The sequence below is a fragment of the Corvus moneduloides genome, chromosome 6 (assembly GCF_009650955.1).
Source record: "Corvus moneduloides isolate bCorMon1 chromosome 6, bCorMon1.pri, whole genome shotgun sequence".
NCBI lineage: Eukaryota > Metazoa > Chordata > Aves > Passeriformes > Corvidae > Corvus > Corvus moneduloides.
This window is the reverse complement of record NC_045481.1, coordinates 33,771,638-34,275,727: the sequence shown is the minus strand read 5'-3', so window position 1 is coordinate 34,275,727 and position 504,090 is coordinate 33,771,638. Positions and strand designations below refer to the sequence as shown.

At 40.8% G+C, this 504,090-nt stretch overlaps 3 protein-coding genes across 5 annotated transcripts; 1 reads left to right on the top strand and 2 right to left on the bottom strand.

The window, feature by feature from the left end:
* The first annotated feature begins 8,296 nt into the window (after positions 1–8,296).
* On the top strand, positions 8,297–11,913 carry ZFP36L1 (ZFP36 ring finger protein like 1). Its single transcript, XM_032112503.1, has 2 exons — positions 8,297–8,530; positions 9,388–11,913. Exons 1-2 carry the CDS (start codon positions 8,474–8,476, stop codon positions 10,336–10,338), a joined length of 1,008 nt encoding a protein of 335 aa, XP_031968394.1. The 5' UTR covers positions 8,297–8,473; the 3' UTR covers positions 10,339–11,913.
* Positions 11,914–60,330: 48,417 nt separating this feature from the next.
* RAD51B (RAD51 paralog B) lies at positions 60,331–484,754 on the bottom strand. Of its 3 annotated transcripts, XR_004240589.1 has the most exons (12): positions 484,674–484,754; positions 442,647–442,740; positions 441,727–441,840; positions 438,663–438,779; positions 433,059–433,195; positions 426,405–426,524; positions 424,951–425,134; positions 277,066–277,162; positions 220,143–220,261; positions 192,728–192,806; positions 146,590–146,676; positions 64,309–64,388 (listed from the first exon to the last, which is right to left on the bottom strand). XR_004240589.1 is itself a non-coding variant. In XM_032110706.1 (11 exons), exons 2-11 carry the CDS (start codon positions 442,728–442,730, stop codon positions 64,237–64,239), a joined length of 1,203 nt encoding a protein of 400 aa, XP_031966597.1. In that variant the 5' UTR covers positions 442,731–442,740; positions 484,674–484,754; the 3' UTR covers positions 60,331–64,236. The 3 variants fall into 3 exon arrangements, 2 of the variants coding, with proteins under 2 accessions (XP_031966597.1, XP_031966598.1); XM_032110706.1 differs by lacking the exon at positions 146,590–146,676 and having other exon boundaries at positions 60,331–64,388; XM_032110707.1 differs by lacking the exons at positions 146,590–146,676; positions 484,674–484,754 and adding an exon at positions 443,639–443,796 and having other exon boundaries at positions 60,331–64,388.
* Positions 461,087–484,838, bottom strand: TMEM229B (transmembrane protein 229B). Its single transcript, XM_032110708.1, has 2 exons — positions 484,674–484,838; positions 461,087–464,800 (listed from the first exon to the last, which is right to left on the bottom strand). Exon 2 carries the CDS (start codon positions 464,772–464,774, stop codon positions 464,271–464,273), a length of 504 nt encoding a protein of 167 aa, XP_031966599.1. The 5' UTR covers positions 464,775–464,800; positions 484,674–484,838; the 3' UTR covers positions 461,087–464,270.
* Between the last annotated feature and the right edge of the window lie 19,252 nt (positions 484,839–504,090).

Genomic DNA, 504,090 nt, shown 5'->3' with positions numbered 1-504,090 from the left:
CACGCCCGAGGAAATGGCATGTGGCAAAGCCATTCAAAAGCCACCAGAGCAGCAGCCCTGGTCCTCCCTCACCTTCTGAGCCCAGCTCTTGTCCTTTAACGCTGAGTGCTGGTAGCACTCGCTCACCATGCTGGGTGGCAGCATGGCCCCACCACTGCCCAACCCCACCCTCATCCCAGGATGAGAACAGTACAGTTCAACTCTCCTGTGAGCAAATGTGCCAGTTAAGCTGGGGTGTCCTCGTCCAGGGAGCTGGTGGGCACTACCAGGCCATCCCATCCTCTGCCTTTTGCTGCTTTCCCCTGCAGTAACATTGAGATAATGTGTGTCAAGAGATATGTCCAGAAGTGGGCCATGGACCAGGAGGTTCAGAAGTAGAGGGGCCAGGATGCCCCCAGGATCAAGGGGTGGGTGCAATTGCCTGAGGTAAGAGCCACGTCCAGCATATCTGGATCCGGGTCTTGCTCTAGCAGTAGTTTAGTTTCCCAGTTTACCTGTGAAGTGCTTCAAAGGGTGCTGAAAGAGTCTGCAAAGGGCAGCAGGAGCATGAGCAACTGCTGAAGCCTGAGCGAAGGCTCCCGTGCTGCTGAGGCAGGCTGCAGTGGGAATTTTATCACTGACTCCTGGATGAGCAGAACTAGGCAAGCACATAAAGCTTTCCCAATCTGAGTTCAAATGTATGAATTTACCATATCTAACGCCTCCCTGAAATCCAAACAGACTCAATTACATTCTCTTTCTGTAATGAATCAGTAATTATATTGAAGAACACTATTATTTGTTTGGCATGACCTATATAAACCCGACTTGGGGAGTGCATAGTTGGTGTGGTGCCAGAGCCCTGCGTATTACTGCCTTATAAACACAACCATTGTTTGAATTTCAGATCAAAACAAACCGAGCCATGTCGCTTGTCAGTTATTAGATATCTTTTTCCCAAATGCTCACCCAGGCCGTATTACAATAACAATAATTATTATTACATACTTCCTTATTGTATGTTTGTGCCGAGGTAGCACATTTGCCTTTTTCCCACACATTAGTTGCTTCTCCTGACTCTTATGATTCACTCCTGCCTATTTCCCAATGTCCATGAGCTCCTTCTGCATTCCCAGCTGCATTTTGTCAAGACCTGCATATTGGCACAAGGACTCATGGTGCTGTATTGCACCAATCTGCAAAGGGTTGCAAACCAGCACAGGGGCTTTGCTCCTCGAGGGAACATACAAACCGAAGAAAGATGTGGACCCTGCCCCCAGGTGCTTTATAAATATTTAACTTGGTCTGATACTGTGATAAGGGCTGATAATGTGATTTGGACAGACTAAAACCCAGCCCTGCTTGGGCAGGGCTGGAAATGGACCTTCTGTGGGAAACAGGGTTGGGAGGGGGGCAAGCAAGAGCAGCAAAGCGATGATGCTTTCCACAGCCACAGCCACATCCACTGCCACAGCTGGGAGTAGGACTCACCTTGCCCAGCGTGGGACATACAAAATGTAGTTGTCAAATCCTTAGCAAGTTGCTGATCTGCCCTTAGAATTACAGAAGAGAAGCGGGTGCTTGGCTTTTGGGTGAGTCAGCCCTTCTCAAGATAAACTTCAAGATATGTGAAATGTCTCATACACTGGAGGTGCCTATTTGTCTCCATTGACTACGCAGGAAGCCTGTCCAACTAATTAGGTTTAGACACCTAACTTTTCGGTACTTAAAAACAGATGAGAGGAATCCCATCACTGACATTCTTCATTACCAGCCTGACAAAGGAGGCAGTGCGAGAGGCTCCCTGGAGATACCCTACCAGATTTGGACCCAACCAAACTCCTCTATCCTCTGTGCATGGGAATCTGCAAAGCTTCACCTTTATGTCCTCCCCTTGGAGTTCCTACGGGCATAGGGCTCTCCAGCCATACCCAGCTGGCAGAGATGAAAGCATGTTCCCTGCTGAGGTCTGAATGAGGCAACGGTCTTGTGGGAAAAGATATAATAATGGAGCTGAAGTCTGTACTATAATGTATTCAGAGCAGGCAGGAGGAACCAAAAAAAAAAAAAAAAAGGAGACTTGACCTTGGCTTCCTGCCTGGTGCTAAAAGTGTGTTTTGATGGAACGGGATAGGCGGGAAAGCAAGCTGCCTCCCTAATGCAAATATCTCATGGAGCTGTAAGATGTGTGGAGTGCAACCCAAGTGTTTGGAAATAAGGTTATGACAAGTTCCACCCTGAAAGGACAAAATGGTATTTTTCAGAGGGTTACAGCTGAGCCTGTTGGAAGTAAGTGGCCACCAGCATAGCAAGCAGCAGCTTCTGACACCAGTACTGCGTGTCACATAAATGTCATGATCCGAGGGGCTCCTGAGTAGTCTTAGACTTTCTCAAAAAAGAAAATAAAAAGATGAAAGCATTTAGTCCTAGCACTTTTTTTTTGAGGAAAAAATCATGGAAACATTCCACTGGTTAATGTCTGCTGAATAATTAGCAGCCAGGGCTGCTGTGGCTGGAAACAGGCAGAGGCCAACAGAAACCACTGTGCTGTGTTATCATCTTGCTGTGTATCAGCTCAGGACGGATGCAGGATTTGAAAAAAGTCAATTTGTCCTGGTTTCTGAGATCTGTGCCTTTCCACGTCCCTGACCACTTGTTACATGCACTAACCATCTTATTGATACAAGGGCAATTGCTGTTTTGATGTGCAGCAGGTGTCACTTGCTTCTTTTTTTCTGGAAACTGCCAACAGCCTCTTTAAAGCTTCTGGCACTTCCCTTAATCTGAACAACAATTTATTGAGGTGAGATATATTTGACTTCCCTCTGCCCTGGTAGGCACAGAGCCCTGTGCAGATTAGGCCAAGTTAAGGGCACCTATTTGAAGCTGTGCCCTTGCTATATACCATAATCAGCTCCTGAGGTCGGGCCCAGCAGGGATGAAGGGGACCCCAGGACCACCATGTGCCTGGCTGAGACCTGGAGGAAAGAGATGTCGGCACCTGGCTGCACAGGCTGTCCCACGCATGTGGACTCTCCACAGGGAGGGGATAGGTGCTGCTCTGGGGACCTGTAGCAGGATAAAGCAGCAATCTCCCCAACAGCAGCTTCGTGGCTCTGCTCCACCACTGATGAGAAACACATCTTGCTCCATACTTCACCTTGCTGTAGCCAGGCTGAGCACTTCCTCAGCTCCCATTACCACCCTGCCAGGATGGAAATCCCTCCTCTAGCTTCACACACTTGCAGCATGTTCAGGGAGGAGACCAGATGAGTCTTGCACCTTGCCCTAGAGGGCTTGTAACTTCACTGAGAAAGGCAAACCCCTAAGAAGAGGGAGATTTCTCTGCAGGAGGTGGTGCATGCCAGCAGCAGGCGGGCAGCAGGGACCTCTGTGGTGCTGCATGAGGGGGCTGCTGGGCTTTCCTGCTTGTCCTGGAGCATCCGGACAGGATGTGCAGACCCCAGCTGGGGACTGTTCTGCCATGGAGCTGGGGTAATGTAACAAACAGTCCCACACTCAGGTCAGAGGCAGAGAGGCAGATGTTCCTTGTCAGGCACCTTCACTTTCCACAACCATGCAGCAGCTGGTCCTGGTGATGCTCTTTTCCTCCAGCCCCTCAAGCCTATTGGCACACTGGTTTGTGTTTCAGCCCTGCTCCCACCCTCAGCACAGGCTGCATGTGTCTGGATGCAGCTGGACAGACCCCAGGACATGGCTAGGCCAGCCTCCTGAGCAGTCATGACAAACAGCTAAGCACTTGCATGGGCTTGCTGTCCTGCTGTGTGGAAATACATTAATTGCATTAGTATTTCCACTGGAAATTATAACTTAGATCCATTAACTTCAGCCAATTTCCTTACCCTGCGTCTGCTAAAAGGACATCTCTGCTTTTTCCACTGCAGTGTCTTGTCAGTGCCACCGGTGCTAAATTTGTGGCAGGCTAGTCACATCCATGTGACACTTCAGTAGAGGCCACACATTACCTCCACCTCCTGTCTTCCCCTCACTTCCCCCAGAGGTAGCCCAGCATCTGAGCTACTGAAAAACAGAAAGCCCTTTTTATGATCAACTAAATCAGATCCCAAACTCCATTACTAATTCGTAAAGATGTGCCGTAATTTAGATCACCTTGGATGGTCTTTAGGTCATTCACAGGTGTAAAGTCAGGAGGATTAAGGGCTTATAATATTTGTCTGGTACTGTTGCTACCAATTCCAGCAAAAATAATGGAGCTAGCTCCTTGGGTTTCCTGCCACCACAAAGTACACACATGCACACACTCTCTATTTTATGAATGTTTACATACCCGAGCTGCCAGGAATCTCACTCCCGTTGCTTCCCACCACCTTAACACACTTTCCTGTATCTCTGTGAATTTGTTTTCTCACCGAGCAGCTGGTAATATCCCTTTTGCTTGGGAGCAGGCGGAGAGCTGACCTCCTTGGGTGCCAGAAAAGCCTGGCAGAGGGCGCACCTACAAGCTGTGGTTTCTATCTCAAGCCATTTACACCTCCCAGTGGCTACCCAGAGATGTTCCATGGAAGAAGCACAAGGTCAAAATAAAAGGAAGTATTAAAAAGTTACAGACAGGTGGGGAAAGGCCACGCTGACATCCGCCTACTCCCCCTGAAAGGCCACAGCGTCTGAGGAGGTGCCTGGAACAGAGGAAACATCTACACCCGCTTGCAGAGACCAGCAGAAAGGCACTTCCACACCTACACCTCCAGGGTCACAGCCAACAAAAATAGCATCAGACCCAAAAGATATGTATAGAATAGTGACTGCAGAAAGCCTCGGCTCATTTTACACCCCCAGCAAAAATAAAGTCAGGAGGTTTGTCCTTCCTCTGTTCCCAGCCCCTGTACATCGGAGCACTGCTTCGGAAAAGACACATCTGTTTACCTGAGGATTCCCATGGGAGCAGGGGAGTGAAATGCCCAACTCATCTGAAATTCACAGGGGAAAACCTTGCTTGTGATGAAAGCACTTCCCTTTCCTACCTTGAAACTTTGGGAACTGAGTGGTAGGAGGGGGAATAAACCAAAACACATGACCCCCAACTTGTTTTCAACAATTCAGGCTTTTTTGTACTCAAGTTCTTGCTCCGTAACTCAGACGCAAGCAGATTTGCAGGCTTCCTACTGCCAAATGGCTCCAGGTGAAGGGAAGTGCAGGTGTCTGAAGATAGCAACCTTGTTCTTTTGCTATGGGAGCTGTACCATCATCAAATATACCTGTGGCAAAGCTGGCACTTGGATTCAGTTTACAGTCAGTGCTCAAAGTAACCTCTTATTACCCTGACGGGGAGTTAACCTGGGCAAAGAGTGCAGCCACCCCATGAGACAGTTCTCCAGCCTTTAGCAATGACCAGCATGTGAACCCATGCTCAGCAGCTCGGGGACAAGGTAGTGTTGATTTGAACATCCCAGTGCCAAACTGGATCAGACCAAAGGTCTGTTGTGGCTTTCCTCTTACCTCCAAGAGCAGTCAATGCTTATGGGGGAAAACAGGAATGAGAGAGTGATACTGTTGCTGTGCATTGTCCATCAACATGTCGCAGAGGTTTGCCTTTGCCTTTAGTAAACCTCCAGGGACTTTTCCTCCATAAATTTGTCGAATTGCTTTTTTGACCCAGTTTATACTTTTGACCTCCACAGTATCATGTGCCAACAAGCCCACAGTTTTATATACACACACGCAGCTGGAAAAAGTAATCCTTTAAACCTCCTGCCTTTATCATTTCATTCATTGCCCCCTTCTTCTTCCCCGCCTTCTGGCCACTCTGACCTGTTTCAGCTCTCATGCAGGAAAGCGGTTCTTAATTTCTCTGCTAAATGTGTGCACAGGTCTGATGCAGAATCTTCTCCCTCTGTATTTTGTGACAAGTTTAGCATCTGCTTGCATTTGACCCAGGGAAGGAGAGGGCTCCAAAAGCAGTTTCTGCGCTGAGGACAAGTTAGAGAAGGGCTTGGGAGGTTCTGGACATTTATTCCTTCTTCCCAGGCCCAGCTGTAGTATCCCAACTGGAATGTGCTGGGCCTGGATGGATTGACCCACACAAGAAGGCTAGTGAGCATGGCATTGCATTCATTCACTTTTTCAGTAATCTTTTTTAATAATTGACTTTCATTTATTCATTTACCTATCTTTATTCATTTGCATCTATCAAAGTTCTGGCACGGCTCTGGCGGGTGGTGTAAGGCTCCAGTTTTTTCATTCTTCTGCTCAGTGTGAATTCATGCCCACACAAATTCCCACTCTGGCCTGGAGGGCTCTGACTTTTAGCCACGAGGTGGGGTGAGCAGCTAAATTCCTGAGCTGAGCATGTGCACAGGCAATGCAAGGCAGACCACCATGGAGTCGGGGTTTGCCAAGCTAAATCACTGGAAAAAAAATTCCTTCTCGGCTTCAGCCTTTGCCGCTTGATCTGCGGAAATGTGCAGCCGTAAATCCCAAGTTTCCAAAACAAATGTACACGGTGCAAGCGAATAACACAAAAGCAGCAGGGGCAGAGGGCTGTGCTGGCGGAGGGGCTGCCGGCCCTGGGCTTGCTGCAATCCCACTCCGAGGTCAGCCCCATGCCGTGGCTGGACGACAGGAGGAACCGGGCAAAAACCAAGCTGGGAGCGACTTGGTAGTGAAATAGTTATCTCGGCTGGCTTTCTCGGTAACTCTTGGAAAGTCCCCGAAATGACGTTTCTAACTAACAATTAAAATGGGTTTAATTATAGAGAGGCTCAGAGCCCTGGGAACAAGCACCATCTACAGAACGAGTAAACAACTGCAGAAAATAATAGGCTGTTCGCTCCCCTGTCTACTCCCCACTTCTGGCCAAGGGAAGGGGAAAAAACAAGAAACTATAAAGAGAAGGAAATTCGAGGAACCTGATTGCTCTCCTTAAGTAAATAATAATAGTAATGATCATTAAAAAAAATCTGGAATAGCCTGAGCCTGTGGGCATTTCTCTCGGTTGGTTATTTTGGTTGTTCTTGAAGACCAAAGGAGGGGAAAAAGATCAGCCGCCAGCGCAAAGTCCAGATGCCGGGACTCCAAAGCAAACAGAGGAGGAAGTGGATCATTTGTTTGAAGTTTTCGGTGCGATGGCCGCTCGGGTCAGCGCTCTGCAGCCCAAGGCAGGGGTTTCTGTTCTCCCAGCCAAGCTGGAGTGCAGGGAAGGAGGAAGAGCCTGCAGTGCCGGGGCAGGGCCCCCCCTCGCCCGCCTGCGCGGGGAAGAGGGCCCAGATGCCATTGCTCAGCCTCGGATGAAACACCCACCGAACTTACAGCTGGGGCGAGCCTCGCCTCAGCTGGGGCTAAAGGGGATGAGTGCGCTGAGGCGCCCTGGTATTGACAAGCCTTCAACAGTTTGGCTCATTTTTATTTTTATACAGAAACTGCCACCATCTTCCCCCCTTGTCTCTGCCATACCGGTATCAGTATGAATCATTGAATCATACTTTGCTTACTAAAACCTGGAACAGATTACTTGCTTAGAGACCTTATTTTCTTTATTTTTTTCTTTTTTCAGTTTTACAGTGTGGAGTCCTGGCGACTAGGAGAAAAGGCAGGATTTATCAAACACCCTTTTAAAGGGCAGACACGTATTTTAACAACTTAAATTACTGGGGATGTGAGCTATTTCCCCTTGCAGAGCCTGCCAGGTTTCAGTAAAATTTTGAAAAAAAGGAGTAAAGTTCCGAAAGAGGGGAGGGGGGCGGCGGGGGGTGATCAGCACAAAGCCCTCCAGGGCGCACAGACGCCGGGCGAGCGGCCGCGCCGAAGCTGGGTCCGGTCAGTTTAAATCCAAGCGGGCCGACCCCCGCTGGGTTTCCGCGGGAAAAAGTCCGGCGGAGCGCGGAGCCGCCGCCCAGCACGGCCGTTGGGCGCGCGGCCGCCGCTCCCCCCGCGCGGAACGGGACGGGACGGCCGCGCGCGCAGCCGGAGGGGCGCTCGCGCGCGTCCCGCGTTACACGCGCGGACGCACGCGGACACACGCGCACAACGTGGGGGCACGCGCGCACAAACGGACACGCGCGCAGAGTTGCTCGGTGCGGCCGCACAACCGCCCCCCTCCGGCGCAGGGCGGGGCGGGCCCGGCACCGCCACCCGACCGACCGCCCACCCGCCCGCCGCTTTGCGTTCTTTCCCCTTCCCCCTCCCCCTCCGCCCCCCCTTCCTCCCGAAAGTTTTTCTGGGCCTGCCTGCCCGGGTGATTTAGTCGCGGTGTCAATCACCCTGCCCTCTTCCTCCTCCCCTTTTTCGCCGCCGGCTCCTCCTCCCGGGGTAAGTCAGAAACTTTATAAGAGTTGAGCTTTTCCCGAACCCGCTGGAAGCGGCGAGCGGGCGCGGCGGCCGGGCGAGCTGGTGGTGGCGGCATCGGCGGCGGGGGGAGGCTGCGAGCAGGGGCGCTGGAGGCTGTGCCTTACCCACCCGTGACTCCTCGTGTCCGAGTGCCGCTGCCCCACTCGCTCCCCCCCCTCGCTCGCCGAAGATGTCCACAGCCCTGGTGTCGCCCACCATCTTCGACTTGAGCGAAGTTTTATGCAAGGTAAGAGCGCTGGCGGGAGTTGCGCCGCCAACTTCGGGGCTTTTCGGCTTCCTTGGGGTTCGTGTTCGGGCTTCCCCCCCTTCCCCCCCCCCCCCCCCCCCCCCATCGCTTTCTGGTCGTGAGCAAGTTCGGCGCTGGGACCGGAGAGCGCAGGGCGGGGACCGAGCGCGGCCACTCCGTTTCGGGGCGCAGGGCTCTCTCCCGCCCGCGCTTCCCGCCTCGGCCGCTCTGGAGGAAGGAGGGTGGGGGAGCCGCCCCGCGCTCCCGGCGGGCTCAGCCGCGGCGCCGAGCGGGGCGGCCGGATCCTTCCCGTGCCCCCGGGGCCGCCGCGCTACAACACGCCCGGGCGCGGCGCGGCGCGGCGGGCGGCGGCGCTGCCGCGGGGCCGGGCGGGAGGAGAAGCGGACGGACGGACGGACGGGCGGGCTCCCTCCCCGCGGGCTCGGCCGCCCCTCGCCGGCCGCCCCTCGCCGGCCGCGCTGCGGGAGCGGTTGGGCGGGCGCCGCGCCGCGCGCTGCCCTTCCCGCGCGCCGCCGTCCCCGGGGACGCTCCCAGGAAAGCGCTCCCGCCTCGCGGAGCCTTGGGGCGCCCCCCCGTGCCGGGCGCTCGGCTCGCTCCGTGACCGCTCTACGCCAAGGACGGGGAGGGGCGCAGCAGGGGGCCCTCGGGTGGGGCGGCGGAGGGGGCTGCAGCAGATGTGGCTGCGGAGAGAGGGAGGGAGCGGGGGGGCCGGGCGGCCGCCGCTCCCCGGGCCGCGGCAGTGGGGTGCCGCGCCGTGCTCTCGGGGCTGCGTGGGGACGTCGAAGGAGGTGGTGGCAGTAGCAGTGACGTGACCGGCCCTTGCTTTGTCTCCGCAGAGCAACAAGATGTTGAATTATAGCCCCTCGGGTGTCAGCGGGTGCCTGCTGGACAGGAAGGCGGTAGGCACCCCGGCGGGCGGGGGTTTCCCTAGGAGGCACTCTGTCACTCTGCCCAACTCCAAGTTTCACCAGAACCAGCTCCTCAGCAGCCTGAAAGGGGAGCCGGCTCCTATGCTGGGCCCCCGGGAAAGCCGCTTTCGGGACCGCTCCTTCTCCGAGGGTGGTGAGCGCCTGCTGCAGCAAAAGCAGCCTGGGGGACAGGTGAACTCCAGCCGCTATAAGACAGAGCTGTGCCGGCCCTTCGAGGAGAACGGTGCCTGCAAGTATGGTGACAAGTGCCAGTTCGCCCACGGCATCCACGAGCTGCGGAGCCTCACCCGTCACCCCAAGTACAAGACCGAGCTGTGCCGCACTTTCCACACCATCGGCTTCTGCCCCTATGGGCCGCGCTGCCACTTCATCCACAACGCGGAGGAGCGCCGCGCCGTGGCGGGGAGCCGGGAGCCCGCCGTCACCGACAGACCCCGCCTGCAGCACAGCTTCAGCTTTGCCGGCTTCCCCAGCACTGCTGCCAGCGGGCTGCTGGACAGCCCCACTTCCATCACACCGCCGCCCATGCTGAGCGCTGACGACCTGCTGGGCTCCCCCACCTTGCCTGACTGCGCCAGCAACCCTTTCACCTTCTCCAGCCAGGAGCTGGTCAGTCTCTTTGCCCCCAGCATGGGGGTGCAGGTGCCCAGTGGGAGCTCCCCCACCACCTTCTTGTTCAGGCCCATGTCCGAGTCCCCCAACCTGTTTGACTCGCCACCCAGTCCTCAGGACTCCCTCTCTGACCAGGAGGGCTATCTGAGCAGCTCCAGCAGCAGCCACAGCGGCTCAGATTCCCCTATCCTGGACACCTCAAGACGTCTTCCCATCTTCAGCAGACTCTCCATCTCCGACGACTAATCTGGGGTTTCCTCTTGCCCCTCCCCACCTCTATTACAATGTTAAGCTGAACTCCCCCCCCTCCCCTTATCCCCAGTAGTCCAAGCTGGATGTTAACATGTCCACCTGCCTGCCTAATACCCACTGGCTTAAACCTTAAGTGCCAAAATTCCGATGAGAAGCAATAACGTTTACAAAATTAGTGCCTTTTAACACTTTCACTGTGACTGTATTACCTCTCCAGCTGCAGAGGGCACCAGCAGCTCTGTGCACTTCCAGATGTGCAGGAAATGTCCGAATCCGGCTCCCTCCACTGGCCATGTACTGCATCGCCCTTTCCCAGTCCCTTCCCAACTGGCCAGTTTCTGCTAGGCTGCAGGCATGTGGGCAGATGTTAACGTCCAGTCCTCTTTCTCCCCTCCCCTTAAAGACTTGCCTGGATCCGCTCAGGTCTGCGGGAAGAAAAGCTGAGAACGGACAAAGATTGTAACATGAGTGGGACTTCGACTGGGAGGAAGAAAACAAAAAAAAGCAAAAAACAGATGGACTATGAGAGACTTGATTTTGGTGCTAAAAAGTTCCCCATGCATACATGTGACATCTTAAAACAAATAAAGAAATAGAGGGGTGGGGCCAACAGAAGTCATTCCACACACACAAGTTCGTGTAAACAAAGTTCCAGTAGACATAGCTTTAATGGTTTTGCTCTAGAGTACTTTAGACCTATCTTAGAGCACTCACGCCAAGCTTTTTATTATTTTTTTTCTGGGTTTTTAATTTTGTATAACTTTTCAGAAATTGGAGAGCAAATTTTGCTTGTCACTGCACAACAATATAAAAAGCTTATTTAACTTATCAAAACGTATTTATTGCCGAAACCTTTGCTTTTTAATTTTGTTCATATTTATCGGGATGATGAATCCATAGAATATATTCTTTTATGTTTAAATTATGATCTTCCATATTAATCTTAAGATTGTGAAGTGTCTTTTTTCCTTTTTTCCCCACAGTTTAATATATTATACTACAATGACATTTTTTGTAACTTTACACTTTTTTTGGTTATTTTATTTTAAAAAATGAAAAATTAATTTAAAAAAATGCAAAAACTGTGTTTGGATTATTTATTTTAGAATTCCCTTCCCCTTTTTTTGTGTTGGACTGCAAATGGAGTTGTTGTGCATCTTTGCCTTTTCTCTTCTCCTTCTCTTCCCCTCTCCCGGGTCTTACCTACCTGGGCTTTAGAATGTACATACCTGAGCTCTGTTGCGAGACAACGTGGAAGGAAGACCTTTTTCTTCCTCTTAATTGTATAGATTATTCAAGGAGAAGAGCCTTGGGCTCCAAGTGCCTATCTGAAGACATTCCAAATACAGTTTGTCTTTGCATTTGTGTATTCCAAGTTTGGAGTTTTCCTTGCCAAGGTGAATGGGACTGGCACAAAGAGAATAATGAATGTAATTTTTTTTCCCCCTGTTACTGTTCGCTACACTGCTTTTTCTTCCTCTTTGTGTGAGTTTATTTAAAAGAGAATCTCTTTTGTAATGACTGTTTGCAGTTTAAATCAATAAACCCCAAGTTTTTTCAAGAAACTAACAGTGGAGCTGGTTTTACTTGCAAAAGTTGAGGGGCTGGCTTTAGACAACCCCACAACTGTACATGCTTCCTTTCTCTTGAGCCTTGAACTACCCACAGTGTGCTCAGGCATGCCTCCATCGTTCCTCAGTCATTCAGTGGGCCAGCCCTGCAAGTGCTTGGGAGCAGATCAGTGGCAGCAAATACTTGATGTGACCTACCCTCGTGGCCTCTTAACCTTCTCTGTCTCTAAGGAGTGCTTGAGTCACTCAGTCTGTTTCTGACAACTTTCTGGTCAGCATAGCTTAAAACTGGGATTGGCTTTTGTTGCTTGTGTGCCTTGTGTGTTCCTGCATAGCTTCTTCCCCTTCAAGGAGGGCTTGTGTGTGTTTTGAGTGAGGCTGAAGTGGGATGTTGAAGTGTTACAGGTATTCCAAATTTCAGTCCTGGCTTGTTAGTGGTACTGGTCTGCTTGCACAGAGGGCTGCTTGCTGCTTTGTGGGGAAGAGGAACATGAACCCCCAGCAAAGTCTCAAGTGTATGCACATACCCTGCTGTTGCATTTAAGCCCTTGTACATGTTGGGAGTATCAGCAATCCCAGAAACTTCTTAGGCCATTGGTTTTATCTAGGAACGCATCCTTGCCCGCACTGCTCGTGGTGGTGTGTGTTTTCGCCTTTGAGGTCTCCTATGGAGCAAGCTTTCGCTTCCAAATTGAGGCTGAAATGTTGCTGCTGAACCACCAATCCTTCAGCTGTCTTAACATGCCTCAATGTTCAGATTTCCTAATTCACTTTGGAAAAGTTCCTGCCAAACAAAAGCTGCAGGGTACCTCAACGCTTAACACTGGTGAACCTTCTCTGCTGTTGGCTTTATGCACTTGTGTGGTCTGGCACTAAAGGTGAGCTGGGTGGAGGAAAGTTGGAGGAAGAAGAGTGTTGCTGACGGAAGCTGCTTCCCTTGAACACTGCAAAAGCTGTGTGGGGAGTTTGCTTGGCAGATACTGATGTAAACTAGGACATGGTGTGGTCTGGGTGCTGATCCCTGAGGGAAGAGCCTCAGGCACAACTTCAGCACTGCTGGCCTTTAGAAGTACTGTTGACTGCAGCCTTGCTCCTGAGCATAAAGGCAATGAGCCCCATGTGAGGGATGGGTTCTGCCTGGGAGATTTGTGCCCAGTTGCAGCAAGTGCCCAGGTGTGCCTCATCTGCTGCTGGGATCCAAGCTGTCGGCCCCTGAAGAATGAGACGTATCTGATCTGGTGAGGATCTCAAGTCTATTGCAGGGCACACACATGGAGCTTGAAACTGCTTGCTTCCTTTCTGGACTTTCTGTGCAGCTCTTCAAACAAATAGTCAGTTTATACTGTTACACCAGTTAATAATTTATGAAGAAAATAGCTGTATCAGTTGCACAATGCTGTTGGTATGACAAGCAACCAGGAAGCTGTGCTAAAAGTAGGTCTTTGCTCATGGTACTTGGGTACTTCCCTTGTCCTTTGAGTGCACTGATTCTGGGAAGCCAGCACAGTTCTTCTCCTGTGAGTTTATTAATGATATATGCTCTGTCACTCTGTGTTTTGCTTTTTGAAACCAACCTTGAGCTGGTTCACACAGGGGATAGAGAAGAGCAGAACAGGATGCAAGAGCCTTCAGCAATGAAAGGATTTACCTGATCTGATACCATTAGGATTCGTTGCAGCTTTGGTGTGTGGCAGCAGATACTCTGGAGAGACTTCTCCTTTGTTGTGTTTCCCATGGCTGAGTTGTGCATGCTCTTTCTCACAGGGTTAGCAAGTTCACCTGGTGGTTGTTTAGGTGAACCTACCATGGCTGGTAATAGCCTAGCCAAGGCTCAGAAAAGTATAAATAGGCTATGCTGACATGATAGTTTTGAGACACACATTACTCTGACTCACAGACTCCTTCACTTTGGCTAATTGATTTAGTGCATGGGACTTTCAGGGTGGCCATAAAATAGGGCTAGCCTGTGCATTGGCGCAGTTTCTCCTGGCGTGTCTGGCATGGCAGGGCAGAGAGAAGCTCCCACAAGAGCAAGGTGCCTGTAAGGTGCCATGGCAAAGTGTGCCTCAGTACACTTTACAGGTTGCACTTGAAGTTCTTACTGTGGGGCAGAGGGACACATGGTGGCTCTTGCTTCTCTTTGCATACATTTTGTTGTAGTCATGGATGCTTCCTGTGAGCTCCTTCTAAGAAGGGATTAGGTCCATGCTTCTGGGATACAGGTTATTTGCTGGTTTTGGCTTTGAAGTCAGGTGAGTCTAGTGCTATCCACCCTCAATATATCTTGGAAATTAGAGCCATTGTGTATGGCTGGCTGTGCCAGTTGCCTCTAGGTATGGAATAATGTGATGACTTTGATCTACAGAGCTCCAGGTGTCTCAGATCCCACCCTGGTACCTGCCTCCCTCCTTCCTGACTGCTGCAACAGCTGTATGTGTCCCAGAAACACTATTGACTACTCAATTCCTTGCTATGGGCTAGCTGTGGCTTTTGTGCCAAAACACCTTCAGTTCTTCAAATAGGGCCTGTAGAAGCAGGGACCATCTCATTTCCTGAACATCATAGGAGAGGGATGAAAAGTCAAATAGGGTTTTTTTGTTGTTGCTGCTGGTTTTGTTTTTAAAGGCATTTGGGAACTTAACTTGGCCAACCTTCATTTAGTATCACTTGTACATAGATGTGGTATGCTAGATTGCAAGTGACAAAAAATACCATTTAAAAGGAACCCTGAAATACTCCAAGTTCCTGGTCCTAACAGAGTTTGTCTCATCAGTGTAGTCATGAAGTTGGGAGGCTGAGAGGGAAAGAATTTGGAGAAGAAATATGCGTGGAGGACTTACAAGCTGGCTCAGATTTTCAGTCCATATGGTTCCTATGCAGTTAAGTGCAACGGTCTGTGGATGGGACTTCAGGCTGCAGCTGCAAATCACCTAGGGAAGAACGGGCTCTGCCAGGCCTTTGCACAGCAGAGAGGAGATGGAAGTGGGGTAGGAAAGGATGGGGTCACCATTAGAATCGAGAGCTAGAGACTGAGTCCACAGAGCATGGGGATAGCATGGGTGAGAAAGAAGCCATGCTGTCTAGAGTCTGAATAGTAATGGTGTTCAAGTGCATAAAGGCTAATAAACTGGGCCTCTCCAGTGGGGCTCAAGAGCATCAAATTGAGGGGAAGGTCTGGGTAATGTAGCCTGCTGGATACTATCTGATGACCATGCCCAAGGATATGAATGACTATTAAGATGCAGTAATACAGGCAAAAACCACAGCATGCCCTTTACACTTGCTAATTGCTGCAATTTGTGTGGTCTGTGTTGGGGAAAGCTAGCATGTGCTTGAGTCTGGAGAAAGAGGCTTTGGGAGAAGGTGCTGTGGTCAGTGTGTGAACAAAGAGGCTCCTGACCTCAGTGCTGGGGGTATTGTGGGGGCTGGAGGCTGAAGACATGTCCAGGGGCAGCACTGACACAAAAACACTGCCTGGAAGGGAGAGAAAGGCTTGTGCTTCAGGGAGGCTCCTCATGCCTATTATCCTCATGGATAGTATCCAGCATCCTACATTACAACAGGCAAACACGAAGATGTGAGGTCTGGTACCTTGCAGTGGGGCTGATGAGGCAGTTCTGCTGCAGAGGGGTGGTGTGCTGAGTGACCAGATGCTCTGGCAACAAGCAAAAGTGTGGTGAGTGAAGTGAAAACAGGCAAAACATTTAAGAGTGAAGAATGGTGTCTTTCTTACCTGGGCCCCACAGAAGAGGGGACAGGGGGAGCTCATAGCAGAAGCAGTTTGAGGTGTATGAACCAGCCATAAGCAGGAGGAAAGCAGCAAAACCAGGGTTAGGAAGGAGTTAGCTGGGAGCAAGGGGTGAAGGAGTTGTAGAGGGTCTCTAGGACTGGGAACACTAGGACAGATGGTGAGACTGGCTCGGTGGGGGCGCTTCAAGCGTCTACTGGGAAGTCGCAAGTACAGCTCTTGCCCTCGAGGCTGAGTTCAGTCCAAAATGTTGGAAGATGATTCTGCCTGGTGATGTAAAATGTCCTTTGTTTGGAGACTCTGGCCCATTCAGCAACGCCTTTTCCTCACAAAGCCGGTGCTTATTCCCTAGAATACTCCCAGAAAAAAAAAAAAAAAAAGTTCCTCTAAGACACCCTAAACCAATACCTGCTGTGACTAAGCCCTGTGGGCAGCTCCGCAGCTGATTTATATCCTCCTCCTCCTCCAAACTGAAGGGGTTAGAGTGGAAACAGACGCGGCAGCGTTAAACATAGCCGAGGGCAGCGAGCAAGACAGCTCTGCAATGGGGCGGGAGGAAACGGGGCTGCGGGGCGGCTGCTGCCAGGCGTGACGCCGGTTCGGGTTTCCTCGTAGGCAGAACAGAGCGCCTTTTGGCTGGTGCAGCTTTATGGGCTCGCCTGGGTTTATTATACTGCAAATGTTTTGAATTCCACATGTTAATTTCCAGAGAGGCTTTGTTTCACTTTTGCTGCTTTTTCCCCCCCGGTTTTGATTTCTTTTTTTTTTTTTTATTACCGCCGCTTTAACCTCTTCTTTTTGACTGGGTTTTGGTAATAGCTGCCGTTTTCTGAGCAAACAGAGGACTGGAGTTCTCCCTGCCTGGGCTCCAGCTGCAAATTAATCTCTTTTCATAGTTTTGTTTTATGTCCGCCCACTATCCCCACCACATTAACTTAGTCAACACATGGAAGTGAAATTTTTCCATCCAGGATCCTGCGGGTTGTAAGGCTGTTGTGGAGCACGTGACTGCCAGCTCCAGAGTTTTCTTGCACCTCTGGGGGGAAGGAAGTTTTCTCATCCCCCACATATGTGAGCGGTTGTCGGTGGGATGTGAAAGGTTTTAACAACTGGAGTTGGTGGAAACATTTCAGGGTTCAGCATTTCTGTGTGTATTTAAGGTCCCAGCACAGCAGCCGGGTGGAGGCACAGCCGTAGGCAGGGGGTGTTTGCAGTGCCTCCCGTGCTACCAGACCACTGCTCAGCAAATGAGCCGGTCGGGGGGTGCTCCACGGAGTCCTGCTCTCCCTGCAGGGCTTTTTATCTCCCTCCCCGGGAGGACAGAAAGTGCAAGCAATGACGGTGTTGACAAAGAGGATGGAGTCTGCTTGGCCTGTGTTGATGCATTTTGTAGTTTCTACATGATGCCTTTCACACACAGGCCTGGGAGGACTTTACAGGTATTTGGGGCACTTGGCAAATATAACTGTACCTATTCCACAGGTTTTAAAACCCTGTTAGAGATACAACTGCCAGGTAAAGGGGATTGTCTGGCAGTGGCACAGTATCACAGAAAGAGCTGCAAAAATAATTCAGGACTCCTGATACTTTTTCTCCTGTCACAGTCTCCAGGCAACAGCAAATATTTCTCCTGAATACTCTGGATGAGCAGATGCCAACGTTGATTCACAGGAAAAGGATGTAGCCACGCAAGCCATAGAAATGTTGTTTGGGATGGTAGCCACGGCCCCTAAGGAGACGTTAAGCAATATGGAACAAATGCCAATGAAGCTCTTAAAGCTCTTGCTGTGTTTGCTATAAAGAGATTTCTTGAGTAGTCTTAGGTAGGAACCTTTGTGATTTACCTTGATTACAGCTACATGGAGAGAGAATATACTGTGTTTCACAGCTTGAGAGATGCTGCTAGGGCTTTTGAGCACTAGCAAAGTCCTGGTTTACTAAGAAGTTATCGTCACAAGATATGACAAAAGCTTTTCTTAAAGGCCCACAGCAGAGTGTAAAAGGTGCACTTTTGCTTGGAAAAAGGGTATCAGTGAAAATGTGCAAAGAGGCTCCCTGTTTATTTTCTCTGAGACTCAGAGCTGTGCTGTGTTTACAAATAACCCAATTTCCCCCCCATTATTATACTTACAAACTTAATATGATTGAAAAACTGAGAACAAACCTAATTCACCCCCTCTTTGGGGTGCCCAGCCAAAAGAGCTAGAAGAGCTGCAGAAGATGATTTTCCTCTTAGGTTTAGGTAATGTGGGCTTTGGATTCATTGACTGAATCTGCTAAACAAGATATTTTCTTTCTTCCAGCAATTTTTCTGACCAGAAAAACACTTCCAGTGTGGATGAAAGCGGAACTGGAGAAGTTTTGAAAACATGTAAAAGTTTGTTTCAAAAGCGAGCAGTTGGTAAGAAATTGAGGGCAGAACGGCCTGTAGGGTTATCATTGTGTCATCCAGATTGGCAGGGACTTCTGGTGAGTCATCCAGACCTTCTCTTTTAATTGTGACCAACTGAACTCATTATTCTCAAACCATCTCTAAGGCAGAGGGAGTTGACTATTGATAGCCTTGAATGTCTCTAGCACTGAGGTGCGCACAGCATTCCCTTGTCAGGGCGTTTCAACGCTCAGGGAATTTTAACCTCTCTATATGTAACCTATTACTGGACCTGAATGTCTCCTGTAGAGGTTTGTGGCCACTAACTTTTTGTCCCATTGCCTTTGATTAACAAGACTGGAGCCCAACTTCCAGACAAAGTCCCACAAAATAGCACGTGTGGTTTTACCTTTCAGCTTTCCTGCCAGCTGTTCTCTTCTCTAGCCTGTTCCCAGGGAATATGATTCTCAAAACCTTTTCATGCTTCTCTTCCCATGCCTGCAAAAAATATAGGCTGCCCTAGACCCACCCTGGACTTCCATTTTCATCCTGGTTCTGCACTTGGTGGTGCTGTCCTGCCTTTGGTTCTTGAGGTGGTAAATTTAATCTTCCCAGCCTAATGTGGGATGAGGTCAGGAGAAAAGCACTATGCCAAATTGTATTGGTTCTACAAGGAATACAATGGGAATCAGTTTGACCTCTTGTCACAGCATTGTGCTGCCAGCCAGGGCCCTTCCCCATTACTGTGGGGTGTCCTGGCTCCCCTCAAACAGTCTGGCAGTGGTGGGTGCTTGATTATGCAGAATTTATCCCCTCTGGCTGCGTGTATGAACATGTGTGCATATATAATACCTAGTAACTAGCTCTGATATTAGCACTGTGCTTCATGGCACCCAGGACCCCTAGGCTATCACCCCACCGTCAGGCTGGAGCAGCCCAGGGGCCCCGCCACTGCACTCAAAGGAAGCCATAGTCCTGCCCTTTGGTTTTTCTCCCTGAAGGAGAGACATTATTCCCTATCCCCAGGGAACATCAGCTTTGAAACACGAGTTGATTTGTTTCCATTTACCATTATCTTGGTTTACATAAATTACAGCGCTTAACAGCGGTCATAAAATTGTCTGGCTTTAAAAAAAATCAGCTGTAGAGTTTGGTCCTGTGGCCTCCCTGATCAGCTCATTTCCAAGGGGCAAACATGCACTGGAAAAAGAAACAGTCTCTCCTTGTTCATCACAAGTGGTCATCTCCCCATTGTATCAGCAATGTCCTGCCTAGTGTTGGTCAGTATAGAAAAGTACAGCAAGCCTTTCACCATGCACTGCTTCACCCTTCTGAATAACTCTGCCAAGTTATTTAAATCAACCACATCATCCACCATTCCTCACCAGTGGCCACCACATCACCAACATTTTAGAATCGAGTTCTGCCCTAGAAAGGAGGCTCCTTGACAAAGCAGTGATGATCCTCACTGATGGATGTTGGAGCACCTCAGGGTGTACTGCAAGTACAATATTGTCTCTTAACATCTCCCTCATCTGGAAACGGAATAGCAGGCTGGCTGGTTTTAGGAATCACTCTTGACCAGTGTTAGGATTTCAGCAACAAGAATCTGGTTTCCAATTGTGGTATGGTACGGAAAGAGGATACAGTAGATGCCTAGTGTGTCCAAATAAAAAACCCAAACCAATAAAATCTTATTTTAGTTGCTGAAAGAGAAACAATGAATCTAAGTACCCATAAGGAGTGGATGAGCTGGACAACCAGCAATATCAGACAGACATTGTTCCAGCAATGGTATCTGCACTTTATTTCTGTTGGCGAGCTTAGGTAGTGGTGTGTCTCTTTCTTCATTAAAAACTGGTAGATAGAGAGGTCCAAGATGACGATTTATATAATTAGAATTTCAAAAGAATATATTATGCACCTTTTTCTGGTGCATGGAGGTTAACTGTGAAAAGGCCAAAGCTGGCAGAAATGTAGATTACTTCAATTTTTGCACATCTTTCTTTGAGCTCCTACTGGTAGGAGTAGGGCTGCCATGACTCTTTCCCACAGGTGGCAATGAAAGATGATCAGGGATCCAGCCTCTTCCTCTGATTCATCTGAGTAAAACACAAAAAGTGGACAGGAAACATGAATGCTGAAAAAGTTAAATCCAGTCCAGCTCCAGGTAAAGGCAATGTACTAGCTCCTTTTCAGTGCTCTCTGACACACAGAATTGGTCCTTGAAATGCTGTAATTTGGTCTGCTAGTAAAACAAATAATAATGTTCAATATGAAGTAAACCAGGAAGAGAGGAAGAAACTGCAATTCAGGAGTGAGCATCTGAGCAGTGTGGAAACCAGTGCTGGTGGGGGCTGGAGCCTTCAAATCCTCAGGCTGTGCTAGATTTCAGGTGATTCCCAAACGCAGTGGGGAATGAGAGACAGGGAAAAAACCTGCTGCAGAAACTGACTGTACTTCTTTGTCCAGCTCTCAACAGCTGTTTTGGGTCTCGCTTTGTAAAAGATTAAATAAAATTAAAAAAAAAAAAAAAAAAAAAAGAAAAGGAAAAAAAGGAAAAAAAAAAAAAAAGAAGAGAGCGAGTGAAATTGAGATTGAGAAAAGAAAAAAAAGTCCAAAACAAACATGTTTTTGATGGAGGAACTGGGTTTTTGCACCCTAGCACTGTTTGTACTTTCAGATTGTCAGCAATCTGTAGCATGCTGAGTGGAGAGGACTGTGGTGGAAATACCTATGAAGCAGCGAGAGCCTTATCAAGGTACTGTACCAGGAAATACACCGCTTTCTTTCCTTCTTCATGCACGATACTGTGATTAAACCCAACAGCACGCCTCATCATAACATGTGCCTTATCAGCCCCACTATCTGATGACAACAGCAGCCCTCAGGAGACCAGACTGACATCATCCAAAACCTCAGTAGTTCAAGACTGAAGTATGTAGCTCGGCTGCAAGCTGTGCTTGACTGTGTTGATTTGTTTGTACTAAACTTGCAGGTACTTTGCTAGAGGAAAAGGAATATAAAAATCAAGCCCAAACAATGTTTCAGAATGTTCCTGACAGGCTGTCATGCTGTTTAGCAAATGAATGCAGCAAGCAAAGGAGGTTTTTGTCCTCAGCAAGTACCACAAGTCTGCTCCCCAGCTTTCTGTAGCTTTGAGAGAGGGGGGAAAAAAGGCCAAACCAAGACATTGTCACTGCCTTGAGGACAGTGCTACTGGTGATTCAGTATGGAGTCCCACTCCCAGCTGACCCGAATTCAGTTGCATGTGGCTGTGAGGTTTGGGTTCATCCCGTACCACAAGCAGGGGCCAGCTTTTGATCCAGCTGGAGCTCTGAATCTTCAGATTCTAAACGTCATCATGGCTGGTTCATTGCCAGTGTTCTTGTTTGGTTGCTGCTGGTTCACTGAGGCAAATCATACTGGCTCTGGCCTCCTTTCTATAATTTAAAGTGAGGAGAATTTCTACCGTCACAAAAATAAGAAACAGAAAATAGAGTAGGTTTTTCTTGTGTAACATTCAGCAAACATCTCTGGTTTTTATTTGTTCTCCCTTTCCTGGGTTCTTCAAAACACCTTCTCTCATTTACGTCAGCGTAGATTTACCACACCCCAGTTATTTCAGACCTGGACAGCACCACGGAAAAAGATTACCAGTCTTCTGGAGCAGCTTCCTTATGCCTTGGACAAAAGAAGATCATATGGGACCATATTCATTCAAGAACAGCCTTTGTATTTGTACAGAACCTAGCACAAGTGAGCCTACTCCTTCTTGAAGTTTGCTGTACTACAAAATTGTTCTTAAAACACCCCCTGTTTTTAATGTTTGGGTTTTGGTTGGTTTGGTTTTAGTTGCAATGCAAGCTTTCAGAGGGAAATCAAGCCGGATTTAAATGATGAGTGCATGCATAGCAACAAAAGTAGGGCCATCCAGCACACGGCTGCTAAGTGTCCATTTACAGCCCCCATTGAGCCCAGCAGCCACCCCCCCGGCCATGCATGGTGGGCCTGACTGCCCGCTGTGACCCCGGGTGAGGGAGGGCCTCACTGTGCCCTGGAGGATTTTGAGATGTCCCCGCGTCTGTCACATGGATTTGGGGAGCTGCTTTGCAAAAGAGACCTTGTCTTCCAGGACAGTAGTTGCATCCTCACCGTGTACTCGCTGCTCTCATAAACTGCTGCTTTCTTCCCCTCCCATCGCACCTGCCTCCCCCGCAGCGCCGGGCACAGGATGAGTAACCAGGCAGGTTATGAGTGTCAGCTCCTTCAGCAACGTGGAAAGGACTGAAAACTACTCAGCTAAAGAAAAATACAGAGGATTTTTATTTTACTGTCTCAGTGAAGGCTTGGCTCAAGGGGCGGGCTGGAAAGAGGTCTGGTGGAAATAAGACTTGCCTTCTAAGATGAAGGATTAGATAAATCCAGCTGTGTTGTGGGACTGCTGGAAGCCTACCCGAACAAGTGTGGGGAACTTACAGTGGTTTTTGAGGCATATTTCTATTGTCTATTTTGTTGAACATATTTCTTTGTCTTTAGGAACTTTAAGGAGCACTGAGAACACTATGTGCCATAGGGGGAAGACTTACAGAAAGACTTGATTAGAAAATGGAATAATTTTTAAATGTCTTCTCCTACAATACTTTCTAAAATATTCCTACTCTGAAGCACACTTGCTATTTTCTGCCTGATGTGTACACCCCTGGCTTTTACGGCTCTGCTATACTATTCAGTTAGTGCTTTGATTTACTCTCATCATTGCTAAAAATACTGTAAAAACCCACTTTTAAATAAACAACACAGTGGAAGGTTTTTGAGGTAGGAGTTTGGTAAGAAGTACAGGTGGCATTTTTCAGGTTTAGAGGCAGCTTCTGGTCTCACTTTCCTGAAGAGGAAACCCTTTTGAATGGCTCTTGTGAAATATGCTGATGGTCTGAGCATCCTCAGCACCAACTCCCCATGACAATTGCCACTGATTGACCACTTGCTGGCTGTCTCCGCTGCAGCCCAGGAATGGATGAGTCATGGAAACAGAATTCCCCTTCACCCTGGCTGCCTCCCAGGCCCTCTAGGGGACCGCATTGACAGCAGAGGAAAGTCAGCAGTGTTTTTTTTGACACTGTGAGTCATCGATCAAACAAAACTCTTCTGCTTCCACGGACTCGATATCACGGCAACGTTTTTCATGAGTGTTACCTGAACAATCTCATACTAAGAGAACAATCTCAAATAGTGCTGGGCACATTATTTTGTGTAGGAAATTGATTCTGTGCTACTTCAGGCCAGAAAGATGTATCATGTTTGCTAGAAGCTTTATCAGAAGATGCTGAAACCCATTGCCATACTTAGGTGCAGTGGTATTTAAATACTGGTTTTCATTTTTAATGATTTTCTGACATAGGGTTTGGTTGCATTTTAATAATTTCTAAATGGAACAACCCTCTTGGGGAAAAAAAAAAAAAAAGGACAATAAAAGAGAAGAAAATGAACAGATTAAGCCCTGGGTGCTTCCCTGATTACAGAATTACTATTTAGGTGGGGAAGCAGCTTCTGTTCGATGAGGAAACTCAATTATTTTTATTTGAGTTCTGCCTGGAACATTACTCAATATTCACACAACTCTGCTACTGCAGCTCAGCTATAAATACCAATGAACCCATACAGTGAGGTATTCAGAATTTCCCTCGAGGTATTCTCAAGTGAAAAAAAAACCCATAAAAAAATGTAAAGGAATTTTTGTCTTGACACCAGATGTATGCTGTGAGAAAGAAGTGCAAGTCCTGCCTTAATGCAAGCACTTTGCCTTGAAAGGAGGTTTTGGGGTTTTGTCAACCCTGCCCACACAGCACACATGGCCCCAGCACAGCCGTCCTGAGGCAGGGCTGGTGACTGTGTGGGATCTGTGCAGATGGGTCAGGCCAGCACCTGTCTCCTTCATTCCTTCCCTCCAGCCATCCCCTCTTTCCCTGTCCTTCCCTGCCCATGCCATCCATGCACGCCAGGAATAGTCCTGTCCTCCCCTCCGAGGTGCTCGCCAGGATGTTTCCTGCAAAATTTCCATGTCTCAGAGAGTTGCAGTGCAATGGGTGGATGTGCTTGCAACGACTGTGTGTAAGCCCTCCAGTGCTGCAGTTTGTCCTGGCTTTTGTGCTGTGTCAGGATCCAGTGGTGCTGGGATCCAAAGCTACCACTGAGGTGCTGTCTGTGACTCAACACCAGCTGGAGGTTTTCAGCTCACATGCCTGTGATGTGAGGTTGCACTGACACATTTGGATTAAACAATGGAGCATGGAAATAAGAGCTGTCATAGGAACTGTACCTTGTGTCTGGCATCAAAGCCATAAACAGAGCTTACTATAGAGCCCTCAGTGCAGACAGCCCCACCTCATCACTCCTGCTTTTCAAATGGGGGGGATGGGTGTGTCATGGCCCCTGCTAGTTTTCCCTTGTGGGAAATGTATCCTTACCTGTGCACTGGAGACAGCTTTAGCTGCAAGCGCTGGGAGAAGTGCCACCACAGTGGTGCCATGCTTATGCCTGTCAACTGTAATGGGAGGGTCTGGTGCCACCTCATCCATTGCCCCACTTCTTCCTGAATTGGGGTTTTGGAAACCTCGCCACTCCATGCCCTGGGGCACAAGGAGGCGTCCTCACAGGCCCCAGTCTTCTGGTGGGAGGATGGCCCAGGAGCTGGCTGTGTCTGTCAGGAGTGCTGCTCCCTGTGCCAGTGCCAGGTGGGGCCTGGTGGCAGGGTGCAGGATGCTGCTGGCAGCAGCACACGCCTTCCACAGGCTGCTCTCATCATCCCCCCCTCAATGCCAGCCAGGACGTCGGGAATGGGATGTCCTGGGTGTTGGTAGCCACGCTGCCTCTCACCACTTGTGATTCTGTGCTGCTGCAGAGGCTGTGGCTGCTGGGACAGGGATGCGTCATGGCAGTCAGGGACACCCTGGCTTTCATCAGGGTGAGCAGTCTGGTCTGCCTCAGCAGCCATGCACGCTCTGCCTTGCTTTTCCATTCCAAAACAATCATATATGGGAGGAAAGTGGAACTTCTGCCCCAGACACAGACAAGGATGCACTGGATTAGACCAACAGGCCATCTAATCTGTGAATCTTCATCCAGCAGCCAAGATGGGTGCTTCTCAAGGAGACCTTAAGCATCCCTGGAGCTGTGCTATGTTATCCCATGGAGAGTGCTGGGAAAACAGTGACTTAACATGGAGGAGTTCAAGAAAGGACAATGCAGAAGTAATGATGCGCTGGGAAACTTTCTGGTGGAAAGGGCCACAGTTTTGCAACACTGCCCTTTGATGGGGTGTTACTTCCCAGCCTGGCAGATTTAGACTGCTGCACTGGTCCTTCCTGAGGTCACAAACCCTCTCAGAGGTGGCAGCCACTGCAGAAGCCCAGTGCATTTTTTCACAGGGTCATCTCCTTCGGGGCACACAATGCCCATGTCCCTCCAGCAAATAGTCCTATGCCTCATAGGTTTCTGGGTGCAGTTTTGGGTGTTGGTTGCTTCCCATAAAAAACTGAATGGCCCACAATTGGCTGTAATGAGCGTCTGACTCTCCCTGCTGCACTGTCACAGCAACTGGCAGCAGGAGAGTGTGCTGGAACACCCTTACTGGGAAACAGAATGTCTCTGTAGGGGCACCAGGACACACAGGAATGCTGGAAACCCCTGCCAGGACTGATTTGAATTTGCTGATTTTCTAGAGCTACTTCTAAAGCCAAATTTTGGAGACATTGAAATTTTGTGAGGGAAACGAGTCTGGTCCCCAGGATGAGGGAAACACTGAAAAGGATTTCTCCAGTGCCACCTGACTGGTGTTCACCTGACGGGTGAACCTGATATTTTCTTATTGCAGAAATTGAATGGATTTGTTAATTGCTTTTTGGGTTATCCAGAGCCTTGGACAGGTTTTTCTTTACTCAAGAAAAAAGTAAATCCATACAGTTCCTCTACAGCACTGACTACCTAAGCTGAGCTGGGAGAAGCTCCTGTGAATGATGCTGTGAACTGGTGGTTACCATAAGGGAGACAGGGCTAGGGTCAGGCTTTGCTCTACACAGTGGTGGGGGCCAGTCTGAAAAATGGATCAAATAATACCCAACTCCACAAGGCACTTCGGAATCATGTTGTGGTTTTGATTTGGTTTGTAACTCCTCATGTAAGCCAAACTTGCAGATAAACTCTAGAAAGTGAGGGAAGATCTACAAGTGTAAAAACATGTTAGTACAAAAGGGTACTCAATTTTGAATTGGATCAAATTCTTGTTTCATTCTAGGAATCATTGAAATTAAGGAAGAAAAAAAACCAACAAAGAAGAAACCACTGGGACACTACTTTGCAAAATCCCAGAAGTAACAGAAAATACCTGGTAATACGTTGTGAAAAAAGCTCAGTTTTATTTTCAGATAACTAGATAAGAAGATCTGAACACAGCTAGTAACTTGTGGGTAGATCTGTAACCTTCTGCTAATAGTAACCACGTTAACTGCACTTAGAGTAACTGCAGAGCCCCAGACCAGAGCTGAGGTACCACTTACACCCTATCTATACTTTATTTCAAGTGCAGGTGGTGCTTGACTGGGGTTTGGCCTTGGCAGCTCCACAACAGAGGTGCAAATCTGCTTGGGTGCACTGCTTTGCATTTAGCAGTTTGGAAGGCACTGGAACTGATTACAGCTCTCTGGTCTGCTCTGCATGTGTGTAAGCTGCCTATAAGCTGTGTTTTTGATGAGAGTACACGTCTTGTTAAGGGAGACTTAAACTGAAAGCTTGTGGAGAAAATGAACTCAGGAGGGTTCCTAGTAGTGTTTCTGCAACTTGGCTGTTTGAATCAGCAGCTTGTGATGCTTAACGTAAAGAAATTGCAGAATGAAATACCCTTGGTTTAAGGATTGAACTGGATACCTGAGAGGAAGAAATGCTCAAGAGCTTCTGATGTTACACAATTTTCAGAAGTAACAGGGTCATGCCTGTCATAGACTGACTGAAGTGACTGGCACAAAACAAGATGAAGTTGTTGGCATGGGTGGCTTATGTGGAGCGTGTGGCACCCGCCACGACCACGTGGCTGCACAGCCCTCACCCACATGCACAGTATCTCCTGTAATGTGGATCTTTGCTCCAGTTGTCTCCACACCAGGAGAGATCTCCTTTCCCTGCAGTGCCCTTCTCTGCTTGCAGCTGGGACCCCGAAGAGGTGGTGTTGGTGGTGGGAATCAAACCAAACCTTCCCAGACCCTGTGTGTTCCTGTCCTGCCTCACGCTCCTTCAGAGACTGTTAATCATTCTGAACTACTTACTGGTTTTGTGATCTTAAACAGGGTTTGAACTCAGCTTTCTAGAGGTGAAAGCACAATGTCTTACTGTAACTCATTTTGCCAGCCAATCCTATCCTGAACCCAACAATATTTTAATCTCAAAATCCAACCTCAAAACCCGCAGCATTTTCAGTTACTGTATTTCATCACCACACAGCTGAAAACAACTCTTTTTTTTTCAACCACCCTTGTTTTTCTAAAGTGAATCACAAACCATGGAGCTTAACAGACAGAAAAGACCTAGAGACAAATCCTCTCTCACTATCCTGGTGTTTATAAGGACAGAGAGTAAGAGTAAGAAAGCATTATCTACAGTCACATGGGTATAACAGAGTAAGATTCAGCCACCCCACCACTAAGCCAGATAGTTCATCTTAAAGGAGCCAAAAAGCATTGTTGCCTACAAATTATTTGTGGTGGTATACCTATCAGTCAGTTGTCTTTCAATTTGCCCAAGGAAGCCCTTACCCTTTCTCTGGAAGGCAATTTGACACTCTTCTAGATTTGGTCCTGGTAAGTGGTCTGCAGCTTGCTTGCTTTACAGCAGTCCTTGGCTGTGCCTTCTTGAATCACATCAAGGAATAATTAACAATAACGTAACTCTGATTCTCACAGTGGGTTTCCCCATCAGAAAAATGTTAACCATCAGAGTGCTCAGTGCAGCACCCATGAATAGTGTTTAGCCCTTCCAGAGAAATCTGGTCTGTTTTAGTCACTCCAGTTAATTGGTGAGAAAACTGGGACATCTGAATTTATGCTTTCATAGAAAGGCTACAGGATAGCCAAGGCAGAAAGCCAGATCTTCAGGCTGTCATTCCCAAGCAATAGCCACCTTTCTTCCCATGGTGTTTACACTTTGGGAGAATCAATGGGCATTTCACAACCTGAGAAGGTGTTTACAGTTCCCAGCCTCTGCTTACGGACGTGCTGGGATAATGGCTCCTGGTATGTGTTCGGTACTTGTGCTGATGAAGGGACTGGAAGGAAACTCTCAATCCTGGCAGCCTAGTCTCATTGACCAGATCTCATTGACACCAAAGGAAATCTACTCTAGATTTAAAAACATTTGTCCAGCAGCAGAAGTCTGGCCCACAAGACCAACTAATGCTTAGGTAGAACATGAGCATAAGTGCAGATGTGTCAGAGCTGTATGAAAATTTGGTCAGAGAAGAGTTGGAAAAAACTCCAGGTGATCAGCGGTGTCCAAGGTGAGGCCAGTACAGGTTGGTCCTTGCATCAGGCATTGTCCAAAGCTGGTACCAGCAGTGTCTTGTGCCTGGGCTTACCGTGGTGAAGCAGATCCTGAGCTTTCCCGTTGCCCCTCTCCCGGGGTTCTCCCGAGGGTTCGACACATCCAGCACAGGGCAAGTGTTGCAATCAAGCTCTCAATGGGAACTGATTACCCTCAGTCATGTCTGGGAGGGAGGGAGGGACGCATTTTGTGTCTTGATCAACGTCATGCAACTTTCTATATGGGGGTTTGCAAAATTTGACTTCATAAGCCTCCCCCAGCCCCTTCTCTGAAAGCTACACCCACATTTTTCTCATGGATGAGTCATTGTTAAAACAAAATGCTTCTTCAGCTAGAGTTTTTCTATGCTGTGTATTAGAAACAGCTGTACATCTGCCCTGACATCAGGCTTCTCCGGTGATGGGGAGAGCACGCCTCAGTATGCTGGTATACATGGACTTGCACACGTGTACATATGCTTAGGTATATTTTTGAGTTTCTCTTTTGCCCTTTCCACTCCTTTTCCTTTCAGTTTCTTTTATTTGTTGTGTTTAGTTTTGATTTTTTGTTTAATTTATGCCTCTCCACCTCTGTTCTATGTGTGTAGACTGCAGAGCCACAAACACTTGCATTCTTCATTCAAAACGACTCTATGAAGAGAAATATAAAATGACCTCGTCCATTCCTTCATGGATAAATAGAAAAAGATGAAAGAGTTCTTTCATATGATACAAGAAAAGAGAGTTAAAACAGAGCAGTTTAAATTAAAAAAAGGAAAACATTAGATGAAATAACAGGAAAAACGTCCTCAGTCTGTCAGATTGAGGAATAATTTGTTTCTCAAGGGCAGTGGCTGAACTGGACAGTTTGCACATGATTTTTTTGGGGAGTGATAATGCTTCTCTGTCCCTAGAGTGAGGTGTGTCTTCATCACTTTGATGTGTGCAACTCTGAAATCAGCAACATGGGAAACCACGGGGGCAGAGATGTCAGAAATGGTAAGAGGTTTCCTGAGGTGATAAAAAGGCCACCTGGGAGGTTGTTGTGAAGGAAAATTCCAATGACTGTGTGCAATATTTTGAAGAAACAAATGAAGAGGCTTGAGATTAAGGTGCATTCACATGTGAAAGGTTGCTTGCCTTTAGGTTAACCCCCACTGGAGGATTCTCTGTAGATGTGGGACATTCAGACCCTTTCCAAAAATTACACTTTGGAGTTAAAATGAAGGATATGGAAGTGGGAAAAAACCCCAAAACCCCACATATTTAGGCACATGTCCTGCAAGGAAATCCAGAGAGGTTGGGGTAGTAGTAAAGGTCAGGAGATCTGCTCTGAGGAGCGAACCCACAGTGCAGCAGCCGTTTGGCCCCAAGGAGCACAGGCCTTGCAACACGGCACTGCCACAGAGCACAGACCTGTCCAGCCCCTGCCTCTGCTGTCCCATGGCTGCTGGCTGTCCTGGGGAGCCAAGGCTTGCTGGGCACAGGGAAGGGACCTTCTACCACATCCCAACCCCAGCTGCCCAGCCACCCCTGCCCTGCTCTCGTGCATGCACCACGGTGGAGAAACAGCATTAATAAGCTGGCTGTAGTTGGGAGTGCCTGGCTGTGGGCTGTGCAGGGCAGGAGCAGCCCTTCTTCACCTCCTGATCAGCTGCAAGGAACTGCTGAGGGCAATTAACGCAACAGGCTGAACAGGTAGGACGAGCAGGGTGGCAGAGCAAGTTCCCCTCACACTCCACTACCCACAGTACCCCAGGAGAAGTCTCTGCTTGAATCAGTGTGTTAGGTGTGGTATATGAGTTATGCTTGAAAAGTTTAATGAATTCAGGGGTACAGCCTCAACTAGCAGCTAGCAGCAATAAATGAGCCCTGGGGCAAGCTAAGCCAGCTTTCACTCAAGTTGATAGAGGTATGGTCTTTTGGCTTCAGTGGGAACAGGATGAGGTCCCTTATAGCCAGCCAAGGAGAGATTAATCTAATGATGTAATGGTGCTTGTAACTGCCTGCTCAGCCTTAATTCTGCTCTTGCATTGTGAGCATGTATCACAGGGCAGTCTGTAATTATGTGATCACATACTACTTGCTCTGTGAGATGCCCGCCCCATTTGAGGCGCAGGATGGGAGGTAAGGGCAGAAAGGTTCTCTCCAGCCCCTATGACATTGTCCCATATCCCAGAGCACTGCTCTGCAACAGGCTTCCTGCAGGGTCTTGGGCAAGGAAAGGCTGCAGTGTGCATGTGGCAGGGACTGAGTTGTGGTTTCACCAGTATCATAAGCCTGGCTTTTTCTAAAGAGAGGAACTTGGATTTTCATTCTTATTGAGCTCTGAGTGTAGCTTTATGCAGTGGGTAGTCAACAGCAATGATGTTGACTATACAGCCTATCCAGATCCTTGCTGCAGGAGTTTTGAAAATCCCTTGGCTGTGGCGTGGAGACACACTTATCATTGCTATTGGCAGCAGTACCACTTAAAACCAAAAGTTTTGTCTCCCTAATCTGACACCACAAGCTCACTCTGCTTCTGGACATGTTTCCAATCTCACTGTCTACTTCTCTTAACGTTCCCAAGGCTCTGCTGGCCTGGCTTCCAGCATCTCCATAACTGATAGCTAAAGGGCTGGCTGAAGATCCTTGTGCCCACTGACAAATGGGAGTGAATGGAATGAATGGAGAAAGGGTATGGAAGGAAATTGTGAAGCAGTGAAAAATGGAAGATGAGAACAGAGTGAGCTTAGAAGGAACAAGACGTGTGACCTTGGTCGTTGTCAGGAAGCGCAAAGAGAGGTGCAGGGGAGAAAGGAGCTGCAAAGAATCTAAAGGGTCATAAGGAAAAAGGACATCCAGAGCAGAAAGAAAGTTCAGGGCATGAGAATAAACAAGAAGAAAAAACAGATGAAAGAAAACAAAACAGAGAAAACAGATAAAATAGCTCAATCTGACGGCGAAAGCAGGAAAGACCATAGAATACAGAACTAACAAGCAAGCCTGTGGATGAGGTTCCCCTACCCTGCTTCATGTCTGGAGCCCAGAGGCTCACCCTTGCGGGACCTTGGCATTGCTCTGCAGGGACTGATCAAGAAGGGACAAGATGTGATGGCCGCATGGTGCTACAGACAAGCCACTGTCCCTGCTCCTGGTGGGGCTCCCTGGCCTTTCTGGCATCCCCTTCTCACCCCGGCAGCCCTTAATTCAGTGCATTTTCACTGGTGTTCGTGTCACTTAGGTACATCAGGCATTGCAGCTCAGTCCCTTGTTGACTGGGATCTCTCCATAGGAGACACTGTAAACACACACACTGAGGGGCAACATGCTGGCTTGGTGCTGAGATCCCCTGAAAGACAAATGCTTTGAGATATAAAAGGAACAAACGTAAACCCCCAGAATTTGGTCTTCTGCACGGGTATGTGGTCTAAGAAATATGTCACAAGAGCATCTTCGTCCTCAGTGAATCTTCTTTATGCCCGAGTTTTATCTGATGCAGGGATGGAGTAATCCCACTGATGTCACTGGGCTGACGCTGGTGTAGAACCTGCACATGTGCCTGGTGAAATAGGTCAGAGCTGTGTACTTGGGAGACACAGCTGCTGAATTCACTGATAAAAAGGAGCTTCTGCAGCTATTTCTTCCCATAAGCCCTTCAGAGCTCCCCAGCTCCTAAAGGGTGAGCCACATTCCTCTCCACGCATGGATTGGGGCCGGGGCCAGGCCTGGTTTCCTCTAGCACCTCGCTCCATCCGGGCAAGCAGTTTCCACAAGTCTTTGGCAGAAAAACACCAGTTTTGTTGACGTTCCACATTCCCTATGGGTAAAAGCAAGATGAAGAACTATAGTCCTAGTCTTGTAAGGACAGTCTCAAAATTTTTTAGTTTGTTGAATGGAATAAAGCAGCTGAGGACTTTGTGTGGTAAAAGTTGTGACCACTGATCAGCTGCTTGATTTCACACCCTATTTTTTGTACTGAAGTGCAAGAGATTATTATTATTCTAATCCCACGTGGGTACTTGACTTCTTACAAAAGCTTTCCATTGGAGATGTGAAATGAAGTGTTGTCCTTGGAGCCATGTTAATGCCCAAGCAGGGCCTACTCTGCCATTACACAGAGGGTAATTCTGTGTAGTCATTGTGCTGCTGGTGTCGAGCATATTGCTTTGGGATTTCTGGAGTCATGTAAGCTACTAATAAATAACACATGTCTTTCCTACAGATGGATCCCTTCACTTCACACAGCAGTGCCGGTACAATCCACCCCACACCCATCACACCTAATCTTTTCTTGGAAGCAAATATTGAAAGAGAAAAACCCCCAACACACAAACCATGAAATAAGGAAGAAAGAAAAGTGATGCCCAAGGAACTTGGCAGAGCCCCACATCCCCCATGTGAGGAACTGGGCAGCTGACTTCCAGCATCCCAGGTGATGTAATGTTGGTTTAACGGCAGCGTACACACCTCTGTGTGCTAATGAACAGAGCAGGCTGAGGCAAGTAACTGCACAGACAGCTCTGGAAGCCGCTAGCAAGAAATGCACCTTGGTGTGTGTGTGTGAAGCAGCCACCACACGCTCCGCATGCCCCTTTGATGCTGGGAAGGAATTTTTTTTTCCGAACCATAGGCACTCTGTTTTGCCTGTGGGCTATGTGGAAATTGGAGAAGGTGGAAGCAAGAAGCAACTTGTTCTGTCAGGGAGGAAAAGCAGTCTGCAGCTATTTACACTGCACACTACAGCTTTTAAACAAGGTGGCCGGAGTGCCTGCAATGATTGAACCCTAACTTTCTTTCCCCCGGGCTGCTCCTTGCCCTGCTGTGCTGCCCACTAGCAGTTGGCTTTTTCCCCCATCCATCACAACAGGTTGATACGAGGTGGTTTGGATTTGGTGATTCTTGTCTCACTGAGGCTTTTCAGTCTTGCAAGGCACTATGTTTTGTTCCAGCGCTCTCTCCGAGGCATGACGAGGGAAACTGTTTCCTGTTTGTGTGTCTGTGATGGACGTAACAGCCACTTTTACTGCACGTGAGGCATTGGGGGTTTTTGTTCCTTCTTTCTCCAACACTTTCTGAGTAATGTTTACCGCATTTGGTCTCAACCCACAGTCCTTTTCTCGGAAAACTTAAGAGAGTCACCCCGGCTATATTTCCATGAGTGGGTGTGTGTGTGTTTATACACACACATATGTGTGTTAAAAATATCCTGCTTAATTCAGGTACTATTAGAATATTCCATTATCTGGCATTAATCTAGTTGAGCCAAGCAGCAGTTTAAGCGGTGTAAAATGTATCTAATCCATCTCTTTGTATTCTGTCTGGAAGGAATTGATCACTTTCATCCAGCTCCGGCTGGCAGGCTCTGGTGGTCTAAGGGGAACCAACCTAAGGAGCTCCCTCAAGAGGGACGTGATGGGAGGGTGCTGCTCCCAGCCTGGTCCCTCTGTGGAGAGGGGCTTTGGGCTGGGTGCCCCTTCAGCTGCAGGGCTCCTGCTGCCTGCAATTGGGGCAGATGCTGGCCCACAGTGCCCAGCCCCGAGACAGAGAGAACGCTGGCTATCGATTACTGCTCCTGCAGACAAATTTGCATATAAAAGCCGAACGTCAGAGATAACTAACAGATAAGCCTGCCATTTTCCAGGTGCTGGAAAACCTGACTGCCTTCTTTATACAAACACAACTTTAAGTACTATTCACCTCGGGGTGTGGATGAGTTTATCTTGGTTGGGAATCCAAGGAAATGATTTTTAACCCCTAGCATTGTACTAGGTTGCCCAGTGCATCTATATAAACACGATGCACACTTATAGTGTAATGATCCCTAGGGTTTATTAAATACCATAACAAGGGTTTTCGGAAGGCAGCCAGGCAGCCTGTTTCTCCAAGCTATATTATTAAGAAAGGCCAAACTCTTACAACAAAACGTTTTAAAGGTGTGTTGTTTTTATTTTGTTGGTTTTGGGTTTTTGGGTTTTTTAAACTAGCCTTGAATTATTTAGCGTGTTCTCTAAGGGATTATTGTTCCATGTCCCTTTTCAGCATTTGAGATCTGAAGAGACCCGTGAAAATAGTCTCTGCAGGCAACAGCCAGTTAACCCTTCTGTGTTTCCATTGGTGACCTGCAGCTCTGGAGTGCTTCCTCCCTTCTCAAGCACCAAAACATTGCAGGCAGTAGCAGATTTCAAGTACAGGTCTGAGCTGAAAAATGATTATGTACAAATACACATGACAAGGTCCTGCAAAATTTAAGATGAAATCAACAGCAGGCCAGGCCAAGTTAATTGAAGCCCATAGAGATTAACTCTAGAAAGCAGTACACCTGAATAAAAAAGAATTACTAGTTTTATGAAGCTTCAAAATACTATATATAACTTATGGTGTGCTAGCAAAGCTAGAGTTGAACCAGAATACAGTAAAAAAAAAAAAATCGCTTCTGGTTCTCAATAAAGAAAAGATTCTACATTTTATTACATGGCTTGTCTGTGTTGGTGCTGCAGGGCTAGAAGAAATAAAAAGTAATAAAATCCGACTTTGTTTCTAATACCAGCAGATCCAAAGCTAAATATGCAAAGGCGCAGTTCTGTTTTGTAAGATTGTACCATTTTTCCACAGCCTTTTCTCAGAGAAGGTAACACACGCAGAATGAGGTACAGAACTTTTACTGAAAAAAGTTCCCTTTTCTGAATATTTGGGGAGATTCTTATATTGCTAAGCAGAAGTGGGAAAAAGCTAATTAGTCATCTACGCCTTCCCCAGGCCATGAACATGCTGTACCCAGCATCGTGTCTCCTGGTGTTCTACACGGGATGTGGCATGTCCCAGGGGAGTGGTGGGGACTAGGAACCCACATGCCTGCCTTGTCCTCCCACAGGTTGTCAGCTGCCATGGCCATGCCGCCTGTCTCAGGCACTGCATGCCAGGGAAAACTATGTGGGTGCCTCCAGCCCCAGGGGCTTGGCAGGCACTGCTGTGGGACAGGGATCCTGACTGGTGGACTGGCGCTCCTTGTGTTAGATCAGGAAATAAAGCTCCTGGGCTTCACATTCACACCACCTGCAGAGGTTTTTCTGGCTTCTGGGAGGTGCTCTCTACAGGAGAGGGTACAGGATTTGCTAAGCTCTGGGGCACAGAGCAGTGCTAGAGGCCGACTCAGCAGCTGTGGCAGAGCAAGGCATTCCCCATGGCCAGGCTCCCCCCTTTTCTGCCTGCCTGGCGTGGCCATGGAGCCCCATCCCAGCCGCCCTACTGGAGCATGTGAGGAGATGCCTGTTCCGTTTGGATAAACCACCAAGCTGCAAAGATTTTTAAAAACTTACCCAGTTTGGCTAAGCCTTTGTGGATTAGCAAAATGGGCTGGAGAATTACCAGAAGTTGCTGCCCGTCATCGTGTCTGGTGCTTCCTGCTGGGGTCAGGAACACCAGCCACCCTGCCCTGCTCACAGGAATTTCAGCAGTTTCACTTCCACACCCAGCCCAGGGCAAAATACCAGTAAGCAGCAACAAAAAGTAAGTTTAAAAAAAGAAAAAAAAAAAAAGAGACACAAGTGTTTCATAATTCAGAAAAGATTTACCAGCAGAGGCTACAGGTGACAGAAAATGGACAGGCTCTGACGGGGATTTGGTGTGAAAGGAACCTGTAGCCTGATGTTCCTGGGTATGGCTGGTAAAGGTGGAGACCCGGAACGCGCTAAGGTTTGGAGGGGACAGGAGGATGGCTCATGTTTCCTTACAAACCCCTGGTGGGTCCAGCCCCACTCTCTGTGGCAGATTTGCAGCGCTGTCTGACCTCCCTTGCTGAGCCACAGCCATGCCTTGCACACTTCTGGGGGTCACAGCTTTGAGCCTGCTGCTGCCACCCTCCCACAAGCCCCATGGAGCTTGGGGACAGCAGTGTGGCACAGTGGACAGCAGTGTGGCACACCAGCTGGTGCCTGAGGGGTGGGTATAGCCTGGGGCATGTACACCCGCACAGCCACACGTGGATCTGCCTCTCAAGAGTGACCAACATCTGATGCGTGAGTCCCAGCAGGGTGAGGAAGCTGGGTGTGAGGCAGGGACAGCCATGGTTTGACTTCACTCTCATCTGTGTATTTCTGCATCAGGCTTGACTGCTGTCAGCCTTTTCCCATCCATACAAGCCCTGTACATACACAAAGTCTTATTAAGAAAGGATTGGTCTGAATGTTGACACATGTTTTGGGGGAGGGAAACCTTCATTTAACTGAACTCCTTCATCCACCTCTAGTGCCTCCTCTGCCCGAAAGAAAAGGCTGTTCTCATTCACTTTCACTGCAGTTAATTAGTAAGTCCGAGCTGGCCCGTCCTCTGGAGCTGGTAGTTCCTTTAATCTCTCTGTTGCTAGGGCATGCTGACATGCACCACTGGTACCAGTTCCAGCGTGATGTGGGGGATTGTGGAAAGAAAGGGGAAAGGGCTGATCAAACAGAGTCTGATTTAAACAACAACAACAAAAAGAATAGAAAAAAAAAGAAAAGAGGCTCTTTTTGATGAGGCTGAGAAGTTTACAATGAGGGAAAGCACACGGTGAATGATAAGGCCTAAAGGAGCTCATTAAATTGAGGCAAGCTGAGCAGAGTTATCTTATTTCACTCTCTTTCTCCTGACACCCCCATTATGGAGAATTCTTTTATTAAAGCAGGGGCGGGAAGGATCATTTCCTTGCGAAATGTTTGAGAGAAATAAATGTATAATTGTTTTCCTAGGAGTTTTTTTTAATCAACCCTTTAAACAAACAGGAGCCTCAGCAAAGGGTGCTGCTTGAGAGAAGTGTAGGCTCCAAGTGAAAGAGGTCCCATAGCCCATTACTGTTTCTTCCTCTCAGCTCAACCAGCCTTCTGAGAAACAGCAAGATAGAAGTTAAGTAGGACATATGGACCTCAGGGACATCAGTTGTCAAGTATGAATGCAAATGTGAAATGTTTGCCTTGGAAGTAGTTTTGCTTACTTCATTCGATCTGCACCAGCCTTTACAAAACCAGAGCGAGCATGTGATTTGAGAAGATTCATGTATGGGAATAAAGTTCTGCCTGGCTAAACCTCACACAGTTATTTCCTTGGGATCTCTGGAAAGTGCCTTTCCTCTGACTGTGGCCAGTGCTGGCTGCCTCAGGAGCAAAGAATCCCACCACAGCATGTCTCAGTGAGTGCAGATATATTGAAGAGCTAGAGAATGAAGGAGACTGTAAGTTCATAGGAAAGCTTCCTAGGTCTGTGCTCAGCAGAGGAAACCGGGGTAGGGCTTAATCCCTTGCTGGCAACACAGTGGGACAGTGCATTCTTTCCTTCAATCTGAAAAGTAACTGGATTTTTTACCAGAGCTCCATTTTGAGAGTCTGCATAAATGATGGACCACAAAACAGAAGTGAGCACCTGCCCCATGCAGCCTCTTACTCACAGAGTCATGAGATAAGCACTCACTTTCTTGTGGGGACAGAAAGGGGTGGTGTGACTGCAGCCGTGCCAGACAGAACAGCTCTGGGCACTGGGGTGGGGCAGCAGTGGCGAATGGCGTGTTGCCTCTGCAAAACTCCGCCAGACCTAGCATAATTTTTTTTAAGGATTTTTGATGGTTTCACTTGATCCTTTCTTTCATGGGCCCTAAAGGAAGCTTTGGAAAGCCACCTCATAGTTCTTATTAAAAAGCAATCCAATATCGTAAATAAATATTTTAGCCTCCCTCGCCTGGAGGTCTTTCTCCCTACCTAAATACTTCCCTCTGGCCAAGAATTCCACTCTTGCTATGCAGGTGATGACATGGACTGCTCACTTGTGCTGCAAGGGATAAAGTTAGCTATTTCCAAAGATAAGAGCAGCCTTTAAATGTGCAAATATGTTTTTATTAATCTCTCCTCCTACTCTGAGTAGTTTCCCCTCCCCTCCAGCCATAGGAGTGCACAGGGACCCTTGCTGCATTGGAGAGTGCTGGATTTTAAACATGGCAGCTCAGCCTTAGTACACCTTTACTGGTTTGATTTTCTTCAGGTATCAGGCCATTCTTCTGCAGGCTGTTTTAAGACAACCGTTTTTTTTTGCTGAGGGATTTCTTCTTAAGAGGGATCAGGTGTTTGGCATCTAGCACATCCCCACTCTCATTTCCCCATCCTCCAGTCTTTCCATCTCAAATTTTATCAGCAGGACCGTACTCAAAGGTACGGTGAGACATGGTGGGGTGAGATGTCATCCCTTTGTTATGCCTTACTTTGCCAGGCTGACCCATGTTAGCAAACAGGCTGGATTTACTAATATAATCTGAATCAGTAATTGCATTCCTCACATAAACACAGGTTTAGCTAATGGGACATACTGGCAAGAAGAAACTTTTTAAGGACATTTCATTAACCTTGGTGTCATATGTGTGTATGGGCACACAAATGGTAGCATTGCTGCTCCTTCATTCACCCCACACATCTCCACTCATTTGGGGGTCTCATGCAGAGCAGGCGAATGCAAGTTCAGTGAGGCTTTGTTTGCTTAATGGATTTGTAAAGCAGAGATGGAAAGATAGGCCATTGTAGTCTTCTGTCAGTCTCACCCATTACCCTATAGCACTGTCTGGTTTAATTCACTTTATACTAATTTTGTACCTGGTGTTAACAGTGGTGACATGTGCAGGAAGTGGAAAACTTCTCTGTTGTTTGGGTTATTTAATGCCTACCTTTTTCAGCTTGAGATCACCCTTCTCTCCCGTCTTTCCGAGCATGGTGTTTTTTTCCGTGTTTCTTGACAAGTAGTCTCCAACAAGTCTTTATAAAATGGAATCATTGCTGTCATGCTCCCTTGCATTTTATATGTGATACATTAAGTGCCTCTGTGTATCAGGGTCTTTACACAAGAGTCACACATGATTTATGCATATTGACATGGGGAAGAACTAAGACAAGTCAAAACAAGATCCAGTGGCTGAAAGCACAACAAATTCACACCAGAAAGCACATTAAGGGTGGCTGAACAGGGGATATTGTGCTAATGGTGCAGTTTGCCCAGGCTGAGAAGGAGAGGGAATTTTTCTATCATGGAAAATTGTCATGATAAGATTGGATAAGAACTGTTAGAAGAGGGCAACACAGCCCTTATGGTTTGCTACTTCTAGCGTTAACCTGTAACAAACTATAAATATTGTGTTTCTGTATACTACAGTTTATCAGCAGGGTGTTCTGTTACTTGATTTATGATCTAGGTTGCTTTGGTTTAACAGCAGTTGGTAGTAGTGAACATGTCCTGTGGTAGGGTCTGGGTGGTGCCTGGAGTCCGAGGCATAACTAAAACCCATGCAAGGCTGTCTTCTCTCTAGCAACTGGCTGACACTGCAAAACACACAGGAACCCTAAAAACAAAAGCAGCATAATGGGAAGGAAGGCGACTCACAGCTAGGCAAGGGGCCAGCTTTCTCTGCTTTTTCCTCTGAGTCTCCACTTGTGGAAGTCCGTGTTTGCACGGTCTTATTATCAACTGATGTTTTAGCTGTTCATTTGGGGTGAATCAGAACCAAAGGCAACCGAAGCACTATCTGAAATTCTCTTCCTCTTGGGCAACAGAAAGACCAGCTGAACTCCTTCCCCTTTTGGCTGCTCATGCTGCTCTTTTGACAGACCACCATTATAGCAGTGCAACACTGCTCTATTTACAGTGTTGGTGGTACTGCTTCGGCTTCCTTCAGCAGGGAGCTTTTGAGTATCTTTACTGGTGAGAAGAATATGTGACAGTAGAAGCTTCTGTGCAGGCATGACTTTAGTGGGATTACATTACTAGTGAATTTTAAGTTTTTCATACTTATGAAAATAAAAGCATATTCCCTACTGCATCAGCCTAGTCTATTCTGCCTTCAAGCTTGGCAGGCCAGCTGAGGGAAGCCCGCAAAAAAAAAAAGAGAATGAGAAAAGATGATTTTCTAATGAGCAGCTGAGACGAACCTGAAGAATACTTCTGGCTGTAAACACTTCCAGCATTCGGGACTATGTAAAATTCTGATCTGGGTTAGAAAACACTGTTATTTACACTCATCACTTATGGTATGGGCAGGAGGTTAATCAAAATTTGAACAGCAGAGACTGAATGATCCCAGGTAGAGCTCAACAGTTGATAAGAGATGGAAGCAAAGATCAGGCTTCTGGTCTTTCCTAGACCAAGAAAACCAGTAGTGATTCCATTAAAACTGCTTGCTCAGTAACTAAAGGCATGTAATTTTGGACACTGGGCAAGGGAGAAGCTCTAGTTATGTAAAAAGCACCTTGGAGAGAACAGTAACAAGCATCAGCTATCCAAAAACTGGAGGGTTCATAGGAGATATAACAGCAGATCCACTTTGAGAAATCATCAGCTCTGCTTTGATCTCAGCCTCAGGGAAATGAGCGTGCAGAAGCTGGGCTAGATATATGACAACAAAATCACAAAAGTCACACAGCAAAATGGAAGCCAATCAGCAAGATACTTTAAATGGCAATTACTTTTCCCATCACTACTTCAGCAGCAAGAGGAAGATGTAGGTGACCAAAAACATGCTGCCCATTGGGAAAGAAAGGCTCCAGACAGTTCATGGCTAGAGTGACAGGGTTCTTCATACCTTTTTTGCATTTGTTATCACTTCAGACAATTGCAATCAATTTCAATGACAGAGGGGAGGTGAGGTCACAAAACTAGAACAAAGACTAGATCAGAAGATCCTTCAGATAGTGTTGAAGTCAGTGGGGCCAGATGAATTTCATCCTGGGTTAATTGCTACAGCCAGTTATTTAACCACAAAAGCTCTAGGCGTAACCTTGCCCAGCTCCTGGGATGTTTTATGGAGCCCAGAGATCACACTTGGAAGCCTGGAAATGTGCAGACGTAGTTCCGTTCTTTAAAAGGAAAAAAAGGAGGAGCCAGGGATTACAGATTGTTCAGTTTGACTTCAATTCCCGGAAAAATACTGGAACAAACAATCAAACTTTGGTAAGCACCTAAAACAAAACAAAGAGATGAATAATGGCCAGCTTAGATTTGTCAAAAACAAATTGTGTAAAACAGGTCAAATTTCCTTTCATGACAGAATAAAAAACCCTCACTGATAAGGGACAAGCAATAGTACTCCTGTGTTTTGATGGTGGTGAGGCTTTTGTCACAGTGTAACATGATGCTCCAAAGCAAATTTAATTAAGGGAATCTGTGGTAGATGGAGCTGGTCTGGGATGATGGAGTGCTGATTGGAAAACTGCACAAAGAGAACAGTTATTAGCTATACTTTAAAAAGGGAAAGATGGATCAAGAAGAGCTGGTGGGAATGTATACTGGGCCAGTCTGATTTAAGGGGATTATGAACAGCTTGGACTATGGAATAGAAAATACTACATTCTTGGCTACCACCGATCTGGAAGGGTACTATGGGTAATCTGAAATATAAAGCTAACATTAAAAAATATTTGGATAAATGGCCTTAAAAGTAGAATTCATTTCAGTAAGGAGAGTTCTCAGTTTCTATTCTTGGGCATCACCAGGAATGATTAATTCTATTTATATAGGCTAGTGAATTTTTGTGTAAGTAGCAACACTGCATAAAAAGATCTGAGAGATGTTCCAGGTCACAATCCAAATACGAGTTAATTGCTAGTGCAAAAAGGACAAGTGCTTTACCAGGATGTGTGCTTAGAGATGTACTCTACAAATAATCATTCTGCTCCGTTCTCTGTGAAGCTGCAGTTGGAGTGTCATGTCCAGCTTTGGGTGCTGTGCTCAAGACAAGGTCCAGAGGACAACTGGGGGATAATCAGAGGTCTTGAAAAACAGAGCTAAGAGGGAAGAACGAACAAATTGAGTTTCTTAAGTCTAGAGAAGACTGGGGCAAGATAGGGTTACTGCTGTCAAATATGTGAAAGGTGTCTGGGAAGAAAAGGGGAATAAATTGTTCTCCATATAAATGATGGATAGGACAAGTAATGAGCTTAAACAACAGAAAAGGAGATTGGGGTTGGATGTTAGAACAGCAAACAGTAAGGATAATTACACACAGAAGTATCTGAGGAGGGTGTGGAATTGCCATCGTGCTTTTAGGAAGCAGTTAGACAAGCATTTGCCATGTGTGACGTAAGTATAATGATCCTGCCTTGGGACATGAGTCTGGACTGAGTGATCTTCTGATATTTCTCCCAGCCATATAAATCTCTGATTCTCTCCTGGCTGCTGGAGGAAGCAGGGCTGATATTGTGGAGCATTGCAAGTGCTCCATGTTTGTGGTTTGCAGTGCTCTCATTTGTGAGTGAGAACCAAGAGCAGGAACTATGTGTGCTGCTTTCTGGTTCAGAGAAAAAAGGCTGCAGCGACAGGTGAACTCACCAAAGACTCAGATGTCCTTGGATTGTGAGAATAGTACTGTATGTTTGATCTCTCATGTAAATGTCTCCGGTTCCCACACGGTGATGATATGTGAGAGTAACCTTGACTGATCAGTACAAAACAGTGTGTTAAGCTGAAACTTGGTCACTCTGACTGTTCCTAGGATTGCAGGCTATTGCAGCCTCCTGTAGAGCCAACCAGAGCAGCCTGGCCTTTATACGATTCAAGACTCTTGCTTCCATTTTGGTTGGAACCAGAGGCCAGTTCAGCCTGCAGCCCTGGCAGCAGTGACACAGGCTGGCACTTGGAGCCCTAAAGCTGCCACAGTGTCAGATGCTGGGGAACAGAAATGGGAGAAACTGGTTTTTTTATCTGGAGTTCCTGCGGGCCATTAGGGACAGAGCTTGCTAAAGATTATATTGTACAAGCACTTACAGAAGTTTGTGTTTCTCTAGGAACTCAATGGAAGATAAATGGGAAAGGATACAAGCAGGAAGGACAGAAATATTCTTTTTTTCAGTTTCCAAAGACAGCTTTTACAAACACTAGTATATAAATAGCAAAAAAAAAAGAAGGCGGCTTATTTTAAAGAAGTGGCTAACTCAAAGTCCCTTGAAAAAAATAGCAGAGAGCAAACACTGAAGTCCTTTAACTCTGTGTCATAATTGATAGCAGGTTTCCAATTGTGAAATCTCTCAGCGATGTGGGACAGATGTTATGGTGAGGAAAATAAAACAAACAGACAACGGGATGGGAAATGCAGAGAAGATGAAATGACACAGTGTTGTTATCCTTATGGGAAATCTCTATATGGCTTTCCAAAATACGGTGCTGGTGAAGTTAGGAAATAGATGAGCTATATAAACAGAGCCACTAGAGGTCTGTAACTGTTCCCATGCAGTTTCCACAGAAACTGTCAGTCTCAAGGGCAGCTTTGGGAGGGGACTATTCTGCCCACCATCTTCTAAATGATCCTTTTAATAATCTGTCCAGACCTATTTGTGTAAGAAATGGACAAAAATGGAGGTTTTCCAGTGCTCTTTCTGGTTCCTATGGCAGTAGATCAAAGGCAGTAACAATACAGATTTAATTAATTCAGGAGAAGGAATTCCCACTTGCAGCGGTCTTAACCCAGCAGTGGAGGAAAGCTGTCAATCATAAGGGCAAAGGTGCTGAAACTGGCATGGATTTGTAGTTTGGTTTGGTTTTTTTCTTTTCCTTCACACTAAGCAGTTCAGGAGGAGAGTGAAACAGTAAATGTCACCTGAGCTTCAGAAAAAGTAGGGGTTCACATATAATCAGTTTATATGTAACATATATATATATAAAAACATATAGCAATTTATAACTGTGTGTGAACCATCCACCTATAGGACATCTGGACAACAACTGAGCCTGTAGTCTTGTCAAAAGAAACCTCTCTGAGGGAATTGTATTTCCCTGTCGAGTTCAAGTTTGGAGAACATCCTTATCAGCCTTACTCCAAATGCCCATCCTCACATCAAAGACCAGCAGCACCCTTACAGGCAGCAAAACCTGACAAATGAAAAGCTGGGGAGGAACTCATCCCCACCTTCCAACTTGGTGTAAATCACAGGAGCAGAAGGGATTAAATTATTAGGAAGAACCAAGAATTACTGACTTAGCCAAAGAGGAGTGCAGGCAAAAATCCTTGCACAGAGCTAACATCAAAGAAATGAAGAAAGGCCTTTTGGGAGACTGAGCAGGGAGCTGGCCACCAGGGCATTTGGGCTTTCAATAATGGTTTAAAGACCAGAAGGAAAGAAGAGAGGGGAAGTTTGTTGATTTTACTTGAGCTAGAAATTACCATGATAGTAATCTGATGCAGATCTACAATGGGAGATCTTAAGGAGGCCAGCAGAGAACGGAAAAGTAGAAAGAATGACTACTTTCCTATCAAAAATATATTGTCTGAGTGGGAATACTATAGAAGAAAGCACCACACAGGAAGGAAAATATTGTAGAATTCTGCTGATATTAAATGAATTAATTTCTTTGAATAATATCTTCAAAAAGATACTTTTTCTCAAACAAATGTTCTAAAATAAAGTTTCACTCATACCTGTGACAAAGGTCCCATTGCCTTCTCCCTTAAACAACTGCAGAATATCAAAGGTGAATTCAGTTTAAGAATCTGTTATCCCTTTGCCCTGTATGCTCTCAGTTTCCTTTCCATATGCAGCTCACCTAACCTGGCCTGAGTCTTTTCTCAACATGAGGGAAGTGACCCACATGCTCCTTTGTGTGATTTCTGAAGCACTGAGCAACAGACAGCACTGAGACAGCGCCAGAGCCCTGCAGCAGCTGATTTTATAGAAAACATGCTGAACCCTGTGGACAGTGTGTAATTTGGTGCAAGGTGCCAAATACTTTGAGGGTTGAATCTGCCTACCTAAAATTGCAATGAGGACATTTTTGCCTTGGGCAAAACAGGGATAGGGGCTCATACCCAGCTAGGGCAATCTCGTGATTTGTCTACCACTCTGTCAAACAGGCATTAATTAGAAAAATCAGATAAATAAGGACTCACATAGATCCAATGGCTTGGTCTGCTGAAGATATCTTAATACTATTCACGGAAGTCCCCTGCACAAAATGATTTAGAAATTGTTTCCTACCTGCAGCCTGTTTCATCTTTGAACTCCAGCTGACATCATCCCAATGGGACAAAGCTTTAAGGCTCAGACATACAAGAAAGGATCTTTACATTACAACATCTTACAGCCAATCTTGTGGGTTTATCTGGAATCACACATGTGATTCCCAGCACCACACATGGTAAACATTCTTACTACACAGGGATGTCTGTGTGTCCATTCATTCAGACATCTGTGCCCACACTGGGGCTCTCACCAACCCATGTGTGTGTGTGTGTGTGTGTGTGGTTTCTCATCACATGTGTTTTCACTGAAAGAGTAAAGTGAGAAAGAATGGGCCTTTTCATTTCTAGGAAGGCCCTGAACCATCATGTTGTATATGGATCTGGAAAAAGGAAGTGTTCCCATTTGGAGGAGAATTTAGGCACTCTGAAAAGAACAACCTCTTCATGCTGGCACAATTTAATTTATCTGTTTACTGGATCTTGCCCCAGGAAACCACTTGCAGCATGGCCAAGGCTAGGCTACATAAGGCCTAATTGCACTCTATTATGAAACTCAGTAGAAAACTCCTTCACACCTTTAGACTTCTTTTTTTTTCCCAGGTTTATCAGGTATCATACGTCCTTACATCACCTTGGGAGTTACATTTTCCAAGGTCTTTTCCAGAGTTCAGTCCCTTTAGTAAAACACTACAAGAGCTTTCTCATGCCCTGCTGGGTTAGACCCCACAAATGGTCAGTCTGGTCTTCCATTAAGCACTCACTGGGGCTGCAGGGGTTGGCAGAAGACTTGTCAAAGATCATTCTAGAGTCACTGGGTCACACAGAGCCAGTGTGTATGAGAGGACAGCAGGAAAGCTGCCATCAGGTAGGACCCATATGCTGTAACAAAGGGAAATGGGGCAAGTCTCAGCCTCAAGGCATTTCCAGAAGGAGGTGAGGTGATGCCTGCTGGTGATCTTGCTTTTGATATGGGAGATCTTAAAATCAGTTATTTTAAAAGTGTCATTTTTGATATTTTATAGCCAGCAGGTTCTTTTGGCGCAGAGGAGCGTCACCATTGCACTTTAGATGTTATTGAAATTTGCCACTACAGTTCTAGGGAGAGTCCTTGGGCTATTTGCTTCATAGCTGGAGTCTGGAGCCAAAATACTTACTGTAACCTGAGATTTAAAGGTTTTGCATCTTATTAAGAAAGCAAGCTGCAGCCTGCCCTCTTCCCCCATCCTTTCTAAAGGGTGGCTAAAGTACTGCAAATATGACACAAATATGACTTTTCAGCTGACTTCACAAAAACATATCTACAGTAATGTCATTTTTGTTAGTTACACACGTGAAAAGAATGTGTGAAGCCCATGAAAGTATGTAAAGACTCATGCTAGTTCTGTGTTTACTGATAGTGAGATATGAGGCTGCCATATCACACTGAGGTGAGCAAAGTTCTGTCTCTCTGAGCCAGCCTTTAAGAAGAAGGCTGAAAAGCATTTTCCTCCTCTGTGCCATTTGTGTTGTCAGGAATGTGCTAAAACCAAATCTCTGTATACTGGTAGTGACGACTGGAGTAGGTCCAGTCTCCATGTGAGTGAGATGAAGCATTCTGCTTTTTGTGGTCCCTGATAATGTGGAAGTCTGCTATGGATGGCTTGGATTTTTGTCAAGAACAAGACTGGGAAGAGCCAGCTGATACCTACACTGTGAACTTCCATATACATTAAAACATCAGGAATTCTTTTGATTTACCTTAAATCTGAATTTTCTGGGGAGGAAAAGAATAAAAGGTCCTGATATGATTTTATTTTTAATGCATAAGTGCAGTGTTCCAAGAAGCATTTTCCCCCGTAAGATAGCGATTAAGTCTCAGCTTAGAATATCTTTTCTTGAAATCAGTGCTTTTCCTCTGCCCTTACCATCCTCCTTTGCAACCCCAGAAAATGAAGGCTGGTACATTCCTGAAGGCTGCTCCAAAATAAGCATCCAGCAATTGCCAACTTCTGCCTCAGTTGCATTAATGAAACCCTTTAAACCACCAGTACAATGCAGTAGATGCCTATGAGAATGATATTCAGCCACGGTCTGTGCTCCAGATACTGAGTTGGTTGTGAAGCAGGAAAGTTTCCAAAGCTGGGATAGCATTCCTGTTGCCACTTTCCATGCCAGCTGTCTCAAGGGGTTGTTACAAGAGGTGCTAATCAGGTGCTTGAGAACAGCATTGGATTCCTCCTTCCCCTTGCCATGCTATGGCCATCGCTCCCAATGAGGAAAATGCTATTAGAGTATTAGGTCATCTCAGCGCTTCCTGTTTTCTTGACAGACTCTCCTGTAGCTTGCTCTGCTGATTCCCAGGTCCCAGTGCACTGGGGTTATGGCTGTGTACAAAATAAAGGTGGAGAAATGAGTGGCTGGATCACAAAAGTGTATGACTGGACATTTTGTTTTGCAAGGCTGATGAGACAATATGAATCATACTGTTCCTCCCACACAGAAATCCCCTTCTGCTATAGTTATGCCTTGCATACCTAATAGCTTAGTAACTGGCATAAAGAAACTTCTCTGCAAAGCTGGGGAAAACCGTATTTACCAAGTGGCCAAATGCCACCCTCCTCAGCTTTGCTCTAATACTGACATCTCAGATACTGACACTGTGATAATCATTATGAGAAGTACCAGTGGAAAATTATTGGATGCAAGAAGTGCAATTACCTCTCCTTTAGACACCCAAGAACAATTGGAATGTCCTTTAATATTTTGATTACTCCACATGCTTACATGTTAACCTTGCTGGGAGAATGGCAGCAGCAAAACAAAAGCAGAAGCGCTTGTGGGATTATTCAAGCCCCCCTGCTGCTCCTTATGGGCTTGTGTGATCAGAGGTGCTCAGCACAGCTCCACTGTGGCTCATGCCTGACATTCACATCTATCTTTGCAGGTGAATGAAGGCTTTCTGAAGCAGCCCAGGCACTGGGAGGCTCAGAGTCCTCATGCCCCCAGAGTGGGTTTCAAGGCACACAAAATGAGCACCATTTTGTTTATTGCCTGGTGGAGGCTTTCTGGACTCCACGTGCCATTGGTCATATGTGAAGCCCTGGCACGGATTAGCACTTTGGGCAAATGCCTGGCAGGGAATGGGACAGTGAGAGCTGAGGAGAAGTCAGTGGTAGCTGATGGGTTGGCAACCAGGAGCTGCCAGCCACTTTGTCCATGACTCACACGCATATGTTACAGTATGCAGCAGAAGTTTCAGGTGCTGGTCAGCAGTGCAATATGGGATAAAGAAGGAAATTTTGGCAGCATATGGGAGAGATTCAGGCTGTGAGGAGGTGGGAAGACCTGTCTCAAGAAGATTTCTTGTATGCAAGCTACTATAATGGGAAACTGCCACCCTTTCTCTTGTGTGTCTGGGAATACGGGGGCTGTGAGTCTCGTAGTTCAAGTTTACAACACTGAATCAATGCATTTTCATAGGGCAAGTCTAGCCCAGCAACTTCCAGGATGGTTCAACTGGGCCCAAAGCACTCATGAAGAACAGGAGGAGTATTTCCAACAGCTCCTTGAAGGCAGGTAAAGCAGTGAGGTTGGTGTGGCCAGAGCCTCAGGTACTGAATATTCTGGGGCTGCATGGGGACTGCTGGAAAGGGTTGCTGGTGGGGATGCTGGACACATCTGTCCGGACTCTGTGAATTTTCTTTCCCTCATCCCCGGCACCGGCTCTGTTCTGCCATTGCCATCCTGGCCCACTGTCCCTGAACCGCAGGCCCTGCTGCCAGCCCACCCCCAACCCGCCCTGAGAGCACCCATCCAGCGCCCACCTCCCTGGTGCCCACCACTCCCAGCAGCGCCCGCCAGCTGCATCGTTTATTTTGGAGGCCCACAGCAATTCCCTCCACCCTCATGCCCCTCCCTTTACAGTATCTCAGCCGCTTCCAGCTTGCGATAGCGCAGTGGCCGCCAGGTGACCCTGGATTAGTGTAAATATTTTGCTTTCACTGGAAGGAAATGTGACATACGTTTGGGGTGGAAGTTATCCAGAGGCTGTGGCCTCGGGAGCGGAACTGCTGGGAAGCCCCTGCCACAGTGCTCTCAAGGTACCAGCACTGCCAAACCCATTAGACACGGGGACTGTGCACCAGCAAGGGGCCAAACAGATTTGCTTCTCAGTGACACAGCAAGGGCAGTCGGGGGTCAGTGAGGAGTGAGAGTGCCCATGCTGCCCAGGCAAAGCACAGTAAGGCACAGCATGGCCTGTCTGCCCTGGCACACCTCCCCATGGGCAGCTGAGCACTGGTATGAAGGAAGGTCATGGCAGAGAGAGATGAGTACAGGCGCTTTCCAAACATCCATGTAAGTTTGGAGCAAAGATGCCAAAAAATAAAAATCACTACATGATGATTTGTGTTTCTTAAACCATGTGGCTGTGTAAGCAGCCATGGGTAATGTGGCAGGTCCCTGTCTCCTGCTAATGGGCTTTCTCCTGCACTGAGGACAGTCCAGTTTAAGGCCTGAATGGGTTTTAAAAGCTGCCCCCAGCTGAGGGGTGTTTGTAGTTGGTGACACTTGTGATCATCTGCCTCAGTCTGACTGTCTGTAGATATGCTTAAAAAGGAATTGTAATACAATGCTTAAAGGCATATTGTACCAAGTAGCTAGTGTCACATTTTACATCTGATAAATATTAATTAATGGTATTTCAAAGTACAAAAGGTGCTGGGAACTCATGCATTGGCTGGAGAGAAATAGATCTCTCATATTTAACCATAATCTTGCTGAATTATGCATTTGACTTGGCATAGCTGGTTACCCTGGAGTGGTGTCTGCTTGTTTGGCATTCCTCCCTCTCATACTGAGGTGCTGACTTCCCACAGGACAGCCCAGCAGCCTCCCCAGGGAATCAAAGAGGCAGATTATTCAGAATGAGCAAGCTGCACCCAGTCAAGGGTTTGGTTTTGGTAAGTACCCAGAAATTAAGGCTCTAACTTGTTGAGGTTTTTGGCCTTGCCTAGGCCCTGTCCTTATCACTGCTGTGAGCTTAATTACCAACCTTTGTTCCTCCAGACAGTCAAATTTGTTATGGAGAAAATGCATGTGTGTTCGATTCACTTGTGAAAGGCTTGGCAGTACATAATTTAAAATCAAATTACAGTCTGCCGTTAAAAAAACCCCAGAAAGCTCCATTTCACAGGACAGTGCTGCTCATGCACTAAAATAAAAGCTGAAACAACTGCATGGTAATGCTCAGCCAGTCCACAAAACCGTAGGGAGGTACATTGACTTTTTAGGAAGATCCCAAGTGAATATTAAACAAACCCCGACGTTCCTAGCACCGCTGCCCGAGATCAGCACTTCACTGCCCACTACGTGCAGAGACATTCAAATAGCTCTTGTAGCAGCTGCTGACACCCTCATACTGAATCCTGCCTGGGAGACCTTAGAAATGGGTCGCGGAGGGGAAGTATCCTGTTCCTTAGAACACACAGCCAGTGTGCTTAGCTGAAAAGCAGTGGAGAAGGAAGGAAATGAAATAAAAATTTTCAGAATTGGAAATTTTCATTGTGTCATTTCATAATTAGAAATGGACACATACCTATACATACATGTATGCATGCATACAACTACATATACACGCAGGCCAAAGAAAGCAATAGGAAGCTGTTGCAACCAAAGCATGTGCCAGACAATCCTAAGCAGGACGTTCTGTTCACAGTAGAACATAATGTAGCTCATGGAAGCTCAAGGATGAAGCAATAAAAGTCGTGTACTAGCCAGTTCAAGGTTACATAAAAGCATTAAGCTCCCTCTTGTTTAGAAGACATCGAAATGTGATACATGAACAAAAAAGAAGTAATGTCTTTAAATCTTAAAAAGAATAGCTGTTTTATTCTGTAGGGATCTATGGGATCCTCCACTCTGAGGAATATAAAAGACCTCCTTTTTCCCAACTGGAAGGAGGGGATTCATTTTAGGTGGAAGCAGTATGCATGTGATATTCCTCACGTGGTAAATTAAGTGTAAGCTGGCAAGCCCATGGGCTGCTCATCATCTCTATTTAACATTCAGAGCTGCTCTGTGGCACTGAGCACTGAGGCTGTGGGACATCACGGGGGCCACACCTTAGCGTGGGTCAGGCTGCTCTTACATCTCTATATTCTGACTTATAACTGAAAGTCATGCCTAAGCTCTTGCTTCAAGACTTAAGTTGGCCTCCTAGCTCTTTGAAATCACCACCAGCAGCAGGTTAGCCATCACCAGTGCCCTGCAAGGCACTTCCATGCTCACGTGAAGCAGGAGAGTTACGAAGAGAGATTTTTGGCTGCTGCAGCCTTCAGGTGTGCTGTGCTATGTAATGCATGTGCTGTGAGCTGCTGCTTCTCCTAAGAGCAGCCAGAAGAAGGGGGTCCTGGCATTACAAGGCTGAGAGACAGTCCGTGCCAGGCCAGCAAGGTGCCAGTCCATGAATTCACTGCCACTATGGATATGAAATGCTGGGAAAGGGCAAAGGAGCTCCCAGCCATTACAGACAGGCTCGGTTCCCTGCCTGGACGATGACAGACCAGTCTCCCATCACAGACCCTGTTTAACAACAGATTAACTGAATTCTTTTGAGCTTTTCTTATGCTGAAAGAACCGTTGCCCAAAGCAGCTGAAAAGACAGCCCACGTATCCAATACTAGCAGCTCTTTTTGATCCGCTTTTTCTTTGACATTGCCAGGGGTACCCTCCCCCCCACAGCCCTGCAATGTAAATTCACTTTTTAATGCAGTTGGCTTGGATTTGTGAGGAGTGTGAAGTGCTAGCCACCTAAAAGGCCAGTCAGAAGAGTTGCCATCTAAAAGACCAGCTGGCAAAGAAGTGATTTAACCTGACAAAAAAAGGTGTTGAGACTAGTTTGATTATTTTGGGTGTGGGGGGTGAGGAGAGGTGGTGGTGTTGGCACAAACAAAGAGCTCTGGACTAGGTAGAAACAGCTAATTCAGCCAAGCACCAAAGCTGGTGCCAGCTCTAGATAAACTTTGGTGCTCCTCTTGCAGTTTTTATCCAGACTTGTCCCAGTCAGCACCAGGAACTGCCAACGGATGCATCTCATCAATAAAAACAGGCTAGAAGAGACTTGTGATATGTTTCCTGTGTGTTTGCCTTGAACAAGGATGTATCTCACACCCAGAACCCCACTTAGCTGTGCCAATTCCAAGAGCTGGCTTGGTATTCACACCATCCTAAATGGAAGCTGAGGCAGCCATCAGCCTGAGCAGCAGGAGGAAACCTCTCCCTTGTTCATGAGTCTGGGGTTTTGACTCGTTATAGATGGTGCAGTGGGGTGTGTGGGGTATGTGGTGTCCTGCAAACTGCAGCTCTGGATGCAGCTTTCAGTGGTCACTGCCATCTCTGTGCAAATACTTGTGATGAAGCACATGGTTCACTTTCTAAGCACAAAGCTGTCCCATAGAGACATGTATATTTCAAGGAGAGGAGAAAAAGATACATGTGGCATGTGTTTCTGAGCTAGAAAACATGCAAAGTTATGCCCAACAAGAAAACACAGCTGAGAGGTAGCTGGGAGGGTTCTGTCCTTTCAATCTCTGTGTCTATCAACAGAAGAGGTGCTTGAAAATTGCACCCATCATTTTCTTTTGCAGAGTAATAAGCAAATAGGTTTTAGCCTGTTGCCCGCAGGGAGATGGCTTTGTAATGGAAGGAGCACTCTGAACTAAATCAATAAACAAGAGAATGGATGTGTTTGTTTTTCCATGTACTGGAGGTGAGGGCTCAACCACGCTGGGGTTTCTTTCACATCCTCTCCGCTTGACACAGGGCAGGGGACAAGCACAGACACATGCAGAGCTGCACATCTACATGGAGGGAGCACAGGAACAACAAAACTTTTGGTGTCTGCCTTCCCCTCACACATGTGCCCTGCCCTTCCTGTCAGTGGAGTGGGAGATGTGGGGCTCTTGCCATGCCTGGTGCTCTCCCTCAGGCTGTACTTTCCTGAATGTTTTAAGCCAGCACTTGCCACTGACATGGGAGCTGCCTGAGTGTCTCACTGCTCCTGGCTACTTGCTTCTTCCCCTCTGCTTTTGTGCAATCACACCAAACTGCTTTGGTGAGTGCAGCTGGACCACAGCCAACTAAGGACTACAGAAAGGATGCTTTTTTTGTTAATCCAGCTGTTCCCCACTCCAGCTCACTCTCTTGCACTGGGAGTGAACCTCATGTGCCTCTTTTGACAGCGATGCTGATTTATTGGGAGAGACGTTCATGGCCCTCTGGCCTGGGGCAAGGGATGACCTGGGCAGGGAGGGCCCTGCTGGCCCCAGGGCATCCCTGCCTACCCGTGTGGGTGGCAGGAGGAGAGAGCAGCAAGTAAGCAGAATTAATCAACCAGAAGCTGCGATGCTGGTGGAAGTATCTAGTTCACATGCATACATACACTCATAGAAATGCACTTTACTACAGCCAACTTCATATGGGGCAGGTATTTTTGCTTGTTGTTTATGAATCCAGAACCACCAGTGTAGTCTTTGTCCATGCTACATATGCTTTGTTGGTATGTCTGAAGGACGTATGCCCATCACAGGCACAGCATTAAGCTGGGAAAAGAGAGTTACCTAGCCAGAGAGAGGCATTTTTAACTCCTTTCAGCTGCATTCCAAAGACAGACAATTATTTGGAAGTATCTTGTGTGCTTAACCAGTACACAGGAAGCATTTGCAAAGGCAAGGGCAGCAGTGAGCGTATGCTTTAATCCTGTCTCAGACAGAGCATTCCCCTTATTCAGCTATTCCCAGCATTTGAGCTGTTAGCTCAAAGGCAGGCCTACAGCTGGAATGCATAGCTTAAGATAGCCCCCTCCATGTCTAGGCCACTGGATGCCTACATGGGCTTACGTTTTTAATGCATATTCCCCGTTGTCCCTCTTTTCTCCTAGCAAAGAGAGGTATTTCTGTGTGCTTCAGTGTGTCTTGTATGTGCTAGGCCAGGCAGTCCTGTGCCTGTACAAGTGCCTGAAGGCACATGCAGATACAGATGTGCCCATACAGACTCAGACATGCCCAGACAGACCCACATCACTAGTCACGTTTACATCTGTCTATATACATGCCTATTCTGCCATGCAATCAACATATACATAAGTTTGTTGAAACAAGCCAATTTTTTTATCTCTCCTGAATTGCCAAGTGCTGGAAGCAGCAGGCTAGCTATTGTGGTTACCCTGATTCCCAGGTTTCTCCTGCAGTTGGCAAGCAAGCAGCACTGCAGGTTTCCTAACAACTGGGATGAAGTTTTGTGTAAATCACCTTCTAGGCGTTAGACTTTTCCCAGCAAAAGAGGGGGGTGGGTGTTTGGAGGAGGGAGAATTGCTCTCTTTGATGTGGGGATTAGTTCACATGTCAGCATTATCCCCTTTTTTTTAATATGCTGTGATTTATAGAAGGGCGGCTATGAGAGATAGCCAAGGGGACACCCCACGTGGGACTGACAGACACCACCTCCCAGAAAATACCTACAACTAAAGCAGCTGGCATCAACAGAAAGACTCCAACTGCAAAAAAAATGAAAGCATTGTAAAAAAGCCCTCTTTTGCCTAACAAATGCTTTTTAAAAATTAGGATGTGCTTTACTGCTTATTGAGCAGAAACTGGTTTTCCCAGCAGCAGAGGGGGAGTCTTTCTGTACATCCATAATAAAGAAATAATAAATGCGCTTTTTTCCTTGAAAAAAAACCCTTTGTTTTGTATTTTCCCCTTAGAGCACACATCACTAGTGAGAATGAGTGTGGTTTCAAAAACGATTATGCTCGCTTTAAACATATTTAGCAATGTGACTGCTCCAGTCAGAGTTTCCACATTCTCCTGCATGAATATTTTATCGGTGTTTTAGAAAAACTTCACTTTTTGGTCAAAAGTTATGTGGTTGTTCTGCAATCCAATCTTATGTCTATTAGTGTTGAAGGAAACTTTCCTGATGTTTTTCATGGGAACTGGATAAGGCTCTGACTTATTAGGCTAGAAGCCATATTCAGAGTAGCTTGGCTTAGCATATCTGAATTATTTAGGCTTACTGCTTTGTGGAGTGTATAGCTCAGGGGCTGGCAAAGGAGACAGTGATCGACATAGTAAGAGATTTAACTAACTTTTATAGTCCGTATCAGTATTTTTTCAAATTTCTTTCTGCTTTGGCCCTTTTCGGTTCCTAGTCTTTTTATTTTTCCAATTCTCTTTGAATGAAACTTTGAGATATTCTAGTAGAGCAAACTTTTTATTTGTAATTAAAAAACACAGTTTACTTTCCAGACAGATCAGCTCTTTGAGCTGATTCCCTGTGTGGCTGCTCTTGTGTTGAAGGCAGTGGGGGCGACAAGGCTGTGGCAGCCCAGACTTCAGAATGAGCTGCTGCAAAACTCTACCCTAAATAAGCAGTTTTATCATGTTTTTACCACAGAGATATCATGGGGTCTTCCTTGGGTGTTTCTTTAAGTCCTCTCCCATCCAGATACCCAAAGTCCTGCAGTAACTCTCGATGCTGCTTTGCTCACGCTCCTTCCAGCACAGAGGCAGCTCAGTGACTGCCTGGGCACCTTACCTTGAGGGACAGACAAAAGCCGAACCACTTCTTTGCTGCTCTGTTTCCAATGGTCTCCTGCAATAACCCCCACTATTCTTTTAAGCATAAAGAGGTTATTGTGTCACCCCCCAGCAACCCATGACTGCCACTGACAACCAAAGCGTGACGCACGACGGGACGTGCCCCACACAAGTAGGCTTTGTACCCGGGGCGGTGCAGTAAAGTGGCCACGTTCAAGTGTGGCCTCACAATGTGACTTCTCCCACCCCAGCCTGGGCTGGTCCATGTGCTCTGACCCAAATGCTAATCGAACTACTTAAACCCACAGTGAAAGCACAGACAAAAGCTCCTCTGGCATCTCCCCAAGCACAGCGCCCTGGCCCAGGGCTCCTGAGGTATGCTGCGGCAGCACGCTCGCACAGATGGGCCTGGCTCTGCCGAGCAGCATGGAGAGAGCTGCAGGTTTGGCTCTCAGGTACCTGTGCATGCACCACCTCAGCTTGCTGCTCCTCTTTTGTGCCACTGTGAAGTGATTGCATACACAACTCTTCTAGAAACGTGCACAGAATTATGTGTTATGTGCACATGCACCCTCTCCTCATGAACAGGTAACAGCAGAGTAATTCAGAGTGATGTTTCCTTTCACCCCAGCCCGATGCAGGGCTGGGGATGGTGTGTGGAGAGAGAAGGATGACTTGGTGGACTGGAAATGATAACTGTTTCCACAGCCTGGGAAACATGCTGCATATGTTTCTGGCAAACAAGGGTATTTAAGAGACATGGCACATGCTGCGCTACTTATTCTTCTTCACAAATGGCCCACTGGGGCCAAAAATCAAAACCATTTCCTGCTTATTTGTTCAAATTGTCAAAATATTTGACTGAATGAGTGTCAAGCAGTATCCTGAAGACAATACTTCATAGAAGGAAAGACAATTTGGAGATCGCTGTGTTCCCCCATTTCATTGCACTTTCCAGAAATGAAAAATTCTCCTTGCTGGTCTCCTTGGCTGTCATGTGGCAGGGTGGACAATGCCAGCTGATTACACCCACATACATCACCGACTTACACTTTTTTCTACACACATTACCATTTGGGTGCTCAGACCTGTCTCCATTGCCACTGGTAGCTTGAATCTCTCCTGAAGGGTTAAATAAATTTTTCCTTTAAATAAAGAGACAGCACCAGCTGTTGAAACCCCAGTATTTACACAAGCATTTTGCTAATGCTTTTGAGTGAGAAAAGTAATTCCTGTATTATTCAGGCGTGCTGTCATCTGGGAGAAGCAGGATTTCTCAACTCCTCTTTGGATTGGGTTGGGAATATACAGTTTAAGCAAAGTTTGTTAAATGCCATATATACTACAAAGTTAGACAAACCACTTGTCAGTAGATATGTTTGAGTGTAACTGAGACTAGAACTAGATCTTATGATTTTGATGGCTTACAGTTAAGAATGAAAGAATGCAATATAATGTAAAGCAATAATTAAACAGCCAGTCAGCCAAGCAGAACAGGCTTACACTTTTGAATACATGAGAAAAGCAGAGAATTTGAAAAACACTGTCAATTTGCGGGCTTTTTTTTGTTTGTTTTTGAAAGTTATATTGATAATGGTAGAGCTTAAATCAGAACAATATAAACAGACTGCAACTTAAAACTTTGCCTGGTCTTTTCACTTAAACCCACAAAAATATAAGTACAGGCTGGAGTTCATAACAAGCTGGACCCTTCCCCTTCAAAAAAAAAGAACCAAAACTGAAATCAAATGCTCAGTTTGATTATCCAGCTGTTTGGCTCAAAGGTGCAACTGGCTCGTCTTTCTGTGGTCTGTATGAAACTCGGAGGAACACTGGGCCCTGACCACCAGACATGCTTCCCATGCTTCCAAAAGCTGAGCATGAATCATACACCACCATGTGTGAAATCCTACATGAAAACATCAGACGGAGAACAAGAACTCTTCCTGCAGGAGATACCTACCATCCCTCACGTAACTCTAGCAGGAAACGACTGTAACTGCTGATATATCAGAAACAGCCCTTGAGTATTTCTACTTTTCATCCACATTTAATAAAAGATCACTTCCATTTGAGATTCTCCAAAAGCATGTGTTTTTGCTGATGTCGTAAGTAGGGGCAACGCAAAAGTTACCACTTTCCTAAGTTGTGTGTTGAACTAAACACCTGCATCATCGGTATTTAGGTAATGGAAGGACTTTTCTTTTTGACTCCCTAGTAACAGACATATTGTCAATGTCCAGCAAAGGTTAAAATTCTACTGGACCATAGCTGTGTACCTTGTATACAGGCTTTGATAAGTGATTTCCATACCTGCTGAAGCAATTAACTGTTAGTGCAGCAGTTGGGATAGAGCAAGTGAGGGAACTGCAATGTGCCTTTGGTTGGAAAGCAACTTCAGGTCTAAATGGCAGCCTTGTCAGACATTCACCTGGTTTCACTGCTTGTACTTACAGCTCAGGAGAGAGCTCAAAGACTCTGGAAATGCTGCAGCTAAATAGCCACCTTCTTAGCACCCTGCTCAGTGCAAAGCTTCCCTGGCACCTGATTAGGAAAACACTGGGGATTCACAGAAACACAGGCTGGGGTCAGGAGAAAGCATTAAACCTTTGCATGTAACTTTTCATGTGACCGGGCTGGCGGGCCATTGACTGTGGGCTCCGTTGGCAGGCAGTGGCTTGCGGAGACCTGGGAATTATTATATAGGATTGGGAGGGAATGCCAGCAATGCACACAGAGCCCAGGGGGGGAGGATGAAAGGCAAATGCTACTTAATGAATGAATCCATAAATATGCATGCAATTTCTGAATGACTTCTTTTCCTTTGCTGAACCTGCACACCAGTTTCTACAGCCACCAGAGAAAGCCTCATGTCCCACAGTTGAGAAGATCTGTGCCAACTCCCTTGGCTCTGCCAGCCCACATGCTGCTCCCCAGCACCTGCCACTGCATGGGCACAGGCCATCTGTGCTGTCAGCAGCAAGAAGAGCACTCTGTTGGTGTGCCATGAATGAAGGTCCTTGCCAAGACACCAGTGAGCCCCCTAAACACAGCTGCCCTCAGGAGGAAAGTGGGGTGTGGCTCTTCTGAATGTGTCAGCTCCCACTGGCAATGGCAACGCTGTGGGGCCGTAGTGCAACCCATGGCTGAGGGCAAGGGGGGAAAATTCAGTGTTGCTGCTTCAGCAATCTGAACCAACCAGTGCCAGAACAGCCCATTGGCTGGGGGCAGAGCTCAGCTGGTGCCACCTCCATCATCACCATGGTGGTTGGGGGCCCACCTGTCTTGTGGCTGGCCTTCCCAGGTGGCTGCAGTCAGATGGGGTGTGCGGGCACGGGCTTCGAAAGCACACTTAGGAACAGTAACTTGCTGCTTCCCCACAGTGTATAATTTTGGAATGATGGGAGTAGGGCCATCTAGAAACAGTGTCCCTGCAGCTCCTCACTTGGCATGGTAGAAAACAAAAAATGCTTTCATTTCAGTCTGGCAGTAGCTCTGGTTGTGTGTGCTCTGGCTGCTTCCTTAATTACAGTGGTTGTTGACAACTTCTGATAGAGACCCTCTCTTTGAGCAGTTCCCCCACTCCCCCACTTATTTTGCAGTCTGAACACATAACAAACAGGGACAAAGTTCTGTAAAAATAAGCTCACTGTAACTCAGTGATTCCCATGCCACAGTTATGCTGTGTTCCTCTCTTCTGTCCTCTCAGTTTGTGCTGCTGCTGTTTATTTCCTCTTTCTGGATATAAGACGTTTTATTTATTAGTGCTGGATTTCCTGTGGCCTGCAGCTGCCCGTTCTTTACTCTCTCCAGTGCATTTTGCCATTGGAGGCTGTCTGTAGGTTTGTTGTCCCACTGACTGAGGTGCTCTCGTCCAGTTTGGTTCATGGTTCTATTAAACACCACTTGACAAAGAGGGGGCTTGCATGGCAGCCTAGGCATACAAACAGCACCCCCCTTTGCACCCCCCAAAATAAACCAAAGACTGGCACGGTAAACTCTCAGAGGCAGAGGAGGGGTCCCTTTTTTATGACTTACTGATGCAGAGATTATGGTTTTTCAGATAGCAGGAACACTTCTTGTTTTGCTTGTGCACACTGCACCACACAGAGGAAGTCAGCTCTTCAACTGCACACGTCTGCAGGTCTGACTGACAAGGGGTTAGAGGTTTGTAATTATTCATATTTCGGACTGTGGGCCACATCATGGTAGAAACACTGTGCAGACTTTACACACGTGAGGTTTATTAATGACTTCCCTGACCTTTTGTAGACGTTCAACATCCTCGTAGTAAACAGAAAAATTGCTTATACAGAAAGTGAGATCATGAAGTGGAAAAAAATGTTTTGCTGATTTCCCTGCTGGAAGGAAGGAGGCGGCAAAAGCTCTTCACACTCTATGTATTACCAGCAAGGCCAGTTGGAAAAGCTCACTCCTCTACACTGGGGGAAGTGCTTCATCTAAATTCTCTGTTGTCCAATAGCTATCTGGTATTATTTCAAATGGCAGAGAATAAGATTGAAGCAGTGCCTAATGGTAATATTCTCTCTCTTGTGTTTTATGTGTAAGATGCTGCCCTAATTTTATCATCATCCCTTTCTGTTTGGAAGGGATTTGGGGCCTTAAAACTGAGTAATGAGGGTTAGGGGTGAAGTGAACCCCAAGGCATGGAGGTGTGTTTTACAGCAATGCAGCCGTAGTCCTGTCAGGATGTGATTCTTTCAGCTGTTGTTCATGGTGGGCAGTTGCTGGCACAGAAGCTCTGCAGGTGCAGCACCATTTAGACACTTCTTCCTTTGTGTCAGATGTTTGAGAGCTGCCCATGACCATTAAATAGGGAACGGTCCTCTGACATCTTCCAGGTAAAATGGAAACGGGAGATCCTGAGCATTTGAATTATGAAAGATCCCAGTGTGTTACCTGCAAGCCAGTGTTCTAACCCCAGTGTTCTGGCCAAATTCCAGCTCTGCTAATTACATCCTGCCTATGTGAAAATTCCCCTGTATTTGTACCCTGCTTTCTTCCTCGCTTGTTTTCAGCAGCTGTGTGGAGTTGCCAGGTGCGGTGAAGCGCTTGCCATGTTCCACCTCAGGCCTGGCTGCCTTTCAGCAGGGAATGAAATGAGCACTGTGCACAGCATTTACAGTGAGTCTGGATCCTCTGCAGGAAGAGTGCTAGAGAAGCAGCCTACCCAAGGACCAGTGCTGGGGCCTTGTCACAAAAGGTAACAGCATTAAGAGGCCAAAGATTCTAGTGCTGGGGTACATCATAAGGTCACAGGAGTGACAGGAGGATGGATTTTCCTCCCAATGTCTCTCATCTACAAGGGCTGGAGTAGCTGGTACATGCTGATCTGGTTTTGGTAGCTACCTTCAGGTTTGTTTGCACAGTGGGTCCGAGAAGCTCTCAGTCCTGCTTACACTGGTCACTGTCAATATACATCCAGCTTTGCATGTTTGGTTATCTATCAGTGAGAACAAGGGAAGCTAAGGGAAAAATAATTTTAGAACTTTAAATCTATAGATTTGTTTCCTTGTTTTCCACTTCATGACTCATGTGCACACTGCTTTTTGCTTGGCCCTGTTGGGAACAACCCTTTTCAACTGACCATTAATGCCCCTGGTAAAAATCTCACTCATACCACTGGAGAAGAACTGGCTGATGGATTATCCATCTGTTCTGAAGAGGTGAAAGATGGCTGCAGCTGTAGTTACAGGATGCTAATAGTAAGAAGCAGTAAGAAATGCAGGTCACATACAGAAGGATAATGAAATTACATATATTCAATACAGGAGTACTTATTGGCTCATCTGTCCAATTTTCTTGTCAGCCAAGGTCTCTTGTTGATTATGGCATTTTTACCACAGTTCTGCCTGAATGTTATATGGAAGTACATACAAAAATGTTTGAGGTTGCTCCCAACAGAACACCAACTCCACTGGCAGCAGTGGAGGCAGAACATGCCCAAGGCAGACAGAGCAGTGATTTGATCTTTTTTCCCCACCTCACATTCCTCTTTGATCTTTTCAATATCTTAATTCCATGGGACAGCAGTTGTGAGCAAGGGGGAAAACCCAAGGTTGTCTCAAGGTGTGATGCCAGCATGTTTTCACCACATCCTAGGAAGACAAATACAGCAAGCCTTGGAAAGGGAGAGAATGTGTGCTGTCTATGGTGTAAGATAGAAAGCTGGGACTCAAAGACCCAAGTCCTCTTACCATGCTGCCCATGTGACTTCAGCAAAGCACAACTATTTTAGTCTCATTAGCCCTGTCTTTAAACTGTACTTGCTTCATGGGCATGAGAAGAATGGAATGTTTGTAAAACATTTTAGAACTTGATGGAAATTTCCCGGGTAGTGCAGAGAGCATTGAAAAGCTTATCTCCCTCTCCAACTGCAAATGGCTCTGCAATATGAGAGAAATGAGTGAAAACAGTACCTGCATTCTGGTGTTTATAGTAATGAAACCCTCCAGCTCCCCTCTCCATCCTTCCATGTTTTTTAAAACAGGGAGAGACAGCAGTGAGAAATCTTAGTCTAAACAGAGTACAGTTGCTCCCTGGAGACTTGAATGCATCTCGGTGGAATTTTCCCTGCTTTCAGTCTTTTGTACTTCTTAAAGGTCCTGGAACCAGGCATGTGACTGTAAGAGCAAAAAAACACTTCTCTGTCTGAGTGCTCTACCAAATATTTACAAGATACCCAGATAAAATGGCTGCAAGCAAGTTCAGCAGGGTTTGAGTGGCCAGTAGTGCAGCACTGTCAAGAAGAAAATCCAAATCTTAGCTAAAACAAAATTGAAATTACATGTTACAAAGGTCTCTTCAAAGCACAAAACTGGTAACACTGAAGCTGGAAAATTGCTCTTCCCTAGGGTGAAATGTATTACTTTTAGAAGTAGCTTATTGAAATGCAGTAGCTTCCTTGTTGTGATGGAAACTTCCTTGTTAAAGGAGAGCCTAAAGCTGTGTCAGCAGGCTTGTAAGCAGATAGCTGCAGAGATGCCCTCTCCATGCCATCCCGTCTGGTGGCTGGGAGTGATGCAACATCAGCTTCCACATCTCTTGCACTGCCACGGTTAAGGGTGTGTAGTACTTTTTAGTAGGGGCCATGTGCTCGCAGGAACTCTCTCCTCACCCCCAGGCTGCCTAGCAAACAGCAGATGGCAACCTGCCTGCCTGTCTGCCCGAGGTGGCCTCACTGCAGCTGACTTCATTGCTGGGTTACCTACAGCCACTTTGGCAGTACTCCAGACCTCTCATATTTCTGTACAGGTTACTCTGCTTTTCAAGAGGGTGCTGAGGGAGGCTTTCCCTGTGATGGCAGAGGACAGAACCAGCCTCTCAGGCCAATGGTGATCGTGCAGCGGCAGCTGGCACTAACTGAACCCGTGGCTTTCCTGTAGGCTTGAGAGCCGGGAACAACCAGATCCTGATCACAGCACAGCCAGTGATGCTTTTGGCAGCCTTGAGCAAGTCATACATTCTCAAAGTCTGTAAGGTGAGTAAATAATTCTGTGGTTTGCAGTCATGTTGTGAATACTTCAAAAGTGCTTTGAAGACAGAGAAAGCTGAGCAGCTGTAATACACATTGATCTTCCCACCGTTTGGATTGCTACCTTTTCTCCTAACATTCTGAACAGTCAGAGCCCAGCTATTTGCAACTCTTACATCATCTCTGATTATTTCCAAGTGAGTTGCAGGAATAAGTGCTTACTGTACTATTGCTTCTTAATCAAGCCAATGAGTGGGCTTGTAATTCTCTTAAAAAAGAGAAGTGAACATTTCACTGTGTTATAGGCTGTGAATATTGCTGTGCTTGGCCATTGGTTCCTGCAAACTGCTGAGGTGGTGAGGTGAATTAGGAAGGCACATGTGCCCTATGCTTCTTCAGTAGCATGTATGTTGTTCAGAGGCTTTTATTATTAAGTAACTCCAATTAACCTAAACAAAATACAGGTTTTTCATAAGTTCAGAGTTAAATATCGCCCCACACATACAAAGAACAGCACTTGGTTTTAATCTTTGAAGAGACAAAAGAAGAAGAATGCTCACTCTCTGCTTCAATAGATTTTTGAAAACCAACGTCATCATTCATTCAAGTCTTTGGGGAGGTTTCATTTGTCCTTTCTATAGATGTGACGTATTGCTTGAAGTCTCACCAGTAATGCTGGGCAAAGCAGCATCATGTAAAGTATCATTCAAGGCAGTGCTCCTCACTCGTATGGGCTGCAGGGCAGGATTGGTTCCTTCCCAAGTTACATCTGTATGATCCTTTTGGTCTGAAACACACAACAGAAACATCTCAATCACAATATTTCTAAATGAGATTGCAAAGTTGCCATTTTGTCCAGCAAACAACCACTTGGAAACCCATTTAATAAACAAAACAAATCAAGGTAGTAAGTTCATTACGAACTAATTTCACAGATTTGCTGAAAATGGATTGATGTGCATGTAATAATCCTCTTTTTTCTGCCTGTCTGGTTGTCCTTCTAGTTACCAGTGTCTAGACTCTCCTTCTAATTCTGGCTGGCAAATTTTCTGATGTGGTCTAGAGCCAAACTTTAGACTAGAACAGGCCCCTCTACCATTCTTTGCCAGAGCTCTCCAGAGGCCATCATATACTTGCTGAGGATACTATACTTGCTAAGGTACTTTGCACCACCCTAATTTTCCAATAAAACTGATTTTTCGTAGCTAGTACTTATGAACAGAGAATGGGATGTACAAGAAGACGGACATTGTCTACTACAGTTCATGCTCTACAGTTCAAATACACTTTCTAGAGTTAAACAGTGCACACTTACAGCAACATATTTTCTAACTAATAGCAAATTACCTTGGATTCAGAGAAAATATGGCTACACTCTATACGCTTTATTAATATCTAGGCTGAGATCAGAGCCTGTTTCCCAACCAGTATAAGATGCTCCTCTTCTAATCTTAGTACTATGTGAATGCTAGGCTGTAAAGTGCTTTGGATGAAGCTCTCTGTGTAAATGAAGGATAGTATATGACTGTGATTAGACATTTTATGTAGAAAACAGACTGTTGTTTGTGAGAAGAAATATTTCAAACCAAAATGAAAGCCTTCCTGAGCAACCTGCAAGCTGATGAACGCAAGCTGAAGAAACACACACAGTTACCAGGACCAAAATATCCAAGGTACTAATTATCAGTCAGATCATGTCACGTCCTCAGGTTTGCTGCTATTAACTGTGTTGCAAGGCATCCCAGGCCTATTCAAATACATATTTATTTTCCAGTTTCTCCAGCTGACCCAATAAGACAAGCTCCATCATAGCACAGAGAGCCCTCAGGTGCCTGAAGGACTCTGCAGAACACCTAGCTCATACCTGGGCTGATTCCTACTGTGCTGTACCAAAGCTTTGAAGAAAGTCAATAAAGGTGAAAGGAGGAAAATGAAAGGCAGGATATTTCACAGTAACAAGCTATGATTAATATTAACAGAGGTGATATTGTAGAAGAAACACAAGGCTTATTACACAGGTCGTCAAAATAAGCTGTGTCTCAGTTTCCCTCTTCCTCTTTAGCCCTGTTTGTTAACTATATGAAAAGCAACTACACTAGAAAAGAGTTGCTCATACAGCTGTCCTGGTATAACCATACTGACAATGATGATAATGCTAATTTCCCATATTCCTCAAGGGAAATATGCTACAATGACAAAAGCACATCTAAGACTGTTTGAAACAGCTTTGGTATTTACTGCAAGGCATCTACACCATTACCCAACTGTACTTAAGGTTAATACAGCACTGGCTTGACAACCCAAAAAAGGTACAGGAAGTCCTGTGAATTTACTGGGAGAGAATAAGTGAAGTTGTCCATACTCCGTCTAGCTTTGGGAGAGGGCTGACAGGAAATGTATCTGAGAACCTATTTCAGTAAAAAGATAGGAAAGAGTAAGTGAGCAAATTCTTTCCAAAGAAACAGCTCGTAGTGAGCCTCTAAAAAGTCTTATCCTATTAAATATTCTTATCCTATTAAAACAAACAAACAAGCAAATCCCCAAGCCCCACTCTCTAAGCAAGGAAACAGAAAATACCACCTGTCTTCAAGAAGAATCTAGGCATTCCATAGTCATGATGTACTAGGCTTATGAACATTGTCATTCTTAGTGCATAAAACATAATAAAAAATAGTTTTGTAGCGTCATATTAGCTAACTACATTTTTGAGCTTGAGATAACCCAGTAAATGTGCATTTTCAATATGCCATCTCTTTTTACTTACTTGTTTGTTTCTGTTAAACCATGATGTTTAAAACAAATCACAGTAATCTCGGAAGTCTGTTTAACACCACTGCTTTTTGAACAGCATTACTCAGGAATTCCAGGCCAAATGAATCTCAGGTTTTATAAAGTGGATGACCGTAGTTTTTAACTACAAGAATACCACAGCTTTTTTTCTAGTTCTCAGTAGGGTCCATTTTCTACCAAACAGGGTTTGTATAGGAAGCTATGTGTGATACCACCCATCCATAACCACAAATTATAAAACATAAAATAAGTTTTTTTTCTGCAGTGTTCTTCTAGAATAACTGCTAGTTACTAATAGGTACTGAACAGTTCCCATTCATTTTGTGTGGAATAGCAATACCCAGTTGTATCTGCACCTGAAGCAGGCTGACACGCTACATAAAACTGCTTAGATTTCTACACAGGCTCTGATTCGATCTTTTGTTATCTTCTCTGAGTGATTCAACTCAGAGAACTGGCCTGATTATATGATTATAAGTAAGGACATGTAACCCTTTCACGGGGCTAGAAGCCATTGCAAAGTTATTCGTACTGTATGCATGCAAATCAGCTTCAGTTTGAGGTAGTCTGGGAGAAATTTGAGGGGGATTTCCCTGCTTTATGTAATCATTGTTGCTTCTTGGCTTCCTCTATTCACATAGCCAGGAGACATAGGCTTGACACTGCTGGTAGTTTCTCAAACTCAGTTTGAAAGCAGAGATAACGTGCTCAGTGACCTACAGCACCCCTGTAGCTTTTGGTAAATCCTCAGACGTTTGTGCAATGATACCTGGAATGAAGGAGGCCTGAAGGAGCAGTAGGGGAATAACATTACAGACTTCGCTTGCTGGCATACTTTGACAATGGTCAGCATCTAGGAGGATCTGTGTGCTACCCCTCAGCTATAACTATGGCCTACCCAGAACCCTGATTTCTCAGTTCTCAATCCACAGAGAGTGATGCACCTCATATGTGATGAGCACTGCCAGTTCAGTCTCCAGAGTGTGGGGCAGTTACGAGGCCCCTGCACACCAGACTGCAAGCATACAGATTTGGCTGCCCTCACCTCCCCATGTGGAGGTGAGGAATAACACTCATCTTACCATGTGCTCAGGTGTATCCAGTCCCACTAAAGATACTCACCGAAATGACAGGCTGGACAGGTAGAAGCTTCAAAGCAAGTAGGAGAAACCCGCTATCTCTTAGCAGCCTGCAGAGAGCTCTGTGCTGCTCAGGCCGCACTGCTTTGACACCCAGGTAAGCCTGCTCAGAGCTCGGATGCTATGGCTCCCTACCCAGTGTATCATGCTGTACACATTGTGGTATTATTATCTCAAACTGAAAGATTTATAATTTAGCAACTATCCAGATTCTGAGAAACACATTTACTGAAAACCACTAAGCTAAGGGAAATACAACAGGTGAAGTAAGCACGGTGGTACTGAGGAGGAAGGAAATCTCCCTGCAGTGTGCTGATAAGAGTGTGCTTGATATATACTGTGTTCAATCTGCATAATCCACAACTGGGAAAACACAGACTAGCTGAAGGAAATTCAGCTCGGAGGCCCTAGGGACTGAATTAGTCTGTTAAAATGCTTTGTTGGTTTTATTTATCACTACTTAATTAGGATGCTTGACCAACACACTGGAAAGATAGTAACTGTTAAATATTCAACAAGCTGACCTTTCAGTTACAATGTTACAATTCTGAATAAAGTTCATGGAAAGTTTGTCCTTCCTAGGTACTCCAACAAAGCCAAAGGGAACTAGACTGGGCCAAAAAAATAAAAGAGTAAGAAAAAAGTAGGGCAGTACTGTGGAGACCTGCTTAAAAATCCAAGTCTTGCCATGGGCTCATTGAATGATCTCGGGCAAGTTGTTTCCTGCCCTGTGCTTCAGTTTTTCCCATCTGTAAAAAGATGGGAAAAAAACAACAATGTTGACCTTCCTTGTAAATTGCTGAGATGAATGGCTAAAAAAGCAGAAATACATTATTAATTACTTATTATTATTTCTGAGGAAGAAAAAGTAAAAACAAGAAGTCATCAATCTTTCAGGGTTTTCTCAATCCTCATAAAAAATAGAAAAGCACAACATAACGTGAATTTCACACAGCAGAAGCTTTTGGCAAGTTACCTTTAAGAAGAAATAGTGGGTACACAATTAAAAGAAAGTTTAAAGTGAGCAGACACTCAGGAAAACGCTCCAGATGGTGAAACGAGTTAGGCTGCAGAGCAGGCTCCCACAGGAAGCGGTGAAACCCCTATTGTTTGAGACATTTGAAACTGAATTCCTCAAAGTGCTGGTTATATACAATACAAGGAATCATTCTACACTGTCTCAAAGTATAGTGGCACTGGGATGACCTCAGAGAACTACACCTTCCATTTCTCCAATTTTAAGAGGATTCTTGATGCTCTGACTATGGAGAGCTGTAGACTCTTTTATCAATATAGTACCTGAGGAACATCTGCTGGGGAGTAGCTACACTGTGTATTTGCAGGAGATGGATTAATCAACCCTTAACAGATCTTTCACATTCCTAATTCTGATGTCTGAACTTTGTATGTTGAAGAGTGGAAAGAAAGGCCCCCCCATTCTCTGAGAATTACAGTGTGTATCCCACTATTTATTTCCTTTATTACCATCTAAAGAGACTTGATTGATGTGGGTGGCTTGATTTTTACAAGCAGTGGTTTGCAGAAGAAATACCATTATTTTAATGGGAACCAAATGAGCAATCATTACATAAATGGCAGTATGAGACACAGAACTAACGTTGAAATGTTAAATGCTTGGGTCAAACTCATCAAAATGGGAACTGGCAGCAGCGTGCTGGAACATTCGGGTTTCTCCACACTGAAGATGATACTGCAATCATTTCCCAGTGCTGTTAATGCTGGTTCAGCTCCTCTGGAGGTAGCTGTGGAGGGCATCTGACTGCTTCTGCTTTTACTGGCTTAAAATATTAAGATCATCTCTGAAATCCAAATCAGAGCTTTGGGTCAGTTTTATTGATAGAACTTTGTTAACTGGTTGGAGAGGGTAGAGCAAGAAAACTTTTTAAAAGAAGCTGGAATTAGAGTTTGAATACCTTCATTTCCTCTTGGTCTCATACCTGCTGGTACACAAAAACATAACGTGTATTGATTCAGTTGGCATCTGAGCACTAGTGATCCTCTTTTACCCTGTTCACTTGGGCAGGACAGCCGTGGAGTGCTCCTGATCCCCTCTCAGCTCCTCGGGCAGGAGAGCTGGTGCCAGGAGCAGCGGGATGTGCACCCCAGCATGCCTTGCCTGCTGCCTCTGCCGAGGAGGGCTGGCACTGCCTGCACACTGCCCCCATTTCTGGCCAGAGACACAGCAATTTCCTCAGGAATGAATCCCGAACAAAAAACCAAACAACAGCTATTTAAGAAGGTTTCGTCTCCCTCTGCAACTGTCCTGACCAGTATCATGTTCCTGACAGTTTATTCTTCAAGAATTTAGTCATCTAAGGCTTCAGTGACTCATGGGATGAACCTTCTGCCCATTTCCTGGAAAGAGTCTTGCGTGGTCCTCTACACCTCCTGCCATTTTCCTTGAGGGTCTCAGTTCTCACTTCGTTTTCATATATTTCAGCTTTCCTTCAATTTTGGAGTGGAGGAGGAAGGCAAAAATATTTTGAGTGCACCCAAATTTACAATGTAACCAGAAAGCAGTGTGGTGAAAGGAACATTTGGAAAACAAAGATGGATACAGAACTAGAGAATCTCTTTTGGAAGTAGTTGCCTCTTGGGCTGAAATCTGGTTAGAAGAAAAGGACCTGCTCTATGAAGTGCTATGTGGTCCAATATGGTAATGAACTTACCATGGCTGTACCCTGTAAAATGAAAATGAGAAAGATTTGAGGGCTCTCTCAGATCATTGCTTGGGTAGGTGTGACTCACCCTGGGAAATGCCACTGATGACAAGCACCCTGACACAAAATATTGAATGAATTGTGCTGGATGGGAACCAAAGTAACCATTTTACATACTTGGGCCAATCTGAAAGAGACTTCTGTGCAGAAAACAACTGCTTCCTTTTCCTGATGAGAGTTCAAAAGCTGCTCACAAACAGCTTGAAGGATACTTCAGCAAACTCTGATCTAAGTGGGGTTGTGGTATGCCTACAGCAGACAGCTGCCTGGACATCAGAGATGCCCAGACCATCCCTCCTAACCCATACAGAAGTGATACTGCTGCATGTTTATATTACAGTTAAAACAGGGAGTAGGGGTTTAGTGTTCTTGTTAAAATATTCAGAAGCGTGTGAGAGTGTGAGCCCATTAACTTCATTTCCAAAGTGTGTGAAACAGCTCAGCAGCAGTGCTGGTGCATGCTACAGATTGACTCCTTCTACACCTAAGCTGCCAGAGTAAGCATCCTGACTTAGACTAACTTGCAGCAGAGATAGTTAAGGAATTTGCGTATCTGTCTGACAGGACCAACATGTCCAGTGTTCTTAACTTCAGTGCTCAGTTATACCAGTATAACTGGCACATATACTGGTGTGTGTGCATGTATATCTATGTATATATATTTTTTTACATATATACACGGTAGTATATATACACTGACATGCATCAGAAGTCTGTTCCCTCTAAAGGGATATGATGCCAGGCCAAAGTTGGCCTGACATTCTTTTTTTAAAAAAGTAAACTTCTACAAGCCCTGATTCCAAAAGAAATGTTTCCATGATTTATTTTAAGAAGAGAACATTCCCCTGCAGTGCTCACCGCAACCCAAACATTGCAGCACTGTGCAAGAGCATGAGAACCAGAAAGGAAACTTAAGAATCTATTTTCACTGCTTCAGAAGAGAAATAAAAAGAGTAAACAAACAGAAAAAGCAGTGACAAATAAATTTTATTTTAGTGGTGGCTGTAGTGTTATCTGTAGTATAGTTAAGGAGAGTAGATTTGAAGCGTGCAGGCATTTCTAGTGATTTCTACAAGACATGACTAAGTGTGCGATGGGAACTTGTGGGTGCCATCTACACTGTAAGAAAGGGATTTATTTTTCTTTGGTTCACCCTTCCTGCTCCTCACACCTTGCCTTTCACATCTGAGAAACTGAACAGCAGACTACAAGAAATTGCCTCACTGTTTTCAAATCTAGAAAATAATTTGAAGCTTAGGCAAGCTATGCAGAGAACAATTCCTCATTGATGAGAGAGCACTTAGATGCTTCAAAGTGATGGGAAAGTCCTTCCTCTAAATATCTGGAGCCTTCTGTTCTACAGAAAGAGAAACCAGCCCTCAGTGCTACTGTTTGTTTTTTTGCTCAAATTTGTAAAATCCAGCAAACATTAGAAGGAAAAAAAGGGGCATATGTTAAGACAAAGAACTAATGAGCAAACATATAGTTTCCTGACGTAACTACTGACTGCATGCACATGCATGCAGACATGCACACACAGCACAAAGCGCCTCAGTCTGAAAGATCTATGTGCTGAAGACAGAGACAAAAAGTGAGTGAAACCTGCCCAAAAGGGACCATAAAGACTCATCTTGTGGCAGATTAGTGATTTCACCAGAAAGTTTTTGGAAGCCGTAAACAGGAAATGGTTAAGTAAAAGCAGGTGGAGCATGCTGATTGCAGGAACAACGCAGGAAATTGCTGAGCATGTGAATGGATGCAAAAATCTGCTCTTCTGCTCAGGCCTTGGCAGTCACTGTATGCCCACTCCACCTTCTCCTGGTCCTCCCTCTTTACCCTTATCTCCCCAAGCTACAAAGTCTCAAAGTCTGCAAACACCTTTTGCTTTAGTAATCTGCTCTCCTTGAATTTTGGAAACAGTTCAGGAGAGTTGGGAGTTGCTTGGAAGGCAAGAAACAAGAGGGACTTGCCTACTTCGACAAGAATGAGTCAGAAGTACCCAGCAGTACCCACTGCCTGCCAGGAGTTTCAGGTCTTAGGAGCCAGAACAGCATCCCTGGCTACTGCCCCAAGTGCTGAACTCCCAAGTATATTTAGTAGAATAGTAAATCAGAGAAACATTACTGCTATGGCCCCTTCCAATCAAGGGGGCTCCCAAAGCACTAAGCTGTAGGGATCATTCTCCATCTCCACTGGAACACAGTCCCTTCTGGGACAGAGCACTGTAGCTCTTTAATAGCTCACAGCAACAGCACACCAGCAGATGGAAAAGAAAGTGAAATGTGCAAGAGGCGTTTTTTCCATTTTCCTTCCAATCTTTCCTCTCTCCTCCTTGTCCATTTGTGCCAATTCCAGACTACTCTAGATTGTCACCAGTCTGCAGAGACTTGGCTCTGGAGATTGGGATCTGCTTGCCAATGTGCAGCCTTCCCAGTGCTTTCAGACCCAAGGGTCAAGTTCCTGCTACCACTCTCATCCCTGCCTGTGTTGCCAGGCGTGCTGCGGGATGGAGGGCAGACATGCTGGTAAGGAATAATTCTGCTTTCTTCTAGGTGACTATGGTGTTGATATAAAATTGATTAACATAGACATGACGCTCTTGCCTTCAAAGTATACTAGAAGTCACATTAATGCTCCAGGAAAAGTTAAGAAAGAAGTACATAGATTAGTTTGAATCATTTTTACCTTGTCTACATCTTAAGTATTGGATGGTAAAGTTCTGTTGGCAAACTCTCTTAGATATTTCTCCTCTTCTCCTACATATAAGTTAAAAAAAGTCTGTTTCTTCTTATACTATGAGCAAAGAAAGCACAAAAGGCAAATGGGCTTCTATGGAGTTACAACTGCACAAACAAAAAGTTTTTTCTGGCGGAGAAATCTTGCAAGGAAATCCTGCTTTTTTTTGACATTGTTATTTTGGCAAAACTTACCAGGTGTTATTGGGAGTTCAAACTTTTACTGCTTTTTCTGTGTTTTTTAGAACAGAGAGTTACTATATGCAACCTAACACTTTTTAAGTTCAAACTCTTAAATCCTAGTCTAGACAGGGCCTTTGGGAGTAAGGTTTAAACTCACCCTGAGCAGTCTCCCATATCCCAAACTTCTGCCCAGGCCATACCTTCCTGGGCATGTCCTGAGAACAGCTGTGATCAGAGACCAACCCTCCATACTGCTGCCCCCATGGGAGGAAGTAGGTGGCACTGCCAAGGAAAGCTGTGTATGACACCTTCTGCAAGTGCCGCCACACTTGTCTGAGGTGCCATGGGACATAAGTGGACAGAGAGGATATGTGCTATCAGCTTCAGGTGGACGGCAGGCCAGCTTCAGGTAGTTAAACCTTGGCACTGACTTCCAGGAAAAAACAGTCTGTGATCCATACAAATCTAAGAAACTGGGAGAAGATAATTGGAATGAGCTGAACAAAAATAAACAGGTGCCTCTTTCCTGCCCCTTTCACAGTTTCAGCTTTCCTGCATCCTTACTCACTTTTTTTTTTTTTTTTTGTACTTAAGTTGTTGAGAAAAACAGCAGGAATGAGGTTCCTGGTATAATTACAGTTTGCTGAGAAAATCGCATCCTGCAGTAGTGATTCCTTTAGTGGTAGAGACAGATGTTGCTGAAGTCTAATCACAGTCTTCCCACTAACCAGGCCCTGAGTCTAATCTGTCATCAGCTGAGAGGCTGCTGGCTCTCACCATGCGTGTGAACCCAAGCTGCTCGGTTCGTTCCTCTCCCCTCATCCAGAGCCAGGCAGTGCCAGAAGGAGGGTAGGTTGCCATTCACTCCTTGCCCTCAGTTACAGTGATACCACAACTTCAATGTGCTGCTTATCTCTCCTCCATGCCTAGTATCAAAGCCTCGCTGGAAAGGGCTCAAGTGGTTGTTTTCAACTTACAGTGCATAGTGACTGCAGTTCAAAAATACAATTTGAGATAAGTTGAAGGAGAGGCTTAATAAGAATGGCCTGTAGCTAATTCGTCCTTCCAAAATGTATGGTATTTTTTCTCCCTCCTAAGAGGACAAGGCTGCACTCAGTGATGGGTCACATAACCTCATATGTTTATAACAGCAAGACCCGAAAGTGTATGAGTGCTGATGAGCACAGCAGTAGGAGGAAGAGAGCATAGCAGAACTGGGTATATTGAAAAAAGTCAGGAAAGAGCATACATGCAAGAGGGGATTGAACAAATTTCTCCTATGTGTTACGTGCAGATGACATCGCTACTAAATGTTTTGTATGTGACATTTAAAGACCATCGGGCCACAAAGAGCATCAGGCCACATCTTTGGACTTCTCTGCCCTGGTGAAAGAATCTCCAAAACCAACAGACCCCATCAGTTCAGAAGTGTCCCTGTGCAGGCAAAAGTCACTGTGGTACTGGGTTAACACCTTTAGATTAGATTCTGGTCATGGAAGGAAACTAACTGAAGAAGTCTATCTCAAAGGCCCATTACTGCAGCATAAAGAACCAGTGAGAACTGGGAAAGTCCTAAGCTGGTACCCACCTTTCAGCATCTGTACAGTTAACAAGTGCCCTGAAGTAGCAGGGGAGATGCTAGGTGGGGAGGCACAGACTAAACAACTGTGTTTTGCATAAGTAGCTCTTAAGCAAGGCATAAGGGAATTGAGTAGGTCATCATTTCTGGTCAGAAGCAAAAGCATATTAAACGAGCTGACTTTCTGAAGCAGCCCGTGGCCAACTCAATTTCTTCGTGTTTAGCTTTTTCTGAATCTGCACACAGTAGCTGGGCACACACTGTAATACTCACCACATCTCTGCAGTAAAGGTGTGCAGGGCAGCATCTCAGCCATTGACAGATGAAGGGAAACAAAGTGTAGCATGTGTCAGAGAGGGGGAAGAAGTGACTCATACAGGAAGGAAAACAAAGCAAAGATGAACATAGAGAATAAGAGAAGTTGCAGACTGTTGGCTGTAAATCAGTTTTCTTGCACTCAGAAGGGTGGATATTATGGTGAGAGAAGCTGTACTTGACAGTAATGGAAGTCCAAGGAAGTTTGATTAAGATTAAATGGCAGTCACATGCCAACACAGAAAAGAGGCTTAAGACTAAAATCAAAGACAGGAAGTGACTAAGTAGGTCAGAAGCTGTGGGTAGTGAGCTGCATAGATTAAGTGGGACTTGGAGCAACTGAGTTAGCTCTGCTAAGTGATAACACAATGTCACCAAGTTTAACAAATCTGACTCTGAAATCACCTTCAAGGCCTTGATAGCAAATCAGAGATTGCTGAGTCATAACTGTATCTACATCAGAGCAAATACTGTATGTGTTTTAACAAGAGATCAATTTTACAGTCACTTTTTGACCCTGCCAAGCTTCCTGTAAATAGAGTGCTGTTTTGTCTGAACAGGATTTCTTCTTGAGGAGCTGGGAAAAATGAACTGACTAATAGGAACCGTGAGACCGAGAAGGGCTGCTACTGCAGGTTGAAAAGACAGATGCAATGGAGAAACTTCTTTCCACTCCTCAATTCAATACGTCTTTGATTCGAGAGCTTTGTTCACATCCAGGGCAGCCGGAAGAGAACGGTCACCTTGTATTTTTGTACCTGATGAGAAAACTCCAGATTGTATGTGTGCATTGGGACAGTTCAATGTGTGTCTATTGCAACTTCAAAGAGGCTTTCAGTGCTCTTTGAGATGTAGGGTGTGAGGAAGGGTGAGAACTGCTAAAGCTAGCCCCATCCTCATTAAATCTTTGCCCTCTCCGGAGCAAGCATGCAAGTGGAGAGAATAGATGATATGCATGAGCAACTGAGCATCTGTGATCTCATGACCTTTGACTGTTGTATTATGGGAAATGTATTCTCTGGTTGCTACGCTTTTCTAATTCATTTGTATTTTCCTTCAGCAACTCCCTTGTATTTTCTTTGGTGCTTCTGTATAACGGTTTCAAGGAACCACAGATATGTCCAAGTTAAGCATGCATACAATAGCTTTAATTAAATGTTTGTGGGTATCCCACAGTAAAGCAAGGGAAAGGGAAAGCAAACAGTTTGATACTCACTTGTACCTCTCCCTTCTGAGCCCTGGCTTGGGTGGAGGCATCTGCACCATTGCCATTTAAGCCTTTTTCTAAGCTATTGTGAAATGAAGGGCATCAGGTCCTGCTGCTCTGCATGCAAGCACTTCAGGCATTTCACTCTCATTGAAAAGCTACAGGTGAACCTGTGAAAGGTACAATGCTAAGATGTTTTAGACTAGGCTAGAAGAAATAAAAAATGAACTAGGGGAGACATTTCTTTGCTCCACTTACAAAAATTGAAGATTAAGATTAAAAATATCCTTAACCACTTCTTAAAATATACTAAGATGCCATCGGAAGAGTAGCATAAAAGCGAAGATTTTGGTCTTCTTCAATATTCTGAAATTAATATTTTCTGTTCTCTGTGCCATTGGCACAGTCTAACTCTTGATGCCACTCTCCAGAATAAATTATTATTATCATTATTATTATTATTATTATTATTTTAAATGGGAATCTCTGCTTCTTTTACAAGTAGTTAACTACATTTTTTTTATGTATAGAAGAAAGTTGCAAAGAAATTTGTTTCCATTTCAGGAATTTAAAATAAATATACATGAGGCAAATGAAATTTGGAAGGGGAACTTTCACCATGCAAAGGTGGAGGAATAAGAGACAGGATACAAAGGTTATTGGTTAGTTCTTCGAGTCAAATACAACGCAATTTTACAGCACATAAAGTGTTTAGAGGAAGAATCTTTCTTTTTATTGAATGACATGGAACAGTTAGCAGTATCTGCAAAGACAGCTAAGAGGCCTAACACTAATGATTATTGTTAATATTTAGTACTACTACAAAGTACTTGTCTTGAGTTTTTCAATGACTGACATCACTATTATTTCAGAGTTGACTCTAACTAATTTAAAACCACTTTGGCGGAGAGGTACATATTTTATTGCAAATCCATCCATTACTTTTTAGTGGCTCCCAGAGACAACATACCTCAGAAAATACAAGAATAATTCTAAGGCTAGAAAGAAAAAATAAAGGCCAGTTTGATGGAGAATAAAGAATCCATATTTCTAACACTGACCTTGGCTATTTCCCCACACTGAGACCAGAGGTATTGCTAGTTTTTGCAGTCTGACGTGCTGGATTTGGGCAGAAGTTGAGTAGACCAGGGGCTGCCTTAGGTTTGCTGGAGCTTGAGCAGCAGTGTCTTTTTAGGAGGGAACAGAAAGCATGGGTTGTTTCCCTCACGCAGCAAGGCACAAACAACAACAGGGTTATCTGAGAAGATTGAGAACTGCTGACATTAGAAACAGGAACTGGCATCGGCAAAAAAGAGTGGGATGAAAGCAGTCTTGCAAAGCAAAGGAGGAAATGAGAAGGCCAGAGAAGATCTAAAATTGTGAGCAGCTAACAAATGCTGACAGAGACTTCTTTCCTCAAGGGTATGATCCTGAGTACATTCAGGCCAACTTGAAGATTCCTACCAGGATTTTTGAGATGCTTTTAGTGAGGATTTCTACTTTTTGTCCCTCTCTCAATCTGTAGTCTGTTTCCACTGCATCTTCAGAAAATACCTCTCAAAAATGCACCTAGTTTTGATGATGGTTGAGAGTAAAGAAAGTTTATTCTGAGAATTGTGTGAAGAAAGATCTGCACTTCCCCCTCCTTCATCTCTGCCATGTCTGTCTGACACCTGTGTTCCAGGCAGTTTGGATGGCTGTGACTGTAGCAAGGATGCAGGACAGTGGCACACAGAAGGCACACAGCCTGGCCTTTTTTGGGTTTCCTACTCTAATAATGGAGGGGGTTGACTTTTGTTGTTTGGTATGCTGAATTATTTACTCAAGCTGCCCTGAGCCCTCTACTCTATGTAAAAAAAGACTTGGCAGGTTTTCAGGTTTAGAAGCTTCACAGCTCCATCAGCTTAATTTTTACTCATTGCCTTAGACTTTTCTGTATGACATTTATATTTTTTGCTTGGTGTTGTTTATATCTCACCTGTCAGTCTTCACTGTTGCTTCTCTGTTTCCTACTACATTGCAGCTGCAATACCCTTGCATCAAACCCCAAGTTACTCTTTTTTTCCCCATCCTATCAGGTAATCCATGGACTACTTCTGTCCTTCTCCTCTAGTAGTAACAGCTTATTTACATCACCAAGGCTGAGGCCAGGAAAATCAATGCCTGATTTTCTTCTGGTGCTGAGTTTTTATGGACAGTAATTTGTTACTGTTTTCACCACACAGGTCCCGAAAATACCCACACTAATTAAGGCTCATAGGGATGTTGGTGCAGTAATCTTAGGCCTTGGGCAACCGTAAGTACATTTAGTCTTCTCTGGTTCTTCGGGTTCCATTTCCCTTTAGAAGGTTATATCTACGTTAATTCAACAAATACGTGATGACCTTGAAGTTAAAGATCAAAGTTCAGTGTAATCCCTCTCCTCTGTGACCTAAACAGTGCAGTTTACTGACAAATGCTCCCCCAAATTTTCTACTTTTGTGTGATAAGGAGAGGGAATTGAAAGAGAAGAAAATAGTGATTAGTGACTTCTTTACAACTTCTTTTTATTAGCTTGTACCAAAAGTAGTTTGGCTCGCCCCCCAACAGAAAAAAAATTCCTATCCCTGACATAAAAGCAGTTGCAAATGATGTAGCAGAGCTATCTGTACACTGTGAATGCAGTGCTCATGCTACCTGTCACCCCATCAACACCCCAAACAGACTGGGAAAGAAGAAGACAGGTTGAAAAATGAGCACAAATATTCTGCATGGAGCCAGTAAGGCAGCAAAATCACAGTGGTGGAAAGGAGAATGTCAAAAGTTAATCCCAGGTGTAATACCTCAGAGGTCAGACACACGTTGTGAGAGGTGTTGTTTAGTTAATATTTATGTTTTGTTTTCCTTCTGTGAACTTTAAGGTAGGCCTTAGCCAGTGAAAGCTGAATTCTCTGTAGATGCCTTGCACTACCTGTTGTTGTCTTTCCAAGTTTCTTATCCAATAGCACATTTTTTCCCTTGTTTTCAAATGCTTGCTGGAGTCTTAAGACATTTAAAATCTAAGAATAAAACACCTGCATTTTATTAAGACTTGAGACTTAAGTTCCACCTCCCTCAATTTTACTGAAGTGTTGCCATTAGTCAGGTTAACCCTTTCATAGTCAGTTTTGCTGTCAAAATGAAGTTACATGTCTGCTACATATAGCCAAATTCCACATTCCTATACTGTATTTGGAGGAAAACAAAACCATCCTTGAGACAGACCCAGAGAGCTCCATCCTGTGCTGACTGGCAAAGGGTGCAGAACCCCTAAACCACAGCTGCAGAGGCTATACCCTCTATAGAAGCATAACAGCCCTGGAATAACATGTCTGCTGGTAAAACTTAAATGTTCTTACCAACCACTCCTGTTTCAAGACATTTTTGAGTTGTATCGTAGAAACTTATTATTCTCCCTGGTCCTTCCCTTCTCTAATTTCAATGTCTTAGATGAGAAACAGAGCAGCACTACACAGTGCTTTTTGTGCCTGTATGTCCAAGAACGTTATTATTCCTATATCAAATTAGAAAAATGGCAGCAATGTGAAGTAATTGCCCAAATTCATGCAGCAGTTTAGTAGAAGGGCTGATAAATTCAATTGTCAATGTACTAAGCAACTGCGTTGTTACCCAGTTGATTTAACTTTTTGACAAGAAATTATTTCTAAGTCCACACACAGAGAAGCACTGCACTGCAAAGAGCAACAACTGCTGGCTATTTTACCAAATATGATCAGTTCACTGAAGAGAGGAGAGAGAGTAATTTAATGCAGCTAGACAGGGACTGAGGATCTGTGTATCATGAGTTCTGATTCCATTTCTGTTGCTATCTACGTGTTTATGGGCATGTAACTTTAGTTCTTTATGACTCAGCTTCCCATCTATGCAAGAGGGAGAGTTATTCTTCACAGCCAGCAGGTGAATCAAGAGGTCATAGACTCCTGAGATGATTCTGAGTCAGTCATTCCTCTTGGAACTTTAGTGGCACACCTATAAAGGGCTAATTGTACTAACGTGCATCAGACCTACAGGGAGATAACAGGTACATCACAGATTCAGAAGTTTGGAGATACTCAAATACCATGGCTACAGAGCCATACAAATTCCTAGGATAACCAGATAAGTAAATACAAAAGTATTAGTTGCTACCCCGTATATTTACCAGTATAACTCATTCAATTGGTGGTTATTATTTACACCACCTGATGTATTAGATACTGTTGTGATTGATACCAATACATCTCTACAACAGCAGTATAGGAAATATTATCACATACCTTGGCTCTCATAAAGGGAAAAGTACAAAGTTTATGCTGACCTTGTAAACAAATGATTTCCATTCATTCATACCTACCAGTATATGATTTCAAATCTGTGTAGGTATCAGTAATCACTGGAAATGGCCTTTATCATCATGGCAGAGATAGTTTTAAAACATAAGCCTATGGCTATTGAGTAGAATGTCATATGATGTGGGGATCCAGTAGACTGGCACATGAAACACAGTGAAAGCCATGCAGTGTGAGAGTAGCAGACAGCCCCTATGCCCTCATGCTAGCTCTGACCACAAACCAGGAGTGTACACTTGTGTTCCCATTGAGGAGCACACCTTGCCTTGCCTGCTATTTGGGAAGACAAAGGCTGAGCATAATTTATAAAGGTAATCTCGACTGGAATTTTTCATATTTGAGTCATGATTCAGAAGATTCTTACTTTTCAATTCAGTGTAAACATGCATAAACAATGATTCTGAATTGCTTTTAAACATAGGGGTAAAGAGCCTTTCAAAGTCTCTCTTAAACCAAATTGGTGTAAATCTCACATTTATTTGACTTTACACCCTTTAACTTCACCCTTTAGGAAGCTGTGATTTATATTGCTGTGTAAATCACATCTGCTCATAAGCTGTGGTTTGAAAACATTGCACACCTGTGGTATCAAATGTGTGCAAATTAGAGAATTATATGACATTACCAGTCACTTACATGCAAATGTAAGCAATGTAAGCTTCATTTTTTGTGTAGTATTTGAAGTCATGTTATTATGTAGCATAAACTACAATCATCTACTCTCTACTTAGACAGCAATCCAAACAGAAATTTGCAATCCCTTTGCAATCATTTTCACAGAGCCATATACTCAGGTACCTCATCAAGAATGTAAGCTACAAACTGTTATGTGCCCTGAAGCATGCTTATGGCCCTTCTTTACAGGTGGCCTGGTTACCATACTCATTAGTTTTGAGTAAATTAAGGACAGGGTTTCATATTTTGGAATTGTGCTTGTTGATAAAGGAATCAGCAATCTGGGAAAACAGAGGGTTTTCAGCTTTACTTCCATCATGTATCTGTGACTTCTTTTAGAAGTTAGTGCCAGATTGACCACAGCCAGCACCTTCTAATCCATGATCTAGAGGCAGGGGTGGGGAGCTGGTATAATCAGTCTCTTTCAACATGATGAAAGGGGTTGTCCCCTGTGCTGTATTTTTCTTCCTCTGAGTGGCTCAAAAGAGAGTGTCAGCAAGATTTTCCTGCTTCTATTTCATAGACTTGCTCCTATTTTCACCTCTTTTTACATAAGCACTTTTAAAATCAAGTAACAGGAACGTTCTGCTTTAAATTATAAGTTTATTTCTTTTCAGTCTTGACTGCACTTTTCTTTACCGAAATACTTCTACAAAACTTTCATCAGAGGACCTAACATTACTTATAAGCACCATTAATGAAGCCCAACAAAACAATTCTGAAAAAGCTGTTATCATCTTCACTTTTCATAATGAATTACAGATAAATGAGTACATGACTCAATCAAGGTGGTACCGTGAATCAATGATAGCAGCAAAAAATGTAGCCCAGGAACTTTGATACCCACACTCCTGCTGAAATTATATGCCCTGACAACACCAGGACTGTCTCAGACCCACTGTGCCCTACCAACATCTCTCTCATATCAGAAAGTCTTTTTAGGCTACGAAAATTAAAGAAAAGGAAAAATAATGTAAATCAGTGTCTGATTCTACATTGTTTTCCCCTCTGAAAGACTTTTTCTTGGTTTATTTTTTTCTTGCAGTAGATATTAGCAGGCTAAAAGTTGAAATAAAATAGGAAAAAATAACAAGCATATTTTGAGTGATTACTCAACTGGGGTCCTTTGTGACAGGAAATGCAGCTGCGTGACTAATGGGCCTGACTTTCTCTTGGCTTCCTTCCCCTTCAAAGATCTCGTTTATTGCCCCAGCCAAAATTTTTTTTTAAATTGCTAGAAGCTAGAATTTTCCAGGAAAAAAAAAAATCTTTGCAAGAGGCAAAGGCAGTAAATCTTAAAAAGATCAAGGGCTGCAGAGCTCTCCCTCATCTACTCCTTTTAGCCTTCCAGGCTCTTGAGTCACGTCATATCTTCCCCTGCTCTGCTCCGAACATGTGTCTAGCAGATCTTTCTGCTTTGGTGAGGGGAGGGAGTATGCGAATCACACTTATAGCATTTAACCCTGGAATTCATAAAGGAAGGACTAATTCCATGAAGGAAACCAGAGGCCTCCTTAGCCTTTTGCATTTTGTCTTTTTTATTATTTTTCCTCGCTCTCTCTTTAGCAGTTGTGTGCCCATACTCCGAAATGACATGGCTGTTAAGTGTGAGCTATTGAGATTTGACACAGCATAGTCCCATTAGTAAGGGGCCATGGAGTTTTAAATGTTGTTTGCATTTGGCCTGCTTTGTCAGTCTGCTTTGTTGAGCTTCCTAGGTAACAGCAGATAAGCCAGGACCCAAACCTCCCCTGAACTGGAAGAGCAACTGTGCATCCAAGCTTCATGGCAGGCCCTTAACCCTGTAATTCATTGCAAAGAAACCCTGAGTTCCCTCTCAGTACTGGATGGTGTTGGGCATATGGTTGGATAGAGTATCTATGGGAGCAGGGCCCTATCATCCTTTGGAGATCCTTTGGAGATGCATACCCCAAAGAACAGTGGTACTGAGCCCTGTGGGGGGGGCACAGCAGGCTAACTGAGCTGTCTGAGCTGTGAAATGCTCCCGTAGTCTCATTTACTGGCCTGAGGGTGGGCACTGGAGCTGGAGCCTGTGTGCTGGCAGCTGCAATGCCAGCATCAGCCCTGCCACAGAGGGAACCGGTAAAACTTCAGACTAACAGTGGTGGGTTTATTCCTACAAAGAGGTTAAAACCTAACCAGACAGGTAGACAAGATCCTCAAAAAACATGATTTACAAAAAGTAGGAGCCATTCTTCAGCCTTCTCTAAAGGCTTTTTTCTTTGGAAAGCTGGGGTATCAAGTGATTGAAGGAGAATTTGAGGGCTGCTCTGTAATCTACAATGCTGGCATGGTTTGCTGTGCCTGTAGCAGAGGCTAAAAAAGGAGGTGAATATATTCATTGCCATAAACTGCACAGAGGAACCATCAGAATGGGTATGCTAAAAAAAGAGATGGAACCTTTGCTTATGAACAGACCTAAAAGAATTGAATACATGTGTACAGAGAGATCATTTTCCACTACCTACAAGAGGAAAAAATCTCTGGGGAAGTGGCTGATGCCAAATATTTTCTTATGCTTCATGTGTCAGCATAGTCTGGCAGAACCCCTTAAAAAACAGAGCATGCATTTTGTGCAAATTGAGAATCACAATTCTAGTGATTTGGATTGCTTCACCAAACTAGAGACATTTATCCAAAAATACAGCAGATGTTTGATGATGTACCAAGTTTTCAGCATTTACACAGATCAGATGATGTTAAGATCAGCAGAAAACAATAACAGAGCAACACAGTGAAAGTCTTCAGATCTGTCCTGAAAAAAACTTAAACTGGGTTAGACAGGAAAAAAAGTTAATTTCTCACAACAGCTCTAAAGTTCTAGACAAGCTATACAGCAAGGTTACAGAGGAGCTAGACTGGGTGCAGAAGTGGTGGTCACAAGGATTCATTGGAATGGGAGATGTGTGTGGAACCTGGCTGCATGACCTGAGAACACCAGGGCACTGCTGCAAAAATACTGGCAGTATACTTTGACTACAAAGTTTAACAATTTCAGACAGTGAAGGATAAAGGGGATTCAACTCTGAGGTATCTTAAAGCTACATGAGACAGAGCTGTTCCCAACCCTCTTGAAGCTATATGGTCAAAACTGGAGATCACTAACTTCTGTGCAATGAATGCTAACAGAAGCTGTGTGTCAGTGCATTCTGATAGAAAGGAAGGATTTGGCACTTGTCCACGAATGTAAAAAGTTTCCTGTCCTTTTTTTGTGTCTTTTATGAGAAGACTGTTTTAGAAAACCGACCATAACCCACTTACTGCAATTGCCAAAATGGCCTGGCAAAGCCCCTTCTCCTCATGAATACATGGATTTATTTGCTTCAGTTATAAATTTATGATTGGCAGATTGGGAGGGATTTGGTGGGTTCAAACCTAATCCCTCGAGCATTTGATGAAAAAGCAATGATGCCAAGTCCAGAGCTAGATTTTGTATGTGATGATTTGCTTAAAATTTTTGCTTGTGATGGTGATAAGACCCAGTGGAAAGTATATGAGCCTGTCATTGAGAATATTCTCAGCCTTGTTGCTGACTTTGGGCAAAGTATGACTAGTGAATCATAGCTAGGAAAAATTATATAACCTCTCTTGATTCTTACTTGTACTTCCCTGAGGTAATCTTACTGTAAGGTAGTACAACTAAACAGGCAGCAGGGTATATCAGGCTCATCACTACTACACATCCTGTACCTGCTAAGATAAAAAAGATCTGACAATATAGCAGGAATAAGTGTGAGATGTCTTCAGTAAAATAAGATTTAGCTCTACCACTCTAGTTCTATTATTCCTAAACAGTGAGATAGTAGGAAGTAGTGCCAAAACAAATTCATTACAAATGAAAAGAAAGCGTGGAATTAGGCTGTGATCTGATTTTAGGTCTATTATATCAACGTACCAAGGTGGAACATATGAAGTCAGTCAACCACTGACATTTTGCTTGACAAAAGAAACCCAAAACAAAAATGCAAACTATTTTCATTCTTGCAGTCTTTCAACTCCCTGACATCTTCAAAGGTGTAATTGAAATGATGGAGTTCTTGAAGAAGAGTAAAGAAACAGCCAAGGCACAAAAAACTTAGAATAACATAACTTCCTGTCTCCCTGACAACTGTAGCTGTGATATTCCAGTTCCAGAGATGTAAGAACCACTGCCCAGTCCTCAGGATTCACCAAGCACAGTTTATGTGATGTTCGTTGTAACTACTTGCCATTGCATATCAGCACAACTTGTCTGAATTTTGTCCTGGAAAACTCAGTGACTTTGGACTTCTGACACTAACAACTGCCCTTTCCAGTCTGAGAATCCGACTGAGGTGCTACAAAGTTCTCATTTTATTATGAACAGCTGGATGAAACCAGATGCATAATAAAGCAGATCCTTCATAACCAGCCTAAGCACTGGATGTGCAATGATGACAACTGCATTTCAGCCCAGAGATGGCTGCATTTGAGCCATGGGGAAGTAACCAATTCATAAACAAACTTCTCAAGCACTTTGAGATGAAAACACTAACACAGGATCAATTTAATTCACTCTACTTATGTGACAAACCCATGTTATTCATGTTATTGTTTTCCTGGTTTTGCTATGCCAATCACATTGCAATTCCAAATGTCATCACTCTGTGCTGGAACAGCAGCCTGACACATTCAAAAAAACTTGCAGAATAAAAAAACTTGTGATGGAAATTGCTTCCGTGTGTGCAGCCTGCTCATGCTCAGAAAGTGTTCATGTTCCATTTCTCTCTGTCTGGTTAACAGTGGCATGAGTATGGTTTTGAATTCTGGTTGTACTTCACCCATTAGTAGCCTGTCCTAGGCACTGTGTCCTGTAGCATGACAATTGCCTTGCATTCAGGCTCCCGGCTGCCTTCGTTTTCTGTTCTGATGCTCTCTTGACTCTGGAAAATCTCACCTCCTCAGCAGAAACAACCAAACTATATATCAACAGTTTCAAATTCTGGGACAAGTTGGAGATTTTCTCTCCCCTTTTGCTGAATCCTGCAAAAACTACTAAAAGGAGTGTGTTACCTAGGAGATCAAAAGGACTGGACTGTCTTTGACCTGGGGAGTATTACTGAAACTAGATGTCAGATGAGGTCTAAATTAGGTGTTTGCTGACTGCATGATGCAGCTTCACCCAAAATGTAACTGTTGTTACACGCTGGCCACATGGCCTCCTGTGCCTTTGTTTCCTCACCAGTGACGTGCAGGCAGAAGCACTCAGCCATGCAGCAAGGAGTATTTAGAGTTCATTGGCATTCCTGAAGACTTCGGAGATTCTTAGATAAACAGTGCAGTATGAACAGAAACCAGGTGATACTGCATCTTTCTCTTGGTGCCACACCCCTGCTGCTGGTATTGTGCTCTCACATTCCCGAGTTAAGCTTGCTTGAGGGATTTGATTTCACTTGGGCTTAAAATCTTTGTTTCGTTTCTCAGAGAGGATGCTGGAATACATGGTAAAGCACGGCAAATCTCTCATGTCCAGAAACTTCACTCTCAAGGCCCCTGCTAACCACTTCCACCTGGCCTTCCCCACCTTTTTTAATATACTCAGCCAAAGATGGTGAGAACAATTTAATATATGCATGTTTTGCACACCCTGCAACCCTGTGCATTTTGAAGATGAGACAGAGCATTCTCTGCCACAGCAAATGATTTTGTGTAGATGAGAAGCTTTGCTTTATAGAATAAAACCTTTGCTATACGCCCATGTGTTTGCAGATTTACAAGAAAAAGCAGTATTTCTGAGCTCTTGATAGTGAGGTATAGTCCCAAGCTTGGATACACATTTTGCTTCAGGAACTGAGCTCTGTGTGTCTGTGCTTTCAAGAGGCCTTGTGAGTACAACATCATCTTTGTTTCCCCATCTTTAAAACTGGGATTATAATACTCTCCCATAACAGCAGGATTTAGAAATGTTCATTTCTAGAAGTTTTAACAAATGTTAAATATCAGTTGTTTTGATCCTATTCCATTACAAAGAAGCCCTGCAATTCTTCCATCCTCTCATGTTAAAAAGATCATCTTCTCTTGCAGCCTTTATACTATCTAATTGAATTGTAGAGGGTAGTTGCACAAGCCAACCTCTTTTATATAACTCCCTCTTGTTGTTACAGAGTGGAGGAAGATGGACATTTAGACAGCAAGTAACTATCTTGTGAGTAAAGTGAGGGACACACTGACAAAAGGTTTCCATAAACAACTCTTTACCCTCTGTGCTCTCAGAGCAGCTTTGTCTGGGATAGCTCCTCTTTGACAGTGTGTCTAGGACAGAACAACTCATAATCAAAAAGTATCGGCAGGTGTGAAAAGCACACCCACACAAGTGTCAGGTCCTCAAACATAGTCCGTGTAGCAGTGGAATTTCCCATTTTGCAGCAATGATTCAACTTGGTGATGGCATTGTGAATGGATCAGGAGAAGAATGACAATAATATCAAGATCTACAACAGTAGCTCATTAAGGATGACATTAATGAGCATTTCCATCAAGATGGCATGTTTCAGGTCTAGTCAGTGGTTTTCCATAAGGATCTCTGTGCTAGAGCACCTCCTGCACAGGGCACAGAACTTGAGGCTGGAGGATGGGGATAGTCCTTATGGAGTGGGGACTCAAAATGAGGGCAGTTTACATCAGGCAGTGATCTGTGTCCAGGAGCTGAGGGCAGCTGGGGAGCCCCCCTTGCTGCGGTAGCAAGAACTGGGGTCTGAGCCTGGCTGGAGGCATGGGCTTGTCACACCAGCTCTGTCCTTCATCTGTCCCCTTGAAAGTCACACTCGGCCCACACATTACGGCTACTCGGAGAGACAGCGGTTCCCTTCAACACACATGCTCACACATAGCTAATGGAACTGGAATTACTGCAGCAGTTTGGAAAAGGGAAAACATATAATGCCAGGCTGGATAAAACATTAAGACACTGTTGGCTTGATGTGGGCAGGACTCCTGCCAGATGAAGCATTTGCGCCTGGCAATCCATGGGGTAGAAGACTGGTGCTGGAGCATTTGTGTTGCCATCAGCAAGGCAACAGCTCACTCACACGTACTCAGACTCCCAGGAGGCTGGGGCTCAGGGCTCCTCAAGGAGGTCAGTTTTTTATATAGTAAAGCAAACAGTTGAGCTAATCAAGAAATTTTTTTCCTTTTCTTTTCTGGGGCTCTTGGCATGCAGCCCTGTTACTTGTAATCTTTAATTTGTACTGTGGCTTCCTTTTCCCTGCTGCCTTCTCACTCAGTACAATTTTCCCACACACTTATTTCCTAACTCTACCTCTACAGAGGTCTTCATTTAGTTTGGACCCAAATTTATCTCAATCCTACATAAAGCTGATGTTACCTCATCATTTATTCCTGAAAATAACTGTTGTCAGAAATTCATAGGCCTGAGAAGTTTATGAAAAAAAAAAAAAAGAAACCAAGCCATTTTCTGTGTTGTTACTTATAAGTAACTTTATTCATACACAGTTATAGAAGTGGACTGCGGATCAATTTAGACCTTCTTTTTGGTTATACAGCTGCCTGAGTCTTAAAATCAGGGTTTTTAAAGGATCTGTGTATGTCCATGGTAGTGGTGGGCTGAAATTTACACACACTACCCAAACTGACCATGGAAAAGCCTCTTATCATAGAGCTTCCACTATAAGGGAGCAGATTCTGATGAAACAAAGTCATATTTTGGCAGATTCTCCCTCCCACTTCCATGATACTATGAAAAGAATGAAAGAGATAAAGGCATTTCTTCTGTTTAGCACAGCAACACAGTCCAAAACACGTTGTGTGATTTGTGTAGAGAAACCGATGAAGGTGACATCAGTGCAAATAAACATCTCAAGTAAAACCATAGCAAAATCCTAGTAAAAATATACAGCCATCTATACATTGTCAACATGGCAGAGGCTGGCCCAACAGCTGATGAGAGATGTAGGAGCATGAGTGAGAACTGGCCCACCTGATCACTGGGTTCTGCCTCATGAAATCACCTTTAAATGGTCTTTTCTGAAAAGCTGCACAGAACCCAAAGTGTTCCTTCAGTCTGCACACACTCTAGGAGCTGCAAAAGAGCACCATGTTGTAACAAATGTACAGCCTCCACCACACATGCAGATCCACCTGATCTCACATCATTAGAGGTAAATACTTCTCCTCCTTCCCTGTGGTCATTTTCAAACCCATTTCTAGAGAACTCCTCTGCCTCTGAATGGAGCCCAAGTTGGCAGGACAGTACTTTCCAAGTTGTGATGCAAGCTGCAAACAGCTAACAAAGCCTGATGCACATTCCCCATATTTTCACTGTAACTGTTCCTCACAGCCACTTCCACGTGAGCACAGAAAGGGTTTTTAAAGAATTGCAGTGAAGAAGGGGCTAAAAGCACTGCGAGACACTGAGCTAGCAGGCAGTGGATGGGCTGTGTGTCCATCTTCTGCAAGGCAGCGGATCACAGCCCAGGGCCAGCAGACAGGATGCAACAGGCTGTCACTCATTGCCATCCCTCATGAAGAAGTCCCCTAGGGTGAGCAGAGCCACACATTAGAAAGCAGATGCTGCCAAGTTGTGCACTGTGCACAGTCCGTGAGGCAGTTTGTCCAATGCTTCTCATTAATTTCAGAATCCACTACTGAAGAAAACACAGCTCTTTATAAGGTGGGACATGTTTTGAAAGAACAGTTGGTGTAGGTTCAACTTGCATAAAGCTGCACAGCTCTATTAAATACCAAGGGGTGTTGCTGATTTACACCAGCTGAGAAGTTGGCCAATATCCTTTTGAAGCCATCAACTCTCCCATTGGTAATTGCCAGTAGAAGAGCTGGGAAATACAAGAAGAAATGAAAAATGGAGCACATTTATGTGAAAAACCTTCGATGCAAAACAAATGTCTGCTCACTGCACAAAAGCTGAAATAATACAGTTGTTATTGGAACTCTGCTACAATAAAACAAGCTGGATGAGTCAACCAGCAGTGCATCTAATCTCCACTGGCTGCCTTTCCGGTCCCCAAGCTCCCCATCTATTTTTATCTTTGCTTTCTTCAGTACGATTTTTGGTTTACAAGCAATAAATCTACAGCTCTTGGGTCCCCTGTGTGCACTCTTTTCGGCAGGCCACTCAGCATTTAGGATTTTACCCAGACCATTTCAGTTCTAAGACCACAGAACATGGAGGCTACGATTCAGATTCAAGAGACACTGCGGCCCAGAGAGCACAGCAAAGGCATGGGGCATCACAGTTTTCTGCTCTGAAGGAAGTAGGCACCATGCAGGGCTGTCTGAGAAGCTTTGGGATGGACTTGCTTCCAGACTTGAAGAACACACAGGCTGGGGCAGTGCTTTATCTCCATGATGCAGCGTAGGGCACATACAGAGCACGTGATGTGCTCAGTGCAATAGCCAGGGGAAGAGCTAGCACTCAAATGGCATGGGCGATCAGTGTTTGCCACTGTGCCTATACAAAGAAAATGTCATTCCCTGTTTTTCCATGGGTGGGTGAAATTTTTAGTGAAGCCATTTGCACCTGGTCTACCTTTGGACCCTATACGTTACCCATTACAGAGTGTAATGTTTGGAAGCTTTTGGAGAAAAAGATAATCCTGATTTCAGAATCATTGGGCAGGTGATGGGAACTGTGTTCATGAAGTGAGACTGCTGTTTTTTGTTGGCTGGGTGTAGTAGCCATTTCTTGAGAAAAGTGTGGATGAAAGTCTGGAATCACACTACTGCTTCATTTTTCTCCGGCAACCACATTATGATTCTAGAAACAGAAGAATTATTTTTCTAATTTTTTCTCTGTTCTCTTTAACAATTTCATTACAAAGACATACAGCTAGTCACCTTGAGCTCATACATGCTGGGAAACATCTGTTAATTGAATATTAAGATAGCCAGAGTGTTATAATGGATAGAAACTACTGGGATATGACGCTAGCCCACAGCCTTCCCTTTCATTTCAAGAGTACGTGCTTCAGGGAGCAAGGGAGAAGAGTATATGAATTTAATTTCAGACATTCACATTTTAGGTGGCCCCAAGAGACGTACCCATTTCCTATATAAGGTTTGGTCTGTTTGCAATTAAGCTCTCTTCTTTGCATATTTCCGGATAGATTAAAAATAGCAATATCAGCTTATTCTTGGACTTCTGGAGATAAACAAAGCCATTGCTTCCACGGCTTTTAAAGCAATGATCAGACTCATAGATCTTGAAGGCAGAATTTGTCTGTGAATTTTTTATGCTGGATAAACTAGGATTTCCAAAGATAAGAGAAAAGGTAGGAGCACATTTCTAGAACTGGAGACCTTTTAAAGCAACTTAACTTTTGCAGCCTTCATTTTTAAACAAAGCTTAATGTTGATCAAAAGTTAAGTTGAATACTCTTTATACAGAAAGCTCAAGACCAGTTCAAACCTCTCCCACCATTCTCACAACCAATGGATCAATTCCAGAGCTGAGAGGTTTGCTGAACTCCGATTACAGTTTCCCTCTTATTCTTTTTCTGTTGGGATTACCATCATCAATCCATTTAATCCAAAATGTAAAGCTGGTTTTTCGTGATGCAGTCATCCATTCTCAAGGACCTTTACAGAAACAACTCATTTATAATAGTGCCTAAATTGCTATCAGATGGGATTGATTCCCATACATCCCTAACAGCCTGAGGTTGGACACATGATAGTGATCTGCAGCTGATAATTTCTTCCCTGCTGTTTAGGTCTCTCATTTGCAGAAATTACCTGAAACAGGGTCCATTTTCCAAAGAAGTCCCTGACCACCATGTTGTGAATTTAAGTCTCCTGGAAGTGTTTTTGTGTTTTCATTTATCTTTTGCAGACTGCCTAGAAGTCAGTGGACCCTGATGGAACCATGGACAACGGGATTAAAATCACTGATATAGTGGTTTTAACATCAGTTATTCACAGTCTCATGTGCTGACAACAGAACAAGGATTCAACCAAATACAACCAAAATTATTTGTTAGCTTTCCTAAAATCCAGAAAACACTTAGCACTGCATTCAACTCAGTAGTGGAGATAACTCCCACTGTCTTTTTAGGAATTATGTTAATTTCTTCTCAATTTTAATTTTACTAGCAGACTGAATTAAAGACTCATTTAACTCAAAGAGCATTGAACTCTTAATCATGAAAATTCAATCATGGCATACATGCACCTCATAATTATAATCTCTAATTCTGGTTGTATTTGAGCTTCCTTATCCAAATAATCTGATTCCTTCCCTACAATTGAATCTTTAATGACTTTTAGTGCCTCTTACATTGAACACAGACAAGGGTAAAAAACAGTGAGAAAGGCTGTGATTCTGCAATAGTACAATCTGACCTGAACTGTCGCTGCATCAACTCTGCCTCCTATAGCCCCTGATCACAGTCCTTCATCTCCTTTCTTGTGCTCCACTGGTGCTCATCCAGCCTTGCAAGAAATTAGTCCAGGGGATGGTGAAAACTTACTTTTTTGCAGTGTTAACTTTCATCGAGCTTAGCTCCCTGAACTGTGCTGTTCCAGGGTCAGATACAAAACCATTGTTTGTATTGAGGAAACACTGGAGCATGGCTGGGCAATAGCAGCCCTGATTTAGGTTAGCTGGAATGGATGTGGAATTGTACTTTAACTACTCTGTGAGCAGTGTTGTTAAAAACACACGGGGCGATTTACAAAAAGCTGCTTGCAGCAGTTTGTTAAAGATTCGATTTCCAAAGCAGAATTTCCAGACCAGTAGTCAGTACAAGCCATTGTGAAATTCACAGGATATTTTTAGAGCATCAGGTAAGGGTCTGACTGATGAAAGACTTGACAGTCTGACAGGGTAAATTGCATGGAGATTCCGGCAGATATTCAGGCCTAGAAACAAGGACTAGGCACCAGTAGATTCAAGAGAGTGTGTGGAATGGGTACCAGCTAGATAGAGCACAAGGACTGGAAGGACAAGTATACGGCAGCTTGAGATCAGGGTACATGAGCAGCAAAGCTGAGACTCCCAGATTGTAAGAGCAAGACTAGTTAAGTCTGAGACCAGCTGGTAGAACTACATTGTGGATGCTGCACAGAGCCTGTCCACACAATGCCTGGCTCTTACATGCCTTCTAGGCCCTCATTTTGCAAGTGCCGCATTGCCCCAACAAAAATGAAGAATGATACTGAAGCTGATGATTCAGGAGGGAGAGAAGATTCCAGCACCACAATAGCCATGTGAACAAGGAACACATTTACTGTTGAGTAGTACATAATTTGGAAAAATCCACATGGCCATTAGTAGAGGGGAGGAAATAGACACAGTTAAGCAAGATACTAATGAAGTGGCCCACACCACCAGGCTGCACTTTGCTCCTTTGCTGTGCAGTGGCATGGGAAAGACTAGTGGCCCATTCCATGACTCCTGTGATGGTGGAAGGATTCTTCCCTACCACACTTGATTCCCAGGGCTCTACAAGGAGCAGTACTCAGTACCATAATCCTTACAGACACAAGCAGCCTTGAAGAAGTCAACAGGACTATTCAAGCAGGACTGATTATAAGAGCTCATATTGCAAAATGAGCCCCTTATTTTGGTAAAGAGAAGCACAGCAACAAGTCCTATTGTTCTAGCAACATAAACACTATCCCTGAGGACCTAAAAAAGGTTCTGCTGTGTGACAGGAGTCACAAACAGACCTTACAAAATAATAAGGACTTCTGTAAAAGCAGGACAAAATGTGTTAAGTTTTTTTAAAAATATTCTTCAAAATGAAAGTGCTCTTGACGCACTTTGGCTCCCAGCAATGTTAAGGACATGAAGAACTTTCTGGTACCATGGCCTGTGAAGAGTCAACTCCCTGAGCTAAATGTGCTCCTGCATATTTTCCAGGACATTTGTTGAAAAAAAAAAATCCCAAACAACAGAATAACCTTCTGTCCATCAAGCACGATTTCACAACAATTACAGTACCAGGCACAGAGAACTCTGCCTGTCTGGCCCACAGCCACACCGCGGGCGGCAAACTTTCTAGCTCTCACAAACTAATTAGGCTCAGGTCAGGTATGTGACTGAGAGAACTCCAGGGAGAGTGGAGGGTGAAGCAGGAAGCAGTGCTGATGATTCAACCAGGGATCATCTTGAAAACAATTTTAAAGTTGTTTCTTCAGAAATAAGTTTCGGATGTGAAAGGAAAGTGATCTTATTTCTAAGAGTGCAGAAAAGGAAAACTTTCTGGCACAAAAATGGAAGTGAGGACTCTTTGTTTAGTAAGTAAAGAAGCAATGTTTTCATTAGTCAAAAAGTTAATGGTGACAGTTGATGGTGTCTAACAGTGGAGTGAGACAGGTGACAAGAAGGCAAAACCACATTCAGTTGCTATTATCGGCTCTCAAGGCAATCTGTCTTTCTAGTAAGAAACTAGAGCTGCAAGGGAAATAATTTTGAATTTCCAGCAAAGCTTTCTGCACACATAAAGACAGCACAGGAGTGACTCCAATGTCTGCACATGCAATCAGAGGAATGAAAAAGACTCACTGCTGGGTTTTGTATTAGATACTGCAATTTTTTTGCAATCTACTTTACTAGTAGACATAACCTAGGGCTATGAAGGGCTGCTTTGTGCCATTCTATACTGTGGGGAGTGGCTGACTTTTAACACCTTTCTCCCAAAGCCAAAAAACTACAAACTAAAGTTCACAGCACCTACAAGCACTTTGAGTACTGTTCCATCCAAACACTGTATCTGGCTCCTCAAAAAGGCTGCTGCCAAGTTAAAGTAGTGCAATGCCAAAATACTCTCATATTCTCTATTTCTTAACGTCTTCAAATCACAGCTTTGTGGGAATTCCCTAGGTCAAGTATAGGTCATTATGCTTAAGGCAGAGTGACCAGAGAAGAGCCTCTGGTCAGTGTTATACAGGTCATCCTTGGTTCTGTAGTGGTCTTTTTAATAATGTAATTCTACCATCAGTAGATGCAAAAAATGTCCAAGTGAACAACCTTCTGTCTGGATAGTGCTCATCAGCTTTCAAGTCCAGTTTTTGGTTGCCTGTGCCTGTTTGCTCTACGGCACGTAGCTGTAGTGACTGATGAAAGCAACAACAGAAGCAACATGGCGGAGCTGTAGTGGTGAGAGATGGATGTGAACTTCAGAGGATCAGGTATGTCTCATTCCACCTGTGGATCTTTCAGATATGTCAGTATAAGCATGGAGGGTCTCCTACTATGTTTGCATTGAGCACCAGAAAAAACCTTTTCACTGGGTGAGCAGTACAGTGCTGGAATGGGTTACTCAGAGAGGTTGTGCAATCCCCATCCTTGCATGTTTTCATGACTTGGCTAGACAAAATCACAGCTGACCTGTTAAGTGCTGGCAACAGTTCTGCTTTTATCAGAATGTTGAAATAGAGACCTCCAGAGGTCCCTCCTTAACCTATACTTCTACGACGCTATGTCTCTTGGATCCCAGAGCTGAGCTGACAAACCATGTTTTGGAAGCACCTTGTAGGGTGAGAGGCCATGGCTGGTAACATCTACCAAGCTGGAATGGCTGGAGTGGTTTATGTAGAGCAAACTAAGTGTCTCAGTGGAGGCCTCCCACACCTACATGTAAAGCCTCCTTTTGAACAGAGACAGAATGGCAGAGATATTGTGAAATTCTGCTTATGAGGTGGCAGTAATTACAGAACGGTGAGGCTGCTCAATTTCCTTATGCAACCAAGGCTTCAGCCAAGAAAAGGTGTTAGCCTCCTGCAGTGTTCTTGTGCCACTCTTTTGTAGCAGCGGTGAGAGGGCAATTGTGCTAGTGTTTGTTCACTGGCATGCTGAGGTGCTGCTCAAAGAGGGTAGGTTTATGGCTGAGTTACAGGCTGGCATGTACTTCAGTGTTTTGTTTCCTGCTTTCAAGAAAGGGACCAGAAGAGTCTGCACTCTTCCACTACACAGGGAGACAGATCCCGGACTGGACTGGCTGCAGGAACGTGCTGGAGTCATGGAAAAGCTGATAATTCAGTGGGGACACTTCTATACAGGCTGACAGACATAGTAGAAATATGCACAGGACAGACAAAATAATTCCCACAAAAACACCATTTACACAGTTCTGCCACACTTCATTCATCCATAGCTCTTTACTGGTTTGTTCCTGGCACACACATTTCTCCCCCCCAGTTCAGAACAGCTCACCCACTGCTACAATATCCTTATCTCTGCCATTCCTTTAATCCCTCTCATAACCTCAGTATATTCCTTGTTTTTAGCACAGAGATGTCTAGCAGAGATGATGGAACCCAAGAAGTGCATGTACTAGTTGGACATAGGGAGAGCCAGGAGAATGCTGGCCCCAGGTGAGAACTTCTCCATTAGCAAACACAAGTTGAGATGTCTCTGAACAAATTATGTTCTCTAGAAACTGCCAGGAGAACAGCTCAGCTCACAGTGAACAAATGGAGCTTGATCTAAGAATCACAGCGTATCACCTGGAGCTACCAATGTGCTAAAGAAATTCTTTTTGTTGAAAAAAGCTCTAACCACAGTTTACGTCAGTGTGACATGTACTGATGTGGACTTTCAAATGACTACAAATAACATCTCAGAGATTATTTTCTCTTGTATATTAGCTTGAACAAATATTGAGCAGCTGAGAAAGAGTCTGAATCTTAACATGAGACCTTACACAGGCACAGAAAAATATTCAAAGAATGAGACAATTTTGAAAAATGCTGTGATGTTTTTAACAGGGGCTGTTTCTCAGGAACTTTGGCTGATACAGCCCTAACACCAGGACTACCAGGGTTTTCTGGGATCTCCATGAAACATGAACCAACTTCATCACCCTTTAAGCTGGCAGGATGCTTGAGAGTATTTAGAGCAGTAGATCCTGGGATCTGCTACACACAATAATTATATTTATCTCCAATAAGTTTGATAGTCATAAGTATATTAATCTCAGTTTTCACCATAGAAAAGCCTAAATATATTTAGGAGCTTTAAACAATGAAACTATGATGGCAGTTAAATCATAGCCACACAAAACAGCAGGATGTATGCTCAAAAGGCCTCTTCATGCCAAGTCAATAGAGAGTAAATGCTTCTCACACCCTACAAATACAAATAAAGATCTTTATCTACTTCCTAATAATGACAAAGGGATAAACTCTGTTCACTCTTGCATATATATGTGTAAGAAACCTTCTCTCCATACAGCTCCTATGCAAGTGACTACCTTCAGCTACAGTCTTTTGCATCCCTGTTCTGCTTCCTCCAAAATTGTCCATTCCATATTAATGCCTGCCTGCCAAATCACATTAATTCCATAGTTGTATCCCTGTCATAAGCCATTAGTTCCACAGTCTTACTACACATAATACATACATTCCACATGCTTTTCCTTAATATGCAAATCTTTCCAGACATGGTCTCCTTTGTTTTGGTGCCTCTCAACCCACCAGAATATGCAGGAGGGCTCACAAACTGATCCTCTGGGATATACTCAAACACAACCAGTATGTTCTTTGTGATTCATATGTAACAACAGGAAAGGTTTTGAGGTTCCCTCCCAAGCCTTCAGTTCCTTAAGTATTGCCCAGATTCCCAATGCCTTTCATCTGCACCAGGTGGTTTACACTGGTCATTATGACTTTCCTTTCAAGGCTGCTAAGGAGCTAAATTTGTTTACACTAAGAAACTTTTCCAATGGCTCAAAGTAGTATTTTGAGTCAACAGCAAGGCTTAGGTGAACAGCCACGTTACTATCACTATCCCCTGCCGTCAGAATCTCATCAGGACCTTACAGGACTCATGGCTATGCATTGCATTCAATCAGTTAGAAACATTTGATTTTTAGGAAGAGTATCTCCTTGTTTTCATACAAGTTGCCAGTCCTAACAGTTCTTGACTTTATTTTGTCCAAATTGATTCCCTTCAAAATCTGCAGCAGGAACCTATTAAACAGTATTTTTGACCAATCAAAACCAGTATTTTGATTGGTCAAAAATATGGCAGACTAGACAAAGCGCATTGTGTCCCAACAAAATTCAGAATGTTTCACTTGCTTCAGCAAATTCTCTTACATGATAAGGTTGTGGTACTCAAGACCTATACTCTGTTTCATTGACAGTTGTAGTCAATAGACACTTGGAGCTGACAAAGTCCATGATAAAAGTTCTGGACACTACTAATAGTACAATTTAAGCCCTAGGGTGTGAAGCCAGATTTTGCCATTCATTGGGTATAATGTACAACACAATTCTTCCCACAATTTTTCCTATTCTCCCAATCGCAATGGCTGGCACCATCTCTCTCTGAGCAGGGAGATGGCTGAGGAACAGCTGAGAACTTGGTCTTACTAGCCAGATTCATCACTATTCTTAATTTGCACACATGCTATGGTGACGTGTGCATTACATATGCTTAGACTGCATGGTTGAATGCTCATGTTATATCAAGCTGTGGATGATTTTACAGCTGGCTCTGCTTCTTGAGCAGTGGGAGCAGCTCTTGTGCGTTTCTGAAAGGCAAACTACAGCCAAGTGGCTGGAGTTGTAATTCCCCAGCCTGATCTCTCCCATCCCAACTACCATGACTCCCTCGTGCCCCGACATTCTTTGCCGCTTTGTTTATGCTGTAGAAAACATCTGTTAGAGTATACGGCCAAGGTGAAAGATTTTGGCAAACAGTTATTTTTCATAGCTCAGCTTAAAGGGAAAATATGAAGACTGCCCCTCCTTCTCAGAGAAGAGGAAGGGTGGGGTTGAAAAATGAGATCTGACCGCAGCCAGGCCAAATAGCAGACTTGCTGTCCCACTAGCCCCTTTAAAGGAAAAGGGAATTGTTTTTTCAGTAAAATGAACTTTGTTGCAGAAGAGGGAAGGTTTAACTGAAATAAAGTGGATTAACTTTTAGAGTAAACATTTAGATAAATGTATCAGGAAAATCTTCAAGATGTTGGGATGTGTTAGGCTAAGCATAATATTTCCAGAAAAAGCATAAATCATGCTGCAGAGGTCATTTAAAACCACGCTGACATAACAATAAAAATCTGTAATAGAGAACACCCCCACACTACTAGGAGATGGACTCAATTACACTGCAGGTCTTTTTCAATGTTTAACTTCTATGACTCCTTATAGAATTGGGGCCCTGTAAGGGGAAGGAGAAAAAATGTTGGCTTATTACCTTTGTTGATTAACAGTTCGACTTTCTCAAGCATTAAAGTGCTTTATAGACCTACAAAGTATAGACTGTAGGTAGAGAATTGTAGGTTTCCCTGACAAGGTGTAGTTTATTACTGACATTCTGCAGCGGAGCAGAGATGACAGCACATGGCACTTGCATTTATCTGCCTTTCTCAGGTTGGCTTTGGAAGATTGGGAGGGAGAGATGAAAATTCCTGCTGGGAAGTGAAGGACTTGTGGGATGACAAGGAGATACAGATTTGCTTTAAGGACCTGTAAACAGGCAGGCACCACTTCATTCCTCCCCTAATTGCAGCCACTACTAAGTGAAACAGCAAAACTGATTACAAAACACAGGGAAGCTCAGGATAGGAGGTGAGGAATGGTGTGTTACTGCTTAAGAGGAAATTGGAACAAAAAGTCAGGAATCACTCAGAATCACTGTGCTACAATGATAAACTAAAAGGTCCGCATGGAACTTAAGTCCTGCTCTGTCCCCAGTCACACTCAGGACATTCCCCTCTCTTGCCATGAAGTCAGTCACTGCTCACACACAAGGAAGCTCAGCTACTGCCAGAAACACCCACTGGGATGTAGCAGCTACATAACCTCCAGGACAGAAACAAAGCTATCTCAGAGCTTGGAGCAGAAAGATGTCACAGGCTGAGTACTCGGGATCCATCTATGATCTGTTATGTGCAGTTGCACAGCTGACCAGCGAGAGAGGGCACTGCTAGTGGGGGCATGCAGCCATGCAAGCAACCACTGCCTCTTCCACCCTCCTCTCTCTGTGTCTGCCCTTCACCCAGATCTAGACAGGCTCCAAATTAATTTTACAACCTGGAATGCTGTTAACACAATCAAACTATGAAAGAAAAAGCTCATCTTAAGGGAAGGCAAAAATCAGCTCCCTTCTCTGTCTCACAGCTGTCCCCTCCTCCTCACCATGTGTTCCTGAAACCTGGGGCTGTTCCAAGCACTAAACACATTGGAAAGCATATCCTTGGGCCAGCTGTGATCTGATCATGGTACATTGGCTGCGGGTGAATCAGAAACCAATTGATAGGCCCAGGAACAATGTGGCTCCTTGTTAGCCTCTGAGAACAGCCATTGCTTTCAGCCTCTCCCACTCCTTCCCCAGCCAGTCTTCAGCAGAGCAGGATGCCAGGACAGCTTCTGTAACATATCCTGCATTATCCTTTCCCACCAACCCTGTATTGAACTGCAGCTATTTTCTGGCTTGAATGACATGCTCCTTGTGTTGTGAGAGACTCTGGGTGGGGACTGTTGCAGCCTCTCTGGAAGTGGGCGCACAGCAAGTGACAGGCTGATACTAATATTTATGTGCAAGTTGCTACGGGGCAGACCCAGCAGCAGCACCTGGGACCATGGTTCCTCTGAATCCCAAGGGCTGGAAACCTCCGGGGAAGCTGCTTCTCATCAGCCTCATAGAGCACTCAGTGGATTGCACAGATCCCAGGAACCAGATTTTATCTGGCCTCACAACTTTGCCGATGTTTTGTAGGCTTTGTATGTTTATGACATTAAGTAAGCATTATGGAAATTAAGCAATGGCACAGAGCCAGAGCCCTCTGTTTTTCCCAGCCCTTGTCACAGCAAGGCTGTTGCAATTCTCAGGAGCAGATGCTGCAGGAAGGGGGTTAGTGGTGGGACAGGGCTCAGTCTTCTCCAAGGCAATATTCTGAGGGGGAACACAGTGCTGTCTGGAGAGAGAAGAAGCCATGGCCAACACAGATTTGAGGCAGTTTACAAAAGATTGCAGAGAAATTTAACCCTGGTGCATTACCAAGTCTCACAACTAATAGTTCTTTGCATTTATATTGAATTACTGTGCCAAAGCACCAATCAGGATTGCCCAATGTTTAGCGGTACAGCCCCATCTTCAGGGTAAATATGCTTTGCCAATCAATTCCCACTGCAATTTTGATTAGACACAATGATTTCCTTGCTTCCTGTCCTAAACACTTGCCATGTTGTACCACAGCTGCATTTCAATAGTGGATAAAGGATCCGAATACATTGGTTCTCGCAAATTTCAGTGTAAATATGGGCCCAAATTTGGGATCCTTCCAATCAAAAAATACTGCACTGGTACCAGACATTACTAATGGTTTATAAATGAAAACTACAGATTTTTTCTGTGTCTTTTGCTAGTCTAAACTGCTTTATAAACTAGGAATACTACATACACTATATGGGAACTGCTTACCATTACCGAAACAGTCGCTTGCCTCGTGGGAGGCTCTTATGAGGATACCAGCACCAGCTCACAAAAGAAATAGAGCAGAAAGTTAATTTTCCTGAAAATTAGTGTTGACTTGGATAGCTGTAATAAGTTTCTAATCACATCCAAACTGGTTCTGCAGCTGTGGCTCAAATTTGTGTGTATTTTTCCACTCTACTAACTTTTGCTGTGGAACGTCCACATTTTGGGCTGAAAAATCCCCGAGGCTGGTCCTGATATTCCAGTGTACTGCAGCTGCACCAGAAGTGAAATTTGCCTGGCTAGATCAGATCTAAATAATTGAAATGCACAGTGAGATGTGTGCAGAGATTAAATCTTTTACGAAATATGTAAGTCAGCAAGAACCATGTACTGGGCCATCACAACAATGAATATGGGGTACAGCAACTGAGTATAATGCCAGCAAAAATTTAACACGAGTAAATTTTACTAAACCTTGATCTGTATTCTACAGAGAAAACTATCAGGATTTTCTTGATACATTGAACTCAATAAATTTGCTTTGAATAGCTGTCTGTGAGTGTGACAGAGAAAGAATTAGTCTGGAATGCTATAAGGATGTCAGCCAAGCTCCCAGCATCTGGAAAGCAGAAAGCAGAACTATATTTAGTGCACAATGACTTGCAATAATTTGTGGGGGGAGCAGAGAGGAACAAAAAGAGCAAGAAAAAAGAACAAAACTTAAGTTGGCAGTGTTGGAGAATTAAATTAATTATAAAGAAAAAAGAACAGTGAGGCTGGGAGAAGGATAAATGAAACCCTGGGGTATATGTTATTATAAGAGTTCCTACGAGCAGAAATGCTGTATAGAGTTAGCAGACATATTTATAAACATGCTATAGATAATGCATACTTCAGTATAAATACCACCTCTAAGAATTTCTGGCACAGAACAGTTAGGGCACTGACCTCTGCTGTACATTCATTTCCTTTATGTGGCTAAAATGGCCTAAATATGGTCCTTAGTTAGGCATGGGAAACTTTTTCCATACGGTAACTGCATCTGCAGGAGTACTCTGTGGTGTAACTGTACTCAGTTATGAAAATGTTATGAACTCTTTGCAAAGCGTGTAGAGGTTACTGTGTGTTCCCCTACACCTACTTGTGAACAGAACAAGAACCAAGTAAAAGGCTGACTTTCATTGCTGCAGTTCATTCAAAATAAAAATGGTGTAACACTTTCTAAGTTCCTTATTGCTATTATAAAAACAAGTTACTGAACAATCAAATTCTTCTTCTATCAGTTACACAGTTTTTGTTCTATCCATCACTTGACTTAAACATTCCATCAACTAACTCTTCAGTGTCACTCTTGTTTCCTGGCAGTTTCTCAGACCTGAGGTCCCAGGATTCCAGAGCCTCCATCTTCAGCACTTTAAAGGAAATCTCAAATAACAAACATAACCTATTAAAACTGAGGCACAGATCTCAGGCACACTGATGTTGTTTAAAAGATAACTAAGATGAAAGTAAACAGTATTAATAACAAAAAAGTAAGAAGATGATTATATTCATGAATGTCAAAGTATTTTCTCATGTTCAAATTAATCTAGCTTTCAGCTTCTAGGAAGCAATGTGCTGCCAAAAGATGATGTATGGCCAAGAGAGAGACACCAAAAGTGAGCAGAAAGTGTTACCTGTGCACAGGCAGCAATTCCCTAAGCTTGGTGAAAGACAGCAGAGATATCTGAGGCCTGTGAGCTGGGCGGAAAAGCTGGGTCCTGCCTGCAGTGCCAGGCAAAGAGCAGAATATTGCCTTTGAAGCACAGACCAGAGCAGCAGACATTTTGAGAAGAAGCAAGGAGTGCTTCTGTGATTTGGCTGCTTTAGCCATCAGTCTGTACTTCACTTGTATTTACAAACAACAGCCAAAAAAAGAAAAAAGGACTTCTTTCTGAAACAGGCAGTTTGGGAGAAAGTCAAAAACCAGCAGCCATTTTCCATCTGGCTTCAAGATCAGCTAACATTTATAGGGACCTGTATAGTCCCTTATTTGTAAACTTCAAGTTGTGGCTCTCTCTAAATTAGTGCTCTCATGTGCCTTGTGTGCAAGTACAGGCTGCTTTTGAGATGTACTCTTGCTGCCTCTCTATGTATTAAATGGCTATTATTACCTATATGTCCTATTTGGCTGTCCCTAAAGGTAAAAGGAGAGACCTTGTTCCTTGTTGTACTAAATATGCGGTTTCTAGACTATGCTAATTAAGGTACCAGCATTTGTGATATATGTATATATGAACTGGAGCTAGACCAAACCTACCTACAGAAGCTGTAGAGCCGTAACTGAGGTACCTCTTCTGCAGCGTCTCACATGCTCTTCACCAGTCATACAATAAACACACATAGTTTAAAACAATGAACAATTTTTCACTACAATACAAGGGGTGACACCAGCATTGTATCTCTTTTTAGACACATAGATATCCAGCAACAGAAAGGATGGGGACTAGGTACCTTTACTACCTCAGAAGCAGAGCAGAAACAGGGCAACATACAAGATTCACAAAACAAGAAGACAAGGATGCCAAATAAAAGGAGGTAAGGACTGAGTTAACTACAGAGAAACTGTAGCAATGCCCATAATACTGTCTGCAAGGGCAATATTTGAAACAATAATGTAAATCTTTGTATCAGTCCTTCAGTTGATATAGGAATTGGGCAACTGAGGACACTTAACTGGACAACGCAAACGTGAGCACAGCTCTGCGATGGGATCTGACTTGTCCCACTAGGTGAGATCACAGTGCCTAAGAAAAAAGACAAGATGACACTGCTGTCATCAGACATGGCATGGAGCTTTCTTTTCCTCACACTCCCCTCAAGCAGAGCACTCACACATGTCCTGTTTTCAAGGAAAAACATATGTTTGAAATATCATAAATGAAAGCTGCTAAAGAAAACTGCTATTAGGAATGAGTAGATTTTGATACATGTTTTACATTCTTTGGGGTCTGAGATCCCATTTGAACCAGAACTGCTGTCTGCAAATACCCCGCTGAAGTCAGCAGAAGATGAGGATTTACTGTAATCACTACAGCACTGGGCAGTGAGCTAGGCTCATTCCTGAACAGTTTCCTAAGAGATGTTAACAGCCTCAGCTGGGTGCTCTTTGTAGTTCTGGCAGAGGTCAGCTCTGTCTCTAAGCACAAATCAGAAAAGTAAATCTAGTCTAAACAATTCTCTGTACTGTTCCAGAAGCAATTAAAGGCACTTTGCTTTGTGTATTTCCCCCAGGTGTGAGCAGACACTTCCCATAGACAGTTTGCACAGCAAAAGCTCAAAAAGCATAAACTCTTTGCAGAGCAAAAGGCAAAGAAACCTCCTGCTTTATGCATGTAAGTCTGAACTGGATGAAACAGTGCAGGATTAGCTTATCCAGGCACTGGCCATGGCCTGTACTTGGAGAAAAGTAATGGTAAAACAATTCCAGTTCAACTTTCTAACTTCATCAGGCTCTCTATTAGCAAGGTTAACACCAACAGACTAGGTATTCACTTCTCAATTTGGTATTATTTAGCTAGGAATGAAAATGTAATGTGCTCCAACAACATGTCACCTACATTCATGACAGAGATACTAGCATGCATGAAGCTAAAAACATCACTCATCCATGAGCTTTATAAAACAAGCAATGATGTGAAAAGGGTAGAAAGAAGTGAGTACAAAGTTAACTCTCACACATTTTTAAATTATTATCTTTGTTAAAGTGCATTTGGCTGTTTCTTTGTTCACAAGTCTCCAAAAAATGGAACAATAAATACAATTACTAATAAGTATTCATATAATATTAGGTATACTCACTATACCTAAAAACTCCCACTGATTTTGCTAAAAGCCAGGACTAGCAGTCCTGGGAATTCAACACATTGTCCATGAATCTACTGTGTATTAGCACTGGGATGCTGTTAATTTTTCAAAACAGAAATCGACCCATATAACTAGCATCATGATAAAGGGGAAACATGAGTTTCAGAAATTATTCAAATGTTTTTAATACAGTAAAAAATGGCTTCTCCACTCTCTCTGACAGTGGGTTAGACGAGAAGCTAGGGAACACAAACTATTTGCAGATATTTGCCCCTGAGGTGCCAAGCTGTCATTCATAACACGACTACCCCAAACTACTAATCCAACAAAAGACAAAGCATACCTGGATTTATTTCGAATTGTTTTCTTACATACAACTACAAGGGAGGGAACAGGCAGCTGTCTGTTCTCATCAATGAAACCCTAAGCCGGAAGAATTCTTTACTGGGTAGCTGACTGTCCTAAGGCCTTTTTATACTTTCACATGGCTTAATAGAGCTGAGAATCAGAATTGTTGGAATTTATTCAGCTAACAAATACTAAGTATCTTGGTTCCATTAACAGTATCCTTTTGAAGCTGTGAAGAGTCATTTATGTATTTATGTATTGATTTCTGTCCAGAATCCCAGATGAAATGAAAGTAATGAAAGATCATGTGAGCCTTCAGCTGCTATCATAAATTCATTGCAGAACATTGTTTAATTGAGCCCGATTTTCAATTGCATTTTAAAACACATCCTGGCCTCACCTTTCTTGACTAAACTTGAGGTGATCCAGCAGTGCAATGCAGGATTACACACTAAAATTACCTAAATGTGTGCAGGCCAGACTAGAGGTGCTTTGGTTGTGAGATTCAGGACCAAAAGCACAGGCAGGAGCTACAGCTTTGTTGTGAAATAGTAGGAACAGAGCTGTAAGGAGGAAGTTTGCAGAGTGCTACGGCTGCCTAGAGCTGGTACTCCCAAGCTTTCACTTTTCTGCCCACCAGACATGTCTAAATATCTAAAGAAAACAAGAAACAAAACAATAGGTGACTGTAGTGTGAATTATAAAAGCCTGGCTTCCCTGTTGGAACCTGATGACTGCTCTTAAACTGCCTCAGCTGTGCTTTCACAGTCCAGGATGTCAGCACAAGTGCTCCAGTGAATTATTGCCTCGTGTTCCCTCTCGGGCCATCTACAACACCCTTTTATAGACTGTATTGTAAGACTGGGGCAGGTTTCTGAGACAGAAGGTCAGCACTACTGCCTCTCTACTCCAGAAAGATAGGTTCTCTATGATACTATACCAGCAACAGCAAAAAAACCCAACAAACCAACCCAAGGTGAAAACAATACTGCATATGAAATGAACTGTGTTGTCAGTAGTGTAGTGTTTTGTTCCTAGCAGGAACAGGTAGAGCAGACATTAGAACTACTCACTGACAGATCCTGAGGGATTCTCTGGTAGAACAAAAAGTTTTCTAAATATATGATAGACTGTGTGACTCCATGAGCTCACTCAGAGGCAAGGGCCAAATTAGTCCTGGCTGAAACTACATGGATTTCAGGCAGCTCCCTGAAATGTATGTGTCCCTACAACAAGTGCAGTTTTTCTTTCACTACCAGGAGCCCTCCTCTGTCTAAATCATTTCAAGCTAATATTGCACTTCACTTACTCTGTGCTTGATTTTTTGAGAAGATGAAAAGACATACCATGCAACCATCTTAAGTAGTTCTCTTTTGTAACTGCAGTCAGTTCTTCAAATGCTGGAGTGCTGTCCTGTTGCCAACTATAACAGCACAATCTTTCCTTGTCTCCTCTTGTTTCCAGTGACAGAAGAGCAAATCATAAGCCAGGTCTGTTCCAGACTATGTCTCAGTGGGTATCAGCTATCAAAAACGCATGCCCTTCCCTTTGTGTCAGTGCAGTGTTCCCCTGATTTCTACTCATCTTGGTTTTGGAATAGAAGAGTGAAATCACTCCAGCACTTTTCATCAGGTTCAAATCTACTTTAAAATAGATACAAAAGGAAAAAGAAAACATATACTCTTTGTTGATTTATCCGTAAGTACTGGAGAGCAGTTGTATCATTGATGTTTTGGAGAAGGATCAGACACCTTAGTAGTCAAACAGCACCATCCAACATATGGCAGTAGATGAAGGCTGCTTTTTGCCTCTCATATTCACTCTGAATCCTTCTAAATCACCCCTGCCAACACAATACAATCCTTGAAGATCATTAACAATCACCAGAAGAGTAAATTCTCACTTATGTAATAGGTTAGGTTGCACCAAACAGCAGGTATGAAAGCTCCCTGGGGGAAGACACCTGCAGAATCTGTTCCTTCACCTTCAGCTCTGCTGCTCCTACAGATGAATGATGTTTGACTCAGCACTGCAGTAGCAGTACATATGCAGAGTATGTCTCAGGAACAAAACATCAGATCTCCTGAAAAAGATCAGTCTTATTTGTCAGGTGATGCTTCCTTCTAATTTTGATCAAATGGAAAGGACTCCTGGTTAAAATAAGAAACAAATTCCCCAACTCATTCTCTCTGTGAAAACACATATCTTGGAGAACAAAACATTTAAACACAGATTGTTTTTGGAAGCATTTTTCTGTAAGAGGCCCTCAAACATTAAAAACACGTAAAAATATTCTATTAATGAGCTGAGGTCCCCTTAGCAGAGTCTGGAGCACACTGTAATTCACATGTCACTGGTAAAACTCTTATTTTTTCTGACCACAGTATATATTTCAGGTAAATGTAAACAGAATCAATGTAAAACTTACACGTAAATTTCTCTCTGATTTCCCAAGCAGAGATGGGACTTCCCAAGGAAATATATACATATGGACTTCTCCACAAGCATGAACAGATATTTAGATGTTCTTTAAAGAGAAATAAAAAGGAAGAAACAGATGAGGAATTTCTAGTCTATGTCAGGTCAAATGTTTGCACGCTACAGAAGGAAAAAGTATGCTATTGATCCCAGTATAGTAGCTTCCCTCACATCCTTCAAGGCTCATCAGCTCAGTGTATCAGGCACTCCTGTTATCCTTGGAGATACAGGGGCTGACTTGCCAACAAAGTGGAGAAAAGCCACTTGAAATCTTTTTCTTCCTCATTGCAGTACTCTCAAATAAAACAAATCTTCACAGAGTACACCTCCCCACATATTAGCAAGCATGTATTTTACACTGGAAAGAAGAGAAGGATCTTCTCACTTTAAATAGTGCAGTGAAATTTTTCTTCTGCAGGCTTTTTGTTGGGATGTACTTTGTTGGAGCACTGAGGTACTATTTCATTACATGTACATATTAGGAATTTTTAATTCATTTGCTCTTCTTCCAATCCAGAGTTTATTTTCTACCAGTTCATAAGAGATCTGCTCTCGGTATTTGGAGAAAAGACAAGAGAGAGCCTGGCTGTGCTCACATTATGCAATGACTGACTTAAGTGGGAACTCATGGGACTGAAGGATTTGGCCTAAATATCCAGTAGGTCACGGGAAGCTCCAAGATGTTAGGTGCCACAAGATTTGGAATGTGAGATGTGTAGTTACTAGAGCATCTGCCACTGCGGCAGGTAAAGTCTGAAAGCAAAGTGGAAGGTTCTAGTTTGGAAGGAAGCAGATGACACTACATTATCAGTACAGTACTAGACAGGTAACAGCTGGATTTCATTGGGATTGCATCTTCCGAATGGCAACAGGAAGCTGTTTGCAGACACAGCCAAATCAGAGAGGGAAGCAAAACCCACATGATATTCAACCTGCCTGAGAGTAAATGGGACCTGCGTTCTCTCTGTGGGAAAGCAGAGTTCTCACTAGGAGTAGAAAGAGAACTTCTACATGTAGTGATAACCCCTTGCTCAGCTCAAATCACCTTGAGTCAAGAAACCCTCTTGACCTTCCTGGTTTTTCATTGCTGAATTCCCTACTCGAGTTAAGGCCCAAATGTATTTTGTGAGTGAGCAAATCTATTTAATCTCTCCCAAATGTTCCATCTCAAAGTAATGGCATAATACCTGGCTCATTCTTTCAGCTCCACCAAACAATAACTGCCAGGAAAACAGCTTACTTCAGCCATTCCTAACAAAATACAGTTAGGTCTTTAGCACACAGCCTCCTTTTTATTTGGGCTGCTGCTTTTTTGGTGCAGTTCTTTGTAGATTCCCTTGGTTAACATCAGTTGCATTCCTCCTCCAGAGAGCAACTTGCTTCTTGTAGAAATGAATACATTTACATTTGGAGAATTTTACAGCTGGAGCATTTCCTAAGTCCTTCCACTTCTAACATTACTTTTTTTCCTGACAGCCTGCACAGGCACCACCTGAAGGCAAGGTACTGGTCTTAGCTTTGTCTCTCAAAACTTTTGACTTTCTGTGACCTCTTCCAGTGAATGTTAAAGGTGGAAAAGCCAAATAACTCTCTCTGTGCTAAAATGGTGAAAGTTGCCATACAAGCACATTTAAAATGGACTTAGAAACCAAACAACAGTAAATGACAGAGTTCATACCTCCCTGCCAGATGTGCTAGAGACCACTACGGAAACAGCTCAGTGGGCACTAGGTACATGCAAGGGCTTTGAAGCAGGAGGCTGAGGAGAAGCAGTTAATGACACATAGAGATGTGGAAAGAGGGAGGAAAAGGTCTGAAAAATCCTGAAAGAAAAGAATCTAGTGCACAAAGGAAAAGGTTCCTCTAGTGCCAATCCCTCTTGGAGCTTTTGCTCATTCAGCTGTGGTGAACTCACCAAGACCCACTGGATGGCTACACTCTGCCCAAGGACTATCTCCGCAATGTGACAGCAAAGGGGCCATGACAAGGAAAGGAAGCAGGAATCTCTTGGAAGTATCATAAAAGGCTAACTGATTCCCCTTCATATGCTAGTTTCCACCAGACTATGGAGAACATTTAAAAAACCCCATGGTATTTTCTTCCTCTTCTTCTTTTAAAGGGACTGTTCATGTACACTGTTCATAGTCCCTGCTACAGACTTAAAAGTGAGACAAGCACTGTCTGGTCACTCTCTGCCTAAGGGAACAGGGTCTTGTTCATGAACTTTCCTGGGGCACTGTATGTGACAGGAGATAGTATGCAACACGAGAGCCAATAGTTTACTGAATAAGACTGGTTCATACAACACATGGATTCAATTTCTGACTCCAGTACAGACTTCTATAAGGGAGGACTTCACCAAGAGACCCCTTCAGTGCTTTTGCTACATCCCTTCTGAGTAAGACAACAATAACACTCTCTCACCACGTATTAATACTTTACCATAGGGATACTAATTCCTATTTGTACTCAATCCTGTACTAGGGAAGCAAACATGGCAAAGACAAGAATGCCTGCACCTGCACAGCCTAAGAAGACATCGCAAGTCCTCTGAAGAATTCTGATATGCAATTCATTACACACTTAACAATTGCTTTAGTGGCAAATACAGCCTTGCAAGGCTACTGCAGTGTTGTAAAACTTACTTTCAATGATTTTAGCTTACAAGGATTTCAAATGATTACGCAAAAGTGTTGCAATGCACCTTCAAGTGGCCCTTAATAGATAGGTTTTGCTTCAAAAGGGTTTCTTACTGAGTCTACCATGAAATATTTGCATGTGAAATTACAAAATTTGAATGAAAACAGGTTTGTTTATTTTAGAACACACTAGAGCCACCCACTGCACAGCTGAGTTTCCAGCACACCACTACTGGATGCCGAGGAGCTTCAGGGGAACAAGTAATAGAATGGGAAACTGAGCAGCTCAGCTTCTTTTCACATTAGTTGCCAAAAGTGGGCAGCACCACTGAAATAATATTGTATAAATTCTCCTCTTAATTCAAGAAGCTTACTGTTTATTTCCTATCTAGTGTCTATGCACAGAAATCCCAAAACACTGCAGGAAACAACACTGACTCTACATTTATCCAGCAAACCAGAGGTATTCTTCATGAAAAGAATTAGTAGGTTTAGGATCCAGAAGAAGATGCATATTTTAATTGTACATCTTCGTGTACTCAAGCAACATTTTTTTCTTGGAATGCAAAAGCAGCTCTTGAACAGAATGAGCATCATTGTAGCAGTTAAAACAACACCATGTAAGTGGCTTGTACAGAAAGCTAGACCACCACCTTTCTAACTAAAATGTAAGTAAAAGTCTTATGAAAAAGCGTCCTTAACAAGCATGAGGAGATGAGGCCCTGGCTGAACATCTCATCTGATGTAAGAGGCTGATATGTGTGCTGCTGTGTTAACATCCTTCCAGGGAAGTACTTTAATTCCAAATCAAGAAGGAACATCACCATGTCGAGTCATCAGCATCACTTCCTGCCTTTCTTTGTGCATGTTCATAGGAAATCTTTCATCTAATTTTTTTCAAAGCCCAGTCCCACTTGGCTAGCAAGCTCAGGCAAGATCCAGCCAAAAACAGTATAGGCACAACAAGTTTCAACAAAAATATTTGTTGCACGAACACTCTTTGATTCATTTGCTCTTCCTTGGCTGAACCTCGACTACACCCATCCTCATGCACATTTGCGGAGTGCCGTTGCCGTGTCAGAGGATCCAAGTTCAATTTCTGCATACCCTAGTGATTTGTTCTGGCTTTGAACACTATCCAGGTGGCTGCACAAGGGGCTACAGAAATTACAGGGAGATGGCAGAGTTGGTGAGAGTACTTGCCTGAGAAGCAAAGAAAGGGGAAATACCCACATTCTACCAGCCCGTCCCCATCCAATCTGCCCACAATATGCTGTTGTAAAGAGTTTGCAGTGAAGCTGGGGATTTGGCACTAACATGGTGTGGAATAGTCATCAGATATTTAAAACAGAGCTGAGAAAACAAAGAAGGGCTTTGTAATGCAAGGCAGCACTGAAAACCCTGAACTTCTGCCAGCCAGCTTGCACGGACTGTTTGCTAATGTACACAGTGGAGTGCATTCCTCGCATTTGATTACATGACAGTTTTATATACCAGGTATATGCAGAGGGTTTTTCTTAACTCTTTAAGTCCTCCATCGTTTATAAATCCTAAAGGGGCTCACAGTGGTTCCACTTCTGCTGTCTTGCACATGTATGCAACTTCAGGCACGGAAGGCTGAGCATGTGCTGCTGTGTGCAACTGCTTGTCAATCTGTAAGTACACTTATTTCTATTGCTATAAACAGTAGAAGTTATTAAGCATGAAAGAATTAGAAAACTAATTCTCTCCTTACTCATGCTATAGTGTTCTGTATCTCCCTTGATTTAAGCAGTGAGTATAAAGAGGCTTGTTTAAAGGACCACTACAGTTGCCTCTCCACCTTGTAAAACGAAGGATGCAAAGACTGCTATTAAAGCTCCCACTTGTTAGACCAGGGAGAAGGGAGCCAGGAACCCCTGGCTAGCTAACGCCACATTCTACCACATACTGCATTATACGGTGTCTACCATAAAATGAGGATAATTGTATGTCCTCTTGGTGAAGTTCTTTGAGATCTATGGCTAAAATGTGTTGCCTATAACCAGGCAATGCTCCATGCATTCAGGCAAAAGAACCTCTCATTTGTATGATGTGAGGAATACAGATGGAGTGCAGGACCAAGGCCTAAACTGCAGGGCTTGGATGCTCTAGTGTCAAGTGGTTGAGAAGGGCAAATTCTTACTTTCCTGTTCTGCTAATGCACAAAGTAAATTTTTTAGCCATGATTTTAATAATACACAATTATAATTTCAGAAGATCTGCCGTGGTGACTTTCATAAACTCTAAGCTGTAGAACTATTAAGTTATAAAGTTAGAAGATTAACGTCTGTTAATTAAGTTAAAAAAGAAAAGGAAGGCACTGAAAGAGGTATTTGTGGTTAAACTCGCCAGCACTCATACTGTTGCCTGTATTTTTAATGTTAGTAGCTCGTAGACCAACATCTAATTAAGCCCACATTTAACCAGAAATTATTTTTTCTGCTTAGTCACCCAGGGAAACAATCAAGAGACAAAAGTTAAAGCATCTTGGCCAATATTTGGGTGTCAGAAGGTAGAATTAATGAGATTTCTACTCCCATACTCCAACTACTTAACAAAGCAGAATTTGCCTTTTAGGTAGAAAGGAAGTGCTTGGTGTCTGGAATTAGATGGGCAGAGAGAAAGGAAGGTAAAAGAAGGCAAAGGTTATTGCAACAGTGGGGAAATTGTACACAATGGCAGATAAGGCTGGTGCAAGATGAGTGAGAATTAGGCCAGAATAAAGGCAAACCAAGCCACCGACCTAAGTCTCTGTAAGTCATTTAAAGGTTCTTACCATAGTGAAAATGATTCCAAAACAGATCCCAAAACAGATGGGTGTAAATAAAGGACTTAGGAAAACAGTGATGGGAGTACTACATTTTGTACACATGAACAGGCAGACTCTTGCTGGACTGTTTGTATGTATTTGAATTTGTAAAGAGGGAGAATAATTTCCCAAACCAGAAATTGCATTATTAGATACCACGAGCACAGAGACATAGACAAGAAGCAGCAGATATCCTGTTTCCAAACTATAGGTATTTTCACTAACAAATGACAGAAAAATTGCCATATTGGCAGAACTAACTTACAAAAGAAAAGCACTTTTTTAAGTTTCCACTTAAACACTGATAGGTCTTTAAAACTATTATTAGCTGTGAGATCCTTCTTTGGACAGCAGAAGAAAATGTTACATTTTTAAGGGTATAAGGGAACTGGAAGCATCATAGAGGTTCTTATGGGAAAGTCGATGTTTTGTAACGTGTACTGCAGGAGATAACATTCAGACAAGCATCTGCATACTACTTCTGAAACAGGACTGTTTCTGTGTTATTCTTAATTACTTTTTCCTACTGTTAGGTTGTGCAACCTGGAAATAATGTGACACTTCTGAAAGAGAAATATTTTCTAATATGGAAATTTATTTTTTACTATGAGGAAAGGGGTAGAAAGTAGTCAGATTATAGTATTCCTCAGCAATCTTTAGCTGTAATGATCACAAAATGCTGCTGCCTCTCTTTAACACTTAGCTGCATGTGAATGTAAGACCAAGACTCATCTCACATTCCTTCTCCCAAAGGGTCATGATACACTAACACACTTCTGCAGCCACAGAGGCCCACATGGCTCAGTTATCTTGCCCACGCCATAAGACGTGTATAAATGTGTGAGAGACAGCACCCTTGGATGCCAGGAGAGCATTTATGACACCTAACTACATACCGCCTTCACTTTACAACAGATAGCACCATGTCCCAGCCATCTGAATTCCTCAGCTCAAAAAAAAGCTGAAGAAAAACCCTGCTGCTTAGTCAACCACAGAAAAACAGAGGTGATGCTGCCAGAAGAGATGAAATTTAGCCACACTAGCAATTATCATGCTGTGATCAAAGAACAGACTACTGTCACAGTGGCACAGAGCATCAAGATCTCCAGATATAGGATACGGAAACAATTATGACAGTCAAAAAAAGCTGGTCTACACAGTGACTTTTAGGGTACGTGGCCCTATTCTAGTGTTCAAGGCCATGGACATGTGAGTGTACAACTCTGAGGACTGGAATCACTGTGTGATGTGCACCTTTATGGCCTCAGGCTTTATTTTCAGTAGGTACTGCCATTTGGGATGATTTGAAGAGTTTTGATTTCACTTGCTATGCAGCATCTTGGTTAGTTGATCATAAGCCACCTCTCCTGGCACAGTGACCTGCTCAGTTTAAGGCCTTCTGATCTTTTCAGGGAGATAAATATAAGAAATTTGACATGTAAAAGGGATGAATCTTCAACACTCCCTTAGGAGAAGAGCTAAACAGTGGCCATAAATTTCAGCAGCTTCAGGAAACTCCTTTGCAATCCTCTACACTGCTTTTTAAGCAATAATTAATGTGGAAAATATGGAGCTGTACTGACTTATCTCAAAGGAGAAAGCAGAAATTTGAATGAAAAATCAAACTGATTATTAAAACAGGGTGCTTTATATTGAGTGCAGAAAGAGAGACAGAACAGAGAAGAAAGACCCTTTTTTAACATAATGTTACTTTATCAAGTTCACAGAGTATTAGTAAGGGAATATAATGATTTCTCAAACATATCCTACAAGTAAATATTAAACCTCCACACCCATCCTGTGCATGGCTGCAATTAACATATATAGCCTTCCTATATAATAGCCTTCCTCTAACATCACGTGGTTTACACAACACCGAATCCTGCCAAAACATCCCTGGTTATGCTTCAATAAAGTTATGAATGCACAGCTCTGGGAATGGTGTTGGTTATGTTCTACATGGGAATCAGTAGAGGGAACACATAACACTGTGGCTTTTGAGTTCTACGAAATAATGCAAATGGCATCTTTTTTTCCTCCTCTCAGTGGAGTAATGGAACAGTAGATAAACTGTGCAAAACCACAGCTAAATACTTAAAACCCACGAGGAAAAAGTCCTTTGAACAAATCAAGCTATTTCACTTACAGACTGGGAAGGAAAAGAGAGACAGAAGGTTTGTTATTGTCATTTCTATTTTTAAATACATATGAGATGCTCAGATACTATTTTGATAGGGGCTACATAAGCACCAAAAGAAAGAAGGATAGGATTTTTTTCCATAATGTTCTTATATCTTTATACTGGTAATCTGAGCTTCAGCCTTTAGCAGCACCTTTGCCAATCAAGACATCTGGAAATGTCTCAAAACCATTTCGAAAATCAGTGGAAATTCTGCAATACAAAACATGACCTTCAGGCCAGCTGGATTTATGATGGGTATTTGGAATTCCCAGGGATTTCCTCCAAAATGACTATGTTCACTGTCTGCTCCTTGCCCACTATCACATGGTTCATGTTTTTCATTTAAAGAATGCTCAAAGGCTGACAAGAAAAGTTACTTAGAAGTTCTGAAGTATGTTTGAATTCATTAAGTAATTATATTATTTAATATTCTGTACTTCACTTTTTCCACTGTTAAAAGACGTCTACTTATCTAAGAGGATTATTAAGAAGCTAATGAATATTTTAAAAATATTTAAAGGCTAAAGAAAAGCATGGAAAAATTGTGATTTGAAGCACAAAATGAAAGGGACAATGAGAAACATATAGGGAAGGAATTCAAGGTTATCTCTACATGACAGGACAGAAACTGGCAACATAGTATATACACAAATCCTGGATCCTGTTCCTCATTATGCTTTAAAGTAAAACCCCCACAGATGAAGTGCACCTATAATAAGAATGAGTACTTCAGTTTCCCTGTTGGTTTCATATTGATCAAACCAATTGTGTAAGAAATTTAATGTCCCTCTCCTAAGAAGAAAAAAAACCTGTTTCTCAGAGTTCCCATGGGTTAAAACAATAATCCGAATCACCAAAAACAAAAGGAAAGGAAAGGAAAGGAAAGGAAAGGAAAGGAAAGGAAAGGAAAGGAAAGGAAAGGAAAGGAAAGGAAAGGAAAGGAAAGGAAAGGAAAGGAAAGGAAAGGAAAGGAAAGGAAAGGAAAGGAAAGGAAAGGAAAAAATATTTTTAAAAAGCCCTTGAGAAAGAAGCAAAGATAATCAAGTCAGACATAAATGAAGATAAATCTTCCCAGTTCAGAGACCGTGAGGACTAGACAGGTTGTCTTCATGCCTCAATGACAAGTCTGTTAACCAGTGAGCACATACTCAGGTTTGCAGCTGAAAAATCATAAAATCTTTCCTAAATATGAATTCATTTACTTTCACAGTCCACCAATAAGATTTAACCAGTACATTCTCCAGAACAACTTGCATTGCTGACTATCTCCAGTCACACCTCGCTGCAAATACCTCAGTGGTGAGGCAAGACACCTTGAATTGAGGTCTTCATCTGTTTTGGATCCAATCTACTGTCTAGAACACATGTTAAATATCTGCAAAACATGAGGAAGAGAAATTAAAAAAAAATAAAAGCACATTTTTAAGGTACTTGCTCCTGCATCTGAAAGCAGCTTTGCTCAGAAGTGAAATCTGAGACAGTCCCACCACTTTGCATTTAAGGATCTTTCACTGCAAGGTCTTTTTTACTTACTTAGCTAACTGAGCTTTTAAACAACATTCAGAATTGTATCACTGATCCTGTTTCATGCCCAGATATGTTCAGACAGAATGTACAATGAGTTAGCTGATTTTTTGGGGTTTATATAAAAAACCACAGAGCTATGCTGGGATGAGGATTCAGGAGCCCTGCCTCCCACCCTGGCACCACCGTGTGCAGCCACCATTCAGGGCTACAGTGCTAGCTTAGCTTGTCTGGCTCAGTAATAATGAAAGGAAGAAAGGATTTTTCACTAGGAATTTGGAGTATTTTCTCATTATAACCAACCAGCATGACCAGAAAAAAGACTCCCGATGCAATCCGTGGGCCTAGTTCTCACTCCCCTGCCGGCAGGGCCTGAAAGACTGCTGGGGCCACAAGCCCCACTCCTCCAGGAGAGGGGAGGGAAAATGGGCTAAAACTAGATCCTGTCCGTCAGGTCTTGTATCCTGCCTTCAGCACTGCCCAGAGCTTCACGGTTCAGGGAAAAGCAAACAAACAAACAAAAAATCCCCCCTGCTTCCCCCTTCCAGCACCCGTGGCCTGTGGTGCAGTAACCAAGGAAGCGGCTCGTCCCATTACTGGCAGCCTGCCCTTCAAGAGATGAGGACTGGGCAAAGATAAACTCCACCTAAAATCCCAACTCCAGTTCTTGTTCTTCAGACCAAAACTAGAAAATAGGACAGGATTGGGTATCTTAAGGGCCCTTATGGCTGGAAACAAGGGCAGCTGAGCATGTTGTGGGGGGAAGATAGAGGCCTGGGGGAGGTCAGTGCACAGAGGGTAATGTGCTTTTCCAACGGCACTTCAGCAGTGTGGCCAGGGTGTTCACTACTGCCCACCACAAAAGCAAGTCTTTGGAGGGGGATTTTCTTCTTTCCTTTCTCGTAATCACCCTCGACACTACAGCAGCCTCCTGGAGAAGGCACAGCAGGAATAATCCCACAGGTCATGAGGCAAGGGCAGAGGCCGGAGGACAGGGAAGGTCAGCACTAGGCAGGCACGACGTGGAGCTGCTGAAGCAGGTGCAAGGCCTGTTTCTGGGTCCTCCAAGCCCTGCTGCCAGAAACTTAAGATGCACTTTGGGAGACCCAGGGACCAGGTTCATGGTAACCTGCAGTAACAGACAGCTGATGGCGTCTGTCCTGGGAGCAGGAGCAGGGGGAGGAAAGGGCTCCGCCCTTTGTCCCTGCTGGTGTGACTGTGCGTTGTTCTGGTTGCAACAGTGCAGCCTCAATGTGCTTGTGGTTTCTTGTGCAGTGAGAACGCGCACGCCGAGAGAGAGAGGAGGTGCAAGGGAGGTGAGAACACTGTTAAGGTTTTGCTCACTGCAAAGCATGGGTGCACCTTTTCCAATACAGATGAAAGAAACGATGCAATGCCGCAACACAGATTTGCACTAGGCCATCAGAAGTCCTCAGCTGTGTGCGCCACTCTGCTATGGACTTCCTTGGCTTAACACCTCTTTCACACACAGTCACAAGTCAGAGTGAATCTTTTGCTGTTGATGGAGCCACAGCCCTGTACAATAGCCACAAGAGACCAAGAGTCACAACCAGACCCATCATGTGACTCCGGGTCTCAAGCCTTCCTTGGGCTTGATAAAGATCATCATGCTTGTCCACTCAGACTGAGGGTGCACTTCTGGCACTCCTCGAGGCTTGTTGTGACCCTGAGAAGGTGCTGGGGGAACTAGAGGGGTCAGAGTGGTTTGTACCACCCCATACACAAACCAAGGCCTCAGACAGGAATCACCTACATACTGCTTTCAACTCCAGTCCAACAGGTGGAACTTTCTCCTCTCTGCCACCAGATTTTCTCTTTCCTTTTCACCGAAACACAAATAACTGGAATTTAATTTTCCCTCATGGGAATTTTGTGATTACATGAGGTTGTGCAGGATAAGCACATAGTAGAACCATTCTCCTTCTCCCCTGCCACCTATTCTTTCCATCAGGCCCATTCTTTGGCCTTGTCATCACCCTGTCATACAATCTGCTTTTCACAATCTTGTGAGACTTTGGTCACAGGGAGACTCGAGGCCTTCCTAACAGCTCCTACACAAGCCCTTCATTGCTAGTAACTGAGCACAAGACAGTGCAGGCAGGCAGCATTTTTCCTGAAAGTCATGTTGGATCGTCCCAGTAAGAGAGGCCAGGCAGACAGTAACACAGGCTTCTCATACCAGATCATGCCAGTAGTCTGTTTCCTGCAAAAGTCAACTCATTCAGAAGAAAACAAAGGAAGTTAGTGTACACAGCCAGTTGCAAAGCAGAGTAGACAGAAATATTCCTCTTTCTTTCCCTGACAGGGCAGCCAAAGAAACATTGTTACATTGAGACTTTTTCTGCCTCCTTTTTCCCCCCATCTGATTTCATTTATCTCACCATGGTTTCTGGCTCGTAGCAGAAACAAGAATTTAATTTCAAAATGTTTGAATCTGGAACCAAACTTTCTTAGAAAACAGGAATGTTTGGTTTTGTGTGTGTTTTGATTTAACCCATTATATTGCTGCATTAATCCAATTAGAAATCTGAATAGGTCTGACACTACCAAAAGTTAAAGTTCTGAATCTGTTGCTTCATCTTTACAGAAAGAGAAATGGAAACCAAATAAAAATAAGGAGATGGGAATTAAAAAGGAGATTGACAAAACACTTTTCTGAGGGCAACTGCTAAATTTCAAAAAAATGTGCTACCTGCAGATTTGGAATATCACCTTTCTACTTGAAATACTACAGGTCCTGGTTATCAGAATGCAAATTTTCAGGATGCAAAGCTGGGACACAACAACTTCATTCCAAATACTGCCAAGCACACTGGGATTTTTCCTTATAATTTTTATCATCCAAAGAGAGAGAAATTCTCCTTCTTTCTGAAATTAACTCTTTGCCTCTAATAAGGAAGCCCCAAAGAAGCAAGTTGGCTGTACAGGACTCAGAGGCTGCACAGACTGGAAGAAAAAACCACGAAATACTACCTTTTACTCCAAATGGGCAAAGGCACTGCTTTTTTTGGGCATGGGTGACTTAGGATTTGAAGATATTTGCTGGCATGTATTTAATCACCATGCTTTTTACTAACTTCTCTGCATGATGGATGAGCTTTTTTTGTTGAAATGAGGTCACTATATTTTACCTTTTCTTCCCATGCTGGGACTGTTTGGTGTGTCAATTCACATAGCTTAGAAAAATATATGCACATCCTCTGAGCTTCATCCTGGCACCATAAAGCAAAGCCAATTTTGAGTTCCTCCACTTGGCAGTAGTGGAAGCCGGGAGACTTTGAGTGACCAGACTGCCCTCCACCGTGCATGCACCTCTCCCAGGCCACAGGGGACATTGGGCAACTTTGGTCTTGAAAGTACAGGATAATCATGTGCCTTGCTAGGACCTACCTCTCAGATTGCCATCCCACGCTGGGGAGTAAGAGGGGTCCTGGGCTTGTCTCTCCAGTGCCATTTCAGGGAGAGGCTCTGGCCCTCTGCCTCTTGTCAGCACCACATGACAAACCCACTGCTCTTATGATTTCTGTCATTCCAGCCACCCTCCATAGAGGAGTTCTAGATGTGTGCTCAAAGCTGCACTTACTGACCTCCTCTTTCTTTGCAGTTCTCCTCATTCTCTGCATAAATAACTCTACTCTTTCAACAGCAGTTCAAGTAAAACTAAGAATTTCAAGAGAGGGTGGATACTGCTGATACGCACCGAGTCCGAAACACATCTGCCAAACTGGTGAGCCATGAGTCAGCTGGCCTGGGCAGAGTGGAGAAGGAAGGAGTCCTATGCCAGTGCACTGCCCAAATTTGATTCAAGAGCAAAAGCCTTTAATGTGACAACACACATAAGGCACCTCTTCCCATTTCCACACAACTCATGTCCCTGGACAGCTTTGATCAGTACGCTGTCTGGAATGTGTAAGGTTCATTATATAGTGACTTCAGCCACTCAGCCTCCCAAATCAGCCCTGGAAGAAAAGGAGAAAACAAATATAGGCATTTGCTCCTTTCCCCAGTTTGAACTTGCAACAGTTTATGGCCTTCCCCAAAGACAGGCTGCTCTCTTGTCCCTGACCTTTGCTGTAAACTCCAGCATTGATGTTACCTCCATTAGAGCCTTCTGAGTCTGTTCTATTGCCCTCTGATCCTGGCACTGGCTAAGGACACACCAGACATGCAGGCTTTGTTTACATGGCAGAGACCCAACAACTCATCAACCTCCTTAAAAGCCATGAGAAAATATGGGAAGCAAGCAGAACTGCTGCAGTAACGACATTGTTTGTTCTCACCCCTAACCACTCTGTCTCTACAACAGCAACATGGTGAAGACATTTGATAAAAAAGTGAACTTCAGGAAAGTAACTCCCGTCCATGCCAAACACTAATCTCAGTCCATTTGGAAGGCTCTCCCTGGAGTCCATAGTCATACCTGGACAAGTAGGGTGTTCCACAGCTGAGCACTCTCTGCGCCTTGTCCTTGTGCTCTCCAGTCCCTTGCTTTTTGGGAATTAGAGCTTGGGGAGGTCAGAAGCCTCAATCACATCAAATGAAGCTGTAGCAGACAGCCCTAAATTATTAATGTCTTTAAACACTAAGTGCACTTGGGAACCAATTCAGCCTCCAACACACAGGCTGTGCATCAACATGGTCCCAAAGGGGTCACAAGAAAAAACCCCTCATTAAGGACTGTGAAGCAGCAGTTCTGTTTGCATTGACACATTTGTCTCTCCCCTGGACAGAGGATACATACAGTCATGAATCACTCCATCTGTACGCATGTCCACTCTTCTGCTATTTCAGCCACTCCTTGTCCCTGGGAGACACACAGCAGTCTTAACCAAAGCTCCATTTTATTTACAGCCAAGAAGGTAGTCTTGCAAGCGGCGAGATGCCCTGTCAGTTATATGGCAAGAGAATCATACCTCCACATCTACAATTTCGCTTGATTCTGTCACTGGAAAGACCGCAATTCATTAACATACCTCTGCCATGACAGTCTGATATTTCTCTTTAACCACATCCCTTTAAAACTAACCTTACTGACTATTTACTTCTGTAAACTTCCATTTTGTTTTTGATTTAGTTTCAACCCCCTACGACATCCTACCTCTGGCTCCTCACTACTAGCACAACTGGCCTGCAGATAACAACTCTGACTTGGATGTTGTGTTTATTAACAGTTTGCTGTTTTCATGCAGCTTTAATTGTGTTTCAAGAGGAACTGATGCTGATTTTTGCTCCTGTTTCCACATTTGGCAAATGCATGAAATTCCGCATGTTGTAGGAAACAGGAAGAAAGCTTTAACTTCAACTATTTAGAATGTACATGCACAACCAACACAATCAAAGTACATGCTCCTCCTGTTTACCTCCTCCACACCTCAATATTTCTGTTCTCTTTCTCTGCCCTTCTGGGAATGTATCTCTTTCACTTCTGCTCATCTCTCTCCCACACCCACAGGCATGCACTGATTTGTTATTGCTAGGTCACTTGTGATTAAAGGTCTGGATACACTAGTTTATTGCAGGGTTGTCCCTGGCTTGATAGGCTGTTTGCTGTTTTGTTATTTTAGTGCTGAAGCCTCTTTCTTGCAGTTTGCTGCCTTTCGCACACACCCACACACCCACACCCACCCCACCCCCACACACCCGCCACCACCACAATGTCTTTATTTTGAAATGGCAAACACAAAAATTGACTCAGGGTTTGCAAATAATTTGAAAGGGAATGAGGGAAAAGGGGGTTACAGGTCCTGGAAATGCAGCCTCCCTGCCCTGCCTGACTTCTCTGAGTGTTTGCCATTTTTTCTGTGGTACTGGAATAAAAAGCTTCAAGTGCCAGAAAAGCTGCATGCCTGTTTGCTTTGCTTGGCTGAAGAAACTCAGGCACAGCATATTCATCTGGGAAGTTGTTAGTTGGGGTTGGGGAAAGTCGCCGGTCCATTTTAGCTATACAGACTTTAACAATAGCTTTAACAAGTTGGATTTGGCTTTCTGAGCGACACGCAACAAACACAAAGAACTGAAAACCTCTAAAAATTATTATGGATGTGTTTACTTATCAAACATAACAGCAAGCCCCTCCTCCTGAAATGTGTTTCAGGCCCTTTCCAAAAAAAAGGGGGGATTTCAAAAGCAAAGCTCACAGCAGACAGAATTTCCGTTCTATTTTGAAAAGTCCTGTGTATAGCCCTACTGCATTCCTCTTCTTCCCTCTCCCACCAAAAAAAAAAAAAAAAAAGTCAAACTTCTGGGCATAGCTTAAAAGCCACAAAACCTCCTCCATGTGTGTACTCTCCAGCTCCACTGCAGATACTGGAGTTACATAAAACTGGGCAGTTAGTGATTCTGGCAGCTGAAAAATTACAAAGTTCAGGGGCTGAGGAGGGTGTGGGCCAAGCTGAAGTTTTCCAGAGAGCTGTACCAGATGGAGCAGAGAAAAAACACTTCTCTTTCGGCTCAGGAAGGTGGAGTTAAAAGCTCTGAACCTTAAACAAATTTCAGGGATTTTCTCCATTCCCTGTTCCCTGTGAACACTGGCATTGGTAGTGCTGGTTATCAAGGATGACTTGGACCTTAAAAAGCAACGAATGTGCCTTTCAGTATGTGACAATGCAGTGCCTTTACAGTGACACAGCAGAGAGAGATGTGCTGCTGTTACCCCCTGTTAGCCAGAGCTGTGTGAGCCTTCTCCCTTATGAACCAGCAACATGTTTCCATTTCCAACAGGATGGTTGATGTATAAGGATGAAATCAAAGTGCATCGTGCAATAAACTGCACTAGCTACCAAACATGCTCCAAGTCAGCACAGATACACTAGAATGGGGTTTTGTGTTAGAACATCTGTTTACTGGGATGATGCTACATTTAACTGTCATATTTAAATTATAATAACTCCTCAGATTTGGACTTAAATCTACCTGGGTAGGAAGAGTCACACTTCTTATCTAAATGCTAAATAGTGTGTTAGTTAGCACATATTGTAAGATGCTGGAATTTTTCAGTGTAAGTAGTCCCAACTGTGTTTTAAAACATGATGGCTAGTCAGGCTTAATTTTCTACCTCTGGACAGGGTTTTAAAACATGCTTTCAACTGTGACCAACTGTGATCACACTAAGGGCAAAATAGCCTTTAACCATGTGTTAGTCAACAAAGACTGCAGTTATGTGTCCAGCTCACTGCATACACTGCAAGAAAGACATTGTAAGCTGAAGTGACATCCAGTGGGGGGGACCCTAAAATGGTTAGGGGCTGGCATATAAGAAAGGCTGGGAGAGCTCAAATTCTTCAGCCTAGAGAAGGCTACAGCAGGAGAGTTTGTATAAGAAAACAGAGTATTTGAACTTTATTATTTTAATGAAAATTCTGATTAAGAAGCCAAATTTAGATGCTTTTCAGAATATAATTTGTCCACTAGAATCTGGTATAACTCACTTCACATGAGTGAAAACCAACCATTTCATTTTTGATTCTTTTAACTATCTGATATGGAAACCAGCCCAAATGACCTGGAGAGGAGACCCTGTATATAACACATTACCAACTACTACAAGGAACTGACTCATATAGTATTAACGATGGAAATTTGTTTTAAAGACTGAATTTTCTGCCTGGTGTCTTCAGTTCTCAGTGAAATAGGCATGGCAAGGTTGACTCTGTTTACCTATTAACTATGAACACAAAAGACAAACTTCTCTAACTCAGCATGGAATCAGTCAGCTAACTAAATAAAGTAACTACTTATGTGCAATGTGGTCTTGGTCAAGCCACTCAAAAGCTTACCACTTGAGATTATGGCTCCACAGCAGTCAAAATTAAAATAACAGTTGGCTTATGTGGTACAGCTCTGTCCATGCATTCCCATTCTTCCCTTACACCCAACACTGCTCCTTTTACCAAGCTGTTTCCCTGATCTAGGTCAACATAAAGCTCACCTAACAAAAATTAACATAGTCTTTGGTACAAACCAGGGTCATAATAATAGCTAAAGCTTTAGGCAAGAAATAATATTTAATTTCAATTTCCCATTTCATTTTAGACAGCTGCAATTTTCCTCAGATTTGGGACTTGCGAGGATTGTGAAGTTTTGGAAGATTCAATAAAGTGATTGTTCTTATATGCAAAATAAAATTTCAACATGCTTTCGCTGTTACTGCCAAGTTCACATTCCTTAGGAAAAAGTTGAAGTGAAAATTAATGAAATTCAGTGAATGCTTGCTGGAAAATATTTTCTTTATAATGAAAATATAGGCACGTCGTAACAATACTTAGAACGAAATACAGAAAGCATTTCAGCTATTTTTTATACTCTTAGAGAACATTATGTAATTTGTTACTTAGATGTCATTAAACGACATAAAAAAAAAATACTAGACATACCAAATAAAAATTATTAAAAAGCCCTTTCCCCCCCTTGTAGGATCCAGGGTTCTGACCCTGCTAAGACCCTCAGTCTGGCAAGTAACTATTGCAAGCTCCAGCTGCACCGAAGCTCTCTCCCTCTATGCTGGAGTCCCCTTGCAGACTACAGTGATCTGCACAAGCCAATTCTTTTCCTCTCTGTCTGGGATATGGGCATGGCCCCCTGCAACTTAACTGCTCTCCCCACCAGCCTTTTCTCCAGGCTGTGTGTTGACCTGGCAAATGCTTCTAGCTGTAACGAAATGAAAAGAAGGTAAGGCAAAAATGGGAAAAAAAGGCAAGCCTTGCAGATGAAAGTCTGAGGCAGTGTTTTCCTTTCCAAAGTGCTGCTACATTCCCATAAGCTTGTGGTTTCCTGCATTCTGTTAGAGGGCTTTTTTTCTTTTTCTTTTTTTTTTTATATCCTTCTGGTGATATCTGAAGAGGGAAAATGTCCAGCACTAACAGGAGGCCTTTTGTTCTATTCGTTTCTAAGTGGACTTTAACCCAGTTACTACAGACCGAGTCACTGTAGAAACAAATAAAATAAAAGCTCTCTGTTTTGTCCCTCTGGACAGGTCACGGACATGTTAAGCTCTGTTCTTCCTCTCCTACTTTTTTGGAAGCAGTACTAGACCTGGCATTGCACTGCAATAATAATGAACATAGTTTATGGCTGTTCTTTTTTATATGTCCTGGCAACCCCTACAGAGCTGATATTCCAATAAAGCTAGCATTTCATTAACAAAATAAATGCACAAGGGGCATATCTTTGGGTAATGAGATGAAATAAAACCTGAGAAAGGCTGGCTACCAGGAACTGGTAAGATATGAATGTGACACACATAGGTGCAGATCTGAGCTATTTCGGTACCTTGTCAGATCTCAAATTTTTTAATGACTCACAGCAAATAACCACTTGTCTCTGAATATGACTGTAACAGATCCCCTCACTCTCAGGCTTAATTTTAGGCTGAATATGAGGGTTGAATTTCAGTCATTTGTTGCAGTTCTGATTGCTAGGACAAGTTATATCCTGTCACCATAAATCAATTTTAGGGTAAATCATTATCTATTTAGATTCCAACCACCTAAATTAAAACATCTAAAAGAAAAGCATCCTGGGGCTTACTGATCTCTGGAGGCTCTGGAACGTCTGTGCACAAGAGGACTGCTCCTCCTCTTTTCCCCTTCTCTCATCAGCCGGCTTTCCCTGAAAATCTTTTTAACTCTCTAGTGTCCCCTTATTCATGAGCCCTCAGCTCTGGCAAAACACCTGCCTGTTGTGGCTGGCAAGTGCAGAAGCTGGCTACAAGCTTGCTTTTGCCCCTCTTTTGTGCCCTCCCCTACCACTGGTTAAGCAGTTGCTTATCTAAAACCATTGCTTTTTTCCAACCTCCAACCCTCTTCCTGGTCCAGTTTGTTTTTAAGGTAGGGAAGTTTTACACTGGGGAGAAGTTACGAGGAAGAAGTAGCAGTAGGAAGTTCTCAGTAGCAGAAGAAACACGTTTTTCAGCTGGGCGATGGGTTGTCATGCAAAGCTAGGACAGAGAGAAACAGCAGCACTTAAGAGAGGATTTTGAACAAGTACATGACCATGCAATGCTGCATGGAGAACTGAACACAGATAAAACCAAGACTGTTGTGGGCCATGGGTGTGAGTCAGTAGGAGTTTCACATGTGGCTGGTATTGTACTGGGCATGGGAGGACAGAGAGCACAGAGCCAGAGGACTGTCCTGATGCCAGAGCTGGCATCAGTACAAAGTATCAGAGTCAGGACTGAGCTCAGTACCATGCCAGGCCTCCCGCAGCTCCCCTTTCTCTCTTCTATTTCTCAGGAGAACTGTCATCTTACAGTCACAGCACTCTACCTGGCACAAATGGCATCTGTTCCCACACCTGCTCAAACCTGTGCAGAAATACTGTCCTAGCTGCTGAGGTTTGCTGGAGATGTACTTTGATCAAGCCTCATTCTCCTGGTTTGATTTCTTGTGCCAGTTTTGATGTTCCTCAACTCTGAAATGCTCCAGAAATGGTTGGTGAACCTCTTATGCTGTGCCAGAAGAGAGCTTCTTCTAGCCTTTTACTAAAAGAGTAAAATGCAAAGCAAATGAAAAGTGAATATGAACTGTTATGCTACTGACTTCTTAACACACTGTATTCTATCTGCAGGAATTTATGAGTCTACACAAGCCACAGCAGGAGTCCAGCAAAGGCTCCGTGATCGTGGTGCAACTTAGTATCATTACTCTTAGCTAATTTATCTTTTGATATATTTTGCAACAGCCATTAGAGGCCTGCATATGGTCTAGGTTTAGCACAATTTGGGAGCACAGGTGTCTGCATTACTCTTCCCTTGTTAGAATAACAACAAGGGAAACACAGAGAGACTCTTCCTTTACTTTGTTTCTTCCTACTACCCTATCAGGGTTTCTTTCACTGAGGTCCTCACATCACTTGGGCAGATAGAACAAGTGCAAAAGAGATTCCACCCCAACTAGAGATCTGTATGGGTTTCAGAGCTTGTCAAGAGCAAGTGAAGCAGCAAAACATTCTGAAGTTCACGTGGCAGATTCTTTGGAACAGTTTCCAAGCAAATTTATGTTCATTTCTTGGCTGAATACTACTTGAAACAGAACTTAGACTGGTGAACATGGGGAGAAATTTGTGATCAGCAGAAGTGAAACATCTGTTTTACCGGAGACAATCGAACTCCTGATGTTGTCAAAATCACATAATTCTAGAAGTGCCAATCTCTTTGTGGGTTGCTCTGAGAAAGGTCATGTCACTGAACTCTTGGTGACTGAATGGCTTTTGTCCTGGAAAATTCACTCCCAGATGTGCAGTGCATGCTGGAGTTTGATGCAATTTGCTTTGCTAACTTAGGCAGAGGAAAGAAAGATATCACAAGGAGATACCCTACTTCATGAGAGTAAGCTGGTCTCATAGATCCTGCATGACTTGTGCTTGTTTTCATTCCTACTGAAACCCGTTGGACATGTTCACTGCTATAGGATGTCACCTCAAGCTGTCAGTGAGATAATCAAATACCTTTACCTCAGCCTGGTCGGTTTAGAGGAATGGCATTCATCAATATAGGTCCAGGTTACAAATCAGAGTCAATGCTGACACTGTCTTTATGTTCCTCTGGAGGACACCATGCTGAGAGAAGTACTAACCTAGGTTGGTGTTAGAGCATTATTCCATGCCAGCAAATAGCATAGACAGATGGAAAACATTTGAATCTCTTTTCAGTACAGAGTTCTTTCCCAGTTCTGAGCAGGAACAATGGGGCTCCTCTGCTGTTCTTTTGCCTCTTAACCTTTGAGTCTCTGACACCAATAAAATGCTGACCATCAATGTTAGAAGCACTGTAATGCTCACATCATGTGTCATCTCTTTCCCTTCTCTGTTTCACACACAGAGTCTGTAGGCCGTGTTTGTGCATGTGACAGAGAGAGGAGAAATAAATGACACATGATCCGGGGGTTACAGTGAGACTACGTGCATCTGCTTCAGGACACAACGGCATGGCATAAACGAGTGCAGTGTGTTTGTACAACATGGAGGCACATGACTATGCATACCACTGGGCAGCTCTGTGAAGATGTCAGTGGAGCTGATTTTCTTTTGTAAGAGCTGTTCCTCTTGCTATATTTTTCTTTTTTGGTCTCAACTCTATGATTATTTTGCAACATGAGAAGATTCTCAGTGAAATCTCTTTTCTTGACTCTGTAGATGCTAGGAAAGCCTAAGAATTTTCTGATGCAGAGTCGAAATGCACAGCAGTGGCATGCAGCACATCATATATAAAATTGATTAGAAAATGTGTTTAAGCAATAGAATAATATAACTTGCATCCATCTGTCATTCAAGAAGGGATCCACAAAAGAGTCTGTCACTTAATTCAGTAGGGTGATCAGTGGGTCTGCCTGGGAACGTACTTATCTACAAAAGGACACATTATGGCTTTAGAGCTTGTTGGAGTGAAACAGGCTTAAATGTGAGTGTGCATATGAATTATTCTATTTTGTAACTTGTAAATTGCTCTTTCTGATGTACTCCACCCTCTAGTGACCTTTTGCTAAGAAATTAACCTAATCCTCACAGAAACTGAGCTTCCCCGGTTCATCACTATCACAACAGCTATTTTCTACCTATTTGCCCTGAGCACAAAACTTCAGTTACCCTTTTATTTTTATAACCACTGAAACCAGTTTATGATAAATGTTACCAGCTGCTTACAGCAGGTTGCACTGCTTACATGTAGTAAGTAGTATGAGGTCTAAAAAGATTTTGCATCAACAATCAAAATAATAAAGTGCAGAAAGAAATTTGAGCAGAAGACTGAATTTCTGCTAAGACCTCTGACAGTAGATTCATAGGTTTCCAGCTGATGAAACAGACTTTCAGCTCCTTGCTGGCATTATTCTCGCGTGATCTGAAGGCACTTGGATAGTGCATTTTAAACCAGTTGGTTGTTTTCTCAGAGTCCATATAGAGGTCGGAGAGAAAGGGGAGTATCTTTCTTGCTAATGTTAGCCAGACAATGGCAGCTTAACTGTAAAGCCCCCTAAAAGAGAATAAGCCTATTGTGTCCCCAGTGTGTTTCCCACATTTCAAAGGCCACTAAGTAGCACCAGCATCTTTGCCTCTGGGTTACTGAGAAGACAGACTCCTATGCTTATTAAATGATGTCTTTCCCTAATGATTTGAAACAAAAAAGGCGCACACATACAATACCAGAGATGTGCACATTTAAGGCTTCTCCTGCCATAAGGTCAAACACATGAAAAGAGACAAAAAAAAAGTTTGGCCCCAAGATATCAGAGTAGATCCACTTGCCCATCTCTCCCACACTGGCCCTTACTCTATTTTCTGCTGCAAGAGCCCCCGATTCCTGCACAATTAAGCACGACACCAATGGCATTTCTGCTGCTGCTCCTTCCACTTGGCTTCACTGCTGAGAAAGGAGCTCGTTCGGCGGGGAGGCGGGCACTGCTGCCTGAATAGTCTCTGAAGCATTCATTATCTCCTGCCTAATTACATGGCCAGCATAGTGGTGGTGTTGTGGGAACATTGCATCACATTAATCAGCAAGGGGATGTGCCAAGATGAAAGAGTCCCCTTGTGTCTGCTCTCTGCTGTGGAAAATGGGCGGGAGGATGGGGGAAGGAGTGGGGTATTTATCAAGTGGCAACTACGGAAGGCACAGCGGGTGCACCCCAGCTTGGCCTGGCCAAGTCGCCATCTTCCCAGGTCAGTGCTTTTGCAGCAAATACACCTTTTGTGCTCATGCATGTTGATGGATCAATAGCTCCAGAGGCTAAAATCTTTCACCACAGCACAAGTATGAGCAAGAGCTGTAAGGCAACACACCACTCCGTTGCTCCAAGAGGGAGTGGGAGCTGGTCCTCCATAGCCTGTCCTGCCCTCAGCCTGCTCTGATTATAAATAGGATCACCTGTTTGAACAGGCTCAGATTCAAATGCAGCCTGGCCACAAGGCTTCACAGAAAGTCATTGTCCCTCAAAACACTCTCCGAACACATTTGCCTCCAACAGTCTACGAGTCAAATGTTAAACAGTAACTGTGATGGGGCTCCTGAATTAAAGTCAAGCTAGTATACAAAAGCAAAAGTTTCATTTCCCAAAGCCTGCTGGTGAGAACCCCAGTTCACCCACATAGTATAAAATTTAAATGGACTCTTGAAATCTGAGAAGAGATCTCATTTCCTCCTATCTTTGTCCCACTTGCAGGACATTTGAAAGGCTTTGTAAGGCTTTGCATAGATGCTCTTCTGTGTGTTTGGGCTGGGGGGAGGGTTGAGGCATCCACACTGTGGTTGTTTGGCACCCTGCAAAATACTGGGTCAGACTGGAATACAAAATGACAGTCCTTGGCTGAGCTGCTTATTGCTGTGAGATGGAATAGCAGCGCTCTAGGGAGAATAAGGAAAGGTAATGGAAAAATGAAGACATTACAAATACAGTTCTTTGCATTCATTAACCTCTCCTCTTCACTTTTGATTCGATCAGTACATATCAACCTTCTTTAAAGTCCTCCAAGGACAGGCAGCAGCTCATGCTCTACTCTCTTCCCATTTGGCTTCCTGCAGGCCTTCCGTCCATCACAGCTTCTCTGCACTTGAACTGTGCTTCAGGTTAAATTCAATTGCTTGGAATGGAAGTGTCTTGCCTCCAAACCCCATTGTTTTTGCAATGCATCTGGCTTATTAATGCAGGCTATTAAAGCCACTTTGGAAGCAGATTTACTGAGATGCAGATAAGTTTATCTGCCACAAAGTAGGTGTGAATGCCAGTTACTCCTGCAATGACTGTTGCCAAGTCCTCCTACTGGTATCCCATGCTGTTTTGAGGACAATTGGGGCAGCCTGCTTATCTGTGTGCCACCTGTTGTGCTGGAGTCACCCTGACCCAGTGCCACCTTTCTATTCAAATACTGTTGCCTAGTCAGGTGGTGTTCTTTGGGTTTCAGCACACAGGGTGCATTGCTTATGTAATGCCAGACAGGCCTATACTAACAGACTTGACTTCATTGCCCTCTGGTGAGAGGAGTATATACAACAGGGCCTATCAATTTTTTTTTTTTTTTTTTTTTTTTTTTTAAGGGAGGACAAATGGGACCTGCCTTGGCTACAAGTGACAATCGAACTGAGGAAGGGGAAACTTCTGGTTATCTTGTCACATATAAACTCAGCTTATGGAGCAGGAGGGAACATTTAATATAGCTCAGCTCCAGATTTTAATGATTACAGCATTGCTCTGGTTTCCCTCTGCTTCTTGATCTTTGGCTGCAAGAAAAAAATGTCCACTGTGATACTTTAAATCCAGCATGGGAACTGCACGATCAAGGAGCTCACTTAGTCCCAGTGCCACAACTCCTGTTTCACTTTCACTCTAGTTTCAGTGCTGGAGATCCACAGCAGCAAAGAGCATCTCAGAGTAGTTTCCACATTTGCCAGGTTTGAACAGAATCCTTCCTCTGCCATTGCGAACAACATCCTTTAAATAAATTAACATAGTGTATATACAGTTTCTAGCTCCTCTCCTCTGTTAGGTCTTTGGTTGACCACCCTGCCTTGAACATTTGGTACTTTATCAATCTTTCCCTCAAGTCACCAGGACAGTAGTGCTCTAGCCATCTCCTTCCCAACAGAGACCCAGAAATTCCGTAAGATAGAGAATATTTTTCCAGGCCCACACTCATTAAAGATTGATAAAAACCAAGGGATTGGAATTCCAACCTCAAGACAAAGCACAGTTTTACCCCCAGTGGTATTAAGGTTACTATCTGAACAACAACTAGCTGTCCTTTTCATCTCACATTTGCCTGACAAAAGTGAGATACTAACTTTGATCATGGTATCCTGTGCTAAAACTGGCCAGTTTACATTGGAGGAAAAAAGCTTGAGAGATAACATAGTGAAAAACTCTGGTCTCTAATCCAAAAGACAGATGAAAAGACAAAAGCTGGGGGAAGAAATCCTACGACATGATACAAGGGAGATAATGACAGAGAAATGTGTCAGACTTTATAATTACTGTTAATGAGGTTAATCTAAGGGCAACTAATCCTGTTGGAGAATATGGTGGGCTTGTGATCAAGGTCTTTTCTGAAATATAAGAGTCTTCTGCACTCCTCAATCTTAATGCCTCTCCCCTTCTGGGACACCCACTGTCCCCCAGCACAGAAACATCTCCTTTTCTCATGGAGCCACCCCAAACAGTGTGCAATTGTCACGCCTACCCCACAAAGGCAGTGGTTTATCACTGGCAACTTGCAGTCCAAGCAAAGAACAGGTTTGTCTCCTGCTTGTATTAGCTCCTGACTGCATAGGCACGAGCCTGTGCGTGCACTGCAGTTTGATTTGAAAAGTGCCTCTTGACTTGTGTTTTACCACCACTGCCAGTTATTCCAGGACTTGAGTGAAGTCACTGGGAAGACCAAATGAAGACGCGGCAGATGAAGAGCTCTAGAAGAAGCCTAGAGTAAAAGCCAGTCCAGTTTCCATCTCCTCCTTTTTTTCATGTGCCCCACTCATTGCCATATTTATGGCTATGCAGGACATTCCTACACCAACTTCTGCGTAGTAAACACTGTGCAAATCACAGTGTTTCTACCAGTTTTGAGAATGTAACTTTGAAACCACTCTTTTTTCTACAGGCAAAAGAAAGGTGATGATACAAAATAACCATGGGAATTTCTTGTTTTGACACAAAATTTCTTCTGAAGAGGAAAACCAACATCACAAACATTCCCCCTTCTACAAGAGAGAAGGAAAATGGGGCAAGTGGCTGCTCCACATAAAGCTGTCCAGCCCTGAAATGGAAGTCTGTCCAAAGGTCTACAGGCTGCTGAGGCACATCTGCAAAGCCCACAACAAATCCCAACACAGTAAAGTTCTGTTTCAGTTTCACCCCCACTCTTCATGCGACAGCTTTCTTTACAATCCCACAGTACCTCTTTCTCACCTGGAAATATCATCTCTGGCTGTTCTTTTTACTTGTCTTGGTCTCTGGTTTCCAATGGACTGTTAACTGAGAACCTCTTTTCTCCATTGTACCTATGTTCCTGTTAACCCTGCTTTACATCTTCTATGACAAAAAAATAAAATTAAACTTCAACTGCATAAAAAGGATTCAAGCAATTTGATGGTAACTGCAGCATTCGTGCCTATCTCTCACTGGTGCCAAAGGTGATTGGAATTTTAGTAATTCAATAGATAGATAAGATATGGGAGGTTATTTGATTTAGTATTTGGCTGTACCATGTTTCTAAAATACTCTGCAGCAAAAAAATGTAAAGATCACATGATATGTTTCTTTAGGGTAAATCAAACAACTTCTTCTAAAGTAATATCCTCATTGCAGGTGTAATTATATTTTTGGCACTTTGCTGCAAGTTCCATTTAAAGGAAGCTCTTATCCAACAGCTCTGTGGTAATTTTTAAGTAATTCCCCTCCCTCCACATGCCCACACTAACACCAACAGGGCTTACAAGGAAATCCCAACAGGCAGACTGTTATTCAGTGTATTTCTGCATTTCTAAGGCTCATCGACCTCTCTTTTGTCAGATAAAAGCTTCCCATCTCTTTAAACCCTTCATTCTTGCAATAGTCCCACAGAAAAGTTGACATCCTTGGCAAGGAGAGTGAAAAGCAGATTGTCCGCCCTTCCCAATAGGCCAGGCTGGAGTTGTTTTAGCCTGTTTAAATCTCTCCCCTATTTATATGCTAATGTTCTGGTATCAGCAGAAAGTATAAACAGTGTTGTTTACAGCTCCCTATAGTCTGTGAGCACCAAGCTGCCAGGAGAATACTGTGTACTGGGCAAAGAGATATATTTATTGAAATTAAAATGGCCTCTTTTAAGACCATGAGAAACAAAACTGAACTGTAAAAATGTAGTGTCAGCCAACAATATAACATACAAAAAAAGACTGGCAAAAAGCCATTAGCCAGGGGGTCAGGCATGGGCTCTGGGGAGCTAAGAGATTTCATATTTAACAGGGAGAGATCTGGGGAGACCTTCAGCACAGAGACCTCTGAGAAAATAGAGCATCAAGCTCCTTGGCAAGGCAGCTTACATGCTCCATTTGCTATTACTGCAGATTTTTGTTAGTGGATAATGGCTCAAAGCTTGGCTCATAGCTCTCCTGGATCCTAAAGTGAATTAAACTCTCCTAAGGTAAACAGCAAGGTGTAAAGGAGCAAGCACAGGAATTCCTGAGTTTAGATCTTATTTCTTCAGTTTGTGGTGAATTTTCACCAGTAGAGCACCAGGTCTTAACAGTAACAGCAAAACCAGGCAGCAAGTAAGGATGTACAGAAAAGATGTACAACAAAAATATACAACATTTGTGCAATGTCAAGCTCTCTGAACATTAGGGCACAGAATTTGTGTCTTCTTTACATTAGTCAACAAAATGTTGACAATTGCAGTGGCAATCCCTGTTCAAATCCGGGGAAATACCTGCTCCCATTAGTAACACTTTATCTTCCAGTAAATAAATATTTAAAAGCCTTTAAAAAAATCCTTGTTTACCATAATGCCTGCTGTATGTAATTCTCACACACATGAGAAAAGATGCTGAAAAAAGATGCTGAACTGGTTGACCTCACAATCCTTATTGTATGGTTATCTACTGAAAGTCAGAAAAAGATGGGGCAATTTAACTCATAGTCTCCTACTGTATATATTTCAGTTCTCACCATGTGAGATTCAGCACTCTACTTTCAGGAGAAAAAATGCAGGGTACCTCAGTGAGGGCTCTTGTGAGCCACACAGGCCAGCTGAGGCACATCCAGCACCTGCATTGACAATACTGCACTCTGCTCTGTTTAGAGTGGGACTCCAGTGGCCAGATAACCAGTCCTGCTTGTCTCCATGATCCAAAGTCACATCACATCCACCAGTACCACTGCCTCTCTTGCTGGGCAGTCTCAGACAAGGTACCAAGAAAGGACTGAGTCTTTTTTTAGCCCTCCTAGTCCTGCAAAACCAGGGCAGAGGCACCTGAGTAGGACAACATGTAATTGCTTGGCTGTTACTGAAGAAGTTTACATATACTGCGAATAAAAAGAAGTCATCTACTCAGTAACTTTATATCAGCAGCACTAGATTGCTGAAAGGGTAAAATGCAAAGAGGACCACTTGCAATGACATTTCACCTTGTTAGAGCAGCACAATCACAGAAAGAGTTTGAGGTGGTGAACAATGAGAGTATTACACTGGAAAAGATGTGCTTTTCTTCCAGTGGGAATTCAGTTGCTAAGTGCACCAAGAGGATTTACAGCAACCCTTTGCTGTAATAACTAAACATAGGCCTGCATGAAAATCCCACATTTGGCTGTGGCACACTGGCTAAACTACTCTGTCTCCTTCTAGTAGTGTGTTCCCAAAGAAGGAAATAGTTTATTTTTGCTACTATAGTACATCTGAAATTAAGTAGTAGTCTGCCAAATTTTCCAATGCAGAAAGTTTGTCTGCCTTCTGAGTTAAAGTAATCTGCATGTGGTCTTGCACATATTACTTACATCATCTATTTAAGAGACTTAATCTAGCCAGTTTCGAGCTTTGAAGTTTTGCTGTACAGTGGTAAAGGGTTAAGACTATCCAGACTGCATCAGGTGCCCTGCACACATTACACCATGTATTTTGCAGGATTACGAGTGCTTATCAACAGTGCAAATAAACCAGCTCAGTGCTTTTATTCTACTCAAGACCATCTGAAACGTGTTCATTTCTAATAACTGACAGCTAAACCACTAAACCAGGTAGGGATGATGCTTGTTGGAGCCATTTTGAGCTCCAGCAGCAGTTTCTAGATTTCCTTCCATTACTTATTATTAATTACTGTTTGCTAAGTACCAGCAGTAAGAGACAAATACAGGCAGCTCCATAGCAAGGGGTTAACTTTTAAGTAAAAGGCATATTGATTGAAACCACAGTATGAAAAGTGAGAGACGTCTTGAATCTGAAGCCACGAGTTGGGATTGTAGTGTTTGTATTTTTGGCATCTGTGTCTGAAAGATGACAAAAAGGCACATAAGTGTTTTTAAGGGTAGCTGGGTGTTTTGGTCAAAGAGAAAGCTGACACATCTAAAACTAGGTAAAGAGAGAACTGTAGATGTACTTCTTAGAGATGCGTCTACAGAAATAATAATAAAGAAGAGGCTAGAATGTAGTCTTACATAATTCATTGCTGCTTGGACATGGGCCGGGAGGGAAGAATGGAAAAAACAGTCCATAAAGATGCCAATAGTTTCTAAGCAGAAACATCTGTTGAGGTCTTAAAAACGGTCAGGCCTGCAGCAAGCTCAGCAACAGGAAAGTCTGCAGTTGATCACTCCTACCCTCATCAGTCCCATGAGCTCCCACCCCTGGGACTGGATCGGAGCTTGGAAGATAGCTGACACCATGAATCAAACACAGCTCCTTTCTTAAAGTGGAAAAGAGGAGGAACAGAAAACCAGGATGGGTATCTGGGGAAAACAAATTAATATTTGGAATGGAGGTCTTCAGGAAGAGTTACAAAAGAGTAAGGGAACATGCAAAGGGAGACCCAGTGGCTTATCCCATTCTGTCCCATGGGGTGCTCATACACTGAATTTCCATTGCTCTGTCCAATCTAATTTTAAATGTCTCAAGCAAAAGCTTGCTCCCCTTGGGAGGGTATTGCAAAATCTCACAAATCATCTTTGCCTTTTACATGACTGCCTCTTCCTTTGCGATAGTTCATTTAACTTTGTTTTCTCTTGATACTCAACAGTGCTCCTAGACATATCAGTTCCAAACAGCAATTTCTTCTTCCTGAAAGCATTTGTTCCCCTTTGCTGTCTTCTCTCAAGAAAGGAGTTATCTTAAAATATCTGTGGAGACTGTATTTTGTTCATCTCTGCAGGATCTGCATCTGCCAACAGGAAGGGAGCGTGGTTCTGCTGGATCTTACAAGAATCAATAACTGGGGGGCCTCAGCTGCTATTTTATAGGAGATGTATACATTGGCAAAAGTTCTTATAAAGCAGGGTTTGGAGCATTCTCTTTCCCATCTCTAATCATTTCAGGTGCCAATTTTGACTAATTGCTCATGTTAAAGCTTCTTACAGAATGAACCTTTATTGACCAGGAAGGCCAAACTTCAATCAATGACAATAAAAATTTTAACTACTGATCCTTAGGTGGAGGTTCCATTTTTGCTGCAAATGCAAAACTCCAGCAGCCTGCCATATCCATGGGAGTGGGCAGTAACCTAGCAGTGAACTTCTGAGATCACAAAGGTTTCTACTTTCGAGTTACTGGTGACTGAAATACCACGCAACCTATACTTCATTTCTCAAAAAAGGGTAGTATTTGAGTGCTTGGTACTTTGGAAATATTTACCCTGCATTTTTGAAAATCTAAGCAGAATCCTTTTGCACCCCTAAACCAATCACTAAAATTTTCCTAGCAATGGTTGTCCTATATAAATTTAGACTGAAGGATGAACATATGGCTCACTGGAACTCTTGCTGTGAAATTACCCATCCAGTCCACGATCAGCACTTCTATAACAATAACAGAAGTGAGCAGAGTAGTGGTTAAAGTGTTTAGATGTCCAAAAACAAACTCTGCAGTTCTCGGAATCATCAGTTTTCAGATTTTGACCTGCTCTAGACCTGCACTCCAAAATGGCACAGTGCGATTTGCTTCCTGGTGCAAAAGTTCCCAAGTTCTCAGCACTGAACATCAAAGAAAGCTTGTTGCTCGAGGAATCTATGCCAGCCTGGCTGGCTCCCTGCTGTTCACACCTTTTGCATTTTTTCATTAGATTAGCAGCTTTGAACAAGAAACTATGGCACTATCTGAAGCTACAAGGATCTATTTATCAATCTGTAAGATATTCTCCACCTTCATACTTGCTTTCTGGCTATATCCATAAACATTGTATCAGGGGAGGACTTTGTGATAGTGACTTGTTCATATTTCTAGTTGCCAAGTCAGTTGGATACCTTAGTGTTGATGGTGGGACAAATAACATTACTAGAAGTACTGGCATTACACAGTTTTTCATGTCATGCAGCTCAAAATTACTGATCAAAAGGCCTTATCAGTAGCTTGGCTTTCCTTTCAGGTGTGGAGCAAAGTTGTCATGCTGCATGTGAGGCACTGGATGACTTCAAAGACTGAGAAACAAAAAAGGCTTAGAAAGCTTCTTGCATCCCGCTATTCCTCCTGCAGATTTCTAACCAGTCTCAACCAGCTGCTTACATCCAATCTGGTCTCATGAAGCCCCAGTTCCCTGCAGGTCCTCTGGCAGCACACAAGAAGGGAATGGTCTCCAACAATGCAGGAGTAAAGGGAACTTTTAACTCAATGTTAAGCCTCTTAAAAAATGAGCTGAGGTTCCTCTGAGATTTTATTAAATCTGCCAGCCTGTGAAATACTGCCCATTGGATCAAAGACACAATGCACCCTTTCTTAGCTTGTGTTGAGCTCTACATGGATCTCCAAAGGGCAGTAGGGCTGTAATGTCTCATTAGGTCAGTCATTAAATACAAGGAACTGAAAAATTCACCAGAGACCAAGAGTCAGGATGGGACTCTGCCATCCCTTCAGGAGCACAACATCTGACCCTTTAAATTCATCTCTACTCCCTTCTCCCCCAGTACACTGGGAACTACTCACTGTTGCTGATGTGTAAAACCCTGCCACAACAACTACTAAAAAGGGCAGCTCCATGCTGGCATTGATCCTGCCTTCATCTCACTGCATTCTTTGTCTAAGAGAATAGAGGCAGGATTAGAAGGCGGTTTAGAGTGCAACCAGGCAGTAAGATTAATAACTGCTCTTAGCTTCATTCATGATCAATTGAGTGTATGTGAATCTGCAGAGGACCTTCTCCAAACAATCTGTAGGGATGGCAGTGGCAGTCATGGAACCATAAATCCAAAGCAAATTTCAGTGACACAGCATTTCTTTAGGGAAAAATTATATGTTTTGCTATCTCTCGATCAGCAAATACTGCTCTGCTTGTGTAGGTCTGCCAGTACTTACCCCCAAATTGTTATGCACCCTATCTTACTCCCTAGAACGTCCACTGACTCCAGTGGGCACACAGGCAAGTCTTATGTGACGGAAAGTTTCCTATTTGGAGTGCTTTCAGCCACACATTTGAAATGTCTCAGCTACTCTTTAAACAAATCAAAGCCTACAGGATAAAATGTTTCACCTGATTTATCCCAACTTGATCTCCCACATGTAATGCAGGTAAATCACATGGTCTGGCTCCTTTTTCTTGAAGGGGTTAGCATTTTTTTTATGAATTCTTGCATATGTGAGTACAAGCTGTAGCATGCACAGTGCCCAGAGAGGTGGCCATCAAATGTGTTCCTTAATGACCAGCATGTTGGTAAGACCTGACTGGTCAAAATTCAGTAGTTGCTAGTGTAAAAGCAAAAAATGCTTTTGCACATGTGAATGAAAGGTGGCCATCTTTTACATTCATTATGTAATTCTGTTCACATCACAAAACAAAGTATTTTTGTAGCACTTTGGTCACCTGCTAAGACATGCCATATAAGGAGTGACTCCAGACAGTGTGTGCCTGCAAGGCTTTGGGACACCACTCTGGTGGAAGCAAAACCCTGTGGGAAAGGCATGCGTAGGGGTTTGATTTCAGAGTGTAGAACATCAGATAATTTTTTTTTCAGAGATGCCCCTATTTTCAATCTGTACATCACTTTTTATTATAGAAAATATCAAAGTAGAGAGGACCAAGCTACACAGGGGAATGCCTATATCCACAAATGAAATGGAGCTGGGGCAGCAGTTAGCAATATGGACAGCACTAAACAACAGCTTAGGAAAAACATGACAAATAAGTTTCCCTTTCTAATTGCCAACAATACCTTGCAGGCATGTCTGTACAGACTTGGAATGCCCAGAGACAGGTTTCAAAACTGTACCGTCCAGGCATTTTGCTTGGCGTGACAAAGGACAGGAAGGAGGGCACATGGTTGATTTGCCCTTACCACATTTCCTAACACATCCTGTAACATATCCTGCAGGGCCAAATTTCTTACTTCAAATAATGGAGTGTTACCTGAATAGTCATCCCAGAGTCTGCACACAGCAGCTGCCTGTATTCCCAAGCATTTAGAAATTTGCCATCCCTATTTAATTGAAACAGCAAGAGAATTTATGGAAGCAGAATTGAATTCCCCTAACTGATAACTGAAAGATTAACTTCTGGAGGGAATGCCTTGAGATTTTCAATGACCACATATGATTAGGACGTTGGCTTAATATATCACCTATCCACACTGTACTGACTAAAACAGGGTTGATGGTAGAAAAAAAGAAGAAAATGAAAAAGAAAGAACATATAGGCCTCTGCCATCTGAAATATGGTATAAAGAGGTTACTGCAGCAGCCCCACAAAATTTGTCTGCCCAAGGAATTTCTTATTGATTAACAGTTCATACTGGCATCAGTGAGAAAGAGTCCAGGCAAAACAAAACTTCTCCAGCATGTTTCAAAACAAAACAAAACAAAACAAAACAAAACAATCCCACATCGCCCCCACAAGCTCTTGTTTTCACTAGGCCAGGTGCCACTGACTTCTGCAGACCTCAACCAAGATCATTAACCGTCAAACTTGGACTATATGGGACCACCATATGAGGCTTGTATTCACTCTCCACAGTAATCTTAAATTCTGTTTCCAATTCATGCTAACCTCTTACCTCCCCAGAAGCATTCATTAAAAATAAACACCGGTATTGCAGGGAGACTTTACATCCAATGTGATATATTGCATCTCAAAGTGGGCAGTGCAGTGAGGCTCTGCTTCTGCAGGTTCCCTGCCCAATCTACAGGCCCAAGATAGCTCAGTAACTTTGAAATTTGTAACCTTCTGCTTTTTCATGACAGGACTATATTACTCTATTGGATTATTTAGAATTAGATCTTGTTAAATGATGCCTCTTTGACAGTTTTAGCCTAGAACTGACCTTGGAAATATCCTTTTTTGCTCACATGAAAGGACTTTGCCTTAGGATTGAGGCACAGAAGCCACAGCAGTAAGGAGAATGTGGAGCAAGCAGTAAATACCAGTCTTCAATGCTGTCATACCAACATTAAATTCACTTAAAAAAACAGTTGAGAGAGACAGATGGTAAGATATCTAAGAATGCTGATACTTCTGAGAAGGGGAGCAAGACATGGGTCATTTGTAAAAATAGCAGAAACCCTGTCTGTAACTTCAGCAATGTTCAATTTCTGTATTTAAAAGAGTCCTCTGAGGCTGCAGCTTTCACGCACATACCCCGGCTTTCACAGGGAGCATGGGAAAATAAGCTCATTGTGTCAGAAGGCCTTGAAAGGGAAAGGAGGCTTGCAGCAGGATGTGAGGAGGGGAAGAGCTGGAGCCCAGCTTGAAAACGCATGGAGAGAAATCAAAAACAAACACGTACCTACCCCCAACATGCACACGCACACACATGCCAACCCTAAACTCTGACTGAACTCTGAAACTGGAGACCGAGCTGCTTTGGAAGCCACTGCTAACTTTTCTTCTTCTCTCCTTTTTTTTGTTTGCTTTTTTTTTTTTTTTTTTTTGGTTTGGGGGTGATGCGTCGTTTTGTTTTGTTTTTTACCTTTCTAAGGAGGAAAAGAAAATCAGCAAACTTGTGTGTGTGTATGTGTATCTCCCGGGTAGCTCAGGAAGAGAGAGTTGTCAAAAGTCCACTCCAGCATCTATCTTTCTTGTTCCTGGTGAGGATTTTATAAATATTTGGGAGGTTGCATGGGGAGGGAGGGGATAGCTGGGGAGAGTGAAGGCTGCAGGAGGGAGGCTAGATAACTTTTGGGGCCACACTGCACAGAAGTTTTGAAAGCCTGCTTTTCATTAGCATTGCCTAGCAACCAACTCATCTGCTGCAAATCTCATCACGCCCCTGCAAAGCATCCACGGCATGCTAATCTTTTCATTTAACAGAAAAGCTGCTGTAATCTTTCTTCCTTTTCCTTTCTAAAAAAGCAGACAATAATAAAAATAATAATAATGATAAAAAAAGATTCCATCCCTGCTCCTCCCGCTGCCCTGCATCCCCCCCCAGTGCTCTTGTTGATCCAACACTTTGCTGAGTTCCCATGGATGACCTACATGTGTGTGTTCTGGCTGATAAGTCCCAGCTGCAAAGGCAAGCTTGGGTCGGTTTTTGCTTTCTGTGTTGTGTGTGCTGGAAAGGGAGGGCAGCGAGGGGGAGGATTTTTCTGGCTGGGAGCTAAGAGAGGAAGGAGGCAGGCAAGGCTACAGCACTCAGAGTCCGAATGGGTCCAAATGGCTTAAATGAAATCTCTGGCTTCAGATACTGTAACTGAAGCCTCCCCAGCAGACAGGGAAGAACTGGTTTGTTCTGGTGTGTGCGCACACATGCGTGTGCATGCTTCTGTGTGCGTGCACAAATCCAAGTTCTCTCCATATCCGCAGGAGAAGAGCGAGTCTTGCTTTGTTGCTGATGAATTCCATGTCCAGCCAGCTGCAAACAAGCCATGCTCTGGAATCTCCCTGGGCTTTGCCTGTCCTTTCACTCTGAAAATATCATGCCTAAGGGTAGGGGAAGTGGTTTGGACAAAATAAGACTTGACCTGAGCATCTGCCCAGAACTGAAACCAAACGTCTGTCTTCCTGAATTTTTGGCTTTTCATAAAGCTTGGATCATTTCTCCTGCCACCTGCCCATCTTCAAGCATGTCTGCACTTTATGGTTTCACATGGAAACACTAATCTATCATTAAATAGGCCATGCATGCAGCTTCTGAGCTGGTGAGAGGCAGGAACCTGAAAACCCACAGACGAGCACATTCGCAAATACCCAGCCCCATTTTTACAGACACACACCCCAAGAGGTGTGCCACTTTGCCCTTCACTCTTTCCTCAGTCTCCTTCCCCTCTTTCTAGTCTCTGTATTTCCTCTACCTTATTTGTACTTTTAAGTGGTCCTGAGGATGTCTTGTCCTCCCCACTCAAAAAGTAGTCAACTCCTCCAAAGTGCAATCCTGAGGCCATTTCACATTCTGCTTAACAATCTATCCTCTTTCCTGCTCCTCTAAGCCGTGAACCTTGAACGTAATACACTTCACTTCTACCCACACGATGACTGAGAGCAGACTCTTTTACAAAGATGTTTCCTCTTCTCCACCACAGCATACTGCTGGAACATACCCACTAGAGAGGTGCTGTAAAGATGATTGCAACATCACAAGGCCCTAAAGCAAAGATTAAGTCACTCCGGCCAAAAATGTTATCATACCTAAGGAAATGATGATGTGGCCATTGTGCGATGGATCAAGTAGAGATAAGATACTATGAGTTTCCTAAGAAATCCATGCTAAAACTGGAGCAATGTGAGGCCTGGAAAGAAGTAAATCTTATGTAAAGTTGGAAAGGATGCCACAATTGTGGAAGGTATTTCGATGTCACACTTCTTTGCATTTTTAAGTAATACATGGTGAACAATAATATTCAGACCTCCTCATACAAAGTACCAAACGATAGATAGGCCCACTAACAAAACTTTTGACAGCGTAGCTGAAGGAATGGCTATAAGGCCAGTGAACAGGACACCAAGAAAGTTCAACCAATCTCAGCTTCAACCTCTGGCAACCATTTCAAAGGGTTTCATGGAGCAGAGTGCCCACAAGCCGATGAAATGAGACCCTTCATGTGCCATTTACTGCACTTGACTGGGAAGCATTGCCAGCTTTTCAAAAATACAGCCGCCTCCTCTCTCTTATCTTCTAAACAACTCCAGTGTTACTAGCTTCAGCAGTCTGCACTGCAAGCACTTTCATAGTCATCAATCAGGTGAAAACCCTTTCTCCTATGCACACACTGGGCTTGAAACCATTATGGGCTGGCTCTGCTCCCACAGCCAGCTGGAGACAGAGGTGCTTCAAAATGCATTTGACGGGAAAGGAAATAAAACCCCCACCTTTGCTGACTTTTAATTAAAAAAAAATCTCAAGCCTCATTGGCTCTCAGGAAAACATAGAGTTGGCTCATGTTTAAAGTGATCATATGGAAATAAAATTAGTATTTTAACAAATTCCATTCCCTATGTTAGTAAGACCTTTAACAAAAAGGCTGCTCACTGTAAAAATAAGACTTTTTGGTCACTGGAAGGCAGGTACTTTGGACTCCAAAGAAGACTACTGAAAGAAGCTACTAATTGCCTCCTCTTTGGGATTTGTACCTATCTTTTCACAGACCCGAATTTCTTTGAAATCAATTCTAGGCTATTCCAGGGACAGTGAGCTCTGTTAGGCTGGATAAGAAGTAACAGATAGCAAAGCAATGGCACCAGATGGCAGAAAGAAACAAGTGAGGAACTGAATGCCACTTACCCACATGGCAGATTATTTGCTGTGAACTACCATCACTGTTGTGATGGAAAAGGATAGATTCTTGTGAGTGGAAAATCAACTGGAATGGAGACAAGATTCCTTGGTTCGGGTGCAAATGGTGATTATAATAATTTTTCTGTAGTGTCCCAGAGAGCAGAAATTAAATATGTGACAAGTCTCAGGCCTCTCTTGTCCTTGGTGAACTTACATGCAGGTTTCAAATACCCAGCCTAACTAGCATTCTCATTATCAGAATGAGCTGAGACGCCAAAAATTGAATGAACATCCTTCAGGTCCCCAGACGATGAGGAAGGACTTAAAAGGTTGTTTTCTTTTTTAATCAACATAAAGGTAAGGAAACATAATTGCAAGCTCCTCCTGTTAACACTGAATTCTAGTCTATGCATGTATGACCCTCATGGCCTCTGCTGGAGAAAAAATTCTTAATCAAAGAGCAGCAGCAAGTTATCTGGAATGATCCACTCTCGGGAAAGACTCAAGCCTAAGCAAACAGTAGATCCTTATAAGCATCAACCTTTTATTTTTTCTTTTTTTTCTTTTCTTTTTTTTTTTTTTAAACTTTAGCAAGTTGTAACAGCTTCTCTCTAAGATATATTCTTGTTTTATAGCAGTCATGTTCTTACAGCATTAATAAAATGACAGCTCCCAATGAACAGTGCATAGAAGACTTACAGTATTGGACAAGGCTGAGAAATGCTGGCTTTCATGGTGTTCTGCAGTTCAAAGTGAGGAAAGTTTGTCACTTTGGCAGAATATTAGCTGAGGGAAAGAAAAATGTGTGAAGGCAGTTAAACAAGGTTACACAGGTGCTTCTACTACAGACTGTGGAAAAAAAATAAATTATAATACATGTGAAAGAAAATAATCTCTCTAACATTTGAGTCTTCTTACTGCAGGGATAAAACCACAAGCCTGCTTTAGGAGTGCTGCCCTCCTTTAACTTGCCAAATATCACACTGACATTCTTTAGTGACTTGTGGTTTGGAGAGATGGCCATATGCAAAACTGAGGTCTACACACTTCTTAGAACTAGAAATTATTTGAGTACGTTCTGGTAAACTTCGAGATGCAATCAAGCTAAAGAAAATTTTACGTGCTAATAGAACTCCATCTCATGATAAATGTTATAGTCTCTTAAGACAATTTTATCGTTTAGGCCACTCCTTACCCTTCACAAATCAAGAGGTAGTTTCCAGTTGTAGGGAGGAAATGAGAAGGGCTTAAATGCTGCCAGTATCAAAACAGAGCATTTTCAGAACAGCCAGAGTTTTGAAGCAAGTTCTGTGATTGCTAGGAATAGGTCGAACTCAAATTACATTCACAAGCACTCCAAAAGTTTAAAGAAACTCAGGGAGAGAAAGTAAAAAGATGTCCTTACCATGAACTCATTTGTACTGAAGAAAGAGATAAAATTTTACCCAAGAGATGGTTAAAATTTAAATTGTTATTGAGACATAATTCTTGCCTTGTAGTTCAGCAAAAGTCCTCCTTGCTCTGGACAGAACTACTGAACTGCTTTCTTCAGAGGATTGATAATGAGATGCCCTTAATATTTTCACAGAATAGACATCAGCGTTGGGACTTGTTGCCATACATGGCATTTCCCCCCAAAATTTACTGAGTTTCAGTTGTATTAGACATCAAATCCCAGAGCCAAAATACCAAGTTTTGGTTTAGTGTTGTCAAACACTTACTAATTTAAAATGTCAAATTGCATTCCATCATAGAAAAATGCCGGTATTTTTAGGGTTTGGGTAGCTTTAGATCTAAGGTGTATACTTTTAACTGCATGCACAAATAGGAAGCACACTGTTCTTTCTAAAGGTAAGAGGGAAATGAGGCAAATATCTTGTCAGCCAATTGCTATGCAACAGTGAAATATAGCAAGATTCAAAAACCTCAGCATATATTTAAGGTCGGGAGAGTTCCTTTAAGCTATATCTTCCTACACGGATCTCCTCTTATGCCACACCAATTTTAAACCTCATCATGGCTATTACTTCCACAGTCTTCTGCTTCAACAGGTTCCCAGCTCATCACTGCCATGATTCTACTGCTCACTGCTTTCCATTCCAGTTCCTTCAAGAGGCCCAGACAGGTACTGTGAAACTGGGGACACACATTCATTTCTTGTGTCCTAATACTGCCTTAGAGTGACTCAACAGTTCTTAAAGGTTAGGAAAAGGAATTTCAAAAGAAAATGGACTCAGCCATTTGCTGGAGCATGCCTAGAATGTGACTGTGGTAAATTTTTATGTGAAAATAAAACTCCTTTCCCTTTTTTTCTCCTAATACCCCGTTCATCCATCAAAAATGTGCAATCCGTGCCCAAAAATGGAGGCCGTAGAGCTTCCTAGAAAAGAATTGCTTTCCATCACTTGTAGAACAACCACTTTCTTCATAACAGACTACAAACTTTTTGAAGAAATTTTCTATCAAAACCATTCAGAAACAAGTCCCTTATTTTAGTCTTTTTGGCTCAAATGCTATGGTAAATTATAATTAGATGAAAACAGGATTTTATAATGGAAGGTGTAAGACAACTGCAACAATCATGGGGTAACTAGCTCTACCTGTCCATCAGTAATAAGGCAAGAGCAATTCCAAATGTCAAAATGACCAAACACATTCAAAAATGAGCTTAAACTCCTCAACAGATCACTTAGGGCACATTGATATATCCAGATGCTTCCTGCTCCCCAGGATAACAGGGGCGATTCCATGCCTATCTCTGCACTAGTCTCAATCCATGTACTTCCTTTGAAGGTCACTGCCTGGCCTTTCATGTGTCTGCAACTTTGTTGTAGATGTTTTCTGGTATTGCAGGTGTAGTGGTGCGTGCTTCTGTGCTTACAAACACAGCTATCCATTAACTCCTTATCACCCTCCTTTGCCAGGAATTATTCAATAGATACAGAAAACATAGCGAAAGCAAACCAGGGTTGCATGATCCAAGTTTTTTATTCTGTTCCGCCTGTAAATTAGTGTTGCTCAAAAATAAAAAGCCCTAAGAATGCTGGGATCTAACTACAAAACACATAAGGAATAAGCAGCTGCACAAGCTTCCCCACTGTCTGATGCTTCATGGTCACTCAGTCAGGCAGAGGAAGACTAGGGACAGGAATGATGTATTGCCTCTGACCATTCACTCCGGGACTTCTCTGCTGACATCAGTGACAAAGGTTTCAGGTGGTTCTCCCTAGTTAATCTCATGTTGGACCACTGACTCCTAGGAGAAAGACCAAAGATGAGAAGAAGGAGTATAGTTCTAGCTCCCACCCTAGATGTGTATGCTGCTCTGCAGTCCTGTATGTTGACATGGAGTAAGGATCCCTTATGGAGGGAATCAAGGTGATCAACTGCTCTCTGCTGGGAGGGAAAAGAAACAGGCTACAGCGAAGAGAATTCTAACCCCTGCTCTTGCTAGAGACTTCTTCTGAAAGGCAAATGCCTTCGAACTGTTAGTTTACTGTTAGTGACTCTTAGAGACAAAGTAGGCCCACTCTTATAGAGCAAAATATCTAAGTCTGGAGATGTACACTATCCTACTGAAATTGAACTCTTCATGATGTTAACACGCCTATACAGCAATTAACTTAGGACACTAAGTTTTCAGTGGTTTTAAGAATACATATTAGTACATTTTAATGGAAGGTCCTGGCTGCATGGAGAATTGCATTTGTAAGTCAGCTGTGAAACACAGGCTACCAAATTCAGAAACTGTCCTGGAAACAACACCAGCCAGAGCTGTCTTATGTAATGAGAAAGCTTAGAGGAACTGATGAACGATTATCTAAAGATGCCATTCCGTGGCACCTTCAACCAGCCTCAGCTGAGTGGCCTAAAAAAATCCCCCTGGATTGTTTTTCAGCCAGTCTAGGCCAGTTCGTGCAACTATTCAGGTCAGGAAAGTGCCAGTGCCAGAGCAAGAGAAGGAGAGGGAGCTGGGAGCTGAATGAGTAGGAGCACAGCAGACTGAGCAGTTTAAATTGCTATGGAGCTGAACCATGAAACTATTTGATCCTTTTCAGTCGCTACTGAATGTAGCACATGAGCTCCTATGTGTTCACTTCTTAATGCTAAAGCACTTTTTCAGATATTTACAAAAGATCTTCCCCGATTATCACAGAGGTAACTGGACCCTGCAGCACTTCCACTGAAGGCAGTGGAAAGAAAACAGGCTGCTTTCAGTCAACAATGGCAAACCAAGCAAGGAGTGAAACTGAAAAGCAGCTGTGCAGAGATATCCTACAATTAGAATTACAGACAGTAAAGAAACCCTGAAGAGAAATGGCAAGTGGACCCCCTTTAGATTTTGAACTGAAACTTGCTCTCTTGAATATTTTGTACTAACTGGGAAATGGAAACGATTTATAGTAGACAAATCTCCTGATGTCTGACAGCTTGAATGTAGTAGACAGAAGTGGCACAGTAGTGGATAGAAGTTGATGCTCCTTGACTACTAAATTAAATCAACTGTGAAGTCTTTAGTAAAGAGTGAAGTGTGAATAAGCTGGTTGAAGGGACCCTAGATCATGTGGAAATTAGCTGATGGGGAGATGCTCACTCTGTGTACAGCTGTCCTAGACCGAGAGACTGCTGCCCTCCAGCTGCCTCTATCTGCCACCCCGCTCAGGGCTGCTGTCTCCCCAGCAGCTGGCAGAGCTGCCGGTGTGAGCGCTTCCAGGCAGGATTCGTCACATCAATTTAAATGAGTGGTTTGAGCTAATGCACTTTTACCCTACACCCCAAAACATACTGGGGAGTGTACACACAAATCCTGTCCATGGCTGAACAGTTGGCAGTGGCCAACAAAGGACTGTGGTAAGTAACTGAGTTCAGCAACGCCTTCCAGCTGTGTCCGGAGGAAGGGGGTTGTCCATGGGTTTTGACTTCACTCTTGTTTACATAGGGAAATCACACTGCTTTAAGTAAACGCACAGTTTATATCCAATTTACCTAAACTATTGCAAGCCCTTGTGCAAGCACTTAGTGAAATGCAGCCTAAACAGAGGAGGAACATGGGTGTGGCACAAATTCCAGTAAACCTATTAAACTTATTTAAATTAAACCGGTGGGAATTCCTCGTGTTAACAAATCTTTTGCAACTCTGTAAGGGTAAATTCTCCCATTATGTCTATAGCCATGCAGGAGTAAACATGCATGCAGTAGGACTAAATCACTTTAGAATTTGGCTCTGCACTAAGCCCAGATCAAGTTTTAGATTGTAACCAATCCCAAGCACCAAATCACAGCAAACGTTGTATTCCCTTTACTATCATTCTCAGGGCAAACTACCTGAAATGTGGGGAATATGAAGCTTTCCCTCCTCATGATCCCTGTACCTGTTTTCCTCAGGCTCAGGCTTTGTAAAGAAATGAGAAAGAGCCATGGTCTCCCAGCACATCAAAGACTAGAGGCCTTGTAAATCTTAATATCCTGCCTGCTCCAAAGAATGGAGCAGAGCTGGGTTTGGGTATGGGGGAGGAGAAAGGAAGTGCTCATAGGCCTGAATGCAACCAGCACATACAGTAGGTCTAATTATTGTCCTATCAGCTTTGATGCACTGTGTCCTTTTCCTTCAGCTATTTTAGATAAACAGGAAAAGAACAGAAAAAAAAAAAAATCAGTGCTGGAAAAAATACAAGTCAGTTTGGAACGAAAATGTTATTGTCAAATGTTCTAATGTCAATTTCAAACAATAGTGAGTACAGTATGTCATATGAAAAACAGGGCTATTGCTATGCTGGTCAATCATACCAGAAACAGAAAAAAAGAGACTTTTAAAAAAAAATGGTGCTACAGTAAGAATAGCTAGTGATTCGGAGCATTAAGCATTACAGCTTATGAGTAACAAAGCCTGAAAAGTGGTAATATACTTACACCCATTGTTCTGACAGGGAAGGCTCTTTACAGACAGTTAAAACAGTTTGTTGTGGATTGCAAACAATCCCTGAGTGTGTACCTAGGCTACTGCCTAGCAAAACCATGAATAGCACTACCTTCCTCTAACCATTAAACTGTTCCAAGAAGTATTCTTTCATTAACATCCTTGTACACAAAAACAGGTGAAAACTGGTTACACAGTAGGAGTAATCTGGTTTGGCACTTAATACTACTTCCAGAAGCCAAGTCAACTTTCTGGTGTAACTGTGGGACCATCAAAACTTCTGAAAGGGCTCAGTCTAAAACTGGTGACTATAAAACATACTTTCACAATTATTCTTGTATCTCTGGTGCAGAAATTCATAATGAAAATAGACACAGGTTATGACACCCCCTCACTTGATAAATCTCGAATTTATAAATTTTGTTTATAAAGACATTGGACCTACTAAGCAAAATCATTACAGATGGGCATAGCTTCGTGTAAATCAGCATAAACTCAGTGATGTGATGAAAAAATTTGACTCAGTTCAATCTCTTATCGGTGGGTTTTTATCATTTGTAGCATGGACATGAGGGGATCTGATGAGACACATTCGTCTGTTTAGTTAATTTAACAGATCTCTTTTACACTATGCAGTATGATGCACTGTCACAACTACAAGAAACATGGAAATTGGGATCTTCAAAACATTTTGCAGATGCTAACTAATTATTCCATGCATTTTCACAAAGCAGTTCAATATTACTAACTACTAGTCGAAACTCTTCACCAGTGTTATCTATTGTCCCTCAACAAGTCCAGAGCTGAACAAACATTAGAATGGAGCTCCTAGTTTCCACCAACACCTTCTACTCATTAGACTATGCTTCTTACTCACATTCTAAAGGAGTTGGCTGGGAGTAAGAATTGATGACTATTTTTATCTCAGTTACCCATCAAAACCCTCTTTATTCAGTGAATGGGCTGTATGACATGGGCTTTATTCCAGTTCTTAGAGAATGTCTGTCCACAACACAAAAAACACCCTTGTTAAAATTGCCCTTAAATGAGTCTCTAGAAGTGTTATGGATGGACTGGACAATGCTGACGATACTCTCCTTTGATCCCATTTTAGTTCTTCTGTGGAAGGGACTGTAACACGTTATTAAAGCTAAGAGAAGAAAGATGCTCTGAAAGACGTATCTGAAGGATGCAGATTTGCTGATGCAGGGTATGCCCTGGCCAGGTGACATGGTTCCAGCTCTCCACTCATTCAGTCCCTGCACACCCTGTGACGCCGTACATGACTCAGCTGTGCTCTGCCACTGCCTGGGGTTGTTTTGTTCGCCCATCTGTTCAAAAGTCAAGAGTCAATCAACACTTTCACCTTCCTCATGCTCCACTATAATACAACTTTTGATGGAATTCTTGACTCTCCCCATATAGCAGGGCATGATAGTTGACTTTCTCTACTTGCTGACTCCTCCTGACATTTTTCTCTTGTACTTCTTGCTCTGCTTCTTCTTTCTTTCCTTAAACCCAGTTGACAGGACTAACTTTTTCAGCTGTGCCCTTTGGCTGCAGAAGTAGTGAACTGTATTCCTAAGAAGAAGCCTCGAGTCCTAAAATGCAGGTCAAATAAGTTAGCACTTCTGTGAACTAAGTATTCTCCTTTTATAATATTTTAAAAAGAGAACTTATTCACAGAAGAAGAAAACACCAAAAGGTTTATAACTCCTAACAGAAACCATCTGCTTGAACATAAAGCTGAGAATGTATTGGTATTTTCAATTCAGGCTCAGGAGAGCTGGGAAAAAGAACACCAGTCTGCAGGCTGCTACTCAGACTTATCTTTCTGTTAATGAAACAGTTTTTGCAAGAGAAGTGTTACCATATCCTTAAAAAAACAAACAAAAAATACTTTCAGAAGACCCCAGCATACCCTTTTATGAAGCTGACATTCCCCTCTCACACTCCAGAGAAAAAGGACATGCTGCAACTGCACACAAAATACTGCTTGCCATTTTAAATCAGAGGGAAGAGAAACAAAGAGCTGATTCTGTAGTTGTTCTCTATTAAGAATTTTTAACTAAAGTTATTTATTAAAATATCCAACACTGATGTTCTACAAAAAAACAACCCAACAAAACTCAAGCCTGTGAATTTTGAGCATTATGGGAATTTTTGCTTCTCCCCTCTTGAAAATAACATGACCCATGGCCTATTTTTCAAGCCAGATTTCAATCCTCTCCAGCCAGCTGTCAGGAAACCACAGAAGGTGCTTGAAAGAGCACAAGAAATGGCTGGTTCTAATCTGAAGGGAAAAAAAAAGTTGAGGAACAAGGCAGCTACTTGTGGCAGAATGTTATTTTTTCTTCAGTTTCTGCCTGCATATTTTCCCAATATGTATACTCTGTTACCCCATCACTTCCCTCTTTTCCTTGGGTAAATATCTCTGCTTTGGAATAAAAGAAGGCCCAGGGGTGCTACTTGTAAGGACTGCACTTGCCTTGATATGTTGTTTTTGAACTGAACACATACAATGGACACATTTCAAACTTGGACCTTTGCCATCATACATGTTGCTTTTAGTTTAACCTTCTCAGATGATGGGGGGAGGCTGGAGGTAAGGAAGAGGCTGAGAGCGGGGTCATACACTCTATCCTTTAGCAGATGTGGGATCTCGTGGGAGCCAAGTGTGATAGCCCACACAAACCCCTCTAAGCACACAACGTAATGGAGAGAGAGAGGAATGCAAACTGACCCTCTCCAAGTGCCAATTCTTTGTAAAACCAAATACAATGGGTGACTAGGCCATACCTTTGCCATCCAGCTGCTTAGATAAAAAAAGGGTAGTGTGATTAATAATTTACTTTTAAAAAGAAATATCTGTGCACAAGTTCTGTGTAAGAGAATCAACTGAAAGGAGATTTCTCCCCGTTTTCACCCTGTAAACTGCATGTCCTATTAATTAACTGCGCTTCATGTATGTGATTTAACGTGCCATTTGGAATCCAACAGATGGACTGAACTAGATTAGACATCTGTTCTGGAGGAGAATTAGATACAGAATTGGGTTCTAGGAAATTCTGGATTAAACTGGCTCAAATACTACCCTACACTCAAATACTAACCCAGTTACGGACACTGGGTAAGACACTTTTCACCACCATTCCCATGCATCAAATGGCAATGCAGCAACAAGTAGGGGAAGGACAAGAGTTGCCAATGGGCTTACTCTGATACATGTGTAACTCATGCCAGGTTACTTTTCCAAGTGGCATGTGGCTGAAGTCTGAGGCCCTGAAAGCTGCCATGTGTACTAAGCAATTTGGAGATGGGAAGAGCTGCCAGTGGGGATGAGGGTAGTGCTGAAGCAAAGCTAGTTTGGGAACAAAAAATGAAGTATTCGACAGTTCCTGGAAGGTGCTAGAAAGGTCAGAAAGAGCTGAAAACTCTCTGTACTACACAGTATTCAGTCCAGCTCTGCAAAGTATTCTTGAATATGTATTTTACATGCATGTACTTACTTAATTTGATAATATACCAAACCTAATTTGATCTCAAACCTGGCAACAGGTCACCTTGAAGAGTCATGCTTAAATGCTTGGTCTGTACAAATCATCTCTCCCTCCTTGATCTCTCCAATTATCCTAATCTGATCCCTTCTCCATCTTCTAAAAATAATACATCTAGTAAGGTCTTACTTTCCCATCATTGCATTGTAACTTCTTTCCCAGATCATCCCTTTTTAACAAATTATTTTCTCCTTGATGTTCCTTCCATACTTCACTAACCCAACAAGCAATTTCCCTCCCTACTTACTCACTTACCATGGGGATATCCTGTCTTCAGCTCTACAGCTCTGAGGAGTAACCAACCACTTGTACAGAGCACAGATAAATCAGAAACCTTATGGCTGCACATGTGGGTACCTTTCCCTTTCTCCTGGCAAGTCCCATTCAAAGAACCCTTTCTCTCTCTAAACCACCAAGTAATTTACCAGCATGGAAATGAAAAGATTGGGCATATGATATTTAACTTTGTTTTTACACCTTATGGGTGTGCTTCCATAGCCTTGGTATTAGATAACTGTAACTTTAATATCCACTAAAGGTCCTTGAAAACTATGTTGGCACACTGTAATTCTCATGTCACACGTTATACTCCCTTTTCCAACAGTGCACCTTGTCTACAGTACAAGCAGTGGCAGATAGTCAAGTGAGAAGGTGTTGTAAGAAAAATGCTATAAATGGGCATATACTGGAGCAATCACTAGCATGTGTTATATGTACAGAGATTGATCCAGTCTCTTGGACAGTACTGAGACAAGGGGAATTAAAATAATCTCTATCATGTTCTTTTTACAGTGTAGAAGGATTTAGTGAACATATTCTAAATCTAGGTTTTGTGTATCAAAACAGAAGTAAAAATAGAAAACCCAGTCACTGTTCAGTTGTTTAAAAAATCATTGCTTTTCTTGCTGCTCTGTCAAAAAAATACAGGAATGAAATAACCTGTAACTGGGAATCTATCAGGTTCTAGAGCATTTTACAGCCTAGAACACTGGAAGTCCAAAATAGCTCCACAAGGAATGGTATTTTCCAGAAGTTGTGGATTTTTTAATATACACCCAACCTATCTGTGAGAACTCCAAGAGAGTTTAAGAATACAATAAACTTAAAATTTCTTTAGCTCCTTTACTAACCAACTGAATTAACTACATTACTAAAGTTTGTGTCAGGTTTTCATCTGCTAAGATGCAAACAGCTCTGGAGCAAAACACAGCAGTACTTTGTAGGAGCCAAGCAGTGTTACTCAGTGGCAAAAAACTAAATAACATAATAAACCTAATAACATTACAGGAGAAGAATTTAGGTCCCACATAAGGTAAAGGAACATCAGATACTCTTTGGCATGGAAGGGCTGACAGGGTTTTCATCTACAGTATATGTGCTATCTTGCCAGTGATAAGGAGCCAGCTCTGTGCTGTGAAAAATGGCTTTTCTCAGTCTAGTGAAGCAGAAGTCTTCCGTCCTGCTGCGTACTCTTGGGAAAAGAAAGGAGTTACCATGGAAAGGCACAGAAAGCTGCCCAGAGCATGGGCAATTCAATCAGTATTGCTGGCACAGCTGGCATCCTCTGGCACACACTGGACAGCTTATCAGGTGAAATGACAGCAGCCACAAAGCTCCATTTCAGATGTTGCTGCTGCTCACCCCGGAAGTTGTGTAGCAGTGCTCACCAGGCTAACTCTGCAGTGGAAAACTTAATCTAAAAGGATATGTAAGAAATGAAAAAGTGTAGGAGCTGCCAAATCACTAAACCTCGTAACATGATACTAGCAATGGTACATGTGCAAGAAAAGAGGGCAATACACAGACAGCTAAAAAATGGTGTTGTCATGACCTGGTAGCTTCAGATAAAATGATACAGGCTCTGCTGCTGTATGCCCTGTAAAGAAAGAGGGGGGTCACATATGCAACTCTTCACCAGCTCCTTTCTCACTTTTACAGTTTTGACTTGAGTAGCATCACCCTGTGAAGTGGCAGAACTCCAGAGTCATCTAATGAACCTCTGAAATCCACCACTGCTTAACAGGGGGCCAAGATTTCAAGACCTTGAAGGTAAAATAATTCCCAGTAGGTCTCCTAAGAACATCTTAACGTGTCTGTACTGAGCGGTATTTTCACACCATTTCCTTCCTCTCTCCTTTGACTGGATAAAGAGCTCAGAGGAGAAAAAAAAGTACCTATGAATACCGATGTGCAGGGAGCCCTCGTAAATTCACTTCCCATCAGTCCAACAAATGAGCTCCCTCTGGGAAGTCATGAGAGAGAGCCTTCTCACAACAGCCTGATTATCAAAAGTCTGTTCTCCTGTGAAATACTCTAATCTCACAGGGACAAGTATAGTAATGATATGAAAGTATCATAATAGCTTGAGGACTGTAAATTACTTTTGTAACTTGGGATGTGTGGGGCACATTTCCGGCAGGTTGGTTCCCCATGATGCTGTTTGCCTCTCTGTATCACTTGAGAATTAGTCCAAGCATGAAAGATTCATGTGCTGTAAAAATTCAATTTCAGAATAGAAATGCAATTCTCCATATATCAGATTTCAGGCAGTCACTGCATCCATCATAATTTTAGCAAGCTGGCTTTATGACCGCCTTGCTCTCCTCAGAAATATAATGCATGTTACCTGCTGCAGTCCACCCAGTATTTCAAGATTTTCTAGAAATAAGCTGCCCATTGATTTTGCTCTTCAGGGATTGCTGTAAGTCTACAGTACTTGAGTACTGATGGCATTTCTGTCAATTTCCAGATTTGCCTTTCGCAGTTCTCTGCCTTGGATCTTTTCAATTTTTGCAGTTTTCACATCCATCCACGTTTTGCAGCAATTTGTGTGTGAAGGCATCCTACATAATAATCTGAGGAGTTACCTCCTGCTTTTGTTTCATTTCTTTCCAGTCTCCCTAGAGCTTCTGAGGCAGCGCTTTTTCATGTCCATGCACAAAGATAACCTCACCTTTATCCTTCTCCTAACCCTAAAAAAGAGACTGCCTTTACAAACATGTTTCATTTCAGTTGTATTGGTAAAACCCCAAACCCTGAGAAACCAGAACGAACTAGTGTAAATCAAACAGTGCTCTTACCACTTAGACCCGCCCTGCAACCCTTTCCAATCAGGGAATCTAAAATTACCATATTTACAGCATCTGCAGCAGAGCCAAGTACAAAACAAGATGAATAGCTGTGACGCACGAGGCAGAGTGTGGAAGTATGCAGCTGGGTCTGCAAACAATATAGGCACTCGGCGCTGAAGTCCATCTAATGCTTTTCACAGACCAGAGTGACTAAAAGGGGAAGGAGGGGGAGGGAGGAGAAGAGAAATTCCAGGAAGATGAGTGAAAACACAGCAGAAATCCCAGGCTGCTTCACTAATGGGTAATTGAAATGACTCACAAAAGGTCTAGTAGGGAATTCAATTAATTAGGGACGTGACTGGGCAGAGAGGAGGAGGGAAAGAAAAGAATGCCGGTGATACAAGAAAATCACTCCTCTCCATTCACTTAGAAAAGGGTCTGGAAGAAAACCCCAAGGAAAGAACAAGCCAAGTTTTTCAAGACAGGGCCTCTACCCCTTCTTATGCACAGGAAAGGACAAAAAAGCACACCCCTATTGCTTGTCCTCCTTCCCCCAGATTTCTAATGAAAAGGAAGAAAAAAGAAATTTGTTATATTAAACACATCAAGACAACTGGTAAGAAGAAACCATGAGGACAAGACAGAAGAATGATGCAGAATAGATCAATGCAGTGCTGCTAATAGCCCCCCCCCTTGTCATAACACCACTGCTTATTCCATGTGACAATGAGGGGAGGGAGATAGGAAGCAGTAGGAAGATGAGTAAATTAAAAATACGTGGGGATGTATGAAGGAAAAAATATAATGCTGGAAAGGGAGAGTAGTAGGAATAGGGGCATGCAAGGGGACTGGAATAGACAAGAGCAGGGAGAGAAAAATGGAAAAGGAGTGGATGGAGGGAAGGTGAAGGGAAATGGCAAAGGTCATGGATGAGAGAAGCAGGAGGGGGAAAACCTGAAAAGGAGAAGAAGAGCAGATGCAGGAAGGATCAGGGAAAGAATGATAAGTTTCACAATCAGTCAGCAGTTAGGACTTGCTGTGATGGGTAATTCAGAACAGACATGTTGATTCAGCAACTATTTATTGACAAATACTGCTTCTGACCAAGCCTCAGAGACTAAATTTACACTAGTGCTAGTTTAGAAATTTTCAAGAATGTGTGACCTAAACTTTCCAGGCCCACAACTGGTCATTGCTGGTAGTGGAACAACAGGGAGAGATACAATGACCAGGGGTAAATGCTCACTCATGGGATGGAAAGTGGGATCTGCAGCCTTTCCAAATAAAGTTACCACAGTTTGAAACATAGCTCTTGTTAATTCTGACTCGGAGCTGTTACTGCCAGGCTGGCTGCTCACTAGCTTTACAAAGGAAACTCAGGGTCATTGTTTACCTTCGTGAATCACGAAGAGAGCTAACAAAAAGTACTTCTTAGGCCCTATCAGGTTCAGCACTGAATGCCTTCTTAAGGCTCAGATGTGCTCTCACGCTCAATGATCAAGATACTATCGCTGTGAAAGGTTGGCAAAGTTTGCAACATGCTGCATGTTTGGGCAATTAGCTGAGCATTTCTGTTCCCAGGGCTGTCAATCTGACATTTTAGCAAGAAAACATATAAATCAAACCATATACTTCTGCCAGTGAACTGACCATTAACGTCAGCTCCACTATCAAATAACTTTCAGAAAAGCAAAAGATTTTTTATAAGCTTTATCTTTTCTGTAATAGAGCAAAGAAGATGCAATATTGCCCAAGAAAACACTTTTTAGGCAGTTAAGATATACTGGACCAGAAGGAAAAATACACTATTTAGGTAACAAGAACCAGTATGAATGATACTAATATCTTTGTACTACTGTAAATATGCTAGTGTCTAGACACAGAGATCTAGACACTACTGTAACTAAATCCAGGCTTTCACAATGTTTTAGGTTACATTCATGCAAAAATGAGCATGCAGAAATCCCCTGCAGCTGATTCTGAACTGACCTTCCAACATGACACTGAGGAGCATTATGCTGCTGCAGGAATCATTTTTCAGACGGGGTATAAAGTGGGAAGTCATATTCCAGTGGGCTGGTCTAAAAAAATAGCCCCTAGAAATTTTGCAAAGACATTATTGTTGATGTTCTGGACAAATGTAAACATACTTCAACCAGCTGGACTGGTATTTTCTATGGAAAAGGACTACAAACTGTGGGCATTCAGTGCCTAGGTACCCGTGCAACAGTGTGATTGTCATACAATGCCAGTGAAGTCAGGCAGCCCCAAAAGCAAATTCGAGCTGGGCAGCCAGAGCACCACTTGACACAGTACTTTTTCTGGCTTCGAAGCTCCATTCTTTCCAATTCTCTAGCATGTCTGATGAAACAGACAGTGCAATGTGCTCCCAAGGTCCTCAGTTTCTAACCGGAGGATCTCCAAAACTTATCAGGGCCTTGATTTCACTGCCAGTATAATTTTGTCTTTTTACTGAGTCTTCATCAAGTTAAATTAATGAGAATTGCAGGCTCGGTCAACATGTATCTTGAGGCTATCTGGATTCTGTTAAGCCAGGCTGACACATTCTCCCCAGACCCTCCTTTCCTTCTCTTCAAAACACTCAGCAGAAAATAAAAAAAAAAAATGCCCTCTTTTGTGCAGAATTAAAATAATTAAAATAAATTCTTTTTATCTCTCTAATTAAGTACCATCCTGTTTTCAGTCAGTTGACAGCACCAAAGAATGATTTTTCTGTATTCCACAATGTCATCCCTCTTCCCTGGATCTATTCAAAGCCTCTTGTACATATTTAATCACTCCTAGCCAGGCCTAGCTAATGAAATGCAGGGCCTTGCCCTGACCTGACCTTGCTATTTCTATTTTGGCTCAGCACATCCTCTGCTAGTCGGGTAAAAAAAAAGTTGTTTCTTTCTCTTGCTCTTAAAGGTCCTGTTACTGGCAGGGGGTATGGTCAAGGACTGCTGAAAACAGAACAAATGACTGTGAACACTGCTTTGCAAAACTACTGCAAATCAAAAACGGACCAAACCAAAGTGCAAAGTTTTTTTTCCTCTTTTTCTTGGTTGGCAAACACTGGTGGGCACTGTTCATCTACTGGGAATAGCTCATGGCTAGATAACTCTGTAAGAAAAATGGACTGCTCAAACTGTTTGCAAATACCAGTCATAAAGCACTGGTATTTGTTTTGGGCACTTACTGCAACTAAATATATTGCTCTTGGTTTTCCCTATCTGTCCTTCCTATTTGCCAATATGGCAATTAAAAATATATATTTTCCCTTTCTGAGAGCTTGTAAAGAAGTGTGATCCCATTTATGAGCACTTAGGAATCCTGGATGTTAGGTTTGCCCTTTTGTCAAACCAAAAAAGATGATGTTGGTTGCAGGAATTTATCAGTGTGCCAACAGAAGTCAGAAATGTTTCCAGTGTAAAACAGGACAACATTTACATGGTGATCCATGTGGACTTTTTAAGCTGCTGTTTGTTTTCAAGTGGTTTGTGATTTTGTTGACCATTACTTTTGGTGCTCAGTTTGACACACTGGATGAACCATAAACCATATTTGAAGTCAGCAAGGGCCATTGTTTTATTCTTTGTGTGTACACACTGCCTTACATTGTGGAGCTCTGGATGCTGAATAGGGGTCTCAGATGCTATCACAAAACAACCAGCAACAGCACAAGGACCTTTAGGTACTCAGACTGTCAGAAAAATCAGGCCAAGCGGTTCAATTCACCATTGTTTCTCAATTACCTCTCAATGGAGGCACATCAGAGAAAATGGTGCTGAATAGGATGAAGATGCCTTAACTAGCTGCCCCAAACAAATGCCCTACATCCCATGGAGTACTCTCAGCCTTAAAAGCTGCCTAAGGACCACGGATGTAGACCATATTTCTAATGGCCAGAATCAGTTTAACACATCCCTATTAGTCCTTCCTCATGTGCTGAACAGATCTAAGAAGAGTTAAACTGGCACTTACAAGCCCAGTCTTTTCTCAGCTCAACTAAAATCAAACAGGTTCAAGTTGCAACCTTCAGATGAATTGAAGCAGTAGGACATTAGACCCTTCTTGAAGGAAGAAATGATAAAATCATGTTTGCAATCACTAAAGTCAAACAACATAGTTGTGTCATTTTCCTTCTAATACTGTTTTATCAAGTTCTTTTTTAGTCTGGTTTTCTACACAGACAACACTTCTGCAATCACATTCCATACCCCACTAGTTTTTATCCCTGTAACTTTTTCAACCAAGCCGGATAAAGGATAGGGGTACTCAAACATAAGTGAGGTTACAGAAATTCAGTGAAAAGTGACAACAAAGTAGAGGAGAGAGCGACTGTATCCCTGGCTGACTTATTAAGCTACCTGCTATTAGGTTCCATGAAATCCACAAAGAGGACTTCTGAGTACCAGCTACAGGAAAGACTTGTAGGTACAGTCAACCAACCACAAAGTACAGGTCTGTACCAAGCCACATTTTATTGGTTTTTACTACACTCATAGATTTGCCACAGTTTACAGAAAAACTTGAAGTTGTCCATTTAATAGGAAAAAGTGGAAACATACAGCTTTGTTGGGATTCTGCTATCGGTCTTTTCCCCCACTGCAATGCAACACCAGCAGCTGAGGGTAGGCTGACACAAGTAGCTTTACTTCATTGTCCCACATGGTTTGACACTGGAGCCAAATTGCTCTAACTGTGAATGGTTAACAGAAGACGTGGCCCTGTCTCTCTTTCCATGTCCTCCATCCCTCTTTCACCCAGCCTTACCCGATTGCCTTGCACTAGTGCTCATCTTACTCCACAAGAAATCAATTCAGGCAGCAAAGGCGGCAAAAGGCTAACCCACAAGTACAAAGTGAACAGATTACTTAGCTCCCACAGACGACTTACCAAGGGGTTTGATGAGTACCAGAAGTGATGCAGAAGTTGGCCTTGGTTTGAACACTTGTTGATGACCAGGAGTTGAGAGATCAGCATTACTACAGCCTGAAACCTGGCTATGATCTTAGGTGGGTGGTCACAGTCAAACATCTGCATCTGGTGACCCTCATTCAGAATGGTTCCCTTGGGAAGACAGAGCAGGCAGTGCTACTCTGAGTGAAAAACAAACCTTTGTGAAGCTAAAGGCAAAGGCAACATTCAGCCACTTTTCTTCTCTCTCCAAGCAGGATTCTGACCCACCTGGAACACCAGCCCTGCTGCAGTTGTACAAAACAGAGTCAAACACTGCTGTGTAGAGCAAGCACATTCACACTGACTGTCCAAAGTCTGTGTCTTTGGTTTCTTTGTGTTACAGTCTTCTGCAGGGATTTTGTTGTAATTTTACACTACAGACATCAAGAGCACTGAGGGCTGAATCTCCCTTGCTTATGCTGTTCCTGATGTTTGGCCGAGCCGGAGAATGCTACCTTGGGGTGCTCCTTCCCTTGGAGATCTGGCGGGATGTTGCAGTTAAGCCACATCCCCACAGCTTAAACCACAGAATGTAAAAACAGCTGTGAAATCCAACTGTCTGAGCTGCCTCGGTGTTTTGCTGGCCTCTGTGCGGCCAAATTTTTTTGACTCAAAGTAAAAATATGATTTAGCATAATTCACGAGACTAGGCAAAAACATTTTTGGGAGGTTTGTTCCAACCTACTTGTAACAAACAAATTTGGGCAACTACCTATCATGCCAGAAAAAATGTTTATCCAGCTTAGCCAAAATTGAGCAAAATAGATTTGTTGGCAGCATGGACAAAGCTTTAGGCTTTTTTTAAGGTCCCTTCCTAATTTCAGTTTTCCATTCCCCACCCTTCGGAGTTTCTTAGATGATTCTTTCTCCTCAATGGCTTTTCAGTTTGAGCACTGTCCTTTAATTTTTTCAGCCTTATGGTTCTTTTCTTTCCTTCAGTCTTCTTTTGCATTTGTTTTCTTTCTGTTCTTTCTCATGGAAACATATTAAAAAACTTCCTATCGCTACCATTCCTACCTTTTCTTTGCCAAACTGTTTTTCCCTGGCCAAAGATATAGTCTTTGAGACCTCTTGATTAAACTTCCAATGTATTAAATGATTGGGAAACAGGAATCTTAACAGTCGCCTAAGACCACTGTTCCAAAAAAGAGAAGGAATTTTTTATTTATATGTGTCTAACTAATGCAGATACTTATATATAGATACATATATGTTAATACTCTCGTCAGTTCCTCAGAAACTAGCACAGAGAAGATACATGCAAGAAAAAATGGACTAAAGTAGGACTTTTGAGCAAGACAACTTCAGAAAGAGAGGAAAATAGACAAATTCAGTGGCTTAACAAGGAAAACTGGAGTCTATGATTTCCAGACACATCTGTAGTTTCCTTCTGAAACTACAAACTTCATATATTTCCCATGCAATGGACCTCAAAACTCCTATTTTTTTAGCATTAACTGCTTGAACCATTTATAAGATAGCTCACACTCCCAAGAATCAACAGGGAAATTCTCAGCATTCCAGTTAGAACTTCCTTAAATTTTATTTGAATTTTTAAAATTCTAAGTCAGACTCAGTCTCACACTGTTCACAGTAAGCACTGCATCGTTTTGTGTGCATTTCCAAGGTTACTCAGACTAACCTATAAAGGTGTGAGTATTTTCTGCTGGATATGTTTCCTAAAAATTGCCTCACTATTTCCAGAGACTTGAAATCACAGTGGTAACCAGTTATCTTGGGGATGACAAGAAGCAATTCAGCACAGGCGGTTGCTCAAAACAGCCTCCCCCGTGGATTCGTCTAAGAGTTCATATCTTCATGTTTTAGTAAGAACCTCCAACCATTGCCTCAGACTCACTTTCTGGAATACATGAGCACTTGAAATTAGTTCATGCTAAACTTTCCAAGGGCTGATTTTATCACTTTTTAATTGAAAGCATTTCACGAAAAGAATAATTGCCCATGTCGAGGATGCAAAATATTTGGGATGGATATAACAAGTCATTCAAGCAACAGTGAGGATTCAAATGATGTTTAAAAGATCAAAATACAATGCTGCCCAGAAGAAGAGGAACTCTGCTTAGGCAGCCTTTATGCATACTTCCCAATCACATCAGGACTGGCTCCCAAATACAAAATACATGCACATGCCATGCGAGTCACCTGTCAGTGTTTATCATTACTCATCACAGGCTTAGAAAATAAAATGAAAAGCCAAATTACAACTAAAACCTTTTCATTCTCATGATCAATTGATCAACAGTTCAAGAAAAAAGACTTTGTTTTGTTTTGATTTTCAGGAGTCCCATTGGAATCACTAATAGCATCTTCAGCAACTGCAACACTATCGTGGTGACACATATCCACAGCGGCTCTTGGCAGGTTCAGACAAGAAACAGGAAGATTTGTATCACTTTGTTGCTGCATATGTTACTGTGAGAGCCAAGTCCTTGCTGGGTCAGAAATAACATGGTGTATTAAGGGTTTAAGATTAATTATGAAGATTTAAACTCCTGTTTTGACCGTAAGCCGTGAATGGAAATGGGCTACAGAAAAAATAAGTTTCATGATTCTGGATCATGGAGTAATAGAACTTCTTAATCACAGAAAAAAAATATCATTTAGGTGACAGATGTGCTTTTAGCATCCTTGTCAAGTAAGTCACATCCTAACACATTACCTTGCTTTGGGAATCTGACAAAAAATGACAATATTAGGTAATTTATATTAGAGAGTCTTCGCAGGGGTCTGTGTATTCCATTCATGTTGACAACTTTTACATTAAAAGGCCAGGAATAATCTGCTCCATTAAAGAATGGAATGAAATAACTCTCTTCTGGTTGGTTAGCAGTCCCTTTTTCTTCTTTCTGATGTAGCCCAGATCTTAATGTAAACTGACCGCTAGGTGAGAACTTTGGTGTCCATTACCAATACCTGAGAACTTCCTCATGTTTTCATCTCTGTATAGCTAATACAAACATTTTTCTTCCACTGGGGATAAAAAGCAGTAAATACAAAAGTAATGTCCAAACCAATCCCCAGCCTTCAGAAAACTACACAACATGCAGATGACCTCCTATTCTCACATATATTTCTCTAGATTATAGACGAGGAGAGATTTCATATGTAGGGATGTAGGGATGTAACTTTAACATCAAATACATTCCAACTTCCTTATCTAATCTGATGAGCCATTTAACAGTTTATCTATCAGATCAAGTCTTTGAATCATTTTTGTGCCATGGGAGTAAAAGATGCCTAATATTTAAATAATCATCTTTTTTGACAAAGGTGAACTTGATTGGTAATAAAGATTGTTTCCAATCAATGGTCTTCAAAAGATCTCTTCCATTTCTTTCCAGATGACTATACAAAACATCACAGCACATAAAATACCTTGGTCTAATCCACTGCCACCTATTTTCCTCTGTCATTATTTCCTAAGCTTTATGAAGTACTTTTGTAAACGTTTTGGGCCTAGAGAAAGCATGCTTTTGCTTTCATATGGGAGCTGTAAGCACTGTCATCCCTCCACTGCCAGAAGACACACACACGCACACAGCTGTCACATTCTTCTAATCACAAAAGTAAAGAAAAAAAAAATCACAGCTGCAATATTAATAGTAAATATATTCTGGTTTGTGTCTGGTTACACTTAGGTGAACACTGGTAAGTCATGTGTGAGGTTCTCATACATAGCTCTGGCACTGCAACACCAAACCTAACATGCCTGCAGGCTCTTCCATACAACTCAGTCCTGAACGGCTTCTTGCTGATCCACTCCTCTCCAGTGGAGATTTATTAGAGTTGGCCATAGCTGGTCTTTGCTTTTTATAGAAAAATAAATATATGAGCCTTCATCTTCCCTCAGAATCTGAGACTTCAGATAGGCAGGTAGGCCAAATACTGCAGCAACACTTCCTCCAAATGACAATTTTCAGACATCATCCCTGAATGTTTACAGAATACATGATGAAAAAAATCTGTCCTAGTTAAGCTTGTTCATGTGTCCTTCCAAATGCTGAACAAGTGTTCCAACAACGTATATTAAAAATCAAATTAAATTACCATGTTAAAAAATCTTTCTATATCAAGCAAATGCATCCCAGATTAAAGCAGTGAGCTCTATAAGCACCATCTAGGCCATCTTAGGTCGTACATAACCTGCCTGATTTTTGGCTGATCTGTATTACACTTCTAGCACGGGGAAATTGCTGTGGAAGGAACCCTGGTGCCATTTTTCAAGAGCAGACAAGGTTTGCCCTTAATGCAATAATGCTGAGGCAAATTCCATCATGTTCCTGTCCAGCAGTCTTAGCACAGCAGTTCTTCACTACTTGCTACACTCAGTGTTTATGGAAAGTCACCGAATACCTTGAAGAAGGAGGTGTCTCACCTACCCACAGCACTCACCTCCAAGTGTGCAGTACTCCTAGCACAAAATTAAACGCTGGGGACTAGCATGCCATGGCACTCACAGCAGGGCTTTACAGCACACTCGGGTACTGTATGCCCAGCACAACATACCAAGAACAAAACAGTTTAGCAAGAAACACTGAAGAACACTGAGCGAATGGCATGGTTGGTATCTTTGGACTGCTGCCAAAGCATCAGGTCTTCATAATACAAAGTAATATGCAAAAATAGAGCTTAACATAGACAGGAGGAATGGAAAAGCATTGCCAGACATTAATGCAATGCTAACTTTCCTAGCTTGGGAAAATTCATTCATCACTACAAAGGCATTGCTCTGTAGCTTGATTCAATAGCAGAGAAGGATGCCTATAGAATTCCTTATAGGTTGTAAGAATTTATAGGTTCTTTCTTAAAAAAAAAAGTAATTTTTGAAATATGCCAGGTTCAAGTCTAATGTGCAATCCTATGAATGTCTAATCAGGTTTGCTTTCTTCCTCTTCTCCCTTTCAAATTCTGGTCTCCTGGACAACCACACAGCGACAGAAGAAATTTCCAGTAGTTCAGGACATTTTTGCAATTACTTAAGCTGGCTTAAATGACATTATGGTAACATTATCACATATAATAATCAGCTACAGGGAAAAAGCTTTGGCCTGAACGATCAATACTCTTTCAAAAAGAATGATGGTGATTGCTGCCTTTAAATGTCGTCACTGTACAGACCTGTTTTAACTTTCCCCTCCCTGGCCTGAGAGGGACTACATGAGATAAAGGGGCATGGCACAGCAGAGCTGTGCTGTGAGATCTCATTCTTCCTTTAGGGTAATTAGGCTGCATCATGTTCTGTAACTCAGTTTCCATGTTCAGAGCTTACAAGGGAAACACACAAAGCGAGAAACAGACAGCACTGGGAATGCTATGCTTCGCAACTCCTGATGTGTAAGTCAAATTGAATTATATAGATAGAATTGCAAACACTCGAGGGTCCCCCAAATCCAGGGTTCACTCTTCTTACAGTACACATTAACAACTTTAAAGAAAGCTGCTGCCTTTCCACATGCCACCATGGGCTAAAATAAGCTGCCCATCCCAACGTGAGTGACCAAACTTAAGCACTTTGCCTCTGTTCCAGGCCCCTGTAACATGAGCAGTCTATGAGGGGATGGGGCACCACACTGGATGCTGTACTCAAAATGCCTGTCCTCTCCTTCTGGCACAGAGAGCATCACTGCTCCTTTTCAAAAATCCCCTGCTCTTAGCAAGGTTTGTTTTTCTAACTGGTTCCCAGAAATCTCTTGGGTGTTCCAAGCCCAGAAAAGTAATTACGGCATTACTTTGGCCACAGACACAATATCAACCTTGTTAGACTTGGCCTGTGGAGAGAGCCAAACACCTGCTGCTGCAACATTTATTTGATAAGCTTCATGGTTCACTAACATAAACCTGATCCTGCTGACCTGCAGGAGGATGAAAAGGAGTTGGGGGGAAAGGGTGGAGCAGGTAGGCAATCTCATGGCCCTCTGGCCCAGCAGTTTACAGCCCTCTCTCCCAGCAAGCTCCCATTTCTCTTTGCTTTCTTGTTTCCTGGTGAGAGCTTCAGAGAATTGGTTTTCCCCCTGCAGTTATGCAGGCAGATGTGGATAGGGCTAGGGTTCCCATGCCTTATGACGGATTAACTGACAAGTGCGGGATCAATACGGGAATTGTTCTAGCTCTGGCTGCATCTGTAGGCTTCCAAAGCAGACAGAATAGCTGCACACACTCTCGCTGGCATGGCGGTGTGTGCACTGAAAGGCTGGCTTAATACCAAAGTCCATTAGTTATCAGCAAGGAGGGAGGGGAAGAAGGGCGGCAAATCAGTCACATCAAGAGATAAAAGACTGGGGAGAAAATCAGATATAGAAATAGAAACTTGATTTTTATTCTTCAAATTACATAGTTTTCTTGTCTAGTATAAAAAAAAAGAAAAAAGAAAGAAATGAGAGGGTGGGGAAATAAATAAGGTTTTATCCCAAACAGAGCCATCTCTTCCAGCTGATACTGCCAAGCAATATCTGAGGAAAAAAACACATGACAGGGGACTTAGCGGGAAGGAAAAAAATCACCTTCCCAACTACGGTGCCCAGTATCAGGAAAGAAACTTATTCTTGTCTGCTTCTCAGTCTCATCTTTTTCTAGGCAGACAGAATAAAAACCAGACAATCTAGAACCAGTAAAGGACATTTCCATGTATTTTCTTGTTGTCACTTACATGGAAAGGTTTGACCTCAGGACAGTATGTTTTCTAGTGTACTTTGTTTATCATTCTTTATCTGAATGGCACCTCTGTCAGTGTATGTTGATAGTTTATCTTGGAGATATACAGTGTGATTCACCCTCTTGGGAGACACTGAGAAGCAGATGAATCACTGTGGATTACATCAGAGCCAGACCAAACTTTTATACGAAACTTGGCAAAAATCTGAAGACTAATCCTCTGAACAAATGTGAAGCTGTCTACATGAGCATCTTCTATCTTATTTCACCTTCTTTCACTGGCTCAGAACTTCAGGAAATTTATTTCCTGATGGATAAAAAAAACCTGCAAAAATTCAAATAATATACCACAAGACATTTTCTGGATAGATCCAACCCAAATCAAAGCAAAAACCTCAAAAGAAAACTTCTCTTGTGGACCATCAAGCACAGTTTTGCAGTTATGTGAAATTCAGGTAATGAATGATAAACAAAGTTTTGGACTAGCACCAACATTCTACTTTTGTATTCATCCTTCACAGGATGAAGTACAGGACTCACAGCATCAAAGCAAAATGCTAACTAGACTCAGAAAAGCAGCATGACTGGATTCTTAAAGCTCTTCTTAACACAGACAACTGTTCTTCAATTTCCGCTTTTATTGACTAGACTGTTTCTCCCTGAACAGTATGGGACAGATTTTTTAGAACTAGTAATTAAGGAAGAGAAACAAATAATCTGATACTATTAGAATACTTTTGTGGAAAGTGCTGCAAGAAAGAAGACAGAAAGTGTAAGAGAATTTGGCCTACACTGGGAAGTCTATATTGCTTGGAAGTCTGAGTGTACCAAAGATCCACAAAGTAAGATCTACCTGGCACGAAAATCTTGAAAGCAATGTACAATACATCCAACTCCAGAAAAATGCACCAGACTGAGCCATCTTAGTTTTGTCAAAAACTGCTGATGACCGAAGCAAACAACTTCATTCTGCCTCCACCATTTTGCTTTAGGCTGTATGCCAATGTTCCCCAACACACTAAAAGCAAAATGAAAGAGTTCCAAATGCATTGTTCACCCACCAGGCAGAAGTGATAAGGAAGAACTCATGGCCTGTTCCTCAACAACTGCTAGAGAAACCAGCAGCAAAACTCCCAAGCTAAGAACAATTTTATTTCTTGGAGCTCTCTAAACAATAAAGCCATCTCATTTCAGGTACTATTAAAAAGCATCCCAGGCAAAGTATGGCAATGACTATAAATATCCTCCAAATATAATTTCTGTAAAACCCCTATGGTATTACAGGATGCTTATCTATATTATTCTGCCTTTTGTTCTTAAGCCTAGTTTCAGACTGTGAGCATCTGCACACCTTGTACAGCAGCATCTGCCCATAGCTTCCCCAGAGCATCACAGATGCAGAAGCTCCCCAAAGAATATGTTTCATGGTAAAATACTGGTAGACTGTTACACTAGCAGGAATAGTTTTGAAGAAAGTTGAACAGCTTGACAGCAGCCAGGGTGAACTACTCCTGGTTATCTGAGAAGTGGAACCCAAGGAGATTGACCTGACACATCAGCAAAGTACTCTGAAACCACACTAAGTTTGGAGCACAGCAGGGCAAATGAGAAACAACAGTGACAGCCACACAGTTCACACAGAGCATCCCCAAGAGAGCAGCTCTATGCTTACAATGAACACTGCAGCCAAAAGGAACCAAAATCATACAACAGCTTCTTAAAATAAGTCCTCCCAGCGGGCCCTGCTTCCTGTCCTGTAACAGGCACCAGAGCAGAGGAGTGAAACTGAGTCTGAGTCACGTAAGTGCACGTGTGCGCAGTGTGCAAGAGCACTGAGCTCTGGGTGCCTTGCACGTGTGGCTGCCCACACACTTGTGCAGCCAGCCACAGGACCATGAGAAGAACATGAAAGCAGGATGTCTCTCTCTCTCTCAACTTTCTTCATCTAGGCAGAGAACTTTATGTAGTTGAAAACTCAAAAAATGTGGAGATTTTTTCATCTCTACAGGTAAAACATGAGCAGATATTGCAGGCCCTTAACAGTGCACAGGTAACTAGAGCTCAGCCTCATAAAAACACACCACTTCTGCTGTGCCAGACCCCTAGGAACCTCCAGGATCAACACCTTACCACTACACCATTTTGTATGACAGCAAAGGATCAAATTGGACACAGTCACAGGAGAACATGAAGATAAAACTTTTTTCACAGTAACTGAATATTGTGCTCTCAAATATTTTCTCTCTTTTTCAAAAGTGCATTTCTAGCTTTATGGTTGTGATGACAACTTTTATGTTGGGAACCAAGAGTAAGTAATATAAGTAGCCCAAGTCTGCAAACACACTAAAATAGGTTTCTCAAAATTATGTCACATCTTCATGCCTTGACTTCACTGAACCCCATCCTTCTCATTAGTTTTTTGTTTGAACTATCTGGTTTCTTCAGGTTGGAATCAATGAAAGAAAAAGACTGGCTTTTTGTTATGTCTTGGGTTAAAACCTATTGAAACTGGTCGCTCTAGCACTGCATTTCCTTTCAAGCTAAATAAGGCTACAGTCAAATACCCCTTTGTTTAGTAATTGCTAAAAACAAAAGACTACAAAAAGACACAGGCTGTGCAGGGTCTGGACCTCACCAGACAAAGGGAATCATGAGAACAGATGCCACAAATGTGGAGATTAGGGCAATGAGAAGTGCAGCTTGCTTCTGGAAGTGTTGGGGATGAATATGGTACCTTTGTTGACAGAGGAAGCATAACTTAGCATGTGAAGCTTACTGTAAGCCAATGTTACTTACACAATTTTTACTATATTGAACTATTGTAATTATTTCTTTGGTAATTTGCTAGCTGTCACTCAAAGCACATGGAACAGTAAAACCATACAACTGTTCATTTTACTTTTTGTTTTTGTTGGGGTGCATGTGTGTGTGTAAAGAATACCAAAAACAGGTTTCTTCTTACAAAAGTCATCCAAAACCATCCAAAATTAAGTTTACTCTCTCAGAATTCTATTAGGTTACTTTGAGCCTTAAAATAAATCTCTAGCCAAGTCCTAGATGGTTATTTCAGTGGTTCTTCCAGTTATTTCTGAATAAAGTTTTAACCACTTCTGTTGGAATCATCAGTATTCAACAGGTTGGGGTGAGGAGAGAAAGTGATCTGTCTGAGCATTAGACAAATAACAGACTTACTGACAGAATAAAAGCAGAAGAAAAAAAACAAAGTAACAAAAAAGGACAGCAAATCAGTTTGCTTCTGGCAGCATTTGAGGAAGGCCAAAGGAAAAAGTGAAACACCTTACAGCATCCAAAAGCCTTTGGGTCACTTTATTTCAGCTACTTCATGCCTTAAGTTTTGGAAAGAAGAAATACAGGAACGAAATGCTAAAAAGATTTCCAGTACATCAAGTCAAACTTGATTTATCCATAAAAAAACCCCAGTCTAATTCCTAAAAGCTCTGCAACAGCTCTGGCCTGTTTTCAGAGCACTGTGGCACACAGAAAGTGAACTGGGTGCTGATGGGAGAGGTACAGCATGTGCTTAAGAGAAGGAAGGACTACAGGAGAACCCCATGGAAAAACCATGTCCTGGTCAACCTAGTCTCCAGATGACCTGCTATAAATGTGAGAAATTATTTTTCAAGCAAAGTATAAGGGATTCTCTCTGTATTTGAAACTTTGCTTGAGCTGCCTCATAAAGGAAAGCCATGAAAAGGCAAAATTCACTTTGGAAAAAATATGCCCAGATAAGGATATATAAGGCTTCCTGGATAACTATGCAGTAACTGGATCATATGCATACAGAATTTAACATTTTAGAAATGGAGCATCCTTCATATAATGCTGAACATTTCAGTGTCTCTGTAAATTAGAAAAGAAGATGGAAAGCAGGACATGGTGAAATTCTTTTGTCCATTATTACACAAAACTGGCAAGAATTAGCAGTTGAAGCCAGATATTCCCAGACCTCAATCTTAAAACTGTATTTTCTTTGATGTTTCTCATTCCTAGAGCACATTTAATAGAGCAGCGAACAACTAGTGCTGATTGTTGTGGCTTATTAGCCAGTGATAGACATGGGGCAAGTGTATCCTCATTTCCCATAACAAACATTTGCACATGGGACTGAAGCACTGGGAAGCCATACATGCACAGCTATTGTCTCAAGTCAACCCTTCCTTCCAAGGTCCAGTTCCACTCCCTCCTCCATCTCAGTCCCTTCATTAATCTCCCCATTTGCCTTCTAGTTTTGTTACAAGTTGTAGTCTAGTTATTGTCACTAAGTACATGAAAACTGTAACCAAAGACAGTCTGTGCCTAACATAATTAATCAAGTAATTTCCAGCTAATGATTTACTGTTTGCTTCACTTCTCCACCCACTGTCTGGCTTTCTAAGGGCAAAGACATAACTTCTTGCATGCTGCTAGAGGACTACACACAGTAACGGGACTAAGAATGCAATAAAAAAGATTTAATGTCAAAGGGGATGAATAGAATCAATGAGTATTTTCCCTTCAGCAGAGAACAGTACATTGCTACTTCAGTGGCAAAGGCCCCTATGCTCAGAAGAAGCTAAGAACTGCCTTCTGCAAGTGCCACGCCAGTGGAAGCACTTTTGGCTTGACTTGTTTTGGCCCATGTGTCTGCTATTCTGACTCTTCAATGAGACAATTCACTGTCTGTTTCTGGGGACAGAATGAATGGAGGAGTTAGATCAATTATCTGAGAGTCTTCAGGATACACTCTGACAGATGATGAAAGGACTCTAATATGTAATTGAAATACCCTGTACCAAAATACTCACATTAAACCTTGGCTGATTACACACAGGTCTGAGCTATCTCAGACCTTCAGAACAGGAATTGAGTTGTTTATCAGTGAAAGCCAAACTTCTAAAAGCTGGCTGCCCACTACAGAGCCTTTGTGTTGGGTAAATTAGCTTCAGGAAGAGAATCAGAATGAATTAAAACCACATGGAGATCCTCTCCCTTTACCCCCCTTTTCCCCTTTCCTCTTGCTGTATGAATCCCCTCACCACGAGACAGAGGCCAGTTCAGTATAATTTAGTCCAGTGTTTTTGTTTCCTAAAGTCCCAGTCTTGGGCTGAGTCCATTAATAGGCTGCAGCTGATTTTAATCTAGATGAACTCAAGACTTCTCTCTTCTTTGGTTTTAAAAAGATTACAAATTGTGTGTTATATAAATAGAGGGAAAAGGGAAAAAAGTACCAGAATGAGTAAAAAAATCTGCTCTCCATTAGCTGACCTGCTGAACAAGACTGTGATTCAAATAAAGATGAGAAATGAGAGCTGTGGGGAGAAAAATACACAACTAAAAGCTCTAGTGATACTGCACCCAGACACAGTGGTAAGAGGAGATGCAGTAATGTCTGATAGCTACCATTACCATTGGAACAAAACAGAAGAGATATTAATGGGACTCCAAAAGCAACAAACCAGATGCCTCAAAGACTGTTCTGATAGTTTGCAGCAACCCCTCCCTGTTAAACATAAAATCACTTTGATTAGCAAAAATGACCTCTTTCTATCTCAGGTCTCTCTGGTAGCTAAGGTGGAATAAGTTGGTCTCAGACTAGCTCCTTATAGATATTTTAGAGTGTGAAAGAATGCCATGATACTCACACGGACTGATTCAAGTGGGATTTCTAAATAGAGGTGCTGACCCTAGAGAGAGTTGCCTCAGATCAGTGCTGAGGTAATTTTGGGTGGGAAGGGGCTGGGCTTTTTTTTTTTTTTTTTTATGCCAACTTGAATTCTCTGTCTGCCTAATGTCACTCTGGAACTCTACACACTGGATGGCTCAAGAGTGCATGAATCCATGATCTTGAAAATAATTGCTATAGGCTGAAAATGTGACACTCATTTTTATTGATGCTCAACCTCAGTGCTGGTGCATTTAGAGTTTCCATTTAGAGGACTCTCATGAACAGCTCATACACAACTGCTCTATTTAAAAATGGCCACTGCAGCTGAGCAGCAAAGCCAAACATGAAGGGACAATGAACAGCACAGGAGCTGAATCTAACTACTCACAGTACCCTACAGGCAGGTGTCTCCTGCTGGAGAGCAACAGGATGGCTGCCATTTGGAAAAACAAGAGTTATAGAATTCTCTGTAACAGACTTCTGTTGTTTAACTCCAGCTGAAAAATATAGATAAAAAACTGCATTCAATCCATAAGAAAAACAAAATGTTTTTCATAGCCTATGAGCAAGATGTTAGGTGAGCTGTACTCACAAAAGAAAGGTCCCAAAGAAGCTGGAGTTTCAATGTCATTATAATAATTTAAAAATCTCAAAATAGCATTTGATTCCACAGATTCCATTTCAGAAGTCCAGAAATGTTTTTCCTCTGCTTGTTAATGCTCTCATTTTGGGAATTGCACTCATCTGTTTAACACAAAGAGAGTCTATACCTGTATAAAGTAAAAATCATAGCTTTGCCATAAGAAGGAAATAAAATAGATGTAGTAAAAGTGCTAGTGAATCAATAATAAACAGTAGATATGCAGAGAAACAGATGTACAGATAACATCAGTAAGAGGAATCACATGGTTCTATCAGATTTACCTGAATACACTCCCTCAATAAGTTTCAATTGCAATGATAAACGTGCCTGGATTAAACCCAGTAATTTTTCATTCCTTGCTAATGGGGCAAATGTAACTTAGAAGGAGTCTGTATGCAATCACTGGAGGTTTTATTTGTATAACTTTTCTGGAGTTTGACCATGACTATATTTGATTGCATGTGGGTGGCTGTGGGACAGGAGGACAGCTGGGTGAAAAACTATGACAAAAGGAATCTTGTCCCATTTCCTGCCTGTGCTTCATTCACTAATGAGCACTGCTCTGGGTCATTCTCAAGATTTCTTCATCTGTTGTTGTCTCGTCTGCAAAAGGGGCACCCTGGCAGTGGAGCTGTTGTCAGCTTGTCTTGAGAGTTTATTCTGCCGCCTCTCACCCTTGCAGCTGTGTGGGATTTTAAGTGCCTGGCTGTAAACAACTCCATATTTTGTGCTTCTTTTTGGATGACTTGTAGGCCAGTCTGAGGCCAGATGTGTTTGCTGGTGTAATCTGTTTCTCATTTCTTCTGATAAATGCATATCTCAACAACTAGTAATAAAGTGAAATCACGATATATCTGTTGTCTTCTTCAGTTTGATTTCTATTGGAAAGAAAATGTTAATAAAACACGGCTAAGTCCTCAGTCTCTCCTTTCCTCCTGGAGTGCTTGAAATGTTCATTGAACGTATCCCTACAAATAAACAACCAGGCTGGTGAATCTGATGCCATTAGACTCCTGCTGTAGCAACCAATATCCCTCTTGCTAGCTTGTGGAAGCAAAACCATTTTGCTTCTTTAAGAAACAGTTTTTCAGTAACACTGTGTCATCTATTCTTGTTTCTTTTGTCAGATCAGTTCACTTGATTTCATCCTGGTAACAGGTTTACTCCTTTTAACAGGATCCTTTTATAAAAGGCTTCTACTGGTGCACAGGCAGCATTCAGCCTTCTCCCGGTGCAAACTGTTATCAAGTCTAGTCCATTGGTGGGAAAACTCATTAGAGAAGGCACATAAGGACTGCACGTCTCTCCCTGTGCCCAGGGTTCAGTAAGTCTCCATGCAAGGAAAAGGAAGAAATCATACCCAATTTCATTTTATCAAAGAGTTGTCTTTTGATTTGTGCTGTAAAACAGAATTGTACTAGCTTTCCCCTTCCAAACAGATGTAAAGGTGAGGCAGTGGGAAGGGGAATGCTGCAACAGCTTAGCCTACCCTCTTCCACTAATGACCTGCAAGACGTGTACCACTGCAGTGCAACACAGAACTCTGCTGTCCATGATTCTCCTCTTCTTTCCAGTTAGATCATGGCCTTATCCACTGCCACTCCTCATATCTATTATAATGGGACCCTAACTCTTAATTAAAACCACTACTTAAGTCTGTCAAACAAACTGCTCCAACAAAAAGTAATTCCATGAGGCATGGCTTTGATAGCAGACTTCCCATCCTCTTGTAACTGCTACATGGTTTTTTACATCCTCAGCAAGTTGAAATTGTGGTAGATACATAGATAGATATGGATGGTCATAAAAACAGTTTCTATAAAGTCATAGGGTTGTCCTTTACCCAAGAAGCCTTTCAGACAAATGCTCTAGTTTCATCCCAAAGGAGATTTTGCCAAGCCCTCTAGCCCTAGGAGGGAAAGGAAACCCTTTTCCACAGTGCTAGGCAGTCCTAATTACAGATGCATCAAACCAGCACCTACTTTTATTGAAGATAATTGTTCCCTGACAGTACTCAGAAGCTCATCTATTGTCTTCAACTGCACTAATGAATGTTAGTTACTCACTCAGCCTTGCTTGTTCTGTTCAGCAAAGAGGACACCAAACCCCAAAGTAAATTCTATTTCTTCTGTGTCTCTTCAGATTTATTTTAACACCCGAATACAAAAACTGTAACTGTATACATAAGCCACCATGACTGGCATAACTGAAGACAACTGTTTAAACTGGCAAAGACACAATTTATTCTATTAAAACCACTCATGATGATACGTGAGAAGGAAAGAAGTCCTTTTAGCTTTTAAGAAACAAGTAATTTCTAGGGTTAGTAACTAGGAAAACAAAACAAACACAAAACATTTGTATTTGTAAACTGAGTGTACTTGCTGTGGCTTGACTAAAATGTGCTAAATCTAATCTTGGAATTTTTTTCTTCAAAGAGCCACCACACTTCAAGATGCTAGTAATGTAAGAAAACTAAGTACAAGCAGAGTCATTCCCTCACTGGCCCATCTGGATTTTCAGCATTTTACTGAGCTTCCATATCTATTATGCGAAATAAAGACCAACCTGTTTTCAGAAGGCTACTTTGGTGGGTGGTCTGAATTAATTTTATTTCTTAATTTAATTTCCCAGGACATGCATAGTTTTCTTTCCATTTTCTGTGTTGAACTTAGTGGGTTTACAGAGTCACAATACCAATAATGTAATATGGAGTATTCGTTTTATTTCTTCCTGTATCCAGCATGGTTTTACACACAAATTGATCATACCCAGAACCACAAGAAGCATATCTCATTTGAGCCTGGCCCTAATTCTTCTGCCTTCATTGGTATATAGGTGATGTACTATGACCCTTTAAAGAATATTTCTTACACTTGACCCTCTCTGTAGTTTCATGGGATTCTCCCCATTCTCTTTGCATTTTAACCAAACGCTTTCACTCTGACAAATCACCATGCCCTCAGATCACTTGCATTAAACAAAACAAGGCTACTTTATCTAATTAATGTTCTTGCTCTGTCTATGGTAATGTTGGTAGAACCTTCACAAAACATACTGTTGTGGGATTATGGAAATAGACTCTAACATAAATGTGTGATTTTGTACATCATGCACCATGGCAACCTGTGAATTAACAGGATATCAGTGCAGGGATGCACCTTGAATGGGAAACAAAGCTGACATGTATTTGTGGGCTGCTTTTATTTTCTGTCCAGAAATTTCAAAGTATCATATACAAGGAATGAACTCTGTATATCAGAATCAAAATATGCACTTATATTTTTCAAACATCCCAACACCACAGCATTGTCTCTAATGGGATGCAAATCTGTTTCTCCAGTGTCTCTTGGTATGTAGAAGTGGTACATGGACTAGACAAAGCTGGAGTAAGACTGACACACAGGCAAGCTAAGCAAAATTTCATAATTGCCAGGGGTATCTTTAAATTGTAACCTGAGCTTAGCTGATTGCCTGAGTCATCTGAAAATCTGAAACAATGGCTCTGAGCATGGTAAACTTTGTCACTAATCTGACAGTGTGTCATCCTCATGACTTGAAGGATGGGGAGAGGGACAGCAGGCATTCTGCCACTTCAGCAGACAACTCTATGGGTGGAGCAGGAACAGAAAAGTACAGTAAACCTGACTCAGTCTCTAGCAGATATGTTCAGCAACATGACTGAACTTTATACTCAGGACACTGGGTGCCTGTCACATTCCATAAGGAAGTGGCATCTCTTACTGCTCCTATGGTGAACAACAATGCAGAGGAGGAATCAAATGGCAGAGAAGCAGCAAAGCAGAAGAACCAGGGTTTAGAACCAGGGTTTTAAAACCTCACGTGACCTAAATAAATACTAGCACTGACATATCTGATTTGGGGCTGTCATGAAAGGGAAGCCTAGTCTTTAGATAAACAGTGTCCGCCCTTAACCTCCTGAACTATCAATTTTCCTCATCTAGTACTGCAGAAAGGTTATGTTGCAGTGCCCTGCGCTTCCTCACATTTAAAGTTAGGGTAGCCAAGGGCAACAAAGACTCCTTCCTCTCCAGCCTGATAGCAGAACTCTTCCTTCCTTTTGTTCACATGAAGAACAAACACTGAGTTGAACAATAACAGTGGATGCTTCATTATGATGCTCTCTTGGGCACCCAGCCCTGGTTAGCATTATCTTACCCCTTGGTTTTGTTTTAAAGGAAACTGTGAATGGTCTTTTCAGTTGCTGGTGTTTCAAGATCAACATTACCTCTACTTCCTCTGTTTGAAAGTTTCCTTATTTTATTAACAATATGTGTCACTATGAAAAAAAAACCCAACACCCAGCAAACAGAGAAAGCTTCCAGTCTGAGGCAAGCAGTAACAGAAGGCCAGCTAAACGAGCTTTCCCTGAACCAGTTAAGCTACTGATTCTGCGCACTATAAAAAAACCCAACAAAACACCAAACCAAAAACAAAGTAAGCCAAAACAACTTAATCCTTAGCAACTATTGAAGGAAGTGGACATGAGCAACACAGTTTAGGCCTGGAATATACTTTATTTGAAAACATCCAGGCATCTGCTCACACTTCTGAAACCTACTCAACAGCAGACCTCTCCCTGTCATATCTCCTACTTTATGAACTAAAAGACCTTTAGTTATTTAACAAAATCCATACCCTCTGATCTGTCACAGATAGATGGCAAACCTGATTTACCACAGCTACCACTTGTGCATTCCTGCAGACTTTTACTCTTCCCAGAGAAGTAATTCTTTTGGACAAGTTACTAAATTATCTGTCATTTTTCACATTTCATTCACACAGGTGGACAAATTTAAGGACAATTGGGCAGTCCTCTCTGATGCAGGCATAGTCAAGCACCTACAATGAAAACAGGTGTTGGTGGACACAGTTCACGGGACCATAGAATTGTTAAGGTGGGAAAAGACCTTTAAGTCCACCAAGTTCAATCACCAACATGTTCACCATTAAACCATGTCCTAAAGTATATGTTTTTTGAACACTTCCAGGGATGGTGATCCCACTACTTCCCTGGGCAGACTATTCCAATGCTTGGCAAACCTTTCCATGAAAAAAAAATTCCTAATATCTAATCTAAACCTCCACTGTCACAACTTGAGGCCATTTCCTCTTGTCCTGTCATGCTGCCCGAGGGAAGAGACTAACACACACTTCCCTACAGCCTCCTTTCATGTAGTTTTAGAGAGTGATAAGGTCTTCCCTAAGTCTCCTTTTCTCCAGGCTAAACATACCCAGCTCCCGCAGCTGCTCCTCCCAGGATTTGTGCTCCAGATCCTTCACCAGCTCCATTGCAGTTCTCTGGACATGCTCCAGCACCTCAATGGCTTTTTTGTAGTGAGGGCCCCAAACTGGACACAGAATTTGAGGTGTGGCCTCACCAGTGCCGAGTACAGGGGGACACTCACTGCTGGTCCTGCTGGCCACACTGTTCCTGATACAGGCCAGGATGCCATTGGCCGTCTTGGCTGCCTGGGCACACGCTGGATAATATTCAGCTGTTGACCAACACTCCCAGATCCTTTCCTTCCAGGCAGCTTTTCAGCCATTTTTAAAGTGAGCAGTTGTGTATGAGCTGTTCCCCAAGCCCATAGGGTTGCATGCGTTGTTGTGATCCAAGTGCACGACCCAGCACTGTGCCTTATTAAACCTTATACAATTGGCCATGGTCCATGAATCCAGCCTGTCCAGATCACTCTGCAGAGCATTCCAGCCCTCCAGTAGATCAACACTTCCACCCAAGCTGGTGTCATCTGAGAACTTGCTGAGGGGGCACTTGATCCCCTTGTATAGGTTGTCGGCAAAGATATTAAACAGGGGAGCACCACCGGTGGCTGGTCACCTACTGGTTGTAGCACCACTCACCACCACTCTCTGGGCCCGGCCACCCACACAGTGTTCACCCAGCAACCAGTACACCCTTCTGCACCATGGGAAGCCAATTGCTCTATGAGAATGCTGTAGGAAACTGTCAAAAGCTCTACTAAAGTCTAGGTAGATGACATCCACAGACATTCCTTCATCCACTAAGCGGGTCACTTTGTCATAGAAGGAGATGAGGACGGTTAAGCAGGACCTGCTTTCATACACCTATGCTGGCTGGGCCCAATCCTCTGGTTGTCCTGTACATGTTCTATAATGGCACTCAAGATGATCTGCTTCATGACTTTTCTTGGCATCAAGGTCTGGCTGACAGCTCCCCAGATCCTCCTTCTGGTTCTTCTTATAGATGGGCATCACATTTGCCTATTTCCAGTCATCTGGGATGTGCCTATTGACCAGGACAGGTGGCAAATGACTGGAAGAGTCTCAGCGAGCTCTTCCACCAGCTCTCTCAGTACTCTTGGGCAAATCCCATCAGGCCTCATGGACTTGTGCAGGTCTAAGTTGCATAGCAGTTTGCTGACTATTCTCTCCTAGGTTATGGAGGCAAAAGTTGTTTCAGTGGTAAGTGGGAAGGGCAGCAATTCGGGCAGACAGCTTCATCCTCAGCCAAGGCTCTTTTTCCGCAAAGAAGTGTTCACAAAAAAACCCTACTCTTGAACTGAGTGTGAGGCAAGCTGGCCTAAATTAATGCCACACTGCTGGCTGCAGCCCTCGGTGGGCCAGCTCACTTACCCCTTCTGCCAGAAAAGGCCTTGAGTTTGCAAATTCAGTTTGTGTAATAAGTTTTCCTGTGCCCTTAAGTGATAGAACAGTAAGTGGTGTCCTTCCTGAGATCAGACACAGCTGGGACCAGGACACCCTTCTCCTTTTGTGCTCAGATGTGACAGTGGAATTTAGTTCATTCTACACTAGAGTAATCAGGGCTTGCTCTGACTTTTATCCGTTACTTAGGAACCTTTCCTAGGGCACGACAAGTCCTCCAAATGAAAATCAAACTGTGACTCAGGTGGCTACCCATCCTTGCTGCTGCTGCCTTGTACTGCTAGCCAAATTGGCCCATTTGGCTATGGGTCAGTTCTGTGACCACTCATTCCCCTAATACACATTTGAGAGAAAAAGGGGGCGAAAACCTGTTTCTCAAGGAAAAGAAAGTATTCTGGATGAATAAAAGTGACCTCTGCTAAACTCTAATGAAGTCCTATCCAGTGTTACTCAGCTGGGAGGACTGCTGTGATGAAACAAGGCAATAAAACTGTAGAAGAAGGAAGGCTGAAAGGCAGAGAAGAAACAACATACCTCTGAGCTCTCCTGTGCTCTGCGTGAGGCCCTGCCTCATGAAGGTGGCCAGGATCACATAACAGAACTATCAAAGTTATGCTTTAACCATCCTGATTTAGTGCTTTTGGCTTTTGCTAACACATTAGAAATGTGCCAACACGATGGCTTGATTTTCAAAGGTAACAAGCACCTACAGGTCCCACTGCCTTTGGTGACAGCTGCAGCTCTAAAAATCAATTTAAGATAGCTTGCATATTGAGAAGAACTGAAGGAAAATAAAAGGTCTATTGTGTAGATATGAAGAGCTTAAACACTGCTGATTGGTGGTCTATGAGTCCCTTCCCTTTTCAAATGAATTTCACTTCATGTTTTGTTTGGTTTTCCTGTTGATGCATCCTGTACACTCCGGTGCTAAGCTGGTGGGATCCCACATACTTTTCCTGGCATGTGGTGTTTAAAATAAGAGACCTCAGCAATCGGATATCCTCAGCATTTCCAGCTATTGAACACAATCATGAGTGCTGTGATCCAATTTCAGAGCAGAAGAGGAAAGATATAGAGTAATATTCTCCCTGGGCTGGTATGGGGCAGACAAAAGAAAACTAAGCAAACAGGATGTTCTGCTCCTCTGTGGACTTCAGCAAATGCCACAGCAGACAGGATATGGTCTAGCTCACAGCTGCAATGTATGTGCCTGGCTGCCCAATACCTTGTTTTGGTAATTCACTCACAGCACATATATAGCATGAGGAAAAGTAAAAGACATGGTGTGCAGTTCCCACCTGTCATGTCTCAGGACTGAAGTCCTTCATCAAGCATATGCAGCCTGAAGGAGGAATGTGATATTTATACATGCTACTAAGAAAGAATCTCATCCCTAAATTCACTCAGAACATTACCAATGCAACACTTGGCGTTCACAACTTTGAATACCAGCCTGCTTGTTCTCAGCCTGTTCACTGAGTAGTAAGGCATATCTCAGCTGAGGTCTCCACAATAGCACACAGCACTCAGTTCAGACTACTCAGACTAATATTCCCCAACGTTTTCTAGAAACGTCACTCCTCACATCTCTGCTGCAGCTTCTGGAAAGTGCACCTTCACAGAGCATTGTACTATATCGGAGATTGCTTCTGCAGTTGAAAAACCAGGAAGTTTAAATGAAAAAGAGATTCAGTGGACAATAAAGTAAAATCTTTTCAACAACAAGATTTCTCGTTGAACTGGTAACTATAGCATCATTTTCATTTGCTTTCTCTTCAGCCCTGCAGGCATACATGCGCTGCCTTGCCAGTGTGCTGAGCCCTAAGGCAGACCCTCCAGGGTTATTCAGGTGGCAAACCAAGGAACAGCCTGGGCTGATACATCACACCCTAGCAAACTGCTGACTAACCTTGTTGCCTCTCTTATCTCTATAATGCTTCCTTAACTTAATCTGGCCCTGAAATTTAATCTCAAAAGTTTTTCAGGGGTCTTCACAGAACTGAATGACAAAGGATCAGATTTGGTTTCATTACAACATAAACACTGAGGATCAGTCCTAAAGTTCAAAGGGACATTGCAGAAAGTACTTTACAGTAACAGCCCAATATTATGAATTTTAGAGAATGACTGTAATGAGAAAAAGCATTTGAAGTAAACCACTGTTTGCTGAGAGGGTGCCTGTCACATGTGCCTTTTTCTAAGAAAGTACTATATATTCCTATTCCATTTTATCAAGATAGACTTAAGATCATATGAGCAGATAATTTAAATCTGTGACAGGGCAAGTCAACACATCAGATGCACGAGGTTGTTTGGGGTGTGTTAATTCTGGAAACATAGAGACAGTTTCAGAGAAAAACAGCACTGGGGTCAAAGCAGTGGAAGCCCTATTTGTAAAATATCATCCCTGTGCTAGTAAGTCCCTCCTCAGGCAAAATTTTCTAGTTCAGACGAAGTGCTATTCAAGTGTGCTTGTCTACACAGAATTGCACTCCAGAGACTTCCAGAGTTTAGACTATAGGTAACTCTTGGATCACCACAGCACCCTCCCTCCCCAGCAGAGGGAACAATAAAGTATCCAGCATTTCTCTTTGGAAAACAGGCTCTACACTTAAGAGATTTTACAAGATTTTAGTAATATATAAATTCCTATAGCTAAAAAGTTGCATGTGTTACCAAAGGTAAGTAATTTGGGTCATAGTCCTCTATTGCTAACTATCATTTCACAAGATCAAATGACGTCAGTGATGGCTTCACCAAACATGTTAGTGGTGAAGGCAGAACAGACACAACCTTTGAGGATAGCAAAAGAAACCTAGTTGCTCCTACATGAGAAAGAAAGAAATCACAGTGAGACTTAACTGTCTTTTACTTTCATAAGCGGCACACAAAAGCATGAGACTACTCCGGCTGAAAAACATGTTTTTGAACAGATATTTATTTGGCTTCCTACTCATAAATGTGTTCACTTAAGAACATTAAGTCCATTTTAGGTACATTTGACCTTATTTTACAAATCTGTAGCTTGAAAGATGTAACATCTACACTAAATCTGGGGAATTACTAGCAAAGTCTTAGTCTTCCATGACAATGTTCAGTTCCCAGAACAATATATTGTCACAAATCACAGATACTACCTCCAATCAATAGACAATTACACTCTTTATGTTCAAAGCCTTTTGGAAAAACCTCCATTTGCTTTAGCACTATGCTGAAAACCCAGGGGAGCAGCCCACTTTGATCAGGGATTCATTGCAGAGAGCCTGGTAAGGAGAAGATTTCTCTGAAGTGAGATAATTTTGTCCCAGGAAGCCTATGCCAGCCTTGAAAAGAGGGGAACAGACTTACACTCTTCAGCTCATTGTTTTAACAACACTGGATTAAAAGACATTAGTTTTGATTCATACTTGTGTAAATGAGAACAGATTTGGCACACAGCTTGCACTAAAGTTTTCTTTTTTATTACATTTAGCAGGACTGCAGACAAATTAAATGCTGGCACTTCAGCTGCAATCTAGTAAAGCATTTAGGGACATGTTTGGCTTTCAGTGCAAAACAGCAGTACTGTATCTTCAGTATCTTTACATGCATCTTCAGAAATAAGCAGGTAATTCAAAACATTGTGCTAAATTGGATTTACCCAGCATAACTCTCACAGAAAAAAGTATGGCCAGAAACTTTACCATCTACTGCCTATCTACTATGCCACTATGTGAAAGGTCATGTTTGCAGAGAGAGCATTTAATTTTATTGAAATGACAGTTTATTTGGTTTCTACTGGATCTAAACCCAAGATGCCTTAAGTCTTCCTTCACTATTAAACCCTTTTCCTTCCATTTCTCTTCATTAGCATTTTTAGTTGGTTTTGCATCTGTGTTCTGTTTCTCTGTCTTTTGACATTCATTTAACAGCTGTGGAGTTTGGCTACTCCAGCAAGGCTTTGCTAGTGCTGCTGCAGAGCAGTAGAGCAGGTCGGTCCCACAAACTCATCTAATGAGGACACCCTCCCCCAGGTGAACACCAGGCCAGGTTTAGTAACCCACTCCTCAAAACGCCATGAATTGCCTGAACAAAAGGACATTTTCATTGATGTCAGCTATATCTGTGTGGGTGATGTTGCTGGCATTGGGATGATGGCAGTCTTATTTTTTCTCATGCCTTACTGCCAGGATAGACTTAACCTACAAACTGATAGTGCTTCTTTGCTCTCATTATTACAAACCTGTTAGAAATAGCATGAGACTTTCAGTGTCCTGCGGGGAATACAGCAAAAATGGTTCCACCCCACAGAGATCCTAACAAAGATCAGCTCATCTTTATCCCTCCAATAGGGCTGGAAATCACCAGTGGCACTGCAAATCTTTTACCATCTCAATAGCAATGCACAACTCTATTCCCATTAATCTGTCTTCCACCCATTCACACATCAAGTACAACCCTGCTTCATTTTACAGATTATATCCATGTTGCTCCAGACAAAGGTCACTTTATAGTTACAGTTCTTCAATTGAATAAAAGCTTTTGATGCAGTAAATCATTGTATTTCACTGTTCAAACCCACACAATACAATACAAATAATGCTGCCCTTTCTTCCACAATTCCTTTTCTACCTCACTACTTGTTTCTTTACAAAATAAAATGAGGCACTTTTCACTTGCTTCAGCCATAGAAATTAGTTATAGCACTTTGGAGACAGTTTGCCATGCTGCACTACAAACCCAAATCCTATGCCATTTTGAGATCAAAATGAGCCTCTTTCTTTACTTTAGAGACAAATGAAACATAATGTACCAAGGTTTCCCTAGATTTAGCTGTTACTAGATCTTTTCCCATACTACTGTGAAACTTAAGACACTCTCTTCCAAGAGCCACATTCTTTTGTTTCTACATATAATAAGCTACCAGCCTCAATAAGACATTACATGCAAGGTGAGCACGTTTGTGTTCAGACAGGCTGTGTGCAGTGTAAAGGAGGGCAGGAGTAAGGGTGGATTAATCAACTAATTATCCAGTCCTGTGGCACAACCCCCAAACTATTCCCTTTAGCAATACAAGGTATTCTATTCTTTCTTTGTGTAGTGAGGGGAGCCAGTCAGCAGGAGACACAAAAGTTTTGAGGTTAAATTTATAGACAGTTATAACTTTCTTTCAAAAGGAAGAGTAAAACATAGCAAGATAAATCATAATGCCAACTACACTCATGAAAAACGGTAACCATTTAACAGCAACAGCGCTTTTTTTAGCACTGAAGGTGATGACAAGAACTAAGGCCAAAAGCTGAAGGCATACAAATTCTAATCTGAAATACACAACAAGGGTTTAGCAGAAAGGCAGCTATAACTTGAAAACACTGTCAAGGCAAACCAGGGTTTAGCAGAAAGGCAGCTATAACTTGAAAACACTGTCAAGGCAAACCAGGAACTCACATTTCTTTATGTCTGCAAATAACATTGAATACTTTTCTAGAAGACATGATTCAGTGCAACAAAATTATCAGGTACCTGAAGGAAACATATATGATACATGGCAAGTCAGTTTGGAAGAACTGATAATTCTATCCATCTTTAAACCCTATGAAGCTGAAAACATATCATTACTCAAAAGCAAGTCCTAGCTCATTAATACAATTTGCCTTATGTTTTCAGTGTTTCTGAGTTTTTTCAGTGAAGAGCAACGTTGATCACTTAGTTAAAGCATTCAGTCCCAATAGAGACTCTTCGGCTGGCAAACAGCCACTGTGTCCCCTGTTTCCCTTTGCAGCACCATCCTCTTGGTAACAGAAGGCATTTGCTTAAGTAAGATGGAATGAGGCTTCCACAAACAGCTGAGTTATTGGTAGCTAACAACTAGGCTTGTTGCTAGCTTGTATTTATACCCTGCTGCTTTTAAAGTAGACTTGGATGATCACCCACAGAATACAGCTTAAAATCAGTTCATTCAGCCTATCTTTTTTGCATATGTGTGCACAAAGCTTAGTAGCATCTTCTAGTTCAGCTGACCTAACCCAGTATGTGCTACATTCAACTTCAATGAAACTACAATTAGGCAAGAGCAGCTCAAAACTTCTTCTGACTGTTATACCAGAACAAAATTACCAGCTAGTAATTTCCAATCAGAACAGAAATTATATCACTGCCAATGAGAAGAATCATTCCACTTAATCAAGTAGATCTGGAGCTCTTTTAATTTTATTCTTCTTTTTAACAGTATAACTTCATTCACTTCAACTGGTATATTGAAATAGGGAAGCGACAGCAAGTTCTTAAAACAGCAAATATAAGTTGACAGTAAAACTTCTGATATTTTGCAGTGCTTAGATCCAGGTTTCTGCCTTTTTGTCTAAGATCTCTACAAAATAGAGATCTGCTGTCGGACTGGATTCTGCATTCCCAATTCAGGTTCATCAAAGAGTGACACTGTACAGCATGGTAGAACATGACATGACATTGTATTGCAACATAAAGGCAACTGAGGGTACTTTTGGGCTTGCAGTCCACTCCCTCTACAGCACAGAGCAATCTGAAACAACGAAAGTAGGAGGCTGAAGACTTTTCTTGCTAAATTTCTGACTGTCCAATCTTGCTTTTCAATCAACACATTTCATTTCTCTAGTCTGAAAGTGGAAGTAAAAGAGTGAGTGCATAAATGGATTCTCTTCATCCCTGAACACTTCAAGTTTATAAAAGCAAAGAAGGTTTCTCCAAGGGACCCTTAGGCAGCCTGGACATCTCCTCTGACAATAAAAGAGAAGCAGTTCTGCCTTCACTAGGGTCTCCTCCAAAAATTTCTGTGCTTGCACTGAGGCCATGAGATGCAAAGATACCAGGGAAACAGAGCAGCGATTTACATTGACAAAGAGGATTTTGATACACTCCTCCAAATGGGGCAGCATTACCATCTTAATAGCCTTTTGCTCTCAGCCCTCTTCCTGAGGACGCTGGAGATTTTTGCAAATGGAGAACAGTTCCGCTTCCCATTTTAACTGCAACAATAGCAGAAGGGCTCCTTAAACTGCATCAAATAGCAGTCTGTGAAATCCCTAACTAGTCGCACTGCCTCTCCTGCCGTTTTATTATCCTCCAGCCCACAGAACAAAGCGGGGGGAGCCCCTCCTCTTTTTTTTTTTTAGCCTATTCCACACATCCTAATCCCTCAGAGGTGGCAATGGAAATTGCTTGTGGAACTGTTAAATCACACTTTCACTTTGTCTTTCATTCCCCATTCACCCTCGCTAATCAGGGAGCTTCCAGCCACATTTTCCGATATCAATTTGTTTATGGCCTATTGGTTAATGGTCCTGGGATAGGACCCCCTGAGTAAAAAGAAAGAATCTTGGGCACTTCAGCCAGCTGCTGCTTCTCACCAGTTCCCACATCCATCCACTTGTTCCCATCAGCCACCCTGAATGTGCTCACCTCCTGACACCAAGGGAATTAAACAACAAAGCCTGAATGGGAGAGTTGCCTTTGCAATCAGGCTGTGGGACAGATTCCACTTGTTAGTGCTAAGTGATGTCCCTCAAGCAGTCACCGGCTAGCCTGTGGCTGGTTGCCTTACTGTCACCTTACCTTGCACCCAGCTTCCCTTTGGAAAGAAGCATCAGGTACAACTCTCAGAAAAACTCTAGCCTCTCTTGAACAAGGCAGCCTGGTGCCACTTTCTGCATCTTATCCAAACCAGACATTTCCTGGTGATTTGCTCACTTCCTCTTTCCACAGAAATAATGATCACTGAAATATGGGATGAGACCATGCAATATTTACTTTTAAAAATCAGTGAGATGGCTCATATGTAAGTGCTTACAAGTCTCTGTAAAAGAGTCTGGGGCACATTATCAGGGGAACCATGCCCTTCCTTGCTACCTATCTTGGAGAAAAATATCTAAAATAGAAACATAATGATGTAGTCAAAAAATAATAAAAGGTTGACAAAAAGAAGACATTCTAGTTGCCTTTCAAAATGCACAAAGAATGCCTGATATCAAGACATCTATTACTTAAAGAAATCTGTGCTGATATCTTATTTGTTTGTAGAAAAATGGTGAATGGTGTTTTAAATGTACACCCCAGAAACATATGGGTATAGGGAAAAGAGCAATTGCCACACTTATGATACAGTGATATCCTCCTATCAGTGCTGCTCCATCGTCATTATGTGTAACCAGGCCCATTTACTCTTTAAAGGTATGGTTCAGTCCTGGGAAAGTTATATTCATGGCTCACAGAAAAGAACTGAAAAAACTAAGATCACCTCTGAACAAACGCTCCCTGTTTCTGAAATGGGAAAACTTTCTTTCCCGAAGTTTCACTACATTAGTGCCTGAGGACAGAGCAGGAAATTGTCTCCCTTTTTAAATAATGACCAGAAACATCTATGTAACTCAAGACATCCAAGATAGAAAAGTAGCTTGTCATCTGCCCTATAGCGAAACAAAACATGTCAAGACCAACTCTTGCAAGTAACCTCAGTTTAAACTAATGAAAACTGTTTCTAGTTCCTGTAGACTTTTAGAATTACTGGTACCAAATAAAGCAGATCAAGTGCCCAAAATGCTACCTAAGAATATATTGAAAATAGTATCCAAAGGCTTAGGAAACACTGTGTGGACACTCCCCTCCATCAAAATTATGTAGATGTATCAAACGGAAGCAAAAATGCACCATAAAACATTTTCATTTCTTTTGTTTTCTGACATTTTGCATCACCTGAGACGTAAGCATATTGAGTCACTAAGAAGTATAAATATGTCATTAGTCTGGTACAACCTGTTTGAATGTGAAAAATGTGCAGTCAGAAGGAGGAGAACTGTTCACATCCCTTAAAATGTTCATAGTGCCTCATGGGATCAGTGATTCTCAATCAGTGGAACCTGAGAACCAGCGATATTCACTTGTGTTATTGCCATGGCTGCATATCACAGTGTCTTCCCTGAACAGGAAGTGACAGGCACTGACTAGTTTTATTCAGTCCGTTAAACTGATGCAGTGATAAGGAGCCAGGCTGCATATCAAAAGACATCAACTCAACAAAACTGACCTATGAATGTTTGTCAAAAAGTAAGGATGTTTGTTAGGATAAATGGGGAAAAGAAGGGAAGAGTTGAACTTCCCTCTTTACCGTGTCTAAAAGTACATGATTTAGGACACAGCCACGAGGAATCCTAGCTCCCCATCAGCATGGTATTAATATCCAGCTTTTCAGAATACCACTTCATATCCTAGAGAATCTGAGGATATTTAAGACCACAGGGCATTAGTATTAAAAGAATCACAAAAATACAAAACAGATATTAATTTCCTGTATTTTTACTGATGTCAAGCCATTTGCTAAAGAAGAACCATTTTAGAGCAGGTTATTAATGATAGATGGGTATGTTTCTTCTGAAGAAGACTATCCCATAGGACCCATGTTACCCAGACCATTCCGCTTTACCTTGGAGCCCTGGTTAATAATTTCAGGGCCCACTCCCAGATCCATGGCAATATGCAAGAACTAATTTAGTGTAATCCAAGAAAAACCAGTGAATTCAGCAGAATGCTGCCCTTGTCAACCACAGTGTTTAAATGTGTGGGATTTTAATTCTGTATAAACAGCACCATTTTCAACAGTAGTTGTTATCTACATTCAGTCTGCTTAAAATACTAATTGAAAAGGCAAAACAACCAATGTTCTGGTCTTACCCTGAAGAACCAAGCCTGATTTCTCAATGGTGTAGAAAAAAGCAGAGAATGGAGCAACAGGGGATTTAGCAACCAGGAGCTGCAAAACAAACATATGATGTAAGTATGCATCTTTATAACACACTGATCAAAGCTCAAATCTGCAAAACAAACTCACCAGATTTAACTTACAGAAGTAGTAAAGCACACTTCAGAAATAACATGTAGTTATTGATCTAGTCTTGTCACTTCTAAGTAGTTGAGGTCTTTTCATACACATATATAGATTATGCTGCAATTTTAAAAGGATTCACAGTTCCTAAAAAACACCATTGTGGGAACCCAGAATGCAGAGAATATTTCTCTGCCTGTTTTGAAGGGTTTTACCCCCCTGGACAGTACTGGTTTTGGCCCTTGTCCATGGGAAAATTTGCCTAGCCTCTGGGAAGAATTTGAATTTACAATGGTGTGAATTAGGTCATAGAATACTATGTGAGATTATCACAGAATGAAAAATTTAGAGTTTTTAGGTCTATTTACATAGCAAATAGATAAAAGCAAAAAACTTCAAAATGGAGGATTGTTGTTGTTCTCCAGATCTTCTTCTTCTTCTACTACTCCATATTCTGCAGTAGAAGTAGTTTGGGATGACCGGATAAAGAATTACGCAGTTCCTGTCTACGTGATTTAGGAACTTGTTGGACATTAGTAAAAAAGTGAAAATATCTTGCATTTTAAGTTTTCATTGGGTAATTTACTTTTAAAAAGGCTGTGAAAACTTGATAAGTTGTCTTCTTGCTGCACTCTCTGCTCTGTGCTATGTCTAGGCCATGCCAGTGGCTTGTACTCCTTAGATAAGAATTAATAAACACCTCTCTGGGGACTGAGAAGCATGAAGTCCCATTCGCCTCCTTTTTCCTCCTGGCAAAAATCTGAACGCCTCCCCCATCAGGGAAGACAACAATTAATAACGAGGACAGCGTTAACCATCATGAAAGCAGTAATGAAAGCAGTAAGCTTTGCTTGTCTTACTGGCATCCTGTTAAGCTTAACCATTCCTGCTGGTTCACGGTGTTGCACTCAGAGACAATTTTGAACAAAACTGCCACAGTGCATGGCAATTTTTCACTGCCATTAGCCATTCCACAGATATGCCCCCTTGCCTTCTCCAAGAACTCCATCCACTGTCCTCCTCCAGCCCCTGGAAGCAGCACATCCACTCATGGGTTATCACACTGGGGATGGTAACATGCCATTGCAAGTATCTGGATGCCCTCTTTTGCAAAAGGGGTAATGACCATGTTAAGCTTTATTCAAGGATCTTGTCCTTGAAATATCAAAATAGGAACTGGAATCCCCTCAGGGTGAATAGTGCAATTGAATTTAGCTTGGTGTTAGGGTGATGCCAGAAATAGACCCAGCTCCCTGGCTCCACTATGGAAGAACCATCCTCTGTGGAAGATGAGCTGCAGCAGAGCTGCGGAGACAGAAATGGGCTTGTTAGCAGGGTAGGGAATGTGGGACCTGCAGGTGGCAAACTCACACAAACGTGCCAAGCTTTATTGCTTGTCTGTTTGGTTTTTGCTCATTGCCAAGGACTGCTCCTCCACAGCTTGCCTCAAAATAACCCTCATTCTGTCACCTACATGAAAGTGACATTTTAATGACAAATTTAATACGCTCTGCCCAAAATGTGATCAGCACAAACACTGATCTCATGGTGCCCATGTGGCCCTGCTTCAGTCACTGACAGCAGTGACTGAAGCAGAGATTTTTCTGTAGCACTTTCAATGCTAAGGGTGTCTGTAGAGTAGGTAGTTTCATTTGTATTTGCATGTAATCTGCAGACAGGACCATGCTTAGGTGCTTTGTCTTCCAACTCTTTCTCATCTGATTCTGATCCAGGCTGAATTAAAAATATCCCCATATCTGGTTCTTCAAACATAACCATTATTACCCACAGCTAGCTAACATTTATGGGCTTCAGCATTTAAACCAAACATAATCTCCCTTCTTCTTTGAAAGCAAAAAATAAAGGCAGGCACAAAGACCACAAATACAGTCAGAGAATATCAGACCAGTCCAAATGACAATGTTTTCCTTTCTGTTTTATGAAGCTGGCAAAACCACCTCAGGATATGATACCATGAATACTTTGTGAACACTCCAACTAGGAAAACCGCTGTAGTAGCACTTTCCCCTTTTCCATGTTAATTACCATTCTCTCTGGGATTATCTTCTGGAGGAAAGAGGGGCAAGTCACATCCCATGTGCCTCATGTACTCTAACAAAACCTGAATTCCCTTGCCTGTCATTATCCCAGAATCACAGAATACGCTGAGTTGCAAGGGATTATCGAATCCAACTCCCGGCTCTGCACAGGACCATCCCCAAGAGTCACACCATGTGCCTGATGGCATTGTCCAAATGCTTCTTGAACTTGAACAGGCTTGGTGCTGTGACCACTTCCCTGGGGAGCCTGTTCCAGTGCCCAGCCACCCTCCACATGAAGAACCTTATTCCAGTAGCTAACCTAAACCTCCCCGACAGAACTTCAGGCCATCTCCTCAGGTCCTGTCATTGGTTACCACAGAGACAGCACTTCCCACTGGCACAGCAGAAGGAAGATTCTGCCAGGAAGAAAGTAGAATGAAGAGGAGTTGCCTCCAGGTGCTTCGCACACTCCCTCAGCTCTAAAAAACACAAGGGAGAGGATGGGGTGGAAGAACTGTGCAAACACTCAGGTAGACTCTCCCACAACAGCTGGATGTTTAACTGGAAAGGCCTGAAGTGAAACAGTTACAATTCTGACATCTGAGGTCAAATTTTAGGCATTCCATGCACTACCATGCACATAAATGCTAACCTACATATGCATGTGCACAAGGCAGTTATACGTGCACATGGATAGACATTCAAATAACTCTATGTACATTCTGTTAGTGCATTTTTATGCAGTTACAATATGTGCATAACTAAGTATAGCAATGAAAAAATATAATAAATCACATCCTTTCAGCAGCACATCACAGGGTCCCTCTGAAAGGTGGCTGTTGCACAGCTACATCTGAGCTCTGAATTAGCTTCCTTTTTGAAATGAAATGGAAACAGCTCAGAATATTCAAAGGTATTGCTTTATTTTGAATGTTTGCTTAGTGAGAAAAAGAACCTTTAAAGTACAACTGTATATTTCACAACCAGATAGAGTACATAGAATTCATTTTTATAACATCAAACTGTAATATTTAACATAACACGCAGACAAAAAAAAAGAAGCAAATATGTATTTAGATTTGTTTTTCAAGCAAAACCAAGAAACTATAAAAGGTTATTGCAAACCATCCTCTAGCTGGAACAGACAATACAGAGTACGTTCTTACATATAGACAAGGAACTTATAAAATATAGAAAGAAATACATATCAAAAAAAGAAAACAATGTTTTGAAGGCCAGGAAGTAGAAGTATAAACCAAGGATTACCAAAAATCAAGGTAATGTTGACTCTGGAAAGATTATTAATAATAGCAAAAAGGAAATAAAAGTCGGATTTATAATGAAATGACATTGGGATAATGATTAAATATATTCTAGATATCAGTGAAAAAATAATCAGTTTTCCACAGGTAGGACAATACTGAAAAAGAAGAAAAGGCAGGTAATAGGAATTATCCATATCACATTGATAGAGAAATAACAACTGAGTGGAACGAAAACTCCAGGAATTTAGCACATTCAGCAGAAGTAAATAATCTCTATTGGAAAACCATTGTAAGAACCAGCATGTGAATTTAGGTCTGATAGCTAGTATTTGTCACTTTGCTATGAATTTGAAGATGACACAACATAACTGAGAAGCAGCAAACTTAGTCCCCCTAAAGGAAGAGAAAAAAATAAGTAAACTAGTGAGTAGAGGCCTGTAACTGGACAGTATCATGCAGGGCTTTAGAAGAAATTTTGAAGTGAGGAATAACACAATTTGGATGCAGGACTCAAAGGCCTAATAACTAAATTTGCTGATGATACTAAATTGGGAGGAGCTGTTGACTCCCTCAGAGACAGGGAGGCCCTGCAGAGAAACCGTGAAAATTTAGGGGACTGAGCAATCACCAACCACATGAAGTTCAACAATGGAAAGCGCCGGATGCTGCACCTGGGATGGGGCAACCCTGGATCTATGGACAGACTGGGGAATGAGGGGCTGGACAGCAGCACTGCAGAAAGGGACCTGAGGGCCCTGGTCGATGGCAAGTTGAATGGCAGTCAGCAGTGCCCTGGCAGCCAGGAGGGCCAACCCTGTCCTGAGGGGCATCGGCACAGCATCGCCAGCCTGGCAAGGGAGGGGATTGTCCCTCTCTGCTCTGCACTGGGGACCCCTCACCTTGAGTGCTGGGGGCAGTTTTGGGTCCCACAATATAAGAAGGATATAAAGCTGTTAGAGAGCATCCAAAGGAGGGCTACAGAGACTGTGAAGCATCTTGAGGGGAAGCCGTATGAGGAGCGGCTAAGGTCACTTGGTCTGTTCAGCCTGGAGGAGACTGAGGGGAGACTTCGTTGCAGTCTACAACTTTCTTGTGAGTGGAAGAGGAGAGGCAGGCACCAATCTCTTCCCTCTGGTGACTAGTGACAGGACCTGATGGAATGGCTGAAGTTGTGTCAGGAGAGGTTTAGGTTGGATATGATAACAAAGTTCTTCACCCAGAGGGTGGTTGGGCACTGGAACATGGTCCCTGGTGAAGTGGTCACAGTATGAACCCTGACAGAGTTCAAGAGGCATTTGGACAACATTCTCAGGCTCATGGTGTGATCCTCGGGCTGTCTTGTGCAGGGCCAGGAGCTGGACTCTGTGATCCTTGTGAGTCACTTCCAGCTCTGGATATTCTATGATTCTATGAACTAAAGTCTTGGAAAATGGGGTAAAAGAAAACACGGATGTCATTCCAGACATACCAGACATCCCTATTTGATTTTTTTTTTTTTAGAACTCTGACATAAATTTGAACTCATCTCTTTGGATCTCTGTAAAGCTTTTAACACTGCTAAATGAGCACTGGTAATGAAGTAAACAAGGATAAGCACAGAAGCTGTAAGACAAAAGGGGAAACAGTCAGTTATTGGACAGAAGACACTTCCTGGGCGTATCAGAGATACCAGTATCTCACTTAGATTGACCCGTAAGGTGATGTAGCCAAGACAGTGGCAGATCCAGTCATATGGTGCACTGTACCTGGTAAAACCAGGGATATGTGGGTTTCTGTACAAGACACCAGCAAGCTTTAATCTGAGAGACCGTGTACTGTACAGGTCACTTATGAACTCAAACTGCAAGAGATGGGCTGTATGCTGGCAAGGAGACTGGAGTGCTCATCTGAGATGCCACTAAGAAAAACATCAGCTCAGTGAATCTGGCAAAAATGAAGGCTGACAGTGTCTGTGTGTGTAAATGGATGGGGAGAGAGGAAATGAGAGAATGAAGCAGGAAGAAAGAGAAGAGCTTCTCAAACTGACAAGACTGGCAGAAGAACAGATGTGCAGCCATGAAGACATTTTGGCTGGCAATTTGAAACTATCATAACTATCAGTAAAGTGAGACTCTGGAAGAGCCTTCAACTCAAGGAGGCAAAGCTAAAAAAGTTAATCTTTGTTTTTAGGATTCAGATAAAAATATTTATGAAAGGGATATGAAGCAGTGCCTAGGGAGCACTTCATGACCTATTAAGTCTCTTCAAGTCCTATGGGCATCCTGACAACATCGAAGCCCTGCCAACCCATGTTTTATGCTGACAGAACTGACAGAGTTGGAACAATACAGACTAACAATGTCCTTTGATGGCCCATGTGCCACTAAGGATCTTTGTGGTGAATAAACCAAGAAAAAGTTGCTGGTTTTCAAATACAGAATCTGTAATTTAAAGTCTTCTCATCTCTATCTTCTGGTGAGCATCTGCTCCTCACCATAAGATTACAAACAGCCATCTGAGGATGTGGAGAACACATGAGATGGATCTTCCAGAATAACTCAGAAGCAGGCAGCACAGGCAGAACAGGAATTTATAAAATTCACATATATTCAGCTATATGTCTTGTTTCAGTTCTAAATCACTCCTGGCTGAAAACTGGGGAGGACAGAGAGATGTATTATCTGAATCTGGATATAAATCAGAATAATTTAATAACAAGCTGAAACACAGACCTCTTTCCACAATCTTACTTTACAAAACTTAAGATCACGAACCTAAATTTTCAGTCCAACATAAAATATTTCCTTGGTTCCTTTTTTACTTCAGGAAAAGAAAGGAAAATAGAAATCCACTAATGTTCTTGATGTATGTAAAGGAATTTATTGCACTGTTTCCTAGCCAGATAAGTGAAAAACACAACTCTAGCGATATGCACTATTTAATCATGGAATCAAAAATTAATCCAGGCCCCAACAATTTTTTTTTCCTATTAACACTTCAGTGCAGTTAAAGTTGCACCAAAAGTAGTACACATTTTGAGGTGAGTAAACAGTAGTGGCAAGTAATAGCCTAAAAAAATTAAGAGGCATTTTGATTACAAAAATTATTTTTTAAATAGTGAAATTAATAGAAAATAGATATAGAAAAATGATGAAACAGTACTTAGTCTTTCTAATTCATCCTATGAGACTTCTGAAATGTTCTCCATGAGCTACCCATGAACTTCTGGAATTGAACCTAAAATCCAGTTGCAGTTATTCTTATGCTGCTGTTCCAGCAAAGTGCGAATCACAGAGATGGATGAGGGAAGTAAAAATGAAAGCAATTTCAAGTTTTGCCAAGTCCAACCTCTACAAAATGGTCAAATCTTAGTTTCCTTTCTTTCCTTTCTAGCATCACATTTCCCTGTCAAGAGGTTTGTAATAATTATTTATTATTTGACAACAACATAGAATAAATATTAAATTACTGAAAAATAATTTCTGCCATGAGACATGCTAAGAACACAAAGGTACTAGGGAAGAAGAAATATATCACCTTGATGAAAAGGGAATAGAAATTGGATAGATGCCATTAGATTAGATAAAGGAAGATAAATGTGAGACAGGCAGAGCAGTTGAGAAACAAAAGGCTTGGAGAGAATTGATGATGACAGCAGAAATACTGTACGTTACAGTTTGTTTTAATTAGGGAAAGCATTTTTATTAATACATTTTATTGTTTATAAGCTTTACGGAAGAGATGAATCACAGAATTGATTGCAGAAGCCCAGCAATTATTGGGACAACACCTCCTGTCAATAGCAAGAAAAGTGATGAATTGGAAAATGTATTGGATGAGCTTTCAGAAAGATTCTGATAACCAGAAATCAAGCCAATGTCCTGCCAAAAAAAAGTAAAGATGATGAAGGGGACAGAGTCTTATATCAAATTAGTTATCAAAAATGCCAGGATGATAAACTACCAAACAGTGAAATAACATGATGATTTTGACTGAGCTATCAGCTCTCACATGATTAAAAATTTATGATTTTATAGTGGAAAACTAATGATTTTAACAAAACTAATGGACTAAGATATTTCAAAGAAATACTTGAGGAAATCACTGTATTAACATTTAATGCATCATTTTCATTTAGACTGGCAAGACAACTAGTTTTGTCCCTATTTTTTAATGGAAACTATTACAAGAAACTGGTTTTTAGCAACGACAGAGGAACATAAATAAAACCATTTGAAGCCTCCTTTAAAGTATATCAGTTTCTTAACCAGTGAACAGATTCTTCTCTTTTTATTGCGTTAAGCTTTTCCTTACACTATCTTGTCTCCTAGACTTACATTATTCTTGTCTATTGTACTGACAAAATGCATATACATGCACTAAGGACTGAATGAAAAACAAATCCACATTTACAGTCAATAAATATCTTGGAATTCAGGTCTACTGACTGGATACCAGAGACCTGTGAAAGGAGTCTGGCTCTCACTATGCTTGTGGCCCTAACTGAAACAATGCTGGCTTGCTGGGATATTTTGCTAATTCATGTTGTTCTAGTGCAGTAAACAAGCCTTGCTAACAGCTGGTGCATTTCAGGAGAACTCTTCAGTAACACCACATTCGCTTGAAAGAGCATGAGAATTAAGAAGGAAGCCTACACCACTGACAGGGTCACTCAACAGGTAGAATACTATCTCTCAAGGTTTGATTAGACTCATGTACTAATAAAATCAGTGCTAAACTAAACAAATCTTTCCCACAATTGTGCCAAATTGACCGGGTGGACAATCTTCATGCCAGAATTTCCCTTCTTATTGTAGATCAGAATGGTTGTTTTTTCAGCTGCAATAGAGCCCAGGAAAAAGCCAGTAAGGAAAACAACAAAGTTGATTTTGCATCAGATATCCCAGCAGACTTCGTAACTGTTTTTTCTGCCCTCCCTTCTGCTTCTTCTAGGCCCAGTGTGCCGGAATTTGATACATTCTAGAAATGAAAGCAGCAGTCCTTATTCTGCGGATCATTTACTTCTGAGCAGGAACTGCAACCCAGTTCCCAGGGCCAGCTCTATTTCTCAATTCCACAGTTTACACTGCCTCCAGCCCACCAGAAAGGTACCCAAGGAGAGAACCAAAAGTTCCCTAAAGGGCACCAACACCGTAGTGGCATCAAGGCTTCACAGAGCAATATGCCGTTGTTCCCCACTCCCTCTTCACATTGAAGCATCCTTTAGAGCAATGGGATGGCTTTTTACAAAATAAGAGAAAAAATGGTTGTATTCCCTGCCAAGCCTTACCAAATACTAATGCTCCTTAGACCTTGGAGCTCTCTGAGGCATCAGTCCTGTCATGGGTTCTGATTTGACTTGGAAGATAACTGCCCCTTGTTGCAGAAACAAAAAGTGACCCTAACGCCTTTCCAGTGTTATGGTGGAAAAAAAGTACTTTAGATCACTTGCAATCATTTACTAAGCTCACAAGATATACCTATAAACAATTAACTGATCTCTGATGGCAAATGACTCTCTGGATAACAACATTTTGCTTATACATGGTACTTAATCTATAGATTTCAAAAAGGCCTTAAAAGGGTGGGGAAAAAATAACCCCATTATGCACATGGGTAAATTGAAGCTCAGAAATTAAATACAGTCCTAAAGATTTTATAGCTGATACCAGCACCAAAATCTGAATAACATGTTATTAAATCATATTGCCTTCATAAGCAAATCACTGCAGAGTTTGACTTTATCTGGGCCTAGTGTTTTCTTATGGAAACAATTATCCCCTCTGCTTTGCATCTTCCTCCAAATCCCACTGCAAGCAAAACTCTCTATGCACAAGTTTTCCCCTTTCAAGCAGAAGAAAGCTCAGCTACTCCAGCTGCACTGTCTGCACCCATACACTTGTCAGTAAGAAAGGCTACAGGTTGGGCAGACTGTGCAATTATTGGGAATAAAGAGGTAAAACAGACAAGCTGAGGAAAAAGAGGTATATGCAGTCATTCTTCAGTCTTCCCAAACATCCAGACCCCACACATGTACTTCCTTGTTATAAAAAAAAGAATTGGTGGACTGAAATGGGGCATGTTTAAGATGTCTTGAGCACTAGAAAGGAAACTGTGAGAAGTAGGGCTACTAACATGCCCCAGTACTGAGAGTAGATGTGGAGTCCCTACTGCTTTCATACATGAAAAAAAAATTAAAAAACAATCATCATTTGGATTAAAATGATTTCTTAGGAAACTATAGTTTAATTTGTGCCATGCATAGCACCTGCAAGATGTGGTTCTCTGAAGTCCAGCAGTTTGAAAAAGCTTTCATCAAGGCCAGGTTAATGGGCCACAGCTCCATGCAATTCTTTATAGAGCAGTTTAAATGGATTGTATCTCCCCTTTCCCCACAAGAAAATCCCACCCAGAGGAAACTGTTTAGGAACAAGTTTCCTTTCTAGTACTTTATAGAAAAGCAACAATGGCAGCTAGAGACACTTTATGAGAGGCATTCCATAAATCCAAACCAATTAGTGCAGAAAAGTAGGCAAGCAGAGTTTGTGTACATCCTAAAAACGTCCATTAACACACATCTGGAAAAAACAGCAAAGTGAATGGACTCAAAAGGCAACTGACCATCCTGCTGTTGTCTCAATCCCTCAAAATGCAGCAGCACATCTGTTTATTTTCTTTTAGTGCAATACATACAAATTTCATATATTAAAAACATTGCTAATACTGCAAAGCCAAGAAGTCCCTGTTTATCATCTACAGAAAAAGTGACGGAGGAGAAATGCAGATGCACTTAAGACATTTTTACAGGGAAAACAGCAACCTTGGGTGCTGATTTGAGTAAGAAAATTAATGAAGAGAAAGTCTTCAAAAGCCCAAGGAAAAACATGAAATGGATTCAGCATGGGAGAAAATTCAAAGAAATCTCTATCCTGAAATATCAGCATGACACTTATATTAACAAATGTAAATTAATACCAAAGAGATCAAACTTTCTCACCCAAATTATGACAGATTACCTTTAATTAGAAGAGTCAGTGCTAGTGCGAAGCAGAGCTTTTGAAATATTTAAAACAAATCCCTAGAAATAATGAATCTATGTAAGAATAGCCAAATTTCAGATAAATAACTTCTTGTCTTTTTATTCCTTCCTAGCAATAACTTCTAGGATATGATCATATATTCTTTTGTGTAAGCCTAGGCAGACCACTTGACTTTCCTCTCTGTGCTCCACTCTCAGATGGCTAATTAATAAAAACTAATTCTACACCTCTGTATTTCTTCTGTGAAATTATGTAGGCTGCTTACATACCTAAATTCTAGCATATATTTATGTTAAGCATATGTTCCTAATTCAACTACCAATAGTTTTATTATTTATGCTGATATTCATCTTAAAGAAGTACCAGGAATTCCTCTCATGACCTTAAAGATGGGACACCACGGTCTTGCCCATGGTGACACAGAATATGTGATAACTTGAAATAAAAGTGAGGATTACTTATCTAGTGCGAAGGCTAGAAGTGCAAGTGAGATAGAAGCACTTTATAGTACTTTTTACTTGCCTTTTCTGAATCAGCATTTCATCTCAGGCAGACCTGGCTTGGTGATGTTCTGGCTGTACACGTTATTATCCTAAGAGTATAATAGTAGCCAGTGACTCTGTTTGCACTTTGTGCAACCACAAATTCTTCCCCAAGCAGAGGTCAGTTGAGTTGCTTAGGTGGCAGAGAGGCAGACAGATTGTTGAAAAGCTGACCTAAAGAGACACCCTGCAAAGAAGCTGAGATGTACTGAGATTCTGCTTTGCAAATCCAGACACAACAGGACATTCAGGAGGCAGTGTCTGAGCTCCAAACTCTCAAAGTCTTAATGATGGTAGTAGATACTCTCAAAAGCTATGGACAAAACAGGACTTTTTACAACAGAAAAAAAAGCTCTCAGAGCAGTTTGTTAGTGAAGTTCTTCCTATAGTAATGAATAACAGTCACAAGCAATGACTCCAATAAAAATAAACCATCATTGCACGCACATGTGGCTGGGCTTACTCCCACAGGAGACATTCAATACTTGCAAAGGAAAGAAATGGAAGGAAAACAAACAAAAGAAGGAGATAGAAATGAAAACCAATAATCTTTTAAGAATAGAGGAGAAACAGAGAGGACAAGCCCAGGAAAGAGGACACTGCAAATCTCAAGCCTGCTATACCTAGCTGGCTTCAGGTGCTCCTTATAAAAAGCAATATACATATAGATCACTTATTCACAGTGCACAATGCCAGGAACTGGGAATCAGGATTCATAAGTATTCTTCCTAACTTTGTCACTGTTTTATTGAGCAACTACATGAAAACTGTATATGGAGATAAGACATCTAGAGCAACTTTACTGTATAAATGTTCTGCCAGGTAGGCACAGCTCCAGAGGTACCCTATTTTCCTGTACCCAGAGGGTACGATCCAGAAGGACTAATAAGCAACAGCTCTGCTACTTCTTTTCAGTGGGGTCAATTCTCCCTCCCCCCCCCCCCCATAAAACCAGAACAAAGGCATGTGTTTTGGCTGGGCCTATCCAGGCAGTTGCTAGCAACAGATGACCAGTCTGCAAATTGTTTCAGTTTTTGTGGTGTGCCAAACATTGGATTTCAAGTGAGAGAGGTCAGCATGAAATATGTAGTGCCATTCAAGCATGGTTTTAGCATCAGGCACTATAATGAGGAGCTCTGAATATCCTTGGACTGAGTAAACATAACTTCGGTAGAAGAAAACCATCAAAACCCTCAAATGAGTGTCTAAGACAATCATAGACAGCAAAACCAAAACTTTCCAAGGTGAACTGTCCTGATGTACTCCAGAGCAACGACTGTCCTGAATGCAATAGGCCAAATCTAACAAAATGCTGCTTTTCCTTAGCTGTCCTTTCCCAGACTGCCAGCACATTCCTGAGCCCTTGTACCCAGAGAGCCTTTCTTGCCTGATGTACGTAACAGTAACTTCAGTGGCAGGGAACTGCACTACCCAGACAAACAGCATGTGACTTCAAGTTTTAATTGGAAAAGAAAATGAAATCCCACATGAGTATTCAAATGGTGTCTGAACTGCAGCAGCATTGCCAGGGAACTGCACAAAAACAGGCTGCCTCTAGTTTACTTCGCTGAAGTCAGACTTCTGGTGAAAGATCCCCAGGGTGAAATATAGGGCGGATATGCAGGGTAGTCAGCTCCCTTCAGCTCATGAAACACCAGATCCTATGAAATTCCTCTCCCCAGAAGCATTTTCTGTCTCCCTGACATGTCTTATTGCCTAGTTTGTAAAATGAATTTTGTCCCCTTTTCTGTTTCTGAGTTTCTCCTAATTTTCCCAATGGAGAGTCCTCTGTAGGCCAGGAAACTTCGTAAGAACTTGGCCATGATGATTTCCTACGCTACAATACTTTTGAGGCTCAAAGCCCCAGTAATTGTCCAGTGAGAAGTGTAATTCAGGAGAAAATGCAGGAAAGCAGCCAGTCAGCAAGAGCGTCCTGCTTACCACTATAAAACAGTGCCGAGAAAAGAGATCTGAGGATGGTGTTGTGGCTGGATAAAGTAGTTGGGCAACATAAACACAGCCCCCTATGGGAATTCACCTATGTGGGAACTTGTGGTCACTCGTGAGATGTACAGTACACCAAAAGTAAGAACAGAAAATAGTTTATGTAGCTTTTCAGAGCCTTCCACACTGTTCCATTTCACTCTAGTTCTGCAAATAAGAAAAAAGCTGAAGGATACAATACTTATTTATGAGACATATTGGAACACTGCTTTATCCCAGAGAACTTGTGTCCCAAATTGTGAAGGACTCCTAAGGGAGTACCAGTACAATAGCACCAGAGCAGCTCTTCTCAGAACACATGGCTGCTTCCACCAGCCTGCCAGACATGACTGGAAGAGATGGGACCAGCAGGGAGCACAGCTCGGCAGCCTAGCAGCTGCACACTTTCTCCTCCGGAGAGTCACATGCTCAGACAGAGATGCCATTGGCTCCTCTGCCCATGCCACTGCATGGAGTAAATCAGCTCGGTGTAATTCAGCAGCACCACGTGAGGAATAGACATTCTTAAGTATGCAATTAGCATGTTTATTGCCATCATGATTTATTGCTTTTATTATTCTTCAAATATCTATAATAACTTTAGTAACATACTTATCCTCTACAGAAAAAAAAGTATCCTCTGTAGATTCAACTTCAATGCTTGTTTCTAATGTGTCTCAAGTCTTTATTTAAATAATACTCATTCCTTCTTTAACTTTCTTTTGGTTTTCTAAATGATGAAAAACACCAACATTATTATTTACAAATTGAAAGAAAATTAATCCACTGAAAAACAGCATCAGAAGTGGGCTCTTCCTGGTCTCCACTCATAGGTCTTGAACATCAGTAAAAACAAGTGTCCTTGTTTGGTGTAAAGGCATAATCTTAAAATCCCAGACCTGGGCCAAAAAGCTTGGAATTCAACCAAGCTGAAGTCCTAGATCATAGCATAAATATTTTTCACCCACACTAGTGGCTGCAAAATGCCTTCTACATGAAACAAACAAAACCCCTTTCCAACTCTTTTTGTGTGTTCACTTTGTTCCGTTCCTAAAAGCAAAGTCCCTGGAGATAAGCTAACAAAACACTGCTAAGTTCACATGTGAAAGACAGCAATATTATCTTATGTAAAGCCTCAGCAGAGTGTATGTTAGAGTCCACTGGGCATCAAGCAACAAGGACAAGGAAAAAAGTCATGCTCACAAATCTGTGAGCTAATATATACAAATGCAGTACGTGTGCTTTTGGAGTACTGTCATGCTCTACTGATGTTAAGAAAAAGGTGATAGAGTTAATTTAATTTCAATCTTTCTACAAGAGTCAGATTTTCTCTAGCAAGAACATTATTGGGAGAGGTTTTACCAATGAATTGGAAACCAATGGCCTTATAGACATCATCTGTATTGCTGAATATACAACCACTGAATAACAAAATTCTAGAAAAACTTTTCTCTGACAAACATGAACTGTTCTAGAAGGCCTCATTTACATTTCTACAGGGTAGTGGATCCCCAACAAGCCCTGGCTTGTTCCAGTGCATGGCACAGGTTCACTAAAGACTGGTCAGCCCTTTAAGACCTGAAATACTCCTTTATAACTGATCAGGTCTGAAATTCTTGATGACAACATGCCCCAAACAACAATCAGTATGTTAATAAACCTTTTTATGTTTGGAGAAAAAACAGAAGCAAAGAGCACATGTAATGATCATTCTTTTCACAAAATTACTGCAAGCAGCATTTATAGCTCTTAGATATTCTCTTGCATGGGGATTATGCTTAAGAAATTCAGACTTTGGGGATCCTAACTACACGTGAACTTCAGGAAAGTTTAGTTATGTTCAAAGGACAAAAATGTAGCCATTACAAAGAAAATGCAAAACTGTAGGGAAAAAAAAAAATCTCAACCTCTTCTTTCCTGCAGTGGCACCGAAATGGCAACCTTTAGTACATGTCTTACAGCAAGTTGTTTACCTTTCTTTTATATATTTAATACCAATTAAGTATATCTGGTATTAGTTTAGTAGGATTAGTTAGAAACTCTTTGATTTTTTTGTGCTTATTTACACTTTTATTTTCTCTTTTCAGCTTGCTCAGTTATTTGAAATGAAGACTGAGATGGCCATTTTAAGATCACAAGCAAGAAGCAAGACAAAACACATGAAAACGGAGAAAAAAGTAGTTTCCTTTGTTTTTGATATGAAATCTTCCACATCCAGCTGTAAATATCAACACAACTTAAGAGAGAATTCGGTGATTTTTTTATCTGTAGCTGGAGATGACTGTGGGTACAGAATTTTATATTATTATCAGATAGATAAATAAAGGCTGATGCTAAAAGAAACAAGTCCAGTGACGTACAGTGAAAAACAAACATATAACTTGGACCAGAACCATCAATTTGCTGAAAAAAATGACAGTGCTGGCTCAGACATGATAAAGTTTTATTGGCTCAGTCTCCAAACTAAACCTTCTCAACCACTGTCAGCTCTGCACAAGGCCAGCTCAAGTGTTCTGAAGTCCGTAACTTCCACTTCAATGCTGTGCAGTATATAAACACCCTGAACTGCAGAAGATATCTGCACAGACAAATTAAATCAAATGGCAAAGAAAATAAGACTGATTGTTCACTCAGGACTAGTGCAAGAACTTCTGCCAGAGATTCTGGACTCACTTGTAGGAAATGACTGATAAGAGAGACCATGAACCATCACTGTTACGCAAATGTGAAAGGGCCTTGCAAACCCAAGATAAGTCTAATGAGCTCCTTCCAGTGGAGAACTTCAGGAGTGACTCACACACTACTCTGCAACCTAAGTTTATCACTTTCTTTGATGAGATAGGGGGATTTATTGACAAGTGACCTCATTAGTAATTTCCAAGTTGGTGTTGCTCCAATATGAATACTCAAGGAAGAAGTAATTCATTAACTGAGCTGTACTTTACAATACTTCTTACCAGTATTTGAAAAGTTGAAGCTACTCATCAATCACAAGTGTGTCAGAAACACTGAACTTCAACATGGATTGAGGAATTTACGGCTTTCTGTTAATATGTATCCAAAGCACGTATCTCTCCCTAATCAAAGTACCCGTGAGAGCTGGATGCAAGATGGCTCAGGTAGCTATTTGTAACGCCTTTTACCTTTTAGTCCCAAGTATCTTCCAAGGTTTCCACCATGTGGGTAGAATACACTACCACCTGCTGCACACATGCTTTCCACACTGCTTGAGCAGATGTCCTAAAATCCCATGATATTTTCCCAACAGTTAAAACAATCAGTCCAAGGGAAGGTAATGTTGTGAAAACTATGTATTTCATTATCTTCTTGATGCATTATGATGGGTAGATATGATAAAGTCGGCCAGGCAGCTCCCATGAAGTCTGCAGCATTGGAGATAATCAAAACCTCAGTCCATCTCAGGCAGTGGTATGTCAAAATGAGTTTTGTTCCTTAAAGTGGGTAAGTAGTCTGCATTTGGTTCCTAAGCAGTTAAGGGAGTTTCTTCTTTTTCAGCCTGTTTTTACATCACAGCTAAAGGCATGGGAATTACAGAGATCAAAGATTAAAAAGTCTGCGCAGAGCAAACTCCTCTAGATGAATTGATCCTACCCAGGGTAGATATAATGATAAAACTGAACCGAAAAACCCCACATTGTTCTCTCTACAGTAGATTTTAAAAATCACTTATATTGTGATTATACTGGCTGCCACTCTCCTGTGTTGTCAATCTAGAACAGGTAAATGACTTTAGATTCATAAAACAAGCAAAAATTCAAGTTCACAGTACAATACCGTAAATATACAAACTCCTGATATGATTCTCCCTTAATATGTTTACAGAATCATGAAAGTTGTAATGCCTGAACATGAGAATCATGTCTGTCCCTACCTTTTCACACAAGATGCCATGAATTTTGCCCACTGAAGTCAATATGTCAAAGTTTGTCTGGTTTTAAAACTTTATCTGAGGTTTACTTTTTTTTTACCAGTGACAGCTCAAACTTGTTACTATGTCAATGAATATGTTCTATCTAGCACAGACCTTGGCTGGGAAGAAAGTAGATAAAGAAGAAAGCAGAAAGAAACTTGAACAACCATTTCCAGGCCATACACAGTATTCCAGAGATGTCTCCAGTGCCTTTCCACAATGGTACGAACAATTTTCAGTTGAAAACACCTTGCCTGATCTATTCTAGGATAGCCCAGACCCTTTTCATGGTTACATTACAGTGTTGAATTAGTCTTTCTATGATAAACTAAACTACTCCAGTACTAGCTTTACTTGTATGCTCCTTAAGTAAAATAGAAACTCATTTGTAATGCCCAATATAATTTTGCAAATTATTTCTATTAGCAATCTTATATTCCACTATATTTTCATTACTTGAGGTTGTCCAGTTCATTCACAGTGATTTTTCTGGTATTTTTCACTACTAAGAATGTCTTTAAGTATACTATATTCCAAGAAAGACTTAGCAGAACTTTTCTGAATAATTAATACTTAAAGTTGAGCTAGGCATTGCTGCCCTTTGTTTTCAAATTTAAAAAGTAAAAAAAAGAAAAAAAAGAGGAGAATCTGGTAGAAGACAGGAGGCAAGTGGATTTGCCAAGTCATTCCAAGGATAAACAACTTTGGTCACTGCCACTCTTTAGGAGCGATGACATTTCAGTTATTGATGAGAGAATCTGACCTAGGTTAATCCCTCTCTGTTTTGAGGAGAAAACTCACACTGAAGTCAAATCACAGAAAAGTGATTCTGTATAAACAGGATGGGAGTTTGCATTCATTCCCTCTGTGCAAAGGGACTTAAGTTTACAAACAGAGCATTCTTCAAACAATTCAGACCAGAGCCTAAAAGTTATACCTGGTTCTTTCTCTCCCATTTTCATGCCGTTTTACTTAACTGTAAGTACAGCATTTGTAAAGGGTGTTGGATTAACAGCATCACAAACAGAAGTTCTCTGTTTGTATTCAAACAGATTTTGTTACCCTGTAATCTTACCCCTCCCATTCTGACCTTTAAGTGGCTCCCAATAAAGAACAGGAGGTATAGCCCAAATTTCTGAAAATTGCTATCTGATTAATATGAAAGTGCACAATTATCAATTAGACCAAGGCAAAAGGCCATTTCCTCAGTTACAGAGCTGAGAAAATATGCAAAAACTAAACCAGTAGCATCACTCTGACTAAGTAGGTCTCATCAAGGTAACAATTCTGTTTTCTGTGGTGTGTTTGAAAGAGGGAAAAAAGGGTATTGATAATACTAGAAATGTTGCATTAACCAATCCTGGAGATAAGAGGTGGGACAAGCATTTTAAGAATCCAAAAATTTAAGTGTCTTTGCTGGGTACTTGCAGTTTGGAACAGTTTTGATGCCTGCAAAGAGAAGAGACATAGGAATGAAAACTGACTTTTAGAGCTGAGGCTTAGAAAAATCACCTCTGGTATCAAGAGAACCTGGAAACAAGGAATTTGAGAAAAAGTTCTGCCATAAAGCTCCAGTCACAGTCCCAGTTTCATTAACCTTCACTGATGAAGAAAAGTTTATGGCATTCTAAGGAGAGAGATTCAAGACCGAAGTCAGTGACCACATTGAAAATCAGTTCAGTGGGTGAATTAATCTACAGAGCAAGTTGGAGCAGGAAGCAGGAGTACCTTCACTACATAGTACCAGGAGATATAAAGACTTGTAAGTGCCTGAAACAAAGGCTGTAAAGGCTAAGCAAGATCAAGCTTATTGGCACTCAATGGCAGTGAAGAGACTCCAGCTCTGCTCCCAGCTGCAGAGGATTTACTCTGGCCAGTCACTTAGCTATGATTCAGTTTCCTTGGTTATGAGCACCTGGCAAGGGTACTGCAGAGATCAGTCTGCAAATACTTTTGCACAGTAATTTGAAAATATAACATAATATGAGATGGTTAACTTGTAACTGGTGTAGGTTACCAGCAACTAGGGAGGAGTCTCTTCTGAGAGCTGACTGGTCTGTCAGTCAAAGATACCTACCAGAAAGAACCCACCTCTGCCACCAGCCTCAGCAGGAAGACTCAGTGTAACTTAATGACTGAGTGTGCCTCTCTGCCTCAGAGATGTCCCTGCTCCTCTGTTTAGGATGCTTTGAACTACAGGTGAACGAGTTTGAAGTTTATACAGCAGCTCCTACATTTTGTCTATCTGACAGTAGAATAATCCTCATTAAGAAAACTTGCAGTGGTTATTAAAGAAAAGACAGAGAAGAGAACAAGATGAACTATTTCAAGGTTTTCTTCTGTTCTTTTCTACTGGACCTAGGGTCTTTTCATTTCTATTTAGATTCCTAGATAACAAATTGATTAGTGTTCTGTAAGCACCTGAGTAAATTAATTCTTGTTCAAGAATGATGGAAACGCTACTCTCTAAAAGCGTCCGGTTAAGAGGAGAGGGCCATAAATCCACAGGGCTCCAGTGATGGCTATATGACCATGCCCCAAAAGTTCATTAAGAAAGAGGCTTGCTGCAAAGAGAGACGTGAACAAACACTTAAGGCAGGAAAATAAGTCACCTGGTGATGTTTGAGCTCCAAACACTTGTTAATGTACCGTCGTTATTTTCCTGGCATCCTTTCATTTGGCACTTTGCTGGATTAAGTCAGTATCATACTATGTTGATAACCATCTGTTTATGCTACAGTTGTGCCTTGTTTCATACTGTTCTCATGCTGCTCAATTATATTGCTGCTTATGCTTGTATATGATCCATGGATAAGCAAAAGATTTCTGTCATAGGGGTTATTAGTTGACAGCCTTTTTAATCAGAAAAAACCCCATAATCTTATTTATGCATTTTTAAGGATGTGGTTTGTAAACATGCATAGAAATTTGAAGCCATAATGACATTGTGTCCTGATTCAAAATATTCAATTGCTAGCTGAGGTGAGGCAAAAGTCTCTGATGTGCATCCTAGGAAAAAACCCTTTCTTTAAATGGAAGGGTTTGCAGAATTTGAGTAGGTGCTTCTGCAGTCTTTTCATAGCTATTTTTTCAAAAGAAGCATAATGGAGAACCATAAAAAATTAATCTCACCTGAAAAAAATCTACCTTCCTGTAAAATATCCTATTATTTTTTTCCTTGCATGATTCCGTACCATCACTCTTCTCTAAAAACAATTATAAATATATCTCTGTGTTTTTACAGAACTGACTTTCCATATGATAAGCATATTATATAAGAAGATGGCCCAGAACAGATACACACTTTACAACACTTCCAATGGCCATCTCCTGGTGAAGTTACAGCCAAATATCTGCACATTTTGAAAGAACTGCTTTACTAATATGATAAAGAATATAAGGTAAAGAATTGCAAATCACACAAATGTAAAACATCACCCTCACTCCTCTTGGCTTTCTTCCAGCCCTTCCCCCATCCAGAAAGTACCAGCGTTACTTCACCATTGTAATTTTGGAATGCTTATTCAGGGCTTATTCATATGATAGTAGGCAGAGCGAGATGAAACAGCTGGTCTGAAACCAAGGACACAACAAAAGTTATGTCTGGCATTAGTCTGAATGAGATAAGGGGGTTTTGTTCTGTTTTGTTTTATTAAGAATGAGTCACCATTTACTTATGCATTTGAAACACTTTACCTGAATGCTTTACCATTTTACCAGGAAAATTCCTGCCCAACAGCTCACTTAGCACAGCTTGAAAGCCCATAATCCTAAATAAAACCAGTTGTTCTCCAGGTACTCAGACCCCTGATCTGGAAGAACTGGATGGAGAGCAGAATGAAGCCCCCATAACCCAAGGGGAAATGCCCAGTGACCTGCTTGGCCACTTAGACACACACACAAGTCTGCGGGGCCAGGTGGGATCCACCCGAGGGCACTGAGGGAGCTATCAGAAGAGCTCACTGAGCCACTGCCCATCAGCTACCTGCAGCCCTGGTCAGCCAGGGAGGTCCCAGGTGACAGGAACCTGGCAAATGTGACACCAGCTACAAGGGCCAGAGGAGAATCTGGGCAGCTACAGGCCTGTCATCCTGACCTTGGTGCTGGGGAAGGTCATGGAGCAGACCATCCCGAGTGCCATCACAGGCACATGCGGGACAACCAGGGGATCGGGCCCAGACAGCATGGGTTTGTGAAAAGCAGGTCCTGTTTAACCATCCTCATCTCCTTCTATGACAAAGTGACCCGCTTAGTGGATGAAGGAATGTCTGTGGATGTCATCTACCTAGACTTTAGTAGAGCTTTTGACAGTTTCCTACAGCATTCTCATAGAGCAATTGGCTTCCCATGGTGCAGAAGGGTGTACTGGTTGCTGGGTGAACACTGTGTGGGTGGCCGGGCCCAGAGAGTGGTGGTGAGTGGTGCTACAACCAGTAGGTGACCAGCCACCGGTGGTGCTCCCCAGGGTTCAGTATTGGGGCCAGACCTATTTAATGTCTTCATCGATTGTCTGGACAAGAGGATCAAGTGCACCACCATTCAATTTGCAGGCGACAGCAAGTTGGGCAGGAGTGTTGATCTACTGGAGGGTAGGAATGCTCTGCAGAGGGATCTGGACTGGCTAGATTGATGGGCCAATTATATGGGATTCAGTAAGGTGAAGTGCTGGGTTCTGCACTTGCATCTCAACAACCCAGGCAATGATACAGGCTGGGGGAAGAGTCGCTGGGGGTGCTGGCTGACAACCAGCTGAACATGATCCAGAAGTCCAGGTGGCCAAGAAGGCCGATGGCATCCCAGCCTGTATCAGGAACATTGTGGCCAGCAGGACCAGGAAAGTGATTGTCCCCCTGTACTCAGCACTGGTGAAGCCACACCTTGAATCCTGTGTCCTTTTCTGGGCTCCTCCATACAAGAAGGACACTGAGGTGCTGGAGCATGCCCAGAGAAGGGCAACAAGGCTGGCGAAGGGTCTGGAGCACAAGTCTGATGACGAGTGTCTGAGGGAGCTGGACTTGTTTAGCCTGGAGAAAAGAAAATTCAGAGCAGACTTCATTGCTCTCTACAGCTTCCTGAAAGGAGGTTGTAGGTGGGTAGAGATTGGTCTCTTCTCGCAGGTAACAAGTGACAGAACAAGAGGAAATGGCCTCAAGTAGTGCCAAGGGAGGTTTAGACTGGGTATCAGGAAAAAATGTCATCACAGAAAGGGTTGTCAAGCATTGGGACAGGCTGCTCAGGGAAGTGATGGAGTTTCCACCCCTGGAGGTATTTAGAAGACATGTAGATGTGGTACTTGTGGACATGGTTTAGTGGTGGACTTGGCAGTGCTGGGTTAATGGTTGCACTCGATGATCTTAAAGGTGTGTTCCAATCTAAATGATTCTGTGATTCTAAATGCTCTTCCTTGAAAATAGCACAGGAAAACACTGATTTGTTATAACATAACACTTCTACATGCATTTCCCATCCAGTAATTTCAAAACGTGTTACAGAGATTAACACAATACTATGAGTCTCACAAATCCCTTGAAAATTATAAAATAAACCAGGCCCATATAAGTTGCCATACCAGATCTGGCCAGTGTCTCATTTAATCCAGCACCCTGCCTCCAATGGACAAGAACAAAATGTTAAATATAGCATGGCAATGTATTTAACCCTACCATGCTGACCCCCAAAGACAGCTGAGGACACATGAAAAACAAGTATGCTGACTCCAGTTCAGGAAAAGATAATGATACACATAGGGGTAACTGAGGAGTCTGATAGTTTCTAGGGCAGCCCCATTGGTTTTGGCCGAAACTGAAAGGGTCTGCATGTTTATGTATGCGTTTCAGGAAAATAAATGTCATGGTTAACTACTTATAAGAATGCTTAGGGAGAACCATGTATCAGTATCCATAAAGATAATTCCCTTCAGGAAGGCACTTGTACGAAACAATTAACTTTTCCCATGTTCTCACATGTTCTTATGCCACTGTGCTGCTGCTAAAATTGTACAGCTCAGTCCCACCTCAGCAGCTAAAAGATTCCTGCTATTGTCCATGTTTGTGGGTTTTGGTGACATAATGAATTTAAATGCAGACTGGAAATCTCTTTCAGCCCTCCCCCAGGGGTGTTGCTTCTGTCCTGGAGAAAATAAAAACCAGAACCCTGGAGGCTAGAAGGAAGCAAATGAGCAAAGTTCATCTGTTTGTTCAGAAAGCTGTTCCTATCCTAGCAATAAAGCAAACCTAACTGATTTTCAGGCAGGCAGGACATCCCAGAAAGTTCATTACTTGGCGGAACTGGCTGCTGTCTTATTAATGTTCACCAGACACAGGAAGGGTGGGGTGGAAATAGGGATAGTTGGCTGGAAAATATCTACTGGACAAACAAAATAAAGGCATTTTTTACTTAATATATAAAAAAATCCCAGTTGTGTAGGAACTCTATGTTCAATTTCCTAAGGTTTGTTACATACTTGTTCTGCCACCTGCTGCCCTGGCATTCCCCAAGGTTTCAGGCACAGGGACTATGTCCATGAGTTTTCCCAGAAACAAATACTGCATGAGCAAGAACAAGCATCTGGCAGCCCAGTGGGCTGTCCAGGAGATACCATAGCTCTGGAAAGCAGCTTGCTTGAATCCTCCTGAAAGATCACATCATCACTCCATGTTTTGAAGAATACCACCCTTGGCCCAGTGCTTCTCAAGGGGTGCTTTTTCTCTTGATGGGTGGGATTCTGCAGCAAGGATTAGCACACTGGCTTTACTACCTTGGAAGTCAGATATAACGAGGGAAAGTCCCTCAGGCTGTCACCACTGCTCCAGCTCCTCCAGGGAAAGAAAGAGGGAAAGTAGATCTAGAAAGAGAATATTCTGGAGATCAAGTGAGTGACTAAAGAATGAATTCCACCTTTTGAAAGAACAAATTGTATCCACTGTGGAAGGGAAAGGGAGGTGTATGTCTGGTGGAAGCAAGGTCAGGTGACATTGGAAAGAAGAATACAGAAATGCTGCTCGCCATGGTAGGGGGAAAATTCATGTGGTCAAAGCTCAACTGGAGATGAAGCAGGCCAGAACTGTGGAGGACAATAAAAAGAGTTTTTTCAAATACATTAATGGCAAAAGGCAGTGTAGAAATAACATCATCCCATTCCAGAATGAAGATTGTCACCTCGCAAACAGGGATGTGGACAAGGCAGAGGTGTTTAAATGCATTCTTCACCTCTGTCTTCAACATGGATGATGTGCCACAGGGGCCTCTAGCCCTGAGCTGAATGATCAATGATGAATGATCAATTCCCCAATTGTGTGGGATCTGCTGCTCCAGCTGGATCCCTACAAATCTATGGGGCCTGATGGGACTCATCTGAGGAGCCAGCTGATGTCATCACAAAGCCCCTCTCAATGATTTTCAGCAGTCTTGGGAATCCTGAGAGGTCCCAGCTGATAGAAGGCTGGTGAACATTATGCTGATTTTCAAGAAGGGCAAGAAGGAAGACTCCAGAAACTACAGGCCTGTCAGTCTTAATTCAGTGCCAGGTAAAATCATGGAAAAGATTATTCTGGGAAGTACCGAAAAACACCTGGAAAACAATGCAGTCATTGACCACAGCCAGCATGGCTCCATAAGGGGGAAGTCCTGCTTGTCAAACCTGATTTCCTTCTACAACAGGGTAACCCACCTAAATGACCTAGGAAAGCCAGCAGATGTAATCTTCTTGGACTTCAGCAAAGCTTTCAGTATCCTGTTGGACAAATTGTCCAGGCCACAGATGGATAAACACATCACGCGCTGGGTGAGCAACGGGCTCACAGGTCAGGCGCACAGTTATAGGTAATGGGGTGACACCAGAGTGGGGTTCTGTAGGGCTCCATCCTCGGCCCTGTGCTCTTCAACATCTTCATTAATGACTTGGACACAGGATTCAAAGGAATACTAAGTAAGTTTGCCAGTGGCACTAAATTGTGAGGAGCTGCTGACTCCCTCGAAAGCACAGAGGCCCTGCAGAGAGACCTCAACAAATTAGAGAGATGGGCAATCACCAACTGTATGAAGTTTCTACAGTTCTATGAAAACACAGCTTATTCCCCGTCCAGTATTGATTCTGTAAGGTTACAAACATGGAAAAGCAGGAAAAACTAGGTTTTGAAATGACTTTTCACCCAAATCTCTGGACCAACTGTGTGCTTTCAGTAATTTCCTGGGGCAAAATTTCACTTTAAAACCAAGACTACAGATAATCACAGGTTTCTGGTTCTTTTTTATTTTTGGTTGGTTTTGGTTTTTTTTTTTAAATACAGTCACATGAGAATTTGTAAATGTGATTACTAATTTGGTCATTTTTGAATCTTCATGTTAAGCTTCCTTAAAAAGTGCTGGCTTTCAAAGCACTGATATCTAATACCTCCTGGCAGAACCACTTTACAATGACTGAAATAGCATCTCAAGATCTGAGGCACCTTTATTCACAGTCCATTTCTGAAAGTGGGTATAAAGCAGTTATAAAGGAGCATATGTGTGTAAAACTATAGTAATTTGATCAATACAGTGCTGCGACAGGTAGGGTAACTCTAGATGCCTTCCTCTAACTGGAAACTGCATGTCTAGTTGAAAGATTTCTATGAGTTTAAGAAAAGGGAATTTATCTGAAAAAAGGACGCAGGTATCAGCAACAGGAAAATACCTACAGGACATCATGGACATATCACATTTCAGTCATGGACTTCACAGGCGCATCACTATGTCACACTTTGCTTCAAATTACTTTGGTTTTAATAATATATGCTAACATTTACTTTAAGGTTGTTTTTCTTCACTGTAGCTTTAGTTCCTTTGCTTAACTGAAACAGAATGAGCCCATGGCTTCACTTGTAAGCAAGGTGGTGCACACCTGATAAATTCAGTCAGGAAGAGAGGAAAACTCTACTAAGCAGACCATAATTTTAAAGGCTTGAACACAACTTTTCATATACCTACGATCTATTACTTCTCAAACAAAATCAGGAAAAACTACACGTAATATCTGAATGTTCTTTAGGAAAACTGCTCCCTTTTTCCACCACCAGAGGAATGTTCTTAATCCATTTTAGCTGACATTGTGCATCATGAAGTAGCACAGAGCCCAGTTTCTGCCCTTTACCCTCTGCCAACTCCACTTCTCATGTAACTCCAAAGTGATCCAGGAAATTTATGAACAGCTTTGTATTTTGCAGAACTTAGTATTTCTGTAAAAAAGGACATTACAGACTAGAATAAGAAGCAGTACATAAGAAAATTTCTAAGACCAGCAGCAGTAAGAGTATCTTTCTATGCATAGCCTTTAGAAGTAGGAACAGAAGATGCATTTTCTACCTGCATTTGACCCATTTAACCTTCTACCTCAAAGTCCAGAGGACTACTGCTGCTTCAAAGTGCCCGCTACTTGAAGAAACAGGAGTGCTATCATTATAATTTTACTTCTAATAAATAAATTTCTAATAAAACAGGATGGCTTCCTCTCCTCTGGCTCTAAAGACTGCAATCTAAAAGCGAGAAACCTTGTGTTGTGGCAGCAAACGCAGAAGCACCAATTTGGATGCACGTGGGTAGTAATGGTACAGGAGTAAGATGGTACAAATACCGCGTAGCAATTTTTCTGACAGCTCTCTAACTGGCAGAAAATCAATAACATTAAGACTGAGGGTCACAGCCTTTGGAAAGAGTTACATCAACGCAAAAACAGAACAGACAAAGCCAAAAGAGAGCATAACCACAGATATCCTAAGGGAGAGATGAAATCATGCATTATGATGTTTTTGAAAACAAAAAAAAATGTCATTCCCTCAATCATATCCCAAATGTCTTGTCTCCTAGTTTTTCATTTTTTAAATTAAGAGGTGGAGACTGCAGTAAAAGATGTTACTATATTTCACTTAAAAGCATAAAGTCTCTCAGTGAAAAGGGTAACTATTCTCATATTCACAGGCATACCTCTGGGAAATTGGTACCATACTTACCGCTCAAAGTTAAGCTTGCTGGTGCAGGCAGCAAACTTCTACTCACAAACAGCAGTCACAGAAAACAGAGTGCTCCCTGTCCTAACAGTCACAGCTGGAACTGGGCACGAAGAGTGGATGGCATGACAGCAAAACAACCATGGCAGTGAAAAGACTATGTTTCTACTCCTCTCCTAAATAAAATTCCTGTGCAAGAAAGCACTTTAAGGATTACCTTTCATCTCCACAATGTAGAATGCTCTAAAGGCTCAAGAAACTTGTATGCCTGTACCAACTGTGACTCAGAAAAGCCCATCCTAACACACAGAGGCACTGGAGTGCTGGTCATCCCTTAAAAACAAAGGACACTGACTGATCCGCACCCTAATAAGCAACTGGGCTCTCGAGTGCCAAGTTTTTCAACACACAGTTTTCAACATAACCAGAGAGGCTGAAGGACACAGCCCATCTGACTGCTGGTGTACCTTTATTTAAATTCTCTATTTTGTTAAGTTCTCACCTGTCTTGTCGGCAAGTCATGGTATTGTAGAATGAGCCTGGTGTTGACGCTGTGACTCCACGTGTTGCCAAGGGCTGCTGTCACACAACCAGAATCTCTCTTCCCACTTACAGAAGATCCTGAAGATAAATATGACAGAAACTGCATCAAGACTGTGGCACAGAAAAGGGTTCAGCATTGAAACTTCATCAGTCATCTCTGATTATCCTAAGCTTGGTAATTACAAATGGCACATTAATAGATGGCACTGCTGCATTTATTTCCTACCTTTCTGATTTATTTATACAACTGTAGTGTGAGTTCTCCATCTTAACCTCTGATATCAATGAAAAGTGCCAAGAATTAAGGAGATGTTGCAAAGTATTACCTACCTTCTTGGAGAGACCAGTATATTTTCTAAATATGTAGGGGTGCATGATGCATGTGGGACACTTGCCTATTCCTCTTTAACTACTCTATCCCCATGCAAACCAGCTTTCTCTGGGCACAGATGAGAGGGAAGCAGGCCAGCAGAGTCACAGTGTATAATGACATAACAAAAAGGGAATCTAAAGGAGCAGAATGTGCTACCACAATACTCTGACCTAAAAATCAGAATACTGATTCATGCCCTCAGACATCTACACTTCTCCTAAGATTTGCAAAGAAGAGAGCCCCTTAGCTGTAATTACCATTCTGCTGCCCCTGAAATAATTTGAACTTTATATAACCCTGAAGGAAAATGGACTTTGCTGGAATCAGCAATGACAACATAAAGAAGTGTTTCCAATAATGCCACATGATGCAGATTGCTTAACTGCCATTGCACCTGAGCTTTCTCAGACTGAAACCAGAGACCCACACATGCAGGCAGGTAGGTGCCTAAGACCTTCATCTTTACTTATTGTAAATTCTGTGTAAGGTGAACAGATTGATGGGTAACTTGTTTGCACTTCAAATAATACTTCAAGAACAAAGTAAGACAGACAAACCCCTGAAACTGAGAAACAAGATCCTAGTTGTTATGTGGGTATAAATGATCATGTGCAGTTTGAAAACTTAACTGTTTGAGGTAGACAGTCCATACTGTTAAAAAGCCATGAGTGAATGAGACACAGATTTAAAGTCAGGTAACTTCCTGTCATCTATCAGGCAACAAACAAAATTGCTTTCCCGGGGCAGTTGCGAAAACCTCGTCAACTAAGTCAGTGAAAGACAAGACACTGCAATAAAGCGGTCTTATGTTTCTATCAAAATGATCTGTAATGCAACAGTTAATGTTGAAATCTAAATTATAAGTACTAGCAAAACTGTACTGAGATAACAAAGTGACCTTGTAGCCCAGAAGAGCTTCTGGAAGATTCAGGTTTAAAACACTTCATTACTTTTACATTTGCAAGGAAGTGGGCTTTGTTACTTCCCTCCCACCTGCCCTTCTAACTATTCAGAGCAAAAGCATAATTTCTTGATTCACTAAAGATTTTATTTTGGAAAAATACTCAGTAAAGAATAAGACCAAAAGTGTTGACATGTAATGATAATCATTATTTATATCACTGCTGGTAGTTGCAAGCAATGAGGACACTATTAGATTGCACTAGGTAGAGGAGAGCAGCAGGATGGAGAGAAGGGCCTGGGATGATTGCAGTGCACTACAGGATTCAGCTGAAGGCCTCAAGCCTTCCCCAAGTAATAAAAGGTTCAATTAACATCAACTGGATTTGGATTAGGTCTTTAAATGTTTAAGGTCTACAAAAGAAATGAGTGGAGCGCCTGGTTCAAGCCAATAGTTTGACAAGAGTCTGGACTCTGAAATTATCTGAATTACTTCCCACATCACAGGAGTTCACTGGGACAAACACAATACCTGCCTCTCTGGAACACTTGTTCTAGTCTGAAAACAGGCTACAGTTGTGCCATCCAGCAAGGATGACTGCTTTTTTGTACTTAAAAAAAATACCTTGATAAGCAGCAAACTTCCACCTGAATAACTCAGCAGAGAAGCATCTAACTGGAACCTTCAGTATTAGGAATGCTATTCTGCTAATTAGTCTAGCCCATCTGTATTGGGAAGGTGGATATGCTAACAAGAATAATTTAGCTTCATCTATGTTTTGGATTTTATTTTCCAGCTGGAAGAGTGAACACGCTCAAGTGTTAAAACAGAGTGCTGGGAGGTTTGTGTTCCATTCCCTTAAAATGACTCAAAGCAAGTTAATTAAGTTCATTAAGTTCTACAAATTTTTGGGTTTGTGCTAACACCACAAAAGTAAAATGCTATTACTGTACAAACAGGATAATGGAGAATATAAGACACTGAAGCAGCTTTAAAGTCTTGCAAACCTTTCATGGGGAATAAGTTGCAGTCAACACAGACCCTCCCTCCCTACCCTGTTAGAAATCGGTAAGAATCACAAAATTCAAGTGAGGCTGCTAAGTGTGAGTTCTGATGGGTGCGGAGGTGCTTCCCTCACAGCTGATGTAACTGCACCCCTGTTTAAAGCTAGGAGCCACCATTCCAAACGACCAAGAAGCAATTCACGCACCCCTGCTTGTGGGCCCCTCACTACAGAGGGCCCAGACATTCCAGAAGTAGCTAGTGTTGGCATAAAACAGTCACAAAATTCACACCCAAACTTCCCTCAAATCATGTGTCTTTGCAATTAGGTAACAGAAGGGGGAACATCTCACTGTTGCAATCCTGGGCCAGGCATTTAAGTGGTTAAAAGTCTGGGACCTGCTGCTATTACACTATGGAGATATCACTCCATAGCAATTCCTAATTCTGCATTCCTTCAGGCCTAAAACCTGTCCCAAAGTGAACAGAAATGCTATATGTGTAAGGTTTGTGGCAGAACAAGCTAATTGCTGTAATTTATTTTATTTTCATATACAGGAGAAAGTATACGGTACCATACTGTGTCAGCCCCTATCTGAAGGGGGCAAATCCTCTTCTGTGAAGTTATTAAAATTTATGACTTTGGTGCAAAGTAGTTAGTAAATCTGGAGCAAATTTACAGCAAAGACTTTTTACAGGGTGGAAGGAATGCCTCTCTGGAAAGGTTTCCAGTTTATAAGGGATCCTCCTGCAAACTGATGCATTAGACAGATAGAGAGGTAAAACAAGAAGTGAAGCAAACAGAGGAGGAAGCAGCGCCAGCTTTGCAAAGAAGTTCAAGGGCAGTGACAACACATGCTGCATTCCTTCTTCTTGCTCTAAACATAAAAAGATAGTAAATGTCTCAGAGGAAGGAAAGAGGATATGTTAAGAAAACAGATTTATGTTGAAACATGGCCTTAAAAAAACCTTGGACTTATCTTTTCTGTTATTTCAACCACTACTTAGACATTAATGAACTGGACAAAGGAAGTGGATAAATAACATTGTTCAGAGAGAGTGATTTTTTTTTTTTCAGCATGCATTGCCTTGTGCTTCCAAACCCTGGTATTTTCACACTTAGAGATGGGAGTATCAGACCAACAGTCGCCCAAGAAGAAAACAGGATTATAAGACTTTGCTCTCTGCTCAGAGGTCCCCAAATTCTCCAACCTGAACCACTTCAGAGTGGTATGGAATGCTTCCACAGCACCTGCAGTGTGCAGTCAGCTGATGGGCAGCAGTTCCAGTCTCTCCAGTCTGCTTAAAGCCAGTCCTTACTCCAGACACTGCTGGCATGATGATTTCTGTTCAGGACACAGGTGATACAGGGAGTACAGGGATTAGGGAAAGTAAGAATATAGAGCTGACATACAGATGAGAGAAAGGTGACAGATCTCAGTATATGGATGCAGTAAGGCAGTGGGTGTCCAGAAGCACAGAGATGGGATCCTAGCATGGGGAGGTGAAGGTGAATGTTATAAGGCTGGAAGAAGATGTCTGAACAACTCTCTGCTTTCTGTATCAGGTCCACCGCTAGTAAACTGGGTGATTTCAATTCCTGTAAACACTCCCTCCTTCCTCACACAAAAAAAAGTAGCATGAAACTAATCTTCAAAGGGCACATCAGCAGGCAGGCCAAGGAATGCATGAGATGCGTATTCTACTGCCTCCTGTGAAAGTGAACTTTTCAGAGCGCTGGCAGAGACACCAGCAGACATCGTATCTGTTCTGGACTGCAAGCACAGAGGAGGAACTGGCTGCTTCACTCTCACTGAACAGCTGTCACAAGTGAAAATAAAGCTGCTTGTGGTCTGAGTCAAATGCAAAGTAAATGCCTCTCCACAACCAGGGGAAAAACAAAGAAGAAAGCGTGACTTCAACTGAGGCCCACAGTGCTGCTTCCAAGCACAAGAGGCTTCTTGCACTGGGCTCCAATGCCCAGGAAGGAGCTGTCAGTAAAACTAGGCCACCACACTTGGCCCTGCTTATACATGAGAACTAGATTAAATTTGTTTCTCCCTATCAACGCAATCAAAACAAACTTTCTATAAGTAACTTCCCTGTCACTGAGAGGAATGACATCTATAGCCAGGATGTGGAAAGTGGTTTTATTTCACCTTCCATTTTTCACTGGAGGGAACAGCAGGATTAAAGCTATTCTGCTCAATACTGCTTCTGGGATTATCCTGTTGTGTCCAACCAGAGCACTGCAAGTACAGACCTGGCCTCAAAGACCTTCTTGTCCTCTGCATATAAGGTGGTACATTTTAGAGACTAAATCCTCATGTAACCAAGTCCCAGTTGTTGCAAGTATGTTGGAAGGCAATTTAACCATAAAGAGACTTTAGTTCCATTAGTTTCTTATCCTATGAAAATTTGGATAACCACACCAGTATCTTGAATCAAATGAAACAAGCTTCTTAAAACAGATTTTTTAAATGCAAGAAGTCCTTGCAGGCAGAATGTGACTATACCTTGATTAAAAAAACCCAACATGCTCCTTGTTGGTATAACTGCACAGAACAATTAGTTCCACCTTGTCCACATTCTCACATATTGATTTTTTTCTTTCCAGTTGGACATATCATTGCCTGTCAGCTTCATCCCCAACACTGGGCCCCTTGCAATCTCTATCAACTGGTAATTTAAAAATACTTTCTCATCAGATCTTAAAAATGGATCAATGCACTAAATGACAGTGAAATAACAAAACAGTGAAGCAACAAGTCCTCAAATCTTTCAAATCTTAACATCAAACTATCTTGATAAAAGCCTGACCTATCAAAAAGAAGGAAAAAAACTCTCTGGAAGTACAAGGAAAATATTTATAAAGAATTAAATGACTGAGCTCAACAAAAACGGCACACCATGCAATAAGAATGAAAGTACTTTGCCTCTCGCTCAGGCTGTGCAGCTTTCCGGTTCACTGGCAGAGCTCAAAGACCACTACTTTTCACCTGCATTGCATTTAGTCTGTATTTTTGGTGCAGATCTCTAACAATGAGACCAGAAGAAAAAGAAGAAAAAAAAATCCCCTTCAACCCCTAATCTATTTTTCCATCATCACCTACTCAGAAAGTACAAGTAAAAAAATATGCAATGGTGGAAAAACCCATCACACAATAAAAAACAACCCACAGGACAAACTTATTTGTGAAGCAACTAACCACAGCACTCTGCAAACTTCCACTGCTGGCTTCTGTCATTTTCAGCCCTTCTCCACAGCTTTATCAAGCCAAAAAGTGATTCTGATTCTCTTATCCTGCAGTGGTGACCGTCTCACTCTCTGACTAGCCAGCCAAGGTATGTCTCAAAGACTTCCTACAGTCTTTTATTATTTAGGACATACGGCAGGAAAAACAGTTGCTGCTGTAAGAAATTGAGCTTGGCCACAACACTAGCCATGTGAAAATTCTAACTCTTAAAATGCTTATGCTCTTCCATTTATTAAGAGAAGGAATCTGGCAGTTTTACTTCTAAAACCCTCCTAGTTCTAAATCTGTACAAACTACACACACATCCCACCACCACCCCACATTACTTTCAATTTTAATTAAAATTAGGTAGAAATATTTTATCTGCAAGTTGGAATTGTTTAGTAATCAATAACATGTAATTTAGTTTTCCTCTTTTTTCCATAGCATTGTCATCAAAATATACTTAGCAAACAAAGCAATTAAGCGTAAATAATCCCCCAGTTAAAAAAACCCAAACGTGTATCCATGGAAATTGTTTTGATCACCCCTAATTATGTGATTATTTGATCACCCCTACTTGAGATTGCACTAAACAGGCTCTTTGATTCAGTTGTCATCATCAAGAAACCAAAAATTGCCAGTTATATTGCAAAGTTCCGATGGAGTCAGCAGTGAATGTGATAGAAAGGGAAGGAGCTCACTTCTCATCTCAGACAACAGAGTTTATCTATCTCATATGCCCCAAACAGGTGAGTTTTCACACTTTTTTGTTTACCATATTTATGTATTTATGTGTACACACTCTGGGTGATTTTTGCATGGTTAATCTCATATTAGATCAAGACTAAGGTCCTTTCTGCTGCCTTTTTTTCCAGTCGTTCATTATTTCTGTTGTGACAGCTCCTAGATCTCTTGTCTTCAAGATGCAAACCACTAGACAAACAGAGAACAAAAAGATACTTCCTGACCTAAAGATCTTCTTTTTATGAGAATTGCAGATTACAAGTCTCTTAGCTGCTGATGATTATTCCCCACTTACAAACAGTCTTCCCTAAGGGATGACAGAAAATACACCAAAATATGTGACAGGCCAGAAGAACTGTGTATAAATAAGGACTTTGAGTATGCTCCATGAAACATTAGAAGCCTTTTCAAATACGTAACATTAACCAAAAATTAGGTCTTTCTACCCCCAAAAATCAGCTGGGACCTTCAGACAGCTCAAAATTTAGGAAGGGTCCACCAGAGAACTGGAGAGGTGCTGGTTTACTTTTAATCCCACACCAGCATGCCTGCTGTTACCAGTGTGTTTTACACCAGAAGATCTCATTCCCTCATTGAACTCATTGGTGAGTTCATGCCGATCCCTCTTCTGAATTAAGAAACACACATATGCTAGTACTGAGACTCCTGCCTGCTGACCTAAAAAAGGAATTGACATTAAGAAATGAAAAAATCCAGCTGGTCTGATTTCTTGCCAGACAATCTACCAGCCATGACCAAAATGATCAGGTCCCAGGAGATCTGTGGAGGTGGGAAAACAGCTGGTGGTTTACAGCACCTGAAACAGGGCCCAAATCAAGGAATTGTGGAGTTGAGATCCTTGGGAACAAATATTTCTTTTTACTAGTGAAAATGTTCTGCCTCTGTGGCCGGACACCACACCACAAAGTGATGAGTTTCCAGCTCTCAATCATTGCTGCAGTGCTACTGCAAATGACAGAACAAGCAGTGATTTGGTGGGAGGGATGGTGAAAAACAAGTAGAAGAAAGCAGTTAAGTCAATTCCTTTCTGTAACAGAGTTTGAATTCTTTACCCCTCAGCTAAACTTTCTTCCCCTTCTAATGGTGGTCTTTGAGAAATTCCCTCCTTTTCTAAAATCTAAAATTATACAAATTTACACCACCTCTCGTAGTATCCACAGTTCTCTACCACATTGCTCACCATTAAAACTTAAAGCAGCTTCTTCTTTTGAACCTCTCCTATGCAGTCACTTCTTCCTGTCTCCCCAAGACTGGAAAATAAAATCTCAAACCATTAAGCTAAGGGAGGGAAAAAAAAAAAACCAAACCAAACCACCCAGATCCGGAATTTTGCCTGCCTGCACATATAAAGGATGCATAGGTTGAAAAACAAATCTTGCTCAATCATGGCATCTGGCAATGCTAGGGCCCTATGATCCAGAAAATGCTTTTAATTATCACCTCACCAATCATGCTACAAGTTATTGCTGTAATTTTTTTGCTTAAGTTCCCCCAGGGAATAAAACAGATCATGATATTAATCAGAAGGTACGTAGGAGGGAGGGGGCAGAATGCTAGAATTACATGTATGTAGGTCCCTTAAGGCCTGAATAAAGAAATGAGATTTAGAATCCTTCTATCAGAGCAACTGAAGCCTGGCATGGTGCAAGCCTCAGCCCTCTGACCTACACAGCCATGGCATTATCACATCTGATTTTCCCAGGATGGTTAATCTCAGCTGCTAAACTTCATCAGTCTCTGCTAGTGTTTACCCATCATCTGGATTTGCCACTTCCAAACTTTCCAGACTAGAACCGAATAAGCCAGCTGTCACACTCACCCCTCCAACATAACAGCCTGAAGCCTGGAAGCCTAAATGGCTGAATCCCAGAAAGGCAGAACAAAAGCTAATACAGCCGGGGGAGGAGAGTGAGATACAGCTCTGAAACCGCAGTGAGTTTCAGAATGCAGTTCACAGCAATATGGTCATGTTAGAATGCTGTGGTCTGAGATGCAGATTTTACTCCCGCAGTCTGTATTTTTTTACCATAAAATATGTCTTGGTAAAGAAACAGTGCCACGGCAATTTAGCTTTCATGCCCAGGAAACTGTCACAGTGCAGACAAAAGCAGCAGTACTCCAGGCAAGGCAGAAGCCAGTCTGCAAACCAACCCTAAAATCAGAATCAGGGTGTGGAAGGGTGATGGGGGTAGGGACAGAGAGAGTTTAGTTTCTGTTGCACAATGAGTTCTCCAGCAAAGTGGCAATAAAAGCTCCAATTAGTACAAATTTACCCAGGGTGTTTCTGACACGGCTGCTCATCTCCCGAGGAGCAGGCTGATGGTGTGTGCCTACGTGGCGGACGGAAAAGGACAGTAGGTGTATGCAAGCTGGTTTTCAGTGAGCACTAAGGTCTTCCTTGGTAAAAATATTCTGCTAAGAAGCCACAGAGAGCATTGTGCTGCTACAGTCGGGTCACTGCCAGCACCTGAGTTTGCTCAATTAACACTAGCACTGACAGTCAGCCTACACTGGGGTGGATTTTCTCTATATACCAGTATAAAATGTCTAAATGAATAACAATTTCTGATCACAGCCTAGTTACATGGCTTTGAACTAGTGAATTAAGTTATATCTTCTTTTCACTCTGGAGTACAAGAGTATTTTAGTAGTATCTTTTACTTTTAGTAGTATCTTTTCAAATAATTTTCAAATTTAGTGAGTCACAGCTTCTTTATACAGAGGGTTGAAACGTGCAATAATTAAAACTCCACAGGGGGGCTGATAGCCATAAGGACTATGTTTAAAAATCAGTGTTAAATAGTACTTCAGGTTGAGACTGTAATTCAAACTGAGAAAACTGCTTTATTTTGCATGATGACCATCATAATTTCTTGGAAAATTTAGCCTTTAGCGTTCTTAATACTGGTCCCATACATTACAGTCGCAAGAATTCCCTCTAGGTGTAAATAAAAACAACAATCTTAGAGCTGTAAAGCTTGCATCATGAGCCAGAGTTATCAAAACTGAAATTCCAGAAGGAAACAATCCTCTTTCAGCCTGCAACATGGAAACAGAGGTCAGCCAAACATTTAGGGGCTAGAGATGACTGTTTGCAAATTACAGCTGTTGACATCTGGAGTTCAGATTTGGCCAAATGCTTAATACTATCCATCACAAAATCTGAACTGGAAGAATGTTTTGGTTGCATGACTAAGAACATAAAAGTTAGAAAACATTAAATGTAAAAAGCCGCTATGTGCAATTTCATCTCTGCCTATCAACCACAGAACAATGGACTCAATTATTTCTCACAATGAGTATCATCACGGTTGACTGTGGCATTTCTTAACTCGCATTTAACCACAAGTCTGCACTTGCCAGTACAGGTTTCTCTGGCTATATCTATTTCTCAGCACAGAGTGGTCTGTGACACAAGAGGAAGGATGCAAACTCTTCTCTGACCAACTATCTTTTGGGCTGGCCCAGCAAACCCTACACACAGACCAAGCAGATGCACCTGAGTACTCAGAACACCTTCAAAACATGGCTTGGAGTAGCTTCTGAACATGCATTAATTGGGCACTTGCACATTTTTTTAATTACACAGCCAATATACCCATGTATAGAAAATGTGTTCCCTCTCACTATAACATGTATGACAAAACATTTTAGTACATGCAGACACCACAGGGCTCGCTGTTCAGAACTGACTCATCTACAAAGCTGAAAATACATATATATTTATATACTTAGGCACACACACACAGAGGCAGTATAAAACATGTAGGATGTTAAAATGACTGAGGATTACGGGGGTCTGGCTTCACTCTCTGACTGACGCAGACTTTCCAGGAGTTTCTCAGATAGTCAGTCCCTCTCTTCATGGCACAGTCACCCATCCTGAAGCAGAGGAGGTATATGCTTTTTTCCTTCATCTCATTCTCAAAAAAGAATTACTTACTTTCTCTGAATTAAGCAAAAAAAAATCAATTTTGGATCACAACCAAGACTGGAAAATTTCATCCCAATAAGCTTTTCTGACTGAAGACAGAGGGTTAGAAGGGAAACAGTTATACAGCCTTAACTATAGGAGGTTCCTTCCGTTCCTGCTACAATGCAAAATATTCCAAGATGTGCCAAATTTTCACAGTAATCTGCATCAGGTAGTGACAGGACATTGAAGTGCTCTGTGGAAGCTAATGCATAAATCCAAAATGATCTTTTGACTGCAGTGACTCTTCTCTCCTGAGATGTATTATATTTTTTAAAGTCAGTGAAAAATAAAAAATTGCAAAATACCACTTTTAATCCTTGGACTACAAAATGGTTGAAACCTCCAGAGGCCAGTCAGGGCCAGAAACAATTTTTTTCCCAGATTTGGGGGGACAGGGAGAGGGCAAAGGGAAAGGGAGAGAGCAAAGAGTGGCTGGTTTCAAATAGCAACATTGTCCAAAAGGGTGAAAGGGAACAGATGGCCATGGAGAATGCAGCCTCAAAGCTCTAAAGAAAAGGGCTATTTTGACAGATCTTGCTGTTTCCTATTCAAGCATGAACACTCTGGCATGGAGAGTTAAGATGATACAAGGAACAACCTCTGTTCCCAGCAACTGACTATGGGCAACTGGCCTCTGAAGCTCTCTGAGAAAAACAACATGAGACAGACAGACAAACAGATATGGCAGCAAGCCCAGATCCCAGCCACCAGGAAAGGGAAAAAAAAAACAAAAACCAAGAACCAAAAACACCCCGCGAACATCAGAAAGGCTAGAAACAGCTGCCTTTTCCTGGCTCCAGCACAGAGCATTAGAAAGAGCCTGTCCAGCCTTTCTCATCTTCCTTTTTGGTGAAAACTTCTTGAAGGGGTCACCCTCAAGCTGTTGGTCTTTGCCCTGAGGGGAGGTGAAAAAGAGGACAGACCAGAGCTCAAGTCTAGCTCAATGAAACCTGCTTCCTTTAATCACAAAGACCTCCCTCCAGCAAACTATGGAGAACTCTAAACATAAAAACGCATCATTAATGCTGGATTTTTGCATGCAAAAAGGTGGAGAAATTTAAAGTTGTGGCTCCCACAGTATGTGCAATTTTTTTGCATAGAATATAGCAGAAAGCCATTATATCTGAGGGCAGAGAAAATTGTACCCACTGTGGGAAACAATGCTAATGTGTGTCCTGACTTTTCTACTACTCTTACCAAGAGAGTGCATCAACAGCTGTTTCATTCACCAACTCGGGGTATGTGCTATCAGATAGAGATTTCAGTTTTGAAGGACAGCTTCACATCCATACCCAAAATTTAAAGAGGAACCTGAGCCATTAATTGTAACCAGACTTCACTGTTTCCAAAGTCCATAGAAAAAGAGATGAATCTCAATTTCTGAATTTCTCTCTGATTTCTGTATCATTTTCATGTTTAAGGCAGAGCCTGATGTACTGCCTGTTTCCCAGCCAAAGCTTGCCTATGGGCAGAAGCACGGAGCAATACCTTCCCTTTTCACTGTAGTGATGGCAGTTTCACACAACAGTTACAGGGAGGAAAAGAGGGGGTATATGGTATAAACATTAACTACCTTCACAACCCTTCCCTGAGGCAGGGAAGTGGCTATCATCTCAATTTTAATATTGTCCTTTTTTAAAAATCATTGAAGGAAAAAGATAATAAAGAACTATGGGTGCTCACATGCCAAAACTCCAAATGAAGAAATGCAAATGCTACATACTGATCCTATCTGCACCTTTGTTCCCTCATCTGTGAAATAGCATTTGTCTACTTTAGTCAATAAGTAGTAAAAGTGTAGAAAAATAGATACCAGGAACAAACCACCTCAACATCCTTAGCAATCCAAAGTATTATTAAAACCATAGTTTTCTACAATATGTAAATAATTGGTAGGGTTTTGTTCGTTTCATGAAGGACAGCCAATGTAGTCATTACTAGTTGTAATTGTTAATTAGTAACTAAATAGATAGGATCTGACTAGTGGAAGTAGTCAAACAATAAATAAAATACCTTATTTTAGGCTAAATCAGATAAATTCTGTTTCTTTTCTTCTTAACCACGAGCTTCCTAAGACTGAGTAACTGCTCCAGGCTATATTTATTAAGGGAAACTCAAATGCAGATTATTGGCTAAGTATCCATAAGTACTGAATTTGTGTATTCAACTTTCTTCCCCATGTTTTCTTGAGTAAAGTCAAGCTAGTACCCCACAGTTTTCATTCTGCTTTACTTTTAATATATGAGTCCTTCTGTTCACTGCAACAGCAACCAATAGGGCTCACAAACCCATTCTGTCTTTCACGTTGCAGGACAGGTGGTCCCTCAGTATATTCCCACACATTCCAAATATTTTAAGTGTTCCACATCTGTTGTCTAAAACATTTTTACTTCCCTGCAAGAACAGTAGGAGATGAAAACAAGAAGTTATATATAACATAGCAACTGAGCTTGTATGCCACATGAGCTCTCTGTCATTTCAACAAGATTATAAATTTCATAAGAGAGCTCAATCTTAATTCGTTATACTACACAGCTATCTTGCAGAGAAGATAACCTGAGAATTAACTTATGACAGCTGTAATAGCCCAGACAATAAAACTGAATCTAGATGCGACTTTTTTCCCCCCAGGTATCTGCTGATTGACAGGAAATTTTTAAAAATTAGAGAATTAAGGTGATTCACACATTTTCTCACCCTACAAACCCCACTATCTGTTTTAAAAAAATAATCAAAACATTTCCCATGTATGTATAAGCAATCTTGGTGGGATTTTTATAAGCGTTTAGTGTTGGCCTACAGCAGGTATGGAAACACTAAATGTTTGGGGTTTTTTTCCCTACAAGAATTAACCTAATCAATATGCTTTAAAAACATATGGCTGCAAGTAATTCTTCTCACTAATGAAATAGAGCTACTGGTCAAGATCTGAGACCAGGAAATTCAAAGCACGGATTGCATCTCAACTAGTAAGCTGCTCATAGAAGGCAGAAAATACAGCCTGGGCTGTACTTGGGAGAGGTGGCAAGGGTTGGCATTTCTGCTCTTGCTCAAAGTGTTGCGAGATGGCAGCAGCTACCCACAGCTGAGAGTCTGGTTTGCATCCTGGGCAGAAGCTGGCACGTCTTGCTGAACCAGCACTGCAGCTCCACTGGGCACTGGCTTGTTACGGACTGTAAGAGGAGACTGGCCCCTGCTGCATGACCAATGTCATTTCCAACAACATTCAGAATTCCTTCATGTACTTTACCAGCAAAACCACACACGTCAGCTAGAAAAGCTAATGTCTCATCATGCAAGATACCAGCAGTACTAACATCATCTCCAAAACCATGCAATAGAAACAAGTGCACAGTCTTCTGTTGCTGTTGTTTTGTTTTATTTTTTCAATTAAAAAGAAACCTTCTAGTCTGAGCTACACTGAAATGTTATAGGGGATCCCTGTGTGACAGACCCCAAGACCACGTCTCATGGCAAAGGATGCCACTGTGTGACCATGTTCAAATAAAGCACAACTAGAACACACAGCAAATATCTTAGAACTTCGCATGGAGCCAGGACTGAACTTAGGACTGAAACTGAACATCCAAAGATATGGAGCATGTGGCTGTTTTCCAGCATAACCTAATTGCCAGAAAGTAAAGCAACTTCAGTCATTGACCAATTAGGTCATTTCAGGCATTTCTACTTCATATATACCCTTCAGCCAGCCTCTCCATAAAGCAGCACTGTGATTTCATTATCTATCTTGGCATCAATGAAGCCAACTGACTTCTGCTTCTGGAAAGCAACACCATGGGCAAGTTCTTTCAGCCTGATGAGACAAAAGAGACATACAATGGGAAGACCATCTATTCCACACAGCAAAACCAAGTAACTGCTGTTTTTCCATCTCTTCTGGAGCTGACTATCCTACCTTTGGCATAAACTCCATGATTTGATTACATTACACTTTGAAACAATTCAAATTTCTTCACACTTGGACTAGGAGTATGTAAAACAAATAACTTGAGCACTGTGATGGAATACAATCCCTGGGGAATGCCGCATGTGTTTCTCAAGCAAAACTCGTACCATGGAGCCCTTGACTTTGAAAAACAAATGAACGAGAACAGTAATTAAAATGCAAATGAACAAGAACAGTAATTTAAAAGTAGAATATTTATGAGATCAACTTTGTTACCAAGTAACAATACAATTAAAGATCATATACTTGGCATACAAAAGAAAGGACTAAATATGGACTAAGCAGTGTGTTAGTGAATGTGGTTAAACAACTTGACCTTCTTGTGAAGCCAACTTTGAATTTTGCCCTAACATAAGCTCTCATAAAAGCTCTCCACTGGTAGAAAATTTCTGTAACTGACAGAAGGCTACAGGTGGCCTAGGTGAATTGAATGTGAAATTCAGAGCTAACCCACAATAGCACAGAGTCATCTCACAGAGCCTTACATCCAAACTCATGCATGAAGTAAAGTGTCAACAAAAAGCTGGAGGCACAAATAATGTGGAAAGATTGATTTCCTCCATAAAACAGTGTTTGGGGAAGTGGAAACATCTATTTATTGTCTGCAATTTTCGAGACAGGCAAAAAGGACAAAAGCATATGTAGAGTTGCTCTTTGAGGATGCTGCATGAAGAAATACAACTAGCTTGCCATCAAGGCACAGCAGACCTGGAAAGCACATAGTGACAGTGACACTGGATTTTCTCAGAAGAAAGCAGGCATTCTTTTCTGAAGGGCAGTGCCCACAGCCATTTTATAGATGCTGGATGAATGCAAGTTAATGACAGTTTAGGTAGCCTAGTTTGGTATCACTCAGATATGACACAAATGTGCTCTACATATTCATTTGCCGTATATATTACGCTTTCAATGACTCTAAACTGAACAAGAATCTTCATTTAACTATCATGCTATAATAATGATAAAAAGAAAACTGTTTAGATAGTAGTTAGGAAAGTGCCTCCTGGATACTGTAGATCATCACAGCACTCTATAACCTCCACTACTGTCAGTGGGGGCGCACATGATGTGAGGCATCTTGCATATTACTATCTACTTAGACAGGCAAAGCTTTCAGCCAGAAATAAGTAATGTCTGGATGTTTGGTACCTGCTGGAGACCAACCATTCCTCAAAGTCTTTTATGTTGGTTCTAACAAACGTGCCTTAGTTCCTCCAGCAAAGTAATTACTGGAAGAGATTTACGATTGCTCGAACTAGATAACCAGAACAGACTGTTCGTTCCATAACTTCTAACGACTTTTTTTTTTCAGTAAGGAAAACTAATCCTCAAAAATTTGTAAAAAACCCTGAATGAAAATGAAGCACATCAAATTAAATAACTGGTTCTGTAAATGAGTAATAGGATTTCCATAATTTATTTTGGAACAATATGCAGGTATAAATCTTGATCTTGCTAATATCGACTTAGATAAAATAAAGTTTATAGTACGTGGTCAGTTCAAAAATGAGGCCCCATAACTATATCACCATGTACTTCTGAAGTCAGTCAACAATATCAAGCTACTTTGGAAACACAGCAGAATTTGGTAAGAGGTTCACCTTTAAGGTATTCACCTTTCCAATTTAGTGAAACATTATTTGTTGTTAAAATGGCAGCTCATGCACCAAAAACTGGAAAATGGAAGTGCTCTGCTGTATTTGCTCACTTTACAGAAGAGGGGTACTTGGATTCAAAGCTTTGCTACCAGCTGCAGACTTGTATCACAGCTTTCAAGTTTCCCCCTGTGGATAGGTACATGCACTCAGCTGCTCCAGCAGGCAGTAGGATTTGTAGGAAACCTTTGGTGGCAAATTTGGGCCTAGTTTTATATCTGTAGTTTCCAGCCATTGCTGGTGAACAGAAGCATATCAACAGCTTGCAGCCATGGCTAGCCTACATTTATACCCACTGAATCAAATGAACAACTTGTATATTCTACACTCCAACACTGACTATGCTGGCAATATTTCCTAACCACAGCCAGTAAAAAAAAAAAAAAAAAAAAGAGTAAATGCTTTATGAAAACCTGCACTTGCCAGTAAATATTCTGACAGATGCAGGCCATGCTGATACCTGCCAAGCAGATTTCCTGCTGAACCTTGCTGCTTTCCAGCCCACTCTGTGGCAGCCTGCCCAAATGACAGTTTTGGACCAAGGACCTAGGACTTCCAAGGAAACAGCTTAGGCAGTGTAAGAATAGGGGAGGGCATCCACACTCACATCTTTTTCAAAAAATATGTTGTAACTCTGAGTAGACACTAAAACATTTGTCTTTCCATTCCAATTAAAAGTATTTTCTGAAAACTCAGGAGTTATTGCACAACAAGAAATATAAATTACCAGCCACTCCTATTACAAAGAACAACAGTCTTAATCCCTTACTGGCAAACAGATCAACTGCCTCTCAATTGCCCTTCCCTTTTCCCTCCCTTCACCCCACTGCAAAATTTTCGTTCTTACCTGGAGTCGTACTGTAATCTAGGCCATCTGGCCAGTCTCCTACTCTAACATCTGATCATTGTTGGCTAAGACAGTGCACAAAGACTGTTCATACTATAACCAAATGATTTTCAAGAAGAAAGAGGCAATTTGCAAGACCAATTTACATTATCAACGGTCTGACAGAAATTGTGGAACAGGGGTGTCACATCTTTGATAAATTATCAACCCTTACCTTTATTTATATGCAGACATAACGTACCTCTGGAGTACCTTATAGAGAACTGGTAATTACTGCTGATGAACTGGTACCTACTTCCATGATACTTGACCCTCAATGTGGACATATTTTGTACATGATATATGGGGACAGCTATGGCTCAAACACATTTGTTGCCATTCAGTGGTTACAGTGGCAGAAACAGCATAAAGCTTGGGAAGAGGTGCCCAAATTTGTAGGGATACTAATAAACTTTACCACTTTTCCTGGTATGTCCCTCGTCAATGTTAATATAATCCTTCTTTTAAAGGCAAGCATTGCCAAAGAAAAACAAATTACTCGGCTGGGCTTGCATGATCAGGTTTTTGAATTTAGCCAAGACATGTTATATCCTATTGCTTGTAAGAAGTGCCACAGGAATTTCAATGAGTTCAAATGGTGAAAATAACAGACTTGTACTTCATGTGAAAGTGTTTCAGCAAAGAGAGTGCCTCTTTACGTCACTCCCAGTGACTGTCTCAATGCTAATCTAGCAGAAAATAAGATGCTTACTGAACAACCAGTATTATTATTCTGTGCCCAACAAAAGCTTACCACAATCATTTCAACCCAATCCTACTTTATTTACAAGACACTGCAAGATAAGAGCCAAAGGCAGCACAGTCATTTGCCAGTTAACACTCACAGCTGACTATAGCAAGAACACATTCATGAAAAATTGAAATTAGTCGTTCTCCATTGGCTTCTCTAGACCTTCTCTTCAGATGCAGTGACTTATTTAAGCAATAACCATTGCAACTTCGGTGAAATTACAGAAGGTACAGAAAGTTTTCAAACACCAGTAACATTTGATTGTATTAGTATGCTCTCCAAAGGCATTACTATGGGGTTAAACTTACAATGATACAACATATTTTGCTTTGAGTTTATAAGTGGCAGTCTCTTCACAGAATGGAGACTGGAATTGAAAGCCATGGTCAGTGGCAGGAGGCTGCCAATAGTGCAAGACACCCCAGGTCTAGTCTTCCCCTTAATAACCAACATACAGAAGTAGTGCTGAGCTTGGCTAACACTTGGTATCTTGTCAGTTCAAACAGAGACAGAAGAGTAAATAAGGCACTGTAAAGGAATTTGCCAGACCGTAAGTGTTTTCTCATATCCAAAGCAAAATGCATGTAGTGTATGAATCAATTTGGAATACAGTGTTAAAAACTAAGGTATATATTGGCTGCAAAAGAACCAAATTGTTCTCATTCTAGCCATTACACTGTCTGAGCTTTTATTCCCTAGAGAAAAGCATCCATGGAAAAAAGAAAGAGAACGAAGAGGCAGAGTGTTTCTAGCGCTACCCTCATGCTCTCAGGTGATATTTTCATTGCCTACAACTGCAAGTTCACCACCTTCAGGAACAGGCAAGGAGAAATGAACTCATGTTCACTTACTGCACAGAACTCTGCAGTGAAATCTGAATGTAGAAACTTACTCATTCTCTTGTATAACTGAGTGCTTTCTGGGCCAAACACAGCAACATATCAAACTCAGAACACATCAAACAGTTAGTGCTAATATTTATATCAGTGTTGATAATGACTTCAGAATGGAAGAATTCAGCTCCTTTCCATCCTAAATTTGGTGTTGGCTTCTAAACCATATACATAAATGAGATACATCAATGGAAAATATCAAGTCTTGTTTGCTCCCACAACATAGCACTGGTATTTCCATCAGTGTTCTTGAATCTTAGTAATTATTTTCTAAAAATAATCAGCCAAAAACTATGTTTCTCTGTGTGTTAATGTTTTACTGCTTTAAACATTAAGGTTTTTTCAAATCAATGTCTTTCACAGCTTCATCCTTAATATCATCTGTAAGCAGACAAATATTTCAGATTTTATGTACTCTGACTCAAACTTTATTTGATAAAAAGAATTATGAACATAAAGGAAAACTGACCATATCTGCTGGAACAGTCTTTGCATAAAGTTCTTTGCACTCTCTATAGCACACAGTTCACTTCTTATAATTGCTGTACTTGAGGCTGTAACTCAATACCTGCTTAGGAGCTCTACAGCTGTACTGTTCAGCAGCTTGGGGTAAGAAGTGAATCAAACTGTATTCAATGACTCAGATCTACAAGGCAGAAAAAACCCAGAATATGTATATATATGTGCAGAACAATGCAGTGAACTCTGTCTCAAGGGTGACTTACTACCTTGAGAACCTATCCTAAAAATCAGCAAAAACTTTGTTATAGCAGGACATTTACAACAATACAGAGCAATTATTAGACATCTGCCATAACAGTCAGAAGCTTGGAGGGTTTGGGGGGTCAGTTAGGTTTGGGTTGGTATTTCGGGGGGGGGAAGGGATTTAGGGGTTTTTTTTCTTGGTTTTTGTTTGTTTCTTTGGGGTTGGGGGGGTTGTTTTTGTTTTCCTTTTTGTTTTTTATTAAGCGTGTAACTACAAGGCAGGCACTCACCCACATTGCTGCTGTTTCTGGATTTCTCTTTAAAGTTACAGATACAAAAACATCCTGGAAAACCTAAACCAAAGCTCTTTTGAAAAATGGTTTCATTCAAATAGAATCATACCAAATAAAGCCATAAAATCAGAGACTGCTCTAAGTACACTGTAATGAGCCCTCACATTAACCGAGTTTGCAATGAATTCTAACACACGAATAAATTCTGCTTACCTTTTGGGTTTTCTGGCAACCACATTGCACAGTCTTGGCTATTACCCATATGGGAGTGTTGCCACATTAATGGAATTAACATGCTGCTTTTCTTTCGCTAGCATGAGTTCTTAAATTATTTTTAAGGTTCTTGTATCTCAGTTCTGCTTTCCATGTTAAAGCTGGCATATCTAGCAGCAGTGACTCACTGTGGAGGACATGCATCATTTCAGCATTGGCTCAGAAGAATGCATTGCTTGGGATGCACAAGTTCTCCATTTGAGCAACCACCAAAATAAGTAACACTGAAATAAATATTTATCGACTCAGCTATAACTATTTCCCTTTCATACTGGACAGTGCTGGCAACAGACAGAATGTTAATGACTTGACTATTCATTCTTTTTATATGCCTCTTTTAATTGATTAAAATCACATCAAACATATGTGTGTGGGACTTGCAAAGTCCCACCTGCTCTAGTACAGTAAGGAAATCTGTTGCATGTGTTAATTTTCCCAGCAGAACATTACATCCCACTCTTTCTACAAGATAAAGATCTATGTTTCTTTCAAAAATTATGATTTTGGTTCTTCTTATGTAGCTGATTCCCAGAGGTGAAGAAACTGCAGTCTCAAGGGATCTGAAGCGTGACTCTGAATTTTATGACATTTGTAGCAGTATTTTTACTTTTTGTTTTTTCCCCTCTTCTTCATTTCTCCCACTCTCACGCAGGACAAGTCTACTTTTTATTAGCTTCAGTGAGATTCCACAACAAAGTAACACTTCTCAGCATCTACTTGTGCCCTCTGCTTTGTCCAATCGAACTTCCGATAAATTGTCTTCACTATTGCCCAACAGCAAAAGTTCTCTATGACATGGAAACTAATAATGTGGTGGATGTTGCCCTTAAAAGATTTTATCAGTGATGCAGTTCCCTAGTACAAAACTGCTTCACATATTTGGGGGGGAAGAGGGGGAGGGCGGGGTGCAAGGGGAGATAAATTGTCTGAGATCAGCACCAAACCTTGCCTCATCTCCCAAGGGTGATGAATCATGCACCCTGCTCAGAATAAACACGTCCTCATTGAAGGGGACTGTTGGATGGCTTAAATAGAAACACCCTAATGGGAGGATTTTGTTTGTCTGTAGATGCCACTCCAACGCATAAAGGGAAAAAGAAATTAAGTTGCTGTCCTGCGTTTAAGTTCTTGTCCCAGCTATATCTCTGGCCCTCTCATTAAAAGCAGGTTCATTTTTCCCCCTTTGTAATCCAGTTTTTAAAGCATCCACATTACCATTTAACTTTGCACTGTGAACATTTCATTGCTCTCGAAAGTATAGCTAATAGCCAGTTACTACCTAGGAATGAGTATTTTACACAATAATCCTCTTACTTTACTTTTGCATGGCTTAAGGAAGAAGATATGCCAGTGGAAAGGGAAGGGAGGAGAGAGAACAAAAATTAGAGAGGGGAGCCAAGGCTGAAATGGGGTCAGTGGCAGGAAATGGAGCGGGGTGGGGATGGCTGAGCCTGTGACTGCAGGGAATGGTTAACTGTTTGAAGCTGGCAAAGCATCATGAGAAGGAGACAGGGCAGCATAAAGCAATGAGCATACTGCACTCCAGGTAATGTAAGGAAGCCACAGGAAAGACTTTCTAAAGCTATTAAAACAGTGTATTTTAAATATGAGAAAATTGGACTCAGATAGAATAACAATATCACAAAAAAATGAATCGAGTACTGATCCAGAAGGCATCATATCTCTTACCTCTCATCTACTCAAAGTCCAGAGGTCTCTCAGGTGAGACCACATAATTTATAGACAGCTCTAAGCAATTCTAATGGTTTCCTTATGCTAGCATGTCAGCTGAAAAGCACAATAGGTAAAGACTCCACAAGATTCTCTTTCAAGGCTCCTTGAAACTTCACAGAGCAAAGGTGTCTTTATGTACTGCACCTGTACTCCATGAACTATACTAATTTTAAAAAAGTTTCTGATAGTTTTTTATTACATTGTGTTGATCATATTTTGTAAAATTCACTGTGGAGGTTTTTGTAGTCTTCCTTTATCAGCTCTGAATTCTTCAGGAGGATGTTTTCATGCTTTAACAGGGCTGTGGAGATCAGCTGGAAACTCTAGTACATTGTCACTAAATACCTCTTCATATTCTCAGAAATACCTCTTAATACTCACGGGAGATCCTCAAGTTTCAAGACTTTTCTCCACTTCACCTTAAAAGCAAACAATAACCTGTGTTCTCAGATGGAGTGCACAAGACTTGCCGGATCTTTACACTGAAAGAAAGATAGTATAGCCATAGCAATTTAAAATCCCTGTTAGCCGAGCTCTGTAACCCCAGCTATTAATGAAATTAAAATAACTGTGGCTTATTGCCCTTTTTTCCACTTCTCTTTACTTCTGTTAGAGAGGTATGTGCTTCATATCAACAAGCAGTTTAATTAATTCACAGTTTAATTGATTTCACAAGTAGTGAAATAACTAGATCCTTGCCGTGGAAGCATCCCCCGAAAAGAAGTGCATTTGGTGTTCTTCTGCTCAGGCAAGTAAAAAGGTTAAGTGATATATTCCATAAGACAATACCTGTTGCAAGAAGTTATGCAACATCATTTGAGCAGAAGAAAGGGACATATTTACAGATATCATGGTGAAATTAGACCACAAGTTACAATTCCATTACTGTGGCATCTTCCTTGCAAGTCCAGGGAAGATGAAAATATAAATGTTTGAAGAACTCAGAAAAGTTTTATTTGTCTTAGACATACCACTTCTCCTCCAGAGCAAACATTCAACTGTTGCACATCATCTACCAAAACTGAAGACAAGCAAACACATTTATGCTTAATGCTTCATGCTACCTTCATGTATCCATCAGTGTTCTGTATCTGTCTGAAACTAATGATGGACACTCATTTTTATGAGCCAGCAGGAAGACACCCTTTCTCCAAAGACTGTCCATTTCTCCCTTTACAACAAAGTTTAACCTGTATTTTTCCCTAAAATTCCCACTATCTCAGAGACCAAACTGCTGTATTACTGTGGAGTGTCTTCCAGTTGCCAAAGCAATGCACTGGCCACTAAAATCAACTAAACATTGTTCTGAAGACAATTTAACACTTGCTCTATCTCATGTATTTGGAAGTTCCAAAAAAGTGGTTCATTTTCATATGGATAGTGCTAGGAAATGGGTCTGCATACTGATCCCTCAGCTGTCCAGCTTATAAATGCCAAGGAGTCTCTAAAAGGCCTGGAATCATCTGATTTACTGTTTCTTCGTCTCACGTTTTTGAGAAATTGGTCTTGAATTTTGCTCAAAATTGTTCAGAGTCAGACTCAGTGAAATACCTGTTGTAATATAAAATACTTGTTCTGTGGAGAAAACCATGAAGTAGTGTATAGCTGAAATCTGAGTCTGTCAGTTTTGCCTGTTTCTTAGTGTACTTTGATGTCTTTTCCAGGCTGTGCTATACTAAACAGATAACCTGTGTAAGCTAAGGAAAGAGAGGCCAGGTCTCAAGGTTGATACTAGGACCATTACACCATCCAGGGATGCTGGGGTGAAAACACGAGGCTGAATGATGTTAAGTAGCCAAGAAGTGCAACAGCCAAACAGACAAGTGAGAAGATGGACTTTCTTTCTCTTGGCCAAAGTAATACTGTATTCAGAAGACACAAAGCCTTAGCAGGCCTGGACTACCAAAGCCCTTTCCTAAGATAAGCCTGCACTGAATTTGAACAGGGCTTCACAGAGAGCCCTTTGAATCAACTGTAGTAAGAGGCTGTCCAGGCTAAGCAAGGGGACAAAGTAGGAAAAACTTCATGACCAGCATGAACCTACTTTCCTAGTCCAAGAATCCAGGCTTAGACAGAGGAGAACCACTGGAGCACAAACTTTCTGCTGCACGGAAGGCAGCTAAAAATTTCGTACTTCATGTAGCCAGGAAAGCTCTCCAGACTGAAGAGTGTGGCTCGAAGAGTGGGATTTCAAAGGATCAGGCAGAAGACATGGTAAAAATGGTATCTCAGACTAGAAGAACCACTGCTCCAAACTCTTGGTCCTTAAAATTTCATCATACTGTTTGTGCCCTTTCCTTTTCTACTCATTATGGCAGGATAATGGAGAAGAAAAAGGTCTCAAATTTCCCCTCTGCTTGCAGATTCTGTGATGGGACAGTCTGTTGCTTTGCCAGGGTTCTCACAGAGCTCTCGTGACATGGTCAGTCAGCAACCATGCCCAAGCACAGCAATAGGCAGAGCTTGTGGTCGGCACAGGGGAGCTAAGGACAGTTGCTCCGCTCCTTTCCTTCTTTCGGAGTTCAGTCTTTCTGATGACCGATGTTGACCAGATGGGCCCTGGATTTTAAAAGTTATGTGAAAAGAAGGAGGGATGTCTCCTGATGAGCTTGCACTGAACAGAAAACCCACCTCAGACTGTAACATGCCGAAGTTGTCCATTTGAAAAACAAAACAAAAAGCTTGGTTGCTTTATATCAGCGGAAGCTGCAAAGTAGTTCACACTGGAACTGTGCACGCACACAAACACACAACAGGCCTCACAGTGCAAATGAAGGGGCTTATTAGAGATGAAAGAAGGCCTCACATCATTCCTTGTAAGGGACCATTGTCTCCCTTTCTGCTACAGTAATCTGTGAAGCTGTGGGAAACAAATGACCTCCGCGCCACAGCGCTGTGTGCAACTGCAAAAGAAAAGGAAGGGGGAGAGGGAGGGGGTTCCATGGGAGGGCCAGCATCCTCACTCTCTGGTTTTCCAACAACATCCCCACCCAACATCCCAGTGCACAGCATGGAGGTGTTTCACATGCCTCCATGCAGCTCCTGCTGCAGCCCAGTCAGCAACAAAACTGGAATCTCAGCAGAGAGAGCAAGACACCCTTCCCCACCAGCACAAGGGGTTTTTCCACCTGGCTGGTTACTCAAGCTTAAGGGTTGAAGGTATGGTTCAGACCTTCTGCTTTTCATTTGTACTTTTTCATACCATTAATAAGGAACAAAAAATATCCTGCTTCACTTGGAAAAAGGGTGGACAGGAACAAACAAAAGAGAAACAAACAAGTAAATGAAACACTGGGGAAAAGGGACAGAAAAGATTGGTGTAGAAGAAAAGTATCTGTAGCCAGTCAATGCTTATCCCATGTCCTTTACTGAGTTTCTGGTTATGAGAAATACTGGGAGATGCAAAGGTGAGTTACACAGTACACAAGTACATGCACTCCCCATAGTACTTTGAATACAAAACACCCTCATTTATTCTTTCTGGTCTCTTCTTTATTTGCTTGCTTCTCATAACCTTCCTTCCAGTCATCAGATCAATCTTCAGTCTTTTATACATAAATAGAACACCATCCTCTATTATATTCAACTCTGCTCTAAAGAACAAGGCTAGTATTTTTGATCAGGCTAAATTCCACCAAGATGTGAAGTCCAGCACCTTTGGGAAGTCCATTAGTTCAGGAATCTAAATTTCTCCTAACTCAGTTTTCCACTCAGCATCTGATTCAAGACTTCTGCCTTGATATTTTGGATATCAGTCAACACTGTGGGAGTAATCATCTCTGTGCAGTGCCAAAAGCCAGACCAGGCTGCCAGAGCTAAAGAGGATGCTCCTGGCTGCACCAAGGAGGAAACTGTCTCTTGGACACAGAGAATAGCATGGATATAACTAATCTCAGAACTATAGACAACATTCAACTTAGTTTTCACTGAATTTCTTCAAAACCTCTAATGACAACACCCGAAAGTTCATGCAGCAAATCACCTTTAAAATAACCATCTTCTTTACAGGCTGAAAAAGAAAAGAGTATTATCACTAACTTTATTTCTGTATTTAAAGATTTAGGACATGCTCAGACACTTGAGTAGTGCATGGAGAAAATTGCATATGCAAGGATTTTTTTTCATAGACAACTCTAAAATACATGATATTTGCAATTAAAAAGTATATCGCTGCTTTATTAACACCAACACTAACTGTAACATACTTTTAAAAAAATTTTAATATCCTTTTCCATGAAAAATTCTCTTTGGCTATTTTGTTTATACAGCTCAAGCTGAAGACAGGCTTTTAAGCCCAGCACTACACTGTCTGACTGCAAAGGCATTCAGGAAATACCCAGGGCTAAACAAAACTGTTCTTAATTATTTTAAATTCATAAAAACAGCTCTGTATAAGGTTCTGAATCCCTTTTTAGTTAATAGAAATCCCCCTACAGCTGGAACCCGGACTATAGCTCTAGCCACCTCTCTTCCCAATGTCAACAAAATTTTCCGCTTCTGTCACGAGATTTTGACAGTTCTTACAACAGCAATGAATCAAGTATTGCGGTCTCTCTAGAAAAGCTGCATTATCCACAGTGCACATAAAAGGGGAATCAGCAGAAAGACAGCTTTGGGGTAGTTATAACCCACAGGTTACACTGTGGAGGGAAAAATAGAGATGGGAGAGAAGCACTGCCCTTATAGCTGGCCAACAGCTAAACACATTCAAACTAACAAAACTTGGATTAAAGGTAGTAAAATGTATCCAGGACACAGAGTCATGTAGCAAGGAAAGTGAAAAGCTGGAAGAGCCCTCAACAGCCCTAGTTCACAATCCATCAGGGGAGAGCAAAGTCCACAAAGCAGCACAGATTTGTACTGACATTTGTTATTCCCCAGAACAGGATTATGCACTATCCAATGTAATTGTATAAAAAACCCCACTTTCAAACTTTGCTTAAGTCCTTCAGGAAGTTGATGGTAAAGCCATGTACAGAAGCCAGGTCTCCAGATGCCTAGTCCTGTAATGTCAAAATACTTCTGAAAAAGACTTGTGTGCATTTGAAAGCAATGTCAATATATAATAAATGCGTAAGTGTCACAGGGACTGTATCTGAGAGCTTAGGAAACTAACCACAGTACAGAGGTATTAGTTAGCATCTGAGAAATGGGAAGTTAAATCTCTGTAATAAAACTGGGCTTTACATACTGCTTTTCATGTTCCCTATTCTTGGCAAACAACAATTACACAAGTGGTTTTCACTATCCATTCAGAGTGAAAGGAAAAAAAATAACATGAACAGAAAGTAATGAACTAATAAACAGGATTATACACAGCCTTTAGTAGTCTCAGATAGAGAATTGTCTAATGTTTTATATTTATCTTGCTGATAGTCATTTCAATAAGCACCTACACACAGCAAAGTTAATCAAAATGATTGCACAATCTATGGAATAATATTTGCTAAGCACAGTAGCTACACAGTGACATGGGAAAGACAGTCCATAACCTTCAGATTAACTAGTGCCAAAGAACACTAAAACAGATTAAATATAAACATTGGAACCCAGGAGACCACATCCCCGAGTACAGTTATACACTACTTATGTACTCTGCAGGTAGAAAAGCATGATCATAAAAATCAACAAAACCAGTATAAGGAGAATCATTTAAGTGAAGTGAGGCCAGCATAAGGTCCCCAGTAACGTCTTCCTCCTTCCCCAGCCCAATGCAAAGTCATGACAAAACACAAAATAGGCAGCATTGACTGTTCCTGCAAGGTTTTTCCTTTTAATTGTATTTTCAAGTCCCTGGAACAAACTAGGACTCTTTTGTTCTGCTCTAAGATTGATCAGCTTGCATTAAAAATAATCAGGGCAGAGTGAAGGTGAGCTAAATACATACATGTTATATTCAGCATTTAACATAGACTCCAATTATTTTCCCAAAGAAAATATTCCCACATAGCTAGTGAGTTGTTTAGAACTCTGTCCTACAGCAGAAGTACCAATCTGGCTCTCATTTTTGTGTTTCAGAAAACAGCTGTTTGTGTTTACAGTTACCAGCAAACAATTCAGCTTTTTAATCAAACAAGAGCTGCTTGGGCGCCTTTGCCCATGGCTATGGGAATCAAATCACTCTGGAAAACAGATTTTTTACGACATTACTAAGAGGCCCTCAGCGGATGCAGGGGATTTGAGAGGCATGCTTTTTGAGGAAACCAGATTTATAGTTTGCAGAATTCTCCATCCTGGGTCAATATACTGAGCTCAGTAACAAATTTCAAACTCTCAAAATGGCCCGGGGGTCAGTTTTCTTTCTTCTTCTCTCTCCAAATGATGTTCTTTCCGTCTCATGTGCCTACATCCTCTAGCTTTTTTCCCCACTGCATATGCAGAGACATAACAAAATATTAGTTCAGATCTACTATAAAAAAAAAAAAAAGCTAGGGAATCCAGAGAGGATGATGTTCTTTTTCTGGCAATAGACTACATTTTTCCAGAATTAACATTTTTTAACCATATTTAACCATTTTTCCTGTCTGAACACTTGTGTGATGGCACTTGCTTAGAGGTTGAAGAGAACATGTGAGCTCCTCTCCATATTTCACTTTAGCTTTTTAGCAACTTTTCCCTGCTGTTGGCCTGCCTGGAGCTGTTCCTCACAACTACAAGGCATGTACATATGCAATACATGCAATTGTTAGCTCGTCACAAAACAAGACTGGTTGCTCATTTCTCTAGAATTGAGTTAAACACAAATATATCAATGGTGTGCCCCATAAGGAGTCCAAATGAAATGTATACTGGCCAAGATTTCTGTTTCTTGCACTGCTATGTACATCAGCCATCAAATGAGATGCAGGTGAGTTTAGACTTGGAAAGGCAAAAAACTATTATCTCAGTGAGAAGCAACTAACTAGTTGTTCCTCCTCCTGATCATTGCCTAGCACCATACTCACCTGTTGTATTTTGAAACACAAACCTCTGAGCCAGTTCAGCTTCTTTCCTTTACAGAAAGAAACACTTATGATACACTGTGCAATCTTTGCCATTCCTGTCCACAAAGCTTCCCTAAGAAATGGCTATGTGATCTATGAAAACAGAATTCTGCCAGGAAGTTTTTTCTCTTCTAGGAAAAAAACAGAGCTTAAAAGAGCTAATATACTAGAAAAACCCACTAGAAGTGACACAGCAGCAGGCACGGGAGGCTTTTACTTGACTTGAAAGGAGCACAGCCTTTTCTCTGAAGCCAGGTAACATGAGGCAGTTTAGTTAATGAAGTCTTCCTCATTCCACCAGGAATTCCAGGTCAAAGTTGAAGACTTATGTCTTCAGAAAAATTTTATAGTCTCACAGGTGCTTTGCTAAACAAAAAACTAGTGAAGGCCACAAAGGGAATGTAAACAAACTTGCGCTGGTCTACAGACTGATGGAGGAAATCAATGCAACAAACACAGAAAAATTCTATGACCATGAGCATGGTCTGGGTGCCAGACTCAAAGATTCACTATGATTGTCCCACTAACAGGGACAGAGATTCTCCATGTTCTGTCATTGCAAGTAGTGCTGCAGATATTAAGAACCACTAAAACTTTATTCTCCCACAAGGTTACTTCAAGTAGATCACTGCTAAAAGACTCAGGAAGTAGCAACCTGGGGACATTGTGTTTTCATTTTATATGGTATCTGCTTCCTCTGGGATTCCCTAGCCAAGGTACTGCATAATCCTTTCCAATAAAGCAACACTGTTCAGGCAATTCCCAAGACAGCAGCTAAAGGAAAAAATAATAACCCTCAGCAAAAAATACACAAACAACTATCTACAATATAAAAGAAAATCCACTTAGATACAAACTAAACAGGAAACTGAAGTGTCTTGAGTTTAAATGAGGGGAAGTTGCAAATGAGTTCTGGCTCTCTAGAGAATAAAAGCATTTCAGCCTTACGGCCACGTATCAGCAAAGATCTTTTTTTATTCTATCTCCACAAAACCTGAAGTCCATGATCCCTATCAAGTGACCATGAGAGAAGATTAGTTCCCTCTTCATTAACTTCTCAGGTCTTTTGCCTTGAACACAAGTTCAAAATTGCACACAGCACACTTATACAACAACCAGCCCCTGGGTTTCATAATCTAGGTTATCCTTCCCAGGCAAATGCAGTTTATTACATGGAGGAATGCCAAAAGTTAAGTATGTAAGTTTATACAGACATATCACACTATTTGTATTGGATTGATTAAAACCCAGCAAATGAAAACAATAAAGAAAAGAATCTAATATCAGAGCATTCTTTATATATTTGTAATTTTGGTTTTTAAATAGACACACTTTCAAGAGTTGAATATGTAATTATTTTCAAAACGTACAAATGAGCAGCAATGAGTGAGACATTTGGATAAAACATTCCAGCTGAACTTTAAGTGCATCTTACATCTCATTTTCAATACCTGCCTTCCATGATTTTTTCAAATTTTTCTTACAAGAAAAAATCACAGTTGATATTGATGTCTATATTTTGTGTAATCCAACTCATAAAGGTTCAATATACAACTTAAATAATTAAAATAACCCCACTTCTGTTGAAGTGAATGTTGCGATTGTTATTGATGTAGACTGAGGAATGCATGACAATGCCTCCTGATCAGGTCCCAGTACATTCAACACTAAACTTTACTGTCCAAATAGCCTACCTTCAAATCAGGAAGAAATTCAAGCAACAAGAAGTAAATTTGATCATGCTGTAATTATAAAAGACATTAACCAAAAGAAAATTGATTAATAAAACAACATAGAAACAAATAGTTTCCTATTTGAATGTCAGTTATCCTTTCAAAATTATGAGGATGTAAATTCAAGAATTTTGTTCAGTATCATTAAACTAACATCTGCAAACAAGAAACAAAAATGTGGCATAGCTGAGATAATCATAAAGTTAGCCTTCCTCTGAATGTTACTGAAAGGATATGCTCAAAATCAGAAGGATTAAAGCACAGAACTAATACAAAGTACAGGTCTTTGGAGTATTTGCAGATATTTTAATGAATAGTTTCTGCCTCATGACATAAAGGCCTAGATAATACCTGCACTGTGCAAATGTTTTTTCCCACTGAGTAGCTGAGGAACCTGAGAGGCATAATCACAGCTCCCAACTAGTATTCTCCTTGTTCTGATGGAGACATATGTGACTTCACTCACTTCTTCATCTCATCAAGTGCTTGTGGCTGACAGCTAGAGATGTACCTGATTTTATGCTTCCTGGTCCTCTTCATACACTTGCTCCCTGTGAAACCCTGCAGCTACCCCACTGGAGCTATGCTAACTTTGTGAGCAGCTCCCTATTTCTCCTGAGGACATTCAGGTGATGGGTAGGACAGAGTTCTCTGAGGTGAAAGAGAGCCCCACAGCAAACAACATACCCAAATGTGTATTTAAAAAGAGCATTTAGTAAAGAACCAACAACCACATCTGGCAGACAAAAATCAGTTCCCCATTATCAGTGGTAATCACTGACTTAGCACTGATTGGAAATTTTGGAAATTAGATTTCTTTTTCCCCGTCATTCTGACAAAAAAGCTTGTCATGCATATGAAACTCTTCATGGGTATAACCCTCTCCTTCTTCCATACCGCACTTCATCTACAGGATACAGGACCAGATTTTACATGCTCTACTCACAGGTAATCTCTCTGAATGAGTCAAGCAACCTCTGACCTCTGTTTGGGTAAGTTGAAACTGAAGCACCTTAAAACCAGGGCAAGCTCATAAAATTTCCATAATTATTGAAGTCCTGATTATTCATAATAAGCTAAAACTGTTGATCAGAGAGAGAATGAGAAGCAGTTAAAATGAATGATGAATGGGTTGGTTCTTGGCTCCCTGACATAAAACTCATTAAGCTATGGTCTGAAGTAATGAAGAAATAGTAATTCATAGCTAAAATAAGCCAATGTTACACTGTTACATGATCATTCTCTTGCCCAAGCATAAAAGAAAGAAAAACTTCAGCTTAGTGATGTGCCTCCAACTTCAGTGCTATCTGTGGCTACTTCTCAATGACAGTGTACAACTTGTCCTCTGCTTAGGGCTGTTCTTGAACCTCTAATTATGCAAACTAACTTGATGCTAGGTCTAGAATTACAAAACCCACAATCCACGTTTTCTCCAAGGCTGTCCAGAGAGAGCTCCTAACCTAGAAACTCAAACCTACATCGGCTATCACCAGACTTGAACTTTAAAAACGTAGCTTCCATAAAGTGAAGCCAGAGGCACCACCAGCACAACATTGATGTTGGCTACATTATAAAATTATGCCAGTGCTGGCTCCAACATGAAACTGCCCATAGTTCCTTACTCTGGTAATATCAGCATGCAATTTGTTGGACAGATTCTGTAATCCACAGATGAAGGCAGTTGTAGGTTTTGACTTTATCCAGCATTAACAGCCCCTAATAGCCTAGTTCAGCACAGACATAACAAATGGAAATGGCTTTAAATTATCCTTCCCTTGAGACGTAATTTCATAAGAGAACAAACTCTATATGCACAAAGAGAGATTTCCAATGTAAACATGTGGTGGAAGCTAAAAGCTTCAGTTAGATTCAGCGCAAAGCAAGAGATTAAATTTCAAAGACAACCATTTCTTTCCAGTTCACAATATATATATTCTTTTCTGCTGACTTTTCTGCCCTTTGTGCTCAGAACACCATGTCTATTAAAGAAATCACTTTTTAACTTTTTGAGACCTTACTGAGCTTTGTCTCATTTTTCCCCTCACACAACAACTCTGGCTGGGATAGAGAATCTACAGTTGTTACGATGGGTAAATCATAAGCAGAACCAGAATCATTACCAGCATCTGTCTGTGAGCATTTTAAATTATCCTTTACATTTTCAGAAGACATTCTAGAATTTTGACCAACTTATGAGCTAAATTGAAATTCTTAAACTGTGAGGAAAAAAGGAAGAGATGTGTAATAAGTCCAGTATCGAAGATTCTTAGGGTTTTTTTCTTTCTCAGGATTAATGTAATATAAGCCCTGATTTTGTATTTGAGAAGATGCCAAGCAGAGTCAGAAGGAAAAGTGCTTTACAGAGAGAAATCCAATGCTAGTGCTAGAAAAAAAATGTATTTATGAACACAATATTTTTTCCCTCTAACTTCTTAGTCCTCTGACAAAAATACCTATGAAGACACTATATGGCAACCATTACTATTTGAAGGTTTGACCTCATCACCTCTCATAAAAACACAAGACCAGATTTACACACAACAGAAAACTTCCAGTCATTTTGCACTGGTATTGACTTATTTCAAAACTGAAGTTCAGATCCCTAAAGGTTAGTCACTTTTGTCGGTTTGTCTTTTCCTCAAAGACAGTTTTTGAACTTTGCTAATATTCAGTGCTGAAACAGCACCCTAAAAGAATACATTAATTATCTATTTGAAGATGATATAGTGTTTTTTGTGATTAGACACACTGAATCTGTTATAATCATAGAGAAGAAAATTTCTTTCCATCATCTGAGATCTACAGTTTCAGAAAATTGTGTTTAAATAGAAAAAAATCCATATTTAAATACTCTCTGCAATAAACAAATTTAAGGATATGAAATTAAACAAAAAGCAGGCAGGGGGAAAAAAAAGGATGAAAATGGCAAATCTGGGAAGAAGAGAGGGGTGCTTATACAAGCCAGCATTTGTATGCAAGCTTTATGCACTGTAAAGTGGCAGCAGGGCTATTATTACCAACATTTACAATCCGACAGAGCAAAAGAGTACCCTGCATGTAACAAAGGATTAATTCTGTTAGTGATAAAGGTTTGTAGGGGATGCAGCTTTACATCTCTTACTTGAACAGTTGTGTGCTGACGTAATTTTAGCTTTGTCATTAGTCCTGATACTACACAGGCTAGTAAAAACAGACCTAATCATATCAGAATGTTCCTTTGGAAGGTTTCTTTTGATTTGCCTATCATTTAATATTATTTCTCTTTAAAAGAGAAGGCCTCGTACAATAAGGGAAATGATCCACTCTCCTCACATTCTTTAGGGTACACAAGTCCCTCTTTCAGCAACATTTACCACAAATAATTTACCACCAACCACAACCTTGATCTTTTGCCGTGTTGTGTTTTAGGAGAAAATTGTTCCTGATATTTAATCCATAAAAACAAATTTCAACTTATCACGCTTTTTGAGAACCTTGGCCTAGGAATTTTTTTATTATCTCAACAGAAGGTTTTATGTTTTAATGCTAGGATTGCAAATATAACGAGAGGCAAGATGTGAAGCCTATGATGTGTTCAGCTAAAGAATTGATAATGCCTGAAATTTCCAAGTTGCCAACACGTACATATGCAAATTTTTCTACACATAGTCTCTTGGAATTATGACTAGTGTCTCCAACTTCAAATTCTATCTTGGACAAATGTACCTGAAGCTACTGGTGCTAAGCTTTTGGCTCTAAAGACCACTTTGGGTTTTATGCAGTTTTGTTGGGGGTTTTGTTGTTGTTGTTTTAAATCAATGAGTGGTTGACCACAGACTAGTCTGCAATTTCCCGAAGTGAAGTATTTCACTATTAGATGGAAAAAGATTTGATAATCATAATAACGCCAAAGAAAAACATAAAAGGAATGACCATTCATCCAAATTGCCCCAACAGATCAATTGCAAAAGATTTCTTTTGCAGACTTCTGTGTGGTTATCAATTAATCTATCTACATGTATATACACATGCACAGGCACATAGATATCTATCTCTTCTATGATACACTAAACCAGCTTTGTGTTTATTTAAGGAGAGGTTGGTGGAATGTGAAAGTCACAGCTGGTTCAGACACTTATCTCCTGAAGAATATGTACTCTGAAAGGAAACTGCGCCTTGGAATTTGATACTCCTGTCTTTTGAAGAAGCCTAGCTTGAGCAAGTATGGAAATGAGATTTAAAATGGTTTTAGATCAGCCGAAGCAGCTAAATAAAAGGGCTTTACAAATGTAAGCTGAGAGTTTCCTTTAATTTTACTAAATAACTTCCCTATTCTTTTTTTTTTTTTCATTCTTCAACAGCCCCAGAACAACAAAAAAAATCATATTTGGAGAAACTATATCTACTAAGCATTTTCTCTGAAAATATATTAATATTTCATTCTGTGCTGCATGGCTTTGTCCTCTGTAACTTCATCTCCTTGACTTCCTGAAAAGATCCCTCAGGACAAGGATGATGATTAATTTCTATATGGAATTTTTTACAGCATGATCAGGTATAAACAAAGGTGAAATAATAATACAACTGGACAGCACTTGCACTGCAATCTGTAACCCAGTCAAGCTAGTAACTGAACATTTTAAACTTTCCTTACAGACATGGAGGAGACCACTGCATGCATTGGGAAATAATTCAGCAATTTTAGTAATAATTATGAAGATGAGCATGGAGTGCAGCAACCAAATGGAACAGAAAGATCCATTATCCTTTAAGTTGGAACTCAGTCAAAAGGAAGTTGAAACCACTACTTCACCATGAGATACTCAGGAGAGACAGTTATTTCTGAGGAAGTGAAGTTACACAAGAGTTCTGACAGATAACAGGAAGCCAATCGAAAAATGAGACGTTAATTCACAGTAAGACACAAGCAACAGCCTCTGTTTGCTGACTCTTCTGCTTTCCTGCCAGATGTGGCAAGAAGATGCCATTTGCAAGACAGATAACTTCTTTCTGAATGCACAAAAATCACAAAGCAAGGTCACTTTTAATCTAAATCCCATTTCCAAACATAGCAGGGCTTGGGTATGTTGGGAAGGAAGTACCCAGTTCCTCTTGAGCGGACAGAGGAGAACTCCTTCATCTCTTCTCATTTGTGATCCTTCAATTCCTCCTACTGAGTAGGCTTGATCTGGATTTTATTCTGAAGCACTTATTGGGAAAAAAAGAACAACCCACAATACGAAAAGGCTTGATAAATAAGAAACTTGCCTCCCCAAAATCTTCATTCACAGAACATTTTAAAGGTTACAATATTGTAGCTAGTATTTAATTTTGATTCAGAAAGTAAAAAAAAACCCAAGCAGAAAGCTGTTCTTACGCAAGTCAGAATGTATAAACACTTGCACAGACACCATAAGGACTAAGCTGTGCTTTCTGAGTAAACTGGAAGAAGCAGCTTCAAAAATTTCCAGTCTCTTTTAGTACCTTCAATTAGTCATCATCTCAATCCAAAACACATGAAACTGGGTCTCCCAAAGGAAAGACAAATCAAGAGGTTCTCTCCTGTGGTTTATCCTTGCCATCTTTTGATTTAAGGACTTCAGTGTTTCTTTTGAAAAAGTTTCACTTCTGTAAATAGTCTTAGCAAAAGTTTCTATATGAGCCACGGGTCGCCAAGTGAGATCCTGAGTACTTCTTCAGCTAGCAAACCAGGATTCAAGGCTCATTCCTATTGCTTTCAATGGTTCTATTGTAAAAACATTCCTTGTCCTAACTTGACATAATATGGGAGAACACACAGATTTCTATTAGACACCTCCAAATTCCATCAAATGCCTTCATCCAGAAACCAACTTAATTTTCTGCTTTCAAACAACCAGAACCAGCTCCTAAATGGAGACTTCAAAGAAACAATTTGTGAATCAAAGGCCGATTTGTGAAATGTATCACAACACATTCATCTATAGGTGTAAAATAGAGTTTGCCTATTCTGAGAGAAGTTTGAGCATTTGGGCTCTGTTCTTTGACTAGAAGGGCTTCACCTAGACCTAAATCTCTTAACCTCAAGCTGGGAAACTACTGTCTTTTGAGCACACACTTCTCAAGTTGCTTCCACATCTTTACCAGTTTACAGCACAGTTACTCCATAGCCCACTAAGAGAACTTGGCCTACACAGGCATTTCCACAAACCACCATTCCTGGCATCAACACATCTTCAATCTAGCCTCTGCCCATTACATAGTAAACTAACTCGATGTTACTTTACTATGTTGGAGACTAATCGTCTTTTTTTTCCCCCTGAATATCACCTTCCAGGCTGCCAGACCAGTCCTGGTGTTTCTAGGCTGCAAGCTGACTGGGGATTCACACATTGGTAAATATTTCAAAAGCCATGGCTACAACGGCTGTTTTCACCATCACTGCTTTTATTGTCAAGATATTTACAGTGACCACCACTTCTGCAAAGAAAAAAAATCTGAAGTCTTCTATAGAGAAACCCAGCATTCTTTGTCCTCCTGCTCCTGCAAGTGCTCAGGTTTTTGAGATTGATGAGAGATGCTAGGCCAGACTCATTACTCACAAAATATCTACTGACATATTTTAACATGGTTCTATGATATGTAACGTGATAGAAAAGAATAAAATCCCACTTTATATAAGTGGCTAATCTCATCAGGATCTGTGTCTGTACTGGATCATCACTTTTCCCACCAATAATCTACATCTGCCTATACAGAAAACTACAGAACCAGACAGCAAAGATAAACCTATTTGCTTGTTGCTGTGGAAGTCGTTGATGGCCTCAGTACAATTCAGAAATCCCACTCAGTTAAAGGCAGGTATTATTTTGGACATATTTTTAATGCCTATAGATCACAAGTGAACAACTTTCATAATGACAGTGACAGCAATCAACCATTTGAATATTCCCCTTAAAACAGGGCAGCAGTCACACCTTACCACACATCTTCCAAACCTGACCTGTGGTTTTCATCTGAGCCCTCTGCATCCAGCACACAGGCAAACATGCAGAGCTTCCTGAGCCATCCAGCGTCTCAGTGAATGATTGTTTGTTTTGTAAATATTACTGGCCGCAGCTCAAAGGAGCTTTTCTATGCTTTTGATCTCCACTACAAACGCGAAGGACTGAGCAGCATGTGGCCAGGAAAAGCTGCATCCAAGTGAGAGGCTATGAAAACTTCTGCCTGTAGACTCAGCAAAAAAGGAAGGTAAGCTCTTCCGCAACAACTATTTAAATGAAGTTCTACTTTATGTATTCAGAAACTGTAATTTGCACCCGTCCATCCTTTCTCAGAAACCCCGAAGTTCCATGAGGACATGTCTCAAAAGAACACATGGTTTGTGCACCTCACCAAGCTCACATGTCACTGCATACAGAAACTAGCAGTATACACATATGCTATCAGTGAGAAGGAATAAGTTACTCCTTAGGCATAATGCCTAGAAAAATGAAAGAGGAGTTTTCCATGAAAATATTCTATAAAAACTTCTAGAAAAACATATAAATATTGTTAGTGAAGTGCAAAGTTATAAGTATGCACTTTATTTCATGCCTTAGGATGATTTCAGATATTAATTTCTTCCACAGATTTATTTCTTTGCCAGGTTCTGACAAAACTGTTCAGAAACCCAAAGATTACACTGCAAAAAAAGTTTTATAACTACAGAAACTTTAATATAAAAAACTTTTATATTTTATAAAAGTTTTATCTATAAAACATACCAAATAGACTGCATTTAGCTGGTCTTTCATTTTCCAGTCTCATTTTCCCTTACAGTACAATTATGGCTGCACATATATTCAGAAGGGTTTCCTGTGAGCATCTACCCTGGTCTAAACCTCAAGAAGCTGGGTTGAGGTATCTTTCAATACAGATGTTCCATGCGATCTTAAATATATTAATAACTTGCATATCAGCTTCACACGTGAGCTGCTCCAAAGTTGTCACCCATACTGCTAGGAAGCGGTATCTTTCTAAAGCTGAAGTTTTACCACTTCTTCCAGTCACTGCAACTCTTGTACACATTTGCCCACACAAGCAAGAAGACTGAACTGCCAAATAACAATTCCAAGCACAAATACCACTGTACTCACATTGTCACCAGACTCCTAAAGCCTTTTATGGAAAAGAATTCTACAACATGGACTGGTTTTTGCAGTCTTCCGCAGTATCCCTATATCCTCCTTAAATTCTGAGATTCAAAATTGAACACGAATTCCAGAATTTTACCAGTCCTGGGTATAGAAATAAACAGCATTCCTCCTTTCTACTTGGAAATCCTGTTAAAGCATATCAGGATCCCATCAAGAGGCTCTTGGCCAGAGCTGATTAGAAAGACAGCTTCTGCTGAGGAAGTTTCGACTACTTTCCCACCCTGGGATAATCTCTGGATCATGGTTTAAGGCTGTTTCTTATGCTGTATGCACAAACTTGTATTCTTTCCTCTGATTTACATTGCCTTTATTTGGCTATAGTAGAACTACACAGAATGATGGCTTATCTTGAAAAAGGAGCTAATAACGAGCCAAGGAGAGAAACTGAATAACCCATTAAATCATGAACATATCCCATAAAAGCTGGTATCCCACAAGTATGCTGTGAGTCAAAAAGGGGAAAGCCTTCTGTCCCACTGTCCATCCTGGAAATTGCCTGGGAAACCATCACACTGATGGAATGGATCTGGCACTATTCCACAGAATTAAATTCACAACTGAAAATTAATCTTCAAAATAGCTATTGGTTGCTTCTGGTATTTAGAAGGAAAGTATTCCTTCATTCTAGCATCCCAGTGTTCTTGTATGCACTATTACTTCAAATAATTTGGACATTTTAGAAATATGGGCACCCATTTTATTAACTGGTTTTAGTCATATGCATTTACAATGTTGTCTTCAGTACAGATTGAAACTTACATTTTAGGGCAATAGATTGTATCTTGAAATGAAAACACAGTCAAGAGGAATGTAACACACGGACTTACCCTGTTCACCTTTGGTCCATCAGGTACTTATCTGTAAAGCCCATGGGCCAACAGCCAAACTTTAAGAACTATGTTACATTATCTTTTATTTGTTTCATTTTGCAACATTTGTTGCACAAGCATGAAAGTGTAAACAGAGTGATGCTTCCTTATCAGTGACCTGTCTCCTCCAAGATTTATCCAGAGGCCAGAAGTAGGTTCCCCAGCACCATCACTGACTAACTTCACAGATACTGGATTAGCCTATCAGTAAGCCTACTAGGAGCAGAGTCTGGACAGGGAGCGAAGCCCTCTGCTTACATACACATTCCTTCTTCACTAACAAGGAAATAACTCAAGCTAATACAAGTATCAAGATAGCTTGCTATAAACACACCCATGCACAGACATATATATACATATACACATACACACATGTATCATACACAGGGCCTTAAGTCTAGAACCACAGGGAACCTGCTGGTGGAAACTGCTAGTAAGAGACGGTCAGAAAATTGGGTCTATCTGCCAGTTTATGGCTGCAACTTCTCCAAGCATTTTGTGCCCAAGTGATTAAAGTTCAAAAAACTGTGGTCTATCGACTTGGAATTTCTGACTCAGTCTTTGGCCATGAAGCAAAATACAGTTTTTACTGTTGGGTCATTAGTTTGGCCTAAGCCAAGGAACTGACTGGCTGTAGGAGAAAGGCTTCACCTTTAGGTCACTGGTTTGCATCCAGTGCAGGTCAGTAGTAGCTCAATGTCGTAACCATCAGACAGTTGTTTACAGTCTGATGCAAAATTAATTTGCCAACTTACCAGTTTCACTGCATACTGCAGGATCTACATCATCAACGACCTTCACAACAACTTTAGACATTCAGCAAAGGACTAAATGAGAGCCTGAGCTTCCAGGCTGAGTGATGGGATGTGGAGTCTCCAGATCAAAGCTGAAATACAGTGATAAGCCAGTAGAACAGCTTGTGTCACCACTGCTTGTGTTCAGCAGTCCAAGGACAAGAGGAAAGAGACTGGTTTGCAGAGAGATCAGTTTAGTGCCTTACAGTAACACTAAAATATATTGAAAAGTACAGTCTGTTTTCAGCAAATATTTTTCCTAACTACAGATGTAAGTAGAAGGCACTGTTGTTTCTCTCAATACCCTGAAAGCACCAAAATTCTTTTCATCTAGACTATATTAGGTGCTAGGAAAACGTTAATGTTGACCATGAGGTGGGATTTAAAATGGTCTCTTTAAATACACCTTGGTTACATCTGGTTAGTTACAGTAAGTTCATCACTGATGTTACGCCCAGTTACTTTTTCAAGGAATGTCAACATTTGAGGGCTGTAACTTACTGGCAGTTTAATGTTATCCTGGGATTAATATGAGAGGAGAGAAGTGGGCTATGAGTAACGAGGGGATGTGTACTGTAAGAGATTTGGCAGGCCAGAGCTCTCGTTAGGCCAAAATTAGGGATGTCCTAGGTCTCTATGTATGCTATTAATCACTACCCGGGGCTTACCAACAAAAGTAGTTTTTCCAATTCATTGCTCATTTCAAGAGGAAAAGAATTATCCTATCTGCAGAGTTCAGATTTGGGGAAAAAAACCACCAGAATTTCCTCAAGTTCTCTTCAAAACATTCTAAAATCATACAGAAGGCTTCAGAAGAGAAAATGTTTTTCTACTCCTGCCTTCAAGCAGCACTATTCCATCTCAAAATTTATTAAGTATTTACTAACCTGAGCTGGCAGAAAAGATAATCTTCAAACCATCAGCACATTTAACAGCATCAAAGTAAGGAGATTTATAATTAGGGAATTAGCTATTAGGAGAATTAAGATCCCTGTCTTTTGAAAGAGTCCCAGCTAATAGATCCAGTACATATTAGAGATTCATCAAAATGTGCAACCTTGTGTATAAATTGATAAATAGGTATAATAAATGTAGGGCAACAAAGAGCATATATTAAAAATTACAGTAATAAAGAAAAGTACAGAACAGACAAAAATGTAGCATCATAAGCGCCACGAATATTTCCAGCTGGAAGGGACTTCAGGTCTCTCATCCTACCTCCTGCCTCCTGTATCTGGGACAGCTATGTCAGACCAGCTTACTCAGGCCTTTACCCATCCAGATTTTGAAAACCACTGGTGACAGACAGTACAGCTGCTCTGGGCAATCTGTAGTGTTCAGAGTGTACACAGAAAGAAACAGGCAGTCAGAAAAATGCAGAAGGAAACACAAAAGAACCTCAAAGTGATATCAAGGACTGTCACAGAAAAAAAAAAAAAAAGGGTAAGGAAAGAAAGTACAGTTATTTTAAAAATAAGAAACCAAGTACAGGAAAACATTCCTTAGTACTTCAATTTATCCAGAAGCCTAATGTGAAGGGTCTGATTCTTTAATCCTTGATATTGTACAAGCCAAAACTGAAACAAACCAGAAAATCTTTATGCCCCTTAAGCCATCTCAACATAGACTCCACAACCTGAGGTACATCAAAACACCAGCTGCTTTCAAACAGGTAGGCTGCAGCAATCCTGCTGAGCTGTGTTTGACACATTTCTGCAAAAACTTTGAGGATAAACAATGAATGACACTATTTAGTATGTTGAACTTTGTAGTTGCATCAGATAAGAAGCTGATCGTGAGCCCTCCAACTAAACACATCTACTACATGGCTGTTCTAATGTTTCCTGTTGCAAGGAATTGGGAAATGGCAGGAAAGCATGGCAGAGCCATTTTTAGGGCTGGTGAATTGAGAGATTTAGATAAACATTTTAAGTTTTGTTTCCTGGCCTATTTGTTCTGTTATCACAATTCTGACTGCAGAACCTTCAAGCACAGAACAGCTTTAATATTGTTGGAAATAGAGAAGAGGAAGAATACTTGCTATCAACTCTGTTGCCACTACATGGTCAAGCTGGAGGAAGACAAAAATGGAAGAACAAAATTAGCACCACTTGATTTATTAGCTAATAGTAACAAGACACTGAGGGCTATTACAGCTCAGACACTGAAAGCACAAGGCCTTGTCTGGAAGAGTTTATACTGACCACAACCAGTCAGGGCATCACAGGATTCTGTGAGACTAAGAGGTAAAAAATATTTTCTGTTCAGACCCTCCTACCTTTTTTTACTGACATTGCTTGGTATTACTAGGTCTTGATATCTTGATTTAATGTTTGAAAGACCGGTGTGTTGACAAGAGTGTGATTGCCTCAATATGGAATTGTGTCCCTGGAGATGGAGAGGAGACAGGAAAGGCAGCAGAAGCAGCTGATGGGACAAACAAAAGGCTTTCTTTTGAGGTTAACTATGAGGGAGGATGCCATGTAATGTTTTGATGATTGCCGTGCTCGCTCCACAACAGACAGCACGCTGAGATAACAGTAAAATCTATGCCTGTCCTCTTCTTAAGTCTGAGATAATAATATCGAAGGTAGCAAGATTATTTTAGCATTCAAAGTAAGTAATCAGGTGATGACCGGAAGCCACATCTGAGCGTCTGAACTAAGAAAACCCCACAGAGCTTCAAGTGCCCATGACGCATTCTTTTCCAACTGAGTGTAAATAGGACATGTCACCTCACCCAACACCGTGGACCACAATGTTTTGAAGGTAGCAAAGGAGGAAACCACACTGCAAAGAGGAAGCAACAAATGCAGTTTTAAAAAGCTTGCAGGTTTAACTCAACTCTATCATAACCAGAAACAGCTATTAAATTCTGAAGCAATAACACATCATTAGCAATTAAACTGCTAGAACTGGACAGCAATCGCTCAAACATTTTTAATGGCACCACTGAGTGTAGGAATTGCTCACCACTATACTCAAGGCAACCACTGGCCAGGTATTGTTTATCAGAGTGATTAGAATACAGCACACCACTACCACAGGTACCTGTGCAAAATGCAAAACAAACACCATGTAATTTCACATGGAACTAAGAAGCAGGGCCAACTGGGAAACGGTTTTATTTTTGTTTTATTCTTCACTGGTTTAGCAAAAGTAAAACCTTGCAAAACAACATTTTTTTAGTTGGGAGGGTGCAAGAATGGTTAGAGAGAGAAAAAAAAGAAACACCCAGACAATAACTCACATGTTATCTTGTGTAGCATGTCTCTAGTTATGATCAAGAACCTCTACCTTGTCTCCTTTTCGTGTTCAAAATTTTTATTTTACCAGCAAAAACACATTTCCACAGAACAAGCTACTTCTGATAAAACACATTTTATGTTCATATCACAGCTGTCACAAAAATTTTCAGCACAATCAAAATAAGTACTTCATCGTGTTGAAATCTGCTGAAAATCCACTCGTTTACAGAGACAGAAGGTTGCAATCATTATTTATTTGTTCAAAACGCTTTTGATTCAAAACTGCATTATACCAAAATGGGGGTGACTTTCAACCACCTTAGAAAGAACCACCAAATCCTGGGCTGAAGCTATAATAAACTCAAAATATCCCTATATTTCATGGGAACATATTACATACCACTCAACTTGCTTTCTGGACACAAACTTTCCTTGTCAGTAGGAACAAGGAAAATAAGGTATCCCTATGGAAAATTCACAGCTCACTAAAATAAGTTTTCCAAGTCCTTTACACTGTCAGAATGGCACTAAGGTGATAGAACCTCCTCTCACCCACAGGACCTTCTCATCCAGGCATTCCATTTTAACAGACAGCAGGTTCATCTCAGGATACATCTAGACCGTGTGTGGTAAATACTAGAAAGATTAGCCTGTGTTGACCTCTCTGCCTCTGTGACTCATCTGCTGCTGGAGCCCTCTGGATCCCAACAGCTCATTTCACGCTAGCTCACACGTCACAGTGGTGACTAAGAAGCAGAGGCACCCTCAGGAAAAGTAGAACTGGGCAGTTTTGGATGCTAAACCAAGACAAGGACTTGGCCAAAAGCCATTAAGGACTCGACACATTGATCCCATGCTATTCAGAGTTACCTAATATTAACCTGGAGGAGAATAATTTGCTAGTTTGCATGATGCTGGTGCACAGTCAAAAGAACGAACTAAAGGCTCCATGAGGTTTTTGGCATTTAACCTGAACCCACCACAAACTTTTCCTCTTGAGATTCAGATTCTGTCACTGACAGGCACTATATTAGCTTGAAGGCACTGAAGTTTGTCCTAAACTTCATTCCTACCAAACATTAACAAGAAAAGATTGATAGACTCCTGAAGCTCTAAAAACCCCTGTAGGCCCATCTTCTTAGTCACTCGTCCTTCAATAAGTAGCTGTTTTCAGTGGGTAGCATAACTCTCAAACATGACAGGCCTTGTTTCTAGTCTTAAAACAGAACATCAATATTATCAGTTTGAAGTTAAAACAGAGGAGACGGCAAAGAAAAAGAGGTTGGATGGTATTTACGAAAGATCATTCGGCAGCAGATGCTGATGATGACTGGACCCAGGAATTTGGTACTAGAGGCAAATGTTTACTGCCTCTGAGATGTGACTGTATGCCAAAGGGAGACAAAATGTCGTATTTCATAGGATAGACAACAGTAAATGAAAGACACAGCAGCTCAGGCTTCAGCACAAATGAGTTTGTCAAATCCCATCAGCTAGAATTTGAACTGTTACCCTGCTGAAATGCATACTGTTGTTTCTTGTGATCAAGTATTACATGAGTTCTGTAACCACATGTCAGGCAACAGGCATTACAGCTTATTATTAACCCCTCCTACTAATCTTTGGAAGCGGTCTGTATTGCCTGACTCACACAAAAACACACGAGAAAACATTTCATATTTTCTTTTAAGAAGCAAGCCCCATTAGCAAATAATTTGGCACAGCAGTATCAGACAACCAAAAGAGTTGGTGTTGATCCCCCTTTAACTACATCATTGTTCTGTTCCAAACTCGCCTGCTCTGGCTCCCTGGTGAGAAGGTCCCTACTCTGGCTGTGGCTTGATGACCAGCAATTGGCTTAGGTTCTTCTGCCTCCATGATGGCCTTGAGCACTACCAGATAGCACAGAGCTAGCTAGCAGCAAAAGTTCTGGTTTAATTTCTTACAAAATTTCTCTAGTTGGTGCACATCAAAACCACCCCACATAATGAACAAACGTGCAGCAAGCAAAGATGATTGAGGACTAGTTTCAAAATCTCAGTGAGAAGACCACTGTGGTTACAGGCTAGGAGAAATTTGAGGTACAAAATGAATCTTATCTTACTGGAGGATCTGCTTGAACATGGGAGTTTACGTATCTCTGCTTTCAGTTTACGTGAAAAAATATAGGACCTCCTATACAGCATACATTCCCAAAATGTCCTAGAGCCAAAAGCTTCAAACACTTGAAACGGAACTCTGTATTCAGATTGCTTATAATAAATTTTAATTATACACCATCTTGCATAATTTATAGTTCTTCCTTAGACCCAAATTACAAAATCCAGCTTTCTGTTTCGCTAAGCAAAATCAATAAACAATGAAATTTGCCAAGTCAAAAATCTACGATTTAAAAAAAAAGAATGAAAACTGAAAGATAAGCAAACGAAGCAAAAAACTGGATGGAATCAGATATTTTAAGAACTCAAGAATTTATTTATTTTGTGTGCAAGATATCAAGATTTTTTCCCCATTCCTTCAAAGCTACAGAAGCATAGCTGTTGAAGCCTGAAATTGTAGTTCTATACCCTTTTGCTTTTAAATTAAACAAATGATCTCAGTTTTTGAAGCAGTTTTTGACTCCAGGGAAACTATGCCATTAAGAGAGTGCCAGAAATGTACTTAATTGATGAGTGTCCCAAGAACAGCTCAAAAGAGGGCAGTATACCACATATAGATTTCAAGGAAATTACTGAAAAGCCATAGAGCTTCAACAGAACGTGATATGTGAAACATAGCGTATGAAAGACTCATTATCAAAAGGGTAAATTCAGTTCAGGAGATATTAATCTGATTACCTAAGAGCTACTATGAATTGGATATGCTCCTTTGTGCACCAAATCCAACCTGGACAGATGGAGGAGACTTTATGCTCCATTTTCTAACATGTAATTAGTGTTTAAGGGACAATCAAGTTACAAAGTTTCAAACAATTTTTTCTTTTGTACAGTACATGTACAGTAACCAGCCTATAACAACGGATTTTCTGACCATTTACTTGAGTGGCTTACATGGTCCACAACTTGACTTTGCTGTTCTCATTTTCAGTGTAATGCTTTCTATGCACCTGCCTGACAGAAAACCAGCCCAGCAACACCCTTAAACAAAGCAATCCATATAGAGCTCTGAAACTAGAGTTGCACAGACTGAATTCTGGGCTAATTTTATGCAATACAGGTTTTTATCCAAATGATAAGAAATTTTACTATTTTTTTGCACCATATCCTCCCCCCCTTGCAAGCTCCTCCCCTTGTTGGATTTACACAACGTCAAACTTCCATGCCTGCAAATTATCAAGTCGCTGGCCTTGGACTATCAGTTAGCTATTAAAACATTACTATTTTCCATTATAGTAATGAATGCTTTCAAAAGAACATACTTGAAATCTATTTTTTTGTTTATAAACTCCATTTAAAATTATGGCAAAACAAGCCTTAAAAATCAGATGTCTAATTAGGACATCTGTAACTTGTAATTTTATATTTAAAAGGCTGTTTACATGGCTTATCAAAGACTTTAGCCTTTGCAGGCTACACCAGCTACCTTCTGGTCACAAGGCCACCTTCTGTTTATTCCTCCATTGCAGCCTACATCTGTAAGAGCGTGCTCGTATGCACAGGTATATGAATAACAGAATTAGTTTTACAAAATATAGGGGAAGGCTTAGCCCATCTCCACTAGCACTGCCCTATATAGATTTTAATTATTTTGAACATAACTTTTAATTATTTCAGCAGAGAGAGATCAATCCTTTCGTTAAGGCAGGGAGTATTCAGGGAGAACAGTTTTGGGAAGGGTGGCTTGTGGCAGAAGTCACAGCTGGTACCCATCCAGCAGCCATGGCCGAGTCAGCTGCGCCACAAGGGCGCCGGGGCTCGCTGCCAGCCAACTGACGGGGAAGTAAGACGGAGAGGCGAGTTCATGAAGAAAGACTGCGGCAGCGTGGGAGGACTATGACCTTTTGATCCCCGAGATGTTCCTGAAGTACCAAAGTGACATGTCAGCTCTAATAAGCTGCACTCTCAGACTGGTGGCAGGGGACTACAAATTACTGTGAGATCTGAAGGCATTTGTTGTGATGATCCTGGCCTGGATGGGGCATATCAGCGCTCCCCCAGCAGGACTATCTGACAGTCTACCCCGACAATTCCCAACCCGGGGGTTGTAACCTCCAGCAGGGTCACAGCCGCACAGAGCGGGGTCGCAAGACTGACAGAGATGTGATTGTTTATGTTAGTCTTTAGGGTCACAAGCTTGGCTGGGGTGAGTTCACCAAAAACAGAGGCACAAACACAAACCATTTGGGAACAGCTGGCCTAAGAGATTTCGCACTCAAAAACAACTTCTGGATATTCAGCTAAAACGTGCCCAAACCACTCCCTTGCATATCCCTGTGCCAGCTTGAAACAAGAACTCCCCTGCCAGGTATCAGACTGGCTCAAATTACTCCTAAAGGATCATGGCTGCATACTCAGTAGTAGCATCCATTCTGCTTTCTTCATGACAAATTTTCCATTGTTAACAGTGCAGCTATTCATACTTGAGCCTTTGCCTTTTCTACCTTTCCTGGTGCTAGTTAGGCATCAGCTCATGCAGGAATATTCTGTAGGTTGCCTGAGGGACTGGAGCAACAGCAGGACATTTCTGGAGAGCAAAAATTAGTAAAAACATAGCCTTCCTTTAGTTAAGCTCCACGCATTTCCTCTCCCTACCATTTCTTCACCCCTCTTTCTGTACTGTGACCACTTGAGTTATCCTCCTCTGAATGCTTCTTTTTTTATTTTTTGGTATAACTGATATTATGAGAAGACTACCAGAGTCCAAACTAGGTTAATTTTTTCCATTTGAAACATGCAAAATCTGCTCATGCTCAAGCTCCCTTTTTAAATTAAATTAAGAAATAAATGCACCAGCTGTATACTGTCTTTTATTGTTGCATTATATTTGGGTTTCCATGTAATGTTTTAGGAGCAGACTGTCACTGGGAGGAAGTTCATTCACATGCCAGAGCACCCAGCTTCAACCTCCAAAAAAGGCTAACAGGTTATAAACTTCCATCATTAAGATAATAAATCATTATTGCAATAATAAAGCAGGAAATAGACACAAATTAAGCAGAAACACCAATGTGCTCTTTTTACGATTAAGGGGAATCATCAATCATAGAGACTGCCTGAGACTAACAAGGAACCACTTTTTCAAACATCCTGCAGTAAACCCAGAGGAAACCCAGCTGGAACTGCACTAGAATATAGACATGAGACTCTAAAATTATCCTCTGTCCCCTCACCCTCCCTTTTGGCATAACATTCACACCTCAGGTCACTCTTAACTGGTTCAAGTTCTGCAGGTGAGCCACATCTTTCATGTAATGCCTGAAGTCAAATATAATTCCCATAGTGATGTTCTCCAATGTATCAAAATCCTTGTGGTTCCTTCCAGCTCCATCAGAATAAAGATCCAGTGCTGGTACTATAAAACTCCAGAAAAAATGGGACTGAATGCTACTTATTGATGAGTATTTCTTCCTCAGCCTCTGTAGAGATTCAAGGATAACTCTCAGTGAGTTAAGACAGAATTTAATTGTGCACAGGGACAAGTGGTGTTTTTCTCTTTCTTACCCTTGAATTCATTTTTTTACAACGTAATTTAAAAGATAAGTTCCACCAACATGGAGGTGCAACATGTAGGGCTGGAGAAGGAACTCAAGAGCCAAACCAGGCCTCATGTTTCTGATTGAAACCACTGATTTGCAGGACCACAGTAAAAAGTTCTATGTTCACCCACACTGAAATATGAGTTAATCTTACTTATAAACATTTTTTATGGCATAAGGAAATGACCAACTGCAAATTGTTACAATACTTTACAGCTATATGCCATCAACTGAAACTCAGTACCTGACCCATGCATGCTCTCAATCTTGGTGCAGCAGGATTCATGGACACCCACTCTACTTTGCACTGGAAGGTGTAGCATGTACACAGTCACACTTTTTCTCAGTGGAGGTAAGTTACTTAGCAGCTGAGAGGTGGCAACTTCTAACCACTCAACTATGACTGTAATCACTTCTGCTATTGTGCTTCTCATTATATAGATAAATGATTCCCAGCAAATATACCTGAAAGGCTTTTAGACTACAAATTGTTGATTAATGATTGTAAGTCACATCACATCTTCAGAAAGAAACCACAACAAAGCAGTAAAACTTTGTATGCTCTCATCATGGCAATTAGGATATGAGGAATAGAGATTCTCTTAAACTGATATATAGAGGTCTTTGAATGCTCCTGCTGACAGTTTTCAACCTTTCTGTAGTCTAGATCAAATGATTATGCATATGTCATTCAACTCAGAACTTCCACAGACACATACAGTCTCCACAACACTGTTTTACTGAGAGATTGATCTTTTGATTAAAAAGCCGTTAAAATTTGGCTGGATGTTATTATGTCACTACTTCCCACTTGGTGAAATATAGCATCAAAATTAGAGAACATGACAACTGTAATCATGAAATCTAACTGCTCCATACACCACCGCAACCCTGCCTCATGCAGAAACAATCGCAGTATCATTTCCCCTAATGGTTAATATCATTTGTTCCAGGCCCTATAATGATGGTGCACTTCCTTGTGCTGTTCTCTACAACCAGAAGGGCTTTTTTCCTTCCACTGAAGCACAGGAGGGCAGACTCCACTACTGTTAAGAGCACAGAGTTACAAGAAATGTGGATATAGAGCAAACACAAGAATGAAATCCTATTTTGAGGAGACTTCTTTTTCCCTACAATTTATATTAATGAGTTTTATCAAGGTTGCTCCTTTTTTTTGGTGCCCTCTGTTTACCTATCCTGAAGTGGATGTACTATGTTGTCTTCCAGCAGTTTAAGGAAGATGAGCTCCTTCTCACCTTTGAGAGTATGTAAGGCTAATAGTAATTTTCGTGAAAGCTGGAGAAGTAACTCAAAGACAGAACAGCCTGAAGGAATAAAAGGCTTTCCACAGCATTGTTAGCTGGTGAAGACGATTACAGGGTCTCTGCTGGAGCAGATTCTTAACATGCAGCTGAGACATGAAGTCCAGCAGCAAAATAAAGAACTAAGAAGAAACTACTCCAGCTGTTGCATTACTGAGCTCACGTGAATGAGAACCAGTGACTTAGGCAACTCTATCTACTCCAACACTGAAGTCAGAGATGCCCAAGGCTCAGACCTGGAAGCAAAATCCTGTGGCTCACTGAGCTCTCCTGTCCCATCACAGAAGGGTTCGTGATGTTGGGTGTGAGTGCCAACCAAACCATCAGATGAGAATAGTAATTCATATCGAAGCAAACACAGAGGGCAAAATCTCACTATGCTTCCCTACATCATCATTACTGTAGCAAAATCATGTAGCAAAAGCTATACTGTAGCACTTCCCTGCTACAGCGGGAATTACTGTAACACGCATATATCAAACTAGGAGTCCTGTGGAAAGGAAATATATATGGACCTATTCTTGGTAGATGTTTCAGAGATGTTTATTTCTCCAGCCGCAGGGCCGGGGCTCTGCCGAGGAACTGCTCAATCACGGGACCCGAGGGTCCCTGCCCACACAGGGGAACACAAAACAACCGATGGGGAACGAGGCTGAGCAGGGGCAGGGAAATCCCGTGTCTGTCCCAGGGCCCCTCTGCCAGGGCTACATGGCAGGGGGAGGAGACCCCAACACATCCCTATCTCCATAAATCATAAACCAAGAAGAGAACTGCATTAGAGAATCACAGAATCAGTAAGGCTGGAAGGGACCACAGTGGATCATCTAGTCCAACCTCCCTGCTCAAGCAGGGTCATGATAGAGCACATGGCACAGGATTGCATCCAGATGGTTCTTGAGTATCTCCAGTGAGGGAAACTCCACAACCTCTCTGGGCAACCTGTTCCAGTGCATGCTCACTCACACAGTAAAGAAGTTCTTCCTCATGTTCAGGTGGAACTTCCTGTGCTTCAGTTTCTGCCCACTGCCTCTTGTCCTGTTACTTGGCACTGCTCAGAAGAGCCTGGTTCCATCCTCTTGGTACTCTCCCTTCACATATTTATATACAATGATATGGTCCCCTCTTTACCCTTACAGGAATGTGCTTTAATTTTTAGGGTTCACGCTGCACACTAGTTTCAGTTTTTTACTGAGGGAAATTTACTCTTCAGTATGCATAGACATGGCTTAATCATTGGAATTCACCTTCCAAACAATCTGGAAATACCATTAGTGTTATTTGTACTCATTGCCTTTTTGCATATTTAAAATTCACTACGTTTCACAGGGTCCATATAAGGGGTCACAATCAAAAGACCTTTCTTATACCATGTCAGAAGGTTCTTGAGTTTCAACATGCTAGTGACCTCCATACAGATTATACCATAATGGTAAAAAAATAAAGGGGGTTTAGTAATTATTCCCAAATACTTGGGTCTCAGAAAATCAGAGTGAATTCATATTAGAATGATATGATATTAATTTATGAACTATCCTATTCAAAAATGTATTATAATTAACTAACATACTGCTTCTATGATCCAATACAAACTAGCTCCTCTTTCAATCAAAATTGTGTAAATCAGACTGCAATCAGTTTACAGAGCATTCAGCTAAAATACTAACAGCCTAAAACATGCCAGACTGTTATGATACTTTCCAATGCATTTAAATTCCTATCATTCTGGAGAACTTCACAAGGACATGAAGTGCATTAGCTTTAAAACTACAAGGAGGAAGTGTTTTAGAAACCTGTTTAGCAGCTGCTTGATTCATAAGCTCACAGTTCCTGCAAAACAGGTATTTTTATGTTTCACAGAATATTCTTTTTTATTTTAATTAAGTCACCTGTGGGTCCAGCCCTAAGCATTAAGTGTACACATAAATCAATAAATAAACAATCCTAAACCAACCAACAGCCTCTGATCTCTGGGGGCTCCTCAGTTCACTTGATAATTCCTTCAGTGTTTTCACTCCATTTGGCACCAGGACTGAAAAAAGGAGATTTGAAGGGAAAAAAGTAATAAACTACAGAACTGATCTTACTAAGGTGAAGAGAAGGTCAATCCATTATTTTCCCTATAGGAATACAGGAAATATTAAGAAAAAAAAGTTGCAAAAGAAAAATAAAGTCCCAAATTTTAAAAAAAGGTAAACTGAGGCTGGAAGAATAAAACAGTTTAACCACAATATGTCAAGGGATCAAGAGCAAAGGAAGGAAGAGAAGTTGAAGATTCCAGCTTCAAATCTTCTGCTCCTAAACTAAAGTAGGAAAATCCTGTGGGTGGGAGATATTATGGTAGCTTAGTGTTCTCCAGTCTCCAAAACACGAAAGCCTACTCCTGCTCAACAGCTTAAAAGAATTCAAGATCAGAGTAACAAAGATGAAAAGGTCAGACTAAACTCATTGCTGACACTGTGCACTAAAAATATACAATGCTATGACAAACCGCTTGATGAACACTAATGGCAGAAGACTGAACACTGGCCTCTCCAGATCTAGTGCAAGTTTAGAGACAATTTTAAACACAAAGTAATTCTGACTTTTTCAAACAAGTATTTGAAAGTATTAGCTGAGACTTAAGAAGCCCAAGATAGCATTCCTCTTTTTTGCTTGACGCTTTGCGCAGGCTGGGAGGGGAATACTGTTCTTGTTAATACCAACACACTCCTAAATTTTTTCCAAGAAAGACGGAGTTTGGCTTTGATGTCTGTGAGAGGAAGTTAGAGCTTGCAAATACATTAATAGCATAGGCACTACTGGACTAGAAGGGATCTCTCAAGCAGGCCATCTTGTCCTATCTCTGCAGTACACAAATGAAACACAAATTTCCCTGTTTGCCTAGTGCTAAAATACACAGGATTAGAATTAGTTTCTAAAGACTTTTTATATTAGGCAAAATTTAGTCATGTGAACTTCACAAAAATAGCAAAAATAGTACAGCCACAGATAACTTGTTTAAAAAAATCCATTAACAGTCATACAAAATATTTCTATTGTTCATGTAGCCTAATGCAGCTTGAACTTTTCTTTTAATTAAAGATATTATTTTAATTGGGTAAGAGCTATTTTTTTATATTTAAATGATAAAGCATTAGTTCTTAGGGTACTCCTGGGCTTGTCTGACCACCCCTGCAACATAAAATAATTTTAGGCTTCTCCAAGTTGTCTTTGGAAGAATTAAACAGAGGCTATTCCACAAAGCAAGGATGGAAGTGAAACAGCAATGTCCACCATCATCCTCCAGACTATCCCCTCTGATGACAAGGTTTGAGAGACGGCTACGTAAGAATGGTGAGGTTACAAGCAAAAACTGAATTTTTTTCCTGGGGAAGAAATGACAGCCCTACATGTCTAAGAATTTTAGAGCTGGAGAAAAGTATTATTAGCCCTAACTCCTTCATCTGATAATCTGACAAGTATGTAAAGGCCAAATGAATGCAAGGACTCAGACTATAAGTAGAGAAACTTTGGTATTTTATTCGTAACTTTAATTTGTGGCAAACTATGCTTTTTTTTTTTTCTCTATCTGGAAGCAGGAGTATGTACAGATCTGGGAATTTAGCTGGATATAACCATTTCCTACAAGAAATACCAACAAACAGTTCATGAATTCTTACATTGCTACATAAGTGGTGGGATTTTACAGCCAGCACTGCTTTTATAAATCCATTCATGTTCTCATAAGAATCTAACATATTTTTAGAACACAATTTTTATGCACTACATTACAATCTTACAGAAGACAAGCTCTGAGCCTGAAACAGCTTGACAATGTCCTTTCAGCTTGTTCATCAGATTAACTTTCTGTCACACATCAGATGAACAGCTTCCTTGGTTTCTTGCCTAATCTACCACATAACCCAAGCAATTCCCTTCTCAAGCAAAATCAGAAGCAAAAACAAAGGACACTGTAACATTCCACTTCTTTCTAATAGCACATTCAGTTTGAAATTTTTATTTCTGCCTCTATCTAAGAAAGATTACCCTCTTAGCAAACCATTTATAGGGAAGGGACTCTGATTTCAGATAAGATTAAAACAACATATTAGACATATACAAACCAAGCAGTGAGTTGCTTACAGGACTAATAATGTGTTATGGGTCCTTTCACATCTAGGTCACTGGTTCAAATTCAGCTTTAGTTGGTGATGAGTGACAAGGAACAATGAAGTAAGGACCCAGTCACAAATCTGGCCTCTTATCCCTAACTCTGCAACATACACTCTTCGTGCACTTGGGCTACTCGCCTAAGTACTCTTTCCTGTAAATTCTACAGCTGTACAAGAGTAGTATTATTACTATCATACTAACTCTAAAAGACTAATTAATTTAGGATTCTGAAAGTACAAAAGATTATCAAAAGTTTATTGCTGCTTTCAGGCTGTTCAAGAGCTAACACCAAATACATTAAGGGCAACACCATGATGTTAAAAGAATGCACTGAAACACACCTGTGTCTTTTGGTAGGAAGATAAACATGGAAATCACATGTTGCATAAGCCTGAAATTCCACATTTACTCACAAATAGACAGCAGGGGTTAAAAGGGATGAAAAATGGAAATCCAGAAGCAGTCATTCTATAAATAAGAAAGACATAGGGAGAAAAGTATGTAGAGTGGAGATGCACTGTGTTCTTCCATTACACAACACAGTAAGTAAATGCCATATCAATGTTAGTCAAGAAAGAAAGGAAGGCAGAGAAGGAAAGGAGTTTATCAGCCCTACATCCCTTGATAAAACTTGAATTACTGAAGGAGCCTGCACTACTGATGTCTGCACTGTTCTTGTCCTGTGGCAAAATAAACGTGTCCCTTTTCAACAAGTGTGATGCTGGCACATCTTACCACTTCAGATCCTTCATTAAAAACAATGAATGAGAGCAATAAAGGAATAAAACACAGAGCACCAATACATTTTAACTCATTCTTGAGTTAAAAGGTGAAAAGCAATGGTGGTAGTTTAGACACAACATGAATGCTTCATTAATAACCTGTAACTGCTAGAAAAATCATTATGCCCTCTCTTGCGTAGTCCTGATTCCAGAATACTCTTGAACTACGGCTGATGCACAGCACTGAGAATCTTTCATATGTGCTGGGAAATTTAGAAACCCTTCAACTATTCCATGTGTTTTTCCAAAGTATCTTCAAATATTTTAACCACAGGACAAAAATGTTTTACTGAAAACATATTTTGTTATTACTCCCACTTCAGAGTCAGCTGTGCCTTTCTTTTCAAAGGAACTCATACATAGCAATTCTAAAGGACAAAGAGAAGCACAAGTACTGTGATCAAGAACATTTGTCTGGGAAAGAAGGAAATCATAAAGGTGAAAAACTATGCCTTTATCTTCCAAATCTAGTTACCAAATTTCAACTCTTTCTGCCAGAGGTAGGGAGCAGTATTCAAGCAATGTACTTCAGAGATACTTTGGCAATGTGTGGAGCCAATAAAAGCCACGAGGACAATTCCGAAATTATTTAATGGGCCATGCTTTGCCAAGCCCCTATCGACAAAATTATGAAGTAAACACATCAGTCAGTGTTAAGGCATTGCACTGAAGTTACTTGCTACTTCCTGAAATTCTGCTTAAATCTATCTTCAAGCTCTTTCTCTTGTCCACTGAAATGAGTTACAGAAATAATGTCAATTTTAACCACTGCTTAGTTATTTTTGCCACCAAGCTGTACTCATGTTAAATCAGACAAGCTTGAGATGACTCTGTGATCAACTAGAACACAGAGAATCTGACCAGAACCACCAGAAAGTGCAGCAAGGACACAAAGAGCGTGAATACCCGTGTTATACAAAGTGGAAAGTCTACGTGCAATTATCATGCCTTTGCAAGGAAGATGAGCGTTGCTTTGCATCACACGTTTGGATCTATGCATGAACTCAACAGTAAATAACAAACTTTTCTGCATCTGTCTGTCATGAGGGTACTCTGACTATTCTTTGCAAGTGGGAAAAAACAAAATTATTCTATTACTTTGTAAACCTTGATTCAGAAATATCTTTTCTTCTTAACACAGTAAGTCCTCACTATTGCTCAAAAAAAGTGCTTTTCTATAATTCCTTGCAGAAAACAGAACCATGAAGATGTAAAGTAATATATGGCATTATAAAAATCCCCCTATTACATTCACACAACAGAGAGATGCAGTCTGAGGCACTGTACTTGAAAACCAGACAGTAGTAATTCAAGGAACAGGACTGAGGATTTGGTTTCCTTCCTTCATAACCAGTTGTTTCTCTTTGGAATCACTGATAATCATCAGATAAGATGAAATTTGCAGACTGGTCTGTGTATTTACTCTTGCAGCAGCTTTAGAAGACTAAGAAAATGCTTTAAACGCACATGAGTGACAGTACAATGCTGAGAAACTGACATGGCTCATAAATTGATTCCTAGCCTTTAGAAAGTGTTTGATCCTTTCAGCTACTTCACGTACTTTCTATTTATACATGGATTTTCAGAGAAACTGGAAAATAATTTTGTTTCAAGACTGTGTTAGGTTAGACTTGATAATTTGACTCAGCCCCCTGTACTTCAACAGAAGACTGCAAGTTACAGTGTGGATTTGTATCAGTGTAGAGTTTCAGTTCTGATAGAAGGGATTTCTTACCTTCAGACAAGGACAAATCATCAGCTGGAGACACCAGGTCTGCCTGGATCGAAGGGCCACTGCTCAGTGATGTGGTAATCTGATTCGTCAAGATAACCTGCAAACAGACAAGGAGAGGAGGAAGGGAAATGAATTTTTATAGCTACTAGAAGGCAGAGAGAAGCCCAGGACTGGAATCCTCCAGGCATAGCATCAAGATGATCCTCTATACTGATCTTCAGCAAATTCAACACATTTTGAACTACCTCCAGAAACTGAAGGAGTCAACTGCAAGAAGTGGAGGAAAAGGGATATTGTTAAAAAGATGAAATACTAAACAACAAGTATGTTGATACATACAGGCACCTTAAATGGAACTACTGTTCTGAAGAGCTTCATTCATCTTTCGCTCGTCTTCCATGAACAATTTGATGCTTTTTACAAAAACTGCCCATTTTCTTCACAGGCAAATAGGAAATCTATTTTCCTAAAATTTCCACACAATTTACACACTTTCTCCCTTTGGCTGAAACACAGTGCCATGGTGTGGTAGGGATACATCCCCATTGATCTGAAGCACAAAAGTACTAAATGTTACAGGGCTATCTTTACATATTTTTGAGTGTTTTTCAGGATCACAAAATTCTAGTATATAAGACTATAGTACCCACAGTGCTCTCCTCTGACAGCATAAGCAATAGTCACGTTTACAAGAGATGAACAATTTCTTGCACCTTTGAACACATACTGGTTTTTAGTAACAGAAAACGTTAAGCAAACACCTCAGAGAGAAAAGCATAGCTATAGCCACAATTATCTTGTAATGCTTTGGATCTCTAAGCAGCTGCACTTTCTGCAATAACAGTTGGTCTCCACTTTGCTAACTGACATAAACTTTAAAAATTACTTTTTTTTTTTTTTTTTAAGAACCAAAATTAACCTTCTGCTTGCACTGAGAACAGACCCCACTCCAAACAAACTCTCTTTGAAATTAATGGCCTGTCTTCAGCTGTATTTGACACAGGAGAAAGGAATCCTACACACTACTTGGATGCAGTTTCATGATGCTACTAGAATAAAGTAACAGTTTACCATTGTCAAAAGGAAGAGGAAGTTCTCTGCTCTTCCCTCCACTGCTTTTCTCTCCCTCCGATCATGTCTTCCTCCTGCTTTCTAATATTTTCAGCAGTAAGATATGACACACTCTGCCCTTTCTTTTCCCATTTTGAGACCCCACATAAGCTGTGTCAGATCATTGAGTTGTAATCGGAGTGGTGGTGCTGCAGGACGTCTTCTTCAGGCAGCATGACGTGAGGTGCGACCAGTGTGATGGAGTGTGTGACCTTTACAAGACTCTACCTCCCTGCTCATGCAAGCCCACTCATCTCTGTGCTGGCAAGCAGGCATGATGGTGCCTGAGAGCTGTATGGACTGAATCAACTAAACCAAAAAGTGTGTAAGTCAAATCTTCACTTACTCAACAGGAGTTCAAGACCCTCAGAACTCCACAGCTATTGACTATAAGCTCGGACAAACTTCAGCTGGCTGTGATCACTCTGCACAGCTTAACCACAGGATGTACCTTTTGGGACTGGGCATTTATGATCACTGCAGTGAACATGGACGTGGTAGATAACAGCCTTGTTTGGTCATACACCCTCAGCTAAGGTACAACTTGCAATACTGCTAGCAGCAAACACACAAGAAACACATTACACCCCTCTGCTGTTTCTCCTGGAGCTGCTGTGTGTACCTGTAAGCAGTCAAAAGCAGATTGGAAAGGGTCTGGTGCGTGCAACTCCTTGCTGCCACTGATGGCTGACTTGTTCATAAGATTACAAGGTAAGATAATTCAATTTATTAATAAAGGGGAAAAAAGTCACTTTTCCTTTTTTTTTTCTTGTTAGTATACTTATCTTCCATTTTAGTGAGCTAGTTCATCCTTGTGATAGGATGGGCATCAAAACTGGTTGAAGGCAAATGAAAGGAGTAGGCAGCCAAGAGCAGGGATAAGGAACAGCATGTGAGACCTTTCCTTCTTGAAACCATTCTCTTTGTTTTCACTGTGTCACAAAAGCCACAGACTCACATATCCATAGTACCCAATACTAGAAAGTGTGCTGAAACAGAACGCACTAACAAACTTATACTCACACGTACTGGTGAGGTATGAAGTTTTCATTGGCACACTTTGCAATGATCACATTATTAACAAGTATCAAGCTCTGTAAGTGATTCAGTCACCCCAGACTCATGCCAAGATAATCTTTGTACTGTGCTGTCACGTATTTTATTATTTATGCACCACATTTTAAAGAAATGTTAGCATGCTTGAGGAGCATTTTTAATAGAAAAAAATACCTAAGCACACCATATTTCCTATTGCTTTCCTTCAAAGGAAACTAACTTTGAAGGCTTCAAAAAAAATCAAAAGAAAAATGAACAAGAATAACACAACTGCTTGTTTTTTAAATCTTCCAGATTCCTCCTTAACCACGAACTCCACAGCACTGTTAGCTGTAGGACTGAAAATCTTCTTCACCTTTTGTGTTTAACTCAAGCTATGCCTCTGAACCTAGATTTCAATTTCTGATGTATCCTTCAGTAACTATTCAATACTAATACCCTAGATTACCTGCTATACAGTTTAAAAGATCAGTTTAAAAAAGTAGAGTCCTACCCAAGTAAATGTGCTTCTCTGACTTGCTCGGAGTATGAGAATTAAGTATATCCTTTGTTCCATGACTTCACTGATGGTTACACATTTTGCTTAAATACATATTTAAATACTACCTTGAATAAGCACACTTCCTCTGAGATGAAGCCATATATACATACAGAATGCTTATTTTGGAATTAATTGAAGATTATTCTTCATTTCTATAGGCCTACAGAACCAAAACAGATGCAGTTCTTCCATAAGACAAGTTCAGCCACAAGACAAGGCTGTTAGCACTAAATTTGGCATCAAATTCCCCATGACACTTCTGCAGCCTTGCTTACTGCAAAATTCTTTCATCAAATACAGGTATTCCTATTAGCATATATATATATACACACACATATGTATTTTCATGTATCTTTGTGCAGCTCCCATAATACAGTTTGAACGTCACTCTGAGAGTGTGCAGAGTACTCCAAATTCTCACTAGCTCAAACAAGCTGTGGGTCACTAACAGAAGAAAAGAGCTGGTCTTTTGCTACAGTTATGAAGAAAAAAGGCACACAGATTCAGCAAATTCCTCTGAATAGATACATCTATCTTCAAAACTTCAACCATATGCCCTCACTGGAAAGTGCCAAGCTTTATTTTTCCATGAGTAAAACTTTGGTCACAAATATTTTGGCAGTGAAAAGTGCCACTTAAACAAAACCCTACATTTTCAGCAGTCACCAGTCCTACAGGCATCAAACTTGAAGCCCTGAATACTGGTATCACATGACTCCAGCAGCACATTTAAAGAATTTATTAATTTTTTCCCCAAAGTCTCCTTCACTAACCTGAAAGACACGCTTACACTCTATTCTGCTATCCTTTGAAATGGTTCGACACATTCAGAGAGTTGCAAATAAGTGTTTGAGGGAATGGTTAAATGTGTGTGTGATATGGAGAGAACACACAGGCAGACAAAGGAAATCTGGTGTGAAACATCTCTGAGACTTTCTGGTGAGGAATCACATTTGTGCATGGACAGCATTGGCTGAGTCTCACATATCGCTTCATACATATGGGCAACAGAATATAATACTATTTTTGATGTTAATTATGCTGAATCCTACAAACCACCAACACGAAGGTTCGGGTTGGTCTGATAGGTGCCACACTTGAAAGAAACCTCCTCACACTGCTAAACAGTGCTTGGAAACAAGCTGGGCCACCAGTCCAAGCAGACTTACCAGAGAGTGCCCTGCACTGAACTAGCAATAGCACTTCAGCTTTTCATTGTAGATCTGCCATTAATTTAACCTGTTTAGTACAGGAGACCAGCCAAGTCCTCAGGCTAAGCAGGTAAGGAAAAATTGCCTCTGTTGTGGTTCCTTTGGACAGATACTGGACATCATTACCAGCCAAGCACAGCTTCCTCTCAAGAGGTTCAAAGCCAGTCATACGTTTATTAACTTCCAGCAGAACACTCAACAGTGAGAATAACGCTACATGGTATTTTGATGTTATCATACTGAAATACACAGTATTTTAAAATAGATTGTATTTTAAAAACACCCAGTATTTTAAGAGGAGCTCCTACTTCCAACATCAACTAATGGAACAAAATATCTTCATTGTCACTAAGAGTCACAAAAAACCATCACACCTGTCCATGCACAACATGTCCAGACATGTGCAACAGGTAAGGAAGTTGTGCTATTGCTTTTCTGTTTCTACTTTGTGATGAACAAAGGGTGTAGGGCTTCTTCCGTCAGCAACTGTACATGAATGGAAAACACTCTCCACTCTCTGCTAAAAGAGGAAGCTGAAAAGGTCAGCTAGATGGCTCAGTAACACTAGAAACATGCCTCATACAGTCTCCCATGGAGTTCAATGAACCACTGCCTTTAAGCTTTCAGCTTATTAATTTGCCATTCGTTAAGGGAGCTATTTAACAAGTGAAAATTTACAGTCCTCAGCCTTCCAATTCTGACAGAATTACCAACTCTTTAGAAATTCACTCAGATTCAGATTTCAAAATCTTTTCTGGGAAAAAGTCTACTATTTAAAATACCACACAAATGACGGACCACACAATTTCCAAATCTTTTACTTTAAATTTTTACTTCAGCATAGCAACCTCAGATTGTAAAATAATCTCATCTAACAATTAGAAGTGTTATGACAGCAAGAAGAATCCTTCTTAGTTAGAAAACCCAGAGATAAACACAAGAAGACAGTAGGAATACTTTTTCAACTTCCTAATTTTAGACATGTTTTAAACTCCCCACAACTTACTCCTCTGATCATTTTCTCACTTTTTATAGGTGCCAATACCTGGAAAAAAATGGACACAAGGATTTCCCAAGGAAAACAGCATTCAGGTTCTAGACAGATTATTGCTACTTCTAAGATTTAATCCAAAAGTCAACAACAGTGTTAATCCTGTTAAAATCTTTATATGCGGTTGTGAAAACAGAGTCACCTTCCACTGATGTGATTTCAGCAGATGCTAGTTTTTTGGAAGAACATTAGAAAAGTAAAAAAAAAAAAAAAACAACTTATTTATTGTGCCTAAACTCACAACACCCCCATTTATTAGGAATAGCAAAGTTTCTGCTTATGCAGAAAATCCCTGCAGGTCCTGGGAGAGAGTTGGCCTAAGAACTTTACACAGAAGGATAAGTAAACTATTTTTTGTTTGGTTATTTATACAGTACAATTTTTCAAGTACTCCTCCTGCTCTTCCTAGACCACACTGAAACTACTAAATCTGACTTTGTCATCCTTGTAAATCCAGTTGAGTAAATAAGCAATTTTCTGTAAACTTGTGGTCTCAGCCTCCTTGTTAGTTTATTGCAAAATTACAGGGAGCTCAGCACAGAACTATCAATCAGTAACCAGCAAAGGTATAAAGTCTTCTGGAATGTACCAAAAGGCAAAAAACCACACTGTTTCATGAAATGGCTGTTTGTTACAAGAACGAAGCAGAAATCCCTATTTCGCATGCAACATTATTTAGGAAAACTCTTATTAAAGGCTTCCTGTTGAGCTGGGAGAGCAAGGACACTTGCAATAGTCCCAAATTACTCCACCCTCATTAGTCGATTTATTTTGTGGTTTTCACTGTGCTCAAGAAACGTCACCAGAGAGCACCAAGCACAAGTGACAAGTCAGTAGGGCTGGGATGATGACTCTGCATGCTGGAGGAGACGGAAAGGAACTCTTACTGATCCCCAGCCAATCTTAGTTCCGATCCCTGAGAAGGCACCTCTCTCCCCTTCCCTGAAGCACAGAGCTTTTAATGAGGCATTCAAGCAATGGCTCAAAACAATAAAGGACAGTGCACCAAGCAATACCACAGAGCCAGATGGGGCAGGCAGCAACCTGAAAACAGAAGAGGGAACAGAGAGAAAAATGGGGTGAAACATCATGCTTCAAACAGCTGTGAGAACCGCAGCATTCTCCTTGAAAACCTGTTACACATCCTCAAGACGGGCATCAGTCTGCTCAAGGAAGAATCCTAAATTGCCACCATCTGTCACAGTAACAAGAGTATTTGTGATCTTCATCTACACTACATGCTGAATAGGCTTTTTCTTCAACTTCTGTTTCTTCAGGGAGATTTTCTTCAGCGTCACCAGCCATTTGCCACAAAAGCTGTCAAAAATTGTGCAACACCGCAGCAGAATTTGTACCTAATATTCACAAGGAATAAAACATGGTCAAAACTGAGCATTTTTGGTGAAATCATGGAGTTAGAAACAGAAAAAGGAAAGGTCTGAATGCAATACTGAGAGCTCCTTACCAAAATACCAGTTTTCAAGAGAGAATGTCAAGTGCCCACAGCTACAGCAGCTCTTGAAGTCAGTTACTGCAGCACTGCTTCACAGGGCCTCACCTTGCAGGAGAATGCCTTTTAGTGAGAAAAGCCTCAGCACAATCAAGATAACTCTGGGCTCTAGGACCAAATTAAACATACTAGATCACAACTATTATAATTACAGGGGATTAAATATATATACACCTAACTTCATTCTCAGAAAATGAAAACTGTTTTGGCTCACACAAACCTAATACAAAAGAAAAAACCCAACAGTTTATCATCTCAAATCCAAGCAAATCACCACACCCACCCAATACTTATCCCACTAGGTGTCCTGTATTCCTAAACTGAGCAGCCATTAGCCCCAGCAGCTCAGGTTTCTGTGGCGAAGAATGCAAATAATGTCAAATACTCTATAAAGCCCAGCCATCCCAAGTAAAAAGCCTTATAATAAATGAAATTTCCATGTCTAAAGTCAAACACCACTTCTGGTGTTTAAGCAAGGCCTAACTAAGATACTCAAAAATATCTTAACATGCTTAACTAAAATGTTTGTAGCACAAAGCTGCTTCACTGCAGGCATGAGCAATACACAAATGCCCACATTTAACAACTGTTGCTAATCCAAATCAGCTGAAAGACAAAGTACCCATTACAGCCACCTTGCCTATAGTATGACAGAGGAACAGGCTGGTAACAGTGATACACAGGCTGGAGGGAAGCAGACAGATATTTTCAGACATAGCATAGCAGCTACCCTGACTGAAGGCAAAGCCAAGAGCTGTTAGAATTCACATCTCAACCAATGTTACCAGAATTTGGCATAATTCCCTGAATAACAGATATGTACACATAAACCACTGGAAGCCTATTGAGAAACACTTCCTAATCCCATCTGCAATGCATACTCCTAAAAGTGCTGGCCTTGCCTCAAAGGATTTCAACTGCATCTATTTTCATCAGAATCCAGTAAAAAAAAAAAAAAAAAAAAGGCAATTAAACAGCACAGAAACAAGAAAGCAGAATTCTCTGGAAGGCTCCCTAGCATCTTTTAGAAGATCAGAGATCTATTGTTCAGGACACACTGCTGGCTAGCTGCAACCTTATTGGAGCTCCTAGGAGAGAGAGAACTTCCAGTCTTGTTTTGCCAAGGTATCTCTACTCAAACTTCTCCTCTTTCATCATTCAGTGAGACAATTCATAGCAGCAGAGGTGATTTTATAGTTTTTGGATTTCATGGGGTATGAACAGGACTTGGAAGAAACCAAGGTATCTTTCAGAGACTAGCCACTGTATTTACATCGAACTTACTCTGCTTTGCATAGGAAAAGTACAAAGTTATGCAATTCTATTCCATAAGCCTTTTGAAGAAGTAAAGTGTCTATTCACATCTCTGCCAACTACTTAAAAAGAATCACAATGAATTAAAACTTCCACCAGAAGAAAAAAAAAAGAACCAAAGCAAAACAAAAGCATGCTGTTCTCAGGCAGCTACACGCCTTCAAGTTGAAATAGCTACCACCCAGCAACAGCCTGAGGTCTTTAGCCTTTCCTACTCTTCGAACAAGGAATGCAGCCAACACAAACGCAACCTTCAAAATCCACACCGTAGCACCCTTGTGCTGTGCTGCCCGGGAGAATGGTTTGTGAGCCTGGAAGGCCTTCACATCCAGCAGCCTGCACAGACCTGTTCGCAGAGACGTGCAACCCCGAGAGGGATTGCCGCCCACCTTCATATCCTGCCAGTTGCCCAGAGCTCCCTGTTGAGTTTCCAGCAGATCTTCCTCTCCTCCACCCTTCCCTCCAGCCTCTGCTTAATGATGGCTTTCTGAACTGAGCTTTCTCACGTGTAGCTAGTGATGTACCACAGCAAGAGACTGGTCTGACACTGGCCAAGGCAACACAAAGTACCTCACATGCAACTTTTACAGCCAAAACCTGCTGTAAAACTCTAAAAGCAGAGAGCACCACTGCTTAAAAGGGAGTTTTCTGATGAATGCCAAATTGTCTTGTAACAGAATAAATAAAATAAAATTACAGACTCACAGTTCACTCTTAGACTGTGTGCTGTTCTCTGCAACAGGGCTTTTGGTTGGTTGAATTTGTTTCATTTTGAAGGATGGAGAAGAAACTGGGTTGCCTGGAGCACCAGCAAAGTAGTACAGAACTTCAGTTCTGCACTGGCATGCTCCAGATTGAGAGGAGAGACATCTCCTACACTTTCACAAGACTGCAAGTAAGTAAAAAATTTATGCTCACTTTTTTCTCAGTGAAAAACCTGGTTTAGTTTATGGGCACTAGTTAGTTTTCATTAGCAGATCAAAACAGATTGAAGGCTCTTTGCTTTCACTTGCTGTGTTCAGACCTTCTGCCATGCATCTACCCTGCTTCATCCAGCACTTCAAATTTACCAAATTTACACAAATTCTTTGACATTAAATCTCACTACCTTCTGGTGGAATAAATGTATTGTTACCTCTATTGTAGAGACAGATGCTCAGACACTAAGCAAACTGACAAAAGGTACCACAAATGTTTACTACCATTCCTAAACCCTGATTTTAAGCACAGAGTTGAAAGTTGGAAAGGCTCATACTCCCCCAGGCACTCTAGGACACCTCAGGACTATCTAGTATGTTATTACTAGAAATCACATATTTAAAATTATATATTTATAATTCTTTCCCTATTTGGGGTTTATTTTATTCAGTATTTTTATACCTGTCGATACTTAGCTTTTTCCTAACAACTCAATAGGAATATGAAGTAATTGGAGAAGTGTCTATTATTCATTACTAAACTAATGAAATACTCCTAACAAGATCTACTTAGGGCTTGTGGCCTATTTCAAGTTGATAATCACTCTACCAGCATTTTTCTTTGATTTTGATGTTTTGACAAGCCCATCAGAAAGACCATTTGTACTAATATACACATGCAGGTCTAGAGAGATACAGCATATAAAGCACAACTTCATGTCATTAATTTCATTAATTCCTCAGATTCTTTCCAATTAATTCCTTCAAGCCTTCAAGGCAGTGGGTCACAGGAGACTCACTGAATCTTAGATACAAACTGAAACAGCTCAATGGGCTACTGTAATTTACCGCTTCAGTGAACAGTTTTTAAAACACTTTTCCTAGCTCCACCTTTTCCCACATCATGACCCTATGCCAAGATTCTTAGAGGGAGGACAGTGCTAGTTTAGACTGCTCCTTGGTATCTTGTGGAAGCAGCAGAAAGCCCCTTTAGAATGTGCTAGAATATTTGTTCCCCTTGTCCATTCATTTAACCTTTATAAGCAGGTAACTACTACCACCATCACATGGCTTACCTTTTTTTGCACACAACATACTTTATCAGCACCACAGAAACAGAGCAGATCTTTTCTAGTCTATGGTTACATTAGAGAACACAGAATGCTTTACAGCACACCTGTTAGAAAAGTTTTCTTACTGTGTTATGGCCTTTCACTGAACTCATTTCAAGACACAGGGTTTTTATACCTGTCTATAATGGCTATACTTAGATAACCATGTAGCTTTATTTCCGTGTATGTAACAGTCAGTAGGTTTGAAGTACAGGGTAACAGGGAATGTGGATATATAACTCCATCCGCCCATTTGCCCAAGCTATTTGACAGGTCTGTAGAGTATTAAGGTAGTAACTGATACTGCAGAGAGGCCTGACAACCAAGATATTGATAATTTTCACAAAACAAACTAGACACTGACAGCATTATTTAGTGCAACTATGGCTGATTAAGTGAATGCTGTGTTCCTGCTGATTTCAAAGTTCAGTTACCAACCTCTATAGCTGTAATGGCTGCAAAAAAGAAGTCATGCAGAAAACAAAATACCAAGATGCTGAAACAAACAGCCTCTCAAGCTGCCATAAGTTTCCCTTCCCTCTGACTCAGGGCTCAGAAAGGTATGAAAGAACAAGTGAAAATGAATTAAATGTATTACAAGCTGTAGCTACCTATTAACATTTAATTTTAGACATTTTCATACACTGAATTGCATTTACACCTTTAGAGCCTAAAAAAAAATTCAGCCAATAATCTTCCTCTACCAGAAATATTTATAGTATTACAAAACCATCAGTAGCCTCAGCCCCTGTTAAAATGCAACAATCATACAAAACACACCAGTCTGAATGCTGGGTAGTACTTTTTATAGTACCAATGACTGTTCCCATAATCAAAATATTTTAGTCCAACTGGACTGAAAGTTGAAGTTTTACCACCTAGCTTTTGAGATTTGTAATACATCAACATACCTCTAAAATGCAGTGCAATATTTTTATGCAAAAGAAGATTACTTATGTATATTGTGTCAGTCTCCTAAACCTGAAGAGTTAGAGAGTTAAGAGCTTTAACCTTTCACATTCTTGCTTTTATAATGTTCGATGTATTTTTCTAAACTAAGATATTCTGAAGAAAATTTTCCTAAAAAAAATAATAAATGCAACCTGTACAAAAGGCACAGTGGCAGACTGTGCTACGAAGTTTTATTAGCATTCTTTGAAGATTGCTATAGCATTTTAGGAAGCCTTGCTACACAGTAGTAAGATTATCCTAAGTGCTTCTTCCACAAAAGCACATTAAAATAAGAAGTCTACTACTAATAGATAAATAGTTCATAATGAGACAGGAAAAAAACATGCCCAAACATGTATGTTATGATTATTTTCCTAACATGTCAGAACTGATCACCTAGAGGAAAGAAGTGGAGAGGGGACATAAATCATCCAAGTTTCTTTTTGTTGATATTTGGGAGGAAAAAAAAAAAATTGTGGCTTAAAACATTCTGGAATTTCAGTGGCATTATCTTGGCCTCTGTATCCTAATTTTTCTAAACCGTTTCACTAGGAAATATAATTAGTCTGTATTTCTCCAATAAAATCAGCCTTTATGTCACATTTTAAATTTTCTATTAAGCTACCCAACTTACTTGAACTGGAGTGTATTTTTCTTGGAAGCATGAATAATTAGGAACCTCTTTGAAAGTTAGGACTCAGGATGGAAAATGAACTCTGAAAAATGCGAGGAATCATTTTTGTGCTGAGACTGCAGCATGACACGTACCCCCTTTGACTTGGTAATCACTGAGAATAGGTCCACTGATACCACTGGAAATGACACTGGGTCTACCCGTATTACTGTTCTGTATTGCCGGCACCTCACTTTTTACGTAAATATTTGTAAACACTTTATAAAACAAAACCAAAGATCTTCATTCAGCTATTTGGGTACTCTAGAATATTTACAGCTGTTACTAGAACAACAGAAATCTTGAGAGTTGCTGCCAGACGAATAAAATCAGGCTGTGGCACATTCAGTGATCTTAAGCTCTCAGAAAACCTTGGGAATGGTACAGGATTTCAGCTTTTTCACAATTAGAAAGCATCTGCACTTTAGGAATTAAACTTAAGTAATTTTTGCACCTTGTTCGAACAACCCAAGTGCAACAAAGATTTGCTGTCCATCTTACAAACTACACACACAGGCATCAGAGAAAAGCAGCTGGTGTCTTCTGGACAACCAACTGAAATTTTGCAGCAGCTCTAGATTAATTGTTCACTGTAGCTAGGAATTTTTCAATATCATTTCCTAGACTTGTTATTAAAATTCACAGGAACATGCATTTTCCTTGGACTCCATTGAAACTGCTTCATCTAAAGTCTTTCTTAAAAACACCACATCAGTCTCCATTATGCAGTTCCATAAAAAATTGCAAAGATAGTAATGTTAACTTAATTTAGAGAAGAACTTAAGGGGAGCAAATTATGCCTTAGTCAACAGAATGGATATGCTGTTGTAACAGTAGATTTTCTGCAGCCCCATGATTGGAACAGCTTCTTCCAGTGAGGAGTGAGCTACCTGGGCAAACACATAGGAAACCTGGCCTAGATTAGAAATGCATTTCTGGATAGGACTGAAGCATATGAGCAAACACTGTGGGAAATCAGGAGCAAGAAAACGGTAAGATGTCTCAGGCAGGAAGTGCATCTTCAGATGCACTAGGTGTGGGTCAGGAGGCAGCAGCTACAGATGCTGGGACACTGGGATTGGCATGCTGACAGTGGAATAGTAGCCCAGTAGATTTTCTCAGGAGAGGATAATGTATTTGTAGAGTTTCTAAAACAAAGATTAAAATAATTCAATGCAAGATACTTGAACTTCAAAGCAAGGTGAAGTAGCAGAGTGTGTGACACATTAAAGCTAACTGCTCAATTATATCTGAATCTCAGTGAACATTTTTTTCATGTTTAGATGGATGCTAATTTGCAAAATACCTTGTGTGGTGTGGAGATGTACAGTTTCTGGAAGCAGAAGGGCAGTTATGACATATACCCCTTTAGTTACACTGTCCGATTCCTGCAATCATCAAAACGTATCAACTAGAAAAGTGTTTTCAGTAGCAGTGCTATCCATTCAATAAAGTTATTTTTCCATTGGCTGTTCCTTGGGTCTAACTAAAGATAACTATGGCTTGTTTTACAATAGATTTATCCTCAAAGTTACTTATTGATTTTCTATTTAAAACAATCCCTATCTACTGTTACCAAGCCTTAAAATTCCATGCATGGAAAGAACATAATGTAATGGATTAATTATACTCCAGCTACCTCTTAGACTTCTCTCTTACTCCAGAACATTAGATACCCACTTCAGTGTAGAAACTAGCCCGACAAGGTAAGTTCTCATTTTGAATTCTATTAATATTACCCAGTTTTTATTCCAGACTACATAAGATTTAATGGAAGTCTAGTTTTATTGATCCTAAGGGAGTTACACCAAAGTGAAACATGACCAGGGACTTGTCTCTGTCCAGCTTCATCATTTTGTTCATAAACACATTCACAGAGAAACAACCAGTTCAGACTTTTTCTCTTCTTATTAACTCTTCACCTCGATTAATACTGAAGGGAGGGAGCAGAAGTCCAATCGCATGTTTTCTAATCCTGGTTCTGAGGCTAAGTAGCTGCAACTGCTTACATATACAATAAATTCTTTGTGCCCCGTTTTGAAAGCAGGCCTCATGCCTACCCCATAAGAGTATTGTGGGATTTGGTATTTTGCTTTCCTAATGCTTTGAACTCACTGCATGAAGTGTGATTAAGATCACAGTGCACCACCACAAACCACCCTGTGTTCCCAGAGTCTTCCAATGTATAGCTGTGCAACATCTAATACAATTTAGCAGTAATAGTTGATCTCTGTGGGTTCTATGTATGGGCTTGTTGGTCTTGTAACAAAAATCTTAAAACTTCCCTCCAGAAAACCCACTGGCTTTTTTCTTTCCTTTCAGCATCTTGCGGGGGTGGGGGGGGGGGGGTTGATGTGGTTTTTTAATCCTTCACATCTGCTTGAGTTGGGAGTGAAAGCATCACTGGCTTTCACTGCAAGTTTGGGAAGGGTAAATCTGAAAAATTCCTCGTGGCTCAACTTCTGGTATGTTGTACAACATTCTGTAAAGTATTAGCACTGTATTTAAAACAGACGGAATATAACGAATAGATGCCAGCTTATTATTTAAACATTAGCTGCAAACTCTGTTCTTGGAAACAACTTTTGGTCTCTCTTGAGCTTACTGAGGGTGTTTTAAAGAGCTGTTTAATAGAGCAGGGAGTACTGAATAGTTCCAGAGCAGCAAAGACAACAAAATAACAGCAATGCAGAATAGCTTCAAATCAGCCCTGTACTAACTTATTTTCTGAACTGGATAACTCAGATCCATTCCTGTGCCAGTAAAAGGCAAATAAACAGTTATTCTTCAGGGTGTTACAAAATCAACAAGCACAGACTTTGGACTACTTTTAAAATATGAGGCTCAATAAGGATCTGTATATATCAGTATAAGTAGCACGCAAAAATACTCTGTTCCTCTCTGCAAAAGCACAGGGTAAATAAAACACACACACACAGAGAAAGATCAGGTCAGTGCTGAAATAAAAAACTCCATCTCAGATGCAAAAGCTGACCTTTTAACAGGCTGGAGAGTACATCAGTGATTACATAGATTTCAGTCCAAACTCCATCTCAACAGCCAAGAAAGAATTGTTGCTGAGGAAACTGCAGACTGCAATGGCTCACCAAGAGCCGTATCTGCACTGAAGTTTCAGAGAGAAAGGGCTCTGAGGCACAAATAATTAAAGAGAAGGCATGATTTATGGAAAACGAATATAAACTTCCTCCAGGAATGAACACTGCCTGGAATACCAGCAGCAAGTATAAATGGGAGGAACAGAATTGACACATCTAGAACACGGCGGGGCACAGAGCTCTGAAAACTGCTGCTTTGAAGGCAAAGCGCATGCTTCAAGTTTCATGACACTTCAAGGAATGAGGCCACAAACAAAAAAGCCATTCTCACCCAAGCAAGAAGCCATCCACTCTCAGCAGTACAGACTGAGAACTGTCTCTGTACTGACCATCACAAGAGAGACCCATCATTCATTTTGTCATAGTTCCTATCCTGATTACAAATAGCAAAAGCCAGCCTCAAGAACAAATGCCGATCCACTGCAAACCAACACATCTAAATGCTTCTCAATTTGATAAAAGGCTGGATATGACCTTTACAGTTCAGGCCTACTCACCAATGCCTAAATGGGTCACAGTAGCCCAAATTCCACAGATAGCACTAAACTACAAGCTTTTGTGAAACATATTTCTGAAATTGTGTGCGGATAGCATTGGGCTTAGGTGATTAAAAGATAATCTAGATATAGATAGCTGCCAACTCCACCTTGCCAATGCGCAGCATTATTTTGGGGGGACCAGAAAACCAGGAAGATGTTTTAGGCAAATGAACAAGGTCAAATAATGTCCATTCTTCATTTTCCTGAAAACTTGTAGCACTTTGAGGATATAAAGGAGGAGTTAATAACACATTGTATAGGACTATATTCTTATTCGCATTCTGGTTTGTGTCATAAGCAGATTCTCTCCATTCTTGGAGATTAAAATTTTTTCTTAAGCTCCTATAACATTGAAATAGCTACTGTAACAGGAGTGAATGAAACACACCAGATAACCATTACTGTGGGATTCATAGTGAAATCTTGAGAACTTGTAACACTAAGTAGAAAAAAGTTAACTAATAGGTCTCTTTGCACTACAAATCTAGTTTACCAAGAAGTCGAGCCATGATAGAGTTCTATTTTGAAGCCTATGATCATTATTTTATAACATACACATGTACACACAGTATGTACCTGCTCTTTGCCCCAGATCTGGATCATGTCAGAGGCTTGTCCAGGCACGCTCACTCCCTTCCCAATTCCTCTGTCCCAGATCAAACCAGAACTCAAATAATCCCCTGCCTTGCAGTGTAACACTGTAGGCTGGAGAAGGGCAACGCCACTCAGCTCTATGCTAGCACAACAATTCCTTCCATCTTCACTCTCAAACCAGGGACAGCATTCAAACATAGGCAGAAGAGAGCAGCAGAGATATGTTTGTCCAGTAATGGAAGTATTTTGCTAAATCTGCCACTCTGCCTTCCTGTACAGCTGCTTTCTTTGCCTGCATCTAAAACCGGCTGTGCAAAAGATGGAAAAGTATAAATTGAGGCAGAAACTACCTTCAGATTTAATAAGTACTCAACAGTATGAGCAATATAATATGCCCTATATATTCACACAAGCAGTTACTCAAATTCTGTCTATATCTATAAGCCACACAACAAACACAGACATATATGTGACAAAGCTTCTCAAATAAAAAAGCCTGAACACAATAAAAAAGTGCCCTGGTATGATATTTTTCAGAAGAAGCTCTCAAAACACTTCAAACAGTCAGATCCTGAATCTCAAAAAAAGATAGACAGGGATTTTACAGACCAGAAAATGAAGAAAAGAGTCTGGGAGACCTCGTAAGTGTAAAAGGGCATCAGTATCTAAGAGGCCTTTATTAATGCCAGTAAAAAGGCAGCAAATCTGAAGAACTGTTTCAGGGAACAATAACTGCAGGTTTTTATAAAATGACCACTGATCTACAATAACTGGATTTTATAAAGTACAAATCACAGATTTGACATTGCCTTCTCTTTTCTAGGAAGAAAATAGGAAACTACACAAGTGTCTGTTAGAAAGTGAAAAAATATGCTGAAGGAAGGCGTTTTAGCAGATGGCTTTAAAATTCAAATTTTCAGAGCAAAAAGTTCAGAGCCAGACTGCCCTAAATTGTTCAGACTGTTGTCTAACAGCATCATATTTGGGACTATGTGGTTGTGCAGGAAAGGAAAATAATATATTCATTTACCAAAAAGACCAGGCAGAACATAGTATACTCTTACTTAAATCTTCAAAAATAACTTTTCAAGTAGTGTTTTCCCATGACAGGAAGAATAATGGATCTGAGTAAAAAATTACTTCTACACTTATCTGATTTGGTTTATCCACCACTCAAAGATAATGATAGCTTACCTGGAACTTTTGTAGCTGAGTACTCCCTGAAATAATTCTCAATTTGAGGCCATATGACAATTCTCAGTGTCAAATAGCTTTAAAAAAGCAACTGCAGACTGGTAAAAAGACAAGTAGCTTTATATGTACACTGTTACAGTTTACATCAGTGTTTCACAAAGATAGGGCAGATTTTGATTCACCTTTTTTTTGTTCATTATTATTGCAACTGAATGAACATGGAGAGATAATTCATATAACCAAATGGGTAACAAAGAGAGCATTAATACCATGTAAATATCTTATAGATACCTTGAAATTATGGTAGTACAGGCCTATCGTAACACTTTCAATTGACCAAGGAAAACAGTGGACATGGAGCAGAACAGAGAGGAAGCAATACTATCTGAGGCCATCAGTGGGTCAACAAATCATCCTTAATAGGCAAAAAGTAAGAATATATGCTATACAAGTTACAAAAGCAAATCTGACATGTCTAGGACATTGGACATGCACTATGAGGTCTGGCATACACAGTGTCTATTTATTTATTTATTTGTTTGTTTTATTTGTAAGTTAACAGCTAAGACAACCTGCATGTCCCAATTTTTCTCTTTTCCTTGAAGTTAAGAGGTTTCAAGTCAGAAAAAAAAGGACATGTTGGGGAGGACTCAGATAAATCACATCCTTGCAGAAATTTTGCACATCTCCACTCCCAACTGTATTTTACTCACCTAAGACTGGACACTGGAGATACTGGAACAAGCTGATATGCAAAACTAGAAAGCTTTTCTAATTTTCACAAGTATTTCTGTATTGTTGGATCAAACCAAGTTTAAGTTAAACACTGCCAGGGAAACAACAGTAAATTGTAATAAATGGTCCCAGAGCTATAACCCAAAAGGGATGTATTTGTCTTCCTTTCCTTCTCCCAGCTGAACATCATGGTTTTGCATGCATACATGCCTGAAACTGTCTTTTGGGCCCTTATGAACTTTGTGTCCCATCAATCATTCTTTTGACTTTGCCTGTTTTCAGAAATATTATTGAAACAAAGACAAAACGCTTTAGAACACACATCCAGGATTGGAAGCATTCTTTTAACTACAATTGGTAAGTCAGTAAAGCACTTGCACCTCTCTCTAAACCAGACAAAGCCTACCTCCCTTCAGAAACATCAAGTCAGTTTTTCTGTTTTGAAAGAGAAGGTTGTGAAGTTCACTAAAAGCAGAAGACAACTGTAAGGGAAGTGTCTAATAAACTCTTCCAAAATTTCTTCTCAGTTCACTGGAGACAGTATAAAATGTCGGGCCCAGAAAGAGTTAATAGTACAGCATGCACACATATTTCTAGAAAACAAAACATCAGAAGGAAGAGAGAAAAGAACCAAAGAACAATCTGAACAAGTATTCCTACTCAAGTAAGCACTTAAGCATGTACTCAATTTTAAGTATATATTTAAAACACTAATTAAAATATGTTTAAGTGCTTTCCTGAGTTGATATCAAAGAATTCAATCAGCCATTGATGGAAAAAATTTGGCAGTATTTTAATAAATAAATATTTATTAAAAATTATTAAATAATTAAATTCTATTTAATATTGGAATGCAAAAAGTTATTCAAAGACAAATTGCTGTGTGAGGCAGAGGCTGCGTGTTCTTGCAAGGTAAGTTGCAGCCAGCCTGTCTCTACACTCTGGAATTGCAGTCAGGAATTAGTACTTCAAGGGGAAAAAAGCATTATAGCAGAACTGGAAAATGGACAGGGATCACTGAAACAAGGTGTTTTCAAAAAAGTTTCACCAAGCAAATATTTTAGATATGCACATTTAAAAAATAAATATACATATACCATACCACTATTAAGAGCTTAAAGGAAATGGTGTCAAATTAGAGGATGTAGCAACAGAACAGGATTTAGGCAAACTATATATGTTAAAAAAAAAGAGGCTATGGAACAAAATCAGTATCTGGCCACAGAGGAGGAACTAGATTTCCAGTAGATTACAGTAACATTATACTGAAAGAATAGCAGAGAACATACTGTATTGCTGAATCTTCATTAAGACAAACCCAAGCCACGAAAATACGAGGTCACACGTAGAATTATATTTCTCTTCCATACTGCAGAAGAAGGACAAGGAGCATAAAAGTGGGGACTAATAACATCAATACTCCTACTAACAATAAAGGCAATTAAGTCTATTAGGATTATTGCTTTTAATCGCTTGTTTTACAAACTGTAATCAATGGTCAGCACTGAGCATTTTAGAGATACCTGGAATTATCAGGAAATATCACAAACTTATTTGACAGTAGTACCCCCAAAACCGAAAACTTCAGAAGCTAGCCTAGCAATGCTAAATTCAGAAAAGAGAGATGAAGTTAAAAGCATTTCAGCTCAAAAGTAATTTTAAAAACCTGCAGGTTTTGCAGAAGGAATACATCTCAGACAACAGACAGCCCTAGTAATAGATAGAGTGAAAAATTTAAATATTATTTTTGATATACAGCTAGACCTTAGAAAATTAATAGTCAGACTAATACAGCTGATTGAGAGGAAAAACTATAGCAGTTAATATATAAGAATAAAATCTAGGGAGCTGTGATGAATTGAAAAAGCAAATAAATGAAGACATAAAAACAAACAAATTCCTGAAGTATGTCTAAATCAAGTAAACAAAGAATCTACTGGCATAAAAAGAGAGAAAGGGGATAAGGACCACTCACAGAAGCAATCTGATTGTGTTAAATAAGTTCTCAGTGAAAAACCTTACACAAATACTTATCCTGATCTCACAGCTATTTTCATGTAACAGAGAAGAGGCATTTCCAGCAACTATGGAGAAGTTAAAGAGAAATAAAGTTAAATGGAAGAGAAATAAAGCTAAATACAAGAGAAGTGCATCAACAGGGTGGCCTGAAAAAAAAAAACAAAACTGTGGCAAAGCTCACACTGATGTGGATGAACTCCTTAAAATTCCACTATAAAACAGCAGCATCACAACACACACAAACACACCCAAAGTTCCTCTTCTCACTCCATGCAGGCACCATATTTTTGCCCATCTGTACACTTATGCTCTGTACCATTACTTTTTTCACAACACAAAATAAAATTCTCTCATAAGCTCTGGCATAAAGCCCCCACCTGCATCTCTCTCGTTCTCAGGCCTTCCTGGAACTCCACAAACTCACCATCTGATGCACCAAATGTGCACTGGGAGGTCATTTGGGCTAAGATATCTGGGAGTTAATTGTTTCCCTTCTCCTTCAGAATGTTGATTTATATAATGTATTATTACATAAGAACATCTTACATTTCAATACATGCACTGTGTAATAAAGAATTTTTGTAAGTTTGTGATATCTCTGTCTTTGAGGTTTTGCCATCTGTGTGTGGGCCATTTTCAGCCATTGAAGGATAAGATCAAATGCTATCTGAAATTTTTTTTTTTTCCATAAAACCATTTTAGACTATTTTGAAAATAAGAAAACACACTAATGGCACAACTACTGCCCTGTGTTTCCTTGGGGACATCTTTATAGGTACCCATTATGGGAAAAACCCCACAACTCTAATCTTTATGACTTCCAGTATCTTTTCGACACAGAATGATCACTATATGAAATGGTAGAATCACATATGTTCACATATGTTTTAAATGGAGTAAGATGAGACTGAAATGAGAAGCTACCCTGCCCACTCCTGCATCTCATTTCCATCCCTGAACTGGTGCCCATTCCATGTGGGAAGATGTTTCTGTGGACTTAAACTGAACAGGCCTAAACTTATGCAGTTGCCCAGCCTGGATGGAGATGGGATGACTCTTGCAGCAGTCCTGCTGTGTTACTGTGTGCATAGAACATTTGTAGAATTACAGGATAAGAGTCTGCCCTAAAGAAGAGGTCATGTCAGGACCCAAAATAAGAGACTAATATTCCACCATTACTGTGATTTCAGACTTTCAAAGGAGAACAAAATTCATAATTGCCCTTATGTTAGGCTCTTTTCCATTGCTACAATGTGGGAAAATACCAGTTCATTACATCCTTATTTCTGGTCCTGGTAGTTCTCAAAAATTTAGAACAGCCAGCTGAGACTGAAGAACTGGCTGTAGCCCAGTGTATAGCTCAAACCATCACCTGAGAAAGGTGAAGGAGGCCATTACCTAATAGGCTGTCTATTCATCCTATTTATTTTAAATGGTATTGTCTGGAGGTGTTCAGAATTTTGAACACTGTTACTTTTTCCCAGGGAGATGCAGATGAGAAAGCCAAGGAGCTGCTAAACAGACCATGAGACATTAAATGCAATTCACAGCTGCACCCTCCCCATTCTCCAACCCACAAGATACATCTTTCACACAGTCGTTAGGCTTTGATTGTTGAGCAACACTGGTCAAGATTTTCTAGTAATTTCCCAGGGAGCTTATTTCTTCAAAGACGACAGCAAAACTGCTCACCAGAACAATGCATTTCATAGCAATATGTTTACATAGGTGCTTTTCTCCAACAGGAAAGGATTATATCTATGTAATAATTACATAGATACACTTCTGCAGAAAATAGCATTTGCTGCACTTCAGCTGGTGACTTACACACTGCCTGTTCTGCAACAGCAAGGCACCACTTACAGCCTCTTCAGAAACTTTCTTAATAAGCATTTAACCATTCTATAGAAATAAAAAGCAAACAATCAGATTAAGAACTGAAGAAAACCTTGTGGCACACAATTCCATGTGTTTGGGAATTGCCTGTTACATTCTGTTAAGACAGCTATTTAGAACAGCAATTGGTCACATCTCACATAGAGGCATCTGTTTTTCTCTCTAAGTTAATTGACAAAAAGTTGAGCATGCCAAGAAACCAACTTCTAGTGAAGTTATTCTGCCACCTGCTGTTGCATTTATGGATATACTAGATATTTTAATCCAAATCTTTTTAATTAAAAAAAAAAAAAAACCTAATAAAAAAGGGAGATACTTCCTTACTGGAGAAAAGCTGATTCTTAATTACGAACCACTAATACATTAGACTCTTTTCCTCTTGCTGATTTCTGAAGTGCGTGACCCAAAATATGCTTATCACCAAGACAGAGGGGCTCAGAGGTGAGGAGAGCCTGGTACAAGGGAAAAGCCCACAGTTAAAAAAAAAAAAAAAAAAAAAAGAGAGACGAAAGAGAAAACTTCAGGAAGGAAAGAATTACAAAACCTCATAACACAAAGTATTTTCATGAGTGTCATAAAATTCACACAGGAATAATTGTCTAAAAGCCTTCTAGTCTGAAAACTGCAATCCTAAACACTGCTGGATTACTATATCAAATCAAAGAACAGGTTAAATGAAATACTGAAATTCACCAGTTTACACTCACATCTGAGTCGGGGAGAAACTAGAGCAAGTGGTATTGAAAAGGTAACTCCTCTTACACCTCCAGTTCTATCAGTAATACAGCTGATGGTCTAGCAAGCTTGAGAAAGTCCTGTTCCAATAAGCCAGTGACAAGAAGGTGGCCATCCCAGCAGGATATCAATGACAAGTGCCACCCCCTCATATCTGGCCATGCACAACACCTTTGCACAGGACTAGAGTGGCTACATCATATGCTGTCCTTTCGTTGCCCATTGCTTTGCACATGCTTAAATACTTGCCTGCAGTGCAGGCAGGTAGCAGTAGTATAGGAACAGTTTGGGGGAAGGACTGAAAAAAGATGGGACACACGAAAGAACTGCAGAGGGAAGTCAGGGACAGCAGACTTACTTCCTGAAAGATAATGCACTCACTTGAAAAATGCCTTCAGGTTTTTAATTATTGCAATTAATGAAAGATACAACTCTAGATGTAACCCAAACAGCAGGACAGAAAAAAAAAAAAAAAAAAAAAAAATCCCTAACCAGAGAAGGAAACCCTGATACCACAAAACAAATATCCACGCAACACATCCCCTACTCTGTCCTACAAAGGGTTCCTCATATTAATGGCACAAGGGAGTTGCCTCTCATCCTAAGAGATTGGACTAAACTTGCTTAGCTCACGAGACCAGAGGGGGATCACAAGACAGCAGGGTTAACCACTCTTCGTATTAAACACATCTACTTGATCTACTCTTCTTTTAAAGCACTACTAAAAGCTTGCTCTGCTTTGGCAGCTGCCCACTGCCATTTACAATTAATGTTCAGCTGTTCCTGCAGGCTCTTCAGCCCTTTGATATCCTATTGCCTGTTACACATTAGACAGGAGTACAATCCCTGTTTCTAAGCAGTACCTCCATGGCAGCTTCACACTCTTTCACATGAAGCCTCCCAGCAATTTTTGTTTTGCCCCCTGGTCAAGTACAGGAATTAGTTCTCCAGACAACAGTTCTGCATTCCACTGCTGGTTCTTCTCAGGGAAGTGCTCCAGCAGCCCCTGAATGAAAGAGCATCTCACCTGCTGCAGGGAACCCCACATAGCTCTGCTTTCTCTGCTGTGGTGGGAAAGGGGGTAAGGACTTGTTGGCCCAGTTAGATGAGCTCAGCAGTGGTTTTGTCTCTTGCTTACCTGATTTCTAGTAGATTTGTCTCATTGCTCAGCCCAGTGAGCAGAGTTGCAATGTTAATTACTGCTTTTCATTTCCAAGTGAAATTCTATTTCTAATTTGCGTATCATGGGAAGGAGACTTTAACCAGATCTTGGGGTATTTATAAAAACCCATCAACTTTCACCTCTCTCTGTGTCAAATAATTTATATATGCTAAGCATTATTAGCTCTATTTTTTTAAAGCAGAATGGCAAAAGTGACTAAGAGATAAGCAATGAAAACCTGTAGCAAATCTAGTTCCTCATACAGATCTTGGCCTGTCTTTCCCTTGTAATGAATACTAAATAAACCTGAAAAATAGTACATTCATGCATAAAAATCAAGTTTTTTTACTAGCTCTGGTTTCAGAGTTCTGTTTTCTGTACTAAAATGGAAGGTCATCCTGTACAAACTCAGTATTTTTTTCTGCTCCTGAATTTTGTTATCCTTTGCTGCATGAGTATACACAGTTGTTACATTAAGAATTTATGCAGATGTTTTACCTTTTACAGTAATCTAATTCCCTTGTTTGTGCCATAGATGGAAGCTAACTAGCATTTCTTCCAGGCTGTCTTGTTGCATTCTAACATGATGAATTCCATTTTTTCCCCCCATAAGGTATTTTCCCATAGGAATTTCCATAAGGAATGTTATTCCTTGCAGTGCCCTGTTCGTATAATTCTTGTCCCTTTCAACAAGGCAGATAATTAAGCACTTTTCCCCTGAAGCCAGATTATCTATTGATAAAACAAGATGTACTACCAAGACCACACCCTATGATTTGCTTAATTTGTTCTCTGACCTCTTTTTGATCACACTTGGGACTTCCTTTTTTAAGGAAACACACCTGGACAGTGCACAAAAAGAGAGGTCAAGCAGATGACATCTCAAGCTGTATCGTGGCTAGACTGGGCATCCCCCCTACAGTGATTTAAAATGTTAATTTTCTTGCATTTGATAGCGCAGAAGTTACACATGACATTATCAGAGCAAAGTTATTTTTGACACAGCCCTCATTCAACTGCATGTTAATAAATGACCACCAGAAGAAAGACAAAAGAAAATCCAATCCAACTGTCCATTACAGAGTCAAATAAAATAATCCACAACACAGCTGCAGCAGGAAGAAAATCATGATTCCCCCACCTTCCCTCTGATTTAGCTTCAAAGTCCAGAAGAAATGCTTCTTTTAAAATGTCTTAACCATTAGTTTAATAATTCTTCTATATATACACTAAAAGATCCTAATAAAGATGGAGCAGCAGAAGTGCTGTTGTCCAGTGCATTAAAAACTATCCAAAGACCCTACAGAATCTACTGTATAATTTCTCATACACAGAAAAATTACATTATGCTGTATCAACTACCATACACTGTCAAGAAATTATTTATACTGCCACTGAACTTCACGCATTGCTGTGACTAAGAATGAGTCATTAAACTACAATACAGTGTAATACATATAAAAGGAAAACCAAAAACCCTTCCGTCAAGTCAAATCTGAAAATTATTTTAGGGAAGAAAACAGGGATGCTCTTTCAGGATTTAATTGGAACACCTAGGTCTCTACACAAAGAACAGTGGGTGCTTTGGTGAGCACAAGATGTTGAAACCATGGGTTTGTATCTCGTTGATCACGTACCCTTTCCAGCAATAATCTTTTACTCCAGGACATGGGCTCAGACCTGACTCAGAGGGAAGAACACCTCTAACAAAAAATTACCAGCAACAGCCCCCAAGTACAGGTTTGTTACCCACACACCCACCCTTCACAGGGAAGCAGTCCCCCATCCAATTACTGTCCAGACTCAACCTTGTTTCATTTGCAAATTGTGACAAAAATCACAGCCTGAGGTGGTGTCGCTACATAACCTGTACATTATGCACCTTTCATTAAAGAAAGTGTAAATGCAGTAATCTATTAATAAATACGTCTTGCAGGGCCTGAAAAATGTGAAAACAAACATTTCATAATACATATAAAAGGGCTTTTCAATTAACATCCTGTTTTGAATACATGGCTGATCCACAGTAGCCCCTGGCAACAGTCTGCCAACATCTCAGCCCAGCGTGCTTAGATACTTCTGGCAGTGCTTCCATTCCTCTACACATTAACAACAAGCCAATTTATTATCCAGCCTACCTGATACATAGTGCAATGCAGCCAGGATCTCAAGCTATTTCGTTGAGATTGAATAAGTCAAGACATGAAAATGATTAACCAAAATGAAGAGGTTTAAAAGCTGCAAGAAAATTGCCCTAAGTAAAGCCTCCGTAAAGCAAGGATTGCACCATTTGGAAAGCTCAAGCTTTCCACAGACTGATAATACTGGGATGCTATTTCTCTCTCGACATCGTGGTTAGAATAGTAGACAGATAGACAACGGCTGTTTATCTCTGATGCTACACTCAGCTAGAGAGATCTACAGGGCACAGCTATATGACCTTTTGTAGGCAAACACAATCTTGCTGTGCCTGCGGACCAAGCAGAATGGAAAACATGTTAGTGTAATGCCAAGACCAAGCTAACACACAGCACATCTTGTCAAGCTTCAAAGTAAACCCACATCTACCTGCAACCCTAGATACTGACATGGTAAGGAGGAAAACAGCAGGTAAATGCTGTAAATGAGACACATTTACATTTACTGCAAGAAAGAGGTACCTTGCACCACACTCCACTGCCCCACTAAAAAGAAAATATAAGCAGCTAGGGAAGGTGCTGGTACCTGACTCCTGTGCCTACTGGAGCCTCAAGGTAATTAAAGCACAGACTTAGCCAGTATCAGAAAATAAAACGATGCTAGTCATCATTCTAGTGCTCATCCATGCAAATCACATGGCAGTATTACAAGTATGAATGCTCTACGAGAAATGTGGCACTCAAATGATGATAGATTTTACACTTAGTTTCAGTGTCTTAAACTGCAAAGGTGCTATGGAGCATTGCGTTATTTAAAGGGAAGAGAAAGAGATAAAGTCAACAGTTTTGAGGGCTGGAACTCAGCTACTCTTCTGTGAAAACATGGATGAAACAAAGCAACACACTTAGGCACAAGTAAATAAAACTCAAAAGAATTTGCTTACCTGCAAAAAAACCATTCTCTTGGCTACAATAATAACCTTGAATTGCCCTGAACTCTTATTTAAAACTCCCATTTTATCTTTTGCATATTCATCTATTTTTATATATACATATTAATGTTAAAAAACATTTTTATATGTATAGACACATATATACTTTATATATGGAATTCCTTCCACTTTTAGATGCAATGTATTGTTTCCAAATGCTGCCACTGTTATAGTCTTAGACAACAAGAGCTTTACCACAGAGATTAATTACAGCAGGCACAGGGCAAAATAATCTTTCTCCATGCTACATTATCACAGAGTTGCTAAACTACCTCTGGCCAAATTCCTCCTCTGTACACATTAAATCCTCAAGTGCTGAAGAAATGATGGTGTTTGTAACATTTGCCAAATATGTGCAATTTCACACACATGAAAGAACAACTAGATGACTGTAATTTCTGGGAACCGATCACCTGGCAATAACCAGTAAACCAGAGTATAGTTTACTATGTTTTGGCTGAGTGAACAGTCACCGATAAGACTTGTAATTTAAACTTGGGAAAATGAAATGTTTTTCTTGCCCACTCTTTGTTTCCTCCTTGCATCCTTTAAATTAGCTAGAGTTACAGTAGTCCTGTCTGCTCAGCAAATCTCCTTACAATTACATTTGAAATGCCCCAGGATCATCATCTCAAAAAATTCAAAATAGTACCTCCTAAAGACATTACAAGAACACCCTTCACAGCCTCACAAAAGGTGGAGAAACATAGTCTCAAAATTGGGAATATCAGTGTATGTTTTGGAGTATGGAACCTACCATCCATAGCACTGGACAATGTGATCACTCCTTAAGAAAGGGATACTCAGATTTTGTGACTTTATCAAGTCACCTACTAACAAGAAAAAAATCAATGGTGATGATTTTACTTAAACTGGGCCTTAAATCCTTCTCTTTAACAGCTGATCCTGATGAAAGAGTGTGCTTAGAGACTTCAAGAAATGCTGAATTTATAATGTAGGAGCTCCTGGCAGTTTTCATCACCAAAAATTACACAGTGATTTTGATCAGTGCAGAGGGCCTAGAAAGATGAATTCTGCCCTGCTTTATTGGCTCCGACTTCCTTCACAAGATCCTCACACAGAATCAACACTGAGAAGTTTCTCTTCTTCCAAGATGACCTTTAATTTAGCAAAGCACAATCCCATCTCCTCTCCCCATTAATGCTCGGATCCAAGTACACACACACGTGACTTATATCCTGTATTTGGGAGAGCAGAGTGATATGAGTCCCTGTAGTCCCTTTCAAACTTTTCTCTATGAATACACGCAAGACACATAAGAGAAGTTGCAAGGTGTCCTGCATACCTTGCAACTTCTGTTTAGTTTCATGCAATCCTTCCAGACACAAATGAAAGCCAGCTTTAGATCAGGATAGATGATCTTAGCAAAGGCAACACTCCCAAGAAGCAACAGCTAGCCAACAGTCTGATGTCACCTTTTACTGGGGGTTCCTTCCCCCAGAGCAAAGTAGAGCATTGCTTCCAGGCTTGGCTGGATTCAACACCAATTACGGGTTTATTAACTGCAACAGTACTCTCAACTAATTAAAGGCAACTTTTACTGTAACTATTCCTATCAGGCAAAGATATTTCAAATCATATCTGCATTTTAAACAGCTCGAGAAGACATCACTCAAGTTCCTTCTATTTCGAAGTGATGATGAGACTAGCACAGCAACTATAATTATCAAATGGCTCTTTTGTAAGGCAAGTGAGGCTGGCAAAAACTCACCACGTGAATGTACCACACACTCCACCTCCTCTTTTGGGGAACATTTCAGAGCTTTGCTTTCAAGTTCATAACACGCTACATGATCACTAGGACACAGACATCCCCACAGTGTTAGAAACTTTGAAGCTGCCACACAGGTAAGGAAACAGGACATACTGTTCTTTACAGAGGGCCTCCAGTCAAAAATCTCAGGTCAGTGTGAGCTTATCACACACATAGCTCTCTCCTTCCATTCTTGTAATGGCCTAAAATCTTTCATTTACAACAGTTAAGACAACAGTAATAGTAAAGAAGTGATTCTTTGAAATAATATCAAAATTTCCCTTCTTTTCATCTACTTTTGGCAAACATCAGGAGATTAGAAAGACAACTCTCCCCTAAGAAATGTGAACTGCCAAAATTAGGGTGACTGAAATGTGTAAGGTTTTAATGCACCAGGTTTGTGTTAACTGTGCTTCTCTATGTGTTCTAGATGTGAAGCAAAATCACTAATATCTTGCCAGAGAGTATGATTTTAAAAGACTTAAAGCATAGAATTTAACCATATGTTAAGAGTGATTGGAATCAAAATGCGAGTCCTCCTGGATCTGCATTATCATCTACTGAAATGATCTTATCCAGCAAGATTTCAGCCCTACTTCAGGCATTTTGTTCAGCTTGGACAGAAGCAGAGCAGACAGTTGTACTTTGATGTATTTACATATATTTGTAGTCAATTCACATTCATATATTATCACTAACAAAGTGACATACGTGTGGCAAACTCTCAAAATGCATTACTCAAACCCACCTTTTTCAATAGAGTTTTTATACAACAACAGAAATACTTCCTTTCACTTGAGGCCTGCAAAGGGTTTTTTTGGGATTTTCACTGGCTAGAACTCAGCCTGGGACAACATTATAGTGTAACATATATATTATAATGCAGTGTTCCTTTAGGAAAGGGGTGATTAGCCAAAACTAACACCGTATTTATGCAAACTCAGATAAGGACAATGAAATCTCATACCTCAGAATATAAACAGTTGCCACAGTTGTCATGGGAGTATTTGTCTACTCACCTCTTAACTGTAAGGACAGGGTGAGTAAGGCAGGAGAGGAGGTGGTGCCCTATTCTGAGCTAAACAGAATAAATAAGACAGATCTGCTGTATTAAATCTTACGTTCCTTAGTCTTTGCCATCTGGCAAGTGATCCATGGCTCATGTGAAATGAGTGGGTGGTCATGGTCTGGTTTGTACTAGACATTTCTTGGGATCACAGAAAAAGAAAACAAAACACTGCAATTGGCACCAAACACTGCTCTTGTTAGCAGCTTTCAGCAGGCGAAGGACCAAACAAAACTGAAGACTAAACCCCTCCCTCCTTTAGAACTGGTCACCATTTCAAAAGTCGATAAAAGCAAGTTCGTATAAGAGAGAGGGAAAGTTTGCAATGCCTCTGGGTCTGTCATTCTGTTACAGGTAAGGAAAGCTGAGATTTCAGCCCTTGGGACAATTAGTGACTTTATCATCCCCACTCTGATAATTCACCCTTCTGTGAGTATCAGCTCTGGAGCCTCGCAGGGCAGATGAAATTTATAGCACTGATTTCTTTTTCTGGGTAGACCTCATCCTAAAATCTTAAATTGACATTATATAAAGTTATTATCTGGAAAAAAAAAATCATCTTAGCATAACAGGCTCAACAGAGGGGTGAGTGAACAACTACATGCAGGACCCAAGCTAGGACATTGCTGCCAGCCTTAAATTAGTTCTAAGTAAGAGCTGTGAAAAGTGAAAGTTTTTTTAAATAAAACTTTATTAATAGATGAACAACAATGCTTAACAGCAGGTTTTCTACATTGAGGAATTAAGTTTCAAAGGTTACCCTGCTGAAAAAAAGCCAAACACTACAGCATTTACATTGTTTCACATTTAATACAACGCAGACTTTTCAAGCACAAATACCTTTAAAGGAAGCCATATGGTAAAGGCAGACTTGCTTTTCTGTAACAACATGGAATGTTTTCATTCTGAACTTTAAGCTAAAAAGAGGTTCAGGACTGGATACCAGAATCATAGAATATCCTGAGTTGGAAGGAACCCACAAGGATTATCAAAGTCCAGTTCTTGGCACTACACAGGACACCCCAAGAATCACACCATTCTCGTGCCTGAGAGCATTGTCCAAATGCTTCTTGAACTCTGTCAGGCTTGGTGCTGTGACCACTTCCCTGGAGAGCCTGTTCCAGTGCCCAGCCACCCTCTGGTGAGAACCTTTTCCTAAACCTCTCCTGACATAGCTTCAGGCCGTTCCCTCAGGTCCTGTCATTGGTTACCAGAGAGGAGAGATCAGCACCTGCCCTGACGTCTCCCCTCATGAGGATGCTGAAGACCACAATGAGGTCTCCCCTCAGTCTCCTCCAGGCTGAACAGACCAAGTGACCTCAGCTGCTCCTCACATGGCTTCCCCTCCAGACCCTTCCCCATCCTCATGGCCCTCCTTTGGACACTCCCTAATAGCTTAATGCCTTTTTTACTTTGTGGTGCCCCAAACTGCACACAGGACTTGAGGTGAGGCTGCTCCAGTGCAGAGCAGAGTGGGACAATCCCTTCCCTTGCCTGGCTGTGCCTGATGCCCCCCAGGATACAGTTGGCCCTCCTGGCTGCCAGGGCACTGCTGATTCATATTTAATTTGTCACCAACCAGGACCCCCCAGGTCCCTTTTCATGGTGCCACCATATATTCCTTTTATTTCAAGGAACACTCACTTAGCATATAGTCATATTGTGAAATGGCACCATTAGATATTTTTAATTCAATATACCAACTCGTTGAGCAATTTTAAATCATATTTCAGCTGTGGCTGAACAACAAAAGCAAACCGAACTCCTGTTTGCAGAAATAGCATCAAAGCAATCACACAAAGGCAAGCTGTATTGTACTCTATCTCTCATTCCAGGGAATGTATACTAAAATAAGATGTATTTATTTACTTTTAAGATCTTGCTCAGTATCTTAAAATTTTGCAATAAAGAATTTAGACAAATAATTTTGTGAGTTCTCTGCGGTTTTCCTTTCACAAACCAAAACTCTCACAGGAACACTAAGTATCCAGACAAAAATACTAATCTAACTAAATCTATATGAGATTAATAAAAGAAAGAAAACTCATCAGGGAATCAGTCTGTTAAGGTCACATGCTTCAAAAGCAAAAGTTTTTCCTTTGAAGCTATTAACTCTAAAGTAGAGGTGAAAAATATATTGCTAATGTCCTGAGAGATAATACATTTGTCTGAATTTAATAAAGAAAAAATAGCATTCACTTCTGCACTGGTTTTTTTTTCTGCTTGCAAAAATAGTTTCTCCAGATCTCACTGGGCAAGAGTAGAAGATTTAATGACTGATCAGTCAGCCATGAGCCTAAACATTTTAAGAAGCAACTTATAAAGGAATACTACACAACTCGGTTTGTTATGACACATACAGCCTTCCGGAAGTCATCAGACTTAGCAACTACAATTTTTAACCAATGGACAAAGCAACACAGATATCATAAAACTTGGCAAGGTTCTGAAGAACAGGGAAAAAAAAATCCCACCAAAACAACCCAGAAAGCCCCACTAAAACTAAAACCCCAGCAAGACCAAGCTGTTGAATCTCTGCCAATATACACATCCAGCAGCACTCTGTGAAAGAAGGGTAGAAGCAGGTCACTGAACTGTTCTCTGCTATCTGCCCTGTTCTGTGGGGCTTGCATATCCCTTAAATGTGCATAAATTAAGGATGGGTATTTCTTGATTTTAACAAACCAAACATGTTATCTGTGGTTGTTACAAACAGGTTAAGTCCAGGGTAATCACTGTCACCAGCTGGAGAGAGAAAGCACTTTCAAAAACTATTTTAGTATCTGAAGTTGCTCATATAATAGTTAAGGAAATTGCTTTGGATTAAAACACACAGCATGCCAAGAGCTGTTACACTGATATCTTAATTTCTAAAAGTCTTTCGTTCCAAAAGAGGGAACTATACAACTTAGTTCTGTAGGCTTCCTGTAGGTTGGATTTCTACTAACATTTTACAAAAGTGTAATGTGATGCTGATGTCAAATGGAAGTTCAATAGCACTATTCTCTTGAAGGCAGAGAAAACACAAGCACCTTCTGAAGAGAGAGAATGGCACTGATTTTTCCAATAAAGCTATTCAATGAAAGACATAATGGAATTCCATCCTAAAAAAAGTGTGCAAAATAAATAGACATTTTATATTTTTTAACACCTGGATGTTATGACTCTCGCTCATAACCATAAGCTCTATAACATCACTGAAGTATAGCAGCACCTGAGGTCAGAAGAAAGCTGCTTTTCGAGAGCATACATGTTTCCCAACTGCTTATCACAAAACGTCAAAAGCCATACTTTTGATAACTAAGACAATATAAGTAAAGAAAATTCAGCAACTTTAATGAGTAACAGTCTGTGTAAAAAAACCCCTAAAATAAATACTTTAACATAGCAACTAGTCTGGGCCTTGGCTTCACCCTTCTTCATAAAAACTACCTTTAAAGCATGCAGTACTCTCTAAAACAATATTCCAAGACCTATTGTCCACCATACTGCCCTACCAAGTATTTCTGTGGAGACTGCTCTTCCAAACTGTGTCCCAGCCCCATTCTCTCTCTCCGGGATTATTTGGCAAATTCATAACCTGATACCCAGCAATGCTGGCACTTCAGAATGACTGTAGCACAAAGGAAGCTGCCTTCAAACAAACAGCACACCCAGCCCCCATTGGTTCTGAAAAGGATAGTGACAACCTGTTAGGAAAAAGTTCTAAAAAAAAAAAAAAAGAAAATAATTTTAACAACTGAAGAGATTGATAAAAGATTTGAAGAAGTAACTGCAGAGCTTCTTTAAATAACTAAGCCTATGAGGAGAGACTATAGACAGCAAGAGTGTAAAAAACCAAGACTATCAACAGAGAAATTATTTATTCTTCTACAGTGAACTGTACTTCGGAGATTTATTTTACCATTTATATTTACCTCAAAAAAAAAAAAAAAAAAAAAAAAGCCCAAAAGCAACTGAGTAGAGTTTACCAGCTGGCTTTTATTAAAAAAATAAACAACAAACCAACAAATGCCTCATGGTAACAGACCATCAAGGTGAAGAAAAGCACTGACACAAAATAAACAGTAGAGAGAGACCAGCAGATATTTAGGGCACTGGACAACTCATATCTACTATGGAAGGACAGAGGATTAAGTTAACCCTGCCAGAATTTGAGTCTGTGGTTCTAGAGAAACAGGATTTAAAATGTAATACATACAGTGCTATACTGGGCATGCTGACACACACTTCTCAACAGCTTCTCAAAGTTAATCGTCTCACATTATATAAATGCTTGATTGGAATTTTGGAAACCAATAGGGAGAAGAAATATTTAGTAGCAGTTGAAATGTTTTCCTTGTCACTTTTTAATCACACTTTCTGTGAGGCACTAAAAAATAAAATTGATGGTTGCTTCTAGATCTTAGATCTTTCTGTTACAAAAAGGAAAAATTTCTTAGCATCTAGTTCACATAAATTATGACATCCTTTATACTTTAGATATTAAGGCTGTAGCTCAACATCAACCCTCAGGCAGGTCTATCTGTTTTCTAGGAAGTGTCTGGTATTAAATATAATGCATTTTTCTGGTACAGCAACAGAAACTATTAAAACCAACTGCTATCAGAACTGCCGAATCTGCAAAATCACTTAAACAACCAGGAAAATTTTGGAAAAGATCACCTGTATAGCAATACTTCAGTTCATATCCATAGCTGTCTTGTAACACAATATAGGATTAGATTTAAATAACTGCTTGTGTAATACACAAATGTAGCAAGAACACTGTGCTAAATCAAACACTGTGCTCAAATCTAACACAAAACCAGAATGTGACAATGTGGTTTGTAGATTAGTCAGGCTGCTGCTAATCCCCTGTGGATCTTAGTCAAGTAATCACGATCCAGCAGCAGGTACTGATCCCTGTGCGTGGCCCAGAAGGCAGATGTCTCTCCCAGAAGCTGATTACAAGCATCTGCCTGTATTAGGTGGATTCAACTCCCACTTCAAAAGGAAAATGTTCTCCTAGTCAAAATACAATTTAAGATGTAATCCAGACTCTCCATGTCCTTCTGTTAACCTCTGGCCTCTACAGAGTGGAAAAAAAAAAGCCAGAGAAATTCTTATTGCTTAAGACTACTAAAAAATGAATCCTGTCTCTGTAACACAGTCAGGACAGTACTCTCCTGTTGAACAGGCACCAACATATATATAGATGTTAATTACAAAAATGTCCATTTGCACAGAATACCAGTCTGAGCAGGATCAAGGACTTATTTCAAAACAGTGCTCTAATGATTACAACCAGACTCTTCACTCTTCCCTCTCACGCCCACTTACATCTGCAGTAGATCTTGCTCCTGCCATGCTGACCCTTACAGCAGTCCAGTATCCAGATCTGTAGACCACCAATATAATTTGTGTTATGTTAGTGCCCATAAACTCTACTCACAAATCGAGACTGTGCTGCACATCCTACACTGTACAACCACAAATGAACAGACTGACAACACACTCGGCCCACCTATCCTGTTTCAAAAGGCCTTCAGTGAACATTTATGCAGAGAGCTCCAATGCGATTCTGCCCACTGCATGCTGTGGATAAGGAAGTAGTTTCTCTTCACAGTTGGATCAGAGCAATGGTTTATCTAATCCAGCACCCTGTCCCTGATAGTGGCAGCAGGAGAGCACATGATACCTTAGAAAGTGGCTGAGCTATTCCTCTTAAACTCCCTTACCAACTACAGTCATTAACCTACAGACGTTGGAGGGCGTACATCTAGCTGTTCCCTTTAGAATCTGTTTATAGCATGCTTTCCTGAATATGCCTGATCTCATTTGCACCACCTGATCTCTGGACAGCATTTTCTTTAGGTTTTTTACATCTTTAATAATGGAAAGAAAAATTTTATTTCAAAGTTCTTCTGACACTTTCTTCTGGAATTGGTACAAACATACTTTTCAGTCATCAGTAACACAAGTCTTTTTCTATTTGTTGACTCCTCTATTTGCAGATTTCCAAACTACTCTTGGGTAAGAGATAATTTGTCTCATTCTCTAGTTTAACACAGTTTCTACAATGCATGTAGAAACTTTATCTGTAATAAGATCAAGGAGCTACTGAACATTAGATTTAAGGCATTTCTTGAGTGACTGAAGTTTAGAGATAGATGCCAGGATGAATACAGCAAAGCCAGAAAAACTAATATGGGATAAATTAGCCCTAAAGCTTAGCTGCTACATTTAAGTGTATTGTAGCTTTGGTACTTGATTAATTCAATAAAATCAGAAGTGGATCTATATAAAAAAGTGTCACTATTTCCAAAGGAAAAACAACTCCAAAACACTGTGTAGACACACAGACTTTAATACACAGTGCACTATTTCTACATCAGCAACCCAGACTTTGGATATCACACTTTGCAGCAGCAATAAAGTGCTTGTAGTCCCATCAGCCATCCTGGTGAAGCCATGATGTCGCAGATGCATGTTTGACGTACCCGGCTGACACACGTTCACACTTCTTCACATCTGCCTTTTCAAGTCACACCCATTATTCATCAGCCTTAGCTACACACATTAAGTTAAAGAACTACATAAATGCAACCCATCTGAAGTAATCAGCCATCCATTTCTATGTAAAAAAATTACCACCTCCTTGTAGATAAGGACCAAAATATGTGGAGGGTAAAGCTCAAATTCACCTTAGCTAAGTAGTTCAGTAAACCACGTAGGCTTGGGATCCATCCCAGGATTCCTTTAGAGTTACAGTGAAAGAGATGCAAGGGAACTTTTTTTTTTTTTGGAGGAAACAGAGATATCGGAGGCTACTGTGTAGTTGTGTGAAGTCTGAAATAAAAAAGATGTGCCACACAGACCTCAAGCTGGCAAGTAAATCAGCCATAGATGAGACAAACTGTGTGTGATATAATGGTCTGTAGTCACAGCGTCCTGCTCTTAACTTCTAATCAGATAAAAGAAGGGTCCCACAGCTTAATGTTGCTCTAAGACTCAGGCAGTTCCTCTAAAGCCTTATATCAAGTCAAACATACACTTATTTATATCAACTACAATAGAAAAAGGACATTACTTGGTAAAGTATTCCAGTTGCTAGCAAGCCAAGTTGTACCTGAAAGGCAAACCACAGGTGAAGACTGCACAGATCCAGCATAACATCCTGATTCATTCACTCCCTCCCCCTTGGTCTTAACAAAGACATCAGAGACTACAACAAAAAGATACTTGTTAATGTTCACACTGCTCAAAGCCTCAATAGCATTGCTAATTTTCTTAGGCTAACCCACAGTAAATATCAGTTTCGTGAACAAGGAAAGTGCCACAAAATAAATAATTAAAAACAGCTAGAAGATGGTTACTGCTTTGTGACTCTGACCCAGAAGCTTGAAACTTGAGTAGAATTCAATTTACTCGCTTTAATGAATTCCTGCTGCCATGCAGCTAATTTCACACATTTCCTCCTGCTCTGATTATTAAAAAGGAAAAGCAGCTAGTGTAAACATCAAAGAGTGGAAGTATTGCATCATGTGACACCAGGGTGTTTTCCAAAGCTCCAGGAAAAAATCACCAGGGAACTTTCTGATCCCTTGGCAGGATGGGCATACAAAACAACATCATGCACTCGCTACCCAAAAGGTATTACCTACATGTGATGAGGTTTGGGAAGCTGTGACTCAGTGACACAGCACTATAACAGCAGGAGAGAAGTACCACACATCCAGACCACCCTTCACAGGAGCACAGCTCTGCTCCTGCTACAGTGATGAGAACATCAGCTCATAATATTTTTGCCTTTATTTTCTAGCCCTTTAAAACCATACCTACACAGGCATGTGTATCATAAATTCACTCAATTCAATTCATGCTACTTCTAATAATAATAATGATGCTTCACCTTTATTTTTGGTATAGTATAGTCTGCAGTGAGGCTTGCAGTCTCCCAAAAACAACTAGTAACAGCAAGTTCTGCCACAAAAATAGTTGTGAAATGTTCTACTATTCATTTTACTTATCCACTTCCTCCCAGGTCAAGCCTATTAATATGTAGTAATCAGTAATATGAACTGATCCTGGATTACACAAGACTGACAAAAGTAGAAACACTTTTTTGAACATTTATTCTTTCATAATCCCCCCCACGCCCCCCCCCCCCCCAAAATACAGTACTATACTGAGACTTAAAATCTCTGCAATTGTCTTGGAAATGTTTTCCTAGGCCAGCAGCAGAGAGAACCTCCAGTAGTCAACAGTTCAGACCTTAAATTCCTTTCCTTCCAGAACACTTAACACAACGCTATCAAGCAAAAGAAAGTAGCTTTGACTGCTGGACAAGCTTCCTAGGAGATTTAATTGGATTAAATCAAGTTCTACATCAAAGTTTCATGACTTGTATCTGCCATTTCTAAGGCTGAATGAAGAAAAATGCAAATGAAGAAAGAACCCTTCTAGCTCCAGAGTCAAATGAAACCAGTGGCTCCAAAGGCCTCACTGCAAACACCACGTATACACACAGACCCCTGGAGCAGGCTCCTCAGCAAGCTCTCAGCCTGAGGGTCTTAAAGCACAAACATCCACATATTCCAGGTACCATCCACCCATTCCAGGTACCACATCTGCCCATCTGCACCCATAAATCTGACCACTTTCACGCATCTGACCAAGTCTACTTGAAAGTCTTTGTGAGACAAGGTCCGGCTCCCAGTTCCTCTAGCTCCCAGATGCCCTCTCAGCCACACTTGCTGCAGGAGGATGTCCAGAAACTCAAGCCAGAGAGAAGCAGGTTACGAATCTGCAGCTAAAAGAAGGTACAGCCGTAAGCCTGCGGTGTGTTTTCAAAATGACTGCGTGGTACCATGCTCAGGTCGTGCTGACAGACACACTGATGGGGCAGTGCGCTGCTCTGCCCAGCTGATGCCCAGCCTCAGCAGAGGGCATTCCAGTTGCAATTTACCTTCTGTACACAAGACATGTTGTACAGCTGGAAAACCAGTGATGTTGCAAGTGTGGGAAAGTCCCATGCCACTGGCTTGTGTGAAAGTCAGTCTGCAGTCCACAGCCTAAAAACAACATTATCTAGTCAACAGCACACAGCACTCAGTGTTCTCAGGGTTGCACAGCCAAAGGCTGGAGTTACACAATCAAGACAACTTTTCTATTCCACCCTAATGTCAGCTGCTTGCAACTATTCACCTGGGAAAAAAAAAAAGTTTAGTATTTTCTTAGCTACACCCTTGGAAGTCCCACTCTGCAGTTCACACGAGAAACTAAACAAGGAAATGCCAAGCACCATTTTCACTGGCATGAGACTGAAGGCTTCAGTCATAGTGTAAGCCACATCCAACAAAATGGACAAAATGAAGGCAAATTAGAATAAGTATCATTTACAGCTTCACCAGCTGTACACAGAGAGGCCTACAGGAAAAACCAGCCTATATTTCTACTGATAAAGCACTGTCTTCTCTGCAGTCTGTATACCAACCTGGTTGTTTTTAAAAGTTACAAATACAGGAACTTTTTCCAGATCCAAGGAAAATTTACCACATCCTTTCACTAGTGCTTGGATCTTCAGCCAGTTACAGTCACACATACTGAACTGAGCCAGTAAGTCTTATTCTACATATGCTTCATCCAATACAACTTATTTCTAGACCTGATGCCATAAATCCATTTGAAAAGTGTTAAGTTAGAAGAAAATATTCAAGGAAAATTATTTCCATATACAAACATCTTTCTAAGGATCTCAAAGTCAGACTTCATTAATTTCAAATAAAAATGGAAATCAGGAGATATTAGGGTAGCCATATGTCTTGTTTCAGAAATTAGGAAACCTGCAGATAGATTGGCCACTGCTATTATTCAAGACTCCGCAGAAAATACAGGGCAAAGGCAGGAACAAGGTCAAGCCTGCACAGTACCCTTATCTACCAGATTACACTGGATTTTCAAACTCAAAGGTGGCAAAGTTTCAAGGGGCCATGACCATCCTTTCTTTATGATATATCAAGTGGAAAGGGAAGGAAAGAGAACCCCATATGGAAAAATCAGAAAGAACCATTCAATTAAACCATATCTGGAAGAAGTGGTAAATAGCATGAAAATATTTCCAGTGAAGATCAAGTGAATCATCAACAATTTAAGCAAAAGTTTTTCTATAAAAGCATCACATTGGTATTGTTTTTATGCTTGGAAATGCTTCCCAGAACAAAGAGATTTTGTCACTGGTCTTTTTTCCCTTCTTAGTGGAAGCTTCTTGCAGAGTAAAAGAGAAAGTAGACATGAGAGTATACACAGAAGTGAAACATCTGCCCTTCTTTTTGTTCTCACCAGTTTAGAAGAAGGCAGCTTTTTCTTTCAGAAGTCCCAATGTGAAAGACTTTTGAATCAACACAATTTACAGCTGTGCAGAATGAACTGGATTTTAAGGACTCTACCAATAAAAAAGTTGTGACTCACTTTTGAAGTCGCAGTTGAGACAATATTCTGCTTTTGTGCACACTTAAACAGTCTTAATGCTTTCAAAAAAAAATGGAAGTTTTATTTCTTTCTTTAATGGTTTGCTGACTTTGCCCCCCTCTGAGAGGGCTGATGTGTAACTAGGCTGATCCTCCTTCCCACCCAGTAATCACAGATGCAGTGGAAGTAAGAACATCTCTTCAAGCACAAAACTTAATTTCAAAGTTCTCAGTCTTTACCACAAGTCTCTTAGTTGCAGTAAAGCCACAAGTGTTTTACCAGATCTAGCTACAGTGAAAACAGCTCAATGGATATAAATATCACCACACATTTGCAGACACTGGGCAGAACCCACAAATCTTTCTTTCTGGACAGCAGCCAGTGGGAGTTTCAGAGCCTGTAAGGCTTTGCAAAAGGAAACAATTTAGCCTCCTATAACAAATGTGCTGTCCCAAAAGAATAGTGTCATGGAAATCAGAGCAAATAGACACAGGATTTTAAAAAATAACATGCTACAGTCCTAGCCAGCTTTCCAAACAATCCCTTAAACGTAATTTTATACTGGGAAGTTATATTACATGTAGAGAATTATTCCTCTCTTCACATCGTTAAGCAAGCTAGGTGCGCTTCTCAGAATCTAAAAGCTACTTCTTGGAAAAGATGGCTTGTCCCCTCTGGAGCCTAGCTGTACCTTAAAACTACTCTTTCTACTGGAAAACCAAATAGATAAGCGACAAGAGAAGGTTCCATCGCTTTTTTTCCTTGATGATTCCTGCCTAACATACCCAAATTACAAATCCATGTGTCAGGCTGCCTTTCTTAATACTATCAGGCTGTAAATTTTACATGGAGTCACATCTCTGACATCACACCAGTAATGAAACAATTTTTCACTAGAAAATGAAGCATTAATTCATGAAAGAGAAATAACCTGAATTTATCATTTTCTTAAAGGTGTCCTTGTTCCCCTGATCCAATCTACACAAAAACTTATTTCTGTAAGTAGAACAAGCATATCTGATCTCCAAAATTATATATAAACTAATATCAGTTTTAGCCAATTTTCTGGCTAAACCAACACTTTAAACACATCCCCTCCCAGGAAAAGAAAGGGAGGGGGGAAAAAAAAAAAATAGAAATCAATGCCGTTAATTGAGTTAAATGGTTCTACTGAAGTTCCTATCCATGTTGCAGTCATATGTATCAGCTAAAATTTTACTTATCTATTTCCCACATTGTCATTGGCTGAAGAGGTTCACGCTGGCACATACATTCACTGAACAAGCTGAGGGAGTATTACAAACAAAGAACAAACTGAAGTACCACCCGCCTCATGCATTTCCATACAGAACAGTTAGTACTGGACAAGCAAAGACATCAAATCCATTTACTGGCTGGTCATGCTTACTCATCACTAACATTTACAGGCACAAGTCTGAGCTTTGCGATTCTTCTTCTACAACACCAAAGGACCCAATTCCACAGTGCTGAGGAGTATTCTGCATTCCAAATAGTTACATTACACAGAAGCTTATGGAGAGTACCCACAGTTAGTTTTAACGCATGAATAAGGCACTACAAAAGAGGCAGAATCAGACTCTAAATAAACTAAAAATTAATAGAAAAAACAATTCATCTCCTGTGAACATGTTTAATTGTGCAGGTTTGAAGCAAGGCTGAGACCAACCCTCCAGATAAAGCTGGACTTTGCTGTTTTCTACTTCAACTTCTATCTTATGAAACAACTTCAAATAAATAATAAATGAATAGCCTATAAATATTGTTTTAACTTTCCTCTCTGCAACGCAAACACCCGCTTTTGGTCCTGTTCACACCTCCATTCATGCATGAAGTGTATGTACAAAGAGGGTTATTGTGTCATTGAGTAAATAGGCACTGAAATCAAACCAGAACTAGTAACCCCCAATATCACTGTTTTCTCTTCCCTGTGCAAAGGCTGAGTTCTTTCTAGCTAAACCTATATACACATCTTAGTACTGAATTGCAAAAGAATACTTATTCGCAAATCATTACTTCCCCCAGTATGAAAATTCCACCACCTAAAGGCAAGCAACACTGAATACATGGACTGCATTAAAGAGATCCAGTATTTGAGAAGCCAGACAGACAGAATTTCACTTGTTGGCCTGGTCCACCTCTCTACTCCCAGTGCTCTCTTACTTAACAGACTAAATGTACAGGACGATATTCTTAAATGTTAATGACAATTAATATCTTCCAAAAAGCACCAGCCAGATCTTTTATTTATACACATAAAGCTTTTATCTTTACTATCTCCAACACTGAAGGCTGTGTTTGATTTGGTCATGGGAGACTCAATGAAAACCTCTTATAATCTGTGTTACTGCACTTCAATGCAGATTTCCTTCCCAGAAATACCCACTCTACACTGAAAATATATTATGCTAATGGACTGTCACAGAGAGCATACATCTGCACCAGCACTGTACCACAGCCTCTTACCTGGCCAACACTGTGGTCTCTTTGGGCCCTGCAGAGAGAAAAAGTATGTTTATACGGTAATAATTTCTATCCTGATGTGTTCCCACATCTCTCTATTGTTCCTTACTGTCCATACATTGTGGGAGTGACAGGGACATGAGAGCAACAGTATGGTTACAGCTCTTATGGCAATTTCTTTTACAATTTCAGGCTTAGGAATGTCTGTGCTGGTTTCAGCTGGAGTAGAGTTTATTTTCTTCATAGTGGCTAGTACAGAACTATGTTTTGGATTTGTGCTGAACAGAGAGTTAATAACATAGAGATGTTTTTGTTATTGCTGAGCAGGGCTTACACAGAGCCAAGGCCTTTTCTGCTTTTCCTAGGTCACACTGGTGAGGAAGCTGGGGGTGCGTTGGAGGTTGGGAGGTGACACAACCAGAGCAGGTGACCCCAACTGACCAAAGGAACATTTCAGACCATATGGCATCATGCCCAGTATACAAAGTTGGGGGAAGAAGGGGGGTGCCTTCTGATCAACGAATCAATCTGATTACACAGAAGCATCTTATTGTTTAAAATACCCCTGTGTTCACGCATCTCACAACTTTGACATAATATCTTACTTATTCATTCTACCTACTTATACATTTCACTTGCTTATCTTACTTATACATATCACTCTACTTACACATTTTCTTACTTACACTTTTAACAACTTTTACAACTTCTACATAACACAGTACTTATGCACTTCACTTATACATTTTACAACTTTTACATAATACAGTACATATACATTCTGCAACTGCTGTGCATGACATCTCACATTGCTTGATTGGTTTCTCTATTTTGCCCTATTTTCCGCACACACTTTTCTGATAATATGATTGGTTTTAATCTAGTGCGGTACAATCCTTTTTTATCTATTCCTTGCTGTCTTGGTATTTAGTTTTTCAGCTTCTTCTTTCCCAATTCTTTTCCAATTTAGCACAATTTACCTTTCAGTCCTTGATGAATTCCTGAGGACTCTAACAGGTGGGGGTCCTGATCCAGGCAAGCAGCGTCAAGATGCTGACAGCAACAAAACCTATCCAGTGATCAGCAGCCAAGTTAGTCCAGGAAATCCAAACAACAAGACAACAAAGAACGGAAAGCAGATACAAACCTATCCTACTTCTCCCCTCAAACCTTCAGACTGGAGCTTAAAAACCCTCTTGGGGCTGATGTGCTGCAGCTGAAGGTAGAAAGGCCAGGTGAAGCCAGTGAGGGTAATTCCAGCCTGGTCCCACTCTGAGGGCTCTGGTAAAAATAACTAAAAAGGGTTTGGCTGGGGCACACTATCAAGGTTCAAATACTTTACAACAGGGGGGACATTTGGAGTTGATGGTGTTTGTCTTCCCAAGTCACCACTACAGATGATGGGACCCTGCTCTCCTGGAGATGGCTGAACACCTGCCTGCCCATGGGAAGTGGTGAACAAATTCCTTGTTTTGCCTTGCTGGCATGCACACCTTTTGCTTTCCATGTTAAACTGTCTTTATCTCAATCCAGGGGTTTTCTGGCTTTTACCCTTCCGATTCTCTCCCTGATCCTGCTGGTTGGGGAGTGAGCAAGTGGCTGCATGGGGCTTGGCCACATGTTGTTGGTGAAACCACAACAGTGTTTTACACAGAAATATGTATACAGAGTATCTCCTAGACATCAGCTAACACAAACAGTATTAGTTCCAAATAGATTATGTCCAAAAAAAACCCCACCCTACATACAGAGCAGACAAAATCACATGAAACAGGTGTTGGTAACAGCATTCAGTAGCTTACTGACAGTAACATCATTTAATGCTCAGATATCACAAGGATAAAAAAACGTCTAAGTATAAAGCAGGAGAGCATAATAAGGTAGCTGTTCCACATGACAGAAGCAACTTGTGAATGCAGCTCCAATGGCAACTGCTACTGTATTTGATCTCCATTATTTTCTAAATTGAAGGCTTCATGTTTATTCTTCTAAACTACAGGCATGATAAAACTATAGTTTTATTGTCATACTTAGTACAGAGCTACTCAGCTAATATATTCATGTTCCACTCCAATATATTCTTTCACTAGACCTTAATGCTGCTTGTTAGACTGTATCTCAGAGGTCCTGAATATGTTTCATATCGAGGTCATGAAGTGAGTGACAGTATAAGTAAGGGAGAGTAGAGGACACCCCCATTACAGGAAAACATAAGCTCAGGAAAGCTACCTAAAAAAAAAACCTGTTCAAGAAACTGTTACTCCCTTTCAGAGACAATGAAACTTAGGCAAGATTATCACAAACCTGTAGAAGAAAACAAAGAGCTAGAAGCAACTAAGGAGGTACCAATGAATTTCTTAAACTCTTCTTTGCTGGCAAAACAGAAAGCAAAACTAGAAAAACAAAATATACACTCTTCACAAATTCAAACAGCCTAACTAGAATTACTGTAACTCACAAGTACCAGGAGAAACCAGCTCTCCTTTCTTCTTTCAAAAGAAAACAAGTTCTCCTTCATGCCCTAATGGGTAACAGTAAGGGAAGGTGTTAATAGCCTTTTCACCCGTAAGTTTTGTAATTGCACAACTTATGGTTTTGGTTCTGAGTGCAAGAATCATCAGTCAGGAAAACTTCTTTGCTTCCAAAATCTCTTCCCCAACATAGTACTGCCAGAAACTGTTCTGGTCTTCTCAGGCAGACTGCATCATGCTCACATTAACTTGAGTAAGTATGAAAAGCACTGTTCTCAGACATTCCTTGAAGGATCACTTTAATAGCTTCCTTTAATTCAAATACATGTTGTTTGTGGTTTTTCCCATAACTGCAGCCTAACCCTCTTAACATTGTATGCAATACCTTTTTCCTTTTTTTTTTGGTCTGCCTACCACCATAAAAACAGTTTCAGGATCAAAACCACAATCAAGCTCTGTCTACGTGCCACAGGAGAAAAGCAATATGGCCACCTGATCAAGATTAGGAAGATTACACACATGAAAGTAGTTAGAGTGGTTAATCTGCTACTACACCTACAGTAACTGGGTGTAGCTGTGCCCTTTCTAACAATGTCAAGGTTGTACTCATTTAGCCACTACACATGAAAAGACAAACAGTTCTGGGACTGAAACCTACCTCAGTCTATTTAGACCATGTGAGTTCTCAACAATGATTCAGAGCAGGAGAAGGCTGAGGTCACTCTGCAGCCAGACGTGATGACTTAGGACTAAAATATTTTAACTCTCTGTGAGTTAGGTTGCTTTTGTTTTAAAGCAGTGCCTCTGGCAAGCAGAAAGCAGCAATTCATTTAGTGTAATAGAAAAGAATTTGACTTCTAACCTTAACAGACCTTTTTCTTCAAGAGACGGTTACTCAGAACAAATGCACATCACAGCTGATTCAATTGGACCTGGAATAGTAGTAAAGGCAATACTCTCAAAAAAGCTCAGCTTCTGGAGGCTTAAGGTATTTTTACTTACTATTTCAATTAAAGGACATCATTTGCATTTACTTATTCACAGATGTCTCTAAAATATTGGGTTCTAAGAGACATGCAAGACACTTAACTGCAAGAGAAGCTCCAACTTTGACCATCCCATCATGTGCTTATCTAAACTACATGTAGAAAGCTGATGCAGGAGTGGAAAGCAATAGAAAAAGCAATACAATTTGCAATTAATATTAAATCAATGTTTCCATTCCATGTATTCTATGAATATCAACTGGGCACTGCACATTAAGATACTTAAATGAAGTATTAAGCATAGGCATTCAGTGACACACACTGACTCCAGAATCAGATACACACAAAATATTAATAATTATTACATAGAAAATACTAGGAAACAGCAATACTGAAAGGTTATGAGCAGTTCACAAAATTCTGATGCACAGCTTTATCCCATTTTAACACTACTAATTTTTATTAAAATCTGTATTCAGAGATACAGTTTTTTCTATTAAAAAGAAAATTGAAGCTTTACTCAGTATTGCATTTCTCCTGTATTGTTCCTTTTCTTCTAGTCCTGCTAGCAAATACTACATGCACTGCTGAACAGCTGTATTTTGTATTTCAGCAATCCTGAGAGAAAAAAAGTAAGTGCTCTCCAAGCCTGCTTTGGTTTCCTCATTATGTAATGGCCTACAGACTAACTGTTAATAATTTTCAGAGTAATATGTTGAGTCAATCTTTACTATTTTAAACAAACACAGATCCATAGAAACGGCCATTAAACAAAACTGAAGCCAATGCACTGCATATTTACAGTCACAAACATCACAGCACAGTTTGGGGCAGAAATTAGAATGCTACAAACACGTGAAATTCTGAGAAAATGTAGCAGGCAATGCCACTGAGATGTGGATAGAAGACAATTAACACCCATGCTCATGGGAAATGTTACTTTTGCCAAGTGCAGAATTTGGACACAGAATAATTACAGCACTTAAGAAAACATGATTTTTTAATTAAAAAAGCAATTCAAAATAATTACTTTTCAGGTGTGAAAGAAGAGATTTTTAAAAAAGTCTGGTTTTCCACCCTAACAACTGAAATACTGAATTTCTGTTAGCTTTCTTTTAATTTCTGATTTCATCTGCTAGAGCAAACCAAAGGCAGGCCACGAAGACGATAAGAGAGCTGGAGCACCTCTCCTATGAAGACAGCCTGAGAGAGTTGGAGTCATTCAGCCTGGAGAAGAGAAGGCTCCAGGGAGACCTTGTAGCACCTTCCAGTACCTAAAGGGGGCTACAAGAGAGCTGGAAAGAGACTTTTTTTGAGAGCATGTAGTGACAGGACAAGGGGGAGTGGCTTTAAACTGAAAGAGGTTAGGTTTAGATTGGATATAAGGAAGAAATTCTTTACTGTGAGGGTGGTGAGGCACTGGAACTGGCCAAAGTCTGATATCAAATGAATGTCCATAATAAAACATAAAACACAAGAGCCTGACCGGCACATTACAGATTAATATGTGGCTTGTTCAGCACTTTGCAGTTCCTCTGTGTGTCCGCATCATCATGCTAAAATATTCTTTAACAGAAAGCTTATGATAGACCTAAATAAAACTGGGCATACAGCATTTTGGCTGCCAGAAAATTTTTTATATATTATAGGCAGTAAATGGCAAAAAACAGTCAAATATACCAGTTTCACATGTATGCTTTTAATACTTCCAAGTTCTAACATATGTTTCCATCAACTTAGGACCTTCTCATTTACTAAAGACACCCAGAGGCTCAGGCAGTGCCTCCACAGATGTTTCCCTGTACAGCACTGACAACCTGAGCAGCTCACATCAGTACTCTTTCTGCAGCAGCACACATCAAGCTGGGACAGCGGTCAGAATTTAAACTAACCCCATCTTTTCTCCTTTCTATAAAGGCTTTCAAGATTCATTTATGTTTCTTGACCCAGCTCACAGGTGGCCCCTGAGAGAGTTGCACAAACCAAACTGAACCCACAAGGGGAGAAGTGCATCACAGAAGTGGCCTTTTAGAGGACACCAGTAAGCACTGGGTGAAGACACCACAAAGACTGCCACAGACATTTTGGCATTTATGGACGGGAATGATCATTGTCAGGGCAGTTACATAATGATTCTGTTTCAGCAGCAAAGCAGGCTTAAAAAATCGCCAGCCTTACTTACCTTCAGCTACTCATTATTGTCTCATGCCGTTTTTTTCAGAAGGTTATTTTTAGACTTGATTATTTCAGTAAACTATTTTACTGCATGACACCACAAACCCTTAGGCTGGCATTGAAGGGGCTGTGAAGCACAGCACAGGGAAGGGAGCTAATATCCAGCCTTTTAATTAGCTCCACAACAAATACCAGAACTACCTGCAGTTATTAATTTTGAAAGTTACCACTACAAGTCATCCAAATTCTCTGACAGTATCTGAAAAACGCCAGCAATAATGAAATTAAAATAGTATTATGCAAGATACCAAAAAGATACCATGTGGAAGAATATGCATTTCAAAATAGGACAGGACTTCTGGACTGCAGTTTCAGTAAGCCCACTAAATTCACACAGGATAACGAACTCTCAAAATAGCATTTTTGATAGCAGCATCAACAGACTCATCAGGAATCAATTTCAACTTTCAGGGTTCTCTGAATGCTGGCGATCTTCTTCCCATGATCCCTACTCAAATGTTTCAACTTGCTCATATTAACTTCTCTGCTCACTGAACCAAGCCAAGCCACTTCAGCATGCTAACCCGACAGAAAATTAACCACTTGTTTTGCTGCATGTACTTTCTTCTTGTGCTAGTGCATACAATAGCTCAGCAGAAGACCAGATAAGTAGTGAAGCCAGTGCAAAGGGGAGAAAATGAGAAAACTGTCCAGGAATTTATCTTTTTTTTCTAGGTGCAGTGAACACATAAACTCGGTAAGTCAGAGGAGCAAAGAACTGGGTGAAAGGATTAGTACATCATCTCACTTTGCTCCTTGGAACTGCAGCCTAAGTACATCTGAGTTCTCTTGAAACATTTTTGTGGGAAATTTTAGAAAAGAAATTCACTGTACATGCAGCAGTAGATAAGAACTTGACTGTTCGAAGTGCTTCAACACAGACTCAAATCCTGCTTCCGATACAGTCTCCAAGGCAAAACAGGCACAAAAAGCATTCTCGTGTACACAAGATACATATATATATATATATATAATATTCCACTTTAAAAAAATTTTTTTAAATCACAAAGATCAAGTTTCACTCCCATATGATTAATACCCCTCAATAGCTGTGAATTGCTTCTTTTTATTAGTTGTCAAGCACTGCTTTGTTAAGCAGGCACCAATGTATTTCTAAGCACTGTGTGTACATAAAAAAGACAAAGCAAGAGGCCCTAGTTTAAAAAGTCACATTGGAACAGACACTCTTTTTAATAAGGATTAAAATAATTGAGAGAATTTGTGCATTCAAGATGACGGCTTTCACCATTTTCTGTCAGGGAGCACAACGCTTAAATAGCCAGGCTTGTTGCTCTTGGTGTTATTTGCCCTGACACGTCAGTATTGGCAAGGGGAGATACCAGTTACCTTTCTGCAGGGCTCAGCACACATTACACAAAGAGTAGAGCAATTCACCCAGTCCTCCTCACCCTGCTCAGGGCAAGAAGGTTATCAGTCTGGGAGGCAGGATTAGGGGTTTCTCAAGCAGACTCTTAGCAAGAAACACTACACAAATCCTGTTGATTATGTTTCTAAGCCATTAGCATTACCACTGAGCTCCACCCATCCCCAGCATGACGGGAGGGAAGGAGAGGGGAGGGGGAGAGAGAGAAAGAGGGAAAGAGAGAAGGACGGGAGGGAGGACCAATCTGCCCTCTGCATCCAAGCCTTTTGATTTAATTCTGCACTTGCTCCAATTCATAAAAACCTGATAAAATGCCAAAAAGAATTTCCTTATAAGTGAGCAAGCATGGGACAATAAATGCATGACAAAGAGGTACAAACAAGCTATGGGAGTTAATTATTGCCAAGGCTAAGTGTCTAACTTCTCTTTCACAATGGTCTGGCTGCCTGTGAACACACCCAGGTGAGCTTGAAGGTTCAAACACTGCTGAAAGGAAATGACACAATAGGAAAAGAATCCAGGAGGTATCCAGGAGGTCTCAAATCTCCCAAGCCCTTTGTCTTAGCCTGAGGCCAGCTCTACACAAGGGTAGGTATGTTTGTAATTCTGCTCATCCTCTCTCCTTCTCACTCACCTCTCTGAGAGCAGGTAGCTACAAATAGGAAGGTTTGACATGCAAAGCCAATCCAACTTGCCAAGTACCAGACATTTTCTAAAAGAGGCTGAGAGAGAAACAGGCAAGACAGGAGGAAAGAAAAAGTTTCTTATATCTGATTCTAAAATAATAACCTGCAGGAAAAAAAGCCCCCAGGAGCATTAACTGATGGCAGTGCAGGAAGTGACCATCTTTGATACTCCCACTTGGTTTCTACCAAAGGATTCAACTTCATTCCAAAAGCGAACAAAAGGAATGGGTGTTTCAGAGCCCTCCTTGGGCCTGGAGAAACAGATCAGCTCACTTGCATAGAGGGAAGTAGCTAATTATACAGCACAGTCTTATAGCTGTCAAATTTGCAAGACAGGGGCAGCACCCAGGTGAGCAGAGCAGCTGGGGGCTGATGCATTTGGCCATCTAGGAACTCCCATGGTCTTTGATGACACAGAATCCCTCTCTAGGTCAAATGCATCCTACAGACTTAGGCTCACTCTCTTCCTAACATCTTCTCAATGACTCTCTGTAGCACTGATTCCCAAACCATGGCTTGGAACTGGGCAGCATTTGGCAAACAGCATCAGGAACCACCATGAAGAGCAAATACCAAATGTGTTTCTTTTGGATGGCCTGTAAGAAAGTCTGAGAGTTCACAGAGTTTTTGTGGTGCAAACCACTGTTTTTGCTGTTGTTCAATATACATTAAAACATAAACTATAACAGGAAGTGATCAACTTCCAGCACACAACATCTATGGTTAGTCTTTGAACATTAGCTGTAAGGCTGTCTTAAAAGCTACCTGGCTACAAAGCAGACTTCTTTCCTTTACGTGCTTTATTGCAATTATATTGCATTAATATTGCCCATACTGACTACTAACAACACGGCAGATGGAGTTGCCAGTCCTCATATGTAAACCAAATATTCTCCAATTTATTCCTTCCCAGTTGATCAGGAATCACGTCTGCAATTCTAGGCGCTGCCTGCAACAATGCAGCAAATCTCCAGCAGATACATCCAGTGAGCATAAATGCAAGGGTGAAGCACACAACTGTACATTGTATAATCTAGTGTCTACCTACTGAAAGGTACTGGAGAAAGAAGTCTGTAGCTCAAACCAAAAGCCTGTATCCTTCAGCAGTAACAAATTATCTAAACAGGGAATGAGAAAGAGACTCTAGTGCTTGAATGACATCCTATACTTTCACCTGTATTTTCATAGAAGCAGCTCTGTGTTTGACAGCAAGTGTTTTTGTTTGGCTGCAGTCTTCAAGTTGGCTTCAACTGACTAGGCCAGAAAAATTTTCCTTGTTAACACGTACAAAATGCTTTGTACTGGCCACTTGTCACTGACACACTGCCTATCTTGTTTTTGTTTAGTCAATCTAAGTACATTTGAGCACATACATCAAATAAAAGACTGGTCAAGTGGGTGTGACACCTCAAAAATAATTTCTAAAAATACTTTGCAATTATTAAAATTATAGCTTCTTTTACTGTGTGCTTGTTGAAAAGCCTGGTGTAAAGGCTGATTTAAAAAAGCATACAACACTGACTGATAATAAACTTGGCCCACATCAGTCTATTTATAGCTTAATGTTTAGATGACGCAGGAATTGGCATTGGACTAGATGATCTCAAGCAGTCCTTTCCAGCCTAAATAATTCTGTGTGAAGAGCTTGAAAATGAATGTTGTTTAATGTGAATTCCCCCACTGCTATGTAGCAATGTTCCATTCAGTTCCCAGCAAACAACCCAGGAAAAGGAAACTAAACTTGAAACATACTTGCTCTGGGTTTTAAAAAGAAGCAAAACCCTTGAGAAATTAAAACCTGCTACCTTGCATCTTCTAAATTCCAGATTTCAAATGGCATACAGAAGGCAGGCCTGATGCTCAAGAAGCCAAACAAATACAGATGCGTACCAAAACCTGACCCGTAAAGCAGTGACAACTCTTGGCTTTCTTGACTGATATTTCTTCATGACCCTCAGCACCACAGAAACAGGATAACCCAGGCCACTGACCACCTAATCTGTGATCTTGCTTCTAGCAATGACCAGCACCTGAACCTTCACTGACAGCACAGAAAGTTCACAGTAACCTATGGCCTCTTATGTAGCACTGTATGCACATACATTGAGTTTGGCAGTCTAATGCCCAGTACTTTGCAACCTGCTGGGTGATGAGAGTTGTCACACAGTTACCTTCATTCCTTCCTTAGGACTCATAGTCAAATGAAGAAATAGGCCATGTCCTCTTTTCCCCTCTCTTTCCCAACTAGCGCAACACAATATCCTCATTTAAACTAGTCTGCTACAGTTAGTCAATGTAAATCAGGCATTTTAAGCAGCAGTTTCCTACAACAATTCTTTATTTAAAAGATCTTACACAGTTTTTGCAAAAACCTTTCAAAAGACACTGGTACACGTCTTGAGCATTGTCCTCTCTGCTTGAGATTTAAGGCGTAATTCCCTGTCACCAGGATACAGATCAGTGCTATTTCTATGTGTGTTTCCAGAACTACCCAACAGTCTTCAGAAAAAATCTCACTAAGTATCTAAGCCAGATAAGGGAACACTCGTTCATGCATTCTAAACTCAGAAAACATTACCTGGAAAATTTACAGTGTTGGAAGTCTAAAGCAATCTCCTATCACTTACTCAGGTTTATGAGGCACTTCTGCCTGTAGTCACATTCACAACTGTCATTAGCAGTACACTGACTGCTAGTAAGCAAAACATAAATAGCCCCTGGAATAGGGGAAAATGACACATCTACTCAGAACTATTGTGCACAGAAGTTAATTCAAGTGACAAAACAAGTATGCATTTTAGTCTTACCTAGTTTGTCACATGTTTGCAAGAGCAAACCAACATATGATAAAAGATGAGAGTCTTGTATTAAAACTGTCAAAGGGGCATAAACCCAGGTTTCAGACAGGGCACATTGACCTCTGTCTGACCTAACATACATTTCAGAGAAGCATTCTAGAGATAAACACCAAATAATTTAAAGGAGTATGTGGATGGCACCTCTGTGAGTCAGAAAATCTCAGAACAGGGTGAAGTATTCTCTTTATTTGCAGTGTGCTTTTCAGCAACCCCCTAACACCACACACAAACAAGCTCACACTCAGGGATGCTGGGGCAAAATACACACAGCAACACAAGCAAGCGTGTCAGCTCTTCACACTCCTTCACACTCTGGATTACAGAAGAGTTACCTGCATGGTAATTGTTGACTTCTATTCAGTAGTTTACCTGTGTTGTTAGAAGAAGACAATATAATGCCTGATTTGAAGAGCAAGTGAGATGATTTAGATATTATGTTCTGGAAAGCAGTGGAAACGTTCTCTTTTGCTGTGCTTTTGACATATACATTGAATGACGTGGACAAATACTGAAGCTATGGTTTCTTTGAGCTTTATATTTTTATTTTAGAATTACATATAGAATCCTGTGAACTACTATATCCCCAAAATTCTTAGTCAAAAATAACAAAGTCATACTTAAAACACTGATGTATACAAGTATTGTAACTACTAAATACCTGCATTTAAGTGAAATCCACCATTAAAAAATGCACATGACCTTATTTTCTGTATCTTCTGGCCATACCATTTTCTAAAACAATTGGAAAATATTATTCCAGATAATATTTAGGAAATATATTATCAGATAATATTTAGGAAGCAGAAGGCAATTCTTCTGCATAAAAGGGGAGTGGGAGAAAAAAATCAGGACAAGCAATGTCAGTCCTAGTTCCAAATACATTGTCTGGCTGGGAAGTAACTGAAAACATCAAACTGAAGAACTCCACATTTTAATCGCTATTCTCCCATGATTTACAGCCTCTATTAACTCCTTTTTTTAAAAGTGTGACTGGAAAAGATAAGGTCAATACAGCTTGCTACTGTCTAGGCAGCAAGACCGCTGAGCAAAAAGCAACAACCAGCAGAATTAAAATAGAAATTTTTTGTTTAGTAAGTATGTCAAACTGAAGTCGGGGGGGAAAAAAAGTAAATATTTCTGAAAGGAGTGGTAAAAAAATATGCAGGAACTAGAGAGAATAAAAATGCTAAATATTTATTAGAAAATATTAACAAAGTATGGTCATATATAAACACCTGTAAGAAACTGGAACATGGTTTCATTAAGAAAGAAAGAATTAACTTATAAATCATCACGCCAGTTCTTCTCATTTAATGTTGAACTTTTGATGTTTGGCACTTTTCTTGATATGTGGATCCTGTTTGAATCATAACACTCATAACAAAGTTTTTTACCTTAAATGCACAAGCAAAATGTGAAAAATATGAATATCTAAAAACCTACAAAAAAGGTGGCAATATAGAAAGACTGTGAACAGAATAGTTTTTTCAACTGTTTTTTAAGTAACTACTATTTTTTAAGGCTTCTTCCTCAGTTTCTAAATGCTTAAGGCTTGCAATCTTTCACTATTTAAAAGTATAGCAAAGATCTGAGACGATTTATAGTAGAGGGTAATGTACTGCCAAGAAAAATCCTACAACCATTAAGTTCATTACTTGGCTTATCTTACACTGGGGAAAGGAAATGGCAGTCACAGACAGTGCTGTACCATCTGTACCATCCTTCCAAGGACCAATTTAGTGGACAACTGTAATTTATGAATAGGTATCTCCCCTTTCAGAAGAAAGAAACTTACAACAACCTCAACACCTAAACCAAAGAATAATAAAACATCTACAGTATCTAATGGTCAACTGGGTCACAAAAAGTGTGCTAGGAGCTATACTGGTGCTCTCAAAAAACAATGTATCGCTGTATGTTAGGCTGCTCAGACTTCTCTCCATGTTACCGTCTGCTTACAAAGTCAAGCTTTAAATGGCAAGGTGGCAGTGGTGGGGCTTTCACAGGCGTGGTGTTGGTATTTCTATCAACAGAGGAAAGAAAAAAGAAAACATACAAATCACGTAAAGGAATGAATTACCCTTGGACAACAAACATCTAAATTATCTTCTAAGTCACAAGTAACCCCATGAAAGCAAAACAGAATGCGCAGCTTGAAGCTGAGAGTGGACTTTTAAAAAACAAACTAAACTGAAAAAATATTTGAACAGTTCTACATTTCTACCAAACTCTACTCATTTAATTAGATGGAAAATATACCTCAGAAAAACCCTGTGTTTTGCAAATGATGAAAATTACAGTGCTATTTCCCTTATAACTAACACACCATCACTGATTTCTGATGTGAAAGACCATAAAATTGTTAGGTGGTGGAAAGAACAGTAAATTCTGGGTATTTTAGAATTTAAACAGAAATATTTCTGGTTTTATTAGGCATATCAAAATCATGGCTAAACCTCAGCAGTAGGCTTGTGCTTTTAGGAAAAGCATCTTTAAATCAGTAAAAGTTTATATTTCTTGGCACACAGGCACCAACCTAACAAGTCTCTCTAAAAGCGAGTATCTCAGTGGAGGTAATATTTACTGTTTACTGTACTTCTGGTTGTTAGGGGTTACCAAAAAGGTCCTGTTTTTCCATGACATCAGCTGCATTCCAACAGAAATGCGTGCCCAGGAGTTTTAGTAATGACTGTAGCCTCCAATGGGTGAAACCTTGGCCAAAATCCTCTACACCTGCAGACCAGCTGAGTAAAATGAAAAAAAAAAAAACCACAAAACCAAAAAAAAACCCCACAAAAAATTTAACTAGAATTTTTCTGACTTAGCTCCTAATAAAGAGAAAATATTTTTTTTCTTCCTTAAATATGTTGTTGAAAGTTATTTGGACCAAATTTTGAGTATCTTCTAGTTGTTGCCGCTCATTCAATTAATTTCTTAGCTCAAGACCTCAACTCAGTCTGTCAGAAGTGTAACACATTCCACACCAAATCTAGCAGGTCAAAGGGATTTCAAAACAGGGTCCTCAAATTTTCCAAAATTTGTATGTCTTACCTACCTTACATATCTTTCATCTGTTTCCTTTTCTAAAATGCTGATGATGATATGCCACTGCCATTGAGACACCATGAGAAGCCAACTGTCTGTAAAACATACAGATCCTCTAGTCTTGGGTAAAATCCCATGAAGATAGGAAAATCTCAAAAGCAGGCAATACACTTTATGAAACCAAGTACAGAGGTACACTCTGAACACTGAGGAAAAGCCAGAACACTACAGCAGTGGTAGATATCATCCTCTCTGTGGACAGCATTGGAGTGTGTAAATGACAACCATAGCCACATTTAGCAAAGTGCGTCCACCAACAGCAAAGTAGTTTTGGACTCTTTCAAATTCTGTGTATGCTACAGATCTAGCAATTAGCTGTCTGACAAGTGGGCAGCCCCCAGTCTCTACGCAAGAGAGCCTACCCCTGCAGCCCACCCACCTACCAAAACCTTGCTGTGTAAATCCAACACATCCATGCAGCCCTGTTATACAACCAGCAGTATCCAAGTCAGTTTATTGAACCTGAGGCCCAAAATAAAAAACATCATAATGATACGAGACTGAAGACTACGGAATGGAATGAAAGATTCAGACTCACATTTTCATGAATATCATGTTAGCACATTACTAAGGCAGGCAATTCCTAATGCAAGGAAAAGAGCCAGTATTAGAACAAAAGGTGTGGGAGTGTTCACATTATAACATGGATCAGTTCCTGACACTACTTCATACATGGCTATTTCAAGTTCTTATTAAGCACCACCACAAAAGAGAAAACCGTTTTACAAGAGAACTTTAAAAATCATTATTTTGTCATCAATAGGGAAAGAATTTGAAATCAATCAGCTCAGCTCTGTTCATAATTTAGACCAGTTTCCTTTACAGAATTTTCTTTGCTGATAGAAGCCTACTACAATTAGTAACATGCAATGAAGAGCAAAAGAATCTCAAAGGCCTATACCGTATTCTCTATAAAGCCTAATAGTAATTTTGAGGGGAAGAAGGTCCTATTGACAAAATTATTCATAACAGACACTCGTAGGGTAAAGAATTGTGCCAACAATTGCTATGTACTTAATATAAAACAGTGTCCTCCAGTCAGAAACTATTTTCTCACTGACAACACATTCACCTGTTATGTTTCTTTGATTTTGGTTTTCAGTCAGCATACGCTTTAAACAAAGCCTGTTCTTTCCATCTTCCTTTAGCGTTAAAATGGGTGAAGGACAGAGTAAGCATATTTTTGTAAACAAAATATTTGAGTTTATGCAATTTCTACCTGTGTGGCCAGGAGATGGTAGTTCTACAAAACTACACTTCCTGTAAGATAAGCAAAAAGGGGGGTATTTGGCCATCATGACTGTCATGAACACAAGGTCTGAGAGCTACTGTACTGAAAACTAGCACATGTTTCTGTACAAATCTCTAACATCTTCACTATTCCCAAAAGTTCATTTGGCCTTTGTCAATGTCTTTCAATTTGTAGGCGTTGGGAGAGTCATCAACTTCCCTTTTGAACTGATTTCCTGTTTGCTTTTGGACTGTCTTCTTTCACCTTTCAATAATGCTATGGTCTCGAATTCTTAGGTAAGATAAGCCTGCACCAGTTTTGCCCAGCTCAGTCAAAACAGCAGCTAAGCCACAGACCCTGCATGTGTAATATAGACTTCTGCAGCATTTTTCTGAAAGGAAAGGACAGTGACCACATCTAAGACCCAAGAGTCGATACTATTGCAGCCAGTAAACAAGAGTTCAAACAGGACTATAATTGCATCTCTCAGACGCTTAATGGAACGTAGTGAGTGTGGAATAAATCCTGACTCACGGACATGGACCTGCAAGTATCTCCAGCAGAACTTGAAGGACAGACCAGTTGTGTAGAAGAAGGGAGCAGGACACCAAGACAGCCCAGACTCCAGTTAGTGCTACAGAATAGGCAGAAGCTTTCTGACAAATCCTCACCAAAGTCTGCTTGCAATCCATAGGCCTTGCTGCATGATACGGACTACTACAAAGATAGAGTAACAATATCTGCATCCATCAGCCAATTTTTTACAAAATGAAAATGTCAGAAACGTGAGAATTACCAAATCAATGTCTTAAGAGCAGGCTTGACAAACTCCTCCCTCTCAGTAAGGTACTTAATGTGAACTGCATAGTCCAAATACTCAGAAGAACATCTTAACCATTAAATATTGAGGCACATGTTGAAATACACATCTTCTAAGTACTACCATCATTACTCTTACAATCTTCTATTACATGATTGAGACTTTAATGTTTTGGGCTTTTTTTTATACTTTCTTTCCATTACAAAAAATTTTTAAGTCCACAAAGAGAGAAATACACTGAAGAGCACTCTTTCAGCTGCACGTTATATGTTCTTAACAGAACTTACCTTACGAATCTGATAGACCTTTTTTTTTTAAAGAAGCCCAGTCTTTACAATTGAAAATTGCTATCATCTTAGTTTTATATTGTTGCATATAGTTGTGTCTGCAGAACCTTAGGTGGAGCTGCACCTCCTAAAGGAAGTATGCTCACTCCAACCAAAATACTACGAATGTGGAAACTGTAAATGGTTCTCATTTTGCCAGTTAGCACATCAGAAAGAAGAGTAATTACACTTAAGAGCTATCATTTTGCCCTTGTACTTAAGGTCTGCCAGACCTGTGCTAATAAAAAGCAGGTTGTACTCTGGTAGTTCAGAAAAAGTTGTGACAAATCTTAAAGGGCCAGACTTTGTCTTCACCTTAATTACTTTAACAATTCAGGATAAGAGGTGCTTTAGCTACATAAACTTGTAGGCGGGGACTTGTAGGTGTCAGCAATCCGTTGCCTTTTGGCCAGTTCTACCCTTGCTCTCCCTTGTACTTCTCAAACTGAATTTAACTGATCTCTGCAGGGCGGGTGCCTCTGAGGGAAGTAAAAATCGCAAACCACGCCCCACAAAGGGGTGCTCCAGGTTCCCAAACCACTACACACAGATCTTTGCACCATAGCCATCAGGAATGAAGAAAGCTATTTGTGGCCATGAATTGCCAGTAAATTTAGATTCATTATGCTGAAGGAAAGAGCACTGATGATTAAACATACAGCCTTTTCCAAGACAATGTGTGGGAGACAAATAAAAGACCAATATCATTGTGTACAAAGACTTGCATGAACATCTGGCAGGAAAAAAGTGTTGTCACCGTTTGTGTTAAATTCCAGGGATATTTGACCTCAGCTTATCTCAAAGTTTTGTGAAGCTTTAACTGTACAATGGATATTTTATGTTAGACATCCCACAGGCTTATGCAACTGCTGCTCTCCTTGCTCAAATGGCAGCTTTATTGCCTCCAGCAACTGGCTGCATAGCATGTTTTTAAAAAAGACACACTAAGCTTTTGCCACAAATCTGCAGGCCAATGACCTAAAAATCCTGCAAGACCAAGGCAGCTAGCTCCCAGGCTGGCCTCTTCCTGCACTCACAGGGCTCAGACTTGATGCACAGAAAAAGGCAGAGAAGGATCAGTTTATATATACATAAAGCAGGGGTGCAGAATAACGTATCAGTCACAAGATGAGGCAGATATGGACTACAGAAATTAAGATCTGAGGCTTTCTGAACAAGTCATTCTACAATCTGTAAAGGATACAATTTAACAAAACTCGGAAGAACTCCTGAGCATTGATGGATGATATCCTATGGTCAGTCATATATCTAGAAAGTATACTTACACAGTGAAATGTGATGTCAATTCAGTCGTGACTTTACATGTACAGTAAGCAAAACTCTTCCGGCAGCAAAATGACAGATAGTATACATGAACACCTGTGTATTTATTACTAAGTTTAAAGAAGCCAAGTTGAGTTTGCACAGACAGTTGTCATTACTTTTTTAATTAAACAGGGAAAAATTCTGAGGTGTAACAACAATATTCAGATCTTAGTGCTTAGGACTCTTAGACCCTATCACAGCACACAAAGAAACTACTGTATGAGCCAATAAAGTGTAATTAGTCACTTCCCTATGTTTTTTCACACTTCAGGATGTAAGCTCCATCAGCTCTGCTTCACCTCTGAAATGCAACTGTACCTGAAAAAGTAATTCTTTAAGGAATCTAATGTAGACATTATAAAATGAAGGAACTCTTACTCTTCCATTGTTCCTCATACTACCAATTTATGTAGATGGATAAAAGACGTACGTTTCCTGGAAGCACAAATCTTTAGGTCTGGAAAACAAACGTGACCATGCTCATCTGCTGAAAATCTAGGAGCAATGATATTCTCATTCATTATTTCCTTCAGAAACATATCCTCAACACAGTATCTAAGACTATACTAATGAGACACATTATAATATTTTTTCAATGAGAATCTTGATTAGCTGGTCATCTTCTCCGCTGTACAGTCAGAAACCAACAGTTCAGACTGCATCTGTTTTATTTTGCTTACAGTGAGTATTTAGAGAGTTACAAATTTGTTTTAAACTGGAACTAGAACTAGTTTGCATGTACTTCAGACCTTCCACCAGATGATTTATTCACCATATACACTCACTAAAGAATTCTATCCTTTGTCTGAAACAGAGGAGAGTGACAGGAAGCTAAAAGAAAAATACTGTCTGATATCTAAATCCCTACCTACTGCATTATTCATTAATGGTTTCGGTGCCTCAGCTACCAGAATGCTGAAACCAAAAGTACTTAACCTAAAAAAAACCCCATTAAACACTGCAGTACCTTTTAAACATTATTGTACACACACAGAGCTCCATTATGTTACCTAGATAATGGAAAACAACACTTATGTCTAAGCTTCAACAAGGATGAATTGATGACATCGGATAAATGAAAAGATCTGTCAGCTAACCAAAAATTTCCACAAAGGTTGTCCATTCTTTTACAAATAATGATAAATAACCAGGCAGGAAAACAAAGAAAATAATCTTGGGTTCACAGAGACCACTTCAATTAGACCACTGACAGCAGTTTACTCATCACTATGGACAGCAATTTTTCCTCTACGGAGCATGAGCAAAAGCCATATACTTTACATGCAGTTCTTTGATAAAATTACCTGTATTCACAGCCCACCCGCAGCACAACTCAAACAATCTGGATTGCAGAATAGATCTTAGTAGCAGTTATCACTGTCTTGTTGCACTAATTGATAATAAGATACACATGAACCAAAATGCAGAAGTTAGTTCACCAATATTTGAGTATTCCTGATTTCAGATTTGAACTCTCCTTCAAATGTCCAAGCTTGTTCACTTAAAAGGGAATCTTAGATCACCCTTTCCCCCTTAGTCTGAAGAAAATCAGATTTGAATCAAATTCCAGATCCAATTTGGATAAATTTAACCTTGTAGATGAACTAACACTCAAGAGATGTGACACTTCACCTTTTTGATCTTCTCCCTTTTTCTCCCTCCCTCTCCTCTCCAGGTTACACACTAACTGGCTCCAAGTCAACAACATTTTTAGGGGATTGGGCTAAATACTCAGAAATTCAGAAGAACTTCCCAGATCACAGTAAATCCATGCATTATTTCTTTTGCAGCCATAAAGAATAAATGTCAATTCATTTTAAATTTAGTATTTATAGACATCCTTCATCGTACATTACTTCTCAAGATCAGAAAGAAAATAACTACACTAATGTGAGGGGGAAAAGCAGAGGGGACTTAAGCCAAACTAAAGTTGAGCTAGTGCCTCTCCATGCAGTTACGACAGAAGCTGTCAAGCCCAGCTGAACAAACAACTAACAGACAGAAATTCTGAATAGCAGCAGCAGCTTATTTTAAAGTATAGCACATTCATTTCAATCCCCATGGAAAAAGTAATCACCAATTGGCTTGAAACAGCACCAAGACTAGTTCAGCAGAACCATTTCCTTCAACAAACACACAACTTGCTCTCAAGCACAGGAGGATAGAATGGCACACAGTTCGTTTGCTTTTGCTCTGCTCCCTCCACCTTCAAATATTTGTGTTTGGGGTAATGTTGACCAGTGGGGCATATGTTCCTGTGCCTCACTTCTGTTGAGCTGAAACTATGTTCTTATCTTGCTCTACTTCCCTAAAGAGAAATTAATTATACAGAGGGTAAAAGTAAGAATAGGAACTTTTGTTTCTGCCATGCCTTTCATGTCCAACGATCTGAAAACACACAGTACATCTGGAATTCAACACACCAGCTCTTCTGCAACTCACAGTAGCAGCATACAACAGACTGGGTAAAAAGCAAATGAATATAGCTGTATGCAACTTCTTACTCCATCCTATAGTTATGGTAATTCAAGGTTCAGCCTCTGGCTTGTTTTTCCCCATTCATCCCTGCGCTCCTGACTTACTGCTGACCTAGATCTTAGGAAAATCCCATTCTTAAATCCTGCCAGAAGTCATAAATCTCAGAGTTGGAGCAATACAAACTTTGCAGTGGTTTAAAATGATACTAAATAAAGCAGGAATGGGTTATGAGAATAAGTAAAAGTAGAATTAAGGAAAATCAGGCAAGAAAAGAGTGGATTCAGAATGGTCCTAGCAAAGTATGAGTTACTCATGTACTGAGTATAACTTTTAAAGTGAACATGCACAGAAGTAGGAGAGGAACCTACCAAATAGTAACTGAATTCCAGCTATAAAATTACTGAGAGGGAAGATCACACACACAGCTACAAGAAGGGCCTAAAAATCTCACCAAAGCCTGTCATGTCCATGTATTCTATAGTATAAACAACCATATCAGCTGACAAGGAAAAACTGTTACCATGTTCTGCTATTGAAAGCCAAAACTATAATATAATACTCTCAAAGGCAAGCTTATGGAAAAGAGTACACAAAGCCTAGACATGGACAGCAGGTAATTACTTATTATATCAATTTTTCCCTGACACTTGAAAGGAAAGAAACACTTTTTGAAGGTTCCCTGGCAGACAAAATGCTTGCAAATCCCTTTCTGAAACACAAGTCATTGCACTGTTGCAGTGAAACTGGACAACAATATGGGCCTTTTCAGGAGTTACATATAACTCTTAAGTATTGGTCTGAACCATATTTTATGGTAGCACATCTTTCAGAAATATATGCTTCTGGTTGGGAATAAACCTCTTTAGGAATGAAAGACACATAGAATCTCATCTGAGAAGAAGCATCTGAAAGCAACCAAGAGTTGCATCACATTTAAAAGCAGAGGATTCTCCAGACATCAGATCAGCTCTGCAGCCCCAGACTTCAGATCAAGAATTACAAAGACTAACTCTTTTCTAGCTATTTGGTTTCCCAGACTCATTTGGGTCTTTTGGAGATGTCACATCAGCACATCTGTAATGCTGGGGAGGACTTAGGTCAAGATTGTCAAGGATTTCAACACTGAACTGAGTTTGAGCTGTGCCACAAGGTCCAGGAACAGTTTCAGATTTGAGATGAAGCAGAACATGACAGACATAAAAGCTTCCAGGCTGGAGAGAGCATTTAAATTCAAATGGGAAGATACCACAGGAGCACAAAAAGGACAGTAGGAAGGGTAGAGCCTTGACAGATATGAGTACATAATAAAAGAAGCTAGAACAAGCCCCACAAAAAAAAGGAAAAAAACCCAAAACCTCAGGCAGATGGTCCATAATAGTAACACTTAATCGAGGTGTCATTTAATTATATTGAAGGAAGTACATTTTTAAGTTCACACAAAGACTGAATGCTTAAGATTCCTCAAATTGTAACTTCCTTGTATTATAAGCTCTAAAAGAATTTCTTTTTACCAGCTAAGAAACGACCACTGTGTTTTCCATTGCATCCTTCCTTCCAAGTGAAAAAAATTTTGCAAGCTCATATCACAGGTAGCTATCCTTTCAGCATGAGAAAGGATAGCTGGCAAGGAGAAGAAAAATTAAAAAAAGATTGAAAGAGGAAAACCAGTAATAGGCTGCTATTACTGCCAAGCAAGTGCTAGGCACAGAAGGGGAAAAATAATTTGGATTCTTTAAATGCAATTTTATTTTAATTTTACGCTTCAGAAGAAACAATCAAAGGAAAAATACTTGTTACCAAACCATAACATAACACACAGAGTTGGTATTAATTTGAGAAAGCAAACTACACCACACAATGTATCAAAGAACAAAGCAAGTGCCAATTAAAAACAAATCTTTATACTTCCTTACAGGTTGTCAAATCTGTCTGTTAAATGAGTTGGAAGATATTGTGTGAATACTCCCAACAAACAGAGCAGCAATCACTAACATTAACCTGGCATAGTAGTGCTTGTCGTGAGAAACAGACTGAGGTCACTCCTGTCTCTTTTTACAAAATCCCATGAAATCTTTGTTTTGTACCCAAATTCTCCCCAGGGAACATCACAGTTTAACTTCAGCTGCATAAACAACAGTACTTATTCCAAATAACCTAAAAACAAATAAACTGTGCCTTTTAAATATTAGCAATCCATAAAAATACTGTCAGTAATTAAAACTGTGACAGGGTTTTCAATATTCAGGCTAAACTCCTACCTGGGAATTATTTCTAAGCTATTTTATTATAAAATGAGTTGTCCACAATTGGGAATAGATATCCATTACAGGATGGGCCCACTCCAACAGGGTACAGAGTAATGAATGAGAGCAGAATTAGCTTTCACAATGGTGCTCTACACTGTTCACAAGTCAGATATAGCTGAGGAAGCATACGTGAGCGTTGGATTAGGACAAAGACAAATCCTGTCTTTTGAAAATGGAAAGTGTTTTAACCTCTGTCAGTGGCTGTTACACTTCAACAGCTGATTTAACAGATCAGGTTGATTCAAGTGCTCCACACCTGCTTCAGTGCAACCTCTCATTTAAGCCAGCCCAGATGACTTTCTGACGAATGGCCCAAAGAGTATTTATGCAATCTGTTTGCCAACTTGGTGATAACAACAAGCAGCACCAGGGGAAATTTCTTGCACTGGTATGGCTAAACGTGCAGCAAGCCTGCCCATGACATAAAGATCTCACAGAAATAAATGGAAGAGATAAGGGAAACACAGTGACTGAGGAAAGCTAAAATGCTTCACTGGATGTGATCTGGGTAACAGCAGCTTACATACAAACCCTTTCAATAACGATTTCAAAAAGCATAAAAACAGGGGATCTAGAGTCCTTTCCAATTCAGTGCCTCAGAAAAGCAGGAAAATGGAGAGCTATTCATAGGCTATGTAAAGGAGCAGCAGCCAGGGGAATCTGCTGCTCTGAATCACCTCAAAGCATTGATGTACAACTGTCCCAACCACGTAGAAATCAAATCTGCTTCTATGAAGTGTTTTTGGTTCAAACTTCAGTATCCATCCTTGTACAGTGTCCTGAGAGTTTTAAAGTAAAAAGATGATGAAAGATCTGTGGTGAAATCAATCCAGTTCCCTTTCTCGGCACCTCTCAGTGGGGGAAAAAGCTGAGTTGATATCGTGCAACTTTGCAACTTGAACAAACCTGAATGCTACATGACAAAACCACCTTTCTCCCCACCTGAGGCATGGTGGTGTATATCTCCCACAAGTGTAATATTACTGCAGATTAAGCTAAGGAAGATTCACAGAAAGCTTAAGATGCTCTTCTTTAGTTGTTTATCCACTGCTCCCATGATTTTTCAAGATTTAACAAAGCTTCACAACAAATTTTAAAAGCAACTCATTTTATCTCATCTACTACCCAAAGCATTCGCAAATAGTTATCGTGGAGATTCTCTTTAAAACAGCAGCGGAAAAATGGAATATATAAGGTACGAAAAAGACTACAGCAGACAGAGGAGTATCTGTGCCTATTTCTGCCTTCTGAACCTTTTTTCTTCCAAGGTCTGTCAAACTGGACTCAAGAATCCCTTTTCCTAAATTCATGGCCTGAAAAAATACTCCAGTGTCCATCTATATCCTAGCTTGCTTTCTTGTTTTCTGGCTTCAAAAGTTTGTTAAGCCCATCTCTGCTTTTAAACTCAGTCAAGGATCATCTCATGGTATTAAGCCCTATACTCATACACATATTTTCTATAGAACAGTGTATGACATGCCAGTTCTGAACACAAGGCTGAAATATTCCTAAACTCTAGTCTCAGTCCTCACAGCACTGTACTGAAATCACCCCAACCCACCACCAATTTCTTTGACAACTTTGGAAGCTAGGCAGTATTAACTTTAAAAATTGCCTAGCACTGCCAACACTAAATAGTCTCCGTTAGAGATCAATGTCCACTCACCCACAAATAAATATTTTAATTATCTTTTAAACTGAATTGGCGCTGAAGAATTAATCTACGCAAACAGAGAGCTGAGACATCACCTTAAGTCTCCAACAACAGCAGCAACATCAGCTATATCCTGGTAAAAACTCCAATGTGACAAAGCCTTTTACAAGCAAAACCAGCTGCTTTAATTATGTTAGGCACTTACACAGTTCATATGGTTTTGCCATTTTTCCACTTTGCCTATCCTGACCACCTAAACTATGTTTTCTTTTGAGATGAGGACGCATTCATTCCAAATGTAAAGCTATCCAAACCTTCAGGCTTCTCTTTCATGGAATAAATATAAGTACCATCTTGTCATGTGGATAAGAAGGAACAATCTTCAAAGAACACCTTTCCTGGCTGACCTTTTGATTTTTGAAGGTAGAATCTCACACTCCATCTGTTACACATGCTAATACCAAAGAACAATCTCAGAGGCCTTGGTCTATGTTCAGAAAAAAAATTGAAAACTATTTGAACTTAGGTAGCAGAATTTAGAATCTACACTGCACATGAGTAAAAGGATTTGACAAGGAACAAGACTGCTTTATTCTGTTATATAAAAACCTATATAAACAAGGAGTCAACTACAGTGAGTCATCTACACTGACTTTACAGTCTAATCAGAAATTAAATATAATAAATGAGCATAATAGACAACATGCAGCAAGACAAAAACATAGGATAGAATATGTTGACAAGATGACATGCATATTTCCTTAGATTGTGCATGAGAGATTTTACTCACAGAAGTGCTGCAGTAGCCAATGAGCAGACAAAAATACTGTCAACATTTTCATTGACTGACTTGATCATCACATACTTTTTCCAAGCTGCAGTGAAATCCTGATGAACTGCAATAAAGTCACAAGGAATTGTATCCTCCTCCACAGGAGCTGTCCTGTCACATCTGAGCTAAACAAACTGAATGAATTTTCCACCTTTGCTATAATGCAATTGTTTCTATTAAGCTTCACAGATAAACTTATCTGCTTGGTATCAGAGCACATAGTTGGGTGGTTTTAAAAATAATTCTGCCTGCTCAATAGACCCTGGTAATTTTCCTCTTGAGGGCAACAGCTGGAGAATGTTCTGCAACATATTCATTAAAATCCCAACACAACAAGTGTTCTTTCAGGTCAGACAGGCTGCTCCTGCTTTTCAGCTAACCTACCATGAAATATGCATAAGCCTTCAAAAGGAGAAACCACTGTAGATGACGAAAGGTTCAAAGAAACATCCATTGACTATAAACTTCAGTCAGAAGGTTGAAAACTCCAGTATTAGTTTGTCACTAATGGACTGTCCTAAGACTGGATTCTGTACTTGAAAGACTTAGCCTGAGTTGCCAGGTTTTTCTGCACAGACTTCCTTGAGGTTACAGACTGACATTGCTCTACTCAGCCACACAAAGCCATAAATGGCTGAAGAATTCAGCTCTATTAAAAAGTGGCCAAGGTATTTAATTTGCAACATCTCACTGACTTAAAAGATTTGGGGTTTCTGACCCGAATCACTTTTGAAAATTATATCTAGGCCATGAGCATCCAATTACTTTATGAAATCTGCAGCTATCCCTTTTGGTATTTTTCCATAGCATGTAGGGAGTCTTCCATCCAAGTATGCATTCTGCCTCCACCCAAATGCCCTGGCTCTAACCTTTCAACTACAACCATTTTGTTTCACTTCTGAAATCTGTCCTATGTTGAAAGTTTCCTAAAATGGCTACAAAGTTAGATAAGAGTGCATTGTAATATGCATAAAGGTCTGATTTGTTACGTTGATTTGCAGCACATTGGGAGTTTTCTTGATCTGACTGGGATTGGAAAGGAAAAATGTAAAACTGATTGAAGTCTTACAGCCTTTTTCCACCACCAAAGTTCTATGTTTTCACATGTTTTTATGGAAGCACAAACTTTATCCTGTTGGTATATGTACACTCAGCACAGAAAGCCATCTACAAGCTCTTTAGTTCTTCAGTATGGGCACAAACCCCTCCATCAATTTTCTAATCATTAACTCTCCATTCCCCCCCTGTATGATGTTGAAAAGACAGTTTGTAAAGAAGAACAGGAGTGGCATTGCTGCCAGACACAAACCAATCCTGTTCTCTTGCAGTACAACAGCTGTTACTAAAACATATAAATAAATAAATCAATCCTCCAAGTGAAATATTTGTCAACACAGAACTAAATCTGTTTTTGTTGAAATAAACAAACTAGATTTCAGCATGATGATGTCTACAATAGATAATTAGTCTTTTAGGCAGGAAAGGATGAACATAAGAAAGATTTGTGATTGACTTGTCTAACTTAGAAGGTGGGATCACTTCTCTTACTTGACTAGAAATGTTGATCAGAGAAATATAGGTACAACTTATTAAATATGAAACACATTACAGAAGAACTCTAGAATTCGAATGAAGAAAAGATAATTGTGAGTCCCTTAAGATTCACTGTAACAATTCCAGCTACAACATATGAAAAAAAATGCAACAATTCTCAAAAAAGGGAGCTTCACATACTGTGGAACAATTTAAACAGTCAGTTTAAATTCTCTGGAAAGTGTTTTTGGTTTAAAAAATTTTTAAATTTAAACATTCAAGTTTCAAACAAGCCACATTTTTCTGTGTTAACAGGCATAAGTCAGGAGCACTCAACAAGGAAATGAAAGGGTGAACTTAAGCTATACCCTTTTTTTCCCCACTTATTAGCATCGCTGCATATGCGTCTTGCAAGCTCCAGCAAAGAAAGACACAGAGGCAGCCATTCAGTTGCCAAGAGCCTCAGTCACGTTATTAATGTACATATTACTTACAGTCATTATTCATCAACCTGACTCAAAGCTGCTCAAGTGTCACCTATATGCTTCCTATCAAAGTGGTCCATGCATTCCCTAACCTCATGCCATTGCTCCTGGCTTTCTGTAAAGTCCTGTATTCACACCATGCAGCAGCACGGCAGTTGAAGTTGGCACTACGAGACGACTAGAAGATTTATTATCTCTTTAATTGATTCATTCATCAATATTCTGCAATTTTGAAGAGAAATTAAAGGATACCAAGAAGAAAAAGAGACGCACAATCATTCATCAGCCATTTTCCAAGGCTGATCCACTGTGCTTTTTCTTTTTCTGGACTGCTTGCTGTCATGTGAAAGCAGCTCAAACGAATAGCATCTTTATTTTTTCTAGAAAATAGATTTTTTTTTGCACTGGAGAGGTTGGAAGGAAAATTGAGGAACAGCAGATCCTTAGCATCACCTTACAAGTACTTCAACTCGTAACTCTGAAAACAAACATCTGATGCTTTCTTCTCAAATATCCAAACCACAAAGTTTTCATCTGGGTATCAAAGAAACAGAGATTTCAACTGTACCATGTGCATGAATTCAGACTGGAGTTGTGGATTGAGAGGACACAACCACTGGGGTTTTTTTTCAGTTAAAACACAAATGCTGAGAGATCTTTAGGACCTAAATAAAAATTCAGCAAAACAAATCAGAGAATATTAGAAAACTTTGCATCAAAATAATTACATACTACAGGATATTGCCTTAACATTAGTAGCTCCTGAATCAGTTGGCAGCATTTGAAAAATATCACCCCTATGATGACCAAATACCTCTAAATACTTTCAAGTTGAGAATGGAAGCCCAGATTGTCAGCGTACCTCAGCTTTCATCTGTAGAGCTTGTACATTTTGCATTTCTACAGAGCAATCAGTTATAGTTCTAACTTTCAGTTTTGCCACAATTTTTTTTTCTTTTTCTGTCTCAAACATTAAAGAACTTTATTCATGCCTAAGGAATAGGGTTTCTGGCTTTAGCAATTGATGACCTAACTTATACTGTCCTTTTAGAAAAATCACAGCCTATTAGAAGTTTTTAAATTGTTTTCTCTATATCAGATTTATGATAGCTTTTAATAAGAAGTGACAGGGAAGTTACTGAATGTATCTTGAACTTGGTTTACTTAAGGGAATTGACCTCTCTAGTAACCTCCGATCCACCCTACACAAAAGTCTGGCAGGAATTAATAGCTGAGCTCTTAAATATTCAGCAGAGCCAAATGCACATACATGTGTTTGTGTGTTCAGTCTACTACTTTCAATCTTTCCATTTATTTACCGAACCTTCTTTTCCTGTTTTATTTACTTAGGCTCCAAAGACACATGGTAAATATTTCACAGGGCAACCAGATAAGGCAACTTCACCGAGCTCAGCAATGATGGAAAAAGCTGTAAAGCTGCTGCTTCTCTGTTCTCTTTTTAATGGAGTGCAGCTGAAATGCAGCTGGAAAACAGCTGTCAGCTTTAATTTCCCAAATCTGCACTAAAATAACAACTACAGCTTGATCATATGATAATTACCTCTGAATTAGAGCCCTGACTTTGAGACTTTACACACAACTAGAAATTAGCCAAGAGCCTGAGGATGACAATAAAAACAAGCTGAAAAGCTTGGGGTTTGGACATATTCCTCTCCAATATTTATTAGTTCAGTGCATTCTTTTATTAGGTAAACATCTGAGGAACAACATTAATGCTTTGCTCTTTCTCAGTGTTTTTGAAATAGTGTCCTCAAAAGAAACCCTCTACAAATACCAGAACACTTCAATGTGAAGCAGGTATGTACATGAAAAGTGATCATCTGAAGCTAAAGGGAACTTTAGGCTTCATTTTGAAAGGCAGTGAAATTCAGTTTCTAGTGGCTGGTTGTTTCACCTTTAGAAACTACAGTTTTTTCAAGTAACTTATGAAAAGAAAGCAGTTAACTTCCCCCCATTTTTCTACCTAATAAACTGCCTTGATGCAAAACATAATGAATATGTTTGAGACACACAAATATAAAGATTTACTTTAAAATACTTTAAAAAATAAAACAGTTTATTAACTTTATGTAGTCTTTCTGCTCAGAGATATGGATTTATCAACTCGACCCAGGAGATCAAATATAATCCCAAATTATCTAAGTGAACTGTTTCACAACAGATTAATCTGGTCAATATATACAAGCTGACTATTGCAAAAGTGTACCTGCACTTTTCTCAAAAGGAGGAAGTGAGATCTGTAACTCACTCTGTGACTTGAACATTTCTTCACATTCTTGTAATCTTTTCCTGTAACCATGCCATCTAGCATTACTTGTCACAACTTTACAACATATAAACATGACTAACTCCAGAAACCAGAGACAAGGAAAAAAATACACCAGAGAACCCCAACTCCTTCTTGACCCACTCTGACCATGACATCCATTAAACATCCCCAGGAAGTAGCTTCTAAATTCTCTATCACAAGTAAGCACAGCAGAAATCAGGTGACAATAATGAATTCTACACATTAATATAAATCACCACTTCATTAATAATTTAGAAAAATAATTTTGAAATAATATTTTGAAATAAACCACATTTTTTGGCAGATTTAAGATCTCAGCAGAATTAATTTCCCATTGATATGCAAAAAAGCAATAGAAGTTTGATGACTTCATAGCAAATGCACTGTTGTATTACAAAGTACATTTAGTTATTTATAGAATAGCTATTTTATAGAGCAGTTTTTTTAAGAGGACACCAGTGTTCCGTTTTACCCAAGATAAAAAAAAACCTGAAAGAAAGCATTTTCCTCATGGTCCCTTAGCATGTAAACAAAATTTTTTGGGGAAGAGTGTAAGCTCAAGGACATGAACTACTATAGTTTTCATGTGGCAGTCAGCCCTTATTCAAACAACCAATACACTGAGGTATCTTTTTTAACACCAGAATACTTAAAAGATCATTACACTGATCCTGAATATGCCTCCTTTTAAAATAGATGAGGTTACAAATACAGTGAAAAAAACCTGTTTAAGAGTTTGAGGGACACATTGTTTACAAAAAGGTTTCTTTTTAACATAGAAAATTTAAATATATTTGGATTCTGTTAGTTTCAATGACACTGGTGTTTTCAATTTAATTATTTGGCATTGTAAAAAGAAATTATTTCAAATACCTATGCCTAATTTCAACAGTTTCTCTTTAAAATTCATATCCACTGATGTTACTCCACAGTATCAAAAGAGATTTCTTGATTAAACATCACACTTGTTCCTTCATCACACAATTATGCCCAGCATAATATCAGAATTATTAATGCCAGCCTCCAGCCAGCTCTTCTCCAACAGCTGTGCAGCACTTCATTGTTATGCAACACTGAAAATAATTTCAAGTTTTCCCTGTGAGAATGACTGTGAATAACTAATATTCTCTGGCTTTAGGGTGAGGATTTAATGCAAGCATGTCAAGCAGTAGTCTGAAACCAGTCACCTTTTTCACACCAATCTCCCAAGTGAAAACTAAAAAGCAAAAAGCAAGTTTAAAAAAGAGAGGTAATTTACAGCAGCAGTTTGAACTGACAATGAAGAGCAAAGGCCAGAGGAGAAACATAAGAATACAGGACAAGAATTTTTTGCAGAAAGCAATAAGTGCCTAGAAGCAAACAGTACAATAAAAAGAAAATTATTACCCTTACACCTTTTGTACATTTTCCAAGAAATACAAAAGCAAAGCCCATTCATAAATATGCACCTGGACTGCAAGGCTCTGACAGAAATAAGCCAGGATTTTGTGTGGGGTTTCGCTATGCAGTTATAGCATGAATTCTTCAATGAATGGGCTTATGACTAGGAAATCTCATGAAAAAGTAACTCCAGCAAAATTTTGAAATCCACCACAAAAGCAGTGTAAGCAAGAGTAAAACTGAAAAACTAAATAATGGGGGTCCCTGAATTTGTTTCCTATGCTTAGACAAAAAACAAAGCCAAGTGGCAAAACCATTCCTGGGTAAAAGGAGTTTGACAGAGTGTAAGAGGAATTTCAATGTCTGCCTGAGTTAATGAAGAACTCAGCAACTCAGATGACCAAGCAAATTTAAAGCATCTGCTAAGCAGAATACCAAAAAAACCCCATACCTTTATACAATTTTTTAACAGCTTAAAAGACTGGAAAATGTCAGAAGCTAAGATTATTGACCTGAAGCTCTGCAAGGTGTATGTTTTTATGCTCGTGAGATTCAGCTAGACTACAAGAGCAATGTCTGCTGAAACTCCCCAATCCTGAACACAAGGCAGCAAGGGAGCTGGAAAGGATGGTGTAAGTGCACCAAACCAGCTGCATTCCCTTCACCACCCCAAGTCCACAACTAAAATTAGCACTCAGAAGACGAAATGCAGATCTAATCCTGAATGTTACCTTTACTTTGCTCTGAAAGGCCCATTCTTTAGACCCAAATAAACACTATTGTTCCTTGAGGATTACTTGACAAAAGCAGCAAACAGTCATAATACTACATTTTGCTTAAAGCAACAACTCTTATTCTTAGATTTAAAGAAGAAGAAGACATTTTTGTATAAGACATAAACTGTCACTGATAGCTGCACAGGCTGATAGAAGAGTCAGGCCAGCAGAGAAGCCAAAACTTCCCCTGGGGGATGTATGTGTTTTAAGAACACTCTGCAGAGTCTACCTTTACATCAGGTCAGGTATGTTTGAGAACTGGAAAGTGAGGAGTTGCCATCTGATCTGTCTAGGCTCAATACTGAGACAAATGTATTCTGGTTCAGTTTAGAATCAAGTGTGGGAAAAGTTAAGCCCTACTCCTTTTCCATGCATGAACTTTACGTCTTGATCAATATGTGGTAAATGTTCCTTCCCTGAAGAAAACCTAAGTGAAATATAAATGCAATGCTCTAATAATACAGTACAAAACAACACAGTCCCAGATATGGCCCTACAAAGTTCCTTTCACATCAGTAATCCCACGCTAGTTACAAAAAATGAGATTAGTGGGCCTAAATTCATTTATTTGTTCTGATGTTCTCTCTCTCAATTCATATGTATCAATATAAAACCCAACAATATTTATTAAACAGGAAGTTTAAAAGTAAACAGTTTAATGATCCTTAAGGATCCCCAGAGACAGTAAAACAATGCTGTGAGAAGAGCTCTTGTTTACTCCTTCTTTTTTCTGGGCCTTTGGATATATTGTTCTGATACATTCATTCTGTGCAACAACAGGACTCAGAAACATGGACCAAGTTTAAACTTCACATCTCTGAGGGCAGCTCTTCCATGCCTGATGAACATCATGGAACTCCACTTCTTATCATCAAAAAAATGGCAGTTTCCCACATTTACACAGCTGTTTAATTCATACAGCAGACTTGAAATGTTTTTCAACACTGTCCTTAAGTTTTCTGGACTTCTGTGTTCTAACTAAATAAGTTTTTCTCCAGGCATCAAAAGACATGGTGAAAAGTCACAGCAATTTTCTTAACAAACATACTCCAAGAGCTATTGCTTCCCATTACACAAGGCCAAGGGCCAGACATGTAGTTCCATTACATGCACCCTAAAGAAACATATAAAAACACTCATAAAAATGCATTTGTTTATATGGCAAAGAGGTATGAATGAATCAATACTCCACACAGAAACTACCACAATATTATTAGAGTTTATTCAACCTGCAAGAATTTTATCAAATCTTAAATCATGTTCCCTTCCTTCCTCCCTCCCCACACGCATCAACGGACTCGTGTTATGGTTTGCAAATATTTAAAGTGGTGTGTCAAGTCCTGCTACAGAAGCCTGATGGTCATGCTATGCTATGAATAACAGACTGAAAGCAGGGAAAAGTTCCTAAATCAAATTACAACTCTTGGGGATAAACACATTTCCAAATGATGTAATTATAACAATATGTCACACTCTGCTGAAGACCTCATATAACATTAAAATAAAGAATGAGTGGGTAAGAAATATAAGCAAAGGATGACATAATATTGGTCCGTGCCAGTTTCTGCCTGTTTTTAATCAGGCCAGACGTCAGAAAGTAACTTGGGGGGGGGGGGGGGGGGGGGAAGGTCTCACTAACAATCAAGGGAATTTCTGTTTAAGTCAGAGACCAAGATCACATTTGACCTTGTAATATAAATAAAGTAACCCTAATGAAGTGTGCACAGAGCCTGGGAAAGACAAGCCCCCCTGCCTACCCCCTCACACTGAGTTCCAAATAAACACACCAATATGACTTAAGACATGCCTGCAGAAAAGTTTATTATTTTGTTTTCACCCCTGTATATATCCCATGCCAGTAAAAACTGCTGCATCACAAGCTCTTAATTTAGTCCCTTTTAGACATAAGAGGATCTTGGATGGTTGATCCTAAACATGGCTGTACCAAATAACTCATAAATGAGCCGACAGAAAACATGTATCTCAAACTCAGTTAAATGCTTTGTGTGCACAAGTGAAACGAGTTGTACCTGGTTCAGACCTGAATCCTTGGTATGGGAGTAAATCACATTATCAGCCTATAAAGTGAAGTCACTTGATTCTATCAAAACTGAATAAACTCCATTGTGGCTTTGCTATAATCCCCTTATGAGAACTGTGTGCATCATTATTTACTCAACTGTTATGTGGGTGGAAACAGGAGACATTCATCCCTGGCAAATATGTGTGCAACTTTTCTCAAGTCAATACAGTTGCACCTGCTTAGACCAGCAATGAAGCTTGCCTCTGATGACAACAGAGATATTATCTAGAGGTAAAACAGCTCCTGTTTTGTCTGAAAAATTAAATACTTCCAAACATGTCCAGTCACTTGCAAATCCTGCCCATAAAGGAAAGAGGAAAAATTCTGGAAGTACTAATTCCATAAAACAAGGAGCTTCTGGAGACAGAAATCCTGAAGAGATTCACACCCTGCCTGTACTCCCCTTCTGCCAGGAATCTTCCATGATAGCTCTGGAGCGTGACCTGCCATGGTTCTTGCTTGGACAACAAAAGCATCCTTATTGGGAGCCCAGAAAAGCTCAGTGCTAAAGACAACTGCCAGAGAAAAAGTAGGCAGCTCTCTGCCTATTTACCAGCATCTTTCCAGGTGCTGTGAGGGATCAGCAATAGAGAAGGAAAATGACTGCTGACTAGAAAAGGAAGAGGAAAAGGCAGGGAAAGCAATGACAAACCAGCCAAGCACATTTCTTCTGCCAGACCTCCCTACAGAATCAGCCACTTACCCAGACCTCTTCCCTCAAACTCCCTTCCTCATCTCCATCACTCTTAGCCTCATTTAAAAATCCTTTTACTCTAACAAGCCTCAAGTTTCTCCCAAATCTGGCCATTCTCATGTACCAAAAAACAAAAAAAAAACCCAACCAAACAAAAAAACCAACCAAACACAAAAAAACCAAACCAAAAACCGAAACAAAAACCCAAACCCAAGAAAACCATAAAAATCACCTCACCTCATGCCATTACCTACTTAACTACTATGATCACACTTGCTACATATTTCCTCTTCCTTTCACATGTATGAGTTATTTTTCATAGTAAAGACTTCAAAACACCTAGCACACTTGGGAACACAATGATGTAATTATGTGTTTTAAAGATGACTACAGTCAGGATTATGAGGACACCATAAAACCAAGTTTCCCCTTGAGTGAAATTCCTTCCTTCCACCCAGTTTATCAAAGGAACATGGTTCAAAGGTCCCACTGTCTACTAATAAAGATGACTGATCTCCCAAAACTTCCATTCATACAGAAATAGAAGTTGCCCTTTAAATGGGACCTGGCAAGAAATACTGGAATTTCTACACTTTCTGATTTTAAAAACACCAACTAAAAATTAAGTGAACTCACTCAGCTGACATCATTGGCTTGTATTTCTAGGACTTGTCTCAATTTTAATGGAACACATACCCCAGTTTTAATGAACTGGTTGTCTAATGAGCATATGATGGACCGGGCCATCATGAAAGCCTTGCCCAGCTCATTCTGATTTGACACCAGTTGGGTAAGTGCCAGCAGCATGAAATGGCTCCCAGTGAAATCTGCATGTAACATTTTCAGAAATATGTGATAAATGTTTACTATTTTTATATGATAAATTATAATAGCCACAAGCAGGAACCACTTTCCCTATGTAAGCCACACTGCATCTGCAGAGAAATACAGCCAACCACAACATGCAATTCCCAATTATTATGGGGGCCAGGTACATAAAGATTTTGTTTAATTAGTTACTGATATTGGAGCACAGATGTTGGGAGACAACCACTCACTGAAACTTTACCAAGATTGTGCTCATCCTCCTCCCTCTACACAACATATATAAACATCGACCTCTTCTTTGTGGTGACCAGTAACAGGACCTGAGGGAGTGGCATGAAGCAGAGTTAGAGGAGGTTTAGGTTGGGTATTAGAAAAAGGTTTTTCACCCAGAGGGTGGTTGGGCACTGGAACAGGCTCCCCAGGGCAGTGGTCACAGCACCAGCCTGACAGAGCTCAAGAAGTATTTGGACATTGCTCTCAGGCACAAGGTGTTACTCTTGGGGTGTCCTGTGCAGGGCCAGGAGTTGGACTCGACTCTTGTGGGTCCCTTCCAACTCAGCTTATTCTGTGATTCTGTATTATATCCAATAAATACAATATCTACAATAAATACAGTGAACGCAAATTCACTGCACCCTATGAAATTAGGTATAAGCACTGAAAACAAGTCCCTGAAGATTAGTGACTGAGTGGGAGCAATCAATTAACTTCATCTGGCCCTTAATCCTCAGGAAATTACCTACAGTCAAGTGAATGCTGCTACAAAATCAACAATAAATTTAGATTATAAAATTCATACGTTTTGTTGCATTTCCTACACTATACCTAGTTAGCATACACAAAAACTAATGAAATTTACTTTTAGCTGTATTCATCATCAACCAAGCACTTGTTTTTTAGCAGTCTAAACCAAACACTACCTTTAGTTCCATAACATTTTTCATGCCAATGCATCACAAAGCCGTTTGTTTACAAGAAACTCTGCCTTGTACTTTAGGATACAAAGTTTCATATTACATCTAACTAGGCTGAAAAGGAAATGGGAAGAGCTAAAACCTGTACAAAGTACCAATGTTTTAAACACTGTTGATTCTACATAAATATTGCCAGGTTCTTTATTTCCTTTTAAATGGTAAATATCTCACACTTGCCATAGAAGTGAACAGAAACATGTCTAAAAATTGTGCTTGTGTGACTTAGAGAGAAGTACTTAATGTTGCAATGGCAATGAATCTTCAAAAGCTACAAACTGGTCTATATGAATTTCTACATTCTAAATTAAAAGTAGTGATTCCCCCCCCCCCCAAGTTTTACTTAACACCATTTCCTTTTTTCATTTTGCTTTAAGCCTCTTGCCCAAAAATTAAATTCAGTTAAAGTAAGTGAATGATACAAGTCCAGCTAACGGTTCTAATTTGTTCTAAGAAAGCCAAATTTTGAAAAGCAGTTCAACGTTAAGGTGTTTTTTCACTCAAGTCAATTGAAGTAGATAATTCTTCTGATTTTTTGAGTGAATCAAGCCATTTGCTATCTATCCGTCATACACATGAGTAAAAGACCTGGTAAAAGGAACAGTGAAAAGTTTCTGAAACAGAATAAAACTTCTTTTGAATTCATGAAATGCAGTTGATCCAAACTAACTGCACTTCCTCTAATAATATCCTAAATGAAATGTTGTAGTGCCTCACTCTACATTAATTTAATCATCTTTTGAAAGAAATAGACTTTTTTCTATATATTTAAACTCTACCAGCTCCAAAACCGTGTTTCTCACTTCTGTCTTATAGTCCAGATATCTCCCCTGCAAAGGACAATTCATTTACATTTCATTCCTTCAGATGCTTCTTGAGTAAGCTGTCATACTTGGATTAAATGAATTCTTCTCATTTGCTTGGCCAGTAATGCAGGAAACCAAAAACTCTTCCAGTTGATTGAGTTCCCTCAATACGAGAGCTGGCATTGACTCACAGAACTCCATTTAAGTGGAACAATAACAGTATCAGGTTACCTTCTAACAATAGCTCCAGTGTTATTTGGCATTGCTGGCAAATGTCTCAAGATGAAGACAAATTTGTGAATTCATGGAGATCTCCCAAGAATGTTTTCCCATTCATTAAAAAAAAAAAAAATCCAATAATAATAACAACAGTGTTGGGGTTTTTTTTAATTTTTGGTATTCCTAAGACATAAAGGATTCTTACAAACTCTCCTGCCTTTAGAAATACTATCTTTCTACTACCATGCACTTAAGAATTGAGTGTTATCAACATTACCATTTCACAGTTGAGGATACTGAAACTAAAAGGAGAAAAACTTCAATCAAATTTGAATAATGATGTAACTACAAGGAAGACACAACTTGAGAATCTCAGTTTTCAGATCCTTGCCACTGCATAGACTATTATAGGGTCTAGTTTCAACTACTGCAGGCTGTTCCTGTCTTCTGATGCTCAAGAGGAGAAGTGTACTGTCAGTGAAGTGGGAAGATGATTTCTGAGCATCACAATCACCTTGAGGCTAGAAGCCTAAGAGAGCTGCAGTATTACTCACTGAGGAAACAAACAAAAAAAAACCCCAAAACAGGCCTTGGCAACATAAGGGCAACCGAAAACCATCCTCCCCATGAATCCTTTTCTTCCTCTGAGTTCAACTCATATTGACTGCAAGATCTGGACTTAGATGTAAAACAGGTATTATCTTTTGTTAAGTTATGATGAATTCTTCAAAACCACTGAAAGAGGGAAACAAAAGTATTATTTCTGTATTATTTCATTTTACCTCACTGATGTGTACGAAGCTCCTCACAACTGCCAGTATTTATATTTGTCTCTTCACAGATAAAAGCTTTGTGACATTTTATCAGATTTTTCATTCCTCAGCAGTTGTTACTCAGCACTGCTCTATTTCCTTCAAGCAAATTAGAGTGATTTATACTAATATACCAACAAAAGAGGTAGTGAAACATAGATTTAGAAGAAACAAAGATTTTAGTTAATATTCATATTTTGGTAAATCAGTAGGAAACAAGTAAGAATAAACAAGGCTGTTAGAAGCATGTCCAAAATCTGTTATTAGCTCATGCTGACCCCCATTTCTAAAAACAGACATAGCCAAGATCTAGGAATGCTTTGTAAGATCAACAGCAATAAGCTTAGCTCAAAAATTAATACATAATAGGACAGCTTACAGCACAGCTCATTGCACTTCACATACCTATACGCTACACAAATGTTGAAGAAAATAGTATCTCCTTTAGCTAAATCACATGCTTTCAGGTTGAGAAACATCAGCCATAAGCCTAGGTTTTGAGCAAATACTAGCAGCCTGGCCTGTTGTAAATAAACAGTAACTAAAACACACTGGCTCAGATACAACTCTCCACACGTGTGGCTTCCAGTAAAGTATGTTACCCACACACCACTAGCCAGCAGATGTTTCAAACAGTTGCCATTTGAACCAGAAAAACAATCCTGGATGGATGCTTGTTATTTTAAACTTCTACAAGGCACACCAAGCTACAAAAAAGGAACAACTGGTATTTTTTATATTTATGTAATTTGCTAATCTGTCTGTTACTCCAGAAACAGTTAACTTATCAAGATAGTCCAAAGAAAGTAGAAAAAATAAAGCACAAGGAGCAAACTTCCAGCAATTTACTAACACTGTATAAAGGTGCCCAAACGTATTTCTTTCATTGAGAGGCTGTTTGAAGCCTTGTTAATGGCTTTATCTGTTAATCTCCAAGTATGACATTTTAAGTCTTCAATGCAAGGAAGGATGTCTGGTAAAAATAGGTAGTGGCACCCACAGGAAGGTGCTCACCTTCAAGCCAGGCCATTATAAATACAGAAGGCTAAAACAAAACACATGAGAAGACTAAATAGCCTCCCTCAGCCTCCTCCTAACCTAGGAGGAGCAACCTTTCCCAAAAAGGTGCTAATGAGTCATAAAAGATGAGCTTCGAAGAGCACAGTGAGGTGCATTACATGGTTTGAGAGACATCAAAGGTACAACCAACACTTCCTATTTTGAACACTTGAAGACTTCTTGTCCTCACTTCCTGACTTTCCTGATAGAAAGAGAAGCAAAGCAGCACTGAAGCAAATTAAAACAGAGGTTGGGTCAGAAAGTTTATGAAAGCCAAACCAAGGAATATAATAATAAAAGGAAAAAAATACCTGATGACTTCAAAATTTTTACACCAACAGCAAAAATGGTATAAAGCAACCAAAACATTCCAATCTGTAAAGTTCCAAGGTCACCACTGAGGAGAAATACAAGGACAAAAGTGACCCTAACATCTATCTCTCCCATTTTCATATATTAAAAAGGAACAACAAAAAGCCAGATGCCATCAGTCAAATGGTTCTTGGTTTTAGTTGCCCCCGACTTCTAATGCTGCACACACAGAGCAGCCAAGGCTCACCTCTCAAGAAATTAAGGCCTACCAGACACAGGAAAAAATTTATATTCAAAAGTACCAGCAAGCAAACAGTTAATTGACATAACTGACAGAAGCAGATGCAGCAACATCAGAACACTCTCAAAACATGTGAGAAAGAAGAAAGAAAACTGGAAACTTTGGGTATGGAAAAGTCTTTTTCCAGCTGCAGTACTTTGGATCCAAAGGGGTCCGAGACAATAAAACAAATACTCATTTTCCTTCGCAGTGAAAATCCAGAGTTCTAATGAAATGCAAACAGAGTTGAAATGGCATTTTGCAGTTCCTTTACAACCTTCTTTTTTTAGAGAGGTTAGCAAACTTACACAGTTTCTAAGCAGACAGGTATAATCCCTATTTCACAGCAGAGACATGCTGTGACTTGCCTATATTAAGAACTAAGTCTAGGACAAAGGCAGGAACAGATTTCTGACCTCGTGATTCCTACTCTTAGACTGCCACCACAAAGCTAGCTCTACGTAATGTCAATACAGCTATCACCTGTGAAATCCCCACAACACAAAAAAAGCTGTCCACAGACAATTAGAAGGTCAGTAAAAGGCAGGCTCTCTTGCTACTTTTGTATCCTGCTTTTGAATAAAAAGAAAAAAAAAAATAAGAGACTAAGCCTTGTCAGCATGAGCTCCAGTACTTTTCTGGCACACTGCAAAAGCAATCACCAGCACTGAGAATACCTGTTATTCAGATGCACTAAGGAACAGCAAGCCTGAGGCTTTCTGCACTTTTTACTTCCAGCTCGAATGCTTAAGGATAAATGAAATGTACCCAACAGCCTATAGTAAAAGAGTCTGAATACGTGTATTTTTTCTGAAAACATAACAAGTCTGGGCCTGCAGATGATTAAAGAATTCTGGATTGCCTAAGGAGACAGACATCATATACTTCTTCAGTACAGTAACAGCACATGTAGCAGAACTCTGTTATTGATCCCAGTCCAGGAAGAACTGGGGCATGAATGACTCTGCAAGGGCCAGTACCCCTACACATACACTGTGCTTCTGCTACAACACAACATCCACAATATCACTGGCTGAAACAACTGAATTCATTTCATACAATGGTAGAATACTAGTAAATGAGAAATATAAATGTAATATATATAATACATACACTTATATATATAAATATATATATATATATATATATAAGTGTATAAACACTTGAAAGTAAAAGATTTTTCCTGTTTACCGTCATGACTTTCAAAAAGTCAGTCCTTGACCATACCAGCAGAAAGTCCATATTCCCAGCTGACATAGCAATTAATTGTTGGTAGGACTGAAATATTCTCTAGTCATGAGTCTTCTCAGGTAGCCCCACCTCTCTGAAGATACTGATTATTTTACAGACTGACATTTTGAAAGCTAGACCAATTTAAAGCAGTCAGATGATAAGGTGCAGTAAGAGGAGCTCAGCTGAGTTGACGCAAGAGATCAACTGCTGCAGGAAAGAGGTCCCATACACCCTACTCCTCTCAGCATTCCCCTTTCAGCCACACATTCCTGATGCTTCCTTGTATGAGTTCTGATTCATGTAATCCTTCAGTGAGCCAATTCACTGGCAGAAGCTAATTTATCCAGAACGTGCCTTCTTCAAGTTGATAATCTCAATCAATTTACCAAGGGATCAGATGAAGGGATGAACATCAGAACAAGCAAGGGAGGAAAAAGATGAAGGACTACTCCCAGCAGCAACAAAATGCTAAGTTTGCTTTGCTGTATTCAAATCTGATCTTTAATCTCTCATGAACACCAGAGAGTAAAACGGAACTTTCATAATGAGTTATTAAGTTATTAATTTATTTTGTTGCCTATAAGGATCTCATCCTATACTGGAACTCTAGAGATAGAGATTCTTGCAGCTATTCGGTTCCGTTAGTGTTAGAAGAACGTCGCATATTTACAACCTGCTATCCTTGCTCATGTTGGGCAGTAATTCTTTTTCTACAAATAGCATCAGTGAAGATGGTAGAACTGTTTTCAGAACATGGTATCATTTTACAGAAAGGTATTAGAAATCTGGTTGCATTACAAAATGTGAATTCAGCAATGACCTCTCTCTTATACAACTGCTATTTAATATTTTCTACGTAAGACACAGAACTGTAGAGTCATAGTGTCTTCATACAGAGAATGCACAGGACACAGAAGAGCTGCTTGGTAATCTACTGGCAAAAATCTAGCTACTGAGTGCCATTTTTCTTGCAGTGTCTGTAATTCAATTATGATGAATTTGTCTTCAAGATAAATTAATCATTGCTCATCATGGTTCATGTTGCCTCACCACTCGGTTGGGTTAATAACACATTATTTAAATTAATTCCCTGATTTGCTGCATACTTTCCATCAACATTACTTTTCCCATGAGAAATTGATTTGCCTCTCTACATGTACCTTAAGAACAATGTGCTAAGAAGTAATTCTTGTCAAGTAATGTTTATGCTTATGTATGCAAACACATAACTCCCATTAATTAAAAAAAGTTATCAATGATGCAGTAAGATTTGAAAGAGTCTTTTGCATGCTCTTATTTAATATGAGGGAACCTAAAAAAATACTAAAAAGGTGTACTGTTATTTAGAGAAAGAATTTGAATAGTTATTCCCACCATAATGAACTTAGACTATGCAAAAACACCATCCTCACAAACATCAACATTATCTTGTTCTTAGTTTTATATGAAAAATGCCATCTTAATTTTTTTTGTGATCCCTGAAACATAAAAACATGAATTGTGCCTTTCTGTAAGGCAGATCTCTGAACAGAAGTATACTCAGTCTCCTGAATGGTCTCCCCAAAAGTTCAAAGAAACTGGATAAAATTTCACAAGCTAGGAGTCTCCTTCTGTAGTCCACATACCTCCCGTTTCCAGGGGGTTCAATACAGCACCTTAGCCCCGCTTGCTGTACAAGGGAGCCGCCAGAGAGTTTTGCAAGCACATGCATCAAAGCAAATTACTAAGGAGTCGGGCAAACAACTTTTGGTTTAAGCTTTTAAAAGGTTCATTCCAAGCATAAACAAAGATACTCAAAGTGACATTACTGCTTTTGAGTGTCGCTACACACTGCACTGCAGCAGTGAGTTTTGCACGGTCAGCAACATGCTTTTCACACTGGAAGTTCAGAGGTAAGAACCACAGGCACACTAATTCATTACATATGAAGCACTTGAGCCCTCCATAGCTCATAAATCACATGCATACAATTCCAAAACGGTATGCCATTCTTCAGCAGAGATAGCATTATCAATAACATCAATATTCCAAGAATAATAGATTTTAGCTCATAAGAGGACATTCAAAGCAACCAAAAGGGGGTAATCTACAGACAAAACACCAGTCCACTCTTTCACAAAGATAAGGAAATTGTCAAGAAAAACAAACACTAAAATTTCAGGATCAATGAGATCTTCAGTTATTAAAAAAAAGGAAAACACCACCACCAAACAAACTAAAAAAAAAAAACCCATACAAAGAACCAACAAAAAACATTCACGCAAATGCAGTGCCTCAAGTAAAGCAATCCTTTGTGTTAGGGGAACATCAAACTACTATTTATTTAATCTAGAGACTGTTCTCAAAGCAGGACTCAATTCAACAATGTCAAAACTTACACCTAGTTACAGGAATATACAGCCATTCCCCACATTTTTGCCATCGCCTGCCTTCTTAAATCAAGCATTGCTTGATTCAGCAAAGGAACTCTGCTCCTCTTCTGCAGCAACCCTGTGAAATGTTGTACAGTGAAGTACAAGCTGCAACAGAGATCTGAAAATTCAAGTCCTCAACTTTTCACAGTCTTCTGCAAATGCATCTTAATTAGATGCAAGGTCAGTACAGACCAACTGCATGCTGATGGCAGGAACTGTGGAGCTAGCTCTCGGGTTTCATTTTAGGTACCTTTTGATTTACTGTGTGATACTAGGCAAGTCACTTCCCATTATTTATTTATAAGTTACATCTAATTATCTAGGAAGCCTAATTAGCTCATCTGGAAAGTGATTTGAAATGCACAGATGAAAGATAGTGTGTATTTCTCAACTCTTGTCATCTGTGCCAATAAAATACCTATTTCACAATAATTAGCTCTAACTGTATTTTTGATAGCTACTGCCCCATCCCTAGAAATTCCAGCTCTGAAAGTCACAAATAGAAAGACTCATTGAGATGCAATGCTAATGAAGTGGTATGTGAAACATCTACAGATAAGGTCAATATTCTAAAGGCCTTTTTGCAATCACTCAGCATGCAATGAAACTTTCTTCCCTGTTTGGTTTCCCTCAAAGGAAAACTAAGAGATTTCTTTTTTAACTCTCATTGGTATCACAGTAAGCACTTCCAGCATAGGTCTGTGTCTGTCTGAAAAAAAAACTGGCCTAAGAAACTAAATCTAATCGTAAGATTGATTAAAATGTTCTAGAAAGCTTTAGTAAAAGTGTCTTATTACCTCATGTAGAAGCCCTACATTCATTTTTCAAAAACTTGTGAAACATTAATAGGACCCTTAGAAGAGACAAAATGCTTAACCTTGGAGCAGGGACTGGGTGAGATGGCTGAAGTAAAATGGGGACACAGCAGGCAGTCTGAAGCACTATGGGGGTTACGTCTCCCACGCTCCAGCCATGCACCAGCCCACAAACAGGATTCCAACAGCCCATAAACAGGAAAGAGGCTCACTAAATCCTACTACTCTTACCAAACAAGTCTAGTGTCCTGTCTCTACAATAGCTGGCATGGGATGTTTCAGCCAAAACCGTAAGAAATTATGTGGGAAACAGTTACAGAGTAATCAATTCAGGATGTGAATCTCTGGTTAAAGAAATCAAAGAGCGCGTGTCCTAAAACACATATACCCATCTGTTAAGGTTCCATGTTCATTTTGACTGTAAGCATTCTGTGGCCCAAGGCACCTCATCTTGTGCATATGTACACACATTAATCTAATGAGTTCTCAGCCTTACTCACATTCTACCATTCTACATACCACTGGAGTAAAGAAATTTAAATATAAAACTATGTAGGGTCAGTCTACTTAGCATGACATTATTTTTTTTTAAAGCCAAATTATTTTCAAACCCATACATCATTTTAAACACCACAAAACCCACTATTTTAAGTATGAAAATGGTGCAACTTTTAATACATCACAACCAAGATAAAATCACATGGTTTATGTTTTTCCTCTAAAGGAGGTCCCATCACAATACTTCATTCACTCCTTCAGGCAAAAGAAAAGAAAAAAAATCTTCCTTCAATTTACTCTAGTCCCTTGTTGGTGCTGGTAAACATATCTACTGTCAGCTTCCTGGAAGATGATCTCCCATAGAATCAGGGAGGTGGCGGCTGCTGCTGCTGCTGCCAGGACTCCAAAGGAACAGAGAAATCTGGCTCTATCAGCATGTGAAGGAGGTGAGGCAGGGGAACATGTGACTGAGTTGATTGCACAAGCGACCACAAACACAGTCAAACCAGCTCACCATCTTTGTACCCTTCTTCCCTGTACCTGTCCATACTTCTGTTACTTATGATTCCCACCACGTTACACAGAGATGAAAAAGGTAATTAGATTATTTTTTGTTGTTGGATACAACCCAAGTGGCAAATACATCATTTTTCCCTCCCCTGCTAGACTCCATGTTTCTTCTTACTTCATTTCAGCTACATCCCTGTTTTCTCACCAAGTCACAGGATAGGGAGAATGCTGCTGCTATTTAAATTGCTGGGCCTCTTATAGCTTAATAAAGTCAATTTTGGCTTAGAACACATATGGCAAGGTGTGTATTATTGTTCTTTTTCAACAAAACAAAAAAACTAAGAACAGCTTTTCTAAAAAACATTGTGCGCACACCTGACCAGTACAGCATAGCTCTACTTGATGTATTTCTCACCCGTGATGGGTGACCAGTATTTCTTCAAAACACAGGTACTGGGTATATTTTATTCCCTGAATTTCTCATAGAAATCAATTAACAAAGACAATTAAAATTAAATATAGCGATCTGCATGAAATCTTCTGTACAGAAGGGATACAGAGTGGGGACAGGGGTGCTAAAGTGAATTTGAAAAGTTTGGTGCACTTCTAGGACCCTACCTGATATGCCTGCACACTACTCCATCAGCTTCATTCTCCTTCTGTCCTGTCCACAGATTCAGCTTCTGTCCCCAACTCATGACAACCTCCAAATATCAGCAGCATACCCCAAATTTACTGAAGTGATACAAATTCAATATACCCCCACTTTTAAACTGACCATAAATTGGAGAAATAAGGAGTTGAAAATATATCTGACATTCAATAGTGACTATACCTAAGTCTCTCAAGTTATGTAATAAAGGCATGAATAAATGGTGTGTAACTCATTGGGCAGAGGAGACAAGAGGACACTTGGTGCCTCTTACTGCAGGACCCAGGAAAACAGTACATAGCACTCAGTATATAACTCATTCTTACTTCTCACTAGCAATTAGGTACTACCAGCTCTACTGTCTCACTAACACGATGCTCAGCTGCCCAAGTGGTCAGGGAAATAATGAGGCCATCAGATTATTCCATATCCCTTAATGCCACACAACCCTACTAGGAGTACGTGCGCCTTTTATTTCTCTCTCTCTTTCATGCTGTAGAGTATGCCTGAAGGTTACAAACTAATGGAGACACACAAAAATATCTGGATGCTTTTGTATCTGCTACCTTAACAATATCTACCATCAAAGAAGAGCATTTTCAAGGAAAAACTTCTGTCTTGTCATCTTATCAGGCACTTGAGATCCCAGCCAAAGGGCACAAGTAGAATACAGTGCTTCTAAGTGATGTGCATGATGTGTGAGTAAAGTTTATCCATACTGTACATGAGCAATTGTGAAATGGGTTGCCAGTGATCCTGCATTATTTCCTTTGTGACTATAGCACCCTTTTGCCTGGGCCAAACAGAAGAGAATGTATCATTCTTCCCTGCTGCAATACCAAACAACTAGCTCAACTGGGAATAAACTAGTTATATTACAATCACCAAATAGACAATGGTTAAATAATTACACCATATAATTTTGCAAACTTTAAAATACTTTTCAAAAAAGTTGTTCCTCCCTTTCTCATACTACAATGTAACTATTTTTTAATAGTATACTTCTCTGCAACTGAAAAAAATGAGAAAAGATCATTATGTGTCTGTTTCCACAATTATATTCAGGCATTTGAAAGGTACATCCCCTGCAGAGCACTTCACTGACTACATTTTAGTTATTATTTCACTAATTTAACATCAGCTACAGTTAAAATATAAACAGGTCACTGTGTTCAAAACAGCTGGCATTGTTGTGACAAGTAGACTGGGTGGAAGATGACTGATTACATTTTCTCATTTTTAAAATGATTTTTCAACAGCTTTGTTCCTCTGTTGTGATTTCAAGCTGCCCTGTCTCTGGGTATTACTGCCACCAAAACATTTTGTAATATCAGCAGCCCCTTGCCTGTTTCTTCACAATCACATTTCTACACTGCAACACAGAATGGCAAAGCCAGATGCTAAAACAAACTCACAGAGCAAATGGAAGCTTGTTCCAACAGTCTTCCTATGGCTCTCAAACACACCAGGCAGCATCTCAGCAATGACCCAGGAAGGGCTGAAAGACACTCATGCACAGTCCCAGAAAACCACACTGCTTGTGCTTCTCAGCTGTCTAAAAATGTATGTTAAGGCTACTGGGCCAAGGTAAACACATAGCAAGATTTAAATTGACTGAAGGAGCTGTATTAAAATAAGCAGTGATGCAGTTCGAGGATTAGCCTCATGGTATTCCACAGTTTCCAAATATCCTTTGGTATTTATGAAACATTTATATTATACTTACAAAATTAATGCACAAGGACACTTATCGAGACATCATGTCTAGTCTCCAACTCTCAGAGCTGCAACAAAATACAGTACTCTCCTCTGGCTGATCAAAGGACATTTAAAAGTCATTACTCTGGGCAGATTCACAACCCCACTGCTACATGATGATATCAATGATTCTAATTTCCACAATAAGCATAAGTTACTTTTCAACTTCACTAGTTGTGTTTTATGCCATTAGAGGAGTCCAGTTTATACTATACCTCTTCTGCATAGGGAAAATCCAAATATTCCTATCTTTAACTAAGTGCAGTACCCAAGCAAATGGATTTCAGTCTCCTCTCAAAAGAGACTCCTGACAAGAGTTGCAACTTTTCTTTAATTTCTTCTTGGTATCTTTTAAACTCTTTTGACTTCTTAACAAATTTTACACACAAAGTCTGAAGAGTACCTTATGAGCTGGCATGCAAACTTCCCTTCATCTCTAAGATGCACCTCTTCTAAAATTCACATTTTCATTTGACCCATGGAAGTTCACTCCAATAGCCAACACAATGCTACTTTCCCTGTTTCCAAATTATGACCTACTACCATCTTCACAAAACAAACTTTTTTTATTAGGACATAAGTCCATGACTATTTGTGATGCTGTTTAATGGCATTTTCTATTGAGCCAATCCTCGAGGACACCCAACTCCGTTAGCATACTTCAGTCTTCCGTATGGATGTCTGACAATACAAAGGGAGGAACTTCAACACCATTCAATCCTTAGGCCACTCTAAGCCCAACTTGTATAGAACTGCATTTTTATGACATATTTCAAAATTCTGCATTTTGATCTATATGAAATAAGAAGCTGATTTTTTTTTTAAAGAAAACAGTCACCTACCTAGCATCACTTCCCAGATAATTAATTATTCATGCATTTTAGAATGCAAAGCCCAAGACCAGCCTCAAATATGTTTGGGATTTTACATTTCCCAGATTGAAACATGCAAGACTCCTAACTGGTGTCCCCATTCCTACCAGTATTCATTCAAGTATTTAGCACTAAACATGAGAGCAGTGCAGAAATTTAACCACCTGCAAAAGAGTTTGCTGGGTCTAAGTCTAAAGGAGAAAACTGGGGGTTTATTTCTGGCTATTCTCAAGAGTTCACCTTGCAATGTTTTATACTGGACTGAGTTATACTTCTCCCATCTGTAAGCAAGGGAATATAACCAATCTATAACAGAGGTACACTTTAAAGCTGAATTAAATGGCATTAAAGTGCTTTGAATTCTTCAGATTCAAAAGATGCTAGATAATAGAGAAACAGCATTATTGCTACTTTCATTTCTCTAGAGGACTTTAGTAGTATTTCTTTCATCCTCATTCCCTGTATGTACTAGACATATCTCAGCAAGGACCATATATATCTACATGTTGGGCTCTAGAGATGCTAAAATACTTGGCCAGTGCAGACAGATTTCATTTGTATAAGAGATGGCTTTTTCTTTTAAAAATCAATGCTATCGGCAGATGTGCTAAGCTAGAGCAATCTATAACATGCTTAAATTCTCTTTCCTACCTTAATTTGGAAAGTTACATTAGCACCTTCTGGACATCAATAAATATTAAATCATATTCGATGATTCCATTAATAGTTTGAATGATCAATATTGACCAAATATGTTCTTTTAAACTGCTACCATAAAAAAAACCAAACCTGTTTTTTACCAAGCTTCCAAACAGCATTTTAACACTCAATGTTCATACATGTTGTTATTCAGCTTTCTAGACAAAGATTTAAGCACAAAACACTTTTTTCTCTAGTTAAAATTGCCCAACCTTGCAGAAAAGGGAGCAGCTGAAAGAGCAAAGCCAAATGCACAACCAGAAGATCCACCTCCACCTTTTTCTTATACACTGACATTCAGGTGACTCAGGCTGCAACTGCTGCCCACATGCAGGAATCAGTGTGGGTTTCAAGTACAGCCTTCACATGTGGTCCTTTCTTCCTCAAGAAAAAGACAGCAGGACACAAAGTTTCTCATGGATTTAGTCCATGAACTACCAGCTGGAACACATAAATGTATAAATGCAAGTGTTTGAAGAAAAAACCCCACCCTTCAAAATGCCAAGATGACAAGAAAAAGATAACAAGAAAAAAAAATTAAATATTTAATCACAATAAGCCTATGGTAAAAAACATGACTAAGTTTTTAACACCATGAATAAAAACAAGAGGCAATCATTTTCTATACTAACATCAAAAGGACTCTCTCTGTATTTGATCAATATTCCTACATTAATTACAAAGGTTCCAGTTATTCCACAGGTTTTTTTCCTGAAGCAAAAAATCAGGTCTTCAAACAGAACTCATAACTATTTTTCCAAAGGTTTTACGGACAGAACATGCTATTACTACACTCAGACTATTTTTCTCATTCATTTGCAATGGGTTAAGAGTTTTGAAGACCTATTGAATGTCCTCTCATGGTTACAGGTACATGCAGTTTTTCTTCACCTTCTTACGCTGGTCATCTACTTTCACCATATTTGTAAGAAGTTTTTTTTCAAATCTTCTGACAAATCTGGCTGAAACTGGCCAGAAGTTCAAAGGTAGTTTTGCATGCCTGTTCACAAGCACATGCACACACATGCACGTGATCCGGTACCTTAGGCCACAGGAATAAACTATGAAGTCTGGGGAATGTAGCTCTTGGAAATAAAAAAATAAATCAAAAATAGCGAAAGCTTTTCCACCCATTCCAATGCTTACCTATGTTTTTTCACCCTCAGATAGTCAACATAACAATTTTCCATTCTCTTACCATCATTCTGTTCACACAAAAAAGTACACAGCACCACTAAATGAGATAGATCAATCTGCTGAATAACTCCTAGGGTCAGGTTTCAGCAAGCTAGTTATAAAATCAAACCCATTTTGCAGACAGACCTCTGTCTACAGGTGTCTCTCTTATGTGGTTGGGTTCCTTCATGTCTTGTCCTCTTTTTCTGGTTAGCTCGGTATTGGTAGGAAGAGAACATGTCCGTTCCAATTTTCAAAATCTTTTGCTCATTGCTAAGCCAGTGTATTCAAAATGCTTTGATAACATTTGCAAGCCTAAAGAGATTGAATTCACTGCTAAGAGCCCATATGTGTTTCCAAGTATTAATGATGAGTTGATCTACAGAAGAATATTTACAGACTCTACAGAAAATTCATTCCAGGCTTTTGGTCATGGGAAATGTACCAAAAGACTCTACATCTCTATAAGCCTAAGTCCCCATCAGTTGCAGGGTCTGAAAACATATCCAGAACTCTGCCTACCATTCAGAACAGAACTCAAAGTTCAGCCAGGTATTCCTCACATTCATAGATCCAAAAGCACTGCTGCACATCCCAAACTTGGCGTTTGTCACAGTTTAAAAAAAATTTAAAACAAGCAAAATACTAGAGCAGTTAATCCCTGGAAGGCCTTATAATCACATTTCTTGATGTGTTTGAAAAATATGGAAATAGTGAAAATGTTCTGACTTGCTAAACTTGCAGTCTCTTTAATGCATTTCTCGGCCCCAACATGCACAGACTGCTGACTTGGCACACCCAGAGGACCTCTGCTCACCTTCCTCAATAGACCCAGACTGATAAGTCTGAGTTTCCCCAAGAGCAGAACAAAGTCATGCTTATTAAAATGTTTACTGAACTCAAAAAGTAGAGCAGTGCTCTCATGAAAATAGGTATGTCAGAGCAAATCTCCATAGGCACATGTATGTAACCGTTGATGATAAAAGATATTAAACTGGAATTTGAATGACTCTCCTCCTTTAAAAACAGACTAAAATGCCTTTAAGGTTTTATGTAACACTGACCTCTAAACAGTATCACCTGCTTATGCACATTAATGAAAAAGACAGGGTAACAAAGAAGCCAAACTGAACAAAATTTAACTCACTGCTATCATTTTTACCCTACTGTATAATTCACTAGCCATGGGTTCTAACAACAAAAACATGTCCAGGTAACTTAGAACATGACATATAATTTATTTTGCATAAATATATATTAATATACTTATCAGATTTAAGAATATTACAGTATGTATGAGTCCTGCAGTATCTTTTACTTTGCCACACCAATTTACTTTTTTATACTCAGCACAATAGATTGTTTCAGCCACAGGAGTAAAAGAGAGTAATATAAAAGGAGTGGGGGAGAAGACTCTAATGCCTACATACTACTGACTACTAATTATTTCAGAAAAAAAAAAGAAACAATCAACCATAGATTATTGCAAGTTGTGCAAACTAAGCTGTTTTCCAAGGGAGGTGTCAAGATGGTTGATTGTGTCAGCCTAGCTTTCAGCTGTTCTATTTGAAAACCAAAACATACTTTTGACACTTATAAATTAGGCACTTTTAAAAGGTATATGGCACATTCACAAGCACTTCAAAATGGAAAACTATTTCCATCAGACAAGGTAATGTTAAAGGATTTTTTTTAAAAAGCAGTAGAGATGGAAGAGAAGAAAAAATAGAAAAGTAGGGACAACAAGATGAGGCAGTAACACAATCATGGAGGTAACCTAATGGGCAAAAGCATTTGATGATGTTCAATATAATCTATTCTTGTTTGCTTAAGCAGCAACTCAATATTGAAGTACCTAAAATCAGAGGTGATTTTTTGTATTTAAAATCCAGAATGTTCTTTGAAAAAGACATAACAAATATACTTCAGAAACACAGTCTGTAGTTATATTTCTAGCCAGTTATATGAAACTGCATCATGCAAATCGGCTATGGTTTTCTGAAAAAAATGAGACCTGATGTAAGAATTTTCATGATGTTTTCATGAATACTGTAGAAACAAATCTAACAAAAATATCTACCTGTAGGTACTTTAAGGTCTTCCCTTCCATATGAAAATGTACAGAGAAAAGATATTCCCCTAACTCTAAGTCAGGGTGATAGGGACCAAGTGGGTAGGCAGGAGCATAAGGCAAATAACTTCTCTCTGATTCCAGTGTACAGCTCCCTCCCGTTAGCTTTGGGCAGTTCTGAGCACCAGCAGTGCACCACAGACTTCAAGCTCTCACCCCTGCCACTGTTCTATTGCAGTAACACAATTTTGCACTGTAAACCTGTTATGGACACAACCTCTGATGTTGCGTTAGTGATGATTGTGACAATAACATTCCAAGGAGTCAGAACTTCTGCAGGTTATTTTTTATTCTGTTAAGAATGATTGCCTGTTTAAAAAGAGGGAAATGGCATCTGCTCTCCCTTTTTTACAACTGTGGTTTGCATTATTTATTTTAAAAAAATTCACTAAATTTAATTAAATACTGAAAAATGTGACCCAAGGAAGATTTGCATTACGTTTCTCCCATGACTTCCTTAAGTATTTTTGTGCTTGTTTATACTACACTTTTATCACCACTGTATGTCAGATTCAGAGTTAGGATTACATTAAAAACATCACACAAGGATTTTATTTTAACATCTTTTGTTTAGTAAGAGACAATTCAGTTGTCTGGCATTGCTGGAGATCAATTTGTACAAACAATCTGATGCAGTGGAGGCAATTTTAATTTAAGCTATCAAATCCCATTCTCCCTGCCTCCACATTGCCCAAGAGAACCATCTTAACAGAGTGGAAGAAACAAAAGTGTTCAGACCATATAGTGAAATATATTTTTACTTATTTTCTGATCTCCTGAAACTACCAATGAAGCTGCCAACTATTGCTGACTGGGCTGTAACGGGCTTTCTTGACAGAACTTGTGAGGTATAAACTTGAGAGACCCACATGCTGTGAAGCAGTTTGTAGCATTAAGAGATCCAATTTTAACAGCAGATTTATACTTTCTTTTTACTTTGAAAACAGCAAAAACTTGCTGAAGAGAATAAAAACACAAGACCACAGCCGGGTCTGGTTTACAGATTATAAAAAAGTCAGCACTGCATTTTGCATCATTTTGCATGATTACTGACACTAATTTTAGGACAGCTTAAGTAATCACTGAAACATAGACAATTTAAACTTTAAATAGGTTGCACAGATACAACCAGGGTAAATAGAAAATTTGCCTTGCAGTTAGTGCCAAGTGGTGCATAAACCCAATGCAAGTACGTGTATTCCATGTTACTGGGAAAAGAGGAGAACCTTGAATTCAAAAAGAAAAACTTGGCTATAGTAAATTCCTAGAAGTATATTCTAGTTATGAATCAGATGCCAGTGAATCTGATTATATTATTAACTTGAATACTAAGAAAAAGATATGTGAACAAACATTCAGCAATGCACCAGCAAGGCATGGGTAAATGCAAACACAAAAAGCTTCGAGAGGAGAGCAAACATTGAATACCAGCACAGTTAAGTAAAATAAACATGGAAAGAATAAACATAGAAGGAATAAAGAGGTAAAGTTTAAAAACCAGAGTCAAAAAAAGGCATACCCAATATAAATACAGAAAGCATCAAGAACTGAAGCAAAGATACAGGACACCATAAAAGAACAAATTATTTCATATTTACATTACAAAAAAAAAGAATTATACATTATTATATACATATTTCATTTTAAAATGAGAAAGAAGAAACCCTTTTCATGCATATACCTCACAATTTGCAGAGAATTAAGTATTTATGAATGGCCTATGTGCAAATGAAAAATAAGCATATATCTAAGAGAAAAAGAGAACTAAAAGAAAATGAAGTAGAAGAAAAATACAGAGCATGGAAGGACAAAGGTGAGATCAAAAAAAACCTCCAGATAATTGATTTTGAGACTGATCTATAGAAAATGCCAAAGAAAAGCTTTTGCTATAAAAAACCCAAAAACTTTAGCCTTCTCTACACATATTATACTACTTGTCACAAGCAGGGATACACAAGTGGGCACCAACTGATTCATTGCCCTTTTTTCAGATATTATGGAAGAGTTGTTTCTTGAGGATAGAGACAAGGTGACTGCAACAGGATAGTCCCTTCAAGGCCTACCAAAATCAGGCTAGATTACTTGCAAGAATTGAGCAAATTCAAATACATATGGAGGCTCTGAAGCAGTATAAAATCTCTGGTTTACCTTCTCTTACAAGTCTCTCTACAAGCTGGAATCCAATTCTGCAAGTGGAAAACCCTACCGTAGAGCAAACTTATGAAGACTGGCGAAGGGTATGGAGAACAAAAGTTGAAAGATTTAAAGCTTTTACTAACATGCAGAGTGTTAACATTCACCCAGAAAACACAACAATGTTTTCTATAAAGGCTTCAAATGAAGAAATGAAAGCTGTTTAGATACAAAGTTATGAGACTGAGTTGCAATCTGAAATGTTTCTTAGAAGAGCAATTAGACTGGCTGGAAAAAAATACACCTAAGTAAAAAATACAATATTGTAAATGAGGCTCAAAATACACGAATGTTTTTTCCTAATTTTCTGTATGAGTCTAACTTCAAAGCACAAACAGACCATAAATACCATCAAGGCCCAGAGCACAGCCTTGAACACTGTCCCCAAGGAAACAAGTATCTCTATCAAGAAGTACATCTAGTGAATTCAAAACACTACAGATTGGTGGATGACACAGAGTACAGTTGTATGATTCACATTCCTAAAAATGAGATTGGTTGGTTGGTTTGTTGGTTTAAAAAGCACAACTGTTCAGAAGAAATAATATTATGTTATTATCAAATTACAGTAGCTCCATGAGCACAACCAGGATTAAGAGCAAGATGAAAAGTAATAGTAAAAAGAAGTCATGAATGGTATTTGAAATTATTAACTGTTATAAAGACCATAGTTTAGTTTCAAATAGAAAAAACTAAAAGCTGTGAACTTTCATAAAGACTCCACTGCAGAGCAAAATGCACATGATCATAAGTAATATCACTTCGTTCATATTCCAGATTATAAAAGGTAGATGTTAAGGAATAGACACAGCTTAGTAATTAGATGTAGAATCTTGAGAAGGTATCTGAAAAAATGCCTAAGAACAGAAAGAGACAGCTAGAAGCAAAAAACCAACACCAATAAAGCCAAACAACCCCCCTCAAAAAACCCAAACAAACAAACAACCAAACCAGAAAACAAAAACCCAAACTCAAGCTTAAGTATTGTCACCAAATTAATGATGTTCTCCTAGCTAGCAAAATTCCAAACCTTAATTTTATTAACAAGTCATTCACAGATAGAAGGGCATCTGTCACAGTACTAACACACATTTCATCCTCTTCCAATTCAGAAAATTAAAATCTTTTAATTTTTTTAATCTTTTAATTCCCTGACTGCCTAATACAACAAGAAGATCACCAAAATAAAAGATCCACATAAAAGATCCTACCCAACCCTATTATACCCTGAGGATCTAAAAAGATAACAAACACAATAATTCGAATGCAATAACCAAAGTCACTAGAACTCCCTTTGGTGGCCTGGTAATTTCAGAATCAGTTAAGACAGGGTCGCAGTCTGGGCCAGTCACAGACAATATAGAAACAGAACATAGGCACACATAGAGGAAAAATATGCAAATTTTCCCTCCGTTGTAATACAGAACAGTAAGTTTTTCTTCATTTTGAGTAAAAAATGATCTTCCATTGCTCGGCATTTCTTCTCTGGAACAATGAGATAGGGAGGGGCCAAGGAGTGCAACTTGTTAAAGGGCACACAAAAAGACTGTGTACAAGTGACCTCCTGATGTGATAAAGCAGACTGGGGAAGGAGAAAGAAGAGTAGATGAATTGCTGAGTACTCTGCAAAACCAGACTGTTAGATCAACAGGATCAAAATTAACTCCTCCAGCAAGTACTTAAGATTGATGGACAAATGGCAGCACATCCCAGCACCTGCAGTCTCAGGTGGGCTTCCCTCCATGTAGCTCACACTTCTGTAGTGCAAAGATGATCAAATAGATCTAACAACATAATGCTACCCTGTGCACTCAGAGGGAAAGAAGAATACAGATGGTACACGATTCCACTTCCTGTGACACTACACTGATTGGTTTTATTGTGAAGTCTATTTATACAGCTGATTATAAATTCCTAGTGTGCTTTGATTAATGCAATAGCAGCTGGACTACTTCCTTTCTCTTAGCACTTAGCTGCACTCTTGATTAGTGAGTGGTATATGAAAGCTTGTGAAACAAGTACAGGAAGATCAAACAAAAGCAATGATTTCCTCTTAGACCACTACATTACATTAAACCTGCCAACACTAGACCAGTTAGTCTCTGACCTGCAGCAGCTGGGAGTAGCCAGATTCCAGATGGCCCTAGAAGGCTGCTTTTGTATGGTCCTTGTCTTATTTTTACCAACCTAACATGGAAAGAAAAAAAAAAATCAGAGCAAGCTGTTTGGGCAGCTCTGTGATAGATGACATCTCCAAATAGAGCAAATTTCCAATCATCCACTATGTGTATGATGTGTAAATCTATCAGATCCATCCCTATAGGACTAGCATCACTACTGAAAGTCAAATCTACTTCCAGTAGACTAAAACATGTATATACAGTCTGCATGCCACTGGCATCTCAAGATAACAAACCACTACAATACACTCTATCACATCTCCTATCCTGGATCCTCAGCTTTCCAAAGAAAGACAAAAGAAGAGAGGATTCAAGTCATTGCTCTGAGGTTCACTACGTGTGCATGCCATAGTATGTAAGATCTGCAGTGCTAACCAGAAGAGCGAGCACAGACAGAAGCACACGCCTCACTCAGTATATTTTTATTTACAAACTTCACAGATTGGTAAAGTTCTGTATAAGGCTCAGAATTATCTGAAACATCTACATGTGTGTCCCCTTTTATACTGCAAAACAATTCAGAGCTGAAAACTTGAGTACTCCCCAAAATATCCTTTCAAACCTGAAGCAAGCACAGGAGTTAAGCTGCAACTGCATATGGCCTTGGCTAATGCAGACACCAATACATGCAGTGAAGGACACATCAGGATGAGTTCAGGATAAATCAAAATATGTAGACAAATTCAGAAATAAATTTAGGTTGATGGCAGCATAATTTGTAAGTTTTTCCTGTTTTCACTTCAAGGAAGGACCTATATTATTTTAATTTCACAATCATCCAGGGGAGAAAAAGTAATTTGTAAAAGTGTTCAATAAATCAAAGTTCCAAGTCATTCTTTCTAGAGGCAAGAACAACTGTTCCATCTCTCTCTTGTTCCCATACACCTTATGCCATCTCCTTCTACCTCCTAAATAAAAGAGAATCCCAAGCTTTGGGGAATCGTGAGCATTTTAAAAAATCTTTTAAGGATTCAGGCACAAGAGAATCAAATCTGTCTTGACACCAGGTTTCACAAGCACCACAGCACAGAGCTGAATAAATACAAGACTAATCAGAAAAGATGTTATGCAGCATATTAATTTCTTCTGCAGTCCTAAATAAAATTTGCCTTATGTGCTGCAGAAGGCAGAGGCACAGTCATCCAAGCTGGCATTTTAATCTAAATCAAGTTCTCCTGCCTCTAGCATTACAGTGCTTTGTCCATCTTAGATGGCTTAATACAAGTCTGTAACTCTACCTACAAACCTCATCCTAGCAGTAAGCGTTACTAGAAGATACCACTGCATTACACTTGATGCAATGGGAGGCTGCTAAAAAAAGGAGTTCTATCCACCTTCTGTCACAAAGTTCATAAAATGGATAAAATTTTCAGAAAGGGAAAAGCTTTCTTTCATTTTTTTTGGACAGTCAAGAAATATGCCAGAATTACAAGACTGCTTTATGCCACAAGGCTTCTGCTTAGGAAAATTCCATCTCAGTGACAATATGACAATATTGCAGATGGGGGTATCAGCCCCCTTTGTTAACTAGCTCTTTCCATTATAATTCACTTTTAGTCCCATAGAACTTTATTGCACTTGACATATTTTGTTTTAGCTATCCAGTGTGAGACCTAAAACAAGGCTACAAAAAGACAATTACAAGCGTGGAGGATGGGTCTCAAAAAAATTTACTCATTTTGTTTTCTCTTCATTCTGAAGCCTGTCGTCCAAGCCCTCACTTGCTGCACACCAATAAAGTTCTGTTCTAAACACAAAATTACCCTTTTCTTTAGCAACTGGAACCTACATTTACTGCTTCACAGCTGCTTTGCCTTCACAATACCTCCATCCTGAGAGACAGATTCATCCATTTACAGACAGGGAATGGAGCCACAACAGATTGATGTGAAGAGTTTTGGCTGCCTGCTTTGAGGCACTTGGGACTTGATCGTTCCATTTAATATGGCATGCTGCAACATTTAATTTATTAAAAGAACAGCCTCTGCTGAATGTAGTTGTAGGAGTGAGCACTTCACTTTTAACCTCACAAACCAAGCACCCACAATGAGATGTACTATTAATGTTCAGCCGTGAAAGGCCTGCTTAGAGTGGTTTAGTCATCTCTAAGTATACTTATATATGTTTATAGTACCAAAGGCATATCTGATTCTCTACGGAAGAAAACAGCTGTCTTGATTAGTCTTACTCACTTCAGAAAAATCAACTTTTGCAACACCAATGATGCAATGAGCTTGAAAACAGTTTCCTTCGCTGCAAACAGACCTATTCCCTGAACAGATTGAGGCAGAGATATCATGTAAAATCCAAAGTGATATCAGATACTCTCATAATAACAAAAGAGAAAAGATTGCATAGAAAAATTTAATCCCCAGTTCTTTAATTCTTTCAGTCCTACTGCCCTCAAGAACATCTTAATATTTTTAAACACAGTTCTATAGTTCTTTTCACATGGGTTATAGTAAGATGACTAATATTTATCCATTATTCTGATTCATTTGAGCTCATGGTCTAGATATGAATAGCTGACTTTCAGCTGAAAAACTTCGTATTTCTTGACCAGCAACCAGAATACATCTTTAGTCTGGAAGCTCTTTTCATAGGTTATCCACAGTGCTCTCTAATATTTAATTTTTCTCCTTTAAAAATCTGTTATTCAACAAATACAATTTGCAACAGTTAGATTATTCTCCACTTAAAAAAACCCAACCAAACAAAAAACAATCAACCAAACCAAAAAAAAAAAAAAACCAAAAAAAAAAAAAAAAAGCCTGTTTGATATGGAAAGTAACTGTCTTGGAAAAAAAGAAAAATATGCGTATGTGTGCATATATATATCTCTACTGAAATATATTAGACAAAAACACAAGCAGAAAAGGAAATAATGTGTTCCTTGGGAAGCACACTTCGTGTAATACTGAATAACAAAAATTCCATCTATAATTCACAAGAAAGAATATTTATGTAAGAACTACATTTGTTTGACATTTACCTCTAAATTTTACTACCTTGGCTCCACCATAGGCTTGTTCCATATATGTACGGACATAGTTACTTAATTAGTACCACATACTTCAGTAAATTCTTGGGAGTATGAAATTTTTTCAGCTTCTATGTATAAAATCCCAACATGAGAATTAGAAACTTCAATCTATAAAAATTTTTGTTTCCAATTGTACCACTGTACTTCAACAGAAATTTTTCCTGCAGGTTGATTTATGAGTTCAAATGGTTTGATTTATGAGTTGAATTTAATCACTTATGAGCACTGCAAATACACTTCAGGACATTAAAGCAGATTAAAGCTCCTACAGCAATTCAATAAAGTTTTATGTATTTGTATTGTAACCAAAAACTAAATAACAACAGATGATTACAGACACGCAAAAGTGAAAAAGTTGGTCTTGTTTTAAACATTGCATATGACAATATCACTTCATATTGCATTTGGTCTCACTGCTAACCTGAGATCAAAATGTTCTGACATTCTCAATTAGTTCACCAATGCTGGGTCTGCCACTGACTCATTTAAGTAATCTTTGAAGCGGTACTTTATGCTTTCCATGCTTTATTTACCTAGTTGTATACTAATTTCTTTTATATCAAACAGAGGAACATTTATTTGCAATGTGCTTTACTGTAAGATAAAATATCTTAAACTTTCAAAATTTAAAGTCTTGTTTGGTCAGGACTTACATGGTATTCCTGTCAAAACGAGTTACAAATATAATCACTAAATTTCACTAAACTCTGTCAGGAACAAAAATTAGGCAACAGAGTCCGGTATTTTGCATTACCTTTTAGAGCATCTCAGCAGATGTTGCAAACAAACTCTGCTGTGGCCACACAAGGATCTGAAAGCTTGCTTGAAACGAATGTGGTATGCAATAGCTAAGAGTATCTGCAGGTGTTTGCATAGACAGACTTTTTTTACAGAGAATCAAGACTACCCAAAACAATTGCTAAAACATTTAGCATTTAGAACTTTCAGTGTCAACACTTTGCAAGAAGCTTTGTATTATTCTTGGCAAGAAACTGTGGAAACTGGTAAGAAAATAGTCAGGATACCTTTGTATGTAAGTGAACTGGAATTTTTCACAGAACAGTTTCTCTTGTAAATTTGTCTGCACCTAGTTTAATCAACAAAATTTGCAGCTGTTAACAGGTTGTGCTTCCATATGCTACCCGTTATAAGTACATTTCTTAAGACAGAAGCCTGTTTAGAGTCCAGTTGTTTTAATTGGATTTGGTACCAAAAAGAGCGTAAATAATAAAGCTAACCATCAAAAGAACTACAATCAAGAGTAGGTTACAGGAAAACTGCTTTCCTCTGACTTAGAATTATGTAAGCACAAGGGCAGTGGAGGTTATTTAGCTTTGCTAACATACACAGCTGCAGTTTAGGCTTTCTGATCTCAGGAAAAGTACACTTCCCCTCATTTAGTGCCAACTAATTGTGCCTATGGTGGATGTAGCACAGTTACGATACTTTCAGCAAAACTTGAGGTAATTTCTGTAATCTTACTGGAATACACTGCATAGTCATAGTACATAAAACATTTTCATAAAGGCTGCTATTTCAGCAAGTTGCTTCCGATTATTTTAGAAGCTAAACTTTTTTATTTGAATTTCTCATTGCTTGCAACTTCTACCCCATCTTTCAAAAACAGGAGGGGAAACAAACTTGCCTGTAAGAATTTCTTAACTTTTTAGGAAGGTACATTTGTTTGAGGCCTGAATCATTTGTCCAATTAGTTCCACTTGGTCATTTCAGACTAATTAGATAGAAGGTGGGTGCATGGGATAATATACCCAATAACTTTGGGTTATTGTTCACTTTCTACATTGCATTCATTATTAAATTTACTGTCCACTGTTTATTTTAAAGCACAAGTAAGTTGTTCATCAGACATACTCAGACTTCAAATGCCCTACCACTGAGAATTTTGGACATTGGCCATACCCATTCCTCGGCCATGCTTCATCTTACTCAAGCTTACTGACAATTTGGTAACTTTTCGTTCCAGTAAGGACATACAATTTCCTTGGAGGTAAATCCAACCTGCAGTCAAAGTTCGGCTGTCATCATCAGAATTGTGACAATCTAATCCTCTTTAGTTCAGATTTGGTAGTGCCTTTTGCCTATTAGGATAAAAGATGAAGTGAAAGGCTGTAAATAGATTACTTTATCTCAATAATTAGCAAAAATACTAGCCTTTCCTCATCAGGAACTCAGCAATTTACAAACACAACACATCTCAGCAACTTAAGATCTCCAGGAGTAGTAGCCTCATATGTTCTGCCTATGCTTGATTGGCATAGCTCATAACAGGAGGGACAAACCTTGATATTAAATACCAAAGGCCTGATCAAAGTGCACTGCAAATGAAGCCTCTGTTGGCTTTGAATAGTCACACAGCCCAAGACAAGGAAATCTAAAGTCTTCCTATGACACAACCAAAACAAATCCTCAAGGAGATAGGGACATTTGAATAAGAAACAAGTGGAGATTTTAAAAACAAAGGGGAGAAACAGAACAACAGGTTTTAGATTGTTAGCGATTGTTAACCAAACAAATTAGAGCACACTGCACAAAGTCGTGAATGAAAATTTGAATCTTAAATTAAGGAAGTTAAGATGAGCTGGAGAGTGTGAAGAATTGGCTGCCCTTAGGTCACCCATGCAAATCAAAAAAGATAAGGACCATGAACACTGCCTAAGTGAGAAAAGTCTCCATGCTTAAATTGTTGATGGGCAGGTTTACTCAGAACCATACAATACATACACACAGTCAGCTACATAATTTATAATTTACAGAAGAGCCTCAATGTTGTCACCACCACACTGTATTATCAATGTGCCAGGAAAGGAAGTAGTAGTTAGAGAGTCCACGTGAAATGCATAAGGTCTTCCTTTAGATACAGCCCATGTTTCTAGAGTATTTTCATCACCAAGTAACTTTGGCACTTTTTTTTCAGAACAGGCATCCGCAAAAATCAAGAGGATTGTTTATGCAACATTGGTAGCATAGTTTATCTTTAAATATGTCAAAAAACTGTCAGGAAACTTCAGACAGAATGATCTATCAACTAGTCTCATGCAGATAAAGTTAAAAAAATTTCCATCAGAAAACTATCTGTTTCTCTGATATATCATCTCTCTTCTCCCAGATCTTCTCAAGAAATAAAAATTATAGTGCTTTTCTGCTAGAATCTAGAAGTTACTAGATAAATGCTCACTCCCTCTCCCTTATTTCAAAATTATCCTGTTATTATGGCACACACGTAGCAATGTTCAATAGCAGTCATATTGATACCACCATGAAAATGTAAAGCTCATCATTCTCACGTGAGTATTCAAGTAAAAGTCCTAATCTTCCCAGCTTCTGTTCAGACCAGTGAAACTTGGGGATGAACAAAACTCCTGACAGCACATCAATTTCAGTACCATGGAGCTGCTATTCTCAGAGCAATCAAGTTTGGAAACCTTGAAGATAATTTTGGCTAACAGAGAGACAGTTGTTCAAAGTTGTTATTAGACTGATTTCTAGAACAAAGTCACTAGTAAGTACCCTCTCTCTTATCCAGAATTGTCCTTAGGGAGAAGTTTTGCTTTTCAGCTCCTTCCTTACCTTCTGGCCCTTCTGCACAAAATCTCTCTAACCAGCACTTGCAGTCATTCAGTTATACAGAGATTAAGCAGAGAGGGGGAAAAGGAAAAAAAAAAAGGCATGTGTTTTCCTCATTCTACCCAATTTCTTATTCTGAATCAAGTACAGTTGTTTCATAGTGATGGGGAGAAAGGAAGGCCTTTTGATAGTAGTATTACATTTAACAAATGCATTGCAAAGGTAATTCTTTACTCTGAGTTTGCATATGCTCATTTAACAAAATGATTAATTTTAAAATCCATTGCTTGGAAGAAGAAACAAGCCTATGTATCTGAGAAAGAAAGCTCTTAGTCCCCTTTTGGTGTCAGTTTAAGACAGCTGAGGTATATCTAGAGTACACTAGCAAGATGTAATGAGATTGGTGCTTGACAATGCACTTCTTCCAATACCTCAGTGCTAAGGGCTTCCAGGCTACCATTTTAAAATCATGTGAACTGTATATGCTAAACAATTTCAGTAGGGAAGTGAGGCACTACAGAGAGATCAAATAATTGAATTATATCTGCATATACATATGCTTTTTCTGCAGATCAAGGATGAATCTCACAAAACATCTGCACCATTCCCAACTTGAGACAAGTTCAGCACAGTGTCACCAATAAAAGACCCTCCTTCCCACAAGATCTCCTGGAGTACACTGATGCCCTGATGATTTTTTGCCTTTTCTTTTATACCCCTTTTATATACCTTTTTATAGCTTTTTGTATTCTTAGTGGGTTTTAGCCTACATTCTTAGACTTATTTTGTTAAGTTAGAAGACTAAACATCTTAGAAGCCCCTGACACCAAGGTCCTCTCCAGAACACATTTTGAAAACTAAGATAGAATCATCATGGGGAAGGTTCCTTGGGGAGGGGGGCTCACTTGAGCCTCTCATTGGGGAATCTTTGATAGATATGCTAATTAGTAAGACCTATAATGTTATACCCGACCTATCATGTGTGTGCATTGCGGTGTGCATTTCGGCACATTCCACCTCGATGTGGTGCACCTAAGGATCCTTAAAATAAATACTGAGGTAAAACCCCTTTTTCCCTTCTAAGCATGTTTGATTTTTCATTTTAAGACCAGGAAAAGGCATCAACAGAAGTAACCATAATCTCTGATGCACTTTTTTGCAAATGTCTTTAGCACACAGTAAGAACAACAATGGCAGTAACAGGTATTTGTCTTCTGCTTACAGCTTTAAAGGACATCACAGATGTGCTGAGCTTATTTTAAACCAATGGATCAGCAGTTTTGAAACAATGCTACAAATGCTACAATGGTACCAGGCACACAATGACCACACCATTAGGTATTGCAACTGAAAAAAGAGATATTAAAGAAAACCAAAAAGGACAGGTCTTCATGTTAGTTGCAAGTTCAACAGTGATAGAGGACAGTTGTGTTTGGCTTTTTGGTTTTTTAAAGGGAGCAACCACAAACTTGTCGATACAAAAATGTCAAGAGTTGAGCCGATGACAGTTTAACAGTAAAACCAGGCCTCTCTGACACCACTCATTTATTTATTTTCTTTATTGTAATTCTTTAGACTTTTAAAACAGCTTGAACTTGGGGGAGCTCCTGTTTTCTATCATTCCACAACTCATAACCTGCAGCGTTGTTCCACTTAGAATAAAATGTTAGAAAAGTGATCAACAGTAAATCACTACACTGCACTTAAAAGTCTCACGAAGTGAAGAGCTGGAAAGCAGAGACAGTTCACATAAAAACAGAGGGGAGGAGATAATTTGCTGCTTATGGCACAGGACTGTAAGTTAATACATCTGGGTTCCATTCCTCACATTAAATGTGAACACCACCATGTGCTTTGCAGAAGTGAAAGGAGGTTTTATTCATCAGCATTTACAAAGCATTTTGAGATCCCAAGATAAAGTATTTTAGCAAAGCAGAAATTACTGTGTGTTATTTTACTTTGCAAATTATTTTACAGAGCAAAACAACAGTTTAATAAAAATACAGTACCCTACTCTCACAAAGTCTCTGAAAACTGGCAAGTATTTTCATATATCAATATTAAGAGTCAGATTACCAAAAAACAGGAGTAGATACACAAATATCAGCATCTTGATTTTTAAGCCTAGATCACACATCTTCAAATCATGCCCTCAGTAACTGACATTAAGTATTGACACTCCTAAATTATGTTTTACAAAAGCAAAACACATACTTCAGGTGGCCCATTAACATAATATCATAACTAACATCAGATGCCCAAAGGAAGTCAACTTTGCTCCAGCTAATCAACAATCTCTCCTTTTCATGAAAGCCTAAAATATTCCATGCCATAAATGCCAACCACAAAGAAACTAGTGTGAAACTTACCCAAAATATAGTAATGACTCAACACTCAAATAGCAAAACCCATTAATCTTTCCACCTATCACATCTGTTTTTTAAACTAATGGTCTAAATGTCAATCGCTCTCCATTTCACCCTTTCAGCTTTGGCAGTAGAATCCTGTCCCAATACACTTCCTCCGAAGTCCCACACAGATTAAATTTAAACCTTAACAGTACAGTAATACTAACAAAATATCAAATTACACAAAACACCATATCTCACCCTGACTAATCTTAGCTCCCATTATTTGCACACACTACTACCAGGAAAGTGAGGTATCCTTCCTAACACCCCAGTACAGTCATTTGCAGCTTCAGTATGTCTACTGTCTCTTCAGTATGTTTACTGTTGCTTGGATGCTGACTGAGCAGTGGTGAATGACTGCCTTTGCATCACTTCTTATTCTTTTTTCTCCTCTCTCCACTTATTAAACTGTCTTCATCTCAACCCATGCAATTTTCTTGGTTTTGCTTTTCCAGTTCTCTCCCCCATCCCTCTGAGGGGAAGGAAGCAAGCAGCTGGTCAGTGCATAGCTGCTGTGCTGGGTCAACTCACTAGAGAATGTCATCAAGAAAAGACAGAAAACCCCATTTTATTGGTAAATCAGTGTCTGAGGAATATCACATTTTGACTTCAACTGCTTTTACAAAATTAAGAAACAAGTCTTTCTGATATTTTTGAAAGCACTGAATAATTACTCACATACAGACTACTGCCCTCAGATTGCTTCCAAGCTTGACTCAAAGCTGGTTCGTCTAAGCAGAAATATCAAAAGATTATGCACCAGGTCCTTGAGAACCTGAAGTTCACAGAACAGAAGGCCATGTGCAGAGAGAACTTTTGGGGTGCATTGCAAAATCATATAAAAAAAAAAAAGGTCTTAGTTTTATGCAGAGTTCAACCTGCCTACATTTTCAAAGCAAAAATTTTTACAATACTTTTCCTGCTTTCCCAGGAAACTACCCAAGTAGAATGTAAAATCTGAACTATACAGATATCAAAAGGAACCTTGATAATAGGATTGTTTCAGTTTTAATGTTTTCTTCATGTGGTTTAAAAGCTATTCATTTCTGTAACAACTGGAGGTAAGAAAAATCCTATTTCACACCTGATATTTTTAGTAAAATGTTGAAGGTCTTATTTTTGCCTGCAAATCACCTTGTTACAAAGGTATTCTTTAAAACACTGCAGTTGCAGTCAGCTGGTTTTGGAAAAGAGGCATGGACACTATTTTAGTTTGTATATCAATATGTGAATCCCTTGATCTGATTTCTTAAGGCAGACTGTGGTAACAGTCTAGTAACATCTAGGTGGGAAGAAATTAAATTTAGTTGTCAAAGCAACAGCATAAACTACAGCACCAATGTGAAATTTAAAAAAAAAATCCTTTGCCTTCTTAAGTGGGCACATCTGTTCCCACAATCACAAAAACAATTCTGAAATATTATTTTCATTGTAACCAATTAATCAAATGTCATTCATGTTTAGTATTATATCTGTGTTGAAGCTTTTATAAAAACACAGGTATCATGCAAAGAAAGTCTAAAACCAATCACAGGCTTACAAATGGTGCTCAAAATTAAAGGTTTAGGAGAATCTAGGAAGGAATTCAAATGCTTTGCTGATAGTTGTTTCAAACTATCAGGCATGTATATGTACTCATGTGGAAGAAAACAGCAGATAGAAATAAATAGAAAAGGAAGTTCCAGAAAATGTCTAAAACTGCCAGAGAATGAATTTTTAGGTTAAGTATTGACTGTTAGTAACTCTGAAATATTTGCAAAGAAATTATTTGTCTGTCTGATTCTGCTGGCACTCAGGCAAGAAAAACTTGGTAGACAACTCATAAATAACCAGCTGAACATCAAAAAAATATGTGTCTCAGTTTCTCCTCACATATGTATCAACCTGCAAGAAGCCATGCAAACAATTCATGTTTGGCTAAAACACTTTTATCTTTGTCTATAAATTTACACACATTCTAACTCCCTGTTTTACAAGAATTTAATCTGCTCTCAGACAACATCAGACAGTGCTACTGATCTGTGACCTAGAAATTGCTCCTCAAATCAATACTATAAATACTATCATCCTTGAACATCTGCAGAGATTTGGAATACAGGGAGAAGACATGGATGCAGTTCAGAATACGAAACACAACACAGTGTGACAGATGAAGACCTGGCCTAAGACAGTGCCCCCAAGCTTTCAGATCCATACAATGGGCCAGCATCCAAGATGAGATATACAAAGATTAACCAGTTTCTTGGGGACTGAACATTTTCCTTCTGAGTACTTTCTGATTATCTGACAAATAGCAGCTGCCATCTTTTCATTACATAAATAACCAAACATATTTAATTAGGAAGCCAAACCACTTCACTTCCTGAGTATGAAGCAGCATTTTAAAGACCTCCCATAACTCCCCCTTTATTAAAAATAGAGCTTAAATATCAAACAAGCTCCATTTAGTTGACGTTAAGGCTGTGAAACAAGCTTACAATGGTCCAGGAAATAGAGAGTCATAAAGACGCAGTTTCACCCCAAGTTAATATTTTTGGAACCTAATTCTCCTTTCCCATCACAGGAATTAGGTGGTGCCAGTTGTTCTTTCTCCCTTTTGGTTTACACCCATTTAAAAAAACCAAGTAATAAACACACTTAAGAGCATGAAAGTACACAACTCTAAACAGTCCACAAAAAACAACAAGTTGCCAAAAAGACAGAGGGGAATAATACACCACACTGCACTGTATCTTTCAAAAGAGGAAGTCCAGAACTTAGCTGTAAGGTGGTTTTAACTCAACCAGCTACAGGTATTTCAGTACATACTGAATGCTGACCCTGGCCATGTGATGCATTTGTAACATTAGGTACTAGCAGGTAAACTTACTGTTGATTAAAAAGGCTCCTAAGGTGCCGTTTTGAAGTGTAAGAAAGTCATCACAAAGTCATTCGCGAACAAGCAATTTATTCACAGGAGTGCTGAGATTTGGTTTCAGAGCAATATATCCAAATGATATACATGACAGGGGAGAAGAAGTAGGTGTCCTAATTAGATATTAGGAAGGAATTCTTTACTGTGATGTTGGTGAGGCACTGGAACAGGTTGCCCACACAGGTTGTGGATGACCCATCCCTGGAAGTGTACAAGGCCAGGTTGGACAGGGCTTTGAGCAAGCTGATCTAGTGGAAAGTGTTCCTGCTCATGGCAGAGTGGTTGGAACTGGATGACATTTCAAAGTCATGTTTCTATCATTCTGCCCAGCCACCACCCTCTATACACAACCAGGCATAAAAGAGAGAGATTACACTCAGGTCTGGATATTTGGCACCACAACTCAATAGGTTGCATGTCTTTTTCTACTCCAAATTATTGTCTGTGTCACACACATCCCTGTGAGAAGCTCTAAAGTAGCCACCACCTAATTTGAAATTAGACACTAAAGAATTAAAAAAAAACCAAAGCCTGAAAGCATTTTCTGGAAGCCCCAGAAATAATGTAACCTTGGGAGGATGCAAGGAGTTCCAGGCAGCCGTGTTACAGATGTTCAGGATATTGCCAGTGTTTGAACTTCGTGTGTGGGCAGCGAGGGGGGTACCAGGGAAAGCACCTTAAAAGGAACAGATACACACAACATAGTAGTAAAACACGGCTGTCTTAATTCACACTCATGCCACTGCAGCCTGATTCAAAAAGCCTTTGCTGAGTGATTACCAGAGCCTCCTCCTTCAGTCACTGTACCTGTGACAAGCCAAGATTGGGATGTTAATTATTCAGCCATTTACAAGAAAAACAAAACGGAACATGCCTTCAGCAAAGACATGTGAAGTTTCAGGTGAATGAAGTTTTGCTTAAGATGAGACTTACTTCACAGAAATTCCATTTCCGTATTTGAGACACCTGGAGCATATCATTAAGGATATATTCAAGGTGGAAAATGCCTAAAGGGCAGACTGCTATCAGAACTGAGATCTTTCCCATCCACCTTACCAGTGGTGACAGCAGTGAAGAGCATACTTACCGATGCCTGCAGGAAACAACACACAGTGACACTGACTCAGGAAGATAACCATGGGTTACCAGGCAATAAGACCCCAGGCAGATATCCCATCTATATGAATATATTATCACTGGATTAATTCCTCAAAGCCATAAAGATCAGCAGGGCAAGACACAGTGGATATTGCAGAAGACCTCCTTAAAGAGAAGCCTTGGCCCTAAATTTTCTCCTGGCTTTTACTGTGGACAGTATTTTATTCCATGCTTTTGTTGGCACTAAACATCTGAAAGCAGGCGCTCACTTTCTTCTTGGGAAATTAGGAGATGTATTAAGCAGGGCCATTTCACGGATTAAGGACTTGCAGACTTCTTCCTTGGATGTTAAGTTATCCAGCATGGCAGGGGATCCAAAAGTCTCATCATTTCCTGAAACAGCCTTAGACTTGTGAGGTAATGCTTGAATCCCTGTGAACTTGAAACACTATTTTGGGACAAAGAATATCTTTCAGGCAGGCTGCCAGCATGAAACAGAGTAAGTCAGCATATGTCCATATAACATTTTGCAGGCAGATGACAAGGCTGTGCCCTTAACAGAGGCTTGTTCTATCCACCACCCCAAGCTGATCACAACACAGCACCAAGTCCAAGCTAACAAATGTTCCTAAGTTATTTAAAAGACAAATGCATCAAAAATGTTTCCTAATTGCCTGAAAACCCAAAGCACTAGAAGTAACAAATTTTACTTTCTTACGGTTCCATTACGCTGCATTTTTGCCAAATAATCAAACCACTTTTTTTCCCAAGGAAGTCCAACAAATCTATTCAAATATACTTAATATATTTAACTTTTTATTTAAGTTTAAATAAGTGAAACCAGTGGAGTGTTTTAACTTTGGACTAAGATAAAAATAACCATGTTTTGCTCAACATAGTGGTTGGGTAAAGGAACACCTACAAAATGAAATTTTTATTAACCTGTTGGTTAAATTTACTCATTTTTCTCTAATTAGACTTAGACCCTCACTGATCTCTAGAAGAGAAATTCTTTCAGAGTTGCTACTATATCCTCTAAACAAAGTATATCACTGTCTAAGAGATATCTTTTCTTTTTAGTAGCTTCTAGAACAGGGATCTTCTATCTCAAGGCTAAATTGTAAATGCCAAGTATTTTTCTGAAAATGTAGGCAGACGTCAAGTTCTACTTTTTTTGGTAACCTTTCTGACTTACATTTACATATTCAAGATCAAAATCATTCTTGAAAATAATCTCTCATTTCTGAGATTCTCGGTATTAAAAGAAAATATGACAACCAAGGCTATCCAAGCTCCAAGACCTGCCAGATTTATCAACATTTATACTAACCAGGAAGTCTGAAAAGTTTGTATGTCTTTTGATAAAAAGATTGTGTTTTATTACTTATTTGGCATTGCACCTAGATTAGTACATCCTCTGGCAGAACATGACCAGAATTTTCAAACCAACAAAAATCTCCAGTAAACTGTCAGGACACTTAAGCACAACAAATAGCACCATAACTTCAAAACACGATCAGATGATGCTAACCTGGTCTGACAAAGGTGTGGGGGTCACTTAAAAATTGACATATATTTTTTGCACTTTCTTTTGCTCACCTTATAGTTTCCATATCAATGGAAAGTGAATGATTCTTTTTTGGTGTGAATAATCTTACAGTTCAGATTAAAAAACTAATACAGATTTTGAATTAATATATTTGCATTGACTCACTAGTTATTCTCCAACTTTAAAAGGAAAATAAACATGAAAAGTCATTATTTACAATTGCATCTCATATAAATGTTTATTGCCATGTTTTGTGATCTTATGCATTTTTGTAATGGATACAAGTTCTATATTGCAATGCCTCACCTATGAGGTGAGGTGCATCTACCTGAGCAGTTCCAAAACTCAGCCAGAAGAGATCAACAACCATGACCATTATTTTGACTGCACCCCCTTAAAAAGGGGTGAAGAGGTGACCAAAATGGATTTACCTCAGAGAAGCAGCTTCTGATGGAAAGAGCAACAGAATATATTTTAAATTTGTATTTAATATGATAGCAGTGTATTTTTTGGAAAGTGACACCTGAGAGGCACATATGGGCCACAAAAGCCAGACTTTTGTCCATTCAATGGTTCAGGTTTATGTGTATCAAATAACCCAAGCAAGAAACACAAAGCATTTATTATCTTTCCTTTCTTGGAGCCCTTCCTTTTTGGTAAAGATTTTGACAGCTGTCCTTATTTTTCTCAGAAGTTAAGGGATGATCTAAGAAAATACCATGAATTTTTACATATTCCAAACAACTGAAAGGAGCTTTGTATTCACTAATGAAGTAATCACTTCATTAGCAGAGAATATTCAAAAGTACTACTACTTATTGCCTAGGGAAGGGGACTAAAGACTACATCAAAACCCAAAAGCTTCCAGCTATCAAGGATTGGAATAGGCTGCTTAGGGAACCAGTTGAGTCACCATCCCTAAAGGTATTTGAAAGACATGTAGTTGTGGTGCTAAGGGGCTTGGTTTAGTGGTGGACTTGGCAGGGCAGTGTTAATGGTCGGACTCGATGATATCAAGGATCATTTCCAGCCTCAATGATTCTAAGATTAATACAGCAGAAATCATAACCTGGCCATATATTTTGTATGCGTATGTGATTTTCCAGGGAAAAATCCCTGCTTAGCGTGATATGCAGTTCAAAACTATAAATTTACATAACTTTTAAAATTAGTCAAAACTGCGAGCTATGAGAACTCGAAATTGGAATGTATTGCCCTGTGCTCATTTCCAAAACTACAGTTAATTAAAACAGTTGTTCATTTACACATACTGAGATGTTGAACCCCGGAAAGATATGAAGTCTGCTAAACTCCTCATCTATAGGAAATAGAGACATACCTTCCATATCCTTCTGGTTTCGACAAACTGGCTACAAGTTTAAACCTGCAGTGCTGTAGCGATCACACCAAATGAACTGCTCATTCTTTCATACCTGTACTGCTGGGAGACTCTCTGACACTTTCTGCTTTCTAAGCTACAGGCTTAGAGCCAGTCCTGCAAACCCACTAGGGGGAAGATTTCTGGAATGAATCATTTCATATGGCAATATTCCTCAGTGAGACAATAAAATACAGCTCCCAGATTTCCTCTGGGGACTTCTTTGTGATCATGGAAAAAGTGCACATCTGCAAGGGTTTATACTATATACACTTCATTTACATGAAGGCTTTTAAACAAAGATGCTTTTAAAGGTTTCATCTACTAGACTGTAATATTTTTCTTTTACCAGGTCACTATCATTTACTCACCTATAAATCTGGTTGAATAACTACAAAAAATACAGTTCTAGCCTGTATGAGGTTTTATAGCAATGAAAAAGGACAATAGTAACTTCAACCATTAATTTGATGTACTATGGGTCAGTAAGGCCAAAAAAGAAATGTATTTACATTCTTGCACCAGCCCCTACAAATAGAAACATACTTTACTACACTTCTTACCAAAGAAACTGGAAACCTGCTTTTTTATAGATACCCATTTATAGCTATTTGTTTAATAAAAACAGAACGTTCAACATGCCTGTGATCTACCAAAACAACAAAAAAAAGCAAGTTTTCCAGAAAACACAGAATTAAGGCAACTTGTCTGTCAAAAAAAAGAGTGCTAAGAAATATCTCCCTCTCAATGGACATGAAGCTGGTAACTTATGGAAAAAATTAGCACCCAAACTAATTCATGTACACCACAGTTAGAACACACTCACAGTGCAGCAGCAAGCCAAGCAAGATGCAGCTCTTTTTTCAATACAATACTTGAGAAAAGCAAGCATTCATCTCCTATACACAACATTAAGTTGGTTACAAATTGATTCCTTATGAGAAGTTTCTTTAAGGTTTAGGAGTTATGCTTAAGAACTGCAGACAGACTTTCATTTTAGATTTATTTATTTATTTTTCTATATCATGACTGGTTGCCAATGGCATCATGCCCATTTCAACCCCATCCACACTACACACATTCCCCTTCACTCTTTCAGGTGAGAGTCTTACAGACAAATGGTAACTGTCCAGAAGGATGCTACAACTGAACTTAACTGAACCAGTTAAGGTGAAAGTATACTTGAAGCAAACAAATATAAATCTAATAGAAGTTCCTAACTTCTTAATAGTGAATAATAAATGACAGAGACATAATAGTTAAGTAGAACTTAAAGAGAAATTTGGAACAACAAAATTCTGTACAGAAGTAGTTATTCTTCAAAATTTCCATTAAAAGATAATGACTTGGTGTAAGAGATTGACTTAGAAGCTTCTTTAACTCCGCGGCATTCAAGAAGTGAGAGTCTGCCCTATACACCTTTCAGCAGATGTGCTTTTTGCTCCTTTATCACATCTTACATACACATACTTTTCACAAAAGTATAGCTAAGTAAGTGAGCTGCTATTAACATTTGAAAATTAAATACTTTCTCAAATTATACTACTTTGCAACTATGCTAACGACATTATTCTGAGAAATAAAACTACTGGTGTCTATTTGGTGTACCATTTCAGATTCTTTTATAGGAATACACATTTTCAACATAATAGAAAATAGTCAAGTAATATCTTAGATCACCTTAATGCATAATAAAGAAATAAAGACAGCAAATAACATATCAGTGGTAGAAAGACCTTCCTCATTTGATGGGAACTTAGAGGAGAGGATTCTGGTAAGAAAGTCAGTCTCTCCCTGCCAGATGGACCTGATGCTACATATTCATTTTTCTCTAGCACTACTTGACAATGACATAACTTTTTACTTCTGTTTATTCTTCTACAGGCTGCAAACAGACTACAAACTGGAGAGCCGTTGGTGCACAGCTTCTTAATTATAACTAGGATGTCTGCTGGGATCCTTCATCTATCTAAATATGTTTATGGATGCATTTACTCTGCATTAATTTTCATCTCTCTAATTTAATCCAAGGCATTCACCAATTTACTTTAGTTCGCATGTCTATGCATATTGAGCACAGATAAATCAAAATCAGAGGGAGCTCCTGCCCAACCAACATCTCTATAACTCCCCTGAAATATACTTAATACTATATGCAGTTTTTATCTGTATGAAATGAGATGGTAACAGTCTGCTGAGGTGGGAACTAGAAGCCAAATTCATACTTTGTAAAGATAGCTCAGATTCTGTCTGTAATTGTCTGTCTGCAGTATTTTGCATGCAAGAGCCATGAGGAAAACCTTAGCACCATAGTGAGGCAGTGTGTACTGTACAGATCTGTTTATTCCCAGCTAGCAAAGACTAAGGTACAGTTCCTATTAACACTGACATACCTGTTTCACTAACACATGGCACATCAAGCCAATGGTATCTCCAAATAAAAATAAAACAACCTTCAGAATCAAGGAAACACCCTTTCTTCAATACAGGTACATACAACTGCTGTTACATACTGCACATCACACCCTACATGGCACGGCGTAGACACAATAAATGCCCAAGGGCTAACAGTGCTGCACAGCACCACATAATCACTTTGCTGCTAAACAAGCTCGACAGGTTCTGTGCAGCTGGTAAATTCTCTGTTGTAGCAGAAGTGTGTGTGTGTGTGTGTGCGCATGCATACAGAACATGCAAAACTCGCTTTAAAAGTAAATTCAAGCAAACTAAGCATGTGGTAAACTACTGACACCATTCTTCTGGTCTCCCTATCCTACTTCATCAGTTGCCTCATCTACTTCAACATTTCCACATTAAAAAAAAAAAAAAACCAAAACTAAAAGAAATTCACATTTCTAATTCTCCACCAGGTACCTTATTCTAGTTTTACTTAGGCCCTGACAGGAAAGCAGCACCCTAATGTCTTTTATAAAATATATGCAGCGCATACAGAAGGATGAAAGGAAACAGCTACTCATCACAACCAGTGGAGTTTAAAACAAGGAAAGGTATCTGAACTGGCAAAACTCAGCACAAACCCTTCATAACAGAAGGGTTCTCTATGATACTGTTGTTCTAGCTGACAGGTTCTTGGGTTTTTTACAGGAAAGAGAAACACTTTGGAAAAATTATTCACAGCCACAATTACAACAGACAGAAAAGAAGTAACATTTGGAGCTTACTCACAATACTGTCAAGCTTGAACCTAAGGTGCTGAGGGGTCAACAATATGCTTGTTATCTTTATAATCTCAAGGCTGATGTGTACCTTGTAACCAGACTACCCACAATAGATTTTAGAGTTTAAAAATAGCCTTCCATTACTTGAGCATTTATAAAATATACCAATGACAGCTGAATATATGCTTGCTGCAATAAATAAAAAGCCTCAAACAGATAATGACCAAACAAGCACTTAAATTAAAAGAACAATCACTACAAAGTAACCTTTAGAGTCAAGTTATCAGGTGGTGCCATTTTAGCTTAGGAAGATGAATAATGTTCAACAGTCGAATGGTTAAAGGATCTGGTACCATCCACAGCAAAACCTTAATCTTGCCCTTTTGCTTTGCTGCTAAAAGGAAATTACAGTGCCCTGTAGCTTCAGGGCAGGTCACAATACTTAAACAACAGCACGACAGTAATTTTATTTCTGAATATCCTATCTTTAAGTAAACTAATAGCCACACATTTGTCTTGTATGTACTTTTTTTACCCATTGCTACAATCTTCAAATTATTTTGTATTTAAAAAAAGAAGCAACAATCAACTATGAGGATCATCTCTCAAACAGAACAATATTTTTAAGAGATTACACACTAATGGTAAGCATCCAAACACACATTTTAAAGAGACTTGGTTTCCTTGCACAGTGGGCACTTACAACCTTTTTGCAACTTACATGAGCAAGAAAGCTATGTTAAAAAACATCTTGCTGGACAGACCACTGTTTCACTCAAGTATTATTCTCTGTGAAATACATCCTGCTGTTTGAAATTCCCAAACTCACAACACCCATTAGTCAAACATAGTAAAGTACCACTTAAACATTCAGGAAACTAGTGATGTTTACTTTGAGGTTCACCATTAAATGAATAAAGAATCCATATACCATTTATACTGGTTATCTTTGTTATGAAACATTTTCAGGTTTATCCCACTGGGCATGTTGAAATTGTAAATCATGTTTGGCTATACAAAAACAGTCAGATTCAAATGCCCACAGGGAAAATAGCGTCTACCTAAAGCAGCACAACATTTTATCCATTCCTTTAGGTTTTAATCCTCGGCTGATTCTGCTTTAGTATCTGCAAATTCCACATCTTTGACGAGTAAATAGACACACCCCATTTGTTTCCCACTCCTTTATTTATTCTTCTCAAACCTTCCACTCAGCCAGTCTGTCTTGAACATGAAAGACTAAGTGCACTTGACAAAATACTAAAAGATCTGCTTTGTAATGAAAAAGTGGCAGGGTAAATGGGAATATATGAGGCTGCTTTGTTATTGTTCTTAAATTCTAAATTGGTATTTGCATTTCAAAACACAAATATATGATACTTCAAAATTAAAACAGCATTTCCATTGTCTTTCATTCCTTCTCCATTTACTAGCTGATAGCCAATTAGATTTACAAGCAAAATGTTGTTATTAAATGGTACAGAGGAATGACCTGCATTTCTCTGCCTCAAGTTTCAAATACTTAGACTCTGTGGAATCAGTTTTAATCTGCATCAGGATGCAAATGAAAGCAAGTAGAGTTTACCATATGAAGATCTTTCAGATGAGACTGTAAAAACTTAACTTTCCTCTACTGACTGGACAATAATCTCACAACATTTCTAATGAAATCAACAGAAGTGGCCAAATCATTGCTCATATTTTTGCATGCACTACTTGACGGCCATCTCACCTTAGAGATCTGACTGCACTACTGTAACTGGACAGTATGAGTATCAGCTGGCCCATATATGTGCAGCTGAGATCAAATGGGTGGAGAAAATCCACTTACTTTTACCAATTAGCTTCAACAAGTTACTAGCATTCATAACCTCATGAAAACAAGCACCTATTCAAGCACCTAGTGAAGACAAGCACCTGCATCTTTCATCAGTAGCAAAGTTGCTCCTTTAATGACATTTAGGTACCCATGCCAGGCCTGATAAAGCCAGCACAACAGAAATAAGCATGAGCTGTTTGACACAGTAGTTTTACTGTTGTAGTTCAGTGCAAATGCATCCAAGGACACTATACACTTCTTAAGTGAAAAAACAGGACTCCCTTCCCATCAATAAAAAATCCCACAGACAATTAGCTCCTCACCAAAATAACATCGCTAGTGATAAATACCACCTTACAAAGTGAAAGTGTATTGCAGGACCTAAGCTAATACACTTTGTTGAATGGCTCAGGATTCATTCCAGAGTGGCCAGACCAAGCAAAAGCGAAGAACGGGAATGCATGTTAATAGCATGGCTATCAGAGAGAACCAGGGCTGGGAAAAAGCACACGGACAAGGCAAGAAACAATCCCTCCAGAAAAACACACCAAAACCCACAATGCCACTGTAGGAACCCAGAGTGCCGAGAACATTTCTCTGCCTGTGTTTAAGGGTTTTTACCCCCCTGAACAACACTGTTTTAGCTTCAAACTTGGAAAAAATTACCAACAGTCAGACAACAACTAGAAAATACAGTGGTGTGAATTAGGTGATAGACTACTGTGTAAGATTGTCACAGGGTGAAAAATTTAGAGGTTTTAGGCTTCTCTTTATAGTAAATAGATAAGAGTAAAAAATCAAAATGGAGGATTGTTGTTGTTCTCTAAACCTTCTCCTTCTTCTACTACCCCATATTCTGCAGTAAAAGTAGTTTGGAATGATTGGATAGAAAATTCCGCAGTTCCTGCCCGTGTTACTGAATAATTGGTAGGAAAGTGAAAATAATATACATTTTTAGTAACTATTGGTTAAAATATCTTTAAAAGGCTGTGTAAATCTTGATAATTGAGCTCACTCCTGCTTTTCTTTCTTCTATGCTGTACCTGGGTCACACTAGTGGCTCTGTTCCTCTGATAAGACTTAATAAACAACTATCTGGAAGCATTGAAACTAAAGGAGACGTCTCGGTTTATCTCTCAAACTCCTTGCAAGGACTTTCAGTAAATTCTCTCCCATCAAGAGAGACTTAATTTACAGCACGGTACAGTGTCATGCCACCACACCTTTTATGCCATGAAAAGGGAAACACCGAGGAATTCCTACTTCTTCACATGAACTCTCGCAACATTCCTGCAAAAGAGGCTCTCTCTTCCATCCACTTGATCTTAAAATTATACCTTTTATATGGGTTTAAAGCTGTTTAAGATTTTGCTCATCTTAATTCTGAATATGTCCTCCCCACCCCCCCAAATCCCCTGCTGTGACCTATGTTAAACAAGCTTTGCACTTAATTTGCATGGTGCTAAGAGAAGCTATGAAAGCTATAAATTAAGAAGCTATAAATTAAGCTGAGCATTGGCTCCAAAACAGAATGCTTTAAAAGCTATTGATCTCAAATAAAAAGTAACACATGGATATTGCTCTCAGCCAGCCAGAAAAGTGAGACTCACTGTCTTCAAATGATTAAAAACCATGTTTTACTAACACAATTTTCAAAATTCCATGTCACATTATTAAAAAATTCCCATGTCTTTTTTTGAGGTGTTCTTGCCCATGGAATTCTACACTGCAGCATATTAATGAAACAAGCTAATAGCTGTCCAAGATTGGACAAAAATAGACAAGCTACTGGGGAAACAGCTCATTCCTTAAATTAGTTTACATTTTCTTTTGTATTTCTGATTTTTTCCACAATGGACCCACCAGAGGCAACAGAACTTTATATATGACATGCAAGAGAGATCAATCACTTTATCCAAACAATCTAAAATTTCCCTGTATTTGGAAAAATTGTCCAGTTTTTGCTTTTTTGTTGAATCTCCATAATCACGCAGAATTCAGTCCAGACTTCGGATTACATTAAAGTGATTTCTGGTCAAGGCATAGGAAAAGACCAATGTAACCATTCCTTAGTCTTGCTTTTTCAAAACCTAGAAGGAAATCGACTCACTCCATTGCAATACTATGAACTTCTATTTAAAGATTACCAGAAAAATATTGTCCTGCAGGTCTGTAAAAACAAAAAAAATCAAGTAATCAAGGTAACGATGTGTAACTTACAATGCAGTGCTTCATCAACCTCCTCAGATCTAAAACAGTGGCAGTGTTTTTTTGCTTTTCCTATTTTCAATGTGTCAATAGAATTAACTTTATTTACAAGGTTGTGGGCTTTTTTGTTTCACTTTTAACACTTAGCATATAGAACTGTGCCTGTAATAAAGACCTTACAAAAGCCAAGCAGTCAAAGGGAATTTTGTATTTCTTTGTGAAATAATTAATTGTTTAACCATTCTTATTTCTCCCAGAAATGAAACCCTTTGGTGAAGCTCTTGTTTAAGTCCCAACATTCTGCTTGCAAGCCTCTTCTCTCAGTGCTTTCTTTTAGAAAGCTTGTAAGACAGTCAAAACCATTCTCAGAGAAACTGTAGGTCCTTCAAGCACCTGAGGTCAAACCTGTGGCAAACTGCAAGATTGAAAGAGAAATGGTGAATAGGATCTTATACACTGCAAAGTTTTGTGGTTATATGCCTAAAAAACTCACATTATTACAGTCACCCATCGCTGTAGTAATCAGAGCAGAATCAATAGATTGGTGAGTATCTGGAACAACCTTCTGCATGGAGGTTTTTTTTAAAGCTCCCACTGTGATGGAATAGACAATAGTAGAAAATACTTATTCCTTTATCAAGGCTGAACCTGGTCATATGACTATTATCTTTACTTCTCAATTTCAAGTCATAATAGAGTGAATACAAGCCAAGCATAACTTTCTCCTGTTCTTCAGTGCTGTGTTCAAAGATCTCTGGCCTAAGGGGATGCATTTCTATGCAGTTTTCTGAGAAAGGCTGGCACACCTATAAACAGCTTTTATTTGAATAAGATATATGGTAAGGCATAGTAGAAACTTCTTGCACCATGAAAAGCTGGGAGGACTCCCAGTCTTCATCCTGTCTTACACCTTACCCCTTCAATTCTCGGACACTCACATATGACCATATACTCAACACTCGCACCATCATCTGTATTTCAAATTACCAGAGATACTGAAAAAGCCTGAGCCCAGTAAAATTATTTACTTCCTTCCAAGCCATCCTATAACCTGCAGGACTGAAATTCTCTAAAAGCAACAGCAAAGCATCACTTGCATTACTAGGTAGAGATTATGAGATTCCTTTAGCAAGCAAACAGTCTAAAATATTCTATGATAAACAGTTACTTCCATATGAAAGATGTGTAAAGATACAATTTTACACTTATGTTGGAGCTTTTCAAATATGATTTTATCTGATTTGGAATCACATTCAAGAATTCCAGCTCAGTGTCAGCTGTTGGGAGCCACTATAATAAGAATAGCTTCAACATGAATGGCAAACCCCACTTTAAGCAGTTAGGAGTAATCTGAACTGTTGGAATAAATGCATATATGCTACATCACAACAGTTTAATGGAATATCCAATGTGGCCTAGCATTTAGATTGCAGGGTATGCAATCTAAAAAAAAAGCCAAGACAGTATTCTTGGTTATCATTTCATTGCTATTTCATTGCTGCTCTTCAAAATCTCAAGATAGATCAGTTTTACTGGAAACTGCCCTAACTACAGCAAGAAAAAAAATCTCTCTCAAAAGAAGTCCCCACCACCTGAGTCAAAGACAAGAAGCATATAAAGGTTACACTATTTAAGGTGCATATTCATATTTTTTAAATACTGAATACTTGGTTGTCTCACTTGTTCCTTAGGTTCTGTTGGCTTGCTTAAAGGCTATAAAGACTTGCACTTTCATTGTTTAAAGGAGAAAAATTTACCTGATATATTTCAACATAATCTGCTATACCATGGAATCACATAAGACTTAAACTGGTTTGGCTTTTCATTGCCATTATCAAAGCTAAGATGTATAGTATCAGAGAGTAAATACAGAATTATGAAAGCTAGATTCCACTACATTTGAGAAGAAAGCCTACACAACTCCTCTTTATTTCATTAATTCAAAATGCAATGGATTCAACTAGATAACCAAACTAAAGAAACCCACAAAAGGTATTTTTGTAATGCTGCTACTAAAATAAAGAGCAGCTAGCTAAAATTCACCAATAAGGCAAGGCACTAAATGAGGTCTCTTTTCATCCACCTACTAGCAATTCCACTGGCCACATGGCAGCTGCATTGGGGATTCTCAAGGAGAGGAACAAAACAGGAAACATAAAGCAGGCAAAATTTAAAAGCTAGCAGGAATATACATATCGTGGTAAGAATTAAAAATAATAGGTAGCTGTATCACTGATAAGGCAAATTATCATGGAAAAATCAGAAGCACAGTCTCCTTCACTTGAAGAAAAAAAAAAAGATTGATTGGTTGCCAAATAGAGATCACAAGTACAGCATGTATGCATTAGCATTTTTGTGCACTGAACTGTATCAGAAGCTCCAAAAGCTTTCTGCTTGTTTATAAAATATAAAAGGGCACACATCCACTCAGAGACAACAAAAGCTTAATAGTAACATAGCTTAGATGAATTCTAAAATATCCAACTTCTAGAAGCGGAATTCATATAAAGTTTTATTTTTCTAAAGCAGATAGGCCAGGTTCCTATACCATTTCCTGTATTTGCCCAGCAGCTTTTTGGCAGGAAAATGTTTTGGATAAGACTTCAAAAACTTAAAGTCTTATTTGGTTTATGTTAATATTAATGTTTTCATTACTTTTCTTCAAGAAACGATGGTTGGCCTGATGCCTCTGACTTAAATTGTCATTCTCCTTCTAAAGCTTGTAGTTTCCATCAAAGAGGGCCGGGACAACAAACATAGACTATACTAATCAAAACCTGTTAGAAAAATAAAGAATATTCATCAGTAATACAATCACAGTAGACTTCTAGCATGCTTCAACATCCAAGTTGCAGATACAATGTGAAAATGTACGTGCAAACTCTCTTGTGCCTAATCACAAAACAACATGATGATAAACTGAGGCATGGAACATATTCACATAGGAAAGGGGAATTCAGATGCCAAGGTAGAAGTTAAAAAAAAAAAAGATTTTTCAAATAAGAACTAAAATTGGTTGGTTCATCCAGCAAGGCAGAGAAGTGCAGGAAGCAGTTGGCAACAGTGAAAAAGACAGCTCTTCGAACAAATAAGAAGTCACATGGGAAGGGTGGGACTAATTCACAGTGAGGGAGATAATCTATGAAGACGCCTGAGGCAGATTTCTAAAACAATTCTCAACTACATCCTAAAATGAACATGAAGTTAGTAAAGATATCTGAGGATAAAGAAAGTGATTGGGGGAGAAGAGGAGAGAATGGAGGAAAAGAGAGGATGGGAGAGAACGAAAGACTCCCAGTAGAAAATTGGAAGTAGGAGTGACAGCCAAAACCTTCCCCAGCATAATAAAAAACAGAACGCATAAACCATATTCTACATCAGTCTACGGGCTGAGAAGGAGAGGAATTAAGCAATATACTGTGGCAGGTTGTTGATTCAAATCTTAAAATTTAAATTGAGTTTCTAGATCAAAGGAAGACTAATTAAAAGAAAAATCAAGTACAGGGTGTGCAATTCCTCTCCTTAATTACTCCAACTGTAAACCTCAGGGCTTCACTGAGTACTTCACATTAGCTCACTTCTTCCACAGCTGAGCTGTTCCAAAGGCAGCAGCAAAGGGATGGTTGCCTGGAATTAAAATGAAATGCCTCTGAGTTCCAGTATAGTCTTTGTAAGTAGATGTGGGCTTTCTCCAACTGGCAAAGCAAAAAGGCACCTCCTACTGGGGAGACTCAATCAAAGGCTGGCTTCTTGGAAGGAAAAAACATGACAGCTGCTAAAAGGGTTTAATTACCTTCTAGCCTAAATGGAGCATCCTGAAAGAGGGACAGATGCAGCTACATCATCAGAGGACTTGTCCAAATCATGAAGACACCATGTTAGTAGACAGCTATAATAATTTATACTCCCAAATAAAATTCCCTACACTTTTCTGCTTGTTTCTATGTTTCTGTCCAGTACACATACATAAAACCTGTCAGAAAGAGCAGTACTATGAGATGAAAGCCACTGGCAAATACTCAAGGCAAAACAAACCAAGATGTAAGCTCCTTGCAAAGTCACACTGTTCAAACTCAGTGCCAGGTAGCATCTACTTAACACACAGCATTTTTTTTCCAAATGTAGTGACAAATCACATAAACATTGGTAAAACATACATAAATATCTATACCAAAGGCACTCAGGTCTTTGAGCAAAAGCAATCCCACAGAGGCGGGAATAACCCAGACTGTTTACCCCAGCATGTTTTTAACATGCATTACAGGACATTTACCTGCTTCTATAATACATAAAACTTTTAATTGGGCAGGGCCAGCCTGACTGGAAGCTCATCTGGTGTTGACTAACCAGAGGGCCCTGGCTAAATGTCTATCCCAGTGTCTGAAGGCCCTATCACCCATTGCTCTTAGTGTAGTCTTTAACAGTCCATTACATCATTCCATCTTTCAGAGGCTGGTACATGACAAGGAATGTGTCATACCCACTCAGTGCCGTGTTCCTTGGCCCAAGTGGCTGTAAAGTGGTTTTGGGGTCCATTGTCTGATTCAATTCCTTCTGGACTACCGTGTTGCCATAACATTTGCTTTTCAAAGCCCAGGATAGTGTCCCATGTGGTGGCATGGGACAAAAGATATGTTTCCAGCCATCCTGTGGTTGCTTCCACCATTGTAAGCACATGGTACTTGCCACAACAGGTTCGGGAGAGTGTGATAAAATCAATCTGCCAGGCCTCCCCATATTTACATTTCAGCCATTCTCCTCTGTACCAGAGAGGCTTTACCTACTTGGCCTGCGTTCCCAACCAACCTGACTCCAAAAGCCACAGGCCCAGAGCACCAGGGGGCTTCCACAGGCCTCACACCATCCATGGGCTGCAACCTTGATGACAAGGACTTGGGTCCCCCAAGAGGATCACCAGGGAAGCGTACTTCTGCACACCACATGTCCCATGCCCCACCATGGGGCAGGGATTTGGCACTGGCCTCATGGAGACATGGCATGGTGCAGCTTCTGGAAGCCTTGGAGGCACCACTGGGATCTCTACAGATGGTAAAAACATTAGTTAAATAAAATAGAAGATAAAGTTAGAACTCAATCTTCTAGTAAATAAACATCAATTTTTTGCTTTCAAACAGTTTTATGAACTCTAAAACTGGCAGAGAGATAAAACAACATAGGAAGGCAACATAAATGAAGCTCAGTTCTAGTCAAGTCTGATAGTCTCCTCATTATAATAAGTATTATAAGAGGATCAGCAGAAAGGCCAAAAAATGAATCATGGACTAAGTCTGACTAAATTTTCTTAACTTAGCAATAAACCTTAGTGCTGAATCATAGTGAGAGAACATTACTGGAGAAGTCCACACTGCTGCTCTGATTCTAAGGACTGTCAGTCCATTGCCTAATGTTAGTACTGAAAATGTTGAGAATCAACAAATGACCAAACAGTACTGTCTAAGGGTACATCACCAAACACAGTATAAGGTAACCACTTTGGAATACCCTACATCAAATGTTTACATTTTGATTAGCAGAACTACCAGCATACACTTAGCCTTGGTTATCAAACTTAGCCACAGTAAGGAACGTGGTATTCAAACTGTTCTGATAATAAGACAATATTTTTAGACATCCACTTTGTTAGCAGATTTTTATCTTTCACTTGCTATCAGAGGTCACATCACAAATGTTCTGCAGGAGTAAGCAAGACTAGAAGAAAATAAATGAAGAACTTCTATTAGAGAATAAGCTGTAAACAAGAGATTATGAAACCAAACACTGTCAACATGTTTGAAGGGAACCTGGCACTATATATTTATGATTCAAATTGATCATGTCCTGCCCAGTTTTCTTTACAAAACTTCAACCAGCTCAGGACTTGGAGATGGCCTGCTTGTACTGAAAAAGAAGTTGTGCATGTTTGTCTTTTCTCCTAGGACTACTTAACTGATAGCAACCTTTGAAGCTGCTCTTGCAATAAAATGTGCCTATTGCTACAAATAGCTAACTCTGTAACTGAGTTTGGCTTTCTTTCCTACATCATAAAATTAGTGACCCAAGTGCCATCTACTGTGTCTGCACTCAAGTGAAATGGAAAACACTGCCAAAAACATCATACAGGAATAACTCACCAATTTTATGCCAGATTTGATACCATATCTACAAGCACTGTCTTCCATGCAGATTGACATACACACTGTGCTCAGAAGACTAGACAGTCACCTTTGAGGTATGAAATTCAAGTTAATATAATGGTCTAAAGCAGATCTTCATATTTTCAATTAAATTTTAAAAAGAACAAAGGAAAAAAACCACAATAAAGAATCAGCTTAGTTTTCCTCTCATCTTGATTATGCTCTTAAAATTTCCTGTTTTCTTTCACAAGATCAAGGAATTCAGATATGAGGGAAGACTTACAGCAAACACCAGAGAAACAGCATTTGCCCGGAGTCCCCAGATAACTGTCATGAAAACAACACTGCATTTTGCTACACAAGGGCTTTAAACAGAAAACACATGGTATCTCAGAAATCCCTGGATTATCAAATCTTTTAAGTGTACTGCTTTATTAGGGGAGAATTCCAACACTTCTCTTGAAAGAAAGCTTCTTATAGAAGAAAAACACAAGTAAAATATTACAGGAAAAAAAACAGCTTGGATTTATTCGCACAACACACAGCTTTAACTATCTCATACAATGTCTTCTATTTCATGATGTACAGAATTTTGCACCAAAATTGCTTTCCTTCAGCAATCAGAATACTCAAGGAGGGTGTCCTTGCAATGCTACATTAAAGTTTGCTGGTGGATTCCTCTCAGCTTTCAGTTACATCCTTTTTCATTACATTCTATTCAAAAAGGGCTCATGGAAACTCACTCCTTTTTACCCCCAAGCCCTTCAGCATTCGAAGAAAGTTAAGATTTGGGGCTAAAATTACCCCCACATGTATTATCAACTGCAGAGCATGGGAGCAGTTTTGCTGGGATGTTAGGGGTAGATGGCAGGTTGGGAGGAGTAGCGAATCCTGATCTTATACTTGCTTATTCTGCTGTAAATGCAGACGTGTGGGAAGCAAACAAAATAAGGTCAGGGCTTCAGAGCTATAACCTTCCTCTGCCAACACAGCTCCCTTCATTTGTAGTAGATGGAAGAAACAAATAGAAAAAGACTTTCCTCCAATGTTGCTCTTTCCAGAACAGCTCCCTCTCCAGCTTCACTGGCACACAGAGAGAAATTATACACAATCCTTTAAAAACAAAAGAGCCACTCTATCACTATCACCACAGTGCACCACAAACACCCAAGTTTAGGTGTCCAATGGAATCCAGCCCCAGAATGGATGAGAGGCTGCATTCAAATGCCATCTGTGTTCCAGAATTCCTTTAAATATCGACTTTTTTTAAGTTCAAACATATACATGGTTATCAAGTAACAGGGAAAATGCATCCAGACTAATAAAATATGAAAGGTTGCCTCTTACTTACTGGTTCCAAAATAAACACGACAATCAGCATGTGTGATTAAACTTTGCTTCCAAACTAAACACTGTGTCATGCACACAATTCAGGGTTTAAAATACCACAAATATTCTGAAGGGGTCACAAGGTACATAAAGGCAAATATAAGACCAATTTACAGCAGGAAATTTGGCAGAGAGGTACAAAGGGAGTGGTTGGGGGAGGCGGTTGAAGGCTTGCTGTTCTGCAGGAAAAGAAGTACAATATGGTGTACACCTGGTTCTCCTTAAGCCCTGATTACCACTGTAACTGGAAGCACACACAGCTAGGAGGAGGACCCTGCACAAATCTCAAAACCAAATTATTCTAATGTACTCCAATGTCTGTCTGTCAAAGTACCATGCTATGAATACTCAAGTGTTCAGTCTGAGCTGACAACAGCCCTTTTCCCTATCAGCTGTGTTTTGGATTTCATGCTTATTGCCAGAGGGTTCACAGCTGGGAATTACATACAGGTCATGTGAAAAACTCTCCTTATAACATTTCTGTTCTCAAGTCTTATTCTGCAATAGGATTTATTGAGAATATATTCCAGCTGCCTCATCTTCAACTGGATTCACCTTACAAAGATAAACTATGATGGCCAAGGCTATGCCAGCTCCCCTTTGCCCACTCCCCAAACTGCAGAGCACTTGCCTAAAGCACTGCACATTCTTCCATTTTCAGGCTCCTGCATAGTTACAACAAGGTGACCTGAACCTGACAGAAAAATTGCTGCAATTCTAGGTGTGATTTCACTCTGGCAGCATATATCCTCCCTGACCTGTACAACTTCAGTATTTCAGGGAGAAGCTTTTCATGATTCAGCCAACATGGCTCAATTTTGATTTCCAAGCCATTACCTTTCTCTTCTCTGAGCTTTTGAGCATCACAAACAGTTTGCAACCACAAAGGCTGGAAAGAACCGAGAATGATAAGGTTCATTCCACATTCAGGGAGAAAAGGATACACTCACCTCAGTATCTGAACTTCCCATTTCTGCCAAGCAACAGGCTGAAAGCCAACACAACTTTGCAAAGAGAAGCTCCTCTCCCCGTTTGGTGATGAAAAGGCACCACCTTGTGGATATTGCTCTGCATGAAAGGCTTCACCAACTGGCAGAAAAAATTCCAGTACAGCCAATCCCCAATTCTGTCAATGGGAGCAAATCCCCAATTTTGTCAATGGGAGCATCAAAGACTTGTATAATGAAAAAAATCACCACTGAATAACGAATACCAGAGCATGTTTCAGCTAACAAAGCACTCTGCCTGACTTAAGTGGGTAATTAAGGCTTTGTTTTGTTCAATCTAAAAGTGAATACTGAAGTTCTTCAGCTAAATCAACTATGTAAAATCTTTACTAGGGAAAGAATTTAACTTACAACATACAAAAATAAGCTTCTCCACAACTCCACCTATACTTACTATTCTCCAGCAAGCACTGATTAGACACTTACTGCAAGAATCTAAATTAACATAATTGATTTGCTTGTAGAAACAGTACCAGTTTTCCATAGGCAATAGCCAGACAGCTGTCACAGTCAAAAGCAAATTTAATCAGGCACCGTGCAAAATACACACTCAACAACTTAGTCTGAAATAAACCACCCAAAATCTTTATAGGACAGTACACTGGACATCATAGTAGGAATACCAAACTTATTTCAGTCTTGAGCAAATAAGACTTGCCATAAAGAATTCTTCATCCTCAGGCCTTTTCATTAAAGGTTCTTTTTCCTGTGCATATCAAATTTGAGCCAGGGGATGTATCAGACAACACAGCTAAGAATATAATCCAAACAACTTCTAGTTCGACATCTAGCTACTAGAATTTGTCTATCAAAAGGCCATGAACATCTTCTGAAAAGCGATCAATGGAACAAAAATTAAAGACAATGAGCTGGTGCAATACAAAATGAATAATAGAATACAATTCAGAATACCTATGTATTTGGTATTCAGAAAATATGGAAAACAAAAAACGCCTGTGATTCATCTTTTAAAAGGTAGTTGGCTCCTTTCTACATCATCTCTATATTCTACCAGCATTGCCAGAGCATTTATGCAATTTACATAGAATGAGCAACCAAAAAACCCACATGAATAAAAAAATCTCCTTGCAGTTCTTGAAAATGCTTCTATGATTAGTATTTTAATGTAAATGCTAGTATTTCAATGTCCAAAAAATTGAAGAAAAAAATAGATTGCAATGACTTCTAGAACAGGGAATTAATTCTATCTAAGTTTTGATAACTCAAGAGCCAGTCCCTACAGTTTCAGTATAATTAGAGAACCTTGTTGAAATTATTTCTTGCAAATCACCTGCCATACCTATATTTCATTTTATCAATAGAGAAGACATACCTGAGAAGAACTAGGACATTTAAGTTTAGTCTTAACCTATACAGCTGAAAAACACATCTGTTGTCTAATTAGTGCTCTAACTGAATTGAGAGGAACAAATAAACCACAGCACAATATCCAGCACCAAAAATCACCTGTACCGTTCCTGCAAAATGCTTGTGCATGAGCACCACAAATGGAAGGAATCTAAATAAGGCAGGTTTAGCATTCAAGAAGGTCTTTTTAAGACTGGAGAAATATTTGCAAAAATAAGAAAAGTGAATGGGAGAGATGAATTCAAGAAAGCACAAGCTGATACAATGATACCCAAGTTTAAAAAAAGACCACTTAGCAACACAGCTGTTCCTTTCCAAAGGATGTAGGAACTACAGCAGAATACAGATGAACAAGTCAAAATGCAAGGATATTGCATCCTATCATACCAGTGAAAAAAGTTATTCAGGAAAAAAAATTAAATACCTCATAAGACAAAGTGCGGATTTATTTGTGTATGATTACATATTTATGCATATACAAAAGTCCACAGCGTTGTCAGAAAATTATGAGTGTTATTTCACCTTCACCACATATATAAAATATATGCATATGTAAAATACATAAAATATTAGTGAGTCTAAGTCTGATAAGTACAGCCTGAATTTTTCAGCCACACACATTTTCATTCTAACTGGCCAGGACAACATGGCTGTGCTTATTTCAGAAAACTAAAAAATCCAAGAAATTCAGCTATGACTAAACAGGCATTGTAAACCAACAGCTGTTGTAAAGCATGTGGGGAACATCCCTTCAGCCTTGAACAGATAAAATGAAGAATGTAAAGAAGAGAGTGGAAAACAGAAGACTAGTAAGAAAATCACACAAAGGGGTTTAACTTCAATTTAGGCTGCACTTTCTTCACTACTTCCAAAAAAAAAATCACTCTTGATTGAAATTAGATTTAGTTTTGAGACTTGTATAACAAGATGGTAGATTTAAAGGTGTCTTTAAATTGGAAATTAGAGCAGATAAGAGGAAAGATAAACAATAAAAGGCATTCACCTGCAAAACAGGAGAGGTACATACTGAAGGAAAGGAAAAAGAAAACCTTTAGGAGAAAGACAGATGATCTCAACGGCTATATACAATAGATAAAGCTCCAGGGTGATGACAAAGCAAAAACTCAAGAGAGGTCTCAATGTCAGTTTTCACTTCCAATTGCTTTAAAATTTGTTGCAGGAAGGGGGAGGAGGTTCCATTTCAGCATGATCAAAAACTACAAGCTGCTTGTTCTACAAAATAATTTACAAGTATTTGTATTTCACAAAAAAAACTCTGCTGTCTTTATTCTTCTGATAAAACTTCCACATGTCTACACTAGGAGAGTGGATCCAAAAAGAAATTCATTCATGCCAAATTATTAAGTATATTAGTAGTGTGTACTTTACTACATCGCTCACATTCAAAGGGCTACAAATGACCACAAGCATTTGGTGTCTTACAGTGTATTACAAACCTGCAATTTAAACATAAATGAACTTTTCAGATTAAATGACACAGCAAAAGTAGGAAAGCTTAATGTCTCTGCTCATCAGTAACTCCACAGAGCCTAAACTAGACAAAGGAATGTTTACAGGCAGAAATACTCTATTAGACCAACTGACAGGCAGGTTTCCCCAAGCTCCTCTTCAGATTTCTAGTGAGCTCTCCCTTTTCCTGACTGCATCAACTGAGCTAATTTAAAAACTCCCAAACTTTCACACCACTTCCTATCAGTCTTTCTTCGCTTTACCTCATCAGTTACAACTCTGAATTGGAAAGGAGATTTATTGAAGCTGAGAAAGAAGCTGAAGTAATAGAAATACTCTGAGGTCACAGATTGTGTTAGTACATGGATTACTGAAAAATCTCTAGAATTTATAAAAAATATTTTAACACTGTAATTCCATCTAGTTTCTGACAGAATCACGACAGCAACTGAGTTTGTGCGTACTTTTCAGATTTCAGGAATACCTATATGACTTTTATCACTGATACCACAGCATCGTGAATCAGGCACCTTTGTCTGGTACCACAGAAATTTCATTTTCACATTTAGCAAAATTTATGGACCAAATATAAATCATGTTTTGCCTCAAGAAAATGCCAATTACTTATATCATTCCTTAAACAGCAGAATCCGAAATGTCAGTTATTCGGCTGCTAGAAAGAAGGCAGTTTGCTACGCCAAGAGAGTCAGTGTTGTCTATCCTTCAGATGAACTGGGTAAAGTGACAGATCATTCTTAATTACCAGCATTTCTTTGGTAATGCTCAGTATTTGAGGAACATCACAGTTATAAAAACCCAAACTTAGATAAATAATACAGTTAGGTTTAACAGAATCAGTTGCAGTGTTTGCATGACATGAATAGGCTTTGGGCCTAGCTACAAATTCTTAGGTTTCCTGCTCCAAACTTCAAAACGCTCTACACGTGTACCAGGGCTAGGTCCACATTCTTAAGCAGCATCTACCAGCCAGGCTGCCTTGTTCACTCCAAACAAGTTGGTGAAATGTACAGAGTTCCAGTAGTTTACTGCACTCCAGAAACAGCAAATTAAGTTGCTATACAAGCTCTCATTTCCTAGCTATTCACAGATCTCCTCTGTTTAGTACCTCCTTATATTTGGAGTGCTCTATGAACAAAAGAGCAGTATCTAAGTCATTGTAGCAATAATCCATGAGATAATGACCAGTATGCAGACCTCACCTCTACCATCCAAAGACTCAGCTGCAGTGACCAAGAAGAAAGAGTAAAGGCTTCTGCACAGATTGTACAGCCTTGAGAGGAGAAACATGTAACTATTATTCCTAGTCAATTATTCCTTCAGAAGGAATGGTTGCAAAGCCTACAGCAAAATTGCGGTGCTTTAGGGCAAATGGAGCTCAAAGTAAAAATGAGCATTGAAATAACCAAAAAGAAGACATTCTTTCAAACTAGCCCTATTGACAAACACTCCATAAACAGAAAAAAGCCCCAAACACACAAGAAATGAAGGCCACTGAAATACATTCCTAGTAACAGACCAGTCTACTATCACTTAATGGCTGGTAATAATTGGCCTCTGACAGGAGAATAACTTTAGGGCTTTGGGAATTAATGGAAGCATAACTTGTTTCCATTTTAACAACCACCATCTTAGACTGGCAAGAGATCCAGTCAGAGGTGAATGATTGGACCAAATGCAGGTGAGACAGTCATGTATACACAATGCAATTTTTTCCCTACCATTGTTTTTTAAAAGATGACAACTATTTCATCATATCCTATCAGCAAAAAATATGTTATTCTAGGAGGCAAAAATTCTTTCAAACATACACAAGTATTACTTTATAATTAAAGAAATTTCATATGTATGCTAACAGATTTTACCTGGCACAAAAAAAAAAAGAAAAAAAGTGTGTATCTATTGTGATTTACAAATTGTGGTCCTTGGAATTTGACAGCACTGGAATTTTAAAAAACCACATGCACACACAGAGGACCACACAAATACTTCTGGAAACTTTGCATCTCCAAGGAACTAGTATGAAACTATTTTGCTTTAGCAATAATCTGAACTGTTATTCTCCAGTAACTGTTCAGTATCAAGCACAAAGTTCTTTGGCAATCTACATACATACTACTTTCTACATCAAGAGCTAACTTTGCTGCAAACAAATTCATCTTCATCCACGTTTTAACAGAGGGTATCAAAAAGCCCCCCACATACTACCGTAGCCCCATTCATTTCAAATCAGACCTCACTACAGGCTCTATCTTCAGATCAAATCAGCAGCTATAATTTGCACAAAATGTTCTTAAAAATAGTACAACAAGATACAGGACCACAACAACTATGTACAGAACTTCTAATGAGATGAAACAAACCACTTTTACTTGAAACAACTGCTGCAACCAATGTAGTCCAAAAAACAAAAGAACAGGAAAAGTACCACATGCCAAGTAAGTTAAATCAAGATCACAGACTTTCACCTGAACTTGAACTTACAGTCTTGGACAATTTAGTAAGTTCTCAGTAAAATTCCCTCTTACTAGCAGACAAAGAACAGGAGCTGGAGATAATTATATTATACAGACTCTTAAAGCAGCAGCTGCAAAAACTTGGGTAACAGTTCGGCCATAGCACACTGACAGATGGATATGAAACGATTAATAATGAAGGAACACAAGCATGTTATGAACCATACCAACTATTTTATGGATTGTTATACATATCATTCTGAATTTTAGCACAGGAAGAAATACTGTGGTTTGAAAATCTACTATTCAGCATAATTTCTGACCTCAGCTATAATTCATTATGCACAGATAAATTACAACTCCAAATACAGCATATTATGATGCATTTTAAAATCAGAATGTGCAGATTAAAACCAGGACACTGACCTAACAGTGCACAAAAGCCCTAAGCAGTGTAAGCATAGGTTGTATAAAACCAGGCATTGGTTCACCTTTAGTCAAAGTACAAAGCATTGTGATTATGGTATGTTATACAGGCTGTCCTAGAACTGTTCAAAGTTTAAAGAATGTTTCAAGGTTTTTCTTTGCTTCTTCTCAGTAACGATCCCTCTAGCATTTTTACTCATGCTATCCTTTTTACCAAAGATGCAGTTTTACATTCAAAATCTGTGCTACTGCCAGAAACCACACACTCCTGCTCCTCCTTTCTGCCTATATTAGTGCCTCTTCAGCTGCACAATTGCCCACTACATTTTTTCCCCTGGTTTGCTTTTTCAGCTGGTTTACATCCTTGTTCAGGCTCATAAGCAAGCACAAACCAGTTGCAAATGTGATAGTGAAATGAATTACAAGGCAAGTAGGAAAGAAAAAAGCATGCATTATCCCCTCTTTCCTGTTTAATCTCTGCCATTGGTTGACCACCTCTTGATTTTTGACTACTCGTGCTTTCTGTAAGCAGGCTCAATTAACCTACTACCAGTGTGTCACTTGTGATTTGCACAGGTAATTTATTCTGCTTGCAGCTTGTATCTGATGTCTTCTTTTCTAGGGACACCTCCAGAATGGCAGCTGCAGGTCAGTGGATTTCCACATTGCTGGTGGTGGCTCTTCTGTGACTCCCTTAAGCCAACTGAGAAAGGAGACAAAGCAGTAAGTGTTGCTGCCAATCTCAAACAGTATCTCTAAAATAACTATCTCCTTTACTATTGTCAATCTGCTCCTTGAAAATATGACAAGCAGGAGCAAGCTTCACAAAGTGTTTCAGAAGCCTCTCTTTGCTTCTAGCAGCTCTAGATTAGGGACATCACAGAAGCAGAATAAAAAATATCTGCTCTAAATACACAGTACTCTAGTTCTGTGCCTATGTTCTGTACCCAAGGGCTCCTCAGAAACTTTGTACTCACTGCCCAGGTATGACTGTTTCCATTACAATTCCAGAAAGAGCTGTGACATAGAGCTCTTCCATGCAACCAGAGGAAGTTACACAAGCCCAACAAAGGCCAACCTTCGGTGACGCAAAAATTTAAGACTGATAGAAAAAGACACATCACCCCACACTGAACTTCCAATTACACAGTTGTAGCTCACTCGTATTTTTCATAGCATTTATAAAGTTTATAGGAAAATAACTTCAGTTTGGTATTTCAAAGACTGCCAGTATCTGAAGCCATTTTACTTAACTTAATATTCTTGATAAGTAAAGTACCTAGAGCACCAGCATGTGCCTGCAGCATTAAGCAAGCACCCTTTTTCCCTAGGGGAGATCTTTATGAAGTTACAAAAAGCATCTAAGTAGTAAATACTACTAAAGCAATTTTTCTCTCAAGAACTAAGAGTTTCAGTTGCGTAAAAAAACAGTGTTTAGTTCATGTATTAGTGTATCTTGCTAATCAGAACATAATGAAATATGTAATACTTTGGACTGCCAAGAATCCAGTCAAGACCTCGGATACTGTTGAAGAGAAAAGCACTCTTTGCCTAGGTCAAAAGTCTGAGATATGATAAATACAAAAGTAAAGTATGCAAAATACTGTAATCTAGAGGCAAAGAAAGTTATTTTAATGCTGGGGTGGGCAATACAGCTCATCCAAATTGGAGTATCAGATGTTAGGATTATTGAATTGGAAAGAGATACTGTCTTTACAAAAATTCAGATGTAGTCTTACCAAGAAAAACCAGCAGCTCTAATCAAAACTTTGCAGAAAACTTTTCAGTTCTATTCAATGAAAACTTTGAAATCTCATTTTGTTTACCTACTATACTACAGCAGAAATGCTAGATTCTCAAATGAGATATAGCTACGCATTTTAGAGAGAGGTAACATGACAGTTTTGATGAGGTTGCTGAGATCATGTAGACTCTCAAAGGAATCTGTATTTGAAATGGCTCTCCCTCAGTTTTATACCAAATTTCTGCCAAATTAATTAAAATGCTTGCTATTAAAATGATAGGTTTTCTACTTTAAATAGAAAACTGGGGCGAAAAAATTAACACATACAGCTGAAACTTCAGAGAACAATGATATAAAACATAGTTGTTCTCAATAAAGAAGATGGAGTCTTCTTGTAGAAAAGTCAGAATGAAGTTTCTCAGGAGACTTTATGTTATAGATCACAGATTCCAATTCCAATCAAAACAGAGTAAGGAAACCAGAGCAAAACAAAGAACTCTTCTAACGCACAAGAGCCTCAACAGCAGAAGAAAAAGTGCAGACTGAAAAGCTTGTCCTGTAAACCTAGATAATTCTATTTTCAAGGCAGCACAGGATCATCAACCATCTAGCTGCAGTAGTTTAGTCTGGTTGTCTGTTATTACATGTAGAAAGAAGGAAATTTTGCAGACTGCAAAAGGCAGGTTCTGCAGTTAGCAGCAAGCAGACTGCATCATGGAGCTTCCAGACCATATCTGATTAAAAAGCAGCCTCAGCAGCACACCTAGTTCCACATGACTGCAATGCTCTCACAAAGCAGCCCTGTAGACACAAAGAAGGAAGTGGTACCATCACTTCTACTGCTGCCAGTTTCCAAGAAAGTAAAATTTTACTTTTGATCTCTGGGCACATTTGTATTATAAGAGACATAGCATTGCCCAATCTTAATTTTGTTTTATCCCCATCCCTTTATGCCTCAGGGGGGCTGGTACAATATTATTTAGGAGTAACAATTGCAGAGCTGGTCCTCACTATTCCCAGAAGTCCAGGGGCTGAATAACCAAAAAGCAAACAAACACTAGAGAATCTGGAAATCAAATCACTCATTTGTCTATACTGAGCTCATACAGGAGCTCAAGATTCAACAAAGAGCTCAAGACCCATCAAGATTTTTCTAACAACTTGCAATCTGGTCAACTATTCTTTGCATTGTTATCCCGTCTAAAGACTAGAATCACTTTCAGCTGTACATTATGCAAATGCAGAAATATTCCTAGAGAACTTACAGTTTAAATAAAATCAGAGGAAGGAAGAAGCACAAGAAAAAATGCAAAAAAAAGCATTGAATACTCAAAACATAAGTACTTCTCTGCAGTCACAAATAGATTATTGGCCTAAAGGTTCAGGCAGTTTTTCATACAGTCAAAACAGTACATCTTGTCAAACCCTAAACTCCCAAGCCAAGGCATAAAAGCCCATCAGCACAATTAACTGTTGTTTTTTACAGCACATACAGAATAACAGTGTGATAGGGCAGGGGGAAAAAAAAAAACAAAACAAAAACAACCCAAACAAAAAAACCCCTGCCAAATACTGTATTTTTATTTTAGCAACAGAACATCATACATAAGTATGTTACTAAAACTAGGAAACTATAACCTAGATTAATCTATGCAAAGTTTATTGGAAAATGACACATAGCAATCATCAGTGTTTAAAGGTCTCTCATTGAATAAAGTTGTAGAGTCTGCATGAAATCTTGTTATATCCAATAGTTACACAAAGAATCTGTAATGGAAAGAATAATCAATTTTCTTGAAAAACAGGTAAGCAGGGAGGAGATTGCAGGTAAACCATGAGATCAGAATTCAAAATCATCTTGGCCAGTCAGGAAAAATAACATTAGAAGGAGCAACTAGCTAAACAACAAAGTCAGCAAACGCAGATCCAAGATTTTAATAACTGGTAAGTAAACAGCATCAGGCTGTTGCAAAGAAAGCAAACTGGGTTACAATGCATAAGCATGAGATGTCCTGCAAGGCATGAGAAGAAATCCTTCTCCATGACTAAACTTTGCTAGAGATTCATCTGGAATATCGTCCACTTTTGGGCACCTCACTTTCAAGATTATGTAAATCAGCTGAAGGTAACTCAGAGAATTGTAACAACAATGAGGGTTGGAAGACACAAGAAACTGCTTATTTATTTTGGAAGAACTCTTTCAGAAATTCAAGTCAAGGCAGATATCAGAGAAAGTGCCTGCCCTACTTTATAGCAAATATTGTGCATAATCATATAGCAGATCAAAAACAAATCTGGTAACAAAATGTCATTCCTCTCAACTCCCTCTCCTATATGTTAAGCCTGGTGGGTTCTTTCTGCATAATTTCATATGTGCAATTGTGCAGAATGATAGCTTTTGGCAAAGTCACTTGCACTGTAAAATGGAAAAAGCAATGAAGAGAATACTTTAAAAGAAAAAACAAACTGAATTCAAGTATCACGTAACTTTAAACTACCTCCTTTTCACCACCACATGAAAACAGGAAACATTGCTCTACCATTCCTCATTCCTTTTTCTCAGCAGTATTGAACTTTTTATGGTATAGATGGTCCAAAAGGAACAGTGTCAGGCCATAAACTGCATAAACATATATTCTCCAGACACATTTAAAAAAGAACACAAATGGCAGCAGTACTGCAGACAGTTATAATTACATTTTAACCAGCTATTTTAAACTAAAACAAAGCTGTGCCTTCTGAGGATAATTTTTAACAACCATAAAGACAAAGCCATCTAACTTTGCCACTCTAACAACACTTAACATTCAAATTAACTCCTCAAAACTGGTTTTTGCTCAATACTGTGGAGTGGAGGAATAATTGAAACATAAACAGTCTGCCAATAAAAACTGAGTTTACGAAGTTTTAGCAAGGGCAAAGAAGGAATGCTGTTCTGTATGTCCCCTTTAACCATCTTGGCTTCCCAAGTAAACAACAACAAAAATTAAAATTCATGCCAAATCCCACATTACAAATAGCACTGTTCACATAAATGTGAAATTCTGACATTTACTTTTTAAGCAGGTAAAAAAATAAAGGCTAACACTATAATATTTAATTAAAAAATCCAAGCTATAGACTCAGTTCTGGGCATGAAAGTACTGCTAAATATTACATGGTAGGAAATCTTAACATCATAGAATGGTTTGGGTTGGAAGGAACTTTAAAGATCATCTAGTTCCAACTCCTCTGCCATGGGCAGGGAACCTTCTGCTAGATAAAGTTGCTCATCCAACCTGGCCTTGAAAACTTCCAGGGATGGTGCATTGCAACTTCTCTGGGCAAACTGTTCCAGTGCCTCACCGCACTCATTTCACAAACTATTTGTTACTTAAGCAGATGAAGTGCACTGAACAAGGTTAGGTGCTCCTCTTTATACCAAAAAAGAATATGTTTGAAACCAAAAATTCTGATACAGCTAGCACGAATGCCATTTTCTAATGTTGTTCAGTTCACCATTTAATGAGGCCATGAACACCAACATGAATTTTGGTGCAGGGGAAGTGAAACATCTTGAAGAGAACAAGAATTGTTTTTTATTACAAGAAAATTAGTTTTGGAAGTAATCTTCCTGACTTACGAAACAAACTAACTACTGTTTTCCATGGCTCAAAACAAAGGCAGGTCTACTCAAAGATTCTTTGTTTCATACAGAAGAATAAAGTCAGCAAATTGTGCAATACCTACATTATTCTAAATATTTATGCTTCTGTGGGTAATGTTCACAGAATGATTAGCATAAGACACTAGGATCTTTTCATCCTATTGAGTTGATTGGAGGACTACTCAGTGTCTCCAAGAACCTGGTTAATTATCTTAATAAAATTCTGCAGGTTCAGGTGCTCTACTGTGTCTTCTAACCAGTCACATTGTTTTAACTTTCAGGCTGCTGCCTAGAGGAATACACAAACTTAATGGAAAAAAGTATGAAAGCTACTCATATGAAGGGAGAAGGAGAGGAACAACACAAGTAGCAGCCCCACACTGAAAGGAGAACTACATCATTACATAAACCTTGAGCAAGCAGATGGCCAAGAGTTCAGTGTGATTATGTAGAAATACGAAGATGCTTCTATTAGCAGTTGGAAAGGGTATTCAAGTTCACATACATACATAAACCCAAAATATGCTTAAAACCTGAGTGACATGACACTATACATAAATATCAGCAGCTTAACAGAAAAGGACCCATACTTTCCACTGAATTCTCACCACTAGAAACAGTTTGAACCACATCTGGCCTATATATGGCTAGTTAAGTTCTGGTAACTCAATTCCAAATTATTTTCTTCTGTTAAGGTTAACTCTTCATTAAAGAAATGCATGTTTCAATGTGGTATAACTTGTAAGAGATTTCTCTTTTTAGAAAACTTCAAAATGGAAGTAGTTCCCTAATTTTTTCAAGTAAAGTTTCACTTATTCTAGATTTAAACATCCTGCAAAGATAATTCAATTACTGTTTCTGTAACACTGGTACTAAACATACTTTTTAATAGCAAAATATAGAAACCAAGCTTGCATTTCAGCAGCTTACAGTCCAGATGCAGACAAAGTAACCTGAAAGTCTAATGTATCCCCATATTTTTGGAAAAGTCATCAAACAGTGTTGCTACACAATGTAGCAACAAATCAACTATCCATTTGTACCAAACTCTTTACATATTTATTTCCAATTCAAAGGGAACCGGGATCTAAACAATTTTTATTGAAATTCAGAAATCTTTTATTTTGAAATTAGTTTTGCACTCCCTAAACAAGTATTTTCAAATATCAGAACAACATGTCAAAAGTACAGGAGGTGACAACAATGATCTATGTGCAAACAGAACAAAAAGAAGCAAGAATGAGACCAAATGGGAATACTTGATTATAAACAAAAAGAAAACAGCATGAATATTCCCTCTGTGCCAACAGAAGCACTTCAGTTCTGAGACACTTTATTGCAGGAAGATGAGACAACACAAGTAAATACACTTAACAAAAGACAGCAGAAAAGGCACTGCAGATGTCAAGTAATTTCTGCATATGAACTGGTTTTGAGAAGAAAAAACTTACTCGACCTAAAGGCAAATACAATTTAGCTAAACATTTGGCTTTCTAAAGTAAATGAAAATGTTGGGTGTAAGTTTAAGTAGCACAATGCATAAGTGATTGTGAAGCACTGAAACTAAAATCTATGAGATCAGAGTGTGAAAAGAAAATTGACTGTGACAGATCTGTTGTCATATCATAAATATCAAGTGTATTTTTACGTTTTAAGTGGAGCATGTCAATCCTAAAGGGGGAGAAATATTACCTGTGGAACTTGTGGGCTTCTTGAACTACTGTTAATTTACTTAGCATAGAAAATGAAAGCATTGGGGAGTAATTACATAAGGTTTGTCTTTCATTTGCTCTAAAAATCCACACATGAGAGATTAAAGTTTCTCATCCTAAGTTACTTCATAATTTCAGAAAGAACAAATAAAAAAAACCCAGATCATACTATTATACATTTGCTGGTACTAATAACCAACATATTGATCATAAATAACAAAGGTTCACTTCAGTGATCTAAGAACACAATCCAGACAAAAGCAGAAAGGACAGCAAGTGTTGTAATTTGGTTAGCCTTAGGGTTTTCCAAAATAAATTTCATCTTCAGTCTCAATTTGACATTTAAAAGAATGCTTAAAGCAGTCTGGTTTTGCAACTGCCGCTTCTGGAGTACTTTTTCACGGAGATGTCTAGCCAGCTTCACACATTTTCTCAAGTATTAATGACTTGAAAATCAGAGTCTATGAATAACTCATTTTATAAGGTAAATATTTAAATCTCAACAACAATTCTAGTCATATTGGGTTTTAGTTTTAGCTCTTCACCGAAAAGGAGACATCTCTTAACTAGCACGAACCCTGAATTATTTTCACCAAATACCACCTACTAATAATATATAGTTTCCTGTGAATATAGAAGGAGAGAAGAAAGAAAATCCAAAGTGCATTTTACCTTCTTTCTTTTGCAGAAGGTTAAGGAAGCCAGGAAGCTCGACAGGAAACATACAGGACTCATTACTGTTGCTTAAATGTAATCTGGTAGACAGCATCAACACATTGTAAGAGAACACATTCAGATCCAAATGCTCTCAACTACAAGATGCTCTATCAACAGATAAAGGTAATTTTTTCATATAGATTTGCATATTCACTGGATTTCAAAACAAAAGGGGATTTTGTTTGATTGATAATCAAGCTGTCCTTCTCAGTTTCTAGGAATTGCTTTTGATCTCACTGGCTAGTTCCAACCAAATCTGGGAGAAAAAAAGGATGTTTTGGTTTCAGCTCTGTGCCAGAAAAAAGGGACAATGCTACATAGTACCCCATGGAGGCAAAAGCTTTAGAGACTGTTCAGTCATCAGTATGGCTGCCAGGTCACCTGTCAGTCGGCCATAAGTGATCTAAGCCTTGTGCTGCCTCTTGCTCTGGCATCACTTAAAATGCCTAGAATGAACCTGGGCTTACTGCTAAGTTACATGGAAGAAAAGATAAAAAAAGGTGATCAGGCATCCTACTTGACTTTTAAGAAACAACTTAAGCTTTACTAATGTCCATAAATTTAAAAAAAAAAACCTTTTGCTTTTCTTTGTACTTTACAAACAACAACAAAAAGAAACACAAAAAACCTACAACAGCAAAAAATTCAGTCAAGTAAAAAATTACAGTCACAAACCACTTTCACTCGCTTCATTCAGTGGCTAAGATGGGACCATTCAATTAATATGTTTATTATTTTTTTCTCATCTCAAGACATAGATTAAGTTTTCATTTACTACAACCGTTTTAAATTTACACTGAGGATGGCAACTGCTTCTTTCCAATGAGCATCTATATATTGTCCTGGACTCAGTATTAAGTTCTTTGTTATTAGCAATGACCCTATCCTCACAGCATCTTCTCAATGAACAGTTCTGCCCCATTTTACAAACTGAAAATAGAGGTGTAGAAAGGTTAATGAACAACTACCATCAGTTTTGGTATAATCAAGGTCAATTTTTTTTCCAAATACTTCATACCATACAGAGCTACCTGGGTTTGGAACAGCTCCCCTTGAGTTTGGTAAAAACTATGACTGCTAGCCACTCTTGCACATCAAACCCAATAACCTGACACCACGAACACATAATTATAAACAGAGAGTTTATAATGCCAACAAAAATAACTGCATTAAAATCCTTTTAACTATGGCATAACATGGTAGCACAGGGTTTCCACAAACTTAACCCTGTTTGAACCCATTTCCCTTTTCGGAAATGGAGGAAGAACACCCACTTAAACATGCTCATGATAAGCAGCTATTTATGTTTAGTAATGCATTCCAATGGTTAATTAGTCCAGTAAGAACACACCCCTTATTTGAAGTCTGAACTTGCTTAATTCAGCTTCCAGCCACAGACCTGTGGTACACCTGTGTCAGCCAAAGAGAGCTTTTATCAAATACCTCTTTGCCGAGTAGGTGCATATTGACTAATGAAGCCCTTAACATTTCCTTAGCTAAGCTAAACAAAGGAAGCTTTACTAAGACTGCTCTCCCCCATTCATTTTCAAGGCTGTTCTCTGGAAGTTGATTTTTCACCCCCCTCTCTGGACTGTCAACAGCAGATGTACTGCTCCATTAAGAGTTATAGCTGGTATCTCCTAATTTCCAGTTCCCTTGTTCAACTACTCAAAGTTTTTCACCAGTCCTTTAGCTACAGCCAAAAGGATTGACTTCAAGTTCAAATCCTATCAGCCTCAGTTTGAGTCTCCCTAATTGCTCCCCGATTTAGTATTTAGCTGCACTGATTGTGCCATGAAGCATTATATTCATGTGTCCAATTTATTAGTGATCTAAATCACTTTGCAACCTTACTAACGTCCTTAAGTAGAAATTTATATTTATGATTTTCTAGGTAAGTAAAAACATCTGAAATAACTCCAACACAGTTATTTACAGTGAGAACCTCAGATACTCTGTAAGGGAAGTTAATGCAACATATGGAACAGCAGACTGATTTTATGGTTTGCACCAACAGTTGCTGATGCATAACACACTCCACCACTGGATTTTGCATGTTAGCCAGACAGTCTTGCTTAGGAATCCGTGTTTGCAAGAACCCAAATCTCTAGCCCAAGCCCTCCTAGAATTCTTAATTAATACTTGCTAGAGTTTATTTTGCAACATAAATTTTAACAAATATTTAAAATACTCTAGAACCAACCAACCAGCAATGCTTGCTAAAGATGATAAACGAAAACAGAGTGCATTTGCATTAAATAAATTGGAAAAATCTAATCAATAGTTGCTTTAAAAACATACAAGTTTCCAATTTGTGTATTTGTGTATCACATGTAATTACACGGATCTTCAAAGATTTAAATTAAAAGGTAAGACATCTCATCAACCAATTCAAAAAGTCAGAGGCTGTAACCAAAGCACAGGTTCCTGCTAAAAATCCCAGAACTCCTTGCTGAAGTGTTCACAGTGAGAAACAATCTCAACATCAGGTACTGAAAATGTCTCAAAGCAAACATGTCAGCTTTAACATAATGAAACCTCTAAATGTTAAGAGCTTTATATTCTTCTTATGTAGGAAGAATTAGGATCACAGTCTTAGGCTACTTCATAATGTCCAATTCTAAGATTTTTGTGCATATCAATACTGTTGCTCTGACTAAGCAGGACAGCAGCATGAAATGTCAGAGCTTCAAATGCAGCTCAGCTTCACCATTTCAGTGAAGGCAGAAGGAGGGGCTGGGGCTGTCTAAAGAAGAAGAAAATGGAGAAATAGAGAAAAATAGTGTCTTTTCATAAAAATTCTCCCCTTTCTCAAAGGAATGCATAATATTTTCTCAAAATATCAGAGTGTACATGCTTACACACAATTCTTTCCAGGCTTCTTAAAGCAGTTATAAACATTACTGGGTGCACCGACTAGGATGCTATCTTTTGTACATGAACTTTAAAGGCACTTAGGCAGGGTTTCATCTTCTCCATCAGAACTCTTGAAGTCACGCAGCAGAAGGAAATCCATTCCTCTTAAGTTACATCAGCCTACTTCTGATGTGATAGTTTCTGTGACCTCAGGAGCGTCAGAGTGAAAAAGGCCCCACCAGTCTTACTCACATTCTTACCACAGCTTCTCCTTACACTAGAGTGATGAGTAGTTACCCATACCAGGAAATACTTTAAAGAGTTGAGTTTCAATGGTATCTTTTGCAATGACCCTTTGTGGATCACGTAATAAACACACACACAAACACATATGCAGTTTACATCTTCTAAAGCACTTTTCAGTCAGGTCTAACCAGTCGTTGCACTGAGTGTCCATGTCTTCCTTTGCATTTTATGGGCAAGTCCACAGACAAGGATTTGCTGAGCTGTTACCTTCCCTTCTGCAGAAGTTAGCATACATTATCAGCTACAAAAGGAATTTATGCTGTTCCAGAGCATAAGCCTTTTTGAGATTCTATTAACTTAAGTAAAAGAAACAGAGGCAGAAAAAGATCTTCAGCTACCCAGGGTATACACTAGTTACAGTGACAATACAGTACAAAGGAACCATCAGGATAAACAGTATTTAACGGCAACAAAATGTAGGATTTAAGGAAAAAAAACCAAAAAACAAAAACAATGCACTGAGAGACAGCTGGGGAATCTTGTAATTTCTTATTTAAAGTCACAAATTAACAAAAAATAAAAATAATTTCTAAGAAATTTTTAAAAATATCACAGAAGAAACACACCAAGCAGAACAACTACTGTTCTTCCATTTCCTAATTACATTCCAACTGGAACCTGCTTAAAGATTCCTACTAGAATCATTGTCTGGTCTTCGTCTGTCATCTTCCTCCTCCTCTGATTTTATTACTTGATACTGTAAGACAAAAACATAGAAAAGGAAGAAGAACTTACTGGTATTGAGAACTCCTCTGCCAAATACTTCAACACTGATGCTCCTCTAGTCAAAAAGTTACTTCTCTCTGCCAGATTGCCCTGGAGTTTTGTATCAAACTCCTTTCTGACAACTGAAGCAACAGAGTCAATTACTATGAGTTTAACTTTCTTTGAAATAATTTCTTCTTCCAAAGACATAATCCTGAAAAAAAAAAAAAGTCACTGATATCATTATATACACAATAGAACCATTTTATAACCCTGAAATTTTTTTAAATAAAGTTTCCTTTCATAAGCTGAAAGTCAGTCCCTCTTTTTCCCTCCTCACACATCACCTCCATTAACATCTGCATTGTATTAAAGAGATTTGAAAAGGAATCTGAGGCTCAGTGGGCCCAAGGCAGGATCTCTCCAAAAGAGACTTTTGGAAGACCTCTAGTTAGCAACACTATGCTGTACAACTCCTGAATGGCAGACAGCAAGTAAAGTGGACATTGAAACTCTGCCTCTCTGCGGCCTTCCAGTACTTCAAAGGGATCTATAAGTAGGAGGGAGACTGACTTTTTACATGGGCAGATAATGATAGGACAAGGGGAAATGGTTTTAAACCAAAAGAAGAGAGATTTAGGTTAGAAGTTAGGAAGAAATACTTTAGTCAGTGGGTAGTGAGGCACCCACAAAGGTGCCCAGAGAAGCTGTGGATGCCCCAACCCTGGAAACGTTCAGTGCCAAGCTGGACGGGGCCATTAACAACCTGACCTAGTGGATGCTATCCTTGCCTATGATGGGAGGTTTGGAACTAGGTGATCTTAAACCTCTTTTCCAACCCAAGCCATTCCATGTTTCTTTACTATGCTACTAGCTGTTCACTGATAAAGCTGTATTAGAAAGAAACTATTCTTATAATAATTCTCCCACTAACATAAAACACACAACATGATGCTAAAATGTAACTTAATTAATTTTCATTGTGACATTTGTTCACAAATCAACATAAGGTAACAACATGACAATACAACACTGCCAACAATAGCACTCAGGCTGGTGATCGTTAAACAACTCCTCCCTTCCACTGCTGGAGGAGTCCCCATCTTCCTGGAAGTAAACTGCTTTGGAGGAACAAACTCTATTTCATGGAAAATGTAACTCTTGTAGTATGGTCTCTCCACAATCCAAGAGAATATCTGTATCTTGAACATTCCCCTTCAAAGGCTTAGAAGGATCAGATAACATAGAAATTGTCTATCAGAAATTAAAAAACATCAAGTGGAATAGTCACATGTTATGAAATGAAAAGAGCAATGTCAATCTTTCTGTTACTTTGTTAGACACCATGCTGGTATCCACATGAAAAGGTCTCAAATAAATTAATTACTCTTTACAAAACCTTGATATACAAAAATATTGATATAGAAAATCCAGTCAAAATTGTGGGTTTTTTGCTTTTTTTTTTAAACTATGGAAAAGAATACCTCTTCAGTACACTGCAGCAGGTCAGCTCTCGGTACAGGTGGATGCTACGGGTCATGCAGAACAGCTTTTCATCCGAGTCAAAATAAGCAGGGAATCTGTTTGCTGCTATCTCAATCAATCTATTAAAACAAACAAACAAGCAAACAAAAACCACCCAAAAAACAAAAGGCATAATACTGCACAAAGAATAATACAGGCTCATAAGGCACCAAGCATTCAGAAAGCCAATACAGCAAACCTCTGAGCCATAAGCAGATACCAACTAAGACTGGAAACCTTTTTAAAAGGAAAAGCATACTTTATCAGTCAGACTGAAACAGAGGAAGTCAGAACAGTTAGGGTCTCTTTCCAGTGATGCTGAGTCCATGGCACACTAGGGAAAGACATCACGTGTCCATATGCAAAGAAAGGGCCTATCTCCTCTAGAAGGAAACTGCAAAGTTTAGTTACTGAATAAGTTCTTCAACTTTTATACCAGAGGTTCCACTCAATGACCAAGCATTTTCCTATTCTAATTATTTTATCTAAATATTAACTTCATTTCAACAAAAGTACTCTCCAGTTCTAACCATCTTACTTTTCACCTTTATCTTGCAGTGAAATCATAAAGTTGGCTTTGTGTGACCACAGAAATTTAACAAACTGCTAAGAAGCAGAAGAACCATTAGAAGACCCAACGAACATGGAAGCAGGACTGCAAAGAACAGAGCCCAGCTCAACTGCAAATATTTATGCATGCAGTACATGTATGGAAAATATGCCTGACAAAGTAAATCTTTTCACAGATAATCTCCTTAAAAACATGAACAATGTCATTTAGATGGGAGACTTCCACCATAACCATTTCTGGTTTATATGACCTATTTATGAAAAGGGCTTGTAAAATCTTATTAAAATACACTTGTTAGAACGCAGCAAAAAAACCAAAAAAGTAAACACCATTGTGTCAGAAGGTGACTGAGGCTCCAGCTGCCAAGGCATCTACAACTGAGCATGCATTCATTCAGATACCACAGCTCCAAACAGCAAGACATGATGTAACAAAAAGACTGAACAGTTTAAGCGGCTCCTTTACTGATAGAACTGAATGCAGGCTTCCATGAATAAATGTTCTCCACTATCTTATTAGCAAATTCATAACCCTTCAAAACCTTGAATTACAATTGCTAAGCATACCACTACTTATTATCAGAGTAGACCAAGGAAGTATATCAGATAACAGGTGATAACACCAAAAGAAGCCAGAGGAAACTGGATATTTATTATTTGTTGTCAAAATACGTTCATATTCACAAATTATGACTTTGAAAAAATCTCTCATACAGATGTAAAACTAAACAGTTTTCAGTTAAATTATATTTTTTACATAAAATCATTGAGGAAACTAAATGGTATGCATTTTAGAAATGCTGACTGCCTATAAACTCCTCAGAAATCACTTGAAAGAAGTTCCACTCCTCTGACCACCAGACAATTTCACCTAGATCCTTAAAGAGACAATCCAAGAACTTCACTTTGAAACTTGTAGTTACAATCTGTACACAGAAATTTTTTTCCACAATGAAGATTTTATTTTTTAGTAACAAAAAATACTTTGTTTGTATTTTAAACAGACACATCCTACCACCTATAGCTTGAGAAGAGTGGCATCTAGTGGATTATACTTGTGGGCACAACTTGGTAGTTATCTCAATGCTTTTGATTTAGGCCCATTTCATTAAAACACAAAGTTAAAGCCATTTTAGGGAAAACAAAATTAAAATCAGTTTTATTTGGTTCAAAAATAGAAATACTAAGCTTGAATGTCAATATACCTACCCTGAGCAAACCATTTCAATAGCCTGAATCTCCTTCATTAGGTACATCACTTATCACATCTAAACTTGTCCAGCAGAATTTCCAGAGAGAGAATTTTGTCTGCTCACCTGTACAATTAATCATGTAGACTATTAGGGCAATGGTGAGCTGCTGTCATAGGTTAGCAAGCAGAGTCCCAGAAGGGATGTCCTTGCTGAGGGGTGCTTACAGTTTCCTCTGGGACCTGACAGAACCTATCAGCTGGCCAGTTTGAATATGGACAATTCTTTAAGCCACTTAAAGTTGTGGCCGCCTCTGTGATACACAAGAATAGACAAACTCCCCCCCAAGCTCTCTCTCGTTTCCGGCGCTGGGACAGGTGGCTGCAGGCCCCGTGTGGGGGCCAGCGGGCCATGGCCATCCTGGAGCCATGGACCTGTTCCAGCCGTGGAACCCCCCCCACTGCCTTGCCGTGGGCAGCCGGAGCGGCTCGGCTCTCCCCCCTCTCCACTGCGATAAGAAACATTCAACATTCCAGCTGCAAAGCTGCAAGGCCAAGGTGAGATTAACCCTTTTATTGCTGTGAAGAGCTGAAAACCTGAGGGAAGAGAGAGAGGAGATGCTTAAAGCTGAAATTCTGCTGTGAAGCTATGATATATCAGAGTATCCCGTTGTCATTTCATGAAGATATGGGGGGTGGAGTGTTCAACTCGCAAGCAAAAGCACCTGCGCTGAGATAGGCAGATGCTGATGCAGCTGTAATTTCATGAGAAGTTTGGACAGGGAGAGATGGACCAGATGAGGACTTTGGCTCCAAACGGGAAAGGAGAAAACCTCAGTCCCTAGAGATGGACCAGATGAGGACTTTTGCTCCAAATGGGAAAGGAGAAACCTCAGTCCCTAGAGATGCTCCCAGAGATAGTCCTAACGATGAAGATGAGGAAGACCCTTTGCTCCCAGGGAAGGAGAAGGGCCTCTGTTTTTGTTTCTGAACGGTTCAACCTTAAAATTGTACCCCAAAAAACTTCAAGAGTGGACCCTCGAAAGCAGTTGCGGGAAAAGCTGCAAGTCGGGGGAAAGGACTCACACGCAGGCAGAGAGACTCCTCTTCCTAAATGGACTGAACGATATTTGGAAGTGGGCGGCTGTTGCCGCCTGTTCTGAGCTTCCCCTCCCCCCTCCCAAAGACATGTGCTCATAGCTCCTTTGTTCCAAGCGCGGGCAAAGCCAAATGTAACTCAGACTCTTCAGCAGTGTCTGATTGGCCGGTCACCCCGGGTCCGCCCCCAGTCCTCCCCTTTCCCCTTCTCCGAATAAAAGATGGTCGAGGGGAGGCAAACGCTCTCTCTCAGCTCAGCTACTTTCCTGTAAACATCTCTGGTCGTCTGTCTCATTTGAAGGCTTCTAACTGCAGGGAATTGAGCGAGCAGGGAGCTATATTTCTCCCTCTTTGCTTCTGCTGATGGTATTTGCTCTGCAGCTGATTCAGGTACCGATTTTAGAGCTACTAAAGTGCTAGATTGCCCGTGCTACCTCTCAAGGCTGCTCAAGGCTTTCTAAGGCATTGAAATACAAGCGCTAGCCGGTATAAAGCTGAAAAGATACCTTCCGCAGGCGGCTGTCTCATTGTGATAATGTTTTCATAGCACGAGCAAGAAGAGACTTCTCTTTCTAAATGGACTGAACAAGGTTATTATGGCAGTGGTAAACAGACTGAACATCTCAAGGGTTGTCTTTTTACATTGTCAGTGGGAGAAGGGAGGAAGGTGGGGGGAGGAGGAGAGTTCTGAAGGTGGTATAATTTTTTTTCCCTCTTTTAGGTCTGTTAATAAACTTCTTTATATTCTTTCAAGTTTGGTGCCTGCTTTGCATTTCTCCTAATTCTTATCTCACAGAAGATAAACAGTAATGAGTATTTTCGACCAAACCACTACACTAAATTGGTGTTTCCGCCCGGTTACAAACCCAACCCGCTACAGCTGCCATTAAATAGCCTGCATGAAACGAGATGCCACTGTGCTTTCTTACAGCCATGCATATCACAAAGAACATCATTATACACACTGACCTAAAACAACATGTTGAGATTGAAGCACTATTTACAGAGCTCCATGCAGGCTAAAGTTCTTTAATATTTAAATGCCTTTTGTCATGATGAGATCAAAAATTGCACAGAACATGTTTTCTCCAATCAGGACAGAAGCCCATGGGATAGATAAATCTGTTTTTTCTCAGCTTTGGTACACAGAAATCTGTATCTAGTGTTTTTCACCAGCAGTATGACTAGTGACAAAAGCCAACTTAAATTCTTTTCAGACTTTCTGAAAAGTCTAGTAAGTTTTCAGTTAATAGCTGGTTACTATATAACTGATTACAACAATTTTGATTTCCAGACTTACTATGGCCCTTTCCATCTACCAGTCCTACTGTCCATGTTCTGGTGAAGTGGAATGACAGACACCACTTGCACTTCTACAGCTTTCTCTTACACAAGGGAAAAATACATAAATTACAGAAACCCGTGGCATATCTTACAAGACCAGCCTCAATTCTGATCACTCTTCCAAGTATTTGCTATTACACTGAACTAAACTGTCATGTTAGAGAATAACGAGACTGCGAAAGTTCATGGAATCAAAGTTCCCTTCCCTGAAGTAAGACCTGCCAGGCAGAGTTTACATCACAAGAAATAAAATTACCCAGCTTTATGCAGTATCTTTCTAGAAGCAGCACAGCATTACAGCCTGTATTACTTAGCAACTCTCAGCCCTACAAAGCAGAAGGGATACAAACACTCTTCTCAGACTTTCTGTAGAGACTTTTGAATGTTAAATAAAAATAGTGCCAGCTAAATGTCTCTATCAAGCCCTTTAAATTAAGGTGCTATTAAATGAGTATTTGTCTTAAGTGTTGAGAGCAACAACAAAAACTACGTATCTTCTACCTGCCATCTATTAATAATACAGGATTGCAGAATCATAAGGAAAATCGGATTAGAAAGAGAACTCAGGAGATTTTGAGGCAACATTCTGTTCAAAGTAGTGCCAGCTATGAAGTCAGAACAAGTTACTTGAGTCTTTATCTAATTCACAAGTCTTCAAGGTGGCAGCACCACCTCTCTGGGCGAAGTTTTTTCACCACAAAGGCAGTTAGGAATTGCAAATCTTCTCCATGTATCAGCCCAGAAATGAAGCTCAATGTATGCCTGCTGTCTCCCAGCATACACCCCTGTGCCATCTCCTTAAGGCCTCCTCACTGGCAAGAGAAGGCCACTGTTAGATTGCCCCAATGCTTTCTCCCCGCTATACTGAGCAAGACCTCGGTCTCTCCACAAATGGAAAATGCTCCAGCTCCCAAACACCTTGGGAAAAGGGGATATGCACCTCCCTGGCTCTGATGGTTCAGCTCCTTAGAAGATGCAGCATAGAAAGTATAAGGTATAGTCAGTCTGCTGGAACTGTGTTTATTTATCATTTGCAACTGAGCAATATTAAATACGATTTAATACATAAGTAGTCTTATCCTTAATATTATTTTCACCATGTTTCCTTTCTACGTCCTATTCTATTTTCAGCAGTTTCATTTTCATGTGCATCTGCTTTCCTTTTCTTTAGCATTCATTTCTAAGTGACAAGTCTTAACGCACTCTTTAGGTCCTACTTTTTTTACTATTTACATTTCAGGGACCTGAAACAAAACTTAAGTGGTATGTAAGCAGAAAGCACCATATTTTGCAGAGCCATTGCTTGAAGCTTTTTTTCTTTAATATATTATACTTTAAACTTTTGTGAAATTACCTTGATAAAAAACAGGGTTAGAAATCCCACCTTCTCATCCATGATAACTTGAAACGAATAATCAATGGACATACATTTGCTCTGATACTCCAGATTAATGCCATGGCTATAGCTACTAAATCATCAGAAATATATTAATTATTTCAGTGAACCTCTTTCTGCCCATTTTTCTACACAAATAAGGATTAGAATACTTTACTTCTTGTCCCTCCCCAGACCCTTAATAACTTTTGAACTTGCTCATTCCAAACAACAAACAACAGGGACACAGGAACTGAAATCCCAAAACCATCAAAGCCTCAAAGTTTAGCAAAGTTGGTAACTAAGCAAAGTAAATTAGAGCTACACTGCTGGATTTTTCAACAGTTAATCAGCCAGTTAACATGGGAAGAGTGGCAACCCACACGTGTAACTCTCAGGCAATAAGGCACAGAGTGTCTCCTGTCCATTCAGCACTTGAACACACCAGAAGTGCACAGCCGAGCCCTTTCAGCTGCATGGGCCAAGCAGGAAATATTAGAAGAACCAGAAACATTACAGAAGTAAGGTAATATGGTACTGCATAGCTGCTAAGGACATAGGAGATGCAGAAGGGAATCAGAAATGCAGGAGGATACAAGGCCCCGTTCAACAGAAACAGGACGGAAATCTGAAGGAAAACGGGCAATGTCAAGTCCCACTGTTCACTGGAAAACCTCCATTGCCTTTGTAGTCAAAATGCTGGGCCTTTACATGCTCTAGTTAACTTCCCGTTAATTCCACAAACCAAACTGCAAAGCAAGATTTCAGGTACAGAACTGATAGGACCATTTATAAATTTAAAATCATGCCATTCACCTTGTCATACCAGAATCTGCAACATCATACAAATTAGGAAGGTGAGCAAACCATTTTATTAAATTAATTTCATCATCTATGGAATAGCTGCATATACCAGAGGAATGTTTAATAATTACCACCAGTATTTAAAAGTGCACAATTACTGCTCAAAAAATAATTGAAGGTTCCAAGAGAAAAGGTGCTAAGAAGTTATGTGTATTTTAGAATTTTGCATCTTACCTTTCAGCACTGAATGCAGACTCTGTGTCAATGTATATAACAGCCCCATCTAGTCCTCCCATGCTTACAGGCAGTGTAGCCAGAACACTCACCATAATACAAAACTGAGTTTTGCCACAACCTGGTGGGCTAGTTATCTGGAAAAAAAAAAGATCAGCAACATAACATTCATCACCATAATTCTACTCTTATTTCAGTCACATCAGCCAGTGTCCCTCCAATTCTGCTCTTCCAGTTACCAAAGGAGGAGACAGCCATGAAAAGACACAACACAGCCCACAAAGACCAACTTGCAGTTACTCTTGGATCTGTACCTTGCAGACAAACTCATCCCCTGAAGAATAAAAAGCTTTTCAGACACAGCATTATGCTTACACTTTATTTCTTTGACATCATTGTTACCTTTAAAATTTAAGGTCGCCTACTCTCCCCCTCATCTCACAAGATCTTCCCTAGAGACACCTAGCTCTCTTCCATCTGTCTCTGTGCTACCTTCTAAAATAGAGCAGAATTAGAAGATTCACAGTTGACATCGTCATCAATGGCTTTTAGAGCTGAAAACAAAGTCCAGAGCTAAAGAGCTCACAGACATAAACAACTCCTTAGGAATCATCACTACCTTGGTTAAACCAGGTCTCCTAGAAATCACAAGGATAATTGCTTATAAAGACTGAATGGTCAATATGAACCACATATATACATGACAGATTTTATCTGCCCCAGAGACTACACTGCAGTATGCAGTGTGTGGTTTTTCATTGGTGTTAACTCCCTATTACCATATTTCAACACCAACACCATGCAATGATCCAGACCAGCTCCCCAGTTCTAAGCTTCCACCTGCGCTCACTGAAAGTCCCTGTGGTGAAGCAGCATTCAAAGAGAGCAGACTCAGCTCGAATGAAAAGGTTCCAGTGTGATTTTGAAGAGAAAAACCACCAGGATCCAAAGAACACATTGTTTGATGAGATCACCAGTTTCTAAGAGCAGTATTTTTCTCCTAGAGATGGCAGTCTGCTGTTCTTTATCCACTGCAGATCTTCCAGAGATTTTATCTGAATGCTGGGCTCTGTGTTCAGATAATTGTAAGTTCATTACTACTACAGAGGGTCTTTAAATACAATATCGCATTGTCACCACTTCTGGGAAGGAATATGATGAAATCTTAAATAGTAAGAGGGCCAAAAAACAGCAAAACCAAAGTGACTTTAGGCAGTAAAAACACAGTGATGGGTTCATTCTGATGCTAGTAGCAACAAACAAGTAATGCAAGGTGTAAAAGCAAGTCTCTCCAGGGAGGTTGAACTGTAAAACAAAGCATGCCTTCTCAAAACACCTAGTACTGCCAGAACAAAAGCCTAAATACAGAGCTGTTGTTTTAAATTTAAAAAGAAACTTTACAACAGACACTCAAAATCAAACTGATTTTTGAGACTACATGCACAGTAGTTTGGTTTCAAGCAGAAACACTCTTCCACTGCGAGATATTACAGTATTTCTATGGGGTTTTTTTTAAGCAGCAGCAGCATGACTTGAAGCACAGAGGGAAACGTTGAAGGATCACATTAGCTACAGTTAAAGTTGGTTAAAATCCTTTTAATCACTTTTGTCTTTAAACAAGGCCTGAAAGCCAAGCCATATCAATCAATCAACTTGAAGCTTTAATGCAAGAAAAGCATTAGATGATTTTTGTTTAGAAGCACACACTGCATTTAGTGAATTACAGATCAGGAATCAGTCATATTTATGCAATTATCTGTTCCCCAGCCAGTGTACATAAATTACAAACTATCATATCAGCAATAGCTGCTACAATTTAATATGAACCCAAAGCATACATAAAAAGTGCAGAGGCAATACACATTCCTCAGACTGTGATAGCCAATGAATCTCACCAGTTGTTTCTTGTTAAAAAGACGACTTGAAATGAATGAGGCAAGGATATCAATCCAGACTGTTAAATTAAAATGTTTGGACAACTGTGACGATAATTCATAAAAACATTTGTAGTTTTAGCCTTGCCTGGGAGTTGCACTGGAACCAACATCCATTTCAGTGGCTGATACAGAAGCTAATTCAGCAGAGATGCTATAGAAATGTCCAAGGATATGAGCATCATATCAGAAAATGAGGGAACCTTGCAGTATGACCCAGCACAAGGAAGCAAGCCAGTGGAGCAAGAAAGTATTTCTATTCCCAAAGACAATACTTCATGTTTAATTCGCATTCCTTTAAAGCGCCTTAAAACAGGCTTTTAAATAATCCACAGTGAACAATTTTATAAAACTACATTTTATTGTAGCTAGCACTGTTTCAGCAAGTGTTTAGAACAACAGAATCCTACTTGAAATCCCTCTAATAAATGTAAATTGAATGTCAGCAAAAAGTTTTTTTGGTTTGTTTTACTCTAAATTTGCTCTGAAAAAAAAATCACCTAGATAGAAACATGAAGACTCCAACAGTTTTTAAAAGTATATTTTATTAGGCAGAGATAAATTATTTTTCAATGAGTTATGTATTATTTTCTCTGGCACACCTGTAGGGTTTGGATGAAATCACGAGCTAATTCTTCTTCATCTACCAGAAGATTAAACTCTTCAATATTCAAAAAAAGTAACTATTTTAATTTTTCGTCATGAAACTTGGCCAAAAGCTCTGACCACAGAATTTCAGCTATGATTTAGTCTCCGACTTAAAACCTAATAGTGGCTTGGAAAAAGAATGATCTGAGACAGTGTAATGCAAATCAAATCCCTCTGGCACTCAAAAAGCAAGAAGTCTTGGCTGTAGAAGATACCACCACAAATCTTAATCCCTCTGATAAGGTACTCAAATTCCAAGTTTCCAGCCACCTTCACTGCTGGCTAAAGTAACAGAAAGACAATGATTTAGCCATACCAATAAGGAAGTAAATGCTGAATCCAGCATACTTTTGAAGAGAACTTCTCTCAGACTTAAAATATCTGTCTAATTCAAAATTACTAGAAGACAATCTACTTGTCAGCTATGCTCCAGTGAATTGCAAAAAAGCAAATTAAAGTTGTTAAATCCTAAAATCACTAGAATCCAAAAAAGAACAGAAAAAGACCTGAAAACGTTCACAAGCTGCAGTAGAGCATAAAAGCAGCAGAAGCACAGCATCAAAGCAGCAGCAGCAGGCACTTGATAGCTTTCTACTAAAATTTCATTTAATAATCCTGATGAACACTCAGAGTGCTGCCAACCTTTTAAACTACTTCAGATCTCAAGACACTTGCAAAAATGCTTTTAAAAATCCCAAGAACCAGGCTTTAAAAGAAAAAAAAACAGTTTTTGTATAGTTAATGGTTATCTGCCTTTACATTTGCTGAGAAACCCCTAATAGGTGCTGTAATTGCTCTCCACACTGAGTATCTAAAAGGCAAATAAAAAGCAATACACTATTTTATTTTTTCTCAGACACATCTTATCTTTTGAGTTATTCATCAAATTTCTGGATCCTACCTAGTTATCTCTACAATATTTCTGAGTAAATAGTTATGTATCAGTCATCAACCAAGCTCAAGGTGGAAGGACGCAGTGCTTGCAGTTCTGGTCTCATCCACTACGTGTCTTGCACAGATGTCAACATCTCCCTCCCTCCCTTGGTGAGATCCCCCACTGTAGAGAACTGCACCAGGCAGGTCTTCTCATTTTTAACCAAAATATCTTAGAATACAAAAAAATTCACATTGAAATGCTTTTTTTTAGAAGAAAAATTAAAAGTATAATTTTACCTTTCCTGGTGCTGTGCTTTTCATCTACATTCAGATAAAAGTTTGGCCTGTCTTTGAATATGTTCATTCCCCCCCAACTAACTTTAAATACAATGGTACATAGGGAGCATGACTATTCTTAAAGTACAGTTTATCAACAGTTACTGATGTTTTCTTATATTTAAAGAGCTAAATATTTTAGGAAATCACTGGGGGGGAATATTAAAATTGAGTATTGTGATAATTAACCAGGTTAAGAGGTAGTACAAAACATGTAGCTCTGGAAAATTAAGCACTTACATTAACTTCCTGTAGAGCATTATTTTATATCATCTCAGGAAAATTACATTTGACATCCATAGTTTGAGATCAACTGCTTGCAGAGCTTACTTTTAAACAAAACTTAGCCAACATAAAGCTTAAAGGTCAACTAAACTCCCCGAAAACTCCCAGCATGTTAACCACTGTTTTTCCCCAGATCTTCCTCTGGAGCAATGCCAAGAACATGGCAATCAGCAAGCCTGAATTCTATTACTGCTCTAGAGCCATTCTACCTGGTCTTCAGGCAAGAACACATCAAACAGACTGCATTGACTGCTGAGTGACAGCTCCATTTAGGATTAAGAACAGACAAATATTTATGACACTGTTACCAGCAGCCTTGTAAATTAACTGTGTGGCTCTTAGAATCCAAAAGGATCACATTCACTTGGTTTTTTTAGCAGAAAAAAAAATTCATATTCAGTATTTCAAATATTTGGGCACCACTCCTGAGCCAGCTACAAGATCAAGGACAAATCATCCTATCACAGAAAAGACACATCTCTATTCTACTTCTTTCTCCTGCCTCTGCAGCAGTGGCTCTCCACTTCGGCTAAAGAAGCACAATTCAGAAGTTTAAGCAACATAGGCATGTGAACAGCCATTCTCTGACGCCAGTGAGGAATGGTGAGTGGACCACACAGAATTCCTGGAAAGCTACATTGTAGCTGTAAGCATGCATCATCTCTTTTCAAACATGGACTGTGCTATTTCATCAGCTGACCACATGAACCACAATCCATAAGAAAAGACAAAGTCCAGCCACTGCTTTGCTGATAAAGAAAATATTTTTAGGAACCAAAAGCTCATCTCCTGCTAAGGCACTATGCTCAACAGCAGCAGAGTTACAATCTCAGGACCACACATATCACTACTACATATACTTCCTACTATATAGGAACAGCTCTTCTTCAAAGAAACAGAATATAGCAAGTTGTTTCTCCCAGAATTTAAAGACTTGTGGTATTCACCTTAAGTTCTTCTGCTCCAAATTTCTTACAATAAATTGACAACAAAGCTAGGTCTAGATATGAAGAAAATATTCATTCTGACAGATCAATTTAAGTTCATGGATGCATTCTTAAACATTTTTATGGTAACCTGTATGGTGTGTATTCCATTGTCCACAAAAAGAAATACTCAGAATCTTTAAAAAATAATAGCCCCTCATTACATAAGAGATCCTAGAGCAGAAACTGTTTAGTCTCAACTCAGTGTTGCTTGAACTCTAGCATGTTTTAAATCACCGTTAGATTTCATAAGTCATTTCTATCATAGATCAAAATCAATCTAGCTTGATTATAGGGTGCAAAAAACAAAAGTATTTTCTTCATAGTAAGATTTTCATCATGTCTCATTTTTATTCCTCTGCTGCGACAATTTGCCACAGTAGACAAAGAAAAGCACTTGGCAAGGACTGTTCTCATTCAAAAATTTTTGTGTATTTTATAGTGTTTGAAGCACCTGACACAAGACAGTCCAACGTATCTGTGACTTTTGACTTCTAGGTAGAATGCTCAACTAAAGTAAAATATATTAAACAATTTACCTCTGTGAGGGATCCACAAGGCACTCCACCATGCAAGACTTTATCCAAACTATGGAGCGTGGTAGATAAAAAAGCTGAAGAAGGATTGACACACTTCCTTAGTTTCATTTCATAAGCCTACAAAAAGAGGGAAAAATATCAGAAGAAAACAAGCAAATCAGAAAATGCTTTTTTTAATGGAAATAGGAAAATCGTATTTGCTTTCAACAACCTGGTATGACTTAACACCAACAGTGAGAGAAGTATTGTTATATTCAGCTATACTCTGCTCTTAGCTCATCATCCTTCCTCATATTTATATCCCATTTATAGCTCACAGAGTAAATTTAAGTCTTTTTTTCTCCATCACCACAATATTAAATAATAAGCCTTTAATCATGACGTGACAAAAGTTGTTTCTGCTCCTATTCAACAAACTTTGTTTCCAACCTGTAAAACTCCCTGATCAATGTTCATTACCAATTTGCAACTACATGGATTAAGGGAAACGTTTCCTAAAGATTCCTGAGTCTTTGAATAAGCCTGGGTTGATATTATAGCCATTCATAATTTTCCACTTTGGTGAGGAAGATTTGTCAAGAAGACAGGACAGCTACAGAACTGAAAATGGTTGGCATTCCTAGTTCTTCAACTGACTAGACAAACTGGTCCAAGATTAGAATTCTGTGTTTTTTACAAATTATTCTCCTTTGGGAAATCAACTTAAACTAGACAAAGAAAAAATAACAAAATGAAAGAACGTATCTGGAAACACCAGAACATGTTTCTGCTAGAACTGACACTACCTTAACCACAGAGCATCCTGAACATCAGAAGTTTGATTTTTAGGAGAAACAGCCCAAGACCTATAACAGAGTTGCTCTATAGTACAGAGTTCCCAGAGGTTTCAGGCTCCTGGCCCAACAACAGAGATTTGAGAGATTCTTGAAGCCCTGTTACAGCATACCACCATAACCTGCCATGACTGACCACTCCAGAAAATCAGATTTCTCTATGCCTGAGAGAAATGCAGGCATCAGATTCATTCCGGTGTTAAGACACTCTGCTGGGAATACAATGTACTATGGAAGCACCTCCAGAGAAATCATTGATAACTAAGGAAATAACCACACCATTGAATCCCAGATGTTTCAGTCCGTATTTGTTGGGACAACAAGCCAGCAAAACAGCTTTCAAGACACACAACAGGCCATTATAACCAAGGGCATGTACCTCACTCAAAAGGGAGAGGAGTTTGCAAACTTTAAGAGTGAACACATGAACTAATGTAGAAGGATTTGAAACATTTTAATTTAATCACTTCTTCATTTAACCTCTGATAGGACTTAAACCTTGTAAACTGCAAATAAACACTGTAGACCATGGAAAGAATATTCTATTCTTTCTTTCCTGCTTTACATGGTCTCTAAAATTTTACCCAGCATTTTCTGGATTTAGCCCACAAAATTAAAGTTGAACAAGACTGTCTTTCACTAAAAAAATTCAATCCTTAAAGCAAGAGTCAATGAAAAATTATAACATCTGTAGACAAGCTTTTCCAATCACACCCTCTGTTAGTTTCTACAGATTTTCTTATTTCTTCCCATTTCAGGGATTTACTTTTAAATTTATCTTCCAGCCACTGGATCTTGCTCAGCTTTTTGTTCACCTAGATTCTAGAAGGTCTCTAACATGATTATCTTTTTCTACTCAGTTTACAATGTGATCAAGTCACCTCTAAACTAACTTCCTCTCTGATGAGCTCAGTAGTCCTCACTCTATACTTCATAATGGAAGGCAAGTTTTCCAGAAATTGGGGCTTTAATGTGTATCCTGGCATACTCTCAAATTTTGCTTCCAATGTTATATCTGGACAGTATCTTCCCCTTTTTTATACCTCTTATTATTTAATTTATTTAGATGGGTTTTTTACTCAAAGGTATTGTCAAACCTTCTTGCTACATTGGTCTTGATGCTACATCACTCACTCAGACATGAAGTCCATTTGGTATCCTGTGCTTGCAAAGATTAAATTCACATCCCTTAAAAACAGCTAACATCTGTTTCTGGAAGCACAGCTCTGTATTGCAGGCACTTACACAGCTGATCACCTGTCAGCTCGCTCTCTATTAACAGACCTTGACCACTGTTGTCTGATAAACTTCAGCATTCGCCAGGCTTCTCAGCAAAGAAACTTGATTGAATAGAGAAGAGTGGATGACAGGCAAAAGCAAATTCTAGAACTCTGTTTAAACTTCCATTTCTCTCCAATTTATTAATTAGTAACAGTTACTGGTGAAAAACTAGTAATTAGCTAGCTTTAAATACATTCAGTACAAGTTATTAATTCTTCTATTACTAACTTTATTGCAGCATATTAGTGAATTTAAAGTTTCACAGAATTACTGCTACAATTACTACGCCAATTACACATAATAAACTTTGACATGGATTATTTTTGTCAGGAATAAAAAGGGGATTGCATTGAATGGGGTCAGAACTGTGTGTATCCTCTCTGTTCTAAAAGACATTTTCACGTGAATTCAAAAAAGATAAGAAAATGCCGCCACTGCATTGCAGCTAACGCGTTTCGTTCTTGCACCCTCCCCAGTTAGGCTACTGTAGCCTAAGGCTACACTACAGCTCATTTACATGGGTGGAAAAAGTCCTCAAGAAATTATTTTCAGGATCACTTCACTTCTTGGCACCACTTCTATACCTAAACCAAATTTATACCAGAATTCTTATTATTTTCTTGGACTAAACAAAATTTTTATTTTTTTAGTTGCAGGAGCCAAACTAGAAGCAATTTTACATGCTAGATTGCCAGAGAGTATGACTTATTTCCCTACTGCACTTGGAACCGATGCTGCAAGCCTGAACAATCTCATGGGGCTATAATACCTAATAAATGTAACTGCATCAACCTAAAGTACATCAGAGACCTACATTTAGAAATAAAAACTTTATGTTCTTGCGCAATAAAACTGAGACACCACAAGCCTCCCAGCTAAAAAGATGAGCAACAATGTTCAGCTTTTTCCCAGATATTGTATCAAAACAGTATCAACACAAGCATACTTACTGTCTGCATTTTGGGAGCACAAGCTCGGCTGACCTTACAAAGAAGCTTCTGCACCTCATAGAAGCTCTGTCCCGTCACTTTCATTAGCTCCAAGAGGGAAAGACATAAGAAGTCCTGAAAGATTATAGAGCAGTTCAGAGAGCTCAACCTACAAATCCAGGCTGGGGACTAAACTGATGCAATCTGTACAAAACTAGTACATATTCCACAGATTTACCAACGCTCCCTTCAGATACTCATAGCCATTGATGACGTCCCCTCTCAGTCATCTCTTCTCCAGGCTGAACAGACCCAGCTCCCTCAGCCCTTCCTTGTAAGAGAGATGTTCCAGTCCCCTCTTCATCTTCATAGCCCTCCACTCAACCTGCTCCAGGATCTCCCTGTCTCTCTTGTACTGATAAGCCCAGAACTGGACACAGCACTCCAGGTCAGGCCTCACCAGGGCTGAGTAGAGGGACAGGATCACCTCCCTCAACCTCCTGGCCATGCCCTTCCTAATGCAGCTCAGGATCCCATTGCCCTTCTTGGCCACAAGGGCACTGCTGGCTCATGGACAGTTTGTTGTCCACCTGCACCCCCAGGTCCTTCTCTGCAGAGCTGCTTCTGCAACTTCCCTACCTCCACACGGACAGCAAGTACATAAAAGTTTAAATGTTTTAGTTAGGCATCTATCATTTTGAAGCTCTATTTTTACAAGGCAGCAGGCCAGATAGAGTCTGAAATGCCCCCTCTACTTTATAGAAAGTAAAGCTCCCTGTTTAATTAAACTACCAAAAAGTGAATTTGACATGCATTAAAACAACACAGACACACACACCAAAAAAAAAAAAAAAAAGAAAAAAAAGAAAGCCACACCAAAACCACCAAACCAAATCAAACCACAAAAAACCCACCCCCCACAAAAAAAATAACCCTTTCACCTGACAGGTAGTGATCTGATAGCGACTCAGCCTTTCACACATCTCCTGAGACAACTGTGCTCTTCTTAGTTTCTTAGCAGCCATGCTTCCCAATCTACAGGGCAAACAAAAAAAATCTTTGAAAGAAGATTTGAATACGACTGTGTGGACGATTCCACTAACTCCATGCTAAAGAACAGGGAGGTGTGCACATACACATAATGTAATGTGATATAGATTTCCCATGTAAGCCTGTGTCACATTAAATTACGTTACCAGTCTGAATGCAGTTTCGTTAAATTACATCTCCTCATATTTGACCATGTATGCGAACATACCAGTAAGAACGGAAATGTCAGCAATGTCTATAGGACAGATGTTTCAGGGACATAAGAGAGCTGGAAATTACACAGTCATAAGCTGAACAAGAACTCAAGCTACACTGCACTGGCAAGAAAAAATTATCTTTGGATGCCTGAACATGAACTGTAGAGCAATCACAGTGAGCATTCAGCCCTAGAACATACACTGCTAGAATACAACACTCAGTTTTGGTGACCCACTGACACTGAGTTCTACTGAACAAAACGCCACGGGATGCTGTCCAGCCCAGTACAACCGAAAGCGCACACATACATACGCTTGACCATGTCGCTGTTTCACACATACTATTTAGGCAACATTCCTAGCATTAATTCATACGGACATGTAGGCAAAACAAAGGTTTTTATAATGTAGCAAGTGCAAATATTGCAAACGTTTGCCATAACACAATTGCTACAACTTTGCAGATGCACAGGCCTTCACATCTTCACAAGATGGAAACTTTATTGCCCACTCTACAAAATTCTCCTTAAACAGGAAGAGACCCCAAAGTTTCAGGCTCCCTCCGCCGCACCAGGCCGGGTCACAGGGATGCGCCTGCAGCCGGAGACGCAGCCCGGCCCCCTCTCGCCCCGGCAGCGAAAACCGCGGGAACCAGAAAACCCGCTCCCGCCGCAAACCAGCCTCACCCCACGGCTCGGGGGTCTCCCGCGGCAAACCAGCCCCGGCCCCGCGGGTCTCCGGCCAGCCCCAGCCGGGCCGTGCCGGACCAGCCCCGCCGCGGGAGCGACCCCGCGCAGCCGAAAACTTTTCAAAGGTTCCCCGCGGTGGGCGCGGCGGGGCGGGGCCCCCGGGCAAGGCCTGCGCTCGCGATTGGCTGTGCTGCCGCCAATCATCGTGCAGCGCTGACAGCGGCGGTGCGCGGGGCATGCCGGGAGCGGTAGTTCCTGAGAGCGGGCGCGCCTGGTATGGCGGCGGCGTTGCTCCGGGTAGTGTCCGCCTGCACTCGCTCAGTCAGGAGACTGATCTCTTTTGCCGAGACTGAGGGCCCAGTGGGGTGTTCAGTGTTCCTTTCGCCCGTGAACGTGAGCGCCTCCGAGGAGGTGGAGCCTTGCACGGGGTTCTTGTGCTGTAGTGTAGAAATTCTTTCCGTCCTCTGCACAAAAGCATCTACAAAACCCGAAAGTCCCTAGCATGGAGAGTGCCATACACGCGGTCAGTTGTTAGTAAAGAATATTGGAATTATGTGCTTGCCTTCATCTTTAGGGCTCACAGACACCTGGTCTGCTGCCAGCTGTGAGAGAAATGCCCCATCATGTGAATCACGGAATCAACTAGGTTGGAAAATAGCTCTGGGGTCATCAAGTCCAACCTATAACCGAACACCACCTTGTCACACCCTGGCACTAAGTGCTACATCTAGTCTTTCCTTAAACAAGTGCAGGGACAGTGATGCCGCCACCACCTCCCTGGGCAGCTCATTCCAATGCCCAATCACTCTTTCTGTGAAGAAATCCCTCCTAACAGCCAACCTAAACCTCCCCTGGTGCAGTTTAAGTCTATGTCCTCTTGTCCTGTTGGTTACCGGGGAGAGGAGGCCACACCCCACCTGGCTACAGTCTCTTTTCAGGAAGTTGTGGAGAATGATAAGGCCCTGACCCTCCTTTTCTCCAGGCTAAACAACCCCAGCTCCCTCAGCTGCTCCTCATTGAACTAAAGACCCTTTACCACCTCTGTTGCCGTTCTCTGGACATGCTCCAGCACCTTAATGTACTTCCTGAACTCAGGGGTTCAGAACTGGACCCAGTACTCGAGATGTGGTCTCACCAGTGCCAAATGCAGAGGAAGAATAATTTCCCTAGTCCTGCTGGCCACACTATTCCTGATACAGGGAATTTCTGAATGTAACAGGGAGAAGCAGTCATCAAACATGACTGACGTGAATGTCTAGGGGGTGAGTTTTCCAACTCACTCTAAGTTATAGTAGAAAGTATTGAACTTAATACTGTGTACAAGTTATCTGCATAATCTTTACAGTACTGAAAAATAACCCAACTGAAGAAAAAATGAGCCAAATTACCTTGGACACCTAACTGAAAAACTGCACATTGGGAACTTCATGTCTGGGCTTTTGTCTATTCTGAAAAGCAAATGCCACAGTGAAGCTGCAAACTACAGAACACTTCAGCCACTCTTCCAAATGAGTGAACAGCAGAAGCAGCACGAAGCTATCATGAAATGCCCAACAACCGTAATTTCAAAAAGAGTGAGGGAATTAGTGTTTCTGTCATACCCTGAAGGGAACTTACATGCTCAAAGAAGTCAGAGGATTTAAGAAGCTGGCCAGGGAGAAAGCAGCCCATACAAAAGCAACTCAGAGCTGTAGTGAAAAGGTAGCCGAACAGGGAGAGATGGCATGGAGGAAGAGCTCCTCCTAGTGTAGTTGGCCTTTAAAAGTTGATTTGAAAAATATGAGTCACAATTGGGAAAAGCTGTGTAAGAAAAGGGAAAAGATGTCTGTTGCTGCAGTTTAGTTTCAGTGTAAAAAGGGACATGACCATAGTATAACTTGTTATGAACTACTATTTCCTCCCCAGTACAGGGGCAGCAGAAGCCCTACCTTCCCACCAGAGTAAAAGGGAGCATTGCCTTGATGACTTTTCTTTCCTCCCACAAATGCATCAGGGCTTTCCCTTCACCTCCAGGCCAACAGGCTTCCTTTCCACTTTCTACATAAACAAAATACCTGTATTAAACCAGAGAACTGTTTTGGGATGTTGAGCAAGGGAAGAAAATCTTACCAGCCAAGCAGTTTAGAAAATTTGTGAGCGAAATCAATACAGCCAGGTGCCTGTCCTGCAAGTTCTTTGAACATCATTTCTCAGAGGTGTCGTGACTGTTCCACAGTCTGCTTCTCAGATATGCAGATACACCTTTAAACCTACTGCCAAATAATTGTACATCATCTTCTCTGTGTAACTTGAGAGAGAGAACATTCAGAGGATAACCAGAGCTGTGTTCACATATGCTTAGTCACTGCCAACATTCTCAAGCAGCAACACAGCAGGCAGCACCACAGCTTCCATATGTTTGACTAGGACAGTAGTCGCTGGGGAATCAGGGCACTCTGCAAACAGCTCTGCTCTGTGACCTTGGTCAAGCCCCTCCACAACAGGGTATCTGTTTTCCATCTTGGCTTTGGTTTTACCTATTTAGTCTGCAAAGAGAGTAAGGGGTGCCAGTCCAATAGACTCATGTGTCAGGCATGATACAGCAGAGAACTGTGCTAGGCTAAGCCTTTTGCTCCTTCTGGAACTTATAACAAGAAAGGATTAATAAAGCTAAGAGATGATTACTTTAGAAGAACTGAGTTCCACCACATTAACATAAGAAGGTCATTTAAACTGGCAACACTGGAGGAAGAGTCACAGAAAGACAGAAGTATAACAGCAACAACAAATGAGGTCTCATAGAATCAAAAGGATCTAACATCAAGCACACCCATTAAAATAAAAAGGGGAATGGTGATTAGCTTGCTCAGGGGCAAGCAGAAAGGGATAGAGTCTAATTTTAAGGACACATGATGAAATACTTATCATTTCTTACCCAAATAAATACTCAGTAGTTAATAATTCTGCAGGTCCCTAGAATTTAAAAGATAATGGTAAAATGTTTCCTTTCTGGAACAGATTCCACAGAAAAGTTTCTTCCTCAAAGCCAAGACAGCCTTTTGTGAGCATTTTCAGATAATAGTTTGCATTCTGGAACATTTCAGATGATTCACGTAATTACCAACACAGCATCAGCTCACTGATACTGACTACAATCCTCAGGTTTATTACTATTTTCCAACTATCAATTCTTGCCTTAAAATTAGCAGTGTTCCCCTACTCCTGTGAAAATATTTCCCCAAAAGCGTCTACTCCAGGAGAATACAGCAACAATTCTGACTCACAAGGGTAATCCAGATATTCAAAGCAATTCTCCACCTTATGCTTGCTGACTAGTGTCTAATTAGCCTAATATATTCTTATTCCTTGGGGTTATCTGCTTGATGCCTACCACATTCTTTAACAGAAAGAAATTACCCATGAGCTCTGGAGACTGGAAAACAGTTATAGAACAGCCCATGCTTTCCTGGGATTAAGGTCCCAAGAGGTTACTCAATAACAGTACACAAAGGACCCTCCAATAAAGTATTCTGTCTGTGTCTATCTCCCCAGAGGAACTGGAGATTTACTTCCAATCCTTTGAGGTTTCCCCATCTCAAAAAAAGAAATTCAAAAGATCTCACAAGGAGGCCTGCACCCTGGTTAAAAACACTTTATTTTCCATGCCGTCCATACCAGCACAGCTTTAGCAAAGCTACTTCAACTCGAGATTTTGCCAGATGCATCTGCTTCAGGGATGGGGTGGGGGGAAAGGAGACCGCCTTTCTGTTGTTTCTAGAAGCTGCTCAGCACTGTTGCCATCAACTATAATAAACAAATCAAGAACAACAGACCTGTGAAACAGTAACCCATCTTTTCATTTTGACTTATTCTTCCCCCCACCCCCCAGTCCTCTGAATCGTCTGTGGACCGGATAAATGCTTCTCCCCAGGCAATTAACCTTTTTCCTCCTGCTCAGGAAGGATTAAACCCAATTTTAATGAATCCTCCTCAGGTGTTAGTGAAGACCTGTCTGACCACACACCTTTACACCCAGGAAAAAGACTTTTTTTTTTCCTCAGGAAGACAGAAGGCATTTCTCTGTTTTCTGCCTCTTCATACATGCTGCTATGAACCCAGAATTATCCATAACCCCCCAAACTATTTCAGAAATATTCAGCAGCAATATAGAGTTTTTTGAAAGGGAGTGTCTGTACCTCCTACCCTTTTCACAAAAAAGCAGACTAGCCACACTCACTGCTATTGCAGGCAGAAGGACAGCCCCACCTGCACGTTACAGCTTTGAAAAACTCATCTGCGTTTGCTTTCTACCCAAACTACAACAAACAAATTGAGAGACTTCGGGGATTATTCCACTTTTAGCCTGTACTCATCTAAGAAGATTACCCTCCAAGATCAGCTTCCTACTTCATTTAGCTTTTTCTGGTTAAAGGGACAGGAGGATTCATTCAAGTCTTTGGACTTTTTATATTTCCCTGTTAAGTTTCTGGTAGATGAGAAGGGCATGAACTGATATAGCAGCAGCATAAGTCTTTGTGAAGTTGTTGTTACCAGAACATATCTTTACCTGTACATGCTAAACCACATTTACCTCACATAAAACAAACCTGACATGCTCCTGCCTTTAACCTGTGGCTTACCAGATCCACTTTTTTACTGCCTTGTCTTGACCTTCTGTTTACTGAAGTTGCTGTGGTTGTCCCAGTAGCAGTCTGCAATCACCAGACCTTGCCACTCTCAACAGAGAATTTCCTCCAGCTTTCCCTGAGATGCTGAGATAGACAAAGAAGTGACAAATATCACGGGAGTGGGCTTTCACAGCATCCAGCCTCTATTGAGAAGCTGCAATTAGACTAGAAAAATCCAAGTACCTCACAGTGACCAGTAGTGAAAGTGCACTGTGTATCCCTTGTCATCACACTCAGAGTCAGACACCATGAAATTAGCACTGATGGTGCCTGGTTTTAGCAATTAGGGTAAGACATCTGTTGCTTTCAGCTACAGCCCTCACTCCATCTGTAGAATTCTTCAGTGGAGAAAAGAGACAACAGGAACCAGTGGACTTGACTGAGAGATGAGCTTTTTTGCTCAGACAACACCAGCAGAGAAGAGTAGATCTCAGACACTCATCCCTGTGCAGTTGCCAGAAATGGGAGAAAAGAGTCTTCACTTTGTGATGATACAGATTGATTGCTCTGATAATCCTGCAGCTGATCTCAGCCCAGTAGCTCTTATTTCAAACAACACACACACCAGAAAGCAAACAAAGCCTGGAACATTTCATTCCTTTAATCGTTTGGTCTGGGGCCTTTGGCTGTTGCATGCATTTCATTCTACTTATTTTTAAAGCAATGAATGAGATCCCTATGGCTGGAACTACAAAGGAAACTACTCCAGACATCGTCACCATTCTCCTAGAAGATGTTGCTGAAGGGTTTCCAAAGGTGGCCGAGTGGCCTGGAAGACAGAACACTCCACCAAACCTGGGCAGAGAAAGCAGAAGAATGTCTCCACTGCCACAGTAGTTGTGCTTTATAGTTTTCTGCTTGCCTGTGAAAGAATGAGACATCTTCATGCCCTGCAATTGGATATTACTCATGCTCACACACACCTACAAGGAACTCAGCAGTCTCAAACAAGATCAAAACAGAGGCCCAGTGTCCTGTGTCTTAGCAGTGTTGGAGAACAGATGGAAGAGATCTCTTAGTGGATAATTATAGAAGATTTAACCACAGAGGAAAGAAGAGCTCAGGTTAATTCTGTGGTGACTATTTTTTTACCTTGAAGCATGGTACTTCTTATCCATTTTACTGGGATGAGCAACTCAATTACTATAGAGACTATCCAGGCAAGCATGTTTGTCACTCAGTGTTTGGGCATGATCTATAGCTATGATCACATTATCCTCACCCTATATTGACTACCCATGACAAATTGATTTTACAGAGCCACAGCTATTTTTTAAATAAATCATTACAGCAAATTGCATTAAATTAACTATGCAGCAAATTAGGCCTATACTTAATTGAAGTAAAATAGGACATTTGTACAGCAAGAAGCTGAATGCATGATTAGCTGTTTTGCTGAGCTGGGGTCCTATTAATTGTCTAATAACTGAACTTTTGTTTCAGTGGTCTTTAGGATATAGGCTTATAAATCTGCATGAAGCATCAGAGTCCAATCCAGTTCAGTAACTGAAGGAATATTTTCCCAGACCTCAGTTTTCACAGCAAAGAGGGAAAGGGAATGAAATGAGAACACTCTCAGCCTTGCAAAATAAAATGCACCATAAGGAAAGGTGCCACTGAGCTGACAGAAGATAGAGACATCCTGCATTCATCAATGACTTTCATCAGCTGTGCTGTCACGGCATCAGCAGGGACAGGTGTATCCTGGGCTGTGTGAGTCAACAGCCGTATGGTACCAAAAGTTTGATTCAACTGGATCTCATTCAGCTTCCACTGGGAGCTGTGTGCTTCCCTGACCTCGCAGTGGGGACTCACCAAGTCACATACAAAGGCCAAATGATTTTTTAAAGCCTCTGATTTGAGCTGGCTTCATTTTAAGGCTTCCAGCTTGAAATACTTTCATCCCCAGGGGTGCACAGCTGACATACTTCTTACTGGAGCCATCTGAAGAGAATCAGGAGAGAGATGTCCCAGACTGATAAAACTTGAGTCACTCTAAATCTATGGTCACTTTTCAAATATCTAGGCTTGAATGTTAAGATTGGGAATATAGACAAGTCATCACAGCTGGGGAAGGGACAGATGAGCAAGATGACTTGTTTGTCTTAACTCTCAGTGTTATGTTTAAAATATATAGTATTTAAATATATCACCCAACTTTCTTCTTACATTGGTGAGGATTCAGAATAAGGTCAGTGAAGTGAATCAAGTTACAGTAAATCAGACTAAGAACAGAAGCAGGGGTTTGGGTATTAAAAACACAGACCATAAACACACAATTTTGATTGTTTCTTTCTTTCTGCCTTTAATCTGACAGGGACAGAAAGAAGCTGGGAGGATGAATGAATGTCAGATGTGAAGAAAATCTTTGAGCTTTCAATTTCTTATTATAAACCAGGACTAGAATAGTAAAAAGCAGCAGAGGTCAGAAATGAGATACACTGAAAAAAAAGCAGCATTCACCCTCTTATTCCAGGGATAATGGTTTCAATCTGCTGTGTATGAAAAGAGACACTAGGAGAGAAAATCCAGAAAGAGCAGAATGTTTTACAGGGCAAGGGAGGGATACTGTTAATTGTCCTAGACCTATGTAGGGTTCACTCTGAGGTTTCACAGCTGTAATTCTGCCATCCTACACCACAGTCTTTTACCTAAACCACAGAGCGAGTGCCCATGCCCTGCATTGCTGTCTGGGAAGAATCAGAAGATGAAGAACAATTCTGGAGCCATCCAGAAGCCAAGGCTTCTGTCTCCATCTCAGCACACCCGAGAAGAGCAGATGTTTGGTTTCTGTTGGATTAAGCTTTTGGCTGGAGATTAAGCTTTGTTCTGGGTTAGCTGCTGATCCTAACTGGATAGCTTGCCTTCCTATCTGCCAAAAATGCCAAGAGTAACACACTGGATCCTTTATGCAATCTGTCAACAATTGAAATCAACACATAATATCAAAACGATGTATTTTAAATGAAATGGAAAAAAAAAATAGGTTGGTATGTGTCATCGGTTAGCAAGCACAGTCCCAGAAGGGATGTCCTTGCTAAGGGGTGCTTACAGTTTCCTCTGGGACCTGACAGAACCTATCAGCTGGCCAGTTTGAATATGGACAATTCTTTAAGCCACTTAAAGTTGTGACCACCTCTGTGATCCACATTTAAGAATAGACAAACTCCCCCCCAAGCTCTCTCTCGTTTCCGGCGCTGGGACAGGTGGCTGCGGGCCCCGTGTGGGGGCCAGCGGGCCATGGCCATCCTGGAGCCGATGGACCTGTTCCAGCCGTGGAACGCCCCCCACTGCCTTGCCGTGGGCAGCCGGAGCGGCTCGGCTCTCCCCCCTCTCCACTGCGATAAGAAACATTCAACATTCCAGCTGCAAAGCTGCAAGGCCGAGGTGAGATTAACCCTTTTATTGCTGTGAAGAGCTGAAAACCTGAGGGAAGAGAGAGAGGAGATGCTTAAAGCTGAAATTCTGCTGTGAATATCAGAGTATCCCGTTGTCATTTCATGAAGATATGGGGGGTGGAGTGTTCAGCTCGTGAGCAGAAGCACCTGCGCTGAGATAGGCAGATGCTGACGCAGCTGTAATTTCATGAGAAGTTTGGACAGGGAGAGATGGACCAGATGAGGACTTTGGCTCCAAACGGGAAAGGAGAAAACCTCAGTCCCTAGAGATGGACCAGATGAGGACTTTTGCTCCAAATGGGAAAGGAGAAACCTCAGTCCCTAGAGATGCTCCCAGAGATAGTCCTAACGATGAAGATGAGGAAGACCCTTTGCTCCCAGGGAAGGAGAAGGGCCTCTGTTTTTGTTTCTGAACGGTTCAACCTTAAAATTGTACCCCAAAAAACTTCAAGAGTGGACCCTCGAAAGCAGTTGCGGGAAAAGCTGCAAGTCGGGGGAAAGGACTCACATGCAGGCAGAGAGACTCCTCTTCCTAAATGGACTGAACAATATTTGGAAGTGGGCGGCTGTCTCGTTGTGATAATGTTTTCATAGCACGAGCAAGAAGAGACTTCTCTTTCTAAATGGACTGAACAAGGTTATTGTGGAAGTGGTAAACAGACTGAACATCTCAAGGGTTGTCTTTTTACATTGTCAGTGGGAGAAGGGAGGAAGGTGGGGGGAGGAGGAGAGTTCTGAAGGTGGTATAATTTTTTTTTCCCTCTTTTAGGTCTGTTAATAAACTTCTTTATATTCTTTCAAGTTTGGTGCCTGCTTTGCATTTCTCGTAATTCTTATCTCACAGAAGATAAACAGTAATGAGTATTTTGAGCCAAACCACTACAGTATGGACAGGAATTCTCAGAGTCTTTCCTCCCTGCTGCTAACTTCCTCTGCTTACGAGTGCCTCCATTCCTCCTTCTGCCTGTTCAAAACCTGGAGAAAAAAGGAAATCGCTGACACCACTTCAGCCACGGAAGTGTGGATATTGAAGGAATCCAAGAAGAGCAAGACCTCCTTCTTATACACCAGATGGGAAGACTGATGACTTAGTAAAATGAAATTTATTATCTACATTCCACCTCGGGAACACTTCCTGACATTTACCATTTCTGACACCATTAACCTCTGTGCATGAGGGTGGGGGGAACATAGTGGGGTAGTTCATGTTTTTAAGCCAGCAGCACTACAAAGCCACACTGATACCCCATATGGCTCTGCAGGTTTTGGAGGGCACTTGTTAAAACCAGCTTCCTTCTCTTGTGCAGATTTCAGCACTTGAGGTAAATCCTGGTTTCCTTGGTTGGTGTTCTTTCCTTACCAAAACATGGACATTTGAAGCAGCTTTGTCTGAGGCAGTAATAAGTGAGGTCCATGTTCCCTTTGGTTCTCATCCAGTGTTACTGATTTCACCATTCAGTGAGCATAAAACATTCCCTTTATGATTTAGTAGCATTTTACACAGAGCCTGCAAGCTATGAGCGAGAGCCTGCAAGCATGAGACACAGAATAACAAATTATTCCAGACTAAGGCCACTACCTTCTCCTTCTTTTCAGGAACCAGTTGTAGGAAGGTCCATGTCTGTGCTGGTGCATGCTTTTGTCTTGCAAGCAACTGGGCTGCACAGGCACTCCTTGTTGCAATAGTCTGGTTTCAGCACCTGCCAGAACCTGGGTGAGTACCACCTGCCTGTGCTGGGCTAGGCTGGTCCCAGAGGCCACTGAGTACTCTGGCTGTGAGCTGGCACCCTGGAGTGCCTGTATCTGCATTTGAGTTGTACTGATACTTACAGATAGTTCAGGACTGGATTTTAGAGGGGCTGATGTCAAGGTTTGGATTGCTAAATCTCATGGCAATTCCTATTCCAGCAGGGCTTGCTCAGTCTTAATCCTTCAATATACAAAGAAGATAACAATCACGCAGGATTGAGAGTAGGAGGAGGGAGCTTCTTTGTAAAACCTCATTAAAACATCTCTGTCTTGTCAGTGTGTACAGTGAGAACCCCAAGAGTGCTTTCATTGCATCTTTGCATATAATTGTCTCCGTTGCATGGTCTTATGAGCTGACCAGCTAATGATTTTCTTGGCCAAGATATCTGCATTTCAAAAACACCATACAGTGACAAAGTGCCCATTTCTGCCCGCCTTTACAAAAGCAGACAGTTTTCCCACACACAAATAGCCTTTTAACAGTTCAATGAGTAACCACTGCTCCTCTGCTCAGGCTCAGCCCCAATACTTGGGCTGCAAGGTGATGCAGCAATGGGGATATTTGATCAATGCTATTGTTATAATAAAAGCTATCCCTGACAGAGCTGTAGGTAAAATCTCTTGGGAGCAGCATTTCCTGCTGACTCCATATAGAGGGCTTGGCAGAATGCCCTGTGCTTTACAGATATTTTTTGCTGGTAACAGAAAAATCCTCCTGCAGGGCTGTAGGGCCAGCCCTCTAAAGCCCTTGACCCTGAATGTGTAATCTCCCTGGAGACCCAATGCACATGAAGAAATATAATCTTCTTGAAGCATCTGCTGTCTGTGTTGTGTTAAAATATGACTGGGATGCAACTGTCAAATCTCCAGCTCACTCATTGCAGAATCCTTTACAGGGCAATAAAAAACCCAATCTCTCTCTATTGCTTTAAGGAGGGTTGTTTTATCGTGGCTGCAGCCTGAGAGGTATCTGTATCCAACAGACATTTCACATGCTTTTGTGTCCTTGGAAGGCAACAGCACACAACAGATGGGAAACGGAGCCATTTCGCGAGGTCGCGGTCATGGCATCACATGCAAATCCTTTGCCCACCGAGACCTCACGGCACATGAGCTGTGCTGGGGAAGCCAGGAGGAGTTTTCCTGCTTGCACAGTGACAATTGGCAAGGAGGCCTGGGAGGACAGCCTTGGCAAATAGATCAGTCTGACAGATCAGCGTTCCCACTGGGCATGAAAGGGAAGGAGAGACATTTCTTTTCATAGAAGACACAAGAGAAAAGGGGCATCTCCTGTTTTTTAAATTTCTTTATATATTTTTCTGAGCCAGTTGAGGACTTGGTCTCTGCTCTGAATACATAGGTGTAGGAAGCAGAAAAGAGTGCTTTAAATGCAGAACTAGCAAGGAAAGAACAATCAAGGTGGCTTGCCAATGATACTCAGATCTGCTCATTTCAGTTTTCTGTATTTTTTTTCAACACTGTAAACTCATCTCCTTGACGTCTGCCCTGCCCTTGTTCTCGGTCTCAGTCTTCCCCTCCCCCACTTCTCCCTTTAATGCTGATGTCCTCATTTCCCCTTTTGTGCATCTGACCCTTTCACTATGCAGGGATTAGTATCTCACTCATAAATATGTGAAATAGATACGCAGATGATTTAATTTGCTGAGTTTTGTAGGGCTAGTGAGACAGACTGGCATGGGGAGAAGGGTATGTTCTAGCAGGTCAGCTGGGTACAGGATGAGTAATGTGAAACACCAGCACCAGTCCAGGAGGGAGACCTCAGGGGGCAGGGACAAGGTAGTAAAACACAAAGGCCAGGCAAATATGGAAGAGCAGAAGACAAGGTCAAAGATGTCTCTGCCTTTCCCATTTTTTATGATAATATCTCCCATTATTTATCTTCCAGGGAGAAAGGACAAAAGGGGGGTACATGAGAAGAAAAAGGGGACCAGAAATCCACCCTGGCTGCTGGTGGTTCAAGTTGTTGGTAGCTCATTCAGGAAGAGATGCCAGAGGAGCCAAGAAAAATGCTGGTCTAGTGAGATGGTGGCAAGCTAGGAGGGAGGCAGAGATCTGGAACATGGGAAGATGGCAGTAAAAGCTGCATAACTGGGTGGGGGTGCTGGGGACTGGGGACACAGCTGATCTGAACAGGGATTCCTGAGGAAGGAGAGACAACAGAGTGGCCATAAGGAGGTGACAACAAAGAGCTGGAGGTAACAATGCTGTGAAGCCCCAGCCAAGAAAAAATTGTCAGGTAGCAAGGATTAAGTCCTCGGATCCAAAACAGGAAATAGAGATGAACACTAAAGCCCTAACGGGCAATAAAACCTTGCCAGGAGGCAGCTAGTGAGGCAGAGAGGAAGGACAGGATGGGCAATGGAAGATAAAGCAGAGAAATAAGGTTTAATGAACCATACATGACAGCAGTCAAGGCCAGGTTTACTGCTGGCTTTGCTGGCAGCCATAAGGTTACAGGTAGCCTTGCTGGGATGGTGTAACACCACAAGTTTCATGCTGGGTGCATGCTCAGAGGTCAGTGGCCAGGACAACTGCAGCCTATGCTGTTGTTTGGAGATGTTTGCGCTACTTTCAGCAGTCATCCAGCACAAAGCCCCAGTATAAGCACACTGCTGGGGGCCATGCTGTCCTTACTGTGAGATCAAAGGACAGCTGTGTGTTGTCATCACACTTATCTACTAAAGTAGCATTATCATTACCATGCTAACTGAAATCAGCCTCTGCTGAAGAGCCAGTTCACCATCCAGTGACATTAATAATCTGTTTTGCTAGAGAATGCCAGCATCTGGCTAAGGTGGACACCTGTGTGTCACCTGAAGAGGAGTCACACAGAGGAGGCTCCTAGTGTGCCACAAGCCATGCTCCACTCTGGTGTTGCTGGCATGCTCAAATCATTATCAGGGATTTGCCTTCCTGTGTGGCAGACAAGGCTGGATGGAAAGGGTCAACAGAGGTACCTCCTGGATGTTTTGGTCAAGCTCTTTTATTTGTGGAACAGAGCTGGGATGTTTACTCTTATCCTTGAAAATTTCAAGAAACTTTTTTTAATGCTTACTGTCTCTAATAATATAGCACTTACAGATCCAATTAGGGACATGCTCACATCAATGTGACGACAAAAACACGAGGCCTGGCCTGGAGAATTTGCAATGTGACTGAGATTGGAGACAGCAGACAGATCAGTGGCCAAAAGATGGAGCAGCAGAAGAACAGGACAACTAGGATCAACATTACAGCCTGGGTGGGAGTACTTTTGGTTGATGCCTTAGCTGAGGAAAAGGAGTGGATGGGATGGGTTTGACTCAGCAGAGTACACACTGCTCTCCTTAGCAATAATAGAGTGCATACAGGCTGGAAGCCAAACCCTATCAAAGGAACCAGAATGCCCCCAAGTGATAACTCCCCTTTTTTTAAAGATGAAGCAGGATAGTATGATATGTTTGCCTTGGACTTAATCTGATTTAAACACCATATGTAAAACATATTTGAAAAACCTAGGCCTAGCTTCCTTCTCTGAGCTGACTGCTTAACAATTAGGGACTTTAATACCCTGACACATCTAACTGAGGCCATACCAAAGCACACAGACATGCAGCTTGCAAGGTCAAGAACATTCAACTTAGATCTTAACCTTTCTCATATGTATGTGGACTTTATTTTAGATATTCTCTGGATCTCATCTGCTCAAGAAAGTGGCAGTGAGTGGGCAGCTAAACAGGGGATGGCTGCTGGTAGGAATTACAATGCAGCATGTATGCCACCAGCTATGTTTGTGCATCTAAACATACTCACTATGTGTATACACATTTATGTGGAAGATGAGGTGAAATTATGTACTATTCTACATTCATTGAAACTCAAAGAGATTGACCAGAGAAGCTTTTTGCTGAATTTAGCCTTGAAAATCTATTGTGTTCCACCGTTATGTGGAAGGTAGAGCAAATGCACTGAACAGTAATTGCATACTTGTTGCTATACTTCTACCTGAAGGCAAGTGTGTAAAATGTTCTCTGCTTTTCAAAGCACTGAAAACCGCAACTGTTGTAGGCTTCAATGGAAGGTACACTCATCAGCAATCATTTAACACAGCATTTTTGTTCAATTGTCAAAGGAGGGGTTCAGACTAGGGTAGGGGGGCTTGGTTACTTGTCACTGCAGCAATGGGCTTGGAAGCATGGAAAAGGACAGGATACCCCAAAGGAGCTGCTGGAGAAAGAGGAGCAGTAGGAAGAGCTGTGGTATCAGATGAGTGGTCTGACAACGGAAACAGCATCACAGATAAGCTCTGCAGTAACAGCAACACGAGCTGATAGAGCAGATGGTCACCTCAGTTTAGCCTTTAACATAGCTTGTTGCCCCTAGCAATATTTACCCAAAAGTATTCTACTGATGGAGATGGGATTATGTAGCAGACAGAGGGAATCAGTCCTATTTTATACAAGATACTGGGCTATCGGCTCTGACAGTCCCTTCATGTGCTGGGCAGACAGAGCAACGTGACGATATGCATAACCATTTCTGGGACAGCTTCATATGGTGGAAACCAGGTAGCACTTTCCCAGTTTCCCAACTTTGTTGGAATGTTATTAACTCACTCCACAAATACGGAAACTTGGTTAAGAGGTGAAGTGTTAAACTCCCTTTTCTCTTTCTGAAATGGCCTTTTGGGAACTGTCAGGACATTTTCATTAGCTCCTGATAAGTGCTATTTGGAGTTAATTCTGACCCACTTCAGTAATTCTTCAGAAGGAAGAATTATTTCATTAGTTTGTGAAAAGCACTTAAAAAATCCTTCAGTGATAAGTGAAAATACTGTTATTCTCATTCCCAAAATACTACGTAAAGAACCACACTGAAATAGCAATACAGAAACATTGCAAAGGTGATTAACTATGATGGAAAGCAAATTCTGCACTAGAAAGTGTCCCATATTTGAAAGGCCAGACATCTGTAAGCATATGCACATCTCAGCTATTTAATAAATGTTGTCTCAAATGCATGTTTATGTATTTTTATTAAGGAGCAAATTACTTGTATTTCCTTCTCTTTCTTCTGCATTATAGCATTAAAGCAGGACAGCATGCCAAACAACAGTATAAACAAACAGCATCACCAGATACTTAAGGGTCTTTAGCTCCTAAATTGACTAAAGCATAAATACAAACTGACGTCAAACATTTGGGATTACGATTTAAAAACTGCTATTTTCTGAGACACTAATGAAGGCCATTCATAGCAGAAAATCCAGTGCCTAGAATAGGAGGAGTGAGCTGCCCAGACTCCAGAGTGAAGAGTCAAGGAAATGATATGCATCTCTTAGAATAAAAAAACTGCCAATTTGCTTTAGACCTGTGAGAAGTGCCAGATACAGAGAATATGAAGAGCTTCTTTCAACCTGTCTAGGTCTTGAAGATTTGGGAATGTCACGACCAGTCCTTACTCTGCCACCATGATCAGCAGTGCTTTTATCACCCCCTCTACTCATCACAGTCCTTGTACGGTGGAAGCCCATCCTGGCTGTGCACTGGAGCTGCACAGCACAGCCCGTGCAATGCAGAGTGCAGTTGTGTGATGCTACTGACCTGCTCCAGAGCTTAAGAAGTCACCTTCCACATTTGGTCTTCAGGGTCTCAATTAAGCAGCTGAAATTTTAAGCAAGTAAGATCTCAAGTAAGATCAGAAGCAGTGATGAAGCTCATTTGGATCTCTGTCTTTCTTCCTCTTAAGCATGGAATTAAGAGTACATTTTATAAGGCAAAATGCATTCCTGAGCAGGCATTTGTACTAATTCAGGTCCTGAAGTGGTATAGCCAAACGGCAGCACACTCTGAAGTGTTTCTATTCTGCTTCTCAGCATGATTAACTCAGCAGGATGGAGCACAGCGCTGCATGGCTTTTAGTACCTATGCTGGCTTAATGAGCAGTAGCTTGCATATCCCAAGGTGACGTATTTTTCCAAAGTTGTAAGCTGGGAATCACCTGGAGAGAAAGAGGACTGGACATTTTAAACGCTCCTTAGAGTTCAGAGTAAGTTCAAGCAATCATACACTTTGGGGCAAGCAAACATTTGCATTTCCACCAGTAGTGAAGATTTCAGTGGGAAAGCACAACTTTGTGTTTGAAGATGCGGTGCCTTTGGACAAACTAACCGGGGCACGCCCAGCCCCTGCCTAGGACTTCTGTCAAAACAGCACCTTTTCCTTTGGCATCTGTGCTAGCTGCCCAGGGGCCAAAAGCAGAGCACATACTGGGGGCACCACCTGCTTCTGTAAATTTCCTCTTGTTCACGAAGCAGGAAACCCAGTGGTCAAACCCTTAATGGAGCAAACCCTTTCCATCCTAGAAGACGTAAGCTACTCCACATGCTACAAAATCACTCTGAGGTCTGTGGAAGCCTTGCTTGTGATGAGCCTGAAGTCCAGAGCCTTACAGCCCTTAAAAATCAAAGTTCCCCTGCCCAAGTGGAGACAGACCTGTGTTAGCATAAAAACTTGAGTGGTGCCAATGCCCCTGAGCAGCTGCAGAGCTTGCTCCATTCTCTGGGACAGAAGGTGGAAGGAAGGGAACGTCCTTTCCCCAGCAGTTGGCTCAGGGCACTCCAGGAGGAGTAAGGGAAGACAGGTTCAAAGGGAGGCCATTTGCCAAACAAGGACAATGCTCATCTGTTCTCACCAGCTCTGTGATGCAAAGTGGTCATTAGGTGCCAAAGCAGCTGGGTGAGGTGACACACATTACTAACAGCTTCTGGTTTGCTAAGGGGCCATATAAGAAGAAAAATTTCTTTCTACAACGGGGGATAGACCACAGAGGGATTTGGCAGCTGCCATTGTGCAGGAAGGAAGGGGAAGAGAGTATTCTCCCCCTCAGATGGTTCAGCTGCAGTTTGCAGGCAGAAGTGGAGGAAAAGAGCTCAGGTCTGCACGCCTCCCCCCGAATACAGGGCATATTTGCATGTATTCAGGGCCTAGGATAAACTAAAATAGAAAAACATTTGGTTTCAGTTCACATCGTGGTTGTGGCTCACGTTTTATTTACAGAAAGGGCAGAAGTTTCCATGAGTGAAGAAATCCCCTTTCTTTGCAGGTTTAAGAAAACCAGTCAGCAGCAGAGCAGTGCTACTGAACTCAGGACTTCAGTCACCTGCTTCCTAATTCTCAAAGCAGCTAAAGCCCTGCAAGTCTTTTTTTTACCTTTTATAGTCACAGGACTAGTCAAGCAAAATCTTGATTGGATTATTCTGCTTTAATTACAAAATGCACTCAGACCAAAGGCACAATAGTACCTGGTACATATGTACACATTTCTCTCAATTGTAACACCAAAGACCAAAATGCCATCTGGTCCTGCTGTAGATCAAACATTCCCTTCTGGCAAGATCTTTGGATTATGAACAGATACCACAGTAATGCTTGAACTGCCTCTTGTGTGAAGGAGACCAGACTCTGTATTTATTTATCACGTACTTTGAGATCCTTTAGGGTGGACTATACATGAGATAAGCGAGAGAACAGATGCAAAACTGGAACCTTGGGAAGTCCATATCCCACCACCCCCTGGAAAAGAAAGGCAGAGATCAGGGTCACTCTATCTTTGCTGCAGTTAGGACAAGGTAGATAAATCACAAGGTTTTTTTATTGCTGGTGAACTCAAAACAGGCAACTTTAATCTACTGAGGAAGATACACATACAAACAAATGTTAGGCCTTGTGCGTTTTTTTTTCTTCTTAATGTAAATGTCTCTTCAACTTCAGTCCAGCTCCCGAGCTCTCACTGAGCTGCCACTGAGATCCTGGTAACGTGCTCTGGGCAGTTCTGCAAGATGTTGTAAGAAGCATCACATGTATTAAAAAGGGAGATTTTGCAGAAAAGACAAAGCTCTGACAGCAGCCATGTTGCTCAGAAAGGAGAAGTCTGGCTAATCCTGCTGCATTAGGTATGTGGTATTATACATAATTAAATGATTTAAGAATTTGCCAGGTCCTTTTCTGTTTCTGGTGTGCAAGCTGCAAGTAAAGTGCACTTCTGGGTATAAATTACCACTCTATGAAGATGCAAGAGCTGGGTGGTACACATCAGACACCAGTGGAAAGCAGACTACAACAGCTGTTTCAATGACACAGGCAAGAAGGATAATGCCCTAGGATACGAGACGCTGCTGGGAAACCCTTCCATAGTTTAGCAGTTAAATATTACATAACTCAGCAAAACACAAATAAAGTGTCATTTATATGGGACCTTCTAAAGTACAGGCAATAACAGACACGACTGCTATTGCACACCAGGTCAGCTCTGTGGACAGCCAGTCCTCCACACCACATTACTAACTCCTTTTAACCTTTCCAAAGAGCTTTGTAACAGCTAAGGAGGAAGCAGGGATCCTAAGGATATTTCTGTAAAGCTGAGGGCTTTACTTGATGTGGGGGTGGTGTAGGAGACAGCACAACACCACATTTAAGCTATGCTGTGAGAGGACAACCCAGCTTTAGACACTGCATTTGATGATCTTGACATAACCAGGGCCAAAATGGTGGGATCCCAATCCTCATTTGCACCTTGCAATTCTTGTTCTGGTTCAGTAGAGCTCATCTACATTATCCCACACACAAAGCTTTTTTTTCCTCCAGGTACAGTTTCAGGTGACTATTTTGCCTGGGTCTATACTCCTGAGACCAACACGGCTGATAAACTACATACTGTTCCTCTGATTTCATAACACTGGCATCGCAGCATCAAAAGAACTATCTGTTCCATGTTTGTTCTCTTTTAATTAAATGAACTATAAAAAGGGAACTCTAAATACCCACCTAAGTATTCTCAGTGATTTGGGATACATTGCATACCCAGGGCAGATTTGATTAACTCCTTGCCACCATTGTTTTCATGTGTCCATTGCCAGCAATGGATGCCATGTGAAAAGGGGAAGGGAAGGAATAAAATAATTGCTCTCTGTGTGATACAAAAAGGGATTAACACTGCCTTGTAAGAGCAGAACCAAGAAACAATTCTACTCACAGGGCCAGCAGTGCTTTTCCTCTCAGGAATGGCTGTGCCAGGGCAAGGAGCAGATTCACAGCTGAGCACCCCCTACCAGAGACAAGGGACCTACACAGAAATGGCCCAACTATTTCCAAAGTAAGAGTGGAATCCTACAACAGATTTGCATTTCAAGCCAAATTATCCCTGGTACAGCTCTGCTGGCTCTGGTGGAAGAACAAGAAAAATTAATCTGGCCCTACAGGACAACTATGGCAAACCTTCCCCATAACTCAGTTCAGGAGTGAGACATCTGACAGCTGGAAGCTCCATGTTTCTTGCTAACTTCAAAGGCCAAGACTTGACAGAGTGAATTACAAACTTGTGGCTGCCCCTATCAAACACCTTCCCTGCACCATATCTGTCATTGTACTCCATAAGTGTTCCCAATAGGTTAAATTTCAAACTGTCCCTGGTGCAGGTAGGTCTACAGTGAAGCCGCAGCAGTCCCTCCTGCTCCACCTCTCCATAATTGCTCTCACACCCTAACTCATTCAGGCAGAGTATGACGAAGGGCGTGCTTTTCAGATGGGTGTTTTGCTTTATATTTTTTTTAATAAATGTATCAGGCAGCATGTTATATCTCTTGCTGCCTCCAGTTACTGTCATGACAATATGGTTGTGGTTATTTAAAGCAGAATAAAAGAGAAGAAAAAGCAAATCCACTTGATACACTGAGCAGAACACTAGGTAGAACTGAACCAAGGCCTGCCAGTGCTGAAGGAACATGAGAGTCAGTGCCAGAGGACCAAATCGTGGATGCCATGTTAGCCACATGAAGGTTTTGACCTTCAAATACAATGGGCTGCAGGCAAAGTCATCGACATCACCAGAAACAGAGGAATCCCTGGAAAGGAAGGCAGAAAACTCTTGTGGGCTGTATAGTCTCTACAAGGTTTGCACGGCTGAGATGGGAGCTGGAATGTGCAGCAGACCCCCAGGCAAGATCTGCTTTGGAGGGACAGAGGAGATGGGAAGACTTGCACTACTTCTTGCGCCTTTTGCCAAGATTCAGATAGCACAGATTATGGTAAAATTCACTTGGCAAAAAAGGCCTTTATTAGAAAAACAAAAAAAAGAAGAAAAAAAAGGAAAAAATTTCTAGTGAGTATCAGGACTGAGATTTCAAAAAGTACAAGATCTGTATAAATTCAGCAAGATGTCCAGCACCAGATTATTTCATGGTGCAACAGAGAACCTGGGGAGAGGCCAATGGGACCTGGAGAGGGGAACACCATCTACCTCCCCAGCAGACTGCCAGTCTTAGGTACTTCTCAACAGCAGATGGATTTTCCTTTTTCCTGCAGCATCTCAGGTCCCACGGGAGGTATTGGTTGCAAGCAAGCACCTGAATATTGCCTAATGGAGTAAGCCAATCACTAACTCAGCTGGCGTGTCCATGCCCATCCATTGATTAGGTGGGGTTTTTCTGGATGCGTTTCTGATGTAGCATTTCTTTTTTTCTTCTTTCTCCACTTTAAAGTGTAAGCAAATGGACTGCTTTCATCAGTAATAAGTTAAAATCAGAAACGACCTAACTAACAAGTAACTGATATTGGTCCTTGGAGCCCAAAGAGTAAAATCCATAGAAAATCTATTGGTTCCATTTTTTCTGGTATATCCCATGCACACCCCCATTAGAAAAATGGGGTTTATGAATCTTATCATACAGCAAGGAGCAGTACCTCAGAGCCAGATCTGTCAGTCTGTGGTAGAGGTCTAGGCTCTCTCAGATTGCTAAGTATGGTTCTAAGTCACTGCTCAATCCGTCTTCACGTGGCCATTGGCCAAGGCAACGGGGGCGGTGGGGGCCCCCGGCTCAGCAGTCTCATCAAATCGTAAGCGCAGGGTGTTTCTGATCACCAGCTGCTCCATGATGAAAGAAGCACAAAACCATGGGATGGCATACTCCAGGGTGATCAGGCCCATGAAGTCAAAATCAAACTGGGAATAGTCCCATGGGCAGGCATTGAACTGGCGTAGGATGAGGCCAGTGGTAAACTCCCAGAGGTATGTCCACAGTGTGTAAATGAAGCAGCGCACTAAAATGTTACACTTGTCTTTGAGATACAGATACATCTTCTCCACAATGAGGATGGAGGTGCCATAGATGAAGAGTGCCCACACACTGGTAACACCTGGGAACTTCCAGTTGAAGTTGACCACAAACTCCCAGGCAGCTGTGAACATCACCTCACAGAAATAGCCATGGATGGCGTAGAGGTACCATCGTGAGAAAGCCGTCAGGGGTTCTGCCGCAGCCATTCTTCTGCACTCACCCCAGCAGCACTCTGAAAGGAAGAGGGAGAGAGAGGGACAGAGGAGTCAATGAGGATGTCACAAGTCCTTGTCCCCTAGATGGCAACACACAAACTTGTAACAAAGGATAAATCTGAGAAAGAAGTGACTCTCATTTTTACCACAGCACATTTTAAGTCCTGGGGAAAGGTGGCAGCTTACAGGGCTCCATGACTCAGGATGGGCCTGAACAACATATACTGCTCTGCCTGAAAAATAGGATGCTGCTGGTATTATATTGGTGATAAGGAGGGAGTTGATAAGTACAAAAGCTTTGCCAGGGGCAAGGTTGCCAAAGAATTTACTGGTTGCAAGTCAGTAGAAAAATATAGTCACTCCACAAGGAGCACACATCACATGTTTGCTCTTTTCAAGAAACACCACTGTACCTTACCTTTCTGATTCTACTATGGAATAGATTAGATGAACACAGCATTGTAAAACTGGGTCTTTCCAGTCTCTATACCCAAAATGTTTACTGTAGTGTAAAACTGAGCTTTGATGGGAGCTGCAGCAAGGGAACTGCAGGAGAAAATTCAGAGATTTTACACTTAGAGACACCATAACTTGCACTCATTATTCAGCTGAACTTTTATTTTGCCTGTTGAAGAACTCATCCATTGTATGGCTAGAATTTGTAAATTAATTTTCTTATGGTGTCAGACTTCCTGATACCAAGTCAAAAAGCACAAGAGAGGCACTGAAATCCATTCAGATTTGGCTTCAGCACAGCAAAGCACAAAGGAGGAAAATAAAAAGGAACAGCTGAGCCTAGAGAGGGGTAGTTAGTCATGATAAATAGGAAATGAGAACTAACTCTGTCTATACAGGAAGAAATTGGTGAAGAGGTTTTGAAAAGGCACAATATGCTTATCACTGAACTGTTTCAGCACAATTAGCTTTTACACTTTCTGTAGAGATTCACAAATCTGCCATGCTACAGTCAATGACACAAGGTGATTATAAGCATAATTTTACGGAAGCCTTGCAGATTTACACCACAGGATGAATTTGACCTCTTTCATTCTTAGAAACTTACTCTTTCAAGTTGAGTTTCTCCAGACTCCTTACCAAGCCCTATTTAACCTACTCTGCACTTGTCAGTTCTGTGGTGCAATGTGCTAGGAAAGGACCACACTAACCTTATGTACAGTCATTCCATGCCATCTGGAAAGAGACTGTTCCTGCCCTACCCTGTAAACACAGTGCCTCTCTGAACAAAGTATTAACATGCAGTATAACTGACATTCTGATAGGAGATAAGAGAAACTTCTGTAAGGAAAAACGGAACTATAGTAATAAACATGAAGAAGATATGCACAGAGGAATATTGAAAGTGAAAAGAACAGAGCTGTATCCATGATCTATTCACACCTCTCTTAACGAGACACACAACCAAAGCCTTGACAGTTCATATGATTTGGGTGCTTGAACAAAGACCCATTTTCTAATGGCAGAATCCATTTCACACAGGACACTGAGCCATCAATACATGCTACAGAGAAAGGTCAACAGCATATAGTGAGGACTAAAGAATCACTAGAGATTGCCTCATGTCTCCTAACAATTCAGTCCCAAGAAACCCTGCAAGACAGCAGAGGAGGTGGTACATGAGAAATACGCAGGAGGTGTATATCCACAGTCCATAAGAAGCTGATGCGTAAGGGCACTGCAAAACAAGGACAGTTTGTCAATGTAATGTTACTTGGTTATTTTGCCAACACAGTTGATAAGCTTAGGACTCTGAATCCTCATAGCATTACTCCATTCTGACATAATTTCAAGAACAAATCAAAAATCAGAGGTACAGTAGTAAGAGAAAGCAGTAAGAAAGCGTCATGGTTTAAACCCAGCTAGCAACTAAGTGCCAGACAGCCATTTGCTCACTGCTCTCCAGTGGGATGGGAAGGGGAATCAGGGGGGAAAAAAAAAGTAAAACTCATGGGTTAAGATGAGTTTAATAATTGAAACAAAGTAAAATGTAATAATAATGTAATTAGCTCTGTTAGAGCATGATGCTAATAATGCCAAGGTTGTGGGTTTGATCCCTGTATGGGCCATTCACTTAAGTGTTGGACTTGATGATCCTTGTGGGTCCCTTCCAGCTCAGAATATTCTGTGATGTTTCTGTAATATATAACATCATTACCCAGAGAAGAAAATTATTGTAAAGATTTTACTAAGTTGCCAAGGGATTGTATGGTTTTCCTCTCTTTTCTATAAGCCTTTCTAACTTTTTCATTTGTGATCCTTAGTCCTTGCACTTCTCTCTACAGCTTTACATTAAATGTATTTGAACTGTTAGCTGGGAGCACCCTTGTAATTCTGAAAGTCTATTCACAAAGTTGGATCAAATGCACAGAGGCTCCTTCCCTCTCCCCCTCCATTTTTATTCCAAGGTTGCCCTCACCAATTATTTCCGTTGCCTTATACCTCCCTATAAAAGCCAAAGACTCATAGAAACATGTCCAACAAGCCACGTCCTGTTCTACTTCCCACTATTTCCTCTGTGCAATGAAGATTCCTCTTTCCTGGTTCTATACCACATGCTTAATAGAACTCTATTTATTTTCTGTTTCTTTTTTACTGTTTGCCAAATATTTAGTCACTACACTAGAAATCTGATAATTGAATTAATCTAGATCAAGTCTGGGACATCTACAACACAAGTTAACCCAATCCAAAGACCACCGTTGAGTTCTTTTGAATCCAATGGCTTTCACCACAACTGCAAAGAGACAAACATCAATGCAATGGCGCTGTCTGAATATTTGCCTTCTATACTGTCTTGTGCCCAGTTGGCCCAACCTCAATGGAAACTTCTTCTTACAATATGCTTGAAAGAGTCCTCACAGACTTCCTGCTGATTAGGAGCATCCCAAGACAGGGCAGATGCCAATCTGTGCTAGCCCAAACATAACTGGTTCCACTGTCCTGGGCACTAAGCAAATCCACAAATCACAGCTCCTCCTGTAAAATATTTCATCCAAAATAAAACAAAAAGTACACAGTAAGACATAAAGGGAATGGAGGATACATTTAGGGGGGCTATCACAAGCCACAGCACATCACTGCACAAGCTGAGGACTGTACAATTTAATGGTTACAAGTCACTTGAGCATTTACAAAACAATTAAAACTGCAGCTTTTCCCAAGCATCTTATTTCCCAGCCCCACCAAATTATTTGGTGTCTGGTAAGCAATACTGCACAAAAAGGTCTCAAGAGGGACATAAAGCAGAAAACTGTTGTTTTATTGGGCAGCAATTCATGATAAAAGAATCAAGCTGAAAAGTAGTTGTGTGACATTAGCAGGAGAAGCATCCAAACAGAAGGCCAAGACTGGATTCAGTTAAGAAATACTGATTTGTGAAAAGCCTCAAGTAGATAATTGAACTTGGTGATGCAAAACTTTTAACGGAGTGACAGTAATACTGACCAAAAGGCTCTGAATGTATGAGAGCTATTCAGTCTCCTGAGGAAAACAAATGACATTCATTACTGAGGTACTTACAGTGGGATGGGCAGCAGCTTCCTGAAAATCAGAAACACAGCTGCCAGCTATGCAATTGTCTCAGCAGAGAGCAAACAATGCATGGAGACTGCGCATGGATGACCATGCTTGCACTGAGGCTGCTCAAACTGTGCTATTTTGGGGAAAATAAGGCACTTTTAAATTCAAAGTTTTGAAAATGCTTTCCATCATCAGCAAATTACATTTCAAATAGTTAAATAGAAATAGTTCCTCTAACACAAAGTTATTAGGAAGCCTGAGCTAGGCCAGCACAAAATTTTTCTTTCTTTCTTTCTTTCTCTAGTAGGACCTTCTTTCCAGCTTGCTGAGAAAAAAAAGCCAAGTCTATGGAAACCATACATGGACCTCCAAGGAACACTCAAGTCCTTTCCCTGACTGCCCTGCCCGTTTGCATAACTCTGCTAGCAATGAAGGGGCCAAGAGCCCACTCCACCTAAAGGAAACAAGCGGGAAAGTATATGAAGAACTGAGTTTCTCTACAGAAATCTGGTTGCAGCACCAAGTTCACTGAGGCCACAAAGCTGGGAGGAGTGGCTGATATCCCCTAGAGCTGTGCAGCCCTTCAGAAGGATCTCAACAGGTTGGAGAGATGGGCAGAGAAGAACAGTCTGAAATTCAACAAAGACAAATGCAGGGTCCCACACCTGAGGAAGAATAACTCCATGCAAGGACAAAGAGGCAATGGGCAGAAACTGATGAACAGGAAGTTCCACCTGAATATGAGGATGACTTTCTTTACTGTGCGGGTAACTGAGCACTGGAACAGATTGTCCAGAGAGGCTGTCCTGTCTCCATCACTGGAGATACTCAAGAACCGTCTGGATGCAATCCTGTGCCATGTGCTCTGGGTCAACCCTGCTTGAGCAGGGAGTTTGGACCAGATGACCCACTGTGGTCCCTTTCAACCTGACCCATTCTGTGATTCTGTCATCAGCGCAGGACTTTGACTTACAGCTGCAAGAAAGAACCAGGATTACACTTTAATATTTTAGAATTTCAACTCTGAAATGGGTATTAATAATCCCCTAGGTTGAGGTAAGATACAGGTAAAACTGATGCACCAGGCCAAGTAAGGAGAAAGGACTGACATCCCAAACTGCCCCACTTCACGTGAGACCCCTCTGTGCAAGAGGGGCACTTCCATACTCACAGTTGGTTTTGTAGGTGATGCAGCCTTGGCAGGCAAGAGGGAAGTGATCAGAATATGGACTGGTGGTAGACCAAGAAATAATGGCAGATTTGTCTCACACAAGCACTGCAGGGGAGACCTCAGTGGATGTTGTATTCATGCCTGATTAAGTTCTTGATCACTGCCTGGCTCATTTTTTTTCAAAGCTCTCCTTTGCAGTGGCTTTCTGCCCATTTCCCCGCTACCAAGCCAGACTGTGCTTAAAAAAAAGTATCTCACAGATTGTCTTTATTCCCTTTAATCCAGCAGAATTATTTAGATGCTCTAGATGAGTGTAATGAGACTTCATCAAGAAAACTCTGAATTAACTCTGAAGTGCTAATAAAAGAAAAAAACAAACAAAAACCTCCATGAGAGAATTCGCCTAATTCAGTGATGTCCTGAGGCTATGAATTCTGTCAGCTACTTGATCCACCGCAGGTGAACTTGAACTATTGCAGCATGTTTCTTACTCATAGTGCCCAGTTATTTCTGCAAGTTAAAAAGTTAAGGCACAATATTATTTTATAAATTCATATTTTAAATATTTACTAATATTTAGTTCTATAACATGCATGTTTGTATTTCTAAGAAATGCCTTAGATACATCTATAACCCTATATTACATATCATAATTACTCTTTAAATTTGAAAAAGTGCAACCGAGATATATACATAATTGGATACTTCAGTCTCTCCAAACGACAGGACCATGAGTAGCATACCACGCTGAAGTGAAGGGCACTCGCTTCTTCCTGCCCATGAGCTGTACTGCTAATGTCCTCCTTCCTCAGATTCTTATTACCCAAATAGTACTTATGTAAAAGTAACCATTCTACATGACTTTTTAATTACTTTCATTGGCACATCACTGCAGCTACTGTGTTCTTTCTTAAGAATGGGAGAATCAGATGTGTATCTGCTTTCTGCTTTAGCAAGGATTACAGTAGATATGAGAACGTGTTGATGCAAATTGACATGCATTTTTGAGCAATACCTCTTTAAGTGTAATTCTTATTTTGCATTTTCCCTGTGAGTAAACACCTAACAAGCGTACCTTTGCAACCATGGACAACATTCAATGAAGATGCTGAAAATCTGGCTTCAACATTGTCAGAGAGGTCTCACACACCATTAGAAGTAAAGGTTTACAGAACAGTAGATGTGTACAGAACACTAGGTACTAGATTTGGCCCCAAGACATTAGTTCATCAGTGTTTAAAGATTTATACAGTAAAGTCTTAGTGGTACTTATGTGCTGAAGTCATAATTCTGAGGAGATATTCATCCTTCAGGTAACTAAGAGCCTCAATTAACTGTGGCTCAGAAAATAGGATTTCAACTGTACTGAAGTGTGGAAGAGCTCCAGCAGATCGATTAATCAAGCCCTGCAATGAAGGTAAAAGCATACCACAGACGTCTCCAAATACAGACTCTCAGTGCCCTCAGGAAGGATCTGGAGCCCTGGGATTTTGGTCACTTCTGACTCATCTGTTTTTGCCACTTCTCTGTCTGGACTCTACGTCCATCAGGATGCACACTGTCTCCCTTCCACATACTGTGGGGTAAGAAAGCACAGTCTATTTCTTATCTGCGTTTTCCCCTCATTTTTGTCTCTAGCTCCTTTCCCATAAAAGGCACATCATTTTCCTGCCACTCCTTGTTTTCTTGTTCCCTTGCCCAGTTCACTCTGTACCTGCTGGCAGCCTCTGATCCCTGTCTATCTTTCAAATCTGGTCCAAAGAGAATTGGGATACAGTCAAAAAGAATGACGACAAAAGGAGATTAAATTAATCCAATTACCAGACTAACCCAAAGGGATGGGGAAGTGTGGTTCTTAGTGGTAATGCCTGTGTGTGGACTGCCCAGAACGTACCATTTCACAACGGGAAGGAGAAAGGTAGGGTTTTCTTGGGAAGGAGTGTAGAGGGGGGTGGCTTCTCAGAGGACAAAGAGAAAATATGAAGACATTGTTTAAAGAATAGCTTTCTGACTAAGGTGATCTCATGAATGGCAGTAGAAGTGCAGAAAGTGGAGACTTTCCATGTCCTGCCGCACACATTGCAAGAAATGTTACCTTATGTGAAGGCACCTTAGCCCACCTGAGTGACCACTCCAACTTGAGAACAAATTAAGGCAGTAGCTCTTTACTTACAGTGACCAAGAGGAATGTTTCCTTTGTACCTGACAGAAGTTAAGAGCCCCAAGAGTTATGCAAGTAGCAGACTTGAAAGACACTATGGAAATGACTGAATCCAAACCTGACATCTACAAGTACTAAGCCTAAATCTCCCCAGCATCTCCTTCAGGTAAGGTCTTGTTCTTCTCCAAGCCTGTTGGTATAAGGCTCTTGAGCCTTACCTGCTGCCTTTCCCTGTTTGAAAAAATATGCCCTGAGTTCCCAACATTTGCTGATACTACGGTTCTCAAAACAAGCAAATGTCCAGCAAGAGCCCAAGTGCCTGACGTGCCTCCAGCACAAAGCAGAGACTTTGAAGCCAGAACTCTCCTACAGGAGCAGGCAGAGCTTCCCATTAACACTGAGGAGGAGGGAGCCAGAATTACGGAAGGTCTGTCCCCAAGGAGATGGCATGTCCAGGGAGCACAATCTGCTCTGAGAATCTGTATCAGCCATCCTTCAGTTTTCGGCGCTTAGTTGCTGGATTCACCATTATCTTAACCTGGACAGTTGACTTCTTTCTCTGCAGTGAGAGCAGACCTGAGTTCCTACAACCCAGTTTTCAAAAGGTGACACGTTCACACACTGTGACTGCAGGCCTCATAGTTCCCTAATGGGCAACTGCCTGACTCTTAAGCTCCTGTAAGCTGGGCCCCTTCATATCAAACTGTGTATTCAAGTACAGTGGTAATCAAAATTCATGTGTGTTTCAAAAGCTTAACACATGATATTAGCTGACTGAAGAACATAATGCATATCATGCCTTAAAAGCAACCCAAACCAGAGTAACTAATGGAGAGAGAGAATTTGTCCTGCCTGAAACACAAGAGTTTACAAGATTTTATCCTTTCCACTGTCACTACACAGCCAACACATGAAAAGAGAAGACAACATTATGGCAAGACATCATGTGTCACCCATCTTATATGGTTTCTTACAGCTTTTTGGAAATTCAGACAGTTCATTTTGGAAAAGGCAGAGTTTTTTTCTTCTTAGCAAATGCCTCATCTTTCCAAAGCAAAATGAAAAGCAAATAAATCATTCTGCTTCAACCTACAATAAAAAATTGGTCAACTTACAAAGGTCAGTATCAGTAACAAACAAATATGCTTAGCCCAACACTTCTGAACAGTCTTCAGAAATAAGCCAGAATCAGGATGAAATGGATGAAAGCCAGATTTGGAAAAAAAAAAGACAAAAACATTCAAACATTTTTCACATTGAAAATAAAGCTTGGCAGAGAAAAATACTATGACCAAGGTGCTGAAATATCTAAAATCCTAGCTTGCTAACATACTGACACAATCCAAGTCACTTAAATCTGTATCATTGACAGATTCAAAGTAGTCTCTCCTCATTTCCTACAGGCAAAGGTTAAAGCATCATTTCATAAAACTAGCTGCTTCGTTTATGGAAATTCTTGTTGCATATACACAACTGTAAAGAACTGTTTCCCTCTCCTTTTATTACTCTTCACTGGTGCGCAAGCCTTTAAAAATTCCCAGAATTCAACTGATAGTAGGTAACTGGATAGTTTAACTGGACAGTCACTCTTCTTCTAGAAGGAACAGAACTGCTGCAGCTCATAAAGAAACGCAGCATCTTGGTCTAAGCTGAGTTAGGGTTAAACCCTGCAAGCAGAAGATACTGCATAAAGTCAGATGAAACAGGAGAGAGCACACTTTTAAGCACCTTCAGGTTCATAGCCCAAGACTGTTATGAAGAGTTTCCTTCTCTCTTTCCCCTTTTGGAAATCTCTTGGTGGTAATTCTACATCAAATAATTTTTGCTTCTCAATATATAATCTTTTCCTTCCTAATATTGAACTATTTCTGAGATGTCAAAGAATCAGGTCTCCTAAGTGCTATCTGCTACTCACAAGGCTGTGACTCCTCAAGTTTCCTCCTAACATCCCTGGTGTAAAACTTGAGCAGTCTCAGAGTACTAAATTATGCTTTTTCACAACAGGAATCCCTGTGGAGCCTCCAAGATTACTTCATCTACCTCATCTTCTTAATTTCAAGTTCACACAGACATCAGAGGCAGAAACATCCTGGAAAGGAAGGGTAGAAGAGGATAAATCTCAGAATTCTACTGACCACCTCATCATGCTCAACAAGATCCTCAAGTAGACAACCATGCCAACAGCTGGGAAAGGAGCTCCTCTAAGCAGTTGCCCAGTTTTTCCCACTAGTGCCCACCAATTACCATACCATGGGTATTAATCATGCTATCACTGGCTTGCAAAGTATGTAATCAGCAGTGGAAAGATATTGTATGCACAAATAAATTAGTGATGAGTTTTGTACTTTATTGTTCATATTTATTTCAATTCAGCATCACTTAGGTAAATTTGCCTTCATAGACTTGTCAAATTTCTCTGTCCTGAATAACAAGTCAACAAAAACTTAGGTTTTAGGGCCTAGTTCCTATACAGCAAACATACGCCCCACTGTATTGGGTACTTCTGTTCCTATTTATATCTTTGCAAAAGACGGCTGACATTTTTAGCACTGTTATTTCCTAAAGGTATCAGGAAGCTTAGCATTCAAGTTACAATTACAAAAACACCATCTTCATGTTTTATGCACACCTGTCATTTTTCTCTTTTGTAAGCCTGAAGCTTGAGATCCTCCATAAACCTCTAACATTTAGCTATTTATGACTCCCCTTCAGGTCATTCATTTGATTATGTGCTGTGTGTCCCAAGAAGGAAGCACAAGAGTTTTCCCACAGGGAAACATGACTGAAACTCAATCTTCTGAAAGGTGGCAAGTTGTCCACTCAGGAGCTCTTTCAAAAAAAAAGAATAACTCAACTTTTGGGCCCCATGTAGAACTGGTATTTGCCAGGGCATTTCTCCCTGGCATTCAAGGAAGGTCTTAGCTCTTCAGACATTAATTTCTTAGCTCAGCATGGGTCCATAAGCTTTTGCTGTTGCATTCTACAGTTCCCTCCTTTTCCAGTCAGCTTTTGAAGGTACTGTTCCAGTAGTGGTTCCCATCACTGTTCTTCCAACTGAGACATGTGCTTCCAGCTGCAGCTTCATGCACTCCAGCTCATGAACCAGGGAGCTGGGTCATAAGGATGGCCTGTGTCTCCCCTGACTAGAGCTGATGCCACCTTGGTTCTTTTCCTACTGTTTCTGAGCTTCTTATTGCCTCTCTCCCAAATCACAGACGTGGACTGTTCTCTAGTTTGGACTGGACCATAGATACCTGCTTTAATGAAGGCAACATGCTATGTCTACATAAATTTGAATTCTACCTCTAGCTGTATAGATATACAAAGATATAGAGACACCTTCATATATTGTCCTATTTTATTTGCTGATTTGTCCTCTTTTCCCCTCTGCTTGAAGGGGATGGATTTTTTTCCCATAACTGCCTCTTCTGAATGTGTTCATTTTTGTGCTGAGGTGAGCTTTTACAAATGCTACAAACACTACTATTGGATTTAGATTCATACCTTCAACCTGCCAATCATTTATCACAGCTTCACAGAGTGTGCTCACTTCAGCCTTTACAGAGCCTCTCTGAAAATAGATCCATTTAATATTATGTTTATACCCTTCTTCCACATTTCCTTTTGTGCCTGCAGCATGTCCAAATGACCATGTCATACTAAACAGTCTCCCCAATAAAACCAACAAATTCATTGCTCCAATACTGGAAAGAATTTTCAAAATCTACCTGTATTTATTAGTCAACCTAAGTGTAACCCTAACCTTGGGTTCCTTAAGACAGAAAAGTCTGTACATATGTGCAGAGGGCTGCGCCAGAATATTCTAAATGCCTGAAGTTCAGGAATTTACCTTTCATAGTACAGCAAGCCCAGATCATGAAATAAAGCTATACCATAGCTTCAGACTGCTTTACAGATCTATCAGTTTATGGTTGAGACCCAACTCACATTCACCCCTTTTCTGAGATCCAATCTACACATCCAGCCTTCTGAAAAATTCTAAACCATCTCTTGTGAATAGCAGCTAACATGCATCTGCTTCAGGACTTGTGGAATGTAACTGCATTATGTCAATATCACCTACTTCTAAACACCTGAAAAAGGAATTAAGCTTCCACCTTAGAAAAGAAAATCCTTAAGAACTGCTAAGTCTAATCCTAAACTCAGCAAGGATGTAAAAATACTACTCACGTCTTCACTCAACTGTCAATCTGCACAGAAGACATTTTCCACTCTCAGCTGCAGAAAGATGGCACAGTTGCAAAAAGTAAAAGCACAATGATAGAAGAAGACTTGAATTTGAGTCCACACACACAGCTACTGCAGCAGAAGACACAGCAATTTTCTTGCTGGTGTATTTGTCTTTATTCTGTTTTACATGCTTCAAAAAAGAAAATGTTCCAAAACACACAGAGCTCTTTTCTTATACATATTCATTTAATTCCCAGTGATTGACAAAACATCCTCGTAATTGAAACACAGGCACTAATTGGCCAAGATTATTGGCCATCTCAGAAGAGAGACAAGATAACAAAGTATTCTTTTACTTGACTCTGGAAAATGCTTTTTCCAGAATAGATAACTCAGGTTGATGCATAATGCAGAAAGTTCATGTTCTCACTATCAGAGCTTCTCTTTCCTTTAAAAAAGCACTGATGTTTCTCTGTACAATCCAGACAGTAACTTTCAATGACCCTGAATTCCCTTTACAAAAGTATTTGTGATGATCATGGAGGGGCCTTAGGAAAATGTGGAGACACAAGTGTGAAGAAGGAGGAGTTGGTGGCCCAGTGTCTCCATCCAGCTGGGGTTGTGATGTGCTCAATCTTTCCCCACTGCAGGGCTCCACAAGAAAATGCTCATGCCAGGAAGAATTAGCTCCTGCAGATCCAGATGATGTTTTCAGTAATTTTGATCTTACTGCTTTGGTCAGATCAGAGACAGAAACATGATATTCAACTTCAAACAGCTTCAACCCCAAAGATGGCGTGAGGATCTGTAATTTACTGGCCCCCTTCCACCTCCCTCTCAATATCAGCTGACTCAGTAAAACCTATCACCTCTCCTTAGAAAAGGGAGTATTGAGCTGAACAGACTTCACCTGGTTCCCAGAAGAGGCTTATTTTTGAAGTCTCATGGCAGCCTAGTAGCTGAATGCTATGAAACACAGGACACCTTCAGCTGAAACACTGGAAGAGTCATCTACATCAGATAGGAACATGGAAGAGGAAGTGGTAAGACCACAACTTCCCGGCCATGAGGTTCAGTTCGTTTTTTTCTTAACACCTCCTGTACTCAGCTTCTCTTTTTGCCAAGTACCAAGCTTCCACTCATTTCTATCAACTTGTCAGAGGAAGTTTATTGCACTCTGCACCTGGTTGGAAAGACTCAGTTTCCCCATGGGGCCTGGCAAGCACAACCAGAAAAGGAAACAACCACGGCTGTGTCATCCTCTACAGCATGGAGGCAAACCTGCCAACCAGGGGTCTCATCCAAACACAGTAGAGGCTTTTCAATGGATGGATAATTCAACTGGCTTCCTTCCATTGAACTGTAACCTAATGCTTTACCTAGACACCATGTAACTGTCCTTTTGTATTTAAAGAGGGGAGACAAGAATAAGAGAATCTCAGAATAATTTGGGTTGGGAGTGACCCCAAAGACCATCCAGTTCCAACCAGCCTGCCAGGGGCAGGGATACCTTCCTCTGGATCAGGTTGTTCAGGGCCCCATCCAGCCTGGCCTTGAACACTTCCAGGGATGGAGCATCCAAAAATTCTCTGAGCAACCTATTCCAGTGCCTCACCACCCCTCACAGTAAATAATTTCTTCCTAATATCCAATCTAAACTCACTCTCTTTTAGTTTAAAGCCATCACTCCTTGGACTATCACTACATGCCCTTGTAAAAAGTCCCTCTCCAGCTCTCTTGTAGCCCTCTTTAGGTACTAGAAGGTTCTATAAGGTTTCCCTCTCAGAACCTTCTGTTGTGCAGGCTGAACACCCCAGCTCTCTTAGCCTGTCTTCACAGGATAGGTGCTCCAGCCCTCTAATCAACTTGGTGGCCTTCCCCTGCATTCATTCCAACAGGGTGATGTCCTTCCAGTTCTGGGGACCCCAGAGCTGGATGCAGCACTCCAAGCAGAGTCTTATGAGGACAGAGGGTCTCAGTACAGACCCCTGAAGAACACCATTTGTTCCTTGAAGTCCATTGGGACTCTGAGCTATTCACCACTACCCTTTGGATGCAACAGTCCAAACAATTCCTTATCCACTGAACAGTCCACCTATCAAATCCATGTCTCACCAATTTAGAGAGAAGGATGTTGTGGGAGACCTTGTCAAAGGCTTTACAGAAGTCCAGATAAATGACGCTTGCACCCTTCCACTGATGGAGTCACTCCATCATAGAAGGCTACTGGGTTATCAGGCAGGATTTGCCCTTGGTGAAGCTGCGCTGGCTGTCTTGAGTCACACAAGAGTGTCCTGGCCCATTAATGATTGGGCACAGAGTTCCCAAATTGGCAGGGCTTTCCCAGGGTCACACTGTTTTCTGCCCAGATCTTCATTTGTGGTGCCCTTTATACTCAACTGATTTTTTCAGCTTTCATTCTACCATCTCAAGAAAAGTTTAAAGATACCCTCTAAACAACTGGTTGTTATTTTAGGAGGCACAGCTGTTATTTAAGCAGTGAGGAACTGATACCTCTTTTGAGCTGACACTGAGCTCCCACTGACTGAAATGCACTTCTGACTTGTTTGGTTTTTGCCTCCAGTAATCTGCCTTACACTATTACTACAACATGATACCATTCTAACAAATTAATTATTTGCATGACATGGTTTTACTAGATTTTGAATTTCATATAAACATTTCATACACGCATGCATACAACGGCCCAAATTAATTCACGAATTTCAGGCACTTATCCAAGGTACCTTACAAGCTTCACTTCCGTACAGGCTCCCATTTGTAGTTACTAGAGCCTGTGAAGGTACCTAGAGATGGGCACATTCTGTAGACGAAAGTGGAATTGATCATTCCTGATGCTATCTTTCCTGCATCTTTCCAGTACGTACTTAAAGGTGCTTAAAGCATGTACAACACTGATTTATTCACCTTGGTGAAATACTTGAGGTTACATAGGGTAGTTTCAGGTCTTATCAAACAAGATTTTTTCTTTATCTTGCTTTCCTTCTGGGCAACAATAGGCACCTCATGCCTCTGGGCAAAATACCAATTGAACAAAGATGTCAGTTCTCATCTGTGTGTTGGGAACTGTCTTGTGTTAAGACTAGAAAAGAATTCCTCAGTTTTAAGTAAAATGGTTTGATAGTGTTCACACTGGACACCAAAAATAACCCTTTTCAAAAACCCCAAACCTTAAATTCTTTTTAAACCATCTTTAAAATCTGCTCAGCAAACAGAGCATCAGGTAACCCATAGCAAATAGAACCAGAGAGGCACCATATGTTGTCTTGTCCATGTTTATGAGTTGTCATTTTTATGTCCATGCTTAAGAGTTGTCATTTTTGTGCCTGAACTGTGCTTCTACTATTGGCAGTCCTGGAGACACACACTCTGGTCAGTTGTCCATTCCTTTTTAGATGTACACAAACCTGCAGCATACCAGGACTTCTATGACAATCACTAGCTATTAAGCAATACACTGTTGGTAGAATGAGTAAGAATGTAAGGTTTTGTCTCCTGCTAAGACAATCTAAATATCATTCCGTAATATTACTAGTCTTGACACATGCAACAACAAATCCATCACATTACACAAAGACCAAACAGCACTATCTGCACAACAGTTCATAGTAATGCCAAGGTGTTCCAAGTGTTAGTATTTTCAAGTGTGCTTGTTTTGCATCGGCTTGTACTTAGAAGCTAGATTACACTGCAGCTAAGTATCTTCACTGTCTCTGAGAGTTCCCACAGCTGGAAAGATATGCAAAGTTAACTTAAATATTACATATGCAAAGTGAACTTTTAAATGAATGTGCCTCAGCCAAGGCAGTGCTGCATGTGTGGCAGATAGATAAAAGTTCTAGCAGCACACATCTGTGCCTGAAAAGAAATGGAGGGTGACTTTTGCCATCCCATGCTGATAGTAGTTTTCTTGGGTATTTCTTATGTCTAAGTCACTCTACTGAGTCATCTGCACTCAGACACTCTGGCAGCACAGTACCAGATGCAAAGTTTTGCACTGCATCCACAACATTGACAGATCTTCCTTCCTTCTCCTGCTGAGTTTACAATGACCAGTATATAAAAGAATAAGGAGCATCTTATGCGTGGAAGCAGCCCCCATACAGCAGCCTGCCCTCACATTTTCCCTGGTAGAGCCACAGCATGTAAAAAGTTCCAAGAGTCTGGCTACAAGCAGACTGGGTATCAGAGGATGCTGAAAAAAAGTGAAGCTCTTCTACAGAGCTGCATGAAGGCTCAGCAGTCAAAAAGCAGGGGACATTAGCAATCCACTCCAACTTTCATCCTGGGAGTACTAAAACTAAAATATCAACTAGACTACAGTAGTTCTTCCAAAGCAATTCTAAAAGGCATTGAGACTGATAGATAACACAAAGAATAAAAATTTTCAGTTCCCCTGAAGTTGCTAGATAGAGCTTAAAAGACTAACTATCAAAAAAAGATAAAAGAATGCAAAAGTATGCACACAGGATGATAAATGTAGCTGGAACCAGTGGATAAACAGAAAATTAGGAATATAGTGGGGGTTTTGGCAAGTTATGTAACAAGAAGCAACATGCATGCCCAAAGAAAAGTTCAAGGAATGGTCACCTGTCATATTGGGGCACTCAGTAAGTACAACCACCAGAGACCCCTTTAGATGACCCTCCAGGACCATAAAAGGACTTCCAGTTGGAGGCAGATGAATGCAAATTAGTTCTAGGGAAAGTAATGTTTCTGTATTAGTTAGGAAGTACATTGTAATGAATGTGTATAATCATGATGGAATAAATACCCTGTTGTAAAGTTTCATGACACACATTCGATTAGAGGAGATATCCTCTGAAAGTGTCCAGCACTGTAATAAAGAATGCCTGCTCTCTAATACTTCAAATTGTATTAGAAAGTTTATTTTCTGGCTGATTTCGGTATCACTACAACAAGGAAGTGAAGCAAGTAGAAGCAAGAAAAGGACTTTCCTAAGTCAGTGCCAAGGTGGCTACATGGATGGGGTTGTTGAGCAGCTCTGCTGCCTCATGAAGCAATATGCAAACTGATGCAAGTCTTGTAATGAGCTGTGCTAGCCCTAGGAGAGGCACAAGGGGCAAACAGTGCAGTGAACTGACACAGGACTGATGAAACCTCTGCTTTATTACTAGGTTTGCCACGATCTGCAATATGACCTTGGACACGTCACTCCACCTCTCTGTGCCCCTCCCTGACTGCCATCTGGCTGATTAGACTGAACTATTGGTGTGAGGGCTGCATCTAATTATAGATTGGACTGGCAGGTAGCACAAACAGTTACCTATACTGACAAAAGTCAACAGGCAAAACGGAAATAGAAAGAGCAACTGCATCCAGTCACTTGCAGAAGTGGCAAACTGAGGTGCAGTCAAAAAGGCTGCACAACTAGGCAGCTCTTAGCACCAGTCTCATTTGCTCAGTCATCTGTACCACATGGATTCCCAAGTTTACCAAAATATTTCTTTCAGGGTGCCTGAAGGTCCATCTCTAAGCCAGATACAAGCATTTGTACTTAACAGCACATTCAATAAGCTTCTCTGTACAGCACTTAAGATTGAGTAATTAAAGTAAATATTTCTGCAGTACAGTTTCTCATTAGCAACCTAATTAGCCTTCTGAAAATAATTAACATTCCTTTCTATAAAGGGAACAGATGACCCATTACATCCATTAGACAAGCAAAACAAATGCTGAAGGTAAAGAAGATTTATTCAGGGAGACAGCAAGAAAGCATCCAGCAGCAGTACAAGTGAAAAAGAATGGTTCACAAATGCCTGTGAACCATGAAGACTGGAAAATGCAAGTGTGTGTGCAGAACTAGTATGTGCATAACTGCCTGATCTGTGCACGCAGCATTCACACTGAGCATTTTCCTTCCCCTGCCTCTAGGATCCACCGGTAATCTCATCACTGAGATGCTGAAAAATTCCCCTCCAACTTGTTTTGAAAGCCAGAATTAATCAACCATTCACAGTCAGAAACAGCTCTCTCCACATGCAAAAATTCCCCAAGGATCATGTATTTTGACTATTAAAACACTCTCAAAATGCCCATTAAAACAAAGCATGATTTAATGTCAGATATAGGGACAAGTGACTTGATAGCTATGAACCACATGAAGTACACCTGTCAAGTTTCATGGGGTGGTGCTTGATCAGTTAGCATGCCCCAAAAGAGTTAAGCATGTTTCCTGACCAGTGGATGTTTGAAATCAATGTGTCTGCAGAGTCACAGGCACCAGTATTGTGGGATGTGTGTGTATATACAGATGACAGAAAGCAAAGGACAGAGGTCAATACATCACTGCCTGGTGCAGCAAGAACTGTGGTATCAATATTGTTTGATGCACTGTTTCAGTGCAGAACAACAGATAAAGGAGAAATAAGCATCCACATATTCAGGTAACATAGCAACCATTCATGAACATGCAGCTGCATTTTCAGCCAGTGTCATGTTTGATACATACTTAATTTCCCTGGCAGGAAAACTGAACAGTCATAGCCTTCAAGTGTGATTGCAGTGAGGGCAAAGCTCAGCCACACAAAAGCTTCCACAGCTACATCACTATGGAAACCACAAATCCATTGCCTGCTCTGTTTGTCTACTTCTTTCACTGATTAAAAACAAACAAAGAAAAGGTATGCTTCCAGTTTATCACCTTTTCACTTTGGTCAAGACCATAGGATGACAAACACATTTTACCTTCTTCAGAAGCAACCATTTCTTCCTTGACAGCTCTCTTTGTGAAACCTACCCAACCTCTCAACCCAGCCGGACAGTCATCCCTCTCAGCATGCTTCCACCACTTTTTTTAGTGAGGACTTTTCAAACGCAGTCTGGGATTTTATCTTAGCCTCCACAGTTTCCTTCAGCTTCTGGACTAGGACAACTTCAAAGGTGACTCACTCTAGGGCACATCCAGCTGGCTGACATAATGAGAAGCTGAAAACTGGTCTGAACACAAGATACGATGTCTTGTTTTGACTGAAGTAACATTCCCTTCCTTTCCAAGAAGCTCTTTAAGAACATTTGAAGTGTTCTCAAAATGGAGTAGGGCACATTACAACAAAGGCTGAACTTTTGCTTTAAGAAGACCATCATTTCTACAGCCCACGGGATGATGAGAGATTACTTCTACGTCTTCAAGGATATCACAACAATGCCCAAGCCAGTTTAATGAAGGACAAGCTCAACAGAGTGGTGATCACAGTCTGCAGGGTCTTGTCCCCATGGCTTTGAAAGCAGATCTGTCTGCATCTCCAGCAGACAGCATACTGAATAGCCTGAGTGGATGGAACCTACAGGAGGCGGAGGAATGAATAATTCATAGTCTTGTTCTGCTGCCAATGGATGCATGTTTTCTTGTGCCCATACAGCACTCAATTTTGTTTTAACAGTAATAGGAGACTTCTGCGCTTCATTCGATGGTTCTTGAGGATAGCAAGAAGCAGCATTTGCTCTACTCACAGCAATAGTACCATATACCAGAGCACTTGCCAGACACAGCTTTCTTCAGAAATATTCACTGCTGCATCACTAACATAACGTCTGGACTCATACAAAGCTCAGTCCATCACCATCTGCCTTCTCGGAAAGCTGCTGACACTTGCTTTGTCATAACATTGCAGCACTAGTCTGGACTTTGCCACTCAATAGATGACACTTGTTGATCAACTGAAGCCCAGTAATCAGCTACACAATGGGCAGCAAAATCACAGCTGGAGCTCTAGGCAGGAGCTGACCCTGCTTATCCACACTGTTAGCACTGCCACAATTAAGTCTACTGCTTTCCTTCAGCAGCTGACTGGGTCTGCTCCCCAGTCTCAGAGAGTATCAGGGGTCTCTGAGCAAGAATACCCAGAGGAGTGGGACAACAGAACAGCCCAACACAGGATCTCTTAGGCACTACAGCTAGGAGAGTGTAATGAGACATCTGAGACAGGACAGACTGAGGGATGATGGTGCTACATGTATCTGAAGTTTATGCATGTAGCATCTACATATTCAAAGTGAGTTCCCAGTTAGAAATAAAGTACGGTGCACAGCCTACCCATGAAAGCTGATCCACAACAGGGAAAACAATACTGTAGCCTGAACCATGCCACATACTGCAGACACAAAGAGCATGTTGTAAGTGCTGCAGGGTCTGGAAATTGTTCTGGTCCCACAATATCCACCTCACTGACCAGAATCAATATAAAGTTTTGCTCTGGGATATAAATCACCCTTCCAAATTGATAGCATTTTACATGCACTCTGTGGAAGTGTAACTGATTGCCACAGCATACAGGAGAGTGGCAAGACGAGGCTAAAAAGATTAGTACAGTAACACACTGATGAATCAGGTGCAGAGATTGCACTGCTTGTTAGGGCCAGGAATAGATTCTTCATCATCCAACTCACACCTGTGCTTTCACAGGAGAGAGCAACCCTCTGCTCTTTACCTACTGCTCTGGTTTAGCTCAGAGATGCTGCTCCACTGTCCTGATTGTTTCAACTGCCTAAGGCTATCAGAGTGTGAGGTTTCAAAGAGACAATAACACTGAAAAGTTTGGCTGTATAGATTACAAGCAATCAGAATGATGTGACTCACAGCAGACAGAAATCAAGGGTGATGTGTGCAAACGGCGATCTTACGCCTCCAGAAAACAACTTGAGGTTTAAACCAACAGAAATAACTTTGCAGTCTACATATGTAAATTTCAAAGGTCCCATCTACAACGCAGTCAGCTCTGTACTCAGAGAACTGTTCTGTTTTTCTGGTCTGAGTGCAGTCCCACCAGTTTTACCCTCCAGACCTTACCTTTTCTGGGGAGGGATCCTGGAGATCTCCCACTTTTTGGCCAGCTCCTAGCTCACAGCATCCACAGGTAGACTAGGTTGCCTCCAGCAAGTCCAAGCTGTTTCAGATGCCAGTCGTTGTCAGCCCAGGTGCGTGTGACCAACAGCTAATACAGCAACCAGACAGCCTTCCTAAACCAAAGAAGTACAGTTTAATTTTAATACAGCAGAACACAAGAGAGGCTTTAAACACTGAACGAGCTAAGTGTATGGATAGCTTAGCTCCAGTACCTTGGGCCCTGGAAGACCTGACTTCTTCAGAGCCCCCACACGGCACCTGTACTTGCCCCTTGCCCAGGGTGGCACCCTGACAGCTGCCTCTCCTTGGGTGAGGCTGAGCCTTTCTGCTCTCCACTGTCCTTCTGGATCTCAGCCACAGCAAACACACGGAGCAACTTCACTGGAGTCAGTGACCAAAGGTTCAGTGCTACCGTCTCAGCTGAGCTCTCAGTTAACCCTTGGAGGGTCTGCCAGAAATTGCTTTACCTCTATTTTCCCCATCAATGTCTCAATTTTTTAAGTAAGCTTCACTGCTGATACCTTTCCACCCCCATCCTACCTCTCCTAACAGTGCCTCATCTTCCCCAACCTCCTCTCGTCCTCACTTCTCCAATCATCACACTTTACTTCTCTCTTTCCCATTCCAGAACAGAGTGTGGACTTCATGTAAGCAGACCCTTGCCACTGCCACCCACCCAGCACCCCACCTGTTCCTGGAGGCATTGGCACTAACTCTCATCCCCACTCCAGTGATCTGACTGCCTTTCACTTCCATGTTGGGGTCAGGCAGCAAAGCTGCATGATCCAAGCAAGTGGAACCCATGAGCTGGCGCTCTCCTCATCAAATGCTGACATTTAGGATACCACATTCCTGATTTTGACAGAAGTCATGCCTTGAGGTGACAGCTTCAAAACGTAAATATCCAACACCTTACTTAAATCAGCCTCACAGATCTTACAGTCCAAGGGCTTGTCTATACATAGCATTTTTCTGGATTAATTGCCTATGAAGAAATTAAAGCAAGGACATTTATGTGTCAGACTGTGTAACAAGTGAGTTCTTCACATTATCCTAATGAATCTCAGCATTTCTGAGCACCAAAATCCAAGAGGAATTTGAGATACATGTTTTCCTTAATAAACAAAAAACAAACCTACACTGTTTTTATTTAGATGACACTGAACTACAAAACCACTCCAATTAAAAATGCAGATTAAATAACTAATCCTCCCCCCAAAAAAAAATCCCAACAAGATTAATGGAGCAATGAATAGCATAAACCGACTAATTAAATCAATGTAATATGGGTATTATTGGGACACATCTAGCACCTTCTGCCTATGCACTGAAGCTTACATCTACTTTGGAGTCCCTCTTATCATGAGAAATATTTGCTATTTTACTAGCTACATATTTGTGTATCAGACTGGGAAAGAACTTGTTTGTTGTCTAGCGTTGGTATAAATTTTTGTCACATCAGTGTTCCTAAAAATTATTTGCACATAATCTATTTTCCTTATATGCATTTTGCCACAGTTGGATATTTGCCACAGATTTCTACTGAGCTATTTATCAGACATATGCAAATAAAATTTCAAAAGGCATTTTCCTAGAATCACAAGAATACTGAGAATGCTTTTTACATAGTCAGACATACTTGTCTATAATTTGATATGTAAAAGACTGAGAAAAAAATCATACAAAATAAGCAACTGCGACACATTCCCAACTCCTTCAACACAGAAACACTAACATTACAAAAGGCTTCAAGCCAACCTAACTTTAGGACAACACAGTCCTGCTCAATCCATCCCTTTCCCTGGCACCAGTGCTCAGGCCACCCATGGGGCTTCACCCGGAGCCAGACCAAGGAACTCATCAGCCATCTGAATGCTACCCCATGCTACCCTAAAGACTGCTGGTTTTCAGCTGTATCATCATCTCTCAGATTTGGCTCACAGCACACAGCCCAGAAGTAAGAAGTTCCCTTTTCACAAGGTATTTCCTTACTTTGAACTCCAAGTGCTGGAGAAACCATACTTTTGGTTACAAATGTTTCTACATTTGAAGGAAAACACTCATTGAAGAAATCTTCATTAGTAAAGACTATGTCATAATACACGTGAGCAGAGCAGTAAAGCTGAAGAGGAAGATTTGACCTTAAGGCTCACATGATTAATACAAAGCTTAAGCCATTCAGAAAAGGGGATTTGGTTTTTTGTTTTGTATATAAATGGACTTTTTGTGTCAAAATACAATGATTAAAAATGCGTAGTGTTTGTAGTAAGGGAAAATCAAACAGAAAACCAATAAGAGTAGCATGAACATCCACTTGCATATACAAAAATAGTTAAAAACTAAAATCTCAGATGTCCCAAAACAGCACTTCCTGCTCTGACTGTTCCTCTGACACAGACATCAACATTCCTGGTGTCAGCAGGTTGGGGACTGCACATGAGCATAATCTAGCAGTACTGCTCATCAAATGAGAACACAAAGAAAAGCAAAAAAAAAGGAAAGCGAATTCCTAACTGGAAAGTGGTTAGTTGTGCGTTCCTTCTACTGCCTATTTTAGTAATTACACTTCTTCATTATTTCTGCAGTTCTCTACAAAGAAAGCTCAGGTGCATGCAACTACCCAGTGGTAAGTTGTGCAACAGAAAAATCAAGTCACAACATTGCTCCGTGACTTATCTGGGATTCTCCTGGAAAGAAAGTGCCACATTTGGAAACAGAAAGTGAGCATGTGTCTTCTTAGAAACTCCCCCTGTTTTGGCAGAGGATGATGCAGATTTCCCTTTCAACTAACATCCCACCATGCCTCTTGATGAGGACTTTTGAACCTGTTCCTACACTGGACTGAAATACTGCAGGATATGTGGGACAGTCCCCCATGTCCTGAAATGCAAATGCCTTTTGTTCCTTCTGGAACAACAACAAAACAATTAGAAAACCAACTCTGTAAAGCAACAACTTGCAACCCAAGGAATACAAGGGATTTCAGGGTTATGTGCATACTTTCCCAGATATATCCAAGTGGGTCCCCTATCTGTACTGAAAACTTCTGTCAAAGCCCTGAGGAGCACATTAGACCTCTGGAGTTTCAGATTTCTTCTAAAAGCCATGCCACCACCTAACATCTGAACAGGCTTGGGCAGATGCCTGCATCCCCACACAACTACAGTCTCTGTAAATGCTTTTGTGGCTATTTATTGCCAAAAGCAAAAATGCATTTAGAATAACTTCCAAGAGTCTTTATTTTTTGCTGTTGTTATCTTGCAATATCTTTGAAAAAAAAATTAAACTCAGGTTTCAAACAAACACACAATTGAATTCCCTCACGCTGTCTTACATTATTATACTTTTTCCTCTGTGTATACTCATCCCTGCATATGTTCCTTCCATTTTGCTTCTGCTAAGGCAATGAAAATGAACCAGCTGGATTTACATACATATTTTCATTAATTACCATGGCTCTCAACATTTTTGGGCCAATGGGCCACTGTGAGTGTTTTAATACTTCTCACAGCTTGCCGTGTATTCCTGTCATCTACCTTTTAACATAAATCTCTCACCCATTTTCTTAATTTTCATGGTCCCAAGGATGAGCTCTGAACTACTTGTTGTAAGCTGCTGAACCATCAAACACTCACAGACCCATCACAGGGAATGGTTATTTACTCATATACACTCACATACTGTTCATTATCTTTGAGAGCTCATCTAAGTTCGTTGTTGATTTCCAGTTCTGTGAATACTTTTCTCTAAAACTGGGGTCAAATCTGACCTCACAATATGGCAGATAAAGCAGGAGATGAGTCAAAAAGGAGCAACTCTTACAAAACTCCACCTACACTTTCTTTATGAAGAAGTACAGAACGCACGTTACATCATGAAAGCACACTTACTGGCTTTTTGGTAATTGAAGGCAGGGTACTGTTGCCTGGCAACTTATCTGATTACCATTTTTTCAAGAATCACATGCACGCTTAGATATGTTGCATAATAATGTCTCACTTCTATGCAGCCTAACCCAATGGGAAAAAAAGGGGGGGGGCGATGGGGGCAGGAAAGCTACCAAAATTCGTATCTTTCTTTTCTGAAAAAAAGTACAAGATAGTAGCTCAAAACCAGGTTGAAACATTAGTATTCCTGATTTTTTATTCCTTCTTTTCCCAGCTTGCTGAATGTGCTTATACAAGCATTTTATCTTATCTACTTGTCTGCAAAATGACACTAATAATACCAGCCTCACAGAGACACACTGAAAATTCATTAAGAACTGAGAGAATCTCAAATGAAAGATGCAGTGGAAGTGCTGGTGTTAGCACTTACAGCTTTTTAGTACTCCAAATGTTGCTAAGCCCTGGTCCTTAAGCGTAGCAAATGTTCATCATTGTCATGACATTGTCCAGCCCTTGTTTCTCAAACCAAGGAAACTACATTTCTCGCATCAGAATGGGACACTTTCCCACTTTCTATGTCTGATACATAGCTGGGGAAAGAAAAAATAAAACAAAAAACCTACTCCCACTGCCCCACACACAAGGCAGCACTCCAAGTACTGCAACTTGGAATTGCAGTACTAAGCATTAACACAGCTCTTGGGGTTTGTACCATGAAAATCAGAGAGAAATCAGAAAATGTGCATGCATGACATTTTTCTAAATCAACATGCTCTATTTATTGGTCGGATCTTTGAAAAACTAATTACACTCTAGCTAATCCACAAAAGAATTAAGAGTTGTCTTATGGTGAGCAGTAGTGTCCTATACATTTTGGTCTTTAGAATACAAACACCAAAGCGAGGCATTGTTTCCAAAAAGCTGTAACTATCTAAGAGGAGAACCTGGATTCTAGAAGTTGATCTTTGTACATGCACAAGTTATAAGGCAATATAACATAACATAATGAACTGCCTTCTTTCTATATGCACCTTAGTATATATACTATATATATATACTGCACAGGAAATGGCTTAGCTACCCAGGGCGCTCCTAATACCATGCTAACCTCTGTCAGCCCAAGTGGCTGAGGCTGATGGTTTGGAAAGTATCTCACCTCCATGGTAAAGTATGAAGCAGCAAAGGAAAACGGAAAGCAACAACAGCCAAGCCCAATACTGCTAAGGAATCATTACATTACCTTCACAGCAGCTCTTGTCTCCCTAGTAAGACATTCAAGCATTTTTATATACTGCATCCTGAAGCTCTTGTGCAAGTCCACTTCCAATTAAAAGCTTAATTGTGAGGTCTGCCTTGGAAAGAACTGCTAGATCAAAATAAACCAAATCACATGTTATCTATCATACCACTAGGGGAAACGATACACATCTGGAAAATGCCAAAAATTACAAAAATAAATAATTCCTCCTCTAGAACTTACTGGAAGCATCCTTACCATAACCCTCTGCTGATACAAAATCCAAAGAAAATACGTGGCTCAAAGTGTCCCGTGGGTTAAGCAAGCCCAGCTTTGCTAGGTCGGTTAGCAGGAGAGGAAACAGCCAAATATACCACGATCATCAGGAACACTCTGCTGCAAGCAGAGAATGACTCTACCTGCAGCTCTGCATAGACACAGCCCCAGCCAAGATTTCTCAGTCCAAATTAGGCTGGTGGAGCCAAATGAGTTGGATCATCTTCTGTGTTTGTATTCTGGATGAAAGAAATAAAAACAAAACAGACTCCCCATCCCCAGAAGGCACTTGGCAGTACACATAGCACTATGCCAGAGCTACCCATACTAGAGAGACAGCTTCCCCCTTCAGAAGTACTTTGTCATGCTCCTAGCAGAATCATGAAAACAGGACAGAGAGGTGCTCCACAGAAGTTCTTCACATAGGCTACATCCAATAAATGGCACACCTGGGAGCAAAGATCCAGCAAGGAAGAAGTAAAACAGCAGCTTCACTACGCTATGCTATCAACACTCACCTAGTGACTACTAATAGTTGGATCTTATGCCATGAAACCAAGACAGCAGCATTTGTGGTAGGGAAGATTCCCTCCGTCATTTAATCCAACTTTGACAGAAGCATGTGAGGGCGGGGGAGTTTTGAAATAAGGTTGTGGTGAACTCTTGTGCACTGACACCAACAAAAATCCAGAACAAAAGAAAGGGTAACATAAAACACTTCCTTCTTTTATGCAATGATTAGACACCTCTGACCTAGTAACTGATAGGTATGCTCATTCAGATATGCCCACAAACAAATCTCTAAAGCAGTCTAGCTTTTATTTTGCCTCTGATGACATGTTAAGGAGCAGCATGCACCTGCAAATCCTTTTAAACTCATTTAGGCTGTACTGCAAGGTGCATAAGCTCTGGCTCACAGTAGACATTATTGGGCGTATCATTTACAAGGAATGTAGTGCTCTGACTAACCAGAAAGAGAGCGTTGTTCTGAATTGGCACAGATGTTGGTAATCTGCTCCTGCAGAGCCAAAGTCTTTGCCCAGTCTGGCTTTCTTTCAAGACTTTTTGTAGTCGCCTGCACAGCCACCTTACCTAGGAGCTCAGGAACCATCTGGATACTCCTGCCTCACATATTGTAAACAGAAATGTGAAAAGCAGACCAGTTCATTTCTGACATAGAGAGCTAACCAGCCCTCTGCTCCCTCACCCAGTCTGTACTGAGGCTGAGGAGCTAAAGCAAGCAGCATGGTCAGCTGATAAAGCCACCAGAGAATACCAAAACACATACAGGAAGCAGATCTGAGAAGGGATCATTTACAAACCTGTACCAAGCAAGCCACAAGCAGGTAATACCTTTTATGTTGCAAAGCATTAGCTAACTAGATGATCAAACTTCTTTCAAAAGAAATCAGGAAATATACCATATTTCTTCACCTTTCACATAAAGCAAATTTTGTTTTGATACAGAACTCCCACTTGTATTGCTCACTTCTTTCACTCCAGAAACAACCCAGGAACACCATTGGACACTGCCCCATCTGCAGCTATACAGGAACACATAGGACAGAAGTGACCACATATAAATTTGCTCAGGTGCCATTTCCCCATCTGCAGGACATGGCTCTGGCATCTGAAAGCTTAACAAGGTACTGCAACTGCTATGGAGGTAGGAAGTGCTTCCCACAAAAGGATGGTGAGGAGTGGGAATAAAGGCTTTTCCTACCTCCTGCTGGCAAACAATTTCTTTAAGTAATTGACCCATTTTCTACAGAATAATTAGCCCTAAGGAATGAAACACTGCTGCCCTCTAATTAGCAATGGTGTTACCTCTCCTCTTACCATGTAATAGCAGGCTGTCTGAGACTGAAAAAAGAAACAGAACATCACAACAACTTAATTTCATTTTCTTAAACATGGCATTTGTTGAAGGCAATCCAGAAACAAAAAATCCTAAGGTACAATTTGCAACAATAAAATTTTCCATTACTTCTATGATTTCATCATCAGAACAAGGTCTTCTCCATGCCACCACTCTTTAAGCCTCCTCAATATATTTTCTCCTTTTCAGAAGCTTTTTCAGGATGCTTTCCAATCATTTTCCATGAGGAAAAACTTCTTTCTGTTGTCGGACAGTTTAACAACAGAAGGGACTCTTTTGCCTAAAACCTAGTCAAATCTCCTGCAGATCATTTTATTAAAATTTCATGCAGTTTCTTGCAACACAGCTCAGCAACTTGGATAAGGACAGAAGTTCTTTAGTTTAAGGAGAGTAGATGAGAGCATACCATGAACACGAAGCACAAGAAAGCACACCACAGCCAGTGACGCAACTCCAAAACTTGCAAAGGACTCTTCAAAACGAGTCTCACAGAGATGACATTTAGTGACCAATCCCATGCTGCAGAGAAAAGAGAAAACCTACAAAGCCTGGCCCCAGATTCTGCGACAAGTATGATTCTAAGGATACAAACAAGACTTGCCATCAAAGCATGTGATGATAGCAAGAAGTTGGGAAGTTCCCCCTGCCACAGGAAGAGTGCACAGTCTCCTCTCCTCCCCCTCATACCCCCTACCTTCTTCTTCCTGGCATGCTCAGTCCCCAAATGCAGTTAATTTCTAACACTTTGGAAGAAGGCAAAAGTTAAATTCATCTGACTAATTACGCCATGAGAAGAAACAGCCTTCCTGGACACGATGCGGTGCCTGGAGCAGCCCTGAAACACCCGATCCGAGGACAGTCATTGTCTTAACCAAGCGGACAGGTATTAAAAGCACATTTACAATGCTGGAAAACAACTCCTCTCCCCGGTTCTTGATGTGTGGGAATAAGTAGATCCACAAATTACAAGGCCAAAGGGATCCCTTCATCTTCACTCCCTAGAACATCTCAAAGATGCTGAATTATAGATTATAAAAAGATATCTTAAAAGACTCCACATGCTATCGACTTCACCACCTTATCCAAAAACCTCTTCCTGCCTTACACTCCAAGCCAGAAACCTGCATCTCCCTTCAGGGTTAAATTTGCCTTTTGTTTGTTGCTTGGCACCACATTACATTATGACATTGTCAGCAAAACTGCAGAGTCCCCACTACCAGGTACCATTTCCACATGGATGCAGGGATCTAGGTTACCCTCAACCCACACATCTGTGCTATCCATACCTCTTGTTTTAGACCCCCTTTACCATTTCTGTAAACTGCCATGGGATCTTGTCATAAGAATTCCAAGGTTTGAACTCTCCAAGGAAGCAGCTTGTTTTCTGCCTCCACCATCAGCCCTCAGTAGAGTGGGAGCAGCAATACTGACCAAGGCTACGGACATGCTGCCAGAGCCTCAGCAAGAAGTTATGCAGTCACAAGCAGTACTACCTCAACTCCTGCTTGTCCCTCCATTTCCTTTCCACCAGACTATATTACATACTTTTCAATATTCCTGTGATCAGAGGATCTCAGAATGTTTCACATTAAATAAGATGCTTCTAGCACTTTTGCTGAGCTTTGTTTAAGAAGCTGCTATACCTACTAGTTAAACCAAATGACTTGGGGGTTGAGTCTTGTGTTTCAATTTGACAGTTACCTGTGAAATGCCATTTTCCTGTACCTCAGTTTCCCCTTCTACTAACAAGGAAACACCCATGCTCTTCAGTGGCATCTTCAACACAGAAATATGAAATTCTCAGATGTATGCACTGAGAGCATGTATTCCTCAGGGAGAAAATACCTACTTTCAAATTTAGTGAAAAATCTTAATTTATCCACAGTAGCAAGATGCTGTCACCTAACACAGGAAAACTGACATTTCTCCATGGAAGAAGTCATACACTCTCACTGGGACGAGGCACCAGGATTCAAGAAGGACCTTCAGGATGTGTCATAGGTACAAGAGTATCTTACAGACTTCCTACATGGTTTTCCTCCGTGCTGAAAGTGGCTACAGGCATTATGGATTCCATGTCAATAAGTCTTTCTTTTCTGTTCTGTAAGAACTTACGGTAATTTTTGTTTTCATTACTTCCTATTTACCACCAAACGGTAAGTAGCTAGCCCCATCTCCGATGTTGTACATACATTAATGCATTTGTGCTCTTGGAAACCACGGAATGGAGCTCTTTGGGCAATCTGTTCTTCTTGCAAATCCCCAAAGCACACAGCTCTGGCAGTCATGGAGATGCTACCACCTTGCCTGTGAAAAAAATCACCTCCTGCAGGGACTGCTTTTTTCCTCAGAAAAGAGTAAACAGGACAAACCTGTCAAATAAACGATGCCAGAGAACAATACAAAGTATTCCACGTAACAGAGTTTTACTGCATCTGCTGTGTAATTACGAAGCTTAACAAGTTTGTACATCCCCAGTAGTTTTGGACTAGCAATGTGAAACGGTCTCTAGGAAGTCCTAGTGTAACGGTCCAGCTTGAGACGAGCAGGACAGGGCAGCCTCCCCAGCATCCCTGCTCCTAAGCATACTAGAAACAATTTGCAAAACCCTAGAGTAAATGAGTAAATGGGGGACAGAAGGAATCAGATTTTCCATTTTGCGAAAACTCAGCTATTCTGAATATTTTTCCACACCAAAAATGGAACAAGAGCAAACATCTTGAGATTAATTTAAATTAGCAAAAAAAACCAAAACCTCTCATTTTCAGCTGACTGTACTATCTGTATCCCTGACTTCTGGCTTTACACACAGGAGTAATTCACAAGGTTGCAGAAAAGTCATTGAACAGACCAGAGCCAGCCCCCACCTCCCAGTTCTGCTCTGCAAACGCTGGGCTCATTCAGAGCTATTTCCCCTAGTCTGGAATAAAGTTTTACACAAATCTATACAAAAAGATGTTTCGAGACATTTCTCTCCCTCTTTTTTTTTTTTGTGAAAAAAAAACCAGAAACAAAAAAAAAAAAAAAAAACCAAAAAAAAAAAAAAACAACAAAACCACCACCAAAAAAAGGCACTGTCCAGTGAAAAGCAGCTCCGATTTTAACAACCCTTCTATCCCGCTTTCCCAGAGCCCCAAAAACTTCAAAGTCGGGGTCGAGGGCTCCCGAGCAAAACCCCCTCGACACCCACCACGCTGCCGTGCCGAGGACCTGCAGCGGATGGCGGGGCCCGGCCTGCGGGGGCTGCGCCGCTCCCCGGGAGGGGGCGACACACCGGTGCCCGGTGGCCCCGCGGGGCCCGCAGCCGGCAGGGAAGCTGCCGCTCGGCCGCCCGCCTTTGTCTCGCTCCGACCGGCGCCCGCCCGGAAAGCGAAACCAACGGTGCCGGGCGCCATCCCCGCCCTCCGCCCCGGGCAGCGCATCCCCCGCGCCGCTCGGCTGCGGGGAGGCCGCCGCGGGCCGCGCGCACCCTCGGCGGGGCGGCCGTGAGGGCAGCGGCCGCGGGCAGCTCCCGGTGCCGCCGCTCGGCCCCCCCGCCCGGCCGCGGCTCGTGTCCTCACCGGTGTCCATGGGTGCCCCGCGGCCGGCGGGAGGTGAAGTGTGCCAGTGACACTCGCCCGTAGTATGGATGCGGTTTCAATCTGCACATGCTCGCTCCCGACAGCCAGCCTGCCCCGCCACCTTCCCTTAACTCTTTCTGCACTGCCTCGCGCTGCCTCCCCCGCCCCGCGGCGCCGGCCCCGCGCCCTCCCGCCGGCCTGCAGCCGGTTCCCTCGGTCCGCAGGCGGGGGGGCAGGCCCGGCGCGCCCTCCCGGAGCCATCGCGGGGGACAGAGCCCGAACGCGGCGGGGGAGCCCCAGGGGAGGGACCTGCCTCCCCCGGAGAACCGGACCCTGCCGGTACGGGCCGGTGTGTGCTCAGGTGAGTGTCGGGAACACCCTGCCCTGAAAGCTCCCCGGATGCCTGGAGTGTTGGCTCCGGCCGGGAACACGATGTGGCACAGCGCGCCTTGGCTGGTGAGCCTGCAGTACGAGTTCTTCATATTTACTGCTCCAGAGAAATCCGTAACAAAAACAAATAAACACACACACCCCACCATCTGAGGGATGTAACCCCCATGCGCCTGTTGTTGGATCTGGACGCTGACAGGACATCCCTGCAGTGCAGGAAACCAAACACAGCTATCAAAGGATGTATTTGTCTGCAGCTTCAGTATTAAAATAGGGAAACATAATCTCTGCAAAATGTGTTTTTCTACCCAGAAGGATCTCTCCAGATTCAGAAAACTGCCTGAGGAATAAAAGTAAAAAAATAAATCTGAAGCATAGGTAGTAAAAATAAATTGAAATCCTTTCTCTGGCTACATTAACTCTTCCGCAGCACAAAAACACAAGAAGAAAATGCCTTTCTTTGACATTAGAAATCAGGAGAGTGCAGTCCTGAACCAGGGAATGAAAGCAAACAAATTCCTCCTCTGTACCTCTGGCTTCCCTCTGAAAAAAATGGAGGTGACAGCAGCTAGTTAGGTGTAGCTGGCTAGTGCCTCTGAAGTGCCTTACAGTCTTCAGACAAAAGTGAGCGAGGTTTTTAGTCCTGTCCATTTCCAGAGAGAGACATTAACATATTCTGGGATCAAATGGTAACCTGAAGTGACACAAACGCAGAAATGGCAATTGATCTTGAGCCCAGAGACCTGCTTTTCCTAATGAGTTACTGACTTAGGGCTCTTGTCTGATCTTCCCAGGCCTCTGATGCAGTCCACATTTTCTTTCTCACAGGCACAAGGATTCCTGGTCTCTCCTACCTTCTGTAGTACCAGAAATGATGAGCTAATGTTTTTAGCAGAATAAGGATGTTTTTATGACCTCTGTTTAATGACTTAGCATTTCTGGTTTCAATAATAAATAGTCCCAATAATGAGGCAACATCGGATCTGTACAGGCCCCGAAGCAATTATAATGAAGGATTCTCAAGATGTCTGGCTGCAGTGACTCTGTTAAAGGCAGGTATTCTCCTGAGAGGCTGCTCCTTCAGCCCCAGACCTGCAGGGCCAGCAGATGCCGCACACACCAAAGCCGCCGCGTAACCCAGGAGTGCCCGGGCTGCTGGCTGGCGTTCCCTCGGCGCTCGCCCGGGGAGTTCTGTGTACAAACCTCTGTAGCTGCTCCGAGGATGCCACAATGCAGCAAACCAGCCTGTCACCGAGTCACCTGATTGCACAATCTCACTGTGAGAGCTGGAGATGCAGAAAGATGGAGCGTTTTAAAGGGGAAATGGAGAATAATGCACAGCTAGCCCTACCTCAGCAACCGAGCTGTGCAAGCTAGGGCAGCTCTGCATGTGCTGGTGACCTCAAGCTGGATGAAAAAAAACCACAATTGCTTTATATAAATTTCAGAGCTGAGAAGGAAAATGGTAAAATAGCTAAGGCATCTTTGATGTTCTAAGGACCTTTAAAATACCATATCCAGTTAGGCAGTTAGAGAGGACAGCAGCCTGAAGCAGTGCTTATGTATTTATTGTGAAATAGCATCCTTTAAAAAGCACCATGGACTATGCTAGAGATATAGTCGAGAGAGCGTGAGAGAGATCATTTCACAGTATGAGATAGCATGAATGTTTCACAGCATGAGAGAAGAGAATGCCTTACAAGGAGCAGAGGAAAGGTCAAAGAGAGAGGAAGAAGAGAGCTGAGAAATACTCACCTACAAGAAGGAGAAATCAACAGCCAAAGATGGACCGGAAAAAATGAGAAGCGCGTGTAGGGAATACATAAATCTGCATTCTCCTGTCTAGTCACATCATGCAGAGAGAGGAAGGAGGAGGTAAGGATAAAGGAGAGGGCTCCCAGAATGAGAAGAAAGGAAGGAGGAGGCAGTGAAGCAGGGTGAGGGTAATGAAGACACAGTACTGTGTTGAGGGACAGGCAGGAGGGAGAAATGTCAGAGCAAGCACCTGATGGTGGTGCTGTACACCTGAGAGCTTGTTCAGCTCTCCCCAGCTGCATTAGCTGGTCCAGAAGAGCTGTTATTACTCTGTCCAGCCTTGCTTCTTTCAGCCTGAGCTAGTAATGGAAGAGAGGAAAAAAAAGTTGAGATTATAATACAGTGAAAGTGGGAGTAGGATGAAAATTGGGGACAAAGGCGAGACAATTTCTAGAATTGCCCTTTTGTCAGGCATTCACAAGGAAGCTTGAGCTCTCCAAGGCCTGGTGCTGGGAGCAAACACCATTCTTTGCAGAGCATCCAGGCTTGTGCACAGGAGGCTGGCTCCAAGATGAAAAGAATTTGTGGTGACGTAAGGGTTCTCTAGTCTCTCTGCAGCCACCTGTAAACAGTCACAGGGAATGCAGCTGATCTTATTAATGGTCTCATAATCCCTTCATGTGTGTGCTGCCTGTTTCTGAAATAGCATAGATCATATATAACACCTGATCTAGTTCCTGTATATGCCCAAAACCAGTTCAGATGTTTCTGCATCACCCTGTTTGTTTCTGGAAGGGTTTCTTCATTTGAGTCCAGCATAACTCCTGACTGTATGGAAATGTCTTGGAAAGTAGCATAATCATATTTGTTTGCTGCTGTACTCCTGTATCTGTACATGGTAAGGAGTGCTGTGCAGCAATACCCAGACTGGTTCCTCACTCATCTATTCTGTGACGGACAGAGCTTAATCCCTCACTGCAATTTGTGTTTTATCTGTGGCACATTGTTACATTTTTTAAAAAAACCTACTTATGTCTTGAGGAACACTTTAATGTGGTCATTACACTGGTATCAGAGTACATCACAAATATCACTGCCACCGTAGTCATTCCCAGTAAGGTAAGATCTCGCTCTGCAGACTGGGCTTTGAAGTGCAGACATGTTTCAGTTAAAAGGAATCCTAAATTTGAGGTTCATAGCATGTCTCTTTCCCCAGAGAATTTTGTTTTATACAGCTCCTTATTTAAATTCCAGTTTAATCCAGTGGATGCTCATCCTTCTGTAAATCCAATCCTGGTCTTGAAAAAGGAGCACCTGGAAATTAGTTTTACCAGTTTAGTCCAAGTGAGTTCTCTGACATTGCCTAGGAACTGATGAGGAATGGGATCCATGTTTCCAGAGCAGGGTTTAACTGCCAGGATTATTACGTCATCCTTAGCCTAATTTCCTGATTCACTTTCTACATGCTAACGGGTTCTGCAGCAAATGAAATTAGAATCTTACCTTATAACACTCCCCATTCTCTACACAGCCCAGCTAGTGCTCTGAAGGAAACACCTATCATGAAACATTTCATCACAATTGTTTAAAACCTCTCAAGATGGAGTCAGGATTTTTCCCTCCTTGGAGAAGTTTGGCTCTTTCTGTCCTGTTTTCCTGAGAAGGCCCCACAATTGGAAATTGGGAATTTCATCTCCCTGGGTGTATAGAATAAAGCATAGATGCTCTGTGTTTATTTAATACACCCCCCCCCCCCCCCCCCCCCCGCCCATGGATGTACATCCAAAACATGGGCTTCTCTGACAGGAAACTGAGGAACAAAGAGCAATCTTTGAGCTTGCAAGGAAATTAAAGAAGGAACTAATTTTTTTTTTGCCTGAAGTGACCCCAGCCACTGTGGTGACAAATGTTATTCAAATCCTTGAAGTAAGAAGTGGATTTTGAAGAATACCACAAGTCATGTACTGTCTCAGATCCGCTTGCATAGGTCTTCATGCAATACCATGAATTGCTTTCTTTGTCTCTTTTTCCTTGTGGTACAGGTAGAAAAAATACCTGCATGGATTTGCTGAGTTTTTTGAAGAAAACGTGAAGGAAATTTTCAAACATGATTCCTTCAAGGTGGGGGAGACTCCCTGGAGTGATGGCTCCTCTCTTTCTTTCGCATTATCAGGGGCTTGGGTTTTTTGTATGGCTGAGACACTAGCCCCATATTCATCACTCCTGAAAAAGTACTTGATTCACAAATGGATAGAGGCAGAAGTTGAGCCCATGAAGGTTCTTAACTTATCTCTGCCCAAAATTGAAGCCATTTAAACAATTGTTCTTCTAACGGTGCATGTGCCAATCTCTGTCAGTAAGGTGCTGTCCTTGGGATCAGATTCAAAACGTTGAAGGCTAGACAGCAATCCCCAAGGAAGCCAGAGCTGTTTTTGAAAACTCTAGCCTTTCTCTCTGTGACTGCTGAAATCATTTCCTTACTCAGAACTTTTTCTTTCCTTTAGATATAGATTATAATAGTAAAGCTTACATTAGTATTTAGCTTTTCTTTCCTTCAAAGCATTTTTCTGTAACAGATACCTGCCATGCCTTTTGGCTTGGTAAGAGCTTGGCTCTGAAATTAACACTGCAAATAGGAAACTTTTACTCCTAAGACATGTGACCAAAGTGCCATGCAGCAAAGCATTTCCCTGTTTAGGAAAGCCCTCTCCATGGATGTTCCTGTTCAAGGTATCCATGGGAAAAGATGTTAGTAAGATATTATTTCACAGAGATTGTCAAAGCTTGTGAGTATTGCCTGGAATGTTCAGGGATCACCTCTTTGGACTGACGGAAAAATTGCTCAGCAGAGCACTAGTGTCCTCCGTTACCTTCTGCCATGTTTGCCTTCATGTGGATTAGATGCCAGACAGGTCCTTTGGAACAGAGCAGCCTGGGATTTCTAGAACAAGCAGCAGGCAAGATTTACCTGAGGTGTGATTGATGTTTGACTAAGTTAGCCTGTATTTGCTTGAATTTTTAATGAAAATAAGTAAAAATAATCCTTCATGGTTTCTACTCTAGATTCAAGGGCAGAAGCAAAGCAAACATTATATACATGAAAATTAGAGATCCTGAAGGGTTTGGTGGCAACTCTGTTTTCTGTTATTTTGCCAAGTTCAGCAAAATGCAAACATAGTTTTGAGGAGAGGCAAGCCACTTTACAAACCTGCACATGTCCAGTCCAACTTGCTCCAAGAATCTGTTTTGGGGACATGTGTTTCCCATTAAAAATGGCAGGAGACTGGAGGCTTGGAGGCTTGGGTTGTACTCACAGACATGCTTCAGGCCTTCCCAATGCCCTGAAATTCACCTCTCTGTTTTTCTGTTTCCCCAGCTGTAAAAAAGGGAACACATTTCCTTTGCTAGAAGGCTTTGAGACAAGCCAATACAAAACATGATAAGCGAAGAGGTGTTACATTTGAAGAGTTTCTAGAATGGCAAACAACTTGACTGACACATCTTGTAACTCTGAGCTAGCTAAGAAACTGAGACAGAGAACAGAGATCACACATGATTTACCTAAAATGCTTTTGAATATCAGTGCCAGAGATGGGATAATTATAATAAATAATTCTTTCTCATGAAGTGTCTCTGTTACATATTATACTGCAAAATATATCTGAGACACTAAATATTTCTGGAACCGTAGTTTTTATTTATACGACGTGACGTGTGCGAAGTGCTCTGATCAACAGTAAAATGACAAGTGTCTGCTCCAAGTCACTTACAATGTATTTCTCAAACATCAGTCAAGTAGTGATAATAAACCAGGGAGTAGAGGGGAATGGATAAGGGGAAGTGATGGAAAAGACAAGGTTTACAATATAAAAACAAAAATAAATGAAGACAGTTGAGAGAAATTACATAATAGGAATGAAATTGAAAGTGTTCCTCTGAGATTTGAAATGATGTGGAGAGTGGATGTGTCAAAGGAATACATAAAATGATTCAGAGATAAAAATCATGGCTTGACTCTACTTTCATGTTTCAAATATCCACAATGAGTTGCTCAAGAACATTCTACAGGTCAGGAGCTTTTTGAATAACAAAAGCATCTAAGATGAGGCCAGGTTACTTAGTTATCATAGGTGCCTGTCACAGCCAAGGACATTTCTAGATAGAGGAACAAAGAAAGAGAAAGGAACTCACCCAGCAAATTATATTTCCTTTGTATTACGCCACTCCACCTGGTAAAGTGACCATATACTGGAATATCTAAAGAGAGAAAAGCAGTCATGGACTTTTACAGTCCTCCAGTTTCCATCATCAGCTATGATGTTATGTTATCATTAAATTGTACTTAAAGGTCCAAACAGAGAGAAAGTTGCATGTTTATCTACTGCTTCTTGACGTAATCATAATAATAAATAAATATATATCTCTCCTAAAATGCAGTGGATCTCAGGGATTCCTGTCACCTAGAATGACCTCTTAGATATCACAGACCGTTAATTTTCATGGATACATTCCAGTATTAAAAGCTACAACTCATGCCTTACAATTTGCAGTTGGCTGTAGGCCAATAAAAAATGTCTAATTTTGATGAAGACATAAGGAGTTGAAGAATTCACCACATTAGCTTGTTCTAGTGGGTAATCATTTTCTGTGTCTCATTCTTCACTTGAATTTGTCTGGCTTAATAGTTCCTCCACTCAGTCCTCAGTACAATTTAGTCTGCTCAGAGCCCTTTCCTGCTAGTATTTTATGCCTCCAACAGTACCAATTCATTAATCAAGCCATAAATCAAGTAATCTCCTTTTCAGTAAGTCAGGCAGGTTGAGCACTGAAAGGTTTCTACAATAAGGCATTTTCTTTAGATCTTGAATAATTACCAAGCTCCCTTTGCACCTTCCCCAGCTTTTCAGCAACCTTTGAAAATAAATATCCTGCATATGATTAGTTTAATGAGTGCCACAAAGGGAAGAACAGCAACCTGGTACTGGTATTCACTATTCCTGTGTTTTTATGCATTCAAGGATTGATTTCACCCTTTTTGCCATAGTATCTCACTGGAGTGAAACTGCTCCATACTCTTGATGATCCTGATCCTTTTCAGAGGGCTGTTTTTTCCAGGGTAGAGTTTCTGATTACACATCTCCTGATCTCCTATCTGGTTCCCACATGCATAATTTTGCATTTGGCTGTAGTAAAAGGCTTTTTGCTTGAATATGAAGGTGATCCAGTCTGCCCTATATAAATGCTTTCCCCTCATCATTGCCATTCCACCAGGCTTCCCAATACCTGCATATTTTATCAGCAGTGAGTTTCTAATTACTTCTAGGGCAATGATGGAAATACTGAATAGCACTGAATCTAAAATTCATCCTAATACTACTTCCATGACTTTTGCAAATCACAGGTGACATGGCTTTCTTTTTTTCCTATGTCCAGCAGACAAACTTGGCTGGACTGTTTTCCTTATGCTTCAACCATCCTGTGTCCTGTGTATTTCTGAGAGAATGGGAGTCATCCAGGTAAATGTAAAGTGTTGCTCCTGATTCAGTGAAAAAACAATTTAAGAAATAAAATCAAGCAGGATTTGCAACGCATACATGTATTCAGTCTTGTCCAGTCAGGACTTTCTGTTGGTTACCATGTTACGTCTTCATAGAACCACAGAAGGTAGGGCTAGAAAGAATTTTGAGAGCATCTCTAGTCATCTTCTTGCTCGTGGCAGGGGGGGTTAAATTATTCTTTTTTTTTTTTTTTTTTTTTTTGTATTAGGTTTTTATCAAGAGTATTGTGATGCTGGAAAATACATCCCTAGATTTTCTTATTCTTTATCAAAGAATTCTCTATCAGTTAATATTTTTTTCCATGAAATGCTGTTAGCCTTGCTAGTGCACATCTATTGTGATTATTGACTTTGCCTTTTTTTTTTTAATTTTGCCACAGAACAGACACTCCTTTAGTATTCTGCTATTTCCTTACTGTTAGAGGATTTATGAAATAGAGATCAGTTAAATAAGCTTTATCAGTATTCCCATGTAAGCCATCCAGACCTGCTGAATTTAAAATATTTACCCCCCATACATAATTTACATTCCTCCTGGTCACTGACAGAGTGGAAAATTTTTCATTAGCCCATGTGATATAAGTGCATCATCTTTCTTCTTTTCAAATGCAGAACAGAAATATGTCTGGAATATTTGCCTTTTCTGCAACTTTATCATTTCCTCATCTGCATCGAGCAGCAGCATGTACCCTTGTTAAGACTTCTGTTGTTCTTAATACACTCTTAACTCATTTTATTGTCTTAAAGGCCTGCCAGCCAATGATTTTCCTCTGTTGTCTTTTTATTTTGTCTATTTTTATATTATGTAACTTCCAATTT

Excerpts from the sequence above, each read along its gene's own strand:
- ZFP36L1 (XM_032112503.1), top strand. The coding sequence starts at position 8,474 with ATGTCCACAGCCCTGGTGTCGCCCACCATCTTCGACTTGAGCGAAGTT. Across the intron at positions 8,531-9,387 it reads TGAGCGAAGTTTTATGCAAG|AGCAACAAGATGTTGAATTA; the intron begins GTAAGAGCGCTG and ends TTGTCTCCGCAG.
- RAD51B (XM_032110706.1), bottom strand. The coding sequence starts at position 442,730 with ATGGCTGCTAAGAAACTAAGAAGAGCACAGTTGTCTCAGGAGATGTGT. Across the intron at positions 433,196-438,662 it reads CTTGTGGATCCCTCACAGAG|ATAACTAGCCCACCAGGTTG; the intron begins GTAAATTGTTTA and ends TTTTTTTTCCAG. Across the intron at positions 426,525-433,058 it reads TCTGCATTCAGTGCTGAAAG|ATTGATTGAGATAGCAGCAA; the intron begins GTAAGATGCAAA and ends TTGTTTTAATAG.
- TMEM229B (XM_032110708.1), bottom strand. The coding sequence starts at position 464,774 with ATGGCTGCGGCAGAACCCCTGACGGCTTTCTCACGATGGTACCTCTAC.